This window comes from Onychostoma macrolepis, chromosome 05 (assembly GCF_012432095.1).
Source record: "Onychostoma macrolepis isolate SWU-2019 chromosome 05, ASM1243209v1, whole genome shotgun sequence".
In the NCBI taxonomy this organism is placed as follows: domain Eukaryota; kingdom Metazoa; phylum Chordata; class Actinopteri; order Cypriniformes; family Cyprinidae; genus Onychostoma; species Onychostoma macrolepis.
The window spans coordinates 5903889-6463104 of record NC_081159.1 but is presented as its reverse complement, the minus strand read 5'-3'; the positions used below and the strand labels follow the sequence as shown (position 1 = coordinate 6463104).

General features: G+C 37.1%; 17 protein-coding genes and 3 long non-coding RNA genes across 73 annotated transcripts; 13 read left to right on the top strand and 7 right to left on the bottom strand.

Annotated features, from left to right (window-relative positions):
- Window positions 1-25900: 25900 nt before the first annotated feature.
- Window positions 25901-63834, bottom strand: LOC131540840 (regulator of G-protein signaling 3-like). 8 transcript variants are annotated; one of them, XM_058776120.1, is made up of 25 exons: window positions 63678-63834; window positions 61904-62083; window positions 60860-61026; window positions 54116-54166; window positions 53862-53920; window positions 53363-53457; window positions 52988-53056; window positions 52593-52674; window positions 51020-51110; window positions 49835-49899; window positions 45066-45147; window positions 44041-44146; window positions 43503-43872; window positions 43374-43422; window positions 42322-42572; window positions 41732-41815; window positions 39587-39698; window positions 37061-37104; window positions 36291-36413; window positions 31462-32256; window positions 31223-31293; window positions 29266-29370; window positions 28918-28979; window positions 28552-28718; window positions 25901-27292 (listed from the first exon to the last, which is right to left on the bottom strand). In XM_058776120.1, exons 1-25 carry the CDS (start codon window positions 63722-63724, stop codon window positions 27098-27100), a joined length of 3522 nt encoding a protein of 1173 aa, XP_058632103.1. In that variant the 5' UTR covers window positions 63725-63834; the 3' UTR covers window positions 25901-27097. The 8 variants fall into 8 exon arrangements, with proteins under 8 accessions (XP_058632103.1, XP_058632104.1, XP_058632102.1 ...); XM_058776121.1 differs by having other exon boundaries at window positions 49835-49902; window positions 53868-53920; XM_058776119.1 differs by having other exon boundaries at window positions 49835-49902; window positions 63678-63833.
- Window positions 63835-66244: 2410 nt separating this feature from the next.
- dnm1b (dynamin 1b) lies at window positions 66245-103619 on the bottom strand. 21 transcript variants are annotated; one of them, XR_009271398.1, is made up of 23 exons: window positions 103246-103619; window positions 98110-98183; window positions 96767-96916; window positions 96442-96645; window positions 96199-96297; window positions 94176-94336; window positions 93889-94031; window positions 92908-93043; window positions 92742-92809; window positions 92374-92512; window positions 91141-91227; window positions 90970-91040; window positions 89828-89879; window positions 86994-87005; window positions 85793-85906; window positions 76337-76446; window positions 74491-74602; window positions 74312-74323; window positions 73892-74065; window positions 73512-73753; window positions 70967-71164; window positions 70204-70682; window positions 66245-69087 (listed from the first exon to the last, which is right to left on the bottom strand). XR_009271398.1 is itself a non-coding variant. In XM_058776613.1 (23 exons), exons 1-22 carry the CDS (start codon window positions 103404-103406, stop codon window positions 70219-70221), a joined length of 2541 nt encoding a protein of 846 aa, XP_058632596.1. In that variant the 5' UTR covers window positions 103407-103619; the 3' UTR covers window positions 66245-69087; window positions 70204-70218. The 21 variants fall into 21 exon arrangements, 18 of the variants coding, with proteins under 18 accessions (XP_058632596.1, XP_058632597.1, XP_058632599.1 ...); XM_058776613.1 differs by having other exon boundaries at window positions 70204-70240; XM_058776614.1 differs by having other exon boundaries at window positions 66245-67466; window positions 70204-70240.
- An 11175-nt stretch (window positions 103620-114794) lies between these two features.
- ciz1b (cdkn1a interacting zinc finger protein 1b) lies at window positions 114795-123122 on the top strand. Its single transcript, XM_058776347.1, has 13 exons — window positions 114795-114901; window positions 116919-117021; window positions 117185-117257; window positions 117355-117443; window positions 117649-117710; window positions 119040-119219; window positions 119296-119420; window positions 120410-120503; window positions 120622-120735; window positions 120818-120943; window positions 121016-121088; window positions 121187-121308; window positions 122522-123122. The coding sequence occupies exons 2-13, from the start codon at window positions 117009-117011 to the stop codon at window positions 123008-123010; spliced, it is 1560 nt and encodes a 519-aa protein (XP_058632330.1). The 5' UTR covers window positions 114795-114901; window positions 116919-117008; the 3' UTR covers window positions 123011-123122.
- Window positions 123123-128150: 5028 nt separating this feature from the next.
- Window positions 128151-128928, bottom strand: LOC131540274 (uncharacterized). The gene is made up of 3 exons (XR_009271234.1): window positions 128659-128928; window positions 128412-128489; window positions 128151-128302 (listed from the first exon to the last, which is right to left on the bottom strand). It is a non-coding gene; the product is annotated as an uncharacterized LOC131540274 (long non-coding RNA).
- Window positions 128929-132134: 3206 nt separating this feature from the next.
- surf4l (surfeit 4, like) lies at window positions 132135-140254 on the top strand. Its single transcript, XM_058776058.1, has 6 exons — window positions 132135-132426; window positions 134912-135098; window positions 135181-135257; window positions 135369-135412; window positions 135496-135682; window positions 139632-140254. The coding sequence occupies exons 1-6, from the start codon at window positions 132379-132381 to the stop codon at window positions 139896-139898; spliced, it is 810 nt and encodes a 269-aa protein (XP_058632041.1). The 5' UTR covers window positions 132135-132378; the 3' UTR covers window positions 139899-140254.
- An 825-nt stretch (window positions 140255-141079) lies between these two features.
- On the top strand, window positions 141080-193566 carry prdm12b (PR domain containing 12b). Of its 5 annotated transcripts, none has more exons than XM_058776056.1 (7): window positions 141080-141588; window positions 143791-143895; window positions 189544-189741; window positions 191346-191536; window positions 191648-191803; window positions 192295-192409; window positions 192546-193566. In XM_058776056.1, exons 2-7 carry the CDS (start codon window positions 143814-143816, stop codon window positions 192968-192970), a joined length of 1167 nt encoding a protein of 388 aa, XP_058632039.1. In that variant the 5' UTR covers window positions 141080-141588; window positions 143791-143813; the 3' UTR covers window positions 192971-193566. The 5 variants fall into 5 exon arrangements, with proteins under 5 accessions (XP_058632039.1, XP_058632037.1, XP_058632038.1 ...); XM_058776054.1 differs by having other exon boundaries at window positions 141080-141905; XM_058776055.1 differs by having other exon boundaries at window positions 141080-141905; window positions 143767-143895.
- Window positions 193567-194202: 636 nt separating this feature from the next.
- On the top strand, window positions 194203-212957 carry c5 (complement component 5). 2 transcript variants are annotated; one of them, XM_058777248.1, is made up of 42 exons: window positions 194203-194516; window positions 194747-194942; window positions 195082-195235; window positions 195341-195411; window positions 195498-195592; window positions 195861-195943; window positions 196042-196132; window positions 197843-197948; window positions 198034-198169; window positions 198274-198389; window positions 198481-198681; window positions 198840-199031; window positions 199864-200070; window positions 200163-200324; window positions 200437-200563; window positions 200659-200727; window positions 200820-200922; window positions 201313-201425; window positions 201534-201618; window positions 201816-201898; window positions 202840-202976; window positions 203592-203813; window positions 205646-205706; window positions 205788-205877; window positions 206027-206239; window positions 207034-207118; window positions 207260-207419; window positions 207498-207596; window positions 207676-207847; window positions 207955-208160; window positions 208265-208417; window positions 208528-208590; window positions 210358-210451; window positions 210541-210580; window positions 210694-210796; window positions 210871-210945; window positions 211050-211155; window positions 211243-211326; window positions 211907-211996; window positions 212123-212206; window positions 212350-212491; window positions 212687-212957. In XM_058777248.1, the coding sequence occupies exons 1-42, from the start codon at window positions 194449-194451 to the stop codon at window positions 212826-212828; spliced, it is 5079 nt and encodes a 1692-aa protein (XP_058633231.1). In that variant the 5' UTR covers window positions 194203-194448; the 3' UTR covers window positions 212829-212957. The 2 variants fall into 2 exon arrangements, with proteins under 2 accessions (XP_058633231.1, XP_058633230.1); XM_058777247.1 differs by lacking the exons at window positions 194203-194516; window positions 194747-194942; window positions 195082-195235; ... (2 more) ...; window positions 195861-195943; window positions 196042-196132 and adding exons at window positions 196942-197018; window positions 197115-197205 and having other exon boundaries at window positions 212687-212956.
- A 302-nt stretch (window positions 212958-213259) lies between these two features.
- Window positions 213260-246639, top strand: cntrl (centriolin). Of its 4 annotated transcripts, none has more exons than XR_009271207.1 (41): window positions 213261-213871; window positions 214962-215092; window positions 215211-215341; window positions 215433-215574; window positions 216007-216193; window positions 216275-216468; window positions 218685-218804; window positions 220609-220798; window positions 221089-221198; window positions 221383-221577; window positions 224856-225009; window positions 225141-225343; window positions 225426-225605; window positions 227993-228127; window positions 228385-228530; window positions 228629-228812; window positions 228971-229129; window positions 230517-230696; window positions 230788-230895; window positions 232263-232404; window positions 232537-232679; window positions 232776-232944; window positions 233043-233329; window positions 233767-233924; window positions 234051-234213; window positions 235063-235193; window positions 235518-235658; window positions 235739-235865; window positions 236376-236540; window positions 236621-236780; window positions 237466-237581; window positions 237679-237896; window positions 239063-239220; window positions 239307-239371; window positions 239451-239639; window positions 241323-241515; window positions 241617-241780; window positions 243108-243311; window positions 243738-243774; window positions 244513-244575; window positions 244656-244700. XR_009271207.1 is itself a non-coding variant. In XM_058774710.1 (41 exons), the coding sequence occupies exons 1-40, from the start codon at window positions 213724-213726 to the stop codon at window positions 244809-244811; spliced, it is 6309 nt and encodes a 2102-aa protein (XP_058630693.1). In that variant the 5' UTR covers window positions 213261-213723; the 3' UTR covers window positions 244812-244835; window positions 244960-246639. The 4 variants fall into 4 exon arrangements, 3 of the variants coding, with proteins under 3 accessions (XP_058630694.1, XP_058630693.1, XP_058630692.1); XM_058774710.1 differs by lacking the exon at window positions 243738-243774 and adding an exon at window positions 244960-246639 and having other exon boundaries at window positions 244656-244835; XM_058774709.1 differs by lacking the exon at window positions 243738-243774 and having other exon boundaries at window positions 244656-246639.
- Window positions 245660-251879, bottom strand: rab14 (RAB14, member RAS oncogene family). Its single transcript, XM_058774718.1, has 8 exons — window positions 251725-251879; window positions 250952-251010; window positions 250713-250766; window positions 249660-249837; window positions 249468-249534; window positions 249216-249303; window positions 247613-247643; window positions 245660-247502 (listed from the first exon to the last, which is right to left on the bottom strand). The coding sequence occupies exons 2-8, from the start codon at window positions 251001-251003 to the stop codon at window positions 247325-247327; spliced, it is 648 nt and encodes a 215-aa protein (XP_058630701.1). The 5' UTR covers window positions 251004-251010; window positions 251725-251879; the 3' UTR covers window positions 245660-247324.
- A 552-nt stretch (window positions 251880-252431) lies between these two features.
- gsnb (gelsolin b) lies at window positions 252432-257941 on the top strand. 2 transcript variants are annotated; one of them, XM_058774712.1, is made up of 16 exons: window positions 252432-252583; window positions 253310-253506; window positions 253617-253771; window positions 253917-254078; window positions 254177-254326; window positions 254719-254808; window positions 254896-255028; window positions 255122-255426; window positions 255552-255685; window positions 255940-256030; window positions 256311-256481; window positions 256619-256793; window positions 256962-257083; window positions 257181-257258; window positions 257354-257414; window positions 257502-257941. In XM_058774712.1, the coding sequence occupies exons 2-16, from the start codon at window positions 253314-253316 to the stop codon at window positions 257669-257671; spliced, it is 2190 nt and encodes a 729-aa protein (XP_058630695.1). In that variant the 5' UTR covers window positions 252432-252583; window positions 253310-253313; the 3' UTR covers window positions 257672-257941. The 2 variants fall into 2 exon arrangements, with proteins under 2 accessions (XP_058630695.1, XP_058630696.1); XM_058774713.1 differs by lacking the exon at window positions 252432-252583 and adding an exon at window positions 252604-252708.
- Window positions 257942-258011: 70 nt separating this feature from the next.
- Window positions 258012-269127, bottom strand: ttf1.6 (transcription termination factor 1, tandem duplicate 6). Of its 3 annotated transcripts, none has more exons than XM_058774715.1 (10): window positions 269011-269127; window positions 268157-268911; window positions 267779-267964; window positions 267441-267519; window positions 267207-267337; window positions 266896-267103; window positions 266709-266792; window positions 266566-266631; window positions 265751-265836; window positions 258012-258207 (listed from the first exon to the last, which is right to left on the bottom strand). In XM_058774715.1, exons 2-10 carry the CDS (start codon window positions 268755-268757, stop codon window positions 258014-258016), a joined length of 1635 nt encoding a protein of 544 aa, XP_058630698.1. In that variant the 5' UTR covers window positions 268758-268911; window positions 269011-269127; the 3' UTR covers window positions 258012-258013. The 3 variants fall into 3 exon arrangements, with proteins under 3 accessions (XP_058630698.1, XP_058630700.1, XP_058630697.1); XM_058774717.1 differs by having other exon boundaries at window positions 268996-269120; XM_058774714.1 differs by having other exon boundaries at window positions 268157-269119.
- Window positions 269128-269924: 797 nt separating this feature from the next.
- On the top strand, window positions 269925-293596 carry tbcelb (tubulin folding cofactor E-like b). Of its 4 annotated transcripts, none has more exons than XM_058775425.1 (9): window positions 269925-270073; window positions 272515-272637; window positions 273421-273590; window positions 273911-274050; window positions 275205-275386; window positions 277927-278183; window positions 278929-279055; window positions 279231-279347; window positions 290067-293596. In XM_058775425.1, exons 3-9 carry the CDS (start codon window positions 273452-273454, stop codon window positions 290389-290391), a joined length of 1287 nt encoding a protein of 428 aa, XP_058631408.1. In that variant the 5' UTR covers window positions 269925-270073; window positions 272515-272637; window positions 273421-273451; the 3' UTR covers window positions 290392-293596. The 4 variants fall into 4 exon arrangements, with proteins under 4 accessions (XP_058631408.1, XP_058631407.1, XP_058631409.1 ...); XM_058775424.1 differs by having other exon boundaries at window positions 269941-270073; window positions 272266-272637; XM_058775426.1 differs by having other exon boundaries at window positions 269948-270073; window positions 272519-272637.
- On the top strand, window positions 279043-316869 carry tecta (tectorin alpha). Of its 4 annotated transcripts, XM_058775419.1 has the most exons (27): window positions 279043-279055; window positions 279231-279347; window positions 298744-298816; window positions 299210-299349; window positions 299474-299761; window positions 299879-300016; window positions 300173-300338; window positions 300536-300768; window positions 301110-301289; window positions 301460-302030; window positions 302222-302835; window positions 303073-303643; window positions 303730-304379; window positions 305149-305253; window positions 305370-305910; window positions 306613-306812; window positions 307204-307584; window positions 309013-309299; window positions 309393-309673; window positions 309874-309984; window positions 310205-310407; window positions 311827-311990; window positions 312270-312518; window positions 312661-312823; window positions 313060-313144; window positions 313323-313442; window positions 315650-316869. In XM_058775419.1, the coding sequence occupies exons 3-27, from the start codon at window positions 298753-298755 to the stop codon at window positions 315751-315753; spliced, it is 6609 nt and encodes a 2202-aa protein (XP_058631402.1). In that variant the 5' UTR covers window positions 279043-279055; window positions 279231-279347; window positions 298744-298752; the 3' UTR covers window positions 315754-316869. The 4 variants fall into 4 exon arrangements, 3 of the variants coding, with proteins under 3 accessions (XP_058631402.1, XP_058631404.1, XP_058631403.1); XM_058775420.1 differs by lacking the exons at window positions 279043-279055; window positions 279231-279347 and adding an exon at window positions 294397-296676; XM_058775421.1 differs by lacking the exons at window positions 311827-311990; window positions 312270-312518; window positions 312661-312823; ... (1 more) ...; window positions 313323-313442; window positions 315650-316869 and adding an exon at window positions 310822-311819.
- A 189-nt stretch (window positions 316870-317058) lies between these two features.
- Window positions 317059-350979, top strand: usp2b (ubiquitin specific peptidase 2b). Of its 2 annotated transcripts, XM_058777368.1 has the most exons (13): window positions 317059-317237; window positions 318743-319307; window positions 343784-343834; window positions 343993-344116; window positions 344239-344350; window positions 344479-344589; window positions 345147-345211; window positions 345316-345419; window positions 345844-345921; window positions 346005-346083; window positions 346234-346341; window positions 346464-346584; window positions 349384-350979. In XM_058777368.1, exons 2-13 carry the CDS (start codon window positions 318789-318791, stop codon window positions 349466-349468), a joined length of 1557 nt encoding a protein of 518 aa, XP_058633351.1. In that variant the 5' UTR covers window positions 317059-317237; window positions 318743-318788; the 3' UTR covers window positions 349469-350979. The 2 variants fall into 2 exon arrangements, with proteins under 2 accessions (XP_058633351.1, XP_058633353.1); XM_058777370.1 differs by lacking the exons at window positions 317059-317237; window positions 318743-319307 and adding an exon at window positions 338790-339299.
- A 7511-nt stretch (window positions 350980-358490) lies between these two features.
- On the top strand, window positions 358491-383251 carry tlcd3a (TLC domain containing 3A). 2 transcript variants are annotated; one of them, XM_058776562.1, is made up of 5 exons: window positions 358491-359595; window positions 373558-373644; window positions 377792-377942; window positions 379831-379926; window positions 381156-383251. In XM_058776562.1, exons 1-5 carry the CDS (start codon window positions 359474-359476, stop codon window positions 381474-381476), a joined length of 777 nt encoding a protein of 258 aa, XP_058632545.1. In that variant the 5' UTR covers window positions 358491-359473; the 3' UTR covers window positions 381477-383251. The 2 variants fall into 2 exon arrangements, with proteins under 2 accessions (XP_058632545.1, XP_058632544.1); XM_058776561.1 differs by having other exon boundaries at window positions 358493-359595; window positions 377792-378011.
- A 148-nt stretch (window positions 383252-383399) lies between these two features.
- On the bottom strand, window positions 383400-388476 carry timm22 (translocase of inner mitochondrial membrane 22 homolog (yeast)). 2 transcript variants are annotated; one of them, XM_058776563.1, is made up of 4 exons: window positions 388095-388452; window positions 387580-387776; window positions 386503-386575; window positions 383400-386395 (listed from the first exon to the last, which is right to left on the bottom strand). In XM_058776563.1, exons 1-4 carry the CDS (start codon window positions 388333-388335, stop codon window positions 386319-386321), a joined length of 588 nt encoding a protein of 195 aa, XP_058632546.1. In that variant the 5' UTR covers window positions 388336-388452; the 3' UTR covers window positions 383400-386318. The 2 variants fall into 2 exon arrangements, with proteins under 2 accessions (XP_058632546.1, XP_058632547.1); XM_058776564.1 differs by lacking the exon at window positions 383400-386395 and having other exon boundaries at window positions 386509-387333; window positions 388095-388476.
- A 472-nt stretch (window positions 388477-388948) lies between these two features.
- specc1 (sperm antigen with calponin homology and coiled-coil domains 1) lies at window positions 388949-538386 on the top strand. Of its 7 annotated transcripts, none has more exons than XM_058775057.1 (15): window positions 388949-389033; window positions 428577-428771; window positions 429364-429499; window positions 457481-458946; window positions 467977-468184; window positions 469376-469449; window positions 469791-469966; window positions 474599-474783; window positions 476263-476363; window positions 476446-476518; window positions 477962-478094; window positions 479662-479764; window positions 525561-525677; window positions 526214-526273; window positions 537144-538385. In XM_058775057.1, exons 2-15 carry the CDS (start codon window positions 428610-428612, stop codon window positions 537231-537233), a joined length of 3084 nt encoding a protein of 1027 aa, XP_058631040.1. In that variant the 5' UTR covers window positions 388949-389033; window positions 428577-428609; the 3' UTR covers window positions 537234-538385. The 7 variants fall into 7 exon arrangements, with proteins under 7 accessions (XP_058631040.1, XP_058631042.1, XP_058631039.1 ...); XM_058775059.1 differs by lacking the exon at window positions 388949-389033 and adding an exon at window positions 395998-396092; XM_058775056.1 differs by lacking the exon at window positions 388949-389033 and adding an exon at window positions 396305-396417.
- LOC131540354 (uncharacterized) lies at window positions 447180-465505 on the bottom strand. Its single transcript, XR_009271257.1, has 4 exons — window positions 464897-465505; window positions 464720-464788; window positions 448199-448254; window positions 447180-448100 (listed from the first exon to the last, which is right to left on the bottom strand). It is a non-coding gene; the product is annotated as an uncharacterized LOC131540354 (long non-coding RNA).
- Window positions 538387-538931: 545 nt separating the features above from the next.
- Window positions 538932-541230, top strand: LOC131541358 (uncharacterized). The gene is made up of 5 exons (XR_009271475.1): window positions 538932-539191; window positions 539925-539982; window positions 540078-540152; window positions 540279-540301; window positions 540806-541230. It is a non-coding gene; the product is annotated as an uncharacterized LOC131541358 (long non-coding RNA).
- A 1898-nt stretch (window positions 541231-543128) lies between these two features.
- Window positions 543129-555447, top strand: adora2b (adenosine A2b receptor). The gene is made up of 3 exons (XM_058776369.1): window positions 543129-543278; window positions 543452-543920; window positions 553914-555447. Exons 2-3 carry the CDS (start codon window positions 543601-543603, stop codon window positions 554641-554643), a joined length of 1050 nt encoding a protein of 349 aa, XP_058632352.1. The 5' UTR covers window positions 543129-543278; window positions 543452-543600; the 3' UTR covers window positions 554644-555447.
- The last annotated feature ends 3769 nt before the right edge of the window (window positions 555448-559216 follow it).

The following is a 559216-nucleotide window of genomic DNA, read 5'->3' as shown; positions in this document are numbered from 1 at the left end:
ATACAGGACTTGATTGGTCAGATTGGTCAACAAAAATGTGACGGCCCTCTTTCAAAAGCTGAAATGGTCACACTTTATTTTAAGGTTCAATTCTCGCTATTAACAAACCATTAACTAGGATTTTTGCCTCAATAAACTCCTAACTAAATTTGCTGCTTATGAACAGTTAGTAAGGTAGTTGTTAAGTTTAGGTATTGGGCAGGATTATGGATGTAGAATATGGTCATGCAGAATATGTGCTTTATAAGTACTAATAAACAGCCAATATGTTAATAAAAGTCATGCTAATAAGCAGCTAGTTAATAGTAAGACTTGGTCCCTATACCGCTGAAAGTTATAGATTCATAAAATATTCTGGTCTGTTTGTCGCAGGGACTTTTATTTCCATTTATATATGTATATTTTGGACATATAATGAAACCTCACTAAAACATCATTATCCCCTTTGTTGCCTGGTTCTTGTGCTTACATGTTAACTGTAGTTTTTAGATAAATGAATGAGCAGTAGCCTATTCTTAAGGCTTTTAGGTTTGTTAAGGTGAAAACTGATGTGGCAACTTCAGCTGTGCATGCTTCTGGTTTTTTCTACAGATTTACAAATTTAAAAAAGCATCATTACAAACTATTCATTGCACATAGGTTTGTGGGTAATATCAACTGAAAAACCTTGCATACACACTACCGTTCAAAAGTTTGGGGTCAGTCATTTTTATAATTAAAACTTCTGTTCAGTAAGAACATATGAAATTGCTCTAAAGTGACAGTAAGGACTTTTACATTGTAATAAACAAATAAGTATAGGTAGTTTTGAACTTTGTATTCATCACAGTATCCTGAAAAAAAAATGTATCACAAATATTTCCAAAAAAAAGTTTTTTTTTTTTGAAAGGATGAAAATGTTAATGTTTTTGAAAGGATGTTAGGATTTTATTGATCTTTTTGTAAATGATTTGTTCATGCAAGTTTCATATTAATAAAATAATAATAATTAAAATATCATAACTTCTGGAGAAATTCAGCTTTAAATTTGAAAACATTTTAAAGTATAGTAACATTTATTGATCAAATTAATGCAGGTAAACACAAGAAACTTCTTTCACAAACATAAAAAAGAAATATCTTACTAAGCCCAAACATTAACATCAGTGTATATACTTCCAAAATCTATCGAGCATATTGTTTTCACTCACATTCACTGTAATATATATATACAGGTGTTTTACCTGTATATTTTGCATTTCATTGTATTGTGTTTTAGGGTTAACGGAAATATCTATAAAATTAATGGATAATGTCCGGGCAGAAAATTACCAGTCCATTTTCTGGGTTTTTTTGTTTTGTTTTTTTTGTTTTGTTTTTTAAACGGTGTACTCTGATTTGGGACATTGTAGTCTTGCATGCTATTTACAATGGAACAGGTGTGAATTGGGATGTAGCAACAGGTGATGATTTAGCCAGAAACATTGGCTATAGCAAGGGTTACAGGCTTAGGAGAACATTTTGCTTAACATATTGACAGGTGGGCCAGATTATTTTGTAAACTTTATATTCTAATCTTTGAACACAAAATTTTGGCAGAGATGTCCTTGCGTTATCCTGTGGGTGGCGCGCCAATGTTGATAGACAGGCTCGAAGTAATGTTACACGCATAAAATACTGTATAATAATTGCCTTAATAGTATTTATCCTCTCCAAATGTTGATTTGGAATGTTACAGGTTGTGGAGCAATTCGGGTGAAGACAGAAGATATGTCTATTCTCAGAATAAACAAAACAAACAGAACCATATAAAGGCTACTCATGTGAGCACATTTAAACTAAAGGATTTAACCTATAGCCTATTTTGTTCATTTTATCCACTACTCCACATAGAAAAAGAAAAAAACTAACAAAAAAAAAACAGACATATTATAAACAGACAACTAGTTACTGACCTGATGCAGACACACAGCTAAAGCGGACTGGTGGATCGAGGTTCACGTAAGGTAACGTTAACGTGAAAATAAGCGGGGCAGTCTCAAATCTGACCCAATGGCTCTCAATTAGAGCGCGCTGCAGTTCCCCTTTTCACCACAGATTTACGTTGCAAAATTGTGGGGCGCTGTTGAGCTCGGGAGGGCTCAGGCACCGTCTGCCCCACTTATGAAGTACACATGCCTCCTAAAGCCATGCGCGGGATTTTAATACTGCTTACTTTACGACTTAAAATAGTATAGAAAATCCGAAAAATATTTGTTGCAGAATGCTGAACACATTTACAATTTATTATCGATTCAGTTTATATAGAGGTCTATGTTTTGGATGAATATTTTGGTTGCCCATATTGACGAGCCGCGCCTGGTATGGATGTGCTTGAACCCTGACATCCAATCTTGTTCTGTTTTTAGAGTGTTGCGTTGTGCCGTAATGTTCCAATTTATCAGTCAAGCTACTGAGATCCAAACAGAACTGATGGCAGAGTTTATTTGTTTAGACGTGAGATCAGCTAATGCTTTAGATAGAGAGAGAGAGCTTTTACATTGTGCTGGAATTAACAGTCAAACTGCAACACATTCTTTTTCCATTGGACGTTGTAAGTCGGTTAAACACATTTGCCCCGGCCACATCAGCCAACTGTGTTTGTGTTTTCCTGCGATCAGAGGCCACTCTGAGTAGGCAGTAAAATTGGCTTGAGCGAGACAACTGTGGCTTTGTGGTTTTAAGAGCAGCCAGTTTAGTCCCAGCCTCACGAGGTCACCCAGAGGCCCGACTGCAGCTGAGAAGATGGCTGAAATCAGAGCGGGTGTCCCTCTTTCACTGAGGGATTTTCCCCCAGCTTCCACAAGAGAGGAAAAACTGAAAAGCAAATCAGTTTTGGAAATGCACTTGACCTCAGGCAATGGCGGTGAACAATTATACCGAGCAGTGGAGCTTGTTATTTTTCAGCTCTATTCTGGGATCAATTGGGGAAACTGGAGAAAGAAAACGCAACTGCTAAAGACTGGTGGTTAGTGTGAAAATACAAGCGCTGTAAACAAGCCCACAGGAAATGAGAATAAATAGCTGTTTCTTTATTTGTATCAGGTTGTTTATTTACTTGGAAACTTATGAGGACATATGCATGTAGTCAACATTATGACTGCTGGCTACGGTGGCATTATTTCATTTTACACTACCCAGAAATGCTTTTGATGTTTGTATTAAAGTAAATAATCTAAAAATTCTGAGTGAAAATTGTTTCTACACCAATTAGGCTATTTGTCAGTATAGTTGAGAGATGAATTAAATATCCAATTAATCCATAATCAGATACGTCCAGTAGTTCCAAAGAATATTTTAGATACATTATTTCCTAGGGGTTGATATTTATTAAATAATTTTTTCAATTTGTTGTTGTTGTTGTTGTTATATGAAGGTCTTTTTTAACTAGTGGTTTCATCATAATTTTTGCTACTTTTCAAATGCCTTTGAATGTATATTGTTTTACCCATGCCCGAGGTCTACACTGTAAAACGTGATAAGTTGACTTAACTTTAAAAAATTGAGGAAACCCGTTGCCTTAAAATGATTAAGTAAATAATAAAAAAAATTAATTAATTAATTAAAAAAAAAAGTTAAGTGAACTTGACAATTCACTTAACTTATTTTTTTTTTTTATAATTATTTATTTAATTTTAAGGCAACGGGTTTCCTCAAGTCAACTTATCACTTTTTACAGTGTAATATTAAAATATGAAAATTGCTTGACATAAATAAAAAATAAAACAAACATTATTATATTTTTAAAACTAATGGACTAATAATTTAATCAGAGTAGAATAAATTACTTAAATATTGTGTAATTTCCATTTTTTAATTTCCACCATATAGACGTGTAAGATGCTGAGAGAAAGCGAGCTTTATGAACAGTATATTAGATGCTTCAGAAACTTATACTACATGTAAACAGTAATGATTTGAGGCTGCCTCTTAAATGAATGCACGTTCCCTGATACAGATATAAACTCTAAATATGTAATGGTTAGAGGTAATAAAGGCTTTAAAAATTTAAAGCAAAAAAAAACCTATAGCACCAGTTCTGCCCCATTTTGTTTATGAGTGAAATGTGATGTTTGTGGTACAAAATGTACCCCGGGCCTATATGTGATATTTTTATGGGCCTATGCTTACAGCCACAGAATTCGCTGCTTCTGAAAAATAGCCCAAATACAATGCAGGTCTGCTGCTGGGATTCCAGCGGATTGTGTTACTTTCCAGAATTCTCCTGGCACTCGATGAAGACACAGGGCCATTATCCTTGCATAGTTGCTTAAATAGTTCTCCCCGTATAATTTCAGCATTAATGTTAAAGCAAAAATGAGCCCTACCAGCTCATATTTTTTCCAGCGTCATGACCACCTCATCACTCTCTGCTCTCTCTAATCCCCATAGACATGTTCAGCCCTGTGAGACCCTTCAAAAAAAGGCAAACAGTAGAAACCATCACACCCAAGCAGTCATGATTTTAAAATGTCATCTCTTTTTTTTGGAGGCAACAGCAGCGTACAGATGACACAACCTGCACCATCTGTTTATGCTGAAAGATGTTGACAATTATGCTGTTACAAACATTTATGACTTACTTTATTCCATGGAACACACACATCCATGAAATGTTCCAGAGCTGATCTATATGGAGCTCACTTGCAGCAAATAGTTTTTCAAACATCCATTTGCCTTTCTTTACACATCTTTAAAGTCACAAACATGGAACAATGATAAAATGACAGAAACATCATACCTTAAATCAAGACTTTGCTTCAATTTATTAATGAGACAAGCTCTAGAATTTTGGTCATTATATTTTACAATGCTTTTGTGTCTCATATTATGCTGTAAAAGTTATCGCTCTGTCTGGGACAGCTTTGATTGAAACAAAGACATCTGGATCTAGGTCCTTTTTCACTGCAAAGTAAAAAGACTAACGCTTTTAATCATTTTTCTGAAATAAGATATGTGTTGAAGGGTGTTTGTGTTAACATATTTGCACAAGAGATACACCTTATTAGTGTACAGCAGTAAACAGTGAGGGTTATTGACTAATTAAGCATCTGACGCAAAGGGTGTGAATTTCTCACTCATTTTTTCCCCATCTATTTTGGGCAGGATTTTTTTTTTTTTTCAACACAAATGCTGGGTTCAGCTTGTTGGGTAATTTTTACTGGATTATTTTAATTTTTTTTTTTTTTTACCCAGGTGCTAGAGTTTTTCTGTAACTAAGCTGCTGTGTCATTTTTAAAAATTGCTGGGTTATTTTTTTATACCCAACCACTGGATTGAGCCTGCTGGGTCATTTGCTGGGTAGTTTTTGTGTAACCCAGCAGTTACACAAAAACTGTCAATCTCACTGACAGCTGAAACAATACACCCCTCCCGTCTCCCCCAAAGGATGTATTCACACCTGTCTTTTGGCCAGGTGTGAATACAGCAATCGCACTCAGGTGCAGACCAAACAACTGTACCGAGACACAGGTGAAGAGGTGGTCTTGGTCCGGTTCCAAACAAACTCTGGTATGGTTGAATGGATGAACCAATGAATGGATGACCTTAGCACACGTGGTTTTGTTTACAATTTATGGTTCACTTGCAAAAAGGGCACCAAAAAAATTAATAAAAATCAACATTGAATTTGGTCCGGACCAAAGCAAGTGAACTAGTGGACTTTCCTGGTGTGACTGTTGCCAGCCGTCCTCACAAAGATTATTTTTTATACATTTTGTGACTGACACCGGCGACTAACTGTACCTGTTTCCAAATATGTAAGTCTAATTTAAAAAACGAATTAACAAATAAAAAAACTTAAAAAACGTAATTTCTGAATAAAGTAATTTTATACACTTTAATTATATATAAAATATTTAGAGGAAATACAGTGCCTTGAATAGGCTATACATTTACTGTAGAATGATTAAAAAAATTTAAAACGGCTACAAAATGACTTCTGTTTTGGAATAAATAAAGCTGTGTTTAATTTTCGTTCTAACTGCTATTCAGGTTTTGTATGTGGACGCTGCTGTAGGCTATGACTTTAATGACCAATAGGCTACAAGTTTGGGTCTGTTTTGTATTCCAATTAGTCGAGCAGACGTGCATTAGTGACTTGGCATGAGAGAGTTTCATGGTTTCTTTTTTTAAAAGGATAGTTCACCCAAAAATGAAAATTCTGTCATTAATTACTCACCCTCATGTCGTCCCAAAGCAGAGAACTTTGTTCATCTTTGTGCAAGAAAACAAAAATAACAACTTTATTCAACAATACTTCTCCTCCTCATCCCGTCTGTAGCGGTGTGCCACCATTGTGGAGAGAGTATTACTTGAGAGTAATACTTGCAATGAGATTTGCACACTTGTAGAATGTTTTCTTACATATATATATATATATATATATATTTTTTTTTTTTTTTTTTTTTCTTGGATGCTTTTTCTAGCACAAACACGTGCATAATGACGATGGCTTGAATCTGCTGCTACGAGTCTTAAATGCTGTTTTTCACTTGCAAATGACAAGTTTCACGCACTCTCCCTTTTGCACCACATATCTGTGTGACATATGGAGCAAAAGTGATTTGTGCGTCTGTAGAGGCAACGGCGGCCACTCTTCAGAGATCAGAGAAGTTTGGCCAATCAGGAGAGCTAGTTTGGGCGCCTATCAGCAGGGAGGAAAAAAAAAAAAACTTTCGCAAGCTGTGAGCATCTTCCGGAGTGGAGAGCGGCAACCAATAAAGGTATGTTTTTTTCTTTCTTTTTCTGAAATCACTCACCGTTATACTGTAGAGTATATTTGTTTATAATTTTATTAAATGAGTTTAGCTCCAACCCTGATAAAACTCACCTACCTGTAGCCTTCTAGTAGTCCTAATTAAGTTAGCTGGTAGAGGTGTGTTTGATTAGGGTTAAAGCTAAACACTGCAGGACAGTGGCCCTCCAGTACCAAGTTTGCCCATCCCTGCTTCAACTCACAAAGAGGCCTCATATAATATAAACCTGTTAACTATTTTTGAATTCACTCAGTGTTATACTGTACATTTGTTTATAATTTAAATATATTAACAAATATATTTAATCGCCTTGTATATGACACTCATAATGAGGTTCATTTGGAGGAACATGCGCCGCAAGGACCCACCGGACGTCTACGAATGGCAAGTCCTGCCTTTCGGGACAACCTGCAGCCCCTGCTGCGCTACCTTTGCTCTGCAGATGCACGTTCGCTGCCAGCAGGTCGGGATTGAGGATGTGTTGCAGTCCATAGAGCGAAGCTTCTACATGGACAACTGTCTACAGAGCCTTCCCACTGCTGAGGAAGTCAAGCAACTAATCGACAAGATGAGGCCTCGCTTAGCCTCTGGGGGCTTCGAGATCAGGCAGTGGGTCACGAATGTCCCCTCTGTTGTCGAGCACCTACCAACTAAGGCTCGTTCAGAGAATATCGAACTGTGGTTACAGCAAAACCATTCAGACCCGCTGGAGCCGGCTCTTGGCTTAATGTGGCACTGCCTAGAAGACAGCCTAGGCTACAGACATCGTGCACTAGCAGAGCATCACCCGACCATGAGGTATATCTATAAGGTCTTAGCAACGCAATATGACCCCTTAGGTTTCTCCATTCCCTTCACCACCTGGGCCAAGGTTCTCGTCCAGAGGCTCTGGACCAGACCAAGGGATTGGGATGATCCAAATCTTCCTGCAGACCTGCTGGAGAAGTGGAATGTGTGGGAGAAGGAGTTGCCTGATCTCTGTAAGCTCAGACTTCCTAGGTGCTATCTTCTTGTCGACTTTGATGAGGAGGAATCAAGATTCAGCCTACATGTGTTCAGTGACGCTTCAGAGGTTGCTTATGGATCAGTGGCTTATCTCCGTGCCGAGCAGCATGGTAAGATCCACACTGCCTTCGTTATGGCTCACTCTAGGGTGGCCCCCGAGCAGCAGTTGTCAATGCCACGCCTCGAGCTGTGTGCAGCACTGACCAGCGCCAAGCTTGCACAGTTCCTCAGACAGGAACTGACCGTTACCATAGAGACAGTAACGTTGTGGACCGACTCGACTACAGTGCTCACCTGGATCCAGTCTGAGTCCTGTAGGTACAAGGTGTTCGTTGGGACGAGAGTGGCGGAAATACAAGAGTTGACCGAGCTTCACTCTTGGCGGTATGTTGATTCCTCGAGTAAACCGGCGGATGACATTACCAGAGGGAGGACGCTCATGGAGCTGGCGAACTCTGACATGTGGATTCGAGGCCCAGTATTCCTCCGTGAACCACCAGACCGATGGCCAGCCAAGCCCCTTGTAGAGGCCCGAGAGGATGCCTCAGAGACAAGGAAAGCTGTCTTCTGTGGAGTAGTTGCAGATCATCGAAATCTAGACATGCTTGATGCATCTCAGTATGCTTCTTGGAGTGCCTTGGTCGACGCGACCTACCGGTCCCTCCATGGATACGAATAAAGAATCCTTAGATTACAAGCGTGCGGAAGCGCTCATCTTGAGTCAATGTCAGAAGGATTCCTTCCCAGAGGAGTTCAAGGCTTTAAAATCAGGGAACCAGGTGCCCACAGCCAGCCGTCTGAACACGCTTGCACCTGAGTTTGACCCCGAGGTTAGTCTAATTCGTATGGGAGGTAGGCTACGGCGATTGGATGGCTTCAGCAAAACTGAGATACATCCAGTGGTTCTAGATCCCCACCATCAGGTGACTAGACTCATCATAAGGCACTTTGATGAGCGTCTACTCCATTCAGGACCTGATAGGGTCTTCGCAGAGCTACGTTGCCATTTCTGGGTTTCTAAGGGGCAGGCAAGCCATCAAACGACACCAGAGAGAATGCTTAGAGTGCCAGAAGAGGAGAGCTAAGCCGACTCTACCTATTATGGCCGACTTACCCTCAGCTCGTCTGCGATTATATCAACCCCCCTTCTTCTCTACCGGAGTTGACTGCTTCAGGTCCTTCGTGGTCAAGATTGGCCATCGCTCAGAGAAGCGATGGGGCGTCATCTTCAAGTGTCTGACTATCAGATGCATTCCCTTCGACCTGCTCAACACCATCGACATCGATGCATTCTTACTGGCATTAAGGCGCTTTATAGCACGTAGAGGAACCCCGTCCGAGATCCTCTCAGATCAGGGGACTAACTTTTGGGGAGCCGAGACCGAACTGAGAGAAGCTTTCAAGGAGATGGAGCCCAGACTGCAGGAGCAGCTGGCTAGCTACCAGATCACCTTTAAGATGAATCCTCCCGCTGCACCTCACTTCGGAGGCGCATGGGAAAGGGAGATCCAATCAGTAAAGTCTGCACTACGAGTAGTCATCAGGAGCCAGTCTGTGCCTGAGTACGTCCTGCAGACTGTACTGATCGAAGTAGAGGGTATCCTGAACAGCAAGCCCTTAGGATACGTTTCATCCGACGTGGCAGACTGAGATCCGGTTACCCCCAATACGCTTCTCATGGGGCGGCAAGACGCCTCACTTCCTCAGGTGATCTACACCCCTGAGCCCTTGTCCAAGCGTTGTTGGCGTCATTACCAGACTGTCGTCGATCACTTCTGGTCTTACTTCACACAACATTACCTCCCAGGTCTCCAGACTCACCAAAAGTGGCAGTGGGTAACTCAAGATCTAGCTGGGAACACGGTGGTCATGATAATCGACCCACAGCTTCCCAGAGCCCAATAGCCAGTTGGTCAGGTTGTCAGTGCTGACGGACACATCAGGTCAGCTCAAGTACAGGTCAATGATCGCCCATACCTACGACCTGTGGCCAAACTTGTCAGACTTCCGGCACTTCCGGATGGAGGTGAAACTGACCCCAACGACTAGGGAATTTACCTTTAGACATATTAGCTATGCTAATCTGGGGGCGGCTGTTCTATATTCCCTATGTATCTTTATAGTGGAAGGACTTTTATTATGAACGTGTGCCGCTAGTTGACGTTAGTTTCCGCTATTCTGCTTTACTTTCACTTTCACCAGTCACTTGCTCCACCATTTCTTCAGGTGTTATTGTGATTGAATGTAAGTTTATTTAATCATTCCTGATTTTTTAGTCACATTAAGCTCTTTGGTAAAGCCTCAAAGCCATTGCTGGCTTCTCAAATAAATATGGTTGCTTGGACATGCTCTGATGTGAAAGAAGCTTTGACCTCTGTTGTTCGTATTTTTCCTCCTTCGAAGCTTATATACATCTAAGTTGTCCTGTTGAAAAAAAAAACAGACATAGTAATGTAATGCTTCAACCATTTCAACATGAGTGGTCTATGAATTAAAATGTTATGATACTAGATACAGATTAATGTTTATATTGAATTTAAAAGAGTTTGACAATATTTTAAAATTAGAGAACACATATTTACTATTAACTACACTTCTTCCCTCAATAAACTCTTAATTTTACTTATTGATAGGAAGTAAGGTAGTTGTTGTAGTTATGTTTAGGTATAGGGTAGGGTTTAGGGATCTAGAATATGCAGAACAAGGCATTAATATGTTTAAGCCATTATTTATGAATAGTTAAAAATTAAACATAAGAGGGACAAACCAATTATTCTCTGCTGCATAGATAATTCCTTTTCCGATTAGGCTTGGAGCTTGGGCAAGGTCCTACCTGCTGCCTTTGATTATTCTTTTCTCTCTTTCTTTGAGGCTTCTGCTGTATCTTTGGCTCAGGTCCTTTCTCTGAGAAACACACTACCATGGATTCCTCCTCTGGGGAACACACAAGCATGGGTTCTTCCTCTGTAGAACACAGTTCTAAGGGTTCCTCCTCTGGGGAACACACTACCATGGATTCCTCCTCTGGGGAACACAAATGCATGGGTTCTTCCTCTGGGGAACACGCAAGCATGGGTTCCTTCTCTGGGAAAAACTCAGGCATGGGTGCTTCTTTCAGAGACTCGGCAGGTTGGTATGCTCCCTGTGACATCTTTGGCTTACTAGATGAGGACCTGCAGGGTACTGCTGCCTCCATTGTTTCTTTGCCAAGGTAGGCTGCAAGAAGAGACAGGCATTGTGGGATCCTGGTGGGCATGGATGCTTGAAGGGAACATTCAGGCATGGGCACAACTTGTGAGGAGTACTCTGGCACAGGTGATTTCTCTGAGGGTTTGTCAGGCAAGAGTGTTCTCTTTTTCAAGGTTGCTTGAGACTTTCGCAGCTGGCACTTCCTTGTGGAAAAAACGGGTACAGATATTCCCACACTGAATAGCCTGGGCATGGGAGCTCCATGTGGGAAGCCAGCAGGAGAGGGTGTTTGATGAGGGGAAGATGCTCCCTGAGGGGAACACTCAGGCTCAGGTGCTTTCTCTGAGAAACACGCAAGCATCGGTCCTTGCTTTGAGAACCACTCAGGCATGAGTACTTCCTGGGGGAAACATTCAGTCACAGGTGCTCCCCGAGAGGAACACTCAAGCACAGGTGATTTCCGTGGGGTCTTGACTAGCAAGCGTGTTCTCTGTTTCAAGGAGGCTTGATACTTATGCAGCTGGCGCTTCTTTGTGGAAGAGACGGGTATGGATATTCCCAGGGTGAACAACTTGGGCATGGATGCTCCATGTGGGGAGCTAGAGGCCATGGATGTTTGATCAAGGTTAGATGCGTCACTGAGAGGAACCTTCAGGAATGAGTGCTTCTGCTGGTGAACACTCAAACACAGTTGCTCTCTGTGGGGTCTCAGCTGGCATATATACTCCCTGAAGTGATCCTGTGGAAACTGGTGTTCCCTGAGAGGAACACTCAAGCACAGGTGCTTCCTCTGAGGAGCACTCAGACAAGGGTGATTCCTGTGGGGAACACCCAGGCACAGGTAATCTCTGTGGGGGCTTAACAGGCTTGGGTGCTCTCTGTCTCAAGGAGGCTTGAGGCTTATACTCCCGGCATTCCTGAAACAGACATGAACGCTGTGATCGCCCTTTCTGGACATGAAGGTTCCATGTGGAAGAGGCAGGTACAGATAATCCCAGAGTGAACAATCTGGGCATGGGAGCTCCCTGTGGGGAACACTCAGGCATGAGTGTTCCCTTCGGGGAACAGTCGTCAGTCATGGGTGCTCCCTGAGTGAAACAGCCTACTGTTGTTGCTCCTTTTCGGAAATAGGCAGACATGGTTGGCTGTTTTAAAAAATGTAAAATGGTCAATCCAAAAAATCGTGGAATTGTGCTAGTCCGCTTGTGTCTGCAACACTATCTGTGAAACACTGTGAGAGAAAGAGAGAGAAGAGAAAAGTTAAGTAAAAACACAAGATCATACATTTGCATTAGGAGCCTTCTATGAATTTGACATGTTATCTTAAAAATGTGTCACTCATGAATGAGACACATTAAAAGCTGAGTGAAGCAGTGCAATGATCAAATATATTCATATACCATATGTTAACACAGAAAAACTATTTAAATGAGCATAGTTGAACACACATTTGAGTCATTTTCTATCGTAAAAATAAGCCTTGAATTTTGAGAAAAACATGGAAAAGAAATAAAACTAATTTAAGAAAAATTCTTGAACCTTTTTTTAATTTTTATTTATTATTATTTTTTTTTTGGTGTAATCAATGGTAAAAATGTTATTAATGTATAAAATCCTCATGGAGTTATGGGTTTATGCATGAGACCCCGCTACGTCTTGTTGTACATAATTTAATGTTATGAGACCTCTGTACGTCTTTTTGTACATAATTTAATGTTATGATGAATCTTATGACTTATTGATTGTAGTCTGATCATATGATTATAGGATGATGGGTAAGTATTTTGAGATGATATTGACACCATCTTTAAAAATAAACATTTTTATGAGAATTTGTCACTGGTGTTATCATCTCTGTTAATAAATCATCAATTATAGGGGAAAAAACCAACTGTTCTTTCAAAACAAATCTTTAGGCAGACAATTTACACAGAAGTCAAATTTAAACCAAGCAGCTGTTGGATATTCAGTGCGGCAAATTCAGGTGACCAACTTTTTTGCCCTTAAAACTACAGACTCATTCTCAAATGTGTTCTCTAATTCAGTTTTTACAATGTATCTAAACTCAGCAAAAGCAGAAAGTTCCCTTCAATGCTGTATTTTCAAGATAACTTTGTAAAATCACACTGATCTTGGAATGCTCATGACGTCATCAAAAGTGCAGCACCGTGCCGTATTCTCATTCATTCATTAAATTAATAGGAAATCATCTGATTTTAAATAGAAAACAATGAGTCAGCGTTTTTAAATCTGAAGTCTCCCTGTACATTCTTACAACGTAATTGTCCTAAGCATGTAAATGGTTATTTGTTTTTAAAGTTGCGAATTTCCCCTGCTTATTAAAAAGTTATGTTCATGGCCTATCATTACAGTAGCGAAAATGTGCCTTATGAAATCCGAATAAATATATTTTTTAAAGATTTTGCCCATACACCTTAATTCACCTTGTACAGTTATTCACAGTTTAATTAGCCTATGTTGTTTTGAAATATTGTTTTATTTGTACAGTAGGCTAACTGCAAATGTTTCTACAATGATCCACCGCAGCATGCATTTTGAAACTGTTAATGATGTAGCATACTTTGTTAAAATAAATCATTAATTCAGCAACATACACTGTAAAAAGTGAAAGTTGACTTAACTTAAAAAAATTGAGGAAACCCGTTGCCATAAAATTATTAAGTACATAATATATATATATATTTTTTAAAGTTAAGTGAACTTGACAATTCAATTGAATACTTTCCCTAACGAAACTACAATTCTAGTAAAACGCAATTTACGCGGTCTTGAAGAGTCTATGATAGGGTGACCACCATTCGTCTCTTTTCCCCGGACATATCCTCTTTTTGGACCTACAAAAATGCATCCGGTGTTCTGACGATTTGTGCTATCCGCTCAGACTGTGCTACCTCCCATTAAAAAGATAGGTAGCACAAATCGATAGTGAAAAATGCTACCCATCAGATTGTGCCGGGATTTCTTAATCGCCCAAAATGTCCAGGAATCGGCTGTTTTCTTAATCGTGCTCCCGCTGAATTTCTGACCATTGCTGCCAGCTCCCGCAACATGTGTTTCGCTCCCGTGATTTTCGTGTCCACTCCTTTAAACATTTTAATATTGTAAATAATTTTGGGCATCAGGGAGCCCTTATATGTATGCGGTGTATATAAATATTTTTGAATGCGTGTTTGCTCTGTTTACTTTCACTTTCGATTTCGCGATCACGCATACTCTGTGTAAAGGGGGCACATGTCAAGGCGCCGGTCTGATCTGGGTTTGTTTTTGTTGTGTCCTGGTCTGTCTGGAGCACATGGCTGTCAGATGGTATTTGTGTTTGCCATGTGCTCTATTGTCTATTGTTACCCCGCCCCTCTTGTTACCTTATCTTGTTAGGGTTTACACCTGTTTTAGATCGTTAGTCACCCTTTATATTCCCCTCTTGTTTTCTGTCCTGTGCCAGATCGAATCTATGCTCCGTTGAGTTAACCTGGCTCTTGTCGCTGTTAATTGTTATCTTGTTCTCAAGCCTAGTCTTGCTTAGTTTCCTTTGCATTTATTTTATACTTTTGACTTTAGGGTTTTTCTTTTGATTAGAGGTCTGTGCTATCTAGTTCCTTGTTTTTTGAGCTCCTGCCTGTTAGTTTAGTTTTTCTTTTGTTTTTGGTTTTCCCCATTTGCTCCCCAGCTCCCTCTTTGGCTCTGGCTGCTGGACTCCCTACTGCCTGCCTCCTTTCCATCCCTTGTGGCTCAGCTCTGCCTGCTTCCCTGCCCTTCTAGTTCATCCCTCCAGCTGCTAAGCTATTTCAGTCTCGCCCACCTGCCTCAGGAGATCCCAATTAAGTCAGCTAGGCGTCTGCCTTCTCCCTCCTGGAACCACTCACCCACCCTCACCATTCCCTGTGCCCTGTTGTTCATTGGAGAGCTGATCGGTCTCATAGCGCTTGGACTATTGCTCTCTGCCCATCACTCAGAAAACCCTTTCCTAGATGCCTCCTGCTGAGCTGTCTTTCTCTCCCACGGACCTGGCTGGAATCTCTCCTGGTTACCCTCTCAGACAGTGACTAGTTCCTGAGTTCCTGTTTTGTGTTTGAAACTCAATAAATTTCTGTTATCCCATAACTGATTCCTCTTCCTTTACCACCCTGACAGCACATCTTACAAGATCAGATAGGCGTCTTTGTCAATGAGCTCAGGATGTGTTGAGCAGCAAATACTCAAGCATGGTCTTCTCAGTCATCTCTCCTTATTCTCGACCTGTGATCAGTTAAATCTGACTCCTTGTTGGATGTATGGTTGTCAAGTCCACGTTTTTTTACACAGAATTGGGCTGCTTTTAAACTGTTGCCATTGGTTGATTTTCCGAAGTGGATGAAAGGTTTGAAATATTGCATAAATTACATTTGACTGAAATGCTTGTATTGAAACAGTTTGCATTCTACCTATGATAAAACCTTCATGGACTTTTACATTAACTGTTCCCTCCTGGTGGAATGACCTGCCCAACTCAATCCAAGCAGCAAAATCCTTAATATTTTCAAGTAAGGGCTGAAAACACATCTCTTTCGTCTTCATTTGACCCTCTAACTCTATCACTCTCTATAATGCTAATTCTAATTTTATCTGCTTTTTTTTTTCTTTTCTTTTTTTAATTAAACTTGACCCTCTAACATTTGCACTCTCTATTCTATTGCTATTCTAACTACTTGTTTTATTTATAAAGAAAAAAGAGCCTCTAACACTAGCATTCTCTATTCTTTCTACTTATTTTCTTTTTATTTATTATAAATAATGACCTTCTAACACTAGCATTATCTATTCTTTGTCTGTTCTATTGACTTGTTTTATTTTTATTTAAAAATGACCTTTTAACACTAGCATTCCCTATTCTTTTTCTATTATATCTACTTGTTTTCTTTTTATTTATTATAAAAACAAAATAAGCAAACAAACAAACAAAAAAAACCTTGCTATTCTGTTAGGCGAAGCCCCGCCCCTACTTTCCTCTTTTTTACGAGATGATGCAAACAATAGTGCAATATGGCTATTGTAATATTGTATTTGAACAGGGGTTGTTTTGTTGTGTCCTGGTCTGTCTGGAGCACATGGCTGTCAGATGGTATTTGAGTTCGCCATGTGCTCTATTGTCTATTGTTACCCCGCCCCTCGTTACCTTATTATCATGTTAGGGTTTACACCTGTTTTAGATCGTTAGTCACCCTTTATATTCCCCTCTTGTTTTCTGTCCTGTGCCAGATCGAATCTATGCTCTGTTGAGTTAACCTGGCTCTTGTCCCTGATTGATTGTTATCTTGTTCTCAAGCCTAGTCTTGCTTAGTTTCCTTTGCATTTATTTTATACTTTTGACTTTAGGGTTTTTCTTTTGATTAGAGGTCTGTGCTATCTAGTTCCTTGTTTTTTGAGCTCCTGCCTGTTAGTTTAGTTTTTCTTTTGTTTTTGGTTTTCCCCGTTTGCTCCCCAGCTCCCTCTTTGGCTCTGGCTGCTGGACTCCCTACTGCCTGCCTCCCTCCCATCCATTGTGGCCCAGCTCTGCCTGCTTCCCTGCCTTTCTAGTTCATCCATCCAGCTGCTAAGCTTTTTCAGTCTCGCCCACCTGCCTCAGGAGATCCCAATTAAGTCAGCTAGGCTTCTGCCTTCCTCCTGGAACCACTCTCCCACCCTCGCCATTCCCTGTGCCCTGTTGTTCATTGGAGAGCTGATCGGTCTCATAGCGCTTGGACTATTGCTCTCTGCCCATCACTCAGAAAACCCTTTCCTAGATGCCTCCTGCTGAGCTGTCTTTCTCTCCCACGGACCTGGCTGGAATCTCTCCTGGTTACCCTCTCAGACAGTGACTAGTTCCTGAGTTCCTGTTTTGTGTTTGAAACTCAATAAATTTCTGTTATCCCCGCAACTGATTCCTCTTCCTTTACCACCCTGACAGCACATCTTACAAGATCAGATAGGCGTCTTTGTCAATGAGCTCAGGATGTGTTGAGCAGCAAATACTCAAGCATGGTCTTCTCAGTCATCTCTCCTTATTCTCGACCTGTGATCAGTTAAATCTGACTCCTTGTTGGATGTATGGTTGTCAAGTCCACGTTTTTTTACACAGAATTGGGCTGCTTTTAAACTGTTGCCATTGGTTGATTTTCCGAAGTGGATGAAAGGTTTGAAATATTGCATAAATTACATTTGACTGAAATGCTTGTATTGAAACAGTTTGCATTCTACCTATGATAAAACCTTCATGGACTTTTACATTAACTGTTCCCTCCTGGTGGAATGACCTGCCCAACTCAATCCAAGCAGCAAAATCCTTAATATTTTCAAGTAAGGGCTGAAAACACATCTCTTTCGTCTTCATTTGACCCTCTAACTCTATCACTCTCTATAATGCTAATTCTAATTTTATCTGCTTTTTTTTTCTTTTCTTTTTTAATTAAACTTGACCCTCTAACATTTGCACTCTCTATTCTATTTCTATTCTAACTACTTGTTTTATTTATAAAGAAAAAGAGCCTCTAACACTAGCATTCTCTATTCTTTCTACTTATTTTCTTTTTATTTATTATAAATAATGACCTTCTAACACTAGCATTATCTATTCTTTGTCTGTTCTATTGACTTGTTTTATTTTTATTTAAAAATGACCTTTTAACACTAGCATTCCCTATTCTTTTTCTATTATATCTACTTGTTTTCTTTTTATTTATTATAAAAACAAAATAAGCAAACAAACAAACAAAAAAAACCTTGCTATTCTGTTAGGCGAAGCCCCGCCCCCTACTTTCCTCTTTTTTTTACGAGATGATGCAAACAATAGTGCAATATGGCTATTGTAATATTGTATTTGAACAGGGGTTGTTTTGTTGTTGTTGTTGTTGTTGTTACGAACACCATATTCACGTTTATTTCCTGCATAATTACATAGGCCTACATAAAGAAATATATTTTGTGTTTGGTCAGCTGTCTCCTCAGAAGCTGGTCAGAAGACGCCTTACGATTTCAATATAGTCTAGAACTTAGCTCGAAAAGACCATAAACATTGCAACAATATTTTACATATCCTAAAACATTATTATTAATGTCAAAATGATTAAGATGGCCAATCAAAGAAGGTAGCCAGATGCCATAAGAGAATTCCAACGTGACCGTTTTGAAAGGTGAAAGAGTGTGAGTTAAGAAGCTAAACATTTAATATTTGATTCAGATGTTACATGATCGAAATAATAAGTAGGCTAATGCAACCACTCAATTTTTTTATTTTAAAATTTAAGATTTACATCACTGACTCTCAGTGTGGCACGTGTACCACTAGTGGTAGCCTACGTGGGCTCTCTAATGGTACGCAGAGGAATCACTGAATTAAATATAAACACTTTAAAAAAGTTTGCAAGCTGGCTAAATGATGCCTGTGTTAATTTTTTGGATAAGTACTGTACTTTTTGTACTTTACATTTAAGTACAGTGCAGTTTTTATTTAACTTTTAGGTACAGTACCTTTTTTTCAATCATTTAAGTTTTTTATTTACCTGTATATAAGCACAGTGCAGTGGTAATGTTCAAACTGTATTTACAATGTTAAAGTGGCCGACAATAATAAATATTCTTATTAGGAATAAAACTGCCTTGTTTTTGATCTGTGCATAGCTGTAGCTGAATGATTGGGCCTACTACGCTACTGTATTTTAATGTTTGTCATTATGGTGGTACTTGGAGAGCCAAATATTTTATGAAGTGGAACTTGGTGTAAAAGATGATTCATGTAAATCGTGGTTGAATATGACTAAACAAGAAGGCAGGTGTATGCATGATTAAGAGTGAGAGTTTACATATTTACAAATAAAAATAGTATTTTCATAGTTCAAAAAGATTACTTTACAATTTAAAAAACAAAAAACACATTGGTTGGCATATTGTTGATTACATAAGTGAGCCATTAGGTGGCGACAAGTGATTTAAGTTTTGGGAGTGATTTAAGTATTTGGTACTTTGTATTACTTTGGATATTTGTAATGTTTTGTCTGATTCTCCTTTGGCTTCATTTTAGTTGGAGGAGCACAAACAGTCAAAGTAACTGGCAATATTGTGTCTAATATGTAATTTAGTCAATTTTAACTTCTTAGAACAATTTTATCCACGATATTTCGAATGACCCTGCTCATGTGTCTGTGTTTCCTACACAAATCTGTCTACATCTCCTATACCACAGATAAAAGAGTGGTTAGGAATTGGCAGCTTTGTTTTGCAGGTTTGCTTTCCCAGTACTTGGGCTGAGTCCATTCCCCTGAGAGCACTCTGGCAGCATGTGCTGCCAAAAAAGCTCTTGAATGCTGCCTGACTGTCACTCTTATCTGCACCATGACATCACACAATAGAGGAAATATGACTGTGCGGATCTGAGGTCAGCTGGTTGAAGATTTAGCAGAGAAGTTAACTGCTGCTGCACCAGTTCTGTTACTCAAGAAGCACCGAAAGACTGGCTGGGTAATATTTGGATCAGGTGACTCACTCAAGTAGTGCATTGGGTCGGGGCCAGTGCAAAACATAGTTTTGTGTACTCACGCATGCTGTCAGTATCAGAGGTGCGATACACAGCTGTTTAGAATTATCATGGAATTTTGTTTGGGAGAGAAAAATGTTCTGGAAAGCAGGAAATTCTTGTTTTGCTTCTCATTGGAAACCTTATGGTTATTCTCTTATAAGAAATCTAGACGTGACCCGAGACTTAAAGTACGTACAAACTGTAAGTGTAAATTCAAACACTGAGCATGATGATATACTGTATTTACTGGACACATGATGATTTACTGTGTGTACTGGACACATCATGGGGGGAAAAAAGAGTAAACTTTTGCTACTTTTACATAGTGTTTGACAACTGTATTTACTAACAGGTGTCATTCAAACTCAGTATACTGTACATATTTTAGTAGAACAAGATATTGTTTGTTTTTTGGATAGGTAACTTAAGTCAATTCCCCTCTTTGTGCCCACCATCCAGGTTTGTCTGTTCATTATAAGATATTCAATATTTAAGAAATTTTAATCACCAAATCAGCATATTAGAATGATTTCTGAAGAATGTGACACTTAAGACTGGAGTAATAGCTTAAAAAAAATCATCTTTGCCATAACAGAAATTAATTATATTTTAAAATGGATTAAAATAGAAGACATTTATTTTGAATTGTAATAATATTTCACAAAAAAAAAAAAAAAACTGTTTTAACTGCTACCCATTAAAAAATGAGTGTGGACTGCACAAAACATTACCATTACCTTGGCAGAAAACACATAGACTTTTTGAAATTCTTACTAATAACATCATTAAAAAGTCACTGAGCAGGACATCAATATAAAAGCGTCCGTTAACCACTGGCAACTAAATTGTTTAGCAATGGATGTTCGTTTGTTATTTGTTTGTTGTTCTTGCTCTCTCTGCTCTCTCCTTACACCAAAAGCCTTGTAAATATTTCAATAAAACTCATATTTGGAGCCTGCTGCCTTACCATATGACTTGTGTACTGCCTTTGGTCTCCTGCCCTTGAGCTTGCAAATCTGCTGTGGAGTCAGCCTTAAATGACCTTTGGAGGCACCAGGGATGTGCCAGCATGGTCGATGAGATTGTTTTTATGTTTTTTTTTTTTTTGCCACATATGTTTTTTTGGAAGCTTCCCTTAACGTTAATAATATAAAACCCACTCTGAGGAATACACCATTAACATTTATTTTCCTTGGCTCTTCTCTGGACTCAGGTTAGAGACTGAGGAAATACAAACCAGCCTCAGTTTTTTTTTTTTTTTTTTCAGAAAAGAGGTTAAGCTGTCTATAATTGTCCATATTTTTCTAATCAGTTCATGGCACTGTTTGAAGGAGACTGACTTAAGCATACTTTGGGGGTGAATGATGCAAAATGAAAACTTTGGAGTATTTCAAACATTGGCAGAGACTTTTGAGAGTGGAGTATTTACAGCGGGAAAAATGAAAGACATAATAGGAAACATTTGAGGCAGTGAAAGAAGGCAGGCAAACATGGTAAAAAGGACTGAATGATTCTGCTGTACACAGAACCTGAAGGGCTGCCCATATGTTTAAACGATTAAATGATAGTTTAGAATGGACCAGGTTGCTCCTCATATGATCTTCAGTGATATTAAGAGTGTCTATGACAGTGAATTAAATAACAGGCAAACAATGGTTACACGTTGTTAACTTTACACCGTTTTTCTGTGTGGGCTGTGAATGTTCTCAGCAACAGTAGATCACTGTCAAACATAATATGAGCCCTGACCCACTGATTTGGACAGCAGCCAAATGACCCCAAAATTATCTACTGATGGACTTTTCTCTGGATGATGGAGTAATGAAATGATTGCATAAACCTTGTTCTCTTGGAGCTCAGGATTGGAGCAACAGTCTGCCCGATTATTGAAAGAGAGAAACATTTGCTGTAGCCTGTCAATTCGTCTTCAGCCCAATCTTCAAATTCGATCTGCTGACATTTGGTACAAAGACGCTGGGATGTTTCCCTGTCTGTGGAGATTACATAATGACCTGAAAATCATTTCTTCCTGATAATATTTCAGTTTTCTATCAGCGGTGTAGCATCCGAATGAATCAATCTTTTGATCTTATCGGTCAAACTGGTTTGTAAGAGGGATCTGAAATTGTTCGCGATTCAGTTTTATTCATTCGATTCACGCACACACTGATTCGTTTGCAGTGGTTTCTCAGCAGGATCAATTTAAGTCGTAGGCGCTGGAGGAGGTGGATATTTACCTATGGTAGGAAACAACTTTCAAATGTCAATCAGTTTGTCAGCAAAGAAGCAGTTTATTGCGCACGCAGCTTGAGGGACTGTAGGCCTACAGCAGGTAGGCTATTTATTTATAGGCTGCCTTAACACCCGTCAAAATATGGGGACATTGATGGGGGGCCTGTGTTACGCTCCTGTACGTGATTGGCTACCTGAGAGCGAAAGAAGAGTGAACGGAGAAAGAAGGAGAGAGAGCGACAAAAAGAAAAAGGGCTGGGTGCCTTTAAGAGATGAAGACTCCTGGCTCATCGCCCGTTCTCCAATCTGCTGATGATGAGGCCTGTGATGAGGAAGGAACCGGGATCCATTTTTAGCGATGAGTTCATCCTTTACGGCAGAAAAAAAAGAGAAAGAGTGCAGCCATAAAAAGTGCAGTCCGTGTGCTCCTGCCGGCACCTGACAGCACGTCGCATCTGCACTTATCTGAATTTAGCCATCAATCAAGAGTGAACACATACTGCGCAAGAAGACGTTAATTAAAATAATGATGGACCTTAGGGAGCAGTGAGGAATGCTGAAAGTTTAATGCGTTTCTGAATGTGGACCTCTTCCAGAAGGGTTTACACGTCGCCTGTTGCATTTCTGAATAAAAAAAAAAAAACGAATCTGAGTTTTGACAGTAAGCTAAATAACACAGTAAAGCTGCAAGAAGAAATTAGGCTATCAGCGTCCGAATATGGCCCACTTAAGCCAAAAAGTTAAGTATTGTTCATATTCTAAAGCTGTTGTCTTTTTTTACTGACACAATGTTTAAACAAATTCGTAAACATTAATCACAATCGTGTTATTTCTTGTTGTCCACTGTTATAGTGCCGCCCTTCTGTTCAAATGAGATGAAACTTTGAATTTTTTTCAGACTCTGTCCTTGCATAAAACCCAAGTTTTGTTTTCGGTTGTCCTCATGTACCTCTCTGGGATCTCGATAAATAAAAGTCAGGGCACTTGAGCCAATAGTCCCAGTTACAGGCATTTTAATGTTTATCATTATTTTGGCACTACAAATTGACTTTAAATTGAAAAAACTGAAATTATACATAGGCCTACATGCACCAGATTCCATTACAGTTACTTTTTAATTATCCATTGTAACAAAATAAACCATACCCAACATTATTTATTGGTGTTTGGCAGTCATGTTGAATTAAAAGTACGGAATGTTTTCATGACTGTTTATAAAGGCACTACAGACTGAATGGATGCCAAATTTGGTGGAGATCTGGCAAAAAAAAAAAAAAACTAGGACTAGTCTGCAAAAGTGTTTTTCAAAAAAAAAATCCAATATGGCAGAAAACTTTTCCAGGCAGAAATAAATGAAGGTATGCGGGATGTCTAGATCATGAGCCAAGGAATCTGTGCACATAAAAAAACATTTGGTCTAAATTTCACATTTCTGTGTACATACCGTTTTAAGGCATAACAAAATGTATAATAATAATAATAAATCCAAACAAAAACAAAACACTTCATGTTTGTGCGCCCAATTATATGTTTGTACATTACTGCATGCTTCATTTGCAGTGAAAACAAACATTCCAGGTGAAAGTAAAAAACACCCCAGACTCATTTCACACTGAAAATCTTTTTGTTGCCACAATTTTAGGAGGCATTTGCCTGTCTGCGTCATTACAGGTGTAGTACGGCTCTTTTCTAAGAAAGGCAAGGCTTTATTGATGTTTGCGTATAAGCCACAGCTGAAGCAGGCTGGTGAAGTTAGCGGAGGGTGATTCCTGTCCTCACATTCCCTTCATACTGAGAGTGCTCTCCCACCCCTCAAACTCACAGAACTGCAGAAACACATCCCCATCATTTCCCTACCATCCCTCTATCTGTCTAAATGTAGACTGTTGGGTCAGGCGGTATGACTCTTTAATAACAGCTCAAAAGTATGATTGTAGCACCATCTATGGGTGTGAATGAAAGGATCCTGAAGATCTTACATACCTAATATCAGCAATTTAATACCACCATGCACAGAATAACATTTACATTTAGTCATTTAGCAGACGCTTTTATCCAAAGCGACTTACAAATGAGGACATTGGAACTTTTTTTTTTCAATTAGCCTATATAATAAATAAAAATAAAACAGACAGAATAGAAAAAGAATAGAGCAAGCTAGTGTTAGAGGCCTTTTTTGCTTTTGTTAAATGTATAATAAATAAAAAGAAAACAGATAGAATACAAAAAGAAAATAAGAAAACAAGCAGTTAGTAAATGAATAGAGTTCAAGTCTAAAAGGGACACGTTTGTTTTTTGTTTTTTTTAAGAATAGAATTAGAATAGAGGGTGCTAGAGTTAGAGGGTCAAATACAGATGGAAGAGATGTGTTTTTAGCCATTTCTTGAAGATGAAGGAGAATCTTGAACATTTCATTTCAATACACGTATTTCAATAACAATAACAATACATGTATTTCTTTAACAATTCACAGACTTTTTAAAAATGATTTGAACCTGAAAGCCACAAAATATCTATTTAAAAATTTGAAAGCGTGAAAATTTGAACATACCATCTTTGGTGTCCTTTTTATTTGATTTTTAATTGAAGTAAACAGATTTTAACTGTTAATATGGAAAGTGTATATTCTAGCTATACGTTTGATTTATTTGTTTAGATCGGGCAATTATGCAGATTTCAGGATTTAATTGACAATATGGTAAATGTCTATTTTAACATTTTACATTATTTTTTATGGCTAGATATCACATTTAGATATGATTTTGATACTAATTCAGAATATTTCATTTCTTATAATTTAACTTAATTTAATAAAACAGGATTATTTCATTCTTAAAAATTAATTGAAAGAAAAACAAGTTTTTTTCATTAGACTGACAATTACGGAATTGTTGGGAAAATATCTGTAGCTATACGTTTTTATTTACTGAGATATGAAAATGTTGTAATGCATATTTCAGGATTCATTCATCTTCTTTAAATAGGCTTCATTTTACACAACAGTCATCCTCCTTATAGTAAAGACATCTGGATTGTGTGCGTCATCACCATCACCCACTTGACCTGTTGGCTGTCTGCGTCTGAGAAAGCATGTCCTAAGTCCTTTCCTTCACTTACACGGTTATTAATGAAGCTGTATGACTCACCAGCGCAGATCATTTGTGTTCACTGAACATCTGCTTTTGGAACCTCATTGCACATATAAGAGCGGCTTTCTTATGAACTGGGATGTACAGTAAATGTATTCATTTTTTACATCTATGAAACACAAGTTAGAAACACAGGTAGATCCTGTACTGTGTAAATGTTTTGCAGTGTCTGTGTCATACCTGCAGAGCCGCCCTGGGGAAATAACTCTTACAAGTAATTGTTGATGCATTACTGGGTAAACATGTGGTGTAAACACGGTGGTGCAATCTGTCATAAAAGTATGCATATAGTGAATAGTTGTTCGTAGAAACGTTTGGATCAGAGGCAGTGCGAAATCAAAAGCTTTCATTATATATTAGGCAAAACATGGTTTTCACTTTCCTCTAATTATGTTGCTGTTTTCTTCCACACGGATAATTTCCTTTAATTTGTTTTCGTACAACATCAAGTTTAAAGGAGTGTGTTCCACACCTTCAACAGCTGCACGAGGGGTCAAACCCAGGCGAAAGTAAGAGGAAGCACTGTGCTCCCACACCCCAGTATTTGCCACCATCTCTGCTTTCATGGGACAGAGACAGTGAATAAACTTCGTCATTTAGTTACTTTCATTTTTTATGTCTTTCTATATACATTTCATACATATTTTTTTTAACCCTATTTACACATTTATGTTCAAAAAAAAAAATCAATTTAAAATAAATGATCTCTAAATCGTGAAAGTTTTGGATTATTTGCATTATTCTAGAGCTTTGCTGCCCTCTGGGATTTTTAGGTGCATAACCTTTTCATATATTCATATATGTATAATTTTCTATGTACAGTATTTTGTTCTTCAGTATTTTAATACAGTTTTTATTTAAATATTTCTCTTTCATTTCAATTTAAATAAATGATTTTAGATGTACAGCCTCTTCATAAGAGCAATATATTAAAATCCTATGGCATTTCAAAACAATACAATGATACAAATGAATGATCATTTTCAAAAATAAATACCCAGTTGACCTCACTTGAATGTAATTTTATTTGATGAAAGTATGTTACATATGAAGGCAGTAGTGAGTGAAATATGACCGCACAAATAAATACAAGAATTATTACAGAAGGAAGGATATTGTTAGGAAGAAGGCAGGAGGAAATCGACACTGTATTTGCCAAACATGAGTCTCCCATAGAGCTAACTGGTAAATAAATGTGTAAATCAACACAGAACACAAACATCTATGTACAGCGCATGCTCCTCTATGTTAAACCACTATTACACACAAACTCTGGCTTCTTTGTTGTTATTCTGGTTTCTTTGACGTGATCAACCGACTAACAGCAACGGCAACAAACAGAATACCTTCAGTTTTAACATCACTATAACTGTTAGTCTGTATATCTCAGCCTCTGTTATTTACATCAGGAATCACATTTTCTTTTATTTGAACTTACTATGCCTGTATGATGCATTACGGGAGAACATTTGTACACTATGTATATGTGTGTGTATATATAAAAAAAAACGTCTGACCCCTTTAATATACTGTTTTTGTTAAAGAAATATTAATAAGAATAACTAACTGTATATTGCACTTGTAAAAGATAAGGGATTAGAGCCACGGGGCCACTACATGGAGAACAGATGTAGAAATATTACCAAAGCCCTTGAAAGTAATAAGAATTAGTGTTCTGTCAGTAGTATTGAGAGAACATAAACATGCTGTCAACTGCAACTCAAATAAAATAAAAAAACAATAACTAACTTAGTTTTGTCCAATATCATCTCACTAGGGTCTGTGTTGAGATCTGTGCAGGAAAGAAAAGTGAAAATGTATATTGGTAAAGCTGAACAAAACAGTACCAAAATTTCTCTTTTTTCCCAAACCCATCATGCTTTGCACCCTCTATGTACTGCCACTGGGTCAACAGGTGCGAAGGTGTTTTGGGCACTGGCAAACACTTCCAGCATGTTCATTACACATTTATCGCCATCTTATTGCCGCGACCGTCCAACAGGGTGCAGCACAGAAGCGTCCAAAAACAATCTGTCCATGCAATGATCCATCGGGCTGAGCTCTCCAAGGTGCTTAGCTGACTGACGTTTCAATATGAAGCTGTGCATCAGTGGATTATGTGATTGTAGACACGTCCTGTTCTACTACGTCTCCAGCAATACTGATCTAAAAAAAGTTTACCGGTTGTCGTCATAGCTTTAAGATGGATCTGCGGCAGAGCCGGGTCTCTTTTGGTTGGTTAATTCCAGGTAAATGTCAGAGCGGAGGAATCGAGGGTACGAGTCTCTTTCCATTAGTCCAAAGATTCTGCTCTGAGCCAGGTCAAAGCAATCTGCGCAGATGTTCTCCATGTTTTCCTTGATGTGCTCCCTTGTGTACGAGTCCAGATTAACCTTGGAAATAAAACAAGAGACTGCTTAGGACGCTTTTCATATTCATTTTGGATTGGTTTTCTGGCACATCTGCTCTCTGGAATCAATTACAAATTGCAAGTCAAATAAAAAAAAAAATCTCACACAAACGAATCCTGTCCAAGAAAAACGGCATGACACTTTAGTTGAAATTGCATTGGACATGTTATTGCTGAAAACAAGTAAACTAAGAGATAGAATTTTGATTGTTCATTTTTTCAGCTCAATGCATTATTTCTTCTATTTTCACAATTCTCCACACACACAACTGTATGTACATTTCTGTATAATTCCTGTATATAAATTAGATTTTTTTGGTTTGGACTAAACCATTTGCTTAAAAAACATTACAAATGCAGTTCTGTGACTGGAATATGCCATATTTCTGAATTCAAATTAGTCTAGGTTCTTCTTTTAAGCGTAGACTCAAAATGTCATGGTGACCTGAGATCAAGAAGAAAAAGTCTCTTTCAAAGGCTGAAATTCTTGTACAAAAACCCTTAAGTATTTTGGCATAATCTTATATGGTTGTTTCTTTCAAGTACGTAGTAAGACTGTAGTAATATGTTATTAACATGCAAACGTTTTCCTGTCAAATCAAACTCACTGTTCTATAACTAAAATGCAAGGAGCATTTTTGTGTCAAGAAAACGTGGGGGAAAAAAATAAAAGATAACTGCATAGCAAGCTCAGTAAGTTTCTTTAAACATTTACCTTTTATGAAATGCAACATTACTTTAGGTTGTCAGATGGTATAAAACATTTAGAAAGTAATCAAAAATTAATGATTAAGATTTTTGCATTTACATTTTGTCATAATATAAATAAAAATACATTTATAAGAACTTGGCACGTGCATTATTAGATTTAGGTAAACTGGACTGAAATCTTTATATTGTCACCCTTGTCGTTTTTATTTTTTCTTTCAAGTTTTTTTTTGTGTCTTGAATCTGTTGGAAAAAAAAATCTCTACCAGAGGACATTTAAAAAACAGTAAAAAAATAAAAATAAAATGTATGTATGATTTGTTAAATTCTGCGCAATTGTACAAAATTTAGAATGAAGAATAATCTTTATCTTTACTGAATTAAAGATGCTTTACCTTTACTGATCATCTTGACCAAATTATTAATGCCACACAGTCTGCAAAATGACTTCACGTTATTTTAGTGACCAAGAACCACCATAACTAAACTTTAGCTTCTTAATATGAAAACCTGAAAAACATTTTTTCATCTTACCTCTTTACAAGACTGTATGGAGATGTACTGAGTGAATATCTTCTTTGCTCTGGATGCCATTTTGGACAGTGATTTGATCCTCTTGAAGTCCTCACAGGCCAGCCAGAAGTCCAGATTCTCCTCACTGAACTCAGTTTGCAGGAAAGAGCGGAAAACCACCAGGCCATCTGAAGAAGCGAAGAGAAAATTACTCTTAACGCTTATTAGAAAACGCAGAATGAGTGCTAAAGAGAATCTGGGGTAAATCTGGATTTGGATCCTGGAGCAGAGGTTAATATGGATAAACAACATGGTTTAAAACAGCAGTAACAGCTGCTGCGGTGCAGAGATCAACACAGCTGTCATAATGAATGAGACATATCTTACATTTGTGAGAAAGCAGCGCATCAAGCGACTCTGCCCATTTGAGAGCTTCCTCTGGAGTCGGCCTGTGGATGAGCAGACAGAGCGGTCAACAAAGCCATGACTCACACTAATGACCCATTCACAGATAATTATAGCGCACAAAGTAGGCCATCTACTCAATAACTCAAAAACGTCACTGTTGTTTTGATTGCACACTCAACACTCATACATCAAAGCTCAGCCTGTGCACCCATTCAGTGCTCATCAATGACTCTCTCAATACTTAAAAACACTGATACGCATATGACACGCAGTGCTGTGCGCCGGGAGTCAGCTCGGGTGAACGAGGAAACAATCACGTGGACTCACTTGTCTGACTTAAGGACTCTCTCAAGCTTGCTGGCTGGATTGCTTCCATGTCTGTCGTTGGTCTTCTTCCGCAGAAAAGTCAGACGGTTTTTCATGTCTTTGGCCCTGTGTGACAAGACAAAAGGCATCACATCAGGTGATTTATTATCTAACTGTTCACTCAAGTGCTTCTGGCAGGAAATGTATTCCGGTTATAGTCGTGAACTTTATTGTAGGAGGAACATAGATAGTAAAGGCATAAATAATGCTTTCCTCTAGTGAACCTGAGAATGGAAAGCATTACATTCACATCTCTTAAACCAGAACACCTAAATATCTCATGGTTACATGGCTACATTTCTTATAACAAGAAATGATATGTAGCATGAAGAAAATGAAAGGAATAGGTTTTAAAAAAGGAAATTTGCTGACATTTAGTCGCCTTCAGGCCATCTAAGATGCAGATGAGTTTGTTTCTTTATCAGAACAGATATGGAGAAATTTTGTGTTACGTCACTTGCTCACCAATAGAAACAAATCCATCTTTAAAGGGATAGTTCACCCCAAAATGAAATTTCTTTCATTAATTATGGATCCTCATGTCATTCCAAACTTGTAAGACCTTTGTTCATCTTCGGAACACAAATTAAGATATTTTTGATGAGATCCGAGTTTTCTGACCCTGCATAGACAGCAAAGCAACTGACACATTTAAGGCCCAAAAGGTAATAAGGACATCATCAAAATAGTCCATGTGACATCAGTGGTTCAGCCCTAATTTTATGAAGCTACGAGAATACTTTTTGTGCACAAACGACTTGATTCAACAATTTCTTTCTTTCTGTGTGAGTCTTCGTCTTAATTCATGGAAGTACCACGACGCATGCGTTTGGTGCTGCTGACTTCGTTATTTTATTTTTTTGCTTTCTTTGCGCACAAACAGTACGCTTGTTGCTGTTTATGGAGGGTCAAAAAGCTCTCGGATTTCATCAAAAATATCTTAATTTGTGTTTTGAAGATGAACGAAGGTCTTACGGGTTTGAAACGACATGAAGGTGAGAATTTTCATTTTTGGGTAAACTAACCCTTTAAGGAGAGCAATATTATGAACATAAGACTCATATTTTAGCTGGAAGCAACTGTTTGAAAATTGGATTATTGTGATGTTTTTATCAGCTGTTTGGACTCTCATTCTGACGGCACCCATTCACTGCAGAGGATCTATTGGAGAGCAAGTGATATAATGCTAAATTTTTGCAGATCTGTTCCAATGAACAAACTCATCTACATCTTGGATGGCCTGTGGGTGAGTACATTTTGGGGGAAACTATTCCTTTAAGCCTATTTGTAGGAACATTCAAATTTTAATAAAAAAAAAAAAAAAAAAAAGGAATACTGTATACTGTATTTCAATGTAAATGAAAAACATGACAGAGCAAATAATAAATAGTCCAGATTAATCTAAAATCAAAAGAAAAAAACAAACAAACAAGACATTATATTTTGTGTGAAGAAAATTGAGCCTATTTGTAGGGCTATTAAGTTTTTTATTGTTACATTATTTTCATGATAATGAGGTATTTTTATGATAATTCTCATTACTATAATGCAAAATGGCTTTTGTTGATATAACCTTATGGTGTCAAGACATTAGTCATATTGCCATATTGAATAATTCCTTTGATTTGTTTTTGTTGCTTTGAGCCAGTAAAATCTGATGCTACCACATGAATCCCCTAATAAAACATTTTTGATAATGTAGTAATGACAATAAGATTTTCAGCTTCACTGTCATGAAAACTATTTTAAAAATGCAAAATTTAATGGTGCTCCAAATAGGCTTTTTATTTCTTAATTGCAAAATAATAATAAGAAGATTATTGGTTTTGGGGTGAAATATGTCCCCAACCTGTCAATGACAGTAATGAGATTCACTCCATTAAATTGCAAATGAAGTAGAAAAAATGGTTTGACTCACAGATTCTTGGATTTCTTCTTTTTGACACCTGTTTTTCCTGTGTCACATTTACAGTTTGGCTTGCCACAAACCTGTGGAAGATTTACAAAAGACGTATTTTAAATTAATTAAACTAAATTCAATTATTTTCGAATGCGAATCAACTGTTGGACAACAGACATGTTTTACCATATTTAATTCTAGTGACATCAAATAAATTGTGGTATCTGTAATTTAATATAGATGAATTTTGTACGCACCCTCCTTCCAGTGAAGAGAAGACAGATCTGGTGGACGGATCCTCCATTCTTGGTGAGCTCTTTCCTCAGGGTCTGTGGCGAGGGAACCGCCCAGCGCTCCGAAGGTTCCCGCTTGACCTCTATGCAGTCGATGGCCTGGTCGGAGATGAAGCGAGGAGACCGAGGCTCCTGAAGCAAACTGCCCTCGCTGTGCGTCCGTCTGTGGAGGGACCTCTGCACACACAAGCCTCCGCTCTGCTGCCCACTGCTAGGAGATGACTCCACCATACTCCTCCGCTTCAGAAAGCCTTCATCGCTGTCCTCATCATCTTCCTCCTCCTCCTCCTCCTCATCATCGTCAGTGGACGGTGAGGTCAAAGCATCTGCGTTGAAGGAGCGATCCAGGCACAGCCTAGGAATGACTAGAGGTGAGGAAGATGACGATGAAGATGTGGGTCTGGCGCCAACGCTGATGGTCTCGGAAGCGCTCTCGCCCTCCCCCTGCTCCCTTTTCTCAAGTTCTGACTCTTGGCCACCTCCTTTCACCTCCTTCTGTCTGTCCTTCCAGATCTCGGAGGTCTCCAGGTATGGAGGTTTGCAGGCGTCTCGAGAGGTCGGAGCGGTTTGGCTGGCGTCTCCAGTGCTGCAGTGCAGGTCTGGGTAGGAGAGCCGCTGAGCTGGAGAGCTGCAGTTGGTTCTTCTCATGATGGGCGATGCAGAGGGGCATGATGGGGAACAGGGCTCAGACACACTGTGAGGGCTGAAGCCAAGCAGACCCAGATCAGCAGCCTGTTCAGCTGCTTTTGGTTCCAGCATCTGTCAATACACAATTGAAATCAACATTTTAAAAATGGCTCTGGATTTAACAATAAAGACTGAAGAAAAGCTGTTGATGAAAAACACGAATGCCATTTTGCACAAACAATAGCATAAAAAGAAGCTCTCAGCTCTTGACACTTGTGTATACAATGTAAAATCACAAAAGCACAGTCTTAAATGTATGTACATAAAAATTATGTATTTTTAAGTAAATGAAAAACATGATACATTGCAAATAAATACATTTTATTAAAATTATTAAAAATGTACTGTTTAAAATCATTTATGCACATAATTATATATATACATTTACATACGTTAAGTAAATGGGGAAGCAATACAGAATTGTGCATTATAAGAAAAAGCATAAAATACTGTATTTTATGTAACGAAAAACAAAATGTTTTGTAAAAATGTAAAAATGTATTTTAAATATATTTTATTATACATTAGAATATATATATATATATATATATATATATATATATATTTTTTGTGCTGTCAAACGATTAAGTGCATCCAAAATAAACGTTTTGTTTACAGAATATATTTTATTATGTACATATAAAGACACACACATACAGTATATATTTAGAAAATATTTACAGGTATTTACATGTATATATTTATATTCATATAATTTATATTATATATAAATATATTTAATATATAAACATAACATATTTTTCTTAAATATATACATGCATGTGTGTGTATTTATATATACGACAGGATATATATATATATATATATATATATATATATATATATACATATATGATAAATATACACAGTACATACACATATATTCTGTAAACAAAAACCTTTATTTTGGATGCGATTAGTCGTTTGACAGAACTAATATATATATATATATATATATAAATGAATGTGTGATAAGTAAATGGGGAAAACAGAATTGTGCATCATTCAAACTGAATTATAGCTTATTCCAAGTCATTTAGTAAATAATTAAATTCATTCACATACACTGTAAATGAATCATTGCTCATCATTTAAAAGGCCACACTTCTCCTCATGTTTGATATAAAAATACAGTACATTAATTCAATTCAATTCAAGTTTATTTGTATAGCGCTTTTCACGATACAAATCTTTGCAAAGCACCTTTACAGAAAATTTTACGTTTCTACATTATATTTAGGAGTAGGTTATTAGTGGTGACTATGGCAGAATTGTACAGTAAGAATCATGCAGTTAGCTACAAACGTTACGTAAGCAAACAGATGGTGAACATTATTAACTGCAATGATTATACGTTGCGATTAAACTTTGCAATTGCAATTAAACGTTACGGTTAAGCAAAATTTTGTAGTTTTATATGTTGTTCCAGGGTTAGCATCATCTGAGGTCTTCTCTTGGGGTTGGGTTTCAGAGACATCAAACATTAATCGCAATCAATATTGTCATGTTATTTGTTTATTTTATTTATTTATTTACTGGGGGTATATTTTGAAAATACTGTTATTATTTTTACACAAATCAAGTCAGAGTGTAAGAGCTAAAAGCTTCAGAAAAGTGGAAACAATATAAAGCCAACTACCTAAATAAATAAACTACATTAGAAATGAATGATTAATTAAAAAAAGGAAAAAGAATATATCGACTCTGCAATACTCCATTATATTCAGTACTGTTTTCTAATGTTCCAGGGGGACAGGTAGAGAGGAAATGGAAAGGCAGAAGGAGAAAATGAAAGAGAAAAAAAACATGAAAATTGTATTTTATGTCTCCCTATCTAAGAGGAAAAGGTTAATGTATTCATGCGCCCTACACATCCAATCAGTTCATAAAGTAGTTTGCTGGCAGCGCGACTGACGGCTCTGCTGCTCTTTAAAGACACAGCACAGAAGATCTGATAGAAAGAGGCAAACAAAAATTACTGATATGAGTAGATAGAATGCCAGAAGTCCTATTCGATGCTCACTCAAGTATACGGTAAACACTTAGATGTTACACTTAGATCATTAGATAATAACATACAAGATTTTTCTTGAACAACTTCATACTATAGTCAGTTAAGATACAATGCATTTTCAAACTTAAATATTTCAAAACAAATTAATATATCCAGCATGCACACATGCCACTCATCAGATCACACTGAATGTGCTATAGATGAAAAACCCCTATTTTCCACCAGTCACACTACAAAAGCACTAGGCACACACAGAACATGCAGAAAGCAACATGTAAAAGACCTCACCTTCGTAATGTTTTGTCCCTACAATCAAGTAATGTAGTCCTCCATCATACTAGAATGCATTACAACAGCCCTGTTTTCTCTCTCTACACTCTCTTTCTCTCTCCCTCTCTTTCACGCCGTTACATGCGCGTGTCTGTTTGTGCTAGTCTGATGATGATGTCGCTGCTCTCCTGATGTCACTCGCCCACCGAGTGGAGAAAGTGAGAGAGAGCATGAATAAGAAACAGAGGAATAAACATTATGCTGAACTCATACGTGCACTGTATGGAGTGGAGTGAGCGTCTGTCACATAACATAGTCTGCTGAAGTAGATCACAAAATCATAATTGGCCATATTTACGTTCTTAAAGACTCCATGAACTCAAAATAGGAATTTTGTGGTATTCAGTCCTCGTCTCTTAGCTTCAAAACCATTTATATGCTCCTGTACTCCCAAATGTTGATGAAAATGACTGTTTTACTCATTTAAAATTCACAGTTTACAGGGAAAACACCCAAGACATATTAAAGATGTTGCACAACACAGATTTTTTTTCCAATCAGATTCTCTTTAGCATCTCTACCGTCTTTTATAACTTTTTATAAAATATCTGTCTACAGTATCTACTATATATATATATATATATATATATATATATATATTAATTTATTTATTTTAGAATTTATTCAGACACTTTCAACATTTCTCACATATCACAGTTTATTCACTATAGTTTAGAAAATGGTAATAAAATATGACAAGAATTCAGTTAAACTGTCAGAACAAATTCATCTTGATAATGTCAGATAACTTTGATAGAAAAGTATGTATTCAGCTGTTAAATTTAAGTACACAATTAGATATCACCAATTTAGGTCAACCAATTACCAAGCAATGCTTAATTTTATTCAGTCTGTGGTGTAAAAAGTTCACATTAGCATTTAAAGAAAAAACACTTAAGCAAAACATGGTCAGTTCAAAGTGTCTGAATAATTTCTGGTCCCAATTTTTTTTTCTTCAATTTTACTGGTATGTTCTTCACTGTATGAAGAACTTTTGGGTATAATGTGTCACAGTTCACTTTATTTTGTTATCTTCACTTACATAAATTAACTATAGTGTCCTGCACGCACTAGTAAAAAAAATATAAAAAATTACATCTGGTGTCTGAATAATTTTTGGTTTGACTGTATATATATATATATATATATATATATATATATATATACACACACACACATACACATACACACACAACATTTACACCCTGTATAAAAAATTAGTTTAAAAAAATAAGTTTATATCACATATCATGGGGCTTTAATACGTATTTCTGGTCTTGCGCATACTATTTTACAGGGAAATTTTTGTATGCACAATCTTTGATAAAACTGCAATAATTTGCTCCACCTCTGAAACAATTTTCCTTTTCAGCTGATGTCATCAAAACCTTTTATTATCAACTTCTGCCCTGCAACCACATAGACCTTTCTCGAACCAATCAGTTCCTAATGGATAAAATGAAGTACCGTCCTACTTTTTTTTTTTTTCATTGAATATCCCGTTTCACTCAGGATACGTCAGATTACAGAAGCATGTTTCATGCTGACTTTATAAAAAAAGCTAGAGAGAGAGAAATTAAATGCAGATAAAGCTCTTGAAATTCAAGGTCATTTTGCAGATGCGAGTCCTGTATATAAAGCCCTACCTCTCCTGAGCGATAATACTCCATTACTGCTTAAGAAATGCAGACATGCTGTGGTTAAAAGCGAGACCCAAGTGGGTGTTTTTGCGAGCGAGTGCGCTTGTGTTTTAATTTAGTACCTGGTCAGGGCCTATTCTGTCCCTCAGGGCAAGCTGCTTGTCAATATTGTCTCTCAGACACTGAACGACCCTCCTCTTCTGCTCGGATGAAAAGGCTTCCAGGCTGAACAGGCATTCGGTCCTCTGCAGAGACACAAAGACAGTGTGTAAGCCACATTGAGGGAGTGATTATGAAAAAATTTGTGTATGTCAGAGAAAGGACAGAATTACACATCACAGTCTTATTAATCTGAGGAACAAGAAGGACTCAAACGTTTTTATGATGCAAAGATGTTCCACCTATACAAGATCACCTCTCTAAAGAGACCTCAGTGTCATGCGCTGTTATGCAGGAGAATGGCATATGAGAGATGCAATCATACTCACTCACACATTCATGTCAGTGCGCGCGCACGCGCGTGTGTGTGTGTGTGTGTGTGAGGTGTTGTCAGGGAGATGGACAGATGGCTGGGTCGATGAATGTGTTTGCTCGAGTGAGCAGGCTACGTCTTTCAGGCACGTTTACTCTGGAAAGAAAGAGCAGCTTTAAAGGCTCTAATATGTGACGTAAACCCCAGACGCAAGAGGCTCTCCATATAACAGCCGCACAACCGTTTACATCCTGTAAATGTTTACCACAGGGCCATCCTGTCGGGCCAACGCTTCGATAGGAAACACATTACATCACGCGTGATTTGTAGTGCAGAGCACAGTGTTAAGCATGATGTGCTGGGAGCAGAGTGAACGAGTGCACTGAACGAGTGGGACGGTGGTTAGATGCAGGATCTCACCTCTATCCAGTAGGAGATGTACAGCCGCAGTTTGTCTGCAGGAACTGGAGAGAAGAAGACAGAAGTGTGAATTTCTTCATCTCGAGGCTGTCAGGTTTTTTTTTTTCTGTCCTGACTCTGGGGGATGTGAACACCCACATGTACTCAGATATATGTCTATAGGGGACTACAAGACATTACAAGGATATGTTCAGATTTTTATATTTATACATAACATTGTTTTGACTAATTGAAATACAGCTGAAATAAAATATAAATATAAATATTAGATGAAAAACTTAAACTTGAAAATGTAAAAATAGAAATGTTGCCTCAACAAACTAAAATAAAGTTAAATAAGTTTAAGTCTGAAAAACTAAAACTGAAATTAAAATAAGTTAAAGCTAAAACAAACATGTAAAAAGCACATGAAATTACTAAAATTTAATAAATACTATAATAGTATATAAATAATACTAAATCTAATCTAATCTAATATTTATATTTATTAAAACATTAAGGAAAACACTTAAAGCCTTTATGTATAACGCATTATTATAATAGGGTTATTAAAGGGTATAATGCATTATAATTATTCATAATGTGTGTTGTAATACATTATATCTTGTCATAGATAATTAGAACCAAATTTAAATTGCATAGTGTAACAATGAATTGATAAGTGTTATCATTAGCTGTGTGGTTACAAGTATTCATGAGATTGTACAATGCATTATAAGGTGCATTGCAAGCCATAATTAATGCATTAAAACTACTTTTAAAATGCATTATACATAAAGGCTTTAAGTAAATTGTTACCAAAAATGATATCTATTAAATATTTTCTGGGAGGGGTAGGGTTAGCTAAAATCCTATTCTTGTTGGTCCTGTTCTGGTCAAGGGAAGCCAATATTGTGACATTTGGCCCCTCTCTGCACGTTTAGGCCCGTTTTTCCAATAACGGACTATAACTGCAAAGTCAAGTGCCTCGCCTATACAACTAACTTCATATCTGAAAGGACAAAGGTCAGCACAGTGATGGCTATTTCAGAAAAAGAGATGTCAAATAAAGGCTGAAGATAGAATTGCCCTCTGTGCCACATGCTGCAGTATTTCTGTTCTCAGGAAGGTAAAGAATACACTGTCCCGCCCGCCCTGCTTATAATGGGCCATACCGGAGACACGGCCATTGTTCCCAGCAGACACAGTGAGTGAGGAGAGCTACGCTCTCATGACACACACATACTCATTCCCACAGTCCTGACGCCTCCTTCCTGACTATCGCTACTAACACACAGTCACAAATAACACAGGGCGGACCTCCTTAACATCCCCTCTACTCTAAACAATCAACCCAGAGAGATGATATACAGATAGACTGAATCATTAAGACAGACTGAAAAGTTGATAGATAGAGTGACAGATAGAGATAGAGTGACTGACTGACAGCTAGATGGATGGATAGATCGATAGATAGATAGTCTAACATTTGAACTCATTACATGTGAAGAAATTTAGTTCACTTCAGGATGTTTATCTTAAGCAGACGTAAACCAGGCACTAGCACTGCCTTTGCTCTCACTCTAAAACGCAGCAACACATTGCAGGGCTCAACAATAAGAATAGCTGGATGGCCGAGGGCCAGTGTAAAAGTTTTGCAATAGCTGACAGAAATAAAACTCGTTCTATCAGGCCCGAAGCTGCATTGTCACTATGTTTGTTGATCGTACACATGTGCTTTTTGTTCCTTGCAAACTTATCTGTGATGTATTAAACATTGTTTTTTTGAATACTGCACATTTAAATATCCCATAGATGCCAATTTTTTTGTGATAAGCATCGAACAAACCAGTCGTGATTTGAACATTATGTAATGGTATTATTAAGAGCATAATAAATAATTTTTTTTTTTTTTTAAGACAATTATTTTTAAAGAAAATTATTCTTTTAAAGACACATATGTACCGTATGAACTTCTCTGTGTGTGGAATGTAATTTATTTGTTTATATAGATAAACATTGATGCTGCGATTACATATGAAAAAATAATGAAAGACACTGATCTGCTGCCGGATAAGTGCACAATCAAAAATTGCATGCTTTATATTAAGCTATATATATATATATATATATATATATATATGAAGAGTTTATTTGCAAAAACAACTATCTGATAACTAATTATCAGTTTTCAAAAATCATGTTTTTCATTGAACAAATAATCTCAATCAAACTGCAGTTGGGTAATTTTAATTAGGTTAAAAATAACAATGAAACACAATAAAAACATGTAAATATAAACATATAAAACATATAAAACATGAGATATAATATATATATATATATATATATATATATATATATATATAAAAGCTTTGCTCAGAAGGTAAAAATCCCCACCTGAGCAGAAAAAATACTCACTTTTGAGCAAATAATATGTATACAAGATTTTCAAATATACACAGCAAAAAAATAAAACAATATGCAGTACTCCAAAAACAGCTATCACAGCTCTACACAGAGTTAGTGCAAAATAGTAGTACGTACCATCCTGCAGCTGGATCTCATGGAGGTAGAGTGGACTCTGTAGTACATTACAGCGGCCCGGTTCATCTTCCCTGGTCAACAGCATCAGATCTGTGTAGATGAACACTGTAGCCTATAGAGGGCGATACAGACAACAATCAGAACCACACTGAAACATCTCCGTCTGACCTTCTTATGTCACTCTCACTCAGCTTCTACCAAGTGAAGACAAACATAATTCTTTATAATGGAAAACATGAGCCTTGATCTTTTTTGCCTTGACTATTTGTAGCGTTCATTTAGACTGGAGAGCAGACGTCCTTTCCAGATTTACTCGATGGTTTAAATAATATCACACACCTGTAACACCTGTTAAAGTTACGATGAATCAGGTAAAGTCAAGTTAAGGTCATTAGGAAAGGGAAAAGCTCTGATTCCCACACAGAAAGCAGCAGGCTGGTTGCGCTGCTTTGCCATTCATGGCGCCCATTGCCCAGGCTTGGAATTAGGCCAGCTTAATAAAAGCAGCTGATCTAAATCACAGGCAAACACACACACGCTCGTTCTAGGACACTGAAGGAATGTGTTTAGTGATGTACAGCTCATCCTTCTTAAACACTCTGATCTTTAGAAACTTTTGACTGCATTACTCAAACAGGTCTCTCGGCAAAATTGAGGTCAGCTGGCATGCAGACGGGGGCCCTGCGAGAGAGCACAAAGGATGTGACAGACTCTCAAAGGGAATCGCTATAGATACGAAGTCGGTTTTGGAGGCTATTGTGGCACTCAGAGATTTATCTTTGCACAATATTGCTCATGCTGAGGAAGCCGAGGTCATGTTATTCCCAAACTGCAGGTTTCCTTTAAAGCTGCAGCAGAAAGATATCTCGGATCAAGGTATCTGCTTCCACGCTACGTGGAGCAGATATTTTGTGTCGGGCATTACTGTCAACGAGACAAATATTCCTGTAGTTCCCAAACGATTGTTCAGTGAAACCGATCTAACAGAAAAGGTAGTGTTTCGTCCATCTCGAGAAAACATCAGGGTCACCGGACTAAGCAGGCTTTTAGAGGGGTATCATGAGAACAAGCTCAAATCTGACCGAGCAAAATAGTCAATTCTCCTGAAAGGGGACACCAGCTCTAGGTCACCTTCAGAGCCCACAAACAAGACATTACAAGAATCGCTTCTGCATATTTTATCCAAGATGAGATGTTTTAGACAGTATGTCTCTTAAGCTAGATTCCTGGAACCAGATCAAGGACTTGCTTAAAAGGATCTAAGCGTCATCAATAGTTAAACTAAATGTAAAAATGTTGCATGTTTTGGACATGACAATGCAATCTACAATGAATGTTGGCAGATTCATCAGATATAAAATAATAATAACAAAGCCATCGTTCACCCAAAATATGAAAATTCTGTCATCATTTACTCACCCTCAAGTTGTTCCAAATCTGTATGAATTTCTTTCTTCTGCTGAACGCAAAAGACGATATTTTGAAGAATGTTGGTAACCAAACAATTGACAACAGCCATTGACTTCCATAGTATTTTTTTTCTTCTTCTTCTTCATATTATGAAAGTCAACTGTTTGGTTACCAACATTCTTCAAAATATCTTCTCATACAGTTTTGAAGGGTGAGTAAATAATGACAGAATTGCTTTTTCAATGTATGGAAAAGAGCAGCATAAATATTCTGCTAAACTCTTTATGTTCCATGGTAGATAGTAAATCATGATTTTTCAGTGTTTTTATTTTTGTCCCTAATATCTCAACTATTTCTCCAACAGAGCAATGACAATAAAAAGAAAGCAAATGAAGACTTGTGCTTGCTTTAGATGTTTCTACTGAGAAACAGAGATTAGTTTCTATCTCACAAATTGTGCTCAGAATTAACCAGTCTGCAATCAAAGGTCATGAATCACAATATGAACCTAAAAATTTCTCATCCAAAAATGATTTGGGATATGCCATCCATATTATTTGTATGGCTGTATAGTCTTATTATATGCTAACAATTGGCTTATCAGTTATAAATACATTTGTTAAAAGGTAAATGAAAAATGTGATCATTAAATACAACAGAAAACTCCCCTAATTAAAAAAACAACCTCTGAGCAACACGTTTTCCTCTGGGGAGAGTGTGAGTTAGTGGCATTACCTTAAGAGCTGTGTGTTTACTGTCATGAAGGATCATTTCCTCTGACAACATCAGGACTCTCTCTGGGCTGCACAGGTCCAGTGGCTGCAATGCAATTAAAGACTCATTACAGCTACACTGTGTGCATCATGTCAATCATGTTATTTGCTGAAAGGTGTGTATTAGTATACAACACATTCTAGATGAACTATAATAACAGCACATTGGCCATTAAATTGTCATGAAATGCCAAGCAGTGAGAGTAGTATTGCTGTGGTGTGGCATATATTAGTAACATTTTTGTTTTAAAAAACGCGTAATTATTATACATGCAGCTTTTCGTGACCTTGTGTTACTTGAGGAAAATTCTCTCACACCACAGAAAAAAGCTTAAGATTATCAAAAATGGGAGAAACATATGAAAACATACACTCTTACTTATACATTCATACAGATTTTAACCAATAATTAATATTTGTTATTGACAACACTTGTATCATACACTTAATAACACAAACCACTGATCTTTTTCCTCTAGCATGAATATTTCAAATAAAACATGTACAAAGACTACATAATAAACCTGGAAGATAAACAGATACTGAACATACCTGAACAAAAACTGGGAAGATGAGAATCTTGGGGGCCAGACTGACGTATGTGCCATAGTTGGAGTGAGGCAGGTGGGACTGGACGATGGTGCAGTTCTGGTAGTTGGCAAAGCTCTGTCTGTAGGATGAAGGCGGCAAGGTGGTGGTCTTACTGTTTATAGACCTGCACAAGGTGGCTTGTGCTTGCAGCCCCCCATTCTGCAGGTAGTCTGGGCTCTGCTGCACTCCTCTGCTAGTCTGATAGATTCTTCCTATGAATCGACATGAAATAGTATCAAAAACTTGCAAAAACGTACCACACCATTATATTTTTTGTACATGTACCCTGTTATTATTTAGCACGCAAATTAGCATTGATTAGCATGCAAAGACCTCAAAAGTTTAGGGTTGGTTCTTTTTTTTCCTATTTAAAGAGGACTATTTGCTCAAAAATACAGTAAAATTGGTAATACTGGTGATATATTATTACAAGTTACATTTCCGTTATGGCAGAGCTGAATTACAGAGAAGCAATTACTCCAGTCTTCAGTGTCACATAATCTTTCAGAAATCATTCTATTATGCTGATTTGGTTTTTGAGAAACATTCATTTTTATTATAAATGTGGAAAACAGTTGTGCTGCTTAATATTTTTATGGAAACCATGATTTTTTGATGAATAGGAAGTTCAAAAGAACAGCATTATTTAAAACAGAATTTCTCTGTAACATTATACATGTATTTACTGTCACGTCTGATCAATTTAATGCATTCTTTAAAAAATAAAACAAATCAATCAATCAATATTTGAAAAAGAAACAATTTCTTTAAAAAAAACATCTTATTGACACCAAACTATGAGCACATTAATCATTCACTATGGTTACGTGCCTCGTGATACTGCCATCGGTCATTTCATCACAACACTTGGGGATAACAATAACATATTTTATGCTTCTTTCCTAAAGAGCATGTGCTAAAATTTGACATTTCAAACTGACCTGAGACAAGTCAACATTAGATCTTTGCCTAAACATGTAGAACAGAAACATAAAACCTTCTCATAGGCTTACCTAGAGTTCCCAGGGTGCCATTGGAGTCAGAATACACCGGCTGCAATATCTGCAACATTAAACATTCAGATAAGCAACATGTTACCCCAGTCAGTCTGAACATGAATACAATTGCTTTCAGACTCCCACCTGGTTTCCAGGGCTGACAGGAGAGAGGATGATGTAGTTGTCACCGTTTGATGATGTCACACGGGTACCTTTGAGGGTCTGTGTGCGTGTTTTGTAGTCATTTTCTTCTCGTTTGCCAGTCCAAGACCACAATGACTCCCCTACTCCGTTTCCTGTGTTATCAGGGCCACTTCCTTTTTTACGCCGACCCTGTTTGTGATTGGTGGGTCGAGAGAGTAAAGGTGGGGTTTTGTTTTGTGTCTTTGCAGTTGAAGAGTGAGAATCAAATCCGGAGGGTTTGTAGGAAGGTCTGTGGATAAGCCCCTCATAGTAAGGCTTCATAATAGGCACTGTCCTCCACACCACCACTGTGATCTCATTACGACAATTCCTGCAGGAAGAAGGATGATTTTAACAATAAGCCATAAATGTATTTCAAAAGAACCACTGTCCCCATATTAGCTCATTATACTATTATTATAAAAAAAATTAGAGGTGATTATTAAGTTGTTGTGAAACCTGTGGCTACAAAATAATGGCCAAAAACATCCCTACGCACCTGATGGCATGAGCCAGTTCTACACACTTCCAGTGTTCAACAGGCTGGCCATTTAGCTGCAATAATGTGTCCAGCTGCTGTAAACCTGCCTGGTGAGCTGGACCACCTAAACAAAATACACAAAGACACTCAAGATCATAAATAGTTAAAAAAGTATCCCCATTCAAAAGAAAAAGACAATGACATCTCTTTGATATGTCTGTTTTTTTTACACTTTATATTACATTGTAATTGTACATTGAAGTACTGAGTAATATTAATTAATAACATGTACTTACCATAGGGTTAGCGTTAGGGTTACTGCATGTAATTATGCATAATTTACTTTTTTGGTCACAATTTATTTTAAGGTCCCATTCTCACTATCAACAAAACATTAACTAAGCTTTTGCCTCAATAAACTCCTAACTTGCTGCTTATGAACAGTTAGTAAGGTAGTTGTTAAGTTTAGGTATTGGGTTGGATTAGGGATGTAGAAGATGGTTGTGCAGAATATGTGCTTTATAAGTACTAATAAACAGCCAATATGTAAATAATAGGCATGCTAATAAGCAACTGTTAATAGTGAGAATTGGACCCTAAGTGTTATCTTTTTTTGTGCCTTTAGGTTTTGGAAATGTGCAAACATTTACAGTGTCACTTGGGCAGCACCCTTTAAATGGACAACTTTTTACCTGATCTACCCCTAAAAGGTGCATATTAATAACTTAAATTATTATTATGTACCCTTAAGGTACTAATATGCACCTTTTTGAGAGTGTGGCAATACCATGGCATTTGAGTACATTGGAGTGCCATGTAAATACTATAATAGACATGTTTTTTTTTTTACTTCTCAGAAATATTTCAAAGAGAAACATCTGAGTCAAACTTGTCAGTCAAATGAAACATAACTAAGATTTACTCTTGTGCTATGAAGGAGCAACTTCTTGGCAATACAATTTTACTCTGGCTACAATTTTATAATAACTTGGCAAATTATGAGGACAATATAAATAATGATACTTTCGAGTGTTTAAAATTACCTGGATCAACAGCTTGGACCCGTACAGGGGAGTCAGAGCAGATGGTGAAGCCAAAACCATCTTTTCCTCTCAAAATGGTCACCTGTAAAAGAGCACATACATTTACACGATCACTCAAAGGTTTGGGGATAGTATTTTTTTTAAGATGTCAATACTTTTATTCAGCAAGGATGCATTAAATTTATCAAAAGTGACAATAAAGACATTTATAATCTGTTAAGAAGGTTTGTTTGATATTTGTAACTTTATATTAATCAAAGAATGATGAAAAAATCATGTTTTGTTTTTTTTCCAAACTGACAATAAATGTTTCTTGAACAACAAATCATCATATTAGAATGATTTCTGAAGGATCATGTGACACTGAAGACTGAAGTAATTGCTGCTGAAAATTCAGCTTTGCCATAAGAGGAATAAATTACATTTTAATATATATATATAGTTATTTTAAATTGTAAAAATATACAATATTATGTTTAATATATTTAACAAAAAGACTGTTTTTACTCTATTATATAAATGCAGCCTTGATGAGCATTGAAGAGACTTATTTCAAAAACATTTAAAAAAAATTTATTAAATCTTAATAAAATCTATAAAATCATTAATATATAGCATTCTTTAAAAAAAAGTATAAATCTTTTTAATGGACTGAAATGAAAGTGACCTCAGGAACATTCAGGAAGATGTACCATCCACAGTAGGAGTACAGTGTAAGACCCCACAGTAACCGGGTCAGAGAGTGTGTCTGTATGTGTGTGTGTGTGTGTGTGTGCCAGAAACAAACATCCCCCCTAGAGCGCCACTGTACCCCGGGCAGCACGAAGACTAAAATGCCACAGCACCAAAGAGTCAGGGATATTAAAAACTACAAGCTGAGAAATTAGTCAGGGTTGCTGGGTGATCAGGGAGCTTTTCTTTTTCCCTGGCAAGAAAAGGAAATGACGGGGGGCAGAAAACTGCCATGGCACTGACAAACAGCAGACACTGAATATTTGGACAGTAGAAGTTCAAAATGTCAACAGAACCTGGAGCCAAACTAAATAGGAAATGTTGAAGGGGAGGGGGGCGTCTCACATTTAACATGACATTGACCGCACAACAACAAAGAGCCTTGTTTGGGGAGGGAGAGAGAATAAAAAGAGAAAAAGTGATGACAGCTTTAGGACTTTCACTGCCATTCCTCTTTTCTCCTCTGGGTCAATGTGGTCACCCTCTTTACAAGCTCCATTAATTGCTGTGATGAAATAATTATCCACATCAAACTGCACTGTTTCCCTTTTCCACTGCTCCTGGTTGTTGTTCAAGTTCAAGTTCAAACATGGACAGTCACCTGTGTGATCAGTGAAGTCAAAGTAATAGCATTACTGAATGAGGACCAGCACTTGTTATGACAGTACTCATTCATTATGCCATAATCCAGTTTAAGATGATGAGCAGAAAGGTCTTGTTCATCATTAAATGGAGTTTTAAATATAAGAGGGGGAGCAGGCGACCTGATTTCATGAGGTGTTGTCCCAGTTTTTGCTTTTGGCCGACTAAGTATCCTCAATGCTTTAGCTACCAAGTTTGTGGTTCTCAAAAAAGAAAGCTGTTTCTTTGTCCATGAAACTTGATTTGCTTAGATTTTCATCTTCACTAAGTCTTCAGAAAATCTGTTAATTTATTTGGTTGCCATAACAATAAGTGTATGATTTATTATTGCCATAACAATAAATCATACACTTTGTATTGTATTCTATTTTTATGGTTTTATGATGATTTAATGTATTTATTATTCTATTGAAGAGTAATTTTTGTTAAAATTGATGAATATACATGTAAATTTACAAATACATTTGTTATTATTATTATTATTTTAAATCACGATTTTTATATTGTATTATATTATATTATAATTGATTAAAATGAATTTAAATTTATATTTAAATGTCAACATTTACAAACATATTTGTAACATTATTCATTTTATGTTCTTTGCATTTGGTTCATTCAAATATAAAACTAAATAAAACAGGCTAAGAAGGTGGATAAAACACACCAACAGTATATGTAATGCACCAACCAAACTATCAGACATTTTCTCTTGCTTTATTAAATAAACTACATATCTTAAATCTTTTGTAACTACTGTTATTCCTATCATTACAAACAAACCTGGATAGGCACCTCCAACGAAATCACACCCTCCACCCCTCAACTTAAAAATCTGGTCACCCTTTTCATCTAGTCCTGTCAATCACAGCACAAAGATATACAAGCGGCTGCTTATCACACTCATGTGACTAGTCATCCGGCACCCCTCCTTGAACCCAACCCCACTTTTATTTCTAATATTTCTGCCATATATTGACTAACCTTCATTGATGAAGTCGTCCATCCCTAGGGAGCTGGAGATGCTCCAGTGCTTGAGCCTTTCCATTACGCACAACAACTCAAATCTGTATTCCCTCATCGTTCTAAACTCTAAAGGATCAACCTTTATAATCTAACGGAGAGGTCTGAACTTTTACTACTACTTCAGCTGACATATTTTCATCCAAATCCACTTACAGTGCCAATGTGGAGCAACCTAGTGTTAAATGCCTTGTTTAAAAATATCTTTAAACATACACTGCTGCACTCTAATCTCTAAAAAAGAAATTTTATGCAACACATTTCAAGAGGACTATCCCAGACCGAACACGCCATAACTCTTATAACACTTTCAATAACACTACAACCACAGCCAAAAATTTTAAATAAAAAAGCAGAGGGACAAACCTGTGGCAAGTTTCGTTCAATGCAGAGCCGACACAGACCGTGGATCGTATGCATCGCTCAGCGCGTATACGTTCACCTACATCTACGGCGCTCTCTTCAGTGTCTTAAATAAAAGTAAAGTCACACAGGTGATGCTGCTTCCCTTCACACTCGCTCTAGTGCGGCTATGCATGCCTACTCATGGGAACTGCTCTGAGCAGAAGAATGACAGGAAACCACCTTCCACCCCCCCAGCCAGTGGCCAGGCAGTATGTCTGCTCTCGATAAGCCAACATGTTTCCTGAGTAGCTCTCAACAGTAGTGGCTAAACTCATTCTCTCTGCGCAGTGAGATGGAGCTCGCTCCGATAGCCTTGATTTAGTGTAAACACAAACATTCATTATGAGCCAGAGACATTAAAGTACGTTCGATGTTTGTTTAATGAGAAGCTGGACAAGCATAGGCTGACAGACGTGGAGGCCGTCCAGCCCTTGCACAACACCTCGATTCACGAAAACAGTGTTGAAATTTCCGAAATCCATTATTATACTCAAGCAGGATCTGGGTAAAACCAACACAGTCATTTCATTCTACCATAATACATAGTTTGTTTATCTCTTACATCACCCCATAACTGATATCCCAGTTAAAACCAGTCATCGTCAATCAGAAATCCCTGGAAAGTCAAGTACGAAATCTGAAAAATGGATTTTCGGGAAGAGAGGAAGGAAATGGAAGAATGATTAGCTGAGTATTTGACTGGCCTCCACATAAAAATGCAGGGAACCAGCAAGAGTGTCAGTGGAGCGGGAATCAAACAGGGATAAATCATAAACACTGTGCGGGATTGGGCTTCCTATTGCAGCCACTTTGTTGGCTTTTCCCGTTTCCCAGCTTTGTCTGAGGAGAACAGTGCGGGCGGAGAACAGTCCTGGGAAAAGTTGCTCGCTAAAGTGGATGGGAGGGTTTAATGAGCGAGTATGTGTGTGTGTGTTTGTGTCACACATATCCAAAAGCACATCCACACACCTCCTCATATTTCTACTGTCCCTCACGCCACAGAGCTGCTTGTATTCCCAAGCTGATGTAGTCACATCTCTGATGGTTATGTTGGCTGGAAAACTCTTTCGACTACATGCAGCATCATTAGCTGTTGCTGTTGTTAGCTTAGCATAAGTCTGCAATAATAGTTTCCAACACTACAACCAAAGCAATTTACTCCCAACAAGCCAGCAAAAGTGGAGGAATGGTGTTTTGCACTGTACCTTTACCAAACCAGTGTTATCATGAACTAAAACCTAAAACTACTAAAAATCGACAACTGAAATTAAGCTGAACTAAAATAAAATATGAATATTAGATGATTAAACTTAAAAATTAAATAAATTCAAACTAAAGTCTTACAATTAATACAGTTAAAACTGAAAATCTACATATATATAAAACCACAAAGAACTAATGATTAAAACTAAAATGATAATGAAACCTAAAAATATAAAAATAAAAGCTAATTCAAAATATTAAATCAATACTACAATATAATTTAAATATTAATATAAAATAATTAAAATAATACAGTTTGAACATATTTTAAGGTCCGTCTAAATCTAAACTCATAAACTGGTTGGTATTGATAGTTCCCAATGATTCCATTATGAATTACAAGAAAACTGTAACATTTTATAAATAACATTGCATATTTTCCCGTGTCTACTAAAAAATTAATACAAAGCATTATCAGCTGGAATCTACAATTTTTTCAAATATTTTAAAATCTTTTTTCAATATCAAATTACACAAAATTTAAAACTTAAGTATCCATAACTCTCAATAAAATCCTACACCGTAAAAAGTGTAATTTGTTATTTCTAGCTAAAGTGAGCCTTTTATTGGTGTAACATTAGGTTTATTTGCATTAAACATGTTTTACCATTAAAAATGTATTCATTTAGGTTACAAAATGTTGTAAAAAATAAATTTCAAATTCAATAAAAAAATCCAAATTATATTTTATAAATGACACTTACTGTAAATGACTGCATGTTCTCTGGACTTGTGGTCTCGGGTCCAGCTTCATAGTTGGACGCAGCAGCTTCTGAAAGATACACAAGAGAGTCCCACGAGTCCCAGGCCGACAGATTGCTCTTTGAGTACATCTTAGCCCTGGGTAGAAATCTCAACTCCAGCACTCTTTTAGAGAGAGGACAGCAGAATCCGGTCACCGCTGTCTGCAGGCTTCAGCTGAAAGTGAGTGTGTCTACACCATGAGAGATGAACTCAACCTGAATCGCTTTGACACAGAGCTGACTGCCCCACAACAGAGAGAGAGAAAGAAATCTACTCCCCTAAAAGCGTCACCCCCACCCCGACAACCCACGACAGGCTCCCCCACTTTGTAACCATAGAGATTACGGTCCCAGGAAGCAATGTCTTTTCAAACATTCTTCATGGAAACAGCATTCAAGAGGGATACAATACAGCTGGCTCTCTCTATTAAAGTCAGCCCAGTGCCTTGACTCAAGCCCCCTCTCTCCCTCTCTCTGTTCTCCTACACCTCTCACTCTCTCTCTCTCTCTCTCTCTCTCCAATCAAACTTAATCTCAGCTGAATTTCTCTGACGGGACACGTGTCATTTCGGCCACACCCCAGGAGCAAATTTGTTCATTTTGTGAGCAATAATTAAGATGATCTCTTACACACAGCGAACAAAAAAATGACTGCGCCGAATGTTTTTTTCATTGCAAAGGTCATTATGAAACGACAGAGGGAGGGAGACAAGATCACTAAAGTGGATTTAAACTGACTTCGACACATCATGACACTTCAACCTTTTAATTCTCATCTTATTCCCGTGGCTCCTCACAGCGCACACTGTGTCGGCCCCCTGGCCCCCGGCTCTTTGTTACGGCTCTCCACAGGGATGCTGTACGTTTCAACACCGAGCCCTCTATATCCCTCCAAGAAGTACAAGGCAATGCTTGTTAATTCAACATAGCATTTGGTGAGAAGTAAAACATTCAAATTCCATTCAGACTCAAAAGTAACTTCCACCGCAAAGAGCTTGTTTGGTTTCAGTAGTATCTGTTATCATCTAATCTACTGTTGCTGAGGAAAAACTGTCATGTGGAATTTGTCCATCTTCACTGCTAAAGGCTATCAGAGAGTGGCTACGATCCAACTGCGAAAGAGAGAGAAACTGCGTTTAATCTCACCAGCCGTCTGTCTGATGCGACGTGAGGCCACTTTCAGATGTTTGCTCCTGCCCAGCTCCTCTCCAAGGAGATAATACCAACCTCTGATCTCCTGTCAGCAGAAAATGTGAAAAACACAATTAGACACAGAGAGCCATGGGAAGAAGATGCTCTTTCCTTTGCAAGGTTTTGCAATTCCAATATCTGCTGACTTGTTAATGCGTCCCTCATAGGGAGAGTATTAAAATCGGGCCCTGTGGCCGTCGGCAGCTCTGTCGTGTATTCGTGTGTGTTTTTGAGACCTTTGCAGCTGTAAACAGCTGATGCCCATTTTACTCTCCTGCTCAGCCAGATGGCATCATGTTATATAAAACATCCATTGGGCTTGATCTAATTTTTCTCAAAATATCAGCCTCCAAGAAAGGATTTACTGTCTTAACACATGAGTATAACACTCTTGAATTTGACAACGGGACATAATGTAAAGGAACAGGGATCTCAGATGGGATATTTTTCGTTCGTCTGTGCAGGCGGGCATGCAGAATAAAGCCACGATGCCAGCATGTCTGCAGTGTGCTGCTCTTGGTAATTGTAGGTCATTTTTCAAGCCTCAATGAGCAGTCCCGTCGCCACTTCCCCCACTGTGTAATTAGACGATGGTGTGGAGGAAATGCTTTGACAAGAAGAGAATGAAATTAAGAGGAACGTTCCTTTTGATAAATATGAAATGCTATCTTTCTTAAAGCAAGCTGAGTTGTTTTACAATGAAAGAGGATTTTAGGTAAATTATGGATGATGTATCGTGGCAGTGCATCTACGAAAGTAAAATCTGTTTACTAATATATCACTTTTTGCTTTCCATTTCACTCCCATTTTACAATAGCATTCGTGTTGCATATTTACTGAACCGCTCTAATTCAGCACATGCACATAAAAATATACTATATATTCTATCATTCCAATGTTTGGGGTCAGTTCAGTTTTTTAAGAAATTAGCAAGGATGCATTCATTTGATCAAGAGTGATATTTGAGACATTCATAATGTTACAATATTTTATTTCAAATAAAGTCTGTTATTTGCTGTTATATTTCTTTCTAGTCATCAAGGAATCCTGAAAAAATATATAAAAGGTCCAGCAATGTTTCCAACATTGATAATAATAAGAAATGTTTCTTGAGTACCAAATCAGCATATTATAATAATTTCTAAAGAATCATAAAAATTCAGGTCTGCCCTCACTTTTTAAAATGTATTAAAATAAAATGATTATTTCAAAATGTAATAGCATTTCACAATATACTATATTTTTGATCAAACAATTGCAACCTTGGTGAGTATAAGAGATTTTCAAAAACACATTTATAAAATAACATGATAATAAATTAATATAAAATATGTTTACGTATACATACATTTTTTTTTAGTTTAGTCATTTCTAATGAATATATGGGTGTTGGGAGAAAGTAAAAAAGCACTGACCACTGTACTACAACCGCTGAAAATTGTTCTTCATTTTTCTGATAAAAATCCAAATCCAAATGACATTGCAGGGTAAAAGCGCTTTGGGCAAATGTTAACAACAGGATATTTACCTTAGATGAGGTGATGAGAGAGTGGACACCAAAACTCATACAGCCCAGGAAGTCACTGCGCCTGTGGGCAAAATCAAACACTCTAAAACACAACAACAGGCGGGAATTTTTGAACTCCTGATGAAGTCAGGTCATATTTACATTGGTTAACCCCACTTAGATCATGTTCACTGTTCAGTGACGCTGCTGATATAAAAAAAAAAAAAAAAACACAGCCAATAACATATTGATTTTGTACTGAGTGATTTTGGCACTGCTGAGTGTCTTTTGCAGCGGGGAAATAAAATACATACTAGAACAATTGAACTTATGGTACACATATAAATAGCCTCTAACTACAGCTGTATACATGTAGAAAATCAACACGTGAATGAAAAAAGATTATAAAATCCTACCTGGAAGTTCGACTGCGATTCCACACGGTTAACAACAGCCTCTTCTTCTGATCGTCTTCATCCACATCTCTGCAACATAAATGCAACACTTCAAAAGCTCATCCATCAACGTCCAGCTTCATCCAAAAACACAATGGCCTTTCCCTCCAAGACTTCAAAAAGACAGCTAACAAAAGAGAGACAGCAGACTCAGCCCTATAGTCTCTTTCAGAAAGACTGATTGAGAAATAGAGGCTGTCAGACGAGAGGTTAGAGAGCACATGATGTTTAACATAAATTATTCTACTAAAAGATAACACGACACTCTTCACTTCCTCTTTTTAAACACCATCATACAAGTGCTCTGTCTGTAGTGAACAATAAGAATTCACTCACAACATAAACGTCTCGTTGAAAACAGGACTCTTGCAGTCTAAAACGGTCCTGGTCTTCCATCGCTTGCTGTGGTCAACATCTGGAGCAATACTTATCTGGAATAAATAAACACGTGTTGGTGGTTGCTATTAAGTCCACTAGTTTAACATTGCTACAGGATATATTCATCATACTCAGAGGGAAAATCAATCAACACTTGAATTTGGAATCGAGTGGACAGCTGCCAACACAACTGATGCTTTCTCATGCCTGAAACCTGCTCAGGCTGACACGAAAACGGGTTCATTTCAAGGGCAGACGTCCACAGAGGATTAAGCGACAAATAATGACAAAAATAATAGCACATCATCACCAACAGTGACCGGGAAAGTTACTGCTGTCTCTCTGCCATGAGAAAAATAGGTTTGAGTTGTTTTATGAGGCTTGCAGTCACGTGACCTCACATGTCATCTAAATATCGTCTGCTCTAGACCTTATCTGCATATGTCAAAATGTACACCTTTACATATGAGTCACATGGTTTGTACTCTCTTCCCATGAGTCCTCTGGCCTCCAAAACTGTGAATAAAAACATGAGAGCATGAGTAATGAAGCTCTCATTTAATGAATTATGAATGTAAGACTTCTTGTATGAATTAAGTGCAAGTATAACCGGGTTATTAAAATTAGATTTTAACATGAGTCTTATTTGAAAAACAAATTCTTAAAACTCTAAAATTATAAAGTAAAAAATCTGTTCACAAACATGCTTACTTTGAACATAGAGCCACCCGCTGCCTGGAGTAACTTTCAGTTTGAGTTGACCTGGGGAAAAAAAAATCTAAATTATACCCACATGCCAAATGAATTTCCATTTTTAGTTAATTTAATATCCAGTCAAGTAATAAAAATAATAAATAACTGGTCAGAAGTTAGTATATTATTATTATTTATTTATTATTATTTATTGCCTTTATTATGACAAGACAGTACTCAGACAGGAAGTCAAGGGGGAGAGAGAGGGGGACGGGATTGGGAAAGGTCCACAAGCCGGGACTCGAACATGCTCACAAGGCTATTGGAACCAACTACTGTAATATTTTAATGTTTTAGAGAGAAGTCTCTTATGCTCACCAAGGCTGCATTTATTTGATCAGTACAGTACTATTGTGAAATATTATTACAATTTACAATGTTTTCTATTTCAATGCATGTTAAATGTCATTTGTAATTTTCCAAAAATGTTATTTTTAAAATAAGATGGCACAGCTGAATTTTCATCGGCCATTCCTTCAGTATTCAGTGTCACATAATCCTTCAAAATCATTCTAATATGCTGATTTTGTCTATTTATTTTCATGGAAACATCCACACAGGAATCTGAAACCTGTCATGGACTCACAGGTGTAATGAAGAGTCCAAATTATCAGAGCACAACAGATAAGTCCAAAAGCCGGACTCAGCAGCTGGTGTTACACTAATATGTGCATTGACACACATACATTTCCTCCAGACCTGCAGCAAAGCCTGGCCATCAGATCATTTTCTGCCACAATTCTGTGACAAGTGCAGTCAAACAAATAAGTTAAAATCTTTTCATCTAGATCAGTGGTTCTCAAACTGTTGGTGGGCCACTGGGGATCTGTGAAGGACTTAAAGTGGTCCACAAACTGACTGAATGATTTAAATAAATAAATAAACTAATTGACAAAAAGCAACAACAAATAATTAAATGGCTGATTAAGTTACTCATAACAATGAATGATTGTGTGACTAATTTGAGTGCTTATACTGTCATATAAGTTATACACTACCATTCAAAAATCTGAGATTGCTTTTTAAAAACATGAATCTTACTTGCTCCAAACTTTAAAATGCTAACATATATCAGTCTACCTACTGGTTAGGTCCAACTTGTTATCTAGCTAACATTTTGCTGATTCCATTTCATGTAGCTAATTTCTATAAAAAGAATCATTCTGGAATTATGGATTGGTAAAAGTGAGGTTATTTCAATTTTTATTTATTTTTTTAAACTGTAGGTAATTGTTTAAAGATTTTTGTTGATTAATGCTATTGAAGCATCATTTGTGAACACATACAGTAGCTCAATAGTGACTCACCATGAGTTTGTAAAAGAAAGGATGATCTCTGCCATTGCCTGAAACAGCTCAGTGTCACTTTCTGTGCCTTCTGACAGTCCATGTTATAGTAAAACCACAGCTTGACTGATTTTAAAAACGTCCCAAATTGCACGCATCACACATGAATTCTCAGAAATGTAGTAAATGAATTCAGATGTGATGCCTCGCAGCTATTCAAGAGCTTAACTGCCACTATGCACATGTTGCCACTGGAGGATAAAGGACAGAAGGAGAAAACAAGCATAAATTTCAACCGCCTTGCATTTTGAATAGCTGATAAGACAGGAGGAGCTGTGATTGGTCAGAGAGCAGCACTGAACGAGTGAAAGGGGGTGTGTGTGGAGGGAGAGAGGGAGGGAGGGAAAGTCCACCTGCTGTACTCATAATAAACAAAACCTTTGACTGAGGTCATCCTTTGTGCTGATCTGAGATCGGTTACATTATTTCTCTTAATACATATAACTGGATCAACAATAACAAAACTTGAAAGCAGCTCACAAACACTTCTGATTTCTTTATAGCAAAAAAATGTTTGTCACGGACTTGAAAAACATAGAGAAAACATTAAATGATCCCATGCAAAAATTGTATTTATAATAAATCATTATGTGATATGTGTATAAATCCTCAAAAGGCCTAATGCCCTTTACTATAAAAACTCCAGCTATAAAAATGTGCTATCGCTGGCTTTTTTTTTTTGTTTCTTTTTGATGACAGAAAACCACTTTCTAAGAATATATTCTGAAAATACATGATTGTTCTTGGAAAAAAAAAAAAAAAGAGATTAAAAGCAGTCTTGAGGGCAATCCTTTGTTCTTGTCCGTTAAAGGACTTTAACCGGAGTGAGTCATTCATTGACACAACAGGAAATCAAACAGTCACTGCCTCTTTCATTCCAGGATAAAGCCACCCCTCTCCAGAGGTTACATCTTTACTTCACAGATCTCACTGATGAACATAAGGAAAATAGGACTAGTGATTTGGTGCTGCTATATAATCATGCTAAGTCCATGAGGAATCCATCATATGGCAGTGAATAGTAGGCAATGCATCCCTCTGCAAGAGCAAAACCATGTTGAGTGCATAAAGCATTGTGTTAAGCTCTGTTTCCTGGTCTCCTTTGGGAGAGCCATGGAAAATGCATGCAACTCAACATCCACACAGATAAAAATAACAATAAACAGCTTATGCAGAGCATGCAGGATTTCAGTCGAATTAATTCAGTCATTATCTCTACTGTCTCCCCAACAGACAGTTTAAAAAAAAAACATTTTTTTTTTTATTTGTGAGATGGGATTATTGAATTCCAGATCTTTGTTTTTCTGTGTGTGATATATTTCTGTAATTTTAAGAGGGCATTTCTTGATGTACTACCAGCAGACATTATTGATAGTGACTGGAGACATTACTGATAGTCTGAATAAAGTCAATTTATACAGTATCATGCAGTATTTATGAGTAAAAAAGTATGTTTAGCTTTTTAAATAAATTTTGGGACCCAATTTTAATTTATTTATTAAGTTTAAAAATAATAACTTTTAATAATTGTAATGCACTTTAGCTGAATAAACCTCAAATGTGATAAACCATGGTCTGTCACTGACAGAGGCAGGTGAAAGAGTCCAGCCTAATCTCAGACGGTCAACTGTGGCTTCCATTATCCAAATTTTTCAAGAAACCAAGAGGTAAGTAATGCATTTCATGAGGGCCATAATTGCAGTTGTAATGTATCACAATAACTGCTAGCCACCAGCAGATACAAATACAAATATGTAATTTTTTTTGTTCAACTTCCTTGCTCTGGGGGAAGAAGAAAGCTGCTCAATGAGGACATTGCTGACAATGCAATAAAACTCAGAGAAATTCAGGCCAGAATTGTACAGGAAAACCTGGTATTCCATAATGTGGAAAGCATCAGCCTGGTTACCATCGCTCGAACTCTGAACAAACACAGAATTCGAATGAATCCGCTGTACACAGTGCCCTTTGAAAGAAACAGTGAGCGGGTCAAGGAACTCAGACACCAATATGTCCAGGTGCCTATACAGCACATCTGATTCTAGAGTGACTTTTACGCTATTCTACACTTTTTTTTCACTATTGTCTATTACTACTCAAGTAAACATACCCACATAGTGAAGAGCATTTACAGTAAACATCATGTGTTTGATTTCTTTCAGAGAGTTATGAAGTTGGAGGCTAATCAGACACCACATGAATTCATTTATGTAGATGAGGCAGGATTTAACCTGGCAAAAATTAGGAAGAAACCTAATTGGGAAAAGGGTCACTGCTGATGTTGCGGGTCAGAGAGGAGCAAATATCACAATGTGTGCTGCAATCTCAAGTGCTGGTTTGGTCCTGCAGAAAAGCCAGATTGGTCCCTACAACACAGAGCACCTTCTTTTGTTTTTAGGTGACCTCCACCAACAATTGGTGCCAGAAGCAGAAAGGGAACAAGTGGGAGGGAACATGAGGACATTTGTGATTGTATGGGACAATGTAGCATTCCACCATTCACATGCAATCACAAATTGGTTTGCAGCCCATCCGAGAATGATTTCCCTTTTTCTTCCTCCGTACTCTCCTTTCCTCAATCCTATTGAGGAATTTTTTTCTGCCTGGAGGTGCAAAGTCTATGATCATCGACCACATGATCAAATGTCCCTCCTGGATGCCATGGAGGCTGGCTGCAGAGACACGCTAAGCATTTCTATCCAAGGTGCATAGCAAGAGAAAATATAAGGTGTGATGTCGATGAGAACATGTGGCCAAATGCTGAAGATCGCATAGATTAGAACTTTTTTTTTTCTGCATTTTTGTTGTTGTTGTTTTTTATGATCAATGACAGCAATTTCATTTTGCTAATAAAGCCTTTACTGCAGCAATTCTGTCAGTTTTCTTTTATATTTCATAAAGTACTGATGACTCCTTCACTATGCTGTACACATACTGTCCTACAGTAAATGAATCCACACATTCACACACACACACACAAATGTAGAGTTCAGCTGACTGAATTATTATTATTTTAAATGGATGTCATATTGTATGTTCCATCCAGGTCAAACGAAAGCATGACAAGTAATGCAGTTTTTGTAATTAATTTTTAGCATTTTGACAGTCTATGCACTATACTGACTGTATGTTCCTGTTGGATAGAAAACTAGTGCTAATGTTTTGACTACTTAAACTCAAATGGATACCTGGACAATTTTCAATCTGGTTTCCGAGCACATCATAGCACAGAGACAGCGCTTATTAAGATAATAAATGATATTTGCTTCAATTCTGATTCTGGCAAAATATCAGTGCTGGTACTACTAGATCTTAGTGCTGCGTTTGACACTGTTGATCATAACATACTTCTAGAGAGACTGGAAAACTGGGTTGGGCTTTCTGGGATGGTACTCAAATGGTCCAGGTCATACTTAGAAGGGAGAGGTTATTATGTGAGTACAGGAGAGCATAAGTCTAAGTGGACGTCCATGACATGCGGAGTCCCACAAGGCTCAATTCTTGCACCACTCTTGTTTTGCCTGTATATGCTCCCACTAAGTCAAATAATGAGGAAGAACCAAATTGCCTATCACAGCTATGATGATGATACCCAGATTTACCTAGCCTTATCTCCAAATGACTACAGCCCCATTGACTCCCTCTGCCAATGCATTGATGAAATAAACTGTTGGATGTGCCAGAACTTTCTTCAGTTAAACAAGGAGAAAACTGAAGTCATTGTATTTGGAAACAAAGATGAAGTTCTCAAGGTGAATGCATACCTTGACTCTAGGGGTCAATCAACTAAAAATAAAGTCAAAACTCTTGGGGTGATTCTGGAGACAGACCTTAGTTTTAGCAGTCATGTCAAAGCAGTAACTAAATCAGCATACTATCATCTCAAAAACATTGCAAGAATTAGATGTTTTGTTTCCAGTCAAGACTTGGAGAAACTTGTTCATGCCTTTATCACCAGCAGGGTGGATTATTGTAATGGTCTCCTCACTGGCCTTCCAAAGAAGACCAGTAGACAGCTGCAGCTCATCCAGAACGCTGCTGCCAGGATTCTGACTAGAACCAGAAAATTTGAGCATATCACACCAGTCCTCAGGTCCTTACACTGGCTTCCAGTTACATCTAGGATAGATTTTAAAGTACTTTTACTCGTTTATATATCACTCAATGGCATAGGACCCAAATACATTGCAGATATGCTCACTGAATATAAACCTAACAGACCGCTCAGATCATTAGGATCGAGTCAGTTAGAAATACCAAGGGTTTACACAAAACAAGGGGAGTCCGCTTTTAGCTATTATGCCACCCGCAGTTGGAACCAGCTTCCAGAAGAGAACAGATTTGCTAAAACATTAGCCACATTTAAATCCAGACTCAAAACTCATCTGTTTAGCTGTGCATTTGTTGAATGAGCACTGTGCTACGTCCGAACTGATTGCACTATGTATAATCATTTTCTATTCTTAAATGTTTTAAATTCTTTGTAAATCAATTTTTAAATCACTTTGTTTTTATTGTTGTGATTATTATTATTTTTAATTCCTTATTATTATTTTTAATGACTATTTCACTTCCTTTTATGTAAAGCACTTTGAATTACCACTGTGTATGAAATGTGCTATATAAATAAACTTGCCTTGCCTTGCCTTGAATGACTCAATTTTAAATCAGGTTTGCTGTGTTTTGAGAGAGTTAGTATTTGTAGAAAAAGGCATTCAGCATTTTGAAATGGAGAGTTTGTATTTATTTAACAAAATATGGTTTTGGCCAGAAAATTAACTATTTGGCTAATTGTGTGATGTAGGTGTGTTGCTGTGTTAAGAGTTTAGAAAAAGCACTTCAAGTGTTGTTAAACGCTTGTTAGCAATTGAAAAAACTGTAATATATCCTATCTGAATAAAAGTATTTTGAAACTTACTGACTTTTTATTTATTTTTTTTACTTAATTAGTTTTATATATTTATTTTATTTTAACCATGGTAATAGTCTGTGGTCTTATAGGATATGCTTCAAAAATATGAAAATATTTTATTATGTGAACTGATTTTAAAGTACATTGATAATCTATCACTATCAAGCAAATAAGGTTTTTTAAAGCCATTAATTAAAGTTCTAAAATTGTACAGTCTGAACGGGAGTCCCCGAGTCTGAAAAAGGTTGAAAACTCCATGAATGATTTCCTTGTGCAGAGGGAAACAGTTACTTTACGGACAGATTAGTTTGGTCTGAGCATTTCAACACTGCCATCTAGTGGCACACAATAGTGTGCACAATATCAGTCAACGTTTAATTATCCGTGCATCTCCATCAGAATGGAGCTTAATTCTAATGTGCAATCAGATGAACAATCATTCACCTTTTCCTTTGAAACCAGACGGGTGAATTTTCCTCCTCTTTTTGGGTGCAGATTCTGTACTGTTCTTTACAGCCGTTTTGACCACTGAGGCCACTTTAACTTGAGCAGATGCACTTTGGCTGACAGCTTTCCCCCAGTTCCTCTCAGCAGGTCTACCAGCACTGAGACTGCAGGAATCACAGGATGAAACAAAAATATGAAGAAACTGAGAAAAATGCATGTCTACATAAGCAGTTCTAAACTAATTTAACTTCAGCACTCTGCTCTACATGATATAAATATACGACAAATTTTATATGAATAGATGCATGAGCTCCTTAACTGTAATCCCCACCATTCATGGGCTTTCCTTACACAAAGAAAATATATTTCTGTATAAATTAACGATCAATAATGTATATTAAAAATATAAAGAATAATAATTTAATAAAACATAAGGAATTTCCGCTTTTCCACTTAATATTGAAAATTCTAAAATTGTAGTATGTTTTCAGCAAACACATTTTTACTGATATACCATCACACATATTTTCATATGAAATGTGTAACTATGCAAACAATGAAGTCATAAAAGCTTATGAATTTGTGTTCAGCTTTATGTAAAACCATGTGATAAATTATGAAAGAGAAACTGAGTGTTTCAGTATTACAAGAAAAAAATGTAGTGACATTTTTGTCTTCATTTCTACATATATTTTTTAAACATATCAATATATACATGGTCCATGCATATATGAAAATATAATATAGCTAGTTGGAAATGTATTATTAAAAATACTGCATTATATTTTCCGGTATATTGCCATGTTTCGTGAGGGATTCTATTATTCTTATTTATTTGATATTACTTTGTGATTGTTAATATAGTCATTAATTACCGCTAACATAAATTATAACACATGCATCATGCATTATTCCACTGGTCTGCTGTAACAGTTAATTAGTAGACAGTGGGTAATGTTGTGTGGTTTGTTTTGATACAGTCATGCAGCATTAAACAGAAGCATTCCATTCATGTGCATTTTATCTGTTTACGTTCTTTACTTTGCCTGCTGGCTCACGGCCAATGGGCTTTTGTTCCTGACAGATCTGATGTGTGCCACTGAAGATCTCCTCTCTCTGCTCTCTGTAGGCCTGGTTCTTTCTCTACACGGCTTCTTTGTTGACGGCCCCATGGGGAGGAATGGATCCTGTAGCCAAAGAGATTCCCTGTGAAGTCTGTTCCTATGGGCACAGCCGGAGGTGTTACATGGTTAGTGCACTCGCTTCTGACATGAATTCTGATGACAGAGTGATAGACAAGCGAACCCTGCAGGAAGCTCTCAAATGATCTTAATTCACTCAAAAAAGCTGATTAACTCCAACAATGAAGAAGCCCTGTCAAGAGTTGCCAGAGCAAAACTGACATAAACGTCACACTACTTTAACATGAATTTGATGTACTGTATGAAGCTAGTGTTCTTCTTTGACTTTGTGTTAATTTGTTAATGATTTAATAACATTTCAGAAATTTAAACAAAGAGTGTCAATGATTAGGTTTAATTAAGGTTTTCTGAACATGCTGAAGGAAATCACTTCTGACATCCCAGCAGGACATCAGGTGCTTACAGCAGTGGGGAGGTCAGAGGTTTTATTACTTCTGCAAATTTGAATTCTAATACATTTTATACATCTGCTTCTAATAACTGGAATTTCAAACTGCTTTAAAAATGCATTGATGCCATTCCACTAGATTAAAAAAATATATATCAAAGCAAGCAGCATATTTGCATTTACATTTATTCATTTAGCAGACGCTTCAATCCAAAGTGATTTACAACTGAGGAATACAACAAGCGTATTTGAATCAAAGATTGCAAATGCTCACTTTTCATGCAATACATTTCACAAACGGTTGTTTGTTAGGTTTTAAATGATAAAATATGTATATTGTTACACATTGATATGAATAAACGTTGGTTACTATGCAAGGACACGTGTATAAACTTCATACATCCACTAAAAATCACTACATATCAGTCGATAATGTAAATAGATTATTATTATTTTTTATTGCCAGCAAAAATGGTTCCGAAAAGTTAAGCATCGTTTGTTTACAGATTTCTCTTCAAGATTCCACTTGGTTTGATATCTTTACTAGAATAGAATAGGACTGGTGGAAATTGTTGTAGACAGAGGTTTAGTACATAAAGACATACAAAAGACAATTTGTGAATATGCAAGTATGCATTACTGCATGTAATGTACAACACAATACAATAGATAGATAGATAGATAGATAGATAGATAGATAGATAGATAGGTAGATAGATAGATAGATAGATAGATTTGCTGTAAAAGTTAAACTATTCCTTCCTAATATGCTATGAATGATTACTAATGTTCATGTAAACGTGGAGCATACCGTGTTACGAGTGATTTTCCAGTGACATTAATACAATTTTTTTGTTGTTGTTGTTCAAAAACAGCATTCAGCTTTCCAATATTGATTGTTGTGCGGTCGAACGGTGTTGTTTCTGTCAGCAGAGGTAAACTTGAAATCTTCACAGCTTTATCGTGTAATCATGAACTTGTGGCTTGAGCGCTTCGGTGATCATACACTCACAATGGGCTGGGTTAAAGAACCGTTGTACTGCTTGAGATTACAAGTAAATATTAAACCGCCATAACTTTACACTGGCGCTAACTTATATTACACTACATAGTTATAGGAATCTGTGAACTTAGTTAAGTTAACTGTCTGTATTTAGGGGTTTCTCAGTAAGCGTTTCCAAACGCACCCGAACATATTCCACAGCCGAATGTCATTTACACTTACCTTTCCCTGAAGTCCATATTTTGCGAGTGCTGTCTGCTATAATCCATCTTCTTTACAAACACAAATTCCCAGCTATTATGTTTATATTTACCAGCTCTGAGTGGGACATTCAAACTGCAGAAACTCCCCCCATCCCGCTCTGAAGAGGAAGTGTGTGTGCTGCGCTGCAGACGCGCTGATGGATCTCTCCACCAATCCGAGAGCTGCATTTGAAACGCACGGAGTTTGATTGCATTTTCAGAAATGTCTAAAACTCAAGGGGACTGCAAAAGTATTTGCCCCAAGGGAGTAACTGTTCTTTGCACAGTAGTTAAATTCCTTCTTTTACAATATTTGTGCTGGATTCCAGTCATCCAAAAATATTTCTGTGTACTTTTTTTTTCTTTTTTAATTAAACGTGTCTCATAGTTTATGCAATTGTTTTAGCTCCACGTTTTTTTTACAGTATTACAAGTGTTTTTGTTTTCCTTCACTAACAGAGGTTATGTTTTTCAAGTGAGGCACAGTAGTGTCTCTGAAGACGTTATAGTTGCCAGGTGTCCAGAAAGAATTTAACTTTGACTGTCAGCCAAGCACACAGTAACGTATGTCAATGGAAGTCGCAGTACAGTTTTTTCCCTTGCAAAACAGTTTTCTTTGTTTGTCTGGCACATTTTGTTTTTTTGTTTAGTTTCTAACTTTTCCTCTCTATCTTTTCTGTCTTTTAATCTCACAGTATGATTTTATATGTCACAATTTGACTTTATTTCCTTTTTAAACTCTTTTTTTATTTAGCTATACTCTGAGGTGGAAAAGCCTTCCGTAAAGAGACAATTAAACAGTAAAATGTTTTCAGTTACCTAAAAATGGTCTTATATATAAGGATACACCTCAAAAAAGGCAAAAACAAAAGAAGGGCTTGTCGCTAAACAAGGATGTGACGACACATGGGATGTGGCCCGTTATAATGTGAAAGCACTCATTTGTGTTAAACAGTTTGAACACCTTTGACCATCAGCACAACAGTAACTAGAGAGTTTTTACTGTCATGTACGGCACACCTCCTCCCTCATGCCAAAGCACTCTTGCTGTATTTCTATTGATGAAACAACTAGGCCTACATTATGTTATTGCTGACCCACTTAACATAAACAAAGCCACACACTGTGAGTCAAGCACAACAACATTATACACTTTGACCCTACAAACATCTGACTCCAGCAGAGACTGGAGGTGAATGAGACCTACATTACATTGATGTCCAGTGTGGCAGCAGTTTCCCTGATTAGCAATTCATATCAAAATTGAGTGCTGTAAAGAATATTGTGAATCAGCCAAAGGGAGGTTGAAAATAACTAAAGAAAAACTCAAAATTTGTTTGTTCACACATTTTTCCTCCCTATTATGTGAGGCATTTTCAAAAGCCATCTGGTCTTTAAAAACAGCCAGGAAATCTGCGGTTTACAAAGTTATCTGTAGTCTAAATCAACTGTACAGAGCATTCATTGGTAATTAGGGAATTCCAATCAACATCTAATTTCCTCAGCTAAAGCTGATGAACTGGTTTTGAACCTCTAAGAGGGTCAGTTGTGCTCAGCAGATATCCATTGATAAAGCAGATTCATATTTGCATTGCAACTATTCCAAATAATCCTGAAAAGAATGTATCAGGTTTTTCACAAGAATATTAAGCAGCTGTTTTCAATACTGAAATCTTTCTTGAGCACAAATAGCATATTAAAATGATTAAAGTTATCTTAAATTGTAATAATATTTCATAATATTACTGTTTTTACTGTACTGTTGATTAAAAACAAAAATCTTTCTAACTCCTAACTTTTGAATGGTATATTTTATTTATTGAGGATATAATGTGTATTAATAATTGTTTAGTCGAAGCATTTTTTATCATCGATATTTAATTTCAAATATATACATTTTATGCTATTCTGTGGAACATAGATCAATGGTACTTAGGCCTATATGTCACCCTGTACCACAAAACCAGTCATAAGTAGCATGAGTATATTTGTAGCAATAGCCAACAATACATTGTATGGGTCAAAATGATAAATTTTTCTTTTATGCCAAAAATCATTAGGATAGTAAAGATCATGTTCCATGAAGATATTTTGTAAATTTCCTACCGTAAATATATCAAAACTGAATTTTTGATTAGTAATATGCATTGCTGAGGACTTCATTTAGACAACTTTAAAGGCGTTTTTCTCAATATTTTGATTTTTTTTTTTTTTTGCAACCTTTTTTTTTAGATTCCAGATTTTCAAATAGTTGTATCTCAGCCAAATATTGTCCTAACAAACCATACATCAATGAAAAGCTTATTTATTCAGCTTTCAGATGATGTAAAAATCTCAATTTTAAACAAATGACCCTTATGACTGGTTTTGTGGTCCAGGGTCACATATATAAATGACAAAGTAGGACTAGCAGTTGTAGTTTTCACTCCCGTGAATATTTCTAAGGCTGGGTTCATTTTTGAAAGTCAGTTTCAAACCTTAAAGTCCTGAATGTAAAGTACATTAGTAAAAATCACAAAACAAAACAAACCTCACTGTTATCTTCCACACAAAGACACTTTAATTTCATCACAAAGCATTGGCCAGTTTATGACACCAGACCACAATAAGATACACATGGCAGTAGTAAGATTCACACACACACCCGTTCCACTACAGAGTGGAGATTTTGGTGTTGCCCGCAGACCCCTCCATATACAGTATGTATATACACACACATACTAACCGTAAACTTGTATTTTACAATCAGTTCATTTTCAATATAATGACTTCATTATCAATACTTAGTAAATGTACATGACACAAGGCAACAGAAGCACAACTCCCAGAGATGCACAACAAATATACATCAACACAGTAACAGAATCTGTTCACCATATAATCAGTCAGAACAGATGTTATATTCATTTAAACTCATGTCAGGGTATGAAGGATTCTTGAATTTATTTATCAATAACATTCCAACTGCAGACAGATTGATTCACTAACCATTCTCTTTGGTCGGACATTTTCAACTACTGCATCAACAGATAAATAAATCGCACCGACTTGAAAGTAACAAACATAATTCTGAGACTTTTTTTCATACCAGACACTTCATAATATATATATATTCTAATATATGTACATTTCAATCAGACAGGACTTTTGCTAGGGAATATACAAGATACATTGTGGCCAAAACAAACACTGTGGGATCAAATAACGTTCAAACTTTCAGGAAGAGTACATTCACACATAGTACCACATAACAAGTGCAAAAATAGTGAAGTTTATATTTGTGTATCCGCTATCCTGTATACTGGCGTGCAGACAGGAATGTAAGCTTACACCTTTAGCTCGTGTAACACCTCTATATAGATCAAGTCGACGTTGACTAGTGTGTAAACACAAACACCACACAGCATCTTCAGTATAATTAACATTGCAGTGACTTTGTATGTTGACACAAGTCCACACTGGGCGTATTATTCAGATGCCCCTTACAATGTGATTAGTGTATATAGTACAGACAGAGGGAATGTGCTCTCCCGCATTCTTCATTTATCTTTCTGCCTTTTCTTTCAGTCACTTCATCCGTACTTGCTGCTGCAGTAACGCTCGGCATTCAGCAATCCCAGGATGCACTTGGTCAGAGGAAAAGCAAAGAGAAAGAGAGGCGGTGGAGAGACAGAAAGAGGGGAGGAGGAGGAGGAAGGACGATTGACTCTAAGAGTCAAATGAAGTTTGTGGATTCTCACTGTGAGAAGGGCTTCCTTTGTTTGGGCGGCTAAAAGACAAAAAAGAACAACAAATAAAACAAAAAAAAAAAAAAGGAAAAAAGCTTGGGAAATGACAGCATGGATAGTAAGGAGAATGGGTTTGTCAATGTCAAGTGGGTATGATGGCTTGTTTTGTTCACTTAAGATAATATTAGCACTTGTGAATGTGATGGTGATGACAAATGTGAAGAATATATGTGACACTGGACCTTAAGTCACTGGGGTATATTTGTAGCAATAGCCAAAAATACATTGTATGGGTCAAAATTATCCATTTTTCTTTGATGCCAAAAATCATTATGATATTAAGTAAAGATCATGATCCATGAAGATATTTTGTAAATTTCTTACCGTAAATGTATCAAAACTTAATTTTTGATTAGTTATATGCATTGCTAAGAACTTCATTTGGGCAACTTTAAACTTCTTTTGCACCCTCAGATTCCAGATTTTCAAATAGTTGTATCTCAGCCAAATATTGTCCGATCCTAACAAACCATACATCAATGGAAAGCTTATTTATTCAGATGATGTATAAATCTCAATTTCGAAAAAAATTGACACTTAAGACTGGTTTTGTCGTCCAGGGTCACATATGTTTTTTTCTCTTTTCAGATATATAGAATTTAACAGCTCCAGCTGTGATTCCTCTAAATGATTCTGATTCCGTAACAATTCTTTTAGTTTTTTGGGGTAAAAAAAAGATGCAATTTTTACTGCCAAATAACAATTTAGTTTAACGAAAATGGTCAAAACATTGAATTTATTCATTTTTTATAGCAAATTCTCCAGACAAATCGTATAAAATCTACTTTATTTTTAACTACACGTCTTATGAACTTTTATGAATTTTTAAAAATTGAAACCAGTTCTGAATATGAACCAATTCTCGCTTACATTTTTTTTGTATGATTTACTGTTAACGCTTTTTAAAGTTAATCAGTCTCAGAAAGGTGCAATATAACATTCAGACAGAATCAAAAAACTTGTTAAAACGTGGTGATCTTTAAAAAAATGAAATAATCCAAACTGTTTAATATAAGGCAATATAAAAATCCAGAAGAGTAAGATGAAACTTACTTTAAGAAAGAAAATATGACTGCAACATAGAATTTAATGAAGCAGTAGGACAAGTAGCATGGTATTTTTTAAGAAAAGCATGCAGGTCATGTTTATTCAGGGGTTAAGAACTGGTCAGTCAGATGCTGGTTAAGGCTTAGTAGTTGCTAATAAAGGCAAAAACATGACAATGTCATCTAGCATCCATGTGCATAAATGCTGAAGCAAACAGTGAAATAGGCTGGTACATGGACAATCCCTGTGCATCTGTAACTAGTGTTCTTCATTCCTAAATACAGGATATATGCTGGTAATGGAATATAATGGCACCACATCTGCGCTCATGTATACAATTATTAGATCAATTTATAATATTCCCGGTGTATATTTGTGGAAGAGTAAATACTCTTTCAAGTAAACATGTGATATGTATGTGGACTGTGCTTGTGTGCATGCATGTGATATAGTGGCAGAGGGGTCAGTGGTTTTCCTCTGTCTGCTGATCACCAGTGTTAATGCTCAGTGATCGAGTCTCTGTTGGATCTGGTGGGGGAGGCTGGCGCTCTCCGACTTCAAAGATGACAACAGACAGATTGATGGACGCAGACGTATAAACAGGAGGACAGACAGACAACAGGGGAAAAGACACACAATTAGGAACAACACAAAAGAACATGAAGACAAAAGCAGTAACAATGAACTCTGAAAATGAACATATACTGTATGACACACAAGGTGGATCCATCAGAGATTCATTAACCGCTAATGTCATGTCACTAAACACCTACACGAATAATAAATCAGATTATAATTTATCATTTAGTTTAAAAAATAATAATAAAACTTGGATTAAAACTGTTTAATCCAATTCACTTGGGCTTGATGTTTCACAAGTAAACTATATGCAAGTTAGCAGAGCCATTACTAAACAAAAAAAAATAAATTATAATAATAAAAAAGTATCAGGGACACACATCACACAAAAACATAAACAGCATGTCATATACCAAAATCTATATGTGTTAAAAAGGATCTATATGCCCCACATTAAATTAAAAAATTAAATGAATAGCTAAAAAACTGGCAAAGAAATAAAAAATTTAAAAAAACATTTTGTAATTTAACCTAATTAAAAAAGACAATTAATAAAACATTTTTAATCAATGTTTATTTATGGTGACTTAAACACAACTTAATTTAATTTAATTTAGAAATAGTTGTGTTTAAGGCACCATAAATAAACATTAATTTAAAAGTTTTATTATTTGTCTTTTTAATTAATGTTTATTTATGGTGACTTAAACACAATTATTTCTAAATTAAATTAAATTATATTAAATTACAACTGCTAAATTACATATAAAAATAAAACAAAATAATTACAAAAAAATTATTAATATTAATTTATAGTATACTTAAATACAACTGTTGCTAGAAACTAAATCTATAACATACATTTAAGACTGAGTTGTCCTAATAAAATTAAATGGCAGTTCTAAACATAGTTTAAATTAGGACTTTAGAAAAAAAAATACTCTGAACAAACGAATTGACAGTAATAGACAGCCTGGTATACTCATATCTAGTGAATGACAAGTGTTAGGGAACAGCACATGTTAACACATTTAAAGATGGAATCATGCAAGGACGTGGTGATGTCACATAAGGACAATATGTCGGACATACCATTTGCGTAACTCCTCATTGGTCACTGATTGAAATTCTGAAACAATAACCGGAATCATTGTGGAAGGGATTTAGTGGGACTGTGTTTGAGGAGAACATGGGTCGACAGAAAAGAGGCAATGGAAGGAAGCAAAAACGTATCATCTCCATGGTTTGTCCCGTTTAACTGGTCAGTTTCCCTTACATTTTCCTCCCAAACATGTATATCATGAGAGAATGATCTCACAAAGCTGATGCACTGATGATACTATATAGTACAAACAATACGTGAACTGAATGATTTAAAACAATGTTTGAATGAATATGCACATGGCAAGGAGATGGAGAAAGAAAACCAGCGTAGTTGAAAAAAATGTGTGAGTGTGAGCTGAGAAAAAGTAATGGATTGTGACAGGCGAGAGAAGTAGAAATAGCAGGAAGAGTGTTACTGATCTGTCTTTCTTGTGTTAAAGACCAGGGATCAGGTCAGGGCAGAAGGGCTGTAAAGGGTGTAAATGGAGGGTAGTTTGTAGATCATTGCTCTCAACACTATTAACACTTGTATTACTCCCCACAGTACTCAAAACACATTCTATGGCCATTAGGCTGTATTTAATTCAATTAAACATTTCAAAGGCCCCCTTTCATTTGCATGTGCACCATCTGAACAATTACACTGAAACATTATTACTTTCATATATATATATATATATATATATATATATATATATAAACTTCTTCTCTGGACACATCTTCTCTTATAAATATTTCTTCTCTGACTCACCTTGGGACACCTGGTGGGCCGCGGTTGGGACGAGAGGGGACTTGGGGCGGGGGGGCGCTGAAAGGGTCAGGAGAGGCTCCAGGTCTGGATGGCACAGGAGGTGCTCCAGCGGTAGGGGGCCCTGGGGCGGTGCGTCCACCTGGACGAGGGGGCCCAGGTGGGGCCCGACGCTGGGGAGTGGGACTAGACATGGGAGATCTGTTGAGAAAATAAAAAAGATTATTATTTTGGCTTGACAAAGATCATTCGATCTATCTATCTATCTTTTGTCCTGTACATCATTTTCTTTCTTTCTTTATCTGTCCGTCTGCCCATCTTCAGACGTGTGTCTGTTACAGTTTTTCTCAGTCGCTTTGGTGCATTTCTCAAATCAGAAATGAAATTCTCAAAACTACTTGTTCAACGTCCACATCATCTAGTCACTTGTGCACATCATAAAAGCAGTTTCTCATTCTTTTGAACAAGTTGCGATTGCTTTGGTACATTTATGCAATTGATTATGTACATTTGTCTGCGGTTTCCTACATTATCAGTTGCTATTGTCATGTTGCTCAAAATGTATTACATAGTTCTCTGTGCTATAGTCTTACCCCTCAAAACCTCAAGTCATTAGTTCATCGTATAAGTCATTACATGCAAAATGGTTGATCTAGTTGTCATAAACTGTCAAGCATATGTTCTACACATTTCTATTAGACTTTTTGTAAATTTGCCATGAATTGTTCAAGTGAATCTTGACTTTCCCTAATGAAGAGAATGTAGATTAACCAATGATAAACCAGTTCTCTGAAATAGCTCAAAGATACATTTCATGAACCTTCAATTGGAAAACATATATAGACAGAGGACAACACAAGAGTTACAAACTCTGACAATGGACTATCAAAAAATAAAAATAAAAAAATTCACCTTTGTGCCCATATTTCTTTTTCTTTTCACAATGATGTTGTAATGTTTTTTTATTTATTTTTTTGTCAGATCACTAGTAAACTGTATCCAATCCAGTCTTTCAATCAATGTCCCACATACAGTAATGTGTAAATTTGTACGTTTGAAATGGATATATGGCATTCATAAAAAGTGCAGCATTCTGCATTTCAATACAGTAACTGTCATCCAAACTGTTGCCATAGTTTACATCAGAACATCCCTCCAGAGTACACTGTTATATTGACAACATGACTAAGCAATTTGACTGTCTTATCCGTACACAATGACACAAGGACTTGTCATTCTGATGGCACTGACATGTTCATTGACACAGATATTTATTTTTGAGAGATGAACTAAGTATTTTGAGCAAGAGACTGGCTTTTGCAGGTAATCCATGGTGTTTTGCTATTTGTACGAGTTGTTTTGAGAAATGCACTTACTGTTTTGCAAATATTAAGGATGATTCGAAAAAATGCACCAAAGCGACTGAGAAAAACTGTAATAATGCCTAGTAACAAGTTAGCTTCATGCTTGATGCCTAGTACCAAGTTAGCTTTAGCTTCATGCTAAATTTTGTTAGCAATGCCTAACAAAAGGTGTGTCTCATTTCACGGGCTTATGCACAATTCTATGCCGTTTTTTAGAATAAAATTCCAAAAAGACAAAAGTACACTTCAAAGGTCTGGTTTATGCACTTAATTAACCATAAAAAACAAGGGTAGGGGCTTTAAAACACAACCAAAATGTTAACACTGGAACACAACTAAAATGTTAAAACATGCTAGCAACTTATAGAAACTTCTAAAACATGCTAAACCATCTATCTGACAGATTGCATGGCCTTAAAGGATTAGTTCACACCAGAATTGAAATTTCCTGATAATTTACTCACCCCCATGTAATCCAAGATGTTCATGTCTTTCTTTCTTCAGTTGAAAATAAATTAAGGTTTTTGAGGAAAACATTCCAGGATTTTTCTCCATATAGTGAACTTCAAAGGGGACAAGCTTGAAGGTTCGAACTGCAGTTTCAACACAGCTTCAAAGGGCTCTACATGATCCCAGCTGAGGAGTAAGGGTCTTATCTAGCGAAACAATCGGTCATTTTTTTACAAATTAAAATTTATATACTTTTCAACCACAAATCTTTTCCAACATGACTACGTGATGCATGAAGTCGTGGACATGCATTGCAGAGCTTGTGAAAGACGAGCATTTGTGGTTAAAATGTGTATAAATTGTAACTTTTTTTTTTTAGAAAATGACCTATCGTTTAGCTAGATAAGAGCCTTATTCCTTGGCTGGGATCATGTAGAGCCCTTTGAAGCTGCACTGAAACTGCAATTTGGACCTTCAACCCATTGAGTCCCACTGAAGTCCACTAAATGGAGAAAAAGGTCCCACTTTATGTTAGGTGGCCTTAACTACTATCCAAGATACCAATTGGCTATTCAAAAATGATATTTGATATATTTCACCTCAATTTCCTGTTTCAGTATGAAATACTGAACAAATGAAAAGCCAAATCATTCAAATTCTTAATTAAAATATAAGCGTACACTGAAACTCACATCAAAAACATTGCTGATTTAATAACATTTTTGACACAGTACCTGCGCCCTGAAGGTCCTCCTTGTACCTGCAGCCAGGAGTCATCCACCGGCGGGGGCATGGCAGTGGTGACGGTGCTGGTGCTGATGTCCCCGATGATGTTGAGGGCCTCTTTCAGAGCGTGGTACATGCGCAGCATCTCCTCCCTGTGCTGAGCCTGTTCTGCTGACTCCTCCATCAGAGAGTTCTGGTCTCCACATGAGTACAAGTTAGCCAACAACTCAGCATGGATGAATTCCTTAGTCTATGGGAAGAGGAAGCAAAGAAGAAGACTAAGAAAAAGTGCCATGCCAGCTGTATTTGCCTAGAACTGCAGGTCTAAGAAACATCCAGTAAGAAACTAACTTATTTGATATCAAACATCATGGTAAACACAGCTTACGTTGTTGATCATGAGATGCATGATGGTCTTGGGCATGAGGTCCCGCACAGTCTTATTGACAATGGCCATGTAGGAATCCACAAGGTTCCTGATGGTCTCCACCTGCCTCTCAAGCTGAGGATCCATGGAGTGCATAAAGCCATCTGAGCCGTTCTCCTCACTAGCATCACTCTGCTGAGGACCAGCAACACATATTGATATTCACATATTACTGGCACCAATAAAATTAAGGACACATTGAGGAACAAAGATTGGAATAATGAAGCAAATTAAATCCTATCACTAGATCACAGTTGATTCGATATCCATCCTCAACCAGTCAATCAGTGGTGGAGTTTACACCATCATTTGGTTAAATACAACACATACTGATATTCAGAGAGGAATATGAGAGAAAAATCAGTCAAAGGAAAAACTTACCTTCTCTTTATCCTGCAGATGTAGCAAAGAAAGCACAGTAAGTTAATTAAGTTAGTAAGCTATCAATATTTGTTAGAATTGCATTGGTGATTGGTTATACATGTGGTAGCAGTTACAGCACAGTAATGAGTTAATAAGTTAATACGACTGAGAGATGATCAGTGGAAGCATTCACATACAGTGATGCGCTCTGGGTAAACTCCAGCTCGTAGGAAGGACGCCTTCCAGCTGTCCACCTCCTCTTGAGTGTCGCAAGCCAGCTCAAGCTGCCTATAGTCTTTATACACGTTCCTGAGACAACAGTCCAACAACATGCATGAGCAATGAGTCATATTGTGCTTACGAAATAAAAATCACCATACAATAGTGTCATTTGCGATGCAAATTGTATAAATCAGTATTAAATTATTATATAAATATTTTTATCATAAATAATGTTTATTATACATGCACCTAATCAGCATATTACAAGGATTTCTGAAGGATCATAGGACACTGGATTAATGAAGCTGAAAATTCAGCTTTGCCATCATAAGAATACATTACATTATAAAATATATTCAAACAGAAAACAGCTATTTTAAATTGGGTTAACTTAAGAGAATTGTAGCACTCCAAACAGGATAAAAGAAAACTGCAGGTGCGTAGAGCCAATGGAATACTTGAAAATGAACAAGAATGTGGCTAGCCGCACACTGAATCCAGTTCAGGCTGGAAAATAAAAACAAATGGACATGAGACAATGACATCTCTGAATTCAATAATGAAATGCCTTTAACTGAAAATTGAGTGTTTAATCTTATCATTATACATTACTGATACTCTATCCTCCAATTTGATACTGTTAAGTGTTTTGACACAATCTGTATTGTTAAAAGCGCTATATAAATAAAGGTGACTTGACATGAGCAAGCAGACGTTTCAGAACATTGCTATTGTTTTTAACTCACATGCACTCTGCACTTTTTGCACGATGCAATTTATAAAATAAAAAAATGTTTTTGTAGACTTTTCCAGTCTGCATTGGATTCAGTGTGTGGCTAGCTACCCTAATGAAACAAAACTATATGGGAATATACTGCAAAATATAATGCAATATATTACACTAGTGCTTATATTTTTCAATATACAGCAATATATGCATTAACAATATATGGCTATATATCGATACATACAAATATATTTAGAAATGAAGGCAAAGATAAATCTAATATTTATAAGGTTTGAGTCTTTATTGCGTATATATTGCACACAGATGCTCCCATATAAATGTGAATGTATGTACACACACATATATACACACATTCACGCAATGAGTTAAAGCAGTGAGTTAAAGCATCTCTAGTTCCCAGCATGCTTTGCTTCTGACTGTTAAAGGAGAGTAAACATTTTTTAATGAAATGTTATGTCGTGTTTTTGCTCAATATTAATATCGGGGAGATTTAGTGTTTAATGTTGTATTATTTTGAAATTTAAAAGTGTTTCTGGTATGTGTAAGTTTGTGGGGTTACCACTGTGCAGAAGAGTAGAGCCTGTGGTTAGGAAGACGATTAGCCAAACACTGTTAAATTGTATGTTACTTCATTTAAAAAGTAATGGCTGTGCAGTTTTCAGCACAGTGATAGTCTGTTCACTAAGTACTTTATTATGAGCAGGTGTGCTTATGCTATTGCAAACCAGCAATATTTTAAAATATATCATAAATGATTATTAAATATAAGAAATATGCAGTAACATATCTTATCACATGCACATCTATATATTATAGTGTATGACTGAATATAAAATTAAATATATTAGTAAATATATTGTCACATATTTATTTAATGTTAATTTAATGTTATTTAATATATTTATCATTCTTATATTAGGAAATATATATATATATATATATATATATATATATATTGCGTAAGGGTAGCCACCTTCTTGTTCAGTTTATATTCAGATTAATTATGCATTAAGTATATTCATGTATTTCTTTATTTTTGAAAGCTCTGCAGTGAGTAAAATATTTTCTCTAACCTTTGTTCGGTGTTAAAGAGAGCAAACACGTGCTTGCTGGACATGAAACTCTTCTCTATATCTCTGAGCTTCAGGTTGTCTAATGGCAGCATGTACTTCTTCTCTTTCTCCTGCAGAGGGTAATAAGCACAATTAAAAAGTTACAGTTTTTTTTTCAGCTGCTTATACACATTTTCAAAACTTTGCCTCTTTTTTTCAAAACTTTACACACAAATCCAAGAATTGCACACACAAAATGCAAAATGCCTCACATCTCTTGCAAAATGAACCACTGCATTCAAAATATCACAAACATATATCAAAAGCAAACATTTGCAAACACCTTTGCAATAATATTAATTCCTGTTAGATTTTTGTGTGTTACATAGAGAATTGTGTGTTGTGTTTTGCAAAAAGTGTTTTATGAAATTGAAAACTGAGTCAAAGGCCGAGAATTAGTGTATGGTTTTGCAGATTTGGTGTGTGGTTCTGGTGTTTCAGGGTCAGGTTTCAGAAATTGTTTGACAAGTTAAGATTTTGTGTGTAACGCAGTTGAAAAAAAAAACTGTAATAAAGCAAAGCAAAAGAGAACACTACCAGATCAGGGACTGCCTACTGAAGAGTTGTATTTGCTGAACCTGTATTTGCTTTAACTATATGGCAAATACAATACTTAAACTGCTAGCTTAGCACTCTTTTATGATTGCATAAATCTGTATGAACATTTAGAAATTCAGAGGAATTAAACAACAGTTAGTGCTTACATGTCAGCCCCATCAGCTATAACACTAAAGGGTTAACAAGTACTTGTGATGCGAGTATTGATTCCACACTGGAAGCCTGCAATGGCACACTAAGTATCATGATTTATGACTCACGCACTTAATCAGCAACACACCAACTGGAGATGGAAATCCTGTATAAACTGAACTAAACTCTGCTTTTAAAGATTAAAGTATGGGTTTTTCCTCATATACCTAAAGGGGACAGAAAAAGGTTGATTTGTCATTCTGACTGAAGCTTATCCCTTTTGAATACAAACGTGAGAGCAGAGAGATGACAGTGAAGCGTGTAGGAGGAGGAGAGGGAGTGAAGATGAAAACACTTGCATGCTAACAGTGTGAAGCATCCACATATTAGAAGAGTAACCTACTTACAAACCACCAGAGGAATGCATTTCAGCATCAACACAAAATCTGTATATCAGCTATACTTAACACTTGATGTCAGTACTCTATTATAAAGATATGATATAAATTTATATCAGTACAAAGCAGCAACAGTATTGTGGCAAACAAAACTGTGGCTTCTTTAACATTTCAATTTAAGTACGGTCTCAATGTGGTGTAAGAACATGAAAACGTAAATGTAAAGAATATTTTTCATGGACTGTCCAACTTAATTATGTAGCTATACAATAGCTGCTGTAAATATAGTGTAGCTTTCATAAATAAGATAATGAGTAGTGATGTAGTTCAACAAGCGCTACATTGCTGTTTATATATATATATATATATACACACTATTATATTTATTTGAATCTGAAAGGTAATAAAAGACCTAAGGTAATAATCAAACACGTAAAAAGACAGAGTGAGTTGCTTTGTTCAGACAGTAATTTGATTTTTTTATTGTTCTTTTAAATAGCTTTGCTGTAATTGTAGAAACTTTTTCTTAGTCACTTGATGCAAATCATTTTCTTTTAAAAGGGAAGCTGTACTCAATTATCAGTAGCATCATGAAGCAAGAAGTTACGGTTTCATCCCATTCCTCATCTCTCGTTTCTGCAGTCTTCTCTCAACTATCCACTGAACAAAAAAAAAAAAAAAAAAGCAGTGCCTCTCTTAAGCCCAATTTATACTTCTGCGTCAGACCTACGCCGTAGCCTACGCAGAGACGCACAGGCCTGCGCCTTAACCTACGCCGTACCCGACGTGCACCTCTCCAAAAATCTAACAGCGCGTCAATTCTACGCGGACCGCAAGCGCTGTGATTGGTCTGCTAGAACCCCTCCCTCCGTATGCACTCGAGTTTTGTGTGCGTTTATGAGCACTGTAATATAGTTTAAATGTCACACCTTCTTATTTAAAATAAAACAAAGCAAAGAACAAGTGTCTTATTTATTATACTACAGCATTATATATCAGTAGTTGTCCGTGACAAACAATGTTGATCTGCCGTGGTACGCGTCCTTGTGGAGATTGAAAAAATGCCATCTCCTCCCGTTCCCTTGTTGTCCCCTTTTTGTAGTTTTAAATAACGACGAGCCGCTTCTTCTTCGGCTTTGTCCATGATACTGCGGGTTACACCAGTAACATGCCCGTGGACACTGCAGACTAGCGGTCCGCATGTGTACTGCACTTCGACGCGGACGACGACGCAGAAGTATAAATGAAAACCGACGCACAGCTTACGGCGTAGAGGCTACGGCGTAGGTCCGACACAGAAGTATAAATTGGGCTTCAGACCAGCATTCATAGCCTATGGTTCAATAATTTACCCTGAAATTTATGATAATTTTCTTCCACTGCACCATATCCAGAAATAACAATTTAGAGAGACTCCCAAGTCTGGGGAAACAAAAACATTGAATCACATGCACACTCTCAAAATCACAGAGGATGCTTGTGCATGTAAAATTCAGGAACAGAGCTTATGTATTTCCTTTTTTAGTGAATGATGATTAGACATGTTTGGCACTGTAACGAGAAGTCAGACTCGAGACACAGGTGAGTTAGATTCAAACAGACGGGTTTATTGAACAGTATGCGGGAGATCAAGGAACTGGTGAGTATAGCAGATTCAGAGTCTTTAACTGAACTGGAGATGATACTGATAGTGATGTTCTTGATTACCAGGTCTGACGGAGATGTCGAGGATCGCAGGTTTTCCTGCAAGCTGGTGTGATGGAGCTGGATGCAGGTAAGTAGACGGAGCGTACACACACGAGGGGAACACAGATCAAGGAGACTTGGCGCAACAGGTAAGTAATTCAGCATAGGTTTGAGTCTTTTTCCACTTGGGAGACCAGACAATGTGACTGTGTGTTCTTATAGTGCTGTGTGGGTGATTGGTGAATGACAGTCAGGTGTGCGTGATTAGTATTCTGGTGATTGTGAGCGCTGATAGGTGGAAGAGCCTGGTGTGTCCGTGACGGGTATATGGGCAACAAACTTTAAATTATAAAGATGACTGTACCAAGGCTGATTCTGTTAAAGAGTAAACATTTTGTATTTGAATTATAATTTTTTTCAGCTGTGAAAAGATGTACATTTCAATTGGAACCGCTTGTTTCTTTGATCAAAAATATAAATACTACAAATACTGTATATACAAATATAAAACACTTACAAACATGTCACTCATATGTAAGGTAAGATATTAACTCTGGTATTCCTGCTGTAATTATGACAAAGCCGCTAGTATTTCCAATTTTCTTATGAACTGGGAGTGTTAATATATTAATTAACCACAATTCATTTTGTGATTCTTTCAAGAATTTCAAGAACTGTATGTTTCCAAAAAAAGTATGTTAAAAGATTCCTCATATTACATTTTAAGCGAGAATATTTTAATATATTAATAATTATTTTAATATATAACACTTTACAAAAAGGTACTAGTAGTTAATGCTAGTTAACGGATAAAGTAATATTAACTAACAAAAAGCAATGCTAATAATTTGTAACATTATCTAAGAATCTTTGTTTACATCATTAGTAAGTAAAAGTACAACTGTTCATTGTTAAATCACATTAACTCAGGTCCATTAACTAATATCAACAGATGCAACTTTTGATTTTATTAATGTGTTAGTAAATGTTGCAATTAACATTAATTAAGATTATTAATTAGTAGTTCACTGTGGTAACACTTTAGAATACGGTTCCGTCGTTAATGAACAACTACACAGGAACAAATGCACTATTAACATTGTAGTAACGACTATTAACTAACAAGAAACTCTGATTAACAATTTATTAAGTAATAGCGCTCAGTTGAAACTGGTAGTTCACTATTAGCTAACCAATAACTACTATTTTTTTCATATATCCTGAGAACATTGCCAAGCTTCGAAACATGCTACCTGTTTCAGATGCAGAAAAGCTAGTTTATGCATTCATGACCGCTAGACTGGACTATTGTAATGCACTGTTAGGTGGTTGTCCTGCATCTTCAATAAACAAGCTACAGGTAGTCCAAAATGCAGCAGCTAGAGTCCTTACCAGGTCAAGAAAATATGATCATATTACCCCAATTTTGCAGTCTCTGCACTGGCTACCTATTAAGTTCCGGATCAATTACAAAATATTATTACTTGCCTATAAGGCACTAAATGGTTTATCTCCTGCGTACCTAACTAGTCTTCTACCACGCTACAATCCAACCCACTCCCTAAGGTCGCAAAATTCTGGACTTTTGGTAAAATCCACTAAAGGTGGTAGAGCTTTCTCACATTTGGCACCCAAACTCTGGAATAGCCTTCCTGATAACGTTCGGGGTTCAGACACACTCTCTCTGTTTAAATCTAGATTAAAGACACATCTCTTTAGCCAAGCATTCACATAATAATCTTATAATCTTGTACTGCATTTATATCTGATCAAACGTACATTATAATTCTTTAGATTGGGTTGAACAAATCATTTTTGCTTGAATAGAACAGCAGCTACGCTAATTACGTCTCTATCTGTTTCTCTGATTCTGCCACGGGATGGTAACTAGGAATTACTGAAGCGTCAGTCTGGATCCAACCCTTAAAAAGATCCGGGATGACCAAACACCTGAGAAGAGATGATGGCAACACCTCAGAGGACCACGGAGGATGCCAACCCTCAGACAACACATAATTACCAAGTTAAGTCTGTCATAACTTAAATATATTGGGTTTCTTCTGTGTGTATGTGTATATGTATGTATATATATATATATGTGCATGTGTGCGTATGTGTATGCATATATATAGTAGAAACTTAATTTCCTGTAAAGCTGCTTTGCAACGATTGTATCATAAAAAGCGCTATACAAATAAACTTGAATTGAAAACTTGAATTGTACTCCTAAGAACTACTTTATACAGGTTCATAATTAATATGAATTATGCATAATGAATAATTAACTTTAAAATGAAGGTCATGGTAACCCAATAGTAATGACTCAAGTATTACCAAATCCTTCTAAATGAATTACTAATTACTTGGATCAGTATTCTAAAGTGAAAATCATCATAACTCCCTAATATTGACTGATGTCATTGTAAGCTTTTGAATATATTTAAGGTTTTGGATAGTAATGACTCAAGTGTTACTACATCCTTCTGAAGAAACTACTAATTATTTGGATCAGTATTCTAAAGTGACGATCACAGTAACACACTAATAATGAAAATTAAGTGTTACCAAATCTAGCTAAATGAATTACTAACCAGGACCTTACAAAAACCTCAAAAGTTTACAATGACTTCAGTAATTACTAGGAAGTTATCACGATCTTCACTTTAGAATACTGATCCAAATAATTAGTAATTCCTTCTGAAGAATTTGGTAATACTTGAGTCATTACTAGTGGGTTACCATGACCTTTACTTTAGAATGAATTATACATTGTGTATTATTCATATTAATTATCAACCTGTATACAGTAGTTCTTAGTAGTTCTTGGGGAGGTATGAAAAAAATTAGCTAATAGTGAACTACCACATTCGACTAAGCACTATTACTTACTAATTCATTAATCAGAGTTGCTTGTTAGTTACTAGTAGTTACTAGAGTGCTAATATTGCATTACTCATGTGTTCTTGTGTAGTTATTCATTAATGATGGAACAGTATTCTAAAGTGTTACCGTTCACTTTAGCTAATGTAGTGAATGTTAACAAATGGTACCTTATTGTAAAGTATTACTACATTTTATTAATAATAATATACAAATCAGAATTTCATGTTGTGGCCCCAATGAAGGTTTGTGAGGCCCTCTAGTGAGTCCTGGCACCTTGGTTGAGAACAAATTATTTAAATTAATATCCATTTTTATTCTGTACATTATAATGTTTTGACACCTTAATGCACTTACAATATTTTCCATAATTTAATATATTTTAAAAAATATGAATTTTAAATGGTCAAAAGCGAAGAATGTATGAATGTAATCTACAAATAGCCTTCCATTGTAACTGCATTGCTGTAAACACATTTTTGCTTGTTTTTACAAATTAATGAAGGAGTCTAAATGATTGTCTGTGGTAATCGCAAGCAAGCCAAAGATGCTGTCGATAGAGCTGACCTTATCTTGAACCCAGAACATTCCTTTAACAACCTCAGAAATTCAGATCGATTTTCAAACACAGGGCTTCAGAACCGCTGATCGAGCAGACGGTGTCGTCTTGTGACAATAAACTTTCCATCAAAACTGCCAGTTTCAGAGATTAATGTCCACAAAAACCAATGTAAGGGGAGCCCCCGACCCCAAGGACAGATCAAACGGCGTGAGGATGATTAATGCCTGTTTATAGGTCACCACCATGTCACCATCTCCACATTTAATAACCCTCCTTCATTTCAGAGGAACATTCTGCAGTGCGCCTAAACTTCAGCCCTAACTTCCGAAGCACCTCGTCTACAGGCGTGTTTTAAAACACGAAAATGCATGTGTGTAATCGTTAAGGGGGTTGTAAGCCAGTATAAAGAGCCCTTTATCCAGAACGAACAGAGGAAGTGAGCTTCAGAATAAATAGCAGCATGCAGAGAGGTACAGACCACAGGACTACACATCTGGAGATATTACAATTCCATCTCCATGCCAAGAAACTCAGTCAGCAACACCACCCACACCTTCACACACACACACACACACACACATAAGCACACACAGATGTCAGAAATACATCTCAAAGCAAATGTTGAGTCTGACAGGTCTTCATCAGTACCAGCTTTCCTCGTCTTACTCTTTTGTGACCTCTGACCTCTCACTTCCTGTTTAACAAGAAAAGAAACATAAAATTAAGGCGGAGGGAACATGGAAAAAAGCTCCACCTCTTTCTCTCCCTCCTTCTAGCCCTTCCAGGAGTCAAAAGTCTGCCACGTCGATTCTGAAAAATCCACATTTGAAAGTACGAAAGATGCTGTGTGTTACAAACAAATTTTTGCAACGCAAATGCTGCATATTTTATCATTTTGTATATCTGTTTTCAAAAACTCTGCTCCTAATCTAAGATGGATTTTATGAGTCGACGAGGGTGAAAGGGCCAGGAAACCCAACGCTTCTTGCCACCCACATTCTTCGCCTTCTCATACCACCATCAAACACTCAGAGGTTTTAAAGGACCCTCCTCTCCTCCTCCTCCCCCACTCACCTACCACTCTTTTGGCATCTCACACACTAGGACGTCCAGCCGAATGGAGCCAGAGAAAAAGAGAGACAGAGACAGAGAAAAGGAAAGATGAAGGTTTTCGGAGGACAATCGGAACATCTAATGCCAAATCTCATTGGCACAGATGCACGAACTTTGAGGTATTTCTTGTCCCTTTGAAGTATTTATCGTTTGCGTATGGTAGAAACAGATCTGAAAGTCTGAAGTTCAGGAGGGACAATGGGCTGGATAGATATTTTCACACAGCTAGGCAAACTGAAATGGATATATGAACTAAAATATATCAATAATAGATGTGATATTACCGCAACAGCATTTTAGAACGAATTCAAAATCAGTGGTCAGTAACAAACATTAACCTTCTCATCTCCTTTTTTCCATGCTCACTTCCAACGGAACATTTGCTTGTGTGAATGGGTGTGGTGATACTCACAAAAAGTTATGTTCATTAACACAATTGAATTAACACAATTGTGCATGTACATAGTGAACGTTATGATGTTTAATGTTTTGTACACATTCATTCCTTAGTGCTGTTGGACTCATCTCATCTCCTTGTGAAGCGTCATGCCCACCCCGCTTTCCCAGTGTTCAGACTACCTGTTCAGGGCGTAGAGATTGTACAGTAGTCTGCACATTGGTTAGGCTGTGTGGGGGGTGCACACACATCAACTAGTTCTGTTCATCAACAGTCTCGTCATCATATCTCTGTATGTCTTCCTATGGAAATGTGCATGCCTTCATGTGCTAAGTAATGTCTGTGTATTTAAGCGTCTTTGGGGAAGCGGATTACACAGCGAGGTTAGCTAAATCAGACAAAACCTTCCCTGGAGACATTTTTCTCCTCTGCAGAAAAATCAATTAAGTTATGCAAATAATTAAGTTAAACAAATAATGCTTATTTGTTTATTCATGTTTATTATTTATTGTCATTATTATCCAAATTTTTTTTTTTTTTAAATCTCTCTCACTTGGTTTTCATTTTTTATTTTAAAAATAAAAAAATAAAATATATAATATATATATATATATATATATATATATATATATATTGATACATGTATCTATCTATCTATCTATCTATCTATATATATATATATATATATATATATATAGTACATGTGTCTTTCATTCTAAACAATAAGAGTAATAAATATTTTATTACTCTTCTATAGACATCTAATATTTCATTTAATTTAATGCTAATTGATATATATGTATAAAACAATAGATGTCTATAGAAGAGTAAACATAGAAAGAAAGAAAGAAAGAAAGAAAGAAAGAAAGAAAGAAAGAAAGAAAGAAAGATAAATTTTACTTGAAGAAAGTGAAATGATGATTTGATGAAAAATAAAAGTATTTTCTCTGTATATAATTGTCATTGTTTGGATTCTTATTTCATCCACTTGGACCACAAGGAAATAGTTTTGGCATAAGCAGGACATAACTGTGGTTTTTAAAAATGAGGAGATTAAATGAAAAACAATTATATACAAAATGGATATTTTTTTCTAAACAGTAAGTCATTTTGGACCAGGAACTCCTTTGTTTTAAAAGGACTTTCTCTGCATGCTTAAACTAACTAGAGCGAGGGCTTTTGGGAAGTATTGGACCAAAATCTGGTATGTATGGTAATGAAAACCATATGCCACCTTCCCAACCCCCAGAGCAGCCCTCCCACCAGCCCCTGGTCTGCTTCTCCTCATGCCTCCAGTCTGGACTGACAGTGGGGGTAGGGCGGGGGTCATGACGGTACCGTAACACCTGTGCTTGATCAGACCGCCAAGATGGCAAAATGCCTGGCCATTACGCAAATAAGAAACAGAACTAATGCGCTCATTTATACTGTATGACCTCATCCGTCTCAATTCTCTTTTCTTGGATCCAGTGTTGCGGTGCATTTACAGCATGGGTTACTGGTAGGATAAGATGCTTTCATTGCGAAATAGACTAAATATAGCCTTACTTCTGGTGGAAGTAATACTAAAATACAGAGCCCAGAGTATATGAAAAGAAAACAAGGCAGCTCCAGGGCGACCGGCCCTGTAGAGATTATACTGCGAGTTGCTTCAGATAAAAGCATTGCAAGAAGAAACGGAGGGCACTCACCTCATCATCTTTGTACCAGGACAGATTCTCAGCAGTCAGGACAAACCAGTATTCCTTCGCTCCTCCTTTCATGATGCCAATATTATTGATGGTCAGCCAACCCTTTCTGATCACCTACAAACAAATGGGATGTAGGGGATAATGTACTGTTAGACTTTGTTATACTTATCAAATATATAAATAAATGGACAAGAAATCAATAATAAAGAGGAATGATACGAGAGTCATGAACTTGTACTGCTATGTAGGAAATCAGCTGGGACAATGACCAATTGTGCAGCTTAGCGGTTGTTACACAAAAATATCTGAATGCAGTATGCTGTCATTGACCAATCAGAATCAAGTGTTCCAGAACCCAATGTAATAAATTTGAAAACGATGTGTATGCGATTGTGGGATTTCACAGAAGAACAAATTAAAAGATCAATGCAAATATAGTAGGGTCATTAGTCAAAAACCTACTATGCGGTTTAAGAAACAAAAAAACCTGGGAAGAGTAAGATCTTTTAAAAGAAATTAATATATTTATTCAGAATTGATCTCAATCAAAATGATGTCAAACAAATACTGTTCTTTTCAAGGAATCATAATTGTTTTTGTTTTTTTTAAACAGTAAAACAGAAACTTTTTTATATATATATATATATAAATAAATAATCCGGACTTGGTGAGCATAAAAAAAGAAGAAAAAAATAAAAACATATAAAGGTTTTATATTATTACAAATACATATCAGATAAAAATTCATAAGTTATTAAAAATAAAGATGACAAACAATTAGTGCTGAGTAGTTTTAACCGAAGTAACCTAGAGTGCATTCAAGGTGTACTATATTTGTTCAGTACATTTGTTCTCTGAGAAACAAACCCATGAACGTCACGTCTCTAGCAGATGAGCTACAGCTCTCAGGAGTGCGATGGGTTTCCACTGGAAACCTTATTTAGTTTCACAGCAGCCTCTCCAGTGTAGTGGCATGGTGCAAAAACACTCAACTTTATCAGAAAAGGTCAGGATTAATCAATGATCTTAAAAAGCTATTTGTGTTTTTATTTTAAGCAAATACACCATAATGAGGACCATAAAAATCAACATGCAATGCTATTTTTCAAATCCATTTTATATTAAAAGGCCAAAGTGCATTAGCAGACACAAACACACACACACACACACACCAAAGAGGTCGCAGTCAATACACACTTACCATTATCTCATCCTGAGGCGCGTTGGCATAGCAACAGTAGCAAAGCAAAGACAGGGTTTAAGTTAGGTAATTATAAACTGGAAAAGGCAGCAGAGAGAATAGACAAAATGTACAGAATACAAAAGTAGCAGAAAGATGCTAGGATAGTTCAGTAACTAGTTCACAGCACTATCACAAGACATACAAAAAACCTAAATAGAACATGCTGTAAGATAATTCATGATATTCATGATGAATAGCAACAGATATCATGATATATATATTTAGAAATGTAAAAACTACTGGAAAATGCTTGATAAAATTAAGTCTAAAATAAAGGTAGACCTAATCATGCTCTTGAAGATTTTTATTTTTATTTTTTTGCAACAGTCATACACATTGCAATTAAACAGTTCACATATTACATATCATTTCTTATACTTTTTTAGTGCTGTCAAACGATTAATCTCGATTAATCGCATCCAAAATAAAAGCTTTTGTTTACATAGTATATGTGTGTACTGTGTACATTTCTTATGTATATATAAATACACACCCATGCATGTATATATTTAAGAAAAATATGTTATGTTTATATATTAAATGTATTTATATATAAATTATATGAATATAAGTATATACAGTGGTGGTCATAATTATTGGAACCCTTGGAAAATATGATCAAAGAAAATTAATCTGCATTGTTAATACTTTTGATCTTTTATTTAAAAAATTCACAAAAATCTAACCTTTCATTGGACAATAAGAATTTAAAATTGGGGGAAATATCATTATGAAATAAATGTTTTTCTCTAATACACGTTGGCCACAATTAACGGTACCCTTTTATTCAATACTTTTTGAAGCCTCCATTTGCCAGTTTAACAGCTCTAAATGTTCTCCTATAATGGAAAATAAGTATTTGAACACCCTGCTATTTTGCAAGTTCTCCCACTTAGAAATCATGGAGGGGTCTGAAATTGTCATCGTAGGTGCATGTCCACTGTGTGAGACATAATCTAAAAAAAAAAATCCAGAAATCACAATGTATGATTTTTTAACTATTTATTTGTATGATACAGCTGCAAATAAGTATTTGAACACCTGTCTATCAGCTAGAATTCTGACCCTCAAAGACCTGTTAGTCTTCCTTTAAAATGTCCACCTCCACTCCATTTATTATCCTAAATTAGATGCACCTGTTTGAGGTCGTTAGCTGCATAAAGACACCTGTCCACCCCATACAATCAGTAAGAATCCAACTACTAACATGGCCAAGACCAAAGAGCTGTCCAAAGACACTAGAGACAAAATTGTACACCTCCACAAGGCTGGAAAGGGCTACGGGAAATTGCCAAGCAGCTTGGTGAAAAAGGTCCACTGTTGGAGCAATCATTAGAAAATGGAAGAAGCTAAACATGACTGTCAATCTCCCTCGGACTGGGGCTCCATGCAAGATCTCACCTCGTGGGGTCTCAATGATCCTAAGAAAGGTGAGAAATCAGCCCAGAACTACACGGGAGGAGCTGGTCAATGACCTGAAAAGAGCTGGGACCACCGTTTCCAAGGTTACTGTTGGTAATACACTAAGGCGTCATGGTTTGAAATCATGCATGGCACGGAAGGTTCCCCTGCTTAAACCAGCACATGTCCAGGCCGACTTAAGTTTGCCAATGACCATTTGGATGATCCAGAGGAGTCATGGGAGAAAGTCATGTGGTCAGATGAGACCAAAATAAAACTTTTGGTCATAATTCCACTAAACGTGTTTGGAGGAAGAAGAATGATGAGTACCATCCAAGAACACCATCCCTACTGTGAAGCATGGGGTGGTAGCATCATCTTTGGGGTGTTTTTCTGCACATGGGACAGGGCGACTGCACTGTATTAAGGAGAGGATGACCGGGGCCATGTATTGCGAGATTTTGGGGAACAACCTCCTTCCCTCAGTTAGAGCATTGAAGATGGGTCGAGGCTGGGTCTTCCAACATGACAATGACCCGAAGCACACAGCCAGGATAACCAAGGAGTGGCTCTGTAAGAAGCATATCAAGGTTCTGGCGTGGCCTAGCCAGTCTCCAGACCTAAACCCAATAGAGAATCTTTGGAGGAGCTCAAACTCCGTGTTTCTCAGCGACAGGCCAGAAACCTGACTGATCTAGAGAAGTTCTGTGTGGAGGTGGGCCAAAATCCCTCCTGCAGTGTGTGCAAACCTGGTGAAAAACTACAGGAAACGTTTGACCTCTGTAATTGCAAACAAAGGCTACTGTACCAAATATTAACATTGATTTTCTCAGGTGTTCAAATACTTATTTGCAGCTGTATCATACAAATAAATGGTTAAAAAATCATACATTGTGATTTCTGGATTTTTTTTTTTAGATTATGTCTCTCACAGTGGACATGCACCTACGATGACAATTTCAGACCCCTCCATGATTTCTAAGTGGGAGAACTTGCAAAATAGCAGGGTGTTCAAATACTTATTTTCCTCACTGTATGTATCAGATATAACTGCATGGTCAATATAGATGTTATTTAATAACTGATTAGAAATTCTCTAATTCAGTTGCTTCTTTCTTAATGTTTTGCCAGTGGCTAATGAAGCACTTTTTTCAACCAAGCTCTTCCTAATTATTTCTTACTTTTAAAGAGCATTTTACAAAACAACACCCACCACTGTTCTCAATAACTAAAATCTCATAAAATGACAGAGACTGAGTGATGCAGTGTCCAATTATAGACCTGCGCCTGCTGTTCCTACATAAGTAATGTTTGAGTGAGGCAACAAACATCTGTCCAGGCTGTGTGATGCACGCAGGACGCAGCATCTGTTCATTCTGGATTGCGCTTACCTGATTGCCAGCAGCCTTCTTCTTATTCATCTGACTGCTTCTCTGCTGGGCACTGAAGTGAGAAACAGAAATATATATATATGTATGTATCTATAAAGAGCACAAAACGATTGGAACTTATGGATATCTATTAGCCACAACACCATTTGGCATGAGTTTGAATTTTGGGGGTCACTGCCAAAAAACAGATACTGATGTCACCATCTGACTTCTTAACATGACCTCCTAAGGGCTGGAATACACTACAGATTTTAAAAACTAAACATTATGTACTTGCCAACTTTGGTCATCATGCACTAGACTGACAATCACACACTATGGCTTTAAAGTCATTCCCAACACTCCCAACTCACAGAAATTTGACTCTAGGAGATGCATGATAAATGAAAACAACATGTGCTCTAAAATCGGCTGAAATTATCAAACATTTCTTACATCATTCGATCGGATGGAATCAGTCTAAAGCCCCGACTGCTGACTGACTCTGATTCTCGACAGTTAGCATCAAATTGTCCAGACTGCTAATCCAGGCAAAGATCTGTACAAGAGTAGTGTAGTGTATTCCAACCTTTAGTTAACTACCTTTACCAGTTAAATTGCAAAAGCTGGAAAACAGAATGGCATATGCTGGTCCACATACTAGACTATGACCAAACTCACAATAGGACAAACCAGCCTGGCTAGGCTTCATTCAATAGTGGTGATCAGATTCAATAATAAATTCCATGGATTGAATTCTGCCGAAGGATTTATAAAAGTCGAAACTGATAGAAGATTAGAATATTAACTAAAATGTATGTCGAACAGACACTTTTAAACTGCAAAATTACTTTACAGTCACATTTACGATGTCTATATGAATCAGTCTGTAAGTCTACTGTGCATATCTAGGGATCACAGAGGACACAATCTCTGTCTATCATCACTGCGCCTTTGAAAAAGGCTCTCAGCCTTAGTTCATTTAATGATGGTTCTTTAGTCTTCTTCTGAATTGCTCTTCAGAAAGCATTCATTGAATGACATGTTCAGTATTAGTTTCTATGAACCTGATGATCTCCTCACAGTTATGTTGGAGTGTTCTAGATTTTTGCGTTTTTAAGTGACAGACAATAATGTTAGTAAAATGTTAATAATGATCTTACTTTGCAAAACCGATGAAGTCCTCATGATTGGTGTTCATGTAGGCTAACTCGATGTCAATTAGCAACATGACCTAATGGCAGGAAAAGAATACACGTCACTACTTATTTTTCAGTTGAAGATCTAGCTTGGTTTTACCACATGAGTTTGTATATGTGAGGGTTAGCAGGTACCTGATTCTTGGTGCGACTCTCTCGATCTCGGATGTGCTGGGTGACAATCCTCTCCATTTCCTCTCTAAGCATGGGGTACTGAGCCAGCTGTCCCAAAAAAAACAACAAAAAAACCCATACTGGATCAACTACAACGGCTGAGACAATAAGCGGGGCTTATTGTTCAAGCAAATCTTATTACTGCAGACAAATGGACAAGGGATTTCAGTGATTATCAGTTCATGAATGGAGCTCACGGAAAAACATGTCTGAATGATATTCACCCCCCAATTAAAATAATAAATTCTTATATGCATGAAGACAATGAAGCCTAATGCAAAAATAATAATTTAATTGTTAAAATAATCATTTAATTGCTGGAAAATAGTTTTGCATTATTTAGGTGACAATTAACCAAATCCCCCATCCCCATTCTCACTATTACAATGTGTCTCTATGTTTTATTTATTTTTTATAAATGAAATGTGTTCTGGGAAATGCAATATTTTACTTTTAAACAATGTATATTTTTGAGAACTTTTTGTGTGAATCAAAATATAATGTCACAATTCAAACATAGAAAAAAATAATATATATATTTTGAATTTAATTTAATTACTTTCTTAAATTAAAGAATTTTTAAAAATTACAAATCTTTTTATTCAGGGGTTAAATATGACCTGTACATGTTCTTGGCAGGCTTTATAAAATTCACTCAAAGTGGCATCATATAAGGTTATAAATATGGAAAATTGGAAAATGAATTTGGGGTCAGTAAGATTATTTAATGGTTTTGAAAGTTGCTTACCAAGGCTGCATTTATTTGATCAGAAATACAGTGAAATACTAATAATGTGATTACAATTTCAAACCACAATTTAACCTTTTTCCCCAATTTGCAAACATTTTAAAATGTAATGTAATCCTGTGATGGCAAAGCTCCAGTCTTCAGTGTCACGTGATCCCTCAGAAATCATTCTAATATGATGATTTGGTGCTCAAGAAACATTTCTTTATTATTATTACTGCCAAAAAAAGTTGTGCTGCTGAATACTTTTGTGGAAAACGTGATTCCAAAATTCTTTGACGAATAGAAAGTTCTAAAGAACAGCATTTATTAAAAATAGACTTTTTTGTGACATTCTGATCAAAATAATGTTTTCTTGCAGAATAAAAGTATAAATGAAAAAGAAAAAAAAATCTACTGACCCCAAACCTTTGAACTGTAGTGTATGTGAAGCTGTGGAGTTTTACCTTCTTGGTGCACTGCCTGACTGTATTGACCAGCTCAGTGATGACAAGGTCCACACATTTCTGACATGGCTCTTTGATCTTTCCAATCTGCCGTTTAACAATAGTCTCAAAGGCCATGTCTGGAGTAAACAGACCGGTTCTGACAAGTGAAAGAGATGAACAGAGCAGTCAGAGATCTAAATCATGTGCTTTACAGTTGTTTGTCATTGCAATTCATATTTCATGGCATGGTTCTCATAGTACAGTACCTTAAATCTAGCACGCAGTAGCTCAGAATGTCAAAGTAACATCAAAGCGAGTTTGATCTCAGAGCAGGAGAGCTGTTTAAAGTGTGTGACTGTGTGTTTGAGGTAGAAGCAGATGCACACCTGATACCGTGGATGTTCTTGATGGCGTAACTGATCTCCTTACGCAGCTCTTTCTCGTCAAACTCCATCTAGTCATCATTAACAGACACAGAAACACCTACTTGATATAATTTGAGAGGATATACTGTAATTTTGCTCTTAGAGTACAACAGTATGATGAAATTACCTTAACCAGCTCGAAGGGGAAGCGCTCATGAAAGATGCGATTGATCCTCGCACCTCCAGACAGCTCCACTGTGTCCACCTGATCTCCTGAACCCTCAATGCACTTCTCAAAATCCACCGCAAACTGCTGCACCATCCTTTAAACCAGAGAATAGTGTTTGGTAACACTTTATTTTGATAGTCCACTTTAGACATTCTACTAACTACAAGTAACTTTGTAACTACATGTCAACTACATGTTAACGAATTCTCATTAATTTGCAACTACATGTCTACTAACTCTCAGTAGGGTAGGTTTAGGGTTAGTAGAATAAGTTGACATATACTTGCAAAGTTTCTGATAGTCAGTCTACTAATACTCTAATGACTGCTAGTTGACATGTAGTTGCAAAGTTATTTACTGTTAGTAGAATGTCTAAAGTGGACTATCGAAATAAAGTGTTACCTAGTGTTTTATGTGCAATCACGGATACACACTGTACCTTCACACAGGAACACACACACACATGATACACTACTGTTCAAAAGTTTGAGGTCAGTAAGATTTTTAATGTTTTTGAAAGAAGCCTCTTATGCTCAGAAATATTACGAAATACAGTATTATTACAATATTATTACAATTTAAAATAACATTTTTCTTAGGCTCCAGACCCCTGTGACCCCGCAAAGGGTTTTTAATATACTTTAAAATGCAATTTATTCCTCTGAAGGCAATTCTGAATTTTGCAAAAAAAAAATTCAGGATTCTTTGATGAAAAGAAAGTTTGAGAGAACATAATTGATTTAAAATAGAATTCTTTTCTGACATCATAAATGTCTTAATTGTCACTGATCAATTTAATGAATCCTTGCTGAATAAAAATATTATTTTCTTTTGACACCACCAACAACAAATCTTTAAAAATCTGAATCCTAACTTTTGAACGGTAGTTTATGTGCACGGGCTGTAAATGTTCAAATGTGCAATACATGTCAAACTCACTGTAGCAGAGCCTTGGTTTTGCGAGAAGGATCATCGGGGCGGAAGTGCTTGTACTCCTCCACCTCTTTCTCAATGGACAGTAGTTGGCTCTGAAGCTTGTTCCTCAGTCCTGGCAGAGTGTCTCGGATGTGGTTAGTTAATTGCTAAATGAAAACAGAAACCCTTGGTTACTAGTCAAAATCTCTGTTATCTTTGATAAAGATAACATTCTTTATCAAAATGGCTGTGGGGTATATAAAAAACATGCAGAAAAACAATTGCATGAGTGACTCTTGCTGTCATTCAACCTGGTTAAGAATTTTCTGCAGGTACGGAGTCCCCATGCGATCGGCCAGGTGTCGGTAGCCTGGATGGGTGAGAAAGAACTTCCTCTCCGCTGCTATTGCAGCAGTGATGTCCTTCTTGCCATCAATGTCCTTCTGACTGCGGTTCACAACCCCAATGTAGCCTACAGGGAGCATTCAGTTTGACATTGTTACAGGCAATCAGCACATACCAAACGTAGTACACTGGACATAGTCAACAAATAACTTAGAACCCATTATCTTTCAGAAAATTTGGAAACATAGCTGTTAAATTACTTTCACAAGGTGGACTATCCCACATTTTGACTAAATAAGCTCTCAAATGTAAAGTAAATAAATGGGACCATGTATTAGAAACTGCATTAGGAGAGTAAATGGTGAAATTAAGTGTAATTTTATGTGTTTTTCAGTGAGGAGAAAGACGTGTTGGCATTTAATGTTCAGTTATGATAGAGTTCGGTTATTATGGATGGCTACATGTTGACCATGATGTGTGTTGTGTCAGTTAATAAGCAATAACAGCATTAATGCCAGTACTGAGATGATCTCTTCCTACCTGCTCATCTGATGTTGCATATAGTAACAATAAATGTAATTGTCTTTAGCATGCTATTGCTTGTTATCGTCTAAAATAATAGCATAACTTGAATCCAGCAAGTCATTTGTTTAACTTGTTTTAGTCTTGTATAGAAAAGTTTTCCTTAATTTAAATAAGTTCATTGCATAAACTAGTCTAATTTTAAAGAGAAGTGTGTTATCTAGTAAGGAACCAGGTAATAAGAATATTCTACGTGACAATTAATCAATAATGTTATATCAATGTTCTCTGCTGGTGGAATGACTTGCCCAACTCAATCCAAGCACCTGAGTCTTTAGCCATCTTCAAGAAACCGCTAAAGACACATCTCTTCCATCTACACTTGACCCTCTAACACTAGCACTTTCTATTCTATTTGCATGTGTTCTATTACTTATTATAAAAAACTTGACCCTCTAACACTTGTATTTTCTATTCTATCTACTTTTTTATTTTGATTTATTATATTTAAAAAAAAATAAACCTTGCTAAGTGTACTGCATTAGACTAATTGGGATTGTCACGGCACTTGTATATTGTTTCTCTTTTGTAGGTTTGATTGCTTCTTTTGTCCTCATTTGTAAGTTGTTTTGGATAAAAGCATCTGTTAAATGATTAAAAGTAGATGTAATGTAATGTAGTGAATAATAGGGGAGAAAGGTCATCTACAAGTGCAAAAAGAATAGCAGCTGCTAAAATGCACTGGAAGACTTAGACTTAATAGTGCATCAAAGGCTTCAAAAGCACAAATGTCCTTACAGAATATTTCTCCCTGAATCTCTCCTGGATCTTATGTCTGAGTGCCCTTATAGACAAATAAATATATAAATAAATGCGTAACCTCCTTATACATTTTTTTTTTCCTGCCCTAAATTTTGCTTTCAAGAGACCAGAGACATATTTATTTTACATTCAGTGGTGAATAAATCTGATTTATCATCAGTGATCAGAATTGGTCAAACTGTCCCCCAAATATTTTATATGCTTGATGCTGCTCTGCTGTACTCCATTACACATTGAACTGTATGTTATTAGGATGGTGCAAGGTAAGCTGTAAGTAGTTACACATTAAATATTTATCAACGGTTTTATAACAGAAATGTTAAATGATTGACAGTAACACCCAACATTACTAATTGTATAATAGTAGTGTAAAATAAATAATTTGTGTGATTCACTTTGTAATTGAATGTGACAAGATAAGGCAAGGCAAGGCAAGTTTATGGTAATTCAAAGTGCTTTAAATAAAAGGAAGTAAAATAATCATTAAAAAAATAATCACAGGAAACTTAAAAACCTTTCAAATGATTTAGAAATTGATAAGAAACATTAACTGGGTTAACATTTTCAGCATATTAGGCATAAGAGTGAGTGTGGATACTGTGAATGAATGTGTATGAATGCTTTCTCTTTGCACACTGACTTTACCTCTACGTAAAGGAAGAAGCTTGTTCTCCAGAATGTCACGTGCATCGGTTCCTTCATCCATTAGATCCAATTTAGTGATCACACCTATAGTTCTCATACCTACTCACAAACACACATACACATCGATGCATGATCAAATACAATTTTTAAATGAGAAGAGCTTTACTAATATCGCATAATTATGCCTGCAAGCATGCAAATATTTTAGAACATGTTTTTAGTCGTTGCTGGATGATAACTCACCCTGAGGGTCCACCTCCTTGGCAATCTTGAGGGCATCTGAGTTGGCCAGGTCAGAGTTGGCCGGAGACACAGCCAGCAACAAGCAGTTCTCCTTAGTCACAAACTGCATTAGCATATCCCTGATCTGAAACTCAATGTCATGCGGCTGGTCCCCTACCGGCACTTTGGTCATACCAGGCAAGTCCACAAGGGTGAGATTCAAAACTGGCGATGAAAACAAGGAGTGACAGGATTATATCTGATATTTTACAATGCATGGTTATATGTAACAGAATAATTAGATATGATCATGGTTAAATCTCTGTATGTGCATGAATGTAAGTACCATGAGGCGAATAGACGCGCAGACTGATAGGGACTGGTGAAATGCCTTTGTTTTGGCCAGTGATGCGATCTGTCTCTGCCTCAATTTCCTGACGAACCTCATCAAAATCTGTAAACTTCTTCCCTTTGCAATGCAAAAACTCAGCATATTCTGGAAATAAGCAATCAGAAAAGACATTTTAACAAAACTGCTTTTTAGTTTTGCCTAGGAGTAACACTTCACCCAAAAATACAAATTTGCTGAAAATGTATCACCTTGTTTCTTCCTCAGAATAGATTTGGAGAAATTTAGCGTTTAATCACTTGCTCACTAATGGATCCTCTGTAGTGAATGGGTGCCATCAGAAATAGAGTCCAAACAGCTGATCAAAATATCACAATAATCCACAAGACTCCAGTCCATTAATTCACATCTTGTGAAGTGAACAACTGAGTGTATGTAAGAAACAAATCCATAATAAAGGTTTTTTTAACTTCAAACAAGTCCTCTATGGATAAGACTACTTTCTTCAGTGAAACAGTCATCTCATCTAAATCAGGAGAGAAATATGCACAGATCAAGCACTGTTTACAAGTGAAAAAAGTCCAAAACACTTCTAAACATATTTTTGGTGGATTTTGATGTGAGAGGACAACAAGGGATGGACTTAATCACTGGAGGAAGCGTTATTATGGATTATGGCTGCATATTTTGGCTAGAAGTGATGGTTTTAATGTTAAAAATGATGTTAATGATGGATTTGCTTGTTACAAACAGACAACTTTTCACTTTACAGGACATTAATTGATGGACTGGAGTCATGTGGATTACTTGTGGAAAATTGTGATGTTTTTTTATCAGCTGTTTGGACTCTCATTCTGACGGCACCCATTCACTGCACAGGATCCATTGGTGAGCAAGTGATGTAATGCTAAATTTCTCCAAAACTTTTCTGGTGAAGAAACAAACTCATCTATAATTTGGATGGCCTGAGTAAATTTTCCGCAAATTTAAATTTCTGGGTGACCTATTCCCTAAAAACATGGATTTAAAAACTACAGAGCTTCTTGGCTTCCCTCTAATGCAGGGGTCGGGAAGCTATGGCTCGCAAGCCACACCTGGCTCTTTGACAAAAATCACGTGGCTTCACCAACAAATGATCTATTACAAAAATTAGACATCACTAGAGATCAGCAATTCATATGTTTTAGAGCCTACATAAGCTGATAAAAGGTTTAAAATAATAACACATATATATATATATAATATTTTAATGTTTATTTACTTTTGGAAAAATGCAAAAAAACGTCTCTTTGGTCAAAAAAGGTTCCCGACCCCTGCTCTAATGCAAACAAGATATTTACCAGTAGGGCAGTTGATGAGCTGCAGCACTAGGGGGCGCCGAGTGACAATACCAGAGCCACGGGGCAGAAAATCCCTAAAAGGAAAAAGAGGCAGCATTCATTTAGTCACCTTTTTTTTTTATATGCAAAGCACATCAAAGTGAATTTCTAGCATTCAAATATTTCCTAAAGAGATGTACATTTCCTTTTTAAAAATCTTAAGAATAAATCAGTGCAAAGCAATCCAAAAAATAAAAATACTTTTATAAAGTCATGCTGCTATGTTTAAAATTGCTTTTACAAGTCAATGAAAGGTAATACATTTAATTACCGTGAATAAAAACTCATCCTGAAAAACAGATGTACTGACTTAATTAAAAACATGTCAGTGTTAGTGCTGCTCTGGCAATTTACTGCATAACTCAGCTTTGTACTAGTTCTAGATATTAGTAGCACTAGTTCAATTTTTCATATATGTCTGTTGCCAGTATATTCGTAACTAGGCCTCTCTTAGTTATGAGATTTGGAGACAGGGTTGAAGAAAGAGCTCTCTAAGGAGTGTGAGAGAGTGCTGTGAGTTCTGGCCATTAGGCAGAAGTGCTTTCAACATTAGTGGTTATGTTCAGAAAGAAAAAAAACAAACATGTAATTGCATTTCACCACTGACCACCTTTATGGATTTCAAAGACTGGTTTAAAATAGCCTCTACACATTCTAATCTCTCTTTTTTAGGTAGTTATTTTTACAGTGCAATTATGTAATGTTAACATAATAAAGTAATTATATGGTTATATACAGGTATCTTATCATAATAGGTTCTCAAATAATCTCTTATCATCCTGATTGAAGTATTGTAATGTGCAGAACAATAATTGATGAGGACGTTTGTATAATAAATAGGGCAACAGACTTTTTATTTTAGGACTGCTGTGAATTAAGTTCACTAGTTGACACAGTCCATATTTTGTCTGTAGCTTCCTGCAGTGTTCCTTTTAGTTTTCCGGCGCGCTACAGACCAACATTAACAGTGCATACTGCCACGATATTGGAGTGTGTAAAATCATGGTTTCATTGATCTCATCTTAAATTATTCTAATAAGACCAGTTTTGTGCATAAAATTCATTAATGCCTTAACATTTGATGATGCATTGCTTAAGTTTTTTCCTTTCTTCAGTTTAACAGGGGAAGAAATACACTTCACATTATTCCTGAGAAGAATGATCCACCTTAAGAGATTCATGGCAAATCAATCAGGAAGAAAACAGCAGTTCAGCGTCAACCACCCACTCCAAAGAAGCACTGTGAATAATGTAATCAAGCTGGTAAATGAATAAACAAGTCACTCTCTCATATGTAAATATGTGTTTTTGAAAGCAATCTCTTATTTGATCAAAAATACAGCAAAACACTGTGAAATAATATTTATTACAATTTACAATAACCGTTTAGTTGGAATATATTTTAAAATGTAATTTATTTCTGTGATGAGTTGAAAATAAAATGTTGGAAATAAAAACGTTGTCATAATACAATCACAGTGCTTAAAATTTTCTACATGCAGAATAGGTAAGTACTGCAATTGCAGAGTTTGAGGGTTGGTAATATTTTTCAAGGAACAGAACTCTTTATAATTATTCATTTAAATCTCTATTGAGAAAGTGAATAGAAAAAAATATATATATATATAAGGTGGCCACTGTTGCGCTCTATTTAAAAACAAAGCAGCATAAAACCAAACTTTCACAAGCACCCATGACCAGCTTAATGCTGCACTTCCCAATTATTGACACACATAAACACAGTGTCTTATCTGCTCTTGCAGGCTGTTTAATGACATTCATACAGCAGCTGTGATATCCTGCTGCTTTCCGCTGGACTGCACCATCACGTAATTAATTGTCACGTCATCATGGTGATAGGCCACATCAGCATGTGCCTCCGTTTTAAAGGCCATGTCTCATTCATAATGACATATGTCTGGTAAATTGCACCATAAGTGTCAGTGTGGATGAGCTCATGTTCGTTCAACTCATTCATAAGTCCAAAGAACAGTTTTAACTATGTGGAAATGAATCAAGCATGAAAGAAACATCAGCTAAGATATTTCAAAGAATGTTTTAACTGTTTTTGTCCATACAGCGGGTTCCAAAACAAAACTGGACCTAAATAAATAAACAAAAATAAGACCATTTTCTTTCTTAAAGGGATAAATCGCTCAAAAATGAAAATTCTGTCATCATATACTCACCCTCAAGTTTTTCCAAACCTGTATGAATTTTCTTTCTTCTGCTGAAGACAAAAGAATGTTGGTAACCAAACAGTTTCTGGTCCCCATCGACATCCATAGTATTTTTTTTCCTTACTATGGAACACAGTGTGGGAACCAATTGACTAGTTACCCACATTCTTTAAAATATATTCTATGTTTAACAGAAGAAAGAACTCGGAGGTTTCAAACAACTTGAAGGTGTGTAAATGATGACAGAATTTTCATTTTTTGGAGAACTAATGGCTTTAAATCATGTTGCTCTAAACCTTCAGAAAAGAATATGGAAGACAAATGACAATTAACTAATTATTAAATGACAATTCTCTCATCAATCAAATGATTTTCCGATAAACGGTCCCTTTAAGGGCCACATGTACAGTAGTATTGCAGTTGTGAAAACTGTAAATCTAGCCAGGCAACACACCACATTTCAAGCCAAACAGCTGTCCTTGTACAGCATTGTGAAGTCTGTCCTTGTAACAGCTGTGAGCGTTGTACTGCCAGTCAATGGATCTGTTTGTGGCTGACAAGCTTGACAGACACTTTAGTGTCCACAGAGCTCACAGTGTAGTGTGACCAATAATACTGAGTGAAGGCCCTGCTGAATAACAATGAAGGTCTACGAGGCAGCGAAGAACGTCACAACGTTACGAGCTAGACTTAAGAGCAACCTGCAAATGATGGACTCAAACACCCCTCTGTGTTGCAAATCCTTTTGACACATAAAACAAACATCCCTGATGGAAATATAAGCTTAAACCAGCCTAAAGTGGTTTGCTGGTCTTATCTGGTCTCTTCACAAGTGTTCAGTTGGTATAGCTGGTCGGCCAGCTGGTCTACTAGCCGGAGCAAGTGCCTAGAGGTATCAAACCACACCAGACTGAAGAGTTTGAAGGCCAGCTAAGATTAGCAAAACATATTAGGTTGGTTTTCTTAACCAGAGATCTTAACAGAGATCTAATGAGATAATTAGATTTGAATTTCCTTAAACAAATAACAGCACTTGCACAGAGGGCAAGTGTTCAGCATCAGACGCTTTGTTGTTGTCATGACACTTAGAGTACATGTTATTTTCTATCAGCTGTGCAATTCATAAATCCAAGAAAATACGCATACAAATATGCATAATATGTGAACATTCTAAAAATGCCAAGTCAATGAGAGATTTTCTAACTTTAATCTTAAATTTATTTTAAGTGGGAAAGTATCTACATAATGAAGTTTAAATGGAGCTGAATTAATTGCTTACTGTACAATTTTTCTCATATACTCATTATATATCATTTATTTATTTAAAGATAAGTGTCTCTTACAATTAATACTTGGTTCATATAATGTTAACCAAATCAAGACAGTGCCACCTTCACAGATTTTGAAAGAACTGTCCTTGGTCCTGAACACAAGCAAAGCTCAACTGGCTGTGAGCCAAACACAAAATAATGATGCTGTTAAAAGATAAAGGATGTTAATTAGTAAACCTGGGGCAGGTATAGGCCTATATTGGATAAAATATGTGCAATAAAATAGCAAACTCACTAAGGACTGAAGTTATGGCTGATGAAAATTCAGCTTTACCATTACAGAAATAACTGAATTAAAAATAATACAGTTATTTTGAATTGTAATAATATTTCACAGTATTGCTCTTTTTAGCGCATTTCTGATCAAATAAATGTAAGACACTTCTTTCAAAAACATTTAGAAATCTTAACTACCTCAAACTTTTGAACGGTAGTGCACACATCCACAGCAGAATTTACTTCTGTACCACCAACATTACGCTTAGTTATAAAAAATGGAATGGAATTAAATTTTAGAGAGTCATATGAATGAGCAGATATAACACATACAATACACATTTTGTCATCATTTATTGAGCTGAATGTTGTTCCAAGCCTGTATGACTTCCTTCCATGGACCACAAAAGGCAAAATGACAGCCTCAGTCAACATTCACTTTCATTGCATGGACAAAAGATGCAATCAAATACGAGTTTGGAACAACATGATGGTGAGTAAATGATGACAGAATTGTCATTTTGGGTGACCTAATTATTTAAAGGATCAAATCGTCCCAATAATATTGGCTTCAACTTATTCACAAAATTCCATTAGCATGCCTTCAGGATTTTGACTGGAGTGAACAGAAACGAACAGCAGGGAAGACGATAGGCCTGTTGCTCACATATGACCCTCTGACACCACCTGAACATTAAACTCTTGATTTAGATCCTTTTTATATCAGCAGCCTCTAAATGCCTTTATACCTTTTATATACAAAACCCTGAAAACAGTCGAATGGAAGCATAACATCATTATCTGAAGCATACGTGATTAGCTGTTATTCTAGCTAAGTAAATTAAAAATATATGACACAATATTTCACACAAAAACCTTTTTCTTCCTAATACATAAAGCTCGCTCGCGCATATGATGCCCAAAAATGCTGGTGGGTTGGCAGCTCGTTAGTGTGACTGGCTCGTAAGGACACACACACACACACACACAAGTCAGCCATGAGCATCATTCTGTCACTCTTCTTTACGAGGCTGCTGTCCAAAGCAAATGTACTGCATGTCGAGAGACCGAGGCAAGGTTCGTGGGCTGCTTGTCTCGCATTAAGTAAATCGTGGTAAAATAGCTTTATTTTGTCAGTTAAAGGACAATGCATAACAAATGCACTTGATTTATAAGCGTAACCGGTCTGATAACAGAGCAGCTCCTCACTGCCATGAATAACTAACTCGATATCATGACAAATAAACATTGGTTTTGGTACGTATGCATTATAAGTAATTACTGAAAATGCTTGTGTCCGATGCAAAAAAAGGCAAATTAATGATACAGGAATACTGGTGCTGCCCATCAATTTGTCATAAGTCACTTACTTCCCAACGAAGTTCTCCAGAACCGAGCTTTTCCCAGCACTTTGGCCACCGACCACTGCGATCTGAGGAAGGTCCAGGTTGGCATTTTGTCCGATGGCAGAGAAGGCGTCCTGCAGTCTGTTTACCAGAGGAATCAAGTCCTCCATTCCCCGATTGCCCATCTTGTGGGATAAATTGCAGGCTCTATTTCACAGTGAATGAAAACCTGATGTAATCGACCCTGAACGGAGCCCTAATTGGCAGGCCCCGAAATATCTAAAAGCTGTCCCTTGCAGCGTTTCCTTCAATTTTGCAAGCACCTTGGCGAATCGACATACGTCCTCCTCCCTATGCGCTGCTCCCTGCCTGTTCACCACCGCTATGAGATCTGCTGCTGCTGCTGCTGCTGGAGCGATGCGGGGCTGAAGCGCTGGATGCTGCATTACCTTCACCAGCCACTGGGGTCGCACGACAGTTCTTTATTCCTATATTTGTGGAATAAATTCCACAATTTGTTTATTCCTAAACAAATCAAACCTAAGCAGCACTAAAATAAAACAGCATAAGGCATAAAGATGTTTAGTTCATATTCCAAAAACTTCGGAGGAAAATTAACATTTTCAATCCATGATATCGGTTTTGTATGGAAGCAGAATAATGACAATAGTTTTTGAAACATACAGCATGCTGAAGTCCACAAATCGAAAAAAAGATGCATTGCAATTAACAGTGCTTGCATTTTAATGCCTTGTATTTCCAGGGCTTGCATTTTTAGGTCCTAAAATTTAACATAGTTGTTTATTTAAGCTGTGAATATTTCAATTCAAAATATTTCACACACATTTTCATAATTAAAAATTCAACAATTCATATTCACCTTCCAGAATTCACTTCCAAAATATTCAATCTGTTTAAAAATACAATGTATAATATTCGACAGGCAAATTTCGATCACTTTATTTCACTTGCCAAATTCGCTGCCACAAATTCAGTGGTTAAAATTTGGCAGAAAATTCAGGGTTGCACATCCGGGAACTTCAGGAATAGCAGTAGAGCACACGTTGCATGATCTCCAGCTGCTGTCAGCCGCTCACCAGCAGGTAGTGCAAGCAGCTGTTGATGAAGGCCATATGTGGATCAAGTCATTCATTTACAAAAACTGATTTGCAGAAATGGAAATCTTCTAAGTAGAAGTTTTGATTATCGGGGCCAGTATAAACATGTGGAAACGCTGATTGTGTGTATGTTTAATTCACTGTTTCCCGTAGCCTACATGTAGCAGCTTTCTCTACCACAAAGGAGATTATAATGCTCTTTTACCCAATGCTAAGTACAGAACTAACATTACATCTGAGGAAGACATATATTGCTTTCGGTTGGTTAGTTTCTGTAACTCTGTATCATGGCTTGTGTGATGCTGTGCTGTAATACTGGGGTTCCCCTCATACATCACACTCCAGGATTCCCCAACGACGCCTAATGCGCCTCAGTGAACTAATACAGTGATATAAGACCTCAGATCTCAGAATACACTTTATTGATGATTATGCGAACTATATCGACAGTTAAGCAGATGTAGAATATGAAAGAACGCGCAAGGTTTCACACTGTTTCCCTCATAAATCGGTTAAAGAAAACACATTACGCGGCTCAGTAGTGCACTAACACAATAACAGCTGTTAGACTTGTTTGAGATGCGCCTCGCCTGAAATGTAGGCGGCTGCAGTGAGGGGAGGAGTGAAATAATCGCAGTCAAGATGGACAGTTCTGACCTCTCGAAGTGGAACAGATACCAACGAGATCAAATTCAGATTTTGCTCATCTCCAACAAGCCTATTAAAAGACCAAACTCAGATCTTACTGATAATGCAAACAGATGAGGATATGAACGCAAGTTAAGGACGCGCACGTTAAACATTTCCCATAAAGAAAACACTTAACGTGGTTTGTTGCCTCAGCGATAATAAATAATTAAATTCAGCATCTAATTAATAAAATATATTACTGTATAGTATGTGCATTTAAGCAGATGAGCCCAGAATATGAGCCCACAACCAACAAGTTTCACCAAACCATTTTTTCTCCCATAGAAAGCCAAGCGCTTTAGTTTTAGGTTTGATATTTGGCTGCTTTAGGGACCGTCTGCAAATTTACCTCACAGTACAAAACGAAGTAATAATTGATTAAATTATTTAACTTAAATTCCAATAATTTATTCAAATTAATGTTTACAGTAAATGAATCATTTACTCAAACTGACTAAATATATATTTCCAATAACTCGCCTTAGACAATAATTTCCCTAAGTATGTACACTACACAAATATTTTTAAGAAAAAAAATTCCAGTAATTCACCAAAATGTTACTAGTGACCAGACTGACTTACTACAGTTGAAATTTTGCCAACATCTTCTTCACTGTACATACAGTATATAATTATTCTTAAGAAATTACTGTAATTCACAAAGTTGTTTTTTTTTTTTTTTTAAATAAATGAAGACAAAAACGTTCATTTTCTGGTTCTCATACACTCATTAAGTTACAATTGTCATATGCTCAAACAGAACGTTAAAGTTATCTTGTGCTTTAGCAAGGTATCTCTTGCTAAAACTAGCTAAGGTAAACCTTCCTTCGAGTTACCCACCGTATTTATTTTTAAATATTTTATAAATCCCTCCATTGAATATTTAATTCCCATTTGGTGGCCTTTTGTGTCCAAAATTGTGCAAAAACATCGTGGGACATGGTTTTCACACTGTAGCTGTCATTGTAAAAAGTGAGCAACTCCTTTTGTTTGTCTGAGGGAGCAACAGTAACTAAGGGGGCTGGGGCTTACCGATAGGTCAATTGTGAATTGTACATACAGTAAGGGAGATACTGGCAAAATTTCACAACTTATTACAACCTGTGGAAACCCCTTTTGGTGAATTACTGTAGTTTTTAAAAATATATATATTTGTGTACTGTACATAACTTAAGGGAGATATTGGCAAAATCTAACCAGTCAGTTTTGTATCTAGCAACGTACTACAACCGTTGGAACATGAAAAAAAACCCTTTCCAGGGATCTGGAAGTAAATAATTGTGTACTGTACATATATATAAATGGAGGTATTGTCAAAATCTCATCTGTAGTAAATCACTATGAGCAATACAAGCTTTACAATTTGACAGTGTGTTATTTTAAATGTTAAAAGTAATTTTAATTTAAATACATTGGACATTTTAACCCAGACGGTGGAATTGTCAGACGGACACTTGGGTGCGATAGTGCGTCAATGCTTTCTCCGGTTTACATTTGCAGCAACAATACACCTAGGCGGTTTTTAACTCATTTTTTATGTCGATATAAAGTGGTTGCCTATTGTTAAAACTAATCGTGGTATTGAAATCTTTGTAGGACTGTCGACTCTATAGATCAGTGGTAAGGGAAAGCAACGAAAATGCAGCGCGTTGCGTTCTTCTGACCTCATTTGCTTGACTGTATATAGTTCGCATAATCATCAATAAAGTGTATTCTGAGATCTGAGGTCGTGTGACGTATGAGGGGAACCCCAGTATTACAGCACAGAGTCACACAAGCCATGATACAAATTTGCCTGTCGAATATTATACATCGTATTTTTAAACAGATTGAATATTTTGGAAGTGAATTCTGGAAGGTGAATATGAATTGTTGAATTTTTAATTATGAAAATGTGTGTGAAATATTTTGAAATGATATATTCACAGCTTAAATAAACAACTATGTTAAATTTCAGGACCTAAAAATGCAAGCCCTGGAAATACAAGGCATTAAAATGCAAGCACTGTTAATTGCAATGCTTCTTTTTTTCGATTTGTGGAATTCAGCATGCTTTATGTTTCAAAAACTATTGTCATTATTCTGCTTCCATAGTTTTGTCTTACAAAAGTGTTTTTGGATATTAAGAGTAAAATTATGTTTATAACTTGAACCAGTTAACATTAATAGTTAACATTAGCCTACTTGAAGAGTGCGTTTTCATACCTCAAACATGAATTTGACGAATTGGAACTGTTTTGCTCTGCTAATACTGGGAACATTAACTCTGGACGAGCTCACAGAGACTGTAACATCTTATGTCAGTTTCTGTGAAGATATGTGCATTCCTACCAGGACTCATCTAACTTACAACAACGACAAACCATGTTTCACTGCAAAACTCAGACAGCTCCGTCAGGCCAAAGAAGATACTTACAGGAAGGGGACAAAGTCTTGTATAAACAGACCAAATGGAAAAAGAGATCAGAGTGGCAAAGAGGAATTATTCTGAAAAAAATAAGGATTCAATTCTATTCCACTGACTCAGCATCAGTGGGGAAAGATCTGAAAGAGTTCACCAACTACAAGTGTGGGATTACAAATTTATTTAAATGTTTAATTTAGATTCCAATGTAATAGTGTACAAACTGAATAAGTTATATACCTTGTATTTAGCATTTAAGGTGAAAAATGGTGACATGAGTCAGATCACTACATCAGATGCAAGAGGTCCCTGCCAGTTCCTGTTCTCCTATTGTAAGTGAAATGAGCCAAATGAGCCAGACTCGAATCTTTTGTTCTGCAAATGGCTTTCGGAGCCCCCTGGCCCAGACATGAATCGTTAGACTGATTGGATTATCAATGCAATCGAGTGTTGTTGATTGGGTCTGTCTTTCTCATTTGCATGCTTTGTTTAAGATCATCACCCAGGTGCTTGGTCTCCATTCCTAAGCACTGCCCCCTAAATGTATATAAACTACAATGTATCACTGCTTTGGTTAGACTTGGATGACTACAGCGACGCGCAGCGAGTTCTCAATAAAGAGTAACTTCTGGATGAAAGATATCCCAACGTCTCCTGGTCTCTGCTTCGTAGAAGATAAAAGTTCACAACAGATGGTGCCGTGACCCGGATAGAGTTCCAGCTTCCTCACCTGAATCCAGATTGAAAACTTCAAGCTCAAACAAAAATCTGCTTCCAGACTGCATCTTTTGGAATCCAGCGAAAACTTCTATCTGAACAAAGATTTCCAGACTGAATTTTTCTCTCAACCAAGGTTGTGGTGAGTGCTGTCTCTAATCCAAAAGAACCTTTAAGACCAGTACAAATTTGTTTATCCTCTGCGCCGTCAGAGAAGAGTTAACAGACAGCTGTAGGGTTTGGTTAACTAAGTTATCCTCTAAAAATGTACTTTTAGAGATGAAGGTTACCCTCTGTTTTCAGGCAGGGAAGATTTAGCATAACGTGCTAATATTGTGTTACCCTCTGTTTTAGGCAGGGAAGAATTGGTTATCCTCTGTTCAGGCAGAGAAGGTTAGCATACATGCTAAAATTTGGTTTATCCTCTTTTCACAGAGAAGGTTAGCATTTCATGCTAATAATTTTGGTTTATCCTCTGTTCTTGTAGGCAGGGAAGTTAAGTGTGAAGTGTTGGTAATTTGGAAAGTTAACAATAGTTAAGCTGTGTTAACAAATGTATCCTCTGTTGATCAGAGAAGTTTTTAGTGTTTTTGATTGTGTGGTAACAAAGTTAACAATAGTTAAGCTGTGTTAACAAGTGTACCCTCTGTTGATCAGAGAAGTTTTAGTGTTTTTGATTGTGTGGTAACAAAGAAACTCACAAAATGGTTAGAAGAAATGCTAGGCTGATTCAAACAACAGAAAAGGATGGTCTTGCGACTCCATTGTGGTCAGATAGTGAATTCAAAACACTGTTAGGGGAACAAATGAACCTAATAATCACTGAGAAAGTTAGACAAGAACTAACTGAGAAATATGAGATCCATCCAGACAAGACTTGGTCTGTAGATGAGTGTAAAAAGGTGTTAGGAGCATGTATTCGCAAGAACAATGTTAAAGGCATTATCTGCTGCCACAGAGAATTTGGTTTAGCGCTAGCTACACAACAATCTCAGCGTAACTCAGAGCTAGAGAAACAGAACAATGAGCTTCAAGCTAGAGTATCCTCTTTGACTAAGAAATTGAACCGCAACAAAGCTTCAGAAAAAACTGATGTGGAAGAAGTTAGTCAACCGGATAACAATTATCCTGATTTACAAGCTTTCTTTGAAAGAGATGTAGCTCTCCAATCAGTAATTGATGTGCCTGTAGATTCAGTGAAGGTATGTGGCGCTAGATCTCAGGGAATTGAGGAAACTGAAAGTGTTCCTCTCAATTCTTCTGTTGTGCAAGTACAAACTGTTGCCAAAACACTAGGACCTAAAGATATAGAGAGGCTATCCCAGAGCTTACCCTCAGCACGCACAGATTTTTCTGAATTTAGAAGAGCATTGATCAACAAAATGCGTCTCTACAACATGTCGTTAGCAGAAGTCACACAGCTGATGTCACAAATTCTAACTGAATCTGAATTCAACAGTTTTGAGTCTGCTGTTACTTCTGAGCTACAACATGCCAGTAGAGACGATTTGAGAGAAGGTGTTTTGAAAATTCTAAAGAATATCATGGGACCCAAAATAGACTGGTCCAGAATCACTAACTGTGTGCAAAGGAAAGAAGAAACTGTGAGTGAATACACTGAAAGGTTTTGTCAGTCAGCTGTAACTTACAGTGGAATAGTGGATGATTCTGAAAGTGTGCTTGATGACAAAGGACCACTAGTTCGAACATGGTTTGATGGCCTTTTATCAGAGTACAGATCAGCTTTGCCGTTCTTAGATCTAACATGGTCCACTGGAAGCTTGCAAAACAGCTTGGACAGGTTAGCTACTTGGGAAAGAGACTCTGATGTTAAAGCCAGAGTAAAGATTGCAGCAGCATCCTTTAAGGTTAACACAGAGAACCGACAGAAACGTAAATGTCCTAAGAAGGAGAGTAGTTGTCATTACTGTGGTAAACCTGGACACTGGATGAAAGAGTGTAGGAAAAGCAAAAAGACATTAGGAGAAATTAACAGCTTTACTCAGCTCCTACTCAGTCTACTTGGTACTCTGAAGCAGCCCCTCCCTGCTTCACCGAACTGTTGGAGCAGTTTGCTCAGGTGTTAACTGTTAGGGCTGTGAGTGCTTAATTCCCCAGTAATGTACAACAAAGCTGAAAGATTCTTTGTAAATAAAACTACCGGAAGGTTACTGTCACTTCCTTCCATTGAGAGAATGCTAGTTAAGTACACTCACAGCCTTCAAAGCTATACTACAGCACACTCCAGTCACTCACCTATCCTCTCTGGGTTATGATGTTTGTTATGACTGATGTTCCATTAGAGGATGGAGATGTCACACACTAAAGTTTGCACACCACCTACAGGGATAGGACAGGACACATGGACCAGTGAGGAGCCCCAGGAAGAACCGGATGCAACAGGCTTCGGGGGCCAACCCTGTGGTGAACACACCCTCATAGGCCTTCCCCATCCACTAGTCCACCCTCACCTCACTGTTCTTTAGGTGTCACAGGAATTAAGAAATAGGGAAAGAAGGAACAACAATAGCAGACGCAGATTGAACAGAGGATACAACCCTAATGTTTGCAGTCTTTAGAACAAATACTGCTCTGTCTTTTTGTTTTCTTTCTTCCCCTGTGCAGATACCACTTGATGGCTGTCCTGAGACCCATACACGCCGAACTCCTCACCTGCGTATGAAGCCACAACCTCTAAAAGACAACGAGACCCACTGCCGAGCCAGCTGTCACAGAAGACAGAACAAAAAAAAAAATACACAACGCAGAGAATCACATACGAGAACTTCAGTCATCCAGCAACATGATCAAGACATTCTTGATCTTTCAGCAAAATTACACCTGATGGCTGAAGATAATTCTTCATGGTTCGGAAACCTGTTAGTATCAAGTGTTTCATGCAACAAATGACTCACGCCCATAACGAGGAAATGACAGTTCCAACCAGAAAAGACTTAAGAACTTCACGGAGCTGCATGTTTGTTTCTGTGTCAGCATGCAGTTCGTCCCTACAGACAATCAACACAGAACAAGTGCTATGTGCCTGTAACGATCACAAGTTACAAGAATAAACTTTTAAGTGTCTAAATTTGTATTTTGTGAGAGTTATTAGAACTCTCAAAGGGGGAATTGTGGGATTACAAATTTATTTAAATGTTTAATTTAGATTCCAATGTAATAGTGTACAAACTGAAGAAGTTATATACATTGTATTTAGCATTTAAGGTGAAAAATGGTGACATGAGTCAGATCACTACATCAGATGCAAGAGGTCCCTGCCAGTTCCTGTTCTCCTATTGTAAGTGAAATGAGCCAAATGAGCCAGACTCGAATCTTTTGTTCTGCAAATGGCTTTCGGAGCCCCCTGGCCCAGACATGAATCGTTAGACTGATTGGATTATCAATGCAATCGAGTGTTGTTGATTGGGTCTGTCTTTCTCATTTGCATGCTTTGTTTAAGATCATCACCCAGGTGCTTGGTCTCCATTCCTAAGCACTGCCCCCTAAATGTATATAAACTACAATGTATCACTGCTTTGGTTAGACTTGGATGACTACAGCGACGCACAGCGAGTTCTCAATAAAGAGTAACTTCTGGATGAAAGATATCCCAACGTCTCCTGGTCTCTGCTTCGTAGAAGATAAAAGTTCACAACACAAGACACCATCCCCCAGCACTGTGGAGAATCAACAACTGGCAGACGATCTGAATGAGTTCTACTGCAGGTTTGAAAAAACACCCCACACTCACCCTGAACACCTCTCCACACAACCATTAACACCTCCAGCAACCCCCCTCTCCCACACACCTGCACTTCAGATCAGCGAAGACGATGTGCACCAGGAAAAAAAGCAAAAGGAAAAAAGCACCAGGCCCAGATTGTGTTACACCAGTCTGTCTGAAATCCTGTGCTGACCAGCTGGCCCCCATCTTCACACAGATCTTCAACAGATCACTGGAGCTGTGCGAAGTCCCTACATGCTTCAAACGCTCCACCATCATCCCCATCCCAAAGAAATCCAAAATTACAGGACTAAATGACTACAGGCCTGTGGCTCTAACGTCTGTGGTCATGAAGTCTTTTGAAAAACTAGTGCTGGCCCAGCTGAAGGATATTACTGGACCCTTACTGGATCCTCTTCAGTTTGCCTACAGAGCAAACAGGTCTGTGGATGATGCAGTCAACATGGGACTGCATTATGTTCTGCAACATCTAGACAGACCAGGGACTTGTGTGAGGATCCTGTTTGTGGATTTCACCTCGGCCTTTAACACTATCATTCCAAACCTCCTCCTGCCCAAACTAACTCAGCTCTCCGTGCCCACCTCCGTCTGTCAGTGGATCAACAGCTTCCTGACAGACAGGCAGCAGCTAGTGAGGCTGGGAAAACTCACATCCAGCACTCGTACAATTAGCACTGGAGCTCCTCAGGGCTGCGTTCTCTCCCCACTGCTATTCTCCCTGTACACCAACAACTGCACATCTAAAGACCCCTCTGTCAAGCTCCTGAAGTTTGCAGATGACACCACAGTCATCGGCCTCATTCGGGATGATGACGAGTCTGCTTACAGACAGGAGGTTGAGCAGCTGGCTGTCTGGTGCAGTCTTAACAACCTGGAGCTCAACACGCTCAAAACTGTGGAGATGATTGTGGACTTCAGGAGAAACCCCCCTGCACTCCCCCCACTCACCATCATGAACTGCACTGTGACTGCAGTGGAGACAATCAGGTTCCTGGGCACCACCATCTCCCAGGACTTACGTGGAACATTCACATTGACTCCATTGTGAAAAAGGCCCAGCAGAGGCTGTACTTCCTTCGCCAGCTGAGGAAGTTCAACCTGCCACAGGAGCTGCTGAAACAGTTCTACTCCGCCATCACTGAATCCGTCCTCTGCACTTCAATAACTGTCTGGTTCAGCTCAGCTACCAAATCTTACCTCAGAAGACTACAGAGGGTAGTCCGGACTGCTGAGCGAATCATTGATACAATCCTCCCCAGTCTCCAAGAACTGTACTCATCCAGAGTGAGCAAAAGGGCTGGCAAAATCACTCTGGACCCCTCACATCCAGCACACTCCCTCTTTGAACTGTTGCCGTATGGTCGACGCTACAGAGCTCTGAGCACCAGAACGATCAGCACAGGAACAGTTTCTTCCCTCAGGCAATCCATCTCATGAACACCTGACAATAATTGTGGAACACACACTATTTATACACTTATACACTTATTTATTTAACACACATGCTTAGTCTACATTTCAATTTGCACATAATATACCTGTACATACAAAACTGTCGATTGTAATATACATGTACACACAATTGTCAATTTGTATATCGTTATTCCTTATTTACTTGTTCTATTTTTTAATTCTTCTTTTTATTATCTGTGTCCTGTTCTGTCGCTGTCATTCTGTTGCACTGTGGAAGCTTCTGTCACGAAAACAAATTCCTATGTGTAAACATACCTGGCAATAAAAGCTCATTCTGATTCTGATTCTGATTCTGATTCTGATTAAGAACTTTGACCAACGTTCTTGTCAGGGTCTCTCAAAGTTCTGAACAAGCATTCTTCTAGAACGTTCATTCAAACTGTTAACTGGTCTTTAACAATGTTCTCAAAACGCTAACACAAAAACATTATTTCAACATAATTAAAAAAACAACAACAAAAAAACATTATTTCTACATAATTTATGAAGAAAAATATTAGTTGTACGTTTGTCTGGTTTAGAGAGCATTCCAAAGATTGCAATAATTTTTGCAAGTAATGAAATTGAACTTTAATGTTATCTTCGACATTCATATAATCAAGAAACCCCCCCCCCCCTTTTTGAAATATTTTAACCCTTTTTGAATGTTCAGAGAAAATTCAGAAATAACATTCATGACTTAATGGGCACGTTAGCAAAACATGCTTAGCACATATTTTTGTAAGATGGTTAGTCCTTATATGTGACCCTGGACCACAAAACCAGTCTTAAGTCGCTGGGGTATATTTGTAGCAATAGCCAAAAATACATTGTATGGGTCAAAATTATCCATTTTTATTTTATGCCAAAACTCATTAGGATATTAAGTAAAGATCATGTTCCATGAAAATATTTAGTGAATTTCCTTCCGTAAATATATCAAAACTTAATTTTTGATCAGTAATATGCATTGCTAAGAACTTCATTTGGACAACTTTAAAGGTGATTTTTGCACCCTCAGATTCCAGATTTTCAAATAGTTGTATCTCGAAAAATTGACACTTATGACTGGTTTTGTCGTCCAGGGTCACATATGAATAATGTAGCTACTAATAAATAGCCTACTAGTGTTTAATAAATAGAATCTATCTAATGAATAAGTAATATTTAAAAAAAAAAAAGGTACTGTTTTAGGTACTGTTTTAGTCCTTATGTAGTTTGTAACTTGTTACAAAACCTAAGCAAGTTTTAAGGAAATGTTAAAATGGCTTACCTTACATGTTGGAGTTTATTGCGATAGTGACCTGCTGACTGTGTGTTATCCCTGAATTAATTGTCTGTGTTGAATTTTAATGCACAGGTTTTCAGTACACATACAATAATTTGTAATTTTGTATTTTTGCAAAAAGCTATTTTCCTGAGAATGTAATGCTTCTTCCGAGCCGAGTGAGGGCGCACTAGTGGTAATTGTCAGTAACCTCCACACCACAGCACCGGAGGAAGACGCATCTACTATAAACACAGATGAAGTGAGGCTTGTTTTCATATCGAATGGTGAGCTGTTTCGTACATTTAAATAATGTTGTTTTAAACACATATCAGGTGTGCATTATATGCTGTACATTGCAGGTTTTTGCCACTTGCTGTCATAATATCTTGCGCTCTCTGCTGTCAGTGCACTCTTAACACAGCTCTTTTCAAGTGTAACACCTTTGAGCTCTATAACGTTAAATTAATATAATTTAACGGAGTATTACTGTTAAAAGCATAGATGGCTGCTCTGGCCAAGCTCAACCATTTGAACTTTATTATTACTTATTTATTTATGCAGTGGCAAGATTAACATGATATATCACAGTTAAAAATATGTTATATGTTATATACAGTCATGGTCAGAGTTGTTGATACCCTTGGTAAATATGATCAAAAAAAGGCTGTGAAAATAAATCTGCATTGTTTATCCATTTGATCTTTTATTTTAAAAATGTGCAAAAATCTAACCTTTCATTGTAGAATAAGAATTGGAAATGGGTGGGAAATCTTATAGTGAAATAAATGTTTTTTCTCTAATACACATTGGCCACAATTAATGGTACCCTTTTATTGCCCAAGATAGCAGCTCTGAATCTTCACCTATAATGCCTGATGAGGTTAGAAAACACCTGACAAGAGATCAGAGACCATTCCTTCATACAGAATCTCTCCAGATCCTTCAGATTAACAGCTCCATGTTGGTGCTTTTTCTTTTCAATTCACCCCACTCATTTACAATAGGGTTCAGGTCAGAGGACTGGAATGGCCCATTATAAGATTTCTAGCATGGACAGTCAGTTTTAAATTTTTTTATCTGTTGGTATTTAATTGAATTCATGATGTCATGTATCTGAACAAGATGTCCAGGACCTCTGGCAGAAATATAGACCCACAACATTAAAGATGCAGAAGTATATTTCATTGTAAACATAGGGTACTTTTTACTTATGTGTGCACCAAACCCATCTTGAGTGTTTGCTACTAAAAAGCTAATTTTTTAGTTTTATCTAACCATAGAATCCAGTCCTGTTTGAAGTTCCAGTCGTGTCTGGCAAACTAAAATGTTGGAGTTTGTTTTAGGTTGAGAGTATTTTCTTTTTTTCTTTTTCTTTTTGAGGCTTTCCAACTCCAAGACCTCAGCTATTTTCTGCAGTTCTCCAGCTGTAATCTCAAGTCTTTGGCCAATCAAACTCTCCTCCCTGCCTTGCATTAAGACAATATAGACACATCTCCTCTTCCAGGCAGATTTGTAACATTTTCTGTTGATTGGAATTTCTTAATTATTGCCCTGATGGTGGAAATGGGAATTTTCACTGCTCTAGCTCTTTTCTTAAAGCCACTTTCTAATTTGTGAAGCTTAACATTCTTTTGCTGCACATCAGAACTATATGCTTTGGTTTTTCTCATTGTGATAAATGATTAAGGGAATTTGGCCTCTGTAGTACCTAATATTTATACTCCTGTGAAATAGAGAAGTCATGGCTTGATGATTTCATGTTCCTAGTCACCCTGGTGTGCTAAAAAATTGAAATATACTTTAGAGATATTTTATTCATGAGAATTTCTAAGGGTACCAATAATTGTGGCCATTGTGTATTAGAGAAAATTATTTATTTCAGAATGTGACCCCCTCAATTTTTACTTCAATTAAAGCTTAGATTTTTTTTTATTGTTTTTGTTTTTTAATGAAACATCAATTGGATAAACAATGCAGATTTACTTTCACAGCCTTGATCATATTTACCAAGGGTACCAATAATTCTGACCACGACTGTATACATATAAATTAGGCAAGACGTCACATTTTGGTGTCTATCAAATGAAATTTATAAAAGTTATTTTAAATACATATTAAATGCTAGTAAAGTGTCTGCTTTAATGTTGATTTTAAAATGTCAAAATATAGGTGAAATAATGTTCCATCATCATTCAGATATATTTATTATATTAGGCTACATTGTATTATATATCAAAGTGAGGTGAAGGAGCATTGTGCATGTTTCACATGTTTTTTTTTTTGTTTGTTTTTTTATTTAAGAAGAGTTCATTGCGCTTAGAGAAAGAGGAAGAATGTGCTAAACATAGCTGGGAAAAGTAATTGACAGACGAGAAAAACAAATACAGAGACATGGGAAAAATAGGTGAGTACACACTAAACACTTGAGGAGATGCCTCTACTTACACTACACTATTACCAGTGGTAAAATTCATTAGAAAATATGTTGTCAAATTCTATGAAAAGATCCTCAATGCACAAATTGTGTGTTCCTTCTCTAACACTAAATACACTAAATGATCCCAAAGGTACTGTTGGACAAATTCATTCTTCAGTCCCAGAACAAGGAGAGCCTCCTTTGAAAAAACACAGAGCTCAGAGGTAATCTTCAATAAATGTAATATTAAAGCAGACAGAATGAAATAAATCAGTGTTTGTGTTTCATGTGATACAAAAATTCACTGCCTCTTTTGGACAGACTAAACGAACTAGAGGAAGAGTCTGCAAATGGAGATAAGATGCAGCAGCCGCCAAAAGCAAACTCCGCAAGCATATCAGACCATGAAGGTATTTGATTGTACAGCAGTCTGTGTTTGTCTCTTTAGCCTCAGGCAAACTACATATATGCTGAGAAAACGTCACACTCTTTGTTTACTTTTGAATGACGTAACTACAGTGCTGTCAACTCTAGATTTGCAAACTTTAACTTATTGTGTACTGTTGTGTTGTTGAAAAGTTGAAGTGTCTTTTATTTCCCCTCTAAATGATGCAGAGGATGATAACGGCACTGCACAGCTTGAAGAAGACAGTGTGGATCAGAACAGAGCAGCAGAGGTGCAGTATACCAGAATCTGTAACATATTTTTTTTATAGTAACATATTTTTACCTATGGACTTTCCCAGTAACATCAGCACATCAGTTTTAAATAATAATTTGTCACTTAATACATTCCAGTGACTCTCAGAAAAATGTAACAAATGTTAATATATTTAGTTGTACTGTTCAAGCTTTTGGGGGTCAGTAAGATTTTTCTTCATGTTTTTGAAAGAAGTCTTTTATTCTCACCAAGGCTGCATTTATTTGATTAAAATACAGTAAAAAAAAATGTTTTGTGTTATGCCAAAGCTGAATTTTCAGCAGCCATTACTCTAGTCTTAAATGGGTCATGAACTGAGAAACCAAAATTTCTTTGATCTTTTGACATATAAGAGGTCATTTTACTATAAAATCATCAAAAGTTTCAGAACTCAACATTTTCTTGTTAGTCTAAAAACAGTTTAGATTGAAGTCAGTCTGCCAAAACGACAGTTTGTGGAATGTGCCACTCTGTGATGTAATAGTAGAAGAAGATCAACGCCTGCTTCTACACTGTTGCCTGTTAAGCCCCGCCCACCATTTCATGCATGTAGTGAAAGGCAAACCCAGGTCTGGTGCAGAAACCAAACAATAAAGATGCTCCGAACCAAAGACAACAAGATGCTGTGCAGTGCCCAAGTTGTGGAAAAAAAACACCTTACTTTTGATTCCATTGTAAGGAAAAAATGTTCCAGACCTCGTCAGTAAGAACTTTCAGATATTTTGTTCACTTCATTTTACCACGGATTCCATTACAAACAAGGCACAATTTCGATGCAGGATTTTCAGAAAGATTGAAACTGAAAGATGATGCTGTGCCGACTATATTACTATATAAAACACAGAAGTGTGAGTAACTGTACATGACCCCTTTTATATGTCACAAGATCCTTCAGAAATCATTCTAATATGCTGATTTGCTGCTCAAGGAACATTTCTTATTATTATCTATGTTGAAAACAGTTGTGCTGCTTAACATTTATGTGAAAACTGTGGTATATTTTTTTTCTAGGAAGTTCAAAAGAACAGCATTTATTTGAAATTCATTTCTTTAATGCATCCTTGCTGTATAAAAGTATTAATTTGTCCACAGACTTTTAAATGGTAGTGCTATAGAATTGCTTACCATCCTTGTCTGTGTAAAGCTGTATCCAGTCTTTCAGCTTCTGATATAACTGCCCCACCCACAGGAGTTATATCATAACAAGACATTATCTGCTTTGAAAAGTACTCCACCTGAACTTAATCAATAAGAGCTTATATTGTATTGAACCTGGAATACTTGTTTAATAAAAGCTGTCGTTCAGGTGCAGGGTGTTGGTACGTCTCTGAAGGTGACCATCCAGCGTAGCAGTGAGAGTCGAGCCTTCAGCACCACACCTGAAGAGACGGCAGCAGGTGCAGGCCATGAGGGCGAGAAAGAGAGAAGCAAACACACAGTTAAATTCACCTGCTACATTTGCAATGTCACCTGTACTGACCAGCAAGTAAGACTTGACTGTACGTTAATGAGGAGAGGAGTCGGTTGATCATTGTGTTTAGTGAGGTGTTTGACCTCTGCAGGGCTTCCAGACTCACATGACGAGTTTAGATCATCAGCAGCGTATCATGGAAATCCAGCGTCTGAGCAACACCTGTCTGACTACACTGTTACCCCACACCCAGGAGTCCCTGCAGGGCACAAACAGGTAAGTGATGCTCGCCGCACTTCAGAGGTGTAGTATGTACATTTAGCTTAGTTGTAAGTATAAACAAACAATTTATAGTCTGTGACAGTCTGAGATACCCAAGATAAGGGAGGAAACTTTTTAAAATCTACTTTAAAACACTTCTCTAATCTTCTGTTTTTATGTTGCTTTCATACATTTCTGGGGGAAAAAAATTATACTATTTCTTTAAAAAAGTTTGATTTAATGACTCTAAACATAGTATGGAAGCTTGTATCCGCCGCTGAGTAAAAAATGTAAAAAGGTAATTGCAACTTTTTATCTCACAATTCTGGCTTTTGTTTGCACGCAATTGCTAGTTATAAACTCGCAATTCTGAGAAACAAAGTCACAATTCTGAGAAATAAAATCAGAGTTGCGAGATATAAACTCACAATTCTGACTTTTTTCTCAGAATTGCCAGTTTATATCTCGCAATTTTAACTTTCTCAGAATTGCGAGTAAAAAGCATGCATTTGCGAGTTATTAAGATAGAATTGTGAGAAATCCAATTTCTGAGAACATAGTCATTTTCCCTCCTCAGAATTGCGAGTTTATATCTCATAATTCTGACTTTTTAAAAGGAAAAATGTCAAAATTTTGTGAGACAAAAACTCGCAATTACCTTTTTAATTTTTTTATTCAGTGGTGAAACAGGCTTCCATAACAGTGTATCAAATAAAAAGTGGCCAAATAATTTCCTTGCACTTTTATAATAAAATTTATTTTTATACTACCATTGTTTGTTTTTTGGTTAATCACAAGCAAATTTAGATTTTAATGCATTCTTACTGAATAAAACTTTCTTTAAAGAAAATCATACCGACCTCAACTTTACAGTAATTTGTTAGTGTAGTGTATGTCACTCACATTAAAAAATGTAAATATGAAGTATTCCATCATTGCCTATTGTTAAAAAAAATGACTGCACAACACGATTTAGAACACAGTTGTTTTTTGCTCTGTGATAGAGAGAGACGGGTGGGTCATCAGCGCTGGTGTCCAACCTGCCAGTCTCATTTTTCTGGTGACCTCATCGAACACAGACGAACTAAGAAACACAAGGTGACCTTAACATTAATAAAACAAATACCACCAAATCTAATCACTACAGAAATATCCACATATACTTGAGAAGCAGAGTTTGATTGTATGAAAATGCTGTGTCTTGTCTCCTCATTAGATGGCAAAAGTGTCCTCGAGACCATTCTGTACCCTGTGTGAGCGCCACTTTAGGACTCCTCGCAAGTTTGTTGAGCATATGAAGTCTCCTGAGCACAAACAGAGGGTTGAGGAGGTTTGTGTGGGTATTTTGTAGGTATTTTAATCTAAAATGTAAGAAATTGAGTAAAACTTATTTATTTCAACATTTGTTGCAGTTAAGAAACGAGGGTGACCCAGAGGTTATGGAGGAGCTCATAACAGTGGATGCTATTGGCTGCTTTGAAGGGGAAGATGATTATGAGGAGGATAGAAATGAAGAAGAGATTTCAGTGTTTGAGAAGGTTAGTTGCATTACATCATGTGCTTTTCTAAATTAGAGTCCCTTTGGAGTTTTTTTTTTTTATTGTTCATAGCATCCTGGTCATAGGGATATGGCTCTGGAAGAGACAACTGATTATGAGGCATATGATCCAGACACACAGTATGGTGAGTGCTGGACTTTAACCACTTCTCTAGAGTAGACTGTCAAAGAATAGTTTGTGAGTAAGTTCATCTGACAGACCTGACTGCTTTCTGACCCTTAGGCACTAGTTTTGTGGTCCCTGTCGCTGGTTTCCTCTGTAAACTGTGTCATAAATTCTACCACTTTGAGTCTTCTGCACGGGAAACTCACTGCAAGTCTCTTATGCACTTCCAGAACTTACAGGTGAGAAAAATGATGGAATATAGTGAATTTAGTGCTATATATGTGTGCTATTTAAGGCAAATCTCAGTAATAGCCTGGTGTATAAGTGGTAGATCTTTCAAATAATGTAATGGCCAGTCAGATTGTGATTAATTACAGAAGTTGTGAATTATGGAGTTGTTGTAATTTTTATAAACTACACCACTGTTCAAAAGTTTGTGGTCAGTAAGATTTTGTAATGTTTTTGTTTTTTTTGTTTTTTTTTAATATATTCTCGTGCTCACCAGGCCTGTTTTTTTAATGAAATACAGTAGAAAACATAATATTGTGAAATATCTTCTACTATTTAAAATACCTGTTTTCTATTTTAATATATTTTAATTTAAAATGTAATTTATTCCATTATTCCAGTCTTCAGTGTCACATGATCCTTGAGAAATCCTTCAAATATGATTATTTGGTTCTCAAAAAACATTTATTATTATTAATGTTGAAAACTGTTTTTGCTGCACAGTGGAAATTGTGATACACTACCATTCAGAAGTTTAAGATAAGAGAAAAAGAAGAAGAAATTAATACTTTTATTCAGAAAAGATGCATTAAATTGATCAAAAGACAATAAAGACATTTAAAATGTTAAAAAATGGTTTCTATTGTAAATAAATACTGTTCTTTTGAACTTTCTGTTCAGTAAAGTATTCTTAAAAATGTATCACTGTTTCCACAAACATAAATCAGCAAAGATTTCTGCTTTTAATTCAATAACAACCATTATTAATAATTGAGCACCGGTAATAACTGATAATAATTGAGCATCTAATAAGCATATTAGTATATTATTTTTAAAGGATCACTGTGACACTGAAGACTAGAGTATAGCAGGAATACATACATAAATAAATTACATTTATAAAATATATTCATATTGAATTCATTATTTGTAATATATTTTAAATAATATTTCTAAATAATATTCCTCAATATTTGCTGTACTTTTGAGCAAATAAATGCCTTGGTGAGCATAAAATACTTTTTTTTTTTTAAACTGACGGATGGTAGTGAATATTTTGACTTTATGTCTGAACAGCTCTGTATGATGGTCTGATCAGATGGTTCATTGAACGTAATGCAGCTAAAATACTGAGAAATATAGCTGTGTAAATAATGTAGAGGGAATTTTAAAACAAAAAAGTGAATTCAATGCCAACTGCTCAGATTTGTATTTGATTTTCAGAAGCACAATGCCCTGAAAATACAGAAGAAGCCACCTCAGGATGACTGTGAGAGTGATGTGTCATGTAGCAGCCTTATGAGCGACCCTCGGTGCCTGGAGCTCACTGCTTCCTGTGCCAATGACAACAGCCAAGCAGATCTCAACAGACCACACATCAGTTTCTCAAGAGAGCGCTTACACTTGAGGAAGCTTAAACCGTCTAAGAGACCTCACAAATCCAAGTCTCAACACTCAAAAAACTCTGGAGCTCCACAGAAGCCTGCCGTGGTCATGAAGCACTTAATATATACTCCACACTGTGGCTCAGGGTCAAGCCAAGAGTCACACTGCCAAGAACTACAGCACACAGAATCTGTGTCCAGTGAAAAAGAAAAGACATCCTGTGGCCCTGTGCATTACTCAGAAGAGCAAGAAAATATGAGCTCAATACCCACAAACAGTTTGTGTCATGCATCACAGTTGAACTCAGAAGAGAACACAATCAATTGAGGTTAAAGAGACAGTTGACAAATCATCTTCATGTCCATAGGAGTTCATCAAGTGTTTCTGTGAAATCTGTGAAGAAAACCTGTGAGAAAATACTACTTTTAAAAAAAATAAATAAATGTTCATTTAAATTCTTAAATATTGTAAATCTCATTTCCTTTCATTAAATTGTATTTTATATATAATAATAAACAGTGTTGGGCAGTAGTGTCGCTACAAGTAGTGACGCTACTAGTTTAACTACATTTCTCAGTAGCGTGATGGTAGCGTCGCTGTTTTCTGAATCAAATAGCTTTTCAGTAGCGAAGCTCTTTTTTTGATCAAGTAGCGCGGTAGCGTCAACAAAAGCTAACGTTACATTATCCAAAGCATTCTGAAGCTCAAGTTCAAATCAGAAATATAACAGCTACGGACAGAGCTGGGTAGATTACTTACAAATTGTAATCCGTTACTGATTCCAAATTACATGACAAAAATTGCAGTCAGTAACGTAATCCGTCACATTACACATTTTAGGTAATATAATCAGATTACTTTTGGATTACTTTTAGATTACTTTTGATTTAACTTGTTTATCACATCGATTTAAATAGCATTATCTTGTACCATAATGATGGGAAAAAAATGCAAAGTGTAAGAACACTTGTTCCATTCATAGTAATTTACAACATGAAGTGCATTAAACATTATATTACATCAAGGTTTCCCAAACTAGAGTTCGTAAAGGAACTGCAGGGGGGTTGTGAGTTTAATGAAAAGCTGACAATCAAAAAAAAAAAAAAATGAAAATAAATCATTTTAAAACAAACTCCCTTTTGAGGAAAGTCTCTTCACTTGGCAGCCATATTTGCAATGCCTCCGGGCAGCTCGTACAAGACCGATCTTAATGAATGGGGGAATCCTGAAATCTCAAAAACCACTGGTTGAACTCACAATTAAATTACATATGTCAAATCAGCAACAAAAATCTGAAATTAATTGCCCCATGAATGTTGTTTATTATGTTAAACAGCGTTTAAAAAGCTCATTTTTCAGGCTAGACCAGCCAATGTGCATGCGGAGTAATAACGTGCTTATACTGTGCATGTGCATTGGCTGGTCTAGTCAGGTTTCTATGGGAAAGTTGGCTCTTTCATTTAGAATGTGGGACTATTCCTCCATATTGTGCTTTGCAGTTTCTCCCATTCATAAGTATAGGAGAGAACCGTCTTTGCATTTCTATAGTCTTTGTTTTAAATAAAACACTTATTAAAAAAATATTTTTTATTTACCTGCATGCCATGTGATCATTAATCAACATCAAAGAAACCGTGAACATGCAAATGTTTTACTTAAAGCAAATATATTTGGTGAATAAGGTTTAGATTACAAAAAGTTTGGAATGCCTGCATTACATGTAACTAAGAAATAATGTGAATATGTGCATTTTAATTAGTTATAATTAATAATACATGGTTAAAAAAAAACCTACAGAGTAATACTTCAAATAAAAATGAATGTGTTCATCAGTAGTTGATGCAATGTTGAAACCCTTCTTAAACCTGAAAACCTGGGTTTCTTGTGGATAGGGTCTTTAAAACAGCTCTATTCATTTATACAGTTATCAGCACATGTTGAAGTAGATTCGTCTCTTGTCTCTGAGATAATATGCGCTGTTAATGCAGCGTTAGAAAACTCAGTCAGTTTTTTTACTTTCACTTTCTGTATGACTGAAGTTAAGGCGTTCACTGGCTATTGCGCAAAGTTTGCACGTTGCTTGTGTGATATTCATTGGCTCGCCTTCTACTGTATAAACTACATGAATACATGAAAGAGGAATCAATTCGGTATGCCGCAGTGTCTTGTGCGCGCTTCGGGTGTGTGCGAGTACAGCGCGCAAGTAACGAATTGAGTTCTGTTTCGTTTCTTCTTGTGGTTTTAAATAGATTGAAAGTGTAAATTGGCAAATTAATCTGCGAATCACATGCCGAACGGTGGGGTCTGGACCTGGTCCATATATCACGGATCAACTGCGATCCGTTTAAGCCCTATGACAGATCAGAGCAATCTTTTATTTACTAATTTAACCATCGTCAAATTGCTACTCGATATCAATCGCATAAAACTAAAATAAAGAGTAATTAGAAAAATCATTTACGCACAATAAATAACAGAGAGTCATATCTATACACATTTCCCCAGAACTTTCTCGCGACCCGGTAGGAATTCTTCCACGGCCCGGTAGTGGGTCGCGACCCGGTGGTTGGGGACCTCTGGTTTAGAGAATCTCTCAGCTTGTTTGCTGTCTGAAGTTAAATAAAGAACTGTTGATTGAATAAGTACAGCGTTTTCTTTACTCAAGAAACACTATATTTATAAAGGCTAATGTTTTTTTGTATTTGAGGAGCGGAGAAGAGTGTCTTAGTCTAGCATTTGTTGTCAAGTCAAAGCCAAATAACTTGTGCGAAGCGCTGAATCTTTTCTAATATGATACACTTTGGTCAAATAACAGGAAAAACTGAGCGCCCACATAGCGACAGAAAATTGCCCGTATTGCCTCTGATGTGGCGGTAGCTTAATCAAAAGCTTGAACTTGATTTTGGTGAAATGTTAATAATATGACACATGATGTAATGATGCAAATAAATGTAGCCAGTCCTATACATCTATATGGTAACAATAGGCTATACAATAAGATTAGCTAATGTATTAACTAACATGAGCATACAACAATAGCCTACATTTATTACAGTATTTATTACTCTTTGTTAATGAAAGTCGTTCATTGGTAGCCTAGTTCATGCTAGTTCACAGTGCATTAACTAATTTTAACAAACTCAACTTTTGATTTTACAGTTTTTCTCAGTCACTTTGGTGCATTTCTCGAATCGTCCTTAATATTTGCAAAGTATGTGCATTTCACAAAACAATTTGTACAAACAGTACCACACAATGGATTACATGCAAAAGCCTGTAGCTTATTCAAAATCTTTAGTTCATCTCTCAAAAGTATTTATGTCAATGAACATATCAGTGCCATCAGAATGAAACGTCCTTGTGTCATTGTTCACAAACAAGATAGGCAAGATGCTTAGTCATGTTGTCAATATAACACTGCACTCTGTTAGTATTACCTGATGTAAACTATGGCAACAGTTTGGATGAGAGTTACTGTACTGAAATGCAGAAGGATGCACTTCTTATGTATGCCATATATCCTTTCAAAAGTACAAATGTACACATTACTGTATGTGGGGATATTGATTGAAAGAGACTGGATAGGATTGACAGTTACACACTTACTAGTGATCTGACCAAAAAAAAAAAAAACACCAACTTTACAACGTCATTGTGATATAGAAAAAGAAATATAGGCACAAAGGCGAAAATATAAAATTAGAAAGGCAAACACAGGCAGAGCTGTATGAGGAATTTCAGAGAACTTATGTGTAGAAAATATGCTTGACAGTTTATGACAACTAGATCAACCATTTTGCATTTAATGACTTATACGATGAACTAATAACTAGATGTTTTGATGGGTAAGACTATTGCACAGAGATATTGCAACATGATATTAGCAACTGATAAGAGGAAAATGCAGACAAATGTACATAAACAATTGCATGAATGTACCAAAGCAATTGCAACTTGTTCAAAAGAATGAGAAACTTTTTATGATGTGCACAAGTGACTAGATGATGTGGAGGTTGAACAAGTAGGTTTGAGAATTTCATTTCTGATCTGAGAAATGCACCAAAGCGACTGAGATAAACTGTAATAATGCATTAGTAAATGTTGAAATTAACATGAATAAATGCTGCAGAAGTAATGTTCATTCTTAGTTCATGTTAACTACACTAGTTAGCTAATGAACCTTATTGTGAAGTGTTACCATTTATATAAATGTATCTATATACAATAAAGCCACAATACTAACTACCAATAGGAGGTTTCCGGCGTATGTCACAATATAAGGTAAATCTGGCCCTGTACATGATACTGATTTTTGTTGCCAAATTGGTTTGGAACAGTTGTTGAATAAACAATTAAACTGAACTATTATGCCTGTCTATCTGCTTGACTGCACAGTTTTATTGATCACTGAGAGAGCATTGATTGGTATGATGTTTGTTTAATATAAAAATGATTTAAAAAGAAAAAAAAAAAGCTTAGATGTAGTAAATTACTTTTGTCATGTTGCTGTAACTTAGCTTGCTACATTTCCCAGGGCTGTAGCTTTAGTGTATACACTTAGAAGAAACGGTTCTATATAGAACCTAAAAAGGTTCTATCAGGCGCTTCATATGTGGAACCCCTAAAAGGTTCCATATAGAACCCTTTTTAAGGGTTCAATCAAAACCCTTTAGGGTTCTTTGTAGCTGGGAAAAAAAGGTTCTATATAGAACCCTTTAGGGGTTCCCATTATGGGATCATTTTTTGGATTTAATTTTTGTTTTATTTTAATTAAATTTTAAGACAAACAGCTCATATAGCTACTTTATCACTAGAAAAACTGAAATAACTATAAGCATAACACATCAAGGAGTTATGTGATCATTTAAGACACTTTTATTAGCATTTACAATGACAAGCAATATATAACAGCAATTCATAGTGCAACAGTTACAGGGATTAACATAAATCCATGTTTCTTCATTTGTACTTTATTATTTTTACCCGTCTAAAATAGCACTCTCCATTTTAGAAATATTGTTTTTTCAACCCCCTCCACCTTACTCACCCATCCAACATGTCAGTCACAAATATATGTTGATTGCTATAAAATTGAATGTTAACTTGCACAAATAAAGTTAACTTGCAAAAATAATTTAAAAAAAATTAAATACATAAGTAAAATTAGAATGTGAAAATGTTGTCATCAAATAGTATATTAATGACACTCTTATGTCAAGTATTTACTCCACATTCCCCTATAAACCAAGTAGTCTGACTTTTTCTTTGTATGCTGCAACTTTCCCCAGTTCTGTAACCCATGAAAGATGGTGAATCACATGTTTCTGAAAAGGGAACTATAGTATTGTTTTTTTGTTTTGTTTTTTTAATTTATAAGCATTAAATATTAATTTTACATTCAGATAAGCATTTAAAGAATAAAAACAAAGGACCCATGACAATTTCAGCACTGGGAAGGGCTAGATAGTGCTGATTTGAAATTAACTGAGTCATGGCTTTTGGATGCTCCATACTGAACAAAAAGTAGACTGCAAACAGATACTTCTGGCATCTCTGTGTTATTGGTCAGTGACATCCATTTTGATGCTAACTCTCTTTGCGATGAGTAGGCTTGACATCCTAAGATGGGGATACAAGTCAGAGAAACATTTATTAGACCTATGGAGAGTACAGTACAACAGGAAAAAGAAAAGAATCTCTCACAATTAAATCAAATCTTAAAACGTACTTGAATTAGAGAGAAGTGTGGTGTTTTCATCTGAATGTAGATGACCAAACAAGTAATTCTGCACTCCAGAGTCCAGGCCTGCAGTGACAGTGCAAAATATTTATCTATCAATCAATCATAAGAACTTGCATGATAAAAGGTGAAAAAAATAAATAAATTAAAATAGATATCAGTAACTTAAGATTAGCTGATTGATGAGTTTCAGTTGGTACTGTTAGGAAAAATAATGTATATAAAAATAATTGACCTTTTGTGTTATTGTTTTGCAGCAGGTTGGTCATGTTTCCTCTGACTTCCACTTTTCAGCACTCTGATAAGCTGGTTCTGAATAATATACAATTACTTCAGCAAAACAAATATTTATATTTCTGTAACGGAGCCGACAAGACGAGAGGCGTGCAGATCCATTTGCAGAGCTTTATTAGACAGAGACACGGTCATAACAGGCATGGTTCAAACTAGAGATCGACCGATATCTGATTTTGGTAAAATGCTTAAATATCGGTAAAATATCGGTAAATCGATATTTAAGCATTTTACCATAATCGGATATCGGTTTTGTAATATCGGATTCACCGATAAACGCCGCCATCTTGTGGGTGTTTTGAGAATTCTGCGCAGGATCGTCATTGCAGCGTGTCTGAGGGGAGACGAGACAACAACAACAACGGTGTGCACAGGTACTTGATTTGCTGTAGTTAGTCAACTTTATTTAACATAACAGCCATTAATGCACAAATTAGATGTATTACATAAATGCCTGATATTATACAGCTTGGCTCTAAGAAATTGAGACGAACTCACGGAGTCAGGTAAGATATTTACATTTACTATATAACCATTATTTCGTTAATAAACATATCGCAATGGAAATTAATTATTTATTATCTCTGTGAGCGATCGCAATTTGAGTTGGCTATAGTTCTGTGTAAATGCATCGATAAACCGCACTAGAATGACAAAAACATATTAATAATTCTGATATAACATACCAGTTAAGAAATGCAATAAAACACGATGTTTTGTTTGTTATATTTCAATATTCCAGAGAATATTATTCAGTGAATTAACATTATCCAGTGAATTATTCTTCACTCTTTAGCCTATTAAACAGCTTATAAACCTAAAACTGTAGTTTAAAGTGAAGTTATGACTCCTGTCCTTTATTTTCTCCATTTGAAAACGAGACATTCTACATTTATTTTGCTTATTGTTAAATCAGTGTTGCCGCTGATGCTTTTTATAAATAAAATGTTTTTATTGTTGTAATATGATTAAATTTACAACAAATATTATGATTAAATTTAACATGAAAGACTGTTAATTTTCAACTTTTTTTTTTAAGATGACAAAGGAGGAAAAACCAAAGTGAAGTATGGACTTACTTCACTCAGTTATTTATTTAATTTATAACAGTAAATAAATATCGGTTCTGCATATTGGTTATCGGGCACACAAACTTGCAAATAATTGGTATCGGTTATAAAAAAAAAAAAATCAATATCGGTCGATCACTAGCTCAAACAGTGGCAAACAGGTATATTGAGGGCAAGCCAGATGAGTACTCAAGTCAACAGGCGATCGGCGAACAATATCCAGAGGGCTTGACAAGGGAGGTAATCCAATAACGTAAGCAATAATCCAGGCGAGGTGCAAACAAAGTCCGAAACAGCAGGCAAAGGGTTAATCCCAGATATAAAGGCAGAAGATCAAGAGACAGACAACAAGGCAATACAAATAAACTAGACTAAGACTGGAAATCATAATGGCTCCGTAAAGCAGCTACCACTAGGAGAGTAATAAACGCAGAACAATACAGGAGACACAACACAAAACAAACACGGAAGTAGCTAACACTAGGAGAGTGCTAGGAAGTCCATGGTTTATGTAAGCTGTGTGATCAGTGCAAACAGCTGTGTGGGTGTGTGTGTCGTCAGTGCAATGGATGATGCGTATTGTAGTCAGTGGGTGACGTGCAACAGTAGTGTAGTGCAAGAGTCAATTCGATGGAAGGGCGACCTCTGGTGGCTATCGGGCGGAAGGCCACAGCCCGGATTCGTGACAATTTCACTATAGACGGTTTCATCGGGCGCAAGCGCCTGGACCGAAGTTAACTTCCGGTCTGTGTTTGTTTATCGGTCTTGTTAGTGCACGGCGCCTACAAACACAGTTAAAGTTAAAGTGATGAGTAATGAAGTTGGGCTCAGGTTGTTGTGCTGTGGGATGTGTTTCACATACATTTATTTATGTGTGGCGACCTGCCACGATATCAAAACGGACCGATTTTCCAAATGGCTTCGTTGAATAAACATGAGCACGTAATGCACGTTTAAAAATCAAAACGAGGCGCGGGTGTTTTTATATCACTGTATTTTTGAAGGACAACTGTCTTTAGAAAATGTTCGATGTCATTTTCATTTCATCTAGCAAGTTATATGCCTGATAAAGCAGCGTTTGTAAGCTCAGCGCTGCTTTGTGTAACGTACAGCCCAACAGCCGTTTCCGAGGGAACCTCTAGTTCTCCGCTTTAAAGCGCCTCCTGCTGGCAGAGAATGAATTTGCATTTTTGATAAGTCCGTCCAAGTAGTTATCGCTGCATCTCAGTCCGTCTGATTTACGCAGCAAACATATTTTGCTTGTTATCAAAACATAATCTACTCTAGAGGGATTTAGCTGTTGTTACTGATTGTATTTGGATGTCTACCGGAAGTTAAGTTAGGGCCACAAAAGCGCGCATGCGCAGTAATGTTTGTTTATGTTGTTGCCGTTGAAACCGTTTATACTATAACTCCAAACACCAAATACTCACAGTTATCCACAGAAAAAAAGTTAACATCCCCATCAGCTTCTCTCTTTGTTCTTCTTGGTTTGTATTCATGTTTATAACGGCAGTCTGACGGCGATTTGACTGAAACTTTGTTTCATCTTTTCCTATAAGTATAGGTCCAATACACTCTACAGGGCAACCAAATATTACGTTAGGCTAGAACATGAACTCTCGCCAGCATTATTGATAAATTCACAACAGTTTTATCAAGATACTTTAGGGATTCATGTTAAAAATGACAAACCTCCGGGCGGAGAATTGCGCAGGCCTGGACAACGCCATAAACCACCTTTATTCTTTTAGCTTCTTGAAAGAAACGTGTAACGTTATGCTAACTAAAAACAACCAGGGTTTATGTAAAAGTAATTAAAATAAGCTAAAATGAATTCATTTTCGCGCTTTTAGTGATCACTCGCGCGCAAAGTAAAATTGAAAGAAAAACACAAATATAATGTAGTATAATCATTTTAAATAGCCTAATGTATAAACATACATAAAGCATGGTTCAGCCCAAAGAACCCTTTTGTGCCAAAAAGGGTTCTTTCTCCTTATACAGAACCTTTTTGGCATAAAGGGTTCTTTGGAGTTGAGTAAAGTTCTATATAGAACCCCAAAGAACCTTTTTTTTCTAAAAGTGTAGTGAAGCTTCATTTAATGAGGACTAACTTAGCTTAGCTCACTACATTTTCCAAGTAGCTTGTCCAACACTGATTATAAATAATAATTGTTGAACAACAGTTTATTAATCTAGGTTGTTGTTGTTACTTGAACTGCAATTATTTGTTAATTCTCCCCCTAAATTTATTTATTTGCAAACTTGTTAGCAATTGGATCAACAACAAACAAAAAAAGTCAGTCTATGAAAATGTATGTCATTAGAGACTGAGAGTAGAGCTCTCTGCTCTGGCTGCATCAGTACACGTGGCATGCAGATACATGTGTGTCCTACAGGCGGCGACAGAACGAGCTGCAGGGCATTATGGGGCGGAGATGGCATTCTAGTACACACACGGACGACGGAAAAGCAAGGCTACTGCGAGACCTGTAACACACTTGCGAGCGGACATAGATATCGATTAAAAGCACACAAACAAGCAAAGGTGTCCTGCAGACGGGAATCGGCGCTCGGATTTTGGTGTCATGGCCCAAAATGATTTGATGAGCAACGCGGAGGACGTGGCGGATCAGGTAAGAGAACAGAAGGCCCTGCCAGCCAACTTACACAGTAAATCACGGAGACCACTCTTCTGTGCTAAACAAATGCTTTCGAAGTTCAGGAAAGTCCATGTCTACGTGTATAGTTTCGTCTTGTTTGCTTGGCTGCAAATGAGGTTTGTTCATTGACTAAATTCTAGTCTTGTGACTAACGTTAGAAGGACTAAAGTACTAGCAATACTGTTAAGAAAACCCGTGCTTTAGCTGCTTTTATGTACTAATATTTGACATTTATGTTAAATATATAAATACATATACTTTATTTTGTGTACCCAAAATGTTTGAATGGCATACAAACTTTATCCTCGAATCGTTTTCATCAGTGTCTTCAAACATCTGTTCATTTGAAGCAAGAGTGTATGTTACTCATATAATACCCAACATAAAAGATGACTGATTAGAAAAAGATGGTTTTGTTTTCCATATGCAATAGGAAGTTAACAGCAAGACATTAATCTGATGCATTTATGTTGTTTACGTTTCAGAATATGCATAATTTGCTGGATTATTGGATGTATTTGGGGCCCTTTTTTCATGCTGTGCTGTTTCTTCTTGTTTTGGGCTTAATAATAGAAATCAACTTTATAAATATGTTATTATTATGCGAGTGTAAAATTGAGATGTGAGTGTTTTATCAAGACCGAAACAAGGCCATCACTTTCATCAGCATCTCAGTTTATTTATTTATGGCCTAATTTTCAAAGTCATTTTAGTAAGTTGATTTAAACCACAGCCAATTACAGCTATCTTCAATTATTAAGTGTAGTTTTATCTCACAGCAACAATATTAAAATTCCCATTTTTGGTTCATACAACTCTCATTCAGCAATACTGCCTTTTATAACATCTCTCTTCAACTCTTCAATATTCCTGTGCTGCTTGGAAACAAGTCAAATACCCTCCAGGCACACAGACTGCGAGTAAGGTATTGACACACAGGCAGACATTGGCCCTGAGATCTCTTCCCATTCATTTGGTCTTGCTTGGTACTTGTTGAATGCTGATTGGCCCGTTTTCTTCTTAGTGCTGATGTGGATCATCTGGGGGCGGGGCTTAGCAGAGGCTGGTGTCAAAGCTCACATAAGAGTGAGTTGAGTTGATCACCAGCTGGTTTAGAGAGTGTTATTATGAAACCCTGCCATGTATTGACACAATCTATACATTTTAGTATTCCTGCAATCTGCTTGTTTTCATTCACAAATAACAGAATTCTATTATTTATAATTGGCTTTTACAGACAGATTATTAATTCTTACTTTCATTTAACAAGCTAGCTCATGTTACAGGTTAAGCAATGAGAATATAATATCCTGTAATCTTCCTGGAAGAGTAAATTGCATTATCTTTACCCTTCCCTGTACATTTCTATTCGACACCTGTTGCATGAGGAAGTGGAAAAGATTCATTACTAGTACACCACAGTGATATTTAAATGCTGGAGACGTGCTCATGAGTCATCATTTGCAAATGGATCTGCTTTTGGCCACCTGTGCTCTGATATTGACTGAAAATGTGGGGAAAAGTGAAAAGGGTTATTTGGAGCTCAGAGGCTGAACATTAAGCAGCATTCATTTGAAGAGCTGCTTCAGCACTTCCTTGAAGTAATATGACGCTTGTGTAAATCTAAACTATTCACCCTAGGATGGATTTATATATCTTTTTAGTTTTTGCTGTTCATTCCTTTTTGTTTATCTTGTTTGAGATCTGCAAGTAGATATTAAAATAGCTTTCTAATTGCACAAATCTATGCTAGGCTATAATAAATATCCTTCTTTTTTATGTTGGCTTGAATTACTTTTTTAAATGTTTTTGAAAGAAGTTTCTAATGCTCATCAAGGCCCCATTTATTTGTACAAAAATACAGTAATATAGTAAACTTTTTATTACAATTTGAAATAAGTTTTCTATTTTGACATATTACAATATAAATTATTCCTGTGATGCAGAGCTGAATTTTCAGCATCATTACTCCAGTCTTCAATGTCACATGATCCTTCAGAAATCAATCCAATATGTTGATTTGCTGCTCAAGAAACATTTCTTCATATTAACAATGTTGAAAGCAGTTGTGCTGCTTAATATTTTTGTGAACCCAAAATGTTTGTAATGGCTGTATTTAAAATATAAATTATTTGTAACGGTATAAATGTCTATACAGTCACTTGTGAACAATTTAATGCATCCTTGCTGAATAAAAGTATTAATTTCTTTTTAAAAGTTGTTCCCAAACCTTTTGAATGGTAATATATCACAACATGGTCCTTTATGCTGACCTAGGATGGGTTCTCTAATTGAAGTCTATGCACATGCTCATAAAGCTGTGCCTTATTCGTTGGTAATTATTGCCCTAAAATATATACATGTTCAGAATGACATTACATGTTTATTATTTGTGTTTGCACAAATAATATACCGAAATTTGGGGTTTTTCATATTTTGTCTTTTTGTTCATCTCTAGTTCCTTCGAGTGACGAAGCAGTACCTGCCCCACATAGCGCGTCTGTGTCTGATTAGCACGTTCTTGGAGGATGGCATTCGCATGTGGTTCCAGTGGAGTGAGCAGAAAGAATATATTGAGACGACGTGGGGATGTGGCTTCTTCCTGGCCACACTGTTTGTGTTAATCAACTTACTCGGACAGCTGGGTAAGAAGATTGTTCGGTGGAAATATTGCTGGTGATTAGGAACATCTTCATATTTTTAAATTTTTCATTATCTGTTTTACAGGTGGTTGTATACTGATCCTGAGCAGGAATTTTGTGCAGTATGCCTGCTTTGGTTTATTTGGAATCATCGCCTTACAGGTGTGAGCATGCTGTTTGTGTTCTTTTAGATTGTAATTGGATGTTATCTTTAGTTAGGACTATAATTAAGTTAAACTGTTTAATTACAGTGCTGATCTTTATCTGTTCCAGACTGTTGCCTATAGCATTCTCTGGGACCCAAAGTTTTTGATGAGGTAAGTTCTTTGCAGGATAAGCTTGGAATGAGTATCATCCTGTGTTTTATGCTGTGATCTCGTCATTTTTATCTGTGTTTCAGGAATTTGGCTCTGGGGGGAGGTCTGCTGCTGCTGCTTGCGGAGTCGCGCTCTGAGGGCAGGAGTATGTTTGCTGGGGTTCCCACTATGAGAGAGAGCTCTCCTAAACAGTACATGCAGCTGGGTGGCAGAGTCCTGCTGGTGCTTATGTTTATGACACTGCTGCACTTTGATACAAGCTTCCTCTCGGTGAGCAAATATTCTCAGCATGGTAAATGGCTGAATCACAAAAAAATCTCTATCTTAAATTTCATCCACAAATCAAAAGGGCAAAAAAGAAATTATATTGTGCAGGGTTAAAAATCTTTAGGATTAAGATTTTTTTTTTTAATGACATCATTTTCATGACAATTTCATGACAATCTCTTCTGTAATGCTAGAAAATATTATTCTGATTACTATATCCCAGTCATGAAAATTGTCTGGGTAGCATTTATGTTTTTTTTTTTTTTTTTAAAGACAGTAATTATTATTTTTAAATTAACTAGAAGATTTTTAATTTTAAAAATCATAATTATATATATATATATATATATATATATTAGAGCCCGACCGATGTATCGGTTTGCCGATATTTAAAAAATATTTTTTACAGAACATATTTTCCTGAGTATACGATGAGCACCACCATTACGCAGATTAAATGGTGTAATTACTTAGTTTGTCCAGCGGAGCTCGCTTCATTGTTTGCTAATGGCGACCCTGGTCACTGTAGTGTAGAGATGCGCGGATGAGCTCAACCTTCACGCGAGTCTGCTGCTTCAAATTATCCGCCACCCACCTGCACCTATATTTGATCCTCACATTACAATGATTCTAATTCTTAGTTTTGAATGATGAATGGATATGGTTCATTTTTAACAGCGGACATTAGATTTGTTCTGCGCATCACTGCACGCGTCTGCAGCAGCTTGCGGCAGTCAGTGCTTGTTTATGTCAGCTGTGCCTTGTCCAAGAACTCATGCTTATCACATCGTGATATCACTCATGCTTGCATAGCATAGTTTGACAGTAACGTTGTAGATTGAAAGGTTAGTATCTTTCTGTAGTCCAATAGACGGCAGTGCGGTGGTGGCTTGAGTCTGTTGAATGGTAATTTAACGCTACGTTGTCTCCTAGTTGGTGAGACGCAATGCTATAAAGTAAACAAACAATGTCCCTGTCTTTTACTCTCACAGTGAGCTTATCATACTCGTTTGCTACATTGGTAGGGCCCTATGATTTCCTCGATGCAGACGGAAGCACGGAATCCAGTCATAAAAACAGAATTTACTGTATAACGTGGAATTTCACGGAATCTGTCTCATTTGTGATGAATAAATAAAAAACAGGTCAGAACACTTAAATCAAATCGCAATAGGCCTATAGTGTCTGCGAATATTAAACTGCAAAGATACTATTTAAATACGAATCCTCATTATGCGTGTTCATTTGATTACAGAAAAAAAAAAATTATTATTATTATTATTATTTATTCATTTTAGATGTTTACATTTGGAAAAGCTGTGCTTCCTGCATAAACCCACCCAAAAACCCAAAGTTTTGACTGGTATTGTACTATAATATACACAAAGAATACCAGCCGATATATCAATATCGGCCTTTTTTTACTCCCTAATATCGATATCGGCCCCAAAAAACCCATATCAGTCGGGCTCTTATATTTTTATATATATATATATATATATTTTTTTTTTTTTTATGTATATATTCTTTGTTTTAAAGAATTGTATGGAAATTTCTTATAAAATTAAGAAAATAAAAAATTATGTAACAGTAATGAATAGCAATTATGTTTTGAATTGTTCGTATTAATTATTTAATGATATTTTACATAATTTAATTGTTTTCTATAATAAAATTTGTAAATAATACATTTATTTTTAAAACGTTTGTAAATGTTTTGTAATATTATATTATAATATTGTAGTGTCTTTATATATCAATTTATTTAGCAGTCACTTTTGATCAATTTAATGCATCATTGCTAAACAAATTTTATTCAGCATTAAATTTTATTTTAATGTTGCTTTCAAAACAAAAAAAATCTTGCTGACCCCATACTTTTGAATGGTAAACTGTGTATATTATAAGAAATGAGTACTTTCTGCACTGATACCTTCATTATTCTTATGATCACAAACTAATCAAGGTCTTAATGTTAACATCGGCAGTTGCTTGTAAAAAAAAATATCGACTGAAATTGCAGAAAATGGCATTTAGAATATTACAGTTTCTCAAAAACACCTTTTTATACAAATGTTTTGCTTATCTTTCAACACTTTTTAGATTCAAGCTTAGAACTGGATTTAAGACTTCAATCAGCCCTGTTTACATATGACTGTATATGGAATCATTATCGTTTATAGTTGGCCTTTTTTGGCTTTATAAATGTGCTCGTAAACCACATCTTATGACTTGGCAGAACGTCTACATTTTTATTGCACCGGGTTCAGCTGTTTCTGCAGATAAGTGCTTCAGACTCAGATGATATTGTGATCGTGGAGGTCAGGATGTGGGTTGGTGGTAGAGTTTTTGTGTCAATTCCATCATAATGCAGCCTGACACGCACAGTTTATGTTCACTTTATATATGTAAATGTTGTAAATATTATAATAGAAAGGGCAGTCAGACTGCTCATGGTTTGCAAACATACAAGCTATAAAGGCAAGACAATTACCAGCGCTGATGTCAAGCACTGTTACAATAAAGCAGTTGTTGTGAGTCACAATCTGTTCTGATGCAGTCATGGACAGTAAGGACAGAATGTTAAAATCATTTCATTGTACATCGTTAGGACAGGGAAATACATACATACTCAGCCTATAAAAGGGTGGAAAGTTCTTGTTTTTGACATTATAGGCCAGATGTCAGTATTTTGCCATTAATTCATCTGACATCCATATTAGGCATACAGTATATACAGGATTGCATGATTCAGGATATGTACAGGATTGCATGATGCAGGACCTAATTCTTAAAAGCCATGAACAAAACTACACAAGAAAAAAAAAAGACAGCGCTGATTTGTAATTGTCTACATTAATTAAGGCTGCAATGAAGATTTCCAAATGGATATTGTTCAGAAGTTTGGGTCAGCAAGAAGTATCTTATGCTCACAAATACTGTATTTATTTGGTCAAAAATACTGTAAAACAACAATATTGTAATATTAAAAATTAAAGTAACTATTTGAATATATTTTAAAATGTAATTACTCCAGTCTTCGGTGTCACATGATCCTTCAGAAATCATTCTTATATGTGACCCTGGACCACAAAACCAGTCTTAAGTTGCTGGGGTATATTTGTAGCAATAGCCAAAAAATACACTGTATGCGTCAAAACGATTGATTTTTCTTTTATGCCAAAAATCATTTGTATATTAAGTAAAGATCATATTCCATGAAGATATTTTGTAAATTTACTACTGTTTTTGATTAGTAATATGCATTGCTAAGAACTTCATTTGGACAACTTTAAAGGTGATTTTCTCAATATTTAGATTTTTTTTTGGCGCCCTCAGATTCCAGATTTTCAAATAGTTGTATCTCGGCCAAATATTGTCCTATCATAACAAACCATACATCAATGGAAAGCTTATTTCAGATGATGTATAAATCTCATTGTCGAAAAATTGACACTTAAGACTGGTTTTGTGGTCAGGGTCACATATGTTGATTTGATGCTCAAGAAGCATTTTTAATTATTATTACTATTGAGAACTTTTTTTTTTTTCATATTTTTTCAGGATTCTCTGATTCACACTTATTGAAATGGAAGTATTCTGTAATATTATAAAATGTATTTGCTAATTTTTGAGCAATTCAGTTTATCCTTGCTGAATAAGTATTCATTTAAAAAAAAAAAAAGCACTAATTCCAATATTTTTAAGGAAGTATATTTGGAAACTAAACATTGATAATTTGCCATACTGTTTAGCTGATGCATTGCAATTCACAGCTACAGTAATAATTGTATTGTAATCATCCATTTCACCACTAGAGGTCAGACGTGACCAGGTTTTCTGTAGCCAACTTGATTTCTGTAGTGTTAAATTTACTTCCTGTGTCACAGTTTCACTTTTGTCTGGTGTCTCACTGACTTCCTTTTTCTAATGTGTCTGTGTTTGGTTTTAGATCTTGCAGAACCTGGTGGGCACAGCACTTATTGTTCTGGTAGCAATCGGTTTCAAGACTAAACTAGCCGCCCTAACCCTGGTCATCTGGCTGCTGGCTATCAACGTGTACTTCAACGCTTTCTGGACCATACCAGCCTACAAGCCCATGCACGACTTCCTTAAGTACGACTTCTTCCAGACCACGTCAGTGATCGGAGGCCTTCTGCTGGTAGTAGCACTAGGTCCAGGTGGAGTGTCCATGGATGAGAAGAAGAAAGAGTGGTGAGACAGGACTGAACTCAAACGGCTTACTTGCTCACTCAGTAGTTTGCCCTTTGGCAACAGCTTTGACACAAAGCAGGTACACTACTTAGGGAGGAAAGAGCCAATTGAGACGTGGCCTCACAAACACCCCAGGACCAACAGAACGACCCGCTCTCCACATCTCATGCACTGTCTATGTTTTCATCTTGCGTGCTTACTGAATTATTTTCACCAGCACTTTTAGACATATTAGTTTATCATATTTATTTTCTAAGGTTCAGGTCAGATTCTGTTATTTGAGAACCCCATGGAAAATCTGAAGCATCCGTGTTATAAAAGCTGCGATCATGTTGAAAGAATAACAAATTTATCTCCTTTGCCATTTTTCTCTGCCTTTTTATTTCGGTGCCAATTGCAAGTCAGCAAACCAAAGACATATCCTTCAGATATATACATCATTCTGCTTTTAAGTTCATGTAAGCCATTTAATTGATCGCAAAATTAATTTGAAGTAAAATGGAAAGTCGATTTTTTTTTTTTTTTTTTTTTTTTGGGTCGGTCAGTCAATCATGTTCCATGTGCTGTCTCTGGGCTGGATTTCAACTGATATTGTTGCGGTGTTGAAAACTTTTGCACACTGGTTATCTTAAATGTGTCTATCTCCCCGTTAAAAAGCTAAACAAGTTCAAGAAGATTTCACAAAGAGAGATTCTCATTCGTGAATATTTTCTACCATTTCAAAGTTGTTAAATGTAAAGACAAAAAAGTTTAATGGCCATTATGAAGAGCATTCCATTCGATTCTGAAGATTCATTGGCTTCTCATGTCTGTGTAAGAAGCTGTTAGTTTATTAGCGTGTTCGCTGTCTATCGTCAGGTCACTTTGAAGTTTACAAAAAGTGAATTATAGTGTTTCTCAAAACAAGCAGAGAGTGAGATGACAATATTGAAACCCTGTGGTTTGTCAGACTCAGTGTTTATCCTCTTTGTACAAAAAAGAAATGACAGAAAAATATTGGTTTTCTAAGTGTTTTAAATATGTTTTGACATATAAAGGGAAAAGAAAAAATGTCGTTGGTTGTTTAATTTTTTTGTTTTTTATCTTTATTTTATTTTTTAGTAATCAACAATAAAACTAGTGATATTCAAAAACCAATCTTTTGGTCTACATGACATGAAAACAGATGAACAGATCGTTGAAGGCGGTTCTCTAAATATAAAAAGAAATGTTTGAGCTTTCATATTCAAAACAGTGGTCATCATGTTAATGTCTCTCAAACCTTCACAACAAGCAGGAAGTCAAAAGACAATTTCCCCAAACATTCAACAAAATGTGAAAAAAAAAAGTTATTTTTTTGTAGGCCTAATCTTTACAGATTCATTAGCCAGCATTGCTTGCTACAAGAAAGCTTGACACATTAATGTACTACAATTTAAAAATATTTTGAAAAATATAAACACTTTTTTTTTTTTTAAAGAAAACTATTTTGTATTTTGTTCTCCTCATATGTGCATTATATTGACTTGTACCTTTGTTAACCAAGAGAACACATGACATGACAAATCAGCTGTTCTACCTAGACGACGTTTTTGTCGTTTTTGAAGTGTTTGAGATAAATCCTGGCAGGAAAACCCTACAGGATCACCACAGAACTTCGATTCTGTCCCAGTCGCAGGTCATAAACGCTTTGTGATCGGCCTCGACGCGTAAAGGTGATTTCCACTACTACTTTTGTGTCCTTTTCGCTTCAAGATTTTTTTTTTTTAATAGACTTTATAAATATTTAAGATTTTACTGTAGCGATAATGCAATAACTGCAGTTATCACCGGAAGTTCTAAAGCAAGGTCACGTCCGTGAGCAGCAGAGGGCGCTAAAGCCGTTTCTAATGGTTTATGAGACTTCATGGTGACCAGTTGCGTCAAGCTATTTTCTTACATGTAATATTTTAGTCGCGTTATGTAGGCGTAATTATAGATTCAGTTACTTACCCACTCAAGTCTTCAAATAAGCTATTACTAATCTATTAAGGTACTTGTTGTTGTTTTTTCTTTACTGTTTCTATATTACATATTGTGTACATATGAGCCTTATTTTAGGCTTATTTTTAATGTCGGTCTGTTAAGATACTGCTGGCATTTTTAATGTCAGTTTCTAGCTTAATGGTTTGACTACCAAACAACTATTTAACATTTTCACTGTTATTAGCCAAGACAAAATGCGACATGTTTAAAAATAAAAATAAAATAAAAACACACACACACACAGTAACACGCTAATAACGGCGAGTTATAGCTTATTAATAACCAAACAATTACGAAAAAATGGCAAACGGTTGATTTATTATTCATCATCAAATACGGTGATTATTACATCGTTTAATATTTAAGATACGTGACAACTTTCCCTGCTGTGAAATATTTATGAAAAACACAGCTCAAATTATCTGAAATATACATTCATTAGATGACTGGATATACTGTGGTGTGGACCCTGTTTCATGTATGTCTGCACTTTTATTGTGTTCACATGTTATTACGATACTGGAACTTTAGTTTACAGGAATCTTAACTAAAACTTTAATTATTCTAATATAAAAGAGGGCTTTGAAATGACAACAAAACAACTGCTATAGAGAAAACACATTTGTCTTGTTTGACTTAAAAATCTTAGTTCGTGAGGTGTAACCTCTTCAACAACTCCCCCTGTAATGATTATTCGGTACCACTGCAGTACTTTGCAAGAGTGCTATTACAGTTGGCAAAATTTGTTTTCTTTGATAAATAGTACGAAATTTAGCAATTTAGTTTTGATATTAAGACCAGGCCCTCTGGCAACAGGACTGGCAGTCACTGTTTTCCCTTTATCTTTTTGTTCTCCTCCTCCTTGAGCTCATCTCACTTCCTCTGCCTTTAGCCAAGCAGCAACTGCTCTGTGAAGAAAACGTTATTTATAAACACATACTGCCTCCTTTTTTGGCTGCAGTAGCATGAGTTTGAAAAGATGCTGTTGGTACAGCAAAGTTCAGCTGCAGGTCAATGGAGATACCTCAGGTTTACCATACAAACCCCATTCACAAGCCTCTAGTTAAAGGTACAAACGAGGAGATGGAAGAATCCAGCATTCCCGTTGGCATATTGAAGGTCTCAATGCCTCTGCAGGAAATGTGGGAACGGTTAAAGATCAATGTAGCACTTTAAGAGAGTCAACCTCAGGCCACACTTTGAGTCCATCTCTTTGGGGTCAGCATTTTGAAGGATAAGGGTGACGAGGTCAGCCTTCAAGTCCCATCAAAAAGAGTTTCTTCTCTCCTTGGGTCTGTTCTCCTCCTCGGAAAGTGGCAGGAACACACAGACAATGATTTGTCACCAGAAACGGCCCTGATAATTTCCAATTTCATGGGAGCCGGAGAAGAGGCCAGGATGGTCAGCCACAGCTGGAAGTGTGTGTGTCCACTGTGGGCCGGGCCATTGTTAGAGCCCCAGCCGCAGGCCACTGTGTGTGTGGGACGGCTTTACTCAGAGCGCCCCGACAGCCAAATGTCACCATTAACCATGCGCTGCAAAATCGGAGGCATTCATGAGCGACGCTCCTCATAAGCCATAAAAGGGGTCATCGGTGAGGGTGGCTCAAGTTCAGCAAGTCAGATTCAATGGTGTCATGCTTGTTCTGCTCTTTGATGTGACGTGTGTGTGGAAATGTGGCTTCTTTCTCACACTTGTTAGCGCTGTCAATCATCCGACGGATCGTCTAGTTAAACAGTTGTCTGTTCTCTGTGCTGGCACTGTGAAATCGTTGATATTGTTGACAGATCATCAGATAATTTGATCAGTAGTTGATTTGTGATTGCAATCTGGTCGGATGTCAGAATGTTCTTTCTGTTCTCTCATAGATGTTTTTATCTCCTCTCTCCAAGATACAAAACGGCTCCCATTCTGGATGCTGATTGGCCAATACAGAGTTAAATCTACAAATCATCGCGGTGTAATACATCGAGACCAACTATTTACCTTAGTACTAGGTAGGTTGACAAGTCTGACTGTAGTGGAAGGATGACAATAATGATAATCTAGAGTATTATGACTTTTAGTCCATTTTAGTGAGCTTTGAGGTCAACTTTTTGGTAGTGAACTCTTAAATTTGAGATCGTGCATTAAAAATTATATCAAATCATAGTTCATGGCTGTGCTTAAAACCAAAGAAATAGGAAATATGTCAAAATTGGGAAAAAATAAATGTCAAATCTTTTAGCCTTATCTCATAAGAATTCATAACTATTTGTATGTAACATACATTTATATGCTAAAAATTAAAGGAAGAGTTCACCCAAAAATGAATTATTGTTATGAAATCTTGTCATCATTTGCTCACCCTCAAGTTGTTCCAAACTTCTATGAGTTTCTTTCTTTTGTAAAACACAGAAGATATTTTGAAGAATATGGGTAACTAGACAATTGATGGACCCCATTGATGTCCATGATAAAAATACTGATCAACTCTTGAAATCCACTTTTTTAACTATCATCTTGTTTTCAGCAGAAAAAGATACTCCATACAGGTTTAGAACAACTTGAGGGTGAGTAAATGACGACAGAATTTGTATTTCTGGGTGAATTTATTTATGTACACCTTTGCTAATGTAAAAATATATACATATTTAATTATCCCCCATCCCTACTCTAAACCCTGCCGAATTAAAAACCATAATGGGCAGTTAAATGTACAGTGTAAATTCATTTACGATATGATGATAGCATACAATATTAAAAAAAATATAACAACATTGAATTATCTGCATGCACTAGATATAGAAAAATAGTATGTTGTATTTCTTTAGTGGTTCTCAACCAAGAAGTCTCAGCAAACTTCCAAGGGGGCCACAGGATGACCCTTTAAAGCAGACTATCTAAATACATTATTCTTCGTGTATTTTAGTAATAATATAACTCTAAATTATAATGATGAAAATAAACACATAAAAATGTGAACTGAAATAATTTTTTTCCTTGTGTTGCATAATAGGGGGACTTCCAGTCAGAAAGGGTTGGAAATAAAATGGGCCTAATAATTCCATGAGATCCATTAATTTAACTCAACTAATGGAGTGTGTCTGGTATGGGATCAGTTCGACTAACCAAAGACAGACTGCGGGAGTGTTTGGAAAAACTTTCATTCACACACTTCATCTTTAATAAATATATGAATTGAATTTGAGTCGTTAATAGTAAAAGATTTCTAAAAGCATGTGGGATGTGTTATATTGTGCATGTAGTAACAGCTACAGGGGTTGCAGCCCCTTCGTGCTTAATTCAGACCTAACAGTGATCTGAAATGTCCAACTCTGCAAACCACAAAGATCCACCTGTTGCCTCGACCCTCACGCAGCGTTCAGGTGATCAGGTGCTCTTCCAGTCTCCAAGCCCTCCCATCAGCTCTCGACACACTTCCTACAGCCCTTTATCCCTGACACAAAATCTAACATTTGCTCTTATTGTCAATGTTGGATAAACACAAGAGCCTCTTTGATCATGGCAAGAGCAACCTGTTGATGTTGTGTTGAAGGAGAGGAAAGAGCAGGAGGGGTAGATTATGCCTCACAGTGCTACAGGAAGTGTGACCGATCTGCCGGTGATTTCCATTGTCTTCTGTTGTCTGACTGACAGAACGGCAAGAGCCCGAGGGATGGTCATTGGCTCTGTCCTCAGATTTCACAGCAGGTCATGGGTTAAATCAAGGCATATTTTGGAATAGATCAAAAAGCAAGGATTTTACAATAACTGTCATTAGTACAGACAGAATACGACAGTCACAGTTTGAAAGTGCAGGAGTGTGGTTGCTCAATTTATTCCGGTTCTTTTCTATTCCTACTTTTCTTTTTCCCATCCTCTGCCTATGTGGCTAACTTTTCACTCCATTCTCTCCCTCTTTCCACTGCCACCAGTTTCTTTTCTCTAGGCTCTTAGGGACTCAATTGAAGGGCAATGAGGCAGCTAATGCGCAGAAAGATAGAAATTTACTTGCTTTAAGTTCATGCTGCAGACCTCTCTGAAAGAGAGCATTCAGCTGCCCGCCGCTCCACAATAAGAAGCGATTGAATAAAGCCTGCAAGCAGGTTCTTAGCGGCTACATGATGGTTCAGTTCACGGCCCATTTGCCTCCAATGCTCTCCTCTTTCTCCCCCGCATATTTTTTATCTTTTCCTCTCTCACAGAATGACATCTTTCGGCCGGACCCCCCTGCTGAGGAGGTTTAAATGAAATGCATTGATACGGGCACAAGAAGCAATTTGTCTCTTGAACTGTTCCAAGGATTTAAAGAGAGTCAGGGAGAGAGAAAGCGAGAGAACGATTGAGAAGGTTGTCAGAGAGAACGGTGTTACACTGCCACGTCTGATATCTGGACAGCCAGGATGTAGAGTTTGTGCAAAAGACGTTCATATTTAGATTTTTGATGTTTTTTTCTGAATCTTTAGAATGGCTGACAGAGTAATGATATTTTTTTTTTTTTTGGTCTTAAGTGGCAGGTGCATGCGCTTGTGAAGACTATCTCTCTTCACATTCAAATAGATTCCTCTCTTTTTTTAGCAGAAACATTCTATAGCAGCTCCAGGGACGAGTATCTTCCAACAGAAATGACTTTTTCTTTTCAGCACTCACGTTCATGCTGAATGCAGCTGGAATTTCATTTAATGATCAGTGGTATTCCTCACAATACCTTCAATTCAAGATAGAAATGCACTTTTCTTTCCGTTACTGTTACATGTTCTCATCAGATCAAGTATATGTGACCTCACAAACTAAGCGGTATTTAACCTCTATAGACCACCTCTGTCTACATGTCACGCACTGTTTCGCTCTCGTTTACCCTTGCTCACCCTGAGTCTCTCGCACTCTCTTTTCTCTCTCAAGCCTCCAGCTGTGAATGTTTGTTCAGATAGAGGGAAACCATCGAGATGAGAAAATATCATTGCGCTCTTTTCCTTCTATTCTCGTTGGATTCTCTGCCCCCCCCCATTCCATTTTCTGTGTCTCTATTTCTTTCTTTCTGATCTGTTTCTCCTTCACTGTTACAGCCTAACACTGGAGTCTGGAGGCCAAAAGTCTGAAACTAAAGAGAGTCTGAGATTCAAAGTCTAATTAAAACTCATAACTTGTTTATTAAACAAAAGCACTGACGTAAATTGACATGGAAAAAATTAAGAGAGTTCAACTTATGCACTTTTAGGTCACATTAATTTCATGACATTGATCATGTCTCTCTTTGTAGATGCGGTCAGACGTTTTTTTGTTCTATTAAAACTTTCTATTGAAATTTTTCAGTTTCATAGAGATTTCCTATGAATTTGTACAATTACGTTTTTAAGAAAAACACTGTTCGCTATAAACTAGTTGCTTATTAGCATGCATATTTCTGGCTGTTTATTATAAAGAACATAGTGCCTTACTGTGTGACCTTATTCTAGATTAACTGCATCCCATACCTAAACATAACTGCTACAAGCAACTACCTTATTATTAATAAGCATTAAATTAGAAGTTTATTGAGGAAAAACTCTGAGTTAGTGAATGTGTTTCTTAATCTAAAGTGTTACCAGAAAAATCATGAAGGTCCACTTCTAAATCTAACCTCAATAAGCAGATTGTATGAATTCATATTAATCAACCACCAATTCGCCAAAATTCGTAAAATAGTTACAAATTGTCATGAGAGTGTTGATTTTTCACTCAAATTGTGGATTATTTCATTTGTAATTAATTGTTTTTTAAAAAGCAGTCACTAGACATCTCAGACTGTTGGGCTTGACTTGAATTTATTACAGTTTCTAAAGGTGACATTTAGATACTTTTATTCAATCTAAAGTTTGAAGGTTATCCTCAGTAAATACTTCATAATAAGTAGAAAACTCATCAATGCACGCATAAATGGCAGTATAATGCAGCAAAATACAAAAACACAAATAGGTTTTAAATGTAAAAATCAGCCTTCTGAAATGAAAGCCAGGAAGAGATGTACTTATATACTTTGAAAAGCGGTTTTATTTTCTCTCTCAGCATTCTTTGCTTTTAACCTCAACGTCGATCACAACTGTAATCAGCAAATAAAATGAACTTGAATAGCTATTCGAACCTAACCACAAACGCATTTAAATGGCTACGTCTTTCCCTCTGTCACCGCCTCTCTCGCAAAGGCCATGAATTCCTCGTGCTGCAAAGAAAGGACACATGGCCATAATATTTTCTTCACGGCTGCATCTGCGGCGGCATTGTGCGTGCGTTCTGAAAGAGAGAGATCCCGGCAATCCATATTGATAGACTGCGAGACAGATTGCGTGTAGGGAGACTACGCCAGGCTCATTCACAGTACCACTTCATTTATTTGAAGTTTTAATCTAATTATTAACTATTTTGGGGGATAATAAGCTTTGCGGCTGTAATAGGCGAATTGTATGCCTGAGCTCTTGTGCCGTTGAGAGCGCTGGTACAGAGGCCAATCCTCGGGGGGGTGAGGCCGCTGACAAAAGCACTTGTCCAAAAATATTTTGTCAAGTCTTTTACGCGCCATTCTAACAGGGCTTACATTGGAGGCCTGAAAGAGGATGAGAAAGGCGCCTTTAAGGCTTGATTGGCAACTGCAAACACACTAAATGCTAATGAACCCCAGATGGATTGAAGATTAGCACCATAGTGTTTTCTGCTCTTTCTCCCCGTCCACAAAAGTTTCTCTCTGTCTCCGCAAATCCCCCCTCTTGTCCCCCCCGCCGGATCACCTCTGCAGTCTGCCACCCCTGTTCCCACTCCTAAGCCCTTTTATTGCTCATTTCATACTATTAATAACCCAGAGGCGGAGAGGCGGACAGTAATTAATTCATGGGATCCAGCCCCTTGATCTGGCCAGAGGAGGGGCCTTTGTGGTGGGGTCGAGACGGGGGCCGGAGTGTGTGCAGGTGGGGGAATCGCTCCTGCATCCGTATCCTGACAGAAGCTTTCCGCATGTTCCTTCCGTCTCCGTTATTGCACTTTGAATCTCGGATCTTTTTTTTTTCTTTTTTCTTTTTTTTAAAGACTGCGCACACTTTTCGGGCGAGCCGAATGCCACATACAACCCATGTTAATCTCTCAGTCCCATGCGCGCAGTCTCTCCCTCCTTTTCGGACCCTGCTGCTGTATAGAGCTGGTGGGACAGAAGCTGCAGTGGCACATGACAAAAGCAAGGCATGAAATTCAATTAGGAAAGGGTCTGCTCAAGATTTCACAGCCTTCACTGAAGAGAATAGCTTTTGATATATTGGTACTCCTATTTACAGCCCATCTAGGCATTGCTCTCATTAGTAAGCACCCCACCTCCGGCCCTCCCTGTCCCTTTCTCTGTCCTTCCCTCTTTATATCTCTCTCCATTTTTCTCTTTCTCCCTCTCTTGGAGATCTGACTCAGTTAGCTGTGATAGTTAGCTGTCTTGTTGTTTTACAATTTTTTTTCTCAACATTTCTACATTTGTCACTCTGTGCAAGTGAGTCTTTCAGTCGTATCTGTGTACATTTGAACTTACTTGTCTTTTTGTTGTTGTTGTTGTTCTTTTTTGTAATGACAAGGACGGCATTATGTTCAGATTATAGTATGATAGTGTTTTAAAGTTCCTGCAGCAACAAATACGCAAGCTGTTGTCTAGTAATTCAGAACCTGTTTCTGTCATCTATAAGGACAAATTATTTGTTTTGGCCAACAAATATTTGGTTAATAAATATTCTAATGTGTAATATGTTTTAACCCTCATGTTGTGTTCTGGTCATTTTGGCCTGGAGAGGATTTTCTTTTTCCTGAAAATGATAGTTAATGTGTTATCACGTTGGACTAACACTTGGTCAGTGCTAACACAGGGTATGACAACTTTCCCAAAACAATTTGCACAATTTTTGTTCTTTCTTGGGATTTCCCCCCCACCTTCTTACACTTGTGGTGTTCAAAAATGACCGGCCTACAAAATAAATTTCTTGTTATACTATATTATTATCATTTCAATCTTTTAATCAACTTGTTTTCTTTCAGTGAGCATGGTTTTTTATTTATTTTTAGAGCTGATTGTTTGTAAGCCTAACATTGCTAATGAATAATTAATTTTTAAATAAACATTTTAATAAGATGATTGTTTTAATAAAAAATGCGGATTTTTAAAATAATTAATTATAATAATAATTTGAGAATTTATTTTTATCTAGATGTTTGAAGCCACGTGCACAATGTGGCTAGTAAAAATACATTTTGTACACTTTAGACTTACAGTTACTAAGATACACTTGAACTAATTTCCTTATATAACAACTAGCCCCAGGCCCTCTTGCACTTAATTTCTTTGGATATTTTAAAGCTAGATATGTCCTATGTCATAATTTGTCCTACATTCATGCACTTTAATATGGCCAGCCGCCCCTGGCCATATTAAAATCATTTTCTTTATTCAGTTGCCTCCATAATTGAGCCCTCCTGAACAAATCATCCATCCATCTTTTTGTTTCCTTTTTGCATTGCTTATGCATTCATCATTTATGCATTCATGTCATGACCAGTCAAAATATCCACCATGGATAAATATTTTTCACTCACAAAAAGTATATCCTTCAGCGTTTTTGTGCTATTTACATTTTATTAAAACATAGAGAGAGTATAGCTAATCATTTGTAATATTGTGCTCTCATAACATTGGTGCTTGATGGTGAAACCTTATTGAAGATGCGGGTGTAGAGACCATCATTGTGTAGCTCGGCTTGTTAGTCCAGATAAATGATCCTTTCTTATGAAGCCCTGTGAAGTTATGATCCCCCACCCCTCTGCTTTTGTTGTCCAGGGCCCATTGGGTAACTGGTGACTGTGAAGTAATTAGTCCAGGCTTGAAAGTTGGCAGGTACGGGCAGCTGTCCTTTGTGTGGACGTCAGTGTGCGCTGTGTGTGGACGGTAAAGGGAGAGAGTTTGTATACATGCGTGTGTGGGAGGGACCCGTAAAGGGCGGAGGGCAGTCTGGGCCCATCTGTTTGACTGAACCCCCCACAGCTGCACCAGTGCAGGACAGACCAGAAGGGCGTCATGGGGACCCACCTCACGCTTGACATGCAAATAGTGACATGTAATTGTTACAAATAGAAATCGAATGATCAGGGGCTGCAGTTCCTATTCGTCATACCGTGTAAAGACCTAAATATTAGAAATATGGCTTAATCCTCTTTCCTATTACAGGCTACACTTGTTTATATATTTCTGGAAATATGTTTGATCAGGCATGTGACTAGATTTGAGATATTACCCTATACAGAGTGAACAGAGGGTCATTGATGAATAAGGACATCCACAATGATAAAAAAGGAAATCTTTAAAAAAAAAAAAAAAAAAAATGCAGAACATATTTGCCAATTTCTTAGAAATTTACCACATTTTATGTCATCATTTAAAGAAAAAAAAATTCAAGTGGTTATATGGTTTAGTAAAAGATTTTTTTAATCACTTTTTTTTTTTTTCTTTACTCAAACATGCAAAAACCTATTATGCCACATCATAAATATACAACATATTTCATATCTTCTGTCACTGTATTTGGTCATGTGGGTTTTCTTGTCACCTATACTGGATTTGGCAAACAAAAGTGCCAACTATTAATAATACTTTAGAAAAAAACATCATATTCTTTAAAAATAGATTATGCCATATAACAAGTTGCAAAAGTTTTTTATTATTATTTTTAATGCAACCTTTCAATGAGACCCTTGGTTTCATTCCAGTAATGAATGAATTAATGATTACTTATATTTAAGACAACAAACCCATTAATGAAGTGATTCAGGTTGGTATGAATGGCATTTCCAATGTAGTTTTGAATAAATTAATAGAGCCAAACAAAACAATTATCTCACCCACTCATAAGTGTTTGAAATGAGAAATGCATTTCTGGTGGACAGTCAGAGCTATAGACGTAATTAAAGCTTTAGGACATGTAAAGGTCTTTGCAGCATGGCAAGTGATTGATGCATGACAAATATCTCATTCCAGGCCCTCTTACTGTCTTTATCCCAGTAGAGCCGTTTGACCTGCAGTAAATGGGTTTGTACAGGTAACCAGGCCTTTAGAGCTCAACTCATTTCAAAAGCCTCTTTTACCTGATGACTTGAAGGCAGAGTAATATTTTGCGTCCCTCATTAGCTCCATTTAACCACCATCACATATCAATAAATATTTCAATCTCTGCATAATTCACTTAATTAGATTAAAAAAAATCATACAGCTACAGATCATTTACAATTTCCAGTGTACATTTAGTTACTTTACAGAAAACGTGTCACATTAAATGACAATAAATTTCATCCATTAGTTGACAAATGAATTTTTTTCATCCCTTTGTGTGCACTGCATGTGTGTGTGTGTGTTCATGTGTGGAGGGGGGCTGTTCACTGGAGGACCACTCTGAGATAAAAGGGTTATGTCTAACTGCCAATTAAACATTTGCCCGTTAATAGCAATTAAACCAAATTAGATGATGTTTTTTCAATATCGTTTAGATTTGGACACTAGATTAGTCATAATCGATATAAATGCAACACTTAGCACAATGCTGTCAGGTTCTGGCTGCCCATCTTATATGCCGTGATGCATATATTACTGCAGATATTGCACACATTATAGCCTCATTTATGACCACACTCTCAGAAAAAAAGGTACAAAGCTGTCATCGGGTCATTACCCTATAAGGTGCAAACCTAAAAGGTACATCTTTGTAGTATGTACCTTATTTACCCCTAAATAGTAGTATTTTAGTAAATATTTTTGTATTGTATAATGACTGCTTAAATTGTCATCTCACTCTGTGGTCTCTTTTTTTTCTCAAATGATTTCAAGTCAAATGCATACTTCATACTAAATACATTTTATAATTTTTTTAGGTTAGTAGCTGAATAGCAAGAGGGATAATATATAGCCACCCTAATGACTTTGTACATTATTACTTATTAAATGATAAAGGTGTCAGCATCATACTTGTTTTTGGGTGCCCTTTGGTTAACACAGTGAAGAAATGGGGCCCTTTCCCCTACACAGATGAGCTGAACCTAATTATTGGTTTAAGTTTCCCTCTCAAGTTCCTCTGTCCCTCCTCTTCTGACAGGGTCTCTCTGTCAGAGCCACCCCAGATGACTGAGCATGTGACGGACGAGGTGCTATTAGGAGAGATGCAACTTGCAGATAATCAGCTCTGATTAGGAGCACCTTTTTTCAGACACACACACACACACACACACACACCTGTGGAGGAATTTGGACCCCCCCTCTCCCCTCTTCCCTCTCCCCTCTCCCCTCTTCCTCTCTCCCTCACTCCCTCACTCCCTCACTCCCTCACTCCCTAGTAGTGTCCGAAAACTGGAGAATGCTGCTTACACAGTTCACAGGCACTTAATGGAGGTACATCTAAATGCACCGTTTGCAATGCATTACATCCTTATTGACATGCTTTCATCTGGTTTGGTTTTAAAGGTAGCAGTATTGTAACCCTTCATGCACAAAAACTCCTACGATCCTTAGCATGACGTTCTGATAGGGCAATGATTGATAAATGGCAGTTTTTCAACATATAATTCCATTTATATTGATAAATAATTATTGTAGTTATATTTGCTTGGATATGTCTCAGTTTTACTTGAATTTGTTGAAGAATATTACATAAATTGGAAGCTGGTCTGAAAGGTAAACTTACATTCAAATGTTTTATTTATGTATTTATTTATTTTATTATTTTATTTTATTTTATTTATTTTTTTTAATGTCTCCTATTCTCAACAAGGCTTCATTTGTTTAATAGAAAATACTGTAGTGTTGTGAAATACTTTGCAACTTAAGACAACTGTTTCTCTTTTAATATATTTAAAAATGTAATTTATTCCTGTGACGCAAAGCTGAATTTTCAGCAGCCATATCTCCAGTCTTCAGTGTCACATGATCCTTTAGAAATCATTCTGATATGCTGATTTGGTGCTGAAACATTTCTTATCAGTATTCAAAAAAAGTTGTGCTGCTTAATATCTTGTGCAAAGAACACCCCCAGATTCTTTGATGGAAAAAAAAAAGGTCAAAACAAAATTTGATATAAATCCATACATACATATTGCCTCCAAACTTTTCAATGGTAATATGTATCTACTGCCAGTAGTGACATTCATAAGGCAAGTAGGCAACCCAACCAAAAAACTAGGAATGACTACTATCGACAGCAGTATGAGACAGTTGCTGGTGGTGTGACACAGCCCCTTTTTTTTTCCTCCTCTTTTTTTTTTTTTTTTTTTTAGCTCTTTGCATTTTTTCCTTCATGTTTGGACTTCCACAAAGCCCCTGTGTGGCCTGATGCTTCTCCCATCTCTGGTCCTGGGGTGGGGGTCAAAGGTGACCTCGAGGGCCCTGTGCCTCAAGGTTTAGATGTGCCGTCTTTTAGCTACTAAAGCTTTAGCTTTATGGCCATGAGGTTATTAAGGCTTTTCTAAAAGGCCATAAGGCTGCACTGTGCATGAGAGGAGACATGTAATGAAGTGGATAATGGACGTGAAGTGTGCTGGACAAAGCTACATATTATGACCCTGAGAGCTGATCCTCACCGCTATGCCACATGAATTAAGAGCATGTTAGTGCACTTAGCATAGTAAGTGCAGGTGAAATGTTAGATCAGAGGTCCAAATATAGCATATTGCTCACTAGTGGATGGAAACAGATTTATTAGTTTTGAGGGACTTTAAAGGTGCACTCAGTAATTTTTTTTTCCTCAATAAAAAAGTTTTATCCCAACTACTGTTTTGATAAGTATAAAATCATGTGCCCTGACTCCAGTCTTATAAGTGGCTTCTTTTTTTTTCTTTTTTTGGAATTGCGCTCTTGCAAATTACTCTAACTTTCAGGGAAAATGTTTTTTTAAATAAACACTGTCTGAAAGAGCTTTATGGTGGTGGTGAAGTAATGCCATCTAGTTTATTTATATCCTGTGTTTAGCTTTTTACTTATGGCGATTGCATTTAGTCTTCAAAATTCATACAAGTTTGTGAAGATTATCATGAACAAAACATGTAAGAATCTTAAACTTTTGTTTTTGTTGTAATCCCAACACAACAGAAAAATCATGTTGGGATTTTGTCAAGGGAACCAGGGTGATGCAAACTTCCTGGTTGGCCTACAAGAATATGTCATCAGTGCAGCATTTGTTTTCCTCAATAATCTCAGATTTTTGGAGACTTTCTGACATGGAATAAACAAACCATAAGTGCAAATTTTCATTCATGTATGTCATGCTGCATCCACACCAAGGTGTCAGTATAAAGTCCAAGACTGTCACAGCGCTGAGAACAACATAAACCAAGATTTACTGTGTGCAGCTCTAAGCTTCTTTAAGCTTTTTTTAGTTTATAGTCGATCTCTCTCTTCCATTTCACTTTTTCTAATGTAATACAAAGTCCCAAGACGTGCTCCTAGTGCAAATGAAAATTGTCATTCAGGTTTGCCGCTCTTTTTCTATTCATAAACAAACACATCAAGGCTCTTCACTGATTGTTCTTGTATTGATAACCGCATGACAATCACATTAACGAGAGCGCATGCTTTCATCAGTCAGTACATTAACATCTTAATATGGCCGCCTTTATTTTGTCAATCAGCTGCGGATGGTTATACGGACACATTGTTTTGTCCACCTTGAAACAAATACAAAGAATCTTCCTCTTTATTTTTTTGTGTCCCTCTATTTGTCTAGAAAATAATCATCCCGGTGTCTCTCTGATAAAAGAAAGTAAAATTTGTGGTTTGCATATTGCATGTGGTGTAATCAAAACGAAACAAGAGGTACAATGTGCCATCAGTAAAACAGAATTTAGATAAGCACAAAGACATTAACGCATCAAGGTAACAGAAAGCAGAGAATTGTTCGGTGCTCGAACAAAAACATTAATTACAATTTTTTTCCACCACTCCTCCTTGCACAGCCCGTTCAATGAATTGGCCTTAGAAATGTCTCTCTTTTCAGGCCCATATGTGTGCCTAACAAATGAAGCGACGCCAATTTGAGAGAATTGTCATTTTAATGAGAGCGATTAATTATTGAGGCAAAGGGAGCGTTTGCTTCACAAACATCAACTCTGTAAGAAAGGGTGAGTAGGCTTCTCTCTGCTAGACTCCATACAATATCAAACACATTCATATTCCTTATTCAGCGCCACAATACGCCTTATACAGTCTGACACCATACCACGCCTGGTGGAGTGCTCTGAATGGTGGAGTTGGTGACCTTGGGTAGATTGATAGAAAAAGCCTTTTTTAATACTTTATATATGGCTCATTCATTACCTTAGAATTCGCTTGTCTAAGTGTATTATGGGGTGATGTGGCTGGAGGAAATGTAAGGATCAGAATGATTTACATTAAAATAAGAATGCAGCAAAAGGCAAAAAAGAGAAAGCAATGTCAATGGGTGCAGAATCATACAGGAGACATGTCATAAGGTGAAGAGCCTTCATCGACGCTGGCTGCTTCATGAACACCTGAAGGATATCAAGATAACATCAGTCTGTCTAATCCTTAATATAGAGTTCGATTAGAAAGGATAGTTCTCCTAAAAGTACAAATTCTGTCATCATTTACTCGCCCTCATGTCATTTCAAACCTAAATGTCTTCCTTTTGTGGAACCCAAAAGAGGATATTATGATATAATGTGTTTTGTCCATACAATGAAAACTGCAATTGGACGAAAAATAAGACATTTTTCAATAAAACATTATGTATTAATGAAAAAAAAAATACTTTAAATAAATATACTTAAGTTCTTTTTTGACCCACTTAAGTGCATCTTTGTGTAATTCCATAATTCTTTATAGTTTGAAATGTTCTGCTGAATATGACAATTTATGATAAACTAAAATATACAATTTTTTATTTAATCATTTTGTAAATTCTTTTGAAATTTATTTTGTAATCACACATTTGTAATGAAGTTTTGTACAGTATATTTAGAATATATTAACATTAAATGTAATATTGAATAACACTACAGTTAAAACTATAATCTAGAATCTTACATGCGATTTAGTATGTTACTCAACACATCAAAATTAGTGTGCTACTTTAAAGCACACAAAAAAAATTGATTTAAAATGTACTTTGAAGTAAAACTTTTAATGTGACATTATTACAAAGTGTACTTAAGTGTTTTAAGAAACAGCCATGGAAGTACATTTTAGTGGCCTTTTATTTCAAAATTATTATCAAATATATAATTTTAACATTTGAAGTACTACAAGCGCACATTCAATAGATTTAATCATACTTCTTGTTCACCAAAACCCAGATATTTTTCAAAAGTCATGCAGGTTTGAAACAACATGAGGGTGAGTAAATGATGTTAATTTTGAATGAACTATTATGAAAAAGAATGGGAACTGATACACATGTCTGACTTTACAGCTTCATCAGTATCTTCTCCTGTGGTTCTCTTCAGCAAAGCCCCCCTCTTCCTTATTAAATGATCCTGGAACTCTCAGGAGGAGGGCCGATTAGGAGGCTGAATCTCAGACGCATGCACTTCTGTGAATAAACATGATCGCAAGGAGCGTATATATCTGCACTCCTGCACATGCATGTCTATCCCCTCTTAAATGAGCTTCAGAAAATCACCTGATTGACATCTCTATTATGTCAAAAATGTATAATATTCTGTCATGTAAACTTAATTCAAGATGCATCATTCCTGTTTACTAGACATATCTGTTTTATCTTCTAGCTGGTGCTACGTAACTTCTAATGAAGCTGATGTGTGTGTGTGTGTGTGTGTTTGTGTGTGTGTGTGTGTGTGAGATCAGACGTGGTTGTTTGGTGGTGTGTGTGTGACTCACAGAAGCATGACAGACTCCCCCTGTGCAACACAACACACTGATTGGCAAATTGCCAAGCGTATCCGCTGCAGCCTGAGTTGCGAGTGGCAGGTAGAAATTGAAAAATGTGAAGCGCACTTTTCCGCTGATTGCTCAAAAGATTACGGGCGCTCTCCTTCTCTTTCTCAGCATCAGGTTATTTTCTGCTCCTTCCTTTTCATATAAATGCGGTAAATACATAACTAGCGGTAACTAGCAAGCGCAGTGACAAGTAGTCTATTGAGCGTGAAAGTGGGAACTGGTACTGGAAAGAGGCTCAGGGGGAGAGTGTGTCATATTTGTCACCTTGTTTTCATGCGTATGATGGCTGGAGAGAATAGAGCCGTGGCAGCTGTTGTCATCTGCTGTGTCACTCTCTGAATCCGGCCGTCCATGCCGACATGACAGACAATCCATCCTTCCATTGATCGTGTCACTCAAGTGTTGCTTTATTTGCCTCGCCGTAGCGTTTAAGCACCTAACGGATTGAAAATCACCCCGGCGGTGTCGAGAGGTCTTCATCCGACTCTGGATCTTCACTATTGTGTGGATGACTGTCAGCTGCTAAGCCCGCAGAGCCCTCGGTGGACATTGGCAGCCTCTAATTTACCAAGATAGGCCTGCGAGAGTGGCGGCTTTCTCCCCAGCAGGTCTACCTTTTCTCAGTCTATTAAAATTCTCCTCCTAATAAAAGCAAATTTGATAAACGCCTTTTCTACCTGTTCCATTACGGAGCCCCTGCTGTGCAGTCACACAAGAGGCTGAAAAGAGCCCTCTCCCAGTGAGTCGAGCCACCAAGAGAGCAATTAAATGAGGTACACTTACCTTACTCGCCCCTCTCTCTTTATAACTGCCTTTAAACGTTCATTTCAAAGCCCATGCTGCTCTTTCTTAGTTACAGGGAAGGAAAGAAAATGTGTTTGCAACTTTATATGGTGCGTGTCCAATCTATGTTTGTTGAAACCCTTATGTAATCGTACAAAGCACAATTGCTGTTGTGTCAGAACGATTGTATTTATGAACTGAGCGTTAATGAACGGCACCATAAAGACGTAATTATTAGGATCCTCGGTATTGTGTTTAGGCCCCTACTTTGAATTTCCGAGTTCAGTGGTGGAAACCAATTGGGGCTGATGATAAGAAGTAATTGTGGGTGATAGACTGCACAATTTATATGCACACCTATGTTGTGTACTGCAGGGTTGTTATAGTTTTGAGTTTCTGCCTCCATTTTTTTCAGTGTATATTTAAAATTAGTTTTAAGTTTTGGTTTTAATATTTTATGATTGCCAAAGTTAATGCACTAGCTGGTATCTTTAAAGCTGGCATGAAATGAAAAATGCCGATTGCTTGTTATTGCCTATTGTGACAGTTAAATGACTCCTTGAATGAGAAAAAATTGTAGTCCAGGACTTGATTTTGTCCATGAATTGATTTAATTGATGGATCATTGCTATTTGCTAATTGCTGCTATCGTTGACCGGTTGCTGGAGGAAAGGGATTGAAACTCCATTGGACGACCTTAAGGGGAGAGAATGTTAATTGTTTTCTTTATAGGTTTTAAAAAATGTTAGATGCACATAGATAAATACTGTACAATAAATATTAAAATATTACTAAAATATATAAATTTATAAAATAAATAAATAAAAAATGGTTATTTCTGATTTCATGGTGCCTAAAAAAATGTTAGGTGTTGTTAAATTTCTCACAGTCTATTGTTGATTCAAGGTTTAATGCAGGTGGGTAGTAAACATTTCACATTTTACAATCAAACTAAAATCAGAATTATTTGTGGCGGACTATTAATTTAATCAATTTTAAGTGATAAAAATTGTTTAGTTTCAGATTTTTCTTTTTTGTATTTTTGGTTCGCTTAATAAAATGTTTTCAGTTTAGTTTTTAATAATAATAGCACTTGTGTGCTAGCTGTATGGAGAAGACAAACAGGAGCCGGTTGCATAAACCACTTAGACTAGTCTTAAAAAAGTTAGTCATCTGATTTTTTAGTCATCAACTTTTTAAAGTCAGTTACAAAAAGGTAGATTGGTCTAATTTGAATCCTGAAAGTAAGACTGATCACCCATTGGCTAACTTTTAGTTGGTCAAACTAGTTCTTGAGAGTTTGACCCCAGGTTCCCATCACTCTCTGTGGCATCACAAAAATGATAAAATGCACAGTTATCGCTCTTTATTTTGTTGAATTAACCTTAAAATCTCAATGTAACGATTTGAAAGAGATCTTTTCTTTCATATTAAGACATACATAGTGAAACAATTCGGTGCTAACCATTAGTTTTTGATTGGATGCAGGGCGTTCTGAATGCAAGCTTGCAGTCAGTTGTGAGAAAGAAGTGGGGTTTAATCTGACTAAATGACTGGAAAAGTCTGATCCCACCAGAGAGAAATAAGATCAAGTTATGAACTTTTGCTTCAAAGATCAAACAGGTCAAAAACAAGAAACATATGCATTTCCATAAGAACTTCCCTGGAGAACAATTGTGCACAGTGTGGTTGGCCAAGGTGTTAAGACGATTGACTTGGCCCTCATTGGTTTGATTTATCTCATGACCATCAAGACCATAATTGATTGACTGATTGATGAGCGTGCTAATTAATTCCGATGTGCAGGTCCAGCCCCTGATTTATTGGTTAATGATGCTGGCCACCGGCGTCTTGGACTTTTAAACACACACCTGAAGGTGGATCCTTAGGCATCTCTTCTCAAGCCAGTCGTTTATCTCTCTGATCTAATGATGGTCTCTGTTCTCATTCATAGTCCCCGCAGGGCCTTGAGAGTGGAACAGTTTGCAGACCCTCCATTTGGAACGATCTACTGCAGAACTTGTTTGTGTCCTGCTTGGTTGCAGTTGTTCGTATGACACAATGGAGGATATCATTTTTGGGGAGGTGTGGAGCAGTGAATTGCTCCCCACTCCACTGAGCCATCGTACACAGACCTTTTACACTCAACACAATACACCCTGCAGCACTTACACCACAACCCCACCTCCTTTAAAACCAAACACAGCACTTAGCAGTATTTTAGCCTCAAACACACAGCCCACACACACACATCGTGACCCTGTCTGGAGCTCTAACTGTCGACAACATTCAGGGTGGACATAGTTTGTGCCTATCCTCAATGTGTCTGGATGATTTTAAAAAGTAGTAAAGAGAAAAAAGACCTAAAAGTGGCATTCTTTCTCTTGTCCTTATTCACATCTTGGAATATGAAGTCTCTTTTGGACTCTTCGCCACTCGCTTCATTTTTGCACTTAAATGTTCATTTGATTTACTTTCTCTTTGTGTTGTCCTCCTCCTTTAACACTGCCCCCTCCCATTTCTGCAGGAGAGGTTTAATTGCAGGGTTACGGGAGCGCAGTGCCCCTGGATGCCGCGCGGCCGAACGGGGCCCTACCCTGTCATTTACTCGCGTCAAGCTCGGCTCAGCCATGGGGAAGCTGGAGATTTTCACGGCGGGTCCCGAGAGTAGAGTGGACTTGTCTGCCCCTCAGCGGGGCCATAATGACAGATGCCTTTTAACGGCTGCATGGGTAGAAAAGGAAGGGGGGCAAACTGCGGGGGCTCCTGTCAATGTGAAGGGGGATCATTTTTGTCACCAAGATGTGACGTTTTTTAATCTTTTTTCCCTGATTTGCTCCTTTTTGATGCCTTTATGAGTTTGTGAGTGCAGTGAGAGAGTTCATTTGTGTCTTATAGCTTGTGACTCATCGTGGCTTCTCAGTGTAATGGATGAAGATGAACACAGTTCGTTGTCATGAACTAAAGCCAAATTATTATTAACTTATCACTGCCGGAGAAATCTATGTATAAAGTATTGTAAAAAAATAAATAAATAAAGTATTAAGAAAATATCATTTACAATTACATTTATTAAAAATAAAATAACGAAAGCAACAAAAATGATAGATATACTATTTGTTGTTGTTGTTTTATATTTAATAAACATTCTTTTATATATTGTGATACATTTAATATACTTATGATCATTATTGCTGTTGTTGTCTTACAGATATGTAGTTTATTATAAAATATATTATGAATACTATTTTTAATCATTATAAAATATAAATAATAGAACTGTAAATAATTCTATTAATTATATATCTTTATAAATGTAATGGTAAATATTTTACATTATTGCATTATTATTATTACAAATAAATATTATTACATTTTAATGAAATAACAATTCTTTCATACAAGTTTTCATGTCGTCCAGATGATGTGTGTGCTGAAGGTGAAGAGCTGTGCTCTGTTATCCTCAGGCAGTGTGTTTGAGAGGTGCAGAACAGAAGGGGACAGATGGGCCCAGTGAAAGTCTCCATTGAGAGAGCCTGTCCTCAGGCTCCAGCCCAGCTGTCAGAGAGCACCGAGACAGAGGGAAAGGTGAGGTTCACCTATTTGAAAGGCAGACAAGTAACATATGTGTCAGAATTAGTGTTTGACTTAGTGTTTGGTAGCTGGCAGACCTGCCCCTGTGTAAATGATAGGCAGATTAAAGAAATCAATGGCCATTTGAAAGGATTATCTGATGGTCAGATAATACAGATAATACACCTCCCTTGAACAGGGAGGTGATTCCCAACCAGGGGTATGTGTACTTGAAAGGCTTTGATTTTGCTTATTTATGACTGACCGTCAATCGATTGTGTTACTAATGTCATTAAAATAGCCAAATATATGTGCATTTAAAGCCACCAAAAGAGGTTTGGCTCTTTACTCATTTCACTCATATTTCAATTTTTTCCCCCACAATACTAAGACTTTCTGTCCTATTCTTGTCCAAACCCATCTAAAAACATATCAACCAACATCAAATTATAAAATAACGAACAAATATTCATTATTTATCAATCTGGATTAAAATGCACAGACACTGTTGGTTGCTCCATCTGCATTTGGAGTGCAAAACTCCAAAACCTATACATACAGTTTATTGCAGTTTACAGCTGAAATGACACTGGTGTCAGTAAAACAAATATAGCTTATATTCAGTTTCAGGACAGATTATCAATTAATAAAGACTTGTTTTCATGCAGCTCCTTGTACAAAATATGTTATGACCACAAAACACTTTTACTATAATGCATGATTTGTAAACTATTCCAATTTAATGTATGCATCACAGCTCCATATGTGTGGCTTTTCATTTATAGTAAACTTGCTCAGTAGCTCACCTGGTACAGCATTGCTAGGCGGTCAGTTTTGCAAAATTTAGTCATGATAAAAGAGCTCAAAAACTTGTAAATGCAAGCTAAAATGTCTTGGTTGCCTCAGCAAATGAGTTTTTATTTTGCGTTTGATTTCGTTGGCACTATTGGCTGGTTTAGGCAAGCGTTTATATAGGTGGCACATTATTTTCACACGCAGTAAAGTATTAACGTTTTAGCACCACTCTTCAGACATTTAATTTCTGAACTGCTGTGATACATACAACAGTGTAATAAAACATTGCCAGATTCACCATGCTTTTAGTGCAACTTACTGGATATTTCACTTGTAGTGTCTCAAAATGTGCAAGAAACAACGTAACCTTCAGGTCCTCCTGGGAAGTTCGTATTTAAGAGTTGGGAAGTCGTAAAAGTCCAACATGTTTTCTCACTGACACCAAACTTGGGAACTCTGGGCTCAAAGAAAATCCCACTCATTATTGTGGTATATGTGGTGACGTTCATATGCATATACGTAACTCGTAATTACAATTTTTCCAACATGACTTGAATGCATTATAATATAGTTTTGCAGAAATATTGGTAACACCATAGACATAAGTGGTTGTGTCACCAGTGTTTGATTAAAATTATTTTAAAAATCAAAATGTTCTTAAGCTTCTATTTTAATGGATATAACATATTAAACTAATTTTAAATGCATAGCAATATATTTTATTAGAAAAAAAACAAACAAGCATTTTTGCAAATTCTGCCTCTCATTTGCAACAGGCATTTTCCGACAGCAGTAATTAAATAGCAGTAACAACTTTCTCCACACGTTATGGACTTAATATTACATACATAACTGAGATATTCATGTCGCAGGATGATCTTCTCATTAATGTAAATGACAGGTCAGCCAAAACATATCTGTTGTAATGTCGATGAAGGGGTACTTGAGTCCTACTGATTCGACTGTGAATGCATAAGAGGAAAAAATTTGTTGAAAAGTTTCGCATTTAAAAAACCTCCGTTTAGCATGCATGAGTAAATAGAAATTACTAAATGTATCAAAGTGCGTGTTTTTTTTTTCTTTCTCAAAGTAACTTCCTATCTCTTCAGTCTTTTACTTGATGACACAAAATAACAGGTTGGACTTTGGCAGGAGTCACACGGATTGCTTTCCTTCAGTTCATTTAGAGAAATCACTCTTGGATGAATACAGAGATGCAAACACTCCCTACACCTTGAAAAGCAGCAGGAACCAGGTTTTGTGTGCAGAGGGCCCTTGTCAGGTAACGCGCAGGTTCTCTCTGTGTTTATCACATCCACTGTCTTCTTTGTCCCTCACACTTCATCCCTGTCTTTTGATTTCTGCTCGGCTGCTCTCCAAAGGCTTTGACTGACGGTGTCACATTAAGCATGGGGAGACACGGACGCTTGGGGAGGGGAGGAAGAGGGGTGGGCGCTCTTTGGCGCAGTAGGTAGAAACTACCGTAATTATAGAGGACAGACACACTGAGGAGGAGAAAAAGAGGCCGAACACGCAGCTCACATTAAAAAAGAAAAGCGCAAAAATAAAAGCAAGTGTGTTTTCATGCTGAAAGAAAAGAAAAAGGGGAAATAAGTGGAGAGAGAGGAAAGTAGGGGTTTGTAATGGGAGGAAAGAGCTTAAACTGAACCAGAATTGTCTGTTTTTGGTGCATGCATGCAACTCTTTGTATGGGCTGTGTTGTCTAGGATGCGTGCAGATGTGCGTGTGTTGATGCATTTCAGTTCAAATTTCAATACCTTACTTTTTGTAGCTGAATATTTCACTCATGTTTCTGGTCCCTTAATAAGAACAGCAGCACTGACACTAGTGACATTAATCAACAGTAAAGATTTTTTATTTCTTCGTCCTGCACCTGTGCTTTAGGTTTCACTTGAGTCTTTTGATCTGTTTTTGATTTGTAAGTCAAAACCTGCAGTATTTTCTGCACAGGCTGTCTTTGCTTGCAACTTATAATTTCCGAAGACCAAAGATCCGACGGGGGACAGACTATCAGACTATTTGAGTTGTTAGACCAGAGTCAAGCCTTTACTTGTTTGTGTCAAAAATCAAAACTTATCTGAGATGTGGTGTAGTGTATAGTGCATGTTCATGACACATTTGAGCTCCCATTTCTTTTCATTTAATCTTCCACCAATTTCCTTAATTTAAACATTTTAAAAAGTCTCTTATGTTCACCAAGGCTGTATTCATTTAATCAAAAATACAGTAAAAATACATTACATTATTATTACATATAACAATATTATTATTTGAACTAAACTGAATTGAGCTGGACGATGACATCACTGAATCAATGATGAACTGACAAACTGAAAATCGAGTGTTTAGTGTTTTGCATTTTTACACACTATTTTTCCTATTTAATACTGTAAAGCTGCTTTGACACAATCTGTATCGTTAAAAGCGCTATATAAATAAAGGTGACATGACTTGACAACAGTTTTCTATTTCTATAAAATGTAATTTATACCTGGCAAAACTGAATTTTTAACATCATTCATCATTCAATCATTCATCATCTTCAGTCTTCAATGTCACATGATCCTTAAGATAACATTCTAATATGTTGATTTTGTGCATCAATGTTGAAAAAAAGGTTGCGCTGCTTAATATTTTTGTGAAAACTGTGTGATACTTTTTTTCAGGGTTCTTTAATAATTTATTTTAAATAGAGATTTTTTGTAGTACTGACCCCAAACATTTGAATAGTAGTGTATATACACTACTACTACTACTAATAATAATAATAATAATTGTGTTTTAGTTTTTATATTTGTATATACTAATATATATATATATATATATATATATATATATATATACTTTGTTTTATTTTGTCATTTAATATACTATTTTATACAGTATAAGATATTGTATTAGTGTGGTCAAAATAAGCAGAAATACTTGTAGCTGCGTATTAATGTCTATTAAAGTGGCTGATCGATAGTGTAACTGGTTGTGATGTGTGACTCTCAGGCAGAATAAATGAAACCTCATGTAACCTCTCAGCTTTGAATGACTGAACCTGGATGAGCAGTTGTGAATTCAGTCTATTATATCTTAATATTGGATGCCCTACTCCTACTGTATATCAGCATCGTGTTACTAAACCGAAGGATGCATAAGTGTCCAGAAAAACTAAAATCTTCACAGTATTGATTTGGAAAATTGAGTGGATTGCTGCTACAAAAGAAAAGATATCCTTTAAATGGGCATAAAAACACTTCAAGTCAGGACGACGGTGGCTGTCTTTACCAGCCTTAAAAGCCCCTTTTTCCACTGAAGACTTGAGAAGTTGAAGTGAATGTGAAGGACGCTGCTGAATTCACAAATTTTATCATCTGGTCTGTGGCTTTTATAGATTCTCTTTTATTTCAAATGTAAAGTTCTGGCTGTTCTGGCCTTTTAATATACAATGGTTGTAATTAACAGAGCGTTCAGGCTACATACATTTAACAGGTAATAAAATATAAAAAGCTTTCCACCTCAATCTGAATTTTACTTCTTTTGATAGTGTTGTGCTTTTGTTAAAGCCTGTGAATCCAACAGCATCTTGGGTCAAATGATGGCATTTCATCGAGGCTCCGCTTTTGTCACGACATTCTGCGCTGTATTGTGATCTCTGGGCGGTATTTTATCTTTCCATTTCGCACAGGTCCAGGTCATGTTTAAAATATCATCAATTACCACTTGAGTCAAGACTAAGGTCCACCTCACATAAAAATTAAGTGCTTTGAAACCCGCTACTTTTTCCTTGCACAATTATTGAAATTTTGCTTTCAGCCGTAAATAATAACCATCTCACTTTAGTCATTCACAGCAGAGAGACTGGCTCTCTTCTCTCGAGGGCAGGCAGGTGCGATAGTGGGCAGGAAAAAGAATCGTGTTGCATATATCTTTATGTATAAAGATGTGAGGTCAAGTCTGGTCGATAGGCAATCTCTCAGCTCTAGCGGAAGTGATGGGACTATTTGAGGCTGGAATGGCTCTGTTGTAGTGGAAGGAAAGGCTAATCTGTTGCAGATGGGTTTGGACCCAGCAGGTGTGCTGGTCAGCTGGTCGTGAGACCTGTGTGGACATGAGCATTCAGAGAGGGGCTACGGGGGCAGGACAGGATCTGGATGGCATGTCAGTTATTGTGACACCCTCTCACATAGTGTCTAAGAGGAACTCTGCAGGGAGCTCTTGTATGGCGTGAACTATTGTTGAAGTGTATTGTAACATGACTGACATTTTCTGCTCAAATGCATGAGTTTTTTTGTATGGTCCTTTATTGTCTGTTCTTATGTTCAGGTTCATATACGTTATCTGGTTTCTCTTTAGTCCTAAATTTGTATTTCTGTTCTACTTGCTATATTACCTCCTGCGCCATCAAAAAGTGTTAAGCTTTGTATATACACTACTGTTTAAAAGTTTGAGCTTGGCAAGTTCTCTTGCGCTGAAAACAATTTGGTGTAGAAACTATTTTCTCTAATTTTCAATCAATTTTTATGTTTTTTTTTAGAACTGAAATTGAAAGATTTTTTTTTTTTTTTGACAACTTTGAAACTTTTTTGTTTTTTTTTGTTTTTTTGTATTCTCACCATGGCTGCATTTATTTGGTCAAAAATACAGTGGAGAAATTGAGAAATATTATTACATTTAAAATTACTGTTTTCTATTTAATATATTTTAGAATGTAATTTATTTCTATGACGCTTCTTTACTCCAGTCTTCAGTGTCTCTTCAGAAATCATTCTAATATGCTGATTTCCTGCTTATTTATTATTATTATCAATGTTGAAAGCAGTTGTGCTGCTTAGTATTTTTGTGGAATCCGTGATACATATTTTGTCAGGAGTCAACAGCATTTAATTGAAATAGAAATCTTCTGTGACATTATAAATGTCTTTACTGTCACTTTAAATGATGTCGTTGCTTTCGAATTTCTTTAGAAAACATGCTGACCCCAAACTTTTGAACTGCGGTGCACAATTGTTTCATATAAATGCATTATATAAATATAATACAATTGCTTAAAATTGTTTATATTACTGAACACAATGTGTTCAGAAAAATCAGTGAATGCTGTCGTACGAAAATTATTGATCCGCCAGTTGTGAGTTTGTCCTGAATTGGCCAGTTATTCGATAAAGTCAGCTCAGTAGTTCAAAGCAGAGGTGAAGCCTTCATTCCCTGAGGTCCCCCATCTGACTAATTAAGCTATAATTAGCTGTCTTCTTCAATCACTTTTAAAGCGTATCCCTCCATTTAACCAATCTCTCAGTTACATTAGTAGTATGTTGTCATCAAAATCAGTTAAGCCACAGCCCTCTCAATTACTCTGCCATGATCACTAATTAAAGAAAATGATCTTAAAACGAAGTCAGTTTATTAATCAGCATAGTGGTTAGGCTATATGAAACGTTTAAGTGAATGTTTGCGTTATAGTTATCCAGTGGTTTTGCATTTACTTGTGCTAAAAGTTAATACGTGTATAATTCTGTTAAAATGATGGACTCTGGCTCAAAGGTCTGGCCCCGAGTTTCTGTAAGAGCTTCAGTTCACTTCCACTCACAGGTTTCATGTTCCTGAAATGCCAGGGGCTGTAAGAGGTACCTGTCACTGGTGGGAGGTCAAATTAATGATGCTTGACTTGCGTCCATTATATCCCATTAATAACAGTACAAGACCCTCTCGGCCTCCTGCGGGAGCCTTTAGACACTCATTAAGATATTAGCTATTGTTTCAGGGGGAAGTACGTTTAAGGTGATATACCTACCCCATCTAATTTCTAAAGAAAATCTCGCTCTCGCTGCACAATAAGCCGCAAGACATGATTTACTTTCTGCTTGCTATTTCCTGTTTTAGTTGTTCTTGTGCAACATATCATATTTTCTTCACGCGTAAATGATTTTATGAAGAGTACTTATTGGTCCATCTTATACAGTTCTCAAGTTTAAGGTTCAATGAGATTTTTAATGTTTTTAAACAAAGACTTATGCTCACCAGGGCTGCATTTATTTGATCTAAATATTGTATTGTGAAATACAAGAAACACAATATTGAGAAATATTAACAACAATTCATAATAAAAAAAAATGTATTATTATTATCAATGTTGGAAGCAGTCGTGCTTTTGTGGAAACCTGATCAATATTTCTCCAGTATTCTTTGATAAAGTATTTAATACAAATATAAATCTTTTTTAATATTATAAATGCCTCTAGTGTCACTTTTAATTACTTAAATGCATCCTAGCTGAATTAAATGTGTATATATACCCAAACTTTTGAAATGTAGCGGACGTTTAAGCTTAAGTGAGTCCTTTAACATACCGCTAACTAATTGTTTAATTATTGTCAAATTTTCCTCTCATCCATATCATTCTCTTCTGTTATTTTCATTGTCTCTTCCTCTCTCTCTCCTTTAATTTGCCTCCATCTTCTAGATCAGCATATCTGAGGGTCATTCAATCTCTGACACTCAGGTATCCAGGTCCCGGTCTGATGACCTGGCCGCTGTGAAGCAGATTCCATGAAACCTGTGGAACAAAGCGTGCAGGCGCTCAATTACTAAATGAGGGCAGTAAAATGTTTGGCCGGTGTAACCTAAGACCTGGACCTGTGTTGTTCATCCTGTTAAAGAGCAGGAGATGACTGTGACACAGAGTTCGGACATTAGTCACACTCTCTGCTCTTGTGGAACCAAAGCTGGGGTTACAAAACAGGGGAAATACTACGGCAAGGCTAATTATAGATTTTTGTCTTTGTTGTAAGGTTTTTTTTAGAAAGGCTCCAGCAGTCTTTACTGTTCATGTAAAAACACAAAAATTGCTTGTATTTCTTTGTACATATAAAATGGTAATCAACCAAATGTCTTAGGTAAGATTTATTTATTTAAATTTTGAGTTTTTTAATGTTTGAATTAATTATTTAATTAATTAATTAACCAACCATTTGCAAGAAATTGCTTCATCTGTGTTTGTCTTATCTTGCTCCTAAACTGTTAGTGAACATTCTGTATTGTCATCCTGAATACATTAGTATAGCTGTGGTGAATTGTGTTTGGTTATGCAAGAGAATCAGTGTCACTGCTTTGGTTGGAGGACCACCACACACCCCTGGTGGTCTGAGGTCTTCACTCATGGAAACTGATCCGAGATTTGCTCCGCTTTTGCTCTTTAGCAGGAAATATTGGAATTGGTGAAGCTGATAAAATGCAGTCAGTCCCTATTGGAGGAGCATTATGATGCTCCAGCAGTTCAGTGTCATTTCTGTTGATATTTAAAGGGTGACGTGTTTATTTTTTTAAAGTTAGAATGCTTTCTGTCATTTTCCTTTTCACCTATAAATATATGTTTGAATCAAGAAAAAAAAAAAGATTAACACTTTATTTTAAGATGTACTTGTTACACATTTGTTACACATTACATGTTCTTACTATTATAATAAAAATAAATTATGCATAATTAAGCAGTTGTAAGTAACCCTAAACCAAACCCTAATCCTAACCCTAACCATACAGTAAGTACATGTAGTTAATTAATATTACTCATTACTTAAATGTATAATTACTGTAACAATGACACCTTAAAATAAAGTGTAACCAAAAAATGCACTCACTTGCTCACCAATGGATCCTCTGCAGTGAATGGGTGCCGTCAGAATGAGAGTCCAAACAGCAGAAACGGAAACAGCAGTTTAAAGTCAGTTTAAAGCGTTAATGATGGATTTGATTATTATATGCGAACAGCTTTTCACTTCATAAAATGAAGATCGTGTGGATTACTTGTGGATTATTGTGATGTTTTTATCAGCTGTCTGGACTCTCATTCTGACGGCACCCATTCACTGCAGAGGAAATTTCTTCAAATCTGCTCTGGTGAAGAAACAAACTCATTTGCATCTTGAGGGTGAGTACATTTTCAACAAATGTTCATGTTTTTGAAGAGCTATAGTTTCAGGCCTTTTTTTTATATGAAAAGAAGTGCATTATTGTTATTTAATATGATAAATGCAAACCAAGTCTGTTTAATGGCACTTTCAGTTCCTAAAACATTGATAACTACACTACTTTGACTTCAAGAAAATGTAAGAAATGTAAAAAGTATTGTTTGTCATTGCCTCATCTCCAAAGCAAGTTCTTTAACAGTTCATTAATTTCACACTTGATCTTACGCTATCCACTCAGAGCTGCAGCTCTCTCAGATTCCACAGTAATGATATTCTTATCAATCATGTGGGAGATGTTACAGCTTTAGTCCTCATTCTCCCTCCTGCTGAGACTTAATCTCAGCCTAGACGCAGTCCCAGAGTCCTCTTATGAACACCAGAGTGTAAGTCTAGTGTCAAGTATTGACTAGACTGTGAATAGAGGTGAGTGCGTGAGGGGTGTCTAACCTCTCACCAGCTGCTTGGCTGTTCAATCGGTTTGGTCTCCGTAACACCCCGGGGTAGCAATAATGCAACAGCAGCTTATCCCAATCAATACCTTCATCTCACTTTTGGGGGCTTTACTGCTGAGTCCCCAGAGTGCAGTCGTCTGTTTGCAAGCACAATTATGGCATTTTTGATCTGTTTTGATGTTTTTCTTTTTCCTTGGGGGTTGCTGGGAAAACATTTGCAAAACAAAACTGTGCTCTCATAGGGTTATGTATTGAACTGTTTGATTTCTGTGGAGAACATTAAAAAAAAAAATAGATCGAGTAAATAAATCTGAAAAAGGGTTTATTTTATTATTTTAGGTTTTTGGTTTGCTTTCTATTCCAAACCTACAGTTTCTGTGACACTTTCTAATAAATGAATTATGTATGATTAACCACTTTTTTACAGCCTTTAATAATGTTAATTTATCATGTTCATTATTTGTTTGTGATGCATAAAATAAACTTTTAGGAATTATATTTGAATCAAAAATGAATTCTGTTAAATATTATACATTAATTCATGTTAACTTACTATAACATATGCAATATTATGCAAGTAATGCAGCTTTCCTTCATTGATATATATTTACCTTTAAAGTTGATCCAACAAGTAGAGCAGGTGAGTTAGATTAATGCATTTTTTGAGTTTATGCTGCTAAAAAGGTTTTGTGCGTTAGTTCCATTCACCCTCCTCCCAGCATGCACTGGGGCATGAATAATTCATATGGTTGCATTGTTTGACCATTTACCAGTTTTATTTACATTGTTGTTGTTGATTTGTTTTGTCATTTAGTAACATTGTTTTTTTGTCTCATCATTTTATAAATGATAAACTCATATGATATTATATTATAAATTTCATTATAATACATTCAAATTTTATTTTATCATTTAATTTATTCAGTTTATCATTAATATTGATAAAAAAATGATTTTGTCGGTTTTCATATATAATTTGTCATTTCAAAGAATTTCTCAGTTTTTAAATGAATCAAATATGTTGTAAATGTAGTAATAACATGGTAATAACATGCAAAAAAGTTTTCTCGGTGACATGTGAGATGTCGCACATAACAGTCATGTAAATAAAGGCAAAAATTCTGAGTAGAACTATTTTAAGTCTGATACTTAAGAAATATTCGTAGATTCTCTTAATCTAAGCAGGTTATTGTTACAGTAATCCCAGATTTTCACAGCAGCTTGGTATTTAGAGTCTAGTTGCAACATTTATAGTAGATAAATTCAACTCAAAAAAGCCATGCAAGCGGTTTTTAAGGTCTACAAACATGTTTGTAGAAGCATGTTCATGTTTCGCAGTACAGCAGACATACAATATGTTGTGAGATGTGCAAGCGTTCAGCGTTTATGCGCGCATGCTGTTGTTCACTTCAATTGTTTATCTAAGTGTGTGAATGCTCCAGCGTGACATATTTGTGTACGGGACGGGGTGTTTGCCCCAATCAACACAGCCTACGCTCAGCTCCTGATTGTGTTGGGCTGTGTAAAGAGGCCTCACCAAGTGGAAAATCATGGACGCTCAAGAGCTCTTCACACAAAAGCAGACAAAACACAACCCTAAGAGTGCCTTAGAGCACCGTGCAGGTCACATGTGACATCAGCCCACTAACAGTGCTTCTGCATAACCTCTTTTCCCTCCTCACAGTGGGATAAAACAATCATAACCGATAAGAAATGCAAGTGTGTCCTTAATGGCTAAAGGCTCTTAAGGATTCAGGCATTTCCAGATGGGACTCAGCAGAGGACAGTCTACTGCGGTCTGTTGATGGTGTCTGACAAAGTCAAATATGTTGCTGCATGTGTGTGTAAATATTGGAGATTTCAATGGGACAATGGTAAGCCAATTACAGCAAACAAACTCCTGATGCTAAGATGCAACACAGGACTCCACTAAAAAGCCATTTCTCTCGAAAATGGACTGACTCTTGTAAAACTGCTTCAGTTCAAGGATGAAAAGCCTCCCATTAATAGAGACAGATGGGAAAACTAATGATGCTAATCATCTGAGAAGAATTGGTTGAGTGTTCAGAAAAGAGATACAGATCTAATGCATTTAAGAAAGTAAAAGGATTTCCGTCCACTTTTACATAATTGGCAAACATCAAAACAAACAAAGCTAATCCTGGACACGTCGCACTCTGATTTTCAGAAAGTTTAAGAGCGGTTTGATAGGATAGGAACTATTATCATGATATGACGTCAATATATTATATTCTAAAAGCTGCCAAAACATCTTTCCAGGTGTTTTTTTTCTCTCACAGTGGACTTGCGCTGTACGATATTTGTACATTTTGCAACAGATGGAGGAAGAGAATAGAGCGATGAAGAAAGGCAATCCAGAAAGAGTGAGCGGGGGAGGGGTTCGGGCACACCGAGGTCTCCTGTGCCCCAGCCCCAGAAAGGAAACATGGGGGAAACATATGTAATTTTCACCACAGGGTCCTGGGTAATTGAGTCATTTAAAATACAGATACATAGATGAATAAAAGCTAAGGGGGAAGGTAATAAGACAGAAGAGTACCCTCCGGAGATCCAATTGACGATTTCTTACATGAACGGAAACTGTTTTCTTTCTTTTCTTCCACAGAGCTTTTATGTGTTGTCATTTCAGCCAGATACCTACCTCAAGTAATTTTGTTTTCATTTGGCTCCTTTTGTAATGCTTTCCTTTAGTAAGAATGAAGGCAATTTGTCTCCGATGGCCTCTTGCCTTTTGAAGACAGATTTCACTTAGTGAATGCAAGTGAGATGTGGGTTTTTGTTCTGAAAGGAAATATCGCTTTTGGGACGTTTCTTTCCTCGGGAGGATTTGATAATTTACCAAATGACTCTGTAGCGCAGCATCGCCATTGTTGAGTTCATCATTGAATGGTTCTTCTGTTTGGCTCTCTTCTGAATTTGAGGTTTACAAAACTAACTTCTAATTCTATAGTGTAAAGCAATACAAGTTATCTGAGAATCCTTTTGTTAAAAGGGTTCATTCTCACTTCGGAGAGGTCACTGTCACAGGCTGTTAAGGTTGCCTCTTTAGGCTGACGACATAATGCTGAAGTTGCTTGCCTGTTTTGTTTAATTAGTTTTATTTAGTATTTTGTATTTGTCTGGTATTCTTTTCAATAAATGAAGAGCGTTGCTGAGATTAGCATTTTTGGCAGACCAACTCAAAAGCTAGCATCGACCTGGTTCCCTTAAACCCAGTAGGATTTTTCCACTGCCTTTTGGATTATTGCAGAAAATAAACAAAAGGTTATGATTCTTTTTTTTGTTCATAATTCTAATCTTTACAAATGAACAAAACTTTTGCCAACTTGTTAGCCTTCATTTCAAGTTCATTTTAGGCATTTTAGGCTGTAAACATATTTCAGGCATTTAACAAAAAAACGTTTAAGAAGAAACACTGTCTTCGGGACAACGAAACCGGAAGTGCTAAAATGCTTACTCATTTCCAGGTTTTGGCCTACAAAAATGCATAATACCTGCAGCACTTTATTATATAAAATATAACGGTGTATTACACACATTGTAATAACATTTAAATAAATTTTAATAACATCGTGATATAGTATCAACAATATAATATTCAGGGCCCAGTCATCGGGCCAAGGGGAGATGAGGCCCACCCATAAATATTTTATCTTGGGGCTTGTGAATTTTAAATGTGAGCCTGATAATGATATGATTTACCTGAAGTACTTGTCTGGCGTTGTAATTAGCAGAACAGCCCAACCATGAAAACATTTAGACCGTCGTTTTCACCAGTAGGTGAAGGTGCTCCTGGGCAGCTGAGACATCAGAGGGTGGAGGCAGGGAATGCTTGATTTTTTTTTTTTTCTCTTGTACTCTATCTTACTTGATGACAGTTGTTTGTTTTCTGTGTTATGTTGAGGTTATGATGTTCCGAACCTGTAGGAGTTTCTTTCTTCTGTGGAAGATATTTTGAAGAATGTTGGTCAACCAGTTGGCATCCACTGCCTTTCATAGTGGAGAAAAAATACTATCTAAGTCAATGGCTACCGTCAACTGTTTGGGGAGTAAATACATTTTTGGGTGAATTGTTCTTTTAATTTGTTTTCCTTAATTAGTCCACTAGATGTGTGCTTGGGGAATATATTTACATTTATGCATTTGGCAGACTTGCATTGCATTCATATTATACCTCTTACAGCTGGAGCCTGCAAAAGTGTGTCTAGAAAGTGAGATCAAATTGATAATAATGTTAGCAATTAGGGCTGGCATAACAAAAAGTAGCATACTACTAAATTACACTTAATGTTGTACTATATTCGTACGGCTTTATGGGAACTGCTATTTATTTAAAGAAAATAAGTCATCAAGTCATTTTTTGACTTTGACTAGGTTTGGGAACTGAACCAAGAACCATCTTAATAAATACTGTAACCAAAGCGTGAAAAAAAATATGCTGGTAGAGTTTCCTGCATTACTTATTCTTGGGCTGCAACACTGCTACTTAATCTACATCACTAAACATGCTGCACTTGTGCACAAATGACATTTATGAACAATTTATTGAACAAAAAATGTAGACCTCAAGCACTGTACCCTGACTCCTGAAGGAATGACTCAACAACGATAACATTATTATTATTACAAATTTTTTCCCCATCACTGCCTTTGAGCACTGGTGCACCCAACAGTCAGATATTCTGTTAACTACTAAATCTTACTCTCACTATGTAGAGAAGTCATCACCATGCAAGAACAGGTAATGTGATATTCCCCTCACCCTCACAGTCGCACACACACGCATGCCACTACAGTAAGAATGCATCTCTTATCTGTCTTATCGCTCCAATCAGTGCCATCTGGACCTACAGGCCAGGTGTGTGACCAGGGCAGGTCTTGGGTCACCTCTGTCACTCTGAGGGGTCAGAGGAGGAGATGCATTGAGCTCATTCACTTCGGTTCTGGGGTTGGATTTCGGGCCGTTAAGGTGCAAATCAGGCTTCCTCCATGAGGATCACCTGTCAGACACGCTGAGAAGGCCATTGTGTAGGTGAAAGTGAATTCCCTCCTCCAGAAATAGAAATTGTAGCGTAATGAGTTACTTGTTGCTCTGCTTTCTTAATTGTGTATTATATTTCAGGATTCATACTGTTAACACGGAATTGTCCGTGGATTTTTCTGAAATATACCTGCTAGTCCAGTGTTCTCAACCTTTTGAATCCAGGCCCCCCCCCCATTGCCCCCAATAATTTTAAAAACTCCATGTTGTTTCTACTTGTCATAAATTATTACATTTTTTAAAATAAACTTAAGGATGTTTTTTTTTTTTTTTATTAATCCTTATTGGGTAGATAAAATATTTAAAAACATATATATATGATCATGCTTTTGACAGTAAAAGACTGTAAAATGCAACAGTAAAAACCTGCTAATTGGTTATCAGTAAGTTTCCATAATATATTACTGTAATTACATTTAATTTACAGTAAAATACTGTTATAATTATGTTCTTTGAAAGTGAAAAAGAAGTCATTGTATAATTTACAGTGGGGGAAAAAACATAAATTGACATTCCCAAAATTCCCTGCATGACACTTTACATTTGATGTTTTTTCTTTGAAATAACTATATTTTTCTTATTTTTTCTTATCAGCTGTGTACATTAGGGTTTTATCTTGCATCTGATTTTGTTAAATTAATGTTTGTTGCATTATTTCAATATTGTGTGTTACCATGATGAATGACACCATATACCTTCTATATATTAGTATTTACCTTCTCAGCTTGTGGAAAAGCTGCTTGTGATGAGCTTTGATTCATTGTGACTTTCTCATTACCACCTGATTTTGGTGGTTATCAGTTTATTATAATGGTACAAAACAGATATTAGATGGCAGGTATTTAAAACCTAAAATGTTGCTATCATATACCATATTTTTTTACAGTAACGTTTTGGCAACCACAGTTTCTGGTATTTTACCATATATATATAGAGAGAGAGAGAGAGAGAGAGATCAACATGGCCAAGCAATTTTTTGTTGTTTGAGCTTATTTGAAATCATATTAAGTTATCTTGATAACCCCTATATTTGTGAACCACATAGTTTTTGACAGATATGAGAAGATATTTTCTTGGGTAAGTTTTGAGAAAATGCACATGACTTCTTATATGAAAATGCATCAGTTGACATTTTTAGCTAGCGAATACATTCAAAATGGAGGCTGTAACATTTAGCTGAGTCTATAGAGGCATCTTTTTCCAGTCATATATGTTGAGAGAAATGTCACAAGCCTTAATTGTAAAAGCAGAGCATTTACGTTAGCTGGAGTAATGACTCACCTGGAGGGTTTGAATGCTGGCATTCTCTGGCTAATTAAACCTGTAAGACATTGATATGGACAGGTGGAAAGCAATGTTTTCAACTGCTCAGGGATGTCAGAGAATTGTACTTTCTTTGAATATGACTCATTAAGCATGACAATATACAGCTACAGCTTCTCGACAATGGATGCTGGTATTCACAAGTTTTGACAAGTTCGAATGATTTAAAATGATTCACTTATTTATTAAAGTCATTCATTTCATTTATTAAATTCCTGCAAATTCATACATCTTGTGCCTTGCCTCAATTGATCTACAGACAAAAATATTATTGAGTAAAGCATAAAAAAGCATAAAAACCCTCCACTGGAGCACTTACCAGTGCTTTATATATATTTAAATCCTCTTAAAAAACATGTTATACAATGTGCACTCAGCACACAAAGACTAACAGTGAAATCTTTTTAAATTACAGTTGGTATGCAGAGAGTTTTATTTGTAGGCCCATCCATTAAGTCCCAGCCAGCCACACAGGGGTCCTTTCAGCAGAAATGCAAAAAGGACCTTGAAATGGCAAACAGTTGGAGAATGGAGTGTCTGGCTGATACAGAAGTTTGCCAACTCTCGCACCGCTTGTCCTGTTGAGAGAAACAGAGAAAGAGATCTTAACCATCCAAAGAGAAATGGAAAGAGGCTTTAAGTTATCCGTGAGTGACATACGCTATTGTGTGATATGATGGCACTGTCCACTGGCACTGATCTTTTCATCTATGATCCCCAAGCTCTGAGTTATTTCCTATTGTAGGTAAATAGTCTCCATGGGACTGGGGGGAAACGAGGAACCATGCCATAATGTCTGTGAAGGTTCAGTGCAGTATCCACTGGATTAATTTAAGACTGAGCTCAGTTTGAGGACAAAAATGTTCAAGACGTGACGAGGGAAACACGGCAGGCTTCAAAGGCGAGATTATACACACAGCCAAAATCCTTTCAGAGAGTCTACTGTAGGCATTCCTGAACAGCAAGTGTCTTCGCTCAAAGCTCTCCTAAAGTCCTATTTACATATTTTTGCAAGCTTTGTTCAGATGTATTCTCTCACGTAGTCAAAATTGTAAAATGAGCAGTTTAAATAGATGTTCTGGGTTAAATAGGCAACTACTCTATTATCTGCCGATTAACATTTCGCTTACAATGAGGCCAGTGTTCTCAATACGGTGTCACAGATTCTCTTGAAAGTTTTTTTGTCAACATTTTTTTGCTTGTTTTCCAAACTGTGTTTCATTTCAGAGATAATCAGCTGCACATTCTTTCTGACACATGTTTTATAATTCAATTAACTGCATCTCCATGTTGAGGTTCAATAACAAGCCAGGATTTTTTTACGCTACTCAGATATGCTGTGCCAATTCCTTCATGGGATAACTATGATTGTTTTGCTGACACCTGGAAGCGTTTGAATTTGTTTTTAGGCTGAATAATTTTGTTAACGTTTTGGCACATTGCATCTTTGGCACGTTCATTCATTTATTGTTCTGTTGTTAATTTGAAAGTGAAAGACGAGGAGGGCTAAGATATTATCAGCTAGCTCTTCAGTCTATGAGTATTAAGGTGTTGGAGGGTCTATCTTGCATTCTGAACCCACTGTTGCACTGAGCGCCCAGCTGAGAGTCTGTTATAGAAAATATTGACATCACCATTTCATTCCATTTTCATCAGATCTGTCCTGGATCATTACACTTTCAATCTGGTGTTTTGGCCCAACAGCTATGGAATTTGTTTTTGTATTAAGTTTTTTAAGAGAGATGAAAAGTTACTTACGTTATAACTTACGATATTGTCCAATCATTTTTTAAATTGGTCTCTCTCATCATCTTTTTCTCTCATTCTGTTCTCACAGTGGGTAACCAGCTTGACTAGACAGTACAAGCGAAAACTACTTAATTTACCCAATGTATTGACAAGCTGATATCGATAAAGACGTCTTATGAATTCCTATCACTCGTCAAAACACAAACTGGAGAATTTCACTGTTCAACCTGCTGTTTCACCATTGCTTATAATTACTCTCTAAACGGCTAATATGTGTTGTATTGCATATTTTTGCTTTTTAATATGAGGTCAGGATCTTGTTTTTCTAAGTAACATTTTATTAAATTGACTTTTCTAGCATAAAGCGTGAGAGGACTGAAAAGGTTTTATGATGTTAATTGTAGAGTTTCAATATTTTCCCAGTTCATCTCTTGGAAAAGAATTCATTTTAAGTTTCATAATGAGGACTATACACCTGGGTGGCCAGTATGTGTGTGTGTGTGTGTATCTTTGTCTCTCTCTCTCTCTCTCTCTCTCTCTCTCTCTCAGACTTTCATTCTCTTTCTCTCCGCTCATGTATATGGCTTTTAAAAGTACCATTTGCTCCCTACGTAAAGTGCTTAATGAAGGGGATAATGCATGTAAAGTAATGTGACATTAATTGTTTGAGGTTGATAATAACAGCCCTCAATCATCTGGAAGATTGCTTCAGGCTTTAAATGAAAGCCGTTTTCAAGGCGATGGACTCGAAAGAGTGAATGACAGAGTCAAATTAGCTGATTTGCCATTCACGTACACTCTATTGCCTGCTATTTAAAAGTCATTGACCATTTAGGGACGGGCCTTTGGTCGCAGTGAGTGTGCAATGAGCGGTGGTGGCCGTGTTTGTGTTGGAGGGCAGGGATGGATGGATGGGCACCAGCTCCAACTATGATAGTTAAGAAAAAAAGGCAAGCAATAGAAATGTCAAGTGCCTTCTGTGAGGAAGTGAATGGGACAAATAGACCTGGTTTTAGAGGGCCCCATCCTTGCATTAACATAAGAAACAGGCCAATATGGCTGGAAGTCAGCCGGTCTGGGTGCTGTCAGCGGATCTTTTCGGTGAGGTGATTAATGTCTTTACGATACCGCACACAGCCAGCGCTGTGCTGGACCCATCCTCGTTTGACTGCCATGCCGTTTGGATGTTCTAGTTTCACGCAGAAATCCTCGAATTGGAGTCTGGTATATGTTAAAACAAGTTTTTATTTTGCTCCTGTTGCTCAATTGGTAGCGCATTGCGCTAACAACGCCATGGTCGTGGGTTCGATTCCCAGGAAAGTCATGAACTGCTAAAATACACTTTTGCATAAAATGCACCTCTGCCAAATCCTCGAAATGCATCGCTTTTGCACATAGCCGAATCCTCGTGACCGGGCCGATTTTGCGACTTAAGCCATTTGACATTCCTTCACGCAGCTGTCCGCCCAGCCTCCCTTCTCTTGTGGCACCCCTAACCTGCTTCATTGACAGTCTCTTATTATGTCCTCTTGCCAAGGCCCACTCTATGAATTGAATAGTCGGTGTCTTTATTTCTCTCATTCTCTGACTGTAGACCTCATAATGGCTTCATTAATGCAGAAGTTGCATTTGGTTGACAATGGGTTAATGGCCCGAGGGTAGTCTATTGGCACTGGGAGAAGGCCAACAGGAGGAGGAGGCTTTTTTTACAGCCCTTTCAGTGTAAGTTCACCCCGGGTCAACTGTGTGTCACCCAAAAGTGAACAAACATGTAATTGATGTTCGGACATCTCTGGCCGACTCTTTTCGAGCCAGGCCCGTTGAAGAGGGTGCTGTCTGGTCTTTGAGGGACTTTTCACAGAAAGGGGAAACCGATTCATGAATACGCACAATCTGCCAAGCTGAAAAAGGGGTGTGTGTGGGGGGCACTCCTGGATTTTTCCCTTTATAACCCCTGCTGACTCGGTTCTGTTTTGCTTGTTGTTGAAATACAACCCCCGCACATAGGTCGTGATGGGGGTGGTATACGCTGCTGGTGTTCCTCAAACGCTCTTTCTCCTCCAGGCTGGGACCACTGTCTGTTTTTGTCTCTGATTTTCATGGATGTTAGTGGAAAATGTCGAGAGGAGTCATAGGCCTTTTATCAGGCCGTGTTGGAACAGGAACACTCAACGCTCTTTTTATATTCACCTTTGCATAACAACCGGCAGCAATTTGTAGAATGAAGCAATACATGCCAATGAATGCCAAGAGGATGTGCTAGTGACTCTTTTTAAAAATGAAAATAGGTAAAAAATTATGTTCCAAATTCATTTGGATTTGGAAATTAGCATTTTTTAACATTTGGACAAGTGTCATTTTTCAAACGAAATTGTCAAAAAGTAATTATTTTAGACAGGTTTCTCAAACGCTCCCCTGTGCGTTTCCAGTACAATGACGTAAGCATGTCTATTTCTCCAAACAACAACTACGTCGGTAATAATGCAAAAGTGACTGACTCTGTTAAGAATGAAGTACATAGAATGCACTGTATGGTCCATTTACCATAATTTTTTTAAGACAAATTGGTTACACTTTATTTTACAGTAAAGTACATGTACTTTCAGTGTACCTACAGTGTACTTACCCAAGAAAGTAATGTAGTATAAGGTAACTACATGGCTTAAGGTTAGGTTTAGGGGTAGATTCAGGGTTAGTACCTAGTTATTACCCAGTTGTTTTAATTGCTATAATAAGTACATAGTATGTGCATGCGAACAGGACTGTAAAATTAAGTGTCACCGACATATTTATTATAATTATATATAAATAAAACTCACATTTATGTCAAACTGGTTTTTAAAAATACCAATAGGAATTACCATAGAATATTAGCTGTCAGATGTTGTGGCATGATTGCTTAATGCATGTGCCTATGAACTATGGGAACAACACGTGACTTCAAATCTGGAAGAAATTTTTTCCAAACTATATAGACATTTTAAGTCCAGGTTTACTTTTGGAGCAGTATGTTTGTGTGTGCTTTATTATTCTCTGCATTATTTAAAAATAATGTTTTTCTGGGTTCAGTGATGGAATTTAACTTGATATTATATTATATTATCTGCATGTATAGGGGACAGGACACTGGAAACTAACAAGTAACTACTGTTTCAGGAAACTCCAGATAGATCATAAAACTATATCGGTAGAGATGCCTAATAAACAGAGCGGGGATTTAACAGTGTTGTTTTTTTGTTTGTTTTTTTTGTTTTTTACTTTTTATGGAAATGAATCTTTGAATGGCTTATAGTTGTTTCTGCATATTAAACTTTTACTTAACATTTATTATGATCTAAGATGTTTTGATATGTGAAAACCAAAAAGTATGGTTTAAAGAACACAAAAGTTTGTTTGTACACTATTGGCTTTCCAAAAGGAGGTTTTCACAGCGATGCCATTTTAGGTTCCCCAATGACCCTTTAGTGAAAAGAACCTTGAAACCTAGGTGTTTTTCTTAGTGTGAAGAACATTTTAATAATCTGAAGAACCTTTTTGTATATTGGACAGGTTCTACGGATGGTAAATGTTCTTCATGGAGACATGGATGTCAATTAAGAACCATTTTTAAGAGTGTAGTGGAAAAATGTTCTTTGAATTATGAAATCACACTAATAAAAAAAATGTCTGTTTTAAGAACTACTCACTGAAATGTTCTGTGTGGAACCCAAATGGTTCTTCTACGGAATCACTGTGATACCCGCCTTTTTCAGAGAGTGTATATACTGTATAAGCAAACCTATCTTAGTGCCTAGCATCTCCTTCTCCCACATCTGCGGTCAGACGGATGATGATGTCAGCCATCAAGTCTTTACCAGTAATTACACATCAGATGACAACAACTTAAAATTGATGTCCTATGCATGAGCGCTAAGTGGCCATTTTAAAAGTTTGAGACAGGAAGCTGAGAGAAAGGCCGTGTTATGAGGGTGTCAGCATGGGAATTGCCGGGGCAGCTGTACTGTACACGCTCTGCAGTAATAGACACACAGAGCCCATTGCCAAAAGCACATTTGGCATCAGTAGCAAATGAGTAATTATTGGGTAATGACCCAGAAGGTGTCCCTTAATTGAATAGTGAAAGTAGGGAGAGTGGTGCCACACTGTAATAAAAGCAGATGGATTATTTCAGGAAATATCTTCTTAAGTGGAAGGGTAAATACTGATGAGCCTGCATTTATTTCTCTGACCTCTAGATAGATAACCACTGATTAAAAATTTAGGCTCTAGTGGGAGAAGAGGTTTTTGCTTTTACTTTTTGCTTTTTTTCTGACCATAATAGACCTCTATCCACCACATTCAATCTTAATTCTTAAATGCATTAGTCACAAAATTGACGTGTGCGGGGAGAAAAAAAAAAAACTTTAGGAAAAGCCGTAAGTGGACTATTGTGTGGACCAAGAGGTCTTTTGTTTTGAGATCAGTTGATGCAGCGACATTTTTCCCAGCGAAATGTCAAGATCACTCTAATGACTACAATGCCCGAGTGGGGTATGCCTTTTTCTCCCTTTTTGCAAAATGATAGGTGAATTATGTAAATGCAGGCATCGGTTAAAGCCATATTTACTTTTTACAAGCATTTACCTTTTCTTTTAATGCACTTATCTCTCAAAGGAAATTGCCTGCTGTTGCCATCACTTATCTGCAAGAATGATGCGGGTCGCGTTTTATTGCCATCACATCTTCACGTTTCGGATATGTGCGGTCCTTACTGCTGCTTATCCTTGTACTTTCACCTTGAGTTTTGTAAGTGTAACAGGTTGCTATACAATGTATCAAATGTGTCTCTGTGAATTGAGAACAATAAGCGGGTGCTTTATGTCTATTAATAATGTTTGGGGCCCCTTTCTTACCCAATATATTATTATGTATGTGGATATTTCTTAAAGGGATAGTTCACCCAACAATTAAAATTCTGTCATCATTTTGTCATTTCATAAATGTATTATTTTCTTTCTTCTGTGGAACATAAAATATTTTTTTTGTTTATACAATAAAAAGATTCCAACATTCTTCAAAATATCTTCTTTGTGTTCCACAGAAGAAAGAAAGTGATACAGGTTTGGAGTGAGTAAATGATAACAGAATTTTCATTATTTGAGTAAACTAAACCTTAATTCTGTTCAAATTAACATATAAAGGTTTTGCTGTAACATTAGAACTGAATTAATAATCGGCAGTAAAAACAGGAAGGAATTTTTTTGTGACACATCTGATCACAAATACATTGTTGTGCTGCTTGTTAGACTGTTACAAATCAAAGCTTTTTTAAAGAAAAACATGTGTGTAAGAATGTCGTTCTTGAGTCTCATAAGTCTATTTGAATAATATACCTTATTAGTTAGACCTTAAAAAACAGCAGAGCTACAGGTGTAATTAATTAAATGACGGATAATAAAATTAATCACAATAAAAATCATACCTAATGGTATAAAACCAAACAGTAAGCTGATTGTCAACAACTCTTCTGGCATTTTCAGCAGGTTTGTTGCTCTTATAACCAAAAAAAAAAAGGAAAGAAAAAAAAAAAAGGCTTTGCTGTTTGCTACTGGGATCCTTCTCACTAAACTGTCTCACACTGATTTGCCAAATCCGCTGCTGGTGCATATTGTGGTCTCCACCCACCGGGAGACCTGTCTCTATCTCCCACTGACTCTGTCAGCAGCTGTTTTCAAATTCTGGTCCTTTTCAGATCATTCCATTCTTTATTCCCATTACCGATAAGCTTTTAAAATCTACTTGGAAAAATCCACACTTCATCGATTGTTTATATTTTGTAATCTACTTGAGAAAAGATAATGCTCCCATACAACACTTCATTCTGCAGTTCACAGACGCTTTATAGAATAATCAATCTGTATTGAACTCATAGAGATGAGTCAACAAATAATACAATTACTAAAGCTGAAAGAAACTGCCATCATTAACGGAAAATCACTGTCTCTGAGCATTCAGAGCATGCTGATTGGCTGATCAATGGAGCTATACAGGTACACTGTATCATGAATAAAAAATATCAAGGAGATTTTTGGAATGTGCCTAGGCTTTCAGTATTAATTAGTGAAAAACCATTACATCAGCCTTATTGGTTTTCAATTAGCACGTGTCTCTGTGAAAGATGTAAGAATTTATTTCACCTGGATCTGTCTTAAATGTAGGCTATTCTCTGTAAAAGAATAAAATGAGTCATCCATGTATATGCATACAGAGTAATCAGATCAAGAAATCTTTAGACACAAAGAATAGCTTCAGGTTTCTTCTGCTCACCTGACAATGCACTGTAATAATTAATAATAAGAGTAATATTGTAATGTCACTAATATATAATAATAATAAAAGTAGCATTTCTGCCATCTGTCTGTCACCTGTGGAACTCTTTTAATCAGCATGATTTCATTTCCTCTCTCCCAGTTTATATGCCTATGTGGGGGGGAAAAGTAAACTATTTTAACAAACTGTATTAATGTTTATTCATTTAAAACATATGTAGGCCTATTACATATTTAAATTCTGTCGATGTTAGTTTAATGTTGTCATTAACGTCATGTGTGTCTAATTAATTCCAAATGATATAAACACCAAACGATTAACTGGGTGATAATAAAACGTGACGCAAGTTTCACGCTAGTCTGTAACATAATGTCAACTCAAACTGAAAGGAAGAATAATATTGGCAGTGCTCTCCCTCAATTCCTAAATGCAGTTTGAGGAGACGCGTTAAAACACTTCTTCTTTGCAGGCCAGTGCTTGTGTAATCACACAGACATTTGTCGATACTTTATTTATTTACGCTTGTAATTTCTTTCTACATGAATTCGTTTTAGTAACAAATGAAATCATTGTATTGTCGCTATTTGAAATATTAAGCCGTTTCGGTGACCAAGAAGTCATCAGCATAATTAGTAGCCTCTACGCCACAGTTCTGTACTCAAAACAGGCGTTTAATAATGTCTTTGATTAAACACAAACATTTTCCTCTTCGTCCAAGTGTCAATCCACATTAGCGGCAGCGAGCCAGATGCTTTGCTCCCTTAAATCTCTCCATGGAAATTGCGCACGTGCTCCTGCAATATCCATAGCTCAATAAGAGCTTTGATTTGCACTGTACGAACACAGACGATGAATATACACAATACTCGCGTGATATCTGCTCTTGGCCACGGTTTTCTTCCACCATTTGGGCACATTCCCATAAGCACTTGTGTGATGTGACTCTGCTTGTTCGCGTTTTCTGTTTGCTTTCCAGTCCCCCTCTGGTCTCTGTGCTCTATTCACTCCCTAGTCTCAGCTGGTCTAAGTGGGCCAAACCTGAAGAAACCTCTATTTTTGTTTTGTCTTCTCTCTCTTTCAAATAATCAGCCGTGTGCCAAAAGTGTCCCTCTTGTTTTTACGCGTGCCAGTCACCTGCCGTCTGCCTCGCTCCTTTCCTTTCTCAAAGCTTGCTTTTCTCTCTCCAATTCTTTTGACTTTCTGCGGTCTGGATCCCCAATGAGATTCGGATTGGGTACATATTGAGTCCTCTATTGTCCTTCAAGGGCTGTACTACGCTAATTAAATTTTATCCAGCCATATAAAACCATTTCTCTCCTCCACGCTCCCAATTCAGCTTTCCAGCCCAAGTCCTCTCTTATTCCTTGCCCTAAAAATCCAGTGTTCATTGAGTCAAATCAATAGAAAAACATTTGCAAATCTCCATTATTGTGGGATTTTTGTCTCCTTTCTGTCGTGATAAAAGCACCGCGGAACAGCTTGCAGCTTTGTGCAACCGAGACGCGCGGGACAGACGAAGGCCATGAATGCAAAAGGCATTACGCGCAGCAGCAAGTTTCTTTATCACCCTGTTATTGAACTCACAATTATTTCCACGCCGTCCTTTGCATCTCATTATTTAATAGAATATTGATTTGCCGTCGGTTAATTATCATCACATGCTGTATATGCTTTGTCGCCAGTTGATACGCAGCTTTTACATTAGTCAGTTACACAAAATTTTTCTACCACACTAACGAATATTTTTTTTCTTTACTTCATGAGTTTAAAATCACTTAGAAGAAACTGTCCTTATCGACTGTCCTTTAGGAATGCATGTTGATCTCTACAGTCATGTCCTCCAAATCAATAATCAGTACATGCGTAAGAAAGTTCGAGTCGCATGCCAATGTTATACCAAACGATGATAATATTAATTTAAAATGCTTGAGATATGATCTGTCAGTTCCATCACGATATTAATCGCAAAGGCCCACAGTCTTTCTATAATGAGAAAAACATGACTTGCATCTCTCACCCCATGCTGGCTAAGATTGCCCTTATTTATTAAACCAATAGTGCAATAAAAACAAATCAATCTGTACTTGTGCAAATCCAATTCAGCAGGGAGGATGAAACCCCTGAAGAATAAGAAAAGCTTATTCTTAAAAGGGGGAGGGAGGGGGGTTGACTGTGCCCCCAAAAGCAGCTGTTGAGTCCTAATCTTTTTTCTTGCCCTATCACTCACCTATATTCTCCTCAGCGCTCTCCTCGCATCTCCCTTTGGAAGTTCCCCACTCGCCAGACCCCATCCTTGTCCAGATTTTTTTCGGGCCATCCCCTTGTACTTATCTCAAAGAAAAGAAGAGTGCATGGATGTCAAATTGCCCTCAAAAACACCATGAAAGATTGATTTGCAGCACTTCTCATTCAGCCGGCATTATTTTGAAGAGAGCTGAATGGGAAACCCGCAAGCCGGGGAAGGAATAAAGATGTCCTCCCTGTTGGAAAGGGGGGAAACTGCCCATTTTGTCTCAGTCCATCAACCCTGGAGAAAGAGGGGGAAAGGCAAGGGGCTATTCATAAAAAAAAAAAGCCCATATACACCTCACACAATACTAAAAGACTTTAAATTAACATCCATGAATATTAAATTACTTCGGCCTGAAAAAGATTGAATAAAAGATATACTTGACCCAGACGGCTTTGCATATTTTCGTACTCCAAAGCACATCATTAAAACCTATTCAGATTGTTTATGCGAATTTAATTCCGATATGATTACTGTATATTGCACATTATTAAAAAAAGAACAGAAATTTAGTGTGTGCTTGTACTGGTTCAGCCACATGTTGCATTAGATGGAAAATTACGCAACAATTTCATATAATTAATTGTCCAATATTTTTAGTAAATGAATAATGAATTAATACAATTATTGATCTAATGATGAATGCTGTGGCTCAAAATGAAGAAAACACTTTTTTAATTCGGTTCCTCTCAGGAAGAAAATCTAGGCTATCGCTCAAAATTACGATAGCTAGGCCTATTCCTTATTTTTGTTTTCTTATTTCAGACGTTAAATCGCACTTACAGAAAGACTGATAGCCTATAACTGGATATTGTCAGTTTCTCGTAGACAAACGAGATAAATCAGCTAACAAATCTTAACCTGGGTCTAGTAAAGAGTCTTCACGCTGAGAGTCAAGTTTGCTTTTAGGTTTTCTATGCCAGAAGTGCTCCTGTTCGTCTCTCAGGAGCAAACAGCTGGAGCGGAGCTCACGGTGCTGAGATGGGCTTGTTATTTTAGCCAAAACGCGGTTGTTGGATCCTGAACATCAACACACACACACATCGCTCCCCCTTCTTCCTCCACCCCCTCAGGAGTAGCCACTCAATAAAGAGTGTGGCGTTTTTTCCCTCTGGTTGAACAAGTCTAAAGAACACAAGGGGAGGGTCATTAATAACTAATTACCGTGGGTCAGACCTGACGCATATAAAGCCCATCGGGACCTTGGAAAGGCGAAACATTGTCTCGACACTTGGCAAGAAGAGAGCACATTGGCATCGCATTGGCCTCAGACTGATTCATCGATTCCATTCGCCTTTTACAACATAGATATTCGGTTTCAATTTAACAGCAAGGGGGATACTGTCGGGTTTTATCGCAGGGATATTAGTTAAGGGTTTCATCATGGGTTCAGTCTTGCCTGCAGATGCTCTGGTTCTGAAGGCTGGATTTAAGCAGCAGACTCTGGCCCTGTCCGACATCATCACATCAGACATCCTGCACAGTTTCCTGTACGGCCGCTGGAGGAACGTCCTGGGCGAACACCTGTTCGAGGAGAAGACCAGCACTGTCAGCCCCAAAACTGCCTTCACCGCCGAGGTCCTGGCGCAGTCGTTCTCCGGAGGTGAGTCCGCAACACGTCACGTCATTCGTTGATTATGGATTGAAGGGAACCTTTTATGTATGTTTGCTATAGTATTTTTAAAGCAGTTTTCACAGTTTATTCTTATTGCAAATTAGATTGCTTACTGTAGAGGCAAGTTTTGTGTGTATTGCATAGGTATTTAAAATACAACTAATGATAGCCCAATTAAAAGTGCTTAAAATAGGCACATTAAAGAGAAAAAGTAAAGTCTATTTTAAAATAATGCAAAAGACAATTTCTGAATTTAGTGGCTTATGACAATTAAAAAGAGGGGGAAATGATTAAAATAATGGAGTGCAATAAGTTTATTCAGAGACTGTACAGGTAATTAAGTATGGCACATGCAGGATGCGAATTGGGGGTCTTCAAAGTTTTTTTTCTTACAGTATAGCCTACATCTCAATGGCATTTTTAAACATTTTAATAACCACAAAAGTTAGATAAAAGTCATAAAAGTCAGTAGCCGCTTGCGCCTTCACCTGAGGAAATGGCAACAGTTGCTCAGGTTCCGTTATGTTTAAACATAAGTAGCCTACTGTCATTTGTATGACTACTTTCCTATAAATTATTTACATATCGCAAGCTAATAATGGTTTTACTGTTGACAGTTAATGCTTAATGTCTTAGTGCGGCAGAAAGACAATTAGGGTTGCGCGAGACGGACTTCAGCAGAAAGATTAGTGGCAGAGATGACTTTTTTTTTTAAGTAATTAAATAATTCGCACATGGTCTCCAAGATGAATATATGCGAATAAAATATAATTATTCTAAATGCATTAGGCTATAGCCTATCATAAAATCAGGATTTAAGCTTTGCAAAGCATACAGTCACTAAAGGGAAACCTATTTAAATATGGCTATTAAAATCATGAGGTAACGTTGTGCTTGACCTGAGAAAGTTGCCAGTGAAGCCAGGACGTTAGACAGAGAAAAGCCCGTCATTCATCAGCTCGGGACAGTCTCCACACCCCCGCTTTGACACTTTTCTCTCCTCTCAGGCGCATTTAACGTTTTCCGTCCCGCTGTTAATATGCCGTGAAAGCTGATTCTATCGCTATTCATACCATGTCAAGCAGCTAATCTCCTTTTCTGCGTTTTGTCAGAAATTCCAGGGCCGTTTAAAGAAAGTTCTCGTTTCTTTCAGCGCACATTTAGTGCTACAAAGTTTCTGAAAGGATAATGAATACGGAATAAGCTATTTCTTGCCTATGAATATATAGCCTCGTCACATTTAAAGCGATGAAAATTGCTGAATTCGTAAACGTAAAGACGCGTTTGACATTTATTTGTGTCTCGCCTGAAAGCCTCATTTAAATTCTTACTGACGGACACATTGCGCTTTGCTTTATATTGGCCTACAATAAAATATAATAGTTTTACAATATAAAAGATTTTATGCACTTTGTTCTAAATTTACACTGTAACTCGCTTTTTCTTTTGCATTAAATGCGCTTGCAAACAGGTTGCGTGATTGCAATTCGGGTGTTTTTGTTTAAATGTATTTGTTTCCTGGTTTTTATTAGATACTCAAACTAAATGTTCCAAATTAACTTTATGCTTTATTTGCTGCTTTCTATCTCCAGAGGTCCAGAAACTCTCCAGTTTAGTGCTGCCAAGTGAAGTCATCATTGCGCAGAGCTCAATCCCTGGAGAAGGACTTGGCATCTTCTCCAAGACCTGGATAAAAGCTGGCACCGAAATGGGTCCCTTCACAGGCAGGGTCATTTCACCCGAGCATGTGGATCTCTTCAAGAACAACAATCTCATGTGGGAGGTAAGCAACGTTCAACAGGTGTCGCATGCACAGGCTCATTTTTTGGAGTTTATCCTCTCAAATCATCATACCAAGCCAGAGATTCATAGCAAGCGTTTTTGTTGTTCTCAGGTTTTCAATGAAGATGGCACGGTGCGCTATTTCATCGATGCCAGCCAAGAGGATCATCGCAGCTGGATGACTTACATCAAATGCGCGCGCAACGAGCAAGAACAGAACCTGGAGGTCGTGCAAATCGGAAGCAGTATATTTTACAAAGCAGTAGAGGTTCGTTTCATATTTCATAATTTGATATTTATGTAATGTTAATGTTTAGAATTGTCATGCGTCGAAGTACTTGCACTTTACAATATTATTCCATCGTTGTTATTTAACATCTATTCATTCAACTGAAATTAAATTTGTATTATTTCTATTTGATTTTATGAGTTTTTAGAGATTAAGCTAGATTTTGTTTAGAAATAAACTCTTTGATTTTGGTTCAAATTGTAAGGCAGCATTCAAGTAAACTGAAATATTAAATGATAGATAGATAGATAGATATACATTTAGAATTTAGGTAGTTAATTTATCTATTATTTCTATTAAATATCTGGTATTACATATCTATTATTTATTCATAATCTATTTACTTGCGTACATAATCTTTGATTTTAGTTCAAAATGTAAACATTTTGAAATATTAAAGTGTTTACCTTTATATATATATATATATATATATTTTTTTTTTTTTATTTATTTATTTTTTTCATTAACAGACAATACCTCCAGATCAAGAACTGCTTGTGTGGTATGGAAATTCCCACAACACTTTCCTGGGTATCCCAGGAGTCCCTGGCATAGAGGATGAACAGCAGAAGAATAAAAAAAGTGGTGAGTAATTTACTCACTTCAGGGCTTTGGGTGGGCTTCAGGCTGATCTTTATCACAGTGCTACAATAGCCTTAGTTAAAACCCCCATTAGCATGTGTTTGAAGGCCGCTGACCGAACGCTCTCCTCTCCCCACAGATGATTTCCACCTGTGTGACACCTCCACCACTGCCTCGCTTTCCGCTGCCAGCCGCATGCGCTGTGTCATCTGCCACCGCGGCTTCAACTCCCGCAGTAACCTGCGCTCCCACATGCGCATACACACTCTGGACAAGCCCTTCGTCTGCCGTTTCTGCAACCGCCGTTTCAGCCAGTCCTCCACCCTCCGTAACCACGTGCGCCTCCACACGGGCGAGCGCCCCTACAAGTGCCACGTCTGCCAGAGCGCGTACTCCCAGTTGGCAGGGCTGCGGGCGCACCAGAAGAGCGCCAGGCACCGGCCGGCCAACACAGGGTCTGTAGTGGGGCTGCAGGCCCACTCGCCCCCTCCTCCACCTCCTCAACTGGCACAGGTTCCTCACCCGGCCTCGCTGGTGCATCACATACCCACCATGGTGCTATGAGAGGGCATGAAACGTCTTAGATGTTTGCAATCTCACAGGCTGTTCTTCAGTGCTGCTGGCTCATGTGTTGAAGTCCGTCTATGCCAAGCCGGCCCTGAGTACTCTCACCTTTAGCGGAAGCTTCGCAGTTCCTTAAAGGTGAAGAAGTGGTCAGATATGATGAACGACGCCTGCAGAACTCAGTTATGACAGCACTGAAGTGAAAAGGATGGCCATGGAAGGGCTGTTTCGTATGTTCATGTTGAATTAATTGCCAGAACTACTGTTCACGCACTGATGGCTCTTTGTTCTGGCAGATATCTGCCACATTATATCTGATCAAACACGATCATTTAAGTTAAACAGTAATCAGTGTATATTTTATTCATATTTGCATGCAAAAGTATCGTTTTGTCCCATTCCACTAAGGATAAAGCCACATCACCTCATTCACTTTAGCCACTATGAAGGATCCACTGGGATCAAGCACCACTTAGTGACTGATTTGTGTCACTGCAGCCCAATCAGAGTAGTGGGTCTCTAAGCATGTTTATTGTGAATGAACAATATGAAGTATGTAAAGGAATGTACATATGGTTTGAAGATTTACTTCCAAAAACATGGAATAGTCACTTTATCTGTGTATGTATATAAAGCTTAAAGTATTATTACAAAACTTGGTTCTATTATATTATGTATGTTTGCTTATAAAAAATTATTTGGGTATTCACTCATATGCTCAATAAATAATTAACAAATCATCTCAGATTTTGTCACTTTTTTAATTATTCATTTCGTTATGGTAATACAGAACTAAAAATGTCAACATTTCAACTCACTTTAAAAAATGTTATCTTAAAAATTAAAGTTGAAATTGGTTAAATTATTTGATGACTTTAATAATGGAAAAACATATCACTTATTAATCATATTTTGTACAGGTAATGGTACAAAATATCCATGATGTCTTTTTCTTCATTGTTTTTCTCTGAGAACCCTCAGTGAGCGCTCTTCAACATCTTGTCATATTAGTGGGTTTCTGTGTGCATTTTAATCAAATTCAGTAAATCAATGACCATGTCAATAGTAGGACTGATTTCCAAACATTACTAGAATTGCACAATAATAAAAGAACCCATGGAAAGAAAACATCTCCATGAAATCCCCTTTTAGTTGTAAACAGAACTATGCTTTACTTTCACTGTGACTTGCACAATGACTGAGCAAACTGAACAGTGATGATAGGAGCATTTCATAATCAAACGGTCAACTTTTACACCAGAGCAGCTGAACTAATCGTTATGACTGATGTAGGCCTAGTTCGAACTAATCATATTTGGACTATCCTTACTCAAACTAAACTTAAAGAAACATTTTTGGGACCTATTTCAAGACAGTTGAGCTAATAAGTGACTCAAAGCAAGCAAAGCAGATATTGATTTGGCTGAAAAAAACTGAGCAAATGCCTGAACTGTTTTTTTTTGAGGAGCAAACAGTCTATGATGGCACGTTTATTTTTGCTCTTCGTACTTCATCTCTTCGTCTGCATTACTGTCCAGGAAAGTGTGTAAGTTGCAATTTACATCATTTAATAACTTCTACAGAACAGAAATACTAGTCTGTACAAGCAGAACTGCTAAATAAACAATAACTAAACGTACACCCTTGGAAAACAACTGTTAGTAATCTTTCACGTTTGTCTAAAATTAGGCATTTAGCCTATATTTTATACAGTTTATTTTTATGTTTGATAGCGACCCAGAGTGCACAGACACAACAAAATGTTTTGTTTCGCAGATACTTAATCACTGCACCTAAACTGCTGCGACTCGATGCTTCGGAAAATGTGGTGGTGCAGTTGTTTGGTTACGACCAGGAAATTACAGTACATCTTTACCTGAAGAACACACTAGCACCAGTTTATAAAGAATATGCGTCTCTTTGCCTGAAGCTCAACGCTGCGAATAACTATCAAGCTTCCGCTACTTTACGGGTAGGACTGCAAATTTAAGATCTCAGAAGATATTTTTGTATGACTTTTGGCTTAAGTGTGTGTGTGTGTGTGTTTTTTTACTGATTTTATGTTGTTAATGAATGTTATTTTCAGAAACGCTTTTTTTTCTGTTTCACAGATAATGCCCACAGATTTCCCTAAGGAGGACAAGTTTGTCTACCTTCAGGCGATATCCTCTGCTTTCTCTGTACATGAAAAAATCCCAGTCACTACTGTGAACGGTTTTCTCTTTATCCAGACTGACAAGCCGCTTTACACACCCGAACAAGAGGGTCAGTTTGATTAGAATCTATCATGTGTGTAAGAGTTTATGAATGAAGAGAAAGAGGAGCGAGTAAATGAAAGAATCCATCCATTGAATCTGTTTGTTTTCTTAGTACAAGTGCGTGTTTACTCCCTCAACGAGGAGCTGAGGAAATCTAGACGACCTGTCACCCTTACATTCGTGGTTAGTGTCTCTCTTCACAGCCTCATACTTCACATGAATTATGATTTTTATATGTGAACCTTGTTGATGTTTCAACTTTCTTTTAGGACCCTAACGGTATCAAAGTAGAGATGATTGATATGGAAGACATCATTGGAGCAAAACCACTTCTTCCACCATTCAAAATACCTTTAAAGCCGACGTAAGACACACAGATTATTATAATTATATTTGAGTTGATCTGATATTTAAATGCTTATTTAGGAATAATAATGACACTGTTGAAAACCAGCTTGCTTGTGAATTTCTGTGGTGGTGCAGATCAGTTAGTCCTTGTCAACCAGGTGAAGTTTGCTGAGAATTGAAAGCTAGTTAAGAAGCCTGGTGGTCTATTCAACAGGACAGTGTTTTCATTAGGTATCACTTTCTTTGTCTCTGTATCATTTTATTCACAATGTAAATCTCATTAGTTATGGAATCTGGAAGATTGTGGCTACTTATGCAAACACTTTTGAAACAACTGCCACTGCTGAGTTTGAGGTCAAAGAATATGGTAAGAGCCTTGTTTTTTTTGTTTTGTTCTTTTTAAAGAAAAAGTGTTATGTAGACATTTAGTTTCCATTATATCTAAATACAAGCTATGTTTCTCAGTGCTGCCCAGTATTTTACTCCATGTTGAGCCCGAAGCCAACTACATCAGTGAGACGAACTTTGAGTCTTTCAAGTTGAAGATTTCAGCCAAGTAGGTTTTTCCTGTTTTATTTCACATAAACACAGTAGGCTACCGTTCAAACATTTGTGGTCAGTATTATATTTTATTTAATTTTGAATTTAATGCGCTTATTCACCAAGTAAGCATCAAAAGGGGCAGTAAAAACTTTGTTACGTTACAAGAAATTATTGTTTAAAATAAATGCCTTTCTTTTGAACTTTCTATTTATCAAAGAAAAGTGACTCAAAGCAAGCAAAGCAGATATTGATTTGGCTGAAAAAACTGAGCAAATGCCTGAACTGTTTTTTTTGAGGAGCAAACAGTCTATGATGGCACGTTTATTTTTGCTCTTCGTACTTCATCTCTTCGTCTGCATTACTGTCCAGGAAAGTGTGTAAGTTGCAATTTACATCATTTAATAACTTCTACAGAACAGAAATACTAGTCTGTACAAGCAGAACTGCTAAATAAACAATAACTAAACGTACACCCTTGGAAAACAACTGTTAGTAATCTTTCACGTTTGTCTAAAATTAGGCATTTAGCCTATATTTTATACAGTTTATTTTATGTTTGATAGCGACCCAGAGTGCACAGACACAACAAAATGTTTTGTTTCGCAGATACTTAATCACTGCACCTAAACTGCTGCGACTCGATGCTTCGGAAAATGTGGTGGTGCAGATCAGTTAGTCCTTGTCAACCAGGTGAAGTTTGCTGAGAATTGAAAGCTAGTTAAGAAGCCTGGTGGTCTATTCAACAGGACAGTGTTTTCATTAGGTATCACTTTCTTTGTCTCTGTATCATTTTATTCACAATGTAAATCTCATTAGTTATGGAATCTGGAAGATTGTGGCTACTTATGCAAACACTTTTGAAACAACTGCCACTGCTGAGTTTGAGGTCAAAGAATATGGTAAGAGCCTTGTTTTTTGTTTTGTTCTTTTTAAAGAAAAAGTGTTATGTAGACATTTAGTTTCCATTATATCTAAATACAAGCTATGTTTCTCAGTGCTGCCCAGTATTTTACTCCATGTTGAGCCCGAAGCCAACTACATCAGTGAGACGAACTTTGAGTCTTTCAAGTTGAAGATTTCAGCCAAGTAGGTTTTTCCTGTTTTATTTCACATAAACACAGTAGGCTACCGTTCAAACATTTGTGGTCAGTATTATATTTTATTTAATTTTGAATTTAATGCGCTTATTCACCAAGTAAGCATCAAAAGGGGCAGTAAAAACTTTGTTACGTTACAAGAAATTATTGTTTAAAATAAATGCCTTTCTTTTGAACTTTCTATTTATCAAAGAAAAGTGAATCAGAGTTTCCACAAAAAATATTAAGCAGTACACCCGTTTTAACACTGATGATAATAAGAAATGTTTCTTGAGCATCAAATCAGCGTATTAGAATAATTTCTGACGCATCATGTGACACTGAAGATTGGTGTAATGATGCTTAAAATTCCGCTTTGCAACACAAGAATACATTACATTTGAAAATATGTTAAACTGTTAGAAGACAGTTTTAAATTTGAATTTAGAACATTTCAAGTTTGAAAACAATTTTACATTATAATAATATTTTACAACATTACTGTTTTTATTTTTTTATCTTTCAAAAACGTTAAAAAATCTTCTCAACTCCAAATCTGAATATCTGAGTATATTCATTTCAGTTGCAGTTGAATATATTTGCAAGTGTTGCAAATTGTTGAAATTTGTGTATATGTGTGCTGACAGGTATGTTCATGGAACACCAGTTAGCTCTGCAGATATTTTCTTGACGTTCGGATACAGTACACCAGAAGAAACTGTCATGATACCAGAGACATTTTCAAGATACGTGGTCAGTGTGTACTCAACGAAACATTTTTAATGTTTGAGTTCTGAGTATTCTCAGAATTCTCATTTGTTTTTGGCTTTTGTTTCAGCTGAATAATGGAAAGAAAGAAGTTCACTTAGACATCAAGTCAGCTTTATCATCCATGCCTGATGGGCCTCAAAGTCTGAGTGCCATGAAAGAAAACAGCTTTCTTCGAGTGAGAGTTTTGCTGCAAGAGTCAACTGGTAGGTCCAGTTAGTTCCACAGACACAGGAGTGCATTGTCCTGATTTAAAGCAAATAAATGTGACAACCATTTGACAATGTTGGAAACCACTCTTCATCGTCAGGTGGTATCTCCCAGGAGGCAGTGCTCTCAAATGTGAGATTTGTGGAAACTCCATTCACACTGAGTCTGATCTCAACCCCTCCTTTCATCAAACCAGGTCTACCATACGCTATGAGAGTAAGAAACCTGTCTTCTCAAGTAGTTTTGTTATATTTGAACAAGCGTGTTTCATCCATCTGAACATTTTGGTGACATTTTGGACCCATAGGTCTTGGTGAAGGATCCTTTGGGTAAACCAGTGCAAGGTGTGTCAGTCAAGACAAGGGCAACCATAACCACAGCTGACAATACACTAGACATCCTCAAATTCTTAGGGCACCTGGATACATTGACAAGTACAAGTCGGAAGGATGGAATTGCGTACTTCACCTGTAATATACCTGCTAATGTGAAACAAGCTGAATTCACTGTGAGTAAAACCTTTTCAAAGTCTACAAAGTCATAAGAGCTGAGTGATATAAACAAGAGTAGGTTAAAAATACAGCGACAATAGTTTAATAAGGTAATTATTTATCAAGCAAAATAATATAAGTTAATTTATATTGTATTCATTTGTATTAATTTCAGTTTAAGACAGAAGATCCTTCTTGGAGTCAGGCTCCCCTAAAACTAAAGACTGAATCATATAAGTCTGTCAACCATCGTTACCTGTACATCGATTTACCTGAATCCTCAGCATTTGAAGTTGGACAGTACATTTATGTCAACGTTTTCTTTGATTTTCGTGACTATCTTTCTCTGAAGACCTTCAGCTACCAGGTAAAATAAATTTATGCATTTAGCACTCTTTATCCAAATCGGCTTACAAAAGAGGAACAAGATAATGAAAATGCATTATTACAATCTGAATGATACTCTATAGTCAAGCTTAGTTATTAAGCTCTTTTCAGTTTTCTCTTATGTGACAACATATTTTAGGTATCATTTTGAGGCTCACATTATATTTTTCTCTAAAACTGAATTTTTATTATTTTTTGTCATAATAGTCATTATAATTGTCACTTTGTACTGTCGATGTTATTTAAACCCACTAACATTCAAAAGCTGGTAGGATTTTGTAATGGTTTTAAAAGAAGTCGCACCATGGCAAGAATTATTTGTTTAAAAAATACAGTAAAAACTGTAATATTGTGAACTGTTTTTAAAATAATTAGCCTATCATATTTTTTTAAATGTCATTTATTCTTGTGATGGCAAAGCTGAATTTTCAGCATCATTACTCTAGTCTCCCGTGTCACACAGATCTTTTAGAAATCGTTCTAATATGCTGATTTGCTGCTCAGTAAACATTTATTATTATTATCAATGTTAAAAACAGTTGTGCTGAATTCTTTTGTGGAAACCATGATACATTTTGTTCAGGAATCTTCAGTGAGTGGACAGTTCAAAAGAACAGCATTTATTTGAATCTTTACTGTCACTTTTTATCAACTTAATGCATCCTTAAATTTTTGAGTTCCAAACTTTTTAATCCGCATCTGCTCTAATCATTGCCAAATATGTTATGTTATAGATTCATTGGGGCTGCACTGAATTCATCTTTATTTGTTTAAGTGAATCATCTCCTATAATGCAATCGTTTTTTTCTCAGATCCTTTCCAGAGGAAAAGTTGTGCAGTTTGACACAGTTAAGTGGGGCGGTGAAAAGAATCAGAACCTCAACTTTAAGATCACTCCTGACATGGTGCCGTCTGCTCGGCTAGTGGTGTACTACGTCCTGTACGGGGAGGAAAAAGCAGAGCTGGTAGCAGACTCCACGTGGATTGATGTGAAAGCTAAATGTGTTAACAATTTAAACGTAATGCCTTTTTCTCTGCCATCAGTAGTTGTCGTGTGTTACATGTTATATATTCATTGAGAAGTCCTGACTCATCTAAATATATATTTCAGGTGGACATATCAGTTCCCATCTCAGAGTATGTCTACAAACCCAAAGATAAACTTGAATTAAGAGTGTCAACTAAAAGCAGAGACGAGTCACTGGTGGCTTTTTCTGCCGTAGATACGGCCCTGTACAACCTGAAATCTAATGACAAGGACCCACTAAAAAAGGTGAAATAGAACATTTGTTGGAAATAACAATAACATCATGTGGATTATGCTTTTAAAGACAATAACTATAAATGCATATTGTGATAAAAAAAAATGTTTCTCGTTGTCGCAGGTGCTACAACATGTTGAGCAAAGTGACTTGGGTTGTGGAAGGGGAGGAGGCAAAAATAATGCTGATGTGTTTGACCGTGTTGGCCTTATGTTCATCACCAATGCAAACGCCAAAACCTCTAGCGCAGGTACATGCTCATTTGTAAAGTTGTCACATTAAAACATCGCACTAGAGCACAGGATAATTTTCTGAAACACGGGCAAATGTATTCTCTCTTTGTAGGGGGGGCTTGTTCTGACTTGGTTAGGCCAAAGCGTTCAGTTGACCTGGCACAAAAGTTTGAACAAAAGGGTATGTTTGCAAGCATTTCATGTCAATCTAATACCCTTTTGATCATAGCAACATCATCAAAATACATTTATGCCCACATGTTTGGTCTACAGCCAAAAGCTATGGGGTGTTCCATGGTTGCTGCAAATCTGGGACAGCGAGTAGCCCGATGCTTGAAACCTGTAGACAACGTTCAGAGAGACTGTCTTATCCTGCGTAAGAAGTTATTAAGTCCTTTTAATTTTACTCTTAAATCAAATCATATTTTAGGGATCTTTTCTGAGTTCAATATTACATATCACTCCAAAGCATTTTAGGCATTAGTGCTATTTTTTTGTAGTGCCATTGTTACATAAACCCCTAATACGTATTACTCATAATTAATACGGTTTCCATTATAAAGTGCATCATTATAAGTATCTACTTACTATGCAATTTTGTTCTGGAGCCTATAATTAGATGTTGCTACTGTAATTAATGTCATGTACAACGTTACATGTATGTGTTTTTAGTTTTTTAATATAGCTTTTTTTTGTATTTAAGATACTGTGTGTTCAAGAGAACATTCATATAACATTTAATTTCATTTCTCTGAAAAACCTGTAGAGGTTTTGATTTGCGTAGGAAGAGACTGTGTAAGCGTGCTTTCTTGGAATGCTGTGAATTTGCTATGAAGCATCGCCAAGAGAATACGGACAAAATCATTCTAAGTCGCACAGGTATGGCTGTTTCTTACATACATCATTATCATATTGAACTTCAATAGTAACTTAGATGACGAAACACATAGAAAGACAGGATCTAAAATTCTCCATTACGCAATGTAGCAGTCGACTTTCTGGTGGATGCGATGCCATCTCAAATTAGGAGCTACTTCCCTGAGAGCTGGTTATGGGAGGAACACACCAGCAAGTAAGAAAACTTTCTGAACCATAATCCCTTCTGTCTAATTGATAATCCTGATCTTTGTAAGAGAATTATGAAAAGTATTCTTTACAAAATGGACATTATGATTTTATTCCTTTATTTCACGGATTTAAAAAACAAAACAGAAAATATATATATTTTTTAAATTATACAGTTGCACCTTTCATTTTAATCTGTTTAAGGTCTGGGTCAGTAAGCATTACCAAAAATCTTCCAGATTCACTGACTACATGGGAGCTGAGAGCAGTTGGGGTATTCAGTGAGGGTGAGTTAACAAGCTGGATCGAAATGATTTGTTTTAGCATCACCTGGTGGCTGAAAAGGGAATTACATGCATCTAAATGTTAATAGGTGACTGATCTACTTTTGTCAGTTATTTACTATTAACCACAAATTACAGTAGAACATCAACCTGTAAAAGGAAAATTCTGTCATAATTTACTCGCCCTCATGAGAGTCAAATTGAGCAAAAACTATGTAGTTACCAACATTCTGGTTATCAACATTCTTCAAAATATCTTCTTTTGTGTTCCACTGAAGAAAGAAAGTCATACATGTTTGGAACGACATGACAGTAAATGATGGCAGAATTTTCATTTTATGCGTTGACTGTCCCTTTAAGGCTATATAGAAGGTGTCTAGTAAGTTTATAGTAAGTCCACTAGTCCTTAGTGGATCAGAACTTTTCATCAAAATTGTCCTAAAACCTAAAACCAAAATGCGTTCTTGTCTTAGGACAACTTTGATTAACTTTTTGGATTCTCTTCAAATGTTGACTACTGTATATAGTAAGTATCTCTGACAGAACAGAATACTGTATCCCAGAATGCAGTGTGCTCAAATGGACCACCTTACATTTCCACTGTGACCGAAGAACCAAAAGTAATTACTGCCACTTTTTTAAAAACATTTCTGTTTACTCATTATTCAACTGGACTGACAAAAGGTAAGATGCTTTAAACAAAATTAACATGCAAATTGACTGAATCTGTTTCCAAGATGATAACAGGATGCAACTCACATGACAACAAAATACTGTTTTAAAAAAAATCATTATGCATATTATGCATATGCTTAAGCTTCACAAAAACAGTATTCATTACCGACAATGCATTCAAGAAATAATGGCATGTATTGTGCATGCAGACAAAGCTTGTTCAAGGTGTTTTTGGTTAGTCTCTCATGCTCTCCTGTTACTTTGATCAGGGATCTGTGTGTCAGAGGAAAAGATTCAGGTGTCCCAGGACATTAGTGTGGATGTGCCCTTGCCTTATTCCATGGTTCGTGGAGAGCAGATTGAGCTCCGGGGTTCAGTCTACAATCAGCGTTTTTCAAGCACTCGGGTATAAGCTTTAGTTCTTAATCAGGAGGACGACTTTAAATAGAAATTTGACATTATAACCTACACTACCATTCAAAAGTTTGGGGTCAGTATTAAGAAATTATTAATTTTATTTAGCAAGGACACATTTAATTGACCAAAAGGGACAATAAAGTCTTTTGAATTTTAAATAAATGCTATTCTTTCGAACCTTCTTTTTATCAGTGATCCTGAAAAAGCAGCACAACAATAATGAAAATAATATGTTTCTTGAGCAGCAAATCAGCATATTAGAATGATTTCTGGAGGATCATGTGAAACTGAAGACTGGAGTAATGACTGCTGAAAATTCACAGGAATAAATGACATTTCAAAATATATTGACATAGAAATCAGAAATTTAAACTGTAATAATACTTCACAATTTTACTGTTTTTATTGTATTTTTGATCAAATAAATGCAGCCTGGGTGAGCATAAGAGAATAACTTAATTCAAAAACATTAAAAAAATAAATCATACTGACCCCTAAACTATACACTATATGTAGCTGTTTATATATGTGACTAACACATGATCAACTAATTACAGTTCTCTTTCTCTCTGTATCTTCCTATATCTCACACATACACACACAGTTCAGTGTGACCCTGACGGCAACAGAGGGAGTGTGTGTGTTTCGTGGAGCTCAACAGGAAAAACATGGAAAGCCACATGAAAACAAAGGGCTAATAGAAGGTCGTTCAGTGGCCTTGGTCACGTTCTACATCATGGCCTTGGAAGCGGGCACTCATACGCTCACTTTCACTTTAACAACTGCATGGGGCACTGAGAGTGTGGTCAAGAAATTGAAAGTTGTGGTAAGAGGCAATATACAGGTGCTGGTCATATAATTAGAATATCATCAAAAAGTTTTTTGAAATTTATTTCACTAATTCCATTCAAAAAGTGAAACTTGTATATTATATTCATTCATTACACACAGACTGATATATTTCAAATGTTTATTTCTTTTAATTTTGATGATTAGAGCTTACAGCTCATGAAAGTCAAAAATCAGTATCTCAAAATATTAGAATATTTACATTTGAGTTTGAATAAATGACCATCCCTACAGTATAAATTCTGGGTATCTCTTGTTCTTTGAAACCACAATAATGGGGAAGACTGCTGACTTGGCAATGATCCAGAAGATGAACATTGACACCCTCCACAAAGAGGGTAAGTCACAGAAGGTCATTACTGAAAGGTGTGGCTGTTTACAGAGTGCTGTATCAAAGCATATTAAATGCAAAGTTGACTGGAAGGAAGAATTTGGGTACGAAAAGGTGCACAAGCAACAGGGATGACCGCAAGCTTGAGAATACAGTCAAGCAAAGCCGATTCAAACACTTGGGAGAGCTTCACAAGGAGAGAACTGAAGCTGGAGTCAGTGCATCAAGAGTCACCACGCTCAGACGTCTTCAGGAAAAGGGCTACCAAGCCACTTCTGAACCAGAGACAACATCAGAAGCATCTTAACTGGGCTGTGGAGAAAAAGAACTGGACTGTTGCTCAGTGGTCCAAAGTCCTCTTTTCAGATGAAAGTAAATTTTACATTTCATTTGGAAATCAAGGTCCCAGAGTCTGAAGGAAGAGTGGAGAGGCAGAATCCATGTTGCTTGAAATCCAGTGTGAAGTTTCCACAGTCTGTGATGATTTGAGCTGCCATGTCATCTGCTGGTGTTGGTCCACTGTGTTTTCTGATGTCCACAGTCAACACAGCCATCTACCAGGAAATTTTAGAGCACTTCATGCTTCCTTCTGTTGACAAGCTTTATGGAGATGCTGATTTCATTTTCCAGCAGGACTTGGCACCTGCCCACACTGCCAAAGGTACCAAAAGCTGGTTCAATGACCATAGTGTTACTGTGCTTGATTGGCGAGCAAACTCGCCTGACCTGAACCCCATAGAGAATCTATGGGGTATTGTCAAGAGGAAGATGAGAGACACCAGACCCAACAATGCAGATGACCTGAAGGCCACTATCAGAGCAACCTGGGCTCTCATAACACCTGAACAGTGCCACAGACTGATCGACTCCATGCCACGCCGCATTGCTGCAGTAATTCAGGCAAAAGGAGCCCCAACTAAGTATTGAGTATTGAGTGCTGTACATGCTCATACTTTTCATTTTCATACTTTTCAGTTGGCCAAGATTTCTAAAAATCCTTTCTTTGTATTGGTCTTAAGTAATATTCTAATGTTTTGAGATACTGATTTTTGACTTTCATGAGCTGTAAGCTCTAATCATCAAAATTAAAAGAAATAAACATTTGAAATATATCAGTCTGTGTGTAATGAATGAATATAATATACAAGTTCCACTTTTCGAATGGAATTAGTGAAATAAATCAACTTTTTGATGATATTCTAATTATATGACCAGCACCTGTACAGTCAGTGCTAGATGACTTTAGTATATAGGACAAACCTTTTGAACTGATCATACACAAAATGTCTCATTCTGAAAGCTAATGTAGGAAGAAGTTTTGAGTTCAGAGTCTTGAATTCAAGGTGTTTTCACTGTACACTAAACTCTGTGATTTCTCATGGCATTTCTTCTTTGAAATGATGATTATTGTGAATTAAACCACTCATAAATCAGTTTAGTTTGACTGAGATTATGATCTAATGTTCTGGTATTTACAGCCAGAGGGAATTAGAAAGGAAATACAAAGTGGTGGAAGAATAGATCCAAATGGAGTGTTTGGTAAGGAAATCTGAAAAGTAACAGCATGCTCTCTGCTCATGTCCTGATGGAGTTTCACACCATTTTTCTTTCCTTTCTTAGGCACATCCATGCGGAGGCTTGAGTTTAAAAATGTAATTCCTCCAAACATTGTGCCCAAGTCAACTGTGGATCGTATTCTGACAATTCATGGTATGATGCCTGTGGAGCTTGAGCACATTTGTGCAGATGCTAAATGACACTTGTATATCAGATATTGCGCTATAATGTTACTTTTATAAATTGCGTAGATTAAAATTAATTTAATGAAGTTCCAATAGTAACCCCTTTTTCATGTTCAGGTGAAGTACTGGGAGAGCTTCTGTCGATAATAAACAACCCAGAAGGCTTAAAACAGTTGACTAACCTGCCACGGGGAAGTGCCGAGGTGGAGCTCACGGGTCTCCTGCCAATTTACTATGTCTACCACTTCCTAGAAAAAACAGAGAAATGGGGCATTCTGGGGAAAGAGGCTGCTGCGAGTGAAAAGGAATTAAAGAGGAAGATGCAAGCTGGTGAGATGTTTAATTCAGTAAAGCAGAATGAGAATTGTAAAATCATTTAAGATTTTTTCACATATAATGTATATCATATTTATTTCATTATTATTTATTTCATATCAGCATTTTATTTTGTTTCAGTAAAAGAACAGTAAAAATTATTTAATGATCATTTTTATCGGTTAGGTATGTTTTGAAGCATAGCAGCTGGTTTGAGCTGGTTTAAGCTGGTCATGTGCTGGTCTTAAGCTGGTTAGCTCCGGCTCAAGACCAGCTCATAACCAGCACAGGACCAGCTTAAACCAGCTCACGACCAACTAAAGACCAGCTCAAACCAACTGCCATACCGAACCAGCATATGCTGTTTTGTTTTTTTTCAACAAGGAATAATTAAATTTTTTAAATTGCTTGTCTTACGAATTACTTTTCATTTTACAAATTACTTAAAATAATTCATTTTCCTCACTGCAAAAAAAAAAGATTTTCTTACTCAGTAATTTTGTCTTGTTTTCCAGTACACATATTCTAAACATTCATATCTAAAGATATATTTACTTAAGAAGCATAATGACTTAAGATATTAAGTCTTTGTTTTCTGAGAAATGCATCAGAAAAAGATTGTTTATCCTTTTAATTTAAAATAGCTTTTTTTCTGGCCCGACTGGCAGATATTTGCTCTTATTTTGATCTCAAACTCACTTAACACTGAAATAAAACTCAATTCCATTTTTTTTTTTTTTTTTTTTTTAAAACAAGGCTAATATCATAAGTCATTTTGCTTCTTAAGTTCCTTGTCTATTCCTTTCTAGGCATCACTAGCATCATGTCATTTAAGATGAAGTATAAACATGCCTTTAGCATGTGGTCGAACAAGGACAAATCAGCCAGCACCTGGTAATCAACTGCTCAGTTTCTTAGTTTTCCTCACCGATAGCTGGAATGAAGCATGCCTTTTTTGTTTTTTTGTTAAAAGTTTTACTTATTACAGAGTACAATTCACATGCTACTTTGCACATGTGTGCAAAACCTTTTTAGGGTGACAGCTCTCATGGTCAAGACTCTTGCTGACATTCATGAATACATCCCTTTGGAGTCTCAAGTGCTGACCAACACCATCAAATGGCTGATTGAAAATTGTCAGAATGATGATGGCTCTTTCTCTGAGAAATCACAGACCATTCCATTTAAACTCATGGTACATACAAAAAGGAGTGTTTATGATATAATACTGTATTTTGCAGTGTTTTGATCAAGATTGTCTTGTTTCTCTAAGGGTGCTGGAGCTGATGTCACTGAAAAGACCGTTTTCCTCACATCTTTTGTCATGATTGGAATTAAAAATGCTATGAAGGTCCCAGACGCTAACTTACAGGTACGATCTAACCAATCAGAAACCTAAATGTCAGATATTTCAGGCAAGTCATTCAGACTTGTTTGTTTTGTCTCTCCAGGCCTTTAAAATCTCTATAGATCGTGCCGCGCAGTACATCACCTCTAACTCAAAGAAGATTGAAAGCTTATATGCTACAGCAATAGCATCTTATGCTCTGACACTTGCAGACATCCATAGTATGTCTGCAGTCAATCTTTATGACAAAATCAAAAAGAAGGCTCAAGTTCATGGTAAAATCTTATTTGGGACACTTTTGACCAAAAAATCTGCACAGATTAGACCCTCTCATATTTTTAACACAATATGAACCATTTGTCCGCACATCTCACATTTTCAGGGAACCCAGCCACAGTTCGTTTCTGGCAGGAGTCCAAACCTGACAAGGATTTATTAAAACCCACTGATGTGACAGCAAAGACTGTGGAAACTACTGTTTACGTCCTGCTTAACACTTTAACCAGAGGTGATTCCGCCTATGCAAAACCCATCCTGAACTGGTTAACACAAGACCAGAGATACGGAGGGGGTGTCCATTCAACACAGGTGCTCCAATGCAAGTCATGTGTATATATATATATATATATATATTTTGTACGATTTGAATTTTGTTTTTATCAGATGTGATCTGTCTTTCCTCAAATTTTCAGAACAGCATTCTCACTTTGGAGGCGCTTAGCAAGTACAGCATCTTAGCCAGTCAAGCCACCTTAGACATGATCGTTGACATTGAATACAAGACTAAAGGTGACATCAGCAGAATCAGACTAACTCAACAGAAGCCTGTGCATAAACCAATACAGGTAAGATTTCCAATTTTTATCATTTTAACTGAATTGTTAAGAAGGGAATCTAAAAATATTCATAAATTGTTTATGAATGAAATGCCTCTCTTCTATTTTCTTTTTAAAAGGTGATCAAAAATGATGATATTATCATCAAAACTGCAATGAGCTCTGGTGTGTCATTCGCCAGTGTAAGTGAGCTTTTTATTAGGAATATACAACATATTGGTATGATGCTGGCTGATATTACATATATATTGACTGATATTTCAGAATTGCTGATCTAAAACTGAACGTCTGTCTTTCATACTTACATTTATAATGTTATGATTCTCATATCATTTTATTTTTAGTGTTTTAATTGGGCTTTTCTGAATTTTTTTATCATACCACCCTTGTGACAAATCATTTTTTATACACACGTGGTCGGAATTGTTGGTACCCTTGGTAAATATGATCAAGGAAGGGTGTGGAAATACATCTGCATTGTTAATCCTTTTGATCTATTATTTAAAAAATTCACAAAAATCTAACCTTTCATTGGAGAATAAGAATTTAAAATGGGGGGAAATATCATTATGAAATAAATGTTTTTCTCTAATACACATTGGACACAATTAATGGCACCCTTTTATTCAATACTTTTTGAAACCTCCATTTGCCAAAATACTATAGGAGTTTTCTCCTATAATGCCTGACAAGAGATCAGAGACCATTCCTTCATCCAGAATCACTCCAAACCCTTTAGATTCCCAGCTCCATGTTGGTGCTTCTTCTGTTCAGTTCACCACTCATTTTCTATAGGGTTCAGGTCAGAGGACTGGAATGGCCAGCAGAAGCTTGGTTCTGTGCCCAGTGACCCATTTTTGTGTTGTTTTTAAGATTTGTTTTTGGATTATTGTATGGTTGGAAGATCCAAACATGGCCTATTATAATATTTCTAACGAGTCAGTCACTTTTTGATTTTTTCTCTGTTGGTATTTGATAGAATTCATGATGCCATGTGTCTAAACAAGATGTCCAGGACCTCCAGCAGAAATATAGGCCCACAAACATCGAAATACAGCAGTATATTTCATTGTACACATGGGGTACTTTTTATCCTTGTGTTCACCAAATACATCTCGAGTGTTTGCTGCTAAAAAGCTCATTTTTTAATTTCATCTGACCATAGAAGCCAGTCCCATTTGAAGTTCCAGTCGTGTCTGATAACTGAATATGCTGGAGTTTGTTTTTTGGTGAAAGCATTTTCTTTTCTTGAAGCCCTCCCAAACAAATGTGGTGATGTAGGTGCTGTTTGATATATATATTTTTAAGGTTTTCTGACCCTGAAACTCAACCTTTTTCTGCAATTCTCCAGCTGTGATCCTTGAAGAGTCTTTGGCCACTCAAACTCTCCTTCTCACCGTGCTTTAGGACGATATAGACACACGTCCTCTTCCAGGCAGATTCATAACATTTTCTGTTGATTGGGAATTCTTAATTATTGCCCTGATGGTGGAAATGGGAATTTTCACTGCTCTTGCTCTTTTCTTAAAGCCACTTCACTAATTTGTGAAGCTCAATTATCTTTTGCTGCACATCAGAAATATATTCTTTGGTTTTTCTCATTGTGATGGATGATTCATTTGGAATTTGGCCTTTGTTTTGTTTTCCCTCCTATTTATATTTCTGGGAAACAGGAAGCCATGGCTGGATAATTTCATGTTAATAATCACGCTGATTTTAGTAATTTGTTTTATTTTTTTTAAATAAAAGATCAAAAGGATTAACAATGCACATTTATTTTCACAGCCTTCTTTGATCATATTTACCAAGGGTACCAACAATTCTGATCATGTGTGTAGATGGTCCTTTTCAGTGTATATAATAAACACTTCAACAATCCAGATTTTTCTTGTTTTTAAAAATTCCATGCATGGAACCAAATTCATTAGTTGATCACCTTATTTTTACAGCTGAGAACAGTGTACTATGAGATGACAGAAAACAATGAAAATTGCCATTTTGATTTATCAATTGACATTCATGAACGTGTCCCAAATTCAGATGGTAAGTTTGGTACTTTGGTCTACTTTTCTACTCGTGGTTTTCTTTTAAAATTAACTTGATTCAGCTAATTTGATTTTCTTGGTGAGCAGATCCTATGCTTTTGTCACAGCGGATTGTGGCCTGTGCAAAGTAAGTCTGTAGGAACTTTCCTCAATAAATTAAGAGATTGTATGTTTTAAGCTTCTCTGTAAAATTCTGATTTGTAAAAGCCATTAAAACAAAAAATGCCATTATATGTGAAGATACAAGCCATCTGAAAATTCAATTGAAACGGAGTCAGGAATGACTGTGATGGAAATTCATTTGCCGACCGGTGTGACCCCGGTCCAGGAAGATCTAGATATGGTAATACATTTTCATACAAACCATCCATTGTTTTAGAAAATTGTAATGAAATTTTATATTTCTATATTTTGCAGTACCAGAATGGATTTGAGTCTCGGATATCAGACTATAAAATCACAGGTGACCGAGTCATCCTTCAGATAGATTCGGTGAGCATCACTGAGCAAAACAAACTTTTGGCTTTTTCCTTTAAAATATGATGTGTATTTAATCTTGTAGAATATTTCTACCATACAATACTTCTACCGTGCAGATACCATCAGATGACTTATACTGTGTGGGTTTCCGTATTCAAGAGGAATTTGAAGTTGGCATGACCAGAACCTCAGTGTTCAGAGTTTATGAATTTTATGCTCCAGGTACAGCATTTCTACAAATGTTTGTTTTATATCTGGCTGAACTTATTTTAGCTGCATAAACCAGCTTTCTCATCTGGTTTTTAATAGAGAATGAGTGTATGAAGTCGTACCACAAACAAAGACGCAGACTGTTACGACTCTGTGAGGGAGACCAATGCCATTGCATGGCAGGTAAGCCATATAAAGGACAGAAAGAAAACAATTGACAACAAAAATCATGAATCATTTTGTTGTGTCTCACTTCTAGGGGCCCCAGGGCAATTTTGTCAATCCTGACCTGTAACATTGCATTAACTATACCACTGCAGCTCATGTAGTTATCATTTATATATATATATATATATATATTAGTATATATTTATTTATATATTATATATTAATCATTATATATTTATATATATATATGTGACCCTGGACCACAAGGGTCAATTTTTTGAAATTGAGATTTATACATCATCTGAAAGCTGAATAAATAAGCTTTCCACTGATGTATGGTTTGTCAGGATAGGACAATATTGAGATATAAATATTTGGAAATCTGAGAGTGCAAAAAAAAAAAAAAAACAAATTGAGAAAATTGCCTTTAAATTTGTCCAAATGAAATTCTTAGCAGTGCATATTACTAATCAAAAATTAAGTTTTGATATATTTACGGTAGGTTTTGTGGTCCAGGGTCACATATGTGAGTTTAATGTGTCTGTGTTAGTGTTATAACAGTTTGTTGGTATTTTCATGTCCTTTTTGAAATTAGCGGAATGCTGCAACTTTAAATCCACCATTGATCCCACAATCACTGCTGAACGGCTTAAAAATGACATGTGCAAAGAAAGCATAAAATATGGTAAATACTGATCTTCATGAAGCTTCAAGTCACAAGTCGTTATTGTCACACACACATATATATATATATATATACACGTGTGCACAACGGTACGTCATTTACTGTGTGTTTGTTTTTTTCCCCTAGCATTTAAAGTGTTAATTGAATCATCTGAGGCAGCAGGAGATTTCGTGATCTACAAAGCAAAAGTTAAAGTAGTTCTCAAAAAAGGCAAGAGTATATTGAATATGATTTGTTAGCAAGTCAAGTTGTAAATTATTTGAATGGTTTAAAACAAAATGACTTGAATAAGCAATTTAAAGAAACGAGTTTCATAACAGCTTCAATCCAACCTCTTAAATTCTCTTCTGCAGAACAAACAGATGACCTAAAAACAGATTCCGAAATTGATTTGGTGAAAAAGGAAACTTGCCATTCAACAAATTTCGAAGTTGGCAAGCAGTATCTGATCATAACTGCTGAAAGTATTAAGATAAAAGTGAATCATGGTTATAAGTAAGTCCTTGTTTGTTTGTTTGGTTTTCTTTTGATAATTTTTTAAAAGCCACAAATTAATCAAAAATGTATTTAATTCCTTAATTGGTTGCATTGTAGGGTCAATTAGTATGATGTATTATAAAGTGTTTCTATACTATTCTTACTATTTTGTACAGAAGCCTCAAAACTGATTTTCTTTATACCCTGTTTTAGGTATAAGTTTCCTTTGGACTCACATGCTTGGGTCAACTGGTGGCCACTTAACTATGACTGCAGAGATGCTGCCTGCAAACAATACATCAGTGTTTTGGAGGATTATGAATTTAATTTCTTAATGTCTGGCTGTGAAAATTAAGTGATAAATTGCATGTCAATAGAAGAGCTAATTCGTATACTTCTTGTATCCTACAGCAATGTAATCTAAAAAATGGCATTTGAGAATAAACAGAAACTTTTAAATAAAACTTCTTTTTTTTTACCTCAAGTACCTCAAAAATATGTGATTATGTTTGCCATTCTTATCAACCACATACATATGCATCATTAAACAAAAAAGCATTACATGCAATTTACCTCAAAAATTGCGTTGCAAACATATGTTTAGGAAAGTGTAAGTTTTTATTCATGTATGTACATGCAGTTGTGATATGTTGTTTTGCTTAACACTACTGTTAAAACACTTTGAGGTGGTTTATGTAAAGTCTGATTTGAGGGGACACTACCATAGACATATACACAGGACTCTTATTTTGAAATAACTGCAGCCGCATCACATGATCCAAACATCACCGCGAATCCTTTGAGTTCATGCTGGAGATTCAGACAGCTAGAGAATGATTGCTCAGTTTAAAATCTTTAGAAACGCATGGACTAAATAATGAGACCTGGATAAACGAGATAAACATAACAGGCTTGTATGCGCTTTGACAGTTTCTCTAAGAAGGAAACTGTAATAATTCATAATCGGTCGCTATGGAAACTGGGCTAACAAACGTTGTCCAGTCTCTGTGAAACATTGAATGAACATGTACTTAAATGTAAAACTGCTTATTAATATATATTTAAACATTTTGGTTATTAGATGACTAACGTTATAGTTCTTTGCATTTTGTCAGATTTGGTCTGCATTGTAATTTTAACAAAGTAAAATAAACTACTATGCTAGCAGTAACGTTTTCGAAGTCGACATGGTTTAGGATGAGCATCGTATTCGCTGGCTCCAGATAATATTAATACCCCATGAGAATAAAATGAAAAGAGTGGCTCAGATGCTCAAACGATCACCAGCAGCGGGATCCAAATGTTCCAAGAGCCTCCAGAGCAAAACTGTGTCCCCAAACGCCATCTCATGGTCGGAGACTGAGGATGGAGCTCTTCGAGAAGATATCAGTGATGATGGTAAATCAGTTTTTATTGATTAGATATGTCATACAGCACAGGAGCCTTTTTAGGTCCTTTTGAAGTATTACAAGTCATTTTTCCAAACTCATTCAACAAGTGGATATTCCTTCAACTTTTGGTACTTTTGTATCCTAGGGGTTGATTTTTATCAAAACTTACTGATTTCACCATGCCTTCATTATTTCTTTTTTTGTTGTTGTTGTTGTTGTTTTTCCAGATTACTTTTATGTATAGATTTTACTCTTTTTTTTTTTTAGTTTTACTCTTGTCTCTGACCTTTTACTCTAAAACTATGGAACTCCATCAGTAAAATGTTAATTATTTCTTGTTTAAAAGAAGAGAAAGAGTGAAATAAGCATTAATTCATTTTAATATTTATTGTGTGAAAATATCCTCTTTTTTTGTTCAATTGCTGTGATTTTCATTCATCATAAACAGTTTTGGCCCTAGTACAGTTTCGTTAACGGTTAGTGTGCTTGTAAGCCAAAAAGACAACAGTGTCTGTAAAAACCTTGTGTCCTACTTTATATTAGGTCGCCTTAACTTACATTTAAATTTAAAATTTTATAAACATTTAATTCACTTATTGTGTACATATATGTTTTTCCATCGTACTTATATTTAAAAAAATAATAATAAAAAAAATACCTGCATGTAATGTAATTAATTGCACCTTAACCCACCTTTAGACCTACCCATACCACCAAACCTGTCCTTAACTTTACCCCTTATCCCACCTCAATAGCAGCAAAAGTGTCATGCAATACAATATATACACAATAAGTACATTGTACTTATTTTTTGATGTAAGTACATAGTAGTTAAGGCCACCTAATATAAAGTGGGACCAAACCTTGAGATCAAATATGAGGCATGTGTTGTGTGAAACAAAGACAAAAGCATAATATTTGGAAAGTGACAGAATAATCCTGACACATTATGTATGTCCCCTATTGAACATTGTTAATAGACAAATTAAGCAAAACATTTCAACTTGTCAGATCATTAATTACTTGGCTGCCACCAGTAGTTTTCAATATCTGCACTTTGTATTGTGCCACTCATTTACACAAACATCTACTCATAGAAAAAAGGCCATATAAGGGGACAAGATACATCACAGAAGACCTGATCAGGAGATTGGCTAAATGCGAAAATGTAGTCCTTGTGCGGACCCTGGATTTGTCTACATCTACAGGAAGTGACAAACAATTTAGGGTAAGATTTGGACATTATCTGGTTAATTCTCAGTGTGAGAGGTAACATTAGTTGCATTCATTTTCTGCATTAATTTATTGACTTCTGTGCATTTTTTTAATTTATTTTTTTTATTTAGTATATTGAAAATTTGGAAAAGTGTGAGCGCTTACACGTTCTCAACCTCAGTAACAACAGGATCGAGAGAATCGAGAAACTAGAGAAACTATTTCAATTACGGGAACTCCACCTTTCCAGTAACAGGATACGGTAAGAATGTGACATTTGTCTTTTCATAATCTTGTCACAGAATGAAAGATACAATGTTCTAAAGGCCATTTATATTTCAATTTATCTGCAGAAAAATTGAAGGTCTAGAGCACATGACAAATCTTCAGGTTCTGAATTTGGCCTTCAACAACATTGAACATCTTCCAGTTTGGATGGCAAAGAAGCTCAGATCTCTTCATACTATAAATCTACAGAGAAACAAGATATTCTCAGTAGGTACAATTTTTGTTAATCATGTGTTTAAAACAGCCAATCAACAAAAAAAGTCCTCAAAACAGATTGTTCACCCAAAAATGAAAAAACAAAATTGTATTGTTTTTCTCACCCTCATAATCTGTGGAACATAAAAAAGATATTTTGAAAAATGTCTCAATGTTTTTGTCAGTACACTGAAAGTCAAAGGGCACCAAAACTGTTTGGTTACCAACTTTCTTCAAAATATCTCCATTTGCGTTTGGCAGAATTCAAAAAAAGAAAGAAAAAAAAGGCATATAGATTTGGAAGTAAGGGTGAGTAATGACAGAATTTTCAGTCTTGGGTGAACTGTTCCTTTAATGTCATATATTTCACATTAAAAGTAAATCACTGATATTCAGTTATACACATTTATGTTACTAGCAACATTCTCTTAATTTGTGACCTAGCTTCATGAGATAACTAAGCTGAAGCCCCTGAAGAACCTGACGAGTCTGACATTAGCAGAAAACCCCATCTCCAGCCTGCCCCATTATCACCTCTTCCTAATCTTCCATCTGAGGTCACTGGAAATGTTGGATGGACAACCAGTCAGTCCACAGGAAAGAGAGCAAGCACATCAGCGCTTTCACATGGGTACACCATCTCATCTTCTACATTTATTTTATCTTCTTTTGTGCTTTTATAATCTGGATACTTTTTGTGCTGTTCTTACAGAGGAAGTGGAGCGCTTGGAGCAAGAGCAGGAGTTGAGAGCTGAAGAGATTGCACAGCTTCAGAGAGAGCGGACCACAGCACTGGAAGAACTAGAGCGGCAGGAAACGGTCAACCAAAACCTGAGGCGACAGCATCAGGAACAACAACGGAGCCGTGAGGAACTCCGGAGAGAACTTGACACCAAATCTGAACTGGTGGGTGATGGTGTCTTCACTGTCATCAACCCCAGTGTGAATAGGGTTGACCATTTTGTCCTCCCACACAACTGTAATATCACATGTAAACAATATTTTAATTTCAGAGCTTTTCCTTAGGCAGCACCACCTAAAGAAAAATGAAATATTATGCTTTTTACATGCACTGGTCAATTTGGAGATTTTGGGCAGTTTTGCCTCCATAACATGACTAGTGGAAAGAAAAGTAACAATTACAATACGTTTCTTTAAAGGCTGTTTCTAATTAATTTTTCTCATGCACTGAGCCGAACATTGCCACTTACCAGACTTTCCATTTTTTACAGAGAGGTTTGTTCATATGTCAATCCCATTTATTTAAATTACATTTTGTTCCTAAAATTTTCTTATGGGTGTTACAGCATTTTCTGATTTATGATAAAAAGTGAAAGGAGGTGTCCAAAACCTCCTCTGTGAAACCTTCAACACTTATATTTCTTCTATTGACATCATTCGTAAGTCACTTTGGATAAAAGCGTCTGCTAAATGACTAAATGTAAATGTCAGCAACATGAAACAGGAATTTTGAGCCAGGCTTTATCAAATGTTTAGATTTCTGTTCTGGAAATGTATGCAAATTAATGCATTAGGTAATGTGCGTATTTAATTAGATAATGCCTCATTTGCATATTCTCATAACATTCCAGAAAACATCTTTAAAAAAAACACACAAAAAACCCCCAGTTGTCTTAATGTACTGCACATTTAGGTATTGTGATATCTGTTAGTTAAAATATTTGCCCTATTCACCTGTGGTGTCTTGCCTTAAAGGGATAGTTCACCCAAAAATGAAAATTCCGTCATTAATTACTCACCCTCATGTCGTTCCAAACCCCTAAGACCTTCGTTCATCATGAGACATGAGGGTGAGTAATTAATGACAGGATTTTCATTTGGGTGAACTAACCCTTTAATATACTGTCCTGATGTTATTATGCACAGTTCATCACTGCATATTGATCCAAATGATATTCTCATTAATAACTTGCTCCATATCTGAAACATCTTGACTTATTATGGAAATAATGTTAGCGAAAATAATGTCATGTTGACTTTAATCTTTAACTTCCTTATGTCTGCTTTCAGATTATTTTCCAAATCTCTGTGCTCACAAACTCACAGTGAGCCCAGAGATTCACTTTCCAAAATTTCCCTTTCCTGTCTTTTCTAGACAATTTCCTGTTCAGCACTCTCTTCTCACTCCATTCTTTTGTCACCTGCTCTAAAGGTACTTTGTGAATGGTGTTGAAAATTATTTTGTGTGTGTGTGCGTGTATGTATGTATGTATGTGTGTAGTTGCTTCATTGACCATCTGTTTAAACAGAACTTCTCTGAGAGCCTGCTTTTGGAAAAAAAGAACTGAAGCTGTTCAAACTATTAGAACAGCAAATTAATACTAATTCCTTCACTGCACTGCACATTATTTATTTATTTATTTATTGTAAACAATTTAAAAATTAAATGACAGGAATATAATCTACCAGTCAAAAGTTTTGAATAATTAAGTTTTTTTAATGTTTTTGAAAAAAGTCTTTTGTGCTTACCAAGGCAGCATTTATTTGATCAAAAATATAGTAAAAAGTAATGTTGTGAAATATAATTACAATTTAAAAGAACTGTTTTATATATTAATATGTTGTAAAATGTCATTGATTCCTATGTTGGCAAAGCAAATTTTTCTATCCTTCAAACTTTTCTTTTCCCTGCTGATTTTTCTTTATTTTTTTTATTTCACTCCTGTGCTTTTACAAAAACTGTTTGCATGCCTTCTACTGTCTCTTCTCTTCATTCCTTCTTCATTCTCAGCTTCCACATCATACTCCTCTGCTGGATTCTCTCTGTCAGGTATTCACATGTGCCCCACCAATCACTGTATGATGTCAACATTGTGTTCTCCTGTCCTCTCAGGTGTTCGCTTTAGAGAGCGATGTTGATGGTATGGTATTGTTATGTTCTTTAGCATGTTTTTGAGGTTTTTGCATGTATGCATTCTATAGTAATGGAAATCTTAAAATATCATTCATTGTATTTCCATGAGTGTAACTATTTTGTATTACACGTATCCTTAAGATGCAGTCTCATTCTGAGCTGAGAGGTTTGTAGTGAAGTGTGGCTGATGTTTTTTATGGTGGTATGTAAAGTGTTGTGTTTAAATAAACTCTTTCTAATCACACAGCTGAAGCAGAAAACAGTGGAGTTGACCCGGGCCTGTCAGAAACACTATGAGCTTGAGCAGGAGTTGGCTTTTCACAAAATAGATGCCAAGTTTGAACCTCTTCCATTTTATCCAGATCCTGTAAGTATTTGCTTTGATTTATTAATTACTAGAGCTCTGGATAGATAAGAATAGACAACTCATTGTGATTTTCTTTTTTGTGTTGGAGGGATTAATTATAGTTTTTTTTAATTTTTTTAATTGGTCTCTAAATGTATACATTCTGATTCATTCATAGGTGATATTTCATACAACCCGAATTCCGGAAATGTTGGGACGGTTTTTATATTTGAATAAAATGAAAACTAAAACACTTTCAAATCACATGAGCCAATATTTTATTCACAATAGAACATAGAGAACATAACAGATGTTTAAACTGAGAAATTTTACACTTTTAGCCACTAAATTCAAATTAGTTGCTAGATGTTCTCCCAGCTGAATCTTTTCAAAATGTATTGCTTTTTCAGCCCTTTGTTGCCCCCATGCCAACTATTTTGAGACCTGTAGCAGGCATCAAATTTGAAATGAGCTCATTTTGTGCATAAAATTTCTCAGTTTAAACATTTATGTTATCTATGTTCTATTGTGAATAAAATATTGGCTCATGTGATTTGAAAGTCTTTTAGTTTTTATTTTAATCAAATTTAAAAAACGTCCCAACATTTCCGGAATTTGGGTTGTGCGTTTGATCTTTGATGATTAAATTCTGAAATACAAAAGCTTCAAATGACTTTACTTTAGTGTCTAATAACAACAATATATTTGACATTAGCGGCTTTCTTTATAGACATTTATCCCAGAATGACCATTTTAAAACTATATCATACAATGCTGATTTGTGTATGGTAAGATTATATTGATTTTAGTGGTGGGCCGTTATCGGCGTTAACGTGCTGCGTTAACGTGAGACTCTTATCGGGCGATAAAAAAAATATCGCCGTTAATCTATTCTCAAAGTTGGGTTGGGAGCTGGGTCTATACTACGCAAGCTATGATGACTTTCACCTCGATATTTTAGCGGATGTATACCTAGCCGAATTGCACTGTAGGGGCGAGAACGAGTCTTGAACCTGTGTGTATGCATGCTAACATGGATGCAGCTATGAAGCCGCCGGGTTTGCTTCAGGGAAAATGTATTTTTAAGAAGCTTCCCAATAGAAATCGGCGAGTCATTTCTGTCTCTACGTTACATGGTCGCGCTCTCTGTATCGCGCGCACAGCGGAGTTCCGCCCCGGTTCGCACACACACACACACACGCGCACACACACAAACGTAAGGGCACACACAAGTGAGCACACTCCCACTCCTATTTGTAAATATTAAGCCGCAAAACGTCTATATAAATATGACTTCTGTGTGTCTCTGTGTTAATGTATGGCGCAGACGCACGGGTTTGTTCACTACTCATACAGAAGCCCGCGTGAAGCTTGAGGTGATATTAACGTCTGTCATCTCACTAAATGAGGACATAAATACATGAACAACATCTCCAGAACTGCTCTGAGAGTCACTTCATGAGCATTCGAGCGTTTCATTTGAGAAAAACTATCCTCACGGCAACCCGTCAAAATAAAAGTTCGGTTTCACTTGAAGACATTGGGCAGAACGTAATAGGCTACTACTACTAAAACTATTAAAATCTTATCTTTAAGGAATAATCATACAATGTCTTCAATGTTATTATCAATATTAAATTCTTGATGACTGCTAGTTGTTTACTACTAGTAGTGAACTTATTCTGATCTACTTCAAATGAGCCATTTTAATCTAGATTAATCTAGATTAATTCCAAGATTACAGTGAGATTAATCTAGATTAAAAAAATTAATCTATGCCCACCACTAATTGATTTTTAGAGAGATTATTCTTTTTGTTGTTCAGGAGGTGGAGGTAGAGAACCTTTCTAGCGAGAGTCCATACATAGGAAAGTCTCGTCAGAAAAGGAACATCAAATTTCCATCAGAGACGGATAACATGGGTGCACAAAACCAGCAGAAGCCTGCCTCAGTGGACCTGACTGAGACAGACACCCCAGGAGAACATGACATGTCCAGACATGCTCAGCTTAGAGGTACAAAGGTTCAAGGGCACTGTGCCCTCATATTATATTAAAGGCTCTAAATAGAGTCATAAAATAATAACATTTGTATATTACACATGCTATTCCTTTTTTACTCTCTTTACTTGGAACAATCTGTAGTTGTTTGCTCTTATTACCAGTGCTACCAACAAATGATGAAGGACATTTTCCCTTTTTTTGTGTAGATACTGTAATATCCAAATCTCTGCACTTTTGCTAATGCATCTGTGTTTTGGCTTTTGATTTTTTCTTTTTCTTTATTTGTTTTGTTTTCATTTTAGCTGTGGAACAATTACAGCAGTTGCATAAAGAAATTGAGGTAAAAGAGCAGCAGATCCTTAAAGCCAGTGAAGAGCTCCGGCAGCTAGAGGAGACAGTTTCTCAGAGACGGGTGAGAAGTTCCCCTTTAAACACCTTCTGTGCATTGCTTCAAAAGAAAAAAAAAAAAACGCCTCTAGTAGAGCTGTACTTGAGAGTCTATACGATGTCCTCTGATCTAAGTAAAAGTTGATGGCAGAGTCCACATTCAGATTCATTTTTAATTATTTAATTTATCTATGTTGATTTGCTCATAGATCTGTGAGGCTGAGAAGGATCAGCTCAGGCAGGAGCTTCAGAGGAGGATACGGAGGCTGGGAGAGATGAGAGGAGAGATGGAGGCTATGGAGAGGCAGCTGGAAGGGCTGAATGCTGAGAGGAACCAAGCCCAGGAGGAAATGGACCAGCTGCAGAATCTACTGCACAGCCTGGATCCCAGTGACCCCAGACATGTCAGTAACACTCATGCCTGAACAACCTCATGAAAATAATTCTCTTGAGGATTATAATTTCCATAACATAGTGTAACATAATAGTTCAATAAATAAATGGTTTTATAACAATAAATGCTAAAACAATTCTTAGTAATGCAATTCATTAGCCTTAGCTGAACAATGTAAACATCCAGTGGTCACTAGAAATTTACTATAAAAATAGCTATAAGTATTTATCTTTATTCATGAACTGATGTAATGATAATATACTAACATACTTAAACTATATACAGCATCTTTGTACTGTAAACAGTTTAGATACAATAATACAGATGGCCACATTATTAAGAATTAAGGTAAATTTTATTGGACATTTTTAAAATAATGGCAAATTAATCTACACAAAGTCAAATAGCACCATTGTATAAATGCAAGTACATGCCACTAAAATAATGCAATGAAACAAAATAAACTAAACAAAATAAAATATATTCAGACATTAATACTTTTATTAAGCAATGATGTATTAAATTGATCAAAAGTGATGGTACAGACATTTACATTGTTAAAAAAACATTTATTTTTATATACATTTTACAATATTACTGTTTTTACTGTATTTTTGATTTAAATAAATGCAGTTTTGGTGAGCATAAGAGAGTACTTTCAAAAACATTCACAAATCTTAGGGACCCCAAACTTTTGATCGGTAGTGTACATGTAAAGATTAAATCTTGTTGATAAATATGCTTACAAGCAAATATTGCATTGTACAGTTAATGCCATATTTACAGTATATACTTTGAAATGTTAATAGATATGGGCAAGAACCTGTTTTCTGCAGGAATAATAGTTGCACATTTCTGCAATATATGTTTCTGGTTACGCACATGCATGATTAATCTTAAAGGGTTACGTTCATATTTGCATGACTGTAAAGTGTTTTATTGTCTATGTATGTTGTGTTTATATCATAAGCCTCTGAACTATTCAGATGTTTTATTCATATGTGAGACCTTTAGTTTATTTATGTTATATAACAACAAAAAATGCACGTCTTCCTGTTTTCTGTTTAAGAAAATGTTTGGCACGCAAACAGTGTAGAACAAAATGAGGGTAAAATAACTGATGTGTTGTGGAAACTCCCTAACAACAAAGGTGTCTAACAAGATTAGGTTCTCTATGGAATTAATCATCACTAACCCATGATGCTCATCAACGAGTAGAAGGCATATAAAATGAGGCTCTTGTCTCTTTAAGAAAGAAGAGAGCACTTCTGTCCTGGGAAATCTGTTGATGCTGTGGGTGGAGCCAGAGAGGCTCCTTACTCCCACCCGGCCACAGACACAGTCACTGATTGGCTGAGGCCGCTGAAAGTTTCCTGTGTTGATTCAAAGAGAGTTGAGAGGAGGGTGGAAAGAGTGCAGGGATAGAGGAGGAGGGGGAGAATGAAGTTCAGAGGAGGGGGCTTCTTTTAGCGATAGTTGGAGTCCTCTGAAGCTTAGAGCAACAGCTGAAAGAGACAGGAAATGTTCTCTTCCTGCACAAGGAGCCCCTGTTACTCCTTGTGGGGCAGCAACATGAGAAAAATGGATATATAGAGACAGAAAGCGAAGAGATGGCAGCCACACCGCTGTAGTAAGTACCCCACCGGGGTCAAGGAGGGGCTCATGGGAGGCTGCTGTCATACTGTTGCAATTTGCGGCTTGTAATGTTGTTTGTAGAAGTGATTTTTGGTTGATTTTATTGATTATCTAGCATCATTGAACATTACTTATTTTTTCAAGTTGATCATTACAGTATGATGTTTCATGAATGCTGTATATTTTCAGTGTTTATAACAGGAAATTGCAACGGCATTATGTCATCAGAGTTTGCTGGCTTTCATATTTTATGACAGCAGTGGACAATAACAATGCACAGTATTAAATCAGTAAACCACTAGATAAATCTATATACTTTTGTAATCTTCATTTATGAATAGTGGTGGTTTAAAGTTTTAAAGCAGACTTGCTAATGAACAAGGCATCGTTTAAAATAATGTTTAATGAAAGTGTTACATTTTCACTTTGAGATAATTTTTTGTTGGGAGGGAAGAGGAAGTGAATGGGTTGAGAAGTAACAAATGCAGAAGTCCAAGACTGTCCCTGCATTCCAATTTTCACGTTCAGTTCACATACTGTTTGGATTACTATTTTGGGTGGATATGCAGGTAGGAGACTGCAAAAAATACACATTTTCTTAAATTTTAAGTAAAATTAATGAAAAAAATTTTAAACGTAAAATTTTCAATTTAAATTGAATTCGTTACCTGCTGTCTCTTTGTAATTAATTGTAATATTAACTAGCAATTTCTCACTGAAAATTGTTAATATCAATTTTTTCAGAGTATATGAATTGGGAAACAAGGTATCTGACCTTTTCTTTTTTGACTTCTGTGATTTGTATCAGAGTTATTTGAAGAGACTGGGAATCAATGATCAGTCTAGATCAGTTTTAAATATGTTAATTAATTAAACCTAGTAGTAACACTGAATTTATTTTTTTTTTTTACATTTTCTACAAGAAATGTGAGGGTCTTTGCCAATGAAAGTCACCTCCAGGATGCTAGGATGTTGCTATGTTGTTGCAGTTGTGGACTAATGTGAAAGATTTAAAAGATTATTAAAACATTTTTGTTATCATTATTTGTTATAGTTATAATCCTTGGTATAAATGGGCCTTAAAAGGATAGTTCACCCAAACAAGAAAATTCTGTTATCATTTACTCACCCTCAAGTTGTTTCAAACAGGTATGACTTTCTTTCAGCTGTTGAACACAAAAGCAGATATTTTGAAGAATGTTGGTAACCAAACAGTTGACAGTAGCCGTTGACTATGGAAATAGTCAAAAATACTGGAAAATAGTTAAAATGTATATATGAAAGCCAGTGGAAACCTCATCTGTTTGGTTACCAACACTATTCAAAATATCTTCTTTTGTGTTCAGCAGAATCAGTCTTAAATCAATCAATCATAAAATTATTTACATTGTTATATTAACAATGTTAATAAAAATAAAAAAACACTTACAACCACTAACAACATTATAGAAGTACAAAATTAAACTGATATTTTAATAAACCCATATTTTTGAGTACTTATTTTTATTACAAAAGAACTACCAAAGATACATATCAGCTTAGTTTAGAGAGGTATTGACATCTTGGACAAAGAGGGGCCTCAGAATCAAAAACCAGCAGAATTGATCATGTAATAGCACCCTATCCCAACTCTCTCTGCTATCACTCCTGCAGACCCATGTAAAGGCTCAGTTGTCCAAGAAGACACAGCTGCTGGCCATCATGAGCAGAAAGCACCAGGAACTGGAGAGCAGGCTGGATGACATGATCACACGTATCTACAAGGAGACACAGGAGATCAAAGAACTAGAGCAACAGCTCACTGATGGTCAGCAACTTTTTTTAAATGTTGCTTTTTAATCTTAATAAGATAAAGATAGCTTTTGAACCATTATAAACTATTGAATACGATATTTTAAAATGATCAAATAAGCAGAAGAGACCACTCAACTCTTTCAGGTCAGATCGCTGCTAATGAAGCACTCAAGCGTGACCTGGAGGGCATCATCGCAGGTCTCCAGGAGTATCTGCAGGGGGTGAAGGACCAAGCACGAAGAGCCCAGTTAGATTGCAGGCGTCTGCAGAGGGAGAAAGATGCGCTGCAATGCCTCCTATGTGAGAAGGAGCAGCAAGGCGCACAGCTGCAGAAAAGCGCACAGGAGGTTGGAGGCTGTTTCTGACATAACAGTTCGCCACTCTGTAATAAGTCAAATCAACATGATCACACTGTTTGATGTGTTCTAGGACCTGCTGCAGCATCAGCAGCAGGAATTGGAGGATCTGAGGAAGGAGAATGAAGAGCTGAAGCAAGCTCAGGGGCAGGTCAGTGAATATGAAGCAGAGCTGGAGACTCAACTGCAGGAGAGAGATACTGAGGCCACACAACTGAAGGAGGAACTGGGCAGACTGCGTCGACTAAGTCAAGTAGGATATATCTTCATAGATTTTTTTCATATTCATGCATAACATATTATTATAATTGTAATGGAATAGTTCATCTAGAAATGTAAAAAAATCTGCTCCGAATGTTTTTTTTTTTTAAAGGGGACATATTATGCCCCTTTTTACAAGATGTAAAATAAGTCTCTGATGTCCCCAGAGTGTGTATGTGAAGTTAAACTCAAAATACCCCACAGATCACTTTTATAGCTTGTTAAAATTGCCACTTTTAGGGTATGAGCCGAAACGCGCCATTTTTGTGTGTGTCCCTTTAAATGCAAATTTGCTGGTTCTCAAAGAGGGCGGAGCTTCAACAGCTCAAGCTCCGGCAATACAGGTGCTGGTCTTTGCAAATAAACATTCCACAATTAGTACAAGCCTGTTATCTTTACAGAAAATGTACTCATTTAAAAGTCAGTCATCTGATTGAACTGTGCATCATAAATGATTGTTTATGAATTACACAGATGGGGAGCACGGCGCAATAAAAATAACGACAGCTGTTCTCATTGTGCCTTAGCATGGTATCACAAACTTTATAAGTCCCACGTGATTATGAGCTTGAGTCTTGACAAATTCAAGCAGTCGACTTCACATTGCATTCATGTGCAATTTTTAACTACTGCATTCCTATTTACGATCATTCTGGTTGTACTTGAAGGCAGCACCAGTGAAAACAGGCATAGCTTTAGCAACATTAACCTTACAGAGTGCCAAGAAGATCTTTCAGAAAGGCAATCTGGAAAACAAATGCGTGATACTTACTTTGTCTGGAGCTGATGTTCGCGCATGAAGCATTGGTATTGATCCCTAAACATAGGGGACTTTACCAATTTTTTAAAATTTAACCACAGTGTCGTTAGTTGCTCAGATGGAGGGAGTCTATGGAGACTCCTATGTTTGTTGGTGCATCCCAAAACACATCACTTGTAATGCCTGTTTGGGCTGACATTGTATATCTCCAGCAGCTAACGTTACAGCAAGAAAACAGTAATGGCGGACCGCTGCTTCTCACTCAGGTCTGTGTCTATGCTAATAGGGCAGAGAGCGTCACAAATGGACGGGACTTTTTCCCTTCAGTGACGTGTACAAAGGGAGAATCTGAAACCGCTCGTTTGGAGAAACCGTTTAACCGTTTAATTTATTGGGATTATAAAGAAAATGTGTGGGTGGATTTATACCATTATAGGCTGGTTGTTTTCACACACTGCGGCCACACAACTATGTTCGAACACCTTATAAAAGTGATTTTTGAATAAAAGGTCCCCTTTAAATTGCACAAAATTTAACTTGAATATTCATGTTGCCCTTTTCCATAAAAATAAGTTCGACTGTGACTAGTGCCTGTCACGCTCCAAAACGGAGTGACTCTCTCAATAAAATGAATTGTGCACTATTTTTCAAATATTCTTGGTATGTCCTCATTCATATTCTTAAAATATCCTTCATCAACAAGCTGAATTTTAAGTCATTATTCACTGAAAATCTTATTTTTCACCCTTTCAGATCTCACATATTCACACTTTGTGTATTATCAGCAAATGTCAAGTGTTTACATTTAATTTGGAGCTTGTGCCTTGAACATACACTACACCGTTCAAAGGTTTAGGGTCTGTAATATTTTTAAATGTTTTGTTAAAGATGTTTTAAACAGTCCCTTATGCTCACCAAGACTGCATTCATTTGATCAAAAATACAGTAAAACAATAAATTTGTGAAATATTTTTACTGTTTTCTATTTCATTATATTTTAAATATGTCATTATTTTAGTGGTAATTATTTTACTTCAGTCTTCAGTGTCACATGATTCTTCAGAAATCATTCTAATATGCTGATTTGGTGTTCAAAAAACATTTCATATTATTATCAATACTAAAAACATAAAACTTGTGCAGCTTAATAGTTTTGTAGTACTTTTTAGGATTCCTTGATGAAAAGTTCAAAAGAACAGCATTTATTTAAATTAGGAACTAATTAGAAAGTTTTAATTAGGAAGTTGTTTAAGAAACATTTCTTATCGATGTTGAAAACTTGTACTGCTAAATATTTTGGTTGAAACCATGTTAGATATTTGTTTTCAGGATTCTTTGATATGTAGAAAGTTCAAAACAACAGCATTAATTTGACATTTTTTTGTCACAATGTAACATTTTTCCTATCACTTTTGACCAATTTAATACATCCTTGCTAAATTAAAATATTAACTTTAATTTGAAAATGTGGAAGAGCGAACTAGATTTTCAGTGAATAATAAAAGTTTTAGTCTGTTCCTCACACATATGGCATTAGACAACTAGGGACATAATATACTAGTACATTTGAGTAAACTATCCTTTTAACATTTACATTTTCTTGGCATTTACATTTGCAGATGGAGCACTCTGCACTGCAGGCAGAGTTGCAGAAAGAAAGACAGGCAAAAGAGAACGCTTTGGCACAGATGCAGATGGCTGCCGACAGAGAGCTTGAGAACACAGAGCTTCTTCAACAGGTCAACATTCTCCAGGTATGTTACTGCACAACAGACTTCATACCAGAATAATAAAGCTCTGTCAGACTTTTTCCGCTATTGGAAAGAGAGGATTCTTGGAAAGACCAAAGGATGCACCACTGAAATACAGACACCCTTCACTCATTCAAACTCTTCTCACAGCCTTTAAAAAAAAGTGTGCTGTACATTCTGTTGTTGTTGATGTATGAGAATCACTCAGCCTCCAGTAAGACTCACATCTTTGAATCCCTGGCTGAAAATGTCTTTCACAGGAGGAAAGAGACAGTCTTAAGGAGAAGGTGGATGCTCTTCAGTGCGATTTGGAGCAGGTTAGGGAGGAGATGCTTTGCCCGGAAAGTGTGGCTAAATATTTAGGAGAGCTGAGAAGAGGCATAGCTACAGGACAAGAGATACTAAGGTATTATAGATTCTTAATGTATATTTTAGCAAATGAAAATAATTGGACTGTGTGGCTACAGATGTGTTATATGTCTATGTTATTCTGTCCTGTTGCAGCTTTGAAGACCTTGGAGAACCAGTGCATAAGAAATTCACAGAGCTACAACAGGAGGTACATCATGTGGTATCTGCTGCTCAGAGAGATAGAGATGAGGCCCAGCGCTGTCAGGAGACACTTGCTGGAGAGATGAGTTCACTCAGAGAGAGACTCAGGAAGTACCAAGAAAGATACCAGGCTCAGGTGAGTTGATGTTGTGGAATTCAAGTAATCATTATTTGAAATAGATTTTTCAGTTACATTGCCATTTCTAAAGCTCACATATTCCAGTATAATGTCTAAATATTCAATTATAATGTCTTAGTATAAAGTGATGCTGATCTCCCTGTGTTTGATTCCAGCAGGCAGAAGAGAGACGGGGTGAGGAGGCAGAGCTCCATAGATTGAGGAAGGAGCTGGAAGATGCTCATGAACAGCAGTACTTGATGCTGCAGCGTTTAGAGGAGACAGAAATGGACAGGGACCGTCTTCTTGCTGAATTAGAAGAACAAGATAAACAGGTGCCACAATTTTTTATTTTAATTTTCTTGCTACCTTTTTCATACCAGCAAACTAGTCGCCGCTTTTACCATGGGGGCATGGGCGGAGAGAGAGAGAGAGAGAGAGAGAGATTGCAAGCTCGTAAACAGGAGTGTGTTCAAACAGTGTGTCGGCGTTCTTCATTGTGAGTGAAACCGGCACAAAGTTTGCAGTTTGTAATACAATATTGACTGTTTTTGCTCAAGTTCGCTGATAAAGTTTCAATCAAAGCCACAGCAGAACTGTTTTGTGTTTCCGAGTAACACAAGCAGTGTTTCGCTACTGAATGAATCCACATTTTTGAACGAATCAAGTGAGTCAATGATTCAGTAACCCATTCATAAAGACAGTAGTCGCTTGCCTCGTTTTTGAATGAATCAGCAGTTTGAATGAATGACTAATGACTCGCTCATTAAAACAGTCATTTATCGTCATCTACGGTGGTTTGGTTTCATAATTTAAAAGTATTGCATTTTTCCCAACATTTTTATTTTTTATGTTCAAAAATATTTAAAACATTAATCTTATAAAAATTATTTACGCATTTGAAATTTTGTGGTGTAAATGCATCTAATGCCACTTCAGATGCAGCTTCTGTTTCCTCTGCAGTGAAAAGATGGAGTTTGTTGATAGTATGCGCACTCTAATGTGAACATTAAAATTTGCAAAAATAAATTACTCCACTGCTCACAAAGAGAAGTATGAACACCGATGACAAGAGAGTTGCACTGTCCAAAACGTTTGTGGTATATGTGCTTTTTTTTACTTGAAGCACATGTTGTCTTTTCCTTTATTTTGTTGTCAGAGTGCACCAGAACGCTTCATTTACATGTTAAATTCTCAAAAATTCAATCTCTTTTTCCTGTCTACGCAACCTTATTTATTTCTGTCCCAACCTGGTCCAGCTCAGTACTTTGAGCCATGATAATTTTCTTTAGCCCTCTTCCTCCCCAGCACCACCTGTCTAGATCTGCTACGGGGTTCTCCCTGCTTTACTTTGAAGCAGGAGTATGCATCCTAATCCCTGTAATTCTGAGTATTTTTCAGCAGTAAGCTTTACTGTTGCCAGTGGCAGTAGCATAGCAGATCCATTCTTTTCAATAAGTGTTAAATATATGTTAATAATGAGTTTTCATTTTTTTTTTATAATTTCAAAGGTTTAATCAAATGTAATGTTTAGGGAACTTTAGCAAGAAACAAAATGTTGTTGTTTTTTTTACTCTTGAAACCTATGGAAACTGCATAAGAGTTACCAGTGCCATTATAGAAATGCCATGATTAATTTATTCTACAATAGAGCTTAACATGTATTTTACCTTGAATATTGCTTTAAGCAGCTATGTATTTAAAGACGTGTTGTTTTTCTAGGTGAAAGCTGAAGAGAGCCAGACTCAGGAGCAGCTAGGATCTCTCAGTCTGGAGTTGCAAGCGCTCAGGAGCTCTTTTTCCTCTGCTGACAGAATGGCTGCCCAACAACTGACTGCAGCAAAGGACAAACTTCACTCTCTTCATAGCACAATAGAGAAAATACATCAGGAGAGAGCAGTGGTAAGACACAGGGCAGACTGCTTGAGATCTTTAGGGGCCAATATCAATGTGAGAGAAGTTCACTGATGATGATCTGCTTATATGTGTGTAGAATGCAGAGGAGTTACAAAGCACCAGGATTCAGGCTGCCCAGGCCATTCAGGACTTGGCTAATGCTGAAGCAGAAATCGAAGTTCTCCAGAAGCTTTTGAGAGACAGGGTAATGTGTCTGCTCAGAATCTTCAGACTTCAGTCTTATCTGCATTTCCACATTCTGAGGATGACTGTCCTTGGTGGAGGTCACTCTGAACTTTCAGACTGGTTGTGAAGTAGATAGGAGCAGTGGTGTATAAAGTACCTGAAAGCCATACTCAAGTAAAAGTACAGATATCTTACCAGAAAATGACTTTGGTAGAAGTTGAAGTCACTGTTTAGAATATTACTTGAGTAAAAGTCTTAAAGTATGTGATATTTACTGTACTTAAGTACGAAAAGTATTTTTATTTTATTTTTTTAATCTTAAACGTGCTTAAGTATTGAAAGGAAAAGTACAAGTAAATGCAAAATGGAAAAGAAGCAAATAAGTATATATAAAAAAATGTTCATACAGCTTGAGTAGCAAGATTGTGTTCAGTTTTAACTCTTTCTTTCATTTTGTATTTTTGGGTAAGAATAAGAAGCACTTCATCCGGTATTTAGTGTCTTTCATTCCAACATAAGAAAACATTTCTGGAATCTGCATTTGAAATAGCATTTAGATGTATTTACACAGTTTATATATCTATGCATTTAAACTGCAGTTATGCATAAATAGGCCTAATGTTTTGTTTTTAACATAAATGTTGAATACTGATATTTGAAATAATTTAAAACATGAAAAAAATTCTTTATGCTGTACTAAATTCTTATTATGCTTTACTAAAATTATTATTAAATGTGTTCATGCTGATATCTGCAGGAAAATGGTACTCTTTGTGTGATATAGATTAAGTTAACTATATTAAATTATATAAATATAAAAAGCAATTTTGAGATTTAATAGACTAAAAAAATCAACGTGCGTGCACTCTGTGTGTGATTTGGTGATATAGCCTACTTGATAATGTCAGATCGCACATCATTACAACAACACTTACCATATTATCACATACTGACGATATACTGTATATCGCACACCCCAGACTGTGGAAAATGAATCATCCGCGGTTGTGCGCGCACTTGTTTGCACATGAGCAAAGGTGTTTTTAGGAGTCTAACTTGCAAACGCCAGACCACTGATTCATCAAACCTGCTTTCCTTCAGTCTGTGTTCTTCTGACTTCTGACTATTTGGTAGTAAGTAACAAATATGCTTCAGGGAAATGTATCGAAGTAAAAGTATACATTTTAATTAGGTAATGTATTGGAGAAAAAGTAAAAGTTGGCTGAAATATAAAAACTCAAGTAAAGTACAGATACTCCCAAAATATACTTAAGTACTGTAACGAAGTATAGGAGATAGTGTTGGATATAGTGAAACGGTGCCTTTAGTTTACTAATGTACTGTTCCCATCTCTATATGTTAATGCATGGTTTCTTGTTTCTATAGGTTCATGAGACAGATGGGAATCTCCACAGTGTCCCAAATTCTAGCATTCAACCGCAAGAATTGGACAGATTAAACCAAACCTTGAAAAGACAACAGGCCCAAACCAAACATCTCAGAGATCAACTAGCACAAGCCAAAGAAGGTTTGTTTACCATCTTTTTATAATAACTCCTCAAAACACCCTAGCATCATGGTATCATGTTTTGTGGGCAAACACCATGCACATTTCCTTCAAGGCTAAAATGGGTCTTGTTATATATTGTGGTTTGTTTAGCTAATAACGTAAATCTAGAAGAGCTTCTGGAGGAGATTGGAGCACTGAGGGAGACTCTTCTACAGCAGAATAACTTCCTGTCCAGTTTAGGAGATCCCCTGCCAAACACAGGATGTTGGTACTATGTCCCGTCAAATCAAAATGTAAGAAACATGTTATTTTAGCATGAGAAAAGGAATGCACTTGTAAATGCCAGTTTTTGTTTTTTTATTGCAATCAGCATGTTTTTTTGTCCTCAGGCCCCTAGTTTTGGATCTCAAGGCACACAAGACTCAGGACTGGGCTCTGTGCACCCACAGTCCCCTGAGAGAGGCCGGCGGTCCAAGCACAGAGCACACAGGGAAAGAAGACCTGTTAATGGAGGATACTGGGTCTATTCCCCCCATCCGCACAATCATGGAAAGAGAGGCAAGTGCCATGGAACCCCAGTTCAGAGTCTTTCTCTCCAACGTCATCATGGTCAGTATCCTGTCAGTGCTGTAATATCTGTCCTCGTGTCTCTTCAGATGCACAGATGTTCCGAGACAGTGGAAGAGAGAGCGATATAGAGACACGCTTCACGCCTCCATCCGTCTCTGCTGGATTTACTCTACCTGATGGTACTGCTTTTCCTCCTGGTTCATTTATCTACAGTCACCCTGTGCCTGGACTTCCCATTGGCTCAAGTACAGTCTTCTATGGGCCGCCCCCTGATGGAGCCAGGCTGATGTACGGACCTCCTCCTAGCAATGTAACTATTCCTCTGGTGGCCAGTGGGACGCTGCACTGTAATGTGCCTGGACATCAGGACTTGGTATGAGATATGCAGATTTCAACTGTTGAGTTGCGCTACAATGTTACACTGCATTACATAATCTTAATGTACTGTGTAAATGTTACAAAAGATATTCTAATATTAATCATATTTTGGTCATATTGCGATTATGTGTGATTTCTTTTTTCCAGCAAGGCCGAATTAAATTGATGAAAAGTTACATTAAAGACATTAATTATGTTATATAATATTTATATGTTTAATGCTGCTGAATGTCTGTTCATCAATGATAATAATATGAAATGTTACTTGAGCACCAAATCAGCATATTAGTGTATTTTCTCTGGATATTTTCTTGTCAACTTCCATAGATTTCTTTCAAAAATAATTAAAAATCTTACTGACCCCAAACTTTTGGTAGTGTGCATTTAAATGTCCATCATTTTCAAGATAAGTAGTTTTGGTTTGTGTTTCAGGAGCGCGATCTGAAGAAGGCAGAGCGTAGGCTGAAAGAGGAGTGCGCTGATAGAGCTCACATTGATAAAGAACAGCAAGCACTTCAAGAAAAAACAGCAGACCTACAGAAGGAAATCAAACGCCTGCGCAGGACTGTCCACACACTGCAGCGCCACATGTTAGTCAGCATATCAACACCAGTATATCTTACTCAATATAGACTTAATGTAACACACTACTCCACTGAAATGCACACAACATATGTATAAAAGTATGACATACCTTTCTGTTTTTGGTTCATCAGTAGTGGGCTGGAAGGCTCCTTATCACATGCAGAGGAGGAGCATTGTGTGCTGGGTGAGGTGGAGTGTGTGGAGAAGACCCTGCTGAAGCGCAGAGCAGAGCTCAGAGAGGCTGACAGGCTGCTGCTAGAGGCTGAGACAGAGCTCAAAGACACTCGAGCCAAGGTCTGACACCGTTCTTCAGTGTTGAGGAGTCACACTACTAATTTCACTACATTTGTCAGTACCTAGACAAAAGAGCAATATAGCTTGTCTTCTCTCTCTTCCTTCACATTTCTGTCAGTACTCCAGTATCATAAATAATAATATATTCAATATATTTTTGAATTAGTATCCACCTTATTTTTCAACGTGGAAGTAAGCTGTTTTCTGTGAATTTGCAAGACTTCTGGTTCATTAGCCACTGCAGGGAAATAACGAGAAGAATAACAAAGTGCAGTAAATGGTAAAACTGTTTGCACTACATATCATGATTTCTAAAGGATCATGTGACACCAAAGACTGCTGACAAGTAATGGCTGCTGAAAATTCAGCTTTGCCATCACAGAAATAAATGACAAAGTATATTAAAATAGAAATTAGTCATTGTAAATTGTAATAATATTTTCACATTATTACAGCCACATTATAATGCTTTATTGTAATGATCTACTCTTTGTTACTAGCTTGTAGTGTAAACAGCTACTTATTTAAAAGAGTAGCTTGTGTTGGCGCTGGTAGCCTCGTGGGCAGCGCGTCGACATGCAGCACCGTTGCGCTTTGGGCATCGTGAGTTCAAGTCCCGGCTCGCAGACCTTTCCCAATCCCGTGCCCCCTCTCTCGCTCCCACTTTGCTTCCTGTCAACTTTGATCTGTCCTATCAAATTAAAGGCAAAAACACCAAAAATAAAATCTAAAAAAAAAAAAAAAAGAGTAGCTTGAGTACTGTTAGCTTTCCCAACACTAGTTTTCCTAAATATGTACATCATCGTCCTATAAGAAGATGCTAATGATGTAATGCATGTGTGTTTGCAGACTAAAGAGAGCATGCAACGCTACAATGAGGCCAAGAGGCGAGAGGAAAAGACAGAACGAGAGCTGGTGGAGATGGAACAGAGAGCTCAAGACGGTGCCACACAGCTGGTGCAAACCAGACAACAGCTCAGGTAAACACAACGACAACACATTTCACATCTGAATTCTTAAAGCTGCGTGTAATTTTATGTATATGTTGTTTTTGGCACCAAACAGAATTGCGAAAATAATGATTCGAAAATGTTTACCAAGCAATTTTTCCATCTGCCATTGTTCAGAATAAAAGGTAGCGCAGTGTTGAAGGGACCACTTTTTGGGAAAATCAACCTACAAATTGTCTTCTTTTAAATGAAGCTTGACAGCAGCTTTTTAGGCTCTTCTGTGAGTGTGCATCAAGTTTTGAGTTAGAGAACTGCTGATAGCGAAAATTTTAACTTGCAAATGTGCTGCTGCAGGAATCTTCAAGAGGAGGTTAAGGAGCTGCAGAAAAGAAAACAGGACCAAGAACACATTCTACACGAAGTAGAGGAGGTCCTCGCATGTCAAGATGCAAAGTTTCAAGAAGTCAACAGAAAGCTGGAGAGAGCGACTGACAGGTGTGACAACTATAATTTCTGTAAATCACTAAATGCAGGAAATGTCTCCTCCACTTGAACTGTCTGTTTCTTCTATATAGACTGGAAACTGCTGAGAAAGAGCTCAGAGAGACCCAGAGCCTGGAGGTGAAACTCTTGCAGACCTGCAGAGAGACAGAAGACTCGCTAGCACAACGCAAATCAGAGCTGGACGAAGTCAGCACTCAGGTAACAATTAAGAAATTTATACTTTTATTCAGCAAAGTCTGATTAAATAGATTACAAACACATTTATAATGCAACAAATTACTTTGGTGGAAAAAATCTATGACAGTTTCCACAAAAATATTAAGCAGCACAGCTGTTTACAAAATTAATAATAATAATTAATGTTTCTTGAGCCTCAGATCAGCATATTAGAATGATTTCTGAAGGATCATGTGACACTGAAGACTGGAGTAATGGCTGCTGAAAATTGGCTTCGCCATCACATGAATAAATTATATCTTAATACAGTATATACTGAAATCGAAAACGTTTATTTATATTAAACTGTATTCATCATTATATGAATAAATAATATTTATGAAATAAAATTATTTCACATATTGCTTTTTATGTGATAAAATAATTGCAGCCATTGTGAGCGGAAAAAAAAAACTTGATGAAAATCAACTCCAAACTTTTGAAATAGTGTGTAGCTATAAAGACTTTGTGGGTTTCTTGTGTTGGGTACAGGTGGTGTTACAGCAGGAGGAGCTGTCTTTGCTGGACAGGAAGCTGGAGCAGTGGAAAAAGGAAGAGGAAGTGTTGAGAATTAGTGTGGAGAAACACAGGCAGGGCCTATTGGATGTGCTCAGACAGGGAGAAGAGGATGCCCAACTCTTACACCAGCGCATTCAGGTTTTTCACATGCACAAAATATTAGTGCATTGTTTAAATATCTAGGAAGTACTTTTGATGAACAGTCTGGATGTGTGTAGGAGCTCCGTGTGGATGTGCAGTCTCTGGCCGTGCAGAAGGGGGAGCTGGACTCTCAGCTGTCCGAGAAGAAAACCAGACTGACACATTATAAGAAAGAGCAGCAGAAGGAGGAGGAAACCCTGCAGAACCTCCATTCAGCCATCAAAAAACATAAAGCAGGTCTGTTATGACAGAGTGGCCAGTTCTTTACTGTTGCGGTTCCATCACAGGGCTCAAAAATTAGCAGTGGCCCTCATGAGAGGGTTTCTGGTCAGTTGACGGAATAGTCACTTTCCCCTGAGGGCCAATCCTTTGTTTCTACTAAAGGTTTGACATTTATTGATCGTGCTCATTTTGGTCTCGTTTCCTGTGGTATATTCACATTGGTGACAATGCAAGCAGACTTGCAACAATGAAGTAATGTTGTGTGGCTAGATAACAAAAATGAGCTTATATAAAAATAGTTTACAGTTTTAAAAGTACCAGTAAGATGTGTTAAAATTATGAACCAAGTGATGTTTTACCACCAGCAAAAGTGTTACATTTTAACTGTACATTCTTTATCTTTATTTTTAAATAACCTTTTCTTTTTATAAAAAAATTTTTTTTTAAATAAAACTATGAATATTTCTAGCAAATCTAAAATGTATTGTAAATATAAAACAAATCATCTTTTGTGGTGGGTCCAGTGAAAATGGTGTCAGACTGAGTACAAATGAAAAACTACTGCAGGAAAAAGTGTTAAACAGATGACTTTTTGAACAGACTGTTTCCACAGAGTGGAAAAATCCCCAAATAGTATCAGTTTTGGAAATATTGTGGTTCTCCTAATTTATGTTCAGGTGTGTGGAATTTGTGTGTTTAGAGCTGAAGCATGTGTTGGAAATGGTTCAGTTGGAGACAGGGGAATTGGAGGGTGTGAAGCTTCAGCATAACCAGAAACTGGACCAGCTAGAGAGGAGCCAGGAAACTCTGCTACAGGTCAGTTCTAAACATTTTACCTTCACCTGTGCTGTCTGTGCTGATGATTAATTTCGAGACTGGAGTAAGATGTGACGTTCGTGCGTCTGCTGCTCAGGTGCGTGTAGAACTGCAGTGCGTGCAGCAGGAGCTACAGGAGCAGCGTGGGGAGGCTGAGAGACAGATGAACCTGCTGGAGAAAGAGAGAGCAGAGCTGCACACCCTTCAACTGAAGAGCCTCGAACTGCAACAGCAAACAGACACAGCAGTCCAAGAGAGGAGCAGCCTGCAGGAACAGTGCAGAAACCTGGAGGCCAGACGGACACATGCTCAGAGGTAACGTATGGAAAATTTCTTTGGCATTGTCTGAACAATCTTTCAAGATGTTTGAGTCATATTGAAAAGACTGCTGCGTCAATATTTGAATGTTGGTTCATTTATTATTATTATGACAGTTATGATTTCCAATTTATCTGCTCCTATATGAATTATTAATCAAATTTAACTGTGGTTGGTTGATTTAAATGTCTTTCGGTAATTTACGTGATCAGTTCTTGGCCAGAATCAACAATAGCTATGTTTTCATTTAACTTAAAATAAATAAAAGTTTAATTTAGCAAAAAATCATTCATCCATGCCTACATGCATATTATCATTTTTATGTCTCAGCCTAGGGGAGAGAAACATCCTGTATGAGCAAAAATGTGGCAGTAAAACATAATAAACATAAATATGCATAAAAATACAGATGGAAATCTGGATTAAACATGTTGAAATACACCTTTTGAGGGGACAACCATTTTGTAGTGGTGTCCAAAACCAAAGTAGCCATTGAGTGTATGACCAATGTACACTAAACGACTAGAGAATACCCAAAAAACACTGTGAGGGCCATGCAAAATTAATTCCTGGGTCTTAATTATTAAATTGTTTAATTAAGGTTTATACAAGCTAGTTTCTATGACAGATTTCATGATAGGGGCAAAAGGGACAGCATTTCTGGTGCACTGTGTGTCCAAATTTTTTCATTCAGTCCTTCAAGTGCACTATATTTTTGGTCTGACGTAGGGAATAGTGAGGGCATATGGAGTGATTTTTGTACACAACCTCTGACCCTTTGAGGCTAATGCTAGCACTACTTCAGTCCAACTGTACTTCAGTTTAAAAAATCAACCGTTTAACCTCCAGTTTCACAAACAATGCTTAAGCCTAGTCCTAGATTAAAATATAAATCTGAGCTTTTTCAACTGAAAGAAACTTGCACTAACTGATCTTAAAACATGTCAGTGCCTTTGTTTTGTCTTAAGATGCACACCAGTAATGCTTTTTTCTAAGGAATGTTTATAAAAATTACTTAAATGTCCTAATTGAACTATGGCCTAATCCTGGTTTAGGCTAAGCCTTGTCTATGAAACCGGGCCTAAATTTTCTAAAATGATCTAGACTTGATGGATTTCATGTTTATGGCGTAGCTTAAATGGACTGTTTTGCTGTGGTTTCAGGTGTTTGGAAGCAACAGAGACGAGGGCGAGGGCTGCAGAAACAGAGCTGCTTAGACTACAGACCGAGCTGGACAAACTACAACAGGACCAGAAACATGCACACGATAAGCATCAGGAGATCCGCAGGGACACAGCAGCCCTGCAGCAGCAGCATGAGGGTATCCGCTCAACAGCCTTACGTTAATCAGCTCTTATGTGTTTATTTTAATAAACACACTGAAATAAATGTTGGTTTTACCCACAGAGGAGTTGAGCAGATTGAAGAAACAGCTGGTGGAATCTCAAACTCAGTTAGATGAGATCAGAGAGGTGAGTTTACAGCAAAACACTGCATATCTAGGGGGTATTGCTGCCCCATGGCATGAAAAGTGTTTCTCTTCGTGTTTAGGAGGTAAAGGCTGCGAGAAGGCAGCGAGAAGAGCTTGTGAAGCAACAGAAGGAGCAAAAGGCTGAACTGCAGGAGAAAGAGGAGAAGATCAGGAGGAGACAACAGAAACTGGACAGACTGGGTCAACAGCTGCAGGAGCTCAAGGCAGAAGTAGTCATGAAACAGACACAGATTCAAGAACATGAAAAGGTGAAGTGACACACTGTCGTATTTTTCATATCCTTTACCTTTGAAACTGGAGAAGAAATGATCTTAAAGGGAGAGTTCACCCACAAGTAGCCAATTACTCACCCTTCATTAGAAGTCCATTATGGATTTCTCTTAAAATCTCAATTTTCATTCTTTAAGTACTTTATTGGAATGAGTGTGTTTATTGCTAAAGCATTATATATATAAAACAAGTATCGACAAGTAAAAGAAATATACATAATATAACAGTAAATATATCTATGTCTATTTAAATATAACACTAACAAATAACAATAGAAAACAGTATCAAAGTTGCCAAGTAATTAAAAAAGCTAATAAATAATAATAAACACAGGTAACACTTTAGCTTACGGACCAATTCTCACCATTAACTAGTTGCTTATCAGAATGGAAATTACTAGCATGTTGGGTGTTTATTAGTACTTATAAAGCACATATTCTGCAAAGCCATATTCTACATCCCTTAAACTCACCTAGTAACTAAACTTACTGTTACCTTACAAACTATTAATATGCAGCCAATTAGGAGACACAATTAAGTTAAGTTAAGTATTGTCATACTCGAAATGGTGCTCTGCATTTAACCCAAGCACGTACGCGCCTTGCTCAAGGGCACCTTAGTCATGGTATCGAAGGTGGAGAGAGTGCTTTTCATTCACAATCCCCACCTTCAATTCCTGCCGGCGCGAGAATCGAACCAGCAACCTTCAGGTTACAAGCCCAACTCCCTAACCATTAGGCCACGACTACCCCTATTAGTAGTTAATAGTGAGAATTGGTCCCTAAACTAAAGTGTGACCTAAATAAATATATAATATAAAATAGACATTTATTAAATGTTTGCTGTTCCTCAGTAAAGTGGTGACTTTTATCTCGCATTAGCTTTTTTAATCCTCAGTGTATGGGCCTTAATTGCAACTTTTTACCAACCACATGATGAAAAATAAACAGTAATGTACTATGATGGTCTTTGATTCTCAAGGCAGTAGATGGTCTTTTTAGGGTGTACGGCAAAAAAAAAAATTGAATTTGCTGCAGTTCAACTATCTTACCCTTAGTAACAAATGCATTTGATCCATTTCTGAAGAACTGGAAAACCATTTTTCTTTCTCACCTTTTTGTGAACTTTTTAAAGAATCAAAGTTAAGGTGTAATGGACTTTGAAAGGAAGGACAAAAATCTTTAAGGTTTCATTAAAAATATTTCTATGTGTTCCTTAGATGGACAAAAGTCTTAAGGTCACATTAGCGAAATTTTGGCAAAATGTTGTGGGCGAAAAAAAACAAAAGTCCGTTTTCTGTTGTTATTAGTGTAGTTGTATCAAGCACCGAGTCACTTTCAAACCAAGGAGTCACTTTCAAACCAAGCAGATTCTGTTAATTCGCACTGCAAATTTGTGTGACCATCTGAACCCATTGCAAAATTTGCAAAAAAATTCCCAGTATTGTATATTTTGCCAATGAAAAGCAATGGTAAATGTGACTGCCCCTTTATGGATTTAGAATGACTTAACTGAGTAAATGTTCATTTTTGGGTGAACTATAACCTTTAAAACTCTTTTCAAATCATTATGTCTGAGACATGATGTGGGTGACCCGAGTTTGAGTCATTTTCTGGGGGTCCTAGAGTAATGAAGACATGGTATTTGTATTCTTTGTGTAGCTGATGAGAGTGCATCAGCAGAAGAGCACTGATCTGGAGCAGCAGCGCAGGCTGAAGCAGCAGAAGCTGCAGGCAGTAGAGAGTGCTCTGGGCCTCAGGCTGGACCGGATGGAGCAGGTCACAGCCGCAGAAATGGACCTGCAGAGGGAGCGCGAACAGTGCACTGCACTACAAGAGCAGGTGGAGGAGCTAGGTGAGTTGCATGAGCAACATTACCATGTGTTCGCTTACACTTAGCCTGATAAATGCAGATCGGCTTGCCTTTGTCGTACTGAAGCGTGAGTGTGTGTTCAGAGCAGGAGGTGTGTGAGCGGGACTCCAGACTCCTGCATGCTGTTGAGGAGACCCATCGCCTGCAGGAGGCTCTGCTGTCTGACAGGACCAGCGCTGAGGGACGTCAGGAGGCTCAGGGGAACCACAGCCGCACAAACAGGCAAAAACTGCAGGGAGTGGAAAAGGTGATTGGCACACTGATCCATAAGTAGTACACTGCCGGTTTAATGGACCATGGAGCTGCTGCATAGGCACTACTGCATATCATTAAGAGCATTTAAGTGTTGTTCCAAACCTAACTGACTTTGTTCTTTGTTTCTTTTAAAGAATTTCTCAGTTTTTTGGGTTCATACAATAAAAGTCAATTCAAGTTGTTTTAGACCCCATGTTCTTTCATTATGTGCACAAAAACATTCAGCAAAATATCTTTTAATATATTTTCATGCTGTTTAGTTTAGTTCAGTGTTACTTCAGTATTGCTTATATTCTATTGTAGTATTTATTGATATTTTTAATTAACCTTTTTTTAATATTTTAGGTTTTAGTAAATTTGGTATGTGATATGTTTTATTTGTATATAATTATTTTTTATATTTCTATTTAGTTTTTATTTGTTTAATTAAATATTTTAATGTAATTTTAGTACTTCAATGTAAATATTTTAATAATTTGGTTATGCGCTTTTGTCATTTGCATTAGTTTGAATTGTAAAACATTTAATAATTATATTTGATTATATATTATATTTTCATTTTATATTTCACTTCTTTTTCGCTTTCTTTCTTTCTTTCTATTTCTATTTGTTTTAATTCATTTTAATTTACATAAACTTGTTTTATTTCAGTTAGTTGCCAGTGCAACATTTCAAATTTTCTCAAGTTTAATTTTTTTCATCTAATATTTATACTTTATTTTATTTGAGGTATTTTAGTTATATAATTTTACTTAATAACAACACTAATCTCAACAATTTTGATATTATCAGTATTGGATTGTTTGGTCAATTTAAACAAGTGATTGTAAAATATTTGAAAGGCTTGGAGAAATGAAGCAGTAATCCAATAGAATGAGACTGTAAGTATGATACAGTCATGGTTGGGTATACAGTGCTAACTTTATTATTTCAACCTTCCTTTAATTATACAAAGTCTTTGGTCGCCTCTGGCTGTGTGCTTAGCTGTAGTTTATAGCCGTCAGACTAACTTGAGCTTGTTTCAAGAGCGTGTACAGCTCCAAAGGGACCTGCTGACTGTGGAAAAACTACTCAAGAAAATCACAAACAAGCCAGAACGCTGCAGGAACAGCTCAGAACCATTTCTCAAGAGCTGCTCTGCCTCAAAGACAAAGTACAAACAGGAAATAGCACTGTAACACACCACATCTGTTTGCTGTAATAGTTTTGTTGCAGAGAAGCATATTTGTCCTGCTTGTTTGGGCTGGAACCATTTCTGAAGCACATGTGGTTATCAGTGAAAACGAGAAAGATGAATGACTGTCATGTGCCTCTCTCAGCTGCAGAGCCAAGAAGAGGACAACACTCAGCTACTTGAGATCAAGGACAGCGTGCACTCTCTGAGATCCCAGGTGAAAGCAGAGCTGGACAATGGACTAAGGGAGCTGGAGTCGCCCTCTAGTGCCTCCTCAGACACAGACAGCCTGAAAGAGAACCGTCCTGGTGTTACACTATCCATGGGAAACCCAGCATACAACACTAAGGTGAGCCTTTTCCTGTGCACCTCTTAAACAAGTGTTGTAGTATAGGAGATATGGGTGTAAAACTGCACAATTACTCTAAAGCAGTGGTTCTCACTAGGGGGCCTCAAGATGACAATTATGAAAATGAAACAGGGTAGAACTGCTAACCTAAACAACTAAATCTAAATATTTTTTATTCAAATTCACCTTTATTTAAAGGAATAGAGCCCAAAAACTATGTCGTTATTTATTCACCCTCGTGTCATTTCAAACCAGCGACTTTCTTCTGCAGAAAATATAAAAAAGAATATTTTTAAGAATGACGGTAGCCAAACCATTTTGGTTGTCACTGACTTCAGTTGTATGGACAAAAAATATAATGGAAGCCAGTTGGAACTGAAACTGTTTGGTTATCAACATACTTCAAAGTATCTTCTTTTTCCACAGAAGAAATAAAGTCATGCAGGTTTGGAACAATATGACGGTGAGTAAATTATGACAGAATTTTTATATTTGGGTGAACTATCACTTTCATTTAATTTTTCTTTGCAGAACGAGGGATTCCACTGTTTTGGAAAACCTCGATGTACTCTATGAGGTAGCCTAATTTCAAAAATGTGATTTCTAGACCTGGAAAAGTCTAGACCTGAAAAAATTTTATAAAATCTTAAAATGCAATGGGCATTTTCTTATAATGAATACACATTTTACTCGTTAAGGCAAGAGTTAAAATATATTAGCAGGTAACGGTTGAGTAAAAATATTTTTTAAAACCCTTATCCTAGTTCCTTATCCAGTATATCATTAATGAGTATAATTGAAATTAAATTACTTTAATTTTCAATTTACATAAGGCTTGGATTACATGGATTATAGTAACTTTTCAAAACAAAATTAGGAGCATTTTGAATATATTTATGAACTGCAGTGGTCTTGGAATCAAAAAAAAGTTGGCAACCACTGCTATAAAGTAACATTTACTCAGCTTCACATCACTAAAATGTCTGATTATTCTATCCGTGCTACACAGAGAGAGCTCTGAAAAGGATAAAAATGCATCAAGAAGTAGCCCATATGACACGTGCCTCATTTTCCTCAGCTCTCAAATCTTATTTAGCTTGTGTATTTTCAAACCTGGCACACTTGCAAACCATGTATCATTAATGAATCAGGAGTTGAGATGCAGTCAATAATGCTAATGTTGATCATTTGCTACAAACAGGATGAACAGTGGCGAGGCGAAGCATTGAGGGAGAGACTTAGGCAGCAGGAGGACCACTTGAAGGTACAGTCAAATCATGATCATTTGATAAGGTAACAAACTTTGAGACATTGACTTAGATTGTGTCTCTCCATGGTATCCAGGTTCAGCTGCGCAGACGCATGTTCTCCCAGCAGGAATCTCTGAGTCAGCGCAGACTGCAGACTGAAGGCAGCATTCAGGGTCTGCGCAGACATGTCGACAAACTGGACCAGCTCCTCAGCAACTCCTCCAAAGACTCGTATTATTTCGATGACTAGGAAGCTCTGCCAAAACATGCCAATGTAATTGATCAGAAACAATGCTCCACTGACCATTTTGTATTGACATGAGCAAATATTTGCATATGCAGTAACGTAACCAAGCAGCATATATAAAGAAGGAACTAATTTCCATAATTTTTGTCAGATTATGAAAGCAGGTGGTTACAGAGGAGCACAGATCTTATCAGAGGAGCAGCTCGATTAAACCCACTTCTACAAGAAACAAGCACGCAGAAACCACTGAGCCAAATCCACGAGAGTGCCTCAATGACTTCCTGCTTCAGTTAGAGCAGAGGCTGGATGTGTTTGTCTCCTAAACGCCAAAAAAATAGGCTGGCGTCAGCACTTTCCATATACAAATAAGGAAACTGAAACTTGAGGTAAAAATAAGATGGTGAAAGTTTATTCTCTACCTCGGATTTGTTCTTGTTGCTTTATGAAATTATTTTTAACACAAACTGATATGTGCCTTCTCTCGGTTTGCTCATGTTAAAGTAGATGGTGTCTTGCGAGTGTTTACAGGTGAAACAGATGCAGGCAGGAAGGTTTCATGTTTCATCATGTGATGTCATTGATGCAAGCTGTGCTCTGGAATGAATGAGTTCATTTTTATATGACTCTTGTCAAAAATGACCTTGTATTCAAAGCCAAGATATGCACAGTATTTATTACAGCACTTTTCTTTATATACAGTTTGTCTCAAATCAAATACAACTTAAATTAAGTGTGCAATACAATTAGTAGTCTTTCTTTCATTTTCTTGTCCAGTTTCTCCTCTCAAGATGTCTCAGCATTATTGCTTATATACAGTGTGATCAATCGTGTATGTGGACAAAAACACAGTCTACAGTATTGTCTTTATTAACATAATTACAAACAAAAGTCACTTACAGAAGACAGAATTGAGCAGAAGATTAATTTTTGCAGATGTCATTAAGATGTGAAAAAAGCAAGACAGTAGGAGCAAATTAAAAATGGATTTTCAGTTTACAAAACAACACATCTAAAATCTACCATAATACACAAATTTAATAGAAAATCATATTTGGAGTGCTTGTATTTGCCTTTTTAGCTGTTCGTTGCAAATGTGCATCAATGGAAAAAGAAACAACTGCTGGTTGTACAAATCAGATCTGGGCCAAGTCTCCCCTCAATGATGTTTCTCATGCTGTGGTGGCCTATTTGTTACATATTTATATATTTCAAGATATTATTTACTCCGTTTGAATTGGGGGAAACCATGACGTCTGTAAAAAGCAGTTGTCTCATGCATCATGCTTAAGGAACCTTTAAGAAACTCAGCTCAGCTCAAAAACATGATCAGTGTTTGGAAATCAATTTAATGGAATGCTTTTGAAAAGGCATAATCCCTATTACAAGTGAATCGCTGGAATTGTTTCAATAAATGCTATACGAGGATTATGAATAAAACGGGCAGCACATCAGAATGAACAAAAGCATATCATAAGGCAACTGAAATTATGTAAAAACAATATGAATATCTTGATATGGTGAGGGTTTGCAGGGCCTGAACGATCAGTACACGATGCTCTTGTCGATCTGTTTTTCTTAAGCTACTGTGATGTTGAAACATTTACAGATGCTCAAAAACAGATCGAAGGGGATCTGAAACCTCATAGTGCGACACACTGTAGACCTCAGTAACACAAAACAAGCTTCAGGCCCTCGGAAAATCAAATTGAAACTGCAAAGTGCGGAAAACATTCCTCAGGACCTAAAATGCGTCCCATCCTCTTCAATATATTACTATAACAGTTACTAAGTTAAAATAACTGTCTGAATCGACTTTTCTTTTTTTTTTTTTACAATGGACCTTCCATTGAGATTCTTCTCAAAACAATACTAATCTTGTATAGTACATGTATATTATTTCCTGAATAGGTACAAACAGGGATAAATATTTGGTGATTGGATGTGAAACTGCAAAACCTCTAATTTAAAACAGAATACAATATTTCAGTTTTAGATTTTTTAACAAAACAATGTTGATGCATATCCTCCTGATCACTTGACATCATGTCAACACAAATAACGTTTGCCAATATTTCCGTATCATTTACATTATGCTAGTATTCAGACAGCTCCTGTACATGAGATGTTTAGTTTATAGTTATGCACATCACGTCTGTAAAGGATAAACCCAGCATTTCTTCAGTTTATCGACGATCATCTTCTCTCTTCAGGATTAGTGTTCAGTGGAGGAGCCGTCCTCCCTCGAGTGCTTGCTGGGAGCACTGGGATGTGTGCGTATGAGAAACAAGCAAAACAAGTGAGGGAAGACAAGAGGAGAAGGGAAGGAGGGGAAGAAGAGAGCAGTAAGGAGGGAATGAATTATGTTACACCTCCATCATCACGTAGAGCCATCTGGCCCCAGACTCCATGAGCAATCATACCGGAAGGGGAGAGGCTTTTAGATACAGAGGGAGGCAGAGGTGGGATGTGGGACAGGAAGGAATAGAGAAAGAGAGAGAGTGAAGTCTTCATGGTCATTAACAGCTGCAGCCCTCCTTCTGGGGCTGTGCGTCACTGTTGAGCCGCCCACCCTGGGGAGCGGTAGGCTTGTGCTGGACCCCTGACTCAGCCGCGTTCAGGTCCAGGCTGCCGTCCTGAATATTCTGGTAGATCTTCTTCGCAGCTTCAAGGAATGCATCCTCCACATTCTCACCTCTGTTGGACGGACATATGCAGAGATGCTAAAGAGGACTGAAATATGAAGTACCTTTTACAGACAAAGAGCGTATGCTGTGCCAGCAGACACAGGTCTAAAGGCCACTTACGTTTTTGCACTTGCCTCCAGGAATAACAAACCTGTTTAAAAAGATTAAAGATGTGAATGCGAGCATGGCATGCCCTACAATGTATTAGCCTTAACAGTCAATTCAACAGTGAACCAGCTTTACCATTTTGATCTAAAAATGGTTCAGTTAAAAGCAGTAGTTAACCCAAAAATGACTCAAGATACAGATGAGTTTGTTTCATCATTGAAACAGATTTGGAAAAATTTTGCGTTATATCACTTGCTGTCACCAATTAATCCCCTTAAGTTAAAGGGTACCGTCAGAATGAGCTGATAAAAACACGCTGTTTTTCGTGTCTGTCTCTTTAAATGCAAATGAGCAGCATTTAAAGAATTTCCAGAATTACAGCTCGTACCTGCTAAAAAACATGTGTTTTGGTTCAGATTATGTTTATCGCGCAGAAATCATGCATTTTAAACCATATGAGTTTAAACTTCTGATATACGGTTTTCTGAGTGCACACATTCAAAGCACACGTACAGAAAGCAGCTGTCACAGCATGTGAGTACTAAACTAAGTTCTCATTCACACACAAGTTTAGGTTAAAAACACACAAGTTACAAAAACAGTCGGTTACATCTGTGAAAGTTTTAGATCTGTGTGGCAGCAGCAATATACAATAAATCAATAAATGCACTGCTCTCTTGTCTCCTCTGAGACTGGGGACTCTATAGTTTTCTGTGCTCATCCGTGCAGCCAAAGGCAGAAAAGTTATCATGTTTTGCTCAAACTTTCGCCATGGCATTAGAACTGGTACACCGCTGTCGCTTGCGAAATCAAAATGATGGCGCCATGGGTGGAAACTTACAGATTAAGGGGCGGTAATATTATAATGAGTTACATCCCTTTGCAACGTCACTAGGGGAGCGAAATTAGACACGCTCATTTTTTTCAGACGCTTGCAGAAAAAGGCTTACCAAAACAAAGTTACTGGGTTAATCTTTTTCACATTTCCTTGGTTGGTAGATACACCAGGGACCTGATTATAGCACTTAAAACCTGGAATTTTTATGATGTGTCACCTTTAAAACATTGCTTCCTACTAAAATATGAGTCCTCTATTACATCCAGTAAAAAGCGACTTGTTTGAATCAGGAGAGATCTAGGCATAGATCAATCACCGTTTACAAGCAAAAACAGTTCAAAATCTGAATTGAATTTTGATGTGAGGACAACAGGGAACAGTTATGGACTAGTATTCTGGGCAGAAGTGACATTTTAAATGTTAAAATGCCTTAATGATGGATTTGTTTCTTCCGAACACATAGCTTACTCTGCATCACAGGACGTTAATTGATACACTGGAGTTGTGTAGATTACTTGAGCATTATTGTGATGTTTTTATCAGCTGTTTGGACTCTCATTCTGACGGCACCCACTCACTGCATGTGATATAATGCTAAATTTCTCCAGATCTGCTCCAATGAAGAAATAAACTCATCTACATCTTGTATGGCCTGAGGGTGAGTAAATCTTTTCACATTTTCATTTTTGGTTGAACTATTTCTTTAACAAAAACCACTTAATATGAAATATTAACCACCTAAATAAAAGACCTCATATATTCTAACTTGCACCTTACCGTTTTCTTCAGCAAACTGCTTGGCCTCTTCATATGTGACATCACGCTGGGCTTCTAGATCTGCTTTGTTACCAATTAGTATGATCACCTGAGGAAAGATTCAGATTGCCTTACAACAGGCTCAAGTTTGGTCTTTGTGCAAACCACATCTGCATTTAAAATATGCATGAAGCTCCAACACCATTTACAAGAATGGAAATTTAAAGGCATCATTTACAAAGTTTGGACTGTTGCTGAAGCTAATGAACTTACAGTATTGGGGTTGGTGAGATTCCTAGCATCAGTCAACCAGCTGCTGAGGTGGTTGTACGTGCTTCGCCTGCAAATAACATGAACTGCATATGTTCCTTGCGACTTTTAAAAAGTAATACGATAACAGGCACAAATCAAAATGTAATAGCAAATATGTAACCTCAATGCAATCTAAACAGAATATTGGTCTACCTGGTGATGTCATAGACCATGAGGGCCCCGGCGGCTCCTCTGTAGTAGCTGCGTGTGACAGCGCGGAATCTCTCCTGCCCTGCAGTGTCCCAAATCTGAAGCTTCACCTTCTGCCCACTCACTTCAATTATCCGTGTGCCAAACTCAACGCCAATTGTATGAGGACAGTCAGCCATAACTACAACGAGACAAAGTATGCTAGATTAAATAAGCCTTTATTTAAAATGATGAAGAGGTTTGTAATCAATCTAAAAAAAAAAAAAACATGGTGTGTTGTAAAAAATAAAGATTTTTTTTCATACACAGATACTTATATACTTGAAACTGTTTCAATAATCTTTTTCCTCAATAGCTAATGATCTGGTAATTTTAGAGCAACTCGATTCACAGTAAATACTGCAAACTTCATCTCTGCATTTGCTGTGAGTCTAATGTACATTTGAAAATGCAACTTACACCATTTGCTCTTTTTCACATTCCATAATCTCCATTTTTGTAGACAGATCATTACAGCTTTTCACAAGATTTGCAATTTGTAATTATTTGATAATTTTCTGTTGTCAGAGAAAATTTAAACGTTTCAATGCAGTTTTCCACCAAAATAAAAGCTTGATGCTTTAATTCTTGCAAGATATAAAAAGTATTATAATTTTACTACTGCATAATTATTCTGAAATACACATTTTTTACATTTTACATTGCAGTTACAATAGCAATATTTTTCTGTCTTGATATTATTATTACTATTAAATAACTAATGGGCCAAAGTAATCTCAGACAACAGTTCATAAGAAAATAAGTTAAAAGAATATACTTATTTTTTATGATTACGGTGAAAAGTAATTTAACTTAGATACTGTTCAAATTGTATGCCCTTATTGTTGCAGTTTTTCCCTGTGGCATCAAAAATGGTATCAGATCAAATATTGATGATTTTGAAGATATTGTATCAAAATTATTAATTCCAGTATTGTGATCAAACTTGCATTTGGTATATTTTAAAAAGCACTGTTCCATTGTTTTAGTGTAATTCATACCATTGTTAGCACTTACATTTCTTTTCCGTGAACTGGTGGAGTAAACATGACTTTCCAACCCCCATGTCACCTATAAGGACACCAAATATTCATAAACATGACAAAATACAACACAAAGAGACATCTGATTTGTCACAAAGACACAACACAATATCCAAGAATTCAAATTCACTAAACATTATGAAACGTTTATATAATATATTGTACGTTTTATAAAACAGTGCACATGTAGTGGAAAACAGGCTGCTCACTTACCAATAATGATATATTTGAAAATATAGGAATAGTTATATGGTGCAGTCGTCATTTTTGCTCTGGAAAGCAGAAAGAAATATGATTCAAAGCTTAAAATGACACAATAACACAAACAGTCGAATCAAACCAAATGTAGAGCATTCACGGCAATAAAATGAAACCACTCTGACAGCAATCCAGCAGCGATCAGCTGACCGACTAGTCAGTCCTACTATTGTCTCTCAAGACACATTTCCCTTTTCCCTTTTCCTTCATAAGTTTGCTTAACCGCGGTATTGAGCGTTCAGGACAAATTCAGGATAATAACAATGTAGAAATGACAAGCAAACACGACAGTAATGTAAACTGAAATGTATACAGGCACAGAGTAACGTGACACTAAGCTAAAGGAGCATAAACACTGACTGCAGCACTACAATCAGCCAGCGCCATGACTGACTAATCAGCTAATCACACACTCCTGTCAAAGGTTTCGCAGCTATATGCTAGACCACACCTAATAAAAATCACTCCAAAGTATTATTTTAATGCGTAAGCCAGCGGCGCTTGCGTTTCCGTGTCGCATTTCAGACGATAAATGTGTTAACGTTGAGCATTAAAGGACTAGTTAGCGTTAGCTGACCTCGCGCTGAACCAAACCCAGAAATGCTAAAGCTAATAGCTACTCCCAAAATTAGACCCGTAAAGCGTTAAAAACAGTGTCAGTCGTTAGTATCCAACGATTTTGAAACGCAGTGTTGAGAAATGTATCTTGTCATGTGTGTATCCTTTACCTAAAATATAAATTCAAGTGGTTTTTGGAGGTTTGGGTTGGTCTCGGCGTGTGTGAGCCGTCTGGCCGCTTTCTTCCTCTAAAAGTGCTGCTGCGATGAAAACAGTGAGAGCAGCGACCTCCACTGGAGCCACACTATACTACAGTCACCTCTACTGGAGACACAACACACTGCACCATATACACACTCCTCTAGTCTACTGGACCAACAATGCTTCCTCAAAAAATGGACGAGAAAATAAACATACAAATATACATGATCAAAATATGAAATCAACTGTTTAACAGCGAAATCAGAATAGGCCTAACTGGTTCAGAAGAAAGAAGCTTTTCTCAAAAAGCCAAAATGTGCATTTTTCAAAAATGTCAGATCGAGGCAAGCTGCCACACGGTTTAAAATTATACATATTTATCATTTTAGTTGCAGTATTTGTTGGCCAAGGCAATGGTTTATATTATATTGAGCAAATAGTTGTTTCATTTTGCCTCCCCTTTACTGTTATGAATGGACAGAATAATATACACGCTCTTTTAAAGCAAAACCTTTATAGGCAAATAATAGCACACTGTACCAACAACTGAATCCAACTGTAAACATTTACTGTGAATTTTTTATATAATATATGCATCATTTAACACAATATTAAACTGCAAACTGCATCATATATATACTGTTACTTATTCACTTTTTCCGGAAGAAAATGCATGTTCTGACTAATAACAGGAGGGGTTTTATATGCAAATGAGACAAACCTGTTGAAGATTACTCCCATTACCTGCGGAAGCTCAGTGCTCAAACCTACAGCTGTCGTGCCAGACTCATTTGCTGATAATACCTTTAAAAAAGCTTTAGCCAACAGGTAGGCCTATTTTGAAAGCATTCTATTTGATGGTGTTTTAGTATTGAAAAGCATTCTTTTGTTTCCTGATGCATAGTCACCATCTGATGTTGCTATTAATTATTTACTTTTCTCAAACATTTAGGGTAGGTAAAGTTTTATTATTTATTAATGCATTATTCTAACTGAACAACTAAACTTGTCTGATATAGACCAGTGGTATTTAAAAAAAAATCTTTAAATACTGAAAGTTATGATATTATCACTAGTAACCAATAAACTGAATTTTATGTCAGATTACGTAAACAGGGTAACTTTTACTTTTAACTTGTTTTTTTGCTGTTATCTATTCCTGAATGACATATAGTGGTTGAGAACAGGTAAGTGTATTGTTGTGCATAGCACCTCTGCAGTAAGTAAGAGAGACCCGCCCTTTGTGACTCTTCCTCTTTCCATTGGGGGTGGAGATCTCTGCCTGAGGGCATGACCAGACTCATCCACCTCATCACCCACATCAAACCAGGCCAGCAGTTTGATTTTGCGGAAGCTTTAGAACAACTTTAAAGATGTAGAAAAAAATGTTCTAGATCGAGAGACAGAAATTGCCATTGTTTTCTTTTGATGAACAAAGTACATCGCCCTTCCTCTACTTAATCCTATTCTCAACAATAGACTATGTGGAACACAAGAGCATGCAAAATACGGCTATTGTGTATGGCTGTTACAATAGTTGTTGTTTTCAAACAGCACCATGGTGAACCACCCTGAATTTGAGAAGGCAGGAAAGCAGTCAGGCCTGCAGGTGTGGAGGATTGAGAACATGGATTTGGTGCCTGTCCCTAAGAATCTTCATGGTGGCTTCTACACAGGCGATACCTACCTAATCCTTAATACCATAAAGCAAAACTCTGGAAATCTACAATATGACCTTCACTTCTGGATAGGTGAGACTATTGTTAGTGTAAATGTAAGGTCTTTTGTGCTGTGCACTTTGTAAATGATGTGCATGTTCAATGAAAACCTGTTTATGAACATTGTTAAATGGCATCTCCAGGTGATGCATGCTCAATTGATGAGAGTGGGGCAGCTGCTATCTTCACCGTCCAAATGGATGATTTCCTTGGAGGAAAACCCATCCAGTACAGAGAAGTACAGGGATATGAGTCAAAAACCTTTGTAGGCTACTTCAAATCAGGCCTTAAATACATGGTGGGTAGAGTTAATACGTTTACCATGTTTTGATGCATAATATGAAAAATGGAATCTAAAGCAAAATGTATTTGGGTACTTGGTCAGTTCATAATAGCAAAACGCTAAATCATTTTGCTTCTCAAACTGCTTTTCGTTTCTTCAGCAAGGTGGAGTTGCCTCTGGATTCAAACACGTAGCTTCCGGTGAGGTGAATGTGAAGCGAGTTCTCCATGTTAGTGGTCGACGTGTAGTCCGGGCCATTGAGGTACCTGTGAGTTGGGACAGCTTCAACCAGGGTGATTGCTTCATCCTAGACTTTGGACAGGTGAAAGATGATATGAATAAATTTGTTTTGCCTTTTCTCTTGCATTTTATTATAAGGTATCCCATGTATTTATGCCATTTCTTTTATACTTGCATCAGGAGATATACCAGTGGTGTGGGTCCAAGTGTAACCAGTTTGAGAGACTGAAGGCCACCAGTGTTTCCAAAGATATTCGTGATAATGAACGCTGTGGGAGAGCAAAACTTTTTGTATGTGAAGAAGGATCAGAAAATGAGAAGATGCTAACGGTTAGTACAATAAAGGGAAAATGTTCCATTCAGTAATTTTCGATATAGGTTAGTGCTAGAATACACCACACAACATTTTTTAAAAATATGCATCAAACACTTGTATTACACAACTGAAGATCACACACTACCAGACCATCAAGTCATTCCGGACAAAATAAACTCACATAGAGACATTTGCCTCATTGCTAGAAGTAAAAGTTTGTAAAATATCAAATATATTTAACATTTGACTAAACTGAACTGGCTCTGACTACCTCAACTAGTAGTGCTGACTCTTCCAGACTGCAAATCAGTCTCAAATCTGGGCAAACATTGTGTAGTGTATTTTAACTTTTAGTAAGGAGTCAATATTATTTTCTGAATGCAAATCCTTTACTATATTTTGTCAGATTCTTGGACCAAAGCCTGATCTTCCTGATGCACAGACTGAAGACACCAAGACTGATGCATCCAACAGGAAGTCTGCAAAATTGTACAAGGTACAGTAAGCCACACACTCTAGGTTTTCCGTGAGAAATACTGAAAATTTAACAAAATGGTTTATTCTGGTGGTCATCATTACCTAGGTGTCAAATGCCAGTGGGAGTATGTCTGTGACTTTGGTGGCTGAAGAAAACCCCTTTTCCCAGAGTGCACTGCAGTCTACCGACTGCTTCATCTTGGACCATGGTTCTAATGGCAAGATATTTGTCTGGAAAGGTCAGCTCAGCACATCATTCAAATTAATTCAAAATTTGCATTTGGGACATGCCTGAATGTAAATCTTGACCTTTTATTTCTTTAATATAACAGGTAAAGAGGCTAATAAAGAAGAGAGGAGTGCAGGCATGAAAGCTGCTGAGGACTTCATCAGTAAGATGGGCTATCCCAAACACACTGAGGTCCAGATCATCCCTGAGGATGGAGAGACTCCTCTCTTCAAACAGTTCTTCAAGTTTTGGCGTGATACAGACCAGACAAAGGGTATGGGACAAGCCTATGTGCCTAACAAAATTGCCAAGATCAAGAAAGTGCCCTTTGATGCATCATCTTTGCACAAATCGGAGGCAATGGCTGCTCAGCATGGAATGGTAGATGATGGGAAGGGAGAGAAAAAGGTATATGTGTTATGCACTATTTTATGCACTATTTTACAACAGATTGCAACAATCAAATGCAACAATCAAATTTTTTTATGTTGACAAAATAATGGACAATTTGTCGTTTTTTTTGCTTTGGAAAGATCTGGCGCATTGAGGGATCAGACAAGGTACCAGCTGACCCATCCATTCATGGGCAGTTCTTTGGAGGAGACAGTTATATCATCCTGTACAGCTACAAGCATGGGGGACGTCAGGGGCAGATAATATATATATGGTAAGAGCTATAGACCTACTTTTGGAATCCATTCAGTCCTTTATGAATGCTGAACCTGGAAAATAAACACTGAATGCCAAAGAATTTAGTCCTAAGCCAAGGGCTTTGTCTGCTCATGTTACACAAAAACACTTGGGTAACAGAACACGGTCTTTAGGTAGCATCTCTTAGCCCCACCAGGCTAGGTTTCTGTTAGTCAATAGGATGAGTCATTACTGCAGAGGTTTATTAAATGTGGTTGTTTATGTCCGCAGGCAGGGGGAAGAGTCCAGTCAAGATGAGAAAGGAGCTTCTGCCATTCTGGCTGCCCAGCTTGATTCAGAGCTCGGTGGAAGTCCTGTGCAGGTGACATTTTGCTTGGTGCATCGATTACAGTATTCACCTACTACTGGAATATAGACCAGGGGTGTCTACTCCTGCTCTTGTAGGGCAAATGTCCTGCAGAGTTTAGCGCCAACCTGCCCTAACACACTTGTCTGAATGTTTCTAGTAATCCTGAAGACCTTGATTAGTGGGTTTGGGTGGGTTTCATCAGGATTGGACCTCTGCAGTACAGTAGCCCTTCAAGAGCAGAATTGGACATCCTTGACATATTGTAGTAACACCAGTTTGAATGTTTATGAAGGTGCGAGTAATTGAAGGCAAAGAGCCCCCTCATCTCATGAGTATCTTTGGCGGGCAGCCAATGGTCGTGCACAAGGGTGGGACTTCACGAGAGGGTGGCCAATCAAAGGCTTCTGCAGTCCGCCTTTTCCAAGTTCGTGCCAACCCTGCTGGGCACACACGAGCTGTTGAGGTAAGTTCAAAATGTCCATCCATGCTTTGAATGTACCATTGTATGATGCGGTTTCATTTTGTCAAATGTTCTTCGTTTGAAAATGTATGCAAAATTGGTCCTCTATTGACAGTTGTTGTTCACTTTGCCTGAAACAGGTTGATCCTGTAACCTCCAGCCTCAATTCCAATGATGCCTTTGTTTTGGTGACTGCTTCAGGCTCTATGCTGTGGCTGGGTCATGGTGCAAGTAATGCAGAAAAGAATGGAGCCAAAAAGCTTGGCAGCATTTTAGGAGTGAACCTTTCAGAGATATCAGAAGGAGCTGAGGGAGGTGGGTCTACTTGTCGTTGGTAAAGGAGTTTTATTGTACTTATTTAAATGTTGCATTCGGAGTATAAATTAACTTATTTCTTATTAACAATAAGAACTTATTAACAAGAGTTGTTCACTATAAATGAACTTATACTGAACAACTCTTCTTTCTCAAATTTCTATGTAGACGGCTTCTGGCGTACTCTTGGAGGAAAAGCAGAGTATCGCACCTCTGAAAGGCTCAAAAGCAAAATGGACACCCATCCTCCTAGGCTTTTTGCATGCTCTAACAAGACAGGACAATTCCTTGTGAGTTTCCATGTTGAATGGTTCAACTTATAGTTCACTGAAATCAGAAAAGAATCTTGCATTTTTCACAATTTATGTTCGTTCTGTGGCAATCTAGATTGAAGAGGTGCCAGGAGAGATGACCCAAGAGGACTTGGCTCCAGATGATATCATGATTCTGGACACATGGGATCAGGTAAAATATGTTTGTGTGTGTGCGACACTTGCAATAAAATGCATTTGAGAAAATGAAATTAACAATGTAATGCTTGTGAAACCATTGTCTCCAAGGTCTTTGTTTGGATGGGAAATGAAGCTAATGAAGATGAAAAAAGAGAAGCTGTGACTTCAGGTGAGAAGTTTCCCATTTTCAACTGCAATATTTTGCTAGTTTTCATTAGCTAACAATTTATCTTTGTCCTTGTCTTTTCTAATATAGCTTCCAACTATATTGAATCGGATCCTGCCAGCAGGGACAAGAGAACTCCCATTGTTACAGTGAAGCAGGGCTTTGAACCCCCCACCTTTACAGGGTGGTTCCTGGGTTGGGACCATGACTTCTGGAGTTCTAACCCACTGGAACGGGCCATGGCTGGTTTGAAAATGTAATCTGATGACTCGTAGGGCTGAAGGGACAGAGTTGTTTGTTTGATCGAATGTTTCAAATTGACTGACTATAAACACTTAAAGTTACCTAACATTTCTCAACTGATTTACCAACCATTGTTTACCTCACTCATTCTTGTTTTACCTTCATATGGGAAAGAGAAATGTCCTTTTATACAAGACCTTTAAAAAGCATAATACAAATTTGTTTATTCAGTTCTTCATCAAAATAAATGGAACAACAAAATAAAAGGAAATCATACATTACATGTACATCTTGAAAATGTCTTTCTCTTTACTTGTGGAATATTACTTAATCACAAGTGTGAATGATCTGTACATAGTTCAAGAGGATTTGTCATCCTCTTTCTGTCTACTCTCCTCATCACTGTCGCTGCAATGATCCTCATTAATGTCCCGAAAAATGTCAGATAGAAGGAAGCTCTGCTTCTGGTCAACCTTCAGCTCATTGTCATCAAGGTCTTCACAATCTTTCACCAGGCCTGGCAAGGCTCTCTCATAAAGGAAGTCAACAATGTCTGGAAGGAACAACATCAAAGACATACAATATATTAAAAGACATTCAGTAGGTAACTCATAGTCCAGTCCTAACATTAACATGCCCTACTACATGTAGGTTTTTACATCCGTTTTTTTATTTAACAAAGGGCTGGACGATATACAGGCCCGTCGCCAAGGGGGGGGCATTAGGGGGCAGTGCCCCCCCCAAATGACTCGACATGCCCCCTGCTTACATGATCACGAGTGAACGTTTATTTTACTGATCTAGTCTATGAATATTGCGGGGGAAAATAATGTATTCAGCAGCATTTAGCTCAAAGAACCACTAATCTCTACAATGGTAAAACATTAGGAAGCTAATAACACAGTGGCGTAGCGCAAACAGCAGCACCTAAGGATTCACACCGTCACCTCACACCTGTTTCACACATACTCCGTTTGCAGTGCGTATTTTTTTTCTGCACCCATGCTAACGGATCAGTGAGTGTGATTTCACCAAGTACAACATGTTCCTGGATCAACATCCTTGTTGATCCTGGAACGTCATTCCAATCAACCAATCAGAATTGAGGGATAACTTTTCAGGAAATATAAGTTTTAGGCTTATGATCAAGGTTAGGTGCTTCGACACCCTTGTTAATCAGGTATCATTTCTCACTGATTTTAGGAATAAATTATGGGTAGGGTTAGGTTTAGGGGTAGAGATTTGGTTAAGTCTATATTTTTAGACAAAAATGTTAATCCAGGAACATGTCTTGGCAAAATCACGGCGACCCTAACGGATCAGAGTGTTCACACTGCACGCGGTTGCGGTCCAGCAGTGCGTTCCAGGAGCGGTGTGTCTGCATCAGTGCAGAGATCGTTTCCGCACCGAGTCTACTTTTGCTGTGCTGCACGCGCTGAATTAAAGTGACAGCGCTTTGTTCACGGTAAAAATGAACATGGATTGACATGTAAATGTAGTAATTTCACAATAAATAGATATAATTAAAGTCTACTATGTTTCACAAGCTTTTTGGCTAGGTTTAAAACAAATAAAAGTGCACTTTTAGATAAACAAGGCAACATATGCACTTGTCCTGTGGAAGTAAAAAAAAAAAAGTTCTTTAAGACCCACGGGACTGCTTGTAATAAAGATTTAAATGTAAAAGGCACAAGAGCCGACTGTTTCTGTCAGTGGTTTAATTTAAAATATTTGTGATAGCCTAAAACACAACGGCTATATGCTGTTTAAATGTGTTTCCACTTGCTTGAGCAACTTAATATACAAATCTATAGCCAAATGCATTTAATACGTTGTTTATATTAATTGAGTTTAAACGTGAATATGTCTTTGAAAGACTGTGTAACTGTACTGTGACAAAAGAGGATCACAATGCTGAAAAAGCACTTTCAGTATAGACCATAGACTGTAAAAAAGATGGACGACGCGTCTCCGCTTCCTTCCATTATAGAAAAGTGAAGCAAATACATCTCAGTATGGCCGCTGCCATCTTGAGTAAATGAAGTCATTTGGAGCCCGAGTCTGCACAGTAGAGTTGTGAGGTGGAGCCGTGGAATCAAACTCTAAATGAAAAATCTAAATGACCAAAACCATATTTCGGAATATTGTATTAGAAGTGTAATTTAATTTTTTATTTTGACTGAAGTCCTATTCGTTTACATGGAGAGGGCGGGGTTTATGACCTGTACTGCAGCCAGCCCCCAGGGGGCGATCAAAGAGCCCGCAGCTTCACTTTTAAGGACGAGTGAGACACACCCGGTCTATACGAATAGGACTTCAGTCAAAATAAAAAAATTAATTACACTTCCAATACAATTTTCAGAAATATGGTTTTGGTCATGTAAGGTAGTTCTCACGCTGATATATGTTCAATTGTTCATTTTTGTGATACGTTTGATTTTAGCTAGTAATTTGATGCTATAAAAACGGGGCGTGTCGTTATGGTTGATTGGGTCTGTGGGAGTTTGGGCGGGAGTTTGATTCCGCGGCTCCACCTCACGACTCTACTGCGCAGACTCGGGCTCCAAATGACATCATTTACTCAAGATGGCAGCGGTCATACTGAGATGTATTCGCTTCACTTTTCTATAGTGGAAGGAAGCGGAGATGCGTCGTCCATCTTTTTTACAGTCTATGGTATAGACGGTTTCAACGGCAACAACATAAACAAACGTTACTGCGCATGCGCGCTTTTGTGGCCCTAACTTAACTTCCGGTAGACATCCAAATACAATCAGTAACAACAGCTAAGTCCCTCTAGAGTAGATTATGTTTTGATAACAAGCAAAATATGTTTGCTGCGTAAATCAGACGGACTGAGATGCAGCGATAACTACTTGGACGGACTTATTAAAAGTGCAAATTTATTCTCTGCCAGCAGGAGGCGCTTTAAAGCGGGAGAACTAGAGGTTTTCCCGGAAACGGCTGTTGGGCTGTATGTTACACAAAGCAGCGCTGAGCTTACAAACGCTGCTTTATCAGGCATATAACTAGATTAAATGAAAATGACATCGAACATTTTCTAAAGACAGTTGTCCTTCAGAAATACAGTGATATAAAAACACCTGCACCTCGTTTTGATTTTAAACGTGCATTAAGTACTCATATTCAACGAAGCAAGAAAATCGGTCAGTTTTGATATTGTAGCGGATAGCGACAAATAAATAAATGTACAGCACAACAACCTGAGCCCAACTTCATTACTCATCACCTTAACTTTAACTGTGTTAACTGTAGCTGGCACCACTAACAAGACCGATAAACAAACACAGACCAGAAGTTAACTTCGGTCTAAGCGCGTGCGCCCGATGAAACCGTCTGGATTTTAAATCAAAATAATGGATAAATGTTGTCTCTGTGGTAAACAGCCGCGGATCAGGAGCGGACGGACTACAAACGCGTTCTGTGTGAAAGCACAATGAGTCCGTGCTGCTTCTGCACCGCATACAGTGGGGCAAATAAGTATTTAGTCAGCCACCAATTGTGCAAGTTCTCCCACTTAAAAAGATGAGAGAGGAATGTAATTTTCATCATAGGTATACCTCAACTATGAAAAAAAAATCCAGAAAATCACATTGTAGGATTTTTAAAGAATTAATTGGTAAATTCCTCGGTAAATTAAGTATTTGGTCACCTACAAACAAGCAAGATTTCTGGCTCTCACAGACCTGTAACAACTTCTTTAAGAGGCTCCTCTGTCCTCCACTCTTTACCTGTATTAATGGCATCTGTTTGAACTCGTTATCAGTATAAAAAAGACACCTGTCCACAACCTCAAACAGTCCAACTCCACCATGGCCAAGACCAAAGAGCTGTCAAAGGACACCAGAAACAAAATTGTAGACCTGCACCAGGCTGGGAAGACTGAATCTGCAATAGGTAAGCAGCTTGGTGTGAAGAAATCAACTGTGGGAGCAATTATTAGAAAATGGAAGACATACAAGACCACTGATAATCTCCCTCGATCTGGGGCTCCACATAAGATCTCACCCGTGGGGTCAAAATGATCACAAGAACTGTGAGCAAAAATCCCAGAACCACACGGGGACCTAGTGAATGACCTGCAGAGAGCTGGGACCAAAGTAACAAAGGCTACCATCAGTAACACACTGCGCCGCCAGGGACTCAAATCCTGCAGTGCCAGGCGTGTCCCCTGCTTAAGCCAGTACATGTCCGGGCCCGTCTGAAGTTTGCTAGAGAGCATTTGGATGATCCAGAAGAGGATTGGGAGAATGTCATATGAAACCAAAATAGAACTTTTTGGTAAAAACTCAACTTGTCGTGTTTGGAGGAGAAAGAATGCTGAGTTGCATCCAAAGAACACCATACCTACTGTGAAGCATGGGGTGGAAACATCATGCTTTGGGGCTGTTTTTCTGCAAAGGGACCAGAACGACTGATCCGTGTAAACGAAAGAATGAATGGGGCCATGTATCGTGAGATTTTGAGTGAAAACCTCCTTCCATCAGCAAGGGCATTGAAGATGAAACGTGGCTGGGTCTTTCAGCATGACAATGATCCCAAACACACCGCCCGAACAGCGAAGGAGTGGCTTCGTGAAGCATTTCAAGGTCCTGGAGTGGCCTAGCCAGTCTCCAGATCTCAACCCCATCGAAAATCTTTGGAGGGAGTTGAAAGTCCGTGTTGCCCAGCAACAGCCCCAAAACATTACTGCTCTAGAGGAGATCTGCATGGAGGAATGGGCCAAAATACCAGCAACAGTGTGTGAAAACCTTGTGAAGACTTACAGAAAACGTTTGACCTCTGTCATTGCCAACAAAGGGTATATAACAAAGTATTGAGATGAAATTTTGTTATTGACCAAATACTTATTTTCCACCATAATTTGCAAATCAATTCTTAAAAAATCCTACAATGTGATTTTCTGGATTTTTTTTTCTCATTTTGTCTCTCATAGTTGAGGTATACCTATGATGAAAATTACAGGCCTCTCTCATCTTTTTAAGTGGGAGAACTTGCACAATTGGTGGCTGACTAAATACTTTTTTGCCCCACTGTACATAACGCACAGGGACCACATATGCACTGCAAACGGAGTATGTGTGAAACAGGCGTCACGCACCTGCAGCGCTTCTGTGTAGGGAGAAAAACGTAATAAAACAACTTAGGCCTATATAAAAGTAATAAAATAAATAGTCCTGAAGGAAATTTATTTCACTTAAATAATTAACATTTTTTAAAAATTATAAAAAAACCTAAAAAAAATCTGTGACATGTCTACACTGAGTTTCGTTTTATTTTTGGGACCGCGCAAGTTCAAGGAAACCGAGAGGACTGAAAGCTCACCTTATTTGTTTTATTTATTTTACAAAAGCACAATTTTGTATTTATTGTGAGTGTAGGCCTACACAAATAAAAGTGAATCCAAGCAATCACGCCGCTCGTGGGAAACATTTGTATTTGCGCCGAATTCAGTTTCTCTTTAAATACATTCTTTTGGCAAGACTTTTATATGTTCTTTATAATGAATGTCATTAGGCTATAATTTGTGTTTTATTTTATGATTTGTATATATAAATTTATACTATAATTGTATAGCTGCTTAGACTCCATTTTCTGATTTTTATGTTCCTTTGTTCTGAATACCATAACATTTAAATGATTTGTTGTCAATTTCTGTTTTTTCTCTCCATGTAATTTTGTCTGATATGAGTCTAGGCTATAGCAGATTTGTTTGTTTTTTTAATCCATGCAGCAAATGTTTTAAAAATGGCTCAAAAAAAAAAAAAAGGCCTACTTTTTTTGCGTTACAGGTGCTTTTAAAGAAGTTTTCACTATTAACTTATATAAAAAATGTAATAAATGTATAAAAAAATGTATAAAACATTGTCATAAATTCGTTGTATTCCCATTTTAAAATACAAATTCACTGTTATGAGCCTACAGATAGCAAAAAAAAAAAATATATATATATATATATATATATATATATATATATATATATATATATATATATATATATATATATATATATATAAAAAATTGTTTTAGCGTAACATATAGTGTAGCATGATGTATAGATAAATCATATAAGATAGTGTCTTAACTTTAAAACATAGCCTAAAAATCTCCCTTTGCTCAGCTGCACATGCGATTGTGAATCAAATTTTATATTGTTATTGTTTTATTATTGTGTTGTTGGAAATTTTAAAAAAGCTTTAATTGCGAGTCATGTCCTTAATGCACAGACAATATTTTTGACACGTTTTGTCCGATCCATTGATATGGTTATTACATAGGCTATTGCAATTTCGAGAGTAGGCTAAATTTTTCATTTGTGTATGTTACTCCGAATAGGAATAGAATGTACGTGGCATTTGGTTCTCTTAGCAGCATGACAAACAAAACTTATATTCAAATTCTGAATGGATAATATATGACAGAAAGCTCCCTTTATAGCAATAAAAAGCTGTCACCCATCTAGTTCATCACGATCTCACAAAGTTAAGTTATAATCAACAAATCTCTCTCTACACTGCGCAGTGAATCTCTATTTACATAGTGTTATAAAGAGAAGATTCGCGAGTGTGCAGAACAAAACTCTGGCGATTTGAGCGGTGATTCTAACATAGCCTACATATAAGTCATAATATAACATATAAAACACAAAAGTCGACAGATTATCGACAGACTATCTTTTTAAATATGTTTTAATATAGAACTTGATCAATTTAAGTAATAATACAGATTGTTATTGTTTTGGTGAATGTCTGTTTATAAGATCATAAAAAAGTGTGCCCCCCTATGAAAACGAAATGCCCCCCCATTGAAGATTTTCTGGTGACGGCCCTGACGATATATCGTTTCAGTATCGATACCGCAAATAGTCACATCGCAGAATGTGCGATTTTTAGTATACTGATTGTTATGCTCAGGGGCGGACTTAGTGATTTGGGGGCCCTAAGCAAATTCCAGGTATGGGGCCTCCATACAATAACTATGTGTCCTTTTATGCTTAACCCTATTTTGCTCGCTCGCTCTAGTTTTTAGTTTATTTATCCCTTCACAACCAGTAATTAGTCAACTTGCTGCTATTCTAAAGCCAAATTAGGCTACCCTTTTTTTCTGGATCGCAAAATCCATTATTCGGCATCACTAGATTTGCCGTGTCGCGCCACATCCAGTGTAGACAGCATCACTGATTATAATAGGTTCTATATTTTGGCGCGTCCGGTGTAGATACGGTGAGAGCCACTCAGATGCACGTGAACACTGAATTCCGTTCATTTCTGCATCTATTTGTGCCTGAAATGAAGACACTTATGCCATGGTCTGTCTGAATACTCGATTCTGATTGGCTGGCAGGTGTTGATTAAATTCGTTGAACTGCACAGGTCAGTTTAATCACGTTCTATATTAATGCGCTTCCTATAAACATTGGTAACTATAGTAACATACAGCTACAGTTGAATAGTAATACAGACGAAAATAACCGTCATTTTTATCGTTCCGCTCAAATATTGCAGTGCAAATATTAATAACATCTTTAATATGTGAACGCTGGAAAATGACCATGGCATAAACGGGATAATCAACGGCTAGTTGTGCATTAAACGATTTGAATGCACTTCGCGGAGGCAACCACCCTTACATAGCCTACATGCGAAACTGTCAAAATACATGTCTCTGCAAGTATCCTTGTAAACACAGTTGCTTAGGTGAAGGTAAAGAATTGATAAAGAAAATAGATAGTATATTGGTTCACAGCAGTTTAATGTTCCTAAGGCTTTCTGTGTCATGAATGTTAATCAAACAAAAATCACTTTTGTAGCTTTAACACAGGTTTATTAGATTTAATTTATACAGTGAAGACTATGCAGTGTTATTTTACATTTGATTATTCAACTAGTATACCTGAATACTGTTATCAAGTCCCTGAAGTCCTATTAGACTTAAAAGTCAATTGGTTACAAAGCTCAAGAAACCTTTTTTTTTGCAGCTTCAGTTTCCATCTCTGGAGTACACTATGGAAACTAGAACAAAACAATGCTGGATCTACAACTACAATCTAATGTGAAATAAGTGAACACACTAACCTCCAAAACACTTAGTCTTCCATTCAGGCACATAGCAAACTTTAAGCTGGTGCCACTTTGCTTGCACATATGCTGGAGGAACATCCCTATGAGACAGAGAGGACAAAGACGTGACACCAAGCTTGTTTACACCACCAGCAGCATCATCATCATGCCTGAACAAGCAGGAGCATTATTCTAGTTACTTACTGGGAAACTGAATAATGTAACCTGGGTAATTGTGTTCAAATGCCATGTACACTACTTAATTAACTCCTTAGAGGATTTTCTTTATTCCAGATCTAGCAAGATCACAATGGTAATCTACAGAGATTATGAAATTCTCATATCGTTGGAAAAGATTCCAATGTTCAACAACTATACTTTCAACAACACCAAGGTTTCAATTAATCTGGGTTTTCAATGGATATATGGAAGCTGAATGTTTCCAAGACATTATTTACCGAACAACCTACAGAAATAATTTTGAAAATCCATTCAAAGATAAAAGACATAGTAAATTCAAATCAATTGTTTGGTTACCAACATTTTTCTAAATATTTTGTTTTGTGCTCAACAGAAGAAATAAAATTGTATAAATGTTTGGACCAACTTGAGGGTGACTAAATAAAAGAATTTTCACTTTTGAATGAAGTATCCTTTTAATCTTTTGCTACCTTGTAGGGCTATATTTTTTAAATGGAGAATTTTTTAAATGGAGTCTGAAAAACCAAGACAATTAAAAGAACCATGATAAGATCATAAATTGTGATCCTGATGAAAGAAATGTATATTATTTGCCACATCAGCCACCCCAAACTACATATAATCCTCACCCCAAAACAGCTGTGAGATCATCCCAGTTGACATCCGTAACATCCTCCACTTGCAATTGATACATTCTGTGTGAATACATGACATAGAAAAATATGTCAGGATAACAAAAGCTAAGTAAACATGCAAAAACAAGATATCTTACGCTTTAATAAGTCTGATTTTGGCCTCCTGAGTTTTCTTTCCCCTACAAGTCCCTGAAGACATCCGCACAGCGAGGATGGACATCCTTAGGGGTGAAGGAGAAAATTCAGGGACAATGTTGGTTATACAAATAGAGAATAACTTAACGTGTATTAAATGTGCCACAGAGTTTTCAATGACTCTCTCACCATTTCTCTCTGCATTTGCTCCAACATCGAGTTTTAACCTTCAGTGAAATATTGAACCAGGGCAATTTTTGGTACAGTATTTCTCTACCAACTCTTTTTGGTGTTGTTTTATTAGGGGACTCAGATTTCAGCACTGTTACAATATGGTCTCGCACAGCCCTCAAAAGTCTCTGCTCCTCCTTCGCAGACCACGGCCCACTTTTTTTAGCTGTTTAATGCAAATTCATGAGATACGAAATGATCAACCATCACTAAACCTAGAATTTACAATGCTGGAAATTTTGAAAAGCCGCTTGCTGAATTAGATTTACCTGTATTAAGTTGGGTAAAACGTTTCTCAAGAGAGTAAGAACTTCGACCCATCAGCTCAGAAATCTTTTGCCAGTTACTGCCATGCAGTGAATGATACTTGAGCAATGATTTGACTTCTTCTTCTGTAAATCTTTTAAGAAAAGGAACAACTGAGGTTTATTACAGAACAAAAATAAAAAGCAGAGCAGATCAATTTAAGACCAAATACCTTGTAAAGCTGTAATTTCATTTACCTTCCCTTATAGTTTCCACCATCAAAAACTTTCCTTCCACGGCTAAAAACATCATGGCAAGGCCTGGGAATTCCTTCCGCTGTTCAAATTTGATTTGGAAAAAAGATGAGAACAAATTAAGCAATGAAAATTGTACATTTTCAGTATAGCTTATCATAATGTTCAATATGTATTCAAATATAACAAGTCTTCATATTCCAAGAAATACTCGTATTGTCTCTTTCTACAGAACAAAAGTTTAAATAGTGCAGGATGAGGGTGAGCATGATGACCTTAGACCTTTCAAAAACAAAATCAACAGAGAAGTGAGTGAATACAATGTGATTGTTAAGACTCACCTATCCTTTCAAAAAACTTGTAGACCTTTTTCATCTTTGTCAATTCCTGTCTCTCTTCTGGGAAACGTTTTGGATGAAAGAGCTTGGTAGCATTTTTCACTCCTGTGAGAGCAATAAAATCTCTAACGTTCTGTCTTAACCTCTCATTTTCTGCATTAGAGAATCTTCCATGCCTCAACACGATGCCTGTGGACACGTGTGAAGAGTCAAAGGCAAAAGTTATTACTTATATATGGACACTATACATTTACGACATTCATTTTCACATATAAATAAATTTTATAGGCTGATCTGAATAATAATCATTAAAGTATCATTTCTAACATGTTTAAGATTGACAAATCAAAAATATTAACAGATTAGATATAATCAGCCTACCTTGCTTTCTGAATTCCTTGAACCTTGGCAGATCATACATGATCATTTTATTGATTTCATGTGAGCTTCTGGACTCAATTTTAGGAAAAAAATCTTTCAGTTCATTCAGTAGATTGGGATCAACTTCTGGTTCATCCAACAGCGTTCCCCTTCTTCTGCGCTTTCTAGTACCAATTAGTAAGGCAGGTTCTTCCTCATGTTCTGTGATCATGACAGGCTGTTCTTCTTGTTCCTTGTCATCACAGTCTGCTTGTGTCATATTTGCTCTCTTTTTCTTTTTCTTAGCAGGCTTCTGCAGCTCTTGTGACTCTGCTGTGGGGGCTTTCTTATCTTTTACTTTATGCAGGCTTGTGACAACCTCCACTCCTTCATTCAATTTTCTTTTTTTCTTTTTGTCTGTAGGTGTCTGCAGGCTTACATTCTCCAATTCCTTAGTTTTGTTTTTCTTCTTATGCATCTTTTCATGGTGCGTCTCAGTCTGCACCTTTGGACTTTCAGTGAGTTCATGCTGGTCTGGAGTTTCACTTTTCTTGCTTTTCTTCTTCTTCACCTTTTTATCATTAACGCGGTCCATTGTGTTATTACGCGAATCTGACTGCATTTCATCCAACCTTCTTTAAAACGCAAAAATCAAGTCGATACAGAAAAACATAGCACAACGTGCTTTTCACAACAAACACAAAATCCAACTTGATTCTTGCTAGTCTTGAACGTGCGTCGTTAGAATATCAGGTCATCCGCGCATACTGTGTTTTCTGAATCACATCAACGGCATTAAAAAGGGAAGGAATTGAAATTATGTTTAGCAATATATATGTATAAAACGAAGTGTTTAATACCTGGCAAACTTTTACCGGATTGTTTTCCACGCGGGGTCTTCCTATTCTGCTTCTTCATCACCGATAACAAGCTGCATTCTCAGTTACACTACAACCACACTGCCACCTCTCAGACAGGAGAGTCATTACAAATATAATACAAATATTGGATATATTGGCACACATTAACTGAATTCGAAGTTGCACAATATAATACTATTCTTACTATATCTGTCATTTAAAAATACGACAGGAAAAAAAAAATAAGATTATGATAGTATTATTCCAAATTCAGGCAGTATCTGCTTCTGGCTTTAGGTTTTAAGATGATACCACCACTATAAATATAACACATATACATAGCTATTAAATAAAAAACAAGCACTTAGTGCTAATAAAATAATTAACAATTGTAATAAACGAAACGTTCTCAACATATTTCCCCTAATCACTACAGAATAATAATGACATTATATTAAAATGTAAAGGCAAACTATGTTTTATGTTTTCACAATTATAGTATAAAATATTATACCAAACAAAACCATTTGACTTGTCATAAGCTAATAAGTTATTGTAGATTTTATTAGTTGTCAGAGTTGAGACGCAATTTTCTTTTTTGTAGGTAATTCATTTTAAACTAACTAAATTGCAACTTATCACTACTGCCTGTTATAACTTTGGCAACACAGCAGTTATTTTGTTGTTGTTTGTACACTGAAAACAAAAATGCAAACAGAAACCATATTCAGCGCTGCGTTCTTGTTCTTTACACACCAACATTTGTGAATGTAATATTCATGTAACTTAGAACAATATTTATTCAGATTAATAAGGTTTTTCCTCGTAAAAGAGTAAAACGAAACGAACACTAGCATGCCTAATATCGTGCATCATAAATATTTTCATGTCATTTCACAAGATGTGATAAGCGTCTGTGATGTGATGCTGCCACCCTCTGTACTGGAGCAGCAGGCAGCAAAACAACCCTGCTTTGCTTCGCCAATAGGAAGTAACTACGGTAGAGCTTGGTGTTCAAAATACTGTCAACGGATCAACAACAAAAACAAGCAGAGCGATTTGCTGAACCTTGTCATTGGTAAGCGTATCAAACTACTCAAGTAAAACGCCACACGTATATTTCGCCTTTTATTTATTGAGTCTGTAGATGAAGAGACGGCCGATGCGCTACAAATGAAGGCATTCGACTACATTGTATACTTTTATTTTTTCCAAACATCCAGCATCTTAAATATTCTCTCCTTTTGTCATCGTGTGATATTTGCATTTTTGTCTGCAGGTCGCATTTATAAACATGTTTTATTTTATTTAAAACCCTTGAACTACGTTTCGGTACAGCCTAATGTTGTTTTGGTGATAGATAAATAAATAAATAAAATCCACGCGCTTATTGGCTGCCGTCGTCACTCGTCACCTTTGTGTATGCCTACTTTAGAGTACATTGCGCCTGTTTGACTCTATATTTAGCTGATCGTGAAGTCACACAGCGAGTTTAAACGGACATGTACTGTATTATCCGTTATTGTTTAAAAACACTAAAACTCGTTAAAGTATAAAACAATAGCGTTGAGCGTGTAATTACTGGAAAAGTTGAGCTGCAGTATCTAGTCGAACCAGCGCTAATCCCAAACAAACGCGTTGTCATGGCAGCCGTGCATTTGAAATTCAACAACTTGTCAAGGTGCAGTGCGCAGCTGTTGAGTGCATTAAATGAACGGCTGACTCCTGAGTCCTGACCCGAGGCTTATTTTAGGACAAGTCGAGTCACGTTAACTAACTGCTTTCGTGGCAGGACAGCAAATCGACAATTTTATCTTGAAACATTTTTATATGAAACATATGTTGTTTTGAGAGATGTAATAATCGGTTTCGTTAGGGTTTTTTCTGTCGGTCTGATTGGTACTTCAATATTAGGTCTAACGATGATGGAAAAGTAATTTATTTTCTTATTTTAAATACAAAATTTGCCTTATTTGCTAGTATTCATTATAGTCTTGTAGTGAACAATTAATCTTAATCAAGTTTAATTGTAAACTATCAAGTTAGTCCACAGTGAAAAATAGAAAAATCTTTAGTCAAAAAAAAAAAAAACCTATGTCTATATATAACTCTATTATATTTCTATTTTCTGGTCAAAACCGAGAAATTTGTTTAAGGTATTCAAGGGGGTGTGTTGAAATCAAGCTCCACTGTCTATTTTTAGAACAAGCGGTTTGTAATATACTGTTTTACTTGGAAACAATGTAACAGTGGTGAAGTAAAGTATGTCGCAATTTCAGGTTTACACGGACTTTAATGCAACAAATATTCATTCTCAAATGAGAAACAGTTGTAGTCCTGCCTTACAGTTAAAAGAGCCAACCCTCCTTTCATTTTTCAGAGCCCAACACCTATTTGTTTGTCAGAATTTATTTGATTCCTTTTTAAAATGTTTTTGAAACATAATTTTGACAGTTGCGAAGAAACCTTTCACAGCAATTAGCAAACAATAACGATCCAATCAATTCCTGAAAGACAAAATCAAGTTCAAGGACCTACATTTTTTCTTATTCGAGAAGCGGTTTCAGTCAGATATTCATCACAATAGAAAAGTAAAGCCATTGCAATTTCCATTTCATGCCGACATTAAATTTTTTGTGGATTTTAGCAGGTGTCCAACTTTTTTGTAACGTTCCAACTACATTAGCTACCATGAACTAACAATGAAAAATACTTCTAAACCATTTATTAATCTTATTTATGTCAATTGTTTAACATTTACTTATACATTATTCAAATCAAAAGTTGTGTCTGGTAATATTAATAAATGGACCTAATATTAATCAACGTTATTAATGTTATTTAATGCATTTTGTTTAATATCTAATGGGACCTTATCATAAAGAACTGTTAAAAAATTACAAATTGGTTCTCTATATCACTCATATATTAGTTACATAAACAAAAATGTTTGGCCTCTAATAGGAATGCAGTCCCATTCACCCATGGGTGTTTGTTTTCTCTCTCTCTCTCTCTCTCTCTCTCTCTCCCTCTGATAAGAAAAAAAAACTTTGTCTGGTCTGGACAGACAAGGTTTTGGAGCAAGATGAATCTTGCTTTGAAGTGTAGTTTGTGAGATGTACTTTGAGTGGACTTCATAGAAGATTGTGACAGGTATCTGTCTGTACTGGATTAGATTTAGATCACTCTTCTGCTCATGGAAAGAAACCCACAGACAGAATAAATCAGCAGGCCAATCTTTTAGCAATAAAGATCTCTTTACACTTACAGATTCATCTGTCTAGAAGAGGCTCATACCACATGTGTAAAACAGCAGCATATGGGAGTCGGACAAAGCGTCATTGGATCCAATTTCAAGGACAGACCTTTCCATACCAGTGCTAGTGTTACCTAATTTGTCTAGGCATCATAAAGGGATAGAAGAATGATTGTTCTGTGACCACAAGCTTACCATTTGACACATGTGCATCATCTCATTTGTCCATTTCTGTCTATTCTTCCACGCTTGCTATTTTTGAGTCAGGGGCTGTGGGACACCCCCGGCCCTGACCCACGAAGCCGCAGGTTAAGAGATCCGTTCCTGGATGCTGTTTGGCAGGAGGCCCACCATCAATGTGCTCCTATTTGACCTCCAGATCAAAAGTGAGTCAACAGATTTCACTCTTTTGGCTTTAACATTGTAACATTGTTTTTTTAATATAGAAATAAGTTTCTTTTTAGCGTGGCGTATTAGTGTTTTGATTATTTGAACACTGGTGCATGTGACAAAAGGGTCAGTGACGTGACACTCCTTGTCTCCTTTGTCTTATCAGTTTATTAAAAAAAAAAAACATTAAAATGCAAGTCTTTTACTATTATTTCTTGGAAAAATTATATTAAGAGTGTGCTTTCATTGCTTAGTAGTATTAAAAACACTTTTGTCCACAAAATTAAAATCATAGTGTTAACAAGAATGTCTTTCAGCCTAAAACAAATATGTTAAAAACCAATTTGATAATTAAGGTTTGTACACCATATGTATTCAAGGTGTAAGGAATATGTTCTTTCTTACTTTTTATTTGACATTTTTAGAGTCACTGAATTTAAACTGTTTATGTGAATAGTAATAAAGTTTCTTTAAACTATATAAAACCAACATGAATATGAATAGCACATTTCTGTAACTCTGCATGTTTTTTTTAGATGATTTGTCCTTTGATTTTTTTTATCATGGATACTGTTAAATGTTATTGACCTAAATATCAGCTGTTTGAAACTTGTACTAATCTTTGCCCTGGTTAAAAATTCCAGACAAGCCTCTTCGCAAATTGTTTCTTTCAAGCACATGCCTGTCCACTTGGTCGACATAACTGATAAACCTGTTTGTTTCACTGGAAATTATGCTACATTCACCTAAACACATGCTACTCCTCTGTGTTTGCTCAGCTGAAGGTGTGAGAGTGGGAGGAGAAGTGAGATGGAGTCAGAGGAGACAGAAGGACGCACTTTAGTGCAGGTGATCAGTGAGAAGTACAGCCCGGAAAACTTCCCATACTGCCGTGGGCCAGGAGTTGGAGTGGTGATCCGGTCGAGTCCCCAGGGTTCACCTGTCAAAGGTCAGTTTTATTTTTGGCCGTAGGTGAAATGCTGAGCCTGTTAGTTAAAGAGGGTGTGTTGGATACAATCTGGATCCTGAGGTTATTGCCATTTAACATTGTTTTACTGTGCCTGTTGAAGAGCACAGTGTTATCATTAAAGTAATATATTCTAGGGCCAAAATCTAAGAATTTTCTGAAGATATTAAGTTAAATGCTGCAAATAAATAAAGTTGAAAAAAATCTGGTTGTAACTTCTTCAAATTCTAATTAATTTTCATCTATTATTTACATTAATTGGTTATTTAAAGGCAGTTTATGTCTCCCTCTGTGTGTATAAGATCGTCTGAATCTGCCCAGCATTCTGGTTCTGGATGGTTGTGGAATCACGGAGGCCGGAGATGAGGAGGAGGTGGCTACTTTCTGTGCTCACGTGGTTGAGCTAGACCTCTCTCACAACCAGTTAAAAGACTGGGGAGAGGTGAGAAAAATGTGTTTGAGTCACAGGTTTTGCCTTACTGTACTGTATTTACATTTATGTATATAGCACAAAGAATGTCAGTAAGGTAACACTTACTCTACAATTCAATAAAATTCAGTTTATTATCAGTGATTAATGCATTAGGTATTGTAAACTAACAATGAAAAACACTTTTAATGTTAATTTATGCAACTTAAAAAAATAAAACATGCTAGTATGTGCAGAAATTAACATTACCCAAGGTTAATAAATGCTGTAAAAAAAAAAGTACTGCATTAAATCATGGTCAATATATACATTTACATTTAGTCATTTTAGTCAAATCAACAAAAGAGCAATATGATATATTATATCTATATAATATTATATATTATATATATATATTATATATATATATATATATATATATATATATTATATATTATATATATTATTCAATGTGATATAATATATAGAGCCGTATTTAGTTTTATCAGATTTCACTACTCTGATGTTGTTAAAAATAAGTCTTAAAGGAATAGTTCACCCAAAATGAAAATGTACTCCCCCTCAGGCCATCCAAGATGTAGATGAGTTCATTTCTTCATCTAAACAAATTTGAACATGACACATGACTTCAGTAAATCAATTAATGTCCATCAATAAATTTTTTAAAATCTGTTCTGATAAAGAAACAAACTCATATACATCGGATGGCCTGAAGGTAAGTAAATTTTTAGCAAATTTTCATTTTTGGGTACCATTTTTTGACAAAATTTCACAAGACAAAATAATTTCCATAGAAATCCACGTGATAAGGAATTTTGAATAAGAGACAGATTTTGCATCTGGCTCATCTCTTTTCACACAAATTTGCTGTTGACAAACAGAATGCTTTTTAATTTGAAAGTGACGTCTATCTGGGCGAGCTTTTTTCCCAGCAATATTTGGCTAATTTGACGTATTTTTGTTCATGTAACTATTTTATAAATATACCTTTACTTTATTTAAAAAATTGCCTTTACTAAAGTGTTATTTTTATGCTTATGTTAGACTGTAACATTCAACAATACAGAGAAATCGAGGTCTGCTACCTGACACAGGCTTGAGAAGACAAACTGTTTGGGTTCGGTCAGTTATTCATTCTTTTCTCTCCTTTTCTCTCCTCTCTGTAGATAAGTAAGATCCTGTGCAACATCCCTAACCTAGACTTTCTCAATCTGAGTATGAATCCACTGAGAGGGTCGAGTCTAGAACCTGGATCTGCTGAAGCGTTCTCAGGCCTCCGCCGCCTCGTGCTCAATAACACACATGTCACCTGGGACATGGTGCATGCACTTACACGAGAGATCCCAGAGTAAGTGTGTGTTTAACATTGAAGTAGCCTCGGTCTGAACCATCTAATGTGTTTTATGAATGTGTTTTTATACATTATTTATGATTTAGGTGTGCAGTTTCTCATTAGTGCTGTCAAACAATTAATCACGATTAATCACATCCAAAAAAGTTTTTGTTTACAAAATATGTGTGTGTGTATTGTGTATATTTATTACAAACCGAATTCCGGAAATGTTGGGACATTTTTTAAATTTGAATAATTAAAAGAATTTCAAATCACATGAGCCAACATTTTATTCACAATAGAACATAGATGACATAACAAATGTTTAAACTGAGAAATTTAAAAAAAAATTGCACAAAATGAGCTCATTTCAAATTTGATGCCTGCTACAGGTCTCAAAATAGTTGGGACGGGGGCATGTTTACCAATGGTGTAGCACAGGGCTGTCCAAACTCGGTCCTGGAGGGCTGGTGTCCTGCAGAGTTTAGCTCCAACCCTAATTAAACACACCTGAAGCAACTAATCAAGCTCTTACTAGGCATACTAGAAGCTTCCATGCAGGTGTGTTGAGGCAAGTTGGAGCTAAACTCTGCAGGACACCGGCCCTCCAGGACTGAGTTTGGACAGCCCTGGTGTAGCATCTCCTCTTCTTTTCAAAACAGTTTGAAGACGTCTGGGCACCGAGGTTATGAGTTTCTGGAGTTTTGATGTTGGAATTTGGTCCCGTTCTTGCCTGATATAGGTTTCCAGCTGCTGAAGAGTTCATGGTCATCTTTGACATATTTTTCGTTTAATGACGCGCCAAATGTCCTCTATAGGTGAAAGATCTGGACTGCAGGCAGGCCAATTCAGCACCTGGACTCTTCTACTACGAAGCCATGCTGTTGTAATAGCTGCAGTATGTGGTTTTGCATTGTCTTACTGAAATAGACGTCGTCTGGAGGGGAGCATATGTTGCTCTAAAAACATTATATATCTTTCAGCATTCATAGTGCCTTCCAAAACATGCAAGCTGCCCATACCGTATGCACTTCTGCACCCCCATACCATCAGAGATGCTGGCTTTTGAACTGAACGCTGATAACACGCTGGAAGGTCTCCCTCTTTTTCCCGGAGGACACGACGTCCATGATTTCCAACAAGAATGTCAAATTTGGACTCGTCTAACCATAGAACACTTTTCCACTTTGAAACAGTCCATTTTAAATGAGCCTTGGCCCACAGGACACGACGGCGCTTCTGGACCATGTTCACATACGGCTTCCTTTTTGCATGATAGAGCTTTAGTTGGCATCTGCAGATGACACGGCGGACTGTTGTACCGACAGTGGTTTCTGGAAGTATTCCTGGGCCCATTTAGTAATAGTAGTCAATGACAGAATCATGCCGATGAGTGATGCAGTGTTGTCTGAGGGCCCGAAGACCACGGGCATCCAACAAAGGTCTTCGGCCCTGTCCCTTACGCAGAGATTTCTCCAGTTTCTCTGAATCTTTTGATAATGTTATGCACTGGAGATGATGAGGTTTGCAAAGCCTTTGCAATCTGACGTTAAGGAACGTTGTTTTTAAAGTATTCCACAATCTTTTTACGCACTCTTTCACAGATTGGAGAGCCTCTGCCCATCTTTACTTCTGAGAGACTCTGCCTCTCGAAGACATCCCTTTTATAGCTAATCAGGTTACAGACCTGATGTCAATTAACTTTTATAATTTAGAGTCCAATTAGTTGCTAGATGTTCTCCCAGCTGAATCTTTTCAAAATTTCTTGCTTTTTCAGCCCTTTGTTGCCCCCGTACCAACTTTTTTGAGACCTGTAGCAAGCATCAAATTTTAAATGAGCTCATTTAGTGGATAAAAGTGTAAAATATCTCCGTTTAAACATTTGTTATGTTCTTAATGTTCTGTTGTGAATAAAAATTTTCATTTAGTTTTCATTTTATTAAAATTTTAAAAACGTCCCAACATTCCCGGAATTCGGGTTGTATGTATACTTAAATACACACACATACAGTATATTTTGATAATATTTTCATGTATTTATATGTATATATTTATATTCATGTAATTTATATTGTATATAAATATATTCAATATATTAACATTTTTCTTAAATATGTACATGCGTGTGTGTATTTATATATATAAATAATAAATATACACACTACACACATATATTACGTAAACAAAAACTTTTATTTTGGATTTTCGTTTAACAGCACTACTCGGCATTGCAAAAGTTATAGGAAAATATAAATTGAGACAATGTTTTGCCTTGACTGACTTTAGTGATTTTAAACAGAATTACTTTTAAATTACACCAAACAGTGAAGCAGTTTTGTTAAAATATTTTATTAAGAAATTAAATCATATTAACAAATCAAATATTATGCCAAACTAACTGTTTTTATGTATTTTCAATCTATTTTAATGCATTTTCTATTAAAATGGACATAATGTTTTAGCACTGTGCTGTGGCATCCCACTAGTTGTGAAAATGGGTAATTTTGTCATGCTCTAAAACTTTTCTTCTTTTTCTTGTGGTTGTATGTATGTAGGCTGGAGGAATTGTTTTTGTGTCTGAACGAGTATGAGAGGGTGAGCGTGTCATCAACGCTGTGCCCGTCCCTGAGCCTGCTGCATATCACAGATAACCACCTGCAGGATTGGGCGGAGGTGCGCAAGCTGGGCCTCATGTATCCAGGCCTGGTGTCTCTTATCCTGGCAAACAACTCCCTCTCGTCTATCCACGAGCCTGAGGACTTCCTACAGAGACTCTTTCCCAACCTGCGCAGCATCAACCTACACAACTCAGGTGCTGGATTGCATGAACATCATTTCTGTAGAAAGAATATCATCACAGACATACACACTTCTAGGTAGTTGCAGCATTAACCTTTACTATCTAGGTTCATTTATAATTTAAACAAAATTGAGAACATCACAAGTCAAAACTTTAGTGGTCCACATGGTTCATGCACTGTACTCCAAGTCTTCTTAAGTAATACAATAGATTTATATGAGGAAAATACCAAAATGGAAGCCGTTATTCATTAAAAATCTTCACTTCCACTGTAGCTTTCTGATATTCGTCTTCTGTTATTCAGTTGGTCATCTGATTTCTGTGGTTTTGGGTTGTAAATATTTTTAAGTACCTATTCTAAATCTAAATCTAAATCATGTAGTATCAAAGGGTTAGTTCATCGAAAAATGAATTACTCACCCTCATATTGTTCCAAACCATAAGATAATTGTTCATATTGGAAACACAAATTATATTTTTAATGAAACCTGAGAGATTTCTGTCCCTCCATTTAAAGTGCATTCCACTAAAACTATGATGCTTCAACTGTCAAAGTTTTGGTTGCATGGAGTGTTGCATAGAGGGACAGAAGTTTCATTAATATGTATTCATTTGTGTTTTGAAGATGAACCAAAGTCTAATGTGTTTGGAACAACATAGGTGAGTTATTAAAAACTGACCAAATTTGTATTTTTGTATTTTATTTTTATCCACTTTCATGGATTATTAACAGAAATGTAAGTGTTGTGTTATTTAGGTTTAAGTCGCTGGGAGGACATTGAGAAATTGAATTTCTTCCCAAAGCTTCAAGAAGTCAGACTGATGGGTATTCCTTTACTGCAGCCCTACACTGATCAGGAGAGACGTTGTCTTATGGTAGCACAGTAAGTGACCGTACACAAAAGTTGCCACTTTTGGAATTTGCAATTTTTAAGTATTGTTGGAAATGATTGCACAAATCAATGTGGCCACCAATATGGAATTGTCCACATTCATGCATTCCATGTCTCTTTCTTGTTTCTCTCCCTCACACACACTCCTTCTTCTGTGTTGTGTAAGGTTGCCTCACGTGACTGTATTGAACGGCAGTGTTGTCACTGATGGAGAAAGAGAGGATGCAGAACGCTTTTTCATCCGTTACCACCTGGACTGCCCTGAGGATGAGCTACCCCAAAGGTGACCCACCTGCACCCCTCACACCACCACACTCCATATATACAACTCTCTCAGTCTCTTTTTTTGTTTCTTTAGAGAACTATGTACAGTACATGTCTGGTGTCTATGTATTAAAATATCTTATTTAATCAACCTATCATATAAATCTAAGAAATATGCTTCTTTTTATTCCCTCATAACTGCAGACTCAGGTCGTATCTGTTACCCATAACCAATGTTATCCTTTTTCCCAAAGTTACTAAAAGGCTGTCTTTTAATTATTTACAGTATATAAACATCCTTTAAGAAAGTTAATATATATAATTTTTTTTTTTTGGTTATCTTTTTGATAACCATAAAATAGGTCTATATAGAAACATATAGAGGGACCTTCAAATGGACCATTTTACAAAGGTTCAAAAGTCACAATAAATCAGAACTAGTGACAAACCTTTCTTTTGTGTTGTGAAATACATTGAGGGAAACGTATCATCATCAAAAAGGAGAGGAGCTTGGTTCTATGCATTGGCTGTTGATTGGATGGAGGCAGATCTGAATGCAAGCTTGCACATGATTGTAACAAAGGGGTGGGATTTAATCTGACAAAATTATTAGAGTCCAGCAAATGTCAGCTGACACAATTCTGTTGTTTCAATGGAATATCAAGTTAGAATATGGATTAAAAATTATGAGGTATAAAAGACGTAACAACATGCCAAAATTAGTTCAAAATAAGATCCATAATAGGCATTCAGAAAACAGATGAATTTGAATTTCATAATGACTACACACACATATATATATATATATATATATATATATATATATATATATATATATATATATATATATATATATATATATATATATATACATAATGAACACTAGTTTCTTGTTCATATACAATAAAATATGATCTATTAAATTCTGAATAATTTACTGAACAAGTGTTATGCTGTAATTTAGGTTACATTATCATACAGTTGTTCCACAGACATTAAAGGTTATTTTATTCCTTGCAGTTTTTTATTTGTCAGTATTGCTTGTCAGTATAATTCTCTATAGAACATTGTTAACTTTAGTTGAAACTAAATTTTACAGCTATGTAATAAAATCTTTTCATTTTGAGAGCCCAGCCACCTCTTTCCGGTTTAGCACAAAAAGCCTCTCTCTCTCTCTGGCCATGTTTTAAGTTTCATGGTGGCCATCCACACATTCCAACCTATTTTCCTTTCACTTCCTTTTCTTTAGTTTGGCGTCTCCAGTTATCCAGGTGACGTTTACCTCTCCCATCCCTCATGTTTTCTGGCTTTCCCCCTTCCCTCATTGCTTCTGTTTTTTGGGGGACTTTCGGGGGATATTTTGGTGGATATTTTGGAGGGTCTTTGCAGGTCAAAGACACAGAAAACGGATCATCCACGTTCTTAGCACACCCCATTCCACTTAACCTGGGAGAATGTGCGGAGGACTTTTTCAGTGACTGCGGCAAACCCCAGCTTCCAGCAGGGGATTCTAACCTTTGGGAGACAATGTGTCCACTCTCTCCCTCCTCAAAGACGCCTTTGTACTGGAATACTCCAATCAGAAAATCGATACACAAGGTGGCAGCTTTATTCGTTCTTCCCCTCCTTATATCCCCCTCTCTCTCTCCCTGTTCTTCTCTCCTGCCCCTTTTCATTTGCTTTGGGGGGGATTGAGTTAGCTGGAGGATTTTTTCAAAAGGGGATGGAATGACGTCCCTGACTCAGTCTTTCCTGTTTTTTCCGTTAAGCGATGGAGATGCTGTTGCCTTTGTTCTGGAATGGCTCTCAGACCTAGTGAATTGATTAAGTTGTCTAAACAGTTATGACACAGTTCCTGCTCCAGCTATAGAAGGTCGGAAACTAGAGATGAGGTGGAAATGGGCCTTTCTGAGAAATACTGGCCTTTTATCATCAGTCTAAAGTACCAAATACTAAAGAGAGGTTTTTAACAACCTTTTAAAATAACCGTCTCTTAAACAGATGTGCCCATGATAACAGTGACATTCATTCCACTTGAAATTTTATACAAATAAAATAATGAGCACCACACATGACGTGTAGGAAAAACTAAAAGCTAAATACCATAGCATAAATACATAAAAACCACAAAATAAGAATTCATCGCACAGCAATAATTTGTTTCCTGATTTAGTTAAATTATGGAAATGATTGAACTCAATTAAAAGATGGGAACAAATTAGCACAACATGGCCACAAATTAATAGGTTGCAGGAACAAATTCTTAATTCATGGCTACGGCATCTTTTTTGTGTGTGTGTGTCATTTTTTAAGTCTTGTGCCGGGCACATAGTAATGACATAAAATTAATTCTGTCATCATTTAATCAGCTTCTTGTTTTTATAAACAATGTTTTAAATGATGATATAAATGATGTTTTTCCTGTGGAACATCATGGAGAAGCAGAACATTAAATGAACAATGAAAGTAGATGGGGACCACTTATAAAAGTTGTTCATACAAATAGTTCACTATATTCCAAGTATTCTGAAGCTGTGCAATAGTGAAGAACACACTGAAATGTATGCAGTTATTAATTGGAAATCTGAATAAAATTTTGATTGACAGCTGTGGTCACCATTCACTGTCATTGTTTGAAAAAAAAGAAAGAAAATCGAACGTGTTTCAAAAGACATGAGAAAGTTTTCAAGACTGGGCGAACCGTTCCTTAACAACTCGATTTTTCATTTATTTCTTCCTGTGCCCACCGGGACCACTTCTTCAGAGACTTTCTTTTCAACACCTAGGTAAACTAAAACCAGGGAACACTGACCCTCATTTCTGACCTCCTCACTCCATCCCCATCCTCTGTTTCCTTCTCTCTGTCCCTTTCTGTCTGTTTCTCTGGAGGGAAAGCCATTTTCCCAGAGGGATGAGGTTGAGATGAGAGTTGGCACTGGAGGGTGAAAGGTGCAGAAGTAGATGGTAAACTCTAGATATGGGTTAAGGTTGCCCCCTCTTTGAACCCAGCCTGCTCTTTCCCCCACCCTTTGGGTGCGGATCAGAGCTTAGGCTGTTACTGACTCTGTGATAAAACTCTGAAAGACGACAAAGATCTGAGAAACAGAGAAAGAGATGGGCAGAAAGAAATTATGCCTCCCTGACCTCAAACACCGTTGGACCGGGCCCTCTTTGAGTGCATGAGACGTAACTGGTGTAGAGACCCATTCAGCCTAATATATGAGACTCAAACTATGGTAGCATGGTTAGAACCATTTGAGAGACTTTCAAAGTGATTTCACAGTAACCTTAGTCGCATTTACGGTTGCTTAGACATAAACTTGAGGTATAAGTAGGCATGAGACTGTTATCTTTATAAAGCTGAAAAGATGTAGAGATCTGAGTGTTGGCTTGTGTAATTCAAAACTTTCACTGCTTGGTTGCTCACAACGATTTCCTAGATCAGGCCTATATATGTTGTTTAGCGTATACCTATGAATATCCTTCCAAAACTACTTTATGTGCACTAAAATAGCTTTTGTACTGTCCTATTAACAATAAGTGTTAAATACTTCAACTTTAGTTTAATTGTACCAAGGCTGTGTGGTACACGTGTTATAGTCTATGTAGGAAAGAGGGAGGCCGCTAAATAGATGAAGGAGCTCTATATATTTAACAGCCTTTGAGTAACTAAAACCTGAGCCGTGACCATGGGCATGTTGATCCTCCCTTGGAGGAATGGGAAACACCGAAATGATGGCAGAGGGGAGGGATGCAAAGACAGGGATGACAGAAGGAGAGTGTGAAGAAAATGAAAGAGGCTATTGGTCTTACTGTCTTTGAGTAACCATAGCCTGGGACCATGTTGACATTTTGACAGTGAAAGACAACATGGGGCCTACAAGGATGTAAGAAGGCCAATGTATAGGGAAAATCTAAGTGCGTCACTCTTTACGGACAATGAGAAATTTAAGAAGATAAGTGGATTGCGTAACCAGGCTCTTTAGCATCCATCATGGTGGATGTCGATGCTAAAGATGTCAAGATAAAAGGATTCATAGACAACATGTAGACAAGTTCCCATTAAACATTTAATGCATTTGCTGCAGTTTTAATTAATTTAATGGTATAGTGGTGAGTGGAGACTACACTGAGGTTGACTGGACTGAGAAGGGCTGTAGACTTGCACTTGCACTCTCAGGGTGCTTCTCAAACAGAAGGCTGCATTTCTAGTGACGTCACTTGCAGTCTTTTTTATTTGATTTATTTTATTTTATTTTATTCTATTTATTTGATTACATTTTTTTAATTGAATCACTCAGCATTTTACAACAGTAGCCAGGTGGTGAAGACGAGAAGAAAGAAACTAAATTACAATGTCACTTGCACTTTTTGCTACCTGCGACTTCACTTGCAGTCGACACAAATTGTGCGTGTTGCCAATGGAGACAAGACGCTGTGGTGGTTAAACAATTAAAACTAATTAGTACCTTATGCCATGGTCTGTATGAATACTCGATTCTGATTGGCTGGCAGGTGTCAAGTCAAGTCATCTTTATTTATATAGCGCTTTTAACAATACAGATTGTTTCAAAGCACTTAACAGTATCAAATTGGAGGATAGAGTGTCAGTAATGTATAATGGTAAGATTAAACACTCAATTTTCTCAATTTTCAGTTAAAGGAATTTCATTATTGAGTTGTCATTGTCTAGCTCAGTTTAGTTTAAATAGTATCTGTGCAACCAAATCGACGATAATTGCTAGAAATTAAGTGTCCCCAACTGAGCAAGCCAGAGGCGACAGCGGCAAGGAACCAAAACTCCCTCTGTGACAGACATCATCTCTTGGTGCTGATCCACCATCTGATCGGATACGGACTGAGAAACAGAATAAGAAAGAAACAGACAAATATTAGCGTAGATGCCATTTTTCTTACGATGTAACGAGTACATTGTGTTTTTATGGGGAGTGTTCCCAGTTCCGGTGATCTAATTAATGCAGCCTAACAATCCTTTAACAGATTTGAATAATAGAAGCGTATTAGTGTGTTATGTGTATGCCAGGATAAAGAGATGTGTCTTTAATCTAGATTTAAACTGACAGAGTGTGTCTGCCTCCCGAACAGTGTTCGGTAGATTGTTCCAGAGTTTGGACACTAAATAGGAAAAGGATCTGCCGCCCGCAGTCGATTTTGATATTCTAGGTATTATCAAATGGCCAGAATTTTGAGAACGCAGCGGACGTGGAGGACTATAATGTGATAACAGCTCGCTCAAGTACTGAGGAGCTAAGCTAATCAGGGATTTTAAGTAATTAACAAGATTTTAAAATCTATCCGATGTTTGATAGGGAGCCAGTGCAGTGTTGACAGAACCGGGCTAATATGGTCATAATTCCTAGTAAGGACTCTAGCTGCTGCATTTTGGACCAACTGTAGTTTGTTGACCAAGTGTGCTGAACAACCACCCAATAAAGCATTACAATAGTCTAGCCTTGAGGTCATAAACGCATGAATTAGTATTTCTGCATTTGACGTTGAGAGCATAGGTCGCAATTTAGATATGTTTTTGAGATGTAAAAACGCAGTTTTACAGATGCTAGAAACATGGCTTTCAAATGAAAGATTGCTATCAAACAGCACACCTAGGTTCCTAACTGGTGAAAAAGAATTGACAGAGCAGCCGTCAAGTGTTAGATAGTGTTCAAGGTTATTACATGTGGGGGTTTTAGGTTCGATAATTAACACCTCTGTTTTTTCAGAATTTAGCAGTAAGAAATTACTCGTCATCCAGTTTTTTATATCGACTATGCATTCCATTAGTTTCTCAATTTGGTGTGTTTCACTGGGACCACGAAGAAATATAGAGCTGAGTATCATCAGCATAACAGTGAAAGCTAACACCATGTCTCCTGATAATATCTCCCAAGGGTAACATGTAAAGCGTGAAAAGTAACGGCCTTAGTACTGAGCCTTGAGGTACTCCATACTGCACTTGTGATTGATATGATACCTCTTCATTCACTGCTACGAACTGATGGCGGTCAGATAAGTATGATTTGAACCATGCTAAGGCACTTCCACTAATGCCAACAAAGTTTTCTAGTCTATTCAAAAGAATGTTATGGTCGATTGTGTCGAACACAGTGCTAAGATCCAGTAGAACTAATAAAGAGATACAACCACGATCAGATGATAGAAGCAGGTCATTTGTAACTCTAATGAGAGCAGTCTCAGTACTATGATACGGTCTAAATCCTGACTGGAATTCCTCACAGATACCATTTTTCTCTAAGAAGGAATATAATTGTGAGGATACTACCTTTTCTAGTATCTTTGACAGAAAAGGAGATTTGAGATCAGTCTGTAATTAACTAGATCTTTGGGGTCAAGTTGTGGTTTTTTAATGAGAGGCTTAATAACAGCCAATTTGAAGGTTTTGGGGACATATCCTAATGACAATGAGGAATTAATAATAGCCAAAAGAGGATCTATGACTTCTGGAAGCAGCTCTTTTAGTAGTTTAGATGGAATAGGGTCTAACATACATGTTGCTGATTTAGATTATTTAACAAGTTTATACAATTCTTCCTCTCCTACAGTAGAGAATGAGTGAAATTGTTCCTCAGGGGATCTATAGTGCACTGATGCGATACTATAGCTGACAGCTGCATGGTTACAATTTTATCTCTGATAGTATTGATCTAGGAAGTAAAGTAGTTCATAAAGTCATTACTGCTGTGCTGTTGGGAAATACCAACACCTGTTGATGCTTTATTTTTCGTTAATTTAGTCAATGTATTGAATAAATACCGGGGGTTATGTTTGTTTTCTTCTAGAAGAGACGAAAAGTAATCAGATCTAGCAGTTTTTAATGCTTTTCTGTAGGATAGGGTACTTTCCCGCCAGGCTATACGAAATACCTCTAGTTTTGTTTTCCTCCAGCTGCACTCCATTTTCCGGGCTGCTCTCTTTAGGGCGCGAGTGTGCTCATTATATCACGGTGTTGGACTCTTTTCCTTAATCTTCCTTAAGCGTAAAGGAGCAACTGTATCTAAAGTGCTAGAGAAGAGAGAGTCCACAGTTTCAGTTACATCATCAAGTTGTTCTGAGCTATTGGATATGCTGAGTATGATCTGAGATATCATCGCACAGGTAGTTCCAGGTCGCTGTGGTGGTTAAGTAAGTGATAATCAACGGCTGGCTGTGCATTAAACGATTTGAATGCAAGTCGTGGAGGCGAAGAACCACCCGACGCCAGCATTCACATATTAAAGATGTTAATAATATTTGCGCGGCAATATTTGACCGGAACGATAAAAATGACGGTTATTTTATATTTTATATTCTGTATTACTATTTAACTGTATGTTACTATGGTTACCAATGTTTATAGGAAGCGCATTAATATAGAACATGATTAAACTGACCTGGAACTACCTGTGCAGTTAAAACGAATTGAATCAACACCTGCCAGCCAATCAGAATCGAGTATTCAGACAGACCATGGCATAAGGTACTAATTAGTTTTAATCGTTTAACCACCACAGCGTCTTGTCTCCATTGGCATCACGCACAATTTGTGTCACAGGTAGCGAAAAGTGCAAGTGACACTGTAATTTAGTTTCTTTCTTCTCATCTTCAACACCTGGCTACTGTTGTATATTGTGAGTGATTCAATTAAAAAATAAATAAATAGAATAAAATAAAAATAAAAAAGACTGCAAGTAACGTCACTAGCAGAAGTGCAGGTGTCTGAAAGTGCAAGTGAATATCTGCAGCCAGACCCTATTGACTGGACTTGATAACTTGAGGTGCAGAACCTGGGTTAATAACATTTTCTTAAAACAGGCAGCAAATGTATTTATTTATTTATTAGTTAACTTTTTTTTTTTTTAACAGGACTGAAAGATGAATGAAATCAGACTGTATTTGAGTCTGAGCAATCAGTTCAAATTCCAAGTACTTTTTATTGTCACTCAGGACGCCTAGCGTCATAAAGAATTAAAGGTAGTGTCTACAGCTATGTCTGAATACACTTTAATTCTCTCTTTCCATAGGATTAGGGCTGTTGTCAGGAGGGACAACCGACAACATTGTCCTAGGCCTGGTAATGTCCTCAGTAGCATTGGGTCCCACCCATAAAATATATAGTGAATATTTTAGACACTAATATATGCATAATATACAGAAATATCACTTTTTTGACTGGTATTTTGTCTTGTGTGACTCTCAGTTGTTGGAAAAGAAAACAATGCTCTTGGTCTCTTGTAACCACCTACATCATTACTATAGCAACCCATGTAGATATACTAGTTATTGCCTACACTGTCTTAAAAACAGATTTGATTTCAACTGATGCGAAATGACCGTCAGTCCTAAAAATGGGAAAGCGCAAATGGCAGTTGTGTGGAGTGTGAACAAAGGCGAAGGTTCTGTATCTCTGCTGCACCTTTCAAATAGACAGGTTCCCCACTCCAAGTTCACCCAGGGTGACTGCCACTGTAATATGTGTACTAAAGTTCCTTTGGATAAAAAGCCAAATTGCTAACAGGTAAATCACAAGTGAATTCTCTTGGGTCTGAAGGGGATATTTCTCATGTCAAGTTGTAGATATCAAAATTTTGAGCTAATTGTGATTGTGCGCACGTTATCTACCTGAAAACAGATCATATTGTTTTTGAGGGCATCAACAATGGCAGTATCTACAGTAGACTCACTGTATGACTCTACTATGAACCTGGTGCACTGCAAGGTGGTGACTGTCCGGTCCCATCTCTGAGACTGATCTAAGCACTGTTCAAGGAATCCAAGGCAGCTATGTTATCACAGCGAACACCCATTCGCCTTCATTTAAGGAGCTTAGCCACACTAAATGAGACCCTTGAGTGAGACTGTTCTTTCTCTCAGACAGAGTGGCACTTTGTATAGAGGGGGCAGTATTCCCATGGCGAAGGCAGGGAGCCACAGGCACCTACCCAGGCTCAGGCTGTGCTTTGTGGGGAGACTTTTCTGGACAGGCTGGGGAAATTACTTTGATTGGCTGTGTCGGTTACTGTAGCCCTCTAAAGCTAAAAGACTTTTTTGTGGAGATTTTATTTAATTGTTCCTGCCGATCTCCTCTTATCTTTCCCACAATCCTTCAGCAAGACGGGAAAGAAGGGAGGGTAAACGGGGTGGTGGTGAGAACTTTCTCACGGTTTAAAAACTCACTGTGCTTCACAAACACAAAATACACAACCACATCTTCTCACAAACACACACACAGATCTCTGGTCACTTCCATGGTGCACTGACATTATTTTTGTTCAGGGGAGCTGTCTTTTTTAAACAGTTGAGGGTAATTGACACTTTTGATGAAAACGGACATATTCAGACGTCCCACCCTGCAAAAACTCATTTCTGGCAGATGGCACAATAAATTCCTGACCACATGGCTGACCACTTCACCAAAAACACATCTTAAAGTTCACTTCCAGAATAAAATAATTCCTGATAATTTACTCACCCCCTTATTCAGTTGAAAAGAAATTAAGGTTTTGAGGAAAACATTCCAGGATTTTTCTCCATATGGTGGACTTCAATGGGAGCCGACAGGTTGAAGGTCTAAATTGCAGTTTCAGTGCAGCTTCAAAGGATTCTACGTGATCCCATCTTATCTAGCGAAATGACCTGTCATTTTCTAAAAAAAAATACAAATGTATATACTTTTTAACCACAAATGCTCATCTTGCACTAGCTAGACCTCATGCATTACATAGTCAGACACACGTGACATAGGCGCAAGTACCAACACAGTGTTTAAGCGAACTTGAAAAAAAAAAGTCAAGTGCCCTTTACAAAAAAAAGGTAAAACAATGATGTCGGACGATTTTGAAGTTGGAGGAGAAAATGATGGAGATGGAATTTTTCGCCCTACCCTACCATTTGAACCGAAGTACACAGACGAAGAACTAACCACACGTGACTTTTCCAATGTGATTATGTAGTGCGTGAAGTCGCAGACACGCATCGCAGAGCTAGTGTAAGATGAGCATTTGTGGTTAAAAAGTATACACATTTTATTAAATTTTTTTAGAAAATGACCGATCGTTTAACTAGATAAAACCCATATTCCTTGGCTGGGATCATGTAGAGCCCTTTGAAGCTGCACTGAAACATCCTGGAAAAATCCATGGAGAAAAATCCTGGAATGTTTTAGTCAAAAACCTTAATTTCTTTTCGACTGAAGAAAGAAAGACATGACCATCTTGGATAACAAGAGCATGAGTAAATTGTCAGGAAATTTTTATTCTGGAAGTGAACAATTCACATAAGCCGCAACTCTGCACAAAGATTGCCAGATGTAAAAGTATGACCCAGAATTGATGCTAACTTTCGGTTGGCCTACAAAATTACACCATCCATGGAGCACTCTATTAAATTTTTTTTTAAATTCAATGTAATTTTTAAAATCGGTATTAGTTACAGTTATTAATTACAGCAAAATGTTGCTGCCTACTGTCTGGAATAATAGCCTTTGTGTCTGTATAATTTTGCTGATTGTAAATACTTTCTTGGAAGGCAGTTCACTTTAGAACAGAGCTTTTGTATATTCTCTCTATTCTTGGTTTCTTGACAGTCTTTCTGTCTTAACTAAAATCCACTCCAACAGTTTCTTTTAACATAAATGGGTCACTGGGTGTAGTAGCGAAAAAAGCATATACATGGGCTAAATTCAGATGGTTCTCTTTTTCTCACTGCTGTCCACTCTTTTCAGGTACCACACTTTGGTAGCACGCTATGGCCGCCTAGCCCCACTTGCAGAGGTGGATTTGCGCCCTCTCTGCCATGTCCAGGTAGAGGTGCGTTTTGGGGACCAGACAGAGCCCCTAGAGCTCAGATTGGATCAGACAGTGGCAGACCTAAAGAAGCAGTTGCGGGCCGTGGTCCAGCTACCTCCAAACAAGATACGTGTGTACTATATCGACCGGCAGCTTGGCTATGCACTAGAGCCTCAGGAGATGAAATATGGAGCACGAGCACTTCATTCCTACAGTATAAGAGATGGAGATGAAATCTTGGTGGTGCCCAAGACACAGTGACACTTTACTGAAAAGAGAGCAACAACTGAGCACTGTTTGGAAAAAATGACTGGTTTCCAGAGTTATTAGAATACCATCTTCCAGTTAAGGCAATGTGAATTTTGTGAACAGAGCACAATTGAGAATGCCTTATGTTTAGGACAAAGAAAAACTGTCTGGTTTTCCAGCATCTTCAATCTTATTTAAAAATGGTCCCTAAAAAGAGACATTGGATCAGGATTAAAAAGACCTTTTTAACTTCCACTACTCTACGGATATATGTATACAAAACAAAAAAAATGTGTGGACTTTTCTTGTTTTGTGTGTGTGAGACTGCTTCTCAGGAATTACCCACAACCACATACATGCCTCTACTGCTCTAAAGAGTATTTTACCATTTAGTAAAGGTGCAGTATGGAATATTTGGCCCTCTAGTAGCTGAGGTGTAAAACTGCAAGTTACTCGCGGAGGAACATTATTTTGGTAATTATGTGAGTTAAGCTTCAGCTCAGCTCTTCAGCATGGATAAATATAATGGTTTGAGGCATATCACCGTGTGCAATCATTTTATAAGAGCAAATGTCATTATCAATATCAAAACTTGCCCCCTCCTAAAAGAAAGAAGGAATCTAAAAAGACAGATATCCATGTCTTTTCAATGTCTTTTGAGCAGGCAACTGTCTTCCCTTGTTGTGGAAGATGATTCCTTATATGGTTTAATTTTTGAATGATTCATTGTATTTATTATGTTGCTCGCTAGTTTTGGCCGGACGTCATGTAGCCATGCAAAGACAAATTATGTGAAAGTGACATTTCCTGTAAAATCGTAACGTTCATAAATCATTATTTTCAATTTACCATTGTGAATCAGAGTAACATCTTCTGACATCTTGGCTAGGATTAAAAGATATCAAAATGACTGAATACTAGGTAAAAATATGCTTAGAGTGCTTGAATGCTTAGAGAAGGAGAGACAGGCGCCTTAGGTCTTTTGGCTGCCTGTGCCCTTAACACAGCGTTAAGGCCGTGAGATGGTCTGGCGGGGGGTGGGGGCATATAGAAAGTGAAGCCTATACTCCAGCTGTAACACCAGCCACTTCTTTTCTGCTTGAATTACAACAGAGTCGCCTACAACCCTGAAGCCCTCTAAAGTTTACACACTTTACATTCACAAACACAGCTCCCCCTATTATGACCTCAGACCGACTGCAATCCCCTAGTCACCTCTCTCACTGGTGGAAAGAGTCTTTGAATTATGTAGGTGCCATACTCTCACTGATGTTTAAGACAGATCATGTGCTGTTGGATTATAAATCTGCATTTGATTATTATCATGCCTATGTTACAGAGCAGGAAAACCCAAGGGGACCAATAACGAAAATTTCATTTAATTTTTCAATTTCAAAAGTTCATTTAATTTTTATTGAGTAGATATGCTTTTTGGGGGGAAAAAATGGAAATGTGGAACACTGATATATTTTGAATATGAATTTTGGGTCCCACTTTGTATTAGGTGGCCTTAACTACTATGTACTTACATTTAAATTAATCATTTGGTACAATGCACTTATTGTGTACATACATGTTTTTACATTGTACTTATATTTTTAAATATACCTATATGTAATTACATCTGTAATTAATTTCTGTAATTACATTTATAATTACACTGTTGACACATCCCTTAAACCTTAAACCTACCCATACCACCAAACCTGTCCCTAACCTTACCCGTATCCCACCTCAATAGCAGCAAAAGTGTTTTACAATACAGTGTGAACACAATAAGTATATTGTACTTATTATTTGATGTAAGTACATAGTAGTTAAGGCCACCTAATATAAAGTGTGACTGAATTTTGACTTTGACTTTTATTTTGATTTTTTTCTTTTAAATCTAGACATATTACAGGTTTAAAGGAAGTTGAAGATATTTTTGTTGTCATTTGTTAAGCATGAAACGTTAAGGGAAGCCATACACAAATAATCTCATTTTGTCTATTTTATAGCTTGCAAAAGTACCTGTTCCCTTCCCAAAGAGAACAGTTTGTTGAACTTATACCATGCCCTTTTTCAATATAAAACTAAAAGGGAAATATAAATGTGTTGCACAGATACATACTAATTTTAACATTCAGTCTTTGTGGACTTATTTTTTTAACCACAGTCAGCACATACCAGTCTATACGTTTAATGAATTGGATTACCAGGGCTTGTCCTATTCATTCCCATACCATTTCCCTGCAGAATGGCTCAAATGTTGGAGTGACTGATATAGTATAGACTCCCTCTCTAGTTACCAAGCTGTCCCTATGCAACACTATCCCGGAAGGTGTTAACAGGGAGCTCAGAATCCATTAGGGGTTCAGATTAGCTAAAGAGGTTATATATATTAGTGCTATTGATGGGGAGAAGAGTCTGCAAGGATATTGTTGTCAGATATTTAGACAGCTTTGTTTCAGTGTAACCGCATATGTCACACTGATGATCTGTTATTGTCTTATCACAGAGAAGTCCAGCTTCTGTTTGCACTCTAATCTGACTCTGTTATGCTTAAAAGTTACATCGCTGTTTCAGTTGTGTCCTGTTACTGGAAATTGAGCTTGAGTGTCATATTTTTGTCCAAATCCTATGATTACACCATATTGTTGCCACATTTATTTACTCACTCCCTGTGTAATTTTACTCTTCACTGATAATCGCAAAACCCCATAATGCCCCATTTGGATAATAATCCTGCACTATGCCAATGTCTCACTAGAACTGCATGTTTGCTTTTATTCTCATCTACAAACTGTAGTGTGTTCGCTTCCAGCATCCCCTTTATCCCATCTTTCAGCAGTGCCTGTGTCTCTACAAGTTTCTCATTGCTCATATTTTGTTCTTATTGTGTTCTGGTTGTGGTGATGACACTTGATCCTCTCTGTTCTACTCCCAAAGGACATCTGGCCTCTAATGCCAAAATGTTGTTAACAGAGCAGGTGCTGACATCTTTACTTATTGCTGGGTCTGTATAATGGTGTTTTTCAGAGTGTAAAGATGGCTATTGGCTCGTGCCATGGATACTAATTCAGTGTTAATGATTATATGAACACTGACATGGAATATCGTTGTAAAAGTGTGTGATATGTGTTACGAGTAATGGTATTTACCATTATGTGAAATTCTGTTGAATGCCATACTGAAAAATGTTACAAATAAATAGCAGCCAAGGCTTTGCATGAAATTCTTCTTTTCTTGGTGTCCCCCAAGCTGCCAAGGTAATGGAAGTTTCTCTTTTTAATGACATTGTTTTATTGTTAGTGGACATAACATTGCATGGTTCATCTGACACGAACCATGTTTGACTCTATGTTAATGTTAATGATGTTAACAGCAGAGGTCCCCCATGTTAGCTCCTCATTTTGTTTTAATCCAAAGTCCAGTCATTTTGGCCCAGCTCATGAACTTGCAAAAGTTGAGTGGTACAGTATAACAACCTGCATGGTCTTTCTGATAAAGCTAACCTTGCAACTTGTTTACTTCACCAGGGTTACCTTTGCCTATTGCCTTTTCTGTTTTTTTTTCTGTGCTTTCTTCTAACTATTCCTCTTTTGTTGCCGTAGTTGTAGTTGTGTATTTTACCCAGCTCACACTAGGGACTAGCCACTGCAGAGACCTCACCAAGAGCCTAGGCAAATGCTAGCATCCAACTGGAGTCTATCCAGCCAGATCACCGCAACAGTTTGGCTGATAAAAAGCATCATGCCTAATTGGTTTCACCACATTCAGAAGTGCTGGCCTATCCCTGTCACGCCTACTGGTGAAAGCTACACGTGCCAAACCTGGCATCGCTGTCACACTCGCAGACTCACGCACAGCTTTGTCCAACCAAGGTTTAAAACTTCCATCTCCTTAGCGGCCTTACTACTGGGCAGCATAACCTCCCAGAGTGCGGCAGTAGACAGAGTTCACTGGTGGATCGGCAACACAGAGAGTTGTGCCAATCTGAGGGAAGAGGGACAAGGGGTTACCAGGGCATGAAAGCAGGGGTGGGCTACAAAGACAAGGTCACACTGGGAGCTGCTAAGGGATTTGGTGTGTTTTGGATAGGTGGGGGTTTTAGGAAAGTTTTTTATCACCTCACTCTGTAGCTAGAGCAAAAAGAACTGGCTGGGCAGCTGGTAGCCCGATCTACCCTGTGCATCACAGAGCAAGGAAAGCTGAAGGAGGCTCATTGTGTGACCAGGAGGGGGAGATGTTTTCTGAGAAGGTTTGAGTTACCTTAAGGGGGCTTGACATTGTTGAGGAAAGGAAAGAAAATGCGGGCAAGGCAACTGTTTGGCATTGGATGCATCAAGGGGGTTTGGATGAAAATTAAGATATTGGATGACCCAGCCAGGGTATAGTCCAGGGCCTTTTCCAGCTTCCAGGGTCAGGCCTGGTGGACCTACCAGCAGCAACTACAGTGTTAGTGCGTCCAACTATGCTTGAGTCCTTTCCCACGGAAATGGTTCGATGACTCCAAAGGTCCTTGTTGTACCCGATGACATTATGGTAATTCGGTCAGCCTGATTTGGATCTGCCAGGTTTGGTTGGCAGGTTGTTGATGGGGCTGACAGTTTGCGATTACATTTTATCAGACACTTGACTCCAATACCCAGACAGTGGAGGTACTGCTTATCGCCAAGCTCATAGCCATCTCTTGTTCTTGGTGGGACTGAAACTGGTTGTAAAGATGCAGGATTATCTCAGCTTGGTTGACCTATTCCACAACCACAACATTTCTGTCAACATGGTCAACATGAAAAAGAGTGAGGGACAAATAAAAAGTCGAGACATTGCATGATAAACCCTATTAGTAAGCTCATTACAATGGCAGAGGGAGATAATGGTGAGAAGATACGGATTGCTGTCTCCTCCTTGTCCTTACTCACTCTTTCTTTTTTCTGTGTCTGGTCATTCCAGCACAAGATGATTCAACTGTCCAACAGTCAGCCTGGGACCACATTGCGCTCTTTGTCAAATTCTCTGTTCTTGTTGTGCACTAGTTTAGTTAAGAGTATGGGCTGCATTTACACAACAAAGCAACAAGGTGTAAAGGAACCCTCCACTGGGACCCCCACATTGGTCACAGGGAATCTGGGGTCTGCGTCCGTCCAGTCGGCTTTCACACATCCTGCCCTCCTCCAGTATCTAGTTACGTCCACTGTCCTCCTAGAAACAATGCTGAGTCTGACTCAGATCTCGCTCCCATCTCCTTCCCAGACCCTATCACCGTGGATGCACCAATGATTTCTCCCCTTTTTGTAGTTATCTCGCCACCGCATCTATGGAAATGAGCCCCATTTGGAGAGCAACTCAGGGTTGAGTGAGTTGTTGCAAATGAGGCTATCCTTAATTGGTGCAGGGAGCCCAGTAAGACAGGAGGGGGAGCACTGATTTACTCACACACGCACATACTTAAGAGTGTCCAAGTTGATTCATGTTAATGTGGTAACCTAAGCTCTTCTCCCTTTTTTCAGTCAAATAAAGCAATGTTTTTCTGCTGTGTTTCCTTTTGTAAATAAATGCCCCTAGGGTGGGGCGTGGAGTCCCTGAAGAGATGCAGTGGACTGTGCACTAGCTATGGAGAGGGCTGCTATCTAAGTAATTGGGGTTCAGTCCAAAGGCCTGACATTTTCTTCAGAAATCCTCTTTGTGCTTACAGCTCTAGTTTCAATATTTCCCTTTAGTTACTTACCAAACGCCACCCTTCACTGGTCCACAGCTCTACCCCCCTTCTCGTATCCACTCTCTCTTTACCATTCCGCTCTTGTTCTTCGTTTTTCCCTCTTTCGAAAGTCTCAACCCCTCTCTCCATCCCCACCTCTCTCTCTTTTCCTCTCCTATCCTCCCCCTTCCCCAAAACTGATCTCAGATTAACTTTAACACTATCCCTGGTGCAAAAGGTAGCGCCTGCCTCTGATGCGTCTCCCTCCAGTAGAGCCATACAGGGAACCCACACACTCATTCCTCCTCTGTCCTCTCATTCTGGGATCACTTTCTCCAGACATTTGCTCTTTGAAATCAAGCGTACCCTGAGGCACTGATTGGGCCGTGTTTGCCATTCTTGTCCTTGGCGGTTGTCCGGTGGAATTGGACCAGCACAGCGCTCTGTGTGAGTGGAGGATTTAGGAGGGTTTTTCTGGGCAGTCTCCCCCTCCCTTTTCTGCATCCAAGAGCAGAGCCCCTCCGCTCTTGAGACTGCGTTGATGGTACCCACTTGGATGTGACTTAGAGGCTGATGCACAGGTGACGTGCTGAACTTCCGTCCTATGAAGGCAGGTGAGTGCTGAATTCTTAGCTGTGGTCTCTGAACCGGAGCTCTTGTGTTTTGTTCTTGTTTAGTTTTGTTTTCTTATGACAAAATTCACTGTCTTTCACTCCTTGTCACTTTCTCACAAGTGAGGTTCAGTTGCTCTCAACCTCTTTTACACCTCCCTTCCCTCTCTTTGTTTTGGAAACGCACTTTGTGCGTGAAAATGTAAATGATAGGCTTTAACTTCCAATTGGTAACTAAGTAATTTTGATAACATCTATCATTGGTATTAATGCCAGTCGTCAGACAGGCAGCTTGTTTGAGATCGGTTTCTGAGAGGTTAGCCAAATGAACTCTGCCGTTCTATGTAATGTGATGTGGAGAGCAATGGATTTGCCTGTTGGCATCTCAGACAGTATCTCATGGTTCACTTGGGAATCCCATCAAATGTCAGTGCTGTGGTTTCATGACGGAAGATGTTATACAGGACATTGTCCAAAACACATAGGCTCTTTTCAGGAGACTGGATTTCAGTTATGTTGGAAGGTGGATATTCTTTCTCATTTGGCAATAGGAAGAAATGGTACACTTAAAACTATGACTTAAGGATCCATTCCTAATTCAAGCAGCTTGAATTTAAATTTATGGTTTCCATGGCAATTTTAGAATGTTATAATTAATGGCATCCTGATATTGTTTGCATTGAAATGTAATGTAATATTTCCTCTGATTTCTAGAAAAAAACCTAGTAGTAACTTTGTTTTTTCTTCTTGCTAATTTCTTGCAATTTTTAATTAATTTCATTTAAGACTGATTTGTTTATTTAAGTAATGATTCTTTACTGTATGATGTTTTATGCAACAGCGCAATGCTAAATTGAATTTGCCAACACTGGATATTTATCTTACTAGGCAAAGGCACTGATCATCCGATTCCTTGTCTAGGATTTAAACATTGTATGAAAAATGAAAAATTTAATTAGACTTACATTTGATAACATGTTCTGATTAATTGAGCTATGATGACATTGCGAGCTTTGGTTTGTTTTTTTTTTGAGTGAAATCTCTCAATATAGTTCTGGATTTGTGATAGTAAGAGCTTACATAATTAAGGCAAGGCAATGTAATTGTTTTTTTCTTTTCCTAATACAACTAAATTATATAACATTATACATTTTCTTGCCATACACATGACAAATAAGTTAAATACTATTTATTTAATAGCACACTAGACCTTTTGGGTTTGCATTTGAGTATTAGGTAGTTTATTTTAAGACAAGTTTTCGGTGGAGTCACCCTTAAGACTGAATTATACTGGCTGTATCAGTTTAATCGCGTTTTATCATTGCACTTTCTAAAAGGCATTTGGTCCTTCTAATCAAAATATAGGTCAACCTAAAACATTTCCAATTGAAAGTTTTACCATCAGAATAATTTTATATCCTTATCATTTCCATCATCTGATATTTGAGAGGTTGTCCATTTATTTTGGCACACTAAGGCTAGGAGAATCTAAAAAGAGTGAAACCCAAACTTCAGCCCCTCAGGGTTGCCGTAAAGACCCTGGCAACTCAAGCCTGTTAAATTAAACCCATTAGCTTCACTGTTCACAGCCTTTTCTCTGATGCCAACAAGTCATAACACATAAACACTTGGTAATGGACCCTTCAGACGATGGAGAGGAGCAAGGCAAGTTCTCCCAGCCGCGGGCTCATTGGCACTGTGGAGGCCTGGAACTGCATCACCATAGCCCACTCACACGGTAGTGCTGGAGAATGTGATCCCAACACATTGTTCCCCATCACATAATAGAACCTTTTCAGCTCAGGGCGAACAGGCCCACCATGGAGAGGGAGAAAGGGGCAGAATGCCCTCATGGGAGACCTGGGAGACTGCTCTTTAAACCAGGGAAGATTGGAGACAAATGTGTCTTGGCCTAGTTGTTTATTTCTTTAAATAGGTTTATTATCATGCAATTTTTTTAATATTGTAATGTTAATGTTTTTTTTAAATCTTAAAATAACTTATGTTTGGAGAGCTGGTGGCACTACAACATCACTTATGTTTTGTGATGAATATTTCAATGTTTCTCAGGTGTTTAGGATGGTCAGAACAGGCACTTTAGTTTCTCTTCTCCAGCTCTTCAGCACCCTTGCTCCCAGAGGAGGTAAGTGATGTCCACTCTGTACTACCTATAAACTCACTCTTGCCTCCACAACACCACACGAGCATTAGACGTAACAGTGATTAATGGAAAAAAAGAGCCAAGGCACTGAATAAAGAGTCAAACAATACATAATGATGTCAAAAAGACTTCAGTCTTTTGAATCAAGAACCCAAAACCTTTTCCATGTCGGTAAATTACTTCATCTGTCTGAAAAGTATTTTCAGATTTCAATAGGCGAACAACTTATGATGTACCACATCTGTGCAAAAAGACACATCACTGAATTTACATATTTTAAATCCTTTCTTCACAATCTGTCCAAACACCCTCACAGGGCCAACTGATCAATGCTTTTATCATTTCTTTGTCAACATCTCCTTTTCTTCTGCTTAGCTTTTTCTCAGGATACCCTCTACCCCTTTGGACCAGCTCACAGGGATTTAGAAACCCCTAAGATGGATGATGGCAGTTCTCCAGAGATTCCACTACTAATTCCGTTCATATTCTTCAATGTGCCCTATAGGTCCCTTTATGTAAGTGTCCAAAATATGGATGAGAACTGTGAGAAAAATTCAGCCAAAATATCAATGCAACATCTCAGCTGTTCAATTCAGCAGCGAATTGTGTAAGAGCACACCATCTTACATTTTCCAATAGGTCAACAACAATGGAGTGATCTCCTTCAACATTCAGGTGAGTCAATTCACTCCAGAGGCTTTTCCCGTCAGTGACAGCCGTTCCTTCATTGCTCCTTTATGGGCTGACGTGCATAATGGTATCCGTGGGGATGTGTACTACCGTGAGACAACAGACCCAGAGACCCTGGAGAGGGCCACTCAGGATGTCAGAAAGTATTTCAAGAATACGGTGTCCTTCACTGCCACCTGGGTCTTCATTACTACCTGGCATCAGGTCACCTTTTATGGAGGCAGCCAGACAACGCCGGTGAGCCAAAAAGAGTTTTATTTGCATGACCAATGTCAAAACTTTGAGCAGCATGTACTGTGTGATCACCACAATAATCACCACCACAACAAAATCTTTTTTTTTTTTTTTTTTCAGGTAAATACATTTCAGGCAGTTTTGATCTCCGATGGCCAAGCTTATTTTGCTATGTTTAACTATGGAGAGATCAGCTGGAGCACAGGCACGGCTAGTGGAGGAGACCCTCTTACGGGCCTGGGAGGAACCACAGCACAGGTAGGCTAATCTTGAAAATTTTAACTGTGATATAACAGTTGTTACAGGGGTTCTGGATCTTTGCATCAGATAGTTCCCTGGGAAATGTTTTCACTCCTGAAAACTCACAACATAATTGATCTCTTTATTATTCTCTGCTATGATTGCTCTCTCTAGGCAGGTTTTAATGGTGGAGATGTCAGCCATTTCTTCAACCTTCCCGGATCACGCTCGAATGAAGTGGTCAACATTGAACAGACGACTAATGTTAACGTGCCAGGACGGTGGTTTTTCCGCATTGATGCTGACCAGATAGACCCAGCAAATGGCTGCAGCTACAATGGTACAACAAAAACTATATAGTTATAGTTTTATAATGTTTTCATGGTATTTGATACATTCAATTAATATTTTACTCCTATATTAATTGTGTGCTCCTTGTTTATTTGCAACTTACACTTTTTATTCAACATGTTCCGATCATGGCCTATCTTACACTCTCTTCTTTTTCTGTGTCTCCGCAATCTTTTTTTTTTTCAGGGCGGTTTTACCGCCGTGGGGAGCTTTTCTGGTTATCAGACCAATGCACTCAGCGATGTAGGTGTCTTGATCTGGATAATGAGGTCATCTGCCAAGAAACTCCATGTGGTCAGTTAGAAACCTGTGAACAGGTGGAGGGGGCTTACTACTGCCAGCCTACCCGTACCAGCACCTGTGTGGTGTTTGGAGACCCCCACTACCACACTTTCGATGGATTTCTTTATCATTTCCAGGTGCAGTATAGGGTTAAAATCCTATTTGCATAAAATGGTCAGTAATAGTTAACTATAATAATGGGTGAATAGGTGACTTTTTCTCCCCTGAATGATGCATTCAAAGTACACTTGGCTCACTGATGCTTCTGGAAATAGTTAAGTATGAAATTTCCAAAGATTTCCAGGATCATCATATTTCACACATTGAGTTTATAAGATATCCATTATCAGAGGTTATGCTAGATGCCGAAATTTATCCTATCACAAAGCTGAATATCATGCTGATCACCTGTGGGTTTTTTTTGCTTTGTATAAAACTGTAGGCTAAAAGTATGTGATTTCCTTGATCTCCCATCCAGGGTACTTGCTCATACCTGTTGGCTCGTCCATGCTGGGAAATGCCTGGTTTGCCCTTCTTCAGTGTGGAGGCCAAGAACGAGAACCGCGGTGTGACTACTGTGTCCTGGCTACGGGATGTGACAGTAGAGGTGTACAACCACCGTGTCACACTACCCAAAGGGACTCTGGGAACTGTGCAGGTCAGCTTTCTTCATGTTTCAGTCCTTTAAATTTGAAGCTGTTACTCTTACTAAACTGACCAACTGTGCAATCAGTATGAATAGCAGCCTAGTAGATTAAATTGTTCTTGCAGGACACAGGCAATATAACCTTTCTCAATGTCTTTCACTCTGTGTTTCTGTTGTTACAGGTGGATGGCTTGATAAAGACTCTCCCTGTTCAACTTCAACTAGGCGCTGTCAAGGTATACCAATCTGGCGTTGCTGTCGCTTTGGAAACAGACTTTGGTCTTTTGGTGACCTATGACGGATTGCACTACGCCTCCATCTCCCTACCCAGCTCTTATTTCAACAACACTTGTGGTCTATGTGGTAACTACAACGATGACCCCGCGGATGACCCCGTGTTGCCAGATGGCTCTTTGGCAGAGAGCGTAGTGGAACTGGGTGGTAGCTGGCGAGCAGAGGACACAGATTTTCGTTGTACAGATGGCTGTGCCCAGAACTGTAGCACGTGTGAACCGGCAGCCGAAGTGTTCTACTTTCGCTCAGACTACTGTGGGCTGATCAATAAGACTGATGGGCCTTTCAGAGACTGCAGAGCTGTGGTAGATCCCACAGCATTTGTGTACAGCTGTGTTTATGATATGTGCAGCAATCGTGACAATATCACCACCCTGTGCCAGGCTATACAGGCATATGCACTTGCATGCCAGGCCTTGGGAGTCACTATACGACCCTGGAGATCACGCTCGTTCTGTGGTGAGTGATAGCAGGTGTGACCTTAAGGTTAATTCTATATCAATAAAGTCCTGACATCGTAGAGAGTTCTTTTAGAGGTTAAATCAAGTATACATTATTAAATTATTTTCTCACTTTCTATCATAAATACGTTCTTTCCATGTTCTCTTTTCCACTGAACTTGCATTTTTTCATTTGCCATTGGCTCTTAGCATTGACATGTCCTGAGAACAGCCACTACCAAGTCTGCACGAGTGCATGTCCTGCCTCCTGCTCCGACCTGACATCTCACCTCTACTGTACCCATCCATGCACTGAGGGCTGCCAATGTGACCAGGGCTATGTGCTGAGTGGCAGCCGCTGCGTCCGTCGCTCTGAGTGTGGATGTGAACGTGACGGTCTGTACTATGCCCTAAATGAGACCTTCTGGGCAGGGGAAGGGGGTGAAGTGGGTGAAGAATGCTCCCAGCGTTGTGTGTGTGGCCCAGCAGGTGAAGTAACATGCTTCAATGACTCTTGTGGTGAAGGCGAGGTGTGTGTAGCAGAAGTTGGGTTGTTGGGATGTTACCCTCGTCGTGAAGCAGTATGTTCGCTGTCTCAGACTCAAATACTGGCTATGTTTGACGGGTCCACAATGCCGTTCCCTGATGAGAGCTCATTCTACCTGGTGAAGATTTTGGGACGCTTGCCTGCAAATATTACATCAGTGGAGGTGAAGATTGGCAGGAAGCTGGTGAATAAGGGCCCTACATGGCTACGGCCAGTAGTCGTTAGGGTGGGACATTTGGAAGCACAGATAGGTGGCTCGGATTTTGACTTGATAAAGGTTTGTGGTGACTTTCATATTCTCTAATCTGCAAAAAAAGTGTCAGTTCCCATCTGTGAAACTAAAAGATACCTTAGATGAAACTCAAAGATACCTACTTGGGACACCTCACTATAGCAATATCATTACTTGTACAGTAGCTCTGATTGTTCCTCAATATATTCTCACATATTGTTCAGATCAAGTTAAGTGATTGTATGACATGCTGATGATGTTGTAACTCTCCTCTCTACCCAGGTCAACGGTGAACCAGCGATTCTTCCTTATGTCCATCCAGTGGAGCCTTTAATGATATACCGGTCCTCTGGTAATACCACGGTGATTGAGTGGAGTGGTTTAGTCCGCACCCAATACTCACGTCAGGGCCTGCTAAACATCACTCTCTCCACCCTCTTTTACAACACCACCTGTGGTCTTTGTGGTTTCTTCAACGGAGATCCAATTGATGACCTCCGTCTACCTAGTGGAAGGCAGGCCGATACACCCGAACAGTTTATTGAAGGCTGGAGAGCCATTGCGGATGATCTGACATGCAATGGCGACTGTGAGGACTTGTATCGTATGTGTACAGATTTAAGGCTGTACCAGAGCCCGTGGCTGTGTGGAAACATCAACGACCCAGGAAACAGCTCATTCCTGGCTTGCCACACAGCTGTTAATCCCTCTCCTTTCTTCAGGAACTGCCTCTACAACATGTGTGTGAGGGAAGGAAACCGTTCTGCCCTGTGTAACTCCCTCCAGGCATATGCTTCAGCTTGCCAGGATGCACAGATCAACTTGGGAGCCTGGAGGAGTGCTACCAACTGCCGTAAGAGAGTTGGTTGTTTCTCTCTTTTATCATTTTCAGCACCTTCTATCTCTTTCACATAGTTTCTTTTTTCTTTCTTTCTTTAGCTCTTCCCTGCCCAGAAAACAGTCATTTTGATGAGTGTACATCTGCATGCCCTCTCACTTGCTCTAACTTGGATGATCCTGAGGAGCCATGCCCTCTACCCTGCTCAGAGGGCTGCCAGTGTGAAGAGGGATTTGCCCTCCGCGATGGCATCTGTATGGCACGTAGCGACTGTGGCTGCTTCTACCTGAGCCGCCAGCTAGCCACCAATGAGACATTCTGGACAGACTGGGAGTGCCAGGAGCGCTGCTACTGCAACGGCACAGACAACAGTGTCTACTGCACCTTCTCACCCTGTCACCCAGAGGAGTACTGCCACGAGAATGAAGGCCTGTTTTTCTGTCAGCCAAGGACAGAGGCCATGTGTGTTGTTGCTGGTTATGGACACTTTTTGCCATTTGGAGGTGTACCATTTGACCTCCAGAGCAGCTGTACTCTTCGTCTGGCCACTACTGAGTGTGGAGAGGGAGACGCGGAAGGCTTTGGGGGACTAGACAGTGCAGAGACAGTTCTGGGAGGACTGCCCAGCTTCCAGTTTTCAGCTCGGAGTGAAGAGAGAGACACAGGCCAGACTATATGGGTGCGGGGATTTGTTCTGGAGGTCTATGGATATGAAATTGAGGTGTCACGAAGTTTCAAACACACAGTCACGGTAAGATTGTCCTGAGCTATGTGTTGAGATTATGAATAATATGAATCTTATTCTTTTGTTCGCTTTGTTTTAAACAGGTCCATGTCCCAGAATTGTAATTGGCATACAACTCAATATCAGTTTGAGTGACACAAATAGCATGTCCATATTTGTGTGTATAGATGTGATCCAGCAGCCAAAGCTGATTTGGATCAGTACAAAATTCTACACCTGCACCTGAAACAGACAACTACTGATACAATTTTTGTACATTTGCATGAGTGGCAGACATTTTATAATCAAAAGAATTCATCTGTAATTCTAGAACACCACATTTTGAAGGTCAAACTCCTCATTTTTATGACACAAAGTTATTTTAATCAACCAGACAGAAGAGCTAAACAAAGCAGTAAATTTTTTCAGGTGAGGGGTATAATATTTCAGCCAGCATCTGTTAGCACACTGGAGCAGATACAGAGGGAAACTTATAACTGAGTGACGTCTGGAATGAGTTCACAACACCACTGAAAGATCTGAGGAACTTTAGATCAAATAAAGATTGAGGGGAGAAGAAAACCAAGTTAGAAAATGAGAGACAGAGGGAATCATCATGAAACTGGCTTTTGAACTCTGTTAGATAATATAGCTAGACGATGAACAACAAATGGATAAAATGAGATTATATAAGAAGCCAGAAGATGAGATTGAAAGTGATGTATTATGTACTAAACAGTTTTGATTGCTATTATTGAAACAAATGTCAATATTTTATAGTATTTATCTCTTTTAGGTGAATGAAGAGCGCCTGTATCTGCCTATAAAACTTGGTCCAGGGAAAGTTAACATCTACACCCTTGGTCTGCAGTTACTTGTGGAGACAGACTTTGGTCTGAAGGTGGAGTACAAATCAAAATACATATTGCAAACAACTTTTTGCTTACAAAATACATACTGTACAACTTTACAACATTATCCACTGTGGAAGCTAATGCACAGTTAATATTTCCACAGGTGGCTTTTGATTGGAATACTCTACTGCTTTTGACTCTTCCTCGCAGTCTCTTTAACGCCACCTGTGGGCTCTGCCAAGGAATGCCCATTACTGGTCCCGCACTAAGTGTCACAGAATGGGGCATGGCATGGGCAGAACGTGACACCTTCTGCCAAGTGGGTTGCGGGGACTCTTGTCCTCGTTGTGGATTGGCTGAGAGGGGCCTAGCTGCTGAGGTCCCCGCCCAAGTAACAGATGCTGTTGGTAACATTGACATGGATAACGGTAACCCAGGAAACCGTTTCCACCTTGCTGAAGGGTTGTATGTTTACGTTGAACCTGAGGCAGTGAGATTATGTGGACTTATAATAGACCGCGGAGGTGTGTTTGCACGCTGTCACAGCAAAGTGGCACCAGCATACTTCTACCAGAGCTGTCTGCAGGATACATGTGTAGATCAAGGTGCGAGAGAAACTATCTGTAATTGGCTACAGATTTACGCCAGTACCTGTCAGACACAAGGAGTGTCTGTCATTGGATGGAGAATTTCCACACCCTGTGGTGAGACATATTTATATTACATATTATGTTTATTTACTCATATGTCACAATCTTGTTATGCATAAACATTCATGGTGCTTTCTAAGGCAAGCATCACAACTATTATTTCTCATACTTGAGGTTAGGGGTTTGTTCTACAGTCAATTTTGTGGATTATTAAGAGAGAGACGTGCTGTTAATTTTGTGATCAGAGTGATCAGAGAAAAAAAAAACAGACTTACAATGAAGGAGGAACTGGACTCATGTCTAAAAACTAGAATATCATAGAGATATGAGGGTGGCCTCTTTTGACTTAGACCAGTAAACAACCACTCAAGCAGCCAAAATGCCCTAGCAATTTTGGGTAAGCACCATGCATATTTTCTTCAGTAAATAAAAGATTTGAAAGATTTATGTGGCTGCTAAGAAAAGTATTGTCATTTTCATGTATTTAGATGCAAATATTGCTTGCACTTTTAGGGCTGGCATGAAAACACTATTATAAAACCTCTTAATGCTTGGTGTTATGCTGGCTAACCACAAACCATGGCCTAATTTACAAATGTTCTGTTTAGCCAACATAAAAACTACAAGACATTTTATCACAGTCAAAGCCCTGTGAATGCCACACATTCATATAAGCCCTGCATAGAGAAATACAATACATCCTCCCCTTTACTTCTGGAGAAGCTCACCCGTTCAATGAACTCTGTGTGTGCCCAGTGCTGTCGTGCCCCGTGAACAGCCACTATTCCAGCTGTATGATGGTGTGCCAGCCGCAATGTGCCCCTGCACGTGGACAGAGAGACTGTAACCAGTACTGTGTTGAGGGGTGCCAGTGTGACCAAGGCTATGTGCTCAACGGCAAGAGCTGTATCCTCAGTCAGAACTGTGGATGCTACACGGACGGTAAATACTATGAGGTAAGACAGCATGTCACAAAACTAGACAAAGCCAATACATCTAATAAAATAAACCAATACAATAAACCTATCTTAAAAGCATGCAGTACCAAAATACAATACCAATTTTTTTTAATTGACTGCCACACTTTTCTCTGTATCTAATCAGTTTACCAAGAAAACAAATTTTAAAAGACCTGTTTTTGTGTATAGTCTTGTTGCATTGGCATTGTTTTTCATTTAAGCTTAAAAAAAAGTCACAAAATGTATTATTATATATTAAAAAATAATAAATAATAAGACTTAATTCATTATTAAGAATTTGTGCTCCATAAAAGGACAACCTAGAAACCAAAAATGAACACACTTTTGTATGGGTAAGTGTTTTCACTCTATTTTCTCTGTCTCTAAGCCTAAGCAGTTGTTCTGGAACAGTGACTGCACTAAACGCTGTCAATGTATTGGACGGAATCTGATTCAGTGTGACCCACGGCGATGTAAAGCAGAGGAGGAATGCGTTCTACGTCATGGTGTGCGAGGATGCTTTGCCCGACGTAATCAACACTGTGTGGCATCAGGCGGTGGTGTCTTCCGTACTTTTGATGGTGCCTCTCTTCGTTTACCTGCCTCATGCTCCTTTGTTCTTTCAACAATCTGTCATAAGCTGCCTGAGTTATCTTTTCAACTCATTGCCAATTTTGACAAGTGGAGTACACCCAACCTAACCACCATCTCCCATGCTTACCTCTACATAAACGAGGAGAACATTCTCATCTCCGGAAACACAGTTAAGGTAGGAACACCGAAATTGTACTGCAAATGATGTGTGGGACAAGACATCACTCAGGTGAAGTGGTCTAGAATTTAAAGGAGAAAACTGGTGTTTGAGAATAAAAATTTCTCAACTATGGCGCTTGAAGTCCACTCTCCTGCAGAGTTAAGCTCCAACCCTAATCAAACACACCTGAACAAGCTAATAAAGGTCTTCATGATTACTAAAATGTTATAAGCAGTTGAGCTTGATCAGGGTTGGAGCTACACTCTACAGCAGGGCTGGGCAACTTCGGTCCTGGAAGGCCACTGTCCTGCCGAGTTTAGGTGTGTTCACGCCATATCGGAATTCCCGTAATTATGAGATTCCAACTTGTAAAAAATGTTCACGTCCTCATAGAACTCGTAATTATAACATGTGAACTGGGAGTTTTCTGAGAGCTACGACTTATACCACGTGACCACTGTACCACCTGACCACCGCAGGCTCTGTTTAGGCGTTGATAGTGTTGCCATAGAAAAGCATAATTCCGAGTCCGAGGATGTGAACAGCTCTGAGTAGAACGTCACGTGTTGTCATCTCAGAATTATTGTAATTACGATATGGCATGAACGCAGCATTTTCCTCCAACCCTAATCAAACACACCTGTCTGTAGCTTTCTAGTGATCTTGAAGACATTAGTGTCACAAATCCGGTTCATGCACTTCCGTCCAATTGCCACCAGAGGTTGCCCCTCCATCATATTGACCACATAGACTGTTACACGTCACCCTGGACTGCATTTCCCATGTTCCATTGCACTGATTGCACTCACCTACAGTCAATCACACAAACACTATATTACACCCACTCAGCTCCTTCTCAAACTGCTGAGTATTGTTTAGCGTTTATCACTGTTGGCTGATAGTTACTTTACGGAGCCTGCCCTAGTTTTTCTAGTCTAGTCATAGTTCTGCGTAAGTTTTCCTAGTCTAGTCATAGTCTTGCCTTGCCTGTTTTTCCCGTGTTCATATCCTTGCCTGTGTATTTCGGATTACCCTTTCGTCTTGCCTGTACTATTCTTTTGTTGTTGTCGATCCTTGCCTGTTTTATGACCACGCCTTTAAATAAAGCTTTGCAGATGGATCCGTACGTTTCACGCCCTGATTACTCCGTTAGAGAATACTCAACCTCTGGTGGCAATTGGACAGAAGTCAATGAACCGGATTCGTGACAATTAGCTTGTTCAGGTGTGTTTGATTGAGGTTGGAACTAAACTCTGCAGGACAGCGGCCCTCCAGGACCGAAGTTGCTCAGCCCTGCTCTACAGAAAAGTGGAGTTTGGAGCTAGCATTAGAGGATGGATTTTGACATTTCATTTTACAAGTTGACTATGAAATTATTATATATTGATTAAGACATTAAATGTCTCCTTGCTAAATGCTAAATGTTTTCCTCTTTTACCTCAGGTAAATGGTACGCCCGTGTCCGTACCTTTTGTCACAGGTCTAATGACACGGGTATCCACATCAGAGGGATTCCTGGTGATCGACACTCCCCAGGACATCCAGGTGCGTTACAACCGATTTAACACCCTCAGCATTACAATGGGCCCACGGCTGCAGAACAAGGTGTGTGGACTGTGTGGGAACTTCAATGGGGACCCCACTGATGATTACATCACCTCTCGTGGAAAACCTGCCGTCAGTTCATTGGAGCTCGCTCAGAGCTGGAAAACAAACGGCATGCAGAACAGGTTTATATTTATCACGCATCACGTTAGTTTCACCCTGTCATCTTTTCATTGCCACTCATTTTCTATTCTTCATTGTCTGACTCTTGCCTGTAGTTGTGATGAGACGCAGTATGTGGCCCTGGCTCAGTCCTGTGATAATACAGCAGTATCAGAGCTCCAGGGAGAAGACAACTGTCTGAAGCTCACAGATTTGAAAGGTTTCTTCCAGCCCTGCCACGGCCTGCTGGACCCTCACCCTTTCTACCAGTCTTGTTACATGGACGGCTGCTACAACCACCGTAAGGCCCAGGTGTGCGGCTCCATGGCAGCCTACGCTGAGGCCTGCCGCTCTTTCGGCACACTTACCACCAAGTGGATCACCCAGGAGAACTGCTGTAAGAGGACGCTGCCACCTACTGGATAAAATGGAGAAGTTAATTTTATATGTATCTGTAAAATAAATGTATATTTATTTTATTATTTTTATTATTTATTTTATTATGATTTGTTATACAAGTCATTTATACAATTTTGACAAAACAGATATTTTATTAGAAACTTTCTGTGCTAACTTTGTAACTGGACCTGTCTTTAGCAGAATGGATCTATGACCCCTGTGCAGGAGAGATTTGCTCGAACAACACATGTGAGCAGGAGAATGGAGGAGATCTGTGTGGCTGCCCTGAGCTACCCAGCACTGAAATTAGTGAGTAAAACAAGACATATTGTGCCAGAAATAAATATAAATCCTTTGTAGGGTCTCTTTTAAGTTCTTCTTATTATTCATTATCAAACCCATTCACATTATCCTGTACTAGTTACCTTTTATGTTATAGTGGCAGGCTAACTGCTAAATTAAAAGGTCATATTATGAACTGGGATGAAATATTGAGAAAAGACTTTATATCTTGTACCTTTTGGCGTAGGTGAGGATGACATAATCCAGGCAGAGGTGACCTGTAAACATGCTCAGATGGAGGTTTCTATCTCCAAGTGCCGTCTGTTCCAGCTGGGCTTTGAGAGGGAAGACGTACGAATTAACGACCAGCACTGTGCTGGTATCGAGGGAGAGGATTTCATCTCCTTCCATATCAACAATACCAAGGGACATTGTGGCTCCATTGTACAGGTGAACAAATCCTTCCTTTCCCTCATAATTGTTCAAGATCAGACTGTCTCAGTTTAGACAGTATGAGCTCTGCCTCTTGAGAGAGTGGAAAGTACTGGTTCTTGGTAAAGAAAATGTACTGTTTCATTCACATCCATTTCCATTCAAGCGAATACAGGGCAAGGAAGTTTAGGTTTGGTGCACATCTGTTCAGTGCAAAGACATTTGAGCAACAGCTTAGACCAGCTAGGACCAGCTTAAGCAGGTTTACCTAATATGTATTTATTTCACTATTGTCTGTGCCTCAGAACCTAGTCATCCTCTAACATCCTAAAACGTTTTTTGGCATTACACATTCATAATATAAATTTTTTTAAGGGGAATAATTTTATCTTCTGAGAAACCTCCGCCGAAATCTGAGGCATTTTCTTGCAGGTCCCGCTGCCTTGTGATGAGTTCAGTGAAGAGCCTTCCAATATGGCGGACGGAACAGATGAAAACATAATTAAGAATTTCATTTTTTGAGTATAAATGGAAATGGTTCCATATGATTGCAATGCATTACTTAACAGCTTATGCTTATTTGAGCATTAAATCATCAGTTTGAACAGTTTATATTAACGTGTGGGTCATGTGAAGAGTGCTGTTTGCATCATACGCAAGCGACCGCTTATGAATTGCATCCCAAAAACCATTTTGAAAGCAAGATGCAAGTGCTGTATAGTCGGCAAGTTGGAGTTAAGCACTGTTTTTAATCATTAAACCATCCGCAGTTCAAAATTAGCTTAAGTTAGTGTTATGCGTTGATAAATATTCATTGGTGCTCACTGGTCTGCTCTCCCTGCTAAAAAAAAAACATTAGAAGCCCAATAGAAACCATCACAGAAATTCCAATGGTTTCAATTAAAATACCATTATAAACCATTAGCTTTTTCCAGTAAAACCATTACAAAATTCCTTTTTGTAGTGTATTTTGGGCATTTTTCCAATAGGATTTAACATCCCACCAATAGAATCCATCACATACCAGTAGACACCGTTATAGTTTCCATTCAAACCAATACAATTCCCATTATAACCATTAAAACCATTACATTTTCTATTGTGTTTTGGGCAGGGTTCTATTGTTTTTTTCAGCAGGGGTATAAGATTATTAAATGTTTCCTAATTTAGTTTGAAATTACTCGGATTGGTACACATTACAATAAATGTTGAAATTGCTATCCAAATATGTTTTCAAGAAATATCTTTTGCAACTAATCATTTAGACTTTCAGATTTACAGCAGAAGAAACTCTTTTTGCTTTTCATAATTACATTTTCATTGTATGCATACTTGATCTGTTGTCTGCTTGGCTGAATATGTTATTCTCTGTGGAAAGGTAATGAAATTTACAGTAACTTTATGTGCGTTTGTGTGTGTGTGTATTTGTGAGTCCAGTCAAATGGAACACACATTATGTACAAGAACACGGTGTGGATCGAGAGTGTGAACAACACAGGGAATGTAGTGACGCGTGATAAGACCATCAACGTGGAGTTTTCTTGTGCTTATGAACTGGACATCAAGATTTCGCTGGAGACAGTATTGAAGCCAATGCTCAGGTCAGCTACCACAGTATTACACTGATAATATTATGGTATTCTTTGAAGTACCATATGAATAAGCATAATATTCCATGGTTTTATATATTATACCTTACCCTGATATTGTGAAAAACATTTTTTTTTTTTTTATCTCTGTCAACATCCACATTTATTATAATAAATAACAAACACAGCAGATAACATAATCTCATATTACATGCACATTGCACAGTTGGATGCACTAGATATGCGACAAATGATAAAGATAATAACCTCTCTTTTTTCTGCTGTCCACAGTGTAATAAACCTCACACTGCCGACCCAAGAGGGCAACTTCATCACAAAAATGGCCTTGTATAAGAACGCCTCGTACCGGCATCCGTACCGCGAGGGAGAAGTGGTGCTGAGCACCAGGGACGTTCTGTTTGTGGGGGTGTTTGTGGAAGGAGCAGATGATAAACAGCTTATTCTCATTGTTAACATGTGCTGGGCTACACCATCTCGTTACAGCAGCGATCGCCTTCGATACATTATCATAGAGAGAGGGTAAGAAAAATAGTGTATAAAAAACAACCATTTCAGTCCATATTTAACATAACATATTAAAAATACTGTTCAGAAGAGGATCACACACCCATATACATACCAATGAGTTTACAGCTCTCACATAGCATAATTGTAATTTCAGGTGTCCTAACATCAAGGATAACACTATAGGTATGGCTGAGAATGGCGTGTCCCTCACCTGCCGCTTCCATGTCACTGTCTTTAAGTTCATTGGTGATTACGATGAGGTGCATTTGCACTGTGACGTCTCTCTGTGTGACTCAGAGACCAACGCTTGCAAAGTGGTGAGAGCTTGTACACACACACGCATCGACAAACATCTTTTTATTTTATTTTTAGTCGTTTTGCCATTTAGAACAATAGTGACAGGGGGTTGGTTCATAATGTGCCACTAAAACATGGCTTGAATTGACAAATACAAACATGATTTAGTGTAGATATGGTTCACTTGTTCATCTCTCCATCAGTCATCTTGGAGAACTGCTTCTTTTGGATTTGTAATGACTTTTTGCTTTTACAGAATTGCCCTCATAACAAACGAAGTTATATGGATTACAGTCAGCATAAAGAACAGATCCTGTCAGTGGGACCAATCAGAAGAAGAGGTACAGAGTATATTATTGATTTGTGCATGAATGCATGTCCTGAGTATGTGTGTGTGAGGAATGTGTGTGTAGTTTAATAGTGGAGGCAATAGGATGTGGGTGTATAATTGGGTGTTGTGTGCATGTGCATATTAGCAAGGTGATTACAGCTATGTGTGTGTGTGTATATGTGTTTTAGATTCAGACTGGTGTGAAGAGGATAATGGTGGCTGTGAGCAGATCTGCACTAGTCAAGTAACAGGCGCTGTGTGCAGCTGTGTGACAGGAATGCTGCAAAGAGATGGGAAGAGCTGCCGAGGTAAAATACAAATACACACACGTGTGCTGTTTTAAAATTTTTAAATAGGCGGTGTGCTACAAACAGTAAAGCATCCCAGTGCTGTAATACTAATTATTAGCACTCTTGGAACACAGCACCACTGCATGTGTGACACTGCTTTTGTGCAACAGTTTAAAAAAGCATCAACTTAATTAAACCTACATTTTAGACACAATATTGCCAGTTACTTTTTGTATTTTTGGTCCACTAAAGAAAATAGTTTCTAACAAATCACAGCAATGCAGTGCTTATGTATTTTTGAGAGCCATCCCGAAGGTTAGTATCACACTGGTTCTGTTAACAAAAACCCAATGAGATTTTTCCATTGGCTTTTGGATTATTTTAGAAAAGCAGCTCTGTGACACATTTAGTTCATTATGATCATCTTCACAAATGAACACAACTTTTATGAATTTGAAGCCAAAAAACAATCTCCAAAAGTTAAAAGCCGAAGAGGCTTTAAACAAACCACACGGTTACATGACTTCAGCGTCACCTTCGCTAATCTTCCGACAACTTCTTCAGTCTAAACATTTTTCCCTGACAGTCTGAGTTAGAATAGCTTGCAAGAATGTGAGTATAAACACAAGGCTGTAAAAGCGAATTAGTGAGTAGATGAGTTTACCTGTTCTGTGTAATGCCATTGCTAATGTCCCTAACAACCTGTGTAGTCCCTTTAGCAACTGCAAGAAAAAGCTTTTAAAAATCAAACTGGGTATTATTGGTGTATTTTATGTTGTAGAAGAAAATAAAATTTTTTAAACCCATTGAATTTGGGACAATGAAACCAGAAAATGCTAACTCGTTTCCAGGTTTTGGCCCTTTAAAAATACATCTTCCCAGCAGCACTCTATTAATCATGGGTATCTGAATGTGGCCCACAGTACTATGAGTTACATCAAATAAATTACACCCACTAAATTACCCTCCCCCAGGAATCACTGGCTATATTCAAAATACCGTGTTACCTTCCTACGTTACTCCACTAAATAAGTCAATGAAAACAAGTTAGCAAATTTGGACATTGACTGCACCGGAAGTTCTGCAGATTCCATCTTCTGGTGAGACGCAGGAATTCATTGGACGTGACGCTCTCAGAACCTAGATATCCTCAAGCGGCTAGCCATTTATTGTACATTGGCTGTACGCTTATTATTGAGGTGCATTGCGGGATTTAGTGAATGGATTCGATAATGTCCACTATGGTTTCGGGCACCACTACAAATGGCTGTTCCTTCAAATAGTGCACTATATAAGACGATTTCAGACACAACCACTGATTTTGTCAATAGTACTGCTCTTTTCCAACTTTTCTTGGATTTATTCTATATATTTTAAGATTTGGAAGCAATAAAATTCTGCCTAAAAAACATTTCACATATAAAACCTAAAACGATTGTTCTTGAAATTATGTAACATGAAGTAGTAGATATAACTTGTAGTTCCACTCAGAACCAATTTTTGTATGTTTACTCATGTTTCTTTACAAGAGGTATGTCATTTTACTGCTGTATGGCCATTTATAAATTTGTTTTCACATTTTCCATTTATAATAAATGTCAGTGATGTCATCAGACACTCTTGTACACTACACTCTCACAAATATGTGACCCTGGACCACAAAACCAGTCTTAAGTGTCAATTTTTCGAAATTGAGGTTTATACATCATCTGAAAGCTGCATAAATAACCATTGATGTATGGTTTGTTAGGATCGGATAATATTTGGCTGAGATACAACTATTTGAAAATCTGGAATCTGAGGGTGTAAAAAAATCAAAATATTGAGAAAATCGCCTTTAAAGTTGCCCAAATGAAGTTCTTAGCAATGCATGTTACTAATCAAAAATGAAGTTTTGATATATTTACGGTAAGAAATTTACAAAATATCTTCATGGAACATCTTTACTTGATATCCTAATGATTTTTGGCTTTAAAGAAAAATCTATAATTTTGACCCATACAATGTATTTTTGGCTATTGCTACAAACATACCCCAGCGACTTAAGACTGGTTTTGTGGTCCAGGGTCACATATATGCTCTGCATATTAAATGTCAGCAGCAGAACCCGTTGACGTCCTGTTTCTCTGTAACTATGAAACAAAGTGAAGCTTGTGCATTCTTCATGGCTTCACTCAAATTGTAAACGTCTTGACCCTCTGTTCTCATTTTCTCTTTCTTAACAGTCACCAGTATGAGTACTGACCTTCAACCCCTGCTTCTTCTGGTAGCTGTTGTTGTAAGCGTCAACATCTTACTGCAAACACACACCTCAGTTTTTTTCTCTTAACACCCACCAAGCAAGGCCAAGGGAGACAGAGGCGTATACAGACAAAAGGGAGGAGAAAAGAAAAGCAAAAAGGAGCCAGTGAGGGGATATGCATGTGATGCATCAGCAGTCCTGCAGTGAGGACCACCTCTGAGCAGTTCCCTTCATCGAAGTGAAAACTGTGATCAAATGCAACCAAGTGATCCTTCACCAGCTGGATATCTCAGACATAAACAACGTGCCTCGGTCCAATATAATAACCTGACACCCTTCAGATCCTGAAAAATCCCAAATTTTTTCTTTGGCACAACATCTTAATGCCAGAAACCAAAAAAAAAGCAAACTGTCACTTTGAAATGTAGTAATAGAAAGACAACTACTGAATATTTCACAGCCACTACTTACAGATTAGCAAGTGTTACTTATTAGATGATGAATTTTCCTGAAAAATCACTGAAGCGTGAAAGCACGTGTTGCAAGAATGGATGATAATTCTCAACACCAGTTATGTTGTTGTAATGTTTTTGATTTAGTTAATTTGATGAAATGCATACCCTCTACTGCTCTAATTCTCGATATGCCACTTTTTTGCCATACTGAAGTATTGCTGAGGTCAAAATGCCAATCAGCATTTGTATTGCTTTGTATTCCTGCGAATACAAATGAGTGAATAGTGTTTGGTACCAACACACAAATGTTCTTGAGTAGCCAACTTTTCAAGCATCACTTATTTAAGCTGTCTATAGTAGGCCATGTTTGATGGATGTGAACACTTTTGCCCTGTACTATAAATACTCAATGTACTGTATGAATCACTCACATAAAGTGAATTGTTAGAGTCATCAACTCCATTTGCAATTTAATCTGCCAATATCACTCATACTTCATGGTGATGATGACGATATTAATGGAAGATTCAAGGACTGTTTCTAATCACTTTGCTCATGACACCACACAACTGAAATATACTGCATTTCTTTTAGGTTTGGGACTGCCATAAACCATTGGTAACATATGTAGTCAGCTGATTGGTGACCAAACTTACTGTATGTTGATGTCCATACTTACTGTAACAATGTTTTCTTATTTTAGGGGTTGTTTGTTTTGTTTTGTTTTTAATCTGATATGATTTATTTGAGAATAAAGTGAGCAATTCACATTGATTCTGTTTCTATTCATAGTGCATTAGTCATGGCTTCTGCAGCAAGCCAAAGATAGAGAACGGGCGCGCGCGCGCGCGAGAGAGAGAGAGAGAGAGAGCGAACGATCTGCGTTGCTATGGCGACCGCTTGGGAGGCGGTTCCTTAAATCCTGACTTGAGAAAAGCGCAAATATCCGAGCAGGAGTCTGTGCTGGTATGCTGCCACTCCAACCAACTGATCGAGTACGTAATGCTGAGCCAGTGCCGTACGATTTTCTGCTGAATCTTGAAGGAGCGGGTTGTATTTAGGAAAATTCAGGAATATTTTGCTGGTCACTCAAGAGGATGAACTGGAATTCCGCTGGTAAGCATCTTAAGGGTAATGGGGGAGGCTCTTGCGCAGGATTAAACATGTGACATAACTTACCCTCATCAGCTGAGTTTCTATTACCAACCCTGTCTATTCCCGATTATAGCGTTCATGCAATTTAATGAGACCACCAGCCGTTTTCAATGGCAGTTTTCCACAGTCAGCGTTAATGAGTGGGCTGTAAATGCAGTGTTTATAGTAACTGCTGTATCCTACAGTGACAGTCTCTGTTTGACTCACGCGCAGATTGCGCCCGCTGCTTTAATAGGTAGCAGTGCATTACTTAATTACTCTTACTCGGACCAATGCGCATTCCTCCATTCCTCTTGATTCAGTCTGTTCTTTACATCACTACAAACACTCTTCGTCATTATCATCATCGTCGTCGTCATCGTCATATTCTACTTCAACTTCATTTTTACCCTCATCTTCATTGTCATTATTATCATCTTCATTAAGTTATTCATTCATTATTTTCTCATTCATCATTATTTTAATTGTCTTCATTTTCTTTCAATTCCACGTAAAAAAATAATAATAATAATAAAAAGCAATACTAAATTGTTTTTAGACAGCATGGTAATTCTATTTTTTACCTTGTATTTTATGGTAGGCTGTTTATCCAGTACCAAAGTATCAATCGGATATCATCGTTTCCATCTGATACTATCTTTTTTTTATCCATATAGATCATAGACTATGGAACTCATTCTGTTTGTTTTTCCAGTTTTTAAAGTAGCCTATTATTATATTTATAATTATGTAACTCTACAGTAATTTTTAATATTATGGAAGATTAGGGTTAACCAACATGGTATAGGTCTGCATTTATTGTATGTCGCTGCTTTTATTTCATACTTCATCAGCTGTGAAAGCAATATCATTTTGCTTTACAAACTTTTCATACATAAAAAAATAAAATAAATGTATTTCAAACAATTAGCCACCTAGCCATGTTTTTCTTTGAAGGAGATGTAACAAATAGTAGTAGGTGTAACTAGACTGCGTGACGTAGACCCTTCTCAAATTTTTGCTTGTGAAAACGATTTTTTTTTTTTTTTAAGTTTATTTATAGGAAGTGCCTTTGTTCATGGTTTAGTTAAGTTCTCACAAAGAAGTCGTGACTTCAGCCATTTCTCGAAGGCTGTGGTGGTCCTTCTTCTTCTGCATTTCTCTTTTTGTCCAATAAAACTCCAAAATTATAATACTTTTCAATTATAACACCCATCATCAACATTTTGAGTGTCTGTGTACATTACCTGCTAGTAATTCTAGTTGACTGTTGTCCTACTTCCACACAACTGATACTGTAAGATGAGACAAGTCACGTTTATTTCGTTGTCTTTGTGTTTGCAAGAGTTCCATATGTTACATCCTATACAGATTGTTTGCTGAGACTGAAAATTTTGCACACAATCTCTGATAAGCATTAGTCTCATTAGTGTGGTCTTCTTCAGCTTTGTTTCTAGCAGACTGTATTTGTTTTTTTTTTGTGACAGTTTGGCTCTCTCCACCTTGGGGCTGATTTCTCTTCACATCTTGATCATGTCTCCAGTCTACTCACCCCCCAAATACACCACTGGCTCCACCCTCTTAAGTCCGTACAGTTCCTATGACCCCTGCGATCCCACCCTGGGATATATTGTCCGAGGTCAACCTCAGCTTTCCAGGTATGCTCCTTCCACCTCCCGCTACCTGAACCCCAGCCCTTGCCTCGCCCGAGGCGTCCTGTTCTTTCCCCAGGAGCCTGAACGTGGGCGAGCTGCACCCCATTCAGAGCCCCACATCAGCCGCCGGAGTGAAAGCTACAGTAGGATGCAGGTTAAAGGTCAGATTCCCCGAATTAATGGGCCGAGGGGCCGTTCACCGTCAAGGACTGGATATAGCTGCACGTCACCCCTGTCAAGGCAGCGCAGGTCAGTCAGTCAGTCAGACCTGATGCGGGAGCTGGCCACACTGGAGATCTGTGACCAAGGAGCAGTGGAGAGAGGAGTGTACACAGTCAAAGAGAGCATGATCAGGGGACGAACAGATTACTCAGGGCCTCTCTACTGGAGCTCAGAGGTGAGTTTGATAATAGAGGTATTTAGAGGTACTTTGACAATAAATGTGACCCTGGACCACAAAACCAGTCATAAGTGTATAAAATGAATAAATAAGCTTTCCATTGATGTATGGTTTGTTAGGATATGACAATATTTGGCCGAGATACAACTATTTGAAAATCTGGAATCTGAGGGTGCAAAAAAATCAATATACTGAGAAAATCACCTTTAAAGTTGTCTAAATGAAGTTCTTAGCTATGCATATTACTGATCAAAAATTAAGTTTTGATATATTTACGGTAGGAAATTCACTAAATATCTTCATGGAGCATCCTAATGATCCTAATGATTTTTAGCATAAAATAAAAATTGATAATTTTGACCCATACAATGTATTTTTGGCTATTGCTACAAATAAACCCTAGTGACTTGTTTTGTGGTCCAGGGTCACAAATGTGTTTAAAAAGAATTCTGAGAATCAGAATCTATCTGTATTCTTTGTTAAGATGAGCCAAATGTTTTTCTGCTTCTGTGGCCATGAGACTGTTTGGAAGTATTGTCAAAATTATAATATAAAAGTCTTTGACCCCAAAAAAAGGTCAATTTTGAATGATTTAAATGCTGGAATCTCAAGCTTATCATTTTATAAAAGCACTTACATGAACTCTTTCAGTAAAACGAATGTGTGATTTGAACTGTAGAGCTGTTTTACACTTTACAGTCATTTCATTGCATTGAGTTTCTCTCCATCTCAAATCAAACACATCTACATGTAATTTATACGTAATCCTGAAGACTGTAGTTTGATGTAGTTTTCAAACATTTTTTTTAGATATGGAGCTAAACTCTATAGTTTATGGAGTTACATTGTCTTGGCGAGAAAATTGTAAGATTATACAGAACTTTATACAGATAAGGTTGGTAAGCCATTTCTTACAGTAAAATCATGTTTTTATTATTTTTATCATGCATGTTCTGTGGCTATACTATTGAAACTAGTGAATGTTTTAACATTTATGGATTGTCCCCAATTTATTTCATTGTAACTGCCTTACCGTAACCTATATTTATACTTTTTTACAAAAAGAAAATGAGATTTTTATTTTTTTTTGGTTATCAGCATTATGATTAATCTTAACTTGTTTTGATATTCCTTTAATCATTTTATCAGCCAGCATATTACTATCTTTAATATTCATATTATTATTTTTATTGTTATTCACAGTAATGTAATAAGGACTAGAATAAAGTCGTTTGTTCTGACAAAGTAAGGCACAACACTAATTACTGAAACGACTATTAGCCCTGTAATACTCAGATTTACTCACTAGAGTGCGCTGCCTTCCTCTTTTAATTAAAGCTGCTGTATTTAGAGGGCCACAGATTGGTTAAGATGAGAAATATGGTACACAAATATTATCCAAAAGAATCTATGCCTGCATTATAGTACATAGATTTGAAAGGACCAATGAAAAGTATATGAATGATTGGTTACATTTTTATCATGAAAAGTAAGAAAACTTTAATCTTGTAAATTTGATTAATTACTCTCTTAAAGATCAACACGTGCAAAAGTGTTTTTGCTTTATGTTTTTATTCCATTTATAAAGGTGCTGTAAATATAATCATTATAGATTCTATCATACAGTATACTAACTAAGCTAAAGGTGTATAGGTGTAAATGACTTTAAATATCTCACAAATATTGAACATTTTATACATAAGTATGGGCCAGTATTGAAGTATTAGTCTGGACTTGTCCGGGCCGTACAACAAGCGCATGCAATAACTGACCGTTGATTGGGTCTCACAAACTCCCATAAACATCTTCAGATTATAACTGGTTTTGCAGTTGGCTGAGATCATTCATTTATGAGCTGACATTGTGTCACATTGATTGCTAGTCGATTGCTCTCATAGTGGGACAGAGGTCTGTACAGTGCTGAATATAATTACTTGTTCACAGTAGCAACCCTGTATATCAGCACAATTTCATGTTGTTAGCTTGGACTTTGTCATTGTCAGGCCTATAGCGTATGGTCAGCCAAAATCAGGGTGTTATAAAAATGTGCATTACCAGGTGCAGTTCTGCTTAGAACTCTGATTTAAGCTTATTTGTGTTCCCATTCTCCTCCTGTCCTAACAGTGTGACATAACTAGATGCTTTGAAATTTAATCTCACCATTTTTTATGCATTATTCCAAACATCAGTAGAGACCACTGTGCAAGAATGTATGTTTTTGTTTTCCTTTCTCTTCTCCTTCATTCCACTCCCATGGTCTTGTGGTGTTGGGAGAGGCCATGAAAGAGATGAAGTGGTGTCTTTATGATCTGCCTAAATCCTAAAGTTTTTTTGCCTGGCGTGTATGTTTAGGTTACATAAGTCTCTACAATCAGGCTTAAAGTTATTGTAAGGATAAGCAGAGTGCTGGAGTACTTGTACAGAGAGATAAGGTTCAGTGTTTTTTTCTTATCATTATGAAGATGGAATATTTTTATATTTATTTCATCATAGTTTACAAATTTTGGCACTTTTTGATTGTAAATTAATTTTTATATATGTATGTATAGATTGATTGATTGTCTGTGGAGTCCCGTGTTGTTCAATTGAAACTGATGAGCTTTGGATGAACTATCCCTTGTTTTTACAAACAAACAGCATCACAGGACAGTCTACTGATGTTTAAAAAATGCCAGATCTAGAACCATAAGACGATCATAAGCATTCACAGTAAAAAAAAAAAACTCTCACTATTAAAGAAAAATACTTATAATACTTAGGGGAAGATGGAATATTTGTTTAGCTATATTTGTACTGGATGGCCTTAAAGTCATGTCACTGATTTGCCTAGGTGATCCATTTCTAATTTTGTTCTTGATGCATAGTTTCTGAAGAAAACGTAGTCAGACTTCAATTATGGTCTTGTGCTATGACATTAGGTTCAGTGTATGTGTGTGTGTGTGTGTGTGTGAGAAAGGTGGAGAGCAAGCGAGAAAGGGAGTGAGTGCTTAAGTAGAACATCATAGTTAAATCACTGGGAGAGTCTCTTACTGATGGCACTCCTTTCACTTTCCCACGTCAAGTCAAAGCATGTGGTAGGTTCAGAATATAAGTATTAAGTACACACACATCACATGCACAGACAGAAGATACATTCCTATACAAACGAAGAAACACTCAACAATACATCTGTGGTGTGTGATTGAAATTTCATGAGAACATATCTTCTGTCCTGCATTCCAAATCACTCACATACAAATCACCTCCTGGGATCTGTGCCGATCTCTCACCATGACAACCAAACATGTCTGCACAAGTCACCAGAATGAGTCAACTCTTCTTTTGAGCTTAATAAAAGCTGTTAGTAGTATACCAGGGAATATTAAGTTGCTGGAGCGTTGCTATGTGAAGTTTGCAGCTTCTTGCGTGGCAGAAACAATGATCTTTGTCCTGTCTAACATCATCTAGTTGATCTCTAGATGGAAACCTACCAAGAACAGATCATACCTGGGTCATGTTTCAATGCAAAATCAAAAGAAAGAAATAGCTATTATATTACACAAAAAGAACATAAAGCCTGTATTTAGGACCATTAAATGTTTAATTGTTACAAAAATGATGTCACAATGTAAACAATACTAATGGTCTTCAATAGGCTTGGCTTATATACACACACTACTGTTCAAAAGTGTGGGATCAGTGAATTTTTTTATTCAGCAAGAACGCATTAAATTGATCAAAAGTAAACACTTTTATGTTGATACAAGAATATATTTCTAATAAATGCTGTTCTTTTGAATTTATATTTATAAAAAAAAAAAAAAATGGTTTCCACAAAACATATTAAGCAGCAGAATCATTTTTAACACTGATAATAAGAAGAATTGTTTCTTGAACAGCAAATCAGCATATTAGAATGATTTCTGAAGGATCTTGTGACATTGAAGACTGGAGTAATGGCTGCTGCAAATTCAGCTTCGCCATCACAGGACTAAATTACATTTCAAAATATATTAAAATAGAAAATTAGATTTAAATAGATTAAATTAGATTAAATAGATTTATATATATATATATATATATATATATATATATATATATATATATATATAAATGCAGGCTTGGTGTGCATAAGAGATTTGATTCATATACATTTTTAAAAATCTTACCATCTGAGCTCAAATTCAGAGATTTCAATATGAACTCAAACATTTTCATTAAATCCCAATTTTAATAGTTATTTTATTGCTGATATGTGAACAAATGTCTTGTTTGTGTCTATTTTTATTTTTCCATTTTAGGAGGAACATTTGAGACAGATTTGATACTTAAAATATTGCTGAGAGTTCCATTACTGTATGTCTCCCGTGCTCTGTGGAAAGCTATTAAATTTTCCTTTGGGTATTTCTGCTATTAATGAACGGCTCTAGACTAGACTGTTTTACTGCCTTTGATGTTTAACGGAAATGTCCTGAATTTCGCAGAAAGCTTGTTGCACAGAACTCATGTTGAACAAAATTAAGTGAAAGTCACTGACCCATTACTTCCTCTACATTTTTTAACCTACAGAAATGTACTAATATAAGTCTTATTTTCCAAAATGTGACAACTGGAAGCTTATTACAACATAATTTGCTTTACTCAGCATTTAGTTGGCTCCATTATTATTAGAGCAGAGGTTATAATATAAGTAATGGCTTTTTCAGAAGGATTTTAGAAATAAATGACTAAAATTTTGTACATTTACAATTTGAAGGACTGTAAAGCAGTAAAGATCATGCTTATTGCTCATGGCCCAGATAAGATGCTTTATTGCCAGACCGATCAACTTTGTACTTTCATCTAAATTAGTGTCAAGGCCATTTGGCTTATTTTGGCCTGCAGTAAGAGCAGGTCTGGGGCCAGCTGTGTACTTGGCCAGGTATGAGTCATTTGAAGTGACAGTATGAGACTTCCCCTGATAAATTCCAGAGACAATATGATTTCATATAAGCTGCACAAGCCGAGGGAAGCCATGGCTTTAATCACGTAGGCTTCCTACAAATTAATTAAGCCCCTCTTACAGTTCTACAAAATGCAACAGTAAATGCCTATAATTAGATTTGATGATCATGTGCATCTCCATGCTTGACAATTCTTCATCACATGACTTTATTGGCATGTAATTAGGTTTTAAATTCAGTGTAAAATGTAAACCGATTACCATTTGGGTTAAACCTCAGGGGAATCAGAACAGTCAATGGTGTCAGATTCATGTCATTTTACGATCACACGAATGCAATGCAAGATTGTGTTTCCTGTCTAAGCTTTGATTGGCTCAGCCGAAGGGATGTGAAGAGACAATCTGGAGATCCTGAGATCCTGTGATGAAGAGTTCATACTCACTCACCCACATTCCACACAATGTAATAGCTCTCTGTACTCTCTGGCTTGCGCTATAGAACATACATGCCAGATTCCTGACATGCCATGTCTCTGGATGACGTTAGTTAAGCATGTGTGTATACAGTTCTGCATTTTTGTTGATGTGCTCATCTGGTTGCATGTGTTGTTGAGCAACAAGTCAGTTCCATTTGTTGACCAGTCATACCTAAAAATATATGTAAAGGCCTGTTTAGAACTGCACCCTTATATGATTCAAAGTAAAATGTTAGAAGAGTCACTGTCATTTCTATAAAGTAAAAAAAAACATTGTTCTCTGGGCCACATTTCTAGGGATACACCAAATATTGGTATTATATACGTTATATATATATTATATAATCGGCCAGTATTAGAGATTTTTTGATACTGGCTATACTGTATATCAGATGATATTGAATTTTTAAAGAGGTCATTACATGTTCCTTGAGGTTCACTTATAACGTTAGTAAAAAATGTATCACATCAAACAAAAATATATTTTTGGAAAATATTATGATTTTCAACCCAAATTCTGATTCTCTGTCGGAAAGGTTTTAGTTTTGCGTTACCTTCATGACTTGTCAGCAAACGGCAGTGTTATGTTATGATTGGCTAACGTCACTGCAAATAGCATCAACACCCCTCTATTGCACAAGAGTTGATGTTTTGAAATAATAATCTATAAATATCAAATGGCAAATCATTGTGGAATTGCTTGCTTACGCTTTGCAATATGGCTGCTATCAGATCCAATACAGCCTGCACTACTTCATTCAGCCTGCACTACTTCATCAGTAAAGGCTTCTTTGTAAATGATTATAAAACTCCAATGAAATGTTCAGAACAAACATAATATTCCAGTGGTATCCAGGGCATCATATAGTGTATTCCAGACTTTAGGTGATTAAGTAACCACCCATAACACCCTAGCATCTTGATGATTAAGCATGTTTCAAGAAAATATAAACTCACCGAACCAAAGCTCATTATAGCAAGCAAGTTTACCATGTCAGAAAAGCCATATATATGAAGCTGGTTTTGTGATGCAGGTGTCAAAATTGTATAAGATTCACAACTCATGTGTTTGAGGTCATAACAGTATTGTGGACAAAACTGCACAAAAAGTAGTCTATTCATTAATTTATAAAAATGCCCTGTAATCATAATGAAAAGGTGAAATGTGTGAAAAGGAAGTTGTTGGTGTTTTAATGCCACTAGTGTTTATTTCAGCTTGAAACTGCAGTGAATTGTATGTGTAGGTAAGTTTTTGGAGTTCATTACAAACAGTTGATTACAAAACAGCCTGCAATGAATTGCCCCGCACATATAATCCCTTCTGATGTGATCTGGGACGGCATGTAGTGTTTTCCAGCCTTTAGGCTAGCAAGCAACGACCAGAACAGCCTAACAGCTACCTTGCAAAGCCAGAACAATTTAGCATCTTGGTGATTACCTTTCCATGATGAAGCACATTTAAAATATATATATATATATAGTGACGGGAGGAGCCAACGACAGACACAGTGGGTGTGGCGTCAGGCCTCGGAGAGGCTTTTATTAAACAAAATTACTAAAATAAAGTGTCCAGGGGAAGAAGTGTCCAACAAAACGGGGGGATCTGGTGTCCTCGTTGTGCTGCGGGGCTCGTGAAGAAGGGCAGTGTTCAAAAGGGGAAGGGTCCAGGGAAGGGGCGGAGTCCGGTGGCTGCTTCTTCTGAGCGGCGGCTCTTCCTCTTCTTCCTCGGCCTTTGGCGGGACTTGATCGGCCCGGCATCCTGGCCCGACGGCCGTAATACGGGTGCGGCGTTCTCCCGGACCGCGGGTTCTGCAGCTCACATCTCCGGTGGCGCGATGTCCCTCTACGCACCCTTCCTGGACCCACGAGGACACCAGCGTGCATGCACGGGGGGAAGAGACCGGAGAGGCGCGCTGGGCATTTAACAGCGGCGGTGATGAGGCTTCATTCAGTCCAGCTGTGCCTCATCACACGCCGCCAGCCCGCGTTGATCCCACGCCCCTCCTCTCATCCACCCACTCCAGTCGGGAGCCTGGTGAAGGGCGGCGAATAAGGGACGGGGTGGTGATGATGATGAGGGGGAGGGCCACCGATCCGTCACAATATATATATATATAATCAACACATTTTACAATGCAGATTTTAAATCTGTTCCGAAGAATTCTGCACTTTTTCTCTCACAGTCCTTGCAGAAATGTAAAGAGTGAAGATTCTGTGTGAACTTTGTAATAGATTAGGCAATACAACTTTGGTGATTCTCTACATACTATCTGCTCTTAAGTCACCTGTTATCTTTTGATGTCTATCACATCATTTCATGGGAGAAACACCCTTGAAATATGACTCTCAAAACTGATGATATCGTGAAAGATAGGTATGCAAGTATCCACCTCCAGGCCACACTTAGTGCACAGTAAGGCGCTTCAGTTTGCCACTGCATTGGGCTCTACCTCCCCAGAGGTAACAAACACCTAATGGCACAGGATTAATTAGCCCCCTTGAGTACACACTTCCGTTGAGTCAGCACACAAGTGGCTTAAGGATTGAGGGAGTATTTTGTATGTCAGTATGTATTTTTCTGCGGAAAAAAAACCTGCTGAATTGTATCCAAATATCTTTGCAATAATGATTGCCTTAGTGCATGATGGCTTTTTTTATTATTAAGGACAATTTTGATTGCCTCCTTTATTTGTAATGAATATATACAGACCTGGTTTTTCTAGGAACCTCAGACTTGGTTATGCAACAGACCTGCCAACTAAACCATCTCAAATTGCTCTGATAACATCAACATTTGACCTGTTCCCAACCTATTGTCTCTGCCACAAACAGATGTGTCTGTTATCATTTCAGGTTAATGATGTGACTGATTTGCCCCTATTTTCAGTCTTCACAGGTAACAGTGCTCATGGCTATAGGGCAGATTCAGGAAAAGTCACTGATTAGAAATCATGATTTAACTAAGAATACATAGGTGGGATATGGATGGACTGTGTTTTTACTTGCACTGTCAGCACACACTATGGTTGACATGGCGATGATATAAATGTCCAGAGGGAACTAGAGGAAACATCAGAGACATGGGACAGAAAAGCAGCAACAAGAGCTGTTGCCAGAGGTACCTAAGAACACAGTTGTGCACTCGTGTGCTTCATTTGCTTGTAAGCCTTTGAGTCTTTTTAAGTTTTTGGGCTTTAAGTCTATTTGCGTTCCCATAGCAAATACAAGGGTACACAGTGTCTCGGCTGTCTCAGTGTCCACTGTCCCACATATACTCACCGTTCTCTGTAATCCCTCTTATAACTCCAGCTGTCACTGAAAAACCTTTGATCCTCATGAAAACAGTGTTTGAATACAATGTGAAAAGTCATCTGCACAGTCATATCTCAGTTAAAGGGGAAGTATGCCTTTTCTACATGTAAAAATATACAGTACATAGATATAGTTTTAAAATGTTAACCAGCCAGTTGCAATGGTTTTCTGGGAAAACAGACGAAGCTTGTTAACAGACCCAAACAAATCGATTTGAAAAAAACCTATGCAGAGTTCCACAAAATTGGGTTGTCTGTCACTCAGCGATCATCTACACATCTCCAGCACTTTATATATTTATTTATCACATGTTTTGGCTTTTTTAATAAATACAAGTACACCATTCCATTCAGACATTCCAGCTCCATTCACACATTTTACCACTTTTTTTGTAATCAGTTCTGGAAAATTCAGCAAATTTTTTTCTGAAAATCAACAGAGAAAATTCCTCGCAGTAGTCCACAGATTCTGTGTCACGCCCTCTTTATATAACTAATAATGATCGGCTTTGTGGCTAAATATAACAAAGAAGGCATAACAATAAACTTTCTGTTTAAAGCTCAAAACTATTCTAGTAAATTCTCTGACTGACTATTACACACTTCTCACATGATACTGTTTAATATTTTACAAGATACCTGCACATTATTTTTAAAACACACTGAACCTGTTTAAATGCAAACATATACTATATTAATGGAAATTTATTGGTGATTCTTTGAATTCCTGATAAATGCATTATGTAAGTACATTTCCTGATCTCAGTACATCAGTATTGCACATATTTGTTGCAGAGAAGACAACGCTGGAAGGCGTTGTGATGGGCTGGTGAAAAACTAATTTAAGATTGCAGATAAGGCAAGTGAAATGATTATAAATAAATAAAAATCAAAGATATTTCATTCCACATTGAAAATTATATTTATAAATACTTATAATACTTAAAATGGGCTTATTTTATGTAATATTAGTGCCCCATGTATTTTAATACTCATAGGAGTATCACACAAATGGCTTAGCAGCATGCTAACGTCAAATTTGAAATATATTGTGACTCAAATCTCCCATAGTGAGCACTATTTGCATTAGGTATTTGTAAATCTTAGTACATTTGGAATAATTAAAATATAGACATTTTTATAGATAAGATTGTACCTTGAAGTCAACAGGAAATACAGCATTGATTGCTGTTCTTAGACTTCCACGCGGTCTACTTGGATCAAGCCCCCCCTCAGTTTTTCCACTCATGACTGTGAACATTTCATTAGCGCTAAGTAAACACTCTCTGCCAAACCTGCTCTCTTTTCATGCATTTATTCATTGGTCAATTCAACATTAGCAGTTACTCATTTGCCCAGCACATGTCCCTGCAATTGCTTGCCTTAGGCTGACAGTAAAAGACCTTAGTATTATGTAATTGAGGCTGAAACAGCCTAGGATTTCCTTTCTAAACCCAGCTGCAGTTGAGCAGCGGTTTGGAACACAGCCGGCTGTGTGACTCTTCACTGCCTAACAGCTGTGAATGTCATCATTTTCTGTGTGCAGTGGTTTCAGGGTGGTATTTTAAATTACTGTTGCATGTATCATATGACTCAGATGGACATTTTTGGCCTTTTTGGTCATATCTAGCTATTCCATTCATAAAGGTGCCATGTCAAATTAAAAGTAGTTCAACTTTGAAAGAGGTCTTTCAACACCACTGCATTATATTGTTCATTCTAGCTGTGTCCGAATGTAACATGTTTTTGTAAGCCTAAAAGCTATTCTGGCTGGCTGTGGCATAGCAGTTTAATGGCCTTACCCACTGTTGTTTTCATGCCACTGAAAGAATGTTGCCCTGCTAGGTGACTCAGGCTTTGTTTCGTGGAACTCAAACAGGCTCTAATGACCTTGTTAGTGCTGCTTGCTAAGGCTGAACTGAACAAACACACAAGTATTGCACTTCAGCGTGTACCTCGTCCCTCACCATTTGTGCTGTGCACATGATTGACACCTCAAATCATATGGCTGGCTGAGGAGAGGTGGACCAGTACTTTTCAGACGTGCACTGCTACCCAGCATATGATAAAATAGGTAAAATTCCCACAGACATACACTGAAGCCATATCAGACTCAGAGAGAGAGAGAGAGAGAGAGAGAGAAACACTTATATGGTGGACTGCTTATGTATAGTGGCTTATAGAAACAGCTGCTAATAAGTAATCTACATTTACATATCTTTTGTTCAAAACACTCAGATCACCGTAGGGAGCATCCACAACACACTAGCAAAGCATATACAACATCTGTTGAAAATGAAAATATTTAGCAGTATCCTGTCTGTCTGCTTTACTTCAAAAAGTATTGCTGTAAATAAAGGCATAGAGGCAGTCAGGTCACAGATGCTCAGAACTGACAGAAAAATGTTTGATATACAACACCCCTTGCCTCACCTCACCTGACCTCTGATGACCATTTTATAGCTGAGAGTTATATTAATATAATTATAGTTTCACTTATATATATTCATTCAAAATTTTACTGTTTATTTGTCCCAGATGAATGCATTTGGGAATAGAGCACTATGTGTAAACTAGACCATGCACATGAAGTCTATAACGGGATATAAAGAGTTAATGCAATAGTTTTCCATCAACCATTTGAGTTAATAACCAATCATGTTTTACAGCGCACTATTCATGCATGAGTAGGACTCAAGAGAGGATTTCAGTAGAAACATGCTGGCCATGATCCTATACTGTTGGCCAAGAGTCATTTGCAAGACATGCAGATTGAAAAGGAGAATGCTTTAAGGGTTACATGCATTCTGAGAATGGGAGAAGGGTCAGTTCTGGCTTTGCTTTCCTGGATGCCACAAATGTGTTACATGGTACTATGAATATATTAACCAGCAGCAGCACCAGTGTGCATGTTGCTCATTACACAGAAGCTGCAGTGATTGTTGTTTAACTGTGTGGTTATATATGTAGAGGTTCTGAGAAGTCAGATTTCCATTATAAATGGGAACCATTTCTAATGATGAAGAAGCTAAGAATGTGAGTTTGTGCATTGCTGAAGAGAGTCTTATGATAGTGATATCTGATGTGCCCCATTGTCGAACTGCATCGGCACGCATACCAGGGGTCCTTCGGTGCTCGAGCTACCTGTAGTCATTGGCATCTGATACACACGCATATTTTGCATACTGTACATTTCAAAATCCATGACACACAAAATGCTCAGGGAACACAGCTATATAAGTATGGCTTGTTGTACAGAAGTCACAGCAATGTTGCTCACCCTACATGACACTGTGAGTTGTTTTTTGGTGTTATAAAACAAGAAGTTCAAAGCACTGTTGAACTATGCAAAGTATAGTATATAGAAGGAACTCGTTAAAACATAAGAAGATGATTCTAAAGTATAAGGAAGTCATTAAAGTACAGTTTTGTAGGTCATGATGTCAAACAGCAAATTGTGATGCTGAAGACTGCAATTGTAAATTAGATTGTAAATGTTCTCAAGATAATGTAGGTGGTGTATACAGGTTCAAAAACCACAGCTGCAATGCTAGGGAGTTGTGGGTGGTTACCAGGGCATTGCTCTGGTAGGAGAATTGGTGGTTGAGAACTAGCTTATTTTAAAAAAGGTTGGTCACACTTTATTTTAAGGTCCAATTCTCACCATTAACAAACCTTTAACTATGACTTTTGCCTCAGTAAACTCCTAATTTGCTGCTTATTAATTCTTAGTAAGGTGGTTGTTAAAGGGTTAGTTCACCCAAAAATTCTGTCAGTAATTACTCACCCTCATGTCGTTTTAAACCCGTAAGACCTTCATTCATCTTCGGAACACAAATTAAGATATTTTTGATGGAATCTGACAGTTGTCTGACCCTCCCATAGGCAGCAATACAACTGAAATATTCCCAAGTCCAGAAACGTAGCAAGGAGATCAGTAAAATAATCCATGTGACATCAGGGGTTCAACCGTAATTTTACGAAGCTACGAGAATACTTTACGTGACGCAGCTGACACAGAACAGCATACGTTGTTTACTTCTAGTGTATACACTCCAAATACTATCCAAAATGGCGCTAGGGTGACGCGGAGGAGACGAATTGTTGAATAAAGTCTTTTTTTTTTCCTTTTGCGCTCAAAACGTATTCTTCATAAAATCGTAAAAGCTTCGTAAAAATTACGGTTGAACCCCTGATGTCACATGGATTATTTTACCGATCTCCTTGCTACGTTTCTGGACCTGGGAACATTTCAGTTGTATTGCTGCCTATGGGAGGGTCAGACAACTGTCAGATTCCATCAAAAATATCTTAATTTGTGTTCCGAAGATGAACAAAGGTCTTACGGGTTTGAAATGACATGAGGGTGAGTAATCAATGACAGAATTTTCATTTTTGGGTGAACTAACCCTTTAGGTTTAGGTATTAGGGATGTAGAATATGGTCGTGCAGGATAAGTGCTTTATAAGCACTAATAAACAGCCAATATATAAATAAATAGCATGCTAATAAGCAACTAGTTAATAGTGAGAATCGGTCCCTATACTAAAGTGTTAGCAAAAAGTCCACTCCTAAATCTCTATTAAAATTAGTCTCGTCAATAATGTGCCACTCATCTATTAGTTTATTTAGAATAAACATACAAAAGTGCATATTTTTCATACAGTGGCTTGAATACGTTTTTTTATATTTATTTATTTATTATTAGTTTTGTATTTTTAGATGGCATGAAGTAAAAAATGGTCACGGTGATACAATTACAGTATGCTGACTTCTGATGTCATAATGAAAAGCAAACCTTAATAATTAGTTTGCCATAATCTTTTTTTACATAAAAAAAAAACCTACTACTAAAAATACTAATAGTGACATGTTTTAGTCATGTGGACTAACCAAAATGTAGAAATGTAAAGGAAAAGCAAAATGAATCATGCAATGATATCAGAGAGAGGACCCCTGCAGACTCTGATGATAACTGCTGCATCCAAAATCGCATGCTTCTGTACAGTAGGTGAAAAAAAGTTCGGTATGAAAACAGAGTTGTATTCGAATTCACAGTATCCATAAAACTACTTCAATTGAGATTCTGAAAAGTGCATCATGAGACCACACGAGAGGATACGTAAATGGCAGTGAAGTGATGCAACTGACACTTGCAGGTCACGTGACAATGACAACACGTAGTACATCCGGATTACATGCATAATATACATGCATTCATAATATACAGAACATACTTGTTTAATGGTAAGTAACTTATTCAAACGATGTTTTTGTACCTTTTTTTTCTGAGAGTAAACCGTATCTTGCTTTTTTTCTCTGTTAAACATATAAAAAATGTATATATTACAATATTATATAATCTATTAAAATAATTATTGATATGTGTACATGATTAATGTGTGTCTCAAAGTATGTATTCATGCTATTACTTTTTACTTCATTCAATTTCAACTTTTCCTGAAAATGATATAAAAGTATTTCAAAAACATAATGAAATTAATCCATATTTTAATTTTTTTCCCTTTTTTCTCACTAAGCCATGCATGTGTGTGTGTGTGTGTGTGTGTGTGTGTTGCGTTTGGAGTAAGTGTTATAATATTCAAGGCTAAGCGATGAGTTCTGCTGCTCTGCCTGTTGTGTGTCGTGGAGTGCACTGTTTGAATAATTTAGAGGTCACTGTGATGTTTTTGCATGTTGTGATGTGTCTGTGTGTGTTGTGGGTGTGTATTGGAAGCGTTTAGAGGTCAGTGTGATGTTTTGGTCTATTTTTGACTGGCGGGTTCAGAGTGAGTCACTGCAGTGGTTCTAGTGACATCACTCCGTCTGTGTCGAGGACTGCTGCTTATTATAGACTCAAACACATGCAGCCTTTCTATTTTTCTCTTCTTCTGTCATCCACCTGTGTGCATAGAAGATGTTTTGTGAACAGTGGCAGAATTGAGAGGATATGCTTCTCTCTCCCTCTGGTATCTTTCCACCAACACTAGCACTCTTCTGTGCTGACTTGACACTTTATCTACTAACTTGCTTGAAGTGTCTTCAGGACCTCTGACAGTTAATAATTAAATTAGAGACCATTTACCAAGAATATACTGCTGTTAAACAAGGGCTCAATCCCAATTATTCTCCCTCTTTTTGGGCTTAAATCCTCCAGCATGCCAGGCTCCACTGGTTGGTTCTCTGAGAGCAGTGACCTCTGTGCCAGTCTGGCTGTGGAGGCCTGTTGTGCAACAACCCTGCATGCTGATTAGCTCAGTTATGTAAACACCAGTCATTCATGGCTTGTGTACTGCTTTTGTAGGGTAAATACTTTAATTCCACCCCAGATAGGCATTTTTTTTTGCTCTTTTGCTGCACTATTAATATTTTAATAAGGAATCACAGGAAGCATTACTTGTTTAGATTCTGTGGACCACTGAAGAATGTGTTATATGTCTCAGAAAGAGTGAAAGAAATTACTAAAAAAAAAAAGAAAAATTGGGGCTAAACCCAAATGAAGATAATTCAAAGACATTTCATTTATTATTGTGTCAAATTTGATTTATGGATGCGTAATATTATATTATATATCATAACATGGTTGGTTTGTTTCCATAAAAATAAGCTTTTCACTGGCTTAAAGTCCACAGCAATAGTCTACATTTTGCAGTCATTTTGTCAGTCTTTCTGCATTTATTGTGTAAGAAAGAAAATAAACACAACTTAAAAATAGAAAAATTAAATGTGAAACATTACCGTTGTAATGTGAATTTTAGAGCGAAACACACACCCAGTTTTGGGAAGGTTACTTTGGAAATGTTACAGATTACATGTTGCACTATTTAAAATGTAATAATTTCATTACTTTATTCACGTATATTTGATTGACTGATTGCATTTGACTACTTTTTTATTACTTTTCTAAATTTCAAAAGAATGTTTTCAACTGTTAATCATTTTCAAACATTTAAACCAGGCAGGGTTAACCTTTTAGTAGTACTCAATACTGATTACTGTCAGACTTTCAAAATCCTTAAATTAAGATTCTAATCATTTAATTTTAAAGCACAGCCACCACAAAATCAGACTTTAGCACCTATTTTTACTTTGAGATCGTTCTGAGGTTAAATACAGATTTAAAATCATAACGAGAAATAGTGTAACAGCTATGATACTATTTTTGAAATCAAATCTTTGTATAGTTATGACAGGAAACACTGGCATCTAGCAATTTATAATGTTTGTATATGTATATATACAACTGCATGCCATGGCCAACAACGTATGTATCACGTCCATGGACTGTCAGTGTGTTTGTTTTCCTCCCCATGTGCTCCCATTGACCTAGTTTCTCCCCTGTCTAATGAGTCATTCCGTTCACCTGTGTTTCCCCAATTACCTCATTTAGTCCCTTGTTACTGAAGCCTAGTGTTTCCTGTGTCCTATGTCCGGTGTCTTACGTCATTTGGTGCTATGTGTGTCTCCTGCTTGCACTGTTTCCCTGTGGATTATTAAAGACTCTCGTTTTGTGTGAAGTCCTACGTCTCCTCGTCTTCTCGCTCCTCACAGTAGCGGCTGTGACAGTATGAAATGAGCCCAAGATCATCGCGATTAGACCGTGGATGATTAGAAGAAAGTGGCCTGGTCTGACAAATCAAGATTCCCAGTGAATCGCGTCGCTGACTAAGCGTGGATACGCCGATTACCAGCAGAGGCTATGGCACCTGGATGCACTGTGGGGCAGACACAGGCCGGTTATGCTGTGGGCGATGTTTTCTTGGGACACTTTAGGCCCCATCATCCCAATAGCACAATTCCTGACAGCTGTCGGGTAACTGAACATCGTTGCGGACCAAGTGCACCCATTCATGGAGACTGTGTTCCCTGCCGGTGTTGGCCATTACCAACAGGATATTGCGCCATGCCATACTGCCAGAATTGTCAAGGAGTGGTTTGAGGAACATGATGAATTTCTGTTAATGCTTTGGCCTCCAATTTCACCCAGTTGAACATTTATGGTTTGACTTGGAAAAGTGGGTTTGCGTTACATCACCACCACCCCACAATTTACAGGAACTGGAGGACCTGTTATTGACATTATGATACTAGATACCCCAGGAGACCAGATATCGCCACCTTGCCACTGTTTTGTTGGCTAAAGGAGGTCCTACAGGTTATTAGATAGGTGGTCGTAATGTAATATATGTATACAACAATACTGTTTGTAATCTTAATGATTCTAAAAATACATTTTTATCAAAGTATATTTTTAAACGTATTTTTTGCTTTTAATTTTGGCATACAATTGGACGTGGAGATGTTTTCATGAGATTGACCCACAGAATAAATCTGAATCTGTAATAGTCAGAGGGAGTTACTGTATGTGTAGATGCCCTCTGTTGTGATTATGTGAGCTCTCTGAGGGCACGCTCTCCTTTTGTGCTCATGGTGTCACTCTGGTTTGTTCATATAGAGGCCTGTTATTCAGATCTCTTCTAAACAGACAGCCCCTCTTATTCATTTTGAGTGTGTCTCTCTCACATAAGCACATCTGTTAGTTGTGGCAGCGAGATGGCGATGCTTTGGCATGACCATCACTGATGATGTGGATTGTGGCTGGCATGAATATAAGGCTCAGCACACAGCTTCAAACAGCTCTTATATAAGCTTGATTCAGAGTGTGTTTCATAAGATGAATGCCATTATTTGCACAGAATAGGCCAGCTCTGCCATGCTTTAGATGGTGCTTACATAATAGGCTGGTGAAAAGACACAGGAGAGCTTTAGAGAAACACCACTAGGGCTTTTGCCGTTGTTCCCACACAGATTTCCCTGCAGCTGCTTCTGGGTCACTGGTCTGCTGGGCCTTTTAGTGTGGAGCAATGTAGGGTGAGGTAATAGGGTCACTGGAGGATAGATTTAGTGTAATGTTAGTAACAGTATTGAGTCATGATGCTGCACCAACCACATCATATAAAACTTTCTATTACATCATATTAAGTGGAAAAGAACATTTTATGGTTTTTCCTATTTGTATACAAGAAAATATTATCTGATAAATACAACATATAATATAATATTAACCTATATATTTCCACAGAAGCAAATAAGAATAAATACCTTGAAAAGAAGAAAGAATTTGAGAGGTTTTTGTGTAAGGAACTGTACATTTAATTCAGACATTCTTGTTGGCTAGGGGCAGTGAATGACTCCTTCTTCAACATCTGACAGTGCGCTTTGTAATTCTTTGACTATCTAAAGAATAACTTAGAACAGAGAAGCTTTATAAATGTGCAAAGGAATGGCCTACAGTGCAAAGCCCTGTAATTAGTCTCATTTCAGCCTATGAGCTGGTAATACACTGAGGCAAGTATCTGACAAACTGGTAAAAAAAATATATATATATGAGAAATTATACAAAAACAGAACACGTTTTTAGAAAATGTGTATTTATTTAAATCAGGATTTTCTTTATAGCTGTGTTTAGGGGCATCGATAGATCCTTTATACTGCTGTACCCTAATAAAATATTACTGAGAAATTACCGTATTTCAACTTGAGAATCATTTTTCTAAAATTTCAGCTGTTTAAACTCAGAACCAGTGATGCTAGATTTCGCGAATGAATCACTCTTTTGATCTAATCATTCAAACAGGTTTGCAAAAACTATGAAATTCTTTACGATTCAGTTTGATTCATTTGGACAGATCACTTGTGCGTTTTTTCACACCATAATAGTAACAGTATATGTTATGAGACAGAAAACAAAAAAGAGTGCTGGAAGTGGATATTTCCCTACAGTTCTTGCAAATGTCTTATATCGTTTTCAATGATGAAGCAGCTCTTTATTGCAATGTGCATCTTGTGAAAATTAATTTAAGAAAATGTAAATGTGGGCGCACATTTGAGTACTGATAAAAGGCTTCTGGTTGTCTTCATATGCAGCTAATTATATCAATCGTTATTTCAGTAAAAGTGATCAAGATTTAAAATTAAAATGTATCCAGGTGTTATGATAATCTTTTTTTGCATTTTATATAGCATTGGTGTCTGTGATTAAAGTTTTAGCAGCTCTTTCATGCATGTTAACTTTGTGAAGTTCTCTGTGGTCGTTTTTTAGAAACAAGGACTCCAAGGTGAATATTGCTGCAGTACTTCTGTGTTGTTTGGTCACAGTCCTTCATACGTTCGACAGTTCCTATCATTCACTTTCAGTTTTCAACCTCTATCATTCATCTCTGATGAAGTCTTGCCATGGTGTACGTACTCAGTCATAATTGTAAAGACTTAAACACCGATCAATTAAGCTGCTAAGGGTACAGATGCTTCTGGTAAACAGGCTCCCATGAGAAGTCACCAATTTCACCCACGCCTTCTACTAAACACAGCTAAACACAACTGTATTACACTGATATAAATAGAATATAGACAATGAAAAGATGAATAAAACATAATTGTCATATTTTTTCTCCCTCTAGCTAAATGAAATTAACCCCTATGGGTCTTTACATTATTTTGTCCAACTCCTGTGAATAGCTGTGTATGAATACGTCTACATAATAATACATCAATACAGGTTTCAAGTGAAATGTTACATAAATATAAATGCAAGAATGTAACACACAGTCGTTACTCTGATGGTGTGTCCAGTGTTGCTGTCACAGATGAATGGGGACGGTCTTGTCCTTTGCTGGGTGACGTCAGGAGAGCATGAGGCGTTTGGTGACGTATCTCTCGTGCTGAGGGGGCGTGCGCTCGCGCGAGTAAAAGCAAACAGCACACAGACTTTTCCATTATTCCTCTGTTGATATCAGACGCTCAGCGCTCGCGCTGAAAACCGAACGAACCGCTATAGGAAGCATTTAAGCGCGAGTTGCTTTAGTACTGTTCTCTGTCTTTTTATCTATTGCTTTATTTATTGTGTGCAACCTGCGCGCTTCGTCCGCATTATTCGTGAAAGCTCTCGTGAGCCCTAGGACACAGGGACATAGAATATCACCTGAGGAATACAACAAGGGACCATTAGAGAGACTGCATTAAAAGAGGATCTTTACTGGAGCGCAGGAATACCGTGGCTTTGGTGCTGTCAAGTCACATTTAGACATTGCGCCGTTTATTCCGCTAGTTTTCTCCGGTCATAATGCCGAGTCTACGACAGTCGTACACGGTCACTGTCCCAGAGGAGCCGCCGGCGTCAGCTTTCCCCTTCATCAAGCATGATATGCGCAGAAAAAGTCCGACGATGTCTCGCTCTATGCTGGTGTCCACATTTGTGGGGCTTCTCATTAACCAGGCTAAGGTAAGCCTAACTTACAGCTCATAAGATAACTCACAATTATGTGCATACTGCGCTTAAAACAAAGGAAATATTTGGAAATATGAACGCTCAAGATAGTGTAACTATAGCACTGACACACTCACACGCCTCATTGCTTTGTAGTCATGCAGAATATTGCTTAACCCGTCAACTGTTCTCTCAATCAATTAGTAGACCGTAGTTTGGAAGCAGATTAACACTAAATCACTGTGATTCAGGTCCAGCTCTGATTTGCTTCTTTTCTGACTCATGAAATCAATAGGCTTCGACACACCAAATAAATATTGCTGGGTCTTGTTGAACTTGGAAGTTGCGAGGAAGCTCGCGTCCTCAGAATAATTAGTTTTTGTTATTGTTTATTCAAGGAAATGGTTAGGTAGGAACAGCTGTTTCGTAATTTTAAAACCTCGATTAATGATATTATAATTTGATTGTGGTGAGTTAAGAAAGAAAGGCATCCCAAATGTGCAGTGCTGAGAAACATGTTTTAGTCCCACTGATGGAGGTGTGAGATGAATTAAGACGTAGTTACCTGAACAATAAGCTACATGGGCCAACTGGAATAAATAAAGCGAGAGTAGCTATTTTCTTCTAAAAAACAAAGTTATGTTCATTTTTTCAGTCGCTTAGATACAGTTTTAGACACTATATGGAATTGCTACTTTATTGACATATCCACAGTATTTGTTTTTAAGGTTTAGGCTTCCTTTTAGGGACCAAACCTCAAGCACGCGAACCTGTTCCCCGAAAGCGTCCAGACCTCCAAACAGAAGCACATGTAGCTAGTGACGCTGCTGTCTCTGACCTTGCCAAGTGACCAGTTTTCTCGCGTCAGCTTTACTTCAGAGTGTTTTCAAACTCGTAATGCTGCTTCATAACGGGAGACGTTTGTCGCATCGGTATTACGGCCTGTAATATATATATAAATATGTAAATACGTTCGACTGTTACGTAACGCAGGACATCGTTTAGAGGCGTTCATTGAGCGATTAACGCCATCTACCTGCGCAGCTGTTGCGTCGCGCTGAGTAGGCTGCGCATTACTCACTGAGAAGCCAGGGTAGCTACCATTAAGCAGTGCTAATCAGAGTGTAAATTAAAACGATACTGAATCATCTATGATGTAGTTCAGGCTACATAATGATAACTAGAGGCATGTCACCACCTCTTTGTGCAGTGTTCGCTGGTTTATCTTTCAAAATTAAACCTTTGGGCCATATTTAGCCTAGAAAGGCAAATTGTTAGGATGACTTCTGATTTTATGTATCAGATTTATAGTAAGAAGACCCTTGATACTGAACATACATTAAACAAATGTTGTAATGAATGCTAAGGACCCCCACATGCTGATCCCCTTTTTAAATTAGAATGAAAGCTATATTTTTTTATGAATGAAAATGTCATTACTTATTATATATTTACATTTTATTAAGCTTGTATCCAATATTAGAGTACTGCTGGATAGTACTATAAATTTGTTATTTGTATTTTTGAAAAAAAAAATACTATTCCAAAGCAACCTTGCAACATTACTCTTAAAAGTGGGTTGGATGGAAACATTGAAATAAAGCAATTATATGAATAGCAATTATTTTATTTATTTATATACGATTTCAATGGCTGCAAACGTATTGATAATGATGGATCTCACAATTTCCGAGCAGTCTTAGGTAAAATATGGAATACCAGAAAAGAAACCGCTATTTACGCAACAAGAATAATCCATTACACTAAGAATCCATCTGTGGCTTTTAATGATGGGAATGCTGCCTCTATTTGCAGTAGCTTACAGCAACACAGTTTAAGGGGCATGATATCAGTTATTGGAGTGGTTGACAACCACATTTCCCAGTGTGACCATACAGTGTTTGTTATGCAACAAAAAACAATCAGAGCAACACATTGAGTAATGTTCAGGGACAAATGGACTCCTAAGAAGTGCATTTCATCTTATCGGTGTATCTAGGTGATTACGTTCCAAGAATCGCTAAAGGTCCTGTTCTTCACATGCTTGTGACCTTGCACAAACTCTCGATATCCCACCCCTTCGAGATTGTCAATCATTGTCAAGATAACAGTGTAATGAACTCTCGAGGCTTATCATCAACATTGATGGTTGAGTTAGTGCTACGCCGACCAAATGTCTTTCAGGTGTCCCAACTTGTCCCAAATGTGTCCTTTATTTTAGAACAGTAGATGTACTGAAATACAGGACAAATTTCAGCTGCTATTAACTGTTTACAAATGTGTCTAAAATAATCAAGGACACAAATGAAGGATACACAGATACATAAATGCACGTCAAGGTATTAAAGAGCCGAGTCTTAGGAGTTTTCTTGAATAAAATTCTTGTGTCTTATGTGACCAGCCTTTTGGCAGCAGAGCACATAGAGTTCTTATGCTGGTGACAGCCGTGGCTTCCAGAAACTAAGGTCAGGACACAGTGTTCCTACTCGCTCGCTTTCAACTCGCGCCAGCCAATTAGCTCACGGCTCTCTGAAGATCTTTGAAGAGACAGCCAGTGTGAGATCCTGCAGTCCTCTGATTACCCAATCGCTTTTGAGGCAGAACTCCCTACGCTTGCCGTACCCATGGCTGCTGCTGGGTGCTGGCTGTTGTCATACCAGTCTGTTTGGTTTAAGTGCTGGGTGTGAAAGCCAGAGACCGGCTCAGCAGCGGTAGCAGCGGAGTGAGGCCTTGGACCATCTGTTCCCCCTCTCTCATCTTCTTTGGGGAAGAAAAATCTCATCAGATGTTTGGATGAATATATGAATAACAGAAAAACTCCCGGGATAACTCGCAGCTGAACATGTTTGAACCTGATGCGTCTACTCTCAGAGGTGCTAATAGAAGGTGTTTGATTAGTGCACTTCATTACTTTTAATTGAAGTGTATTCTGATTGGTCCCTTAAAAAAACACACCCTGACATTGATGGTATACCATGGTACTTTGATATATACTGAATGATTGCGATTGCATTTACATGTTACTTTAAGATATTTCAAAGAATACCATGGTATGACTATGATATATGTCCAGAAAAAGATTATAACAACACGGCTCAAATAGCACTAAAAATAATATATGGTGTCCTACAAAGACAACTTATTCCATAAAATAATATAAAAATATAAAATCTGTTTGGCAGATGTGTGGCACTCCCCTGCATGTGTTGTGTGTGAATGTGTGTATGAATTGTTATTGACCTTTTAGATATGATACAACCATAAATAGTGTCATTAGAGTACAATTTGTGACACACTCAACATGCTGTCCTGTGACTCATCTGCAGAGAACATACAGATAGCAAAATTTTCGTTTTTGATATACTTATTTTATATAGTTATTTTAGTATTTGATTTTAATTTTCTGGTCATTTTATTTACTATTATATCATGTATTAATATTTTGAATTGAATTTTTGTATTTATATATTTATTTTAATTAAGTTAGCTGCCAAGGCAACATTTCTAAAGTTTTCAAGTGTAGGTTTTTCATCTAGCATTTACAATATTGTATTATATTTTTTATTGCATTTCAGCTTTAATTTACTTTAAAAATAGTTTAACAATACGAACACTGATTTCAAAGCTGCTTAACACCCACTAGCAACTTGTTTTCAGTTTCACACATGCTTTCTCAAACACTCAGACATTAAAATCACCTGACCGAGGGGATGTTTGAAACTTCGTTGAGTTCTTTCAAGTATCACAGACACCATTGTAAAATCACATAATTAACACTGCAATCAGTGAATGACGCACATGAAAATGAGCACTGCTATTCCAGGCCTTGATATCACTGATTCTGAGTGTGTCAGTTTCATTCGTGAGATTCATACTGAGAAACCTCTGACGCATTGTCCATGTTCTCTGGAGCGATCTGTGTTATGTCATGGTCAACAGGCTGAGCACTTATGTTGAGAATATCAAATGTGTGAAATCATCATCATCAATCCAAGCTGTCTGAATTTGGTGAAATGCAAGATTTTAATATATCACTCACAGTAATAACTGACCTATCACTGATGGTTCATCCCTATTTGAATAAATGGCTTAGTTGTTTTTGTTGTGGTGTGGCAGATGGGCATCATTTGTTTGCGTCTCTGTCTAAATCTGCTAACATGCCATTTAATAGCCCAGAGAGAACATTTTGGTCAGCACACACACGTTGTCCTCTAAACATAATACTGAACACACTCACTAATACAATACAGACGTACAGTATGCTTTTATGTAATTTTATAGAATTAGAAAAAAATTTTGTGTCATGCATGCAATTAAAATCCCTTTCTAGTAACTCCCTTCTTAAACATGCACTTTCACTTCACTGTCAGTATAGGTGACAAACAAATTATGTGGCCTAAGTGAGTCATGTGCTTCTTTAGCCATATTTGAATTTCTGATATGACTCTCAAGTGTCATTGGATTCAAAGGTGACTCTATTTCTTCCCTTTCTTTTACAGAACTCAAAGAATGCTCAGGGTCTGGTGGGCCTCAGGAATCTGGGAAATACTGTAAGTATTTCTAAGCAAATCATCAATAGTTTGATTTATAGTTCATACAAAGATAAAAATTCTGTCAAAGGTCACTCACCCTTATGTCGATGCAAACTCTTTTTAAAAGACTCTTTCAAATCATCTCATTCTCCCTTTTTTCAAATGTTTCTCTGCAGTGTTTCATGAACTCCATTCTGCAGTGTCTGAGCAACACTCATGACCTGAGGGACTACTGTCTGCGTAACACGCACCGCACTGACCTCAACAACAACTGCAGGGCCAAAGCTGCGCTGATGGAGGGTAAGAGACACGTTTACCAGTTCATACAGTAGCGCATTCGTTTTATCTCTACATGTCAGACAGCCTTTGGGTCCTGTGTCTTAGTCATATGCCTCCAAATGTGTGTGTTTTTTGTATTTCAGAGTTTGCCAAGCTTACTCAGACTCTTTGGACATCAGCTAGCAGTGAGGCCATCAGCCCTTCTGACTTCAAAATGCAGATTCAGAAATATGCCCCTCGATTTGTTGGTTACAAGTAAGTTACAGCTACATTAAAAGCTTTTGTATCATGCAGATAAAGAGAATATTTTATTTGTTTTCTTTAATATGTAGTTTTGAACCAGCCGAAACTCCCTCTTAAAAATCGAATTCTCTGTCTTGTAGTCAGCAGGATGCTCAGGAGTTCTTGCGGTTTCTGCTGGATGGGCTTCATAATGAAGTAAACAGAGTGACAGTGAAACCCAGATCCCTCATGGAGGACTTTGATCACCTCTCGTAAGTAAATACGCCAGTTTGTTCTAAAAACCTACTATGGTGTTCAAAAGTTTGGAGTCAAAGAAATCATTACCATCATTCAGCGAGGAAGCAATAAACTGATCAAAAGTGACAGTAAAGACATTTATAATGTTATGCAAGATTTTGAACTTCTAAAGAATCCTGAAAAAGTATCATGGTTTCACAAAAGTATTAAGCAGAACAACTGTTTTCAAACCCGATAATAATAAGAAATGTTTCTTGAGCACCAAATCAGCACATTAGAATGATTTCTTTGCCATCACAGGAATAAATGACATATTAAAACGTATTTAAAAGAAAACCATTTTAAATTGTAATAATATTTGACAGTGTTACTGTTTTTACTGATTTTTAAATCAAAAATTCAAGTGAGCATAAGAGACTTTTTTCAAAAATATTACAAAATCTTACCGACCCTCATGTGCTGATTGATGTAACAGATGAATCACCTGTAGTGTGAGGTTGAACTGTTGCAATCTGACAGCAATAGTAAGCAGTCTGTCTGGGGTCTTAAATTAAGTGTGTTTTATCTACAGGGACGACGAAAAAGGCAAGAGAATGTGGAACAAGTACCTGGAGAGTGAGGACAGCAAAGTAGTCGGTGAGTTGACCTGCTATATTAACACCAGCTACAGTCTCGCTTGCTGTGTGTGTTTGTCTGCCTTCCCTGCTCCGATTATAAAGTGCTAATATTTTTTTTCACAGATTTGTTTGTTGGTCAGTTGAAAAGCTCTCTGACGTGCAGCGAGTGTGGCTTCTGCTCAACTGTGTTTGATCCATTCTGGGATCTGTCCCTGCCTATCGCTAAGGTTAATATGAAGACTGATACATTCAAATACACGGGTAACACTTTACAATAAGGTGTCATTTGTGAACATTAGTTAATGTATTAACTAATATGAACAATACATTTATTACACTATTTATTAATCTTTCTTAATGTTAGTTAATAAAAAGTTGTTCATTGTTTGTTCATGTTAGTTCACAGTGCATTAACTAATGTTAACAAACACAACTCGTGATTTTAATAATGCATTAGTAAATGCTTAAATTAACATTAACTGAGATTAATAAATGCTGTAGAAGTATTGTTCATTCTTAGTTCATGTTAACTAATGTAGTTAACTAATGTGAACTAATGAACCTTATTGTAAAGTGTTACCAATATACGCTTACTGACGTGACAGCATGTTTGTGTTATTGTGCATGTTTCATATTGTTGTTTTTCCTCAGAATTCAGGAGAAGTGAGTTTAATGGATTGCCTTCGACTTTTCACCAAGGAAGATGTATTAGATGGGAATGAGAGACCAGTGAGTATAAAGTATAATCAGCATCTATCTATCTATCTATAATATGTTTAGACATATCCTAACGGTCTCTCTTTTTCATACAGACATGCCACAGATGTAAAACAAGACGAAAATGCACAAAAAAATTCACCATCCAGAAATTTCCAAAAATCTTGGTGCTTCGTATCCTTTTTAAGCAAATCTTGCATCAAAAGAATTGCGTTTTTAATTCAAGTTAAATCTAATTTACCAATGTGTATTGATCGATTAAATATGTAACACTGGTAAAATGCGGTGTGTATTTGTTTGCCCTTGACTCTCTAACTATCTCAGATCTGAAGCGTTTCTCTGAGTGTCGAGTCAGAACCAGCAAACTCTCCACCTTTGTAAACTTCCCCCTCAAAGAGCTGGACCTCAGGGAATTTGCCTCTGATAACAGCGGTAGGTTCTGCAGCGTCATTCATTACATCTGTATTCTGTGCAGTAGTTTGAGCAATGCGGATTTTACTGTAGCTCCAGGAAAATTGTGTTTAATTGCTGTTGTTTCCCTTCTCTCTTCACAGTAAATGCAGTCTATAATCTGTATGCTGTGTCCAATCACACTGGTACGTCTTTAGGTGGCCATTACACAGCATATTGCCGCAATCCCTGCACAGGAGAATGGTACACGTACAACGACTCCAGGTAAATAGACATAACAAATTAGTATTAAAAAAAGTTTGTGGGAGTAATATTATAACCAAGTGTTTGCATTACTTTTTGAATCTTAGTTTACAGCAGTATAGGCTATGATATAGTTAGTATGTACTGTGGCTCCAAAATGTAGTTGGACATTTAAGTCAATTCATAAGTCTTTAGAATGGGGTCTTTAGCTTTTGGGTTGATGTTTCGTTTAGTTTCGTTTCATTTCTATTCTATTAATATATATATATATATATATATATATATATATATATATATATATATATATATATATATATATATGAAGAGTTCAGATGCAAAAGCCTCTGTTTTGTTTGGAATTTTCTTCTAAAATTAGCATTTTCTCATGCTCCTATTTTTATGTTCAGTTATTTCACTTTAATGGCAATAAAAAGAACCTATTTATTGACTTTCACTATTTACCTATTTAATGACTGAACCCACACATAGGAGCCTGATAAAACAACTGCTCATTTTAGAAGAGAATTTCAAATGGCACTTTTACATCTGAACCCTTCATACATATACATATATATATATATATATATATATATATATACAGTGCCCTCCAAAAGTATTGGAACAGTAAAGACAAAATTGTTCTGTTGGCTGTGGAGTCGAGACATCTGCAAATATGATTAAAAGATGAATATGAGACAAAACTACAGAATGTCACATTTTATTATTAGACGACAACACATATATGTTTTACCAAATAAAAAGAACAGCACTTTTAGAGTTCATCCCACTCATTGATGTGAGCATAAGTATTGGGACAGTTGAACATAAGGCAGATATAAAAGATTAAAAGCTATTATTTAGTTGCAGATCCCTTGCGCACAATCACAGCAGTGAGTCTGTGACCCATAGACATCACCAGACTCTTGCTCTCATCCTTTGAAATGTTTTTCCCAGCCTTTAATGCAGCCAATTCCAATTGTTGCTTGTTTTGGGGAGTTTCTGCCTTTACTCTCCTCTTCAGCTGGTGAAATTCATGTTCAATCGGATTTAAATCTGGAGATTGACTTGGGCAATCTAAGACTTTCCATTTCTTTGCCCTTATAAACTCCTTGACTGAACTGGCAGGGTGTTTTGGGTCATTGTCCTGATGCAATATGAAGCACTTCCCAATGAATCTGGTGGCATTTTCTTGAATATCGGTAGGCAAGATGGTTTTGTACCCTTCCAAATTCATTCTGCTACTGTCATCATACATTAAGTCATCAGTAAAGTTGAGAGGGCCTGTTCCAGAGACAGCCATGCATGCCCATGCCATGACACCACCTCCACCATGCTTTACAGATGAGGCTGTATGCTTGGGATCATTGCAGTTCCCTTTTTTTCTCTACATTTTTGCTTTCCCATCACTTCGATAAAGGTTCATCTTTGTCTCATCAGTCCATAAATACAGTTCCAAAACTCTTCTGGCTCACCTTTGTGCTTTTTTGCAAACTCTAATCTTGCCTTTCTATTTTTGGAGCTGGTCAGAGGTTTGTATCTTGCTGTGTAGCATCTGTAATTCTGTGTCAAAGTCTCCTGAGGACAGTAGATTGTCAGAGCATCAGCCCAGCTTTCTGGAAGTTGTTGGTGATTTTACAGACACGTCTTTTAGGATTCATCTTCACAGCTTTTATGATTTGTCTGTCATCAACTACTGTTGTTTTCTCAGCCGATCAGGTAGTTGTTGGTTGCTGGTGTCGCTGGTGGTTTCCAAACTCTTGATTTCTTCATGCCCTTTGTTTTTGCTATAGCTATAATTGACTTCCTCTTTTCTTTTAGCATCCAAATTGCTTGCTTTTCTCTCAAAGTCAGCTCCCTCATCTTCATCCTGGTTTGTGTGTGTCATCATCGAATGCAAGATTCAGAATGCAGAAGTAATGGATATAACCGATACGACACATTCCTTGCTTTTAATATCTGAAGAATTAATGCAACAGGACACAGCTGATCACTTAGAAAGACCTGTGAGGCAACTGTTCCAATACTTATGCTCACATCAGATAGAGGGATGAAACTCTAAAAGTGCTGAACGTCTTAGCTGGTAAAACATCTATGTGTTGAATCACCCAATAATAAAATGTGACATTCTGTAGTTTTGTCTCATATTCATCTTTTAATCATATTTGTAAATGTCTTGACTTCACAGCCAACAGAGCAATTTTGTCTTTACTGTTCCAATACTTTTGGAGGGCACTGTTTATACAGTGTATATATAAATTTTATTAACATATATTTGATCACAATTAAAGTAAAAACTACTATAGTGAAATATTATTACAATTTAAATAGCTTTTTCAATTTTAGTATATTTTAAAATGTAACTTATTTTTGTGATGCAATGCTGGATTTTCAGCATCCATTTCTCCATGCTGATTTGAAGCTGAAGAAACATTTCTTATTTCATGTTGAAAACAGTTGTGCTGCTTAATATCTTTGTGGAAACCATAATACATTTTTGTCAAAATTCTTTAATGGGTAGAACGTTTAAAAGAACAGTATTTATTTGAAATATATAAATTTATATAAAAGTATAGAAATTGAAATATATACGTTTCTTTACTGCCACTAATTAATTTAATGCATCCTCGCTGAATAAGATGTATTAATAGTTTTAATTTCTTTAACAAAAAATCTTACTGAACAGTAGTGTACATTTACAGTGTTATAGGATGCATTGTTTAATAGCCTGTGCTATTTTTCCTTACGTGTTAATGTACGTGTTTGTAGATGCTGACACTGAGCCATTGTTTAGCTTACGTCTCATTTCTGTCTGTACTTCAGGGTGAGCCCCATGTCATCCAGCCAGGTGCGCAGCAGCGATGCATATGTGCTGTTCTATGAATCTGCGACCTCTTCGCGCATGTGATTACGCCTAAAACGGACAAGCCTTGGATGAAATAAACCCTTCTGCTGCTGTTGAACTAAATCACGGTCAGGGTCTACATGCTTGCAGGACCATGGGACTTTATCCCAGGCCTTTTAACCAAGGCCAAACACATACTGGAACTGAGTTATGGTCGTGGCCTATGAAGTGGAATGAAGCCTGGGATGAAAGTTTAATCCAAGCCCAGATTGAGCTTCACAGTAAGGGCTTCTCCATCCATCACTCCCCCTTGAAAGAGGCTGCTGCACCGGGGATGGATTTAACAAACTGAAACGGACAAAGACAGAGGAACATGAACTACTACCTCTCTTGAATGAGCAGGACTGTGTGTGTGTGTATTTGTGTGTACGAGTCAGTCTCCAGACTGATACTGTAGGACTCTATGCACTGTGTAACTGGAGCCGTCCGGCTCTACAGACAGCCACCACGACTCAAACAATCCCCATTCCTTATTTAATTTATTAACATGAGTTCAGTGTTTTACTTAATTTCAAGCTAATTGCTTCTAATTTAAATAAGAGGTCATGCTGCTGAGGGACCATGTAGGTCAACTGTGTAAATGATGCTTGGATTGCTCAATGGATTGTTTACTATTTCAAACAGATATGTTCCTTCAAGATAAGTCTCCGCTTTGCTTGATTTGCTGATTTTCAACAGAATATGCACATGGAAAGGGCTTAGTTTTATGCTAATGCATGACTGTGCCCCTTCCAAAAACCCTCACCATTATTACAGAGAAGATTGTATGACTGCCCCCTGCTGGCTGGAAGTTGTAAAACCCAAAAGAAAAACTATGGACCTTTTTCTCAGACCAGAATGATAAGTTTCCATCATTTTTTTTACATCATGAATTTAGCAGAGGATGATTCTAAAATAACGACTGAGAAAGTGACAGCAAATTTGACATCTTTCAATTTTCTGACCAACATAATCAATCACTCAAAATGTTTTTCCTTTTTTGGAAAGCCATAGAAATGCTATCATGGATTATTTCTTTGCTGTTGGAGCAAATGGTAAAAACAAAAATATACTTACTGCATTTTATTCCAAACGATGGCTTCTGACATGTGAAAAGGGTCAATTTCCAGGAGAATATAAAGTATGCCCTCTTTAGGTGTTTGCGGAATTAATATTTTTCTCCAGGGGGCAATATATTTGAAAGAGGCCTTATGTTTTTCTCATTCTGTCAGGGACTACAATATTCAGATTAATCTGGGGATGAGTCTTTATCAAATAAGAAGCCACCAGGAGGGTTATGTATGTATGTGTATATGTGTGTGTGAGCCTTTATGTATTATTTCTCTATTTATGATGTGAATGTTGTGAATGTAGCTTATTGTTGTGCTTGAACCAGGCAATGTTTTTTCTACAGAGAGATTTTAAGTGAGTGGTAATTATTTTGTCTGAAATGTGACATGTGTAGTGTACTGCATATCAAGAGCTCTTTGCTTTTTAAAAGAAGTAAATATGAATAAAAGCAAATGTCTACAGAAGTAATTGTGAATTGTCTGCATTACAACATTAAGAGTGTATGCATGTAGTGATTATGAACTCTGTATAAATATACACCTGTCCTGTACACCTATTTATTTCACATAGATGCTGTTCTTTCTATTTATCAAAGAATTCTCACAGATTCCACAAAAATATTAAGCAGCACAATTATTTTCAACATTGATAAAAACATAAAAGTAATGTTTCTTGAGCACCAAATCATCATATTAGAATGATTTCTGAAGGATCATGTGACACTAAAGACTGGAGTAATGACTAGAATGAGCTGAATGAAAATTCAGCTGTAACATCACAGTAATAAATTACAATTATTTATTTATTATTATTATTATTATATGTATATTAAACGGCTAAATAAAGTCAAATAAATTTGGCATAGCTCATTTCTATGTTCTGTACCAGTGTACGGTCACTAGAGGGTGACATTAGTCCTCTCTTCTCTCTTCCCTGGACACCACCCTCTTCACAATGACATGTAAGTGGAGAAACTCACATCTTACTTATTGTGGCACTGAGCTCATTTGTCATTAGTGTGTGTGTGTGTGTGTGTGTGTGTACCTGTTTTTCTATTCAGGTGGGGACTTAATACACACAGACTCATGGGGACTCGTGTCACAGTGGGGACCTAAATTGAGGTCTCCACGGGTAAACAAGATAATAAATCACACAGAATGAAGTTTTTTGAAAATCTAAAAATGCAGAAATTTTCCTGTAAGGGGTAGGTTTAGGTGTAGGGTTGGTGTAGGGTAATAGAATATACCGTCTGTATAGTAGAAAAAGCATTACACCTATGGTGAGTCCCCACAAGGATAGCAAACCAGACGTGTGTGTGTGTGAGAGAGAGAGAGAGAGACAGTCTTGAAGCAGTCAGAGAAACTCTCAGTAGAAGCAATTAATAGGCTAGATCTTTATTGGAGTATGCCTAAAAGGAGGACCTCAAATCCCTGTATATAGTGTACACTGTCCATGCAATTATATGTTTTTCAGTTAGACTTAAACTGTAATGTCCTTAGACAGTTCCTTTGTGTATGTGTGTGTATGCTCTTAGTGCCTTTGCAGATTAGGTTTCCAGGCTAAGACAGATGATCTGCTTGAGAAGAACTCAATTTGTGAGAAGAAGGAAAGAATTATCTCACTTCCACTGGCTGACTGTGCCACTAGTAACTCAAGCGTTCTTTCAGCGGTAGTAACAAACTGCTCTTACCCAACTGCCCTTTCCTTAACCCGTACACTTAAAACATACCCTTTAATCTCTGATCTTGACACTGTCAGTCCAGACTAACGATTACACATCAATCAGAGAGGTCCTGTAACACTGACTAGAGCAAATACCATACCGGGTGGTGTTGATTAATTATGCCCTTAGAATTATGCCATAGAGTCATATACAGTGGCCACACAGGCCTAAGAATATTATTGTATTAAACATTTCAAACTAATTGGTATTTCCATTTATTACTACTAGAACAAGTACATTTTTCTGGTGAAACATTTCACAGAAAATGATAAAATAGTACACATACTCATTTCTAAGTATTTGGACACTTTCTGGCTGCCAAATGTTAGTGAATCATGATCATACTTAACGTGATGATCTACACTCTGATAGGACATGTATGAAATTGAGGAGAACTTCATACCCCCCCCCACACACACACACACACACACACACACCTTTCCCCCATATTGATACACTTGTTTGGTGTTGCAGTTCAGAGCCAATTGAGGACTATCTCTGTCCGTATCTTCCTGTTCATTCAGAGATGCACTGCATGTGGGATTAAACTGGATAGTGTTTATAAAGCAGTTGCTGGAGGGAGGGATAAATATTTGATGTGCTGTTCTGTTTGGATGGCGAGAGAGATAGAGAGCTCTTTCACCTGCTGTGTGACCATCTTTCTGTCCTCTATGTGCTGTTTCTATCAGTTCATTCTAAGATCAACTCATAAATTCTGTGGTTACATACACAAACACACATATAACAACCAGTGCCTTGTGGTTTCCCAGAATACAGCATTGCTTATGTTTACATAAAGAAAATATAGGCATATCATAAATGTACACCACAGGACGTGCGTGCCAATTAATGGCTGATCATGGCCATGTCATAAAATAATAACTTGGCAAATATAGAGACAATATGTAGATTATTATTAATGAGAAATACAGTAGTTCAAATTGAAGACAAGGTGTTGTTTTTTTTAAAATAGCACAAATATATAACAAAATCAACTCGACATGAAAAAACTGTTCAAAAGAAGTATTGTGACCCTTTGCGGATGTCAAACATAATTAGATCTTGTTCATAGTTGATGATCTACACCTGTGAACTAGAGGAGAAATGACTCAAAAATGGCTCAGTAAAGTTACTTCTGAGAAAAATTCCCATTGTCTATCAATGTGTTCATGTCAGAGCTATTATAATGATTTTTGTACAATTTTGTCAGTTGACACAGAGCTCCATAAAAAAGCACATGTTGCAAAAAATCATATGATGATGGTATGATGAAATACAGTGGGTTCAGCTATTAACCACCCAGTTTGCCAGTGTACTTCAGTCCAGCGTATATCCCTCCACCTAGACAGAGCAAGAAACATGATTACGTTTACAGTTTGAATTTTTATCATTTAAATGTTGACAATGCAATAAGTAGTTTGATTACAGGTATTTTATTAGTTTGTAGTTATTAATAGATCTGGCATATCAGCTTGCCATCTGCTGTATATTTGCCATTACATAATATTGGCGTTACATAGTATAAAGTACAAAATTATATGTCATGTTTGTGTACATTAGCTCTGAAATATTAAGCTAGATGTTTTTTCCCTACCAAACAGTAACCATGAGGCAAGACCAACCAAACAGATGGGAAAGTTACTGGTTCCCTATATGACTTTGTTTAGTAGTTCAGCAATACAGTTTTACTGAATCATTTTTAAACAACTGTTCTGTTTATAATGTTTATAGTTAATAAAGAGGACTTTATTCTGGTTTTGAAAGTTTGAAAAAAATCTTTGTACCTAAAGTTTTTTTTGTTTTGTTTTTGCTGCTGTGTATTAGATGCAGTGATTGATCCAAACTCGATCATTATGTTATGCTCTGTGTGGTTTGTTTTATATTGTTAAGCCATAAAGAAATAACAAAATGTAATAAAGACTATTAGGAGAGGGGACTATTATCATTGAATTTTAATTTTAATCAATAAATAGACTGCAGATAAGAAACTCAAGATAATTAGTGTGGAATTTTATTAACTCAATCTGTTTTTAAAGCCATATCTATGTGTTTTTTTTATTATGTTAATAGATATCAGACATCTTGAAGTACAGATCTACTCATATGCAGTATATTTTTGCATATATAAAAATTGCCTTAGTCTCAAATCTTACTTGAAATTTGAATAAAGTAATGCACTACTGGGATTTCTGAAGGTATTCGTGAAATTATAGATAAGAACACATCACACATTGCATACAGAGCATGGATATTAACTCTCTCAATATAGCTATGATTCACACGCAGTATGAGCTTAAACTGAGAATCACGTTCTCTAATTTTAAAAGGGACTCTCTCATTTTAAGCCCCAAATCTATTGTTGGATTTAGGAGAATGGATTTAAAATCTTACACAGACATAGTGCATAAATAAATTAGAAAGTGTTATGTGCGAATGCAAACATTCATTAGCCACGTACCCAGAGCAGCCACCCCAGCGATGGATCCTACAGCTATACCTGCGATCTGGCCTGATGTTAAACCCTGCGGTTCTTCAGTGGGTTCGCTGACAGTGCTGTTGGGCTGATCCTGTGTGGTGGCCAGATCCATGGATGTGGATGAAGAAGACAGGCTTGTGTGTGTAGAGTCATTCTCAGTGCTCCCAGGCGTCTTTTCAGTTGTTTCAGAAAACGGCTCAACAGTAGTCTTAGTGTTTGTACTGAAGACCACTGAAAAAATCAAGGAACGAGCAAGAGTTCCACTGTAAATAGTATATACTATAAGCTGACTGTGTTGCTCAATTTAGTGTCTCACTGAATAATACACTTACAATTCACAAAATCTACACAAAAATGACAAACCATACCTAAATCCAGCAGGATCAGAAAGATAAGGGTGTTTCTATACATGGCTCAGATATTAATCACCAAACATCAAGTCAGAGAGCGACTGGAATAATCAATCTTCTAAAAAAAAAAAAATTAATAAATAAATGAAAAACATATTTTTAGAAAAATTGTGTTATTCAAATTGAATTAGGTTTTGAATAGTGGAAAAAGACAACTGTAAAAACTTTAATAAAACAAAAAATAAAACATAATGCATTAATACAATTCTTGCCATTTAAAAAATAGGAAAATGAAACAAAAATAAGATAATGTAACTAAGTTTTTGTTAATGTACAGGGAAACTAAATTTACAAAACAAAATGAATTGCAGATATACTGTAAACATATATAGTTTGAGATAAAAATGACATTACTGACCTGTTCAGAATGGCTGGATATCTTGGCACTTTGGCTAGCACTCTCCACTCTTTTATACCATCTTTCATGTCGGATATCCTATATATTACAAACAGGATCACTATAACAACCCACCACTGACACACCATTTTATGAGGGTGAAGTGATAAAAAATCTCCGTCTCCATGGATTTATTGCTTGCAAATTACCCATGTGGATATAATAGGTCATTATCATAGGTCTGAATACGGCACCATTCATGTCATGGTATTTTCTGTAATGTCGAAATAATCAGATGCTCTCTTCATTAAGTTGATGATAATGCTTGTCTGTCCATCTATAAGCCCATAAATGACAAAAGATAATATAAACAAAAACTGAGTATTGGAAAAAAGCAATAGGCTACAGAAATGCAAAAATAAAGGTTTATGTAACAAAGAATTATTTAGCATACTTAAAATACTGTTTACTAAAACACTGCTTTTTTTTAAATTGTGGAGTTGTGTGGAGTTATATTCTATATTGTTTCAAATGTATTTTAATCTCTATAAAATATATTGTCTGAGTACAAGTGATTAGGGGTAGTGATGATGTAATCATTTTAATTCAGAGAAAGATTAACTGACATTGTCTTGATATTTAGTAAGAGAACTTCTGTGTAAAGTAAATAAATAAATAAATACAATTGAAAATATGCCAAAAACAGCAGGTGAAATTGTCACATAATCGCATGTCAGGGATTTACACAAGACTATATGAATGTTCAGCATTAAAGCAAAATTATATATTTATGACATTTGAGCAATTACAAAAAATAAAAAAATAAAAAATAATAATACGGAAAATACACGCTAACAATACAATTAAAGGAAGCTATTAAAAGTAAACTTAATAACCATAATCATGAACTCTTTGAAAAATAAATTCTTTACCTCGAATCAAATTCACGAATCCTGTCCATGCACTTCCGTTTCGCTCACCATCACCAGAGATCACCCGCTCACTACTATGGACTCTTGCACCACACTAACTGTTGCACTTCATCCTGGACTACGGTTCCCATCATCCATTGCACTAATTACACATGCAAAGCTGAATGCACTGATTACACACACACTGCTGAATCCAATCAGACATACTACATAAGCCATGGACTTCCACTTTCTCACTGCTGAGTATTGTTAGCATTATTGCTGTCTTTGCGCAGCTACGCTATGGAGCCTGTTTGTTAGCCTTTGCTTATTTATAGTCTCAGTCTAGTTCCTTGCCTGGATTACCTGTGTTTTGATTATTGCCTGTTTATTTTTGGATTGCTCTATCGTCTTGTTGTTTGGACTCCGTTTGCTCCTGCGTGAACCATTGCGTGTCTTTTCGGATTATCTCTCTTGTTTTGCCCCCTGGATTACATTCGCCGATCGAAGACCCACACTTGCCCTATATACTCTTGTGTCTTACCCATGCCATACCCATTTGCTGTTGTTTGACCCGGCCTGTATATTGACCATGTTTATGAATAAAGATCTGCAGATGGATCCGAACGCTTCCTCTGTAACAGAACCCATAAGGTTTACTTATTTATTTATTTTGCCTATAAACAAATGGAGTGATGATCTTCACTGTGAATATACAGACTTGGACCTCTTAAAACTTTGCAAAGATATTTTTGTCTTTTCCAGTAATACCAGAATACAGTTGATACAATACAAAATACTATATTGAGATATCACAAAAATTAAACTGTCTCTCATGGACTTTAGTCCAAATTATGTCCATTACTTCTGGAGTTGTAAAGAAATTCTGGTCAGAAGTTAAATGCAAACTTGAAGTGATTCTAGATATTAATCTTTATCACCCTCAATGTTTCTGTTGGGAGATTTTTCTTCCATTTAACTCTTCACAAGAAACAAAACATTTGTCTTTACCTCATCCACACTAGCAAAAAAAGTAATCCTAATAAACTGGAAGGATAGAACTAAAATATCTATTACCCATTGGTTCAACCTATTAATAGACACTTTAACTTTTGAGAAAGTTATTGCCTCACTTAGAAATAAAATGACTGCCTTTGAAAAAATATGGAGTCCTCCTTTAAAGTTCCTGGACAGACTATCTCATGCTCATGTTTGTTCGATGTATGATTTATCTGTCTACATTATGTATTGCATGTATTATACCCTTCAGCTAAATAAATTTAAACATCTGGAGATGTTCCAGCGTAGTTCAGTAGAAAACATTCTGTTATGGGGTTTTAATTAACTTAAGTGGCTTCAAGTCAATTTTGTTCAGTTCACATGATTAAGTTATTATATGACTTGGTTTACAAGGACTGGTTTATCTTATTTCCTAGCTCATATAGTTACTGGATTGGGAAAACTGTGGAGCAGTGGCGTGGAAAGGTACAAGGAGCATTTGTAATTGGTCCCTGTGAGAGGAAGCTATGTCCTGGGGACTGAAGGGTTGAAGTCACACTCTCGTCTTTCCTATAGATCAGCATGAATGGGCAGCTAAGGAGTGGGGGTTGGTGGGACAGATGGATTAGGATCGTGTAGGCTGTTTGGGAACAAAGGCTCTCCTGTATGTGTACTCAGCACAGGGTGATCACTTGTAACCCCCACAATTCATAAAGTTAGTAATCCTAAAGCCTTTAGCCTATGCTTGCTTTTTGTCCCTTTCCTGTGTACACGAAGATATAGACAACAAACATAGCCTACATATTCACAAGTTTTAAAAAGCTCGTTAATCCAAGCTTTCGACAAGACAATTTTAAATTCAAGACATTATTTATATTAAAAACAAGCTGAAGGACTCTTGAGCGAAGACTCTCACTGACATTTTAAGCGTGAATTATTTAGAAACAGAATCGACTTGGGGTTGTTCACGGTGAAGCGCCTAGATGGCGCTGTTGTGCGGCCGGAGTGTGAGCGAGGGTCTCTCCATTTGGGAAGATTGACTCGTTTCCGCGTCTTTTCAAACAGTTCGTTCATAAAAAGATTCAGTCTTTACGTCATCATCACGCATCATGATATCAGCATATCAGCATGGCATATTAAATGCTACAAAAACGTTTCGATCAACATTGTAGATTTGAATTGAAACAAAAGTAGCCTACTAGCCTATTATATCTCAGTATTTTAATTAGAAGCATTTATAGCCAATTATTCTGTAAAATTACTTGTTAAACCAATCAGGTAAAGCAGAATTTTTCATTGATTTAGCCAATGTTGGTTCTTGGTAAATTCTTTATCAATGTTTGAAGGCAAAATCTTATTTCTCTATTTACAAAGATTTTGTTTGTAACTATTTTAAATCGTATGAAATTTACGTAAACAGATCTGCAGATTTGCTGGGAAGATAGTCTTTAATTTATTGGAAGATGGAAGAAAAGAACCCAATTTGTTCATTTGTTTATGGCGTGTCCTGCCTTATTAATCGATTTATTCATTTGTATGTATAAATGCCGTGATAAACGTAATTTTGTCTATCATGTCCAAAAAAATAGAAAACCGCTTAGTTCGGTTCGTGAACGAATCAGTTTGGTAAAACGGTTCAAACGATTCATGTAAAAGATTCGACTCAAAAGAACGATTCGTTCACGATTCGGACATACTGTTCTCCAACTCTAAACCCGCTCAGGAATGAGCAACGCTCGCCGAGCAGCGGATATGCGCCAGGTCTCAACAACTATTTTAATCGTTCCTGCGGACGCTATGCATGCAACTTCGCGTTACTGACAAGTTGATAACGCATGCTAAAGCGGCTCGTCAGTTCACGAAGCGTAACATGTAACACAATACTCGCTGGTCCCGGCTTGAAGAGGCAAGAGTGAAGAGCAATCAATCACCGGACACCTCCACCGTTATTCGGTGTGTGTACAGGACAGTAAGCGCTGCTGAGGCAGGAGAACCGCTGCTCTAATGCTACCCTGACCGCTCCGACTCAGCGCTGCTATTTTAACGCGGTAGCCTATCGTGTTTTCGACCAAACACCAGATCAGGTTTTACAGAGGGACAAGATGTTGCAAGTGTTGGTTTGCGGCGTTGTGGTCTTCCCCGGTCTCTTCTTCACTTTTCGAAAAGTGCTCCCGTCCATTTTCAAGCAGTGGACAGATGCCGACGTCGTGCTGGTCAGCGAGAGGTGAGTTTGCTGACAGTTGAGGCCAGACAGCTCTCGTAGTATCATTTGCTAGTTTACTGCTGTTTAGTAGCGAAACGAGTTTCATTCTGTCTGGTTGAAGCATCAGACTATAGTGTACACATTTAATATCATTCGCATAACCCTTTTGCTTCTGTGGTAAATATTAACACCTTGACAGAAACAATTATACCAGCTGTTAAAATCCCACTGCAGTGTTTGCATCTTAGGGCATCACTGGCCCAGGGACCACCAAGCAGACTGCCAGTCAACCAACCAGGGACCTCAATATAAAAAAATATATATATTTTCCCACTACGGTAACTTTTTTAACAATGTTTACAAACATTATTATCATTCCCTTGTACAATTTATCTGTCCAGGACCTTCTTGGACCCTCTGCATGTACCTGGTTAAAAACCTTGGCCTTGTAACACTTAGCAGGCTGATTGATTTAGTTCAATGTTGTGGCTTGTGTGTTTAGGGGCTCAATTATGTTTCTAATCGGTTCTGTTCATGTTATCCTATATTCAGCTGATCTCATGACCTTAATCACTCCCTCATTAATTCAGCCATGGACGGTTCATGTGGAATGACCATTCATTGACCAATGTTGTACTGACCTCTTCTATATTTTCATTAAGGTTATGCAAACATGCCAGGGTGAAATATGTTTAATGATCTGAATTGAACTTGAAATCCAATAGATCCAAACAAATCTGGGTAATAAACCCAGTAGACAAAGTCAACCCAAAGTCAACCATTACTGGGAGATGTTCTCAAACTCAGCATCTGCATTTTTGAAACTAACAAACTATTATTTAAATTTGCAAAGGAACCTTGAGGGGAACCTTTATCTGTGGTCGTCCATACATGCACGTTTTTGCAGATAAGCAGTTTCAGATCAGTTCTGGGCGGGTTCAGCACAAATGGTCATTGACAGTAGTGTTGTTTTGGTGCAGAATATTATATGTATTTTTATCTCTTTTCGAAGCTGAGATTTGATGTGGTTTTGTAACCTAGCTATATGAAACAAATTTCACATCCATAGTTAATTCCACAATTTTATTGTCTGGGTTATTGTTGCAACTGGAAAATTTTGTTGAACTTAATCTCTCAGTTCTTAGTTTATTTCTGCCTTGCTAAGGGCAATTGTTTGGCAATTGATAGCTTTGGTTTGCTTCAGATCTCTTTGCTTTTTATATGCAACCGTTCGTTTTGCAGTGTTTTGTGTTTTACGAGATAAAGTTCTATCAGTGTTTGTGCTTTGTGACTGGTGTTTCTGTGGAGGTCAGTTGATATTATGGCTAAACGTAATATTTTGTTAAAATTTTATTTCAACCTTCCATTGAGTTCCTGTTGTGCTAGATTCTCCCAAACCAATGCAGCAATGTCAATCACCAAAATTCAAACACCAAAAAAGATGCTGTATCAGCATAACATTGTTACAGCAGAGTCCTGTTCTCTTGATTCAGAATGGGTTCTTCACATTCCTTCTCTTCCAAGAAAACCAGCATATGGACTCAGGACAAAGGTTACAGAAAGAGGCTATTTTTAGATTCAATATATTTTCACAGACAGTTTGAGGAAGCTATAAGATAAAAAAGCTAGGTAAATCAATACCCAATCCATGACAAAAACGAACGGCTGCTTCAACGAAGGGAATTTGTTCTCTGTCCTTGTGTATCAGAAAAGATAATAGATTGCAAAAAATTGAGTGTTGGTCCAAACTCTTGTCAGACTTAGCCTGGAGTGTCATGTTTCTTGAGATGTTGTTCTCTTAATAAGAGTTATTGATTGACCAACATGATCCAGTGGACGGTGAATAGTTGGTGAGGGATGGTGATCAGCGGCAACAAGGCGCATTGCTTATAGTTAACACAAGGTACATGGACATGTGGATTGATGGATGCGTAGTTGATCTGTGATCTTGATGGTAGTTAGAAGATGTGCTGAAGGCCTCCACTCAGTGAAGCGGATGAAGGCTGTTAGAGGAGTGATAATGAAGTAACACAGACTCTGGACTTTTACATTGAAGCGTTGGTTCAGTCAGTATTCTGAGTGTGTGTACATGTTAGAATGAGGCAACCAGTCTGAATCACTGAATCACTAATGGTTTTTTATCACTCTCTCTGGCAATCCAGACTGTAATGAAGTCAGCTTGTTGGTTTCCATCATTTTACGTGTCAGAACATAGATTTTCTGTCAAAGCATTGGGTAAGAATATGAAAAAAGAGCACAATTCATGAGCGTATAACTTTTAACAGAACCTTGTAAAAGCAGACAGAATATCCATTATCTCATAATGTAACCAATATCTTGATGGTAGCTTATATGACATACAGTGATTACAACACTGCTACAAGAAAGCCCCTGTGAATTTTTTTTGACAGTTTTATGACACATAACATTGAAAAGTTTGGGGTAGGAGTTTTCTTTATATAATACTTTTATTCATCAAGGGTGCATTAAATGATCAAAACTGATAATTTTACAAAACATTCTATTCATCAAAGAATTCCGGAAAAAAATATATTACCTTTCCCACCAAAATGTTACAAATGAAACATTGATAATATTAAGAAATGTTTGTAGAGCAGCAAATCAGCATATTAGAGTGATTTCTGAAGGATCATGCGACACTGAAAAACTGCTGAAAATTTAGCTTCACAGGAATAAATTAAATTTCAAAATAGAAAATGGATATTTTAAATTGTAATAATATTTTGCAGTATTACTGATTTCATTTTTGATCAAATAAATGCAGCCAATAGGTGAACATAAGACTTTTAAAAATTCTAAAATGTTCGAACAGTATATAAGTTTTTCTATTCAATTTTCATTTAGAACTGGAAGTCTAGACAGGACGTATTGAAGGGTGCAACTGTAAATGCGTGTGCTAACTGAAACTTGATCGGATTAACAATGCAAACATGATTTTTAGATATTTAACAACAGGGGTGCCTTGCATCTGCAGCTGCCCCTGCTTTTGGAGTTTTTTTTTGTTTCAACTCTAATCAAACACAGCTGAACCACTGCTGGTTTTGGGGTTCACTTTAAAATGACAGACAGGCATATTGTTGTCGCAGGCTTGAAATCAAAGACTGCACAAAGAATAGGGGGCAGACCACTAGAAAAATAAGTGAGAGGAATTGCAATGTTCAAGGCCACTGCATTGCTGCCCAATCAATCAGAGGCTTAACAGACAGTGGTTTTGTATGAAAGTAAACCAGGTTTGACTGGTTGGCATGCCCTTTACATTCCAAATATATCCATAACAGTAAGGTTTATATATATATTTTTTCCTGTTATTCACTGAGAGGTAGAATTTTTGTGATGCCACATGCTAATTTGTTATATTTTACTGTACTGGCTGTCAATAAGCAAATATGGCAGATTTCAAATGGCTTACCCGTTGGGGTCCTGTAGTAAAACAAGTGCCTTTGAATGCTAATGGATAGCTATATATAGGAAATCTATTTAGGTATTATAGATCTACCTCTGGATACTGACTGATAAGGTAGCATTTTATGGTTTCACACACAGTTAATCAACGTGTGACAACACATGTAATACTGGTATCACCGTGATGGGGGTTTGTTTGAGTTTTCCCTCTTTTCCTCGCTATCCCTTGCTTTTAAATAGCTTGTAAAAGCGGCATGCACATTTTACATACGCTTTCAAATTGGCAGCAATTCAGTGTCAATTGCTTGAATTCAATTCAAGCAACAACAAAATACAGCGTCATAGAACTTTTATTAACAAAACGGTAACACTTTACAATAAGGGTAAATGAATAATCATGTACTAATGCCTAAATTAATACTTAATTCCTCAAATGCTAATGATTATTAAAGTTGTTATATCCTTATGAATACTATCCTTAACTACAACTGGAGTCATATGGATTCACGCATGAATAACGGCAGCCTTCATTACATGTTAGTGCATGTTTGATAGTCATAAATGAACATTTATGGGTAAACTAAATCAAACAGCCGCTTTAAGAATTAATAAGAAATACTCTGGCTTTGAAATAAATTAAAAGAATTTAATATCATAATTTGAGCTTTTGACATCTTCAGCTTTATGATTGATCTTGTCTGTTTTGTGTTGCTCACCCTGCTGTGACTTATAAACAGCTAAATAAAAATAAAACTTCAAAATCCACAAAGAACATTTGTAGAACAATCCTGAAGAAATGCCCGGAAACAGTTCACTGTCCATCCAGATGCAGGCCGTGATGATACTGTTCCTCCCCTCTCTTGACTTCTTGAAAATCCACACCACATCTCTTAACCGGGCTAAATACTTGCTGTGTTAGTACATGTGTATTTGATAGTAAGTATAAAATAAATCATGAGCTGAGTTTAGGTAGTTAACTATGAATTAATTATGATTGGGCCCCCTAAAGTAAAGTCATGTCAAAATAATGCATTAACAAGCCATGAGTTAATGTTAGTGTATGGGTAATTAATAATGAGTTGGTTACGATGGGCCCCTCAAAGTAAACTCATGACACAATGATGCATTAACAAATCATCAAATAAAAACCATTAAACATGCTGTAAGAGTCATCTTTATTCCTTTACCCCACCAGTACAACAAACAATGATAAAGGTTATTTATAGCCCTTTATTATTTATTTACATCATATATGGACTCCAAACATGCCTGTAAAGACACACATAAGGTAAAATATAAAAGGTAAAATATGGGGCATCAGAAAAAGCAAATGCTAATCGAAGCATACAATCAAACGACAAAACAATGCTACTAATTACTGTACATAACTTTCAAAAGATTAATTAACTTAATGATTAATTCGGTTTAAAAAAGCAGCCGGCATTTGTTAGATTAATATGCCAACATGACCGTAACAACAAACCTTACGTGCACCCGAGCAGCGTCTAGAGTGTCACACTAATGAGTGTCCCACCAGAAACAAACCCAAACTACTATAGTCCCGTTTATTAGAAAATATGAAATTATTGCTCATTGAAAGTATTAGTGCCATTAATTAAACATATCCGTTAGATAAAACGTGGAAAACAGACTAATAACTATCACTAATATTTTGTATTATTCGTTTATGTTTAGTCATAACGTCAGTATTTTGGGGTTTGTTTCTGGTGGGACACTTATTAGCTGGCATTTTAATCTAATAAATGTTGGCTGCTTTTGCAAACCGAATTAATCATTAAATTCATGTTTGCATCTGTGTTTTATTGGAAGTTATTTACAGTAATTAATGGTATTATTTTGTTGTTTAATTGTGTATGCTTCGGTTAGCATTAGCTTGTGGAGATGCCATAGTGTACCTTAAGTGTGGCTTTACAGGTATGTTTGGACTTTCTTTTGAGTCCATATATGACGTAAATATTTAATAAAAGGGCTATAAATAACCTTTATCATTGTTTGTTGTACTGGTGGTGTAAAGAAATAAAGATGACTCTTACAGCATGTTTAATGGTTTTTATTCGATGATTTGTTAATGCATCATTGTGTCATGACTTTACTTGAGAGGGCCCACAATAATTAACCCATTATTAACTACCCAGGTAGTTAATAATGGGTTAATTATTGTTAGTGCACTAACATTAACTCATGGCTTTTTAATGCATTATTTTGACATGACTTTACTTTAGGGGGCCCAATCATAATCAATTCACTTGTTAACAATTCATAGTTAACTACCTAAACTCAGCTCATGATTTGTTTTACACTTACTATCAAATACACATGTACTAAGACAGCAAGTATTTAGCCCGGTTAAGAGATGTGGTGTGGATTTTCAAGAAGTCAAGAGAGGGGAGGAACAGTATCATCACGGCCTGCATCTGGATGGACAGTGAACTGTTTCCGGGCATTTCTTCAGGATTGTTCTACAAATGTTCTTTGTGGATTTTCAGGTTTTATTTTTGTTTAGCTGTTTATAAATCACAGGGTGAGTTTAAAGGGGAAAACAACACAAAACAAGATCAGTTATTAGTGTATTTGGTATTTTCTAAACTTGATGAGGAGGATCAACTGATCTTTTTCCACCCAGTAATGTTTATGGCAAAGCTGAAGATGTAAAAAGCTAAAAAAATTTAACAACAGTTGACAGTAGTAAATGATAGTATTAAATTATTTTAATTTATTTCAAATTTGGAGTATTTCTTATTCTTTCGTAAAGAGGCTATTTGATTTAGTTTACCCATAAATGTTAATTTATGACTATCAAACATGCACTAACATCTAATTAAGGCTGCCGTTATTCATGCGTGAATCCATATGACTCCAGTTGTAGTTGTAATTGTAGTTAAGGATAGCTCTTCATTAATTCATGATTAGTTAACAACTTTAATAATCATTAGTATTTGATGAATTAAGTATTAATTTAGACATTAGTACATGATTATTCATGTACCCTTATTGTAAAGTGTTACCAACAAAACAAATAAAAATACACCATGCTATATGCCTAAAATAAAATCTCAAATAACTTTCACAAAGTTTAAATAGGTATACAAAACTGAAAATCAGTAAACATTGTGGAACCAAATAAATAGAAACATAGAATGTTTATTACAAAAACGAATAAGAAAGTTTGGAGGCACGGCAGGCTACGCCTTGATGTAAAATGAAATAAATAAATTACACAAAGTTTAAATAAAGTAAAAATCAGCAAACACTGTGGAACCAAATAAAAAAGAAACAAATGTTTAAAAATATTTCCAAAATCACCTTAGATAAACGGTAAAAGTAAACAGGCTTTTAAAATCTAAAATATTGCCAAACAGGCGCTTTTGCATTTCATTTCGAAACTAAACCTTTCGCTGTCATCTTGTTTTTCTTATTTCACTCTTGTTGTCAGTCAGCTCGATTCGCTCTCCTTACGTGATAAACGAAATCTGTGATGAGACTGTCATTCGGCACGCTGCATTGAGCAGCCGTGTTCAGTTTTTAATTGTAGTGTCTGTTCTCTAACTGAACTAAATTATTTTTATAAAAAATATAAAAAATCGAAAATGACAGTGAAGCTTGGCAAACAGGCTGAAGAGACTGAAGCTTGGCAAACAGTCTTAAAGATTTTGTTCATTCAGGTAGACTAGAAAATACATGCCCATGGGCTTTACAAAGAAAACCACTGAGTAAATCAGTTTGCTTCAAAATTACTTGTGTTGTAAAGTTATGCAAAGTTACACCTTGATCGCAAGGAGCAGAATTAAGTATGCGTTCACTACTTTTTATAAATGTATGATATTTGGACACATACAGTTAGGTCTATATATATTTGGACACAGGCATAATTTTTTATTATTTTAGCTGTTGACCAAAACATATTCATGTGGGCTTAAAGTGCACACTATGAGCTTGGTGTTTAAATTTGAGGGTATTATCATCAAAATTGGAGGAAAGGTTAAGGAATTACAGCTCTTTAATATGTACCCCCCCCCCCCCACACCCCCCCTTTAAGGGACCGTAAGTAATTGGACAGTTGACTCAAAAGCCATTTCATGGACCGATGTGGGCTATTCCTTCGTTATTTCTGTTAGGACAACAGTGGTGAATGATCGGAGAATCCTCTCCATGGTAAAGAAAAACCCTTTCACAACATCCAGCCAAGAGAAGAACACTCTCCAGGAGGAAGATGTGTCACTGTCAAAGTCTACAATCAAGAGAAGACTTCACGAGAGCAAATACAGAGGGTTCACCACAAGGTACAAACAAGGCCAGATTAGACTTTGCCAAAAAAACATCTAAAAAGCCAGACCACTTCTGGAAAAGCATTCTTTGGGCAGCTGAAATTAAGATCAACCTGTACCAGAATGATGGGAAGAAAAGGAGAAGGCTTGGAACAGCTCATGATCCAGAGCATACCATATCAAAAACATGGAGGAGTGTGATGGCATGAGCATGCATGGCTTCCAGTGGGTTACTGGTGTTTATTGATGACGTGACAGAGGACCGAAGCAGCCGGAAGAATTCTGAAGTGTATGGGGATATATTCTCTGCCCAGATTCAGTCAAATAGAGCAAAGCTGATTGGGCGGCGCTTCATAGTACGAATGGACCATGACCCAAAACATACAGCAAAAGCAACCCAGGAGTTTTTGAAGGTAAAAAAGTGGAATATTCTGTGGGGGTGTCCCTGACTAAGGATTTTCACAGCCGAATCGGAATTTTCGAATCTTGCCGATAGTCGACTGATACTCGAATCATATGTTTGGGGGTGGAGGGCAAAATACATTACCAAGAGTCAAGTCAGACATTGGACAGTCATAATTATTGACTTTAACACGCAGGGAAAATGTGTAACGGATGCCTCGCAGATACAAAAATAATGTTTTATGTTTTGATTAAAAGATAGTTAACATTAAACGTCAGCGAAACAATAAGAATTTACAACAGTGCTCTCATTATAACGTTATGCATATGACAGTTAGTCATTAATGTTCTGCATTTGAGTTGCGCGCGGCTGAAGATAACCAGTAGAGTGAAGCATTTGATAGCAGGTTTTTAATCAATAAGATTTAACTCATCATTTATCTCATATAGAATATGCTTCGTTATTTATACAACATAACGTCAATATTACGACTTATACGCTATCTGCACAAAATCCCCCGAATGCACGTGTCATGAACGTGTCTGCGCGGCTCTGAATGAACTCCTTTTTTGTTCTTCACACAACAACACGCAGAAACACGGCAACTAAACTCTAAAATTTACAGCGTTTTATTATAATAGTGTTCTCATTATAATATGTATATGACAGTCCCAGTCATAGTTATTAATATTATGCATTGTTCTTTGTCCTGCTCGCGCTGCGCGCTGAAGAGATAAACACTGTAGTAGCCTATTCAATGAAGCGCTTTACTGCAGCGCAAATTGCATCTTATACGAGATAATAAATATAGGCTATACACGATATATATAAACCGGCTGAAATATTTTGAAATCACTTATACCCTACCTGATCGAAAAAATCCAGTCTTTTACTCTTGTGTTGTTAAAGATTTAAATCCTTGCCGCCAAGATGTTGGATTAAGTGAAATTTAAATCTATAGGGGTGGTTGGATTTATTCACACACATTTATTTATTAAAAGCTTCTTTCTTTTCAGATTGTTATGTACAACATTATATTAATAGGCTGTGTATTAACTTATTGTGAGAAAACCGGTGGTTCTATGTGAAATCAGACATTGTGCACCCCATATAGACAAAATGGCATGATCATAACACCCCGCAAATATTCGACTGTGAGATTGGGAGTCGAATCAGGCTCCTCCTATCGAAGCATCGAGTCATCGAATATTCGGGGTCACCCCTAATATTCTGCAACGGCCAAGTCAATCTCCTGATCTCAGTCCGATTGAGCATGCATTTCACTTGCTGAAGAAAAAACCAAAGGCAGAAAGACCCACAAACAAACAACATCTGAAGTCAGCTGTAGTAAAAGCCTGGCAAAGCATCACAAAGGAGGAAACCCAGTCTTTGGTGATGTCCATGAGTTCCATACTTAAGGCAGTTGTAATTGTGAAATTGTTGTAAAATGGTTGTAATTCCTAAGAATGTTATGTTCATTATATTTTTGTTCAACCCCTTGAATTAAAGCTTAAAGTCTGGACTTCAATTTCATCTTGATTGTTTGATTAGTTTTTAATTCAATTCTGGTGTCATACAGAGCCAAAATTATTAAAATTGTGTCAGTGTCCATATATATATGGACCATGTCATGCCAGCCACCCCAAAGCTACACAAAAGAAGCATTTTCCTCTCCTCCCTTTTTGCTTTCTTTCTGAGCTCGTTGTAAGAGAAAAATGGAGAGAGAGGTGGATACAAAGAGTGGATTGTGTGCATTGGGTCTTGTGACAGTATTCAGGCAGCAAGGCTCCAAGGATGGAGGGATGTGGGGAGCAGAGCGCTGTGCGTGTGTGGAGGGGAGCGCTTATCTAGTGGCCAACTCAGGCGTAAGCTGTCAGGCCGAGGTCACATGACTGGCGTTGTCATGACGAGCAAGCGTCACCCCGTGTACAATGCTCAGCCGTGCAGTTCACCAGACAGTCAGAGGCTTAGACTGAGCTCTACACTAAACTTACACTTCATTTCATTCTGCTTTCACAGCCCTAATGTGATTCTAATATATTGTGCTTAATAATGACTGCAGTAAACTTCCAAAAAATGTTTGGATAGTTCAAATTACTTGCATTTTTTTCAACATCAAGGTATTACATTAGGAAAATTCATCAAAATTACACTGTACACTGTTTTTTTGTAATTATGTGTGAAATTTACTAGCAGTTTCTGAGTGAAAATTGTTTCACCACCAAATATTTTTCATTGTAGCTCATATAAATGCTTAGTTGACAGATAACTTTCTAAAAGGTGTTGTATTATATTATATTACATTACATTAGAATGTCAATAAAATAAAACTTTCATTTAAATTATACGGCATAATAATAAATCAATTTAATCATAATTAGCCATCAGATCTTTGTTATATAGTCTTTATTTCCATTTCCATTTGTAATCTGCAAATGATATATTTAAGCCACACAAAATTTTGGAAGAATAAAAGCTAGTTTTTGAAGCTAGTTTTATTCAGAATGAGACAGAACAATCTTTTGCAGTTTTGCTTCTCAGACAGGTAGTTTTCTTTTTTTAGTTTATTTAAACAGGACGGACACAAAAACAAGGAACTGGTGAAGAGTACCATAGGACTGTAGTATCTGATCACTCATATTAACCAGCTTATTAATTCCTGTTCACCAGTATACTGTATGTAGGCCTGTCGCGATAATTAAATAACCGTGTAATCGCGATTATTTGATCTAACCGCCGCGATTATTGTGCTTTTTATACGGCACAAAGGGGAGTCATACATCAAAAGAAACAGAACTGCACCAGTTTGGTTTTCATGTGAGGGACAGAATTATATTTACATTGTTAAATTTAATTTTACAGAAACTCATCTTCCTTCTGCTGCAGCTGTCAGTCATTCTCCGCTCCGCATTCAAACAGCACGTCACGTTAAGTTATGGCAGTCAGCACGGTAAAACTCTCTCTCCAAGATGGATTTGCATGGAGTTCATTGCTCTCTCATCTCTCTTCTCTTTGTTTCTACCGTGTGGAGTGTAGCGCGCTGTGACTTATGTAGCTTCGAGCACATCATTCTGCACCCTAGATGTGCATAAGAGCTTTGTGCCGCTTTGTTTGAAGCGTTTCACATTATTGAAGTTTTGCACACAGAAAGACTATTAGATGCCTTTCTTTTTATTTTCATGAATGTATTTTGTAAGAATACAAATAGTTAACAGAATAAACTTGTTTAAATTGTATAATGTGCACCAAAGATTTTTTTTCAAGATATAGTTTTTGCTACTAAATTATACAGTTAGTTAGCTAGTTTAATTTCATAGCTTATATATTTTTATTCAAATGTAGTTTTTCTCTGTAGTGAGTAAGTGAGTATTTAGTGGATTGTGTTTAACAAAGGGTTTAAAAAAAGAGTGACTATTAGTTACACAAACACAGTATTGATATTTTGTAGTGGTGTAGAGAAAAACCATCAGTCAGCATGGAAAGAGATATCATGTGACCTCTGACTATTATTAATGAATCAAGCTCAAATATTTGCTAGGGTTACTGTCTGTTCAAATGTGCATGTTCGCATAGACTACATTAACGAATGGTGGCCATTTGGTAAATTAATGTCCTGTAGTGATAGTATCCTGTAATGATAACCCCTTCATTTTTGTTTTCTTGCAACAGTTTTTTTTGTAGGTTGTGTTGTGTGTGGAAAAAAATGTTTCAAGGTTCAGCAAAAATACTTCCCACACACAAGGAGTTTGACGTTATCTCAGTTTAGGGTTTGATTGTGGTGGATGTATTTCAGGCTTGGCTGACTCTAAAGTATACTTCGTTAGTCGAACGCGTAGCCTTTCAAAGTAAAGTTGAAGATGGATTTGAAGTTGTGCGCAAAAGTGAAGTATACTTTGGGCCTAAACCTCATTAACACGGTAGCTACTCAGGGCACTTATCGCTTAACTCGGGCACAGATGTCAGGTCACAAATGTGACCCTTTCTCTGATAAACACAGGAGCTCAGATCAATGAAAATCCGTATAGACACCTTTAAAATGAAAACTCAAATCAGATTGTTCTGTCGACACATCAATATAATTAAAGTACCGGGGCTGTCAGGCTCCAAAATGATAAAAGGTTGTCCATTTGATTTGTGCAAGTGTGTTAAAGTCATATGATAGGTTTGAGTGAAGAACAGACTGAAATTTAAGTTACAGTTAAAGTCAAAAGTTTTCGTACAACTTTTAGAATCTGCTAAATGTTAATTATTTTACCAAAATAAACCTTTTTACCTTCAAAATGCATGTTATTGTTGATTTAGTACCGACTTTAATAAGATATTTCATATAAAAGATTTTTACATATAGTCCACAAGAGAAAATAATAGTTGAATTTAGGGGTGTGCTATTTTGACCAAAAGTAATATCTCGATATTTTCTGAGATTTTATCGATAACAATAATTAGATGATATTTTGCTGAGTGTGTTATTGTGCTGGTATCTTAAGGACTGCTGTGGACAGCTGACTTCTAAAGCATTATTATGATATTCTTCATGTTCTGTGTGGTGGTCACTTCACACTGATAGACATTAATCTTTTCCTATAAGTTTAAATAGATTTTTACCTTTTATGGGCATTTTTACCTTTATAAAGCCATTTTTCTAAAAGTGTCCATTATCATTTGAGTCAAATTCTTACATTTAATCAGTGAATTAGAATAATAAGACATTTGGGCTGTTACCAGGCGAATGAAATCAGTATCAATAAAATTCATCTTTGCAATGCAGAGGAAACACAGAAGCTGCATCTGAAGTGGCGTTTAGATGTATTTACACACTACTGTTTAGTGCAGAACATGAATGCATTTAACCTGCAATTACAAATGCATTGATATATTAAACATAAAACGTTGAATATTGTTACTTGAAATGATTTAAATAATAAAAATAATCTTTAAAGGTGTAATTAAAACTGCCAGTAGGTGGCAGCAAGTCACTGTTAATAAGTGAGTCATTGCGATTGAACCAAATCATTCCAACGGTTGATTCATTCAGGAACAAAACACCATCATTGTTGCTTGGAGACGCAAAACAGCATTGTGGTTGTGTTTGAAATTATTTTTGTTGTCGATATGGTGTCTAAAACGTAAGTCTCTTAATTAACTTCTTGTTTTTTTGAACTGTTGTAAAAAATCAATATTACATTTGTAATCATGCTTATTTTTGGAGAAAGAAACAGCACTCTTTATGTGATACTGATTAACTATATGAAATGATATAAATGAATACATTTTCTGTCCCCATATCTTGAATTCAGGTCAGTCCTGAATGAACATGCAGTTTGTATGATCCCTCTTATTTTGGTAAAATAATTGACATTTTGGTGTATGTAAATTTTTGACTTCAACCGTATACACTGAAATTGTTGAACTTCCACTAACTCTCCTTCATGTGGCATTTAGTTACATTTTCAAATGCTTGTCCAAGTGAATGAAATATACATGAAAGGAACCTTATAAAGGTTATTTTTTAATGGTAAATGTTCTTTTTTAACATTACATGAAAATAAATGATCTCTTATGTTGTTTATAGTTTCTACACACAGAAAAAAAGGGTTTAAAAGTGTACCTTTGGGGTACAACAGCTTGTCGCTGGAGCAGTACCCTTAAATGGACATATCTGTACCTTTTTTACCCCTAATAGGTACATATACTATTAGGGGTAAAAAAGGTACAGATATGTCCATTTAAGGGTACTGCTCCAGCGACAAGCTGTTGTACCCCAAAAGGTACAATTTTAAACCCCTTTTTTTCTGTGTGTAGGGTGATTAATATCTAAAATAATAAGGTAGGTGGTAACCTGCATGAATTTGTCTTCTCTTTTTCCTTAAGGCTGGTGTCATCTATTCACGCTGTTATGGCCACCACAGCTGGTATCATCGTGGTGTCCTCGTGCAAAGGCAATGTGATTATGGATCGGTAAGTTGGCCAACCCTTGACACACCTTTCACAGTGCACCAATGAGAAGCATTTTCTGCAGCAAAGGATCATATTGTTCTGCATCTTTGCAAATCACCTATGTATAAAGGTAATGATAAAACAGATCCAGATACTGACTGGTCAACATAGTGTTCCAGTCATGCTAGAAATCTCAGTATAGTGATGAGAAAACACCTGTACATATACACACATATAGTGTATATGATTGTGCCTATAATAGAAATAAGGTGCCTGTCAAACATTAGTATTTATTTCAGCAACAAATTACAATTAAATTTTACACTAACATTCAAAATGTTAGTCTTAGTAAGATTAATTATTAGTTTTATACAGCAAGGATGTATTAAATTTATGCAAAAGTGACAGGTAAAGTGAGTTCTGTAATGCTACAAAAGTTTTTGTATTTCTATAGACATTCTATTCATCAAAGAATCCTGAAGAAATGTCATGGTTTCCTCAAAAATATTAGGCAGCACAACTGGATTCAACACTGATGATAAAAATAAATGTTTCTTTCACCAAATCAGCATATTAAAATTATTATAGTGCTGGGCAATGATTAATCGCATCCAAAATTAATGTTTTTGTTTATACAATATATATGCGTGTACTGTGTATATTTATTATGTAATTAAAAGACACACACACAATATATATATATATATATATATATATATATATATATATATATATATATATATATATATATATATATATATATATATATATATATATATATATATATAGATATAGAAACTATTTACAGGTATTCATGTACATGTACATATACACACATACACAAATATATTTAATATATAAACATAACATTTGTCTTAAATATGTTCATGCATGTGTGTATTTATACATAATAAATATACACAGTACACACATATATTATGTACACAAAAACTTTTATTTTGGATGCGATTAATTGTGATTAATCGTTGCCCAGCAGTAATATATAAATATATCTGAAAAATATTAAAATACTTTCTTAAATGGTAATAATATTTCCCAATATAATTGTTTTCACTGTATCAAATAAATGCAGCCTTGGTGAACGTAAGAGACTTCTCTCTAAAAAAATAAAAAAATCTCACCAATATCAAAATTATTGTACATTCTGTTTTCATAAATTATGAAAATACAGCATACATTACAAGATAAGAAATCTGCTTAAATCTTCAGTACGTCAACAATTTGATCTTCAAAATGGTGCAATGCCACTTTAAGAAGGAGGTAATTTAGACTTTACCTGCCCATGCCTTTCGTCATCTCAGTGGCCAATCACAACAGCCTCGGGGGTAACAGTGCTTACCTCTGTTTCTATGCCACATCTGCTGACCCCTTTGGCTCCGCCCCTACCCCAAGGACACAGAGAGGAGGAGATTAGGTACACAGAGTCCCAGGGCAACAGCTGTTATCTTCCTCTCTCTGCCCTTCCCTGGCACTAGAGTGACACCTGCAATTTCAGCCTTTGCCACCTGTTCATGTGGGGTGGGGGAAATGTGAGCGTGTGTTTGTGGCGTAACAGGGTAATCCACAGAAGGCACTTGCCAGGCAGGCCTAGAGAAAACTCCCAACCTCCCTCTTAATCCCCCAGAGGCTTAATACTTGGCTTGAGCACATGCGCAGCCGTGATCCTGAGTGACAAGGAGCATCCAATGACACTGTGAGTGTTAAAGGCATAGTTCACTCAAAAATTACAGTTATGTCATCATTTACTCGCCCACATATTTCACAGGATGCCCTAGCTGCTGTTTTTCACACAATGGAAGTGGATGGGAATTAGGGAATGATTTTTTGCATTTACCTTTCACTTTAGTTATATAGAAAATAGCAGCTTGTACATTTTGCTAGATATCTCTTTATTTTCCATGCATCAAGTCATAAAACAACAACAACAAATCAAGATTTAAAACATTGTTTAAAAGTTTGGAGTCAGTAAGATTTTTGTGTCTTATACTCATTAAGGATGATGAAAAATACAGTAAAAATAGAAATATTGTGAAATATTATTACAAGTTAAAATAACGTTTTCTATTTTAATATCTTTTAAAATATAATTTATTCCTCCTTCAACTGATTTTTCAGCAGTCATTACTCCAGTCTTCAGTGTCACATGATCCTTCAGAAATCATTCTGATATGCTGATTTGGTGCTACTTTTGAACAGTAGTATACATGGGAGGGACATGGGATTAGGATGTGGTGTTAGGCAGAAAGGAAAAGAATACAAAATATCTCCATAAAAATATAATTTAACTGTATATTTTAAGTTTTGTGAAGCTTTTATGCATACTGTTAATTGACAAGTGTGTATGTTCACTGATAATAATTGCACAGGGCCAGGGCTTCATGTACTTAGTTTTTTTTTTTTTTTTTTGCATATGTGAATCTTACATTTATCATACAGGCCTAATTGATGTATATCCTGTGTGTGGTGTGTATGAACAGTATAGAGATGTTCCAGGTCAGTGTATCCATGAGCTCTCTTTGTAATTAAACAATTCAGCACTGATCACATATGCAAAGTCTGTGGATCAGTGTGACTTTGTATTACAAAGTATTATTTTAATATTTTAGCAATTTATTCATAGATTTTTAAATATTTTTACATAATATATCATGCCATATAGTAAATATTATATAAAATGTAATATGGACTACTTCTGTAGCCTAGACATTTAAAATTGCTGCTAGCGCATGACATAATGCTGACTGGTAAGCAAACATTTTTAGCTACAACCTATAAAATACACATCTGTTAAAGTTGTTTGTTTGTCTTCTGAAATACACACCCGGAAGACTCTTCTAGCTGTAAAATCTATTATAATTATTTTATGTTGCAGTTATATTTTAATAAAGGACTTTTAATGTAATGTCAAGTCCCACATGAGTTCTTTCGATCTCTTGTTTTTCAGTGGTGTGCTTTACCAAGCTATTAGTCTTTTTGTGCTTTTTGTGCAAATTAAAGAAGGGACCTGAATCATATGATAGGACCATAATAAACCATATAGAAACATGCTTACAGGTACAACCATTCAGAATATGTTCGCGAACCACAAAGCAATGTGCAACAATATGGCAGAAAATTTTGCAAAAAAAATGATATCTTTTTTTTTTTTTTTTTTACAGAAAATCTAGTTTGCTTACTACTGTTCAAAAGTTTGGGTTCAGTAAGATTTTTGAAAGAAGTTTCTTATGTTAACCAAGGCTGCATTTATTTGATTAGAAATACAGTTAAAAACTAAATAATATGAAATATTATTTCAATTTAAAATAAAGTTTTGTATTTTAATATGTTTTAAAAGTAATTTATTCCTGTGATGGCAAAGCTGAATTTTCAGCATCATTAATCCAGTCTTCAATGTCACATGATCGGAAATCATTCTAATATGTGACCCTGGACCACAAAAGCAGTCATAAGTAGCACGGATATATTTGTAGCAATAGCCAACAATACATTGCATGGTTTAAAATGATAGATTTTTCTTTTATGCCAAAAATCATTAGGATCTTAAGTAAAGATCATGTTCCATGAAGATATTTTGTAAATTTCCTACTGTAAATATATCAAAACTGAATTTTTGATTAGAAATATGCATTGCTAAGAATTTAATTTGGACAACTTGGACAACAAGGTGATTTTTCTCAATATTTAGATTTTTTTTGCACCCTCACATTCCAGATTTTCAAATTGTTGTATCTCAGACAAATATTGTCATATCATAACAAACCATACACCAATGGAAAACTTATTTATTCAGCTTTCAAGTTAAAAAAAATGGACCTTTATGATGGGGGGAATTTTTGTTAAAGCAAAATTTTAAGCAGCACAACTGATGAATAGAAAGTCCGAAACAACAGCTTTTCTTTGAAATAGAAATATTTTGTATCAGTGTAAAAGTCTTTACTGTAACTCTTGGTCAATTTAATGCATCCTTGCTGAATAAAAGAGATAAAAGGGGAAAACACGTTTGAACTGCTAACTTCTATAATGTGTGTTTTTTTTTTTTTGTTTTGTTTTTTTTAATATAAAAGGTAGTTTTTTACAAGATGAAAAAACTGTCTGAAATCACTCCACACATGATTTGTTCACCTGTTCTGTTCGTCTTCTGTTCCAGACACTGGCTGGCCACCTATTTTGTCATTTGGTATGGCGTTCCCTACATGTCATATGACATCTTCGCCATGTACCTCAGCCATTACTATCGCTTCCGGGTCAAAGGTCACAAGGACTATAAAAGCCACTCTCTACGAACCGTCAACTCATTTGTGAGGAAAGAGTTCCTGCTGGTCCTCCATCACATTGCACTACTCACCATCCTACTGCCTGTGACTCTGGTGAGAGAGAGAAAAATAGAGAGGACAGATACATAGGATGAGTGATATGACAGCCAATAATATGATGGGAGAGAGTAATGGGCCTTCTCAAATAACCACCTCCACCTATAGCCAGGACCAAGTTGTAGGGAATGTAAAAAGGGGGATGCAGTGCTTTTGTGTCCGTTAAGTACCTGATCTGTGAGAAACAATTACCTTAATAGCAGCTGTTACACTGCCAGAGTACATGCAGTGGGACACACACGCACACGCACACGCACACTGGTGGAAACCTGGTCTTTTGTTTGGTGTCTCTGGGCTGTCAATGGTGATAGGAGATCACTTTACCCAAGCTTCCATTATTCACACACAGCTGCTACTCAGATACCACCTCACACACGCTGCTTTGTGCTCCTGTTCCACAAAATGACCCATGAAACATAAAGTCACAAACACAGACAAACAGATTTTGACATGCTTGGTAATAACACAAAGAAAGACGAAGCCCCAGACCACCACAACAAAACATCTGGCTGTCCCGCGAGTTACACAAGATATATAACATTTCACACATTTTTGAAATGTACATTAGTTAATACATTACACTACAGTAATGTTTAATAGGGTATTTTGCACGGGAAAAGAGTATATATAGACAAATAAATTACAGATAAATATTATAGAAGCTATAGACTCAGTTTGCAAATCCCCCCAAACAGTGTGGTTTAGGTTACACTGCAGGTTAGCTGGAAGGGTTCAGATGGCTGTTCTGACTGGGCGTTCTTATCTTGTGTTACATTTATACACACATTACACACCTTCGATCCACCATATCCACCGCTGTGTATCATATCACATATATGTGGATCATTCACAAAACTAGTCATAGAGTAATTCCTACACATCACCTGGGTCTGTAAGAACACCATTCTGTACATCTTGTCTAGTGTAATTTTTTTTGTTTGCTCATGAGGGTCCGTTTCACTTGTTTGTCTTTTAATTTAGTATTGCCTATACTTTGCAACTTTATTGTAGCCTGATTTGAACTGTTTAACTGTTTGAATGACTTCAACCTAAGATGATTAGAAGAACACTGACAAGGAGGTGTGAGTAGTGCCAGGTTTTCACTAGGGCTGTAAATATTTTCATTGACAATTCTTTATTATTAAGTGTAATGATTTTTGATTAAATCTAAAATATGATGATAATTTAGATATTTTATTGGTTTATTTAAAAATATATATATTTTTAGGGATTTTTACTGAAAAAGGTGAATAAAAAAAAAAGGAAAAAGGCAGTATACTACCATTCAAAAGTTTGGGGTCAGTAAATTGTTAGTTTAAATTATTAATCCTCAAAAAATATATCATAATAATACTAAGCAAGCAGACACGGTTTTAAAAATGTAAAATAATAAGTTATTTATAATAATAATAATAATAATAATATTTCTAGAGCACCAAAATCAGCATATTAGAATATGGATTTTGTGACACTGAATACTGGAGTAATTATGCTGAAAATTCAGCTTTGCATCATAGTAATAAATTAGATTTTGTTAATTTTGAATTGTAATAATATTTGATAAAAGTACAATATGTACTGTATTTTTAATCAAATAAATGCAGCTTTGGTGAGCATAAGAGACTTCTTTTAAAAACTGACCCCATTTTGAACTGTTGTGTACATTGGGTTTATTGTTGTAATTCTCAGTTATTAAATTCCATAATCTGTTTATTCCATATGGATTGCATATTTACATCCTTGTTGTTCACACTGGTGGAATATGTGTGTGCACGTTTGTGCTGACTGTGTTTTTCTCTCTCTCTGTGTACATCAGTTCTTCAGGAAGGACCAGGGTGATTACTTCATTGGCTGTCTCTTCCTCACAGAGCTCAGCACTCCTTTTGTTTCACTGGGCAAAATCCTCATTCAGGTAACACACGAGTGTGTATTTTACTCAGCAGTCCTTCATAGTGCTGTTCCTGCCAGCTTGACAGAGGAGCTGCTAGTCAACACTTTTCGTGTTTCCTTTAGTCAAGATAAATGTGTGTTAAATACAGAGATGGAGGCCTGTCAGAGTACCAAACAGTACAAGTATTCACTCAGTCTTCCTGCTTTAAAATTTGCATAATTTTCCCACCAAAAATGGTCACATCTTGGATGACAGTCCTGGAACATTTTGATTGGAGAAAGTGTTAATAATAATAGTGATTAAGTAAAATTGCTTTCAGACATGTATCTTATATTCTTTCACACGCCCCCTTTTGGTAGTCATGGGTATTGCATATTAAAGCAGTCCCAGCATCTGTAGTTGTAGTGACAAAATATCTGCATGACGTCTGGTCCACTTTGCAGTTTTTTTTTCTGACAAAGAACTGTTAAGCAGGATGAGACTGACATGTGAAGGGATCAATGACAATTTTATTTGTTGAGAAATGCTTTTAAGGCCTTGAACCCAAAATTGAAAATTCTGTCTCGCCCTTTGTTGTTCCAAACCTGTATGACTTTGGGTGATTCTTGAAACACAAATCAAAATATTTTTTAATGAAACCTGAGAGGTTTCTGTCCCTCCATTGAAACTTAGAAGATCCAAAAAGGTTATAAAGGCATCGTAAAATGAGTCCATATGTTTTGAGTGGTTTAATCGGTCTTGTGAAGAGATATGATTGCTTATATGATGAACAGATTTAATTCAGTCTTTTATTCATATTTAAACATTGATCAATGCACACACATACACAGAGCACATTTGCATATGCAATTAACCAATGAGTTTTGAAGTTTCCATGTTTACCATATGTGATGCACTCCATGTATAATAAAATGTAAATAAAAACCTAAAGTGTTTGTTACATAGAGCGACTGTATGTCTTCACGAGACTTGGATTAAACTGCTTGATTCATATGGATTTGTTTTATGATGCCTTTATGACCTTTTTGGATCTTCAGTCATTCAGTTACCTGGACTTTGAATGGAGGGACAGAAAGATATCCTAATTTGGGTTTCAAACAATGTCTTATGGATTTGGAACAAAATGGCTGTGAGTAAATGATGACAGAATTTTTATTTTGGGGGAAAATATTACCCCTGTTCTGCCCCCATTTTCTAATCTTCCTTTCCTCTTCCTCTCATTCTTCTGTGTTGACTCTCTCTTCCTGTAGCTGGGGATGCAGGACTGCTGGCTGCACAAGGTTAATGGCGGCATGGTGCTGCTGAGTTTCTTCATGTGCCGCATCGCACTCTTCCCCTACATGTACTGGGCCTACGGCTCCCACTACGGCATCCCGCTCTACGGTGTTCCTTTTCATCTCCCGCTCTCCGCCAACCTGGGCAACCTCTGCATCCTGTCACCGCAGGTCTACTGGTTCGTCCTCCTCTGCCGTAAAGGCTACCGACTCTACAAGCGGCAGCAGGATGTGCAAAACCAGGCCTCTCCGCTGTCCTCGCCCGAACCGGTCTCAGATATCTCCAAGGCTGATTAGTGAAGGTCTGTCTTTATCTAGAACAAACAATCAACAGACATCACAGCTGAAGGCTACAGCACTGCATCTGCTACTGTTACAGTACAATCAAGATTTCATATTAGAAATACCCTTATTACTCCTCTTCACTTTACCCCATTCCACTTGCACACTCACATTTACACACTCGCCTGTTAAAATGGCACTTCACTGGATTTACTACAGTGACTTCTAAGGAGCATCTTCTAGGTCAGTTATTGAGGGCCATAACCCTCTTTTCCTTCTCTGATTGGAGTATCTGTTACAGTTTGGACTGGTGTCTTTGAATGTCATTGGAATTATCTGTTACTTTTTTTGTTATTTTTGGTTTTGTCCCATATGAAATGCTGACGTACAAAAATACACTGGTTTAAACTAGGGAATTTATTATGCGAGTGGCACGGCCATCATGATAAATTCATTGAATTAAACCCACAGCATTTCAGATCACATCCCACTCGGCGCAAAGCTCCCATCACGTGGTAAGCATTTCCATGGCTGCAGTGCTGCTGTTCTTGTTTACAGCTCATTAGAGTTCTGTGAATGTGTTTGCACACACACTGCCCTGCTGTGACTGTTTACACTTCTCTACCACACACCGCCCTTTACGCTCTGGAGGCTGCTAATGAATTCTGCTTCACTTCTGTGGGCCTTTTGAGCATCCCAAGTCCTCCCATCCACATGAGGGCAGTACAGAGTCGGTCCTTATGTTTACATAGCATAGACAAGACTCGAGTCTATAGGGGAATGAGGTCTTTGCAGAGTACAAAGAGCAAGCACATAACGCTTGGCATATCTTTTAGGCCACATAATGCCCGAGGGCATCTCCAGGCAGTAGTCAAAGCAATAACATGGGACTTCAAGGCAAGGGATTGTGGGTAGTTGGAGAGCCCATGTGAACACATGAGTAAGGATGGAAAAGCTGCATAACAGCCTACTCTGAAAACTGATCTAAAGGATGTAATACTGAGTTTCTACAGTCTTCAGAAGAAGGAAAATGTCAGGCAATTTTACATTTGAGATTTTCATTTGTGGAAAAGTCAACAGAAGTCTTTACAATTCATAATTTCTGTAGTCAGTATCATTTCTGTTGCTCTTCGGCTGAATATTTTTTGGCTAGACACCACTTTTTATGATTGCTGTCTACTAAATAACTTCTAGAAAATTGTATTCAGAAAAGTCACTTTGAAAGATTTGGGAACCCTGGTAGTTGTGTTTTTGAGTGTGAAGTGTGAATTGAATTTTTATCTTCCTATTAACTGAGCCTACAGTTTGAGTTGTAAATAAATTATATTTAATTCTACATTGATGAATATTGCAGTATAAAAGGGTGATTTGCTGTTGCCTAGGGTCATTTTAGGGATAATCTGTGGCTTATAAGAGCTTGTGTAAGTGTAGGCTTAGCAAGGAACTCAGAAGCCTTTGTTTCAGGGCTTTTAACACAACCTGCAGCATCTCTCATAATACATTTAGTGCATGCTGGATGCCGTATGAATGCATCTTAGGAGTTTTTTTAACAGTGACTTCTAGATTCCATTAAGCGCTTTCAGAAGTGCAGAACTGTGAGATTAAAATGTTGCCCAGTACGTACCCATGCACTCTTATTTAGTGTTTTCAAGACAAACTGGACCTAAAGGTTGCCTTTAGCAAGTGTGTGTGTGAGACAGAGAGAAGACTTATATAAGAGTGTGTATAAGCTCCCAGCTCGCTCTCTAGGAGGTTGAACGGGGTCTTTGCTGGACTGAAAGAGAGAGGATGTGTTTTGCTCTCCCTTTCTAAAGCTTTAGTACTTTTCAAAACTAACTATGCAGTCTTTAAAACGGCTGCTTCTTGGCAACACTATGCTTTCCTCAGTTTTGTTGATGCATTTGGCAGATGAGTTGGCCATATTAATCATGATGCATGTTGTTTTTTTTTTTTTTTGTAGTGTATTGTGTTGATGCTTTTCATTGTTTACTGATATCTGTTACAGTACATTTTTCTATAACCAACACTCTTTTCTTTTGTTCTCTCATTTTTCACTCTATGATTTTTAGAGTGCTTATCATGAGGCTTATCCATAATCTAATCAATACACTGTATGGCTGAAAGCATGTAGACACCCAAAAAGCATCAAAAATCAAATGTATGGGCATTAATTAGGGGTTTGTCATTCCTTTGCTGCTATAACATCTTACACTCTTCCCAAACTGTCGCACAAAGTTGGATTCTGTTAAATGTGACTTGAATTAAGGGGCCTAGCACTAATATTATAAATTGAGGTTCACAAAGTGTAGTGTAAATCCATTATGTACGAACAGGTTTATAACCAGAAATGGCATAACCATAAATCATTCAATTTAGGCTTATTTATGCCATGCTTGAACTTGTAGTATAGTCTATTATGCTGATAATCATATTTTTTTGGAAAAAAATAATAGAAGTCTAGTGTCTTCAAGGCCTCCTCTCTCAGCTCAGGATTTGATAAAGATGTCATCATTTATCAACTGTTATTTAGAGGTGAAAGATGAGACTGTGATTTACAAAAAGACACAATATTTCTAATTGAAAATACCTACAACACTTTTAGGTTTGGTAGACCAAAGATTCTTTTAGGCACTTTTTACAGACAAGTAACGTAGTGAAACTGTCATAGCCTTTCCCTTGCATGCCATCCACAGAGGCTCAGATCTCTACTGGACTGACTGTGCTTATGGCTCGGGCAGCAAAAAGACTGGAATTTTTCTCACTGGAATATTTGGCTTACTTTATTTAGTTATTTTACTGAAAATTACAAACCGAGTGAATCTGATGAAAACATGTCTAGATCATATTTCACCCCCAAAATCAGTAACAAAATACAGTCATTAAGCCAGCTTTCTTTCAAAAGTCAGCTTCAAGAAAGCGTGAGATTTTCTTCAGTGGTAATGAGAAATGAATGTTTAATTGCCATAAAAATAGTTAAAAAAAAAGCTAAAAAGGCTTAATGGTCTTGAAATGGAGTTCATTCTTTTAAATATTAAATATATGACTGGCATGTTTTTAACAGATTTTGTGAGGACAGAAGTGGAGGAATAAGAGGTGTAGATGTTCAGAATTTGTATCATCTTGCTCTAATTTTTAATACATATCAAAACTAGACTAGGCTCTTTTGATGGGTGCTTTGTTTGGAGCTTTATAGTTTACTGTAAATGGTTGCAACAGCAATGGATGAAGGCAAAAAAAAATGTGCAGATAACTGAAAAAGTCTGAGGATAGAAAATCAAGCTATAATAAATATTATTAAATCTATAAAAGCTGTTTTACCCCAAATGATGTGTTGTCTGGAATATCGTAAATACAGTGCCTTGTATTAAAGTTGTGTGATATTGATACAAGTTCAATGCACAGGAGCCCTGGGCAGGCGGTGTTTTAGGTTGTGACCATCTCTGCTCACTTTTTTTTGTTGTTATTTTAATGTTCAAAGTACATTTGCACAACTAAGAAAAACACCTGTATCACAGTGTAATGTACACTTTAATTCTTTATGCTAGTAGGTTTGATTTCTATGTATAATTTGAATAAATTGTTACAGCTAAGTTTGTCCGATAAACATGCTTCTGTTTAAGTCTTAAAATAATTTTAAATGAAGTTCTGTTTGCTTGCTATATTGTTTTCTGTTTGCATTCGTTAAACTACTTTAAAGGAAATCCAAACTCTAAAAGTCTGTAATGTTACCCAGTTTTCTGAACGGCATCCATTCCTCATAAAATTAGACAATGTGGGCTTCATTTTAAGGTCAGTTCAAATCCAAGTTATACATCTACTGTGTTTTGATTTTTGCATGGATTTAAAAGCATTTCATCAGTGGTCCAGAAGGCTATAACAAAACGTACGCTTATTTCCAATTCATTCCTTGGCTGCATCTCCAAACTCAGTTCAGCATTATTAACTCTTGTTCAGAGGCCAGTGGGAAAGGAAACTTTTCAGAGAACTGGGAAGTAGCCAGAAGCATGTTTGCATTATCTGTTTCCTGGTGAGGAAAACACACTTCCTTGCTATGTCAGCTTGACCTCAAAGCATGATTTCATTCTGATTTCCTAATGCACAACCTTTAGCACTCCCTGCCTCTTATTTTTGATAACATTTTGATTTTCACATATATATATATTGTATCAGATTTCATATAAATATTTAGGTTTCTGTTTGTTTGTAGGATGACATTTTAAGAACTGTCCTTTTAGAAAGGGGCTACAGAGTGAAACTAATATAAACACTTGATTGAGCTTATTTTCTGGAGACTTGTAAATCCAAACACCACTTTGAAAGAAAATAAATCTGATTTGGTGAATTCTTTTAAACTGAGCAGCCTTTGTTTACTAAGAAGCTGTGTGTTAATATTTCACTCGGCTACATAACATAATATAGTGTGTACAAATATGGAGATTTCATACCCCGTTACACCCCTATCCTACCTGATACCACTCTTTATTATTTCTTCCACAGACAAGGTATACCACTGTACATTTTTTCTTATTTTGCTCAGTGCAACAACCAGCACAAAGCATATCATTTTAGGTCCAATTATGTACAAATATCATCCTAGGAGGTTTTTAGGAGATGTGCATCATCAGATGGTCTGACGGAGAACAATCAAGACTCAGGGGAAAAAAAAAAAAAAAGAGAAAAAGAACAAAACTTGTAAAAAGAAAACAACTGCTTGAGTTTGTTGTCCTATTGGTCCACTCCACTCTTCTGGAGGGATGGAACGCCTCTTGATTGCTGGGACAGAAGAAGATTGCACAATGTTCCCCGTGATAATGTCTTCCATTATACAGAACATGGTAACGGTCCTGAAGCTGCTGTTCATCTGAGGTAGTATTCAATGGCAGCAGAGAAAGCAGCAAAACCTCCACAGCCCAGAACTCCAGCTTTAAGACCAGCTAATGAAGAGAGAAACAGCTTATTTATATAGTCCAGATAATAATGTAAAATTACCACACATCTAAATCCTTTCTATTCTTTAAACCCAAGTTGAAAAATGACTTGCCTCTGAATCCAATAGCACCTCCTGTAACACAGCCACTATACACTGCATTTTTCCAGTCAGATTTCCCACGATGCTAGAAAAGAGAAATAAAACCATTCTTCAGATGGAGGATCAGAACTGAAAAATTAGCCACTGAAAAATCTTTACAAAACATCCTACAAGGAATGGATGAGTAGAAAGACTGTTCAAATGCAGAACCACTAGATGGAGCCATGAAACAATATTAAACTCAATGACACTTGGCAAAAGATTTGAATTTTTTAATTAAAAAAAAAAAGTCAAACATTGTGCTTTATACAGTTATACTATAGTATTTCATAGTCTACGTCAGTATATAAAATATGACGACTAGAATAAACACTGCTTCTCCATACTCAAATCAATGTTTCCTCGCTCCTCCATTCTCCAGCTCCTGACCCAGATATTATTATTATTATTTTTTTTTAAATGGTAAGAAATCTAAATTCTCTAATTGCACTGAGGAACAAGGACTGAGGAAGCTACCAGAGGAACTATAAGTCAGGATATACAGGTAAAGATGTTTCCCATCAAAACACCTGATGTGCATATAAACTTCCCTTCTGTCATCTGACACAATAATTATTTTTTACCTCTGCAGTTTAAATAAACCATACATCACTTATTTCAAAAGGGCATACTGCTTTATTAATATTTATAATGAATTTCACTTGAGTGCAGCTGATGAAGCTTTGAAGTGATGCTTGAGTGATCAAGAATATTCCAATAAACAAATTAGTTTCATTACATTAGTTCCATCCTACGATGTCAGGAAAGGAAATGAGGATGAACAAATAAGAAATGAGATGCATCCTGTAAAACAATAATCAATGGTAGTTTAAATATGCATTGCACTGTGGGAAGTAAAACATTCACTAAATAATATGTAGTTGTTTATCGACAGTAAATTTGATCAGCTATTCTCGACATACATAAAAAAAAAATATATTACACACAACATAGATTTACATATATGAAAACAATTTGTGCTTATTTGACTAGAGGAAAAATTGATGACACAGGTGGTCAAACAGACAAAATAAGACAAATGGCACTTACTGATTCTATGAGACACTCCGTGCATGAAAACATTGCACCCACAATAGCAAAGTTTTTAGCATATGACATTCCTCTCTGCCCCATGTCTCTCAGCACCTCTCTTGCTGTGGGGGTCCTTAGGGGGTCTTTGGGATCAAGCCCAACGTTGGAGTCAATACCGGCTGTGAAGACACCAAAGGCACCTCCCAACACAAACCCTGCAGGAAAGAGAAATACTGCATTAGAGCTGCTGGTTATGAATTAAATACACATTGATCATGGTAATGGTAATATCTCCTCGTTATAAAACCAGTCCACATATGAATTATTAACAAATATTGCTGTGTATTATATGGTTTTGCATTACTCAATATTTCTGTATTAACTAGGATGTCTAATACTTGAGTCTACTGTGTTCACTGATGAACTGTCAGACATGACAACACAGATTTGATCTTGTAACTTTGCAACGAGTGTACTGTTTTAATGTGTATGGCATGTAAAACATATTAAATGACTGTTTGTCAGTGATTTACCTCCGACACATGCTATGAGTGATTTAAACGCGCAGCTCTCCATTCCCCTCTCGATCATCTTCTGCTCCTCTGTTTTCTGAGGACTCGGTAAAGCACCCATAACAGTCGGATTCAGGTCTTTAATTTGCCTTTTGTCACCGATAAGGTGATCCAGAATAAGGCTATACTGTAATGAAACATTTTCCGATTGACCCGTAGTAACTGATATTGACGCATCCGTGCTCTTTGCGGGCGCAGCCATGTTTGAAAGCGTGTGGTTTTGTCACACAGACGTTAAACAAGAACACATTCGTCAATTTTCAACAACGGAAAAACAACTAAATTACAGAAATCGTCTTGGTTAGTTATTAAGTATAATTTTGTTTTATATGCGATACAATTATAAGTATTTACAGGACTTCACGCCGCATTTATGTTGTACACATTTCTAATAATAATAATTGGTTCTGCAGATTCGACAGAAAGGGAGGTGACCTTTGCATTGTCACTGCAGTTCACCTTATATATATATATATATATATATATATATATATATATATATATTATATTATATATCACGACTGTCCGGTGACATGGAGTTTTTGTGTGTGTTCTGAATCTCAAAAGTATTTACTTTTCTTACGATTATTAAAGACATTGGATATATTTACAGTATTATTATTTCCCTCTATCTTGAATAAACAAAGACAATAAAGACACTTTCAAACAGCTTAAATACAAATACGAAAATCTTAAAATGTAATATAAAACGTAGGATTTTTTTAAATTATTATTTTGATTGGGTATGTACTTGTAAATAATACAACTACACCAACTACAATTCCCAGCGTGCCCCTCGTTCACTGCACCAAAGTATCGCGCGCTGCCCCTAGCGGAGGAGTTGTGTTTGGCGCTCGAGCATCTTCGGTTGGTGACAGCGGCGGCGGCGCTCGGGAACAGGTGAGTCGCAACCTCAATTTATCAATGTTTTTCTTGTTTTGGAGATTATATTGTCATGGTAGTGATTCCGTTTAATACAATTCGTCACTTCAAGGAATCATTTATAGTCGTCGTTGGGACAGATACTGTTCTTACCCGCACTTTTATCAACGGATGTTGTCGTGTTGCGCGCGAGAGTGTGAGCTGCTGTTTTTAAACGGTGACTGCTGAGCTTTCACACCGGCCCTTTGCTGTGATAAGGGTAGTGATTCAAAGCTCACATAACGTTATTCCTTTCATTTTATATTCATTATTTCGCGTGATGTCTTCGGATAGCGACACAGTCACAGTCAGCGGTGAGAGACTGCAGTAGTTCTGAGACACCAGTCACTGCTGAGATGCATCGACAAGATTTGACATGACACATTTCATTTATTTGAAAACGTCTTTTATGATTTTTCGTGTTTTTGAGCCGAACTGTCGACAAGAAACTGAACAGTGAAGTGCTTAAGTGTTACACTGGTTCAGACGTAACGTTAGGTAATTTAGTGTCACACAGCTATCTTTAGTGTTCAAAATGTATTGCCAATTCACACAATTCACTTTATCTATCTATCTATCTATCTATCTATCTATCTAGCTATCTGTCTATCTATCTGTCTATCTACCTATCTATCTAGTTTGAGAATTTATGAGTTTCAGGGTGGTCAAGTAACGTTATGTAGGAATATCTGTGGCTATTTATCTTGATATCGAAAACAGGTCTCGCACAACCGAACTGTCAACAAAAAACTTTTAAGCAAAAACTTTTTGTGATACGCTTGAGTTATGTAAACGTTTTCTAAAGCGGTAAATAACGACTTGCTTGTGTTTTCTCGATGTTGTGGGATACGGATAATATTATGAACAAATAGTTCAGCCCGTTCAAATAACGTTCGAGCTGCGAACCGTTGTTATGGTAACAGGCAAGCGTTTACGTTGCGTTTATGCTTTGGCTAACAACTTTGTGGTCAATGTGTTGTTTCAACACACCTGAAAGCTGTGTAAATTCATATGTTGAAAATGCACATAATTTAGTTGTGTTGTGTTTAGTTGTGTGTTTTGGAGCACCTCCAGTCTTCTTAGCATTTGTTCTTGGTTAGAGTATTGTGCAGTGGTAGCAAAAGTTCTTGTTTTTACTATGGGCGTCTGTGAGACGTTTCTTTCTGAATTTTAATAGATCCCTAAAGGCTTATTAAGTGCTCACACACATTATGATATGACCACAAAGCTACATTTTACATCTGGTACATATTCTCATTAACAGAAAAACATTAAAACAGACTAAAAGGCATCAATATGGGATTGTAAAGCACCTGGTTTATGGTGCTGTCATGTGCGCATCTTACTGGCGTAACTGAATACTGTTTTCTAGCCATATTGATTAGTTTAGGGTTGTTCCTTATGGTTGAAACTATTGTGACACTTTTTATCTCACAATTTGGATTTGGTTTCTCACAATTCAGTTTTTTCTCATATAAACACAGAATTGTGAGATATAAACACACAGTTCTGAAAAAAGTCAGAATTGTGAGATAAAATCTTTTTTTTCTTGCAATGCCAAGTTTATATCTCATAATTCTGCCCTTTTTCCTCTGAATCCTGACTTTACATCTTGTAATTCTGACTTTTTTCTCACAATTTTGACTTTTTTTCTTGGAATTCGGAAGCAAGATTCCTTATGAAGCATCTAATGATAACCAATGAAATATAGGGAGTGCTCTTTTGATCTGTGTATATTAGCACATTACCAAACATTTAACATTAAAAAGCCTGTATTTTTAGAGTCAATGTGTGCCAGATTAAAACAGCTAAATACAGCTTTGCAACCATAGAATTAAGCTGAACTACAGATGCCCTTTTACAGAGGAAATGTTTAGACCTCTACTGCATCTTCATAGTAAGTCAGGCTTGGGCGTAGTCAGTCCTCCAGTGTGATTACACAGTGATGGAGAAAAAAACAAAGAAAACAAATAATTTTTTATTCGAAAACTTTCGTCTTCTTTCACCAACCAAAATAAAGTTAAAACAGCCAAAGTAAAACTTCCCTAAATCACCCAGTGTCTAGCTATTTGTAGGTAATTACACCCTCAAGTTTTTTTCTGGGTAAACCATCAAAGGAAATAGCAAGTGTGTCTCTGGGATAGACAGCTAAGCTCTCTAGAACACACTGTCCTAGATAGAGCTCTGCATTTCTATGAATCCATGTTGCAGCAGTCTGATCATAATAAAACCCTGCTGTCTCAAAAGATAAGGCTTAAATGTCTTTTGTTTTTATAATGTAGAGTGTTTGTGTGAGATGCTGGAATTTGCGAGGTCATACCAGTGGTTAAGACAACTTTAAACCATTAATCCATGTGTAATTGAGGTATTTTGAATAGTCACATATGGTTCAAGGACCTTGACTGGTTCTTCAGATAAAGTAAATTATCTTTGATAATTTGAGGAAGCAATGACATTATACAGCCCAGCTTCCTAGTCACATCATCCTCTTTGCTCTAACAAAAGCACGCACATTGAGATCAAATGAATCACTATAAATACTATTTGGCCTCTGGAAAAAGAAGGTCAGTGCTACCAGAAGGACTTGGAAGGCAGATGAACGCTTTATATATTTTATTGTAAAGATAAATGATCAGACAAATATAAGGCCAGCTACAGTCCTTTCATAAAATGCTTTGGTGTAAGCCCTGTCCATGGTTCAGGCCTTGTGGTAGGCTGGCAGATCCTGCCTGAAGATGAAGGCAGGGTGAAGCCAACCCCTGACTGAGGAAGGGGCCAACCTGGTGGTGGTGGTGGTGGAGAGGATGGAGGGGAACTTCGGCTACATTACCTGAACAGCAAATGAGACAGTAAGGTCAGACTGAATGACATGGCATTTGAGTCTTCCTGGTAGAACCTTTGCTGAAGCTTTCACTTCCAGCCATATGAGACATTCAGGAGTGGATCGTTCTCAAAGGCTGTAGCAGTGTGTGTGAGTGTGTGTGACTGTGTCTGTGATAGATGAGAAGATGGGATTAGTGGCTTGACTTAGCTCTAAAGAGCACTAAAAAGTGATCGGTGTACCATTACACTGTAAAAAAAGGAACGGGCTATTTAAAGAAAAATTATGGTAACAATATTACACTTAATATTTTTATTTTTTTAATGGAATCTACCTGAATAAATCATGTAAAATCTCCTAAATTAATTAATCTATGACACAATGAATTTAATATAATTTGTGAAATGTGCTCATTTATTTTAAGTTGATTCTCAAAAGTCTGTGATTTTGAGTGAGGCCTGTTTATATTTGACTTTGAGTTATTTTGTACATTTAAAAGACTGTATACAGCCAAACAGCTCAAGTAGGAAAATACTTGAGAAATACTGGAAAGTACTACACTAGCACTAGCAAAGCTACTGCTCATTGAACAAGGCTTAATGCCTTATAGGAGTAGTATCCATAACCATAAACTCTACTCTTCTGCACAATGGTAACCATTGCACTGCACAATGGAAACTTCAATGTAACAGAAACTCTTTCAAATGTCAAACATAACTGAACATTAAACATTAACAGATGTTTCCCTTCACTCAAAAACACATAAAATAGCATTTCATTTCAAAATTTACTCTCCATATGCAGCCATATGCAAAGCATGCTGGGAACTAACAATTAAGAGCTAATTCTCTTAAAATGAATAGGTAGCCTTCTTTCCATAATTTTTTTAGTTTAATCAGTTCCTCAATTCAAGTCTCAAAACTGCTTAAGTTTCCTTTAAAAAAATGAGGAAAACACATCTTTTGGTTTTATTAGTAAAAAGTCCTCAATATTTTCTATGCAACACTGAATCACAATTTCTTTAATGAAATATACTCACTATTTTTAATTATCACCATAATTTTTTTAATGAAAATTACAAGACCCATGATTCATTTTTTACAGTGTATTTCTTATGTAGCTAGTGTGGTTTCATGAGTGTGTGTAAAGGAAAGCCTAATTACATGCAGAGGGGATGTAGCTTGCACAGCAGCTCCGCATCCCACATCCCACCACAACACCACATTATTTCCACGCTCTGCTCTAATCAATGGGACTATTAGAAGAGAATTGATTCAGTGGAGTTATTTTAGTAAATGGGATGCTTGGCATTTTTCTGCTGTCAATTCTGAGTCCGAAAAGAGTGGTGACGGAAGTTTTCCATGAGATGATTCATGAATGTGAATCTCACCTGAATGCAAAGGAAGGTGGAGTAACCCCAATGATACAGCCAATGAGTCAACCAATTATACCAAAAAAAGGCTAAATTCAATTTAAAAGTTAATCTGTCATTATGTCTGTTTCAAATCTACTTATCTGCCATATTATTAGGGTGGCACAGTTAATTGGAAAAATAATGGCTGCACAAACTCACTCAATCAATACACATTTTTTAGATTTAAAGGGGTGGTTTACTGCGATTTGACTTTTTTCATTTTAAATAGTGTGTAATGTTGCTGTTGGTGCATGAACAGTATCTGCAGAGTTGCTGCGCTGAAAGTTCAACGTAAGCGGAGATATCGTCTTTTAAAAATCAGGAAGTTTAATGCCTACAAAAACGACTCATATGGGACTACGAGATACTTCCCGGGTTGCATACGTAACAAACCCATAAATTTGCATCAACCCCTCCCTCTGAAACTTGCAAAAAAGGGGGAAAGGCCATGTTCTGCGGCTTTGTCGAAGAGTTATAGTGGAGAGTTGTAGCCATACAAAAACGGTGTTATTTTCACCCAGCTGTCAGGTCTTCTGTGTTCAGGCTTCCTACGGATGCTGTAGTTCGTCAACAATGGTTAGAATTTATGTTTGATTATGTTCCTGACAATTACAATCCTAATTTAGCTCTCTGTGCTGCGCATTTTACGGAAGACAGCTTCCAGAATCTACACGAGTTCAATGCCGGATTCACACAGAAACTATTACTAAAACATGGAGCGGTTCCAACTTTAAAACCAGAGGCAGCAGTTGTTGGGCCACAACCTGTAAGTAAGATTTCATAATTTTAAATGTATTTGCATGCATAATTTCAGACGTAATGTTTTAGTTTTATCAAGGACGTAAACAAATGCCAACGCTGGCTTTAGTAGCCAGTTAGTTAAATGCGATTTCGTGTGTCTATGACAAACGCGTACAAACATTTTGGACCCGAATTTGTAATTGTGTACTAATTTTTAAAATGTATTTTCCATGTATACTTTATGACGTAATTTTTCGATTTGATCAAGAACGTAAACACAAGCCAACGCTGTTTGGTTATAGTTAGTTCGATGCTATTTTGTGTGTATAAGACAAATGTGTACGAACTTCAAAAAATTATATGTAATCACAACAGCAAACTTCCATTCAGAAACGTTTTGTAAGAGCCGTGCTTGCGGAAGTTCTGCTTGACTCTCTTCATTACCGCTTTCTGGGTCTGATTCTGGCTCAAACTGATACGGCAATATTGACGCCATTATTTACATTTGACCGGCGCACATGCAACTGTCGCCTGTAAAGGTAATGGGCGTGAAGTTTGCGGACAATGTGCAGTACGCAGTTTAGCCAATCACAACACACCGGCCCAACTAACCAATCTGAGCCCATTGCCTGTTTCTGAGGGAGTGGTTTCATAGAATCAGGAAGTCAACCGGTCGGTCAAATGACAGAGGAGAAAGCGGCTTACAATAAAGGTGAAATATATGAAAAATAACGGCGTTTTTTAACAAACGAAACACGAAGACATGTTATATTGCACCCCATAAATACAATCAAGCAAAGAAAAAAAGCAGTAAACCACCCCTTTAAGATTTCTTATTTCATTAGCTATTATTTGAAAAAAACTAAAATGCTTTTTTGTGGAAGTCCACAGCAATATTTACAATTTTCAGAGAGTTCAAATAAATGTTCATGTTATATTTTGGTTGCATTTATGTGGTTGTGTAAAATAGGCACATACTAATATTGTAATAATGATACAGTATATTGATCATACATTGTGTGCATGCCCACAAAAAAGTATCTGAATTCTATTACTATAATCAAAATTAATGATCACAATTAGGCCTATGTGATATTACTGTATATAAAGTATATTATTCATAGTCATACAGCCCTAAATCCTAATTCTTTTCACTGAGCTCATTGCAGTATATTCAAGGTTTGCCTTCTTTATGAAGTATACATTTGGGGCTGCCAAAACAAGGTGTCTTAGTAGGCAGCATAATTAAGATGCCAATCTTTTGGAAGAACCTTTGCATCAGATGATGCCTGAAAATGTTGTCTCCATGGGAGCTCACTAGATTTTGGAACGCAGCTATAGTGTGTGGTGTAAGGACTGATGTGTAATATATTAGTCATTTGGATCTACACACAACATGTTATCTGTCACTGCTGATTAAATGCTTGGCAACATCAGACATGTGTAGTTGTCAGGGAAACTGCATGCGACACGTGTAACCAATACCTGTTAATGACATCAGGGCTTTCCTCAAGAGATATGACTACACACAGTATGCCTGAAGTCAAACAAATCAACCATAGATTAACTTGTTAGGTCTGAAGAGCATGCTTACTCAATATACATGTTTTGCTGTGTTAGGCAATATAATTTATAGAGAGAGAATTGATCTGATTAGCTGTGTTCTGTGATCGACTGTGTCACGTCACACCCCATTGTCATATTCATTGTCACACAGAAATTATTTGTCGCTGGAATCTTTATCAGCATCACACCTGCTTATAACATAGTGTTAGACTGTGAAAACCAGGGAAGCCTGTTTTGAATTTGGAGCAAGAAACTCACTTAATTCATGACCTGTTTACAGACAGTCATATCCAGGCCTCCTCCTCCTCTGATCGTATTTTTCCCCTCTCTCTTGTTCTGTGGCTGATGTTTGGTTTGTGGGTGGATTAGTTTAGCAGTACCCGGGAGGACTGAGGGCTGTGACTCTAATTGTAGACATAAAGACAGCAGGGCGAAAGAACATGCTCCAGTTTACCTTGGCCTCTGGATGTGTGAAACCTTAGACGTTCATCCAAAGGTATTTGAATTGTCTCTTCCCGATTATGATTTCTTACTTTAAAACATTTTGTTAGACTTCACTTCCCACGTGGTGATCATGACGTGAATGCCGCTGATGCTTTCACTGATACTTCGCTGTGCATGGTTTGCATTTTTTCAAGCACGCAAGTACACACCCTTTGTCTGTCACTGACAATGATTGTAGCACCAGCCTCTTCTGTGTTCTGAGTTGGCAGATGAAGGTGTGTTTTCAGTGTCTCTGACGCTGCTCATTCATTTTGCCGGCTGTTCTGCTTTCAGGGAAATAATAATCCTTCCACACTACAGAGGAGTTTGGGATAAAGGTAACTGACCCTATTAGTGAATTTGTATTGTGAACATGTTTGATGATGGTGATTAGGATAATGATGGACTGTGTTGTAGTTCAGTGAAGCCTGTTGCATTTTGACTTAAGGAAACGTAAGTGTAGCTTTTTGAAGAACAGACTGATTTGTCCCAAAGCCGAATATCTGGAAGTGCAGTTGAAATGCGTTTGGCGGGTCTACATTCAGACGACAGGAATGTGTGGAGGAAATGGACTGCATACTTGCTGTGTAAATCTCAGTCAGCCTGGGTAACTGCGTGGAATGCTGTCGCCACATCGGATAGGGAAATGGCGTTGCTAATTTCATACAGCCAGTCTTGAGTTTTGACCTAAGTTTGAGTACTAAACATGCTACCGATTGTCATTAAAGAGATTGACTGAAGAACTTTAATACAGTAGCTAAAGCAGTACTTCAGCAGTAATAAAATAACTTGAAATTTTCAACAACTTTTCACATCATATCTTTTTGCAAATAGTATCGATAACAGTATTGATAAATACCGGTATCGATAAGCAGTATCGGTATCAGTATCGATAAAATGTAAATGATACCCATCCCTAATAATAAGATCTTATTGTAAAGTGATACCTATTGGTCTTTATAATTCTTTTACACTTTAATCTGTGTACAATTTTTACCTTTATGCATATTTTTCTGTATTGCTTTATTGTATTTAAATGTTTAGTTATTTTTGTTATAAAAAAAAAGTTATAAAACCTGTTATACTGTATTATAACAACACCTTTTTGCAACTAAATTTTAATATCGTGATAATACTGTATACCTTGGTAAAATCATTAGCAATTAATCGCAACATGAAAATGTGATACTGGCATATCCCTAGTTCATGCATGAAGCTGACAAGCAGAAAGAATCCAAATATATTTTAAATTAAATATATCTTAAATTAAAAAACAGAAATTTGTTTAAAAAAAGTGTTGTTGTTTGATGTGTATTTCTTACAGTCAATGAACAGCCACAACAGCTGGTTAACAAGTGTGTGGCTTCAAACAATCAACTCCAATAAATCATTATAACATTTAAGAACATAGTCAAAAAATGTGTCTGTGTATATAGAGGCCTACATATATACTGAGAATATTTCTTAATTTGGCATTTGCATACATTATAAGTGTGATTTAAGTGTCCATATATTATGCCTGTGAATCCTTCTGACTACAGTCTGCGTATAGGTCAGATGAGGTTAGTGTTTCAGAAGTAAGAATCCCTAGTGTGAGCAGTGGAGTGTTTACTCATCCAGTGCTTTGACACCACACATACAGGAAGCTGTGCTCCATAGGGACTGCAGATCTCTGAGAAAGATGAACTCTGCTGTGAATACTGCATGAGCAGTTTGACATATAGTTCATCTCTTTTTATCCCCTCTCCAGTGTTTCCTCTAGGATTTTATCCATCTGTGGTGGCAGGACTATTTTCCATGGACCACGCCCCCTCCCCACCCGAGAATCACGTGCACTCAAACTCAGAATTGAATTTATTTTTAACTAAAAAAGACAAGTAAATAGTAAGTCTTTAAGACCTCATGCACAGATCTAATATACTGTTACACAGGGCTCTACACTTACTTTTCTTTTTAGGTGTGCTTGTCCTCCTAATTTAAAAAATTTAGGAGCACCTTCTAATTTAATCAATACTGATTATAATGACTTATACTGTTTTTTTACGCGTTGCATCGTGCCGCGTAAACATTGTCTGCATTTGTAATCGGAGAAACGACAAACAACAAGCACTACTCTACATTGCTCAAAACTCGCGTTTGAATAGTCAGTGGCAAATTCTTTAAATATGAAAACATACTTACAGGCTGTGAGTCAGAAGCACCAGACCGTCCTTGCAAAGTTGGAAATGCCCCACTTTATAGAAACAGCCTTTGAGCACAGCTGGCATTATAGGCTACTCTCCCAGGTTCAGGAAATAGTCCTCCGTAAAATGCGATGCACACACTCAAATATTTGGGTTGAACTGTTCTGGAACAGTGTTGTAAATACAACTTAACCACTAATTTCTAGTTGTGTCCTCTTTTGGAAGCCTAAACAAAGTAGTTTCGCTTTCACAATGAAACGAGACTCACACAGAGTCTCCAGGACATGGCGCCGGCGGCAGCAACAATACTACAGCGAGAATAAGAGTCCCGCCCTCTATCTTTGCGTAAACATTTGGGCGGTGTTTTGCAAATCTCCCCACACCGTGACGTAGACATGTGGGGGCGTGTTTGAATGAGCCGTTTTAGGGGGGCGTGGTCGAATCTTAACTTTTATAAAGAATATTTCTTTGGTTTTGAGACTTTAGTCTGTGCAACTTCAGGGATCTTATCTATGCACAAACAGCTTGTAACACTCCAAAGAGAAAGGAAAACTTGAAATCTCATCATATGACCCCTTTAAATAAGCAAGTCTCAAAAACACGTGCAAATGATATATTCTATCATCGTAGTACAAGCGCGGAGACTGCGGGAATGAGTAGAATAATACCTGCAATCCCGCGCCATAATTCAAGTCCTGCTCTGTGTTCTCCGCTAATTCCGCAACTGTGAATGAGATGAGCGGCGTCACTATGGTCCGTGTACTTGGAGGCCAATGGAATTTCCTTTTGAAATTAGAAAACCAAAATTGGGAATCTAGCGTTTACTTGTTTTTTGTTTTAATATTGAATGTAGAAAAATTAGAAAACAGCTCCCTTTTCGTTTTTCAATTTTTTTCTAAGAAATGAAAAACAAGAATTCATCTTAATTTTTAGTTTTTCGTTCAGGGGTAGAAAAATGAATAAACAGATCGAATATTCGATTTTCTACATGTGGGCGGGAATTAAACGCCCCTTACTGCTGATTGGTCAGCAGAAGATCTTCCGCAGTTCCGTTTATTGTAACTATATTTCATCTTTTTCTCATCAAATAACCAGACAAATGAATAGCTCGATACAATCCATTCATCTGTGTAGATATAAATTCCATGATTTGCATCAGCTGGGCATATATGATATGACGGCTGTCATAGCCTACCCTGGTCGCCCAGTAAGTTTGTTTGTTTAATTAATTAATTACTTTTAAATAAAATATTTTAAACACTAATACAAAAAGGAAAGAATAATGCATTGACTTATATAACAGGCCGATTATAACGTTCAAGAAGTGTGTCATTCTGACTAGCTTACAATCGGAGAACAACAAAGATAAAATGCATAGGCCTACTCTTTTGAGTTTTATGATGTAGTCTTTTTTTTTTTTTCAATTGATTAAAATTGAGACCTCAAAAGCATATGCGCTTGTGCCGGCCACGAGCTGCTTGCGCACTCGCACACAGGACTAACGCAAGATTTTCATAAATGTAACTTGCCATTTCAGGTTGATTCTCACCAAACCCCACAGAATACATAAAGAATGCTTGGAATATACGGCATGAGATTAGGATTATTTTACGACATATTTGCATCCGCTTAAAAAAGTGAAAGTCACCATCTCTGCCATTCAAGTGAGAGCAGGACATTTTGTGTGTGTGTGTGTATGTGTCTGTTTGAAAAAGGAAGGTAATAAGCCTTTAGAATGACAAGGTGAGTTACCCCTATAGTTCACACAGTTCTAATAAGTTGCGATGGGTTAAATAAACTCAGTAAACTAAACAGCAGACAAACAAAACTACAGTCAAGCGCAGATCAGTATTGAAGTGTACAGCAAATATGCAGTCATAACTTTGTTTTTGCTGTGTTTATTTAATTAATATTGAGTAGGCCTATTAATTGATGTTCACTTGGATTTTTTTCCTCAGCAGGGGAAATAACACTGTCATTCATGGTCGTATGGTAAAAAATTATATTTTTATTTGTGTACGTTCAAAATGACAACAAAATGTCATGCCTTTGAAAAATAAAGTGAACAGCAAAATGTGCTTCTCGCATCTCGTTCTCATTGAGCATCTTTCTGGCGCACGCCACAAACATGAACCAATAACCAGCAAGAGCCTACTTGATGCACCTACTAGAAGTCTACATTTAGATTATTTGACATTAAAATCATCAATAAGTCACTTTGGAATAAATCACAGCATGTATCAAAAACGTGACTTTACAGTCTGGAAAATACGTAGGCTATAGCATTTTTTTCGCGGACCCTCTGGCACTTTGAGAACCGCTGGTCTACATCATAGATTGTGTGTTTACACAGAAGAAAGCGCTGTCTAATCTCTGCCCCGTTACGAGTTGTGTCGAGCTATTCATTAATCTGGTTGTTTGATGAGAAAAAAAACTAAATATAGTTGCAATAAACGTATCAAGAATCCGTACACCTGCAGCAGAGGAGGACTATTATTCTGCCTCACGAAACTGCGGAAGAACTGATGATGGCACGGTTTGATCTTTGGCTGACCATTCAACAGAAAGGGCCGTTTAATTCCCGCCCACGTGTAGAAATCAAATATTCAAGCTTTTTACCAGGAAGGAAGATCGGGTTGTTGATGTTTGTCTGCCATTCTCGCTCTGTCTGCAATAGTGTACGTGAACGTGCTGATGACGTATCCTGTCTGCACGAACCGGGTGCGCAGAAGTATGCAAATACATACGTTGACACTTGACAGGCAGGTAGGAACGTTTCTTGGTCCTACGCCTTCCACAGAATATATAAATACAGATAAATACATTTAGACCACTTAACTTAATGATTGCTATCGGGATGCGAATAGACTTTCAACCAGCATAACAAAAAATGTTTCTGAAGACAATCACCTATTGCACCTTTAAATCAAAAAATGAGTGAACGCTCGATTCCATTCCAAAAGGAAAATCTATTGGCCGCCAAGTACATGGACCCAATATGATGCCACTGAGAAGCTGCAGAATGAATATAGCGGAAACACTGCTCTCTTCTTTTATCTATGTTCTCGTCCTTTTTGAATAGATTTTCATATATCAATTATCTCTCAGGGATGAATGTACTTTTCATTGAATAGAAAACTTTTCTGTTAATAAGTAATGTTTTATGACACTATAATAAGGAAATGTTGGTAGTATTACCCTTGAGCATACTCTGTCCTTTTCTGAGTTATGACAAGAGAGACTATTATCCCTTTTTGTCTTGTGCCTTGTTTGTGATATTCAGCTGAATGTTTTATTAATAAACCTTTGTCCCTTCATTATTCTGAGCTTCCTGGGCCTGAGATTCAGCATGTGTATTGCACACAATTTTAATAATTTCTGCAAAAAAATTTGCACACAAATGTGTTTGCTAGCCAGGGTTGACGATATTAATTTCTCGGTTTCAATCGATTCTTATTTTGATGAACCGATATCATTTATTTTAGTCTGTGTTGTAGGGTGATCATGGATGAACTGATCAGCTCTTCCTCTTTACTTATAGCACAAAGTAAACATGAATGGACATCCAACTTACTGAAATGTCTCATGTCTCACGTAATCATTCAATCAGTTTTTCAAGCATGGAAAGACTGCAGTAAAACAGCTTGTAAACAATGTCATGTAATGTTGCATTTACTTCGACAAAGCAATCACTCAATAATCAACTAGAAAATTTTTATTTTTATTTTGCTAAATATAGCCTATGCACTATATTTTATATTCATTATATTTTTACTTAACCTGTTAGTGATGTCTTTATTATTTAATGTATGTTTGAATAAATTTGTCATGAAAGTTTTTATGACAGCCACTGTTTAAATGTTTATATTTCAGAAAATGAATTGGATTAAAAACATAATCATATCATTGAATTGTTATTGAAAAAACTGCCTCATGTCATTTAAAGGTCCCATAGAATGCATTGATACAATATTTTAAATTGTTCTCTGATATCTACATAGAAGGTATGTGGCTTAGGTAAGGGCGAAAAATCACCAGAAACAGTTTTACATGTCCATTTACAACCCTAGGATTTCTCCTTAAAATGAAACGGTCTGTTATTGGCTTATTTGGAAGGGTCGTGAATAATAATGTTGAGCTCTGCTCTGATTGAACTCTGTTTATACTATGGAGCGGCAGTACACACATTTTACAAGATCAGATACTTGTCAGTGGTGCTCAGGATAAGAAGAAGGAGGAAACAATGGTGTTTGAGGCTCACGGTATGTCATTTCCATGTACAGAACTCTTATAATTCAACTATGCCAAGGTAAATACAGTTTTCCATTCTATGGCACCTTTAAACGTTTGTATACAAATCAGTATTAATATATCCAATATAAGATAATAAATAATAAAATAGCAAATAAATTCAATAGCTTGTAATTGGTATTATTGTAATGTACAGGGTTTACTGCATAGCTTAAAGCTTTAGTTGAAAGATAATTTTTTCCATGGGAAAAAATTACACGTACTGTACCTGACATATATCCAAAGGAATCTATATTGAATCAAATCGAGATCAAGACCAGAAATTAATCAGACTGTAAGCTTGATTGTGGTATATAAATGACAGCAGTGATAAAAGTGCTATGGCTATTATCAGATCTGCTCTGCTTTGCAGGGTGAAGTGCTTCTTCTGTGTAGCACTCTTCTCATCTACATCTGACTGGATATACAGGTGTTTTTTTGCCTTGAGAGGAGACATTATAACAGTAATTTATATATTATTTATCAATGAGTTTTTATCATTGATAATGCCTTTGGTGGTGTGTCTATGCTAGATCAGAGGGGATTGTGAGATCGCTATCCCACAGCACAGGAGAAGATTTGGATGGAAATGATAACTTCCTGTCTTGCTTTGTAATTCAAAGCTCATGACTTGGCACTTTAAGGGCAAACACATTTATTGCTCCCATGTGCTCTACAGATGTTACTTAACTGATGTGAACAGTGAACACACACAACTAATCCTCTGTGTGTGTGCATTTGTGCATCTGGAGCAGAAGTCAATCGCTGAGATGATACAGACCATTAGAGGCATCATGAAATCACTTTGAATGTCATGACAAAACAGTTGAAGTGTTTTAAATGTTATTGTCTAAATTCAGTTTTGACATGCACTAGGGTTGTGCACTTTGATCATTTTGACTGCTTGAATACTTTAAATCACCGAATACTAAATCAACTATTAATGTGTTCTTACTCTGATGAAAAAAATGTGGCTCATTTGAGTAGAGCTTTGAATAGTTTGAAATCAGGTCATACAGTTGTGGTTTCATGAACAATTTTTGCTCTCTCAGCTTAGTACTACCCTTCTCTGTAAGTCACATTTAGGTTAAGCTTCAGGCCACCCGCTAACTAGTTTATGGGTGTCTGAAAGTAAAAGGCACTGTTAGCCCTTCTAAGTGAACTCATGGGGTGATAGCCTCTCGCTACCTGTGTTACACATGTCTAATTGGCAGTTCTTTGCACATGTCTGCTGTCTAATCAGCTGTTAGGCTGGAATACAGCCATTGGCTCAGAAAATCAAGGTACATCTGTTGTTTGTCAAATCTTTCCCTACCACTAAAAGGTTTCCTCTCTCAGACGCAGAGTTTTGAAGTAGAATGCAAGCCTTTAGTTAAAGGTGGGTCTAAATAAGGGGACTGAAACCACAGTTGTTCATATGAGATACAGATGTTGTCCAGACTTGCAGAACAGGTCTTGTAGTTAACTGGTTATGTCAACTCAGCAGTAAAAATGAAAAGCACTTTGGTTTTGGTAGCAGTTGACAGTGAATTTCTTATTTTAGGAATAGGATATATTTTTAGGAAAGCTGTCATTAAGAGCACACCACTATATGCAAACCTTAGCAATAAATAAATAAATAATAAATAATCCCTGTAACATTCAACATTATTGAGCCACTTTTTGTGCAGTACGAGTCAAGGGGGAAAAAATAAAGTGCTTGCAGGATTCTTTAGTTAAATGTATGTATAAAATGTATTTGATTAAAAAAGACCATATATATTTTTAGATCCTGCTTTAAAGGTTCACAGTTTAAGTTTACTATTATACTAATACTATTAACTATTTTTACTATTAATTGTAATATACAATGTCATAACATTTTGATCTGAACAAAAAATTACATCTGCTTAGTATCAATGAAAAATAAAGTGCTTGCTGGATTCTTAAAGAAAACAAAACAATTGTAAAACAATAAAATAAATACAGATGTTGAACATTCTCAGAACCTTTCAACTTGGATTTCACAGGTTTTTCAGTTTGTATTTATGTTCTGCGTGGAATCGCAGAGACTGCGGTGTGAGCACCGCCCCAACTGCACAAAATGCCCCCAACACGAGAGAAAGCTGCAGCCGCGCAGCGACCCTGCCGCCCGCCGCGCCTTGCGCGAAGGCTTTTCACAGGGGTGGCACCCGCGCCGTGGTCCCGGAGCGGATGACGCCACACTTCAGCTTTGTACACCGAAAGGAGAGCTGGAACAATTCTTTCATCCTCCATTACTGGCAGCGAACTATATTAACGCTAACATTAGTGGTGTGCTCTAATGCTAGTATTTCCTGTCACTGTTTAAGTTCAGAGATGAAGACTGCTCTCTAGCAGTCGGGATATGAACTCAAAACGAAACAACTGCCATGAATCCTGTATGATTTTTATTTTTATTTTTTTTTAAATATCGATATTCCGTTTTTGAGAATCGATACCGTATCGCCAAACAAAATATCGTGATACTCACGTGTATCGATATTTTCTTACACCCCTAATAATTATACCTTTAAAGTTTTAATAATTGTTCTACACCACACATATAACAATAACAACAACTGAGGAACGATAATGACATAACTGAAAAACGTTAAAAACATTGAGAGCCAATCAGAATCCACCAGACTTTACAAAGCTCAAGCTTTTAAAGTGGCAGATAATATATTAATAAGACATTAAGTGTGTGCCATATCATACCGTCCACGATAACACCGGTATACATTTTTACATGATAAAAAAAGTGTCATATCGCGATATCAATTATATAGTGACGCAATGACGAATTTAGGGATGCACCGAATGTTAAGCAGCTGAAATTATTCGGCCGAATTATCAAAAAAGACATAATAAATTGTACCAAACAATGACGTGACACGATTAAATAGAGGCGCGCACTAATGCAGCAAATTATAACGGCAGTGTGGAAGCATTTAAAACTGTCCGAGAAAAAAGACGCAAAAATCATTACAAGCACCGACAGCGAGAGACTGTTTAAGTCAAGTCAAGTCACCTTTATTTATATAGCGCTTTTAACAATACAAATTGTGTCAAAGCAACTTTCCAATATCAAAATAGGAAAATAGCGTGTCAATAATGTAAAATGACAAGATTAAACACTCAGTTAAAGGCATTTCATTATTAAATTCAATGATGTCATTGTCCAGCTCAGTTCAGTTTAAATAGTATCTGTGCAATCAAGTTGATGATATCGCTGGAAATGAAGTGTCCCCAACTAAGCAAGCCAGAGGCAACAGCAGCAAGGAACCAAAACTCCATCGGTGACAGAATGGAGAACAAAACCTTGGGAGAATCCAGGCTCAGTCGGGGGTCAGTTCTCCTCTGACCAGACAAACCAGCAGTTCAATTCCAACTGCAACAAATTCAGATTGTGTAAAAGACTCATCTGCTTCCCGAGGTCTTGTCCCGATGGCAGTCTAGGAGACAGTTTAATGCTGCATATCATGTCTCCGATGTAGACATGTGCCGGTATTCGGTAATGCGATATATCATGATAATGAATATGCACGGTATTGTTATTGTGGGCACTTCAAAATACCGAAAATAATTATTTATTAAAAATTATTCAGAATTTTGAATGCATTTTAAGAATACTTTTCCCATTAACTGATTAAATGCACAACACTGCTGCATGCTGCATCAAAGACACGTGTGCACTCTGATATAAACAAGCACGGATGAGAAGCACATGGTGGAATGCGTGAGAGATGCTCTGGATGAAATCGCACATTCACTCTCTGACAGCAGATGGCGCTGAACAGCAGATGCAGTGTTATTACCCCGCAAACCCAGTAAACAAAGCAGCTGCACTACTTCTAAAATGTATTTAAATGATTTATATAATATATAAATCAGCATGACAATGATCCCAAACACACCGCCCGGGCAACGAAGGAGTGGCTTCGTAAGAAGCATTTCAAGGTCCTGGAGTGGCCTAGCCAGTCTCCAGATTTCAACCCCATCGAAAATCTTTGGAGTCCGTGTTGCCCAGCGACAGCCCCAAAACATTACTGCTCTAGAGGAGATCTGCATGGAGGAATGGGCCAAAATACCAGCAACAGTGTGTGAAAACCTTGTGAAGACTTACAGAAAACGTTTGACCTCTGTCATTGCCAACAAAGGGTATATAACAAAGTATTGAGATTAAATTTTGTTATTGACCAAATACTTATTTTCCACCATAATTTGCAAATAAATTCTTTAAAAATCCTACAATTTGATTTTCTGAATTATTTTTTCTCATTTTGTCTCTCATAGTTGAGGTATACCTATGATGAAAATTACAGGCCTCTCTCATCTTTTTAAGTGGGAGAACTTGCACAATTGGTGGCTGACTAAATACTTTTTTGCCCCACTGTGTATATATATATGTATATATATATATAATGTGTTTGTGTGTAATTTTGAAACGCAAAAAATAAATAATAGGGGTGGGAGAAAAAAATCGATTCACCTAACTATTGCGATTCTTTTTAAAACGATTTAAAAATCGATTGGTTTACCTCAGAATTGATTTTTATTTCATTATTTTATTTTTCCTAAGAGGTGGTGGGGAGAAGTTAGCGCTTTATAATTCCAACAGAGGTCAAAATGTATAGGTGTGTTCGACTTGGAGCAGCACTGTGCGGACGATCAGCATATAACATCAAAGTACCGTGAGAGCGATTCGAAAGCATGCAGCTCGTCTGTTCTATGTAGCTCTTGTGGTGCTTTGATGTCATACAATGATCGTTCTGCGTGCGCAGTGCCGTTGCATTAGATGACGTCATGTATGTTTCAAGCTGGCTCGAGAAAGCAAAACCATGACGGAGGCAGAGGATCAAACCTCTTCCAGAATTCTTTCTGCACCTTCACGTTTTGAATCCCAACTGCCGGGAAAACATGACTAAACATGACTGAAACGGTATGCAAAGTAACATAGCACTTCAGAAAGTATTTTTTCTACTCCTTTTGTTGAACATTTGACTATTATTTTCATGTGCAAGGTCAGGGTTTTGGTACTTTAAAGTTTAATGGTTTAAGGTACTTTAAATATACACTTTGTATGTGTATGCTCCTGAAATAAAAGTTTAGAAAGATGTGATGCATTGTTTTTGTTAATATGATTGATCATATACAGTCTCTTTTAAGGGTATAAACTATTTTCCATTGTCTAGTCTTTAAAAAGCAAACAAAAATCACAATAAATTGTAATATCAAATTGCAACGACTGCTAAGATGTGTGTGGTTTTTTTTTTTTTAATTGTGACAGTCTGTATATTAAGTGTATCATTCAACCACAATGTTAAATAGACCTGGGACACGAAGTAATAGATTGGGACCCGACCCGGACCCGGCTGACCATTTAAAATATAGACCTGAACCAATATGGGTTCCGGGTCAAGTCCTGGGTCCTCAGGTCTCGGGTCCTCCGTTAAGTCAAGTCAAGTCAAGTCAAGTCACCTTTATTTATATAGCGCTTTTAACAATACAGATTGTGTCAAAGCACTTAACAGTATCAAATTAGAGGATAGAGTGTCAGTAATGTATAATGATAAGATTAAACACTCAATTTAAATTTTCAGTTAAAGGCATTTCATTATTGAATTAAGACCTCTAACTGGGACACAACCATGATCTCCATGTGGTTCAGTAGACTAGTCATGTCATAGAGTAGTACATAAATAGAGACCCTTGTCTGCCCGTTGCGTAGGTGCCTTGTTGTCTTGGGTCATTTGAAAGATATGAATAGATGTCACACTACACATGCCTCCGTCTTCTATTTATGCATTGCAGCATGTTAATATTGTAAAGAGAGCTATTGTATACCAGTATGTAGGTGTTGTCCTCACTGTTCATTGGCTAATAGACATTGAATGTGTATGGGTGATGTTTACTCTGGGTTTGGTTAGTCTTTATTTGCCTTTGACGTTGTAGTTTTGCAGCATCTGTATGAAAAGGTTCACAATAGATTGCTTTGATGAAGGAATTCAAGCAGTGGTTTCAAAAATGGATGAGTAAATAAAACCATGGGATGTCAGTGTCATTATTCATGGCTTCTCTTTGTTTGTGCATTGAGCATTTTAGTTAGACATAGTTAAGTTAAGTTAATTTAAGTCGTGACGTATGGTGACCCATACTCGAAATGGTGCTCTGCATTTAACCCATCCAAGTGCACACACACAGCAGTGAGTAGTGAACAAGTGCGCACACACACACACAGTGAACACACACCCGGAGCAGTGGGCAGCCTTGCTCCAGCGCCCGGGGAGCAATTAGGGGTTCGGTGCCTTGCTCAAGGGCACCTAAGTCATGGTATCGAAGGTGGAGAGAGTGCTGTTCATTCACAATCCCCACCTTCAATTCCTGCCGGCGCGAGAATCGAAACCTTCAGGTTACAAGCCCGACTCCCTAACCATTAGGCCACGACTTCCCTAGTTATGGAAGGATATAAAATTAGTGGTACGGTGTGTTTTCAATTGCAAGTCGAAACAATAGAGCACTTCAAAAACAGCTCAGGTTCTTTTCCTGCCAGTCCAGCCCTTTTACAAACAAAAATCTCACCATTAATGCATAGTGCATAGTGATGACCAAAATAAATAAATAAATAAATTACTGATATAGACTAATTCAAACAGCTAATGTATACAAAATAACATGGGTCTGCATGTTTACAGAGTTTAACCATTGCAAAAATTGTACATTGTACGTTGTAAATAGAAACCTTTGAAACAACAGTAGAAGACATAGGCCTAAATCAGATGTTATTTATTTATTTATTGAGATCATTCTGTTCCGTCTCTATGGACAAATTTAGAATAGTGCGATTTAGTCAGCTGTAGCCCACAAACTCACTTTCTGTCTCTATTTCTCTTCCCATCACAGAACAGGTGGCGATATCAGAGAGCCTGTCTATTGGCTGTAGGCCTAACCCACTCCTCTGCATTATTAACACTGTAAATAGATGCAGTGAGTAATAACATGCTACAGCATCAGAGCAGAGTGTAACAGTGCTTGTATGTGGTTAAGGAAGGTACTGACTACTATAATGAATCTGGTATTACATTTTATCCCATTTAACCCTACAAAACAATAAAAGGACATTTTCATAGTCTATTGCACACTATTCAGCGTAACTGAAGGGATCAGAGTTTACAATGTCTTTGCAGCTGATGTTCTTGTCTATTTGATCTAGGGCTGGGCGATATGGATTATTTTTTTTTCAAATGTTTGATCTATTCAAGGTAACGGTTTTGATTTAAGATTTAACTGGTCAACTTAAAAGCGCAACTACACCATGATTCAAGTATCATTCTCTTTATTAAAAACTTGCAGAACCATCTGGTTGTTTCCATCCTCAAAGACCGAGACAGCCGCCCGTGGCTAAAAATAACTATTGTTCTTAAATGTTTAATAACTTTTGAACCGCTAATCCTATCTGAATGCTTTAAAAAGTGCTGTAAAGCAGATTCTCTGCTTTTCAGAGATATCTCATATGTCTTATTTGTTGGGAAGCACCGAAATGAAAATTCTTGGTCAAAGCCGAACAAAATGAAACACTGGGCCAAAGTCCCTTTCAAGGAAAGTCTCTTCACTCGGCCGCCATATTTGCAATGCCTCCGGGCAGCTCAGACAAGACCAAGTCCTAATTAAATGAATGGGGCAATCCTGAAATCTCAAAAAATGTCTCGCTGAACTCGTGATTAAATTGCATATTTCAAATCGGCAATAAAATTTGAAATGAACTGCCCCATGAATGTTGTTTCTTATGCTCAAATAGCGTTTAAAAACCTTATTTTTCAGGCTAGACCAGCCAATGCGCATGCGTAGCTCCAACGTGCTTATGACTGTGCATGCACAGCTGCTGGTCCAGCCCCAGGTTTCTATGGGAACCGGAGCTTCTAACAGCCGCTGCAGTGACGCAATGACTTTACCAATCAACAGTTTGCTCTTTCATTTAGAGGGTGGGACTATCCCGCCATATTGCGCGTTGCACTTTCTCCCATTCATAAGTATAGGAGTGAACTGCCTTTCTATAGTCTTTGACTGGGCTGAAGGCCGAATACTGAACACGGTTTTTCGCATTTTTTCCCCCCATCTATTTTGCCTTTTTTTTTTTTTTTTTTTTTTACAATTGTATTAATTAAATAGCCAAAATGTGCTTTTTACATTTTTTTCCTGCTTTTCAAATAAAAAATCAATTACAAAACAACAATTTTAAAATATTTACTTAACACTGAACCTTTTTTAGCATTCTATCAGACATACCAACAAAGCACAATTTAACTTAAAATGAATAAGTTATTAAAATAATATGTTTTGGCCATTTTTGAGACCCCCTTCTTGAATCAGGCATGTATTATTTACTGTACAAATAAATGCAGCCTTGCTGATCAGAAGAGAATTCTTTTAAAACATTAGAATATATTACAGATCCCAATTTGAGCACTATGTGTGAATATAATAAATGTATTAATAGAGCTGTTGTAGGGTGATTTTTATTTTCGTTATTATTGTCTTACTTTTCTATTTTATTTTACAGAACAGTAAAATTACAATACTAACACTTGCTCTTTCTCAGCTTTTATTTTGGCAAAAACCCGCAGGAAGATCTCAGTGCTTCTTTTTGTTGACAACAGTTTTATAAATGATTCTCATTACGAATTTGGAAAGATGTTTGTCGCATGTATCGCATTATCACATGCCTTTAAAATATTTATAAAAATGTTACTGATTAACAGTGTTTCAATGCATATTTTCCTCACACTTTGGACTTTGAACCCTGGCGCTGCAAGCTCGTGCAGCGCTTTTTGAATACATGCAATCCGTGCGTGTATTTGAAAACATAACATTCTGCAGTTTATTTACTAATCGTTAAAGGCCATTTCGCGATTTCAGTCATCATACAGTAACCAGCATCAACCACCTCTTCCTCTTCTCATCGGAGACATGAGATGCAGCGCTAAGCAGTCTCTCGCAGTCGGTGTTTCGTGCTTGTAATGATTTTTGTGTCTTTCTCTGACACAGTTTTAAATACTTCCACACTGCAGACACATTTGCTGCATTAGTGCGCGCCTCTATTTGATCACGTCACGTCATTGTTTGGTACAAATTATTTGGTCTTTTCGCTTATTCAATTCAAAGCGCAATTTCAGTTGCCGAACATTTGGTGCATCCCTACTTATTTTGATATTCAGAGGCTCCTTAGTGTGCGTGATTACATCACATTTTGACATCATTGATTCGTCAGAAGAAACCAATGCATTTTGTTTCTCTGAGCCAAACAGGAACGATTGTTGACGCTTAGTTCCACCCCCGTGACTAGATTGGTTCAAACTGTCCCATATTCAACCAATAAACACAGGTTTTGGTCTTTTGAACCACCATTTAGGATATTGCAAAGTGAAAGTAAAGTCTGTCGTGCGTGCGTGCATGAAAACAAACACAAAATAACACATTTGCATGAGTGAACTCTCTGAAAAAGCACAGAAAAACACACAACTGAGTAGTTTGACATAAACCAAGAACAAGGATGAAACAGCAGTTCATATCGGATAAAGCACTGGAATTTATGTCCCCGTAAAATTCTGACACAGATACAGATACAGCCAGTGGATCAATCCATTTATATTATGTACATTATGTAAATAATTCTTATATAGTTCATAAATATCATTTTCACTGTTTTTTCTGTTGCACTCTGTATATTTCTCACTCATTTTGTGTGTAGTTTGTGAATCATTTGCACTGTTTGTATTTGTTGCAGAAAACAATTTGTGCAATTGTTTTCACGATTAGATTCCACGGTATGTGTTTGTTGTTGTTCATACTCAGATTGAAAATATATTTCTCTGAATTTTCTTTAGTCCCTAAACATTTTTTGGACACATCTATATTGTGTAAATGGACCTAAATAGACCTGTTTTTCACCGAAAAGCACCTATAAAAATATTGTAATAAATGGCTATAAAATGGTTGGATGTTGGGGTGTTCCGTTTTTTTCCCGACATAAAAACATTCCTTTAATTTATATTTTAATGAATAAAAATTAAAATAATCTTATTTTTTTGGAAAACAAAGGGGATCTAATATTGATAATAACATTGAAGACATTGAATGATTATTCCTTAAAGATAAGGTTTTAATAGTTTTAGTAGTAGTAGTCTATTATGTTCTGCCCAATGTCTTCAAATGAAACCGAACTTTTATTTTGACGGGTTGCCGTGAATACCTTTACATTTCTGTGTGTATATGATATGAGGATAGTTTTTCTCAAATGAAACGGTCAAATGCTCATGTAGTGACTCTCAGAGCAGTTCTGGAGATGTTGTTCATGTATTTATGTCCTCATTTAGTGAGGCGGCAGACGTTAATATCACCACAAGCGTCACGCGGGCTTCTGTTTGAGGAGTAAACAAAACCGTGCGTCTGTGCCAGACATTAACACAGAGACACGCAGAAGTCATATTTGAATAGTAATTTTGTGGCTTAATATTTACAAATAGGAGTGGGAGTGTGCTCACTTGTGTGTGCGCTTACGTTTGTGTGTGTGTGTGTGTGTGTGTGTGTGTGCGCGAACCGGGCGTTGGGGGGGGCGGGCCGCCCCCCTAAAATAATGGTAGGGGAAACACTGCTGTTTATAATGATATATGGCACTTGACGCTGACTGCTAGAATAGGTCTGAAAAAACAAAGAAAAGTGCAGACATGTCAGGTGCCCCAAATACATTTACTTGTTAAAATATCTTTGCAGAAAAGATGCATGAAATATTCAGGCAAATATTGTACAAACTTGTTTTAAACATGTTCAGAAATAATATAAAATAAGAAAAATGCAAAATATAAAAAAAAAGTAGAAATTCAGTTTTAGAGTAGTAGGCTGCTATTTAGGGCTGCTCGATAAATCGAAATGAAATCACAATCGCGATTAGACAGAAGTTGTGATTTTCACGCGTCTTTCAGTGAAGCACGGTTCTGTGATCAGCAGTAAATCTCCATCCGAAGGCCAGAGGGCGCTCTCACGCGGAAACTCCAAATGTGCCCCGCAGAAGAAACCCAGGAAATGCCTATTGCAGTTGCTGAATAAACAAAAGATTTAACTGTTTTCATTGATTCAACATGACTAATAAGCACAGGACTATGACAATATATGGTTTATCTGAGTTCTTATTATTATAATTTTCTTTATAATAAAGTATATCTATAATGCAATGCCTTTATCACTGCTTAGAATAATGAAATATGTTGTGTGCCTTATTCTGTGTAAGAAGCCACATCATCTCACAGAAGGATTTATTTAAAACACTCGACTGACGTTATAACATCGTATTAAATGTGGTATTTTCACATGCTTTCATATAGAGCAGCATTTACTACACAGAGCCGTAGTTCACTGAGAAGCTACGCAAACAGCTGTCAGCTGTCAACGATTTCTCCGATTTCATAATCGCGCAATAATATCCTCTGCGATTTTTTTTTGCGTAATCTGTCAGTGAACTACGGCTCTGCGTGGTAAATGCTGCTCCATCTGAAAGCACTTGGAGATTTACTGCTGATTACAGAACTGGTTTACTGACAAAATGTGCATGGAAATCGCATTCGATTTAATCGTGCAGCCCTACTGCTATTATTGTCTTGTTTTGCATGTCATGCACATGAAAAGGTGTTCTAAAAAAAATATGTTGCTCAAGTTAAAATAAGTTCAACTTGTGTCTCATAACCTTGTGTTTTTTTCCCCACTCCACTGCCATGTCTCGTATTTTTCAATGTAAAAAACACATTCTGTGTGAAGATCCCCTTAGGATTTGTGATATGTTCTGCAGTTAGGTCCATATACTGTATATTTGGACACTGATACAATTTTCATAATTTCGGCTCTGTATGCCACCAGAACAGAATTAAAAATAAAGCAATCAATATGAAATTGAAGTGCAGACTTAAAGCTTTAATTCAAGGGGTTGAACAAAAATATATACATAAATTGCTTAGGAATTACAACCTTTTTTATACACAGTCCCCCCATTTTCTGGGGCTCAAATGTAATTGGACAAATAAATATAATCATAAATAAAATGTTCATTTTTAATATTTTGTTGAGAATCCTTTGCAGGCAATGACTGCCTTAAGTCTGGAACTCATGGACATCACCAAAGACTAGGTTTCCTCCTGTTACGGAGTGATCAGAACATGAGATGTGCGGATCCATCTGCAGGGCTTTATTCATAGACATGGTCATACACAGGCAGGGTCGAAAACTGGCAAACAGGTACAGTAATATAGAGAGCAAGTCACAGGAGCAGTCCAGTAAACACACGTGGGTCGATCGACGGCAGACGTAATCCAGGGGCAAAACAAAGAGAGATAATCCAGGTACACAAGCAAAGGTCCAGGCAGGATTAAACAGAGTCCGAACAACAAGACGAAAGTGAAAATCTGAAATACACAGGCGAGAATCAGAACACGGGAAAACAGGCAAGGCAAGACTGACTAAACTATGGCAGTAGAACTGGCTCCATAGAGTAGCTATCGCTAAACAATACTAGGCGATCTGAAAGAGGAAGTCCAGGGCTTATAAAGCGTGTCTGATTGGATGCAGCTGTGTGTGTGTGTGTGTGTGTGTGTAGTCAGTGCAATGGATGATGGGAACTGTAGTCCGGAGTGACATGTAACAGTTTGTGTGGTGTGAGAGTCAATATGATGGAGAGGCGACCTCTTGTGGCAGTCGGACGGAAGGCCACGAACCGGATTCGTGACACCTCCTTTGTGATGCTTTGCCAGGCTTTTACTGCAGCTGACTTCAGATGTTGTTTGTGGGTCTTTCTGCCTTTAGTTTTATCTTCAGCAAGTGAAATGCATGCTCAATTGAGTTGAAATCAGGAGATTGACTTGGCCATTGCAGAATATTCTACTTTTTTACCTTCAAAAACTCCTGGGTTGCTTTTGCTGTATGTTTTGGGTCATGGTCCATTCGTACTATGAAGCGCCACCCAATCAGCTTTGCTCTATTTGACTGAATCTGGGCAGAGAATATATCCCCATACACTTCAGAATTCTTCCGGCTGCTTCTGTCCTCTGTCACGTCATCAATAAACACCAGTAACCCAGTGCCACTGGAAGCCATGCATGCTCATGCCATCACACTCCTCCATGTTTCACAGATGATGTGGTATGCTCTGGATCATGAGCTGTTCCAAGCCTTCCCCATATTTTTTTCTTCCCATCATTCTGGTACAGGTTGATCTTAATTTTATCCGTCCAAAGAATGCTTTTCCAAAAGTGGTCTGGCTTTTTAGGTGTTTTTTTGGCAAAGTCTAATCTGGCCTTGTTTGTACCTTGTGGTGAACCCTCTGTATTTGCTCTCGTGAAGTCTTCTCTTGATTGTAGACTTTGACAGTGACACATCTTCCTCCTGGAGAGTGTTCTTCTCTTGGCTGGATGTTGTGAAAGGGTTTTTCTTTACCATGGAGAGGATTCTCTGATCATCCACCACTGTTGCCTGTGGACATCCAGGCCTTTTTATGTTGCTGAGCTCACTAGTGCATTCTTTTTTTCTCAGAATGTACTAAACTGTTGATTTGGCCACTCCTAATGTTCCTGCTATCTCTCTGATGGATTTGTTTTGTTTTTGAAGCCTAACAATTGTCTGTTTCACCTGCATGGAGAGCTCCTTTGACTGCATAATGCGAGTTCACAGCAACAGCTTCCAAATGCAAATGGCACACTTAGAATCAACTACAGACCTTTTACCTCCTTAATTGATGTAGAAATAACGAAAGAATAGCCCACGCCTGTCCATGAAACAGCTTTTGAGTCAATTGTCTAATTACTTATGGTCCCTTGAAAAAGGGGGCAGGTACATATTAAAGAGCTGTAATTCCTTAACCTTTCCTCCCATTCTGATGACAATACCCTCATTTAATCCCATATTCATTTTATAACTGTAACTTAAATATGTTTTGGTCAGCAGCTAAAATAATAAAAATTGTGCCTGTGTCCAAATATATATGGACCTAACCGTATGTTATGGCCCTTCAAAAAGCGCTTAATCAGGTGCCCTGTCACGCAGTCGGATTATTTTTTTTATTATTGGCGTATAGTCAATGTGCATAATTTTAATGTTCTCTAGTATTTTTTCCTTAAACCACGATTTCTTGATGTAAAAAAAAAAGATGAATTGTGGCAAAACATTACACTCAAATTATTCAATAAAATCTGAAAAATCTCCCACCCATAATATGATGAAGTCTTGCTTGTGAGAATATTACACACATTTGGTTTATCTACAGTGATCTCAGCCAAATGTCCTTCTTAATTTATACTTGAGCATGGCTTGAGCTTGGCTGATCAGAGCAATTTTTCCCCACTCTCCTAACTTTACTTACTTTCTGTCCACCTTATGGAGGTTGTTTAGAAGACATTGCCTCTATATCATGCTGTGGCCTGTCTGACACCATTTAAAAGCCGGGTTCTTTTCCTTGTGTGATCCTTAACCGTGTTTGAAATCTCTTTCTTGGGTGTAAACAGGATTTGGCGGCTCATAAAGCCCTCTTTAAATGTCTTGCTCATTAGCAAAGTCTCAGAAGACGTGGCCACTCATAGCTTCAATTTTACTGATGACCGCAAACGGCAGCCTTTTTACTTTGAAACTAAAACAAGGACATAAAGACAGTCTTTAATGCAGTTCGAAAGTCCCTGCTTCTCTTTCTTTTCTTCCACCCTTATTGCTGTCTCTGCCCTTTTGCTCTATAGTCTTGGCATCAGTCATGGCTCAGGAGTGGCCAACCACAAAAAAAGCAAAATGCGTATAAATGAAGCAAGGTTTGGAAAGCCTTGTCACAGCAGTCTTCTGCCGACACTCACAGATTCCGAACACTCATACAGAGGAGCTCTGTCAGGTTGTCCAAACTTTAGGCCAGGATATTCCCGAAACAACTGTGCTCACATTTTAGTTCTTCCACTCTTAGTCATGCTGAAGATCTCACAACATAAAGCATGTAAGAATTTTATTTGCAGTGCTGCAAAATCCAGTATAAGCTAGGGGAGGGAATCGCAGGGTACCTCATGATACAATACGAATCACGATGCATGGCTCATGATACGATAATATCATGATATAGCGATTATTGCGATAATTGATATATGGCTCAACAATCCTGTAATGATACATCACGATATCTAACTATGAAAACAAAATGCCTGTGAAAAGGTTAAGTGCAAGTTTTCTTTCTTTATTTAAGTCCAAACTGTTAGAAAATGGCACAAAAAATTCTGTAAATCAAATTTAACATGTTAAGTAAAATAATAATTTTATTCTTGGACTTGTTAAAAACTTACACTTTTCTTTGTGTGAAAACCAGCACATTTAACTGCTTATCGGCTTTATCTAGCTATATATATAAACCTGATACATTTCAAAATTTACCTAGAGTGCTTACTTAACCTTTCCTCTCCTCTTATCATAAAAACGGAGCCCCGCACATGACGTGCAGGGACAAAATAGCCGTTCACATCGTGTTTTTTGCACACTCAAGTTCATTGTTTCAACAAGCAAGCACACACTTCTGCACCTCATTACGGCACTTTTCGTTATCCATGCCATAGGTGCAGATTTATGTTTCTGCCGGTCTGTGCACACTGCTGACACTGCATAACGCACACTTGTATCTGAGAGAGAGGGAGAGCATCCAGTTTTGTTCACATAACTCTCTCTCACTCATATAGTGAGGGAAATCCACCTGCGATCTGAGCTGAGAGGTTAGGCTATGGACTGAATATGCGTTCTGCAATAATAACGTGATCGGTGCCTATGGTCCACGCTGATAGATGTTCCAGGGCAGTTATTAGTTCTCATCTCCATAAACATACATAGCAGTAGAGCTAATACAGTGGCTGGAAATCTGATTATCATTCGGTTCCTTGTGCTTACATATCTTCATAGAGAATGTGGTTCATGGTTGCTCAGAGCACTTTGGAAAGAAGGTGAAAATGAAAATCCGAAAAACTAACATGTCGTTGGTGTGGAAGTTCTTTTCTGTGAGTGAAGATGATAGAAAGATCGCAGTTTGTAACATTTGTAAGGCCAAAATACAACGTAGGGGAACAACCACAAAAACGTTCAGAACAACAAACCTAATAAGACACTTAAAACACCATCACTCAGCTGAATATGTGTTTGAAAAGGGGAAAGCGGCTAAAGCTAGCGCTCCGAGTCCAAGCCAAAGCTCGCCAGCCACAAGTCAGCAGCCTCTGCTATCTTTTATTGGGATGAGCAGTGAAAAGACTAAAGCAATTACGAGAAAAAATATTGAATTCATAGCACTTGATGACTTGATGATGATGGTTTCAGAAATTTGATAAATTACCTCAGTCCAAAATACATTATACCGAGCCGGCGGTACTTTTCTGACGTTGCCTTACCCGAGTTGTTTAACCTTGTGTCAGAACACAAACAAAGCCTGTCACAAGCCGATCCTGAAGCAGCCATAAGTTTTGGACATGTAACATTAGCTTAATGTTAGTATTAGCATTGTTATTTCTACCTGTTTTAAGACACAGTGCACTTTTTGTTGTTAAAGTTATTGTTGTGAGACGATCCTGTAGGGTAAACGTACCTAATAAGCTCACCAAAATCTACATTGAGACATTTTTAGTGCACAAGATATTGGTTTCAGTACAAAAAGTTATGTTAAAATAAAATCTTTTAAAATATTACATTTTATTTTAAATGACAAAAGCATTTCAACTAAGATATACATCATTAAATTCAAAAAGTCTGGCTGTGCTTAATGGGTACATTTTTGAACCCTTTAAGCACACCCCTGTTCCCATTAAGCTCACATCATGTTTTATTAAAACAATCTTGTTTATTTTATCGGAATGCAATGGCCAATCAGAGGCGTTCAGATGAGCCATCGCTGGAACAGCGGAGTTCCATAGCGCACGCTGACTGAATTCTGACTCGCGAGTTCTCTCATCATAAACAACAAAGTGCAAATGTATGTGCAATGTAAGTATAAGAGATTTATTCATCATACAGTGTAGATTCACTGATTATAACAGGAGTGTTTTTAAAGTGCATAAACTTGTGCTAGGCCGTGTTCTTTGGTAATGTAATTCTTTGCTTGTTTTCTGTAAGTTAGCTGCTTTTTGAGTAACTGAGGAAATGTAAGCATTATAATTAGTAAATTACAATGTTTCTATTAATTTGCTATCATGTTAAATACAAATTCAGTCATATTAAAAACATTAGGCTGCTTTTAGCCTTACGCTGGAGTTGGTTCACTTTCCGGCAATTAAACTAAGTAAATAAAAATTTAGCATATTGCCCAACACTAGTGACAACCATCAGTTAATATTTAAAGTCTGTTTATGAAGTATTTACATAGACATTCAACGTGGAAGAGCTTAAAGTGAGCACACTGAGCTTAATTGGGGCAGCAACAATTTTTAATAAATTAATAAATGAAGCTGTGTGATTTTCATAGTAGTGCACCCTTTAAGCTCACCTTAAAATAATAGGAAATCTTTAAAAATTACAGCACTGTAAAACTACAGAACAGCAATAAACTGTAAATTTATAATATTATGGATGTAAAAGTACAAGCCAGTAATGCCTGTGAAGTAATATGTTAGCGTAGCACACAATCTTATATAGCTAGTAGTGTTCTGTTGCATCTGCGCTGTGTTGCTAAAACTATCTTTTGGATCTAATGTAATTATTTCCCACATCCAAGTTCCAGGTTATAATATGCAAAAGTCTGAACATTAATCTCTTAATTTTACAGTAAGTAGTGAAACTTACCCAAAATAAAGGCTTAAACATCTAAAAAGGCACATTTAAGGGGCTCCTCTTTTGGTGAAAGTTTAGTGAAAATGGCCGCCAGACAGTGTGAACATATGGAGACCCATATTTCAGTTTACAATGATCTGATTGACTTGAAATTATAGGAGGTATATAGTAACAAATATATCAATTGGTTAAGACATCAAGTAGGATAATAAATTATTTTTTCTTTTTATAATCTGATCTCAAAAATGGAAGTGTGCTTAATGGATGCGTGAGCTTGATAGGTAAGTTTACCCTAATTAATGATTAAAAAATTATTTCATAAAAAAATAAATAAATTAAATGAATAAAAGTAGATTTTTGTTAGTAAGCCTACTTCTACTTTGTTAGTTATATTTTATTTCTAACTTTTTCAAGGTGTAGAACACTTTATTTTGTTGTTAAAGGTATTTTACATACATTTTTGCGAAATATTCCTTTTTTGAATTGCCTGAAAAACCACCTCATGCGAGTGTAAAAACTTTTTTGCAATATATTGGAGTGAGTTTTCGCGAAATTGACGTGTTTCCATTAGGTATATTTTTTTTTTGCAATTTCAGTTTGCACAATTTGAAGGTTAATGTAAACGCAGCTAATGTTGTATTTAGGGATGCTCATTTTAACCTGTTAACCGTTAACCGACCGTAAGAATTTTGACCGATTAATACAATCAGTTAAACGGTTTAAAAAGTCATTTATTTATTTATTTTTTCAGTAATTTATCAAAATATTTGTAAAAGTTTGCTACATGGTTAAAATATGCTACGTGTTTAAAAAAATGTGTTTTTAGAGAGAAAAAAAACATAAGTCACATATAAGTCAGATTTGATTATTTCATTCAGAAATAGGCCTAATGCTGACGCGAAATGTTTACAAACATTATAATAAACACTGATGGCTATTTTAGTTCCCCTCACTCCACAATAAATCCTTACAAGAATTAAAAATATAAGCAGCTACATAAACGACAAGCCAAAACAAATTCATTTAGGCTCTCTCATTCAACAAAAAATCTAATGTTTCTGTATTTGCGATGTACTTGAATGCCAAATATTATTTATTAACCTATGTACTTCACTCACGTTCCAATATCCACGTAAAACAAAATGTTTTGCATAACATCACGGTGGTACGGTGATAACGCTTAACAGCACAGATTTTACTACATATTTAAACTGAGCAGTGTGTGTTTTTTTTTTTCCATACTTTTGACTGACTGTATTTTATGATGATAGTGAACAGGCTACATTGTCAAGGTAGCAATGCTTAACTGAGTGCACGCTCATGCGGCACCAGCGCAATCACTTGAATTTTTTTCCATTTAAAAGTGGAAGCAGCTACTCCGTTAAAAGGCATGAAGATAATCGGAATTGTAAAAGGTTTGCTTTTATTTGTGTACATTAACAATAAAAACAAATCTTTGTGCTTTTGTAAAATAGGCCTAAAGAAAATAGGATGTCTTGGTTGGTTTCCTTTAGCGAAGCACAAAAATGAACCGAAACTATGCAAACTACGTAATTTCATTTTCTTAATTTATTATTCAAGTAAAAATATATTTCTTGTATAGGCCTATTTATTTGTTTATATATATATATATATATATATATATATATATATATATATACAGTGAGGAAAATAAGTATTTGAACACCCTGCTATTTTGCAAGTTCTCCCACTTTGTCCACTGTGAGAGACATAATCTAAAAAAAAAAATCCAGAAATCACAATGTATGATTTTTTTAACTATTTATTTGTATGATACAGCTGCCAGTGCTCAAAATTTTTGCCTCGTATTTAGGGGTTTGAACCTACACTGGTCTCACAGTTCGGTTCGATTACGATTATCATGTCATCGATTCGGTTCAATTCGATATCACGATGCATCACGGTGCATTGACAATGCACTGCATCCTCAATTTTCAATTTTACTTCACATGTATACAATTTTGTCAATATATGAACTGAACCTTTAATTTTACCTGCTCAGAGAAACACACTTCTTGAATGTATCAAACATCAAACAAAACTAAGCCTGGGCACAGAAGACAACAGGAGCATTTAGAACAAATACTAAATACTTGGCACTGATAGGGTTAACAGCTCAGGGTGAAAACGGCTGACGTGGTTTCTCAAGTTAGTTGTATTACCCCCTGCATATTTTATTTGTGCGTGACATGATTTACACACAGCGTGTGTCTTCTCCAGGTCGTGCTTACCAGGTTGTTCATAAAAGCCGAAATGTGCCCAGATGTTGGCTTTTGAAGTAGTTGGAGCATTTTTAATTGTATGCGCACTCACATCTCGCCTCCCTCTGGCATTGTATGCTCCCGCGACAAAGCACGTATTCGACAAATGGCGTCAGTACGTTATAATCGGTTATGTTCTATTACTGAACCGATACTGAATTGTCCTTGTCTGCATCGGGATTTTATTGGATTTTATTCTCTGACAACAGATCACACACTGTGGTTAAAAAGAATTTGTCCAGTTGCCATTTACATACAATCTATTTTTCCACTCCTGTAAAGGGGCTTTTTTCAGCAGGTTACAACACAACATAGTGATTGTGGGTACAGACAGTAGTCACTTACACATGGGGAACAACAATAGCGTCATAGATGCTGAAAGCTGCTTATTGTGATTTAGCTGGGACTCTGGGAATGGTTTGATACCCTTGTGATCACACTTTTAATAGACTTCAGTCTGTAAGTAAATGCTGTACCAGTGGGGCTTATGCTGTACTGTGGCTGTTTAAAAACATTGCTAATGGCTGCAGGGAAATTTATGTCTTTTTTGAGTATCTTTAATCTTCTTGACATCTCTTAAATCTCTTCCTCTTCTCTATTTTCCCCTTTCACCTTCTCCCTGTGAATGTCTGTGTTTTGCTGACAACATAGTAGAAGTACTGTTGCTAATGGTACTGGATCTATAATGGGAGCACTTACATATTTGTGGGTGGGTGTGTGTATGCAGTTATGTTTGTGAGAGCAGAGACCAATTACTTGCACAAACAGTTTTCATTTTAAGTTGGAATACCTCAAGTTCCCTGTTCTTGGTTTCATGTCCTCACATGTTGCATTTAAGGAACTAACCTGGACTGTTGTGCTAGCTTTTCATGTCCTCTTTTGTTGAAATGCTGTTGATTTATTTTAAGACTCTAGCTGAGGCCAGAAAAATGTTGAGAGGATGTGATGAAGCTGCCTGATATTTAGTTTCTACATCCTCTCAAACGATTCTGCCTAAACATGAACCATTTTTCACAGCGATAACATGCAGCACGCACTACTGAAACCAGAAGGATTTGGGTCTTACCTCTCCCTCATCTGAAAAGAAAATGTTTATGCTAAAAAAAATTTCTTGTCCATTTTTTCTTTTTGCAAAAAAATAGCATGTTATTTTTTGTCAAAAAGGAAGGACCATGTAGATCTTTCTGAAATTAGCAGTGGCCAGAACAAAATTGTTAGTTCTTTTTATTGTGGCTTGAGTCCATGCATCATTAACAGCTGAAATGAGAACTCTTGAGTCATTATTTGCTTCCTCTCTTTCTTCCTTTGTAGCTCACTAACAGGAAGTTGGTTATACTGCATCATCATCCTCACATTGCAAGTAGGAGGAATTCATCTGTGAGAATAAAAACATTGTGTAACTCACCACCCTAAATTTTGCATTTAGCATGCTGAGGTTGAGGAATAATTCTCCCTGATTTTTCAAGAGACAATTCCTGGAGTTATCCATTACCATTTACATTAATCTCAGTGGCAAATGCTCAGCTGAAAGTACACTTTTGAATGCCTGTCAGTGTCAGGGGTTTGCTATTGCTCATCTACAATAATATTGAAATGTGAAAACTGACATTAATTATGTCAATGTTGAAGATTTTCTTTGTTTTAGTTTCATATTTTAGTTTTAAAACATTATAGCATTATTTATGCGATTGTAATTGCACTGTAAATGCATTTACCTCTGAGCTGCATTAAACAGTCTGGATAAATACAGTGCACCTAAATGACACTTTTGAAGCAAAGGATGCAAATATCTAGCCTGACTACGTCAGACTTCATACTTCCGCTCAATTTCATTTAGCTTCTGTACTCAGTCTGATATAGCAGACCATCTCCCAGTTTATCTCCGGCTCCGCAGCAGCCGGGCCAATCAACGAACAGAGGGCGGGCTGAGAGCCGTGACGTAGACGCTAAGTGCCGAATTTAAGATTGTAGTTTAGGTGAGGGAAATCTAAAACGACAGCGGACATGGAGACACGGGATGCTATTCGCTCTGTTGTGGAGAATATTCCCGGCATTTGCCAACCGAAGCCCGATCAAGAAGAGTGTTTGGTTCACATTTTGAATGGAGGTGATTTTGTGGCCCTGCTCCCGACAAGTTTTGGGAAAAGTTTAATTTATCAACTGTTACACTGTTACCACAGTGAACTAACCACTACACAGAGGAAGAAGAATATGAAAATCTTCAGGAGTCAGCTGTTCACGACAGGCCTAAACCAGCCAAATTGGCAGCACAAAAACACACTCAGCAAAATATTGTCTAATTATTGTTATTGACAAAATCCTAGAAAATATTGCGATATTATATCAGCAGGAGCTAACAAAGTTATGTCAGTAAAAGAACCGTGTTTTTAGCTTGATCATTTTAACCATAGCAAGGTGACATTTCATTGATGTTGGCCATAAATTGAGAAGAGATGTCTCGCAAGGTCATCTGTATTCTTGTGACTTGAGAATCACTATAGTCAGTTTCAGTGCTTGCAGTTTTAATGCTTAGTCATTCAGAGTTTTCATCTGTCTTGGTTAGAAGAATAGTTTGTCTTTAAGACGTGAGCAGGTATTGAATGGAAAGCCCAGGTATTTGTCTGTGTCTACATTAGGCACAGATTATGAGAAAAGTGTTGGTATTTTCTGATGTCTCTAAGAATACGCCACAGTGTATGTGTATCACTTCATTCCTTGTCAAAATATGCAAGTAAATAGAAGAAAATAGATTAAATTAAATTAAATTAAATTAAATTAAATGAAAAGCTCAGACTTTAGAGTGTGGTAAAATGCTTATGTTTTTAGGCCATTAGTTCAGATAATTCCCAGAATGGTTTTCTAGACTCGGATGCCTTGCTGACCGATATCCCATATTCCATTATAGCTGTGCTGCAAATCATAGAGACTACAGTTTACTTTTTTTTTCTTTTGTAATATTGCCCATTAGGTCTGGATATTGACACAGATTTCATAAAGTGATTTGATTACATTTCAGTTCATTCATGTTGATTACCAAAAGCACATTTTTGAATGTCCAATATACTGTATGGAGAGGACATTAAATTTTTTATAGTGAATCATCTGTAGAATAGTATACTTTGTTCCTTATTTGAACAGATTAAAATAATATAGTGGCGGATGGTTTTAAATGTATGACATTCCCGCTAGGTTCATTTTTAAAGCCTGCTCTTAGAAGTTTAGGTTTTGCCTCCTTGCTTTTGGGACAGTGGATTTCAATTTGGGTCACTTTATATGGGACAGCGTTATGAGCGACTGAACGACCTGTTTTTCATAGGCAAACTGAAGGTTATCTTCAGATAATTGTACATGTTCTGTGACAGTGTCACGGGCTGCTTGGAAGCTATTAGAGCAAAGCGTGCTAGCCTGTCCTGTCCTGCAAACTGCTGATGTAGTTTTTTGTTGGTTATTAACAGCAAGGATAAAGTTAAATTCCCTTCAGCCCCTAAGGCTGAAATTTTGGCTGCACTACAAAGAGATGCAAATATGCAAGACGTAACTAATCCAACAATAACATTTTGACCTGAAGAAATGACAGTGAGACTTGAAATGATGCTCTATTTTAAGGTGGCTTATTTTGTAGGGTTTTTTGCAATCTGTTGTGATATGGATTATCATGGGTTTAACACTTAAATTCAAAGTTCAGCATATGTACAGTAATTATTTAAAATAATGGCTTTACATTTGTCAGTCTAAAGGTTTGTATCACAGTATCCTTGTGTGCTCTATGTTTGTTGTGTGATCTTCAGAGGGGACTGTTGGGTTCTTCCATCATATGACCATTCCATTAAACAGTCTGCATACTGTGCTGTAATTAGATAGCATTCACAGGCTTCCTCTAATTACACCCGCCCACCATATATTTGCTGCCTTCTCACCAGCAGCGGTCAGTGTGTAGTTTTACATGCGGTTGAATTGGAGTGTTTGGCTTTTAGGATTTTTATTCCTGCTGCTGTTGGGGTCAGTCCATCTCAAGTAATCCAGTGGACTTACACCATGTTTAGAGCTTAAACGATTAGTTGCCATTCTATTCAACCAAAATTTGTTATGTGCCATAACACAAAGATGACTACTATGGCAGAAAATAAGTACAATGAACATACAACACTGGTGGTTTTCACATTAAGATAATCACTAATTTTAGGAAAATTAAAAATGATAAACCAACTTTTTGACCTGAAACGCATTTTGTTTGACTAAACTTGTAATTCTTTTTTTCCCTCAATTCCACTTACAATATTAGTCTGTCATAATTTTGTTGAAACAAAGGCAAAATGCAGTACTTGCCAAAACTCGTAATTTGTCATACAGTATCTAGTCAGAAGATATCAGACATGTCTGATATTTTGACCCGATTTTAGATGATATATTGTTTTCATCTCCTTGTACCAGGAAGTATTTTTCTGTGTGAGTTTGTTGTGTTTATAATGTAAATTCTGGTAGTGTGTGATCCTCAGTGGCTTAGTGTAGGATGCCAAGTTTTCCTCTAGAGCCATTTACAAAGTCTGGAAGTGGATGATGCCTAGTGTTTGAAAATCTGTTTAGATTTGATAAAGTCTTGTAGTGTATTCCAGCCTTAAGATATGAGGAGTCAGAGATCAGATATCCATTTTATTAGTCATAGGTCATTATAGTAACCCTCAGTACACCCTACAGTGAGACGAATAGTTCAAGTTATACTTGAATATTAGGCTATTTATTGCTGTTTGTGAGTGGGAAGACAAGAACAGAGAGAGTGAAAGGTGGAGCAACTGAAGTCTTTCTTACTGGTAAGGTTCTGCTGTTCATGTATTTATCATTACATATCTCTTGGGACGTTGTTAATGGTTGGGCCTGTGTACATTTGCACCCCACCATCATTCAAATCAGTGAGAGAGCAACCCACAAGGGTAAATGCTCAGCTCTCTACAAAATACATTAGCTCGCTCACGCTCTGTTTTGAAGAGCACTCATGTCTCTTTCAGTCAATGGCCACCTGTCCACTCCTCTCACATTACCTCTGCTTTGTTCACTAATATTTCCTGCATTCACTTTGAGTCTATGTGCATTAATAGTTTTAGAGATCTTCTAGGGTGAGACCTGTACACTGCATTCAGGAAGTTGGGCGTTTGATTACTAGATTACTTAATAATAGGACATGTTTAGTCACAGGAACCTTCTTCCACTTTCTCTCTCTCTTCCTTATCTCTCTCCCTCTAAATTGCCCCACTTTCATTACATTACATTAAGATGATATCTGTTGAACGATCCTGCATCTTTCTGGAAGGGTATTCCTTACAGATTTCTTTGCTGCTCTTTTTTCACTTTTTCTGGATTGAAAACTTGCAGAATTCGGAATGATTTAATGAGCACTAGCCTACATTGAATCCTGGAAATAAATAAGCCATGATCTGATTCAGGCGGCGCTGTGAAATTTTAATACCAACTTGAAATCTCTCTCCATGAGGAAGTAGACCCATATGCACAGATTCTTACAGACAATGGTAATTTTACAGTAAAATAAATTATTTTAGAATAAAATATTTTAATAGTTTTATAAAAACTTCCATTAATTACAAATCCAAATCAATCCACACCCTAAAATATAATCAAAAAAACGTTGTCCAAAAAACATTTTTCAGTTTTTGTCTGGTCTTGGTTGGGTGCACTCTTATTAAAAGATGACTGCTTTATTACAAAGCAAGCCAAAATATTTATTAACAAACATGCAAGAATACAGTACATAGAATTTGTGTGTTATAACGAACAATGGTTGTTTTGATTCTGAATTATGAATTTAGATTGTTTTAAGTGTTTGTATTCAGCAATCCCATTAGGATTAAACTATTTCCTGTGCTATAATCTGAACTCAACCATCTAACTCTGAACCTCTGCTTCCTTTTGTTGCTTTGTCTGCAGAACAAGTAGTGAGAATTGTGAACTGAGAAGACCATGTTGAAAGGGGGCACTGCCAAGGCGGCACTGCCCAGGATGGGGGCCCCGGAGCGTGCAAAGCTGTCTGCCAACAGCTCCCAAAGCTCATACTCCAGCAACATCGGGATGAAGACCTCTAGATCGTCCAGCACTATTGCCTCTGATCTGCGACTCAGCAAGGTGAGCTGTAACACTAATCTAATGAGCCAGTGGAATGGATGAGTGGCAGGAGTGACAAAAGGGACACTGACAAAAAAACAGAATGCAGAACAAAAGCGGTGGAAAACACTAAATAACCTGCAAAATGTGATGCCCAAAAATGTACACATGTACTACTGTACATAGGGCCAATTAAAACTGCAATATATTCCTCATCATCCTCATATGTGAGATGTGTCAATATTTGTCATATTTATCAATATTTGGCAGAATTTCAAACTTGCCACCTTTTGGCTAAATTCACTGTTTTGAGGACAGAATAATGCCATGTTATTTATTCTGATCCAAAGAGGTTGTCATTGCATTGCCATTGCTGTTGCTGGTCAGAAGTAGGTACTATAAATATTGATTCATTTTCCTAGACAACTGTTCATTATAAATGCATGAATGATGCTGAAAGATGATTTCATAGATGGCCTTTGAGATAACAGACATGGATTAAAAGTCACTAAACTCTCTTTGTAATTTCATTTCACAAAGTATTAAGTATTATATTTAATCAGAAATTAGATTCTCAGCTGTTTCACTGACAGTGCTAATGTTTTGTACATAGATAAAAAGAGCAAGCAGTGATGATGCTCTGGCTAAACCTGTTCTGGGTTCAGTGGCTTCAGTGTCCCGCTTAAAGAAGACCATCACCACAGGAGCCATCTCTGAGCTTTCAGACAACAGACCACGCAGCGTTTCAAGTATGATTTTATATCTTACACACAGTCTCATAAAACTAATACAGTCATGCAAGATTTCCTTATAGTGTGCAGTCATAAAATTACTCAGCAATGAATTAATAATAATGCTTATTTGACCTCTTAATTTATATCTCAACTGGGAAGTATTATTTGGATGGAATAAGTATTGCAAAATTATTTCAAAATATTTCAAATGTCCATTTTTCACAATAATGATGCACTCAGTGCATGAAATATGATGAAAAATGGTAAACAAACAAACAACACTACCTCATTTGTCATCATTTACTCAACCTTCATGTCCAAAATCTGTACCAAAATTTGGTACAGACTAAAATATATTTTTAAGAATGTTTGTTACCAAGCTGTATCTTCTTTTAAGATCCGAAGAAAGAAAGTCGTACAGGTTTAAAACAACATGAGCATGAGTAAATTATGATAGAATGATAGAATGATAGAACTATTAGGAGAACTATCTCTTTAATGTCTTGGAATAAAATCACTGCACAGCTTTTGTGAGTGCAGATGATGTCCTCTAGAGGGCACCAGGACACTGATAATGAAGATCCCTTTGATTCATTTCCTGTTCTGCGATGCATTAGTTCTGAGTTCCTTTTTAATGCATCTGTTGGTTTATGGACAGACTCTGTTGTACGCAGGTGATGGCACTTCACTATTTAACTAGGCCTATGTACTTGTGTAAAAGATCACTCATTGGACTTGAACTGTACTGGAAGAATAAGGCAGATGATTTGTGTTCTCAGCAGAAATAAACAGAATCCAAAGCTGATATAATATGGAAAACTTTTTTTTTTTCTCCCAGTATTAGATTATGGAAATAGAACCATAAAAAGGGTTTAATTTGATTCTAATTGGATTGTATTTGAGAGATGTGACGAGTCACTGTGTCTTTGTAGAGTGCATGTGTTCTCTTTGAACATTGTTAAGGTCGATGGCATATTTAACATGTTGGATTGGACTGATGGAATCTGATATTAATAATTCCTCTTTCGTCGACATTCCCACACATGGAAAAAAGATGCAAGCTAGACATTGTGTTGAACAGGAATGCTGCCTGGCTGCATCACTTCTGTGGGATTGGCTCTATGGTACAATAGCAGTGTCAGGGTGTAGCAGAATTCTTTGTACTTCATGTGATGCTCAGCTGGCTGTTTTATCTGTAGGCAAGGAGGTGCTGATGTGCTCAATTAGTGAGGTTAAAGCCCAATTTATACTTCTGTGTCGGACCTACGCCGTAAGCCGTGCGTCGGTTTTCATTTATACTTCTGCGTCGTTGTCTGCGTCGAAGTGCCTTACACATGCGGACCGCTAGTCTGCAGTGTCCACGGGCATGTTGCTTGTGAACCCGCAGTACCGCGGCCAAAGCCGAAGAAGAAGCGGCTCGTCGAAGAAGCCGTGACAGCAGCAATTAAATGTTAAATCGTTATTTAAAACTACAAAAAGGAGACAACAACGGAACAGGAGAAGATGGCATTCTTTAAATCTCCACAAGGACGTGTACCACGGCAGATCAACATTGTTTGTCGCAGACAACTACTGATGTATATTGCTATGTCGTATAATAAATGATAAGACACTTGTTCTTTGCTTTGTTTTATTTATAAATAAGAAGGTGTAACATTAAACTATATTACAGTGCTCATAACGCACACAAAACTCAAGTGCATACAGAGGTCCGTGTAGATTTGACACGCTGTTAGATTTTTGGAGAGGTGCACGTCGGGTACGGCGTAGGTTATGGCGCAGGCCTGTGCGTCTCTGCTTAGGCTACGGCGTAGGTTCGACGCAGAAGTATAAATTGGGCTTTATAAGGACATGAAAAATAGAGTAGATAGAATATAATTGATATCATCATGGTTACATACTAGACAAACTGACCCTAGTAAAAATGGGACATTTTTTTTATTTTGTAAAGAGATAGTTCACCTAAATCCTCAAATTGCGCCATTATTCACATCACCCTCATGTCATTTATGTAGAATAAAAGAATCTGTGGCCCATCATTTTTAAAACAATCCTATATTCTTTACCTGAAATACATCACGGTTTAAACGTTTGAGATTGGTAATTTTTTTTTTTTTTTTATGTTTTTGAAAGAAGTCTCTTAAGTTCACCCGAGCTGCATTTATTTTAGCAAAATACATTGTGAAATATTGTTACAATTTAAGTTCATGAACTGCCCTTAAATGACCACTCTTATGCAGGCTATATGATGTCAATATCAGAGCTGTTTGCTAAATATTTGGTATGGTGTCAGCATGTCATGTTTTCATTTATTAAACCTGTACGATTCAGTAACTGTTAGCTGCTTACCAATGAATGCCATGACTATTTGGTGTGCAGTTCTTATATGTATTTCTTTCATTTTTAAATACTGTGATGCAGATCAGCTGCCCTTAAGAAGTTAAAATGGACACATATGAAACTGAGAATTAGCATTTAAACAAATGCCACAAGAAAATAGCTGTTGACCAATGCTTATTTACTTCATTTAAAGTTGACGTAAGCTTATATAGTATATAAAAAAAGAAATAAAAAAAAAGGTTTATTAATTTTTTTGGTATTATTTTGGATATTTCTGAACGTTTAATAGTTAATTGTAGTAAAATAAATAGTAAACATAAGAAACACACACTGTAACTAACTTTGAAATATTAGCCTGATCTCATGAGAAAAGGTTACTACTTTTAGAGTTGACAATTTTATATGAATGTGGATGGAGTCATGAAGTTTCATCCCTACACATAACCCTTAGTGGGACATTAGATCATACGAAAATGTTCAAATAAGATTCACATGAATTAGCCACAAATTCGTCAAAATGTAAAATAGTTATTATGAATTGCCAAATAAAGTTTGAAGCAGGCAGTAAGAATCCTTATCAGCCACTGCTACAGTATATGACAACTCACATCACCTTAGCCAGCCATAACAGGGCCTCATCAATATTTAAATGAAACTTTCCTTTGCTGTTAGGTCTCCAAAGAGAAATGAAGAGAGAGACACATGGTCTCTCTTCTATAAATAACATCTATGCATGTGTTAGTGGACAATATTTTGCTTAAGGTCAATTGTCATTCTGTCTCGTTGTCTTTTAATTAACACTCCCATTTTTTCAGTTTCCAATACACAACACTTCACAAAGATCTGTGATGCTATATCAGTTACCATATAGAGACTGGGTGCTTATGTGAACAGTTAGGCTGGATTAGATGTATTAAGTGTATGACTCAGTGTTGTGGATTTAGCTTACGTGTGAATAGTGCATTGTCACCGTGTTCCACACTGTCAGCTTACAGGAGTTCAGACTCACGGTCTGGCTCAGCTGACGTTGATGGTTAATTAGGCAGAGCTGCCATGGTAATCTCTGTCAAATATGGGCAGTGTTGCCGCTCTGCAAAATAAATTCTGTAAAAATACTATGTGGCGAGTGGGGCGGGGCCGAGAGCCGTGGGAACAGAGCGAGGCCGGTGGAGTTAATGATAATGAGCGCCACTCGCCGGTCTCGAGTCCCACGGAGGAGCTCCGGAAGGATAAAAGGAGGAGTGACGACAGTGGAAGACGAGAGAGGACCAGGCCTGGACTTTTATTTTGTATTTTATGTGCGGCAGTCGTCCGTGAGGGGCTGCCGCTTTACTTTTATGTTTGTTTATTTTATTAAAACTTTGTTTAAATGTTCGCCGGTTCCCGCCTCCTTCTTCCCGATCTATGAACTGTGTTACATTGGTGCCGAAACCCGGGAGGAAGGAGGGACATGCTGTCAGAAGAGCCCTCGCCGCTGAGGGAGATCGCGGTGCTGACGAGGTCGGGCAGCATGAAGGAGCAAAGACCGCCAGTGGCTGCCCGAGGCGGTGGTGCTGGAGCAATGGAAGAACAGGTGGGACGGAAGGCCCGCTGCCGTGCTCCGGGGTTGAGGAGGGGTGGCTGCCGTCCAAGAGGGAGCGGAGGAGTCGGCGCCGTTCGCCAGGAGGCCGGAGCCTGCTGCCATCCGCCATGTTTGGGGAGGAGCAGGGAACGGGGGACTCGCTACCGGCTGCCCTCGACCGGAGGAGCCATCGCCGTCCGCCAGGAGGCGGAGGAGCAGAGCCGTCCACCAAAGAGGTCCAGTACCATCGCATGGCACCGCGAGTGAAAGCCTGGTTGAGGACCGAGCGGCAGTGTGTCTGGGAACCAGACCGAGAATTTTTTTTTTCCTCTCTTCCCTCTCTCGTCTCTGTCTCTCCTCATCCTTCCGTCTCCTTTTCTCTCGCCTCGTCCTGTCCTTACCCCAGGTACGCTGCGGCCGCCGTGATCGGCTCCCCGGGAGGGGAGTAAGCGCAGTCTCGGGAGTACCCCGGCCTGCGAGGCGATGGGGGTATGTGGCGAGTGGGCGGGGCCGAGAGCCGTGGGAACAGAGCGAGGCGGTGGAGTTCATGATAATGAGCGACACCTGCGCCACTCGCCGGTCTCGAGTCCCACGGAGGAGCTCCGGAAGGATAAAAGGAGGAGTGACGACAGTGGAAGACGAGAGAGGACCAGGCCTGGACTTTTATTTTGTATTTTATGTGCGGCAGTCGTCCGTGAGGGGCTGCCGCTTTACTATGTTTGTTTATTTTATTAAAACTTTGTTTAAATGTTCGGTTCCGCCTCCTTCTTCCCGATCTACGAACTGTGTTACATACTACTGTTCAAAATATTTTTCTTTTTTGTTCGAAAGAAATTGATACTTTTATTTAACAAGGATGCATTAAATTGATCAGATTCTTTCTAGAAATTTAGGTAGCAAATTGTCGTTTAAAATTTACAACATGAACACTTGACTGATAGCAGAGATGCTTGCAATGCCTGTAAAATTGTTTTACACTCCTAGCAGCTAATATGTTTTTGACATTTTTGTCATCTTTAGCTTGTGTTGTCTATTTAGCCCAGAGTTACTCACAGCTTTTGCCTTCAAGGTGTTCCCTGATTGCTTCCATATTGCAAACCATACGGATTGCCTTTAAACATTAATGCTGGCTTGACCTTCATAAACCATGACAGGGTGAAGAAATGATTCTCCTGTGCTGATTTAACTGAAACTGTGTTTTTTGGAGTTGTTTTCACAGAATGTGAGAAAGTAAAGCTGCCCGTCACTGACTTGACCTTGATCTGCATTGTACCATGATATACAATATTATGAGAGGAGTATGTCAATTTTAATGCTGCTAAAACAGCTTTACCACTTACCAGTTTGAAAAACTTACTATTGTTGTTGCTGAAATCTAGCCGCTTACAGTATGTTGGCAGGGCCATTACCTCAGTAGGGATTTGAGAAACGCATATTAACTCCCTCTGTTTTAGATATGTTTTTTCAGCTATTAGATGGTCTAAAGGGTGGCACAACTGGCCATTGTTTCACAAGATGTTCTCAGCTTTAGTTTAAATGTTTACAAAGACATTTTTAACACTCATAACTTCTGGGGAGAAATACTGCAGACACTAGACAATGATAGAACTTTCTAGTTCACATGTGTCAGTGACGTGATTGCACACGTTATCAAATAGAATGTAACCTTGAAAGACAATATGTTTAGCAGTACGCATATGCTGAACATTTGCATTAAAACTGGAGAATGCTTTACACAAGGATACCAGAATGGGACATGACATGACTATCTGTGATGTGCTGTTTACACATTCCTACGCTAGATCCTACCTGTAAAATAACACTTAAATCATACACATTTTTTGCACTGAACATTAATATATTTTGCTTTAAAAAAAGTATATGCACACTCTGTTTGTAAACCCCTTAGAATGCCTTGCCTAATTGAATGCCATTGTAAGTGCATTACAGTGAAATGCTGTGAGTGAGGCCGTGAGAGGTCTGGGTGGGCACAGATCAACTCAGCTGTAGTTCATAGAGGCTTTGTTCTGCCTCTGTTTGTGAATGTAAGTGAGCTACAGGAGTGCAGATTAGAACTGGGCCTATTTACCAAGGGTGGAGAGGCTTTATATAACCTTAGTAAATTCGAAAGAACGACAAAAAGAACAATAAGAAATAATATTATAATAATTCACACTCCCTTTAACAACTTTAATAATTCACACTTCCTTAAGAAAACTATACAAAACACACCGAGACATCTGTACTTGAGTAAAGGAAAGGCACTGCAATAAATAGGAAAATAAAAGGATAGTTTACATTACACGGTTCTCTGGAATGCTTGATTATTATTGGTCAATTGCAGAATTTTGAGGCCAGTTATAAAACCTGCTAAGCAATATAACTGACTGAATTTCTAAATGACTTTGCTGGTTTGATGTATCTCATAATCACACTGCAGTCTCTTGCTTTTCACATAATAAAATAACTCAAATCAATATTTCATGCCCGTTTATTAATTGATTTGGTAAGTAGCTGTATATAAAGCAGGATAAGCAGTCAGCTGGGTTTATTTTAACACATTTATCGACATCTTAGAATATGGGATTTAAAATCTAAATTAAAAACTACTAATAAACAGATTTTTTTTAGTATTTTGAAGATATACACCAAATAATTTTTATGACATAAAACAATATTTAATATTCTGCACATATAATATTTCTAGACCACTAATTAAATAATAAGTGACATTTATCATGTGACTTTCCGCAGAAACCAGATTTTCTTAATTCAAAGAGCCTATTGAAATTCATCATCTCAAATCATGCTGGAGAACATGATCTTCAGGTTTGACAAATACTTGTGGAGTTCATTCAGCTCAAGTGCTGCTGTCATTAAACCAAAAAAACTCAAATGTATGCTGATTTTTAATTCAACTTTTAAATCAATTGTTTATGCCGGTAATATAATTTGTAATGAAATAAATGTATTTAATTAGATTATTGTAAATTATAGACCTTTTCACCGTTGGTATCAGACTTTTGGACCCCACTCTACACGAGATAAAATATAATATTAAAACTTGTTATTGAGAAGAGAAAAAAAAAGATGAAATGAGCAGCAGAGATATGCACTCTGTCTGCATTGCCAAGAAAGGTTCAGATTCAGGCGAAGATTTATTATTTATTTTTTTTTGCTAGCATGAATATTTAACTCGTATGCATTTTACATGAATAGAGAATGAGGGGGAGGGAAGGAGCTAATGAAAATAACACATTTATCTTTTCATGCCTCCTACTGAGAACAGAAAAGGATCAGTCTAACTAGAGGGCTCTGATCTCCTATTCTGCGATAATGCAGCAGTCTATGACAAAAACACGGTGTGGCTCTGCACATGTGTGTCCCAGTGTATCACCCAGTGTCCTCTGCTACAGAGCAGATGATTGAGGTCAGACAAAATGCACATGTGGAAGGAAATGATTAGAGCCTCCTCTCTTTCAGTTTGTTCCTCTCCATCAGTCCTATATACTCTTCATTTCTGAAGATAGAAGTAAAGCAAAGGAGAGACAGTGCAAGATAAAAGAGGGAGTTGCTTGCTCTAATTTTCATGCTTCAGTTGGAGGAGGAGCATATATGTGATAGAGGAAAACCACACCCCCAAAAGAGAGACACGACTAATAAGACACTGAATACACTCCTGCTGCAGCTGAGAGAGAGAGAGACAGAACAAGTGAATGAGTAGACGACTGAGAGAGTTGCATTTGGACAGACTGACAGTCAGCAGGAATGTTGTCTGGCTGCTGATTCACAGCCGGCAGGACGAGGGGAGAAGACAAACACCTCTCTCTCATTGTCTTTTGTCTCGTACACACGGGCGGCAAAGCAAGTGTGCTCTGTCAGGTGTGTCGGAGCTCTGGTCTGATGGATTAGTGTTTTCTGTGGAGCAACGAGTAGCAGGCATGGGGAACCAGGAAACTCGGGTGGAAGATCCGGACACAGGTCTGACTATCATATCACTGATTCACTGTGCTGTGGATGTCTTGTATTATCATTCATCCTCCATGGGGTTGTATGTTTGTTTGTGTGGGCGATCGATTCTCTGTGTTTAACCATCTGATATAATTACTGTCTGTCTTTTATTATTTCCTACATTTTCCATATACATCTACCATATATTTGGTTTGTTCTGTCTGTTCTGCATCTTTTCGTCCCTCTCCTGTGTCTTTGGCTCTGTTTTGCTGTTTCACTCACAGTTGTGGCCAGTATCAGCATGCAGCTGTAGGGGGTAAATGTAAGTTGGATGATAAATGGAGCTTTTATCCACACTTGTCTGGATCCCATTGCTCTTCATCACTGCTGTGTGTACATGCTGTCAAGATACACGTCCCAGAAACAGCAAGCATCATTTTACAGTTGTTTATACTTAGGTTTAGACATTTTATCAAACCACTAACACTAAGTAAACGTAGACTTTCCCACCACACGTTTTTGACTGATACCTCAAATCATGTGGCTTGTTACAAAGATTTGCATTTTTCATACTGCGGGTAATAAAATAACAAGAAATCTCACGGTTTACTTTAAAGTAGGCACACAAGCCATATTTAAGCCATATATTTCATTCAAATGAAACTATTATCCATCTGTCATCCATTGTCCACTTTCTACAATCCTGTCAATTCTGTATCAAAGTCAAAATAAAGTTTTTGACTTTTCGATAAGTTGGTTCACTTAAATATATCGCACAATAGGAAAGAAAAATTTGTACAAGTTCAATTAATGGCAACTTTAAGTCTCTCTGTCCACCAAAGCATTTTTAGCCAACTGAAAACATCAGGCGCTCTGCCTAAAACACCTAGCTGTGAGCGCTTTGTTTTTTCATTTGAGACATTTTGGTTGCGAAGTAAATGTTGCAAGCATTATTTTTCAAAGCAATATTCATAGTAGTTCTAGAATAACATCTGGTACAGACATGAATACTCAGACACAAGAAATATGAACTTCTCCATTGTTGTTTAGTTGTTGTACAAGCAGAATGTGTGACAGTTGGTCAAAGTGGTATTACTCCCACCCCTCCACTGTGATTGGATGGCTGACTAAAAAGTGACAGTGATGAGCGCTGAGTTTTATCCAAAGCAGAACATTCTTCAACTCTCGGTGGCAAGAAAAAACCCCTGAGCGCCCAGTGCTCAACATGAAAAAGAGCTCAGTGCTCGTCAGGCTGTTGACGCTTAAAAAAAAAAACATGGCGCTCCCATTGAAAACAATTGAAAAAATATGCTAGTCTAGGGGAAAAACGCTTTGGTGGACACATGGCCTAAGAATAGACTCTTTGGGCTTAGCAACACCTTAGCAACTACATAGCTACACCTTGACAACCACCTTAGAGCTATGGTGGTACTTGTAAGAGCCACTCAAATTTTTTCTGAATATTTAAAAATCTAGTTATGTGGATATCAGTGTGTGTGCTGGAAATGTGCTGAGTAACACTGAATGAAAATAGTCTCAGTGTGGTAGAAAAAGAGATTATCTCTATGTGTGTGTGTTACATGTCCACAATCCACCCCTGGGGATAAACTTTCTATTGCATTTCCATTTCAAAGTTTGCTTCATTTCAGTCAGCTTTAACTGCAGAGATGGAAAGCTACAGTCTGCTTTATCTCTCTGTCCTCCTGCACATCCTCAGTCTCTTGGGTATCTCTTTCTTCATATCACTTCATATATTGCGCTGTGTCTGTTCTTGACTTATTTACAGTGGCACATGAAAGCTGACATTCAGTTCAATTACAGTGTTATTGTAATCGTCTTCTGTCCTGGTGATGGAATTGTGCTTGATACATGTGTGAAAATCATGAGTTCCCTGAGGTTCGTCTTTGTTTGGCCACAAGAAGATTTCTTTGTAAGACTTACTGGAATTTGAAGTCTTGATGTGTGTGTGTGTATGGCTGGTAAATGAGGATGTGTGTTGTCTGGCACCGAGATCGTGGCTGACTGCCAGTTTACCACTGCAGGAGCCTTATCTACGATGGAAAATGCTGCCAAACGCTGTGTGTTTGTGTGTTTGTGTGTGTGCGTTTGAGATGAAACAGTAGGTTCTTATGCTGAACACACAAACACTCCTCAGCTGAGGTTAGGCTTTATCTACCTCTACAGCTTTACACCCTTTGGCAAAAATAAAGTTTGTTTTAACAACTATCAGTTACAGTGCAATGAATGTTCATCAAGAGTTTCATTTTGATGACATTTCCTTCCACTATCTAGATCTCTGATTTATCAAATATAATTTTTAGTTATGATTCATTTATGATGTAGAAGGCTTGGACTGATAAATGAGTCTGGCTTTGAAAGAGTCAACATTGAATAAATCTACCAAGAATGTGATTTGAACATAATTTTGAAACAGCAGGACTCCACGAGTCTGCACTGCGGATCTGTTGTCACTAACTTCATGTCAGGCAGCTCAGTCAGTTATAAGACTGAGTTTCCACAAGAACAAGAGTACAACCGCTCCCCACCACCATAGGCGGATGTCTCCCCCTCTTAAAGACCACCCTAATAGAGATTTTGCTATAAAGATAACATTTGGATGCCTCACATCTGGAATATTTTAACATTTTAAAATTAGACCTACAGTTGTGAGTGTATTATGGCTGTAAACGTAATTTAGTAACAAATATGTTAATTTTTAATGAGTTAGTGAATAATACATGTGATATTCAGTACTATATAAGCTAAGCGATTATAGCATGTTGGGACACGTCTGGCTAAATATATGGCTACAAACCCTCATATTTTGGCTGAACTTAAGATCTGTATGAAATCATTAATTTAGAGCACAGTGTTTTGACCACTTGCCCGGTAAAATGAAATATGTTTGTGGTTGGCTAGAGTTAGATGGCCTCTGATAAACAGTTAATGCATTTACCATGTAGAATGTTTAATGGTATAGATTTTGTTCTGTTCTGTTTGCTGAACTTTAGAGGACTATAAACGTCCTCATGAAAATCCATTAAGAACTTAGATTTGTTACATTCCTTTTAAAGTACAGATTCCTTTTGTTCCCAGCACCATATCTAGATAACTCGTACAGCATAAAAACATGAACTGAATGACAGTTCTTGCTTATATAACAACCTATCTACAATGCAATAGTACATGATTATGTGAGTACATCTTTGAATTGCCATTTTCTTACTATAGGAGAGTTATTGATTCTAAAGAGGGGAAATTATACATAATACATAGTAGTTAAAGACACTTCATTTAAAGTGAGTCAGTACTGTGTAATGACTACATCTAAAGCCTGGTTCAAACTACACAATTTTTTTGTCGATTACGACAGTCACTGTCAGATTATGCAACTTTGACTCCTAAAAACTTGTCGTGTTGTGTAGTCTGACATGTTTCTTGTTCACATTTCTACTCGACCATTCGCTTGCTGTCTTCTATGAGTGCAAACAAACAATGGCCAGCAAACAGCGTGTTTTGCCCTGTTTTGTCATCAGAAAAGCCTAAAAAAGAAAGAAAACCTGATAGTGGACACAAATCTGGATTGCATGAAGAGGACATTATGGACTGTTAAAGAGAACTGAGGTAAAATTGTGTTCATTTAACCTTTTTTTCACTCTGTCGCAGTAGTTCCTCGAGGAAACATCCATAAATGCAGGAGTATTATTGTATTTGCTCCATTTGTAAAATTCCACCTACAGTAGCAGGACCGATACCATTGTCTCTCTTTCATTTTGGATTGTTAGAAAGCATTTACGAAGGCATTTCTGTGTTCCTATTGGCCAGTGTCACAGATATGATGGAACTCCTCTTGGACGATGAAAAAAAAAAAAACATGCTAGTCTTTCTGAGGTGACATCGTGAAGCATCGCAGACGTGGCATCGGTTGTCATCCACTATGACACATTACACAAGATAAAACGATTCAATTTTGCATCCCGACGCTCATGGTCATTTACGAATCCCCACGACACCCTACGTTAAGCAGATTGTGCATAAATCGGGCTAAAATTGCGTAGTCTGAACTGGGCTTAAATTGGACCAAAATTATTGAATTATGTATAACAGACTCAACTGTATATTATTTTTCTGAGACTTTTCAAAGGCATCAGATTTTCTTTTGAAAGACCCCCCAACTCTTGGATCCAGTGAGACAGAAAAGACTCAAACCTTGTAATCTTCACAGCAGAAATACTTTTTAAGGTCAACTTAGGTTATAGTCTCTGAGTCAGAGCTGGTGTTTGGCTTCATGTTGTGAGAATGAGGTGGTTCATTGGAAGGGGAAGCTCATTTTATCTGTCCACACATTCCCTTCTGCTACAGCTGAGATACCAAGGAAGGAAGTCAAAAGCTACTATCCCAAAAATCCATGAAATTAGTTTTTTTTTTACAGAAATCAAACATAACTTTGAAACTTTAATCCATTTGTGTTTATCCAAGTAGACGGATCGCATGTTTAATGGCAGCAATGTTGGAAGCAATAGGGTGTTATTTGCAGTCAGCTGAGTGGAGAATGAACTGGTGCCTGTGCTAAGCAGCCATTCAGATGACCCTCTCATTCAAATATGGCTCAACAGTGAGGCTATTTTCAGATCAGCTCTGAAATGAAAAGCACCAGCCTGTGCTCTGTTGGCCGGTCAGGGTGGATTAGAAAAATAGTGAGAAACTGGAGGAAAAGAATGCAGTTGCATGTTCAAAAAAGGATTGAAGAGAGTTCCAACACCCCATGGGTGACTAGGTTCACATTGTCCACATGTTTTAGGGTCTGTGTAATACTGAACTTAGATGCCAAGTGTTTTGTTGAAGAGAAATGATAGAGAGAGCGTTTTGATTGTATTGTATGAGCGTTTGGTGATAGGAGCAGTTATAACAGTGCTGGTCATTAGAACAACAGCTCTGTTTGTTTTCTTTGTCCAGCTCATCAGTCATTAAGTGTGCAATATCTACTTGTCAGCAGTGTTAGTTGTTTTGGACAACAACAAATGAAAAGGAATTTTGGTCTGGATTTCTGGACTTCAAAAATGTCTCTATGTGCTACAAAGAGAACAGCTACAGTATTGATGGCTCATCTGCGTGTGGGAGTAAACATGATACTTGTATATACAAACTCACCTAGTTATTTGAACACTACTGTCCAAAGCAGTTTATAGTTTATAAAGATGGTCTTCCTTGAGTTAGTGGTTCAAAAGATGTTTTTTCCCCCGGAATTCTCTCTACTGGACCATAAAAGGATATCTAGATACTACTGTAGGGTTGTGCGATATTGACAAAAAATAATATCTCAATATTTCCTGGGATTTGATCAATAACGATAATTAGACTATATTTTGCTGAGTGTGTTATTGTGCTAGTACTTTAAGGACTGCTGTAGACAGCTGACTTTTAAAGTTTTTGATATTCTTTATATTCTGTGTGGTGGTCAGTTCACAGTGATAGAAATTAATCTTTTCCAATAAGTTTAAACTGATTTTTACATTTTATGGGCATTTTTACCTTTATAAAGCCATTTTTTATAAAAACATCCATTATCTTTTGAGTCAAATTCTTACATTTAATCAGTGAATTAGAATAATAAGACATTTGGGCTGTTACCAAGCAAATTAAATCACTATCAACAAAATTCATGTTTGAAATGCAGAGGAAACACAGAAGCTGCATCTGAAGTGGCATTTAGATGTTTACACAATGTTTAATTCAGGACATGAATTCATTTAACCTGCAATTACAAAGATTTAAAATAAAACCTTTAATACTGATATTTGAAATTATTTAAATAATTAAAGATACTTTGAATGTGAAATTAAAACCGCCAGTAGGTGGCAGCAAGTTACTTTTAATAAGTGAGTCATTGCGCTTGAACCGAATCATTTAAACGGTTGATTCATTCAGGAACGAAACACTGTCATGTTGCTCAGAGACGCTAAACAATGCTGTGGCTGTTTGGAATTATTTTTGTTGTCTATATAGAGCAAAAACAGGAAATATGGCGTCTCTTAATTAACTTCTTGTTTGCAAAGCAAGTTTTGCTTACAAAATCACATTTGTAATCATGGTAATTTTTGGAGAAAAACCGCACTCTTTGCGTGAAATTGATTAACTAGGCTATATGAAGTTGTATAAATATATATATTTTCTGCCCCCATGTCTTGGATTTGTAATCATTCTAAATGTATTGTAATAGACTGAATCATGCAGTGAAAGAATGCGCTCTAAATGCGCACTCACACTAGTCTACACTTCACTTAATGTAAGCGTGCACTTTGTAGGGGTCTTTTGAATGGTTTTTGCAAAATACTCAATAATGTCAAATCGCACATTGTTAAAACTACGATATTATCGCAGATGATATATATCGCACACCCCTACTAGATACCAAATATTATATAGACTTGAGGGTGGACATTTTGAGCCCTATCATACACCTGGCGCAATGCAGGTGTTTTTTGCTAGTTTCAGCCCGACACAGTTATCATTTTCACGTCCTGTGTCATGTTGTTTAAATAGCAAATGCATTTGCGCCCATTTGTGCGCCCATGGGCGTGCTGGTCTGAAAATGAGGTGTGTTCAGGTGCATCATTAGCGCATTGCTATTTTGAGGCAATTGAAATAGACCGCACCATTGACCAACTAAAACCTGGTCTAAAGTCAATGGCGCAGTATGTTTTTAAAGAGTGCGTTAGTAATATGCGCCTATAGGTGGGTCCACAACACAAGTACACTTTGCTTATTACACACACAGGAATGCGCAGCAGCACACAAACATGCCAAATATTAAAAATGAAAGGATTACAATGTAAAAGATTATTATTGTGTAGGTTACATATATATAAACATGCCTACATTTACATTTACATTTAGTCATTTTGCAGACGCTTTTATCCAAAGCGACTTACAATTGGGGAATACATAAAGCAATTCATTTTGAAGAGGCAATCCGACAAACGAAGTGCTTGTAACACCCTACATGTCATGATGGATAGTCATTGCATGTATCAGAATTAGCCTACCTATTTGCTCGCGCACGAGCCTCTCCGTTTCCTCTCTGGAGATGTGTTCAGTCTTTGCGCTTGCAAATTCCGCCGTGTAAATAGCGACTCCGCCATGGCGCGAATGCAACTCGCTCTTAAAGAGAATGGGAGATGAGACTCTGATTGGTTTATTCCACATTATGCCCAAAACACACCCATGACTCATTAAGAGAATAGGGACAACCATTTTAGACCATGCGCCGAGCACGCTGACTGTTTTTCCCCTCGCGAAACTAGCAAAAGAGGATTCGGACATGCACCTGCACTTTAGACCATGCACTTAGATCATTAAAATAGGGCCCTTTAGCTTGTTATTTTAAGATAATTTGAAATCCTCTCTCTCTGGGCAGGTTAATTCAACAGAGAATATTTTCATTCAGAACTCTTAATGTTCTCCAGTCTGGTATTCACTGTGTGAGCTGCTGTGTCCTATGTGCAGAGAGGTGTGGTTAATGGGGAGATTATGCAAAGTGCTTCACCTGTGAAAGGGTGGTGACCTGCTGTTGTGCTCAAGGGCACAGCTCTGCCCTTGCTCTCATCAGCAAGTTTTCTTTCTCACGGTTAAATGTGGCAATTCCCTGCTGCAGCCAAATGGATGTAAACTGCAGCTGTCAGTCAAGTGCAAATTGTAATCAAATCAGTTGTGTTTTGAATAATGATTGAAATTAACTTCATGTGTCAATATGTTGCTCATATATCAGTTTGATGAGAAAAGATTATCAAAAGACAAAATGAAAGATATTACATTATTGTGGCAGACAAAATCATTTAATTTACATTGCGCAATGAAAGCTGTACTGCAAGCTTTTACATGTGGTAGGAAAAAAAAAATACCGGTATATAGGTATGTATTGGACTATATTATAATTTACAGTTAAAAAGCTTGGTGTCTAAGGATAAAAGAGTGTGCAAGTCGGATGATTGCTAGTGGTTTCGGACCGAAAGTCGTGTTCGTCGTGAAAGAGCATGCATGAATGGTGATTGTATACATTTTGACAGATTCTGTCCGTAAATTAGACGAAAATTTTCAGTCTGTCCAACTTCGAACGTTGTTTTCTGAGTATGTTTGACTCAATAAGCTGTTCATGAAAGTCAACATCGTCAATGATTTTGCTGACTTTTTTCTGTTTTTTTTTTTTTTTTTTTTCTGTCCAATGTTCGTAAGAATATAGCTTAGGCTGTCGGAAGTTAGCACGTTAATAGTGCGTTAACACAATCTCACTTATGCCATTAGAATAAACTGTCGGAGTTAATCGCATAGGTTTTTAAACGACAGTGAACTGGGCTATAATGTTACGGAACACACGCAGATTTTCCGCAGTGACGGCACACAATAAAGCTAGTTTAAACATTAGCTTTGTGGTAAAATGAAGCTTCACAGCCTGTCAAGTGTACCTTCATCATGTCCAAATTATGTAGGCCACAGGCGATGCGCGAGTTTACTTTCAATTCCACCGGAGCTCCGTTTGATGGCAGCTAGCGCGTACCGTGAATTTGTGCTCATTTCCTTGCCTGTATTGGTCGATTAGCCTATCATGCGATAATATGAAATCAGAAAACTTTTCCAAATAATATGTAGGCTACCATTCATGCAGCATCATATTCTGTAAATCAGGCTATGTAAATTGCAGCCTATCATAGAGAAGATAATATCCTCATCTTGTAATTGACATGAACGTGGAGACTAACAGTCATCATTCATATTTCAGATTCTTAATTTTAAGAAGTGTATTCAAGAAATGAAACAGCTATTCTGTAAATTAAGTTTGCTGTGGTGTTCAGAGCATATAATTAAACACCATAATTATAAATTTCAAGTGTTAAAAAATAATTAGTCATAACTCTTTAGTTAACAAATATTAAGGTTTACTTTGCATAGAGTTATTGGTGCTCTATTCAGCAGAATTACTCATTTAATCTGTCCACGTTACAAATGTTAATTCATTCACGATGTATGATCTTTAAATTTGGTAGTAAATGATGACAGGTTATTTTAATGTGTTATGAACTTGTTCTATTCTTTGCCAGTTTTCATGAAATGGTATTATTTTGTGTTACAGAGGCAATCTTGCAGGATTGTTTCATTTTTTCCGTCCACGTTACACACATTATAACTTTGCACACTTGTAGGAGTTCCTTTGGCTTCTACATTTGGCAAATAAATTTGAAAAATATACCTGTGGTATTTGTTAGTAATTTTGCTGGCTTTCAGTTTATGAACATACCAGAATCAAAAATGCACATTTAAGTTTATAGAACAGATAATATTAGATGGCCAGCCTGCCTGCATGGAAGTCCTATTACCAGTTTTGTGAACCATACACAACGCATGACTCATAACTATACCAAATTAGGAACAAAACAAAACATGAACTGGGATTCAACCAGAATTTTATTAAACTGAATTAGATTAAGTACACTTTCTGCTTGAATTTGCACTGTTTTTCCGTCCGTGTTACACACATTAAATTTTACATCAACTCAACTTTGATCAAAGTTTACTAGTTTACCATTGCCAGATTTATCCTGCCTTTCACACAGCTGTACCCCAGGTTTTCTCAGGATGTTAACCTGAGGACAATGGCTTTCTCCATGAAGATTGATTTTGCAGGCTATTTTCCTTGCAGTTAGGCCTAAACTGTGGAATCGCCCAGAGTTATTTTAAATATTACTAATATTTCACAATGTTACTGTTTTAACTGCATTTTTGAAAATGAAAAATTTTGTACAGTAGTGTAAGACGGGTGGTAGGTAAGTGGTCAGAATTAATGGCATTTATTATTTTATTTTTACTAGTGGTCACGTACAATCAATAATGAGCAAATAACATTACAGAAGTAATGGCAGAGCTGGTCCCAGATTAGTATGAAAGGATAACCTCAGCAAAAGAATTGCTGCAAGACAAGTCTCTTGCACACAGTGAGCTCATTAGTAGAGGTTAGACTGGAATGCATCTGACTTGCCTTTATGAGATGTGTGTATGTGTTTTATCAAAAACACTTTCTGCTGGGTTTCAATGCCAAAAGGAGGACAGAGTTTAAGACAATTGAAGGAAGGTTTTGTTCTTTCTTACATATGGTATAGTGACGTTAAATGAGCAGCATCATATTGATAGCTGTGAAACAATCTGAGCTAAACCAATGTCAAACAGACAAAACATGTGCCTGTTCAGCATGAACACATTGAGAGACTGATAGAGTTTCTGTCTCTTTTCTTCATAGTGTTCCTTTTTTTGTTGCTGATATGAGAGTTTTATTCACTTTAGTAAACATGCTCTCTTATACACACTGTATGTTTGTCAGCTCAGGTGTGTCATGTTTGAATTACTTCTCTATCCTGTTAGTCTATGGGTGTTGTATCCCAACAAGTAAATGTGTATTCATGCTGCTGGATCATAAAGAGATGCAGTATCAATTATTATGCTGGCAAAAAGAGGATAAGGTCACCATGATATAAGCAAATAATCATAAAATCATTTGCTTGCAGAACTATAGATAGATAAACATACCTTTGCAATTATTTGTCCATTACAGAAATCATTTGTCTTCTGTCATGAAATGTTGAAGTGGTGGTGTTAAAAAGCTTTCACAGTCAACAGACAAAGGACAGCTTGACGCACCCATTGAAGCTGCTTAGTTGGTATTTGCCTTTCATTCTCTGGGCAAGGCTACAAGGAATTCCCTCAGTTTGCTATCATCTGAAAGATGAGCAAGAAAATTAGGTTAGCGCTTCAAAAATGTCAAGTTCATGCTCGGATCTGTCCCAGTGCACATGAAGTTCTGTTTTCTTGCATACCCAGTGCAAGTGGACATTTTTAATATAACTGGAGATTCTTCGGAGGATGCACATATCTGAAAACAGAAATGGAAAGAAATCAAAATCCAGTGAATGTACATGCTCTCTGACAATTTTGTGTATTTGCCACTGGGGGGTGGGGGTGGGGGGTTGTTCACGTGACAAGAGTGATGCGAGACACTATGATCCAAAAGCACAACTTTTGTTAATAAAAGTTTCATTTATTTGTTTAATATAAGCGAGTTTGTCTTTATTGTTGCTGTTTTCATAAAGAAAAAATAAATAATAAATAAATAATACTATGAACCACAACGCATTTGTTTTAAAAGACAGAAAAGACCTTATACAACGCAAGTATATATCTATCTTATTCATTTTGTTAATAAAAGTTAGATTTTTAATATAGGCCTATGCGAACTTGTCATTGTACTATTTTATGGCTGATGTGTTTTAATTAATAGGCTAATAATGAACCCCAAACAACTCATTGTACTGTTTTATTGTAGGCTATAGCCTTTTTTTTAAATTATTAATAATAATAACAATGAGCTAAACTAAGCATTCGTTTGAAGCAAGGGGAAAATCCAAAAACCTTTTATTTATTTGTTATAACGCGGGTATGTCTTATTCATTCAGTTAATAAAAATGTTATGTTTAATATAAGCTACTTTGTCATTGTATTGCTGATGTTGTGTGTGGTTTTTTCTTTTTCATTAAGAGTAGCCTAATACTAAATCAACCTTAAGCATTAATTTTGTTCCAAGAATAGGAAAGATCGTTAACGTTAAAGATTAAAATAAGCGCTACAGAGGCGAGAATGCGAGATTGGTTGCTGCTGAGGTAAATGGACGCTCTCGATCTTTCTCTGCTGTATCTTTGCGATGGCTGTAGAAATGGTCATTAATTCTTGATTCGGGTATGGTGCAGGTAACAATATGATCAAAAAGTCATGGCAACAAACGACTTCCTAAGTCAGTTTAAGTTCAAATGACTTTCACAATCAATTTGATTCAACTTAATTCAACTTAATTTACTGATTCTTATTGTTATTGTAGGCTTAGGCTTCTTTTTTCCATTAATTTTAATGAATATACAAATTAATAACATGAGTTTTATTTATTTTCTGTTACAACATTTTCATTTATTTATTTTTTAACACCGCACCTCCAGCACCCCCATTTTTTCTTGGGCTACACGCCAGGGGGTGCTGCAGCACCCTCAGCACCCCTACTTCCCGTGGGTAATGTTTGCCACTGAAGAAATCTTATTCCAGAGCTATATCTGGCTTGTTTTTGTCTCTCCCAGAATAAGTTGGTGAGTTGTTATTGGGTTTGAACCAAGAACAATGTATGAACCAAGTGCTAAAATGTCCTTATCAAGGCAACTCTGCTCAATGTCCAGAGATCATTTTATGCCACTCCAAATCTTAGAAAGAAAAGTGAGTGGTGTATTTGGTAGGTAGTGGACTTTTGCTCATGAGTGGCATATTAAGCTACATGATCCACATTTCTCTGTAGCTATAAATTTTATAGCTTTTTTATATATTTTATAGCCCAGATTTAATACAGCCCCCCATCAGGTGTTAGCTGTTAGCTGTCTTTCCTTAGCCCGACTAAACTGAGATTCACTTGTCTTTTCCCATTTAATCTGATTCTGTTTTAAGAATTTAGGCAAATTTTTACTATATGGCTAAGCTGATCAGAGCAGAAGGTCATCCAGTGCAGTATGCAGTAAATAGAGGCAATGTACTGTCAAATGACATGACTGAGGCAGTAATCCAAGCAGAATCAAACGGCTGACTCCGTATTAGAGTTGACAGCTTGAAATGTGATTGGTTCATGAATGAGAAAGCACTAAATGTCCATCAGTAGATTGCACAGAAGATTGGTATGCAGTACAGCAGACCAGAAAGTAGGAAGTTTTCCCAACAAGGAAAGAAGAGCGGAAGTTTAAGTCTATGCTGAAGGGAGGGTATTAGGTGCAAGTACATAGTAAGGCTATTTTGAGGATTTCAAATACTTTTGGTAAATAGTTTTTTGTTATGGTCAACCAGTGTGGTTAAAATATTTGCATAATTACATTTTAATCATGAAAAGTAACCACAAACCACACAGTGTGTTGATGAATGCATATTAAACAACCACAGCAATCCTCATTTCTGCATACAATACATACACTTCATGCTTCTCTAAGAGCCAAATTACAGTCCCTACTCTGAAATTATACAATCAAACTTTATTCTGTTAAGCTTACCATGTCATATTTGATTTGCACATTCTAAGGCCTCTAAATTAGAAATATGATCAAACCTTGCTTAAAATCCTATTGCACACAGTCTACTGCATGCCTTCTGTTGTCTGATAGTTTTTTTTTAGTAAAGGCCTTTTGATATCATTCTAAAAATGTTCCCTTTTAGGTTGTAATACATATATCTTTTTGATGTGAAATCTTTATTGAAAAAGGAAGTGTAAGAATAGCTCTTATACTGCTTATAATATTTTAAGATGAACACTTGACTGAAGCAACTTTGTTTTTTACTTGATTATCCATTCATAATTTTTTTTTAGAAAAAGTCATGTTAAAATGCCAGGTTTTTGAGGAATGTTTATTTATCTCTCAATCACCATTGTGTTGTAATGCATTATAAGTTTTGCCCCCATAATAAAAACTAAGGAACTTTGATCATAAAACCAAGCATTGAAATATCATCTTACTCGCTTATATCATACTATGAGCCATAAAAGCCTGATAGACCAAATATGATACACAACAAAAAACACATATACTTTGTTTTTTTAAAGATTTTGTCAAAAGGTTAAATAAACTGTTCCGTTTGAAAAATATAATTAATTTTTCTGACTGTAATTTCATGTCAGGCTTTACAGTGTTAAATTTCACACATGAAAAAGGACCAGATCCACTTACTGTACATACTGTGGCACTAGGCCTAACTGTGTAATATTGCAAGCACCTCCACATGATGTAATTTCCTGCTTTGACAAGGCAAGGAGATTTTAATAGTTCGTGGCACAAAACATGACACACTTCCCCTTCAAAAAAATTGTTTGAGATTTGAAATATTTTCATTTATCGTTCTGTTCGTCATGCAATTCTTTATAGCCATACTTTCAAGTGGTTGCTCTTATATTACAGTCCATTGTAGAGTTTCTCAGACAACTTAAACTTTTTTATCACTCAGACTGGCATAGTGATAGCAGGATCATAAAAGACTTTAGCTTCCCTTACCATTGGTCATTCTCACCATTCAGGATGGGCAAAGTGTGTCACCGGTCTGACGCACATGGAAAGTCATTGATTCCGTTTTCCCTTGCATGCAGGATGTGGAGTGGAATGTCAGCAGGGCTGACTGGCTACATCTACATGTTTACAGCCAGCTACGATGTGCCCATGTCATTCATTAAATGATAGGAAAATGTGGCTGAGAACCAGAAATTCTGTTTAGGCTGTTGCTCTTACATACAGTACACTTGACTGGAAAACATTAGTTTGGCCTACTGGAACTCATATGGGTGGAGGTGTAAGGTCTCTTAAACAGGGCGGTGGAAGATGATGGAAAAAGTTGAAAAGTTTGAAGTTGTTTTAGATTAGATTATGGAAACATTGACTTCTCATGGGATACTTCAAGTAAATATTATGGGTCAAAGACATTTGGCTGTCAAAAAGGTTTGGGAATCCCTGGAATCCCTGAAATACCAGAGGATGAAGCTTTTTTTATTAGCCATTTAAAATGAGTTTCCAAATCTGAAGACCTTTACTCATCTTACAAATGCATCTCTGATTGCTGTGACTTTTTCATGTCACTGCTAATAGCTAATGCAATGACAGCTGACTGTACTTTGCCTGCTTTTGCTTATCTGTCAACTTTTTGCAGTTAATTACACCAGGTTCATTTCATGATGCACTACACTCCATCATTTCTTGGCAGGTCACACTAGAAGCTGTTCATTCTTGTGATTTCTTCTGCAATTCAAAACTTGATCCACAATTACAAACAGATGATTGAATGTGTTGTCCACTTAATGCAGGGAAACATGCAGTGGTATTACTTTAGTGTTAAATAATCAGCAGTGCAGGACATCTCTGAATGAAGAAGCAGTGTTTTTCAATGGACCAGGTTAATAAAAAAACCTTTTTGATTTGGTTTTGATTTTTTTAAGTAAAATATTTTTTAAATGGTAATGCTGCTTTATACTAAGAGGAAACACAAATGCTGTTAATGGCTACATTATTGCAGTCTGAACTGTTGGTTTTGGCTTTCAATAGCTTCTCTTTTTGAACTCAGCCCATGCTGTCATGTTTCACAAAACAACATAATTCTTAGATGATTATGTTTGCTTCCCTCACATTGCAGCTCAGCCAACAGTGAGCTCTTTATTTGAGTGATGTTTGTGCACTAAACCAGCTCACATTAGAGTGAATTCATTACTGGCACTATAGAAACCAAAACCCCATTCATTGTAATGTTGAATATATTTGTCTCTGAATAAAATGTCCCATTTTATTTACTCCATGTACCAATACGAGCCTCTGCTTAGTGGCAATAGGACAATATAGGCCTTGTCTTTTGGTTTTTCGAGATTAAGGATGGACAGATGACTCAGACCTGTATATCTTCGACACAAAGCTGAAGTACTGCTTTTCAACAAGGACCCTGGATCCAGTTTTTTCTCAAGCCTTTATTGTTGCCTCTTTCCTTAGGCAATTAACCTGCTTTTGCAAATGCATAATTAGCTTGATGTTTACCTTCCCAGTCCCACACCACCTCTCTCTTGCTTTCTCTGTCTTTCTTTGTTTTTCTTCTTTTCCTCCCCTCTTTCAAAGGCTAAAAATAGAAAGTTTTCATAGTCATTCAAGCATGAGGGCAGCCAAGCACAGATAAATTTGGAGTCAGGAAGAGCTTGTCTTGCACAAGAATTAAGGTTATTTTGTGTGGTCATTAATCAATTGCTGGCATAATCCTGCTTTTTTTTGTTCCCTTTAACTGCTTTAATGAACCAGCAGTAGATTTGCAACCTCTTTGCAAACTAGGAAGAATCGTAAATTTACACTTTGGGTCACCCAACGCCATCAGGCAATTTATTCAGATCTCATGAAGTTGCATTTAATTATCAAGTTGCATATATGCATGTATACTGGACAAGGACACAATAACTAGTCAACATGTCAGATTAATTTTCTTGTCTCTTTGTAGTTATTAACAAATCTGAACAACTTCACTAATAAGCAACAACTTCAGATGTAGTGTTGTCAAAAGACCCGGTACTTCGGCACCAAGTCGTTACTAAAAAAATGAAAACGTCACGGTACCAGGTTTTTTAAAGTACCGGTGGTACCGAGTACCCGGTCAACCCGGTTCTTGACGCGTACGGCCCTATGATTTCCGCAATGCAGAAAATGCGAACGGAATCTCGGAATCCAGTTATAAAACGGAATTTACAGTTTTGCACGGAATTTGTCAAAGTTTGGATGAAGTAATCAAATGTAGGTCATTACACTTAAATCGCGACATGGACTAGCATCTGTAAATATTAAGCCGCAAAAGTCGATTCAGATATGAATCCCGCATGTTCTGCGAGTCTCTGTGTGAATGAGTGAATGGCAGAGACGTGTGTTTATCATATCATATAGCTACACACAGAAATAAAGGTATTCACGGCAACCCGTCAAAATAAAAGTTTATCTTAAAGACATTGTGCCAGAAATATATTACTATTATTTAGTAGAATGTATGTGATACTATTACTACTGTTGAAAAAAAATTATATTTATTTTTAAAGAAATAATCACACAATATTTCTTCCATATTTTAATTTGAATAATAAATCCCCTTTATTTACAAAAAAAATTTAATGTTTAAATTTCATTCATTAAAAGACAAATTAAATTTGGGTGAAACTTTACTGTTTACTGTTTTTCATACTTTTATTACTTGCGGAAAAACTTGAAAATTTAAGTATAAAGAATGGCATTGATTTTTGTACATTTTATTTTTGTTTGACTTTATTATTAAAAATAGTGTGTTTTTTAATTAGTATGTGGTACCGAAATTGGTACCGAGAACCGTGGATTTTCACTGGTATTGGTACCGAATACAGAAATTTTGGTACCGTGACAACACTACTCAGATGTCAAACAGACCATCTCGTAGTATCCATTCTTAACTGAAACTAGGGATGCAACGATTATAGATTTTTTTTTTTGGTACGATTATAGTCTGAGGAATAATCACGGTTTCACGATTATTATGCATTTATTCATTTCACAACATAAAAATCACATAAACACTAACAGATATTAAAGTGTTATTTATTGCTGCCTTTTGAAACAGAAATAATTCATTTTGTATATTCTTTCTACATTTCTTTTGGACCTGAGGTACAGAACTTGAAAAGATGGTGAAAAAAAAAAAAAAGACTTATGAATAATACTATAACAGGGATGATAAATCACAATGTTAATTAAGTATTATTAATATAAGACTAATATTAACTTTATTTATCCAACAGAGGACACTGTTACTAATGAGGGGAATAAACTAAACTATTATTGTAATCAACTGTCATCCATACGTATTCATTTTAATAATCTTTATTCATCTGATTTTACATATGGCCTGAAAAAATCATGTCTATTATTTTGGTTTGTGAGATCGAGATCGAGCTGCCCACACAAACATTTAGGAGGACAGAAACTTGTTGTCAACGCTGCCCAGCGACTTTCATTAATAAAATAGCTTAGATACCGGATCGCTACATTATATTAATCAGCAAAGAGGGGCTAAAACGACTGTTTAAATAACTGAACTCAAATCTTCATTGTTTGTAGTGACGCACAGATGCAGGTAGGCTAATTCACACACACAACTGTCACCTCTCACTCTCTCACTGCATTATTTCATCTCTGTCTGAAGCCGGCAGAATGCTAGAGCTAACGAACTTCGCGTTAGGTTGTCCTTGCCTTCATGTCGTGCATTAAAATCGTTTATTGCACAGCGAGAACAGGTTTGCTAGCCATGCATTATCCCTTATGTATGCTCTTTAACAGCAATTTTTACGGCAATATTTAAATGATGCCCTGATCATTCTTGGCGTACCCAAAATGGCCCCACACTATCGACCTCAGTCATTTCTCTGGTGGAAATAAAGGATCGCTGTTTGGTTCCTCTGTAATAGTTAATCTAGTGTGTGTAGTAGCCTCCTGTCTCTGATAAGCACGGTATTTTAAGCTGGTGCACCACTAGTGTAACTTTGTTTTCGTTTTGCACAAGTTGCAACAGTTCCGTTTCGTGAAACAGAAACACTCGGTGTAGCAGAGCCTTTACGATTAATTAACCGTGACGTTTTAAAGCATGGTTAATCGTAAAACCGGTTAATCGCTGCATCCCTAACTGAAACATGTCTATTTTGTGCATGCTTGTGTGATTATCTGCATGTTCCCAGCATGGGGGGAGGTCAGCAGTGATGGTATAGTTGAATTCAGTAAAGGGTGATTCATGCAGTGTATTAAGATGAGATTGTGGAGAAATGGCACTGCCCAGGCATTAGTCACACTAATGAAAAAGAAAATCTTAAATCTCATTCTTTACTTGTTTTGCAGCAAAAATATATCATTGCCCAGTGAATGGCAATAAATGACTTTGAGTTTGTTCATATGTATGTGTTTGAATCATACATCTGAAATGTAATAACTCTATAAGAAGCAATTCTGGTGAGTGGTGGTATAATGACCCTGTGCTGCTAAAACCAACTATTTAGTATTAGGAAATAAAAAGCAATTCTTAAGCATTATGAATTTATAAGAAGCAATCCTGAGAAGTTATGATGTTGCTGCAGATGAAAATGGTAATGTATAATGCAGGAGTGAGTGTCCTGGTTTTGTATTTGATGGATGTGTGTGTGAGAGAGAGTGGTAGATAACAAATTTATAGCATCTCTGGTCCTAGCACAGCCTTACCAAGTGGAGTGTTTCATTTAGTTTCAGCTCTCAGATAAAGGAAAACTCAAATACATTAATCTGAATAACTCACTCAGAACACTCCTCTCAGAGTTATATCAGAGAGAGAACTATATCAAATTATTCATGCGTTATTCAAAATCAGTCTTTGCTTAAAGCCACCCTAAACTGTACAATTCCTCATGCTATGTTTCACTTTACTGCAAAAATTTTCATAGATCAGGTTATTGTATTATAATTTGCTATATTTGCTTTCAGAAAACACAAGACTGCTGCTAAATAACCAGTGTGGCTAAGTGGAGATGAAGTCATGGCTTCACAAACTAGATTATTAAATTTTCTGAAGAAACCATGAATGTTGCTTGCACATGCAGAACTTGGCACCACATTGCTGGAGTAGCACGAACAATACTGGGGATATTAATGCACAAACACTTGTATGTTAGATTGTATTAAGTAAAGTGTTTGCATTCGTGCATTTGCGTTCTATACGTCTCTCTTGTTCATTGAAGACGTTGCGTGTTCCTCTGTATTTGTAGTTTTATTTGCCATTTACTTTTGTAGTTTTATCTCTCTCTACCATCTCAATGCCCCCTGGGTTGACTTTGTTTTGGCCTGAGGAACAGTGATCTCTTTGAATACTCTGTCACTTTGAATTATTCTTTGTATTAGGTTAAGGCATCAGCTTTAACAAGCCCCAGTCCAGCATATTTTTGTGTTGGTATTTGCTGATTATTCCAAAACCCACAAAATCCTTTCACCAGCCTCCCCTCCTAAAGAATAATTAACCTCCATTTTGCAAACAGCATAAAGAGGGGATATACATCACCCACACCCATTCTGATGCCAGTCAGATGGCTTGTTCTTGTTTTTGCTGTGCTGCTATGGCTACAGTGTAGTGAGGCAGTGCCTGGTGGCCATTTGAATGCGACAAGACAAAACACATTTTGTCCTGTCATCACTCTAAATGAATGACCTATCGCACGGATAGACCAGGCCTTGTACAGTGGAATGAGAAAAATGGTGGCATTGTAACATGTCTCTGATCTGGTTGACAGGAGTTGGCTAACTAAAACAATATTGTTGCTTAAGCAGTTTCAACATATTGCTATTTAATTCCTATGGCCTTAGTCATATGAAAACATCATTAATTTTTGCCACATCATTTATTGGGTTAAAAAATTAGATATAGCTGCCCAGAGGAATGATTTTTGTTGGTTGTATTTCTCAAGCAAACTATTTTGTACAGCATATACTGAGACAAAGATTCCAATACTAACAGAATATCATTATTTCCTCTCTACCCAGGTGTCCAATCAACCAAAAAGTCAGGGATCCCAGCTCCTCGTGAGATCCCACAAAGCATTTCCAGAGAACGTGTGTCATTGCGTGACCAACAGAAAAGCACTACAGCCAAAAAGATGGTCACCAGTGCCAGCACCTCTAGTCTGTCCACGCTGTCCAAGCATTCACGCGGCTCTGTCAAGACAAAAGCAGAGTCTGTTGTTTGTGACAAGAACCTGCTGGAGAGTCAGGTGAGGGAGCTTCTGGCTGAGGCCAAAACCAAAGAGTTTGAAATCAGTAAGTTACGGATGGAGCTCCAGCGGCATAAAGGGAAGGATTCATCATCGGAGGCTGGGACGCCAGAGGGGAATTCAGAGATAGAAAGGACTCCAGCACAGTCTGGAGACATCCAGGTGCTTGTAGGGGAACTGAAAGAAAAGAACGGACGTTTCCAGCGTGAGTTGGCCACCTTGCGGGAAGAGAATCAGGCTTTGAAGCAGAAGCTTATTACATTGGAGAGCACCACAACTCTGCTTACCGGCTCTAGTAAGCATTCAGTTAATGGGGTTTTTCCAGAAAACACCACTTCAGATGCCGTCAGTGCAGTCAATGGAAGCCACCTTAAAACTTCTGTGTCATCTGGTAGTGAAACCAAAGGCTCTCCTTTACCCTCCTCAGAATCCTCAGAGTTTGAGAAGATTCCCTCACGCTCCGACTCAGTCAGTAGCAGCATTAAGAGCGTTGTGCCCAGTGGTGCGGTGAAAGAGCTCTCAGTGGAGTCCCTGACGGTCCACATCCAGAAGATGGAAGAGAGTCACCACAGTACAGCCGAAGAACTTCAGGCCACTCTACAGGAGCTGGCTGACCAGCAACAGGTTGTCCAGGAGCTAACAGCTGAGAATGAGCGTCTGGCAGAGGAGAAGGGCCTACTACAAACTTCCCTACAGCAGCAAAGGGAGCGTGTAGAACTTTTGGCGCAACAAAACGAGTCCCTTCTCCAGAGGCTCAGAGAACAAGCTCAGTGTAATGAAGCTGAGGCTTCACGTGCCTCTCGGGTAGCAGAGCTTGAACAGCGTTTGGCCGAGCAAGTGGAGAGCTCCCGCTTTGAAAGAGAGAAGCTAGTAGACATCCAGCAGCAGCTGACAGGGAGTCTTAGAGCTTTGGAAATGGAGAATCAGGAGGCACAAATCGATGTGAAGAGCTTAAAAGAAGAGGTAGAGCTTCTTCAAGGGCATCTGGAGAGTGAGAAGGTTGCTAAAGATGAGGCAGTGAGGAAAACTGAGGAACAGCGGCTAGCTACGGAGGCTCTGAGAGCGGAGAGTGCTAGTCTGAAGGCGCAAGTGGAGGTGGAGCGGCAGAAGATAGCTGAGCTGAAGGCAATGCAGAGCGCCAGTGACAACACAGAGTTGCAAAGTCTGCTTAAAGCGGCGCATGAAGATAGAGACAAGCTGGAGCTGAGTTGCATGGAGCTACGACAAGAGCTACAGCAGGTACGCAGTAAAATGGAGTGTGCTCAGGGTGCGCTGGACAAGATGGAGAACCACACTGGTAGTTTTTAATATACAGGTGCAAATATCGCCCTCTTCCAATAATCTTGAAGTGACCTAAATACTGATAAATTATTTGTTCATCACTAGCTTTTAATTTGGTAATGCTTGAATGCTATTAGAATATTGTTAGAATAAGTCCACAGTAGGGCTGCCCTCGACTAAAGATTTTTCTGGTTGACTAGTAGTCGTTCGTTTTAAGCATTAGTCGACTAATCGCACATTTATTAATAAACAGTCATGAGCCTTATCATAATAATGAGCCTTTAATTGCCTACATAGCATTAACATTTTAACAATGTATTAATAGACTAGTGCTTTCTTTGTTTTCAATTTAAGAAATGAAGTCGGTGACACTGACTCGCCATCTCCGCAGTAGTGGATGCGCCTGTATGCATGTTTCATACGGATTACATAATCTGAGAATATTTGTTTTTCATTTGAATTGAGTTTATTTGAAAGTAGACATTTCTCTCTTTATAGATATATTTTCTTCATGTCTGTAAGACAAATATACACAGGATTTCACGCTCAAGTTCACAGAGCTTGAGACACCAGAAAGTGCATCCTGTTTGCTTTCATTATTTTACAAAAGCACAATGTATTGTTGTTATTGCGAGTGCACAAAAATAAACATAGAGTCTTTACAGATTTGAAAGACGTATTACTCTTATCTGTATGAGCAAAAATGAGGGAGTATTTTAAGATAAAGTGAGCGCACCGGTGCCTCCATCTGTCCTGCAGTGAGCGTTACTGTTTAGCTTCCACATCCACACTCTGCAGAGATACTTCAATAACACACATTTTTTCTTGGCTAACATTTGATTGAGCGGCCATGTAAAGTTGCTGCTACTAACATATTTCAGATAATAAGTCATATTTGAGGTTGATGAATGATAGGCGAGCATTTGGATTAGGGCTGTCGCGGTTAAGGAATTTCCCTTGCGGTAATTTTGAGTGGCTCAATAGCACGGTATGCGGTATTACCGCATATATATATATAATCTGTGTGTGTATGTGTTACGATGTAAGGAGGTCATATTCAGAAACCAATAAAACCGAAACTAAATCGCGTTGAAACAGGAAGTGAAGTAAACAGAAGAGAATGACAAAATAACGGTCCACATAACAAAACTTAAACCTGACAATAAGATCATTTGTATATTGTTAGCCTATATATATATAACAGTTAGTTCTGATCCTCGAATCTGACTGACAAGATACTTTTTCTGTTGATATTTCACCTGCGTGTTCTAGACGGGCTGTCTATGGAGCGATTTTTGTGCCAATATTCATCAAACCAATCCAGTGTTTTGCAAATAAACACAATCTGCTTTGCAAAGAAAAACTCGACTTGCAAACAAACGCAAAGTGATTTGCAAATACAAAACTCTATTTGAGAGAAAATGTAGAGGTATGTACAAATATATGTATTTTGTGTTGCAACTGTGAGACTCACTTGCCTTTTTATGAGGAAACTTGGCTTAATTTTCTCACAAATGCGTGCAGGTTGATTTTCTCACACGTGCAATTGAGCAACTTTCTTTTCCAAAAACAGCAGATGGCGCTGTCGGTCAATTTCCACTAGTCTCCCGAGACCCGAAACACCTCTTTACCTTTTCAGACCAGTATGAGTGGGGAACAGGTGAGTTTCTGTCTTAATTATAGAGAAAATAACCATTTAGATGTTTTCAAAAAGTGACCCGTGTCAGTGAAATTCACAACAAGTGCTGTAAAACTGTTAACATGATTGATTAGTTAAAAAATCAGGAGTGACATGGCTACACATTTAACTAGGCAGTCTTTCCCTATAAAAACTGATCCATTCTCCGTACCATTATTTAGTACAATATCTTAAACTTTTTTTTAAATGATGTAACTGTGCTATCATTTGTCTAAAATAATTACGTATTTTTTAGCTAAGCAAAATGATGAATATTTCTCTACTGGTGACACTCTTGTCCTGTGAATTGGGGAGAAGGAACAAGTTCACGCTGATGTAATTCTAAATTCAGCATTTTAATAAACAGTGGTTTAATAAACAGCGTGCTACACGGGTGAAGACACACTCTGGACAGCGAGGACTCTTCTAGGAATGACTCGGATGACGAACGTTTGCATTTTAAAGAGCCACTAATTCCTGACGGTAGCCTTTTATTCTTAACTTCATGAGTTAAAATGTTGCTCGGCCTTATATAAAAAGCTACATAATTTTAGTTGGATTTTTCCAAACAGGCTATTGTCAGACTAAAATCTGCTGGTATATTGGTTGAAATATGAAATGTCTCCTTACAGGCCACTTTTAGTTTTACATGTTGTACAAGGCATGTATATTACTATACTATATATAAACATAAATATGATAATAAACTATGATATCCCTTATGAAAATTAAAGTTGGTTTTACTATAGTAAAAGTGTGGTAATCATGTTTTTTTGCAGGTTACCATTTCAATATAGGCAGCTTTACTACAGATACCATGGTATTTATTTAGTAAAACCATGGTTAATTTTCGTACGGGATATTAATGTTTAGATTATATTTTGGTACATTTACATAGCTGAATCACAATAAAGCTCACCTGAACTTTAACTAGTTTATTAAATGATTATAGTAGCCTATTTGTATAATTAGTTTAGCCTACTCCTTTCAGTACGTTGTCTATGTGTAGTTTTATACTTGTTTAAACTTTTACTGCAGAGGTAGCCTACAACATTTCTCTCCACTGGAGGCTATGTCTATAGCAGAAAGACAATAAATCTTACTTGACCTTGTAAATTAAAGTAAATTAACTAATGATCACAACAAACAAGGACAGGAACAGGAACTCCAAATAAGGGCACGAGAGGAGGGGAAACACAAGACGTAGAGACAAAGTCTGACAGACCTAATGTAAAAAATAAAATTCAAAATGCTTTCATTTTTGGTACACAATATTGTCGCTATCCACTACACATTTGCATTTTAGTATTACAATATATTGTGACACGATATATTGTTATACCCCTGCATTGTTTTGAATGTTATATATTCTATATCCCGCGATCCAACAGAGGATAAGAGTTACGGAGAATGGATCAGTTTTTATAGGGAAAGACTGCCTAGTTAAATGTGTAGCCAAACATCTAAATGGTTAATTATAGAGATAGTAAGACAGAAACTCACCTGTTCCCCACTCATACTGGTCTGAAAAGGTAAAGAGGTGTTTCGGGTCTCAGGAGACCAGCATAAATTGACCGACAGCCCCATCTGCTGTTTTTGGAAAAGAAAGTTGCTCAATTGCACATGTGAGAAAATCTGCCAACACGCATTTGTGAGAAAATCAAGCCAAGTTTCATCATAAAAAGGCAAATGAGTCTCACAGTTGCAACACACAATACATATATTTGTCCATACCTCTGCATTTTCTGTCAAATAGAGTTTTGTATTTGCAAATCACTTTGCATTTGTTTGCAAGTTGAGTTTTTCTTTGCAAAGCAGATTGTGTTTATTTGCAAAACTCTGGATTTGTTTGATGAATATTGGCACAAAATTCGCTCCATAGCTGTCAGTCAGTGCAGTTTCATTGTTTCGCCTCAAGGTGGCGGCAAGAGACTGTCTTTGAGTGAGCCTTTAAACCGTTCATTCAACTACATGTTCAAAAGCGCCGATTCATTCAGTGATTTGTAATGAAACACGCTGTTTAAATCATTTTAACTTTGAGCGCCACTTTTAAAGGCTCAGCTGACCAGCAGAGTGTCGATGCTAAGACAGATTTCGCTTTCCTTGGACATGACAACCTGTTTTCACATGTGACTTGGCCTGAAGGACAGACGCAGGTAATCGCACACGATCAGTCGATCTCTCTCTCATTCACTGTCTGTTTAGGCTTAAGTGCAAATTTACTGAGCCTCTGTGCAAATCAGCATGATACACATTGTTATCATTACTAATATTGAGTGCACATGCACGAAGTGTAAAACAAGAAGGGCTTAACCTTACGAAAAAGAAAACACTGAAATATCGCGGTTGTTGCATTCCTCTGCGGTTATGCTCATCAATAGCACGGTATTGCGGTTATTGCGACAGCCCTAATTTGGATGTCCTGTTCGATGCACTAGCACATAGACCAGCCCTTAATGATCTGCGTGACTTCGCCAATGTGGATATTTATTTATTTTCTGTGACTAAGCGACTAGTCAAATTTTGGTCGACCAAGCGTCTTCTGGTCAACTAACGGTTAGTTGACTATTAGGAGGCAGCCCTAGTCCACAGATACCCAGGATGTCCGATCCTGCTCCTAAAGGGCCATCTTCTTACAGAGTTTAGTTGGGGTGCTCTGACTGATCGGCTATTGAACGCTATTGGCCAATAATTGCTTTGGGAAGTTTGATCAGCGGTCTCTAAAGGCCAATCTCATAAACAGATCTCAAGCTGACGGCATGGCATGACACGTAGCGGCACCATCTCAGTCTTTGTCTAGCGTGGATAAAATAATTATACTGCTGATGGTGAGGTACAATTCATATTTCTTTACTAAATAGCTTACAAAGTCATTTTAAAACTTTCTGTGAGACGTAATTTCACAAACAGTGAAACGCGTGCACTCTATCCCTCTCAAATTGTGCAGATGGCTTCAAATCACCACATCGTGTCTGCACTAAGCGAGCTTCATGCTGCACACCTGACACAGGAATTCTCACTTGAACAATCGAGGCAGTTGCGCATCTTCACTAAAGTTTGTATTTTGCATTTCTTTTCAGTCTTGCCAGTGTTTTAACCATTCAGCATGCGTGTGCTCTCCTAGAGACAGTACACTCATGCACACCCAAAGTGCATAAACATATAACATTCACCTCGCCTGGGCTGTTGTACACGGACTGTCCGTGTGGTCACAAAAATTGGGCTGCATGCGTACGGTGTGCTCAAACTTCCGCAGACACTTCGGATGACAATACTTGCATCAAGAGGACAGTGTGACCATCACGGAATGCCTCACATACAGTTCACAAAATCAGGTTTGTGCTGTATGTAAGCTATTGTGTAATAATTGCCCCATCGTAAAAACAAAAAAGCACTGCATGATCAAATGTTTAGGTGAGAGAATTATATATTTTTGAAAAATGTCAAAAAAAATCCCCCCCCACAAGAGTCACGTAAGAGGGGAAGTCCCCCGATTTTCAAAAAGAAATTCAGGCCCTGAATGAATGTCTGTAAAAATCCCGATTGGAGCATCATTATAAATAATTCTACATGTTAAAAAGAATGCTTCGAAAAGATAGGTATTGGTGATCGTATCAGTGGATACTGCTTCCTGTGATTGACTACAAAAATCCTGATCGGAGCACCCTTACACTGTGTCCTAACTTCACACGACGCAGTTTAATAAATCAATCAAATATCACAGCCAATCAAAAGTGTGTGTGGGCGGGCTCTCTCTGGAAGCATACTGCACTCACAACGAAATGGATATGTTTATAATCTAATTCATAATTATTAAATCTTTTTAACATTATTAAATGTACATACTGAGTGACTGTTACCATCTTTGTTATGGAATATGCTTGTTGGTTTGCATTGATTTCACAGTTTTAACACAAATCTTTTCTTTATATATTTTCAAGATCTGAGGTAAACTATCTATTGTTGCTTTCAGTATGGCTATAAGGTCACGAAAAATGATATTCAAACTCACATTAGACATGTTTAACTTTGAATAAAGCACATAATCATTACCTGAGATTGTCACTGTCATATAGTTTGTTTGTTGTTCTTGCTGCAACGTTGCGTAAATAGAAACCCTTTCTAAAATAGAAAATTTGTGTCACGGCTAGTTAGGACAAAAACTCAGATTAGCATGGAAAAGATACCTTTTGTCAAGTGTCGCAGTTAGTTTAGTTTCAAGACAACTACCTGGAAGTTTCTAGTGATCCTGAAGACCTTGGCTTTATCCAGAAACACCCCCTACAACTGCATTCACTATTCCTATACATTACTCAACTAATATAGTCTGCTGAATGATTGGATGAAAACGAGCCAGCAAACACCAGTGAGAATTAGTGCACCAAAACTGCCATCTGGATGCCATTGGCAAGACCCTCACAGTGCATGGATATTCTCTAGTGGCTAGACATTAAGGGTACATTGGTTGTAAACTCGTCATTAATTCACATTATGGGTGTTCTCGAAAATGTCCACTTTAGTTTTGGACACCACTACAAATGGCTGTGCCCTCAAATAGTGCACTGTTGAGGTATATTGGGAAAATTTCAGACACAGCCCTTGATTAGATGTTTCAGGTGTATATAATTAGTGCTGGAGTTAAACAATGCTGGAAGGTGGAGACCCCTGGTGTGCACAAACTAACAGTTCCACCTTATTATTTTAGGATAACTTCAAGAATGCTAAGTGGGCCTTGTTAGGCAAGCTCTGCAGCAAACTTTGACTACCTGACAGTCAAAGCTGCATTACCTCACAAAAGTGTGGGCTTGGAAGAAGATTGTGGGAGTTTGGGGTGCCATTTGGGACAGGGTGTTTGCAAATTAAGATACACACAATAAAAATGTATCTTAAACTAGAGATTCAACTGTTTGAGATCATTTTAAGGTACTTTATTAACCTTAGGTTCATAATGTAATGAAAATAGTCTTGCTGTTAGACAAGGATGTAATGACCATCATCACCTCCGAGGTTTTTAGTGCCAAGTCAATCGTGACTCATTTTTGACATACTCATTTTGTTAGCTTCTTGAGAGTTCTATTTTTGTGATGATAGATTTTTGGAGGTCAGTCTTAGTGTATGCAGAAATCTTTATAGCCCTTAATAGTCCTTCAAAACATTGTATTATGTACCCTTCGGGAACATTTATGTGGTACAATTTTAAGAGGACAACTTGGGTAAACAACTTTGTTGCCTAATACCCTCTCTGAGTTCTACAAAGCTCTGTCAGCTCTCTATTTCTCTCTTAATGTCAAAAAAGGACTGCATGTAACCTATTAAAATGTCACCACATATACAGTTGCATTGCATCCAACCACAGAGCATATTTTGTTTTCATGTTCTGCCTAGAGCACCAGAAAATTAGAGAGGAACCCACATAAATATCGAAAGGCGAACTTTTGTAGCTGCCTAGTATGCACTTGTACATTTTGTAGTGATGTGTTTAGAGACATACCTCATCCTTTAAAATACAATTATACACAGAAAGGACCGTTATAAACCCACAAGAACATGAACATCACTGGCACTTGGTGGTTGTCACATGAACCCAGTGCACCTCCAAACGCAAAATGAACTTTAATTTTCTCTCTGACTTAACCGCTTTGAGTGAGCCAAGCCTTTTGGCTTTAGCATACACCCTTAGTCCAGATGTCATCCAGGGAGTTGCCACTGGACAGAGCTTTAAGATGTCACACTTGTCTTAGAGCACACTCAGTGAGCACGTCTCTGTTCACAAGGCTTTGAAGAAAGAGGTGTATGTGTGTGACTCAGATGCTATTCTGTTCTGTATAGGCTGATCCAGCTGTCAAATGATTTATGACTTGGCCTATACCGCAACAAGAATGATCTAATTCTCAATTAATTAGTATGCAACACTGGAGCAATACTGTTTCCTGTTGTCTGATTTAATACTCATTTTATAGAATTCAGATGTTAAGTGTAGTACTTCAGCATCAGTAGAGATGTGCAAAACTACACATTTTTAAGTCAGACTAGACTGTGACTATTCATTCTTAAAGGAGCTCTATGGTGATGAATTTCTTTAAAAAAGCAATGTTTTGTTTATTGCAGGGGTGGATAATTATTGATGATTCTAACGAATGTTGAATTGTACAAGACCTCTTTTTGTTTACATTTATATTTAACCATTTAGCAGACGCTTTTATCCAAAGCGACGTACAATAGAAGCGATCAGACCATCGAGAGTGCAGCAGTATACAAGTGCCATGACAAGTCTCAGTTAGTCCAGCACAGTACATGTAGCTAGTTTTTTTTTGTTGGTTTTTTTGTTGGTTTTTTTTATAAATAGAATAGGTAAGTGTTAGTATTAGTTGGTCAGGTGCTGGCAAAAAAAGATGTGTCTTTTTGAAGGCCGCCTGCTTTTGTTACATTTTTAGAGAGGCTTTTCGCACAATGACAGTCAGCATAGATCTGGGCATGGTGCTTTTAGAGCATATGAACCCTGTAAACCTTATTAAAATAAGAAGTTATTAAAGTATGATTTAAAACCTTAGTCTCAACATAAATACTAAATACTAAAGCTAAATACACTACCAGGTTTTTGAAAGAAAACTAAGCCTGCATTTTTTACTACGAATACAATTGACATTGTGAATTAAAATTTTTCATTGTCACATTATCCTTCAGAAATCACTCTATAATATGTTGATTTGCTGCTCAAGAAACATTTCTTATTATTTTAAACATAGTTGTGCTGGTTAATATGACATGGAAACCATGGTACATTTTTACAGGATTCTTTGATGATTAGGAACGTCAGAATAATAGCATTTATCTAAAATAGAAGTCTTCTGTTTATAAATATCTTTATTGCTGTTTTGACCAATTTAATGTGTCCTTGCCAAATAAAAGTATTAATTTATTTTTAAAAATCTTAAAAGGTTTTTTGTATCTTACAATTACATGAAAATGCCTACAAATCAAGGGGTATTTGGTCAAAAACGATAGGAAATGTGAATTGTGTTGGCCTGGAATGGGCGGTAATTATCTGAATCCTTAGCTCTGACAATCTTTTTTTTTTTTTTTTTTTTTAATCAGTATCTAGTATTTAAAAATGAATTTCGTTTGTTGTTAGGTTTTGCCAGTAACCTCTGTTTGTGTTAGTCAAAGGCTGTGGATTGCAGTCACTGTGCAGTTAGAGCTGCAATAGAAGTGCCTTATTAAATAAGTGATATGCTTCCTGAATAGCTGCACTACATTGTTTTAAAATTAGTAACAGTGTTTTTGAGGCATTTATGTGTCTGTATGTGCAGGTGGAGGCAGATAGGCTGCAGCTGCTGGAGAGGGTGGAGAAACAGGAACAAGATCATAAAGCCAACATGCTCGCTTTAGAGGAGAACAGCAGAGATGCTGAGAACCAGATCAAGGACCTAAAAGAGACCATCTTTGAGTTGGAGGACCAGGTGGAGCAGCAACGGGCAGTTAGACTGCACACCAACCAGACCATTCTGGACCTGGAGAGTATGATAATTATCTGTCTCTGGATCTCAGTATACCACCTTGCCAAACGATCATAACCCCATGCTGTGAATGTTTAACTGCTTACCCTCAGCCAATGCTAAATATACTGTATCATCTGGCAGAATCTGGCTTACATGCGCACACACACTGGTTGGAGTCTGCTGTGATTAGTGAAACACATTGATTGGTTCTGGCAGCCTGGATGGATTGAGATACTGAGCTGTTTAGTACTTAGATCTCTCCAGCTTAAATCTTTGCCAAACTGCATCATGCAGGATTCATATGCACTGTGAGCATGCCTGCTTTCTTCTCTTTTCCTCTGTAAGCAGGGGGGAGGAAATTTCATGGTGCAGATTATAGTTTTATTGCAGCTCAGTTTGTGTCTGTCCAGCTGCAATGAACTAAATAAATTTAAATAGCTCCTTGTTATTTCCTTTAGTTATATAAGCTAAACAGTATTTATATTTCAAGACTCTTTACAGCATTTAGTCCTAAATTTCAAGAACTTGCCCGGGTCACAGTTTACCCCAAATTCAAAAGAAAGTTAAATTGTTTTTAGTAAAAATGTAATGTAAAATGTAAAAAAAAAAGTAATGAAGATTTTTTGGAGTCAAATGTAATTGTAGGCTTAGTTTTTATTTGTTTAAATACATTTATTTAATGTAATACACTAAAGTTTGAGTCTATTAAATTTTTTTATGTTTGTGAAAGAAGTCTCTTATGCTCATCAAGGCTGCATGTATTTGAAAAAAACATTAATATTCAGAAAAATTATTAGAGTTCAGAATAACTGCTTTTTTAATTTATTCCTGTGATGGTAAAGATAAATTTTTAGCATCATTACTCCAGTCTTCAGTGTCACATGATCCTTCAGAAATCATTCTAATATGCTGATTTAGTGCTTAAGAAATGTATTTTTCTTATCAATATTAAAAACATTTGCACTGCATTTTTTTTTTTTTTTTTGAAAAAAGGGAAACATTTTTTTAGGATTCTTTGAATAGAAAGTTCAAATGAAAAGGATTTATAGAAATCTTTTGTAATATTATAAATGTCTTTACTGTCACTTTTGGGGAAAAAAAGATGTTTGCATCCTTGTTGAATAAAAATATTAATCTCTTTCTTAAAAAAAAGTCTTACTGACGCAACACTTTTTTTTTTGTGAATTATAATTTTGTCCTGATTTTTCAGATCAAATCAAGAGGCTGGAAGAAAACAAGGCTGAGCTGGAGAAGCAGATTAAGGCCATGAATAAACAGATGAAGGTGGAATTGTTTATCTGTTTTTCTTCTTGTACTTTCTTCATTTTGTAATGAACTAAAGCATAACCATGCATGTTTGACAGTGGATGTCAGTTTGTATAATTCAGGAGGAATATCTTCCATCTGTGTAGAACAGTGCTATGTGTATGAGACCAGAACGGTCTTCATTAGAGCACACTTTGAGCTGCAAATGCAAGCTGGATTGCAGTCTACCATGTCAGTGCCCATCAGTCACCGAGATTGAAAATGACATTTCCATGACCAGCCCCATGAGCTCACAAGAAGGCCAAAACACTTCCGCTCCACATGACTAAAAATGCATGTGTTTGTGTGCGGATTTTCAGGATGAGACAGAGGAGTGGCGCCGTTTCCAGGCTGACCTCCAGACAGCAGTAGTGGTCGCAAATGACATAAAGGTGGAAGCTCAGCAGGAGCTGCGCACGCTGCGCAGACGTCTGCAGGAGGAGCAGGAACACAGCGCAAGTCTGGCTTCAGAGTTGGAGCAGGTCCAGGGCACCAGGTACACAATCACTCATGAACTCAACACTGCCCTCCCCTCTGCTATCCATCTGGGCTCTCAACTCTAACAACCATCACCTCTATTCAAATATCAATCTCTGACAGCCGCTGACTGGGTTTACTGGTATAGTTTGCTATATCCCAAATCAAGATCAGATAAAGAATTGGAATTTGACATTTTAAATGTCTGAAATTGATATCTGACATTTTAAAGGCTGCAGTAAACTGTACCAATGAACACTCAAATCACTAGTCATGCAAAATTACCCTCACTCCTCTGCTTTTACACACTATCTTGCATCTGTTTACTCTTTTTGTTTGTTTGTTTATAGTAGCTTTAAACTGATATTGCCCCAAAAAACGATTACCTACTGTGTTCGAAACCAAAGGCAGCTCTGTATTCCTTATATTATCTTATATTCCTTTTAACTTCTGAGGAAAAAAGTAAATTAAACGACATAAAGAAAAAAGACAAGTTCAAATGAACTTTAGACATAAGTATTGTAGTCATCAAATATTTGCTTGATTATCTCTTACTAGAAATGGAATAAAAAATTGGGCATTTATAAATGTTCAATGTTATATTAGTTATTATTTATAGTTACTATGATATTTCTTATGTTGAATTACCTTGTGTTTTCATATTTTCTGTTTTCATTTAAATTTTAGTTTAAGCTTTTGTCATTTTTTATATTATATATACATTAAATATATATATATATAGCACTAATGTTTTTCATTTTAATGTTTTTCATTTTTTTTTTCAGTTTTTTAATTTGTTTATTTATTTTGTTTTATTTCAGCTAACGAAAACAATTTTTTATAGTTTCAGTTAACAATAACAAGACTGTAAATTTTGTTTACTTTGTTCCACCACTCAATTAAACATCATTTTTATTTATATTTTTATTTCTTTAACTAGCCACCAAATCACATACACACAAAATGTGGATGTCATAAGAAGTGAATACAGCTTTTTTCAGGTTTCATACACAGCCTTATTTTTATATATACCTGCCATATCTTTTAAATTATAAACACTCATTTAGATGAACTGATAATGATCTGATGATCTATTTGATGTGCAAATTTATACATTTCATCCACCAAGAACAACATCTGATACACCGAACAAACTGTTTGAGGAAAATGAATGTCCCAGCAACATCTTTACCTGTGTCAAAAGGTGTTTACTCTTTGGTGTTGGGCTGGCATTAATGCTTTGGTGTTCATGTCTGTTTTGTGTGCTAGCTTCGTAGAATATTTTGCATTAGTCTGCAGAGCATTAGCAACAACATTGTCTCCCCATTATCATGTGACACTAGACCTGTGCGCTTCATTATAGGAATCCAATAAGATGAGTGCATGTATTGAATACCAGTTGAAGTATTTTGAGATGGGCGCTTTTATAAGTAGTGCGTTTGAGTTGCTAGATCTTTAAAAAACTCTTCCCCTCCGTTCAAACGGACAGCCAGTGTGCGTCGATTTCCCCCCTCCCTCAGATGCTCCCTGAGATTGCTCTCTAAAGGATTTCCCTCTGACCCAGGTGAGTGCACTGCTATCACCAGCCCAGCACTCATACAGAATGCTAGTATGAATGCTTATGGATGGTCAGAGTGATTTAATCATTGAGGATGTTCAAGAGCTTGTGTCTTTGCCTGTTTTCCCTGCCTTAGCCACCCGCCCACTGCTTTGAACAATACTACTGTCTGATTGGCTTTGCTCATTTTATTCAAACAGGGCTGGGTCTGCTTTGCTTGCCAGTTCTACTTTTCCTTTCTTTCTTGCCCTTGAAAACTTTGTATGTGGCGACATCTGCTGTTTGCTATGATTTTTGCTCACAGATTGTGAAACAAACAGGTTTCTGGAAACGTTTGAAGGTTTTCTTCCTTCAATCATCTGCTTACAATCTGCTAATGAAAAGTATCACATGTTTTATTGATTTCCAGAGAGATGCATGAAGGTTGATGATGACGAATGAGCATTTTCTGCCATGATGAAAACATTTATTTTATAAATGATGCTCGATTTACTGGTGATGCTGCTCATCTCAAGTCAATCTGAGGCTTTCATCCTAATAAACTCAATTTAGCAAGTATTTTTGAATATATCTTCATTCCGAACCGAACTCTGAACCTTAAATATACCTCTGTTTTCTTTGTTTCTTTCAGAATTGCCACTGGACCTGCATTTGAGACCTCCAAGACTGCAGTTGAGGGGCGATAGATGTCTAGGGTTAAAACCGATGACCGGTTTACAGTATTGTAATACAGAGTTATCTGTGTGTCAGTATTATTCGTGAAGAGAAAGTGAAGACAAATTCTGAATTTTTTGATGGAAAAAAAAAATTCACAAAACCGGAATACATATGCTGTTTCCACAGCTGCTCAGAGGAGATATTTTGTGTTTGTTCTAAAGCAAACAACACCTGCACTATTTGAAGTGTGTTTGATCATGTTGACCTGCTTTAGGCTTGTGTTGTTATACCTTTAAGCAGGGCCAACTGAAATGTTGGGGATAATTGGAAGGAAAAGTGAACAAATTGTGTAAAGATGTATCTGTAACATTAATTTATTATATCCCTGACTGGGCACTGTCTTTTTAAAGTACAAAAAATAGCTTTGTATTGTGCTGCCTTAGGAATAAAGCCAACATTTATGGACCTTTAATACTTTACCAGCACTTTTTGATTTTGTCTTAACGGTTTATATTTCGACAGCAACCACGACAGGGTAAACCATTTAATTCCCTCTATTCCGGGTCATTTCTTTCATATTCTCTGTGTTTACACCTTGGGCAGAGCAGATACATCTATTTGAGTTACATGAAGACATTGGGAACTTTCATGTGCCACTTTTCAAATGATGAAATTTTAGTTTCATACTGCTGTGTGCAAATCCAACACTAGATGGCAGACAAACCATTCCTATCAACACTCCAACATATCAAGCAAGCTTGTTTTAGTCTATAAACACACTGATTCTTATAGTTAAAACCCGGTTGGATTACAACCCCACTAACTTTTAAATGTTTTAATTTGATTTACTCAAGCACTAACCAATGAAGATTACTTGTATTGGATGATGTTTGCTGTAGGGTAAGGGTGGTTGTGTTGTCCCTGTGTCGTTTTTTGTTACATCACTGCCACTAAAAGTAGTGATAAGAAATCAGTCGTGCTTTTGAGAAACGTGCTTTACCTCACGTTCAAAGTAAACAACTTAGCTAAGCACTTCTGTTTGTGTTCCTCATGGGTGAAGCTTTCTACTCCACTCCACATCCCTATTTGCATTGTTTAATCATCTGTGGCCAATTTCAGTTTGAAAGTTTCTCAGTGAATGTGAATATCACATGATATTGCAAATGCGAATGAGACATGACTCTCAAATATGAAGTGTACAAAAGTCAGGTCCTCGACTGCCGTTTTGTCAAATCTCAGGTTGTATGTCTCGCAGGAACAGATTCGTCTAGATGCAGTTTATCAGAAATTATATTACATGCTGGTATTAACAGTTCAGGACATGACTGTGCCAAAATATGATTGCATGCTTAGTAGTTTCACACCTCTGCCTTTAAATGATGCAGTTTCTGTTACGATTCAGTGAATGTGCAAATGTAACTTATGTACTGTTTTCATGTGACTGCAATGACGTTTGTACTCATGAGAGATACAATACTATTTATCTCTAACACGTTACATTTAAAATTGTCATCAATGTATTCTGTATCTTTAAAGTAAATAAATCAGATCATTCCAGCATGTTATGTCTGTGTTTTTAAGGCAGCTTCCACTGGGGTTTCTCATTTTTCGCTTTCACATGTTTGTATACATGCATCTACAGTAAAGAAACATGACACAGACAGTTTGGGATTTTATCCTGAGTAGAGGTGTCACTAGAACTTGCTAATATTTTGCATTTTTATATCATGCAATACTGTACGCATATTGAACCATTTTTGCACAAGAGGAAATTTCTGCCTCAGGTAGAAAAACTTCACTTAAATGTGCTCAAATATGCATATACTGTACTGTCAGCCATCATTTTTGAATCCCACAAAACCTGTCAAAAGAAATTATATTGTGCATAAAGAACATGGATGCATATTTTTATAACCTTTAAGATTGTTTAGATTGTGGCATTAATTTCCTTGCAGTTGAACATGTTTACCCTCATTTTGCACTATGCATTTTTGAGGAGGAAATGTGCTTAATTGTGATGAAAATACAGTGACAATGCAAAAAATTGTAGTCATAAAATATTTTTATTTATATCTTTATTTTTAATGCAAATATAATTTCAATTTTTTTCTCTTTTGATTATTGGGGTTAGATGTGAACCAAACATGATTTAACTAATTTATTAGTACTGATTAGTACCATTTTGATATGATTTGACATTACTATTAATGATCTATTATTATTTAATATTATTAAATTAAACATGAATTGGTATCAATCTACTTTTTTCTGTTTGTTTTTTTTTGTATTTTTACAAAAATCGTATAATTGTGTGTATTTTATTTAATTTTACTTTAAAGCATGTAAAATAGTTTATTCATATATACACATTTAGCACCTCATGTAAAATACATTCAAATCCCTGTGGCCTCTCTATATGTGTTCTGTGATTGATAGGTCATGGAGTGAAGACGTTAGTCTCTCTGACTCAGATGGCAGTCCCCACTGGTGCCGAATGACTGTGTCCCAGAATGCACCTGGTGGCTTCCAAACCAATGGTAATGAGAGTGGAAGCAGCATGCCCTCAGAACCAGGAGCCACGGTCAAATCTCTCATCAAGTCGTTTGACACAGCTGTGCCGAGTGAGGACACGACCTTTCTCGCTGCTTTTCTTATTTTCCCTCATTCTCATTCTTGTTCTCTCCCCTTTTCACATCTTTTCTTATTAATGTCTCAAATATTTAAAATTAATGTTACATGGTAAAATGTTAGACGGTAAAATGATTGCTGAAAAAATATTTAGGCAGTGATTAAATGTTTAGATCATGGCGCTATCATGGTGAAACAGATGTTAACAAAAGCCGTACTTTAATCTGAGCTAATGATGTAATTCTCTCCAAACATCTCCTGTCTGCCATCACAATCTATCAGTAACACGGCAGCAGGAAAGTCTGGCTCTCATTACAGCAGCCAGACCTCTCAAATCATTCCCGCTTGTCTTTATGCTGGACAGATACTTCTGTAAGTTACGGGTGGTGAGACAGCAGGACTTCTGCTCATTAATCACAAAAAATGTCATTTTAGATTGGAGAGCTTGTTTAATGTTCCTAGAATAATAAGACAAAGAGTCCCATTATTAATAACCTTTAGTACAGCTTGTGATTTTTATAAAATGTTCTGCAGAATACAGTTGGGTATTTCAGAAAGTCTAATGTGGTGTCGTCAGACAGTCATTCCAGCTTCATCAAAACATAACTGTCCTTGCAAGGGTCCTCATGAATCATTTCTTTACCAAAAACGGATTGTATTATGACAAATCCAATTTTCCCATTTACATTTTATATGACCTTAAAAGTTTGAGTGGAGATTCATTTGTGAACCTTAGCATGCTGTTTTTCAAGGACGGGCCAGTAAAAACTATATTGGATGAATAATTAAAAAAACAATATTATGTAGTGTCCTCTTGACTTATTGCATTATGTCCTGCTGAACTTCCTGTGGAAATGACCTTGAAGTGATAATTCACCCGACAAATTGAAATTCTGTCATCATTTACTCACCCGAATGCGATTTTTAAAAAAAAATATTTTGAGATTTTTTTTTATTGTCCATACAATAGAAGTCAGTGGTCACCAAAACTGTTTACTATAAAACAGATAGCTCCGGTCCTTGATTATGATTGTTTTAGCCATGTTCAAAGCTGTTGTAAATTACTATAGAAACATACACCTCTGACCTCATTACATCAGTATTATTATGTCACTGTGAAAATGTTTTACTGTTTTTGACTTATTTTTGACTTAATTAATTTTGACTTATTGGGTGGGCTGAGCACATGCTAACATTTTATAAAAGCAATAAGCCCTGTAAAGCCATGGTTTACAGTGAATTTACAACAGATATGCGGGTTTCAGTCTCTCCGCTCCACATTGTGTCAAACAAAGCACCTTTGCTGTTTTAAATTCAAAAACACCTTTTGTGTTCCAAAAGTCATACAGGTTTGAAATGACATAAGATAGTAATGAGATATTATCCACTGAGTGAGCTATCCATTCAGATTTTTTTATATTGTCTGTGTGGCTGGAAGCCATTTTTAAAAGTGTTTCACTGTATTCTTCTAGATGGAACCAGCAGCTCAGCACAGATGCATACATCTCCCAGAAGCCCCCTGAGTGGCATACCAGTCCGTACAGCCCCTGCTGCCGCTGTCTCACCCATTCAGGTACTACAAATCTCACAATACACCACGCATTTATACTGGAGCATGGGCCATGCTATCACTGACATGTGTCTTATGTTTCTAGAGGCACTCTGGAATCAAGCCGCTGTCAAAGACCCTTGAGAGAAAAATCGCCTTTGGAGATTTCCCCCACAATGGTACTTCATAGTGACATAGATCTGAGGAGCGTCCTTCACTTAACACTTCAGTTATCCTTTAAACACTTATACTGTAGAGAAACATTTACATTTAAACTGTTCATAGCATCTGTGGCATGTTGTTGCTTACCACAGTCATTTTGAAATTGTGAAACTGTGCGCATGTATGCACTTGTAATACAAAGTCAATATCTTTGTCTGAAATATGTCTCAAACATCAGCATCTAAAATGGGGTCTATCGGTATTGCTCTGGGAAAAAAAAGTAAAAGTATATTTTTTCAAAAGTACTGGATACCAGAGTCCTGCACGCGGGCGGGTACAATTATAACCAAGACTATTTCGACTTAATCCAGTACACGCTGATAGGCAGCTCCTTTCAAATTGTCCCGTGCTTGTGTTCGCGAGCTCTGTCTGAAGACCGGGCTTCTACAGCGGGATTTGCAAACACTGTGCACTGTAGCCAATCGACAGCTGTATTGACATTGATTGACAGTTAGGTCTAGTGATTATATTAAAGGGAGCGCTCTTTGCTCGCTTTTCTGTAGTTAATCTATTCACAGTTTGAATAAAAGCTTTACTCCGCAATAGTTTTATATTGTTTACAAGTTGAATGGTGATTTTTCTCTCTCTGTTAACTTGTTGGGCTGCGTGTGTTAAATGTTATTATTAAATGTATTATTATTTATTATAAAAATATTAGCACATTAACTCAGAATGACTTGTTAATTGCTTGTTACATTAAAAATAAAATAAAGGTGTTTTGTCTGCCTTGTGTAGATTTAATGCGGGTGCGGTTCGGGTCACGGTTTTTATGTCAAACGGGTCGGGTCGGGTCGGGTTCGGAATTAAATTAGTGTTGCTGTCGGATAACGAGTCTGGTATTCGGTTAACTACTGCGGGTGTGGGGCGGGTGCGGGTTTATCAAACAGGACCCGTGCAGGACTCTGCTGGATACCCACAAAACTTAACATCATTTTAAGACGAGTTAAAGTTCATCTGCTTAGCGCACTAGTTCCGAAGCTAAATTTTCAGGGTCAGTACTCCAGTCTTCAGTGTCACATGATCCTTCAGAAATCACTTACATGTGCTAATTTGCTGCTCAATAAAAATGTCGTATCATTTTATTTATTTTGTAACAATTTTCTTTACTGACACTTTTGATCAATTTAATGGATCCTTGCAAAATAATTTATATAAAAAAAAAATCTTTACTGACACCATACCTTATTATTTTGGTCATGTATCATGTGTTATGTTTTATGTATTATGTGGTTTGCTTTGGCATTCGTATTATCAGTTATCTTAATTTAAATAAATATTGTGTCATGTCTTCTCTTTGTGGATTTTATTATGTCCTTTTAGAGGATATTCTCCAGAAATGTGGCAATAATGGGACACAATATTAAATTTCCCCTATGCGTCTGTGGTTCTGTCTCTCTCAGGGTCGTGCGATGAACTGAAGCCCTCTTCTCTTATGAGGAAGAGTCCGTCCCTCGAGTCTGTGATTAAAACTCCAACTCACTTCAATGGCTGCACATCCTCCTTTACTTACAACAAAGCCAACAGCAAACTCAAGTAAGCTACAAAAACACAAAAGCACAGTGAACGTCTTCCTCACTAGGGGCACTAAAACAACAGATGACTCAGTCTTATGAAAGAAAGATACACAGCTACCTTTCGCTGCTAAATATATTTGAATAATGCTGAGACATAGAGTAATAAGATGACTCAGATTAGAAAGACCTGAACTGCATTTCTTATCCGTGATACACTTGCATTACACATTCCTTAACAGTTTCTCCCTATTTTCATTTCGCTAACCCCTGCTGTCCTGCTTAGAAACAATGCCTCGAGTTATGCAAGTCAGTCTCTTTGGTGATTCACAATTTGAACAGAATCATACTTGGCACAAACTGATACGAAAAAAAAGTTCTTGATATAGAACGTTAGTCATGACCTTTTTTTGCCCTGCTTCAAAACCACTGTTGGGAAGTTGATGCATAATGTGTTCATGGATCAAGGTTTTAGTTTAAAATGTACATGAATATGTAAATTTGTCATGGTCCTGTCCCTGTCCTTTATCATTTAAACATTTCACGATTTGTTACTTTTTTTAATTTTTTTTTTTACAATTTTAAATGATATATAGAGAGAAATTCCTTAATGTGTTTCAAATTGGTGTCAGTGAAAACAGACACTGTTTGATGTTATTATTATTAAAAATTACAGAATTGCCTTGATATACACTAGCATTCAAATGTTCCTGATTTTTTTTTTTTTTTGTAAATCTTATTTCAAGACTTTTTTTAATTTTATGAAATACTCTTTTGCTCACCGAGACTGCATTCATTGATCAAACATAAACAGTAATATTGCAAAATATTATTAAAATTTAAAATAAGTTTTCTATTTCAATATACTGTATGTTAAAATGTAATTTATTCCTGTAATTGCAAAGCTAAAGTCATTACTATTACATAAACATTTATTTCATAATGATATTTCCCCCCATTTTAAATTCTTATTATCCAATGAAAGGTAAGATTTTTGTGAATTTTTAAAAAAGATCAAAAGGATTAACAATGCAGATTAATTTTCACAGCCTTCTTTGATCATATTTACCAAGGTTGCCGGTATTTTTGGCCATGACTGTATATATATATGTGATCTTGTATTTGTTTAAAATCCTTACAGACATCAGTGTGAAAGGTAATAAAACAATGACGCATATACTGTTCTGACTTCCAGTGCAATGACCACAGAGTCATCCAGTTTTCCCACGAACACACAACAAGGCAATCTGATTAGCTTTCATGCTGTGTCTCTTGCAGACAGACACGCCTGATGTACTGATGTACTTTCACATGAGTGTGAGGATTTTAGCAGTGGTTAAACACTAAACCCCTCAAGTGAAAGTCACTAACATTCTGTCATTACGTACATCAAGTACAGTATAGATTTTGTGCAGATTTTCAGAGTACGCAAATACATTTAGCTCTTTCAATGCTATAATCGCATTTAGGAAATAAGTAAATGTTACAAATGCATGTTACACACTTCAAAACCCCATGAGGTCTCACACACATGTACAGATGCAGTGTTAGTGACCGTACATGTGTATGTGTGTGTCCCCTGATGCTAGTGTGGAAAGAACAGACCCTCTGTCTGCTCTGGCGCGGGAGTACGGTGGATCTAAGAGGAACGCTCTACTGAAGTGGTGCCAGAAGAAAACAGAAGGCTATCCGGTAAGGAGCACAGGCCCTGACCCCCTCTCTCACCCTGTCCCTCTCTCTCATCTTTCAGGCAAGTTTTATTGGCATGACTGTTTAAATACAACATTGCCAAAGGAATGCAAAAAAACTGACATGTTTAAAAGTGTAATGTGTAATTTCTGCACCACTAGGGCTGCCAAACAGAACTACAGTAATGGCTGAAAATTTAAATGCATTTTTAAGCTTTTGACATTTGATGGTCTTACACAGTTTGAATACTTAACTTAATTTGAGTTGTGGTTGTGATGGTGGATTATCAGAAGTGTCATTAGAAAAGAGTAAGTGGTCGTCTACTGTATATACTGTCTTAACTTGCTCATCCAATGCTTCATAAAATAAGTCCCTTTTGTGGGCGGCCCAAGTTAGAATCCAGCTCATGCCATTTCCAAATCCCACACCCAATTTCCTCTGAGGTAAAAGAGAAAGTAGATGAAATCGGTTTTCTGCTCAGTTTGAAAGAAATTTAGGGGGGCTTTTTTCATTTTTACTCAAAGTACGCACGTGTTCTGTGAACTTCTGATATCTAACATTCTTCTCTCTTCACTAGACTGTGGTCACAGCATCTTTTTAATTCTTTTAAATTTTTTTGTTCTTTAAAATATAAATAAAAAATAATACTAATTTAAATGCTAAGTTAGTGTTCTGTTCATGGTCTGATAGACAATTTTAAGCATCTGATTTTGTTTATACAAAATGTATTTGTAATTTCCTCAGTTATGTATGAGAATGAGAGAATGACAATGAGCTTTATTGCCAGGTATGTTTACACATACGAGGAATTTGTTATAGTGACATAAGCTCCACAGTGTAACAGAATGACAGCGACAGGACAGGATAGGACACAGATAATAGAAAGAAAGTGTACAAAATAGCAAAAACACAATATATAATATAGACAATTATGTATGTACAGGTATGATATGTTCAAATTTGAAATAATAAGTAAATAATGCATGATAGTGTTGTGTGTTCCACGTTTATTGTCAACTGTTCATGATATGGATTGCCTGAGGGAAGAAACTGTTCCTGTGCCTGGCCGTTCTGGTGCTCAGAGCTCTGTAGCGTCGACCAGACAGCAACAGTTCAAAGAGGGAGTGTGCTGGATGTGAGGGGTCCAGAGTGATTTTGCCAGCCCTTTTGCTCACTCTGGACGAGTACAGTTTTTGGAGAGTGGGGAGGGTTGTACCAATGATTTGCTCAGCAGTCCGGACTACCCTCTGTAGTCTTCTGAGGTAAGATTTGGTAGCTGAGCTGAACCAGACAGTTATTGAAGTGCAGAGGACGGATTCAGTGATGGCGGAGTAGAACTGTTTCAGCAGCTCCTGTGGCAGGTTGAACTTCCTCAGCTGGCAAAGGAAGTACAAGCTCTGCTGGGCCTTTTTCACAATGTGATTGTCCCACTTCAGGTCCTGAGAAATTGTGGTGCCCAGAAATCTGAATGACTCCGTTAAGCTGTAATTGAAGATATTTGCTTCATGTTAGGTTTTGAGGGGGTTTTATTGCAAGAATGATTCGGGAATGTGTCACTGTGGAGATATGAAAGGGATTTTTCATATTTGATGCTTAGACTTAATTTGGATAATGAAACAATTATACAGTAGAGAGTGATCAGTGAAGCGTACATCACAACATGGTTATTTGAGCAAACTAGACTTTTAGTGGTTTATACAGTATGTCAAACCATGATTTTAAGACAGTTGAAAAGTCTATAGGGATTTTTGGGTGTGAGTTTCGTAAAATCCTACATATGCTTATTTTGATGACAAATAATTACAGATGGTGTTGTGTTGCATGATCATAAATCTCTTCCCTTACGTAAAGAGTCAAATATTTATTTTTGCCAATTTGAATTCTTTGACACAGGCCATCATTAAAAATTAAAAAGCTAATTTTATAAACATAAATTTTTCAAAAGTGACAATAAAACCTTTTGCATTGTTACCACCAATAAAATGTTTCCAATCAATGTTGTTCTTTTGAATTTCTTAAAAGACAAAAATGTATCACGGTTTAAATATTATGCTGCACAACTGTTTTCAACATCGATAATTATAAGAAATCGTGAGCACCAAGATCTTCATATTAGAATGATTTCTGAAGGATCATGTGACACTGAAGACTGAAGTAATGGATGATGAAAATTCAGCTTTGCCATCACAGGAAAAAATACATTTTAAAATATATTAAAATAGAAAACAGCTATTTAAAATTGTAATAATATTTCCCATTATTAGTGTATTATATAGTTATTTTACTGTATTTTTGATCAAATAATTGCAGTCTTATCTAACAATTCAATTCAAGTTTATTTGTATAGCGCTTTTTACGATACAATCGTTGCAAAGCAGCTTTACAGGAAATTAAGTTTCTACTATACACATACACATATATATACATATATACATACATGCATACACATATGCACACATGCACACATATATACACATACATATGTGAAGAAGAAACCCAATATATTTAAGTTATGACAGACTTAACTTGGTAATTGTGTATGTTGTCTGAGGGTTGGCATCCTCCGTGGTCCTCTGAGGGGTTGCCATCATCTCTTCTCAGGTGTTTGGTCATCTCGGATCTTTTTAAGGGTTGGATCCAGACTGACGCTTCAGTAATTCCTAGTTACCATCCCGTGGCAGAATCAGAGAAACAGATAGAGACGTAATTAGCGTAGCTGCTGTTCTATTCAAGCAAAAATGATTTGTTCAACCCAATCTAAAGAATTATAATGTACATTTGATTAGATATAAATGCAGTACAAGATTATTATGTGAATGCTTGGCTAAAGAGATGTGTCTTTAATCTAGATTTAAACAGAGAGAGTGTGTCTGAACCCCGAACGTTATCAGGAAGGCTATTCCAGAGTTTGGGTGCCAAATGTGAAAAAGCTCTACCTCCTTTAGTGGACTTTGCTATCCTAGGTACTACCAAAAGTCCAGAATTTTGTGACCTTAGGGAGCGGGTTGGATTGTAGCGTGGTAGAAGACTAGTTAGGTACGCAGGAGATAAACCATTTAGTGCCTTATAGGCAAGTAATAGTATTTTGTAATTGATCCAGAACTTAATAGGTAGCCAGTGCAGAGACTGTAAAATTGGGGTAATATATTCATATTTTCTTGACCTGGTAAGGACTCTAGCTGCTGCATTTTGGACTACCTGTAGCTTGTTTATTGAAGATGCCGGACAACCACCTAACAGTGCATTACAATAGTGTGTATACACATATTAATATCCTGACAAATGTTAGATACAAACAAGTTGTAAAGCTTTAATAAAATGTCATAACTAAGTATATTTATCAAAGAACTCATTTTAAATAGAGTAAACTATTTTGTGGGCCTTCAAGCTGTGCAATCCACAGAAATAACTTCTGCATGCAACCAATAAGTCTGTATTGCTTTGCCAAGAAGACCAATTACAACAAACATTGTGGGAACACTTACTTGGAAAATCTTGGTTCACAAATTGTCGTCACAAATGGGAATGTTATTATATAATTTGAGCTGGTTAAAGATCATCTATCAGTAGAGGGCATCTTGTGGTTTCAGTATTTTCACAAGAAACATTTTAAGCCTTTCTTTATATATTTGCCCAAATAGTATGAGACTAGTCTTGCGACACTAAATAAAAAAAGATTTTAGTCATGTCGTTCTTGATCAGCACCACAATTTCTTTCATTTGTAATCTACCCAACACTGAATGACCTACAAATCAAATTGGTATTTGTGCCACTTAAGTTCCAGTGTTTGTGTTGCCAGAAGCAAATAATGTGTAATTGGTCACGTGTGATTGAATGTTAGCAGATAATATTTCTACTGGTTCACTCACTGCTTTAATAGCCTGTTTGAGGCCCATTAAACCCTCAGGGGACCAGACCCTGTGCTCCGCCAATGTCATGCGTGAGAGGAAGATTAGCACTAACATGCTTATCTTCCATATTTGCCTCAGCTGGTAAACAAAACTATGAAAGGGGCGCTCATGCTTTCTTTCCTCCTTCCACTTTCATCATCTTTTGCTTAACACTGGAAAACAGAGACCTGTTCAGTTTGCATTGATGTTTTAAGCACCAGATACTGACCAACTGCTCTCAGGTGACCTGCGCTGTTAAAAAGCATTTGAAAAGACAACAGAATATGAAGAGATAAACATAGCTTTGTTGAAGATGGAGAAACTAGTCAGAACCATGCTTATTCATCTTTTTGCCCTTTGGCTTGCAGAGATTCTATTCAGCAGTTCGGATTCTCTAACCACTCGCTGTCTGGAGGGTAAAATAATCAGCGCTCGGTGGCTGGAATGCAATAAGATGCTTAAACTAATAATTGTGGATTTTAGCATTGAAAATAATTAGGCTTCTGGCGATCATACGATGTCAAATTTTTTCTGTGTGGTCTATAGGGATGCTTAAATCCTGACATGGAGTCAGATTATTTGTTTGTGCCAGGCCCAGACATTGGGTGTGTTAAGCAGTTAAATTTAACATGACTGTAAAGTGTTGTGTGGTTTTGTGACTGGTACTCTAATTAAGTGACTAACATTGGACTTTTTACTCTAATGTAACCACCCTCTACTGAGAAAAAAAAAAAAAACGTTTTTTAAATTTCTACACTTTGCTGAATTTCATAAAACCTGTCAAAAAATATATGGGTCAAATTCACTTACAAAAAGAAAATAAAGAAATAAATACACTACAATAAATACACTTTTATCTGATTATAAATACAGTAAAAATAGTAATATTGTTAAAAAAAAAACAATTGAAAATAACTGCCCTCTATTTTAATATGTTAAAATGTAATTTAGTCATGTGATGGCAAAGCTGAATTATCAGCAGCCATTACTCCAGTCTTCAGCATCACAATATTCTTCAGAAATCATTTTAAAGGGATACTCCACCCCAAAATGAAAATCTTGTCATTAATCACTTACCCTCATGTCGTTCCAAACCCGTAAAAGCTTCATTCGTCTTCGGAACACAATTTAAGATATTTTAGCTGAAAACTGGGAGGCTTGTGACTGTCCCATTGACTGCCAAGTAAATTACACTGTCAAGGTCCAGAAAAGTATGAAAAACATCGTCAGAATGCCGCAACACAAGGTTTTCTACGTGGATTTATGCTTTGATTTGAACACAAACAGCGCATCCCTATGTCACGGCTGACACGGAAAAGCATTTTGTACGCATTTTGCATGCAGCGTTACTCTCCAAAATGGCACTACAGTGACGTTACTGTGCCGAATTGTTGAATAAAGTCATTATTTTTGTTTTATTTCTGTACAAAAAGTATTCTCGTCGCTTTATAACGTTACGGTTGAACCACTGATGGCAGATGGAGTATTCTGACGATGTGTTTCATACTTTTCTGGACCTTGACAGTGTAATTTACTTGGCTGTCACAAGCCTCCCGGTTTTCATCTAAAATATCTTAAATTGTGTTCCGAAGACGAACTAAGCTTTTATGGGTTTGGAATGACATGGGGGTAAGTGATTAATGACAAAATTTTCATTTTGGGGTGGAGTATCCCTTTAATATGCTGATTTGCTGCTCAGTAAACATTTCTTAGTATTATTAAAGGTGCTGTATGTAGGTTTGACACCTAGCGGTTGAACTAGGTATTGCAGTCCAAATTCAAAATATTGGAGACGGTTTTTCCAATATTATCAGTCTGCAATACCGGAGGCCGCACTTTCAGGACCGCAGTTGTAGGACTGCACTTCTAGGACCCTAGTTTTTTTGTGCCAGCGCCACCTACTGAATCGGAGAACCGCAGTCCCAGGAACGCATTTCCAGGACCCTAGTTTTGGAGGACTGAAAAAAGTGCCACTAAGGCAGTATTTCCACTCAGTTTTAACTACATTAGAATTTTAGAGGTTTTTTTTTAAAGTTTTATTACACCCAAATACTACTTTCTTTATTGCAATTAAACCTGGTTCCTAGGAATGTTGAGTAATTATTGGGTCTAAGTAGCATAATATAATAACTCATGTAAAATAAACAAGGAATCATGGTATAGTCTTTTCAGTCACTAGATCAACCACATTTTCAAGTACAGAGGGAAGACACAAGGATGACTCTGGGGTAGATTTAAGGTTGTGTATATTTTATAAAATAATATATTACAACAGTTGAACTTGAACACACACAAAAACAAATTTGTTCATGACGTGAACCACATAGAAAGAACTTCATGGACGACGTCTTCACTGACTCCTAAGAGAGAGAAAGAGAGAGAAGTGAATGAAATAAGGAACATTTAGTTGAACATGTTCTACTCTCTAATTTTAAATTTCATATTTAAAAGATCTTAGTTACCACAGAGCGCACACACATAGACGATCCAAAAATAATGATATCAATCTTCATACCAATTAATGTTCATAATACTATTATTGCATGTTCAAAGATTTTGAAAATTTTTATTTTGATGTTGTGGGAACAAAGGTTCTTGAAACATTCATGTCAATAAAGCCCATCTGAACTGAGAAAAAAAAATATTAGAGATGCAAGAAATCTGAATAGAAATAACATATTATTGACATGACTTTAAATATTTAAAGCACACGTTGTGATGTATGCAGCAGCACTACCACCACCTGGATGCTCTCCCCTCTTTTCTCAGTTGTTTCTCTATCACCCTGTTCAATTCTTCCACTTCACTGAAATAGTAAATGGAGAACATAATCACTGCTAGGTTAACAAAAATACTGTTAACGCTTAAAAAAAGGATACATTGGACATTGTGTAAAAACAATTCCAATACTTGACCAATTTATTTATTTATCTTTTGTCATACTATTGCCTGCCCTGAGCTGTGTCCTTGAAAACACTTCATATAGAGTACAGTACACAGTAAATGACACAATCTAACACGTGGTATTTTAACAGTCAGTTATTATGATGGCCTCTCTGTTATGTCTGACTATTAAAATGTCATATGTCTCAACCAACATTATAAAACCATGTCAAAATGAAGAGACGTACTCATAACATTTATTGTGGGGTAACGGTAAACAGGCTGACTGTGAGCACGTGACAGTTAAAACATTAAGATTATTTTAACTTAATTAAAATGGAAAAACAATGAGTAATTAACAAGCTTTCACAACGAACGTGCTACAGTTTATTGTGCTGTCAATAATTCAACACAGGCTTATCATGCAACAGTTTCGTTAAATGAATGTGCTAACAATTAATTTTACAGCATTAGAGGCTAATATATGATGGCTATGCATTCAAGACTATTTAGCAAATCACGAAATGCAAATGAAATGCATCACAATTGTTTTTAATGTTAAACAAATAAAAATTGATTCACATTTGACACTCACACTCTGACTGTCATCCATCTTCGCTGGTCCTCTAATTCGGTAGGTGGCGTTGTCACTAAAAACCTAGGGTCCTAGAAATGCGGTCCTAGAAATGCATTCCTGAAAATGCAGCCTCCGGTTTTGCAGGCAGATGCTACTCGGTTTTTCTCACCCGGCCCCTCCTCCTCAGACTTGACACACACGCAGGTTGTCAGATTAACGACACCAACAGGAACGAGCGCACATGCCGATGAATTAAATTAAATATGCTGTGTTTTCCGCCAACTGGCAACCCGGGGTGCCGAAATACAATTGGGTAAACTGGCAGTGGGCGGGTTTCACAAACCATAGCAAACACAGACATTCCGGGCCGGAATGCACATTTTCAAAGGAGAATAACTGACTGTAGTGTTGTTTTTCAGATAAACAAGTATGTTAATTTAGCATGTTTCTTAAATATCTGCAAACATATTATGGTATTTTTATGTTTTAGTAGAGTCAAAATCCTACATACAGCACCTTTAATGTTGAAAACAGTTGTGCTGCTTAATATTTTGTAGAAACCATGCTACAGATTTTCAGGATTCTTTGATGATTAGAAAGTTAGAAACATCAGCATTTATTTGAAATATGTGAAGTCATCTTTTGTAACATAAATGTTTTTATTGTCACTTTTGATCACTGCCGAATAAAAGTATACATTTATTAGTATATATGGGGATTTGAACAGTCCTCTTGACTGTACAGAATAAATTAAATTTATATGTAAAGAAAATTACACATTTGTGTAAATTTAGCCTATTTTTAGGACCATTAAGGTTTTTTATATGTATAGTCATTTCAAAAGTGATATAAAATTTGGAGGGTAATACTAAAAACATTATTATAATAATGCTAAAGGCATTGTTTTCTTTATGCAAAATATATATGAATTATTCCTTATTTCTGAGTAATACCATGTGTTTTCTCATTCATTGGTCACTGGATGACCATGCATTTATCCATTTTCATATTGTCCAGAGAAGAGGGTAGGAGATTGTGTTGATGGGAACATCAATGGCCACAGGCCTCTTCTCACATTGCAGACCTGGGAAAAGGTTAGCTCAAGAACACATGCTCTAAATTGAGCTTAATATGGGCTGAGGAAAAGGTCAAGGAGGGCTACTGGTCCACTATGTCATAAGAGACATCAGCTGCAAGAGTGAGAGAGCAACTAATTACCCACTAACACGCTAAGATGGACAGCGTTGTCACCTGCTCCAACCTGCCCTTCCTCAAAGCTTGTTTAAATTTCACCCCCCCCACCCCCATCCATTCACATCACAATCACTCATAGCCTTCCTCTACTACCTATGTCCCACAAATGAATGTTAATAATAATGTGTTGACCTCAGTCAAATCACTGTGTTGGCTGTTTAGCGGCTAGTTGGATCATGTTAATGTAATGAAGAGCACAACTGCAAGAACCTCACTGATAGTGTAAAGGTTGAGAAAACATTCATTTAGTTTGGATCCCATATGCTTAGGGATAAGCCTCATTAAATTAGGCATTATCAGTTCAGCGCTATGAGTATTGAATGTCGTTCAAACTTGCATTCAAATACGCACAGCCCTCTCCTGCACAGTTCAAAAGAGGTGTCACCAAAGTGGCTACTTTATTGTTCTCATTTGTCTTGTTTCGAGTCTGAATGGCCAGTATCTGACCCCAACTCTCACACGAAAGGACAGACGATAGATATATTTTTTGCAATATTATTTTCATGAAAATTAGGTACATATTGTTTTCTCATTACTGTCATTTAAAAAATTGTTTTATATTATATATAAAATGTTTACATTATGTTGTATATATTGTAATTTAAAAATATTAATATATTATACACTCTAAAATATTCCATGAATACAGGTTGCAATGTACTGTTTCCCCTAAGCTTTTTTTGGGGGGGGGGGTGTCATGGTTGACGTAACATTTTCCGACACACGCTCTCTGTCCGCTGGTGGGAGTGTGGGCCCTAGGGCCCTATGAAATCCATTTCATTTTTTCCCAAGTTCCCTTTTTTTTTTTTCAAATTCCATTTTTTTTCTGTTTTAATTTTTCTGGACTCCTTTTTAATGGTTAAATTAAATTGTATTAATCAAAAACCATGATATAAAATAATGAAACTTATACAATTTCACATACATTTATTAAAAGTTTAACAAAAACTACATGCTTAGGGCTCTATGAAATGTTTTATTTTTTCTCACCATGTTTTATTGTTACCAAATTCTCTGTTTTAGCATGTCTAATCATTTGAATGCATAAAAACAACTTAATTTATTCAAATTTATTCTTAAAACAGCCTTATGAAATGTTTTTTTTTTTTTCTCAGAAATTCTGTGTTGTATATTTAAATTTTTCTGTTTATGAAATGAAGGCATAAAACATTAATTAAATTTATCTTTTAACTATTGAAAATTGAAAAAACAAAGGGGTTCACAATTAACATTAAAACATGGAAGAAATATTGTGTGATTTTTCCCTAAAACATTATTTTCCTTAATCCTCGCAACCCCCCACTCTGCATATTTTGCCGCTGGGGGGGGGCTAATATAAAGGAATTTTCCATATTAAATTTTACAGGTGTTTAACCTGTCTTTTGAATTTTGCATTGCATTGTGTTGTGTTTAGAGTTAAAAATGAATTGATGATGTCCTGGCAGAAAATCCTTTTTCATTTATTTTTTTATCATTGTATATTTTTAGTAGTAGTAGTAGTAGTACAGTTATATAATATTTATGTTGTATGTATTATATTTAAATATTATATTAAATTATTTTGAATTTAAGAGAATTCTGAGGGTGAATTTGCTTAAAATTCTAAACATAGCTTTTATATTTTAATGCAAAATATAATTCCAAAATATAAGACAGATGCACTGAAAAAGAAAGAAAGAAATGAAATCAGAAATGGCTAGTAAATTTCACAATTTATTACAAAGAAATGGCAAATAACAAGTAGAATGTAAAAAAACTGAAATAGTGTTTTCTTGTAAAACGTAAACCACTAATCTTTGTTTTATTTATTTGCTTCTAACTTTGAAAAATCATTTTTTACAGTGCAGATGGATAGAAGAATTAAGAAAAAAGAAATATGACCAGGGTATAAAAGGCAATGAAGTGGAGAAAGAAGGTCAGACTTGGGTCATGTAATTAGTCATTTATCCTGATGTCAGTGGTCAAACAGCATGCAAATTAACATGGGATGTCCTCTTTATGAGTTACTTCCTAGTCCCCCATAACTGCAGGTAGTAGATTAATTATTCTCCAGTCCGCTTAACATGAGCTTAAAAGCATGCATGTGCATCGCTTCATGTTAAACTTGTCAAAACTTGTCATGTGACACACAGCAGCCACAGCAGCACTTATGTTTTATTTATTTTTTCCTTTTTATTCAAAACATTCCCAAACGCCTTAATTATAGACCTTTTTCTGAATGCGGAAGTCTCCCCCGATTAGAACGGTGCTTTACATTTCCGGTTTCTAGTCACATTTACACAGAGCCGATAATATAATGTGAAACCTATGAAAGTCATTTAAAAAAAATCATGTGGCGCCATTGTTTCATCACTTCACAGTGTCGTAATGACTGTCTTTTTGCACTAAAGGACCAGTCATAGTTCAATGAGGGGGAAGATGACATGAAGCGACTCGAGGTTAGCTGCATTTAAAACAGATGAGTGCACATACAGCTCCCAATCGGGGTGAAGTTCATGGGATTTTGTACACAGAATGATAAGAGCAAACATTATTTTAGCATATATTATTATTTCACACTCAGTATTTTAATTTAAGCGCTGCAAGCCATATATACAGTGCCTGACAAGACAGATTTTCTGATACGCAAAACAAGTAATTTAAAGGAATTTCTTAGCTTACTGCCATTACTGTGGCAGCCAACAACAGCACAGCAATCCTCCGCACATTTTTATATGTAGTTATAATGAAAAAGTTTCAATTCAGTCTATCTTTTTTTTACCCCGTTTTAACAGATTTCTATGGAGACCGGAACACAAGAGCACCCAAACGGAAGTTAGAATCCATCATGGCACCGCTCATCAGTTATTCAGGAAAAAGGTCTATATCATGAAATATCTCGATTGTCACCTAGATTATGATGGTCAAAGTAGCCTAATAATGTAGTCTATTAACTATGCATAAAAACCTGTCTGTTTACTTAACAGATATGGGTGTCATGCCATAACATATTTTAATTCAACTGGTTTTATATTTAATGTGAATATTAAAAACATTGTAAGTTAGGCTACTTATCATAACACTTTCATTGTACAGAAAGAGAGCAAAGAACATTTGCATTATCAAAGAACATTTTCACTGACAGTGAAGCACTCTCAGAAACTCCCATTAAAGTCACTGAAGCTGTTTACACTGTGAAATTAATATCTTTCTTACAGATTCGTACACACATTGCACTTTGATGTTTCTGACGAGAGAATTCGCCAGAAAGAGGTATTCAGTCAGCGAGCGAGTGAAGAAAACACCAACATTTTAGCGATGACCCATCTGAACACCTCTGATTGGCTATTGCATTCACAAGCTCAACAGCATCGTGTGTGATTGGTTATAATGCAGCGCTGTAAAAACACATCTGTCTCTGGCTCAGCGCCAGCCAGCGAATACAGATTTGAATTTAGCAGCCGATGATAGATGCACTGAACGATTTAATCATGCTGCTGGTGTGATTGTATCAAATATAGAAAATATCATTCAGCTATTTTTTTTGTCTTTTGGAAGCTGCATTCAAATTCACTTTGAATGGGCATGATGCCTCTGCTCATGGCCCTTGCTGTCACCAAGGTTACGGTGATACTAATCCTAATTTAAATAACCAGAGAACCGCTCTCTCATAAACACATGTCTTTCGACCAGCTGTAATGTTATGTGCCTCTAGAGATTTTTTCTGACACTCCCAGGCCCTGAGGACTTGTCACTACGTGTGAAAGCTATGCTGCACGTAGGCCACGGTAAAATCTCAGCCACTGAGAAAGGAATTGATAATGGAGGACTCTAAATAATGTAGTGTTGGACACAGTTAGTGCGAATGATGGAAACTTAATGAGCAATGTTTTGAATTGAAGGTTCTGTTTGCGGTATTTTTTGTCCTATTCTGTCTAGTCTATTGTGCATTGAGGATTGACTATGCACTTGAAAGTGTATGCTAGTCATTGATTGTGAAGGGATGTGTCTGATGGAGTTATCATGTTTTCTGTTGCTGGCTTCTGGAGCTGTCTTGAAAGCATTTGTGGCATGTTGATGGTTGCTAATGTCCTATGGGGAAAAGCATTCTGGAGGGTTTAAAAGCAGAAGTATGAAGTATTTTTATTGTATATATTTTCATTAAAGGGGTCATCGGATGGAAGATTCACTTTACAAGTTATTTGAACATAAATGTGTGTTGGAAGTGTGTATACACCCTATAATGACAAAAATCCACCCAGTGTTTGTTTTTTTTAAATCCCTATTTTAAAATCCCCTTTCTCAAATCAGGCTGTTCTGAGATTCCTGTCAGGATGACGTAGTTCTGTACAGGCCGCTCCCACGATAGTTGATTGACAAGGCCGTCTTACCTTAGACCCGTCCTGAGTGAGCTGTCATCCGTCCATCATTGTGTCGACTCCGGTGCAGGGGAAGACAAGATGTCTTCGATTAAGCGATAGAGGTGTTTTGTTGTTGGATGTAATAATGAATATAGCAGTCGTCATTTACTACCAACATATGAGCCGCTGAAGACGCAGAGGATTAATGTTACTTTCGTTTTGAAGGGAATGCGCCGATCCTGTTCTGCCTAAATGTGTCTATGTTCACGCAAATCATTCGTGATCCAGCTTCATCTACAGAAGAAGTGAGTATAACGGTTTTTCATGAATCTTTGCAAATCATCTTTCCTACTAACGTGCTAGTTTGCCGGTTTCACGAGTTCACACTTACATATAATTAGCTGGAGTATAGTAATGCGTATTTGGCGAGTATAGTAATGCGCAATTGGCGTGCTGTCCGGGGAAGGGCCCTGAGCTCGGGAATGGCCCGAACCCAGAGTACCCCCCCATATAAGTGTGGTAAGAACTCAAGTAGTAAGAACTCAAGAGTGGAGAAGGGGCTGTGGAGGGATGCTGATTAACCGTCAATGGATAGAGGTATGTCAGCTGTATTTATACCTATGTGTTGATTAACTTGAGTGCGTTCCTCTTGTGTTAATTAGGCTAAGTACCTGACGTGCTCCTCCCGAACTTTGTTAATAAAACATCATTTCACGAGTTCACACTTACATATAATTAGCTGGAGTATAGTAATTGTGGCCCTGACCAGGAGGGCCCGAGTTGCCTTAAGTGGAGCAGCTCACAGAGTCGGCGTATGGGCCCTACTGGCTGTCAGCCCCTGCTAATCAGAGGACAGAGGGCGGGTAGCTGGCTGAGAGGGCCCATGAAGCCTCCAACTGGAGATCAAGACTATAATAATCCACCCTGCTGGTGATGAAGGCATGAACAAGTTTCTCCAAGTCTTGACTGGACACAAAACATCTAATTCTTGCAATGTTTTTGAGATGATAGTATGCTGATTTAGTTACTGCTTTGACATGACTACTAAAACTAAGGTCTGTCTCCAGAATCACCCCAAGAGTTTTGACTTGATTTTTAGTTGTTTGACCCCTAGAGTCAAGGTATGCATTCACCTTGAGAACTTTGTTTTTGTTTCCAAATGCAATGACTTCAGTTTTCTCCTTGTTTAATTGAAGAAAGTTCTGGCACATCCAACTGTTAATTTCATCAATGCATTGGCAGAGGGAATCAATGGGGCTATAGTCATTTGGTGATAAGGCTAGGTAAATCTGGGTATCATCAGCATAGCTGTGATAGGCAATTTGGTTCTTTCTCATTATTTGACTTAGTGGGAGCATATACAGGCAAAACAAGAGTGGTGCAAGAATTGAGCCTTGTGGGACTCCACATGTCATGGACGTCCACTTAGACTTATGCTCTCCTATACTCACATAATAACCTCTCCCTTCTAAGTATGACCTGGACCATTTGAGTACCATCCCAGAAAGCCCGACCCAGTTTTCCAGTCTCTCTAGAAGTATGTTATGATCAACAGTGTCAAACGCAGCACTAAGATCTAGTAGTACCAGCACTGTTATTTTGCCAGAATCAGAATTGAAGCGAATATCATTTATTATCTTAATAAGCGCTGTCTCTGTGCTGTGATGCACTCGGAAACCAGATTGAAAATTGTCCAGGTATCCATTTGAGTTTAAGTAGTTGTTCAGCTGATTAAAAACTACCTTTACAATAGTCTTACCTATGAAAGGAAGATTTGATATTGGTCTATAGTTGCTCAGTATGGTGTTATCAAGATTGCGCTTTTTCAGAAGGGGCTTAACAACTGCAGTTTTCAGGGAGTTTGGAAACGTCCCAGAAAGAAGTGAGGGGTTCACCACTTCTAAGAGATCTGCTTCTAAACAGTTAAGCACACTTTTGAAAAAAAGATGTGGGAAGTGTGTCAAGATAGCAGGTTGACGATTTAAGGCGCTGTACTATTTCTTCCAAAATGTTGCTATCAATTGCTTCAAAAGCAGACAGTCATTTCTTTTTGAAATTGCGGTTGAATCTGTGTGACCTCTGCATAACTAGAAGATGTGCCAATCTCCTTTCTGATATTATTGATCTTCTCAGAAAAGAAGGAAGCAAACTCATTGCATTTGCTGTCGGAGAGCATTTCACTGGGAATCTGACATGGGGGGTTTGTCAGTCTTTCAACAGTAGCAAAAAGAGTGCGAGTGTTGTATAAGTTACTGTTTATAAGGTTTGAGAAGAAGGTCTGTCTAGCTGTGGCTTGTTTCACATTGAAAGCATGAAGGCTGTCTTTATAGATGCTATAGTGAATTTCAAGTTTCGTCTTCCGCCACATCAGCTCAGCTTTTCTGCATTGTCTTTTCATACTCTGCACTGCTGTTAATTTTCTCCAAGATGATTTTTGTCTGCCATTCTTCTTAATGACTTTTTCAGAAGCAATATCATCTCTCAACTTTCTCAACTTTTGAGTTAAATGAATCCAGGAGAAGATCAACAGAGTCTGCAGAAATGCTTGGTGTTAAAGATATAGCCTTCAAAAATAGCGCATTAGTATTCTCGTTAATGCATCTCTTTCTGACAGAGACAGATCTAGATTCAGTAGTAACAGAGATCAATATATTAAAGAAAATACAGAAGTGATCAGATAGTGCTACATCCTTAATAACAATGGATGAAATGTTTAGACCTCTACTGATGAGTAAATCTAGAGTGTGTCCACGATTGTGTGTGGGTCCATGCACATGCTGAATCAGGTCAAAAGTGTTTAAAACAGTTATAATTTCTTTTGCAGTTTTGATTTTTGCATTATCTATGTGAATATTAAAATCCCCTGCAATAGTAAAACAGTCAATCTCTGAGGAAATCATTGATAACAGTTCTGCGAATTCTTCCACAAAGGCTGGAGAGTATTTTGGAGGCCTGTAAATAATGATAAACACAATGCGTGGAGCACCTTTCAGCACAATACCAAGGTATTCAAAAGACAAATACTGACCAAATGACACTTGCTTGCATTGATAAACCTCTTTAAATAGAGCAGCTACACCTCCACTTCTCCTAACAGTCCTGCAGACACTTGTAAAATTAAAGTTAGAAGGGGCTGTTTCATTGAGGACTGTTGCACTGCAGCTGTCTTCTAGCCATGTTTCATTTAGAAACATAAAATCCAGGTTGTTTGTGGTTATTAAATCATTGATCAGAAATGATTTATTTTTTAGGGAGCGAATGTTTAAAAATGCTAACTTGATGGAATTACATTTTGTCTCTACAGCAATCTTAGATTGATGCATTACAGGCCGCAGATTAGATGGGTCAGCCTTACGGCTTGAGAAGGCTTTAGACTTTCTATCACATGATAAAACAGAGATAGAGAAAGCTACAGGCACACTGGGTTCCCGCTTGTTCTGTAAACATTTGTGAATGTTGCTGCTAATATAGCGGGGACCCGACACATATCACTGAGAGCTGTTATCAGTTGTTTTTGGTTCACCTACAGCCGATGGAGGAGGGTTTGGGCCCTGGCGTTGTGGCAGCGGTCGAAGAGCTCTCACAGGAGGAGGAGGGAGAGCTGGGCCTGCTGTCTTTGGTGGTTGTGGGGCCCGCCGTTTTTTAGTTGATATCTGGGGGCTTGCAGCGAAAGAGTGGGAGAGTTTGGTCCCAGCATACACCAGTTCCTCCATTTTCTGTGAGAAGCTTAGAAGTGGAGATGTTGGAGAGGGGATAATGTGTCTGGTGAGCAGGGCTCTGGCTCTGGTATTTCCGGTGGCTGTGATATGTTGTCCTGGCTTCCCTGGCTGTTTTCCAGAAAGTCGTCCTTGGATGCTGAGTCTTGGAGCTGTTGTAGTACGTCACAGTCTGTCTGTGATGAACTCTGTGGTAGGGCTACAACAAACGATTATTTTGATAATCGATTAATCTAACGATTATTAGAGCGATTATTATTTCACTGGTTAATCAGTAGACTTTGATTGATTATTCAGCTTTTGCAACTAGTTAAAATATTAAGTTACACATATTCTAACATAAATAAAGGTCACTTCAGCTATAGAAAAGCATATTATGTAATTACAATTATTATACAATAAATTGGTAACACTTTACAATAAGGTTCATTAGTTAGCATTAGTAAACATGAACTAAGAATGAACAATACTTCTACAGCATTTGTTAATCTTAGTTAATGTTAATTTCAGCATTTACTAATGCATTATTAAAATCACAAGTTGTGTTTTTTAACATTGGTAAATGCACTGTGAACTAACATGAACAAACAATGAACAACTGTATTTTTGTTAACCAACATTAACAAAGATTAATAGTTAAATGTAATAAATGCATTGTTCATTGATGTTAATTAATACATTAATGTTAACAAATTATACCTTATTGTAAAGTGTTACCAATTCATTATACAAATAGATGTATTTGGCACATGAAATGAGATGACAGACAGAGACACTCTCTCACCATTTAATTAGCTACATGAAAAAGTAACTGAATGACACATCTTGCACATTCTGCCTAACATCTCCTTTTGTAAGTCATATAGATAAGAAACAAAATAAAGGTAAGTGATAAGACGCTTTGGATAAACTATTTTATTCACAACATAATGTCTTAAAATACCTTATAGGGTTATGATAACCAAAACAGTCCTGAGCTAGATCAAGCTTTGATCTCTGTAAACCAAACTATCACTTTAATGAAATTATTTTTTTCCCACTAATAAAAATATTTTATCATTAGCTAGCTCCACATTGGAGAGCTGCTTTATTTCAGAAAATCAAGTTGTAATTCTAACGGAAAGCGACACTGACTTACAGTTTTTCATGTTTAATACTGTAAAGTTGCTTGAATTAAGGCTATCTATTGCATAAAGTACTATATAAATAAACATGTGACCGGACTTTACTGGAGTAACGTTACGTTACTGAAAAGCAGAGCTCATGCAAACATCCACTTCGTTGTAATCAGATGCATTTTTAACTGCTGCTTTCACGCTGCTGCCAGTTTTTGTTGTTTTTATTTCGTTACTGAGAGGAAAGCGCGCAATATATATTTACATATTCATCCAAACGCCGCTCAAGTTCGGACGCATTTTCTCTGAAGCGCTGTGTGTGTCTTCTTCTCTTGAATTGCATCCAGGAGAGCTGAATTACAGTCTTGCGCTACAGCGCCACAGTATTGTCAAACCGCAGTATTGCAGGCTCTTACATTAGGTCATATGAGATCAAACGATTACTTGACAACAAAAATTTGTCGACAATTTTTTATTGTCCGAGTGGATTGGCACACACCACTGAAGGATGACGGAGGGAGAAATAGATATTGTCCTTTAGCACTCTTGCACCAAGTTTGTTTGGGTGGAGGCCATCCAGTTTAAACAGTTGTCTATGGTCCCAGAAAAGATTGAAGTTGTCGATGAAGTTGACTCCTTTTATACTGCAGGTTCTTTGTAGCCATGTATTCAGCCCAAGCATCCGTGAAAACATGTTAGTTCCCCTTGCTGGGAGTGGTCCACTGATGAACGACTGAACTTCAAGTCTTTGAAGTGTTTCGAAGAGTTCACTGAAATTCTTCTTAAGCAGTTCTGACTGCTCTTTCCGAATATCATTCTTCCCCACATGGATGATGACTCGCTTTGCAGTCTTGTGCTTCATCAGAATGTTCCGAAGTTCTTTGTTCACATCAGAGATGGTTGCTTGAGGAAAGCAGCATGTAGTTGTAGTCCTGCTACTGATGTTTCTGATAACAGAGTCACCCACTATCAGAGTCCTGGGCTCGGCTGCGCTCTGAGCTGAGTGCCGCTGTCTGCTTGACCTTGAACGCCTGTTAGTAGCGATGTTAGCTACTGGCTGATACGATCTATGTTCAGTCACATTCGGGGATTCCTCACCCACATTCATTAATGCTTCAAATCTGTTCTCAAGATGTATAGGGGGTGGTAGAATACCAGTGTTTACAAGCCTCGTCATAGCCGTATCTGGGGTAGAGGATGCTACGGCAGCAATACGAGATACTCGTGACAATCTGATGTCTCGAGTGCCTTTGGGTCTCGCTCCCTGTTTGTGCCATCGATTAGTCTGTCGATCAGTTTCAGCTTGTTCTTCTACATTTGGTATAAACTGTTGAGATTCACATGACTCACCGGCTGTATGCTGAGGGGGTCCATGATGACCGTCTGCTGTGTGTTCCGCCTGTTTTGGAAGTCCAGCAAATAACTCTGTTTCAAGAACCTCAATCCTATGTAGAAGTCTGTGGCAGTTCATTCAGCAAGTGGATTCCACAAGAGGCATTTTCTCTCATCTGTTTGAATGTAGACAGCTATGTTTTCCCATCTCCAGAATGTACGTTAGCCAGCCAAGCGGCACATCAGCTGGTAACGTTAAACACATTGGGAGAGGTGCCTAGCAGTACGCACTTCACATATAAATTAAGTTGCAGGTTGCACTTGTTCAATAATTGTTTATTTAAGATGCGCCTTAATTTTTTGTTTGTACCTATGATTGTTAATAATTTACTGTTGGTCCACTGTGATCAACTTTCCTCTTCCACTGTTGATCTTATCCACAAACAAAGATTAATCTTATCCATCCATCCATATATCAAAATGCAATGCAAAGTGTAAATTAAGTACAGGTAAAAATGCTGGTGAAAAGCGTGTATTCTAGGCATTTTGCGTCATGGTTATGTAATTACATTAACATGCAATGATGTTGCGACGTCCTTTAACAAGTTTTAGCAACAAATGCTGCCTTTGGTGATTTTACCTGAAAATTATTTGTCGACACATCTGGAAACAGAAGCTAGAGGCCCGGCTGCATACGGTGAAGGCTAAACCGAAGCGGGAGGCGAGACTTCTTTGACCCGGCGCTCGCGGAGAGCCGGGTCTTGTGCGGGACTATGGTGGTGTCGAGCGAGGCGAGTTAGTGTGGCTGGTCGAGCAGAGAGCAGTGGCCAGAGAGCAGAGGATCCGAAAAAATCCCCAGTATAGGTCTTGTTGTTTGGACGGGAAAGATTAAGTCTGTGATGTAATGGCAAAAGGTGCAAACCGAATGCTGATTAACCGTCAATGGATAGAGGTATGTCAGCTGTATTTATACTTACGCGTTGATTAACCTGAGTGCGTTCCTCTTCTGTTAATTAGGCTAAGTATCTGACATGCTCCTCCTGAACTTTGTTAATAAAACATCATTTCGTGGCTGAAGTTTACAGTCTGCTCGTCACTCCACAGAAGAGAGGGGCAGGGCGAGCAGAGCTCATTATCATTTAAAGCTACATAGACTAGAATGGCTTGCTCAAAACAGAGCTGATTTTGACAGGTTAAAAAGGGTGTTTTTTTACACTACCATTGAGAAATTTTAACCAAAGTATGTTAGAAACTTTTCATTAAGACCCTAAAGAATCATATCAACTTGTGGAAAATGGGCATCAGATTCCCCCTTTAAAGCACTTATATTAGTTATTTTGTACGAAGATGAGTGTCATTTGAGTTCTAAAATGACTAAGTTATCCTTTTAGTGGACCTACTGCTGTATGAATCTCTGGTTAATTGCTAGAGATAAACCAATAAGGAAATTATGGCCAATACTGATAACCAGAAATTTGATTTTCCTCTAGATATTGAATAGATATAAAAAAATTTTTACTGATTATCCTCCTTGCTTCAAAAGTCCAGATCTATACAGGCTTCAAAAGGCACCAAACATCATGTACAGAAGAAAAATCTTTAAATGTAAAACATCTGCAGAAAACTGCAAAAATGTAGGCCAGCTTTGAATCTTTGGAATAAAGAAAACAGGCATGTTTCATTTAAAAAAAAAAAAAAGTTGGTTACACTTTACTTTAAGGCAGTGATTCTCAAACTTTTTTGGTCGGGCCCCCCTAAAAAATTATATAAATGCTGTTCAGTTTCTCACACAAACCGATCGTTTCATGTCTTAGGACATCAATGTATCGTCATGAGCTGCAAGGTTTAATTTGAATTTGTCTGTGCATGTTTTTTTTTCTCTCAAAGATTCTGTGCCCATTGACTGGCATTACAGGACTGACAGACTGCAACGGTTTGAGTTAAAAATCTTCGCTTGTGTTCTACTGAAGAAACAAAGTCACCTACATCTTGGATGCCCTGGGGGAAAGCAGATAAACATCAAATTTTCATTTTTGGATGAACTATCCCTTTAAACCTATAAAAAAAATTAGAGAGCCCCGTCATATTTTCTGTATTTAGCTTAATTACCAGCACCTGCCTGGGTCTGTATGACTTCATCTATGGCTTTTCTCTTCCCTTTCACAAACCGATCCATCTCCCATTCTAAGTTACGTTGGTTGGCTGTTTACTGTTTTATTTATTTTCTTTTTCTGCGGATGGCCCGCGGCCCCCCTGGCAGGTGCGCCCCACACTTTGAGAACCACTGTTTTAAGGTGTCCTTGTTAGTGTAATTATATACTGTAAAAAAAAAAATCTGTAAAATTTACGGTAAAAAAACTGGCAGCTGTGGTTGCCAGAATATTACCGTAAAAAATGCAGTAGCAACATTTTAGGTTTTACGGATTTAACTTAAATTTATACTTAAATACCAAAATTTCATTAGCTTATATAATGTTAAGATACCAACCTATTGAAGAACTGAAGTCTGTTTTGTACCTTTGTAATACACTGATAACCACCAAAAGCAGGTGGTGAGAAAGTCACATAATGAATCAAAGCTAAACACTATTCACACAAACACTAAACACCATTATGGTAACACATATGAAACTTAAATAATGAAATAAACATTAATTAAACAATATTAGTTGTAACATACAACCCTAATGCACACAACTGACAAGAAAACACTAAGAAGAAACAGTTATTTCAACAACAAAAAAAACAAGAAATGTGAAATGTAACACAGGGAATTCTGGGAATGCCAATTTACAATTATTCACTGTAAATTATACATTATTTTTCCACTTCCAAAAACGTTATACTACCGTAAAATTACATCTAATGTCTAATAAAGTTTTTTACAGTAAATAGTAGGGGAACTTACCATTGACCAATTAATAGGTTTTTACCGTTGCAATTTTACAGTCTTTATATAACTTACATAAAATTTAACTTACAGTATAACAAACATAATGAAAAATACAGAAACAAAATGGATTTAAAAAATCTTATAAGAGTAAACATTTTATTTTATTTATGTTTAACAAAAGATATGAGGCCCCATGTTTATTTGGCTATAAATTATCAACTGAAATATGCTGGCCTATTTACTTATTGGACAGATACCATTACATAAAAATATAGTTACAAATTACAGTAAGTTTATTCTTATTAATTACAGTTTATTCTTTGTAATAGTAAAAGCCATCATGCAGAGATATGCATCTCGCTCTCCGCCCCGCAGCGCCAGTATAAATGCGGAAGCAGGTGCAACGCACATTCAGGTTTTCGCTGAGGAGCAGAGCCAGTGGCCAGGCGCGTCTCGGTGGTACTGCAACTGTGGCGATGAGACGTGACGTCTCCGTTCCCTCCTTCAGGGAAGTGGTACAGCAACTGTGGCGACAGGACGTGGGAAGGGAAGGGTTACATACGTAACCGAGACGTTCCCTTTCAGTCGATCACGTTCGACGTCACGTCGGAACCTACCGACGAATTGGGATCCCTAACAAAGCGCCACTATTGCTGCCCCTTCCAGCGCCCCTAGTAAGCCACTTGGTCCCCCTACAGCAACTGGGGCGGAAGATAGGACAGGGCTTACGTGAAGAGAGTCTATTACTGTTGTTCCTCTAGACCAGCGTTTCCCAATCCCAGTCCTCCCAGTATTTATTTACAGAGGTATATTATGTCACACTTCTCTAGTGAGTTTTGTCTGTGTGTGAAGACGCTGCAGGCAGCGGCACAGCGCAAATCCGTGAATGAATGTTCTGAAGTAAAGAAAACTTCAACGGATTTCCCCTGCTCAGGGAGTAGGGAGCAATAAACACTGTGTAGGGAGCATGTGAATCGAAACACAGATAATGTACGTAGCTAACTTTTAACGAGCTGTTTATCTGAATCAGGTGTATTAACTAGGAGAGACATGCAAAGTATGCAGAGCTGGGGGCTGGGCATATGGACTGGGATTGGGAACCGCCACTCTAGACACATGCAGTAAGGCCTATTGGATAACACTGGGAAAGCGTACCCTTTGCAGGGATGCTGCGGAATCCACATCCTACCCATAGGGAGGTATCATGTGGAGATTACACATATGGACTGGGCGTAAAGGGCAATAACATATGGAATGCCTCTGAGTTAGGAGTTAGGAGGGAGTCAGGTTAGGAGGGAGTCAACACCGGCAGGGATGGCAGAACGGAGTTTGCAAGGGAAAGACACAGGCTCACCAAGGGGGGAACCATATTGTGGAAGAACACACACATGGGATCACCGTGGGGATCACAACATATGGCACCTAGCCTAGCACAGGGGTTAACCAGCAGGCAACTTTATGAGTGTAAGGCCTGGCACCAGACGCTCCGCCACGTCCGGCTGCCGAGGGTGATGGAGGAACGCCACATGGTTTGCCTTGTGGTGAACTGAACTGTAGAGCAGAATAAGCGCACAGATCCGGTTCGTAGAGGGGAATGGCGCAGCAAGTGAGACACCGAGCAGTTCCTCTGGCTTTACTGGCTACTCGAGACGGGTACACGAGAGGACACTGGCTCTACACAAAGGCTATAAAACCCAGCAAACATGTTTGGTGTCGCCCAGCCCGCAGCTCTACATATATCTGTCAGCGAGGTGCCTTGCGCCTACGCCCAGGAGAAAGCAACACTCCTTGTCGAGTGTGCTCTCAACCCGAGGGGGCAAAGCACGCCTTGGGTTTGATACGCTAAGACGATGGCATCCACTATTCAGTGGGCCAACCTCTGCTTAGAGACAGCCTTTCCCTTCTGCTGGCCTCTGTACCAGACAAAGAGCTGCTCTGAGGTCCTAAAGCTCTGCGTACAGTCCACATATATGCATAAAGCGCGAACGGGACAGCGCAAAGCTAGGGCTGGGTCTGCCTCCTCCGAGGCAGCACTTGCAGTTTCACCACCTGATCCCTGAAAAGCGTGGTGGGAACTTTGGGCATATATACGGGCCGGGGTCTCAGGATAACGTGAGAGTCGGCCGGCACGATTCGTTGACCGAAAATGCATGCAGATTCACTACCCTCTTGATGGAAGTCTTTATTGTCTAGCATAAAGTTCTCAGCTCTGCAGACTGCAACAGCTCATAGGGCAATTCCGTAAGCACCAGAGGAAGATCCCAAGAGGAGTTCTCCTCATGCCCCTCAGGAGCCTGATGATCAGGTCATACTTTCCCAAAGACTCACCGTCTACAGCAGTGGTTTTCAAACTTTTTCAGAGCGACCCTATTTTTGTTCTTTTTAAATTGACGCGACCCATATATATATATATATATATATATATATATATATATATATATATATACAGTGGGTACGGAAAGTATTCAGACCCCCTTAAATTTTTCACTCTGTTATATTGCAGCCATTTTCTAAAATCATTTAAGTTTTCTTCCTCATTAATGTACACACAGCACCCCATATTGACAGAAAAACACAGAATTGTTGACATTTTTGCAGATTTATTAAAAAAGAAAAACTGAAATATCACATGGTCCTAAGTATTCAGACCCTTTGCTCAGTAGAAGCACCCTTTTGATCTAATACAGCCATGAGTCTTTTTGGGAAAGATGCAACAAGTTTTTCACACCTGGATTTGGGGATCCTCTGCCATTCCTCCTTGCAGATCCTCTCCAGTTTTGTCAGGTTGGATGGTAAACGTTGGTGGACAGCCATTTTTAGGTCTCTCCAGAGATGCTCAATTGGGTTTAAGTCAGGGCTCTGGCTGGGCCATTCAAGAACAGTCACGGAATTGTTGTGAAGCCACTCCTTCGTTATTTTAGCTGTGTGCTTAGGGTCATTGTCTTGTTGGAAGGTAAACCTTCGGCCCAGTCTGAGGTCCTGAGCACTCTGGAGAAGGTTTTCTTCCAGGATATCCCTCTACTTGGCCACATTCATCTTTCCCTCGATTGCAACCAGTCGTCCTGTTCCTGCAGCTGAAAAACACCCCCACAGCATGATGCTGCCACCACCATGCTTCACTGTTGGGACTGTATTGGACAGGTGATGAGCAGTGCCTGGTTTTCTCCACACATACCGCATAGAATTAAGGCCAAAATGTTCTATCTTGGTCTCATCAGACCAGAGAATCTTATTTCTCACCATATTGGAGTCCTCCATGCGGGCTTTCATGTGTCTTGCACTGAGGAGAGGCTTCCGTCGGGCCACTCTGCCATAAAGCCCCGACTGGTGGAGGGCTGCAGTGATGGTTGACTTTCTACAACTTTCTCCCATCTCCCGACTGCATCTCTGGAGCTCAGCCACAGTGATCTTTGGGTTCTTCTTTACCTCTCTCACCAAGGGTCTTCTCCCCCGATAGCTCAGTATGGCCGGACGGCCAGCTCTAGGAAGGGTTCTGCAAAGTGTGCTTCCTTAAAAAGCTGTCACTCGTTTCAGTTTATCGCAAACTCTAATTCCTCTATAATCAATGAATCTGTCAACACAGCACAATTAATCTCTTATTTACATCACCTACATTTTGTTCATTATAATCAGAGGATTCGCGTTGCGAGCTTCCAGAACTCTGGGCTAAACAAGAACACTCGCGTTCTGAGAGGTGAGCGGATTCTGACTCACTAAAGCTCCTCTGATTGGCCACTGCGTTACAGAAATCAACAGATATGTCTCTGATTTGCTACAATGTAAAACGCTGCAAAAACGGAGCGCAAACACAAATACACATTTGATTATGACTTGAGGCGGCTGCCGGTTACTTTCGTTTTGTTGTTTGTTATTTAGTCGCTTGTTTCCTGAGTCTCGAACTTGGTTACATACATTTTCCTTAAATCATGCTGGCGACCCATTTTTTAAGTCTGGCGACCCACCCGGTCTACAGGATCGTGATGTGCGGCAATTGCGGCTAGAGCCCTGCATTTCAGCTTCGGGCCAATTTTCATAGTTCAGACGCGTGCCGGGCCTCAGGCCTGTTTTAGATTTCTCCTTATTTTATATTTTAGACATCCATCAAGTAGTGATGAAAAAAAAATTTGCTGCGCTGGTGGAAACAACACGAGACCATGCTGCCGCGACTGAGAGCGGCTTAACGGTGTTTAGTGTCCCAGCAGCGAGCGCAAGTGACTTCAGCACAGCTGAAGAGTTCTGCGTTCAAATGCACTCAATAGGCTAAAGCTTACCGCAAAGCCCCAGCAAACGTAATTACCATGAATGTGTCTGGGGAAAATAGTAAGGAGATATTTGAATTATTTACTAATAAACAGTGTTTTCTGAGTCCGTTTCGCAAGAATGAATTTGCTGATCCTCGCCGTCTCCTCATTAGACGCGCCTTTAGAGAGAAATGCATCTTTATTGATTATGATTAAGATTATAATATAAGAGTTTTTTATTTTTATTTTATTTTTTATTTTGTTAAGTCGTAATTTAAAGCTTTCTATAGATATATTTATCATGTCTGTGAGGCATGTATTCGCTCAGCTTCGGTTCATTTTTGTGAAGTGTTCCTGTTCAAGACGAGACGGCAGAAAGCGCATCATGTTTGTTTTATAAAAGCACAACGTTTTGTTGATATTGTGAGTGCACACAAATAAAAGTATACCCTTTACAGTTCCGAATGATGTATTACTCTTACCTTTATCAGAAAAAATTATGGCGTAGGCTATTTTAAGTAGTGCCTCCATGTCCTGCAGAGCGCACTTTAGCTTCAACTCTCCGCACAAACTTGGATATAGGCTAGCGCACATTATTATTATAGCACAGGTTTAACGTTTAAACATTGTTATATACTTGAACTGTTTTAGTATCTATAGATTTTTTTTACGCAAGTCGTGATGTTTCACTTTCACTTTCATGATTTGAGAAGGCTAAATTGATCAAACGTAAGGCTATGATCAGCTCACTGTCTGCCACTGGCCGCTTGGTCGTTACTTTAAAAAACAAAAACTTATATTTAACGAACAAAAATGCTCCAAACGTTTTTCTAAATTAACTTAATAAAAAAATGAAACAAAATATAATCATTTTGCCATTACATATAAAACTGAACTATTTTAATAGCCGAAACAGTATAAGCTGTTTTGGGAGAGGGGGGAAAAAAGACGGGCTCGGGTCGGACTCGGGCCGGTAATTCTGAGAAGCTGTCGGACACGGGCCGGGCTAGGGCCTGAGCGTCTCAGGCCAGGGCCGAGCTAGGGCCTAAATTTGAGGCCCGTGCAGGGCTCTAATTGCGGAAACATACACTTTTAGGGTGGAGGGTGACAGCCTTCGCTCCAACCCCTCCTGGAGGAAAGAAAGCACAGCTCTGATCGGGCATCTCCAGGTCAGTTTCCCGGTGAGAAGAGCACCATTCAACGAACAGGTTCCACTTCAAGGTATAGGCATTTATACCTGTGCTGCGTGGCGGAGCGTGAGATGCATATCTCGCATGCCAATATGCATTTGCTCGTTTAGTTTACACTCGAAGATGATAGGGCTCTCATGCGAGATCCAAATTCGTCGGAACGTTTCGACGTGACGTTGAACGTGACCGACTGAAAGGGAAGTTCTTAGTTCTTAAATGTCTTTTTAAGACTCCCTGTGGTGAAAATCAAGTTTTTAAACATCATTTATATGTTGTGTTTTCAAATTGATGTTGTTGGTAAAGTTTGACTTCTTGAACTTGGACAGTCCTGGAAAAGAACAAAGATAATTAAAAATTCTCATCTTCCCTATATCAATTACCTCAAAATCTTTTTCCCACTGTAGAGTGTTTTTTCAAACTTTCTTTGAAGTACTTTATTTAGGTCAGCAGCATTTTATTTAGAAAAATGCTAACAAAAAGACGGCACTAGAGCTGTTTGTTCAGGATGGAGACAATGAGGAATGAAAACAGGGGGTCGGCCGGTCCTTTTAAACAGAGGAATCAGCTGGGCCTGCACTCCGCCACCCTTCATCCGCCTCTCTGCATCTTTCTCATTCTCTCAGACAAACAAAAACAGCAATGCTGGGGCTTTGGTCTATCCAGGAGGGGTTGTTTCAGAGATGAAGAATAACTTGAGGATACGGAGAAATGTGTGCCGTAATCCTCCAGGAATAGGGGAAGAGAACAGAGGAAGTGGGGCCCTTTTTCCTCTTTTTCTCTCTGTCTGCCCCTCTCTCACTTACACCTAGCTTGGTCCTTGTAGGATAGATATTCTTGGAAACAAGCCCTCAGATGTCCTTACAGTTCTGCTTCTCAGGAAAACTGTATTGCTCAGAGGTTATTAGTGCACAAACTCTTAAAAATAAAGCTTCCAAAAGAGGGTTTCCTCAATGATGCCAATGTATGTTCAGTATGTTGAAGGTTCTTCATGGAACCATAAAAGCCAATAAAGAACCTTTATTTTTGAGAGTGTAGCTCAGGAGGCAAAATGTTCTGGGTATCATTTACATCTCAGTTTTTTCTCAGATGTGTCTTTTACAGTTATTTAGGGGAGAAAAAAAGAATACAGACAGTTGCTGGTTGATAGCAATCCAGATAATAATCATACTGAAAACTCAAGACTTTTCAATGCAGACCTTTGTATCTTGACAAATCTGAGAAAAGTCTGAAATGTTGCTGAGATAATTTATTTCACTACTGAGGAGAAGAACAATCTAAGAACATAAAAATCTCCATTTGCCCTCCATTTGGCCTCTCAGCTGTCTTTGTTAAAGTGATCTTATTTGTGTGTTTTCTTTCCTATGGTGCACGATCAGATTATTCACTTTGATCCAGAAATATCAGACCAAACAATGCCTGAAAACACTGTACTTCCTCTCCTGTTGCTTTTCTCGGTGCAGAGTTCTAACATTCTCAACGTACAACAAACCTCGTTCTCGAATAATATGCCTTCCTACGTGTCTTCCATCACCCAAGAGTCATTTATAGTTTAACACACTTTTACTCCTTTCCTCACCTCCTCATGGTCCGGTGGCGGTCTGAGGGTGGTTACTGTTGAGGTGGACCTCTGCTGTGTCTGGAGAGGTCAGACAGACAGTGGTTGACTATTTGAGGAGCTCTGACCCTGACAGCTCTAGTTTATTTGTGTCTCTCCTCTCAGCTCTCTAATTCATCATACAGCCCCCTCTTACCTCAGCTTTGTTCACCACTTGTATTTAGGCAGAAACTTTGCACTGCTACACACAATAAAAGTCAATAAGGACAGATGTTGGTGAGCACTGAAAAGAACAAGCACCATAGAAGTACATTGAAAAAATTCAGTATAGAATTTTCACTTGGTAGTTCAAGTAAATTTCATAAGAGTTACAAAGAAATGGTGCATTGTGCTAAATCAGGTGTCAGTGCAGGGGTGCACATACGTTTTTCACCCTGGTCCACATAAAAGCACCTGGATATTTGGTTTGGTCATCGCACTGCACAGTGTGACCCATTAAAGGGGTGGTTGATTGCGATTTCACTTTTTGAACATTAGTTAGTGTGTAATGTTCCTGTTTGAGCATAAACAGTATCTGCAAAGTTGCAGCGCTGAAAGTTCAATGCAAATGGAGATATCGTCTTTTAAAATTCTGGCAGTTTAACCCTCTGGGGTCTGAGGGTGTTTTGGCGGCCTGGAGAAATTTTAACATGCCCTGACATTTGTGCTTTTTTTCAGTTGATTATAAACATATAAATGGCTAAAGTCTAATAACACTGTAATCAGCACAAACTTGGCTACAATAATATGTTAGCAGCATTTATGTACATGATTTGTGTTTTTGAGAAAGCAACGTTTATGCGTGGTTAGTGAAAAACTAAAATTTTGAAGTCACTGAAATAAGGCCATAAAACATACAGAACATTTGTTCACAAGACTTTTGAGAACTGGATCTTGTAGTCTATAGAGTTTTTGCTTCAAAATGATGTAAAAATCATCTTGTTTACTTGTGCTCAGAAAACAATATATTGCTTTAAATTTTCTTAGTCACTTTTTGAGTAGAAATTGTCTATGCGAGTGGGCGTGAACTATCCTGGATAATGCTATGAATCACACCTGAGAAGACAAAGGCCCACATAATGAGCTGTATAATGAGCCATTTGGTCAGGTGTGTGACTGAGAGGGAAGAGTTACAAGAAAGAATTTGAGGACAAAATAAATTTACATATTTTTTGTTTGTAGTTTATTTAGAATATATTTAGCTATCACGCAAAATAACTTGAGATTCACTTGCAAGTGCAGTTAAAGAGTTTATTAGGAACAATCAAAGCTGACTTTTTAGCATCATTACCCCAGTCACATGATCCTTCAGAAATCATTCTAATATTCTGATTTGCTGCTCAAAAACATTTACTATTATTATTATTATTATTATTTTGAAAAGAGCTGAGAAGAAATTTTCAGTTTCTTTTTTTTTTTGATAAATAGAAAGTTCAGAAGAACAGCATCGTTTGTAACATGATAAATGTCTTTATCATCACTTGTGTGCTAAATAAAAGTTTTAATTTCTATATATACTGACTCCAAGCTTTTGAATGGTATAGTGTATATTGTTACACTTAGAGTCAGACTGGAGTAATGATGCTGAAAATTTTGCTAATTTAGAAAGCAGTTATTTTAAATATTTTATAAGTAAAAATATTTCACAATATTACTGCTTTAGCAAATACAACTTTATGTATTTTGGATCAAATAAATGTAGGCTTGGTGAGCAGAACATAATTCTTTTTAGCCAAAGGCCGAATACCGAACAAGGTTTTTCACATTTTTTTCCCCATGTAGGCCTATATTTCCTTTTTTTTTTCACCACTGCATAAATTAAATAGCCAAAATGTGCTTTTTACTGTTTTGTCCTGCTTTTCAAATAAAAAATAAAAAATCAATTTAAATTTTTTTTTAAATATTTACTTAACACTAAACATTTTTTAACATTCTGTCAGACATACCAACAAAGCACAATTTAACTTAAAATTAATAAGTTACTAAAATAATATTTTTTGGGGCATTTTTGAGACCCCCCTTCTTGAATCAGGCATGTATTTTTACTGTACAAATAAATGCAGCCTTGCTGAGCAGAAGATAATTCTTTTAAAACATGTTACAGATCCCTATTTGAACACTATTGTGAATGTTATAATAAATGTATAGAGCGGTTGTAGGGTAATTATTATTATCATTATTATTGTCTTGTTTTTTTATTTTATTTTACAGAACAACAGTAAAATTACAATACTAACATTTATGAATGTTGATGGGAGTTGTTGCTTTTTCTTAGACTTTATTTTGGCAGAAACCCGCAGATCTTAGTGCTTCTTTTTGTTGACAACAGCATGCAGATATTTAAATGATTCTTATTACGAATTTGGGAAGATGTTTGTCGCACTTATCACATTGTCACGTGCTGCATTAGTGTGCGCCTCGATTTGATCGCGTCACATCATTGTTCGGTACAATTTATTAGGTCTTTTCGCTTATTCGGCCGAACAATTTCGGTTGCCGATCATTCGGTGCATCCCTAATTTACAGGTATCTTTGGATTTTTGGACCCATGAAGACCTCTACTCTGAGCACCAGAACGGCCAGGCACAGAAACAGTTTCTTCCCTCAGCCAATCCATCTCATGAACACTTGACAATAATTGTGGAACACACTATTTATACACTTATACACTTATTTATCTAACACACATACTTAGTCTACATTTCAATTTGCACATAATATACCTGAACATACAAAACTGAGTTTGAATTGAGGTGTTCTGTTGTTGGATGTAATAATGAATATAGCAGTCGTAAGTTACTCCCAAAATCTCCCGAGCCGCTGAAGACGCAGAGGATTAACATTACTTTAGTTTTGAAGGGAATGCGCCAATCCCGATCTGCCTGGGAATGTTCGCTACATAGACACATCTACAGAAGAAGCGAGTATAAGGGTTTTTTTATGAATCTTTGCAAATTCCTAATTAAAATTTCCTAATAATGTGCTAGTTTCGCGGCTGAAGATTAAGGTCTGGTCATCACTCCACGGAAGAGAGGGGCGGGGACAGCAGAGCTCATTAGCATTTAAAGCAACATGGACTAAAAAATGGCTTGCTGAAAACAGAGCTGATTTTGACGGGGAAATAGGTGTTTTTTTACACTACCATTGAGAAATTTTAACCAAAGTATGTTATAGACTTTTCATTAAGACCCTAAAGAATCATATCAACTTGTGGAAAATGGGCATCCGATGACCCCTTTAAGGCATTTGGTTTAAACTGCTCATTCGCGTCTTTGTACAGATATCAGAAGGATACCAGTGTAATGAATAAGTACATTATAGTTTATTTTTAATGGCACCCCGGAAAAGAGACATTTGTTGAAAGATGAAGCGGAGCTAGATATGACTGCAGCTGAATCACAGTCCATAAGTAAATGATTTCATAATTCTTTGTCTGGAAATGACCGTTTTATTTTGATTATGTTGTCAAAACACACAGTAGCGAGGGGGCGTTGATAGTGTTTCCTATGCACTGACGTTAGCCAATCATAACAGTGGCTGATTTGTGACAACACTTAAAGGACCCGCCCCTTAAAAACAGGCTGTTTCAGAGAGACATTCAAAATGAGTTTTGCAATATAGTGCTTTCCAATAACTGCACTCAGACCCATGACTTGTTTAGGCTATAGACCAATTTCCTGTTAGTAAACATTGTGACGTTTTTCTGTGGGTGGAGCTTCGGTGGTGGCAGAAAGATCCCCCTGACCGCTTCACTAACGCTAGCTATGAAGTCTGTTAGCTTGTTTTTTAAACAATAACTTGAGAAATTCCGATTTTACCTGCATATGTAAGGGCTGCATACCTGCATACTGTCCTGGACCGTGTTATTTGAAAAGGTTAACTTTAACGGACGAAATTGGCCGACTATTTTTTTTTCTTTTTTTTTTTTTGAGCAGCCCCTGGTCATTGGGGGAAAGAGCTGCCTACACATTCTTCATAACATCTCTTTTTGTGTTCCACAGAAGAATGTAAGTCAAATGGGTTTGGAATGACATGAGGGTATGTAAATGATAAATTCAGACAGAAATCGATGAACTACACCTTTAACTTATGTAATGTAGTATGTTTGTCATTTAGTGTTCTTTTGTGTACTGCCGATGGCCATGGAGATTGTACACTGCTATTCTCTAAACGCCTGTCTCTCATATTGCAATGAAGTCACTACTTGTCATAGCTTTGTTAGATAACAGCCTACAGTGCTGGAGAGGATGTGGACCCATCATTGAAAGCCCTTTTTTGTGTGTTGACAATCCAGCTACAATGTATGTGTGAGCGTTTGCGGTCTCCAACCATGCAATTAAATGTGGACTCTATTAACGTGTATCAAGTGCTTATGAAAGTATATATACATAGTAAATCTCTCAGTAAGAATTCTGTTTCTCAGCGTATAAACGGCTGAGATGTGTTAATAGTCTTAAAACCAATGACTCAAAACCATAAACATACAATTACACTGTCTAAGAGTCTTATTTATAGAGGAAGTGACATTTTCTTTGCTACCAGACAATTTAGGCTCACCACTACACTACACTACAGTAAGATTGCTTTGTGTTTCTACTGCAGAAGCTGAAAATACATCTGGTTTTGTTCCAAGCCGAAATGTAAGCTACATCGGTGGGCCAATATTGTTTAAACTGATGGAAAACTACCAGCTTGTGTTCTGTCTGTCTTGCATCCACTCTCTGCCTCGGTCTTTTGAAGAGAGCAAGGGTGATTTCCTGTCACTGGATGCTGTGTTTGCTTTTTGAAGCTGGGTCCCAGTGTACTGATGGAGACTACTGTTTTTATAACATTTGTAACCCCCCTTTTGCTATTTCTTTCCGCTCTGATGACATTATCCACCCAACCCCATACCCCCCCCCCCCCACCCCATTCCTGCACACTCAGACCATCCAGGATGTGACTCCGTGCTTCTCTGCCTCACTCCCAGCATTCCTGCACCGCACATACACAAACACCCCCCCCCCCCCCATCACCCCACAAGCCCGTGTAGAATTGTGTAGACTAGTGAGTGTTTTTATTTTTGGCTGTGTGTGTGTGTGTGTGTGTGTGTGTATAATCACCCGCTCTGGGCCACCTGTGCTATAAGAGACAGGACAGGCATGTGAGGAATGTCAGTCTACATGATTGTGCAGGTTTTTTGTCAGAGGAAGATATTAGAAAATCAATGGAAGTGCAAATGACAAAAGAAGCACCTTAGCTGTATGTTTAAGTAGATTGCTACATTGTCATAAAAAACCTTCTAAAATAATAAGAAATTCTATGTTATTACTTAGATTACAATATCAATATATAAATATTTAACAAATGACTTATTACGTAAATAACATACTTAAGTATGAACTGAATGTTATGTTTTTGGACACTAAATAAAAATGTATTATAATTTACATTTATATTAACTGCAAAAAGCTGAATTATAAAGATCTTTTTGGATCTTTACCTACATTTTTAATTTAATAATTACTTCTATTGTCTTTGAAATATGGCTAAAATGTACTGCCGAATATATACACTACAGGTAAAATTATAAACAAGTCCTTGCGTGTGGCTTAATATGTTAGTCAGCAAATTTATTTAAAGAATGACAAAAGATTATTGAAAAAATTATTTGCAATTTGGCATTTTTATTTTTAAGTGCACTTTTTAAAGGTGTATTTAAGTGAGTTAAACAGTCATGAAAGTGTACTCTCTTTAATGGCCTTTTATTTGAATAATATTATAGTATCTGCAAGTAAAATATACTTTTAAGATTTGAAGTGCACACTCAATACAATTAAGAGCACTTCTTATTCACAAGGTATAGTTCATCTTAAAAATGCAAATTCTGTTATCATCTAGTTACCATCATGTCATTCCATACTTTTGTCTATAGAACACAAAAGGAGATTTTTTTCTTTATTATACTGTACAACAAAGGTAGATGGCTAGCAGGAACCAAGAAGGATATAAAAGCACCATAAAAGTCACCCATATGTTGCTACATAGCATCTCTGAGGACATACGATAACTGAGAAACAGACCATCATTATTTGCCGATAATTTTTCCCTCCACTGCTCTCAAATATCATTTGTGCTTGTATACTTTAAAACATGACACAGCACAAGGTTCAACAGGTCAGTGATGCCAAACATCATTGGCTCCTGCATGTCTCATGGCTAATGCACTTTTCAGTGTTTTGAACTGAAACACAAGTGCAAATGAAATGTGGTAACTAGTGTTGTCACAGTACCAAAATTTCAGTATTCGGTACCAAGACCAGTGAAAATCCACGGTTCTCGGTACCAGTTTCGGTACCAAAGCAAAACACAAAATCATGCTAATTAAAAAACACATTATTTTTATTAATGAAGTTAAACAAAAATAAACTGTACAAAAATCAATTCCATTATTTGTGTTTATTTAAAATTGTTTCAAGTTTTTCCACAAGTAATAAAAGTATGAAAAAAGTTAAACAAGTTTCACCCAAAATTTGTCATATTTCTGCTGCCGCTGAAAAACAACTGTACACTGTTGTCTGTTTTAGAGTTTGCTGGTGCTTCATGATCTTCCTCAGCCTGCAGCTGTGAAAGGAAAATATAATATACTTAAGTAAAGAAATGGGCTGAGTCCGACCAAATGCAACATTAGATCATTGACAACAGCTAAAACATAACATTTCAGTAAATAACAAACTTCGACTTTTATGATAAATTTAGATAACATTACATATATTTTAAGACAAGTGTATATCAAATAGAAGGAAACTGTTGTCACGTGTCGACCCGTCTGAGTTCCTGTTTTTCCGTATTTGGTTTAGTTCCTGTTCTTGTTAGTTAATTATCGTTCATTGTCCCCACCTGATTTGGATTATGTTGTTTGCTCTTTTGTTCCCTTCCATTTATAAGTCCTCAGTTTTCCCCTTGTATTTGTCTCGTCTTAACGTCAGTAAATGGAAAAGTGTGTTTATGTTATTTCGTTCTCCTAGTTCTTTATTTTAAGTTCGCTAAAACCACAAGCCCGTGACAACTGTAGTATTAAAAACACTTTACAATAAGATTCCATTTGTTAGATAATATGACCTATCAATAAACAATAGTTATATAGCAATTATTCTTCTTGGGATTAATTTCAAAATTTACTAATACATAAAATCAAAAGTTCAGTCTGTTAAAATTATTTAATGAACAATGAACAAACATGAATGATCAAGTGTTTTAATTAACATTCAAAAACATTAATTAATGTGAAAATATATTGTTTACTCACTGTAATTTGATGATAGATAATAACATGAAGTCATGTCAATGAATGGTATCTTATTGTAAAGTCTATACAGGAGATCAAATTTGACTGTACTTTCATTTAATCCAAACTGTGTAAATATTTAATTTTAAAGGGCTTTCAAAACCTGCTAGAGTTACCCAGCCAAGAATAACAACTAAGTTAGCTATAAAAATAAAATAAAAAAGCCCAGAACTGCTTTTCTGATGGACTGGTTTGTACATTCTCTAACACACATTTTAGATTCACAATTCATTGAAAAATAGTAAATATCATCATGTTCTCCTGTTTTTTACCCTAATAAAAGTTATAGGAGCATTAAATAATTAATAAAGAAACTTCATTCTAATGCTCATTATATTAGCGTTAGCCGCGGTTATGCTAACGATTAACTCTGCTATAACGGTAATGTTTATTTCAATCCGACATTCAAATTAAAATATATAATTATAAATAATAATCATAACAGAAGATCTAAATATTAAATTGAAACTTACCTGCTTGAATTCTTTAATTTGATCCAGGTGTCGGTCTTTAAAGTGTTTTGTTGTGTTTCCTCCTTTTGAGGTCGCACTGTCTCAGTGCTTTTATGAAGAGAGCGCATCTGCGCACCTTTCAGTTAGCACAGCGAAAACTGGGTTGACCGGGTACTCGGTACCACCGGTACTTAAAGGAACCTGGTACTGTGACGATTTCATTTTTTCAGTACCGACTTGGTAGCGAAGTACCGGATCTTTTGACAACACTAGTGGTAACAGTGAATAACTTCTCACACAAATTATTACTATTTGATGGCTTTATTTAAAAATAGCACACAGGTCATTTTTATTGTGCTTTCTGTCCTTTTTTGAGCTTAACAGCCACTAGTCACTGTCTATTCAGTGTAGATTGGACATTATTTAAAATGTCTTTAAAATGTCATTCACGTTGCATTACAGTTTTTTGTTGTTGTTGTTGTTTTTGTGTGAGACCTATCACTTTTTTTTTTTGATTTAGTTGGTTTAATGGCTCTCCATATTATTACTTTCTGTTTGATGTATTTTTTAAATTTTTCTTTAATTTCGATATTTCATATTAAACACAAGACATTTTAGGCTGGATGCCTCGAACACATCTGATTATAAATGTCAAGACATGTCTACACTCAGTCAGAGTGTAGCACAGATGGTGGGATTCTTCACATGGTTCCTTCCTCACTGTCCCTCTGTGGGTGATGTCCTTACTGAAGAACTTCTGACCTGCTCGAGAAACAGCTAATGAACTTCTCTTCTTCTCTTCAACTCAGCCCCAATGGCCCAGCTGAGGATGGAGCTTCTATCGGGGTCTCCTTTCAAATCTAACATCTGATTCTAAATCAAAAGATGTTTGTGAAGTATTGGGACTCTGAGGGCCCAGTAGGGGCTGAGCCCAAGAGGGTCGCCTCTGGCCCTTTGCCCTGTTCCCAAACTACATGCACTCATACAAAGAAGAATGATTGCACTGGGACATACAGGAAGTAGCAGGAAGTCCAGTAAAACACAATGAGATAACAGTCTAGAGTGTGTGAGGTCCATCTCAATATTTTAATTGCTGTAACAACAGTTATATTCCTTCTGTGTATTTTACTTAAAATATATGTGGTGCCGTCTGTCTTACAGACAGAAGTGACTAGGGCTGCAACAGGAATCTGCAGTCTTTTCTCACATTTTCTGCACTGTTTTGTTGAAAATTTTATGAATTGAATTTAAACATGCTAAAACGTGTTAAATGAAGCTGAGAGTACTATACTAAATTAAGGACTAGTTCACTCAGAAATGACAATTCTGTCATAATTTATTCCTCATGTTATTAGATACATCTGTATGCTTGCACCATCAGTCACTGTTTTGTGACTGTAGCTTTCAGCCAGGGGAAGATGTCGTCAGGTGGCGTCCAACTTTCCTTGGAAGTGTCGACCCTGAGCCACAACGTCCTCCAGTTGGCGGGTCGGCAGTGATGGTCAGTCACTGCCCATCTTCTCCTGGCTTCCAGCTCAACTCCTCCCGCTTACTCCAGAGCCAACAAGAGGCCCTTCCCCCTGCCACCACCAATCTGCGAGCAGCTATCTTCCTCTCCCTTCCTGCTACTCCCAGGGCTGTTAACATCTTCCACACAGACTGCGCCGGGAAACCTCTGCAGCCAACCTCAACTGGAAGTAACCAAGTCTGCCACCCTTTGTCCCTGCATTGTTGGACTAGATCTTGGTACTTGGTAGCCTACCTCTCTGAGGCCTCTTCGCAACCGTCTTCCCACGGTACCGTTAGTTCAATCAGAATAATCCTCTTCACCTCCTCAGACCATATGACCACATCAGGCCTCAGGGATGTTTGGGCGACCTGGGGAAATGCCCATTATACTTACATAAAAATTAATGTCACCATGTTTTTTGCATTCCACTTGCGCCTGTGTCTTTTGCAGCTTCTTGTATATAACATGGTGTATTCATGAGGTGCTAATTCAAATTTTAAAAGTGCTTACAAAAAGAGTTTCATCTGCAGATATGGCCTTGTTTAGGGATCTGACGGACATCTGACGGCTAAATAGTGAATTTTTCAGCAATAGTGTGCACCATTAATTTACAGAGAAAAGAAGGACAGGGAAAAATATGTAGATGGAAAAATCTCCATACGAGGCATAAAATGGTCTTAAAATGACAATAAAATAGCTTATCGCAATTATTTATGGGGCAATATATCGCACAACAAAAAGTTGTTATCGTGACAGGCCTACAGATGGACAAGATGAATGGTCTTATTATAGGTGTAGAATGACATGATCCAAGCCGAGGTCCGACACCTGGAGGAAGAAAGGCGAAGGTCAAAGGCCTTGGAACTTGGATCACAAGGAGCCCTGGACTAAGTGGGACCTGCCAAAGAGAAAAATCACGTGGCCTGAACCTGAACTAGAGCCCTTTCGCATCTCTTTCCTGCTCTGATCAGTGTACGACGCTCTTCCAACACCAACAGACCTGCACAGGTGGGGAATGAGGGAGGACACACTGTGTAGTCTATGTGGAGGGAGAGACACATTGGCGCACATTCTGGCGAGGTGCAAGACTGCACTTAGCCAGGGGAGATATAGATGGCATCGCGACAAGGTCCTCTGTGCACTGGCTGACATCTTGGAGCAGGAGGGACGGAAAAAGCACCAGACCCATGTGAGACCAGCCTCATATATCCAGTTCATCAGGGAGGGGGAGAAGCCACCGCCCCCCCCCACACACACACCCCCACACCCCAAGAAGAGCAAGAAGAGCCTCTTGCAGGCAGCACAATCATGGGAGATGAGGGTGGACCTGGGTAGGAAACTACACATATATCGCGTCACCAAAAATGATTAAGGTCATGTACATACTGTATATTGTGCGATAAGTCGATATATTGATTATTGCGACTGGCCTATCCATCCATTGAAAGTCCTCACAACCAAATACAGTATTTGTTTCGGAAGCTCAGAAATGTTTGTGTGACATGCAAGAACAAAACTCATTAGTTCTCACACTAAAGCATCTTTGAGCTTTTGCTGACCATATTTGACCATTGATTTCTATGTGTGTGCATTTATCAATGTTTATATTTGAATTATATCCTAAATTAAATCTGTTCACCTTATAAAGCCAAATTTTGGTTGCACTGGACTTTTAATTGATGTAGCAAATTAGCTCAAAGTGAGATGAACATAATTAATCATAACGGGTTGTTATCAATTATATTCATCTTCAGGAATTAACTGTAGCATTAATAGTACCATAAAATTATTCGTTCGTCCGCAGTACAGACAGTTTTAATCGTCTATTGACTAAGGAAAATTATTTCTCTGGCCACGAAAAATAATTTCCTTACTGATACATTGCTCACAGAGCATGTAACAAAACCGGAACATTAAAGTGACCTCGTTCTGTGAGCAGCAGACACAGACAACCAAGCGTGAATACATATGGATGTTTATTAAACTACACTACAGGAGAACATGCAACATCGAACTAGACACAAACATACACACATTAAACATAGATGCCAATGCAAGGAAGGCATGGAGAGAGAGAGAGGGAGAGGGAGGGAGGGAGGGAGGGAGGGAGCGCTCGTGCGTGCAAGAGAGTAGAGTGTAATGGCAGGATTTACACATCAGCTAACCACAACCTGTTAAGAACCATCAGAGAATCACATCACCTTAATTAACAGGGGTTGAAGCCTAGAAGCGCATCTAAATAGTTAACAAGCGGTTACTTGCATGGGTTTTGTTGGTGCTGAGTAAAGTGTCCTGGTGCGTGTATAATGCGTAGATTCTTGATGAATTCCTTTAGGAGTGAAAGCTTCGTCATTCCAGCCATGGGTTGATTGGTCCAAAGTGACTCGACAAAGTTACTGAACTTGAAACTTGAAACTGCAAGAAGCCTGGACTCCCCCCGGAAGGGGAGCCACGAGATTTCCCAGGTGATAAGTGCACCGAAAGTAAAGAGAAGACTACGCCTTTTGGGTGTGGGAGAAGTTTTATCTGGTTTCCCTTTAACACCCACACTGTAAAAAAAAAAAAAAGTTGAGCCAATTTAAAATTTTAAGGCAACCAGCTTCAGCGGATTTTTGAGTTTTCTCAACTTGTCATTTTAAGTTTATACAACAAAAATTTGAGAATCTCTCACAAAAATAAGTTGAGCAAACTCAAAAATCTGCTGAAGCTGGTAAAAAATGTTTTTTTTAAGTTCGCTCAACTTTTTTTTTTTTTACAGTGCATTTTGGTTAGTTTGACCAATAACAATGCGCATAGTTTCAGCGGGAAAGTGTTTCTTTGTCTACTTGACACCTCATTTGCATGTTTTATGACTGGTCTGAAGAATCGGTGTAGTTTTTCCACAGTACAGTAAAAATAGTATGATGTATTTCACAATCACATAGTGTACATCATTGTTTGATGAATAAAGAGAAGATCATTTGGATACCAAGAAAGAAACACCTAGAAGATATTAAACCAGAGATACATTCATACACCTGAATATGAGTGTTTAGAGCTTACTAATACGAATAACGAGTGGTAACTAGGCTAATATAATAAGGAAACATACAAACAACACATGCATATACCAGATACATTTGTAACTGATTAATTATGGTCTAAATAAAGAAAATGTCTCTATGTGTGTGTGTAATGTGTATTGTAATCATGGAGGTGGTCCACTGGTCAGCCAGGCTGTTGGTGCCTGGTACCTAGGGTCATTTAGTTCTCTGGAATGTGTTTGAAGTCCAATGGAGAGAACAGATCGGTTTAGCATCTTTTTGACAGTGGGGGGGACAACCATTGGCAATTTAGCACCCATATACAGGTGGAATGTGGGGCCAGGTCCGTGAATTATATGCAAATGTCAAAAGGCTAAAAGGGTCTCTTGAGACATAAAGTCCCAACGACCATCAATCATAAGCAGATGTTACACTGATGCAAAAAATATGAGAAAATACATAAAACAAATCTTCATTTGTGTTTCGAAGATGAAAAAAAATCATAAAGGTTTAGAATGTTATGAGGGTCAATAACTGATAACCTTTAATTTAAAATATTTAACCTTTAATAAAATATAATAAATACATACTAAGCAGGGGATTTGTAGAACTTTATGAATGACAGGTGTTCCATTTGTGTTCCAAATTCTGCATTTTTGCAGATTTCTGTCTATAATATAAATATTTAATTGAAAAAACAGACATGAATTATCCTTGTCAAAGATCACTATGAAACACTTAAAACTAGTAAACTACATGAGGGTTCAGCATCACACTGCCTAGAAACATTCAAAACTAAGAGAAATATATCCAGTGCTTTATTCAATGATAGCTTCAGTGAACAATCACCTGAATCAATGATTGATTTCACTTGAATCATTGACTCCCTTTTGGTTAATGCAAATAAACAATAACTGAGTATCTGAGAGAAGACTTCACTGTGCTAGTACTGCAGGACTGCTGTGTATTGATATACAGTATCTCTGGTGAGCACTGAAAAGAGACCATGCTGTCATGAGACAGTGTTCTCAAATGTATGTGCTAGGGCTGCACGATATATCGTTTCAGCATCGATATCGCGATATGCACATCCGCGATAGTCACATCGCAGGATGTGCGATTTTTAGTATACTGACCGTTATATTTATACTGATCGTTTTCGCGACAGCTATCGCATCACGCCACCCCGCGACGCACTGTCTTCACTGGACGCGGCGACCGTTGCAAATCCTTTGAACTTTGTGTCAGTCGTCATAAAAGAATGAGGATTTACTCGCAAGGATTTGCCGTGTCGCGCCGCATCCAGTGTAGACGGCATCACTGATTATAATGGGTTCTATTGTATTTTGTCAGCGCCCTTTGTAGACACGGTGAGAGCCACTCAGATATATGTGAACACTGAATTCCATTCAGTTTCGTGTCTATTTGTGCCTGAAATGACACATACGCGCGAAACTGTCAAAATGCATGTCTACAAGTATCCTTGTAAACACAGTTGCTTATGGCTTAGGTGAAGGTAAAAAATTGATAAAGAAAATGGATAGTATGCTCACAGCAGTTTAATGTTCCTAAGGCTTTCAGTGTCATGAATGTTAATCAAACAGCAAAACACAGAGAAAAATCACTTTTGTAGCTTTAACAGATTTATTAGATTTAATTTATACAGTGTTATTTTACATTTGATTATTCAACCAGTATACCTGAATACTGTTAGACTTACTGAAAAAAATATAAAGCACTGTTTATTTATTTTATATCTTTGTTCTATTATATTTATCTATGTTTGTAATTTGTTCATTTTTCTATGCTGATTTACTCATCTACAATATTTTTTTTCCAAATAGAGCTTTTCAAGTCATCTGGAGTTTTTTTTATTTATTTTTTTTCATATCGCAATATATATCGCAGAAATACAAAATATCGCAATGTGAGTTTTTTCCAATATCGTGCAGCCCTAGTATGTGCAGTCTGACACCACTCATCAGTTACTTTTATAATAGCAGTTTTTAAATTTACATAAATTAATGCAAAATACAGTGACAGATAATCTTGAAAACGCCAACATTTAAAGGTTTGGGGTCAGTACGTTTTTATTTTGTTTTTTTTTTAAGAAATTCATACTTTTTTTCAGCAAGGATGCATTAAACTAATAAAAAGACCTACATTGATACAAAAAAGTCATAATTCATATAGCCTAAATGCTGTTCTTTTTATTCATAAAAGAATGGGGGGGAAACACTATCATCGTTTCCACAAAAATATTATAAAGCATGACTGTTTTCAACATTGATAATGACATTCTTGAGTACCAAATCATGTGAGACTGAAGTCTGGAGTAATGGCTGCTGAAAATTCAGCTTTGCAATTACAGGAATAAATTACATTTTAATATGTACTGAAATAAAAGACCAATATGTTAAATTGTAATATTTCACAATATTACTGCTTTTGCTGTATTAAAAGAAAAAGAAAAACTGCCCCCAAATTTTATATATTATATTATATATAACATTATGTTCTGAAGCCAACAATTAATTCCAGTGGCCAATATGTGCGTACAGAGTATTCTGTCAGTTATTACCAGTGCCCTTTACCAGTGAATTCTTGCGTGTAGCATCAATTAAAGCATAAATGGTCAGCCTCCGGTTACAGGTTTGAAATGAATATCCTCTGAAAACAATTGGAAGCTGGTTGATTGTGCATCTCTAGCATGCTTCTTTTACAAAAAAGAACAAAAAGAATAATGCATACAGATGGCCTCAAAGCAAACAGACATACACTTAACCATATAATCCCACTGCTCACCGTAGTGACCGTAAAAAAGGTTTTCATTTATAAAGTGCTAAAAATCATACTGACTGATGTTTTAGTGCACTTCCTGCAAATATGGAAAAAATAAACGGTCTCAATGAAATATGCGCAGTTTCACATGGTTAGTGCAAATTGTTACATGATCAAAGCAGTTTAATTCCTGTTAACACCTTGAGAAGATGATGGCTGCATCAAAGCTCCAAAACGAAAGTCTAGTAAAGTATGTTAACAAAGATATGACAAGGTTTTTGGTACACAATTATCTTTAAGGTATCTAGCATTAATATATGAATTTACATATATTCAGTTTTGTTGAGTGTGGTCATAGAATGAGTAAAAATCTTGACGGTCACAATAGTGAGCGGTGGGATAACAGTGAATTTAGGTCTACAATATAAATCCAGTTGCAGTTGTTTGTTAAGAGTGCACTAAAATTTTGCAATGACAAAATATTGCATTAAATCAAAATTTCAAATAAGTTACAATGTTGATATTGTAAAACTGGTAGCACTAATATGATGATATATGTTACAAAAAAGTAACAACTTTGAAATACATTGATGTTTGTATTTTTATTTTTTTAATTTCTTTTGTCTTTTATCTCAGTATTCCTATCAATGTTGTATAAGGGTTTTTATGCATAATAGTAACCCTAGAATGTGATCAAACATTTTAAAATAGCTGGGCTAAGATATATAACAATTTTTATTTTCTTATGCAGAAATACACACGTGGTCAGAATTGTTGGTACCCTTGGTAAATATGATCAAAGAAGGCTGTGAAAATAAATGTGCATTGTTAATCCTTTTGATCTTTTATTTTTTTTTAAATCACAAAAATCTATGCTTTCATTGGAGAATAAGAATTTAAGATGGGGGAAATATCATTATGAAATAAATGTTTTTTTCTCAAATACATGTTGGACACAATTACTGGTACCCCTAGAAATTCTTATGAGTAAAATATATCGGAAATATATTCCCATTCATATTCCCAATTTTGAGCACACCAGCGTGATTATGAACACGAAATTATCCAGCCATGGCTTCCTGTTTCACAGAAATATAAATAGGAGGGAAACAAAGGCCAAATTCCAAATTAATCACCCATCACAATGAGAAAAACCAAAGAATATATTTCTGATGTGCAGCAAAAGATAATTGAGCTTCACAAATTAGAAAGTGGCTTTAAGAAAAGAGCTATGGTGAAATTACCATTTCCACCATCAGGGCAATAATTAAGAATTCCCAATCAACAGAAAATGTTATGAATCTGCCTGGAAGAGGACGTGTGTCTATATCGTCCTAATGCACGGTGAGAAAGAGAGTTTGAGTGGCTAAAGACCCTTCAAGGGCCACAGCAGGAGAATTGCAGAAAAAGGTTGAGTTTCGGGGTCAGAAAACCTTTTTAAAAATTATCAACAATTCTGACCACGTGTGTATGTTATTTCAGTATACACATTATCCCACAATTGTGACCGACCATAATTCAAAAAATAATTATTGATTATTTCAAAGCGTTGCTAATGACACATTATTTGGATATTTTCATGTCTGGGAAAAATTTGGGATTAAACAGGTTAAGGGCTAAAAACTCCTATTTTGGTTACATGGTGTTTTTAAAGTTTTCTCTTTCTCTTTCTCCTTGTAGAATATAGATGTGACAAACTTTAGCAGCAGCTGGAGTGATGGCCTGGCGTTCTGTGCTCTGTTACACACCTATCTGCCTGCACACATCCCTTACCAAGAGCTCATCAGCCAAGAAAAGGTACTCACAAACACACACATATATTTGTTACACTGGTTAGTAAAGTGTCTTAGTAGATCATATTTAGTGCCTAACACATTTAGCAATCAAGCATAGCGTGTTAACAATCAAGACTTCCCTTCTGCTGACCTGCCAGATGTAATGAATTACATGCTTTCATGGATTAGTGTTGACAGAATACATAAACAGACGGCACACGGAAAGGGGTAGGAACAACATGCATAACAAATAAATGGCTGCTCTGCCCTCCCTGTGTGTTTATTCAATCATACACACACCCACGAACACGCGAAGAGCCACAGTCTTCTGAACTGTGTGACAAATTGAAGCCATAAGTATAATAGTGATTACAGGGAGAGATGGTACATTATGCTTTTGAATTATTCACTAAGCCTCTTTGGGTGTGTTGTGAATGTCAAGGCTACTGAAAGAGCTTCATCAGTCTCTAGAGCATCGCTAGAGAATTCAGCTGGGTTTAGACACCTGCTTTTCAATACAGTAAATAATATTCAGCGAGCACTGTTTTCTCCCTATAGGGGCGAAATCTCACCCTGGCTTTCCAAGCAGCCGAAAGCATTGGTATCAAACCCTCTCTGGTGAGTCTATGTTCACATACACACACACACACAATTCATTTATTTATTAAAGAAATAATAATTTAGCTTTATTTATTATTATAAAGTGAGTAACATTCATCCATATGATCCAGGGTTATTATAGTTAACTAAAAAAAACTAAACAAAAAAACAATTTATTACTTGAAATAAAATAAGTGTTCCTAAATTAAAATTAAATATAAAATAACTAAATTAGTTTAGCTTAAACTTAACCTAAAATAACTAAAACTGAAGCTGAAATAAAAACTATATATTTAACAAATAATAAACTAAAAAAACTAAAATTAAAATGAAGATATAAAAAATAAAACCAAATAATAATAACAAATAATAAATTGTTTCCTTTATTTGTGCTTCAAACTTCATTTGTTTAATATTTGAGTAATTAAACAATATAGTGTGACCATAAAAACTAAATAGTATCTAAATTACACTAAAATAACACTGATATGATCTCAATATGTTTGGAAACAAATAGGTAATAAATAACTCATAGCTCATGAGTCTACATATAAATGAATACTTTTATAACCAAACAAGCATGATTACAGCAAACAGCAAAAGACAACCTCAGTAGACTTTGGCCTTTCCTGGTGAGTAATTTGCATTTTGCACAACTTTAATCACTGCTTTGTGTGCCTGACACAGTGAGCACATTTAAATACAGGTCATTTGCATCTGCACTGTAACTGTGAGCCAAAGATGGACTGTTGAAGAGGCTGTAAATTCAGCAGTCGAGGCGTGTGTTGTGTATAGAGCTACACACATACCTCTGGCTGTTGCCTTTGTGAGTTCAGGCTGTGTTAATTTTCCATTCTTGAGAAAAACAAACAATTTAGAACACCCAGTTAAATCAGAGGAACTTCAGAATGCTGTTTATTTGAGTGAGTCTCCACAAGTAAAATAAAAGTACATTCCCCAGGCAGCTGTAATCAACTTTACTGAATCATATGTAAATACTATACAAAATCTAAAAGAAAATCATTTAAAAATCTGGCTCAAAGCAGTTACTTATTTTATTTTATTTTTCAACTACAGGAGGTCACAAATTCAAGTCTTGCTGAACTGACCATTGACACTGCATCTGTTTTTCAGTAGATTAGATTTGCATTGCGCTTTACAGAGTCACAGAGTTAAGCCCATGGATGGTATGTTTATACACTAAAATTTATCTGGTTTCGTTTAATTTCTAACATGTAACAAATTTTCAAAACAGATTATTTATTTGGTAATTTTATAGTAGGCTGAGTGATTATTTAAAACTACTTGGAATCCCCTCGATCTCAGATACGCTTCTCCATACATCAGTTTTCTTTATTGTACTCGGTCAGAACTATGTCACATAAAAAAAAAAAAAAAAAAAAACAGGATCATATTTTCCTCCATCTTTCCATCACTGCAGAGAGATGGATCACGTGAGCTCTACCACCATCTCTTATATTGGTTATCTCTCCCCAAAATTACTATTTATTTGCATTAAATTAAATTTTTCCAAACTTCTCACCACTCACCAGCTGATATAAAAGAATTCAAGTGTCCATAATCAATGATTATTACATTATATTCATAAAAGTAGAATGTAATGGTAATACTTGATGATTCTGTAGAAATTATTCATGTCCCCCCATTTTCAAAATCCTGAAACTTCCTCCGCCAGGTTAACATTGTGAATCCCAGATTTCCAATGTGATGTTTAGACTGTCTGACTCCAAAGTCTCTTACAGCGTTTCTATCAGCTGCATTTATTGAAAACATTACATAATACAATATTCTGACATTGAATTCTATGATTTTGTGATTAGGAGCCAGTTGCATAAGCCATGTTAAGACATTGGGCCCTATTTTAACGATCTAAGCACATGGTATAAAGCACACGGCGGAAGTGCACTCAGGGCGTGTCCGAATCCACTTTTGCTAGTTTAACGGCGGGAAAACGGTTGGCATGCCCGGGAGCATGGTCTAAACGGGTTGTCCCTATTCTCTTAATGAGTAATGGGTGTTTTTTTGGCGTAACGTGCAATATACCAATCAGAGTCTCCTCTCCCATTCTATTTGAGAGCTTTGTGTGCTGCTGCGCGTCCATTGTGTGTAATAAACAAAGAGAACGCACGTTGTGGATCCGCCCAGAGGCGCATTTTCTACTAATGCGCTCTTTAAATAACAAAAAAAAAATATTGCACCATTGACTTTAAACTAGGTTTGAGTTGGTCTATGTAGTCTATTTTCTGTTGGTCGCAGTCTATTTTCAGTTCCTCAAAATAGCAACGTGTCAACAATGCGCCTGAACACACCTCTTTTTCAGACCAGCACGCCCATGGGCGCACAAATGGGCACAAATGCATTTGCTATTTAAACAACGCGGCGCAGGACGGGAAAATGAGAACTGTGTCTGGCTGAAACTAGCAAAAACACTTGCGCCGGGTGTATGATAGGGCCCTGTGTCTTAAGAACTAGTTTGACCAACTGCTAGTTGCCAAGGGGTAATCAGTCTTACTTTTCCAATACAAATAAGATCAATCTACCTTTTCATAACTGAATTAAAAAAGTTATGACCAGTCTTGAAGAAAAAAAAAATAGATGACAAATTTTTTAAGACTAGTCTAAACAGTTTATGCAACTGGCCCCATGACAAAAAAAAAATACATGACATATTACACCGTGTCATTATTTACCAAAATCTAGGCCAAAAAGCCCACATGTGAAAAACTACATAGATCCTTATTATGTCCATAAGAATTGAGAATGCCCTTGATTAATTGATGATCAGCAAGCATGGTCAGGAGCATTCAGGTTTGTGTTAATGCCAAGGAGGAAAGTCAGCAATAATTTTAAGTAATTGTTTCTCATGGGGACGCAAGTGATTTTCACCATTTACAGGGGGGTAATCAGTGATTTAATTGCTGTCCGAATCCAGGATGTCGGTGTTTTTCTCTCACCACCCCTGTAAAAATCTCCGAAAAAAAATGACCGAATTACCTACTGATTTTTGACAAACACCAAGGTCGTCTGCCGTCCAAATCCACATCTCTGAGTTTAGGAGAAGAAATCGATTCAAAATCCAGTGTTTAAATCCTTTTAGAGCACTCCCAAACACCGAAACGGTAACTATTGTACTTCGGTGTAATTTGCATACATATTTATTTCTGAAATGCTGGAAAGCATTTAAAAGAACAATACTTCATAACTGATCCACCACAGCGAGTGGAAAGAGAAGTAAAGCACGTAAACAGTCGAAATGGGTCTTTATTATGGCGGCAGCAGGTTTGCAGTACAATTTTAAAATGTGTATTATAAACAGATATATACATAACTATATCGCGTATAATTATATACAACTATAGCATGTCTATTTTCCTATTTTTAAACAGGAGATTTAATGCATAATCAAATAATAAATAGGATTATATATTATAAAATATGCTTAGAATAATAAGAATATATTTTTCATAATAAGTATTTTTAAATACATTTTACAAAATAATAAGAATAATTTTGTAAATAAAATGTATTTTATTTACAGCAGACAATCATGTGACTGGCCTGAGGTGATATGTAAATGTATTTTTACAGACATCCATATGAGAAACAATTACCGTCCGAATCGGGCTTTAGAGAAGCAATTGTTGCTGCCTGTCAATATGGGGAGGGTTATAAAGCCATTTCTAAACAATTTGAAGTCTATTGTAAGGAAGATTAGAGAGCTACATCTCAGACTGGACAGCCCTTAGTTAGCATGTTAGATGAAATAGTTCATGACAGTACAATTAGAAAAAGACTGAACCAGTATGGCTTGTTTGGAAGGACAGAAAGCTTCTCTCTAAAAATAACATGGCAGCATGGCTTATGCTTGCAAAGTTACATATAAACAAACCAGAAAACTACAAACAAACAAAAAAGGACAGTGTTCCATCTTTTGGACATAAGAGATCAGTTGTTCTCAACTCTGGCCCTCGTGGTCCTTCCTGCAGAATTAAGCTCCGATCCTAATCAAACACACCTGAATCTAATCAAGGTCTTCGGGATTACTAGAAAGTTACTGCAGGAAAGTCGACCTCGAGGGCCAGAGTTGAGAACCCTGGTGTAGATTTTTGGTCATAATGCACAGCACCACATTTGGCAAAAACCAAACACAGCATATCAGCCAAATACCTCATGCCATCTGTCAAGCACGGTGGTGGAGGGGTCATGATTTGGGCTTGTTTTGCAGCCATAGGATCCGAGTTGACCATGAACTGCTCTGTATACCAAAGTATTCTAGAGTCAAATTTGAGGCCATCTGTCCTACAGAAAGAAAATAACCAAGGTGTTGCAATGGCCCAGTCAAAGTCCAGACCTCAACCTAAAATGCTGTGGCAGGACCTTAAGAGAGCTGTGCATAAACAAATGCCTGCAAACCTCAATGAACTGAAGCAACATTGTGAATGATGTGAGAAACTGATAAAGTCATACAGAAAATTATTACTTTAAGTTATTGCTGCTAAAGGTGGTTCTACAGGCTATTGAATCATGGTACACGGGGGGGGGAAAAAATGATTCATTGAATTTACAAAAAAATTTTAAGGTAAGTGGTTGCAATCAATTTATTTTAGCTACATTGAAATAAACAAATTTAGTTGACCAACTTTCAATTGCAACCACTTACCTAAAAAAATTTAGTAAATTCAATTAATCATTTTTTTTCAGTGTATACCACACATGGCTTCTCCATTTTGGCTTTATTTTTGTTAAATAAATGATGACATGGTTTAATATATAGTGTTGTTCTTCATCTGAGGTTGTATTTACCTAATTTCAAGACGTGCTTAAGGACCAGATGATTTTTTTTTATTGTCTTGACATGCAAAACCATAGAATTTATAGAGGGTGTACGTATGCTTTTTGCAGAAGAATGCTATCTGTATCCTGTGTAATTGTGCATCGATTTGTATTCTTGATTTATGCTTTAAACTTCATTTGTTTACGATTTGAATAATTCAGTCATTTAGGGTGATGGCTTTTTTTTGCAGTAAATGTCCAGTTAATATGGAGATTGTGGCTGCTGTTTAAACACATTACATCTCAAGGTGTCTCAGAACTCTTTTTGTTAACCACTGACTGTTTAATTTCTGACCCGAGGGTGTTTTTATGACTTCATTACAGAAGTGTTCACAATATTTTGACTTGACACATTACACAGCAGGTTATGTTTGTTGCTTTCAGCCTGACTTAACCACAGACACAAAACAAACACATGCAAAGAGGATTATATCATAAAGATCTGTATCTGAACGTCTGTGCATGGGTTTATATATTATATATATATATATATTAGGGGTGGCACGGTACACAGATGTCACGGTTCGGTACGTACCTTGGTTCGGGGGTCACGGTTCGATACGATTTCGATACAACAGGGGGAAAAAAGAAATCTACTATGCTCAGTTTCTTTTCATTTATTTTAAACAAGACAGTAGTGCAAATTAAAAAAAAAAATCCATCTAGATGTGAAAATACTAAATATTATTACATGTTATATATATAAAATCTGTTTTGTTTTCATTGTGAGTGCACAAAAATAAAAGCAGACCTTTATACATTGATTAATAATAAGACAATAAGTGTTTAAAGTTGATTCTGCTGGTATAAGGAAACAGTTGAAGTGATCGCGCCGGAGCGTATACACACACACACACAAACACAAAAAAACACACATCAATTCCAGCATTGCTAACTTGACAGCACAGTTGGTACTTTATCAAAATAAAATACAGTGAACCAAACAGGTTTTTTTTAAGAAACAAGTAGAATAGAAAAAAGAAAGAAAGCTAGTGTTAGTTTTTCAAGAAAAGCTAGCAGTTAGAGAGTAAATATGCAGTTGATAGAGGGTCAAATGTATGTGTTTTTGTTTTTTTTTTAATAAAAAGAAGACAGATAGATCAAATAGAATTAGAATAGAGAGTGTTAGAGTTAGAGGGTCAAATAAAGATGGAAGAGATGTGTTTTTAGCCGTTTCTTGAAGACTGGTAAGGATTCAGCTGCTGGGATTGAGTTGGGCAGGTCATTCCACCAGATGGGAACAGTTAATGAAAAAGTCTGTGAAAGTGATTTTGTGCCTCTTTGGGATGGCACAATAATGTGTCGTTCACTTGTAGAACGCAAGCTTCTAGAGGGCACATAGGTCTGAAGTAATGAATTTAGGTAAAGGGGTGCAGAGCCAGAGGTGGTTTTGTAGGCAAACATTAATGCCTTGAATTTTATGCAAGCAGCTATTGGTAGCCAGTGCAAATTGATGAACAGAGGTGTGACGTGTTCTTTTCGGCTCATTAAAGATTAATCTTGCAGTGGCATTTTTGATTAATTGTAGAGGTTTGATGGAATTGGCTGGAAGATCTGCCAAGAGAGCATTGCAATAGTCAAGTCTGGAAAGAACAAGAGCTTGAACAAGGAGTTGTGTTGCATGTTCTGAAAGAAAGGGCCTGATCTTCCTAATATTGTATAAAGCAAATCTGCAGGACCGGGCCATTTTAGCAATGTGGTCTGAGAAATTCAGCTTATCATCAATCATGACTCCCAAGGTTTCTGGCTGTTTTTGAAGGAGTTATGGTTAATGAAACTAACTGGAAGGTGAAATTGTGATGAAGTGATGGGTTTGCTGAAACTACAAGCAGTTTTGTCTTAGCTAGGTTTATATACCATATATAAAATTGTAAACCGTATATTGAGCCTTTAGACCAGAAAAGTAGATGAATATTTGATACATTTTAATATGATTTTTTTTTTTTTAAATATGGGTAACACTTTAGTATAGGTGTCACGTAAGCAAAGACTCAGATCCAATTGCGAGTGAAGAAAACAGTTTATTGGCTTCAGAGAATGCAGAAACCACAGCAGTTTCCAATAATCCCAGAGTGACGTCCTAGCTCGTAGAGCAATGGTCCGTGAGAACAGAAGTCCAGCCGAGGAGGGAACAATCCGAGCAGGTCACAGAAAAACACACTAGAAGCCGAGGAGAGAACAAACAGAGGTGAGCGAGAAAATGAACTGACAAAGGATCATGAAAGAGCGACCCAGATATAGGCAGCGAAATAGGGTGCAGGTGAACCCCTGATTAGGAAGTGGGGTTGCCAGCAGCGGCAGAACCACGCAAAACACCACACGCACCCAGGAATGAGCACACGGACCCATGAACCGTGACAATAGGGACCAATTCTCCCTATTAACTAATTGCTTATTGGCATTGCAATTATTAACATATTGCCTGTTTATTAGTACTTATAAAGCACATATTCTGCACGACCATATTCTACATCCCTTATCCTACCCAATACCTAATCTTAACAATTACCTTACTAACTATTAATAAGCAGCAAATTAGTAGTTTATTGAGACAAAAGTCATAGTTAATGGTTTGTTAAAGGGATGGTTCACCCAAAAATGTTCAACCGTAACTTTACGAAGCTATGAGAATACTTTTTGTGCGCAAAGAAAACAATAATAATATCATTTATTCAACAATTCTTCTCCCAGAGTTACAGTCTTCTGCCATTTTGGGGAGTAGCCCAGAATGTAATCAACATAATCAGCGTTGTTTATGTTCAGCATGCGCGCGCTGTCTATTGAACATAACAACGCTCATTACGTTGATTATGTAACGCTTTAATTACTCACTCGGCGCTGCCATTGTGGACAGAGTATCATGACGTATGTGCTTGCTTACGTTTGTAAACAACGCATGCTCATTCTGACACATGTGCATGTTCAACGTAAGCAGTGGCACCAAGCATGCGTCGTGATATTCTGTCCACAATGGCAGCGCGTCTCAGGAGACTGGATGAGGAGAAGAATTGATGAATAAAGTCGTTCATTTTGTTTTCTTTGCACACAAAAAGTATTCTCGTAGCTTCTTAAAATTACGGTTGAACCACTGATGTCACATGGACAATTTTACCGATGTCCTTGCTACGTTTCTGGACCTTGACCGTGGTAGGACCCTTGCTGTCTATGGAGGGTCAGAGAGCTCTTAATTTGTGTTCCGAAGATGAACGGAGGTCTCACGGGTTTGGAACGACATGAGGGTGCGTAATTAATGACAGAATTTTCATTTTTGGGTGAACGATCACTTTAATAGCAAGAATTGGACCTTAAAATAAAGTGTGACCAAAATATGTATGGATAATCAAATAAGTTGCTACAGTTCAATGAGTGTTTATCTTTAAATATATTGAACAATATAAAAGATATTCTTACATTTACTTAATAAAAATCAGTAAAGATTTCGCAACAAAAAGATATGAACAACCACAGCCTGAAGGTGAACGTTTTTCCAATTATACTAAAAGGCCTGTTACTTGCTAAAAAAGTGTAAACTAGTGTTTATCAGACAGATAATACCGTAAGAAGGCATGTAACAGACTGTATACAACAGATTTCTCAGTAAAGTGTTCATTTAAAGACCTTAAAATTTGCTTATCACACAGTAAGCTTTATGTTAAGATCGAGTGCGACGAGAAAGAGGCAAAGAGGTGTGTTTGGAAAAACAGGACAATGTGTCCAAATGCCTCACTGCCCTCTGTGGGCTTTTTAAAATGACCTGTAAATGTTTAATGATTCTCCAGGTTCCTACACACCCATAAATACTATGACAGGAAAATGCCACAGTCAGGAGTTCACTTCACCCAACATACTGTAGACACAAGGAGGAAACTGTAATGTAAATATAAAGACAGTTAGTCAATATTACCAAGCTGTTGTTTTCATAGAGATAGTACACACACAACTTAGAAGGTTCTTTTGGGTGAACTGTTCCTTTAAATCTGTGGTACTTGATGATTGTCAAGCCTATAATATAACATCCTCGAAGAATTTTCACACTCTACATATATATTATGCAGATGCCTCTGGTGGATTGGCTGAGAATTTGAGAACTCCAGCTGAAATCTGTGTTATTAACTTCCTTACCACAGTGCATGTGTGATGCAATTGGGTCGAAAACATTATAATCGTGACCTCTTACTGGTTATGATGTTAAAGTGAATGTCTTTGCCCTGTTGTCATCCCCAAATCTCCTCACAACAACACTAACGAATGACTGGAAAATCCCACATCCATCTGATTTGCTCTTTCTTAGAGGAGAATTGAATAGTTTATGAATGTCACAACCTCTGACGGTTCATGAATAAAATTTGTCTGCCCTTGTCCTTTTGGGTTTTTAATTATATAATGCATAATATATAATGTGTGAAGTGTGATCTTGTTTCTTTAGTACAATCAACTGCATATATCAACTGTACATTATTTATGAGGATGTTTTTTCAAATATGGGGACTTTTGGACCTGTGGACTTTTAGAAAATAAAACTTCACTCTGTTCACTCTCTCTCACTAGTTTAATGAGTTTAACAATGTACAGTGGTGTGTGTATATTACACATGCATCCCAAGAGAACTCTGTTATTTTTGTCATTTTGAACATTTTTACCAGTACCATTTCTACCACATCTCAAATTATGTACTGTATTGTGTTTAATATCATTTTGTGATAGAAATGACAATTCAGACATTCCAAATCTGTTGTTCCTGAGTCCTCGCTGAGGCTAATTTCATTATTTGAATTCATACAATTCATAATATTTTCACTATTTGTATAATGTTTAATAATTTAACAGCTTGATTGCAAATGATGCAGTTAAATATTCTGTTCAAGTAATGTTTACATTAATTCCTTTTCATTTTCTTTACACATCACATTTCATCTCAAGCATGCTCTTCTTGATGAAGGAATTTTTCACATAAAAATGAAAATTTTCTTAACATTTACTCCCCCTCAGGCCATCAAAGATGTAGATGAGTTTGTTTCTTCATTGGAACAAATTTGGAAAAATTTAGCAGTACATCACTTGCTCACCAATGGATCCTCTGCAGTGAATGGGTGCCGTCAGAATGAGAGTCCATCAATTTACATCTGGTCAAGTGAAAAGCTGCATGTTTGCAAGAAACAAATCTATCCATTAAAGCACTTTAAACTGTTGCTTCTGGCCAAAATAATGCATAATAATGCTTTCTTCAGTGTAAAAGTCCATCTCTTTTGTCTTACATCAAAATCAACCAACATATTTGTTTAGAAATATTTTGGACTGTTTTTGCTTGTGAACAGTGATCTGTGCATATTTCTCTCCTGATTCAGATGAGATGGCTTTTTCACTGGAGAAGACAATATTATGGATAGACGACTCTTATTTTAGCCTTATCTTTTAAGCAAAGATTTAAAGTTAAAAACATCTTTATGATGGATTTGATTATTACAAACATGCAGGTTTTTTTTTTTTTTTTTTGCGCCTTACTGGAGATGTGTGTTTTACTGGATTATTGTGATGTTTTTATCACTTGTTTGGATTCTGACAGCACCCACTCACTGCATACAGTGGATTCATTAGTGAGCAAGTTTTTGTCCAAATCTGTTCCAAAGAAGAGATAAACTCCTCTACATCTTGGATAGCTTGATGGTTAGTACATTTTCCGCAAAACTATTCTTTTAAGGCCAGAATGGTTTGTTGCGGTGGAAATGACACCACTACTGTCAGAAAAACTGTTATCATCCAAGGTTTCTTCCATTTTCACACAATACATATTGAAATGGTTTGTGTTTATTTCATTCCTTTTTCAAATCATCATAATAAATAATATTATTTATAATATTTTTTAGATGGATTTTTTTTATATATATATATATAGTTTAGGAGTCTAAGTCTAAGGTGAGGGTAAAAAAAAAAAAAAAAAAATTGAAATAAAGTTCACCTAGTTAAAGAAACATGCATAAAAATGTGTGAAAAGGTGTTTTCTGCATGTAAACTCTTATGTCTGCTCTCTCTGCAGGACATTGATGAATTGATGCACACAGACCGACCAGACTGGCAAAGTGTCATGCAATATGTATCTCAGATCTATAAGTACTTTGAGACTTAATTTTTGACTGGAAGAAAGGAAGAGGAAGAGGAAGATGAGGGCACAGAAGCACTTTTATTTGCCTGGTCCAGTTCTCCCTTCACAGTGTTTCTAAACACACAAACACACACAGTTCTGTAGTGTTCACACCAGTCAGGTTCTGTCTCTGAACACAACCAGCATATCATATTCAGTACAATAGTCATGCACACATACGCAAACACACAATCCTTCCAGCCTCAAACAACTTCTCTTTTCCTTACAATTCGTGTGTCATATAGACCTAACTCAGTTTTTGAAGTTTGAAGTTGCTTGCAGAGTGTAAGTTTGCAATCTTGCACTGAAACTGGTATAGTTTTTTAGAATGCTAAATTTTTGCTAAGAGTTGAAGTGCTGCTGCTAATCTTTATAGAGAGTATTATTAATCAAATCTATATATTGGCATACTTGTATATTGATATACTTATAAAGTATTTTTAAAATTTTAGTTTTCCCACAAATAATTTTGAAGACTTGTAATATGTCTTGGTGAGAGATCAAACCTTAGTGAAATATGAAAATAAGTTTCATATGTTTTGTTGAAAAGTTGTAGTTTGTCAATAACCACCAAAACCTTTACAATGTCCCAATTGTTTAACCGACTTTTGTGCATTTACGTATTCCTCATTAACAAACACTAAGATTATTTCTATATTACTCTAGTTAATTATTTCCTGAAAAAATGCCAGGAAGTCAATGTCTGATTTAATATTATGAGACTGTTTCAAAGAACCATTATTGATTCTTTAATGCTGTTTGTGCCTGTTTAAATTACATGGAATGTGTTTAAAAAAAGATTTGAAACAATGTTTAAAAAAGTACCAATATTGGAAAAAATACTCTCACAGATATGTGTTTAGGCTGGGCAGCAGTGTAATTTGTGCCAAATTCTTACAATAACTCTGTTAATTCAAACGCATGGAAATTCTCTCTCAACAGAAGTAAAACATGCACACAAAAAAACAGACAGCATCTGTGTTTTCAAATGTTTTCTTATCGGAAATGCTATTTATTGACTCTTAAATATTTAGATCGCAAAGGAATGTGTTTTTTTCTTTTTGAAACTTCAGTTTTGCTTCATGATAGAAGACTGTTAATTGATGATAATGGTAATAAAGGTTTTGTCATCATATTGTCTGCTTGGTTGAATTAAAAAGCTACAGTCGCCTTTATTAGAACAGAATCTCAGAGACAAATGTCCTACAATATATTCATTCACAAAATGCTAATTTTATCTCTCCTGCCATGTGATTTACACAGAAGTGAAATTGGGCACTTTAACAATTTAGGAGTCATGCTGGCTCTGGTTTTTATAGTTCTGCTACAAACCCTTAAAATGACGCACTGAAACGTGTGTGTGGCTACAGACAGAGAGATACACAGAGTCCACACTGTAAATCTTTGGCAATTACACAATATTGTCACTTCACTCACCAAGATCTTCCCAGAAATACTACACGCTCAATTTTCAGAAAATCACTCTTTTGTACAAAAGAATCTATAGGCTTAAGATACAGATAAGTTCAATCAATGTCAAATGTCAATAACAGAACAAAAATAGAATCTATCTTAAAGGGCAGATAAACAGATTTTACTGGGACTAGTAAACATGGCAAACATTTCCAACTTTTTCCAGTAAGAGTTTGCATTAAACCAATCAGCAAATACACTGTAAAATCTAACAAATATGCTAACTCAATTCATTTTGTTGACTTTACTTAAAGTGCTATTGTTTGTTTACCTTACTGGTGTAGATCTATTAAATCTTATTTGTGCTAGAAGTCCTAGTTACTCAAATGTCCCTAGTTAAGGTTACATGATTTGTTTGAGTGCAGTGCAATCCATGTGACCACTGACGTCATCAGGGTTTGGATTGAGAATTTTCTGATCAACGGCCATCTTGTTTTGTGGAAGACCTCGGCTGATAAACAATAAAACTGGTGAGTATTTATACATATATGTTTGAGTTTAATGTTAAGGAACTTGATTATATGATATTAAAGTTAATGGATTAATGCACGTGTTTTGTCGAATATCAAGTGTCAATATACATTTTGTTATGTTGTCTATGTCGCGCCTGGTAAATACATCCGTGCAGTGTTCAGTGTTTGAATTACTGACACGTTAGAGTGAGGAAGCACGGATGAATGGAGATTAAAGAACGGGACGTGCTTGATTGATTCTTTAAAAGTGCGCAGAAAGAAAACTACACTCGCGCGATGGATCTCTGTGTGCGCGCGCGCTGATGCCTGTCAGCATTCAAGTTCAGAAATGTGTTCTGTTTCGCGGCATTTGAATGAAATGAAATAAACACACAGATATCTAAAATATCAATCTTTCTTAGTATTCACATAAACACAGTTTATGTCTCGATTATGTCTAAAATGAACGTGAACAGTTAGGAGAAAAACAGATGTGGATCAGTATAATAGAGTATTTCTTCTTAAAGTGACAGCAGCCTAAATAAACCTGCTGTAGTATGTTATTAATGTGAATCAAACACAAGATAAAGAGAAAATAACTCTTTAATAAACAACTAAATAACTGTTGTAGCTTCAAAAGACTATAATTCATGGAGTATTCTTTAATGGAATATATGTTATTTTAATGTTTTATTTATGCTTTTGTTTTCCTTCAATCCAGTTAATAATTGCCGTCCTTGTCTTTTTTTAGGAAAGAGATTTTTGTGACAATTTGCACAACAGTTTGGAGATGTTATCACATCACAAAAGTAAGTACTTGCAGTCTTTTAGATATATTTATGGTCAGTTAGGTTTTATCTACTGTTGTTCATGAGTTGTTTTTACCTGCATCATCATATTACAGGCCCATGCCTGCTGGATTAATATGCATTTGAGGAGATACCAAAGGTGATTCCAAAGCAATACATACATATATGAGGTTAGTTTCTTTAATATAATACAAAGTGCATGAGTGAAAATTATGCTAAAGATATTGATATTGATTAATGTGTTTTATGTTGTTCTAAAACTAATCACAGTTTTTTTTTTCTCTTAATCCTGGCAGGAAAAACAGACAACTTGGAGAAGGTATGTAATGACTTTGCTTGGCAGAAAAGTATGTTTTAAAAGGATACTCTTCCCAAAAACTAAATTATCTGATCATTTACTCATTTTTAGATTTTTAGAAAAATAATCCATCTATGTGAGACCATATAATGCTAGAGGAAGGGACCCTTAAAGTTAATACTTCAAAAACAAGAGAGATGTTGTGAAGCTATCTTTAGTAGATATTTATTCCTCCACTGGGCTCATATGAATTAGTCAAAATTGCTGTGTGTGGGGTTTTTTTAAAGCATCAAATATGGACTCACAGAGATTGATTGTTTTTCTAAATATTCGTTGTATTTATCAGAAGTAATATACATGGAGGTTAGCATGAGGGTGATAAATGATAAGAGAATTTAAATTTTTAGAAGGACTACCTCATTAAATTAAATGGATTGTCAGCAAATTAAAAACTATAAATAAGACATTCTTTACACATACAGAATAACATGGAATCTCATTTTATGTACTCTTCCCTCTTTTCAGGAAACTGAGGTTACTCTTCAACACACTGCAGTTCTCCATGGCATTCCTGTCCTGCTTGGGCACAACACGGAGAGCAAAGGTCTTGCGTGTTTATTTTCATGTTTTCTCTTGATTCAGCTATTGTGTTTATTTGATGACACAAGTTGACATTGCAATACAATGTCAAAGGAGTTAGACAGTCTGAGCAAATGTATATAAAAGTATATTAAGTGTGCGTTCTTTTTATTGTTTTAATCTGCTCAGGGGATATTATTCCTCTCAAATGTTCTTTTGTTGGTTTTGATTGCTTCTATTGTCCTCATTTGTAAGTCAATTTGGATAAATGACTAATTGTAAATGTACAACTCTTAACATTTAATTTGGGAATTTTTTCTGATTCAAGCCTTGTTAATGAACAACTATTACAAATTACCATGTTGATTTACATTTGTTTTCTGAGTTTTGAAAAATAAATGTTTTGAAATGTGAATGGAGAGCTGTGTGTTTTTTTTAAACTAGGTATAGGCTAGCTATTCTCAGTGTTCCTCAGATCACAGATTCAATTAAGTTAACCCCTTAACTGTCACCGTCCCACCTGTGGGACGCTTGGCGCTCTTTTTTTCGTTGTCTTTTTTCCCTATCAAATATTTGAGTAATCATCATAAATTATATATCATTTGAAAGCTTAAAACCTCAAAATTCATCCTGTGAAAACCATTTTGAAACCGGACATTGCTTTACCATGTAAATTGTACTTTAGAATCGTTTGGCGGTCTCCTCCCCCTTAGTGGGTGGTGTCAAGTGTCATATTACACAATGTATTACGGTCTTTTAGAATCAAAACTTTTTATAATCTTGACAAAATACATATTGCCGGAAAGGTCTGACTCTCAGGATTCCATATTTGGTGGTCTTTTTGTGATCGGAGTAATATTGACAGAGAAATTTAGACATTTGTGACAGAAAAATGCATTAAAAAAAATTCAATGAAGTTGAATGGCACCCGGTGGCTGTTTGTGGTATGACGCCCTAAATAAAATCTCACAGGAACCTCAATTTTTCTCATATCAACTTCAAATTTGGAACATAACTTATTGAGACATAAGGCTTTAATTTTATGCCAATTTTAGAGTAAAACCTGTTATGTAAAATATTTATTTTATATAAAATATATAAAAAATAATATTTTGTATTTTCTTTACAGTAAATTTAAACTTCTATAACTTTTTGATACTTTCATATTTTAAAATAATTCCACTTTTGCAGTAATCTGCTGATTGTCTTCTTAAAAAAAAGAGTACAACCTTATGTCTGTATTCCAAAGCATTCATGAATTATAAGAGTTTAAGTTTGGATAGTGCACTTTCATGTATATGTTCAAAAATGGGGGGTGACAAATGGCTTAAGTAAATAGGACTTAAAATTTTAAGTAAGTAAGTAATACTTTTAATATATTAGGAAGTAAGACTTAAATTACACTTAATTCAATTAAGTTAAAATTACTTAATTGAATTAAGGCCACAAGTTTGCACAATTTAATTAAGTAAACTTAAATTACTTTTTACAGTGTAATTTAGCGACTCCATTTTTTTTTCATGTAATTCATCATTTTCTTATTAAACTTTAATTATAATCATCATGCAACTTTGTTTAAACAATGATATTAAAGCCACTGATAGAATATTCGTTATTCAAATTAAACTTGCAAGAACTATGATGTCGTAAAATTTGCACACTGAATTCTGATTGGTCTTATATATTTGTATAATTATAATAGTATGGTCTTTGTTTATTTGATAAAAACGGCTTTCCTGTAGCTCAAATAGTAGAGCATGGCGCTAGCAATGCCAAGATCATGGGTTCGATTCCCAGGGAAAGCAAGAGCTGATAAAATGTAAAAACTGTAACTTGAATGCAATGTAAGTCGCTTTGGATAAAAGCGTCTGCTAAATGCATAAATGTTAATGTAAAAACGAGTTCAGAACGCAAGACCACATAGAAGCTTCCTATCTGTTGCATTCTATCAGGCTATATAATATCTAACTCTCCCTCTCCATTTGTTTATCTATAGCCTATTTGTGTTTCACCTTCTCTGTGATTTTACTTTAACGCTATCTTTTCTCTTCTTTCCAAGTAGGCTATTAGGCTATAATTTCTTTAAGGAAAGACAAATCTAGTTTGATTAGATTTATTCTTTGTCATTTAATCTTCTTTACAATAGCTGTCAGCGGACAATCCTAAATGTGTGTTTTATTTGAAATTGCTCATTAAAATCATCTGAGCTTGTGTGTGGCATCACATCGCTTCCTCTGGGCGTGGCGTCGAGCTGTGATGTACAGGCTGTTTTCCGCGAGCTGCTTGAAAGCCATGTGTTGCGCTCGCGGTGAGTCAGATTGCTTCTCTGCCCTGCAGCATGTAGGCTACCGCAAGACGCGAATGCAAGTTACTTTAAAGTGGAACGTCAAACAATAACAACAACAACTCTGAAATGAGGGTAAGTAACTCCACCTCATCAAAATGTAAATGTTTGTTTAATAAGTTTCTGCTCGTCAGTGGGAACTTCTGGAAGTGAGGAAAGAAACAACGCTTCTTTATCTGCCTCTAATGGTCTTGAATGATTCTCTTCAGAGAATGAATACAAATAAATTTGTTTGTTTAAATCAACAGATGGCCGTGCTCGCAAATCACAAACTTTGGAGATCCGTGGATTATTGCAAATCGGTTCTTTTACCACTGGACAAGCAGCACAGAGTGACAGACAGACTCATGACATCCTAACTACGGTCTGAAGGTGTTTCTCGGTGAAGTGTGCGGCAATGGATTCGCTGTATATCGCTATTGAGCTGGTGATCGCCGTCCTGTCAATCGCCGGTAACGTGCTGGTGTGCTGGGCTGTGGCCATCAACTCCACTCTCAAGAACGCTACCAATTACTTTCTGGTGTCTCTAGCCGTGGCAGATATTCTGGTTGGATGCCTTGCCATCCCTTTTGCCATCACAATAAGCATTGGTCTGCACTCAGACTTTTACGGATGCCTTTTCCTGGCGTGTTTTGTTCTGGTACTGACTCAAAGTTCAATATTTAGTCTTCTGGCGGTTGCCGTCGACAGATATGTGGCTGTAAAAATCCCCCTGAGGTGAGTTTTTCCAATTATTAGCATTAAAATGATTAACTAAAACGCTGTGATTCAGGGTATACCTGTTATTATATAGCCTAGGCTATATATATATATATATATATATATATATATATATACACACACAGTTTCACAGCTGTCTTGAAACAAGCTCTGACATTTAAGCGCGTGCACCATGAACCTGTTCTTCGCTGTCTTCTGCATTATCAAATAGTACACTTTCTCATTAATATTAGCCTATATAATTGATTCATCATTTCATATTTATAAACACACAACAAGACGACCAGCATCTTTCCTGAAAGGCGCTGTATTGATTGTATATGCGATCAATATGATGCTCGTGCCTCTTTTGCAATTCGTCCAAAGTTCATCGAAGTTAAAACACGGAAAGACTTATTCAGGACAGCTCGAATATGTCACGCAGTCTCAAGCTAAACTCGAAATGGATATCGGCCTATTTTTTTTTTTTTTTTTTTTTAAATCTGTGTTAATAGGTAAATTTAAAGAAGGCAATTAAAAAAAAGAAGGTTGCTCAATGTCACTTGTCCCGTCATATTTCTTCAAAATGAATGGAAAGACTGAGGAAAGGAATAAAAGGAATTACATATCGACTGACTGTAATTTCATGCATTCTCTTTCTGCTTTATGCCATGTAATTACTGAAGCACACTTATGAGTAAGTATTTAGGGTTCGGGTTTCACTTACAGCCAACACTGTGTTAAGTCCTGTGGCTGGGAATGCAGTTTCTCTCAATTCACAGTGTTTTTAATGATAATGTTGAATAAGGATATGCTTACAGTAGGTAACTTTAATGATAAAGCTGTTCAGTGCAGTCCAAATCATCTCAGATCTTGGGTGGTCATGTTACTCTCACTGCTTCATGGCCAAGATGAACGTATGTTTCTCGTTACACTGTAGTTACTGGAAATAAAGGGTTTTGGCACGATTGCTGTTAGCAGATGATCCAAGAGGAACCAAGTTTCCTCACTTTGCTGCCAGACAGTATTACCCGTTCAGCATTCATTCACTGGACTGGTCACCACATCTCTCTCTTACTCACACATTCTCCGCTCATCTGTCTGTCTCTCTCCGTGTGTAGAAACACGAAAGCTCAGAGCTGGCTGCGTTTAGCTACATGTCCACTGACTGAAGGATTTAAATAGGGTTCAATTTCCTAAAACAGTAGGCTGCTATTATATAAATTTAAGCGTGGGCTTGAATCAGAAGGTCTTTCCACTGTTGAGCAAAAGAGGCCCAGAGCATCTTTTTCCTCTGAGTCATTGGTTGTACTGAAATAATAATAAAAGGTGGTTCATGGCAGGACTTTTTCTTTTAGTGATGTGATATGTATCATACAATGTGTTTTTAATATAATGTACAACCAAATGCTTCTATTTAATTGTTTGTGTTTTTTAAATTTCTCTTTAAAGGGATAGTTCAGTTACTCTCCCTCATGTCGTTCCAAACCGGTATGACTTTTTCTTCTATGGCACACAAAAGTAAATATTTTGGGAAATGTCTTTTGTCCATATGGAAGTCAATTTTCACCAAAACCGCTCAGTTACCGACATTCTTCAAAATATCTTTCTTTTTTTCTGCAGGAAAAAAAAAAAAAAAGTCATACTGGTTTGTAAATGCTTAAAGAATTTTCATCTTTGGATGAACTATCTATTTATCGTTGTTATTGAGCATTCAGTGACCCTTTTTGATTTGTCATAAATAAGTGAGAGCAAAGTGGATTGATGAACTAGTGATGCATTACAGGTCAACGTATTGATTTTTTTAAATAGTGGGGAAAAAAATCCATTAATGATTTTTCTTTTCACACTGAATTCAGGACAATGTCCTTAATGATTAATCAAATTATTATGGCATTCCAAAGGAAGTGAAATGCTGTAATTAATGATGTACTTTCTTTTGTGTAACACAAAAGAAAATAATTTAGATAATCCCTAGACCCCACTGGCTTTCATTGTATGGACAAAAAAATAAATAAATACAGAACAGAAATTACAGAACAGTGTAATTTTAGTATTATTTATATAATATTATAGTTTTATTCATTTAAATTTAATGTGTACAATTATTTATTTTTATTTCAGTTACATTTTTGTTCTGTTTTAGTAATTATTTATTTCCATTTTTTTTTTTTTCAGTCATTAATTAAAATGAAACATTTTTCAGTAAACAAAAATTCCAAATGTTGCCTTGGCATGAAATATATAAACATATTTCAGTTATTTTTTTGTGGTGAACTACTGTTTTAATGCACCTGTTCACATGCATTAAGAGCAAAGCAGTTGAGACCTTCTCCCTTCAGAGCCATTGTGTCAACTGTTTTTACTTAAACTGGAGCCTGTTGGCAGAGCCCTGTGGTCTAAAGCGGAAGCGAGGCAGCTGAAGAACGGAAGGGTTAGAGGAGGGATTTGTGTGTGGAATAGAATGAAGGGGTGAAAGAAAGAGAGCGAGGGAGATGGGGATGCCAGCGGGTTGTTGTCATGCCACAACTAATCCACTCTTCCCTCCATTCATGTACCCTGAGTGTAGAGGAGAGCTGGCGCTGAGAGAGAGAAAAACATGTTAAAGCTGAAAGAAGTGTCCAACAAAAGGAGACTGTGCTCTTGGAGCTAAATGGAATGACATCATGTGTCCTTGCATCTGGGGTAAAAAAAGAGATAATTGATTAAATATTGAGCCAAGGATGGCTTTTTTTTTTCAAGCTATGGGTTATGTGTCTATTCCTAAGCCCTTTCTTGAGAATATAAAATTAATAAAACTAGGTTCTGGTTGGATACAGTTTGGTCGGAGTCAAAAAAACAAAAACAAAAAAACACCTTGATATTCTTGTCTTTAAATAACTCAAGTTCCTTCTTACATATGTTTTCTGTGTGTGTGTGTGTGTGTGTGTGGGTGGGTGGGTGGGGTACCTGTTTTATCTCAGTTTTAAATCAGTAGTCTAGTTGCTTAGTCCAGTTTTCTAAGCCTAAGTCAGTGTAATTTTAGTATTATTTATGTAAGGAATAATTGATGACGGGCCGTTGAATTATTAGAAAAATAATGCCCAAGGTGGTGATTCGCGTCGTGGCCGTTACACCTCGGGTGTGCATTATTTTTTCTAATAATTCAACGGACCGAAGTCAATTATTCTGCTTATACTAGGGTAGACTGAGTACAGTAGAGACACTTTCTGCTTTTTTCATCACTACACAAAAACTAGATGCTGAAATGAAGTGATTTTTCACATGATATTTCTTTTGCTTGTGTACTAAAATATCATAAATTGATAATAGCCATAAGTAGTTCATATTTTCCACAATTAGCTCATAAACATGAGGTGCATTTTTGTCTCAACTGTACCCATATGGTGTGCAGTTGAAACAGTAGCATGGTAGAGTTGAGACACCCATTCTTAATGCTCTAAAGCTGGCTAACCATGCAAATGTAATAAATTACAAAATTACAGTTTTAAATTATTACAGTTTAAAAATACATTTATTTATTTGCTTTATTTAATTCAGATTCAGTTAAACAAAACAGGAACAAATATTTAACACTACAAAAATATATGGCAAACAGTACAAATGTAAACATAACAGTAAAAATAATAATATACTATATTCTATAATCCTACCCCTAAACCTACGCATCACTCGAATCTTTCTGCATTTTTACATTTTCAATCATTCTGTATGATTTATAAGCTTGTTTCATCATGGGGACCTAAAAAATATTCCCATAAGGTGAATTTACTGGTATTATTATACTATACTATTACTATATATTTGGTCCCCATAATGTAGGTAATACCAGTACACAAACACACACAGCCTCTGTATGTATTTTATTTTCTATGATTGAACTGTTACTGTATAGACGGTTTCATCGGGCGCACGCGCCTGGACCGAAGTTAACTTCCGGTCTGTGTTTGTTTATCGGTCTTGTTAGTGCACGGCGCCGGCTACAAACAGTTAAAGTTAAAGTGATGAGTAATGAAGTTGGGCTCAGATTGTTGTGCTGTGGGATGTGTTTCACATACATTTATTCTCAACCGTACCCCACTGTCATGCTCGCACGTTTCTCTAGATTATGAAAAGACCTTGCATGGCACAATGTCATAAAATATGTCTATTTTTAGATCACAGAGTAACGTTTGCAATGATATATGTTAAGTTTAACAATCATAAAAGAATAATGAATTATTCATTGTGGAAGGGACATGGTGAAATGAAAATCTCACCTTAGAAAAAAAACGTTTGCCGATATCTTTGGAGTGGAAAGACGCACACATTTCAAATTTCCCACAATCAAAGAGAACATTAATACACATGTGTGGAGCAAAAATCACGGCTCGGGGTTCTTGTGTACGCAAGTTATTTAAGGTGTTTCAACTGTACACATGTCTCAAATGTACTCAGTCTACCCTACGGTTGCCACACCGCAAGACATCGATCAGATGATATATTTCAAGGCATTCGTCCGGTTTTTCTACTTAAATTGCTATTGTGAGTAGGATTATTTCTTCCGCATCTCATCCAACGCCTCCTATGGAAAAGCATTTTCAAAAGCAATTGCAAATTATATTTTCAATTGCTTTTTCCACATGTGGGCGCATAAATTGGGACATAATCCAAATGCAATTGCAAATCTTGCATTACCGTTTGCATTTTCGCTTTCGCGAGTGCACAGTGACTTCCACATTTCAAATGAAAAAGCAAAGTCCATATGCAACTGTATTTCCCATGTCTTACGAGTTATGAGCCTGTCATATTTAAATGGCAATATTAACTACCACATTTGCCTTCTCACTTTCTCTGCGTTGTGCATGTAACCTGCCAAAACTCAAATGAAATCGCAATTCCTTTTGCATTTGAATTTCTGACGTCTACACGGAAAGCTGTCAATCATTGTGAGGGGGCGGGACTATACTAGGGGGCGTGTTTGTATTGGGAGGTGACGTCACTCACAGACGACCGTGCCGAATGATTTGATTAATGGAGGTAATCGGTAAAGGCTCCGCTAAAGGCAGCTGTCAATCAGTTCGTTTCTGTGTGAACGAACAGACAACTAGCACAATACATAATTCTGTCTTTTTTACCCCAAATGCAGCGATTATACCCTGCTAACAGCGGGAGCAACAACGGTACGCACAATAATAGCTTAATATTCACTATTTAAAAAAAGCTTTTCACCTGTCTCAACATCTCACTCAGAGGGGGTCTCGCCCGGAGAGTAATTCAATGTAGAACCGCCACTGGCGCGGTGTATGTTAGTGTGTGTGTTAACTAACTGTTATGTATGTGAGGGTCTGTGAGGGAGAGAGAGCTGGAGAGATAGAGTAGCCTATATGTGCTTTCCATACATAATAAAGCGTAATTTTTTGGCAAAAACATGGACATGATCTGTCATTGTTATCCTTTTGTTTACTATATTTATTTGTTTGGCCAGTGTCGTTGTGGGTCTTGGTTATTTTGCTGTTGTAAGACCTTTGAAATAACAGAAAACATTTGGCGAAGTGATATGGTCATGTAATGCGGTCAAGAGCTGCCTGGAACTACGTTCGCCGTGCATTTCCCTGAAAATAACTGCACACCTTAGAAGGTTCGGCAGCCAATCAGATTCAAGCATTCAACGGCCCCGTAGTATAAGCAAAGACTAGGCTGCGTCCGAAATCGCATACTACTTGTGTAGGTACTACATTTGAATTCAAACGTACTACTCGACCGTTAAAAAGTATGTTCTATATAGTATGAATGGAATTCGGACGTACTACATCCGCCATGTTGATGTTGTCACGCGTCTTCACAACAGCGCGAAAATTTTAAAGAGCCCATTTCACTGCGCCTCTTAACGAACCATCTATTTAAAGAAAGCAGTAACAAGCTGATGTACTACATTGAGGTTAAGGTAACTCCATCTGATCGGTAATGATTAGAGATCTTATTACACCCAATTCACAAAATCGTTTCATCTGTTTGTTTAACCCTCAACAAGTCAGTGGTTTACTTGGATGATGTTAAACAAGTACAAGTTAACCACAATGAACATCAGCAACGTTTTTCCCTGAGGTCCTTTACACTTGAAGACAGCTGCGTCGCGGCTTTCCGCCACTTTTCGAATATGACGCGGCTTCTCCCGCGGCCTCATGGGATAGTAAAGTGTCCATCGTATGCCTACTACAGAATTCGGAAGGAAGTAGTAGGTCATCCGGGTATTCTCGCCTACTATTTTTCGAATACTATGAATTCGGACATACTACTCGCCTCGCATACTGTTTTTCGCATACTATATAGTAGTATGCGATTTCGGACGCACCCTATAGAATACCCAAGACATGTCACTGGTATAGTTTTGAATGAGGAAAAATGCAAAGCTCAATATGGCCGCTCGCAGGAAGCCCCGCCTTCTGAATGAAAGAGTCAATCACTAATTGGTAAAGTCAACGCCTCACTGCAGCTGCCGTTAGAAGTCCCGGTTGCTATAGAAACAGTCAGCGTTTTGAGACGTGCGCTTAGAACTGTGTATGCGCACTGGCTGATCTACCCAGAAAAATAAGCTTTTTATAACACTATTTGAGCAAAAGAAACAACATTTATGATACAGTTGTCGTCAGATTTCTTTGGTGATTTCAAATATGAAATTTAATTGTAAGCTTAGTGAACAGTTTTGGAGAATTTGATGTTTCCCCATTCAAAGAGATAGGGGGCGAATTCCAAACGGCTTTTTTGCGCCCTTGAAGGGCACTTCGGGAAGGGGACGCTATTTGTAGGGACGTTCCAAACGAAAGTGAACAACTGGGCAAATTCCAAACAGAAGTGAGCATCCCTATGCCCTACTCCCTTCGAAGGGCAGAGCCCTTGAAGTGTGTTCTTTGAAGGGTGTAGGGCATTACGGTCTCGTATAAGCGTTTGGAACTCCCTTGGTGAAGGGAATGACGGACAAAATGTTACCTTGAGTGCATCATTCAGCGCTCCAACAGTTGTTGCAAATAAATATTTCTTCTTATTGTTATTATTTTAATCAAATACTGTCTAATTGTGTCTTATTTACTATTAAACTTTTTCAAACTAAACTTGCTAACAATAGTCATATTTTTAATCACTGACGAAAATATTTTTTATTACATAAAAATAAAGAAAAATTTTATTAGCTTATTCTACTTACGTTTGTATGTAAAGTCAAAATAAACCCCAACTTTGCTTTAAAATGCATAGCAAGATCTCCTAAATGAAGATCACATGATCACAAACGGAAATCACTTCCGTGAAGTGACCATCACATGTTTCCTTCACTAACAGACTTCTGGAAGGGCCCTTCGTGAAGGGAATCAGTTGTTCACTTTCGTTTGGAACGTCCCTACAAATGGCGTCCCCTTCCCGAAGTGCCCTTCAAGGGTGCAAAAAAGCCGTTTGGAATTCGCCCACTGATTCCCTTCACGAAGGGCCCTTCCAGAAGTCTGTTAGTGAAGGGAACATGTGATGGTCACTTCACGGAAGTGATTTCCGTTTGTGATCATGTGATCTTCGTTTAGGAGATCTTGCTATGCATTTTAAAGCAAAGTTGGGGTTTATTTTGACTTTACATACAAACGTAAGTAGAATAAGCTAATAAAATTTTTCTTTATTTTTATGTAATAAAAAATATTTTCGTCAGTGATTAAAAATATGATTTAAGACTATTGTTAGCAAGTTTAGTTTGAAAAAGTTTAATAGTAAATAAGACACAATTAGACAGTATTTGATTAAAATAATAACAATAAGAAGAAATATTTATTTGCAACAACTGTTGGAGCGCTGAATGATGCACTCAAGGTAACATTTTGTCCATCATTCCCTTCACCAAGGGAGTTCCAAACGCTTATACGAGACCGTAATGCCCTACACCCTTCAAAGAACACACTTCAAGGGCTCTGCCTTTCGAAGGGATTAGGGCATAGGGATGCTCACTTCTGTTTGGAATTCGCCCCGGATCTGCACTTGGATGCCCCAGAGGCGTTTCAAAGATGGCCGCTGAGTGATATGACTTGTCTTAGGGCGAATTCCAAACATGTTACCTTGACAAAGCTGCGCGTGAGTGCATCATTCAGCGCTCCAACAGTTGTTGCAAATAAATATTTCTTATTATTATTATTTTACAGCATTCACATATTAAAGATGTTAATAATATTTGCGCTGCAATATTTGACCGGAACGATAAAAATGACAGTTATTTTCGTCTGTATTACCATTCAACTGTAACTGTATGTTACTATGGTTACCAATGTTTATAGGAAGCGCATTAATATAGAATGTGATTAAACTGACCTGGAACTACCTGTGCAGTTCAACGAATTTAATCAACACCTGCCAGCCAATCAGAATCCAGTATTCAGACAGACCATGGCATAAACAGTATTATAGTTTTGATTAATATTATGGATTAGCTTTTTATTTTCAGTTTTAGTTTTAATTATTTTTTTGTACTTCATACCTAAATTTATTTTTATTTCACTTAGTTGCCAAGTTAAAATTTCTAATTTAGAAGTTTTTCATCTAATATTTATATTTTATTTAAATTACCAAAAATGATGAAAATAAATAAATAAAATAATATATATGTATGTATGTATGTATGTATATATGTGTGTCTATATATATATATAGTTTTAGTCAAGAACACTGCCCTAAGTGTATGGAACATTAACAGTGATGCTTGTGTAGTTCATTATCTGTGGACCAACATGATGTTATCACTCAGTGCTTTCCCAACCCCCTCCATCCGTCACTGAGGCAGCACCTCTGATAGCTGTGGCAGCCCAGGTCTCTCTTAGAAAGGTTGTGGTGGGTGTGATGAATAATGCACCTCATGTATTAGTTACTCCAGTCCATCAGTAGAATCAGAATCAGAGCTGTCTGAGGATGCCTGATGAAGAGTCTCTAAGTGAAAGCTTGAGCCATCAGTCACGTCAGTGTTTATGTGAAGCTCTCTTCCCCTTCTCTAACCTATATATACAAGTACAGTCACCACAAGAAGTAGTTTTACACTTAAATGTTCATACAGAATACTGCATAAAGCTAATGGCTAGTGTAAAGAAATGTTGCAATTTTTTTTTGCAATTTTTAACTAGCTGGTGTTGCAGTGATTGTTATCACTTTGAACATGATCTGCTTATGGCAACCAAAAAGTGGCCTTTTGATTTTGTTAATATTTATTTTGAACAATGCATCTGTTGTTTTATATGGAAGCCCTGACTCAGAATAGATGATTTAAAAAATGTGAAAAAGAAATACGTATCTATTTTTGCACTCTGAAGCTGAAAGTTTTAACAAGCTTTTGCTTTCTAATTAAATAATGTGAAAATATATAATGTGAGATCCAAAATTCTAGGAGCAAACTGACAATTATGATTAAAAATGCAAATTAAACCTGGAAATAATTTAGCAATTTAAAACAAAGAAATGTGTGGAAGTTTGTTTTCACCACAGGATAAAAAATTAATAATAATAACAATAAAGGTAATTGCAACTTTCTCACAATATTTTGAGAAATCTGTAAAACAGTCAAAATTGAGAGACAATTGTGAGATATACACTCAACCTTTTTCTCCCTGACAATTCCTAGTTTACATCTTCCAATTATGTTTTTTGTTTCCACCAAGAAATAAAAAGTTACTTTTTATCTCACAATTCTGACCTGTGATATATAAACAGAATTATAAGGGGACAAAAAAGTCCCCTTTTTTAATTAGTTTTTTTTTATTATTTATCCCATGGCAGAAATAAGCAAATGTGGCTTAATATGAAGAAACAATATCCTGCAATATTTCTAGGTCACATTGATCATGTGGCTCTTTGCACAGACTAATGCAAGTAAATGCAAAATAGAAGCATTTTTGCTAGTGATCTCAGACTTTTAGACCATATAGTGAACTCAACCATCACTAGCCAAACCTTCAGCCAGATTCAAATTTGCAAAGTTAATAATCTTTATTCTATGTCCACTCCTCTGTACAGGTATAAGGAGCTTGTCACAGGGAAAAGGGCAAGAGAGATCATTGCTATTTTATGGATCTTATCCTTCATCATTGGACTCATCCCATTCGTGGGCTGGAACCGTAAAGACTTGGCCTGTTCCAGAAATGAAAGCAGCTTCACACAGACTAGCAACAGCAGTGACGCTGCTGAGATGGAAACGAGCTTCTTGCAAAGCTGCTGCCTCGAGTGCTTCTTTGAGAAAGTGGTGGACATGAGCTACATGGTGTACTTCAACTTCTTCGGTTGTGTGCTGCCACCTCTGCTCATCATGCTGGGCATTTACGCCAAGATCTTCACGGTGGCACGGAAACAGCTACGTCAGATCGAGCTCAAATGCAGCGTGAGTAACGGTGAGAATCAGCACCACAGCCTGCTGCAGCGGGAGATTCGTGCCGCCAAATCGCTCTCCATCATCGTGGGCCTGTTCGCTCTCTGCTGGCTGCCCGTGCACATCCTGAACTGCCTCACTCTCTTCTACAGCGAGCTGAAGAAGCCTGGCTTCATCATGAACATCGCCATCATCCTCTCACACGCCAACTCTGCCGTCAATCCCATCATCTACGCCTACCGTATTCGGGAGTTCAGATTCACTTTTAGGAAGATTCTGAACCGCCATTTCTTTTGTCGACGGGACGAATTGTATCGCAGCTCCACTAGAAACAGCTGTCACAGAGACCAGATTACGATGACTATTGACCCTCTGCTTTAGACGTCTTTATCAAAATATATGAGAGAAATGTTTACAGATCGAAGAACTGCAAACAGCATGATCATGTATTGAGATGATGTCTAGCGTGGCCCACTATTCGTGAAGACACTGTGGTCACATTTTCAGAATTTAACATTGAACTGTGAAAAAAAAAGCCTCTGTCACTAAAAATCTGTGGAAATACTGATAGATTGCATTTCCAAGCAGACTTTTGCAGCAGCCTTAGCGCAGGAATGAAAGCTATGAGTGGTCACTGGGCCTCTGGAAGTGCTGAACGATTAACTGAACCACGTATGAGAGAAACCTACATGAGGATCCTGCAGAACAATAAAACAATCATTTTGGGCAGCTTTAGTTAAATCTTTAATAATGACAGCCCAGAGGAACAATCTGAATCCATAAGGCACATCAGATGAATGCTCCAGCGTGGAACAGAGTACACAAAGAAACGTTTTTGAATTCTTGAATGTATTAGGACCTTTTGTTGTTTTTTACAGTTGAGATGGATGGTTTAGACTGCTCAGGAACACATACGAGGTAAAAGCAACCCATAATAGAAAGGAAATCATAAAACGATTTTCTGGACAGCCGTTTATGAAAAATTACCCCGATTTCAATTTTTTCATTACTTAAAATGCACCGCTGGTCCATTCACAGCTCAATTAACCCAACAAGTTCATATCTGAAACTAAAATGACTGATATACTGGGTACACAGTGACCCCAATACTATTTGGAAATGTATTTCATTACATAACAAAAAGTCTCATGATACTCTGTTGGAGTTTATATATATATATATATATATATATATATATATATATATATATATATATATATATATGAAAATATTTTTATTTTTGGCATTTTGTATTTTGATACTTTGCATTATATTATCAGAAGTTGAGCTGTACAAACTTCATAAGTTTGTCAGACCTGACGATCATGTTCTCCAGTATGATTTGTTTTGATCCAAAGAACATTTTGAGCTTCATTGAAAGAACTTCTGACATGATCAATGTCACTCATTTCCTTTTCTAATTAGTTACCAGAAAATACAGGTGCATCTCAATAAATTAGAATGGTGTGGAAAAGTTCATTTATTTCAGTAATTCAGCTCAAATTGTGAAACTTGTGTATTAAATAAATTCAATGCACACAGACTGAAGTAGTTTAAGTCTTTGGTTCTTTTAATTGTGATGATTTTGGCTCACATTTAACAAAAACCCACCAATTCACTATCTCAACAAATTAGAATATGGTGACATGCCAATCAGCTAATCAACTCAAAACACCTGCAAAGGTTTCCTGAGCCTTCACAATGCTCTCTCAGTTTGGTTCACTAGGCTACACAATCATGGGCAAGACTGCTGATCTGACAGTTGTCCAGAAGACAATCACTGACACCATTCACAAGGAGGCTAAGCCACAAACATTCATTGCCAAAGAAGCTGGCTGTTCACAGAGTGCTGTATCCAAGCATGTTAACAGAAAGTTGAGTGGAAGGAAAAAGTGTGGAAGAAAAAGATGCACAACCAACCGAGAGAACCGCAGCCTTGAGTAAGGGTGGAGAAGCTCATAGCCCAAGTTGCTTGAAGTCCAGTGTTAAGTTTCCACAGTCTGTGATGATTTGGGGTGCAATGTCATCTGCTGGTGTTGGTCCATTGTGTTTTTTGAAAACCAAAGTCACTGCACCCGTTTACCAAGAAATTTTGGCACTTCATGCTTCCTTCTGCTGACCAGCTTTTTAAAGATGCTGATTTCATTTTCCAGCAGGATTTGGCACCTGCCCACACTGCCAAAAGCACCAAAAGTTGGTTAAATGACCATGGTGTTGGTGTGCTCGACTGGCCAGCAAACTCACCAGACCTGAACCACACAGAGAATCTATGGGGTATTGTCAAGAGGAAAATGAGAAACAAGAAACCAAAAAATGCGGATGAGCTGAGGGCCACCGTCAAAGAAACCTGGGCTTCCATACGACCTCAGCAGTGCCACAAACTGATCACCTCCATGCCACGCCGAATTGAGGCAGTAATTAAAGCAAAAGGAGCCCCTACCAAGTATTGAGTACATATACAGTAAATGAACATACTTTCCAGAAGGCCAACAATTCACTAAAAATGTTTTTTTTTTTTTTTGGTCTTCTGAAGTATTCTAATTTGTTGAGATAGTGAATTGGTGGGTTTTTGTTAAATGTGAGCCAAAATCATCACAATTAAAAGAACCAAAGACTTAAACTACTTCAGTCTGTGTGCATTGAATTTATTTAATACACGAGTTTCACAATTTGAGTTGAATTACTGAAATAAATGAACTTTTCCACGACATTCTAATTTATTGAGATGCACCTGTAGTGCAGGAGATTTTATATCATGTTTCTTTCTTTAAACCTTTTCAAAAAGTAGAATAAAAAAAACTTTTAAATTTAGAACCTGTTTTTAATTTAATTATTTGCAAGTCAAATTAGATTTGTCTGCTAATGTGTCACAGCCCTTAGGAATCAGTGTGTTATTGAATGTCTGACTGTGACAAACTACCTAGACTGAAACAACAGCAGTTGACCTGCAGCAAAGACTGTCTCCTCTGGAGAGAGATTTACAGTGTCACCACTGGAGCTGGATAGTTTATAATGCTCTGTAGTGCCGATACTGCCACACTATTCTATTAATCTCCAACCACCTTTACAGTAGAACTACAGATCTGGAGAGAGGTCTGCTGTTCATTCATCAGTGCCTTAACTGGCTCATCTAAACCACATTTTGAAGAATCACTAATATGATTATAAAATGATTAAAAGCTCAGAGCTGTGACACTGTGATTAGAGCGCATGCTCCTCAGGCATTGAGCCTTGGAGATGTAGGTTTTAGTCTGGACTGAAATGTGTCTTCATCCTAATCTCAATCTCTGTCACTAGTTTTTCCTCTCCATTATGTTTGTCCAGTTAAATAGGCAAAATAAAGCTATATTTAGTGTGTCATCTGAAGAGATCCTGTTCTTTCAAGAACACTGAGTGTACACTCATTTATTTATGTCAGGTTATATTGTATAATCTGGCCAAGTGTAGGTCATCTCTGTGCCTTAAACTGTTCTTTTGAGTATTGGTCAAACAGTTAAAGCAACATCAAACATTTTTTTGCACTTTTTCCGATTTGGTTCTGTATAAAACAACAAAAACTTTGATGTTTGGATGGTGTATTATAATATTTAATGTCTTTTTGTGCATATTTGATTGTTTTGGCATCAATTGTTATGTTTTATAATAAGCTGATTTTTGAGTCATGACATTGTTTTAGATGTAACAATTCACTAGGTATATTTACATGCACTGATTTTTGTAAATGGGAATGAATGCAATCTGATTTAAGATTCTGAAAGCGCTATTTATATAAAACCTAAAAGATGCAATATGATTGACATATTTGTTTAAATGTGCATTACATGTATTCCACACAAAACTGCAGCACATGCACAGCGATCGGTCATCCGAAGACACCAGTGATAGACTTTTTTTAGCAAGAAACATAAGCATATTCATAAGATGTAAAATGCATGTAAACACACATGGCTCTGCGCCACAGTGATTTTCCTTTTGAATTTAGGTCTACACCACTTCTTTCAAATTTCATTAGGATCGAGCTCATTCAGATCATTTGAGGCATTTACATGAACACTTTTCAGTCTGACTGAGCTGATATTGATATTGACTGACTTGATATTTATACATAATGTGAAAGCAGACTAAATAAGGTTTCCACTGATGTATGGTTTGTTAGGATCGGACGATATTTGGTCGAGATACAACTATTTGAAAATCTGGAATCTGAGGGCGCAAAAAATCTGAATATCGAGAAAATCACCTTTAAAGTTCTTAGCAATGCATATTATTAATCAAAAATGAAGTTTTGATACATTTACAGTAGGAAATTTACAAAATATCTTCATGGAACATGATCTTTACTCAATATTCTAATGATTTTTACCATAAAAGAAAAATCAAGAAAAGAAAAATTATTTTGACCCATACATGATAAGTTAATAAGCCCACATTTAGAAGTTATTTTGAAATCAAGGGAATGTATAATTATATGTTTGTTTGTTTTTTTTGGAGTGAATTGCAACTGTGTCCAGGTGAAATGCGAAAAAGCAGCAAGCAGTAAATCTAGGCTCACCATACATACTCTTTTTCCAGTACATGTCTTGGCTGGGATTTCTATATTGCCTAAAATATCCAGGTTTTGGCTTTGTTTTCTTATTGACATGTTCTCTACAGTACTCACATACATTATATGTATACGTATTTGCATTTCTTTGTTTTTTTGTAGATCCTTCCTTCTCACATGCGGTGATTGGTTGATTATGTATAATGCCTACACGCTATTGGTTATTACTTTCAGCCAAAACCTGGATATTTTAGGCAATTCAGAAACTCCAGTCAGTGCACATCTGAAAAAAATAAATAAATAAAAATTCACCCTAGGTAAAACTGATAATTGGTAGACTTTTTTCAATTGATTTCTATTACTGAAAGTTGATTGGTCCAAAATCCCACTCCACTTACTATAGCTGTATAT

Coding starts and splice junctions, on each gene's coding strand:
- LOC131540840 (XM_058776119.1), bottom strand. CDS start 63,724: ATGGATTATAGCAGACAGCACTCGCAAAATATGGACTTCAGGGAAAG. Junction 53,458..53,861: donor CATGTGACTCATATGTAAAG/GTGTACATTTTG, acceptor TATTTATTCCAG/ATAAGTATTGCTCCAGATGT. Junction 44,147..45,065: donor GGTCCAAGCTGTTGATCCAG/GTAATTTTAAAC, acceptor TATTTTGTTTAG/GTGGTCCAGCTCACCAGGCA.
- dnm1b (XM_058776601.1), bottom strand. CDS start 103,406: ATGGGCAATCGGGGAATGGAGGACTTGATTCCTCTGGTAAACAGACTG. Junction 94,032..94,175: donor TGCAGAAAATTCTTAACCAG/GTTGAATGACAG, acceptor GTTTTCATTTAG/CAATTAACTAACCACATCCG. Junction 93,044..93,888: donor AAAACCAAGGCTCTGCTACA/GTGAGTTTGACA, acceptor TCTGGTTTAAAG/GATGGTGCAGCAGTTTGCGG.
- surf4l (XM_058776058.1), top strand. CDS start 132,379: ATGGCCCAAAATGATTTGATGAGCAACGCGGAGGACGTGGCGGATCAG. Junction 132,427..134,911: donor CGGAGGACGTGGCGGATCAG/GTAAGAGAACAG, acceptor GTTCATCTCTAG/TTCCTTCGAGTGACGAAGCA. Junction 135,258..135,368: donor TTGGAATCATCGCCTTACAG/GTGTGAGCATGC, acceptor TATCTGTTCCAG/ACTGTTGCCTATAGCATTCT.
- tlcd3a (XM_058776561.1), top strand. CDS start 359,474: ATGTTGCAAGTGTTGGTTTGCGGCGTTGTGGTCTTCCCCGGTCTCTTC. Junction 359,596..373,557: donor GTCGTGCTGGTCAGCGAGAG/GTGAGTTTGCTG, acceptor TTTTTCCTTAAG/GCTGGTGTCATCTATTCACG. Junction 379,927..381,155: donor TGGGCAAAATCCTCATTCAG/GTAACACACGAG, acceptor CTCTTCCTGTAG/CTGGGGATGCAGGACTGCTG.
- rab14 (XM_058774718.1), bottom strand. CDS start 251,003: ATGACGACTGCACCATATAACTATTCCTATATTTTCAAATATATCATT. Junction 250,767..250,951: donor TTTCAAATATATCATTATTG/GTAAGTGAGCAG, acceptor GTGTCCTTATAG/GTGACATGGGGGTTGGAAAG. Junction 249,838..250,712: donor CCAGTTCACGGAAAAGAAAT/GTAAGTGCTAAC, acceptor GTCTCGTTGTAG/TTATGGCTGACTGTCCTCAT.
- ciz1b (XM_058776347.1), top strand. Junction 117,258..117,354: donor AAAAAACACAGAGCTCAGAG/GTAATCTTCAAT, acceptor TCTTTTGGACAG/ACTAAACGAACTAGAGGAAG. Junction 121,089..121,186: donor TGATCCAGACACACAGTATG/GTGAGTGCTGGA, acceptor TCTGACCCTTAG/GCACTAGTTTTGTGGTCCCT.
- adora2b (XM_058776369.1), top strand. CDS start 543,601: ATGGATTCGCTGTATATCGCTATTGAGCTGGTGATCGCCGTCCTGTCA. Junction 543,921..553,913: donor GCTGTAAAAATCCCCCTGAG/GTGAGTTTTTCC, acceptor TCCTCTGTACAG/GTATAAGGAGCTTGTCACAG.
- gsnb (XM_058774712.1), top strand. CDS start 253,314: ATGGTGAACCACCCTGAATTTGAGAAGGCAGGAAAGCAGTCAGGCCTG. Junction 256,794..256,961: donor ATCAGAAGGAGCTGAGGGAG/GTGGGTCTACTT, acceptor ATTTCTATGTAG/ACGGCTTCTGGCGTACTCTT. Junction 257,415..257,501: donor AAGAGAAGCTGTGACTTCAG/GTGAGAAGTTTC, acceptor TTTCTAATATAG/CTTCCAACTATATTGAATCG.
- tbcelb (XM_058775425.1), top strand. CDS start 273,452: ATGGAGTCAGAGGAGACAGAAGGACGCACTTTAGTGCAGGTGATCAGT. Junction 275,387..277,926: donor CTTACACGAGAGATCCCAGA/GTAAGTGTGTGT, acceptor GTATGTATGTAG/GCTGGAGGAATTGTTTTTGT. Junction 279,056..279,230: donor CGTTGTCTTATGGTAGCACA/GTAAGTGACCGT, acceptor GTGTTGTGTAAG/GTTGCCTCACGTGACTGTAT.
- usp2b (XM_058777368.1), top strand. CDS start 318,789: ATGTCTCCAGTCTACTCACCCCCCAAATACACCACTGGCTCCACCCTC. Junction 343,835..343,992: donor TCAGGAATCTGGGAAATACT/GTAAGTATTTCT, acceptor GTTTCTCTGCAG/TGTTTCATGAACTCCATTCT. Junction 346,084..346,233: donor TCCAAAAATCTTGGTGCTTC/GTATCCTTTTTA, acceptor TAACTATCTCAG/ATCTGAAGCGTTTCTCTGAG.
- ttf1.6 (XM_058774715.1), bottom strand. CDS start 268,757: ATGCAGTCAGATTCGCGTAATAACACAATGGACCGCGTTAATGATAAA. Junction 267,520..267,778: donor CAAGTTTTTTGAAAGGATAG/GTGAGTCTTAAC, acceptor AAATTTGAACAG/CGGAAGGAATTCCCAGGCCT. Junction 267,338..267,440: donor GGTGGAAACTATAAGGGAAG/GTAAATGAAATT, acceptor TTTTCTTAAAAG/ATTTACAGAAGAAGAAGTCA.
- tecta (XM_058775419.1), top strand. CDS start 298,753: ATGGTCAGAACAGGCACTTTAGTTTCTCTTCTCCAGCTCTTCAGCACC. Junction 302,836..303,072: donor CGGATTTTGACTTGATAAAG/GTTTGTGGTGAC, acceptor CTCTCTACCCAG/GTCAACGGTGAACCAGCGAT. Junction 313,145..313,322: donor GGGACCAATCAGAAGAAGAG/GTACAGAGTATA, acceptor TATGTGTTTTAG/ATTCAGACTGGTGTGAAGAG.
- c5 (XM_058777248.1), top strand. CDS start 194,449: ATGATGGCACGTTTATTTTTGCTCTTCGTACTTCATCTCTTCGTCTGC. Junction 195,412..195,497: donor CTGTCACCCTTACATTCGTG/GTTAGTGTCTCT, acceptor ACTTTCTTTTAG/GACCCTAACGGTATCAAAGT. Junction 210,452..210,540: donor ACGTGTCCCAAATTCAGATG/GTAAGTTTGGTA, acceptor CTTGGTGAGCAG/ATCCTATGCTTTTGTCACAG.
- specc1 (XM_058775057.1), top strand. CDS start 428,610: ATGTTGAAAGGGGGCACTGCCAAGGCGGCACTGCCCAGGATGGGGGCC. Junction 468,185..469,375: donor GACCATTCTGGACCTGGAGA/GTATGATAATTA, acceptor CTGATTTTTCAG/ATCAAATCAAGAGGCTGGAA. Junction 478,095..479,661: donor AAAGCCAACAGCAAACTCAA/GTAAGCTACAAA, acceptor CCCTGATGCTAG/TGTGGAAAGAACAGACCCTC.
- prdm12b (XM_058776052.1), top strand. CDS start 143,736: ATGTCAGAATGTTCTTTCTGTTCTCTCATAGATGTTTTTATCTCCTCT. Junction 191,537..191,647: donor ACAACAATCTCATGTGGGAG/GTAAGCAACGTT, acceptor TGTTGTTCTCAG/GTTTTCAATGAAGATGGCAC. Junction 191,804..192,294: donor TATTTTACAAAGCAGTAGAG/GTTCGTTTCATA, acceptor TTTCATTAACAG/ACAATACCTCCAGATCAAGA.
- timm22 (XM_058776563.1), bottom strand. CDS start 388,335: ATGGCTGCGCCCGCAAAGAGCACGGATGCGTCAATATCAGTTACTACG. Junction 387,777..388,094: donor ACTCATAGCATGTGTCGGAG/GTAAATCACTGA, acceptor TCTTTCCTGCAG/GGTTTGTGTTGGGAGGTGCC. Junction 386,576..387,579: donor CGGAGTGTCTCATAGAATCA/GTAAGTGCCATT, acceptor TCTCTTTTCTAG/CATCGTGGGAAATCTGACTG.
- cntrl (XM_058774710.1), top strand. CDS start 213,724: ATGAAAAGAGTGGCTCAGATGCTCAAACGATCACCAGCAGCGGGATCC. Junction 216,194..216,274: donor ACATCAGCGCTTTCACATGG/GTACACCATCTC, acceptor CTGTTCTTACAG/AGGAAGTGGAGCGCTTGGAG. Junction 230,896..232,262: donor AGAAGCTTTTGAGAGACAGG/GTAATGTGTCTG, acceptor TTGTTTCTATAG/GTTCATGAGACAGATGGGAA.